The sequence below is a fragment of the Parasteatoda tepidariorum genome, chromosome 10, assembly GCF_982258835.1.
Source record: "Parasteatoda tepidariorum strain Cologne lab strain chromosome 10, Ptep-v5.0, whole genome shotgun sequence".
NCBI classification, from domain to species: Eukaryota; Metazoa; Arthropoda; class Arachnida; order Araneae; family Theridiidae; genus Parasteatoda; species Parasteatoda tepidariorum.
This window is the reverse complement of record NC_141764.1, coordinates 75,028,708-75,585,863: the sequence shown is the minus strand read 5'-3', so window position 1 is coordinate 75,585,863 and position 557,156 is coordinate 75,028,708. Positions and strand designations below refer to the sequence as shown.

The 557,156-nt window shown below is 29.6% G+C and overlaps 7 protein-coding genes across 18 annotated transcripts; 6 read left to right on the top strand and 1 right to left on the bottom strand.

Moving 5' to 3' along the window:
- Positions 1-115,504: 115,504 nt before the first annotated feature.
- LOC107437684 (protein madd-4) lies at positions 115,505-410,565 on the top strand. Of its 6 annotated transcripts, none has more exons than XR_015429639.1 (23): positions 115,505-116,512; positions 244,041-244,127; positions 263,125-263,280; positions 313,657-313,887; positions 315,779-315,923; positions 345,336-345,465; positions 347,890-348,091; positions 348,943-349,114; positions 353,569-353,665; positions 354,996-355,126; positions 366,476-366,640; positions 375,854-375,983; positions 377,370-377,580; positions 379,148-379,474; positions 380,994-381,195; positions 381,371-381,592; positions 382,543-382,714; positions 386,825-387,066; positions 389,202-389,500; positions 390,716-390,868; positions 393,273-393,455; positions 402,042-402,212; positions 409,594-410,565. XR_015429639.1 is itself a non-coding variant. In XM_087153040.1 (23 exons), the coding sequence occupies exons 1-23, from the start codon at positions 116,477-116,479 to the stop codon at positions 409,710-409,712; spliced, it is 3,960 nt and encodes a 1,319-aa protein (XP_087009166.1). In that variant the 5' UTR covers positions 115,505-116,476; the 3' UTR covers positions 409,713-410,565. The 6 variants fall into 6 exon arrangements, 4 of the variants coding, with proteins under 4 accessions (XP_087009166.1, XP_087009168.1, XP_087009167.1 ...); XR_015429640.1 differs by having other exon boundaries at positions 402,042-402,208; positions 409,594-410,044; XM_087153040.1 differs by having other exon boundaries at positions 402,061-402,208.
- Positions 301,478-307,010, top strand: LOC147803028 (uncharacterized). The gene is made up of 3 exons (XM_087153039.1): positions 301,478-301,865; positions 302,423-302,620; positions 303,337-307,010. Exons 1-3 carry the CDS (start codon positions 301,797-301,799, stop codon positions 306,769-306,771), a joined length of 3,702 nt encoding a protein of 1,233 aa, XP_087009165.1. The 5' UTR covers positions 301,478-301,796; the 3' UTR covers positions 306,772-307,010.
- A 14,520-nt stretch (positions 410,566-425,085) lies between the features above and the next one.
- On the bottom strand, positions 425,086-447,138 carry LOC107437226 (uncharacterized). Of its 2 annotated transcripts, none has more exons than XM_043043735.3 (6): positions 446,863-447,125; positions 446,599-446,758; positions 440,111-440,323; positions 434,423-434,567; positions 429,188-429,379; positions 425,086-427,977 (listed from the first exon to the last, which is right to left on the bottom strand). In XM_043043735.3, the coding sequence occupies exons 1-6, from the start codon at positions 447,057-447,059 to the stop codon at positions 427,802-427,804; spliced, it is 1,083 nt and encodes a 360-aa protein (XP_042899669.3). In that variant the 5' UTR covers positions 447,060-447,125; the 3' UTR covers positions 425,086-427,801. The 2 variants fall into 2 exon arrangements, with proteins under 2 accessions (XP_042899669.3, XP_042899673.3); XM_043043739.3 differs by having other exon boundaries at positions 427,661-427,977; positions 429,188-429,343; positions 446,863-447,138.
- A 3,894-nt stretch (positions 447,139-451,032) lies between these two features.
- On the top strand, positions 451,033-465,227 carry LOC107437599 (sorbitol dehydrogenase). 2 transcript variants are annotated; one of them, XR_015429637.1, is made up of 9 exons: positions 451,108-451,300; positions 453,952-453,985; positions 456,266-456,430; positions 458,054-458,213; positions 458,940-459,058; positions 461,442-461,507; positions 462,853-463,028; positions 464,407-464,750; positions 464,821-465,227. XR_015429637.1 is itself a non-coding variant. In XM_087153038.1 (8 exons), the coding sequence occupies exons 1-8, from the start codon at positions 451,247-451,249 to the stop codon at positions 464,683-464,685; spliced, it is 1,053 nt and encodes a 350-aa protein (XP_087009164.1). In that variant the 5' UTR covers positions 451,033-451,246; the 3' UTR covers positions 464,686-465,227. The 2 variants fall into 2 exon arrangements, 1 of the variants encoding a protein (XP_087009164.1); XM_087153038.1 differs by having other exon boundaries at positions 451,033-451,300; positions 464,407-465,227.
- Positions 465,228-474,525: 9,298 nt separating this feature from the next.
- On the top strand, positions 474,526-491,367 carry LOC107436390 (sorbitol dehydrogenase). Of its 3 annotated transcripts, XM_087153036.1 has the most exons (8): positions 477,451-477,741; positions 478,522-478,555; positions 482,404-482,568; positions 485,482-485,641; positions 488,186-488,304; positions 489,132-489,197; positions 489,831-490,006; positions 490,929-491,367. In XM_087153036.1, exons 1-8 carry the CDS (start codon positions 477,688-477,690, stop codon positions 491,205-491,207), a joined length of 1,053 nt encoding a protein of 350 aa, XP_087009162.1. In that variant the 5' UTR covers positions 477,451-477,687; the 3' UTR covers positions 491,208-491,367. The 3 variants fall into 3 exon arrangements, with proteins under 3 accessions (XP_042899685.2, XP_087009162.1, XP_087009163.1); XM_043043751.3 differs by lacking the exons at positions 477,451-477,741; positions 478,522-478,555 and adding an exon at positions 474,526-474,588; XM_087153037.1 differs by lacking the exon at positions 478,522-478,555 and having other exon boundaries at positions 477,459-477,741.
- Positions 491,368-502,169: 10,802 nt separating this feature from the next.
- LOC107437139 (sorbitol dehydrogenase) lies at positions 502,170-525,163 on the top strand. 3 transcript variants are annotated; one of them, XM_043043777.3, is made up of 9 exons: positions 502,170-502,320; positions 502,503-502,586; positions 505,814-505,847; positions 508,230-508,394; positions 509,317-509,476; positions 516,062-516,180; positions 518,086-518,151; positions 521,160-521,335; positions 524,825-525,163. In XM_043043777.3, exons 2-9 carry the CDS (start codon positions 502,533-502,535, stop codon positions 525,107-525,109), a joined length of 1,059 nt encoding a protein of 352 aa, XP_042899711.2. In that variant the 5' UTR covers positions 502,170-502,320; positions 502,503-502,532; the 3' UTR covers positions 525,110-525,163. The 3 variants fall into 3 exon arrangements, with proteins under 3 accessions (XP_042899711.2, XP_042899707.2, XP_071040227.2); XM_043043773.3 differs by having other exon boundaries at positions 502,262-502,391; XM_071184126.2 differs by having other exon boundaries at positions 502,284-502,406.
- A 9,711-nt stretch (positions 525,164-534,874) lies between these two features.
- LOC107454095 (sorbitol dehydrogenase) lies at positions 534,875-551,043 on the top strand. Its single transcript, XM_043043781.3, has 8 exons — positions 534,875-535,401; positions 536,031-536,064; positions 539,161-539,325; positions 544,643-544,802; positions 546,831-546,949; positions 547,573-547,638; positions 548,119-548,294; positions 550,629-551,043. The coding sequence occupies exons 1-8, from the start codon at positions 535,348-535,350 to the stop codon at positions 550,905-550,907; spliced, it is 1,053 nt and encodes a 350-aa protein (XP_042899715.2). The 5' UTR covers positions 534,875-535,347; the 3' UTR covers positions 550,908-551,043.
- Positions 551,044-557,156: the final 6,113 nt, after the last annotated feature.

Below are 557,156 nucleotides of genomic sequence, written 5' to 3'. Positions count from 1 at the left end.
TAAATCCGAGGAGAGTGTTTATTGAAGTGAAGTAAAGTTAAGCAGTTGAAAATGGAAACCGAATTGGCAACGTTTCAAAATCGAATAAAGCTTTATTTTTATTGAATGTGGAACAATTAATAATCGTTTGAAACGAAAACGATGGATTAAAATTTCAGATTTAAATAGCTGGACTTTTTTAAGTCTGCATGCAAATAGATTTCGATTTACTTAAGAATATATTTACTTATTAAAAAGGTAGTTACTGCATTATCCTATAATTTCGCACAGATCGAAAACTGATTGAATGCTATCTTGTTCACAAATAATAAAACGAAATAAAACGCTACGCTTTTCAAATAAACTAAAAAAGAGAAAATAATTTTACTTTTCAGGCATAAAATGAAAAGCGAAGGATATAGTACTTCCGAAAAAAAATGTGACAGACATTTTCGGTGGGGTTAAAAGTTTGTTATGAAAATATTGCCTCTTGCGATTTTCATTTAGTGTCTAACAAAAATAAAATTATTAAAAATTTTACTTTATTATTTTCTTTTTAGATTTGTGACAGTTAGAAAGTATATAGAAGGCGAAATTTTTGATTTCGGATAAAAATGGGTGATAAATTGTTTGACTTCTAAAAGAAATAATTTTCAACTTGTATTGATAGCACGTATAAGGCTCCAGCCCCAATTGAAATTTGAGCTCTCTAACTGGTCTGAAAAAGTGAAGTGTTTGATTGCTAATGGCTTCTTTTTGGCAATAAAGTTGTGATTTTAAATTTAGCAGTCAAGAAAAAAATTGGAACTTATACTGTCATGCAGTATAGAGCCTCAGTTAAAATTTAACAACTCCAGTTAGTCAGATGGAAGTTAAAATTAGTATTGGCAAATAATGTTTTTTGTTGGTAATATGGCATGATTTTATACTGATGATAAAATGGCACGGTAGTCACGAAATGATTAAAATCATTAGTATTAAGGACTTTATCATCTGGAATCTAGTTTGCATCATCTAGAATCATGGCAAAATTTAAATGCTTTAGCCAGTCGGAAATCAGACGAAATTTCAATGGCAAGGCTCAAATCTCATAGACACAAAAATTGTTATAAGAATGTTCTAAGAAAGGGAGAAATGAATCTGAAGAAAAAACTTCACAAATTCGAATGTCAAATTCATCAAGTAATTAAGTGAAAAATAATCTCTCCAAAATGTATCTTATTCGATTTAATTCTAAAACTAAGTAAAAACTTTAAAAGGTAAACCACAAACTTAATGACTCTATTAAAATGAAGTCATATAGTCCTTCATTGGTGGGTAAATCTAATATGAGTATTTTCTATGAAATGACTCCACCCTATTACGTCATGGAATAATGTTTATTTATCCCATCATTATATGTATGTTTATTCATTCAACCAGTTTTCAAAACTGCAGATTTTCTTGAAATTTGGAGAAGAGAATTTTTTGTATGATATATTTGGCTAACTTTTATGTGTTGGTCATTTTTTAAATCTGTCGTTTAGTTGCAAAACCGGTAATCTTCTAAATGTAATATTTTTTGCCACATTTAGCCGAAATGAGGTGGAAGCCAAAAATTTTTTGGCGTAAGAAGTATGAAGACAGTGCGTTTTTGAACACAATTTAAATAGGTGATAACACGTGATAAGAGGGTATTATCCAATTTTACTTTTGATTCGGCCAGTTTTGGCTCACTTTGGAGTTAAGAAAAGACCATTGTGGTATAGGATTTAAGTAATCATCCGCGACTGAAGATAGTTCCGTTTTTTTAGTTATCAAATTATATAAGTAAGCTTTAAAACAATATAAAAGCTTTTAAAATTTAAACTCGCTGGAGAGAAATTTAATTCGTGCTATTTTTTTTCACTATATATGTCAGATAATTATTAAAAAAGGGTTATAGTTTCTTAGTCTTACTGGAATCCTAGACTTGGCGACATATTTCGATAAATAAGGAGACATTCGCTCTTGAAAGAGAAACAACTACATAACGTCGCAAGAGCCTTGGATTTGATTGGAACGCTAAAAATGGAGCGCCTTATACTGACATGCAATAAACAATTCAAATGAGAGATAAAGAATTGTTTTTACTTTTGTACCTCTGTAGAAGAATGTGCAAGAAACAAGTATTTATTAAACTTTCATCAGTTTCTTTAAAGGCGAAGATATATATATTTCTTATGATTGTTAGATATCATTAGTATTAATGCTTATTTACAAAACAATAGTCTTTTTAACAAACAATAAGTTTTATTTTCCTCCTTTCACACGATTTAAGAAAGCGAGCAAAAAGGAGGCTGTTCAACGCTGTTTCAAAAGTTGGCGATGTTCATATACGTTTGCGCTGGGAGCTTGGCATCAATTTGGCGTGTACTTAGACGCAAACAAATTCCCTCTATAAGGGCAGTAGTTTTTTCTCATTTTGCAACGGAGTATAGCATTTTTTGCTGTAAACAAAATAATAGGTGAATAAGTGAAAGAATATTAAAAATAGGAGATTAAAAATAGGTGAAAAAGTTTAGTTAAATTAGATTTTATCAAACAAAAATTAAAATCCTTCAGAGAAGTATCTTGATGATCTTGATATCAAGTGCCTTATTTCTTTTAAACTATTAAAATGTTAATGCAATAATCTTGAAATCAAAAGTTTTTTTTTATAATAAACTATAAATATTAAAATATAACGATACTGAAATCAAGTGTCTTATCTGGTATAATGTATAAAAAAATTCATAGAATGATCTTGAAATAATTCGTCTTGCTTATTATAAACTGTAAGTATCATTATACAATGATCCTGAAATTAAGCGCCGTAACTGCTTTAATTTTTAAAGAAAACATTATTGAATGATCTTAAAAACAAGCGTCTTATTTATTATCAAACAAAAAAAAACATTGTGCAATGATCTTGACATCAAGTGTCTTATTTACTTTATACTATTAAAATAATCTTGAAATCAAACTCTTTATTTTTTAAAAACTATAAAATTAACTTGAAAAACGATCTTGAATGATGGTGTTTTCTATAAATATTCTCATACTAGATCTTTAAATACAGAAAATCTCAATTTGTCTTTGGTCCCTCATCCGTAAGTAACCAGAAAAGAGTAGATCTTCCATTGTTTGAAATAAGGATTTGAGGTAAGACACATCCTTATTGTTTTGATCCGTCTTTCTTTTATATTCTTCTTCAATAAACTTTTCTGGGGGAACTTGCCGCTGAGAAAGATTCAAGTCAAAAGTTTAATCTATACTTCCCTTGCCTCTCGGCAGTTTAGGTTGTGAAGATCAACGAAAAAGGGCACGGCTTTCCTTTAATGTGTGTACCGAAATTTCTCAATTCAATGCGAAAGTCCTGATTGACGGTATACTTCGGGCCGACTTTTTTTATTTTTATTCCGTAAAGAAATAGAATTTTTTTTCGTGAGGCTATTGACGAAAAGCGTTTTCCGGTTCCTCTAAAAAGCTTTTCGCCGTTTCCGAAGCTTTGTTATTAAAATAACATTCAGGGATGATCGTATATTGTTCTAGAAATAAAACGTTTCGTTTTAAAGTTTGTAACTTTTCGCGAATGTATAGAATTTTATTGTTAAATTACAGAAAAAAATTGTACAAAAAAAATTCTCTGAATTAATCGTTGAAAGACATTTTTTTAATGAATTCATTTTTTTAAATGGGTGAATTATTTAAGAATATTTTTTTTTTAAAAGTCCGTTATCTGAAGGTTTCATTGATTATTGTTGAGCTAATATGTTGCCTTTATAAAAATACTGAGTGCGTCTGTAGGTTCTAAACCTTCAGATTTAAAATAACCCAAATCTAATGGAAAATGCATTTTAGAGCTACTAATGTGTTTAATTAACATAGCTAGAGTGCACAGTAGATTGGTGTGCATTGAGATGTATAAGGAATTTTCGTTTCTCTAAGGGATTAATACTGATTTTCCGTAGTGCCAAGACAAAATTCAAAATTTCATACACACGTATTACTAACAACTTAATAGAAATGTAATCAAACAACCTAAACAATGTTATTTTGTTTTAAAATCGTTTAAAAAAGTATTGTCTTTAATGACATTAGAAGGTCAAAATGGGATTTAGGGTTCCGTCTAGAAATTTCTCCACCAGAACAATAAAGAACCATCCCTATTTATTGATAACACTAGTTCCCCTGTCTGACAGTATTTTAAGGTAGGTCGCACTAGAGCTGCACAATGGGCTATTGGCGACGGTCTGGGAGGCATCCCTGACGTTGCAAAGACATGCATGAAATATTTTTAGAAGATACATATAGGGTCATATGCAGAAGATAACAAAATAATAAGCAGCAACAAAATAATATTCATTTATAAAGAGGAAGACATCTATTTTTTTTAAAAATTATAAAATGTTTTGTAATTAATTAACAGTTGGACTGAGGGTTCCTATGGCATACACCTCCTCCCAGTCCTAACGCCAAGAATTTTAACTGAAAAGTGACTGAATTGTTCCCAACGGACATTTACAAGCATGGGAAGAGATTCATAGATGGCGATTTATCGAAAGATAAAACAGCCAAAAATAATACCAACCCCACATTACTAGTTCTAAATATTAAATAATTTAGATATAGCTTAATCACCAAAAAAAAAAAAACCCGTAAGAATTAATATAACCCTGTAACTGACACATTTTGTGGTAAGAGAATTAAAATAGCTTGAATGAAGAGTTGAAAATAGATTTCAATGTTCGATTTAGACACGACACTAAATTAATGAGTTATACCTTTGTATTAAATTGAAAAAGTTAGCCGTTACATTGATTGTTAAGAAGAGAATAAAATATTTATATTTGCTTTCTATAAAATGTAATAGAAATTAAATAATTTGTTTTAATTAAATTAAAATTTGATGAAGAATGATTAAGAAAACTAAATTTATGAAATTAAAGAAATTTTAAAAGCTTGGAAATATGTACTTTTTTTTTTCTTTCCTCCAAGCCCTGGGCATGTACCTAGGTTATGAAAAACCCTTAACCATATAGCCCAAGACTTGGCCACTAATCCAGCTCCACTCCAGCCTATATAACATGATATTTAAAAAAAAATTTTTTTTTGTACTGAAAGTGTGGAATTTAAAAAGAAATAAGACGAACAAAAATAAATACATGTGAAATAGGAAATAATTGAAAAGAAATGAATCAAATAAATTAATAAGAAAGAAAGAAAAAAAATAGCGTTAAAAAAAACTAATAGAGATGAAAGTATTACTAGATATAGAGAATTCTTAATAAACGAATATATATATGTCTTTTTAGTAGGGATGTGTATAGACTTGATTGGATTGACGTAGCTCTTATAGTTCGTGCAAGTAAGTTGGGCAGGAAGGTGAGGAGGCTCTGTGATTACAGTCCAGATTTAAATTGGACTCTTGGTTGGATGAGTGACAGTTTATGCAGAATTCTTCTTTTTCTGTGCAATTTTCGATATTATGGCCTTTGTATCCGCACTTCTCACAATAACAGTATGACTCAGTACATGTGTTTTGGTGATGACCTATTGTCTGGCACTTTCTGCACCTTAATAAAACCAGTCTTTTTTTAATTGTGCAACGTTGTAGACCAGCGTAGAAATAATTAAGATTCAAAAGCTTGATGGAGAGTTTTCTGTTGACTCTTATGATGATGTGTCTCTTAGAATTATCTCTTTTATGTGGGATTTCTTTGGTTAGTTTGATGATATCATAGGTAGGGTCGAAATCGCCATTGATTTTTATCAAGTCAATAATCTCAGTTTCTGTGAATGTGACAGGTGTGTTAAGAAGAATTAGAGAGAACAACTTTACGTCTTTGTCGTGATATTGGATACCTGTCTTTTGTAAGGTTGAGAGGACCGTTTCTTTATGTTGATTGTTATGAAACTTTAGTTCTAGCATCTTGCTGCTTCTATAGACTTTTTTCACGGGCAGTTTAGGTTCTTCCTGAATCAGCCTTTCCACAATATCAGTTGTGGAGCAGTCTTCATGTGATTTTACTATTATTGGTTTTGGTGGTATTATTACTCGTGGAACATTAGCATTGATAGAGGTGGCATTTTCTAATTTTTCGAGTCTTGCGTTGATGGTCTTTAGATTCTCTTCAATTTGATTTAGTGGGTTTGAGGAGTGAACATTTAATGAAAAGTCATCAAGTTTTATTCGTATGTAGTCAATTTTCTTGTCCAAAGATGTTTGGAAGTTTCTAGAGTTTATCAAGTCATGAGTTTCTTGTTCCGAAGTTATCTTCCTTATTTGTTGAATTGCGTTGATACAAGCAGATCGTGGTTCTTGCGGAAGGAATATTTTCTCATGATTGCTGTAGTTGATGTTTTTCTCTATTATTTTTAGAAGGCGTTCTATATCCGTTTTAGTCTGTGACATGGAGGTATTTTTGTTGGTAGAAGTTGGAGTATCACTGATGATGCAGTCGTTGGTTACCGGAGAAGTATGTTCATAGACAGAAGTGAGATCAACGATTACTGAAGGTGATGTATTAGTATCAGGACATTGTATGGTTTTATTATCTTTTCGATGAGAATTTTTTGATCTGGAAGGAGTTTCTGTGAGTGAGATATTATAGTCAACTCTTTGAAAGTTTTGTGTAACTCTGCGTTGGGATCTTGTTGATCTTGCAGGATATTGAAAATTATCTGTAACTTGTGAATTAGCCATGAAAGAAGGTAGTCAATATGTAAGCAGAAAGGGTAAATAGAGGGCTTTAAAAACGCTAGTTAATGTAAAAATAGAAATTAAAAGGAGTGGCGATGGTGAGTCAAAACCTGGCCCCTGAGAAAACCTAGAGTAGAAGTTAATTGAGAACCGATGCTCCATTGATAAGTATGTCACCGCCAGAGAAAAGAGGTGTGGGAGGATAAATGCGTATTAGATGTGCTGAAAACCTGATAGAATGTAGGAAACAATGAAGGCGGGGCTAGGCAGAGAGAGGAAACTTGATTGGTTGAAGCAGAATGATCATTCAGTAATGGATACACTGGCGATGGCATACAAGTACTAAAAGTTGCCTAATGAAAATTTAACTTGAAACATATATGATAATTTAAGACAGTTAACTATATATCAAATTTAGTGCTAAATAGATAAGATGAAACACTAGATAACAACTGGTACTACGCCGGGAAAAGTTATATCAATAAATGTACTAATAAAGAGAGGATAGGCCATTGCTATGTTAACAAACAATTTCTAAGTGCTTAAAAATGGTGAGAGTAAACAAACCGAAGTACTAATAAGTACTACTGTTGATGAGTTGACCCGGGTATTCCATTGGTTGTTAATATCCAAAATCTTCTGGTAGGCTGATGCAAAATATTGCTGGATGGCCTTAAGCTATATATGAGGATGTAAATCTAACTTGAGCTTTGTTATTTGAGAAAAAACATTGTAAAAATGCAAAGAAAAATCAAAATAAAGCAATCGGAGACGATATTGACAATAATATAATAATACATAATTATAAAAAAAAAAACACTTAGAGATAAATAAAATGGCCCTAATCTATGTAAAAAGAAATGAAAATGAACTAAGACAGCAAATGTATGATAGAATCAATATAATAAAGGTTTGTAAACAATGACTCTGGTATTATCTTAAAAACAGCATGGAATAGGAAAAGCTATTAAAATGAATAATGTCGATTATAAATTTAATTGATTAAAGAATTATGGATATGGCGTGATTTAAAGCACTTAACTGTGTTTGCGATCATAGAGATTGTTTACATTTTGTTATGGGGAATAGAACACCATTAACATGGGAAAGTGATGTCTCTTTGAAATTTAATATAAAGTCAAAAGATGGGTGAAAAATTAAACACAGGGTGGCGGACAATTGAAAACATTTGGGGGAACAACATATAAAAAATTTAGATAGAAATAAAAACGCTAAGATTAAAATTTGAGTGTCCAAAGTCAGAGTTTTCAAAATAATGATTTAACATAGCGATAGCCTATACCTAGGAGCGTCAAAAAATTTAAAGATACTGATAATTAGAGTACCAGACCACAGGAAAATAAAAAGTTAATATATTTGAAAAGAGAATGGCATGGAGGATTGAAATGAAATGCTTTAAATTTGAAAAAGAGTCGATAAGTTATTGAAAATTTAAGCCAAAGATAGCAATGATTATCACTTGCAGTGGATGACATGTTAAAATGGCGATCTGATACTCTAAGCCTAAATCAATGGAACATCGAAAATCTAAAACTTGAAAACGGAAAAAGGGGCCTCCCAGAGGCCGGAAAAGACTCACCAGGGATGCCTTGGGGTGTTACATGCTGTTTTTATTAAGAATTGGATAGAACAAATAGATATTTAACGCTTTTATTAGCGATTTTTTGGAGCTCCGAATGGAGATGTTGCTTGTGTGGGAACTAGATCAGCTCTTTACTGGAAATATGTACTGCCTGTAATGATATCACAATATTCAAGTTGCGTATTTGGTTAAAGTATCGCTTACAAGATGCTAGGGTTTGTAAGTTCGATCCTGGCCGTCGACTAAATAATCTGCGTGTGTACGCAACAAGGTGCACGTTAAATCTGTCGTGGTTTAAGATCCTCTCATTAGTTGTGCTGGGGAAGGAACTGACCAGGGTCGGAATTATGCGACATTCTTAAGAAGTTAGAGCCTTGAAACATAGGGTAAGGTGGTTATCCATATTTGGGTGCAGCTAAATGGTTATTTTATGCAGTAGAAATACGTGCATAAAAAGAGTTCGCAAAATAATACGATTGAAATAATTTTAATTTGTATAAGAAAGCAATTATCCATAGAGAGGAAAACAAATGAAGAAATATGTGCACCAATTCAATTGGTAAAAATTTACTATTACATTTTCACTATTACATTCCTGACAAGTTTTCAGAGTATTTTTTTTTTAAAAAAAAATAACCTTTTGAAGATTCTAGAAACCAAATTTGGGTTGTGACTTTGGTTGGGAACTCTTGCTCTGTTGTAATTGTTGTCGTCGATCATTAAGACAAAGAGGGTGCGATTGTTCTTGTTCTCAGTATCGCCATCCATGGCCAAGAATTTGACTTCTGCCCCACCCATACGTCACACCCGTTTATACATCCATTCATTCATCCACAGATCGTAATTTTGACCTGAACCAGAGAGCGATCGATCTCCAATTTAGTACCCCCAGAGGTATTGACTTGTTATGAGAACATGGGGAACTTTGTGACCCAATAAATTTAACGTGCATCAGTCATTATTTAATGTCTTCGGCAGGCTGGATTTGAACTCCGTGAGTCCAGCACCCTGCCAACCAGGCTATCCCGGTCTCAACTCTTGCTCTAAAATACGAAAGCAATTTAAGTACCCCTAAGGGCTAGATTGACAGATAGAGCTCCGATTCAGTGAGTGGTATTAGATATCGGGAAAAAAAATTCAGTTATGCAGTTGAATAATGTGTATTTTTATTTTGCAAGACCTCACAGCATAAGAAGTCGCAATTAGAAAAAAATGAAAATATCTTTTAAAACACTCATTATTAACGTGTTTGTATTAATCGGTGTGCAAAATATGTTTTTGAGTATTTCCTTTTTCTAATTGGGTACTTACACTTCAAGAACAAAATCGCGGATACCCACCTATGCAACCTACGACGTCAGCCCAACTGATAGTTTGTAAGCAAAATGGCGTATTAAAGTCGAGTTAAGTTTCTCCACATAAGTTAGAATGTTAATTAACGTAAAGTTAATCAAATACAGTGCCGTATTGTACATCGAGTTCATTGAAATATAATTCTTTCGGGACTACATCTTTTACTTAACTTAGATTTATTATTTGTTTACTTATTTCATTGTAACCATGATATATTTTTGTTTTGTGTACCTGGCAACTTCGAAGCATAATTAGTTTGTTAACGTTCTACTCGCCTTAGTACCCTGTCTTTGTGTTAAGTTGGAAATATATAGTGAAAGAATTGAAATCTTTGTGAAAGAATCTTTGTGAAAGGAAACAGAATGTGTTACATAAGAGAATTGATACTTTGCGGGCTTGGCTTACTCGAAATAGAATGAAAAGAACGTAACAAATACCAAATACAACGTTTCAGCAACCAATCAGATCCAGATTCCCACATTACAGGTATCCCATAGTCTTTTGTCTCGTGTCTCGTTTAATTTACGAGATAGAAGCATAGTATCGGTAAAAAAACCGGTAGAAGGCGCTGTCGAGACTATTATATGCTAGCGGGAGGTCATTTTATTGAGAATAGACACTCGTTTTAAAGCTGTTGTTTTATATTCATTGGAGGTTTTTACTGTACGTGGGTCATGCAACGTATATTTTTAAGTAAGCGCCGTTGCTAAAAAATATAAAGACGTTTTACGTGCTGAATGTCCCTTCCGACATGGCATATCTCGACGATATGCATTTATTTAGATGGATTTTTATAAAACTTATATTTTTCTTAAATTCAGTTAATTTTCCCTGTTGAGAGGGCAAATCGACTGTTTTCTCTAAAAGCTGTAAAAAATTTTTATATTATTAAATCTTAGCACATTTATACTAAGAAAAAAAACTTTGTTCCATTTTAGAAAAAAATGACAATGCATCCGACAGATTATAATAAATTATAACAGATTCATCCGCAGCATTTGAAATAATTTATTTTCTGCTATTCGGAATAATTTATTTTTACAAAATAAAGAATAATTTTCAATTATACAACCATCATATCTTTGTTATATTCGCATACAGTAATGCAAATAAAAGACCTTGACATAGAAATGTAAAATCAATCAAGAAATAGTTTGACACATTGGGTGGCATCGATAATTACAATTTTGTGTCTTACCAGAGCCTTTGTTTGGCTTGGCACTGCCTCAATTGGCGACAAGCCCCGATGCAAATGTTCAATATTATAATCTACTTACTAATTTGAATCAAAAAAGAAACAGCGTGCAATCTATTAATCAGTGTAGCTTTAGTCCTGAAGTTGGACTTACAGCAAATATAATTTTATTTTGGAAGTAAAAAAGAAAATTTAGTTTTACGATATAAGAGTATGAGAACTTGTAGAAAGCTTTCAATTGTACATAACAGTTAAGTCTTAAAATACTTGTAAATTATTGCCCGCAGTCATATGTATGTTTTCGAAAAATGCGTCAACTGAGAATAATAAAAATAGAGCGAACAGCTTGTAGACAGCTATTAATTACATAACTGTTAAGTTTTAAGATATTTGTAAATGATAGTTCGAAAACATTTGTATGCTTTCGAAAGATGCGTCAATTGAATATAGTTTGTAAAATGACGCATACGCTATAGTATGAGGACTTGTAGACAGCTTTTAATTGCTTGAAACTGTTAAGTTTTAAGGTATTTATAAATGACTATTCACAATCATATATACGTTTCGAAAGATGCGTCAACTGAATATAGTTTGTAAAAATAGAGCTCGAACGCTATAGTATGAGACTTTGTAGACAGCTTTTAATTGCTTGAAATAGTTAAGTTTTAAGGTATTTATAAATGACTATTCACAATCATATATACGTTTCGAAAGATGCGTCAACTGAATATAGTTTGTAAAAATAGAGCTCGAACGCTATAGTATGAGACTTTGTAGACAGCTTTTAATTGCTTGAAATTGTTAAGTTTTAAGGTATTTATAAATGACTATTCACAATCATATATACGTTTCGAAAGATGCGTCAACTGAATATAGTTTGTAAAAATAGAGCTCGAACGCTATAGTATGAGACTTTGTAGACAGCTTTTAATTGCTTGAAATTGTTAAGTTTTAAGGTATTTATAAATGACTATTCACAATCATATATACGTTTCGAAAGATGCGTCAACTGAATATAGTTTGTAAAAATAGAGCTCGAACGCTATAGTATGAGACTTTGTAGACAGCTTTTAATTGCTTGAAATTGTTAAGTTTCAAGGTATTTATAAATGACTATTCACAATCATATATACGTTTCGAAAGATGCGTCAACTGAATATAGTTTGTAAAAATAGAGCTCGAACGCTATAGTATGAGACTTTGTAGACAGCTTTTAATTGCTTGAAATTGTTAAGTTTTAAGGTATTTATAAATGACTATTCACAATCATATATACGTTTCGAAAGATGCGTCAACTGAATATAGTTTGTAAAAATAGAGCTCGAACGCTATAGTATGAGACTTTGTAGACAGCTTTTAATTGCTTGAAATTGTTAAGTTTTAAGGTATTTACAAATGACTATTCACAATCATATATACGTTTCGAAAGATGCGTCAACTGAATATAGTTTGTAAAAATAGAGCTCGAACGCTATAGTATGAGACTTTGTAGACAGCTTTTAATTGCTTGAAATTGTTAAGTTTTAAGGTATTTATAAATGACTATTCACAATCATATATACGTTTCGAAAGATGCGTCAACTGAATATAGTTTGTAAAAATAGAGCTCGAACGCTATAGTATGAGACTTTGTAGACAGCTTTTAATTGCTTGAAACTGTTAAGTTTTAAGGTATTTATAAATGACTATTCACAATCATATATACGTTTCGAAAGATGCGTCAACTGAATATAGTTTGTAAAAATAGAGCTCGAACGCTATAGTATGAGACTTTGTAGACAGCTTTTAATTGCTTGAAATTGTTAAGTTTTAAGGTATTTATAAATGACTATTCACAATCATATATACGTTTCGAAAGATGCGTCAACTGAATATAGTTTGTAAAAATAGAGCTCGAACGCTATAGTATGAGACTTTGTAGACAGCTTTTAATTGCTTGAAATTGTTAAGTTTGAAGGTATTTATAAATGACTATTCACAATCATATATACGTTTCGAAAGATGCGTCAACTGAATATAGTTTGTAAAAATAGAGCTCGAACGCTATAGTATGAGACTTTGTAGACAGCTTTTAATTGCTTGAAATTGTTAAGTTTTAAGGTATTTATAAATGACTATTCACAATCATATATACGTTTCGAAAGATGCGTCAACTGAATATAGTTTGTAAAAATAGAGCTCGAACGCTATAGTATGAGACTTTGTAGATAGCTTTTAATTGCTTGAAATTGTTAAGTTTTAAGGTATTTATAAATGACTATTCACAATCATATATACGTTTCGAAAGATGCGTCAACTGAATATAGTTTGTAAAAATAGAGCTCGAACGCTATAGTATGAGACTTTGTAGACAGCTTTTAATTGCTTGAAATTGTTAAGTTTTAAGGTATTTATAAATGACTATTCACAATCATATATACGTTTCGAAAGATGCGTCAACTGAATATAGTTTGTAAAAATAGAGCTCGAACGCTATAGTATGAGACTTTGTAGACAGCTTTTAATTGCTTGAAACTGTTAAGTTTTAAGGTATTTATAAATGACTATTCACAATCATATATACGTTTCGAAAGATGCGTCAACTGAATATAGTTTGTAAAAATAGAGCTCGAACGCTATAGTATGAGACTTTGTAGACAGCTTTTAATTGCTTGAAATTGTTAAGTTTTAAGGTATTTATAAATGACTATTCACAATCATATATACGTTTCGAAAGATGCGTCAACTGAATATAGTTTGTAAAAATAGAGCTCGAACGCTATAGTATGAGACTTTGTAGACAGCTTTTAATTGCTTGAAACTGTTAAGTTTTAAGGTATTTATAAATGACTATTCACAATCATATATACGTTTCGAAAGATGCGTCAACTGAATATAGTTTGTAAAAATAGAGCTCGAACGCTATAGTATGAGACTTTGTAGACAGCTTTTAATTGCTTGAAATTGTTAAGTTTTAAGGTATTTATAAATGACTATTCACAATCATATATACGTTTCGAAAGATGCGTCAACTGAATATAGTTTGTAAAAATAGAGCTCGAACGCTATAGTATGAGACTTTGTAGACAGCTTTTAATTGCTTGAAACTGTTAAGTTTTAAGGTATTTATAAATGACTATTCACAATCATATATACGTTTCGAAAGATGCGTCAACTGAATATAGTTTGTAAAAATAGAGCTCGAACGCTATAGTATGAGACTTTGTAGACAGCTTTTAATTGCTTGAAATTGTTAAGTTTTAAGGTATTTATAAATGACTATTCACAATCATATATACGTTTCGAAAGATGCGTCAACTGAATATAGTTTGTAAAAATAGAGCTCGAACGCTATAGTATGAGACTTTGTAGACAGCTTTTAATTGCTTGAAATTGTTAAGTTTTAAGGTATTTATAAATGACTATTCACAATCATATATACGTTTCGAAAGATGCGTCAACTGAATATAGTTTGTAAAAATAGAGCTCGAACGCTATAGTATGAGACTTTGTAGACAGCTTTTAATTGCTTGAAATTGTTAAGTTTTAAGGTATTTATAAATGACTATTCACAATCATATATACGTTTCGAAAGATGCGTCAACTGAATATAGTTTGTAAAAATAGAGCTCGAACGCTATAGTATGAGACTTTGTAGACAGCTTTTAATTGCTTGAAATTGTTAAGTTTTAAGGTATTTATAAATGACTATTCACAATCATATATACGTTTCGAAAGATGCGTCAACTGAATATAGTTTGTAAAAATAGAGCTCGAACGCTATAGTATGAGACTTTGTAGACAGCTTTTAATTGCTTGAAACTGTTAAGTTTTAAGGTATTTATAAATGACTATTCACAATCATATATACGTTTCGAAAGATGCGTCAACTGAATATAGTTTGTAAAAATAGAGCTCGAACGCTATAGTATGAGACTTTGTAGACAGCTTTTAATTGCTTGAAATTGTTAAGTTTTAAGGTATTTATAAATGACTATTCACAATCATATATACGTTTCGAAAGATGCGTCAACTGAATATAGTTTGTAAAAATAGAGCTCGAACGCTATAGTATGAGACTTTGTAGACAGCTTTTAATTGCTTGAAACTGTTAAGTTTTAAGGTATTTATAAATGACTATTCACAATCATATATACGTTTCGAAAGATGCGTCAACTGAATATAGTTTGTAAAAATAGAGCTCGAACGCTATAGTATGAGACTTTGTAGACAGCTTTTAATTGCTTGAAATTGTTAAGTTTTAAGGTATTTATAAATGACTATTCACAATCATATATACGTTTCGAAAGATGCGTCAACTGAATATAGTTTGTAAAAATAGAGCTCGAACGCTATAGTATGAGACTTTGTAGACAGCTTTTAATTGCTTGAAACTGTTAAGTTTTAAGGTATTTATAAATGACTATTCACAATCATATATACGTTTCGAAAGATGCGTCAACTGAATATAGTTTGTAAAAATAGAGCTCGAACGCTATAGTATGAGAACTTGTAGACAGCTTTTAATTACACAACTGCTAAGTTTTAAGATATTTATAAATGACTATTCACAATCATATATATGTTTCGAAAGATGCGTCAACTGCAAAAATGATGTTTGTAAAAATGACGCATACTCTATAGTATGAGAACTAGTAGACAGATTTTAATTACACAACTGTTAAGTTTAAAATATTTATAAATGACTATCCGCAATGTGTATGTTTTTGAAAGATGCGTCAATTGAATATAGTTAGTAAAAATGACACGTACGCTATAGTATGAGAACTTGTAGACAGTTTTTATCTACACAACTGTTAAGTTTGAAGATATTTGTAAATGATTATTCGCAATCCTATACATGTTTTCGAAAGATGCATCAACTGAATATAGTTTGTAAAAATGACGCATACGCTAGAGTATTAGAACTTGTAGACAGATTTTAATTACACAACTGTTAAGTTTTAAGATATTTATAAATAACTGAATATGAAAAGTTTCATTTTAACATCAATTATGGAATTTGAGATAATTGTAAATAATTTTTTGTTCACATTTATACTTTTGTTTCTCGCAAAATAAAATTTATGCGTCATTTGAATACTGCTCACCCAATTGATACACGAATTCAAAACAATTCAGTCAAATTAAATTGGGGAAACATTTATTTTATTCATTACTAGCTGAATACCCGTTCTTCGCATAGAGTGAATAAAAAAACTGAAGGATCAATAAAACAGTACTGAGACATAATTAAAACTCAATCTTACAACTGAAAGGCATGTACCGACACAATTAAAGAGCTTATTGAAAGAACCACGTAAGTGACATTTTTAGGGAAATTAATGAATCAGAGAAGATTATATAAAGTGGTTGCATCAATATGGGTACATTTAATGTAACAGAACTGTTGCCTTAACTTTAATCTTAACTAATACACATTAGGTTTTAGTATGCTTGCTTGATTTTATTTCAAATTAATCAGTGGTAAATAAAATAAAGCAAAGAATTATTAGTTCCTCATTCTAATAAATTGGTAATAAAATAGTTCGGATGCAATATTTTTTCTTTCTGAAAATGTTACATACCTGGTTCTTCCACTAAGTTTTCAAATTAGCATAGCTAAAATAGTTTCAATTTTTTTAATTTAATATTATTTGTTGCTCTTTTCGGTGGCTTTACGTTATTGAAGTAAGAAAAACTCGTTTTTGTAGTTCATCCCATTAGAATAGAGATAAAATGTACTTATTATAACTTGGCATGAAGCTATTGTTCGCGGCCAATCCATGATAGTCAATTTTACCACTATCAAGTAATTTTTCCTGTACGTATCTCTTCCGAGGGTTCGTAAAACACTTATTTTCCAAGTTATTGGTATTAAAACTGCTTTGTATGAGTGCAGTTTTAATAATTATCAAATATATCAATATAATATTTTATACCAATATTAGTATATTTAGTACTTATATCCTAACCCTTCAGGCCGGGATAGCCTGGTCGGTCGGGCGCTGAGCCCATGTCCGAGAGTTCGTGGGTTCGAGCCCCTCCGGCCGAAGACTCACTGTGTAGTAAAGTGACTGACGCACGTTAAATCTGTCGAGTCGCAAAAGTCCTCCATGTTCCCATGACAAATCAAAACCTCTCGGGGGTACTGGATTGGAGATCGATCGTTCTCTGTTTCAGGTCAAAATTACGATCTGTGAAGGAATGAATGGATGTATGATAAGTCCGCCCTATAAACGGGTGTGACGTATGGTGTGGCAGAAGTAGAATTCTTGGCCATAAATGGCGCCACTGGAAAACAAGAACAATCGCATCCTAACCCTTCGAAATTTGAGTTTAGTGCGAAGCTTATTTGTCAGTAGCAGCCAGCTAAAGTTGAAATTTGAAAAAAATAACAGAATTCTTATTAGAACTTGATAGGATTTTGGAGTGTGACCATTTCTCTATCTGATCTTTTATTTACTGTAAAATAGTGGTGAAGAAAAGTTCTTTTAATTTTAATTCATTAAGATATTAATATACTATCTTTGCTTCCACGGAATAAAATATTTTATTTAACAGTAGCAGCCAGCTAAAGTTGAAATTTGAAAAAAATAACAGAATTCTTATTAGAACTTGATAGGATTTTGGAGTGTGACCATTTCTCTATCTGATCTTTTATTTACTGTAAAATAGTGGTGAAGAAAAGTTCTTTTAATTTTAGTTCATTAAGATATTAATATACTATCTTTGCTTCCACGGAATAAAATATTTTATTTAACAGTAGCAGCCAGCTAAAGTTGAAATTTGAAAAAAATAACAGAATTCTTATTAGAACTTGATAGGATTTTGGAGTGTGACCATTTCTCTATCTGATCTTTGTAAAATAGTGGTGAAGAAAAGTTCTTTTAATTTTAATTCATTAAGATATTAATATACTATCTTTGCTTCCACGGGATAAAATATTTTATTTGACAGTAGCAGCCAGCTAAAGTTGAAATTTGAAAAAAATAACAGAATTCTTGTTAGAACTTGATAGGATTTTGGAGTGTGACCATTTCTCTATCTGATCTTTTATTTACTGTAAAATAGTGGTGAAGAAAAGTTCTTTTAATTTTAATTCATTAAGATATTAATATACTATCTTTGCTTCCACGGAATAAAATATTTTATTTAACAGTAGCAGCCAGCTAAAGTTGAAATTTGAAAAAAATAACAGAATTCTTATTAGAACTTGATAGGATTTTGGAGTGTGACCATTTCTCTATCTGATCTTTTATTTACTGTAAAATAGTGGTGAAGAAAAGTTCTTTTAATTTTAATTCATTAAGATATTAATATACTATCTTTGCTTCCACGGAATAAAATATTTTATTTAACAGTAGCAGCCAGCTAAAGTTGAAATTTGAAAAAAATAACAGAATTCTTATTAGAACTTGATAGGATTTTGGAGTGTGACCATTTCTCTATCTGATCTTTTATTTTCTGTAAAATAGTGGTGAAGAAAAGTTCTTTTAATTTTAATTCATTAAGATATTAATATACTATCTTTGCTTCCACGGGATAAAATATTTTATTTGACAGTAGCAGCCAGCTAAAGTTGAAATTTGAAAAAAATAACAGAATTCTTGTTAGAACTTGATAGGATTTTGGAGTGTGACCATTTCTCTATCTGATCTTTTATTTACTGTAAAATAGTGGTGAAAAAAAGTTCCTTTAATTTTAATTCATTAAGATATTAATATACTATCTTTGCTTCCACGGGATAAAATATTTTATTTGACAGTAGCAGTCAGCTAAAGTTGAAATTTGAAAAAAAATAACAGAATTCTTGTTAGAACTTGATAGGATTTTGGAGTGTGACCATTTCTCTATCTGATCTTTTATTTACTGTAAAATAGTGGTGAAAAAAAGTTCCTTTAATTTTAATTCATTAAGATATTAATATACTATCTTTGCTTCCACGGGATAAATATTTTATTTGACAGTAGCAGCCAGCTAAAGTTGAAATTTGAAAAAAATAACAGAATTCTTGTTAGAACTTGATAGGATTTTGGAGTGTGACCATTTCTCTATCTGATCTTTTATTTACTGTAAAATAGTGGTGAAAAAAAGTTCCTTTAATTTTAATTCATTAAGATATTAATATACTATCTTTGCTTCCACGGGATAAAATATTTTATTTGACAGTAGCAGCCAGCTAAAGTTGAAATTTGAAAAAAATAACAGAATTCTTATTAGAACTTGATAGGATTATGGAGTGTGATCATTTCTCTATCTGAACTTTTATTTACTGTAAAGTAGCGGTGAAAAGAAGCTCTTTTAATTTTAATTCATTAAGATATTAATATATGTACTATCTTTGCTTCCACGGGATAAAATATTTTCTGAAACTACGGAAAACACTTTGTAAAATTCCTATTAAAACTGCACCAAATACCATAATACCAGTAGTATAAATAACTGTCAGTAGTACATGTTAATTAAGCGTCATCTGTAAATGGCGATTTTCTACGGTTTTTCTAAACGAATTTCCCACTAAACTTTTCTCCATTAACTTTTTAGCACATAGTTTATTTCAGTTCCATCTGCCACATAGCTTATATATAAGTAATGTACAGTCGGCAAAAAAAAAAAGATATCACCCTGAATAACTTTCGTTCTAATGATCGGATTTTCACGAACTAAGTGTTAATCTTAATGGTTCCTGGGGGTGACCTCAAATATGCTAATTAATTAGTGCTAACTATTAATTAAGTTACGAAATCAGACACAAAAACGTACTTTCTCTGAATAAACATATATTTTTTCTTACATATTTGGATTTTTAACCTTCAAAATATAGGGGGTAGCCGCAATCTGGGAAATATGGTCCCCATAGTTTGGTCAGGAGAGCGATCCAAAGTTCGTACCCCTTAATGTTAATTTCACTTTTTACGTTTTTAGTCATATTTTAAAAACTAATAAAGCAATTCGAAGAAAATTTCGCCCAGTCATAAAACTCATTTACCCAAAGATAATTTCACGAAAAAAATAAGTTTTAATAATTGTTAATTATTTTTTATTATTTAATTAAATTAAGGATGAAAAATTTTTGAATTATAAGGTATGAATTTTTTTATACCATATTAATTTACATATTTTTCAATTGAAAAATCTAAAGTTTCAACTGTTTTTATTTATTAGAAGCTGAGAAAAATTAAAATTAATTATTTTCAAAAAAATAATTTGGCGACAATGAAGAAATGATTAAATGGAGCGATTAATATTAAAATGTGATAAACTTGCGAGGAACTTGACTTCGCGCGCTTAGCATAAAATTTCATTCATATTTTTTTCGCTAATAATCGTTTGCTTATCTTTTCATTTTTATTTTTTTAAGCTATAAAATACGATGTTTCTTCTTTAGTCGTCTAAAATTCTATTTGCAATTTAGTAAAGAAATTTGAATAAAACATTTTATTGAATAAAATACATTTTATTCAGAGAATGTGGATTTTTATAAAAGCATGCTTCTGATAGAATATGATTATACAACAGATTGTGCTTCTTTAATGTGATTTTTTTTAGTTTTTTTTTCTCAATAACTGATAAAATTTCAATAATATACATACGAATGAATAAATTTGGAATAAAATATTCATCAATTTCTTGAATATATATTTTATAAATATTAATAAAAATACGCAGTCAACATTTTTAAGCATCTCTCACAACATCGCAAATTTCTCAAAATCTTATAGGGTAATAAACTAACCAGTGAAGGAATACTTAAGCTTAGCTTGTCTTTAAAAAAAAATCATAAAAATTTCAAAATTTGTAATTTTAGCTAAATGACGAATTTGTTATTAAATGCATGTCGACATATTTGTTATTAAATGCAAATTATGTAAAAAAATTTTAGATAACTTACATAATATTGTTTTAAGCTTTTGGTGGTTTAAATAATAAGTAGTAAGATAACCAAGTGAAGGAACAGTTCTTAAATTGAATAAACACTAAATTTTCCAGTGAATGAACACTTAATTTTGAGAATGTTTGATGCTCGTTAGGAATCCTTAGGCCACACAGATATCTGTCGCCCTGTAGATGCCTGAATTGACTGATGTTAACACAGGCGGGCATTAGGAAAAAAAAAATCTTTTAAGTTTTCGTGCCCCAATTTCAGTATCTTAAGGGCCTTACGAGCTCTGTTTAAAAAGAGAGTATCATATCAGATATATATATATATACAGTGGTGGCCAAAAGTGTGGACACTTTTTGAAAGTTTCATGTTTTTCTACTTTGTGTGCTTGTAGAATATATTAATTTTCACTTAAATACAAACGTTTATATATCAAATTGAAGGTAATTTAATGTATAATTTAATAATAAATACAGTATTACAATATCTGTATTACAAAAAAAGTTATGCAATTAATAGTAAGATCTATCTTAGATTTGCATTTTTTTAATGTGATACTTACACAATCAATACTTAGTAGGATAACCCTTATTTTTTAAGACAGCTTCACAGCGTCTTTTCATCGAGTGAACGAGTGTTTGGAGTTCATCTTTCGTAATCACATGGTGCCAAGAATCAATTATAGCTTAACTTAGTTATCTTTTATTGGATGGACGTTTTTTTCGTACAAGAATTTTCAAACGTCGCCACAAATTTTCAATTGGATTGAGATCAGGGCTGTTTCCTGGCCATGGTAATATATCTATGCCTTTATTTTGAAAGCATGCTTTGCATACTTTTGCTGTGTGGCATGGAGCTGAATCCTGCTGAAAAATAAATGGTGTGTTGTTGGAGATGAGATCCCTAATGGAAGGTATCAATTTTGGTTTCAGGGCAGTTTCGATGTATTTTTTGGCATTCAGGATGCCATCAATCACTTGAATTCGGCCCACACCATCTGCAGATATACATGCCCAAATCATGACATTTGTTGGATTTTCAGTAGTTGCTTCAATGCAATCAGGATGAAGCGCTTCACCTACTCTACGTCTCACGTATTTTCTACCATCACTTCCAAAGAGCTCATATTTTACTCTCATCACTCCAGATTACTTGCTTCCATTGATTTTCTGAACATTTAATGTGTTCTTTTGCCGACTTAACTCGTTTTTCGCGTTGCTTTTGATTTAAATATGGTTTTTTCCTTGGAATTCTAGCTTGTAGTCCAAATCCTGATAACCTTCTTATTGTTTTTGAATTTACTGCAATACCAGCTGCATTCATTTCACATCTAATGACATCTGATGACATTTTTCTATCCTGAAGGCATAGCCATTTAATTTTTCTATCGGTAGTAGCACTTGTGCATTTTTTTCGGCCTGATTTGGCATCCTGAATGCCAAAAAATACATTGAAACTGTCCTGAAACCAAAATTGATACCTTCCATCAGGGATCTCTTCCCCAACAACAAACCATTTATTTTTCAGCAGGATTCAGCTCCATGCCAGACAGCTAAAGTATGCAAAGCATGCTATCAAAATAAAAGCATAGATATATTACCATGGCCAGGAAACAGCCATGATATCAATCCAATTGAAAATTTGTGGTGACGTTTGAAAATTCTTGTACGAATAAAACGTCCATCCAATAAAAGACAACTAAGTGAAGCTATAATTGATTCTTGGCACCATGTGATTACGAAAGATGAACTCCAAACACTCGTTCACTCGATGAAAAGACGCTGTAAAGCTGTCTTAAAAATTAAGGGTTATCCTACTAAGTATTGATTGTGTAAGTATCACTTTAAAAAAATGCAAATCTAAGATAGATCTTACTATTAATTGCATAACTTTTTTTGTAATACAGATATTGTAATACTGTATTTATTATTAAATTCTACATTAAATTACCTTCAATTTGATATATAAACGTTTGTATTTAAGTGAAAATTAATATATTCTACAAGCACACATGAAACTTTCAAAAAGTGTCCACACTTTTGGCCACCACTGTATATATATATATATATATATATATATATATATATATATATATATATATATATATATATATATATATATATATATATATATATATATATATATATATATATATATATATATATATATATATATATATATCTGATATATATATAACAAAAATAATCATAGTAGCAGTATTTGGTGGTAAATGTAGCTTATCGTAATTGAAGAATATGCTGTGCGACATTTTATGGTGAATTTGCGAACGTAAGTTTCAGAATGTATCGAAACATGTGGATGCTATTTGCTAATCATCTTTATCCAAAGAAAACCATGTAACGTAAATATCTAGCAAAATGAAGCAATTTTTTAAACAATGAATCATACAATATGCAACATATTATTTCAATATCTTATTCTTAAACATAACATATTTCAATGTTTTTAAAATGCCACTAAACATTCAGCAATTCATTGAGTTATAGAAAAAAGAAATCGTAAATTACAGAAAACCTTGTGAATGTGCATTAGAATTACTATACAATCTACATTTTATTTTTCATGCACTTTTTTTTTCTTCAAACTTTCATGCCTAGAAGACTCGATTAAAGCTGTAAAAATCATTATCCCTAAAATTTTGTATATAGCTATTATAAGTTATGTTAATTTATTTTAGTATGAAATCCTCGAATAAACATAGCAAAAATAGCATAATCTAAATAATATCAGATAAAAAGTTCATGTATTTAAATTCTGAAAACTTATAAATCGATTCAAATTTTCTTTTCAAAAGAGATTAAAATAATTTTTTATTTTATTTATTTATTTATTTTTTTTGCTTTTTGAACATAAATGAACTTAAAAATTGTCTATTGCCTAGAAACTTCGAGGTGTTTTCTATTAACTATTAATTAAACCTCTCAGAGCAATCACAAAACATTATTTAAATTTTTTTACAGTCAGAAATTGGTTGCCTAGCAACCTAGTAAAATTAAGCGTTTCTCTTTTGAATCAGTCAAGGGTTATCTTAAAATATTTATTTGCGCAGGCGACTTTTTTTGGCGGTTTTCTGGACTATCGCCAAATATATAAACCTTTATTGCAACCGAATTTACGACCCAATTGTTTTAAAATTTTGTCTACCCCCCCTAATTCAAGTGTCTAGATTCCAAATATGTAAAAAAAAATATATGTTTATTCAGAGAAAGTACGTTTTTGTGTCTGATTTCGTAACTTAATTAATAGTTAGCACTAATTAATTAGCATATTTGAGGTCACCCTCAGGAACCATTAAGATTGACACTTAGTTCGTGAAAATCGGATCATTAGAACGAAAGTTATTCAGGGTGATATCTTTTTTTTTTTGCGGACTGTACACATAACGGCATCGTTAAAAATGATTAAAAAGAAGTTTGCGAGATTACAAAACGTGAAAATAGAAGAGTAAATAGAGTTAGAGGAGATCTTTTTACAATAAAGATATAATACTTTTTTTTAATTTAACATTTTTTAAATAATTTTTCTTAAAATAAAAATTTATTTTTCATTAAATGTTAATAATTTTTTCTAAAATCCTCAACATAGATATAAAAAATAATATTTAAAATGCAACCTTATTAATTATAAACTTCCAATTATCCAGTATAGTATTATTACCTTGTGCACAAACAGTTCGGCAGTTCGAGACAATCCAAGGTAACTAGCAAACTTAACGCGTTTCTGAACTTTAGTAAGGACGCGCCTTAAAAAGATCTCCTCAAACTCTATTTTCATATTTTTTAATCTACCAAACTTGTTACGAAGTATTTTAAATAATTAGAATATAAGTACATTCGAATTCATACAATTACTCTGATAATTCAATAGATTACTTTTGTGTTTTATTCAGTATTTTCCCGTTTTTTATTTTCTATTTTTTCCTTTATTGTATTTAATTTTGTTCTTTCTACATTAAAAATTTTTGGTGTTCCTCACACTATTGTATTGATATATATTTTTTGTCTATATGAATACAATATTAGAAAGCGGATATATTCGTTTGAGCTGATGACGAGATTAGGTTATATATTTTTATTATTTTGTTTTCAGCTTATAAATTTTTTTAGTAATATTTTTTTTGTTTTAAAGAAAATTTTTATTTTTAATTAATTTTTTTCTCTTTTCATAAATCTATATAATATTTTTTCCCCATGTTTTCTCTACGCTTTTAAAACATTTTAACATTTAATTTTTAACATTTTTAACGTTCTCTACATTTTCCTTGCATTTTTTTCTATATTCAAAATTTTATACTTATTGAAGTTTATAGTTCTTAATGTTTTTACGTTAAATCATTTTTCTGGTTATGATACAAATGAAAAAAAAAAGTTTACAATTTCAATAAAAGTTTGTAGGTTCCAAATAAAATAAAATATTTCAACATTAAAAAGAAGCGCTACAAAAATGAACAACTGTTACAGATGCAGTTTGATATTATTTATCGATTTAATGTTATTGTAAAAAACGTCTTTATTTCTAATATCAATTTAGTTAAATTCTTTTTTTCCAGCCTTAAATGCTGTAAAAAATAAAATATCATTAATCATTTTCTGTTCGTCTATTAGGAAGAAAGTAAAAATCAAATCTAATAGTTTTATTATATCTTCAAAATTGTTAAATAAAATGGACATTAATCATTGTTCAGTTTTTAATAAAATTGGGCTTTCCAGATCTTTCATTTATATTTTGCTTCTTTGACGCAGGTAGAAAAAGTTATTTCTCTCTAAAAAGAAACAAACAACTTTAAATGTTACTTTTTAAAGTTTCAATTCGAAGCCCAATAAGTTTAAAAATGTATGAATTGTTGTGTCAATGAAAAAAAATATTTATTTCTATGAAAATGAAGCATTGAAACACACATATCTAATTTATATTTTAATAAAATTTTATCGTTAAAGGTATTACTTAATTGTACTTTAAAAAATTTATCTGAAATGTAATAAAAATGAGTTATAAATTGTTGAACAAACAAATATTTTTTCTTTGCACGCATTGAAAGAAAAAATAATGAATAAATTTTTTAAAAGTATTAATCTGAAATACTAGGTATTTTGAAATCACTGCTTTTATCTATCTATAAATATATAATAATATGTAAACTTTGTGCGTGTGTCTGTATATGAGACTATAGAAATACCGAAAGATTTAAAAATATGACATTCAACATTCAAAATTAATACGATTCTAAAAAAATTACGAATCCCGATTTTTGATTTTTTAATTATATTTTTAATTCAGAAACACTTAAAAAATGGAATTTTCTCATTAGTTTAACGAAAGCCATTGTTTTAAAGTAAACTATAAGCGATTCAGTTTTGTCAAATCTTTTAAATTAATATTAATGGTGTTTGCTAGCTTATAGCTCTAATAAAAAAAAGTTGCTCATTGCACGTTCTGAAATACGTAATTATTTTTATTCGTTATGTCTGGTTATCTAAATGATCAACGTAATCACTAGAGCATAGGCGGACTACGTGTCTAAATTAGTATTTCAATGCTTATTTGAAACCCAGTGTTCATTTTGTTTTGTAGTTATGCTTGTGAAAAATTTACTATATTACTAAATGATTTAAAATTAACGGTAATTGAAAAAAAAAGTTTTTACTGAAAATCAAAATTAATAGAGAAATGGTACTAATTCGTTGATGATAAACGTAAGAAACGCCAATATAGTTTCATATGCAATATATATATATATATATATATATATATATATATATATATATATATATATATATATAATTATATGCAATATATTATTAACGCCAATGGTCAATAATTTTGGTAATAGGTACTAGTTGAAGTAAAATGTTAAGCTACGTATTAAAAAGCAAATTTGATGGAGAAATGGTATTAGTTGGTTTAAGAGCACGTAAAATATGGGCAAACTATAACTGACGTGATTTTTTCTCAGTCAAGTTTAGTCAGAATATTTTTTTCCACTTACGCATTTCTTTATTTCTTCATAAAATATACAAGTAAAAGTTCCACAATTCAAAATGAACTAGGTTCGTTTTAATGTTGCTGCTGTTTCTAATGCTACTTGTTGTTTCTAATGCACATATCAGCAAGCCTGCTCGATGAAACCAAGCGAATTTAAAGCGGAGGGTTCGTTCCTTTTTCGTTCAGTGGTGTTCTTTTTTGTTCTTTTTTGGCCAAAATAATGACTTCAGCCGTTCACACATTGCAGCCCGTTTAAAGGAATCACCAATTCATACAACGATTCATTTATCCACAGATCGTAATTTTGACCTAAACCAGAGAATGATCAATCTCCAATTAAGTAACCCCAGAGGTATCGATTTGCTATGGGAACATGGAGGTCTTTGTGAGCCGACATATTTAGCGTGCACCAGTCACCATTTACTACACGAAGACTCTTCTGCTAGCGGGAATCGAACTCACGACCTCTTGGACATGGGTCTAACACCCTACCAACAGGCTATTCTGGCCTTGTTTTAATGTTAAATACGAATGAAATATATTTGTTGTTGTTATGAATTTTAAAGATGCTTTTTAATTATTAAATTTTATGTTAATTCTACAATCTAATCTATATAAATAAAGCAGATGTATGTGTGCTTGCACCTTATACAAATTCGCAATTCTTAACCGATTCGCATCAAATTCGGTATGCATACGTTCGTGGACACGATGGACCTAACTGTATACCTTAAACTCCCTGTGATCTCATGTTTGTGAGCAATATCCGAAAGAGACAGTTTTTGATAGGATTTGATAAATATTTTGTGATGAACCAGGGTGGGTCAGGGGATCAGAACTATCCTCCCAATGAGGTATACTAGGTTCGAATCCCAACATTGTGTGAGCGATATAAATCCCCCGTTCGCACCAACCACAGTGTAGATCAGAGTTTCCTAAAGTGTGGTACGCGTACCCCCAGGGGTACGGGAGTATTTTAGCGGGGGTACGCGGCGTTCTTATGCAAAATATCTCGCAGCAAATGAAAATTTCAAAAAATTTTATTTAAAAATAAAGCTAGCCATGAAAATTTACGATTACGTATTTTTCTATTGGCTATTTTTTTGCAGAGTTAACAGTTAATAATTAGTGGTGTCAACAGCTAGCTGTGATTTTTAATTTTCGTGTAACTTTTTTATAGCAAAAAATACATTCATTTTTTTATTAGTGGTACACAGCGTTACGAAAAATTTAGAAAGGGTACACAAAAGGGGGGTTTCGTGGTTTTCCGCTCCATGTACCGCAATTGCAGTTTAGTTCCCTCACAATTTCTCCCGATACTTGATTCAGAGTTCCCTTGTCCTTAGCATTGGGTTCAAAATTACAAGGCTACGGAGTTGAATATTGGTAGTCGAAAATTTGGTCGGCTGTTCAACGACGGTTATAAAAAAAGATTATAATGTGAGTCGCAACACTAATCAATCATAGTACAATCAGGTAATTAGGTTTGGTATTAAACAGGTTTGGTATCTTCCAAATAAATTTGAAAGATACCAAAATAACTCGGGCGCAGTGTTGGCGGAAACGGTCGACGGGATAATACGCAAGTACCTCAATCAAAATTAATTCTATCACACGTTTTAATGCATTATTTATCTTTGGTTGTTACAAGTAAAATTTAAGATAATTTCGTGAGGTAGGTTGATGACGTCAATAAATGCGTAAAAAATTATATAAAACAAAGTATTTCTTATATTGATAAAAGCGTGTCTCTATAAACTTAGATGGAAACTCAACAAGAACTAATAAAATAAAATTGAAGTTACCAATTAAGCCTTAGGAAAATTGTGGTAAATTCTGAATTTCAAAGGTTAAATGATATTGTCTGTGTAGTTAATCTTTCTTTTAGTGAGTGGAACCGTTAATTGAAAATATGGTAAATTTAATAGTAAGTAGCTACACCGGTATATACAATAAATAAATAAAGGAATATGCATTAGGTTTCATGAATGTGTATTAGTTGAAAATGGTAATATTAGTGTACTTATCCGTTTCGGAGGACGGTAAAAAACCTATTGTTACAGTATGCATTTATATTGATTCATTTATAATTGGTTCTCATATAATATAACAATATCTCATATAATAGGTTCATTAAGAGCTTATAATAGGTTCTCATAATCCCAGTGCCTACAACGGGAATACCAGCGGTATTTTATACCACACTTAGTTCACTAATAGTTTGGCGTTTTTTGGCAGCCTTCGAAATAAGTACCGATATGAGTCAATATCTTCTAGAAGAGAGAAGACCTCTGAACGGGTTACCATAAGCATGAAATTTGTTCCCTTAGTAGTCCAAAAGTGATGAATGACATTTTTCGTATTAATTCTCACTGCGCAGCTTAGTAGCTCGATAGTAGTGACATTTTTCTAATTTTGTTTTCACTGCGCAGTTTACGTTTGTTACGTCAGACTACTAAATTGATCCGTGCTGATGCCTTCTCTCTTCAAGGTGGTGTTGTATGGGACTACCAAAAATGATTATAGAAATCTAATATGATTGTAATTAAATATTATTATTATGAAATATTTTCAAGAATTACCTTCCATTAATTTGGGTAAAAAGGGTAAATTAAAATAAAAAATTTATTTTTTAAAAAAAAAGCTAAATTAATGGAGAGCAGGAATGGTACTTATTCAAATATAAGAACCGTATAAAATTGACGTATTGTTATAGATACTCAATTAAATTTGTTAATAGGTACAAATATACAAAAAAAAAAATTCGTATTAAGAAGCTAAACTAATTAAGAATAGAAATCGTAATGTCTATATGAAAACCATAAAAAATCACTATGTTATTATTGCTACCAATGATGCTTAATTAATTTTGGCAGTAGGTACTATTGCCATTATATTGATTTATGCTTTTAATAGGTACTAAATATACTAATATTGAAACATATAAGTATGGTGGAAATAGGTTTTTTACGACCTATTGAAAGAAATAAGCACCAAAAGAAATTGTAGAAATGGTGTTTTCTGAATATCGATTATGTTTGACCTCGAGTAATAGTATTATGCCAAATGATACTGCATACAGTCAAACTTTATTTTGACGGAATGAAGTTCTAAAAAATGTTTTTTTTAGACATTGATAAAGACAAAAAATAATAATAAATAAAAAAATGGATTTGTTTTAGCTTAATTATTTGTGTTAGCATGTCTGAGTTTAGTGTATGATTTCGCAGTATTCATTAATCCCAATTTATTGATTTATATTATTTTTCAATTCATTCGAAGAACTGGTATTCAGCCAGTTTTAAATAAAACTCAATTTACTCACTATTGATGTTGAATATAGTAAATAGATAATATTATCAAAAATAAAGTTGCAAAAGCAAAATTCTTGTTTTTATTGAATCTTTTGCTTAAAAACTTAGTTGTCTTAGCTTGAAAATTGAAATGCATCAAGTCACTTTCTAGGTTACAAATTATCTTAGAGCAATAGGTTAGAAATTGCGGCAAATTTGTAAAAGTACAGAAATATCTTTCATATAATTCACATTTTGTGTGCATACACAATATTAAAAATAATTATTCGCATCAAATTTTCTTTACTCAATAAAATTTTAATTTTTTAGTACCAAGTTATGAACATTTATCAATATAATACTTATTATATCCAAAAGTAAAGTATGAAAGAAATAATAATTAATGTGATTGATTACATAAAGAAAACGTTTTAACACGATGGGTTAATTTTACGTAATTAATGCAATAAACTAGTTAAAGAATAATTTTTAATTTGCTTACTTTTATGTAATTAATGTAATATATTATTTAAAGAAAACCTTTCAACATGAAAGGTAAATTTTATTTAATTAATGTAATTAATAATTTAAGGAAAGCATTTTAACTTGAAGGGTTAATTTTATATAATAAATTTAATTAATTATGAAAGAAAACTTTTTAATATGGAGGATTAATTTTATCGACTTAATTTCTTAAAAATAGCCTTAAATGAAGATCAAGGTTTAAGCATCAAGGATTAAGTTTTTTTCAACAATCACAGTAAAATTATGCTCTTTTACGAATTAATTAACATTTATCAGTAAAACTCTTGATAAATCCAAAAGTAAAGTTCAAATATGATTATAATTGTTTAAATAAAATTAAAGGTTAATTTTACTTATTTAATTACATTAAAATTGCCTAGGATAAAGAACTTTCGATTTTTAGTAGAACAAAAATAAATCAACTGCTTCTTATAGTTGAAATATACAAGATTTATTTATAAGCTCCATGGGCGATTTGTTTACATGTGCTTAGGTCTTTCTGAGTCATTCCAAAACTAGTCATCTATAGAATCTCTTAAAGGCCTTTCAATCATTTTCGCCTGCCTTAGAATTAAAAAAAAATGAAACTTCAAAAAGTTTTACATGCCATTTGCTTTGGACACTCTCCAGAAATTTGCTTCAGAATTTCGTTCGAAACTATTTTGCACTTTATGCAAAGTAGCAGTCGTCTAGACTGCTTTGATTTTTGATCAGTTTTAGACATTAAAACTTGTTTCTGTCATTTCGGAAGTTGCATATCTTTTGGTGACATTTCTTGTAATAGTCGCTTAAAAAATATTGTGTGTTTTTAAATGGTTTTTTGCAAGCATTTGCTTAAATGTGATTAATTGCCTGAACTTTGTCGTAATAATAGGTATTATTTAAAAAAAAAGAACTGAAAAATATTGAGAGTGCTTTATAAATACCACTTCTGTCTTATATTTTTAGAATTCAAAATATTTCGTGCATTGAAGCAAAAACAGCAAACGCTATTAAAAGTGTAAAGCTTACCAAGATATAGCAAAATACGTCAAAAGTAAAATTAACATTATTCAACTTAAACAATTGGAATCATATTTACCAGATGGTGGCTACCCCTTCCCCCTATATTAAAGTTTGAGCAGTGGTGGTGGCTCGGGGGATAGAGTGCTCTTCTCCCAATGAGGTGATTCGGGTACGAATTACAGCACAGCGATCGCTGGTTGATACGAATTCCGAACCTGGCTCGTACCGACCACAATACCGATGTAAAATATTTTCAGTTGTAAGCGGATCAGAGTCCTCTTGCCGTCAGGTTAACCGTGAAGATTTTTGAGGTTTCCCCCTCCATATTATGATAATGCGGGTTAGTTCCATCAAAAAGTCCTCCACGAAGACAAAGTTCTTCCAATATTTGATCTAGGAGTTCCCTTGTTTTCTGGATTAGGTTCAGTACCACAACGCAACGGAGTTGAACAACGGTTGTCGTAAACTCAAAATTGGGTAGACCGTTAACTTTAAATATATAAAAATATATTGAGGCTTATGAAACCAAAGACGTCGAAAAAAAATTTATGTTTATTCAGACAAAGAGCATTTTTTTGTAAATTATATATCGTCTGAGCTAATTAATTTGTATATTTGAGGTCATCCCTTTAAGTCATTATAAGTGAGTCGTAGTTGTAGTGAAAATACGATCAATAGAACAAAGGTTATTCAGAATGTGTGCTTTTTTAATTTGGGAATTTTACATTGGGGCTTTATCCTGTTAGTATTAAATGAAATGAATGAACTGAAAGATATTCAGTTCTATTAAAGACCTGGTTTCTTAGGACAGGTCGGCGTTACAAAACGTCAGCTTGAAGCTAGCGCTAACCCCTGATTGGTCAATTTGTGAGTTAGACAGCATACATCATCGAACGCTCAGATTGAGCGACGATTGACGTCCGAATCAACTGCAATTGGATCACAACGTAACGTTAACGACAGAAGCAATGCAGGACAACATCCAACAGGGCATTGAAATCAGCCAAGATATTGTCTTCTTCCTCTTCATTTAGCTCAGCTATAATGTGTTTTTTCCTTCGACAAAGTCATTATTTGTTCTCTAAAGCACTGGTCGACAATAACGAAATCAATACAAATTCAAAATAAATATTTGTGAACGTTATTAACGCTTGCGCAATGCGAGATAATGTCTGTGTTGGGCCGACTGCTCACGCTGAGCTAACAAAACAGTATTCTGTTGGTGTCAGCGGTACGTCAACTTTCCGTTGACGCCCAGATAAGGCGCTTGTCCTAAGAAACCAGGCCCTAAGTCTGCTCTTGTGCTGGATGATTTAGATGTTGAATTTACTACTATTTTACCAGCACTCTAGAGAGCGTTTTTGTGTGTCATTTGTTACTTTTGAATGAGTAAACATATATTTTGAACTTTGTCTAGGAATTTGCAATCGATTATCAATTTTTTCTTAAGTGTAACCTTTTTTACTTCCCAATCCCCACCTGTAGAATGATCTTTTGTCATACAGGCATCTGAAAGGCAGATTTCTGGGCCACTCTTTCAGGAGCACCATATTAGGTGGGACAACGTTGCCCCCACAGTAAGAACAGATAATACAGTGAAGGAAAGAACATCCATACCTTGCCCAGGATTCGAACCCAGAACCTTTCTGATGCAAGGCCAGTTCCCTGCCTCCTACACAGACCGCTCGACTGATTGTACCTCAATCTTGATGTATCTTTCACGCTCTTCAGTTGAATATTCTTGAAGTTTCTTAATTACATAAATATTTTATTACCTTAACAGTACTAAGCTATAATGATAAAATGAAGAGTTTGTGCATGTGTGTGTCTTATAAATCCAGAACCGTTTATACTAGCGTCCCGAAATTCGGACAGTGGGTGAAAAGGGCTATTTTAATACCCTATGATAAAATTCAATTAAATCGCTTGCGAGAGAAGTTTGAAGATCAAATTTTCTCATTGGTTTAAAACTCGCGTCATTGCTGTAAATTAAAATGCGAACGATTCTGTATTTTTCGAATATTTTAACGATTGCATCAGTGTTGTTAGCTTGATTACAGCTTATTAATCAAAAAAGGAATTTATCGCTCGTTCTTTATTTAATTACTTTTTATTCGTTATATTAGAAAAACCCGATGATCATTTTGAATGCATAGTAGCAAACTACGTCAGAAATTCAGCATTTCTAAAGTAATCTGAGACCAGGTGCTTATTTTATTTATAGTAATGCTTTTAAAAAATGTTTATATAAAGCAAAAAATTAAAAAACTTTAATATTTGAAGTAGAAAAAATACACTACTTTTTTTCATTTTCTTTATACGCAAATAAATTTACAAAAGCAACTGAAATATTAAAAAAATTCCGAATATTGATAGGATAAAAATATAATTAATACAGGTTCAAAAAACCTGAATTTTTGGAACCTCTGCAATCCTTTCAAAAAACCTTAGAGTTTCATGGAACACGTTTGGGAACCACTGCTATAGATGGTGAAGAATAAATAAATGACATTATGTTATTTGGTTAACTTGTAACAATTTTAAAAATGTGCTACATATTTATATTTGACGCATTTCACATTAAATATTACTTATTTCATGCAGGATAACTTTTAACAATTTTAAAATGTCCTACATATTTACATTTGAAGTATTCCACATTAAATATTGCTTAATTAATGTAGGTTATTTTTAACAATTTAAAAATGTCCTGCATATTTATATTTGACGTATCTCTCACTAAAAATTGCTTAATTGATTTTTGTGAACAATTAACAATTTGAAAAGTTCTACATATTTATATTTGACGTATTCATTATTAAATATTGCTTAATTGGTTCTAGTGAATTTCTATCAAATTAAAAATGTCCTACATATTTATATTTCTTGTATTCTACATTAAATATTGCTTAAATAATGTTGGTTAACTTGTATCAATTTAAAAATGTCCTACATATCTATATTTCTTGTATTCTACATTAAATATTGCTTAATTGATGTTGGTTAACTTTTAACAATTTAGAAATGTCCTACATATTTATATTTCTTGTATTCTACATTCAATATTTAAATATTGCTTAATTGATGTTGGTTAACTTTTAACAATTTAAAAATGTCCTGCATATTTATGTTTCTTGTATTCTACATTAAATATTGCTCAATTGATGTTGGTTAACTTTTAACAATTTAGAAATATCCTATATATTTATATTTGACGTATTCCACATTACTTAATTGATGTAGGTTATTTTTAACAATTTGAAAATATCCTACATATTTATATTTGACGTTCTCTTTATTGAATGTTGCTAGATTGATTTTGGATATCTAAAAATTACTTTTAGATATACTAAAAAAACCGATATATTTTCATTTGGCGCATTCGATATTAAAGATTGTTTAAGGTATCCGACTACCTTCGGGACAAAATTTTTGAAAAATAAATATTTTTCACAACATTATTGCAATTTATATTGTATATTAATTTAAATAAACATATTTAATAGAGAAAATTTTAATATACAGGAAATTTTTTGTTTAAAGAGTATTTTTTAGATAATTTTAATGAAAATAACTCATTAACGGAAAACACTCTACACAAAAAACTATTGTACATGCAGCTATCAAACTTTTTGAGCCGTTTCGTATAACCCTCTGAAGTGTTATGAACCTCAACTTAAATGATAGCATGAAATTAAAAAAATTTATGGAGTGTTAAGCATATTTTTCCATTTTTTTTCACATTTTCTTCACATTATCTACTGCAAAATATCTCATAAAACAAAAAATAATACAGTTATCTGAATTCTGGAGGTCTGTTACATAACCACTAATACAAGAAACAATCTCTGAAAGTTTGAAGACAAATTTATTATAATTAGTTGAGTTATCTTGTTTTCCGTAGACAAAAAACAGCAAAATTGTCATTTTGAGAAAAACACAATTAAAGTTTATAATTAAATTTTTTCTAAAAACTATGAATGTTTGTCAGTAGGAAGTTATTATATTTTATAGGGGGCACATTCCTTCACACATTTTCTTAGTTTTATTTAACGTAGCGGTATTTTAACGTATTATTTAGCGATATTTTAAAGTATTTAGTGAATAACATCAAAAGTCTACTACTTATAAAGCATTTCACACAGGAACAATTTTTTATTAAACAACCATCTTACTGTATTTTCACACTTTAATATATATGTCTAAATATAGTTTTTATTAATAATTAGAAGTAAAAAAATATTTTTTAAAATATTTATAATAGCTCAAATCTAGAATTTTCTTCTAAATGCAATTTGCTATCATAGCAAACAGGACAACATAATGAAGCTAATATCACCATTAGGATCTCAATATCAATTATTCGATTGCCACACAGATTGTTTTTATCCAAAGGGATCAGTTCTTTATTGACATCCATAGAAATTGATAATTTTGAAGAGCTTGAAGTAATAGATTCATCTGCTTTACACAATTTTGAATAAATGGTATAATCAACTTTACTCAAATTATCGCTTTTGGTGTCAAGTTGATTACCGTAATATTTACGTTTCTTAGATCAAGAAGTACGTCCTTTACCCATTTCAATAAATTCATCAAAATAAATAACAAATTTTTTTGAAAGAAATCAATAAATTTCTTCAAAACAAATCAAAATCAAGATATAGAAAGTACGCTTCAAATGTAAACAAACTATCAGAAAATATGCTAACTTTTCATGTTACCCACAAACAGTAACCACGAAACGTAAAATCTAATTAAAATATAATTCAGATTATTAGCCGTGAGTTTAAGAGCTTTTAAAAATTAAATATCTAAGAAAAATAAAGACACAAATAGAAATGGATCCGAAACTATTACCTACTAACGGCTTCATTTTTGTAATTTCCGGTAAGTTGGACAGCTGTCATCTTTTACTAAAATAGCTATAACTAAAGTTCTGCTTGACGTGCATTCAAAAACAAAACAGTTTTTAAAACTAGAAAAATTGGGCATTATTATAAAGCAATAAAATAAAAAAGTGATTTTTTGTGAAAATCCTCTTTTTTAAGGTAGTCGGATACCTTAATTGATTTTTGCTTATGTAATCTTTATTTAACAAACTTTTCATTACATGTCAGACACACCTATCAATAATCCAAAAACAATATTTCCATTTTTTTCTCGTCATCAACTGATTCAATCCTAGAAACAAACATGTCCGAATGTGAAAAAAAACAAGTTTTTTTCTTCTCTTTCCAATAAACCCAAGAAAACAATCTCCTCGAATGAAAGTAAGCAATTTTTTTCGTGGTGGAACCCTTTGTTTTCATTGTCTGATCTTCTTTTTAAAAAAACAAATGTCACATCACTGAACTTTAAATTAACGTCTCAGTAGTTAAGAGGAAATCTATTGTAGTCGCAATGGTCACTTATGTTTCTTTTCCCTCTCCAGTGGTTTTCTTTGTTTATGAAATTTCTCATAACGTTTGTTTGAATTGAGGAAAAAATAATGTGGATCCAAGAGATTTGGAAGATGAGGAACTTATCGGCTTATTTTTTTGTGCTTTCAAGAAAAAGAAAAATAAGTCGGTTTTATTATACAAAGAAAGATTAAGTTTGCTTCCATATTTAGAGTTCTTATTATAATTTATATTCCAGAGAAATGTCTGAAGGAGGCTGACTTTTCTTAAAATAATGATGAATGGTTTGTGTTATTATTATTTCATTTGAGGGACAGTTTGCTCAATGTTTTTCATTTAATTTTTATATTATAACTGTCGTTGAACATTAGCAAAAATGATATTATATATAATGTGAAACTTTAAAATATTAACAAAAATGATAAAGTATTTAAATTAATACTATTTAAAAAATACCTTGTTGAAGGAAATATTATTTGTATATAACTTGGCCAAGGAATACCTAAGGAGGCCTTTCCATTTCAATTCCAACCTTCAGTAAGGATAGGTTCGAAAAGGGACGAAATATATTGCACCTCCAAAACCCGTTCCACTGTCTCCCCTACATTTTTTGTGGTAGTGCGTGTGTTAAGTAACCCGAAACTAATCGACTGACCACTGTCACAGAAGGGGGATTGCAACCTGCGGGGGTCAACTAGCTTTCAAAAGATATCAGAAGAAACTCACTCTTCATCTTATATTATGCTTTTTCTCTTTCTAAGAAAAACTTAAAAAATATTTTTTTAACTCTAAAACGACTTTATTTATTTTCAAAATAGTTTTATCATTTTATTTAACATGCACTTTTTCTAATTATATCTTGAATTGTTTATTATTTTGATTTGATTATTTAGAAAACTAATAATAACCAGAGTATTTAAATTTATAAAATTTTACTATGTAGTCATATGAAAGTAATTCATATAAAGTAACTACATTAAAAATAAATTTATATTTTCTCTATAGATCAAATAAAGTTTGTTAATTTTTTTAAAATTGATTTGCTAATTTTTAAAACTTTTTATGTTAAAGTAAAATCTTGAGTTCAAGATTTTATTTTTTTATTACGTATTTAATTTTCTTCTTTCAATTACAATTCAAATACAAATATTTTTCACAATCTTTTTTTAATTTTAAATAATTTTTTTTAAAGATTGTTACACCGTTTTGAAACTAATTAAATTCTACCACTTTAAAAAACTATGTTAACACTTAATCCATTATTTAAGCAAATATGGCTGCTTACTATGTAAATTTGATTTAGACTTAAATATTTGAATTTCGCAATTTGAATGAACTAAATTAACCTTCACTAAAAACTCACTTCATTTTAATTATTACTTTTGCTAACTACAATTATTATTGTATAAATAACTCCGAACTGGAATTATGATTCGATCTTAAAAAATAAACACCGGGGTTATTTGTTATTTGTCACACACAAATTGAAACATCAAAATTGAAAATTATTCGATTTAATTATCACAAAATTTTAAATCATATTAAGACAGATCTAGTTTCCGATTATATTACTTAACTTATTCAAATAATTTAGCTCGGATACATTTAAAACTTCCCCCACAAACTCATATTCATCATTTTTACTTACATTATTTCTTCTCAGTTATAGTTACTTTAAAAACTTATCGCCAGAGATATTATTTAACAATAATACAAAAGAAATTCCTTATTGATCTAAAACAGTTATTTAGTATAAATTTATTAAACTGCATATTTTGAGAGCGCAGTTTTATATGAAGTTTATTTTAAAGGAATAAAGTAAAATATAACTTATTAAAAAGTGAATATATTTCATTTATCAGCTTTTGCTTGTTAAAAGGTATTTATATTTTATCAAATAATTTTTATCAAGTAATATCTTGTGATTACGTTATATAATAAAGGAACGACTTCATTTTTAATTTTAATTAAAATTATTATAACCCTAATAACAAAGAATAATGGTAAAAGTGGGTAATGAGCGCATTTTATTTGTAAATGTCGTAAATAGAAGGACAAATAAATAACTTACAAAAGTATAACTTATTTCTAAGAAATTCCTTAAAAACTATCTTTGATAAGCTTTATAATTTTCTAAACGTAGAAGTAATATTATAAGAAAATAGATGTAACTCTTTCATTTCAGTTTTGAGGATTCATAAAAAATACCATTATTTCTGTCGTAAAAATAAATTATAACATTTTCGACTAATAAGCTGAAGTGACAGTTTAAATTTATTTTTCGAAAAGATCATTTCGATGGATCATTAAAAACAACAAAATAAAACAATTCTATGTTATTTTACATTTTAGTACATAGATTTGTGAGACTGCTCACTGTAATTAATATAAAGATTTATCAAAATAATCGAAATTAATTTATAAAAAAGTACGATAAAGAAATTTTTGAAAGAAAAAGGCATTTATTGGTTTTGATTAAAACTTACAACATAACAACAGATTGAGACATGTTTACTTTACAAAATTTTATCAAATACAAAAATACAGAAAATTATGGTTATCTAGGAGATATATTCATATAGATGGCATGCTGGCTAACCCTGGGAGGCTTTCGCGTTTTTCCTCTTTATGTAATGCTAATGACGGTTAGTTTTCTTATATTTTAATTAACTATAATTACACTAATTAAAGTTTGCAGTATAGAAATTTCTACTAAAACTCTTCTCCATGAATGGCAAAAGAGGGTCAGGGAAGAGAAATTAAAATAACACATTGATTACATACTTTGTTCTAGCAAAAAATTATGAATAAAAATTACATTATACTCTTTTAATATAAATTCGAAAAATTTCTCGTTATTAAATACATAAGATGTAGCATAATCACTACTCTTAATATATATTTTTAGAATATTGCGAAAAAAAGTTTTAAAAAGTGTATTAATTAGGAACTACAGATCAGGGAATCAACTAAGGAATCAGGTCTGAAAACATCAAAACCAGTTTGACTGTCTGAAGTAACAAAGAGTAGCTTAACTCTAAGTATTACAGCTTATTTTTATTTTTTAATTTATCGTGATTAAATTTCGTGGTGTTTATAATAATCACATTTCTCATTCTTTCTATTTCATCTGGCAATCAAACTAGTTTCAATATTTTCAGTGTTGCGTTCCTAAGCATCGATTCATTATATTTTGATACCGTTTGTATTTTTCTCTCGTGAATATTAATTATGACCACTAATGTTCTTTTACTTCCTTTTTTTTTTTAAAGAATTTTACAATACATGCGTGTATTTTCATATTTTTCTTCATTTGCTGATTAAAATGAAAATTTCATAATACTTTAGTGTTCTTGTGTATTTACATTAAAGCCCTAAAAACAGGGTTAAGTGCTTGTTCATGTTTGGATGATGCGTGGTCTTGTGTACTAGCTATTTTTTTTTCCTTACCGTGAAAAAACACACTATCCCAGCTATTGGAGTAATTAAAACTATTTACGGAATGAAAAAATTGGAACCTTTTAAATTTTTTTAATGTAAATGTTTTTTTAAACCTACAAATGAGTGTACGATATATTTTTAAAGAAAAAAAAGAAGGAAAACTGCAGTTTTGTGATGCTTTATAGTATATTGGAAGATCTTTACGTCATTTATTCGATTTTAATTAATCTCACTTTATTCAGCAGCTAATTTTTTTAATTCTGAAACATCTCTAAAAAACAAGAAACAAAGTTTAAAAAAAGGGGAATAATGTATTTAAAAAATAAATTCCATTCTCAAAATGAATAAAAACAAGAAAATTATTACTACTAAATAAATAAAATGTATATAGAATGAACGAATTATCAGCAAATATAATTTTCATAATAAATTACAAGCTTATAACTAAAAAGAAAGCTATCGGTTTTTAAAGCGTTTCCCATATCAGTTCTTCAGAAGGACAGAGAGAGAAAAAGACTTTCAAAAGGGAGCAAGACCTCCCACCGAGAAGATTAGTGAACTTGGGGGTGGAAGTTGCCTTCCTCCCTTACTCAAAGGTAGAAAGTGACTTGTATTTCAAAGGCAATATTACAAAAAGTAATAAAGATTAAAAAAATTAACCTACATTTTCGTGGATAGGAAAGATTGAAAAAATTATTAGTATTTTTTTTTAATTGATCACTCCGATTCTTGAACAAGAAAAATCGATTCAAAGTATGACAAGCCCGCCATAGACTTTACATGTTAAAAGCAGAATTGAGGAGTCTGCTTGGTGCAACACTTTTCTCCCGGCAACCACGATTGTGGACCCGACTTTCTGATCATTTGAGCACGCCCCAGGGAGTCATCATAGTGTATTTGGTGAAATTTAGAACAACCTCTTTCGGAGCTCTGCCACTCTGATCCCATCGATTATTAAAAGGACATACAAATCACAAAATATTCTAAGGAGATTTTATATCAGCCCTAATATACGAAGAAAAAAATTGGGGTAAAATTATTGCACAGTATGGTAAAGATATTTCTGGTGAACAAAAACCGTAATTGAGATTAATAAAACAGAAATATACGGTATTTAAACCATTAATTTGATAGTTTTATCTTTCATATGGTAAACGTACGTGTTTTCAAAATTATAGTTCGCCTTACCACACACTTATTGAAATATACAAAACTGAAAGAGTAAATTTAACTGAAAAAATGATTTTTATGCCATGGTCTAAGGTACTGTGATAAAATTTCCAAATTTTACCACATTTGCTAAATTTTATCACATATTATAGAACCATATTTTGCAGTTAATTTTACTAAAATCCTTACAGAAGCACTTCGGTAAAAATTACCGTGCTTTTTGGTGCTCCCAAGAGCCAGAAACACGGTAAACTTTACCATATTCTGACAGTTTTGACCATACTCTTTTTCTCAGTTCAAAAATCACTTTATATGTAAACATATTGCCGGACTGAAAAATTTGTTTCAATTTTTAAGAAACGCAAAAAGCAATTTGATTACAGAGCGATTTCTCTGTTTTTTCTCGCATGGTGCACGAAAAAAATTTATATATGTGTTGAAAAAATGTTTTGAAAATTATGTTTCTATGCCTGAAATATTTTAGTAGCAAATGTGAATGCAATATTTACTTTCCACTTTTTTGTAACAATAACAGATGGAATTTTTTTATGCGTTCTGAGCATGAGATTTATGAAAAGATTTTAAATACTTTCGTATGTCACTGTTTTCAAATCGGCAATTCATTCCTATCTCTAAGATACAGGTGTTTTTTAATCGAACAATTTCATGTACATTTTTTGTTGAAATGCACAAATTTAAAAATGTTACACAAAACATGTGATCACATAAATGTTGCTGCAAACTTCTACGGTAGTTAAGATATATTTTAATTTTATAACCGTCGTTGAACAGTCTACCCAATTTTGGATTTACGACTACTAACGTTCAACTCCACACTCTTGTAATTTTGAACTCAATCCGTAAGGCAAGGGGAATTCTGGATCAAGTACTGGGAGAGATTTTGATTTCGTGGAATCCGTATTAGCTTTACATGGAGAAGAAAACCGCGGAAAACTCCCATGGTTAGCCTGAAGGCAAGGAAACTCTAACCCATGGTCCGTTTACCATTGAGGATACTTAACGTCAGCACTGTGGTTCGTGCGAGCCTGTGCGGAATTCGAATGAACCAGCCATGGCTGGGATTCTTACCTGGATCACCTCACTGGGAGGCGAGTCACCACTACTCAGCCACCACTACTCAGTTACGATATATCATCAGAATCAAAACTGCGTTGGAGCCCATGAACAGAAATGTCGTGCGTTACAGGAGCTTCCCCTTCATGACCTTTTCAGGCGCACATGAAGGAACAGTTCATAATAGGGCTGCGACTCTAGCAGCGTATGGTGACATTTCCGGGCGTAATTTCCTACACTATTTTAATCCTGATATGGTTCTAACTACTCTAGCAGATAATCCTAACTACTCTTGTATATAACGTTTTTAAACTAACGTATTTCGATAAAAAATAGACTAAAATTGTCATTAGGGTCATTCTCACTGAAAAGGTATATATAGACTAAAAAAATTTCTAAAATTAAAGTAATTAAAAAAGTGATAAAAATTACATAAATGCATTTATTTATTTTTGTTGTATGTCCTTATAATAATGGTCAAGTTTTCTATTTTATTTTTTTCAAGATTTAAAATATTTTAAATTCTGCCTTGTCCACGGAGGAGATGTAATAGTCAATGGAGGAGACATTTTATGTTATAAAATATAAAATGTCAATGAAGACTAATTTATTAATTATTGGGTACAACTGATATGAGATTAACATTAATAAGTAAATAATAAAATATTTCATTATTAGAGATAGAGCTACTTCCGATTAATCATGCTGCTATGAAAAGAAATATCCATTTTTACCCTAAGTGTAAAATTTTTTAAGTAACTCTTACTGAATATTAATAAATTAAAATGTAAAAACTATTGAAATAAAAATTCAGACTCCACATGAAAGTTGAGTGTTGAGGGTACTCTTTCATGAGCATTTTATGCAAGTTAAACATACTGTCATCCAAATGACGTTTTTGTTTTTTCTCTTTTCTTCTTGTTATTGTTTCTTTTTTCCCTGGGCACAAACGGCGTGCTCTATCAATTTCTAGAAATTTAAGTACATTTAATCACGATTTTTCGGTTAAATCTTTTTCTGATACAGATTTTAAAGTTTCTTGCTCTTTTTTTTTCTTCACTTTCTTCAAACAATATAGGGTTTTCTTTTAATTTCTGTCTAGCTTGTCTCATACTAAGTTTTTTCTGTTCCCTTCTCTTTTGCATTTGAACATTTGATTGCTTTCTTTTTTAAAATTTTGATTTTGCCATTTTTTTCCTAAAATTTAAAGAAAATTTTTTTTTAAACATCACAGAAATTATATAGAAAAATTGCCAATATTTACTTCTCCGATAAGAAAAAGTTAAGCTTAATTGATTTTCTTTAAAAATACAAACAAATTAACACATTTGTTGCATTTTAAAAAATATCAATTAAAAGAAAATAGTTTTTTAATTATTTAAATTATATTATAGTCATCTAACACATTGTCTCTTCCATTGACTGCGTCTTCTCCTCCGTGGACTTGTTACGTCCACGGAGGGGACGTCCACGGAGGAGACAGAAACTAGTTCTTGAATTTTACTGATTTTTAATTTTAAAGTTGCAAAAATGGGACAGTTCTTTTTATTAAATATACTATTTTTGCAATCTAAAATTCATCTATCAAAAATAAAATAATTTTCTCTTACCTTCTTTACGATGCCCACGGAGTATACGGTGAGAACTTTGCCAAACCCCAGTTGAACACAACAATCCAAAACTGGCGCCAAAGAGAACAAAAACAACTGATAGTTAACAATAGAAAATGGAATGGTTACCTTTCCCAGAAGCTGTCTTATAGGGATTTCGCATATGCTGCCCTTTATTGCATATTTACCGAACTATATTAATTGTCCATGGAGGGAGATTTCATTTTTGATGGACAAAGTTTACTAGTCATTTATTTTATAAAAATAAATTTTTTCAAAAAAATATTAAATAAAAAGTTACTATAAACATTTAACTAGATAAAACTACAAAAATCATTAAAATAACATTTAAATTGTTTAACAGCCATTAAAAATTATTTTGTGTCACAGACGTAGGGACGTCCACGGGAGGGGATTTTGAAGTTATGTTTATTAAAAATAAGAATGAAATATTAAATACATTTAGCAGAAATGCATATGATTTGTCAGTTAAAACTTTACGAAAAATGATGAAGAAAAATATTAAGAAATCTGCTGTATTTCCTAATATTTATTACTAAGGGACTTAAAAAATCACCTTTTTGTGAGAATGACCCATTAAAACATCTGCAGTTTTAAAAACAAAACTAATTTCAAATCCCCACACCCGAATCAGCCAAGATCAATTATTTGTATAAGTACCACAAAAAAAATTGCTATGCAATGTAATTATCAATAAATATTTATTTATCAAAGTGAATAACCTTCTATTGCGAAATATGAATCAAATATATCACGAGAAATATATTTTAATGCATCTCAATCCAGTGCCTGGCGTGGGTGGATATTTTCTTTATTTAATATTGATATGGCATATATAGGAGTTGTCAAAACTATCAACAGTGAGGAAAAGAACTTTTAACCTGATGTATTAAGAGGAAGCGAAGGAATAATTTTTCTTCTGTTATAGTGATGATAAACAACAGGGGTTCTTGATGAAAAGCAGTGATGCCTCTTCAAGATTCCGTTTTTCGGCTTGTCTTTGTTGCGTCAAGTACTAGACAAAACTAAAGATTCGAATTTGTAAAGACGGAACTTTAAAAGTAAATGAGTTTTTGAACATTGTTTTGAGTGAGGTTTTTTTTTCCTTTTAAGTTTCAGATTATACGTTATTTTTAAATGTTTAGAATAACACACCTTCAAAAAGTGTTATTACTTCCAAATGTGATATTATTTATTTATTTAGAAAGTGTCATTATTATTTCCTAAAATAAAATTATTAATTCATAAAAAAATAAAGTATATGATAATTAATGAAAAAGGTATATATTTTGATTTAAATGACAGCTTAAAAATTTTCTTAAGGGGAAACGGTAGGGCATATATCAATAATGCTAAAACCGACCTTTTTCTATGTACCTTTTCTAAGAAACTACTTATGAGATCGCTTTGAAGTTTTGGGGGATATTTGAAATTTTATCAATTGTAAGCTGTGATAATGTTTTAGCGTTAACAGGAATATTTTTTGGGTTATGAAATATTTTTGCTTAAAAATGTTGGAACTTTTTAAAAAATTAAAAGCTCTCAGCTCATAATTTAAAAAAAAAAAAATCTGCCGAAGATATTCATTACCAGTTAATACAGTGTAAACATGCATAATTAAATATTCCATGAAAAAAAATTGAGGCAATATCTTGTTTAGATGCTGGGAAAAGATACATCAAAAAAGGTCAGTTTTAGCATTATCGGTATATGCCCTACTGACACCTCTTAATAATATAGTTTCTGAATAATTCATATAACAATTTTTGTTACATCTCCGTGAAATTACAACCTCATCTTATTTAATAAAAAGCTACATCCGCTTCAAAAATATACAAATTGGAAATAACAGTCGACATGTTTCAAGCGTTAAAAAACAGGCACCCATTTTCAAGACTTCAACTGTTTCAAATTTTAATCACGTCATATCTTACCGCTTCAGTTTCTTCGGATTATTTATTTGATTACAAGCTCATTTTCCTTCCTCGGCATTTTTTAAAGACTATTCTTTCTATAAAGGAGACCTTGAATTGCTAAAGCAGAAAATGGGGACAATTCTAAATTTTAAATAAATATCTTGATTTCTTATTATAAATTGCCTTGATTTAGATAGTTATTCAAAGTTCCAAATTTTAAATAATTATCTAAAACTTAAATAATACATTTAATTTTTTGTAATTCATCGTTTCTTCAAAAGGACAAAAAATGATGAGTTAATCGAACATTTAATCGATTGATCTGCAATTTATGCTACACTATTGGTTCAATTAAAATTATTGGTTCAATTAAAATCATTGCAACACAATTTTAAAAAGCACAGGGTTGCATAATGTGAATTAAAAATTCTGTTTTATAATATGAAGCAAATTGGGACAATAGTATTTGCAAAAGTTACTGACCCAAAAAATAATTTAAGTTTAACAGTTTTAACTAGGGTTTCTTACCGACTGTCCACGATATTAGCCGTTAAAAGTATATTCCATTCATTTATTATTTAATTGTGTGTGAGCTATAAGCTAGAATTTGTCTCGTTTTATTTTAAAAAGAAAACGATATGGATTTCAGGTTGCTGTGACGATTAGATGGAGCAACTTGTGTAAATGAATTATGTTATGTATTCTTTTTTAACCAGATTTAAGCTTACATAAAATCAGAAGAAACAGTAAAATTGATCAGCTTTAAAGCTAAATACAAAACACAGAAAATAAAGAAGGAAATACTTCAAAAGTTAGACAAATTCTAGCTTACAACTCCCACACAATTAAATAATAAATAAATGGAATCAACTTTTAACACTAGCGGCCCACTGAGGATACCTTAGTGCCCCTATGTAGTTATAGGGGCACTAAGGTATCCTCTATTAGCCACTAGTGTTAAAAGTAAGGTAAGGTAAATATATATAATTTAATTTAAAACAATAACATGAAACAAGCCATGGAATTTCTATTTTTTTAGATAAAACTAGGAGTGCAAACTTTGTAGATTATACTTATCAAAAGATTGGAGAATTAGTATGTTTCGATGTTTATCAGCCTTGTTTTTCAAAACTCTTTCTGAAAGAAAATAAATAAAAAAAGAATCAGTTTAAATGTCTTACATTTGATGAAAAGTTGTATGTTTAAACTACGTATACCATTTAGCCGTAAAGAATTATCTGCACTTTAGAACTGGTAAATAACTTAATTTTGAAAGTTATTTAACTCCTTTAAAGACCACCGATTTGACGAAATTTCTTTTTCTAAATGAAAGTTATCATAAAGAATTCTTAATTTCTGCACATTCTGTGAGCCTAAATAATGCAACGTTGAAGTAACTTTTTAAATATAAAAAAAATCGAATCCAAATTCTTCTTAATTTCAAACACCTGTGGAATTTTCTTCATATTGGAGTTTCGCTCCATTTGCAGAATTATAGAGAGGACTATATAAAGATGGGCTTAATTTGATTTATCAGTCACGATTAACTTGCAAATTCATGCAGTTAAGAAAATAGTATATTATTCTTAAAAAAAGCGCTACTTTATACGATGTCAGAACTTTCGCAAAAGATTATTAAGAAAGAAATGAAAAAAAATTCTTAGAATAAATTACGTAAATAAATAATTCAGTCACAGGACATGAAATCGGAAAAAAAGAACATGTTTGATAGATCAACATTAGAAGGATGCTGAAAAAATTGTATATTTAACTATTTCATATTATATTAGAGCTTTATTTAAGCAAAAACAATGTATAACTTTACATTTAATTTAAAATGATATTCATCCTTTTTGTTATGAAGCATTTTTGCATAGTATTATTGCAGATATGTTTAGTATGATAGTATAATAATATTTCGTCTGTTTTAGACGATAACAAAAATATGTATAATAAATTGATTCGACTTAATTTATTCAAATTTATAACAAAATAATAAAAAACTTTTATAAATTATACGAACAGTATAAAAATTACCAAGCTTAGTAACTTCCAGAAAGTGATGTCGTGTTTGAAATTAAATTCAAATAGATAAGTTTACATGTTGTAGGGATCGGGATAAATTGAAATTCGACAGTGTTATATCGAGAGTTATGAGTGGTGAGGTAAAACCTTCTAAACCAATTCCTTAATTTTTTCTGTGTTGGTATATTCATGGTCAATATGATACTTAAATGATCAAAATTACCAGATTTTAACTTGAAAACCATCTTTGGTATTTACGAGCGTCTAATGCACTTAGATAAACCAAGCAAATTGGTTTTCAGGGTTGTCAGGGTTAGCACCCTAGTAAAACTCAATAAACACACAACGCTGAATATGTGAAGTGTGCTAAATAAAAAAAAAAGGATATCATCCTGAATAACTTTCGTTCCAGTAATCGGATTTTCACGCACTAAGTGTCAATCTTAATGGTTGGTGAGGGTGACTTCCAATATGCTAATTATTATTGCTAACTATTAATTAAGTTTCGAAATAAGACACAGAAACTCACTTTCGCAAAATAAAATTATCTCCTTTCTGATTTTTAATTCTCAAAATAGGGAGGTAGCCGCAATCTGGAAATTGTGGTCCTAGTAGTTTTGTCAGGGGAGTGGTTGAAAGTTTGGTCCCCTTAATGTTAATTTTTTCTACTAAACTAATTGAGCTCTATAAAAACTAATTGCGCAGTTTAAAAAGAATTGTACCCACTCTTATAACTTATTGACGCAAAGATAATTTCATTCAAAAAATAATTTTGAATAGCTATTTAATATTTTTTATTTTCTAAATTAATACTGGACGAAATAAAATTTGAATTATGAGCCATGAATTTTTTGTACTCTATTAATCTACGTATTTTCTATAGTGAAATCTAAAGTTTTTATTAAGTAGAAACTGAGAAAAATTAAAATTATTTATTTTTTGAAAAATATATAAATGCAGCCTAAATTTGGTAAACTTACAAGAAACTTGACTTATACAAAGATTTAATTCACGATTTTTCGTTGTTTTGATTCGATATCGTTTACATTTTTTAATTATAAAATATGATGTTTCTTTTTAAGTTGTCTGCTAATTTATACTCAATTATAATGCCAATATATTATAATTTACACTCAATTATATTTCTTTATTTATTCAAATTTAACAAAGAAATTTGAATAAATAATTATATTTAATGAATGACAAGTTTTATTAAAACCTATTTTTGATTGAATGTAGTTACGCATTTGCTTTTGTTATTCAAGTTTCACGTCAATTATCATTCATAATCAATTATCAATTGATTAAATTTCAGTTTTGTGCATAAGTATGCATTTATTAGGAAAAATATATTTATCAATTATTCAATATTTATATTAATAAATAAACAAATATAAACGAAGCTATTAGTTATGTAGAAAGTATCTTTAAATCGTCTTGAATCAAATTCACAATAATTATCTGAAATATTGATGTATTGAAAGACTATAACGATGCGAACGCCGAACATAAAGAGCTGTTGAATAAATAGCCAAAATTTTTAAGCATCTTAAAATATCTCAGTGCCTTATATATCGTCCTAACATCTTAATTTGAAAATTAAATGTTTAATTACATGGTCACGTGTGATTCACAGAACTATTGAACTAATTATTTTATTATATTTTCACATTTTTCAAATTCTTCTTCTTTATAGTACCACGAAGATTTTTTTCCGAATAATAATCCGATCGAGTAATTACCAAAGCTGAAAGTAAGTCAATTTCAATACTCCTTCGAATGTTTTACCACCAAAGAGTAGACAGATGTCCCAGTAACTATGTAACCCTTTTCATTTGTTCAGATAAAGATAAAGGCTTGATATGAATGTAAAAAAAAACTTGGCAGTGTCTTTTCTTATCAATTCAAACTTTACTATATGAGGCCCTTCAAGAAGATTATCATTGCTGTGCTTCGTAATACGTAAGATAAAAAGAAGATTGACAAAACCTTGCCAAATACTTCTTTGTACTTGAAAAGGGCTCTTAAAACTAGGTCGAAAGCGTTAAGTCGCCATCTGGCTACATTCTTCTCTCAAACCATTACTTCTCTCCACTATAACTGTTCACGCAATTCATTAGTTTTCGTAACTATACATAGTAACGAATGCCTGGAATATAAATCTCACACAACTCAACTTAAGAAATTCATCGAATTTAATAGTAGAAATATCCTACTTTTGAAGGATTCGAGACGGAAACACACTGAGAAAGAAAGTATGATAGAAATACTAGAATATTGCAAAATATACAATGTTTTTAGTTCTATGGGAACACCAAAAAGCTAAATAATTCTTGAAGCACTTTGGTAGCGATTTTGGTAAAACTAACAATAAAATATGGTTTTATAACGCGCAAAAAATGGTAAACAGGGTAAAATTGGGTAATTTTATCATGATACCTTAGAGCAGGGGTCGCCAAACTTTTTTGATCATCGACCCCTATATAATTTTTCGAAATCTCCATCGACCCCCCACAAAAGTAATTTTCTGTTAATTAAAATAAAACTCTATTAGATACTGTGTTTGTGCATTTATTTTATGATTTTGAACATTTATTGAAGTAATAGTACATTGTGTAACAATAGTTTTTTGAAAAATATATTAATATTGAAATTTAAATACCTTATTATTAAATAATAAGTAATTATGCATAAGTAGATATAATAAGTAAAGTAACTAAAGATTTACTGCTTCTTGATCAATGAGATGGGTGTGCCTGGTGTTTTTTTGCAAGGTTCGCTATATTGGGTTCAAAATTGGTCAATTTTAATTTTCGTCAAAATTGGTCAATTTTGTAATTTTCGTAAAAAAATACAAAGTGTGCTATAGTTTTGTCGCGGGCTGTACTAATCCATATTATTAATGCTTACTTTCTTTTTTGGGCATTGATAATTAAAATTGATATCTAAACCAAACGAATGGTTTTATCGAAACAATAATTATCCAAAAACTATAAAAGTTTTAATAATGACACTGCAAATATTCAACGCAGTTTGCAAAGATAGCTGAAACTGCGTATGATATTTGCATTTGTAACGTCAATGCTTGTCACACGTGACATTTGGACAAACGCACTTATGCATGACTTATAAACTGCGCTGTGTTCGTGCCACTGTGCGGTGGTACGTAAATACTTGTTTCACCCCAATAAATATAGGTTTATTAATTTATGTTTTATAAAGAAACTGATATTGAGTCAATTATAAAAAAAATTCACAAATTTTACATTCTTAATTTGGTATGTGTGATTTGCGTATTGAGAACTGTTTTTTCTTTCGACTCACAATCGACCCTTCCGATTCGGATTGACCTCCATTCACCCCCCTGTCTCAAATCGACCCCTGGGGGTCTATATAGACCACTTTGGCGACCTCTGCCTTAGAGCATGACATAAAAACCATTTATTCGGTAAAATTTACATTTCAGTAAAGTATTTTTTACTAAATTTGTGGTAATACGAACTATAACTTTGAAAACCAGAATTTCCATTGAACTATTACCATATAAACTTAAAAATTACCAAATTAATGGTTTAAATAACTTATATACGTAACGTAATAACGTATTAATATGCAGTACGGTATTTTTAGAAAAAATTTTCTATGCAATTTTTAAGCTGTTAAAGCACTTATGTATGCTCATAAGATACAATGCAAAAATCATATTTTAAAGTTCAGTACAGTATCGTAAATCATTTGCTATTTACAGAATTATAGTTCAATATATGCTCAATTCAGAATATAGAATCATGAATTATATGTTCGAAGTGGAATATATAATCGTAAAATATATGCTCATTACAGAGTAAAATCTAGAATACCTAGTCGCAAATTATATATTAAATGCGAAAGATACATAATAGTAAAAAATATGCTGAATACAGTACCGTAAAATTATGTTAATGCAAAATACAATGCAGAATATCGTAAATTATGTGCTCAGTACTGAACATAATAGAGAATACAGAATTGTAAAATCTATGCTCTATGTAGAATACGAAAATGTGAGAAATGCCGAAATTATGTATAATACCATGGCATTCTATACAATGACTGACACTTTTAGGAAGAATCATGATGAAAAAGAGGAATATATTATTAAATCTTTGCTTTCCTTTTTTTTAAAAACTAAATGTTATTATGAGTTAATGACCAAAGTAAATTAACAATTAATAAACTTTTTAATGAAATTCACATTTTACTTTAACCAGTAAGTTTGGTTATTGTTAACAATATCAGATTAGGAAAAACATCAGTGTAAGGAATAGTGGTCAATTGTCCTAACAGCTCGGCCTGGTTATTATCCAAATTAATGCAATTATTATTAATAATATATTTTGAGTACCTGTTGCACTAAAAGAAATACTTTTAACTATTATTGATAAATCATAATCATACATTGAGAAAACAATGATGGTCGAAACTACCAGAATATGGTAAAATTTACCATGTTTCTAGCTTTATGGGGACACCAAAAAGCTTGTTAATTTTTACCGAAGCTCTTTGGTAATGATTTTGGTAAAATTAACCGCAAAATACAGTGTTATAATATGCGATAAAATTTGGTAAATGTGGCGAAATTTGGTAGATTTATCATGATACCTTTAGAGCATGGCATATTAACCTTTTCTTCGGTAAAATTTGCTTTTCAATCTTGTTTTCTTTCAGTTTTTTTTCCAGTCTTTACTTAATGCTTGGTAACAAGAACTGTAAGTTTGAAAACCAGAATTTCCGGTAAACCGTTACCTTACGACAAAATAACCAATAACGACAAAAAACCAATTAAATGGCTTACAAATACCATACACTTTGGATTTATTGCCAGAATTATATTTTATTAGTAGTAATATTAGAAATATCATTGCACAACACTACGGTACTTTTGCCTGAATGTTTTTTTTCTCTCCATGTACTTATTAATGGGTTTAAAGTTAAGTGCTAATCAAACACACAAAGTGTAACTTTATCATATTTCATGTTTTGCCAGCATAAAATATAATTAGAATAAAATATAAATACGATCATTTCATACTAGCAAAGTAGGCACGCTATGCATCTCTTAAGGCATTTTTAACAATGTGATTTGGGATTGTATGCAGTGTGTAGGAAATGTGAAAAATGGTTAATCATTTCATACTTTGCTCAATGATTTGCAGCATGCATAAAATGCTCAATTTCCAATTTTACAGGTAAAGCGTATATAAGAAAAAAAATTAAAGTTAAATGTATCGGCCCTTTTAACTCAGGGAGCTTTTAATGTTCAAAATATAATCTTACTCTTAATTTTACATTTCTGTTATAAATATCCTATTGAAATTATTAGTTTTAAATTATATTTTTACTCTTATGTTTTCAAGAATCCCATTCGTAGCTTTCATAGTCCAAATTATGAAATAAAATTTTTAACACAATATTTTTTACAATTTTGAATTAAATTTTGCAAAAGCAAATGAATTAACATAAAACTAAAACCAATGTACTAAATTGAATAGACCTGAATAGAGAACATATTGAATAGCTAAATATATTTCTGAAAGTTAATTATGCCAGTAATTAGCAATATTAGCATAATAGCAGTAGCAAAATTTTGAAAAAATATTTTACTCTTATGTTTTCAAAAATCCCATTAGCAGCTTTCATAGTCCATAACATGGAATAGAATTTTTGACACAGTTGTTTCAATATAAACTACATTTGCAACTCTGGGAAGTTACATAAATAAATTGAATAAATAATTGACATTAAAACTAAAACCAATATACTAAATGGTTAAAACTGAATTTTAGAGCATATTGAATAGCTAAAATTATGCATAAAAATTAATTATGCTACTAGTAATTTGATTGTGTAGTTAGTAAGTATCATCAAATTGAAATGTTATACTTAGTGATAAGAACACTTTATCCTATTGGGATAATATCATTTCCATGTAGGTCAATTGATGTATTCTCAGCGGCCATGAGATTGTCCTGAAAGATGCTCCATAGCCATCGAACACTACTCCTTAATCACCCATCCTTCATTTAGGGTCAAGGGACTGCATAAATTAGGCATGCAGAAGATTAATCGAGATGACGTTAGATGTGAAATACTCTAGCCTATGTGATTTCTGGGTAGAAATCGAATCCTTGAATTGAATAAAGGTAGTAAGTGATTTCCTCATTTAGTCGAGACAGGGGTTAGGGGATGGACTGCCTTCTTCTCGAAGAGGTGGTCTTGATTCGAGTCCCTGCGACGTTTGGTTAAATCATCTGATGTTCCGCATTACTAATATTAAATATCCCAAGTGCTAAAGCGATCCTCTTGCAGGTGCGGTATTTGTTGGTTTTTTTTCTTGCTTTCTTTCCTCGTGTAATACAAAGTTAGATTATTTTCCCAAAGTCTGGATTAAGTCAAGATTTTCAATGTTTTAAGCTGGAGAGTTATGATAACATGCGGTAAGGTTGACACTGGTGAAAAAAAAAAGCCTTTTTGTACTAACAATTTGAATTAAAACACATATTTTTAGATTTAATTTCCTCCAAAAGACCAACAATCTTAAAGAGGAAAGACATAAATTCAAAGTTGATGAAATTGAATAGTATCTTATCAGTTATTTTCGATTCATTTGAACTACTAAGTGTGGAAATTCAACTGTATGGACACGTGAGAAGATAATGGCGTTGATACACAGATTAATTGGATAAAAACAATTGTTAATTTCTTACTTTTTATTTTATATTCCAAAGCTACTTACATGTTTTACATATTAACATTCTCATAATTTTATATATATATATATATATATATATATATATATATATATATATATATATATATATATATATATATATATATATATATATATATATATATATATATATATATATATATATATATATATATATATATATATATATATATATATATATATATATATATATATATATATATATATATGGATGTCATTTTAGGCATTACCTGTCTTTTACAATTTCTTTAATTACATAAATTAAATATTTAAATCAATTTTAATCCTACTCTAATGAAATTAAATTATTACAATACAATATATTGATACAATAAAGTTGATACAATTGAAAAAGCTAAAACAATTAGTAAATATCAGATAAATTAATTTCTGCAAACCTTATAATCATTTAATTGGAAATAAGCGTAGAAACTTTATATTAATTTTGTAATACACGATGAGAAATTCAATGATGAAGTTAAATAAGTTATAAAACAATTTAAACTAAAATGGTTTAGTTATGGGATTTATGGGGAAAGTAAGTTATCCAGGATTTAGATTTGAAATAGATAATTAGAAATTCAGCTCTAAAGTTAAAAGAGTTAGGAAAAGATTTAAACTAAAGCAATTGATTTATTTATCTGATTTATTAAGCATATCTGGTGAATTTCAAATCGAAAAAAATTAAATTTAAAATTAGTCATGAACGATATCGCTTCCTGTTTAATTTTATTCAAGTATCTCTAGAACTTTTTAATTTTGAACAATATTTATGAAAAAGAAATATTAATTGAATTAAATCAAACACCGAACAGAAAATTAATTAGGTAAATAATAGTTCGTAAACAGGTAATGAAATCGGCAATATCAGCAATACTGATATTAACACCCAAAATAAACTCGAAATGGCTGTGCATAATGAATATAATGAGTCTGATAATTTACGCAAGAATTCTAATAAACAACTAATACAAGGAACTAGAGCTAATTTTCAAAGTAATGAAATTAGTTCGAAATTAGAATGTGCTGATTTAAACAACAAAAAAAACAACAACTTAAACTGATGCTAATTTTTCAGATATTGAGGCGATGACATCTCTTTTTTAAAAGAGAAAAGCATGAAAATGTTGTTAATTGAGAAGAGTAATTAGAAAATCATGCAGAAATTATTTGGGGTAGCATCCTCATAATAAAGACACAGAAAGCAAAAATGGAGTTAAAGAAAATGAGGAATAGAGAAAAGTTTAATCAAAATTATTAATTACATCAAAGTTAAGAAAACAAAAATTAAAACTATGTTCCAGATTTTAAAAAAAATAAAAATAAAATTGACAGAGAATGCAAAGAAAAGATTTAGAGATGACTTTATAAGAAATAAATGCGATACAAAATGAAATTCAAATAGAAAATGAACTTAATAGTAAATATTAAAATCATAATGTAAAGATTTTTTCATAATAGCAAAAATGAAAACAATTTTTCATTGTTCCCTCGACCAATTCTGGTTGTGGGTTCCTAAATTGTGAAAGCCATAACGACGGAAATTTACAAAATTCAAGTGACTGAAGAAAATTCTCAACTAATGAATATATGAAGTTCGCTGTAGTCTCTTGCTTATTTGTATTATTTTAGTTCTGTAAAATGTTTAGTTGTTAACTCTTTAAAGATGTCTTGTTTTAAGAAGTTCATTTTGTGAAGTAATTTTCGATTTAATTTAAATATTTTATATTCCTTACTATGTTTCTATAATGAATAAAATGCATATTTATAGGCTTGAGATACACCATTAGTAGTTTTAAACTAATAGAAGAATAAGCATGGAAAAATGTTATGTTAATAATTAGAGCCCGGATTTTGATGACATAAAAAATCTCAATTAATGCCCTTAAAAAGTGCAAAAAATGCCCTTATGAACGGCAAAAAATGTCCTTAAAAGTGCAAAAAATGTCCTTAAAATGCGAATTTTGCGCTAAAAATGCGAAAATTGCGCTAAAAATGCCTTATGACATGACTTAAATAGAAGTAAAAATATTGAACTAAAACAATGTTTTACTCTTTAAAATTATTATGAGTCGTTTCAAAAAATATAAACAATGCAATACTTGTTCTACGTTCATTAAAGTTTGACAAATATGTTTTATATCCAAAAATAACAAAAAAAAAAAGGAAAATATATTGACTCCAAAACATTTTCATTTTGTACAGAAACTTAAATGAATATAACAACTTCCATCTCATAATATTACTAAATATCAGAATTACAGTGGATTAGAAATTTTTTTTTTAAATATTTTGAAATGTAAACGAGCGTCTCTTGTCTGAAAGCAAATTTTTATACCAGGAGAAATTTCTTTCAACGTCTACTGATGTTATTGGTGCGTACTTGAAAAGGACGGTCACACTTACTGACAATTCTTCTTCAATTTGAAAAGATGTTGCTTCACCTGTTAATATCCTAAAAATTTTCTTCATTGTTTGGAAGCCAGTGTAATAATAAAAAATTATGAAAAATAATAAAAATTAGAAACATTTAACGAAAAATTTAAAAAATGCTTTAAAATGCAAAATACGCCCCAAAATTTTAAAGAAAATGCCTCATAAATCTCAAAAAATGCTCTAAAGGACAAAAAATGTCCAAAAATGCAAAAAAAATGCAAAAAAATGCAAATGTCATCAAAATCCGGGCCTTATTAATAATGTTTATAATTGTAAATGTTTATAATTAATACATAAGTGATTTTCGATAAATTACAAACAGAAATTTTTTATCGTTTTATAGTAGAATTCATCATTTTGGGAAATGAAATAAACAGGATTAAATTAAAATATGACAGAAAGATTTTTTAAGAATAACAGAAGTGAAATCTAAGATAAAAAATTAGGTAAAAAAAATCATGTTCATATGCGAATAAACAGCATGAAAAAAATCAAAATACTGACAAAAATTTTCGTGATTTAATATATTTTATTGAAATCAAGCAACAAAAAACATAACTTTAAAACTATAAATAATCGAGAAATATTTTTCTTTCATATTAGAATCATACAGAAGTAAACAAAAATAAGAAAAAGACACTAAATTACTGAGCGTCAGCTAACTTTTCCTTACAGTATTGCTAGAGAGCACAGAGGTCTGTTTGTCCAGAAGAAACTTTAACAAAAGCGTCTTGATGAAGTCAGAGTGGATCCTTTTTAAGCCTAATCTTGGTGTATAAGTTGACCTCCTATCTTTGATTACGAGAAAGCAAGTTTCTGGTATGTCGGTTGTATAAGTCGATCTCCTATCTTTAATTACGAGATAGCAAGTTTCTGGTATGTCGGTTGTATAAGTCGACCTCCTATCTTTGATTACGAGATAGCAAGTTTCTGGTATGTCGGTTGTATAAGTCGACCGCTTTCGGTAAGTCGATTATCATTCCTATGGATGTCATGCTTCGAACGATACTAGATGCGTGACGAAATCTGGATTCAATTGTCAACATAAAATATTTTCAAAAAAAATATGGAATTCTGAATTCTTTCAAAGGAGGCGCAGACGATTTTTTGTGGGACTCAGCAGTTGAGGATGATGTAGAATCCTTTGCAGAGTGGTATTTGTAAAACAAAATTGCTTACGTTAATGAATCTGACACAGATGATGTTCTGGAATATGATGATTGGAGCTTTATGGTTCATTTTAAAAGTTTTCATTGTACTGTATTTTTTTAAATGCTCTTAAATAAATAATCTTAACTTTTCCTATCCTTATTATTTTTTTTTTTTTACTCTTAACGCAAAATAAAAAAAAAATCGTTTAATATATTAAGAAAACATGATGAGAGAAAATGCAAAATTAATTGCATGTGGCATATAACATATTAAAAAAAATTTTTGAAAAGGGGTGGGTAATTTGTATAGGCAAATCGATACAGAGTTCTTTATATGTATCTTATAATGCATCAATATTTCGTGATAAACGATTGTGTGGCTTTAATACCGGAACATAAGTCAGTTTATCGAAAAATTTTTGGGGTTTTAAAAGACAACGTATACACAGAAATATACGGTAGTTATTAATAAAAGATTATTACTGTTAGTTATTATGTAGAATTTTGCATTAACGAAATAGAAAGGAAAAACAATTATTGATGTTTCCTTCTCCCATCTACATCAACGAAAATAGAATTTTTCGACAGTCACACTTATCATTAGAGAGGTCGATGTTATAAACTCTTGAAGTTTGTTCTATCTACATATTTTACAATTTTAATTTATGCAATTTGCCTTTAAACAAGAATGCATTTTTTTTTAGCTGTAATGATGTTTTTAAGTCTAAAGAAACCTTTAAGAAAAATATGTTGTTTACGAAAATAAGACTATTTAGGAAAGTAAGGGAGGATGTAATAAATTTGGGAAAGTCTAGACTAAATTTCATCATTTTTTCCTTCGTTTTAACAAAACTTAAAAATAAAAGACATTAGAGATCTTTGATTCTTATCTTTTTTTTTTCTTTGTTTACATGACATTTTCAGTTTTTTTTTCCATGGACGTGTTTAGAAAATACTTAAACCGAACCATTATGTGAAATTTTAATTTCTGTTCAAAATAATTTAATGTAATGAGGACATTGATATTTTTATAACCGCTCTTGAACAGCCGATCTAATTTGGAGTTTATGATTACTAATGTTCAACTCCGCAGCCTTGTAATTTTGAACCCAATCCAGAATTCAAGGGAACTGCAGGAACAAGCATTGGGAGAAATTCGCATTCGTGTAGAATTTTCGATTAAACTAACCCGCCTTTGTGTTACATGTGCAGGAACTGCAAAAGCCACGCACGGTTAGCCTGATAGCAAGGGGACTCTAATCCATGATCCTTTTTCCAAAAAGCATGTTTTACGTCAGCACTGTGGTCAGTGCGGACCGGGTGCGGAATTCGTATTAACCAGCCATCCCTGGGATTCGGACCAGGGTTACCTCATTCCGAGGCGAGCGCTCTATCCCCTGAGCCACCATAGCTCTAACGTTAACATTTATGAGTTAACGACTATCAATGTTCAACTCCGTAGTCTTGTAATTTTGAACCCAGCCCAGAATACAAGGGAGCTCCTTGGTCAAGCATTAGGACAAACTGGCCTTCGTGGTGGACTTTTTGATGGAACTAACTCGCATTTGCTTTACATGCAAAAGAAAACAACGAAAACCTCCCTTCGTTCCTTCGTCACCTCATTGGGAAGCTAATGCTCTGTCCCGAAATTTATAGTTTATTAAACTTATGGTATAGTTGCTCCAAAGAAATAAAATAAAACACTCACATTCCTTTGTTTTACAGTTTAATACCCGGTAGGATGCCATTATTTTATTTAAAACTATTGTACGCTTGTAATTGTTTGCTTCAACAATGCTGAAGAAACACTCTTTGCTTTAACAATGCTAGGGAAACATTTTGTTTCAACAATGCTAGGAAAAAAATTTTTGCTTCAACAATGTGGGGAAAACATTTTTTGCTTTAACAATGCTGGGAAAATATTCTTTGCTTTAACAATGGTAGGGAAACATTCTTCGTCTTAACAATGCTGGGAAATTTTTTTTTACTTCAACAATGCAATTACAAAACTGCCCATAATCTAAAAACTTTTCCTTCAAGTTCAATGGTTCTTGAGATCATGGAGTTTGAAAGGAATTAAAGAGTTGCAAATGTTTCTTTTTTTAATAATTTTACAAAATTTTGCATAGGATGGTGCGAGTTTTACCTTTTTCGTATAAATCAATCACTGAAATTCCTTATAAATATATCGAAGGGTTTAAATCAAAGCTTTTTGAATGCCACATTATTAATATCATTAACATTTGTCAAGTTTTTTATTGAATATTGATTCATTTTTTTAATTGAAATATGCATTCTCTCTAAATGCTTATGAGAGGCACTAATTTTATTTAGTAATAATTATTCCGCAAGGATGTTTCAGTGGTCTTCTTCATTAGTTTTTGCTTTTAAACTGGACAATCATCAACGTCAAATTAATCAAACTCTCCAAAATATTTTTTTTGAGAAATTGAATGATTTTTTGTTTTCAAATAAGCAATTTGTGTCGTTTTAGTTGACAAATTGTCCTCAAATCATCACAAAGCAAATTCGGTTTGAGAAATTTAATGTCATTTTTTCTTCAAATAAGCAATTTGTGTATCGCTCAATTGTAATCAAAACCGACTTCAAATTAACATTGATCCTCTATAATATTTTCTTTTTGAGAAACTGAATGATTTTGTTTTCAAATAAGCAATTTGTATCGTCTCAATAATATCGTTTTCAAAAAAGCGATTTGTATCGTCTCAATATCGTATTCAAATAAGCAATTTGTATCGTCTCAATAATATCGTTTTCAAAAAATTGATTTGTAATCAATTTAATATCTTCTCAATAATATCGTTTTCAAAACCATTTGTATCGTCTCAATAATATCGTTTTTAAAAAAGCGATTTGTATCGTTTCAATAATATCGTTTTCAAATAAGCAATTTGTATCGTCTCAATAATATCGTTTTCAAAAAAGCGATTTGTATCGTCTCAATAATATCGTTTTCAAAGAAGCGATTTGTATCTTTTCATTGGCAGAAAAACTTATCGCAAGTAATCATAGATCATCCTCAATATTTTCGATTAAGAAACTGAAAGGCTCTTTATTTTCAACTGAGCATTTTGTGTCATTCTATTAGCAGAAATAAAGATCTAAAGTTATCACAGATCTTCAATAATATTTTCACTTTGAGAAAGTTTAAGAAACTCTTTAACTTTCTTTAAACTTAACTTTGAACATCTGGTCGTCATTAAATAAATAATCCCACGAAACAAAAGTGGTAAGATATTACTTGCTTACTAAAATTCCATTCGCTTCTAATATATACAAATTGGAAATGCATTTAACCCTCATTTGCTTTCCTGGGATACTGTGTTTTTTTTTTTTTTTAAATCAGTTTTTAATATGTTTTCCTTTACGGCCGGCTACTGTGATTTTGTTTTGTTTCTCACCATTATTTCTCAATTTTTCATTGGCAACGTTACGTCCTATATTTCAAATCACTTTTGTTTCTTCCTATTCACGCCTACAAGTCTTGAAAATGAGTGCCTATTTTTGAGCACTTGAAAAATGCTGACTAGTATTTCCAGTTTGTATATTTTTGAAGTGAACGAGGTTTTAAATCAAGTGATATCTGGACATCATGTCAACGATATTTAAAATCAAATGGTTAATCGTTAAAATCATTCGAAATTAAACCTCCTTTTTTCTTTTTTTATCTAAGACAGAAATAATAACAACATGCAACATCAGGCTGACATATTGAAATCTAACTGTAATATATAACATTATAAGCATAAAGTTTGACTGATATCAAATTGTTCATTAGTTTTTTTTTTTTTTGTTAGTTGCAAACAACTGTTTGCTATCAATTTTAATTTGACACTTGATTTCAGGGCTCACTTGTCTTCTGAGTAGAATTCAAAACTATTCAGATGCAAAAGGTCATTGCTGGAAATTTCATACTTAGATAGCTTGTTCAGCAATAGAGATAAATAAAAAAAACCTTTTGACTAGTAAAAAAATATTTCTGTAAATATAGTTTATTCCGGTTGAATATTGGCCAACCACATTTGATTTAATTAAATGTTGGCAATTCGTTTACTTTTATGAAATATTTATGAAAAATGATACGACTGAAAGATTATATGACTATGAAATGATATATGAATGAATAAAAAAATTATATGATTATGAAAATTGATATGTATTCTACCATATTATTTCGATCATAAATAAAAACTGGCATGCATTTCAATATATAGAGTTAAAAAAAATTACAAAATTTTTAAAATGTTTTAAAATTATAAATGATTTAAATTAATCATATTATGAAATATCAGTTTTTTGTGACGTTCTTTCCCTTCAAAACTTATTGAGCATAAAACTATCAATCAGAAAATGAAAATAATCTGACAAACAACATATTATATTTTTAAATAAAACATCTCTATATAAAAAGCATAAATCAAAATACGAGCCAATTTTAACTATTACTTAACTTCATATATCAGCCATGTTTGATGGTACTAACCATCAACCAGAATCTTGTAGTCTCTTGCGAGGGCAATGTCTCGCGAAATAATAGCTATTTTGGATATGGATAGGGAAAAATTTAGGGAAAAATTCTTCATCTTGGGAAGAAATAACTTCATAAGGGACATGATGCCACAGAACACAATAGAAATAGTATGTTATTAATGAATGCATGGGCTAGTGTGGCAGTACCTTTTGACTAATGGTAGGCTAGAGAAATGCCGTGTTTTGCTATTTTTATTGTGTTTCTTTGAATTTGAAAACTATTCAACTTTAAAAGCCTTTAATGCTTTTGATATTATTTTGTCTATAGGGACAGAGAAATATGGAGGATGTTTTTATTTTTTTCTTGCTATGCATATAGAAACAATAGCGTCATCTTTAAAATGTATGGCATTGTCTATATGATAAATGGAGTATGATTTTCTTTATGTTGTAGTTTTGAAATCATTGATTTTCTTTCCATTATATGGAGTTTATAATTTTTAATTAAAGGCTAATTTTTCTTCTCTTCAATTGCATGGCATAGATTACAATAAAAGTTTTGTCTGAAGTTTTTTTTTTTGTATGTTCTTTAAAAAAACAACCTCGTTTCTACTTAATTTCTTAAATGTTCTTAATTTCTTAAATGAACTCTAACTGTAATATATAACATTATAAGCATAAAGTTTGGCTGATATCAAATTGTTCATTAGTTTTTTTTGTTAGTTGTAAGCAAATTTTTGCAATCAATTTTAATTTAACACTTGATTTCAGGGCTCACTTGTCCTCTGAGTAGACTTCAAAACTACTCAGATGCAAAAGGTCATTGCTGGAAATTTCATACTTATATAGCTTGTTCAGCAGTAGAGATAAATAAATGAATCTATTGACTAATAAAAAAACATTTCTGTAAATATAGTTTATTCCGGTTGAATATTGACCAACCACATTTGATTTTATTGAATGTTGGCATTTCGTTTACTTTTATGAATTATTTATAAAAAATGATACGACTAAAAGATTATATGACTATGAAATGATATATTAATGAATACAAAAATTATATGATTATGAAAGTGTATTCTACCATATTATTTAGATCATAAATAAAAACTGCCATGCATTTCAATATATGAAGTTAAAAAAAATTACAAAATTTTAAAAATATTCTAAAATTATAAATTATTTAAATATTCTAAACTTAATTTCTATATTCTACACCTTCTTAAATATACTTAATTTCTTAAATGTTCAAAAATAATTTTAAAGGATTTTTTTAATCAAAATAAAGGCTTTAAATGATATTTTAGTTTAAAATTATTCATTGTATATAAAGTTAAAATATAAATGTTCTTTTAATCCTTACATTACATCTAAAGAGTATAGGGAATATTTTAAGAACACAAAATTTTTGAGATAGTTTAATAACGTATTATGGTTGGCCAGCATATTCTCTGAAGTCTCAAAATTTAACCATAATATCGAAACTTTGAATCATAATGCCGTGCAAATTTTTTTCAACCTTAATATAATTCAATTAAAATTATGTATAATTCAACTTGAATCACATTATTGTGTAATTAAGTTTAAAATGTGCATTGAGTAAACAAAATAAATCTACCACCCTGAATATGCGCAATGAACCCATATTTGATCTAAAGATATGATCTTCACGTTCTAGGACTAAATCCTAAGGGTGCGATGAAGCGACCTCAAATAAACTAATTAATTTGTGCTGATGACATTTTAAATTACAAAATTAGACACAGAAACGTTCTTTCTCTAAATATACATACCTTCGAATTTCTGATTCCTGAAATATAGGGGGTAGCCGTGATCTGGGAAATATTGTTCCAATAGTTGGGTCAGAAGAGCGGTTCAAAGTTTAGATCCCTTAATGTTAATTTTATTTTTTACATATTTGCCTATATCTCTAAAACTTTTTAAGCAAATCGAAATATTTTTACACACAATTATAAAATTCGTTTTTTTCATACATAATTCCATGCAAAATATAACTTTCATTTAATATTCATTATTTTTTATTATTTTATTTAATAGTGGTCAACTTAACACGACTTTCTGAAAATTCGATTTTTTAGGAACTATTCAACAAGTCTCGCTCTAATTTCGCATTTTTACATTCTTTGTAATGATGTAAGAAACCATAAACCTCACAATTGAAAAATTTTTCGACTGTTATCAAATATAATAATAAATATTTACTATAAGTTATTTTTAGATGGAATAAATTATCTTAAGAAAGACGAATTTTATAATTCTGCGCAAAATTTTTTCAATTTACTTAAAAAGTTCTCGAGACATGGCAAAATACATAAAAAATAAAATTGCTTAAAGGCATTGCATCGCTCTCCTTATCAAACTAAATGAGCCATATTATTACCCATATTGCGACTACCCCTATATTTCTGGAATCTGAAATCTGAATTTGTCGAATAAATGTATATTTATTCAGAGAAAGTACGTTATTGCTCTGATTTCGTAATTTAAAATATCGTCTGCCTTTATTAATTAGCATATTCGAGGTCACCTCCTCGAGCCATTAAGATTGAGAATTAGAACGAGAAGATCCGGTCCTTTTTTTGCGCACTGTACTAAAACACGGTTCAATTTAATATTATATTAAAGTGACAGAAAATTTGAGCGAGATTATGGTTCACCTTGGTCAAAAATTCTAAAATTGGGCTTTAAATTATTAAATAAGAAGTTTTTTAATGCAAAAAAAATTATTCAAGCAGTTTCTTGATTTTTCTATGCAATATAAATATAGCTTTAAATTCACTAAAATGTTTTAAATTATCTTTTAAAATTGCCTTTTATTTAACATGTTTTTCTATTTCTTCATTTCTCATTAATATTTCAGAAAACTTTGTTAATTAATTAAAAAATATTGCCCTTAAATTGTTAACTTCTCCTTACTTAATCAGTTTTATTTAATAAAGTTAAAAATACTTTTTTTTAAATATAGTTTTTAAATATCATTTTATAATTTTATTTGATATACTGTAATATAGATGCGAAAAAAACAAATACAAAACTTAAAAAATTTCATGAAATTAATGAAGTAATTTTTCGATTTTGATTTACAAAACTCAAAATTCAATTAAAATAAGAATCACATGAATAATTAGAACTAATTTTTGCATCATAAATTCTTATCTTAATGGGTTAAAAGTTTAACATTATGAAACTTAAAATCAACAATCGAAGTATTGGAAAATAAGAATGAACTAAAGGTTTTTTTTTATTTTTCAGTTTAATTTAATAATAGAATAATAGAATTTTAGCCAAATTTAAAGAATTTACTTATATTCAAATATTTGCATTTTCTTAGCTTTTCACGAATCTATCATTTACATCGTATGTTTTTTTTTATGAGTGAAATAAAAAAGTACATTTGTAGATGAGAAATTTAGTTTATATTTAAAAAATAAATAATTAACATGTATATACATTTAAAGTGAAAGATTTATTTATAATTAATCTCTTCTCTTAAAAATAACAATAGTTACGATAAATTTCATCTCACAAGTTTATTTGAGTTCCTGATATTAAACATTGCGAAAACTAAGACATGGATATCAACTTTTACGAAAATCAATGCTTAAAAATTTAAACAAATAAACAGAACGATGTTTATAACTAAATTGAAGACTTATTTACATCGAATATCTTCGTCCAAAAATAAACATTTTTCTTGATTTTTCAAAAGTAAACATCAATGATATTTTGGCATAATTCCAAATATCATTGATGTTTTACATAATGTTTATTTATTTTCCCCAACCTTAAATATATCTTAGCTTCATAAATTATCCAATATTTGAAGCTTTATTTAAAACTAATTATGATTTAACAATCAGAACTTAGTAAGAGCCAGACAAATGCACCACATTTTCGCAAATTTTTCGTTTCGAAAATAAATATTTTTCTTGATTTTTAAAAAGTAAGCATGGTATTTTGGCATAATGTATTAAAAATATTTTATTTATTCTGAAATCTTAAACTGAAATACATCTTATTCTCATAAACAATACCATATCTGAAACTTTAACTAAAATTAATTATGATTTATCAATCAGAACTTAGAGCCAGTTAAGTATGCAACATTTTTGCAAATTTTTTCCAATGGAAAATAAATATTTTTCTTAATTTTTAAGAAGTAAATTTGAATGATATTGTGACATAATGCAATAAAAATACATCATTTAGTCTTAAATTTAATACTTAAATTTTCTTTTAGGTACGTAATACTGGAGAATAAATATTTTGTTGTAATTGACCTTTCCTAATTCGGGGGTGAGAATTTAAAATATAATATTAGTTTTGCTCCTAAAGCTACAGGTTTTTTAAATGACATTTTTAATTTATTTTTGTTTTAATGAAAAATTTAAAAAAATATTATACACAAACGGGTTTCATGTAAATGTTGCTACAAACTTCCAGGAGAGTTAGGGCTCACCATCAGTATCAAAATTGTATAGAAAACCATGTTTGGAACTGTCATCGTATGCGGCCAGGGCCTCTTTCCAATTATGACCTGTTCAGAAGCACGTGAAGAAACAGTTCATAACAAGGAAGCACCCATAGCAGCGTATGATGACATTTCCGGGCAGCTAATTTACAATCCAGTGACCTTCACGGCTCTCTCTCTCTCTCTCTTTTTTGTGGAGATTTTCCCATTGGGTGTAGTCAGTCGCAATTATGATGCAATCTTTTTTTTCTTCTTAAAAATTTGTAACCCGAACTAAAAAGAAAAAGACAAGTATCATGGATGTGTCCTAACTCTCTTGGAAGTTTGTCGCAATATTTGCATGACCCCCTTTTATTTTCACAAAAAATAGATTGAAAATGTTATTTAAAAAAATCTGTAGCTTGGAGAAAATATATTTTGAAATCAGCGATACAAAAGCATAAAATATTTCTTAAAAAATCTCTTATAACAGGAAAAAAATGCTTACTAGTGTAATCTAATATCAAATTACAGAAAAAGTAGGCTATACCATATTGAAAAAATAAAGGCGACAACATCGCTTTTATAGTTCTAATGCACATAAATTCTATGGTTCTATCTAAACAAGACAACGCTATGGATACATAAATTTACTCAAGTCATTCGACAGTTGGCCATTTTCGGACTCATTTAACGGCTTCTAATGTCAAAAAATATATATTTAGAAATGGGACAACCTCTTAGAGGTAGAACTGTGCGTTTCTTCCAGCTTTAACAGATAGATGTGATACCTAGAAACAAGAAGCATAACGTGACTCATAACTATAAGAGAAGTCGAACATATGTTGCCTTCCGTGTGAAGAGAACATTCGTCCGGTGATATCGAAATAACAATAAAAGGAATAATTTAATCAAAATGGCTCCCCCTGCGCAAATAGAATGATGAGTTGAACAGAAAAATGAGAAAATGTTTTATGGTTTTCAAAGGGTTGAGACATTGTAACATTCCGACTTTTTTTTTTTTTAGGATTTTTAGATGATATGGTCTGCTTTGTTTGGATCGAGTTTTTCGAACATCGTGTTTTATTGCCATTTCTGTCTTTGAAATGTTGATGCTTTGGAAAAAGATTGAAAGTTTTTGCTAGCTGAAAAGTTTTTTAAACAATTACTTTGAATGAAGTTTACATAATTTTTCGGTAATTTTTACGTAATTTTTTTGAAGTATATGTGTTGGGAGTGATTGTTATCGACAATGTCAACTTTCATCTATGAAAAGGTGCCCCGACATAGAGTCGAGTTAACATGTCTTATATACTAGTGAATTGTAGTTGTAATTTTGTAGTGGTAGATACGCTACAATATGTAATTTTTTTTATTTGTGCAAAGTAGTCTTGGAATAGTCTAAGTAAATCCCAGATACACAATTTTGTGCGAATGGAAGTTTTCGAGCTCAAAACCACTCGTGGACAAAACCTAATTTAAGCAGAATTTTGAGAGCTGAGAATTTTGCATGATTTATCTGTCTCTAAGCCTTTGGTGAATAGGATCGTACATGACCAATGACCTAACCTTTATGGTAATTTTCTCACAGAAATATTTTGCATAGGCAGAACCTTGAGTAAGCAGGATTTTTCTAGAAGATAATCTCATAAAGTTAGAACTTGGGTCTAACAGACAGAATCTCTGGTTAATAAAAACGTGTGAACACAATACCCTTGCATGAAGGGAAGTTTGCCACCAGAATCTTGCGATTACAAAACTTTATAGGAGTAAAATCTCGCAAGATGAGAATTTTGAAAAGACAAAACTTGCCAGTAAAGAATTTCTGGTAAATAAAAACGTGTGAGCACAGTAGCCTCATGCGAGTGGAAGTTTGCAACCATAATCTTACGTAGACAGAACTTTATGGGAGAATAATATTGCCAGAATAGAATTTCGGAAGGACAAAACTTTACGAGAGAGATTCTCCCGTGAATGGAAACGTGCAAAATAACCTTGTGTGAGTGGAAGTTAGGAAAAGGAATATTGCCTTGACAGAGCTTTATATGAGCAGAATCTTGCAAGAAGGAAATTTCGAGAGGACAGAGCTTACCGAGAGGAAGTTTGCGACTAGAATATTGCCTTGGCAGAACTTTATATGAGCAAAATCTTGCGAGAAGGGAATTTCGAGCAGACAGAACTTACCGAGAGGAAGTTTGCGACTAGAATATTGCCTTGACAGAACTTTATATGAGCAAAGTCTTGCGATAAGAGAATTTCGAAAAAACAGAACTTACCGAGAGGAAGTTTGCGACGCGAATATTGCCTTGGCAGAACTTTATATGAGCAAAATCTTGCAAGAAAGGAATTTCGAGAGGACAGAACTTACGAGAGGAAGTTTGCGACTAGAATATTGCCTTGACAGAACTTTATATGAGCAGAATCTTGCGAGAAGGGAATTTTGGAAAAACAGAACTTGACGGGAGAGAATCTCCGGTGAATCGAAACATGAGGGCACAGTAACCTCGTGATAGTGGAAGTTTGCCACCAGAAAAATCTGGCGTCGAGAATACCTTGTGTGAGCCGAATCTTGCGAGAAGATCTTATATCAAATTGATTGTATAGCTGGTACAAAATTTCCAATGAATGCAGTCTTATGGGCGCAAAACCTCTCTTTAATGAAACTTTTCGAGTAGAAATGCGTTTTTGCAACATAGCTTGGGAAATTTGCTAGAGGAGAATCTTGATTGGGCCAAACTTGTTAGTACAAAGCCTAAGGCAAATATGAAGGTGATTTATAACCCCTCCGTTGATTTGTGGACCTAGAAAAATTTTACGATTTAAGAGCACCCATATATATATGGAAAATATAAATTTATATATGCTATAAAGATTTTCTTTTTAAATTGATGACTAATAACGGTGCAGAACCACTTCCATTGAAGTTTATCTCATTACTAAGCAGTTTTGGAATATCATATAATACTCTGCATTTGAACAGATGTAAAATAAATGAGTAAATGATTATTAAAATTTGTCTATTTTTTGTTGAAAATCATTCCAAGACAAGTATGGCGCTCTCATGTGTTAATTTTAGCATGCTGTTATTTGAATTTTAATTTGTATTATCTGTTAGACAAAATTATTATGTTTGAAAAGACATGCACATTTCACATTTTCTTCTCTTTTTATATATTTCACTGCATATAAAAAAATATATGCTTACAGAAAAATTCGAGAACATTTGCTTGAACAAACAGCTTGCAATTAGTATTATTATTTGTGGTTGATGAACTATATCTTTTAAAATAAAAAATATTGAAATTAATTTAAATAATATAGTTTTCATGTTTTTATGATAAAATGAGACGAACATAATGATGATTAATCAGTTTTTTACATAAATTTGAATTGAATGAAATTTGTAAAGGTAGAGAAAAAAAATCTTAAGCTTTTTAAGTTGTTCAAAATTTTATTCATAAAAATATTGTTTTAGTTAAAGTATTTAAAAAGTAAGAGAAATTTTCATTTAAAATTTAATAATGAAAGCGGAAGCTTTTCCTCCATTCTGAACTTCAATAGCTTTTCAAAGATTATTACTTTATGACAGTAGTTTTGAAAAGTTATTCTGGATCTAAAAAGAAAATATCTTCATTTTCCTACAAAAAAAAAAGGAAAAAGAAAAAAAAAAGATTTACAGAAGTTTTTTAGTTTCCAGAGTTAAATTTGAGCCTCTGTGAGCGACATTGATCTGTGATGGTGAAAAACTTTTCTGGGAAATAAATACGACTTAGCTCAATTCTGACAACATTGACATGAAAATGATATCGGTTACGATATTGTGAAAACTCTATAATCATCATCATCAGAGCGTGAGGACTCAGGATATAGAGCGTTCGCCTTCCAATGAGGTGATCCGGGTTCAAATTCCAGCGATAGCTGGTCGATACGAATTCCTCATTCTGCTTGTGCCAACCACAGTGCTGAAGTAAAATATCCTCAGAGGAAGACGAATCATAAGTTAGAATCCATGGGAGGTTTTTGTAGTTTTCCTTTCCATGTAAAGCAAATGGGGATTAGTTCTTTCAAAAAGAATTACACGCAGACAATCTTCACTCAATACTTGATCCAGGAGTTCCCTTGTCTTCTGGATTGGGTTCAAAATTACAAGGTAACATTGGTAGTCGTAAACCCAAAAAATTGGGTCTGCTGTACAACGACGATAATGAAATAAAAATAAAATCATCATCATCACTTAACCATGATCAAGCACATAGCTCTATTTATAAGGCTCTATCGTTTAACGGTCATAGAAAGATCACCACGTATTTTTGACGCTGATCAGACGACATGGACAGCGCCTTAGCTGGTACCCCTCTCTCCAAAATTCCATACTACAACCATTGTGAGAGTTTTCATCCACGACAGATTCAACGTGCACCTTACTGCTTATACACTCCGGTAGTTTTGTCGGCCACTCGGATCGAACTGACTACCCCCACCTCTCTAACCGACTGCCCACTTGAGCGTCACTCCTTGACCCCGCTCGCTACGAACCATGCTCACATATACGTAATCAAGCGATTTTCTCTTCACGGTTCATGGTACCATGCATGAGACGAGCCTTTCTTACTCCAGCAGCCCGTGATCAAACGGAAGTGATCTCAATTTGGTACTCTTGTATTACATCTTGTATTAATGCGTATACATACTATCGTAGTTGTGGCCCACCTCCCGTCGGTGCTGAATGGGTTAAAAAATACAAAAAAGATAAATTATTGAAGGATCTTTGATTTACTCCAGTTATTTATTAAATATGATTAATAATATCACAAGTAATTAATGAAACAAAAAAAGCAAGCCTCAAATAAGTAGAAAAAAAATTACGAATTTGGGAAATTATTAACAGAAAAAGAAAATAATAATAACTTTAATCTGACATGCGTTATCTTGTGTTGTGTTTATTTTTAGAAGATACTTTACTACCAAGATATGGCAACCGCAATTCAAACACTTATCTTTTGCTTCATAATGAAAACAATATAATTACTTTTCGGTTAATAAGTGACATTTTAAATTATCATCAATCATTTGCCTTTTAAAAGAAATGTCCAAACGACATTTTCGGTCAAATATTTCAGGAGTCAAGGTTTCATAAACTTAATTGAAGTGCTTTCGTAATTTTTATTAATCGATGTTTCTTATCTTTAAATGATAAAAGTCAATTAAACAAATTTAAAATAATTCAACTCGAGCAATTGTAACTTATCCATATATCAGCAATAACTAACATTTATCCTTATGATAAGTAACTTATCAATTTCTCATAGTCGTTTATAGGAGAAAAAAAAAGATTTTTTTGGATAATAAAGCTAAAATCAAAACGGGAGCTCTCATTTGTTTTAACCTAGATTACACATGATCCAGTGACATATTTATTACTTGAGATATAAAAGCAGATTTTAATTATTATAGATCAATATTACATCAGCTAATGGAATTGTCCTCTTCCAAAACATATTTCATTTTACTTCCCTGTGTTTGACGATATTATCAAGCAAAAAAAAAAAAAAAGAAATAAAAGATAGTGTAGGCTTAAAAAGTGAAAGAATATAACGCTAATGAAAGTGGATTTTTTTTTAATCTGGGAGTTTAGAATATGAGGTGAAAAAATGTAGTTCTTGTTTTTTTAATTATAAAACTATTCTTGCTGGCTGTCTCATTTGAATCCTTTATATTCAGCTGATTTATTTTTCTTTGAAGGCATTTATTTCTGAATGTTTGAGTGTACAGAAACTGCATTTAATTATTAAAAAAAAGTGAAACTATGCACTGAAATAATATACTATACGAAATCTCTGCATTGGAGTAATATAATGTAGGAAAACTCTGAATTTAAATTTTGAAGTAAGGAAGCTTTTCTATTAAAATGTTAAAACATAGGAAATTCTGCATTAAAATGCTGTTGTTTTTGCTGCTTCTGATACCAATTGCCAATACTAGCAAGCCTGCTTAGTAAAACGAAGCAAATCTAAGGAAGAGAGCGCACTTATTGTTCTTAGTGGCGCCATCTATGGCCAAAAACCTGACTTCAGCCACTGACGCCACAGCCCGTTTTACAAGGCGGGCCCATTCATACATCCACAGATCGTAATTTTGACCTGAATCAGAGAACGATCAATCTCCAATTCTGTATGCCCAGAAGTATTGACGATTTGTTATGGAAACATGGAGGACTTTGTGACCCAACAGATTTAAAGTGCGCCTTTCACCATTTACTACACAACAGAGATCGAAGTCACGACCTCTTGGACATGGGCCCACCGCCCTACCTTCCAGGCTATGCCGGCTCATTAAAAGGTTAAAACTTTGTATTGGAGTGTTGGTTTAAGCAGCGGTTCCCAATTTATTTTGGCTATAGAACCCTAAACCCTTCGATCGGTGGAAATCTGACCTAACAAGTCAAGTTCCTCATCAATTATGTACATACCTAAATAAGGACTTCTAACTATTTTGAAAATGAGAATAATAAAATTTTTTCATTATTTTTACCATGATAATCTTAATATTAGGTCTTGTATCTGACAGTTAAATTCACATCCCGAGTATGGCATTTAGTTTACTTCAATTCTTCTTTGCTGTAATGCATAAGAAGAAAATGAATAAAATAAGCTAAATTGTGGTTGGCGTTATATATTTGAGAGTTCAAATATATGACGAATTACAATCCCCAATTATATATATGAATTACCGCAATTATATATATATGACGAATATATAATTGCGGAGAGTTCAAATATATATTTGCGGAGTACAAATTAATAAAAGTACAGCTAATTAAAAAACTGATATAAAAATTGAGAATGGTTATCAGAAAAACTTGTTTCTTAATTGGTGAATTTAGTTATATTTTGGACTGAATTCAAAGGAAAATACTAATGAAAATTCTATTGAAATTTTTCATAAATGTATATCCTTTTCACAATTTATTTAATATGTTTTTTTTAATCTAGCATTTGACCTCGACAATTTCAAGAAAATAACCAAAAGGGTAAAGAAATAATGGACAATTGACGGAATATAAATATAATAACAGGTTCCTAAAATAATAATTGGTTAGGTAAAGTGCTATTCTTTTGAACTTCTGTAATTCTTTAAGGGAATCCCAAGGTTCTGCGGAACACATTTTGGGAATCACTGAGTTAATAAGGTATAGGAAATTCTGCATTAAAATTTTGAAGCATAGGCAATCTCTACATTGAAATTTTAAAGTATCAAAAAAAATATGTATTAGTTAAAGTGTCGTAATTTCCTCTAATAGATGTCTTTTTTAAAAAAGTCTTAACAATATTTTATAAAAATGCTTCTTGACATGTTTATTAACATTTTAACCTTGAAAACAAGACAACAGTGAACCCAATGAGGGAATAACGAGTTTTATATATCTTTCGGTTTATTTTAAATCTTCAATTCATTTCAGTTCACTTAGATTGAATTGACACTTCAAGTGAGCAATTCAAACTGATGGTTAAACTTCTTCATGAGACTTATTATTGCTTAAGCCACAGTTTTTTAACAGTATTTGTAATTTTTCAATTAAGTGGGATTTATAGAAATGAACCCAGACTGTTCGTAAAATGTGGAAAATGATACAGAATGTGTATAACAAACTGCCATAATCTGAAATTTTGTTAAATTCCAAATAAAATGTAATCTTACTGTTAAGAAATGAATACTCAAATTTTGTGAAACTTTCCTTGTTTTTGACGAAACAGTTCCCTGGTATATTCTCCGAGCGAACATTTCGTCAAAGTGACGAAATAACTATCGTCACTTCTCCGAGGAAAGGAATTTCGTCAAAAGTAAGGAAATGTTTCATCATTCTAGCTTCGATTGTCTAGTCTTCATTATAGTTTCGTCATTTTAGTTAGCCATCTCCCACAATGCACTGGAATGAGTTTCCGAGTTAGGGTAACATTTTCGTTATATATTTGAGAGTTCAAATATATGACGAATATATAATTGCGGAGAGTTCAAATATATTTTGCGGAACATAAATTAATAAAAGTACAACTAATTAAAAAATTAGTTTAATGCCATGTAACTAAACATGCTTTTTTTGCCATTAAAAATTGTTTTTCACTCGGTTTTGAAATTAAAAAAAAAAGTTGCTTCAAAGCTCTTGGAGTATTATTGTAAAACAATAATATTTCAGTTATTTTACAATCGTAATATGCGATTTTAGGGTAATTATTACTGTACAATACGGAATATCAGACTTTTGTTCAGTAACTTGCTTCGGTAAAAATGGATTTTATAGTAAAAAGTACCGGCACCCTGAGTATCGGTACTTTTTACCATAGACTTACCATATTATTTTGCGAAAAGTTTTGGATGAAATTACGGTATTTTTTACCGGAATTTTTTATAGTTTTGAAGATGATTGCATTAGTTTGTCTAAAGAAATTTGAAAGTTTCAATTTTCATTGCTTCACACGATTTTCCATAGTAACTAGCTAAAAAGAAGATTCTAGTGCCGAAATGGAAATTTTACAAGATAAATATGATATTGTATGGTGCAACCAAAATTAGGTAAAATCATATGATCATAAAGATTGCAAAGGAATATAAATTAATGCTATCAGCTGGAATGAAATGTTTTATACGAATGGTTCATTCCAAAAGGAAGCAAAGGGGTAAGGCTGTATAGAGCAAGAGTGTAAACAAATTATATAACTGAGTTCATTATAAAATGCATAGAATTAAAGAAAAACAACACGATTAAAGAACAAATAAAGGTATTATAGTCCTACCATAGTTTCAGATTCATAAACAAGAACCTTATCCAATGTCCCAACACCAAATAACAGCAGAGAAATAGCGAGACAAACGTGTGCAATGTGGTATAGCAAGCAGGGAAAGAAGATCAAGAAAATAAAAGAAGAGAGACAAGAAACAAGTGTGAGGTGTTTTGCGGAGAATACACAGGGTGCAAGATGCGGAGCTTAATATAAATTTTCCAACATAATGAAAGAATGGAGCACTAGAGAGATTAACTAAATTATTAGAAATTTTTATAAGTATGCAATGATTCCCAAAAATTATAGTTGGTAGAAGAATAGATGTTTTCTTACCAAAACCCTTCAAACCAGCATTTTATCCACCTTCTTTTATTATCCTGTTCAAGCTTGTTTGTCCTTCCCTATTACTCCAACAACATTGCACGTGTTTGTCTCATTATTTTTCTACTGTCATTATGTGTTTTAACACTGAGAAAAAAAGGCTCCTATACTATCAATGTCTAATTCAGAGGCTCTATGAGAAAAGTCCTTATTAATAGTTTATCCAGTTCTGTAACTTTATTTGTGTTCTGCTCTATGCTCTATTTGTGTTCTGCTCTTTATTTGTGTTCTGCTCTCTCTTTAGCACGTTGTTCTGCTCTATGTAGCACTAAGTACGCAGTATGATCCTTTATAACTATAAAACGAAAAAAAGACTGTGACCATATGTTTAAAACTATCATTTAGTTTTCTGAATACAAAAGATTAACCCAAAAAAATTCGGCTTTATATCACAAATAAGTGATTTATCTAAAAATGAAATATTAGTAATATTATTGTTGGATATTAGTATTAAAGCTTTCAAAAATACAGGCGTAAATCATCGTTCAAATAATTCCTAAACTTCTTCTTCAATAATTATTTAATTTGCATGCAATATTACAGAGAAATAATCAATATATTGTAATAATATCGATTTAAGTCCGTCACCAGATATCCTTGAAAGATTAATAACTGAAGTGACAATATTCTTCCGATATTTTGTTGCAATTATTTTCTCTAAGATTTTTTTCTCTTCCGCATATTGCATAGAGCAGTCCAATGCATACATCATGACATAGTAAATCCAATCTCTCTTAAAATAATTGAGGACAACTTAATGTTGGTAAAAATGTACTGAAATAGAGTTCTATAGTACTTACAATACAAATAGATATCTGGAACCGGAAGCTATATATCGAAACTAATTTCTCGTGACAATTATTCAGCTAAATGTGATAGCGACGACCCGTATTAGTCTTTTTGTTTGTGATAAGGAATTCTCTTTTGGCAAAATGTCAAAGGTAAGACATTTAAAAAAAAAAAAAAAAGAATGTTGCTCTTTTCTTTACCTGTTTTTTTCTTCTTCTACTTTTTTAGTGATTTCATAAATTTTGTTGAAGAATCCATAGTTTTCATTCGCTAAGCATTTGAGAAGATTTTGATAAAATAGTTTGACGAACTCATTTGCTGTTGCATTTTTCGTCATCAAAAAAGCAGCAGACTGGTCTAAAATGAAAAGTTACCCCGCGGAGAATTCCCCTGTAAGGGAGGAACATCAAATGTGGTGCAAAAAGAAATGCATGAAAAATATCGAGAAATATATATGATGCAATACTTAAAATAAAAAATAATCAAAGCAAAGTAAGGGATAAAATAATAAACGAAGCTTTACACATATAGCTGTCTTGATACTGTAAGCGACCGCCGCCATCAAAAATTACACTGTCGAGCATGTTCCTCGGATTAACTTTGTCTTTGATTCAAATTATGAGAGACAAAAATTATAAGACCATTTTTGTTTCAAATTTTTTTATTTGGAAGCTCTCCATAGATATAGCTATAAATCTTTGACGTACTTGACCAATAATAAACAATATCATTCAAAATTTAAGATCGTTTTAAACTACGTATATCACTCACATTACTTTTGTACGTTGCTATAATAAACTTTCTTTAATGTCTCAAAGCAGAATATTTTTCATATTCACTAGTGGATTTCATTTTTCCTCAATCGAATTCCATTTTCAAAAAAAAAAAAAATATGGAATTAAAAATAACCTATGAACGAAGATTAAAATAGACGGAAAATTAGTCTTCAGTTGAAATTTTTTTTCATCGGTGAAGGTTTATTTTAGTTACTTATTTAAATTTTTATTTTATTTTATTGAATTGAGATGCATTTCGAAATGCGAGTTTTTGTGCATGTGATTGTAAGAGGTTTAAAGACCTGTATTAAAGGCGCTGTTTAGCTTTTGTATTTATGTTTTTGCAATAATTACCAATCAGTCATTTTGGAATGCCCAAACAAGTTTTCACAACATATGGTTCAAGTTAATGACTTCATAAAGTTTCATTTATTTTCTTGCTCATATAATAATTGACTATTTATACTTCGCGTGAATTATGAAATTATAAAAAAAATTAAATATCACGTGTTAATCTTCAAATATAATAATTCTTCAGTTAATTGGATCAGCTTATTTGAGGATGAGGTGAATTTGGAGAGATGCTCTTAAGTTCCTACTTGTAAATGGCTTATGTGTAATAATCTAGAGATGTATGTGTCTGGAGTTAAATAATTTTTTATCTTTTATCTAAAATAAGTAATGCTATTTCGAAGTTAAAATTACGCTTTAATTATAACCTCTGTACATACGAGGGTTGCTATTTATATTTCTGGCCTAATAATGAAAAAACAAATATGTAGGATCGAAATTGGTTTTATTGTTTTTCAAAATATTTTCCATGATGATCAATACACTTTTGCATGCGCTTGAACCAATTTTCAAAGCACTTTTTCCAGTCCGATTGAGGTAACTCCAAAACATGCGTTTTGAATGCATCAACCGCTTCTTCGGGGGTCGAAAATCGTTGACCACGTAATTTATTTTTGATGTGTGGGAATAAGAAGAAGTCATTGGGTGCCAAATCAGGGCTGTACGGAGGATGACCCATCAGTTCGATCTTTCGCTCCGTCAGAAAAACCTTTGTTTGAGTCGATGTGTGAGAGCTCGCATTGTCATGATGAAGAATGATTCGCCTGTTCTTCTGCTTTTTTAGAATTTCTCCGATGACTTCTGGCAAACAAATGGTCGTGTACCGTTCAGAATTGACCGTCCTGCGTTGCTCTAACGCCACTGTTTCCACATGACCGTTAATGCCAAAGAAACAGACAATCATTTGTTTCGATGTGCTTCTTCCTCGAACAACTTTTGTTGGTTTTGCCTCGTCTTGGAAGACCCATACAGTTGATTGCTGTTTTGTTTCCGGCTCATATGCATAGATCCATGATTCGTCACCTGTGTAGATGTTATACACAGCCTTTGATGTACCTTGAACGCATTTTTCCAACATTTCCTTGCACCAATCGACACGAGCCTTTTTTTGAGCGTTTGTCAGACTATGCGGGATCCAACGCGAACAACTTTTTTTACGCTCAAATGTTCATGCAATATTTTATTGATGCTAGTCATACTGATGTCCAAAGACGCCTCTATCTCACGGTATGTCACATGACGATCTCGCTTTATCAGTTCACGCACAGCATCGATCTTTTCTGGCACAACAACGGATTTTGGACGACCTGCACGGGATTCGTCCTGGAACGAACATCGACCACGATTAAATTCATTATACCAATTTTTTACAGTGCTGTAGGATGGCGCTTTATCGCTGAATAAAGAATTAAGTTCATCGAAGCACTCTTGTCTTGACAATCCACGTCGAAAGTTATTAAAAATAATGGCACGAAAATGTTCACGATTTAATTCCATTTTTTGAAAGAGAAGAACTTTTCAATTTACTGTCAACAACACAAATGAAGCTATAATGGTAAATCGCCTGCTGAATTTATGTTTAAAAATATCAAACTTTCGATTAAAATCGTCTGCGGTTGCCTAGCAACACTTACTGTTGCCAAGGCCAGAAATATAAATAGCAACCCCCGTATAAATACATTTATCCAAAATACTAAGATACGAATTAGGCCACGATTCTCTATAACAAAATAACTCCGTGACAAAAAAAAATGATATCGGCTTCTTAAATTTTATTCCTTTTAAGAGTTTATAATTATATTTTTACATCAATACACTTTTTTTTACATCGAAGCTTGAAATTTGAGATAAATTCGAACAGTTTTTTTTTTCTTTCTGAGAAGCCATTATTTCGTTTATTCAATAATTCAAAAATTTAAGAACTGTTACTTGCTAAGGACTTAATGTTGTGCATGTTGAGTGTTTCTTCTTGTTTAAGATTTGTTTTTGATAAACGTAAGGATTTATTTAATCTAGTATCACAAACGCATGACGCGTAGAGTTGCTTTGGCTTTACTGAGGCTTATTTTTATTAAAAAAAATATTAATTATTAAGTAAGAAGTTACAAAAATCGCATCATGTGTTTTTAGATAGAAATAGCACAAAAACTCCTTTATTATATGAGTCAAATACTGCAACGAAAATAATCGATTTTAGGCTCATAAATTGCTTTTCTTAATTGATAAAGAGGGGTCGGGATAGGCTGGTAGGGGGGGGGGCAATGGACTCACTTTCGTGAGAACAGGTGTTCGAATCCAGCTGGCTGAAGATTCCTCGTGTAATAAATGGTGACTGGTGCATGTTAATTCTGTCTGATCACAAAGTCCTCCATGTTTCCATGGATTCATGCCACAGATTACTGAAAAACAAGAACAATCGCACACCTTGTCTAAAGGACCTACAACTACAACAACTATTGCTAAACAAATTAATTCAAATTTAAGTACATTATACTTAGATTAAGACAAAATTACTAAGGTATTAGAATTGATACATGTCAACCATTTCGCTTAGAGTTTCCAGCAAAATTTCCCTTTACAGGAAGATTTTTAAATTTTATACTGATTAATATTTTATTCTAATTGAATCAATCATTGACATTTTAAACTCGCGAGAGGAAGTGTTGTAGAAGTTAGGGCGATTAGTTTATGAGAAAGGAACACTGTATGATTTATTGTGATGTGATTAGAAAGCACAATGATAAATGCAGGCCAGCTAAAAGATGAGGTGAAACTGAAAAAAAAAAGAGACGGAACGAATGATTTGTGCAAAAAAGCAAACACGATCAGTATTGACAGATTGGATCTCTATTTTTTTGTAATTACTTTAGACATACTAATTATATTGACAGAGATGTTCAGTTCAACTGTAATGGTTCAGTTCAATTATCAATTCAATTAGTTCAATTACTACCTCTAATTCATTGACAGTTGAAAAGATTTTACTGCTAGATCAATTTTTGCAGCGTAATTAATCAAAAAAGCTTTCCTTGGGGTGGTTCAGGCCTGGACTTATGAAAAATATATCCATACCAAAACATTCGGTAAAATATTGTCAATGCAAAACATTCGGCAAAAACATTGTCATTGCCACGGCAAACACTACCATTTAAAGCCATTTTTGAGTCGAATGGCATGCACGAGAAGTACTATTGTCTTGTTGAGGACAACATAATATGGGGCAAAATATTATCAAATATCAATAAAATTATTATCAGCATGAATCAATCTATCAATTGTCGTTTGCAACATTCCTATAGGATCATTCCTTTTCACATCTCAATAGAAGCGTATTCTTATTGGTTGCTATCTGTAACTGACTGATCATTGATTGATTTCCAGGGAACTGGTAAGTGACGTCAACTTAAAATTTTTTCCAGTATTTGTAACTATCAGGAATATTAAGGAATTTCATTTCATCAGAAAATATAATTTATTTTCTCTCATCTTTCCCTGAAGTCACATTTCTCGGCCATTTAAGTTTTTTTTCACTCGATGTTCAATATCTTTGACGTTTTTTTTTTTTTTTTAAATCTTTTGCTATACAGTTGCTATGCATACTATACATTTGCTATACAATTTGATACAACAGTCTTCCAAATTATATCATAGGAAAGTGGAAATTTTTTAGTTGAAAGCCAAAAAAAAATTGGCGTTTGTCCTAGTCTGCCAATTTTTTTAAGCTGTTGGATCGTTTGATTTGTTGCAAACATATTTCCTTATTTTGGCGTTATGAATGGCAGTTTCAGAGTGCTACATCAACGTAGCCATTTCTTTTTCAGACCATCAATGGTATTTTTCTGCATTTATTTGCAGACAAATATACAAAATGGTTTAACACAGTTTTCCATATTGTTATTGGTGCAGTTTAATTGGCTCGAAAATCTCCTGATAGGATTCAGTTTTCCCACATTGATTTGGTTATTGTTTTGGTTGTCACCAGCGTAAAATTAATAAAAGTTACAAAAGTACTGCTTTAATATAAATATTTTTTGCATCCCGAATTTAAAGGTATTTACCTGTACTGCTATTAATAAGCTTTTAATTTTTTGTTTTCTAAAATTCTAAATTAAAGGACTAAAAATAAGTGTATAACGTAATTCTACGCTAATTTTTAAGATAAAAATGATTTAAATCAGTGTATGATCTTTTAAACCATTTCACAATTTTTTTTTGTGCAAATTTACACTTGTAGATTTTGTGCAAGTTAAATTAAGAAATTCGCTAAATGATTTAAAACTTAAAGATCACCTTCATGTACAATTTGTAATGCACGCAAAAACTGTGATATATCCGTCGGTTTCTTAAGTAAAAATAGGAAATTAGTTTGTGAATTCTCCAAATGTGTTATAACAGCATACTTTTAAATTTAAATGCTATTTTAAAGAGTTAACACTTAGAAGAATTATTTATATTCACTAGCAGATCTTAATAGAATCATAAAGGAAATACTTAGACGTGAGAAATGGGACACAAGAGCAAGCAAGCAGAATTTTTTCAGTATATATATTATAAGTGAATAATTTCAACATTCGTAGAAAAAACTGTTTTATGCCAATAAACAATAATTATTGTGAAGTATCGGGATTGGTAAGCAGCAACGTCAGGGGGCTTAGCCCTCTAGTAAATCATAAAATATTTGTAAAATTCTTTATCAAACATTTTGCAATAAATCGGCAAATGTTATTAAAATGTAAGTTAGTTTTAAAAATTAACGGTAACAATAAATTATAATAATTAGTACAGTAAGATTTTCTTCACCAATTTTAGAAGCGAACTCCAAAATTTTGTTAAATACTGATAAAATGAACTGATTCTCTAGTGGCCTATATTTTCGTAGCGTATCGGTATGAACTAAATTTTCGTTATAAACTAAATTTTACTTTAATCGTTCTTGAAGTTTATAAAGGTTATTTTGATGCATCAACTTCTAGTGTTAGAAATCGCAAAAATTTATCAAAATGCATTTTATCAAGGTGCTTAACTGCTTTAGTCATTTTTATAGAAATGCTTAAATAATTCACGATAACAATAAACTTCATTAAAGCTGAAGTGATAATAAAAAGGCATTTTCTTTTTTATTTTTGTTTTGTTTTATGAGAGCATTAGAAATAGTAGTAAACACTTTTATAATTATTTTAAATTCGGTGAATACCTTATTGTTATATCGATTTACTTACTTACAAAATTCAACTTAGAAATAAAATTTAAGAAAAGACTTAATAAACGCTAAAATAACATGACTTCAATCCAAGTTCGTTAAAAATGATTTTTTTTAATGTTTATGTTTACAGTAAACAGAATCACGATACTTTTGTTTATTAAATGACATTTTTATAAAAGTAATTTTCAATTGTCGTTGCATGCAAACTGCTTTAAATTTTAAAATTTTTTTTTGGTAAGAAATAATGTTGTTTTGTTTGTTTAAATGTTATTTTTGCAAGTTGGTGAGATCCTTTGTTTATAACAACAAAGGAAACTTTCAGTATCCTTTTACTCGAATAAAAGAAATAACCGCAGGGGATTAGATTTACGAATCTATTTAAAATTCATTTTAGATTTTTTTTCTATTAGAAAACTCAATTCTGTTATTATTAAAAATTTTACTTCATGGATTTACCAACGTTAAAATAATATGTATTAACGTTTATCTTTTAAATATTTTCTTCTAGAAAATTCTGATATAACGACAACACTTAATGTCCGATACTTACTAAACATAATCACTAACATTAAAATAATGATATATATTACTTAAATGTTTTAAATAATGACTTATAGAAAATTCTGAAATAATAACAACTCTTTTAATGCCTAATGTCCGATACGTACTAAACATAATCCTTAACCTTAAAATAATGATATTTATTACTTTAAAGTTTTAAATAATGACTTTTTGAAAATTCTGATATAATAACAACGCTTTTAATGTCTAATGCCCGATAATTACTAAACATAATTATTAACCTTAAAATAATGATATTTACTACTTTAATGTTTTAAATAATGACTTCTAGAAAATTCTGATATAATAACAACACTTTTAATGTCTAATGTCCGATATTTACTAAACATAATCACAAACGTTAAAATAATGATACTTATTACTTTAATGTATATTTACAAACGTGAAAATAAATTTGATTAAAATCAGTGTTTTAGATAATTTTTTGTGGAAAATACTGATATAATTGTAACGTTATTTATTTAAAACAAAAACAAAACGTATTACCCTTAATGTTTTAGATAATTTCTTGTAGAAAATTCTGATATTATTATAATTTTTACCTCATATATTTATTTATGTCAAAGTAAAATGAAATCTAGATTAAATAGTCTTTTAATATGTATTAGATATTTACCACCAAAACTTCTAATATCATTATAATTTTGACGTCATTTTTATAAAACCATAAAAATAAAATTTATTAACGTCAATGTTTTAGATAATTTCTTCCAGAAATTTCTGCTATTATTATAATTTTAACGGCAAATGTTTATTAACATTAAAATAAAGTAGCTCAACTTTAAGTTTATTAAAAGTTTAAAATAAATAATAAGCTAATGTACTCAAAACTACATTTATAATGTTTATGTTTACAGTAAACAAAACTATAAAAAATTCATTCACAAGAGTTATTTATACGGGATGTTTTGAGTAAACAACTTTAAATTTCTCTTCAAAAAAGAATTTCAGAAAAATGGTGTTTGTTTAAATGCTATATTTTTTTATTCGAATATGGAAGGAGAGGGGATGAGTGGTTTAACAACAAGTGAATCTTTCAGTATCGCTATTACTCGAATCGTAGGAATAAACACGGTGGATTAGATTTAAGAATCGATTTTAAAATATGTTTTAGATATTTTCTTCCAGAAAATTCTGATATTAGCTTACATAAATCATAAGAAGCAAAGAAGAAAACATACATCATTCCGCCTGTGCTGAGTTAGATTTTTCATCCGTGCATCTATTCGGTGGAAACGTGTATTTTTTTCCGAATTTTATTCGATTTGCGGTTTTTAGATGCACAATAAATTGGCGTTCTGAAATAGAATTTCAGTCTGTAATTCAAAAGAAAAGTTCTTTTTGTGTATTTTGAAAAGTAGGAAGTAGTGGGGAGAGTGTTTGTTTTGCTTATTTATTTCATAAATACTTTTTAAAGATAAATTTAACTGATGATGGATGTTATTGTTTCTAATAAATCAATAATTTAAATGGAGAAGTGGTTTTAAATTTTGCGCATCTGAAGGGTTTGTCGTTTTCTTTTAAGGGAATAATTTTTAAAACTTTTTGGTTTATAGAAAATCTTAAAATAGTTGTTTTAATGTTTCTACATACTTTTTTTTAGAAAAAAGTTTTAAAATATTGATTTTGAAATCTATTTTTACCAAACAATATGAATTACAATATTTATCAATAAGTATTTGAACACTCATACGTATCGATGAATTAGATGAATAGATGAATTTTAGAATACACTGGGTATTCTAGGTCCAAGCTAATTTCAACAGCGACACGTACTATTTTGGGTAATAAGCTAATAAGTTATAACATATCATAAGTTAAGAACTAAGGTTATGATAAGTTAAGGTGTTATGCTACTTTTAGAATGACTTATATACCGTATAAAATTCCGATAAAATGTATCGGCACACTCAGGGTGTCAAGACTGTAGACCTGACATAAAAACAGAGAATTGCAATGAGTTAAATAACCGAATAACGGGATGTAATAATCATCCAAAATCAATGCCATGTTGCGTGGTTTATTGTTAAATGGCGGATCGGAATCCGAATTAAGGAGTGCAATAATCGGCCTAAATTAATGCCATGTTGCGAGGTTTATTATTAAATGGTGAATCGGAATCCGAATTAAGGAGTGCAATAATCGTCCAAAATCAATGCCATGTTGCATGTTGCCAGGTTTATTGTTAAATAGTGGATCGAAATCCGAATTAAGGAGTGCATTAATCATCCAAAATCAATGCCATGTTGCGATGTTTATTGTTAAATGGCGGATTGGTATCCGAATTAAGGAGTGCAATAATCGTCCAAAATTAATGGCATGTTGTGAGGTTTATTTTTAAATGATGAACTACAGTTATGTTGCGAGGTTTATTGCTAATGGTAGACCACTGTTATGTTAGGAAATCATGGCATGTTATGGGATAATGGGTTTAACCTAACGGACTTGCCCGCCAAGACCCTAGATCTGAGCATTAGTGAGAACCAGTGGATTGAGTTAGATCACTGAATTAAGGGGTGCAAGAATCAACACAAATTAATGTCATGCTGTGAGGTTTCTTTTTAAATGGTGGACCTCTGTTATGTTTGCGACGTTCATTATTATATGATGGACCACTGTTAATTTTCGAGATCCATCACGAAATTGTAAAATAAAGATGAGTCGAGTAAATCGGCCAACCAAGACCCTCGATCTGAGTCTTATTAAGGGCCTATGGAATGAGTTAGATCATCGAATTAAGGGTTGCAATAATCGTCCAAAATCAATGTCATGTTGTGAAATTTATTGTTAAATGGTGGATCATGGTAGAGAATTACTATAAAGGAAAGATAATTCATAGAAAAGGAGAATTAATAGAAAGTATAGAGATTACTAGAAAGTATGAGGCGAAGAGAGTTAATATAATGTGTGAAAAATTACTATAAAGTATAAAGAATCATTATAAAGTAAGATGGAGTCTGAGGAATTACAATAAAAAATTATGAATTATTTTGAATAATAATGTTCTTATTTTTGTGTTTAATTTTTAAAACATTGAAAAAACCAATGTAGAAAACACGCAATCCAATTTTGATTTTGAAGTAATAATTTTCATTATTTAATCTTGTTAAATAAAATAAACATAGAGATATAAAAGCAAAGTTTACTTTACTGTGACGAAACAATTTTGGAGATAAAGCGTCAAGACAGTTCTAAACAAGTCAACCGATTCTTATCTTTGTTTTGTTACTTTTTTACATGGTAATTAAGTTTTGTGTTTTTTAATTTCGGTTTAATTTTGTTGACAATTTATGTTGAAACCATATAATTAAAAAGCCTGTTTGCCATTTCTAATTTAATCCATGATTACTGAAATTTAAGATTCATGCGTATATTTCCAAAAACGTTATTTTAGCATATTCTGTAAGCTAAGTGGATGGAAATATTTATTAAAATTAAAATGGATTTTTCATCATCATTAATATTCCAAGTTTGCAACCGGCTATAAAATATTGTTATGTCTAAAAAATTTTATTTTTCAAAAATGTCACTTGATTACCTAAACTAAGTAAGCATATGTTCATAAACCTATATATTCATATATTCATTAACCCTTTGACGCAGATCTTTCATTCAACATATTTTTCAAACTTTTTTCATTATTTTGTAATAATTTAAGTCAAAATAAGTGAAAAAATTATATTTAACATTTTAATAATTTATGGTTATTAAATACAGCATGAAACGTCCGTGTCTTCTTCTGCGTTAAATGCAAAATCTTCCTAACACGGCTTACTTTCGTACAATAATTCTTTCAATTTGCAATTAATTAGATCTGAGAAAAACAGTTATTCATCATTGAATTTTTTTTAATTTACAAAATCAATTATTGATACATTTTTGAATATAAATGAAAGATTTTTTTTCAAGCTCCTTTTTTTTGGATTTCATATTTCAGCACAAATATAAGTCCGATAATAGATTTTTTTAGTAACCATTAGACTGTTTTTTATAATACCAAAATATATTTTTGCTCGCAATTAGAGCGTCAGAAAGAAATTTATAAAAGGATACTGATATCCCATTTGCGTCAAGTTTAAGAAATAATCAATAAATTACTCTCTGAACATACACAATTAAATAACTTAATGAGCCCGAATTTACATTGTTTAACTGGTATATATTTAAATATTTACATTATTACAAATTGTTTAAATAAAGTATGACGAACTATAAGAGCACATAGAGTGCAATAAATTACTATAAAGTATATTGAATTAAACAATATATAGAGGATTATTATAAAGTATGTTGCATTATGGAAATTATGCAGAAGCTATTTTTACGGTTAAATTCACAAGCATTAAAAAAACTCAAGGAATAATAGTAGTTAGTCAGAAATTAAATTTGCACTCTTTTTTCTTGTAAAAATCTAACTTATGAAAATATTTAATTAAATTTAAGATATAGGGATCAAATAAAATACGTATATTTTCAAAAGTACTTATGAAGTACACTGTAAAAATTCCAGATCAAAATAAGGTAAAAAGTACTGGAGCCCTGTGTGTATTATTCGTAACATTAATTTTACCGTAAATTTTTTATGGCGAATTTTTACAGTAACATATATTTAGTTGCAGTGATTTAGCGATTTTACTGTAAAAATTAAGGTACATCCGATTTTTTGTTCCGTAGAATTTTATGTTAAAAAGTACGGATACCCTGATCGCCGGTACTTTTTACCGCAATTCGATATGATTTTTTTTACATTGTACTTTTAGCAAAAATTACTAACGTGAATCAATAAAAATGTCTAAACGTTTAAATAAGTTAACATAAGTAAGACTCCGTAAAATTATAAAAGTTGCTTTACTGCAACGAAACATAGTTATTTAAAGAACTACGCGAGGCATTGGTTCAGCTCCATGCATTCAATGCATCGGTCAAATGCTCATTCAAGCGATGCGAATCTTAGGTTATCTCCATTTTCATTTATCTTTTCGTTCATAAAGTCAGTACTTATTATGATGAAATATGGGGTTATATAATGTTTCTTTTGTATCAAAAACTGGAAAAAAGCAAGATTTTCATTTATAAAATGAGTTTTATTATTTTTGCGGTGCAAAGACACATTGGTAATGACTTGCTGTATTATACATTTAGATTACCTTAGAAAAAAAATCAATGATGGGGAATTAAATTTACGATAATAGTTTTGCCGTATCCAACTGGTTTCGACACATTTTTTCTTAAAAAAGTTCATCGAAAACTTTAATTTGAAGTTTGGGAAGCAGAGGTCCTAATATTATAAGTTTATAAGTTTTAAAATTTATTAAATATTTTTCAAAATAAGAAGAAATTTGAGCTTAAAAACTACAAATTTTTTATTGTACCCCAACAGTACTACAACAAATTATAATTCATAAATTTCAGAATAATCTTTCACAAGATCAATAATACGATTATCTATGAACTAAAAGTTTGAAAAAATTAAAAAACTGCAACAAGGAAATAGAATTTAATACATTATTTAAAATCGAATTTTTTTAAAGAGAAACTCTAAATATTCTTACTTAAAGCCTGATAAAAGTAAAAAATCAAAATTTGACCTTAGCTTTTACATCAAAACATCGCAACATTATACGAAATCTATATTCAAAATTTCGAAGAATTTTGTTATAAAATATTTTTGTCATATGTGTTAATGTAAAGAAATTTTCTCAAAATTAACGATTTTCATCTTATCGGATACTTTATAAATTTTTTTAGTAATAATAATATATATGATATTTTTTTTAAAAAAAGTGGAAATAAATTAATTGTTCAAAAATCATCAAAACTCTACATATTATTCATGCACAATGAGCTACAACCAGTGTATGTATAACAAAATGTAGAAGTGCAGTTTGATGCTGTGTTTACTAATAATTGCGTTTATTAATTAGTAGCGTTTAAATAGTTAGAGGCATAAATTTGGTTTCAAATTCAAACATTAGACTTTTCAATATTATTTATATCAAACGATATCGTGTTCTAAACTTTACCTTTTATTTTACTACATATGGGTTGATTATAGATCAATACGAGCTATTTCATATTGACCATTTGGAATCTTCGCAGAAAACGAAAAAAAAATCTTCAGTTTTCGAATCTAAAAATAATATTAAAGTATTAATAAAATGAAAACGCCTATCTGGCACTATACGTTAACTCTGTCTCCAAATTTCCCAAAATACAATCAAAATTTTTTAATTTTCCCGATTAGGCACAAAGTCATTTCGTACCTTGTTCTCAAGGAACTATAAATTGCTGATGGATAAATTCATGTTTTGAGAAAAGCCCATTTTATGCCTTAATAAAGTATGTATATGTTACTGTCTATGTGAATAGTCGGGTAATATTAATACCAACCTGTAAATATTAATAATAATCAAATAAGCCGGTTAAAGGGAATAATTTAAGCTAATTTATCACATTAACCGGTTATTATTAATAATAACCATTGAAGTTAGCTCAATGTCATTCTATTCCGCTTTTATTTATCATTTTGGCCAAAATAATCGATTATTATTAATATTGACCGGTTTAAGCGTTTAATCACATTGACCAATTTTCATTGGTTCAGGTTCATTTTTTCAAGTTTTAGATGTTTGGTAATTGTTTAAAAAAGTAATCCTTCAATTAAAGTAGTCTTTTTCAGTTAAACTACATCTAAATTTTAATTATACTTATCTTTTCATTAATGATTAATTATTGTTAAAGAATATAATATTTTTATAAAAGTTAAAAAAATAAAATAAAATAAAAATAAAATTTTTTACAACCAAATACTTCGCTCTGATTCTCAACATAAAGATACAACATTATCACTTTAACCGTAACATATATAATAATTTGTTGTAGAATGTTGAAAAACTTTGCGTCTTGTTCAAGCTTCTTTTTTTTCTAGTTTTAGATGTTTGGTAATTGTTTAAACAGAAAAAAGTCCTTCAATTAAAGTAGTCTTTTTCAATTAAACTACATCTAAATTTTAATTCTACTTATCCTTTCATTAATGAGTAATTATTGTTAAAGAACATAATATTTTTATAAAAGTAAAAAAAAAAAAATGAAAAATAAAACTTTTTACAACCAAATACTTCCCTCTGATTCTCAACATAAAGGGGATTCTGCAAAAATATACGTCAATATTTTTGCTATGACCTTCAACGAGTCTAGTCACAAAATATCCGAAAGTACCATCAAAACGTCGCAAAGTTGAGCAAGGACACTTAACTTCATGAGGTCTTCCTCTATTAGGTACATTGTCATTTGGTACCTTGTTATCAGGAGCTACAAATTGCTAATGGACAAAACGTAAGAGCGCCCACCCCGAACTTATCTATTATCATGCTTGGCGAAGAATTCTGATTCCCATACTTCCTTCTAACCATCTACTTTTATAGCATTTATGCTTTACTTAGAACCAAATGGCATAGCCAGATATTCTTTGTGCGTCATTGTCATACGTTATTACGGTATTCTCAAAATTGAATTTTTTTCTTTCCATCGGAAGAATGCCTACCTTAATGATTGCTGAAGGTTTTATATTTGAATATGTAAAATACTTTTTTTAAAAAAAAGTGAAATTTAATAATGGAAATTTCTAGTGCATTTTGATGTATTATGATGATGAACATGTATGATCTTTTGAGAACAGCATAAAATTGAAATATTCGTGGAAAAAATTTGGTTGTTCTATTTAAAGAGAGTTAGACTTATTGTAACATTTGTGTATTAAGTAATTATCGTGTATCAGAAAAATTGTCGTGTTTCTTTGAAAATAAATAAGTCCCGCAGTGGACTGATCGTTAAGACACGGTTCCCAGCAGATCACCGAAGTCAAGCATCACTGGTTACAGACAGTGTGCGGGTGGGTGACAACTTGGATCAGTCTGCGCAGGGACCGAGGGTGTACGGGGATGTACGAGGGTGTACTGTTCTACCGTAAAGTGCTCGACTTCCCGTGCTACGAAGCGGGGGTGCCATCCCCTCCTGCAGAGGATCAAAATTGTGATGGCATGTCTTCGGATCATCTTCAAGGATGTTTCCAAGACCGTCGCCAATAGCCCATTGTGCAGCTCTAGCGCGACGTAAGTGAACTATTACTAATTAATTGAAAATAAATAAGATTCTTCAAAAATAAAAATCAGATATCGAGATACAATTATTAAAATAAGGCAATTTGTATTGCAATAAAAAGTCAATAATAAATGTAACACCAACCAAATAATAATTTAGTTACCGTAACATTTGTGTATTTAGTGTTGCGATCATAGTATTATTATTATAAATGTACTACATATTGCTATATTATTATGCTATTTAATTTAGAATTAAATTGCATGGCAAATAGTCTTTGCTCGTCATTCTTGTGCGTATTATGGTATTCTGAAATTGTATATTTTTTTGCTTCAAGAGCATGCGGATGTTAATGATTGTTGAATGTTTCATGCTGGAAGATGTAAATTGATCTGGAGAAAATAATAATTGTGAAGCTTTAAAAATGGAAATGTTTACCAAAAAATTTATACGTTCTGACGCACGATGATGTTGTATAGTATACGAAAATCTGTGATCTCTAGAAAAGTACATAAAATTAAAGTATTCGTGGAAAAAAATTAGGTAGATTGGTAGAAAAATTGTTAGAAAAAAATTGGGTAGAAAAATTGGGTAAGAGGGTGTTAGACATGCGTACAAAAAAGTAAGATTTTTTTAAATAAAATTCTGATGGAGATGTTATTTATTATTACGGCATAATTAGTGCAACATTTGTTGTCTTATTATTTCATTAATGGTATGCTAACAACACTCATAAAGTGTACGGAATTGCTTTTCTACAGATTATTTAACTATGTGCAAATTAACTAGGGTGATCCGGTAAATATCCGGTTATTTAACTATGTGCAAATTAACTAGGGTGATCCGGTAAAGTCCCGAAAGATTTTTTATTTCTCAAATTATTTTGGTAATCTGCACATTACCTAATAGGCTCGTTAAGTGAACATAAGATCTTTGCTGGAACAATGACAAAGTTTCTGCACAGTTCGCAAAATAAAAAACTGAACCACCCTCAATAACTTTTGATCTGAAGGTCGGATCTTTACGATCGAAGACTGAATCTTAATGGTTCGAGAAGGTGACCTTAAATATGTTAATTAATTAGAGCAGACGACATTTTAAGTTACGAAATCAGACACACAAACGTACTTCCTCTAAATAAACATATCTTTGTTCTAGGAATTCAGATTTTTGTCCCCCCCCCCCAAAAAAAAATATAGGGAGTTGCCGCAATGAGAAATGTGGTCCTAATATTTCAGGAGAGCGATCCAAGGTTTGGAACCCATAATGTTAAGTTTATTTTGTGCGTATTTCCCCATATATCGAGAAAGTTTTAAGCAAATTGAAAAGTTTTTGTACACAGCTATAAAATTCATTTATCCAAAGATAATTCCTTGCAAAAAATAAATTTTAGTAAATATTTGTTATTTTATTTAATAATAGCGGAAAAAAGTTTGAATCGCAAGTTATAAATTTTTTTGCATCATTTTAAAGTATCTAATTGTACAGGGAAAAATTCGAAATGTGAGAAAAATTGGTTGAATAGTTCCTGAGAAATCCAGTCTTAAATGTATGACTTTTTTAAAATTCGATTTCTTAGGAACTATTAACCAATTTCGCTCCAATTTTGTCTTTTGCCATGCAAAATTTGATACTTTAAAATGATGTAAAAAATTGTATATATTACTGTTCAAAATTTTTTCGACTTTTATTAAATAAAATAATAAAAAATAATAAATTTTACATAAAAGTTATTTTTTGGATAGAATTATCTTTGGAAGAACGAATTTAATAATTGTGTGCAGGCATTTTTCAACTCGCTTAAAAAATTCTCGATATATAGCGAAATGCACAAAAAGTAAGATTAACATTATGGGTTCAAAACTTTGGACAGCTTTTCTGACCAAACTACTAGTACCATATTTCCCAGATTGCGTCTACCCACTATATATGGGTCATTCTCACGAAACATGACAATTCGGACCAAGAAATTTCTTCAAATTTAAAGTCTTCAAAATAATCTAAAATTTTTTTTTGTATACTTCTTTAGCTACACTTATTAATATCTTATAGACAGCAGTGTAGTTTATTGACATTTGCTCGAGAAAAAAAAATAAAATAAAAATTCACCAAATCTTGAATGCCAGGAAAATGACATAATACCTTAGAAGTTTAAAAAACAGTCATTTTAAGTTAATAGTAACTCAACTTAAGTCTTTATGTTAGATGGACCATAAATTGCTTAAATTAATTCTTTTTATCGACTGTAGAAAGAAACAAAAAAATTTTTGTTGCTGATATGTACAGAATAAAATTGTGTATAATAATCAATCATTAAATAAATAAATAACTTTGATTACATCCAAGCATATTACAATCATACATAAACTTGGTATTATTTTAATATTTACTTTCCCTCTTTCCAGTATTAGCAGTTAAAAAGAATTTCTGGTAACACTTCAATGTCCTGGCATTCATAAGCCAGGAAAATGACAGCCAGGAGTATGACAAATTCGCCATTTTATAGCATATAACTTTACTTTAATTTAATATTTTGGCCGAAGACGTTTATATTCTGCAGAAAACAACAGTATTTCTTAAAATAACTCAGATAAATCTATGTAGTTTTTGTTATTAATGATTTCAAGAAGCCAAGAAAATGACAGCATAAAAACCTACTCACTTCGAAAATTTTTTTGAAATAGATTTTGAGCCAGAAAATTGGTTCTTTATTCATGCAACAAGACATGTTCAGATAGGAGGGTATCTAATCAATCTATTAACATAAGATATTGATTCCTGGCGCTATATATTTTGGTTATAAATCACTAAATAAAAGTAGCCGGGAAAATGACAGATTTTCATGGGACAAACAAATTATTGACAGAAAAAATTATTTTATACGAAGTTTTAGGAAACAATACCCTCTGCGTATATTGTAGAAATGCTTACATAGGATAAGATAAAAAAAATAGATTTTGAAAAATGTATGCGAAGTTTTGAAGCTAGTTATTATTGGAAATATTGTTTGGGGCATGCCAGGAAAATGACATTTTGGTATTCAATTAAATTTTTTAAGTATACAAAACAGTCAATGCTAGTGCAAAGTCATTTTAAAATGCTAACAGCAATGCTATTTATTAATTTTTTATAAAAAAAAAGTTCTTTTAGTATTATAGTATTAGATCTTGGAGCAAGGGACAGTGAATTGTCATGTTTCGTGAGAATCACCCATATATGTATAATTTTTTTGGGGGGGGGGGATCTGAATCCGTTGAAAAAAAGGTATGTATATTCAAAGAAAGTATGTTTGCCCCTGATTTCGTTCCTTAAAATATTGTCTGCAATAAATAATTAGCGTATTTGATTAAGATTGAATCCTAGAACGTGAAGATCTGATAAATAGATCATAAGTTATTCAAGTTGTTCCGTGTTTTTATTTTTTTAATTTTATTTTTTTGCACTATATGTCATTGTAATATGATTTTTTTCTCTACATTTTAGCACCTTAAAATTTTTTCCTTTTGCTTGTAAGGTTGAAATAATTTTCAAAGCAAAAACAAATTGTTACATTTTCTGAAATTTTCATCTTAAATGCTTTTCTTCTTAAATGCTTTGAACTGATATATAGAAATTGAAAACTTTCAGAATATTAAAGAATTATTCTTAAAAACGAAAATGTATTTACGAAAATTTCAATTTTATCTAAGCAACAATTTAGATAGAAGTTTATTTTAAAAAGTCGCATTAAAAATCATGCATAGTTTATAAGACTTCTTATATTTTCTAGTAAAAAGGTTAAAATTTGTACAGAAACTCAAATCTTCTTTATTTGAATGCTATTTTGTTTTTCTGCTTGGCAATTTTCTAACTAGCTTAGCAGAACTATTTTCTTTTCCAAATCTGTTCTTAAATGGCAGTAAGAGTGAAAAAAAAACCTTTCCAAAAATGAAGTACTCTATAAAATAAAATGATTTACGCTTTCATAACTTCTTTGGTCATAATGTTGCCATTTATCAACGCTAATATATATGCAAGAGTGGCATATTGTCTCGGTGACACTACATATATTTCTAAATTGTTTTTTTATTCTTTTGATGCAAACGATATTCTTCCAAAACAAGGCAAAAATGACTCATTTTTCAATCATAATTCCTCGCGGGAGTGACTTTTAAAAATATATTCTCGCAAAATAATATCCCACGCCTGATATATGACCAAAACCAATGTCTAGACAAAATAGAACTTGACCAAAAAGCAGAATATTTCTCTTCAAAAGCATTGCACTTGTCAGAGAATCTTCGAACCACTCTCCACCCCCCTCTATCGTCTTTTACGAACTTCCAACCAAGTTCAGAGGGGGATTTCTAAGCACCCCTTTTCCCACACTCCCCCTATTGCTCAAAGACTTGTCTTAATCGTCTCGTTTGCTTCTCAATGTTTGGGCAGGAGCTCACGCATGCGCTTTAACCTCTTTCTTTGGCGCCACGATCGGACTAAAGGAGACAGAGTTTATTAAGTTTACCATTTTCTATTAGTTATTGTCTGCTTGGCTAGTTTTGATTCAAGGGAGAACTTTTTTTTCTCCAGACGGGATGTTTTTCCCGCAACACTCGTTATAAGTAAAGAACTCATATAGAGCATGTCAAACATCACTTCAGATTTAGTGAAATTTCGCGAATTTTTAAAATTTCTTGTGTTGTTTTCAAAAATAACAATCATCATCAAATTTTTCAGTTTTTGATATTTTGAAGAGAAAAAAAATAAGGCCACTTAATAAAATTTTGATTAAAAAGCAAAGCAGGACATAAATAACTTATTGCTTTCTTTCAAGAATCTAAAATATTAAGTTAGATATTGAAATGGGTTTTCTTTAAATTAATATTTTTATTCATTCGCCTGGCCATAATCCATACCACTTTGTCTTGGATCTGTGTTTGAATCTAAAACATCCATTATATATATATATATATATATATATATATATATATATATATATATATATATATATATATATATATATATATATATATATATATATATATATATATATATATATATATATATATATATATATATATATATATATATATATATATATATATATATATATGTATATATGTTAGGTTGTAAAAAAGTTCTGCAATGACCTTGCAGCATCCCTTGCTGAAAGATCTAGTTTTTAGCAATAACGAATCAGAACCCGAAGTTCAGTTTTATCCAAAGTCATTTAGGGTTTAAACTAAGAGGACCAAAAAAGAGCAAAAAATGAAAACTCATAAAAGTTGAAAATTTCTCAAGTGTTGCAGAACTTTTTTAACAACCAAATATATATATTGGTTATCTCGCTCCTTAACAGATGGGAGCACTTCACAACCTAAACTCGTTCAACGATTCCCATTGATGCGACAAACAAAATCCATGAGTTATAATCAGCGTCAAATTGTTTGATGTCTATTCTATAGACTTTTATCGTACCTTGCATGACCGAAAAAATCTGCTTCGTATGAAGATTTTCTGTGTGCTTTTCTGACAAAAAAATTATGTCAACGTGTTTTTTCTGTGGTATGCAAAAATTCCTCAGTAACTATATATTGTTTGTCTACGATAAGAACTCCCCCCCAACCAAATCTGAGGCCGTCTGCTGCTATGGAAACAAGAATAGCGCGTTTCAGGTAGGGTAGCTTCTCTTCCCTCTAGGGCTAATATAATAGACCGAATAAAAAGATTTCCTTTCTCGCGCCGATCAGAGCCAAAACCTGTCTGAAAGTGACCCCACACTCCTACTTGAAATAGTTATACCTCGTTACCATAGTCACCACCACGGATCCAGGCGAATGGCTAAGGGAGTTCTTATTTTAGAGAAACTATATTCTCTGTAATATTACAGGATTATTTTCAGTATATTGCTTTGGTTTTTGATAGCTCTTTAATGGAAGTAAAAGAGCTATTATATTTAACACTCTCTTCTAAAAAGACTGACAGCTCTTGACTAATTATTAAATGGAACTAAAAGTATTTTGTAATAGGATTAATCAGTTGTGTCACTCAGTGACCTTGCGCACGTGGAAATAGTCTGAATTTAGTTTTAACTATATTCAAGAGATGATTGTGACATTGGCAGAATTCTCCATGCATTGAATTTCAGCAATAATTTAAAATATGTCCGACAGTCATTAAATCACGCCAAACGCCGGATTATTATAATAAAATTATTTCTTACTCTGTCATAAGATAAAATAGAAAACTCATCCCAATGCACCGTCACGTGCTGTACTGCTTCCTCACGCACCTCTCGAACCATAACTTGAGTACCGTGTATATACTATAGCTCGAAAAAGGCAAGCTCCGTCACCAATAACTGGTGTGCCAGTATGCAGTACCATAGTATCGTTTATGTTTAAAATTTCTGCAGCCATTTGAAACGGGATCAAAAATATATTTAAATAACTATTTCGTAACCAAGTTTTTTATTTCTATAAAATGATAAAATTATTCTAAATAAATATTTAAAGCACGGAGAAAAGAAATTCCGGTGAAATCCCCTTACTATAAGGTAATGACAATTCTGGTATGACAATACCATAATTCTGGTTAATAAGACCAAAATATACAGTATTTAAATCATTCCTTTGACAATTATTAACGTTCATTATATGTTAACCGTTTACCAAAAATTCAGGTTTTTAAAATTATAGTTCCTATTACCACACTATTAGTAAAAAATGCAAAACTGAAAAGTAATACCTGCTCTAAACTATCATGGTAAAATTACTGAATTCTACCACATTTATCGAATTTTATCACCTATTATAAAACTATATTTTATTGTTAATTAAGAAAAATCATTACCAAATTGTTTCTGTAAAAATTACCAAGCTTTTTAAAATTACCATAAAACCGGAAACATGGTAAATTTTACCATATTCTGGTAATTTTGATAATTCCCCCCCCCTCTTGGCTTATAACTTATTAGACTCCGGTTGCTGAGTGGCAGGGTTTCGCGGTCTCATGCCACAGGGTCTGGGTTCGATCCTTGGGACGTGCAAGGTTGACTCTGTCTTTTATCTCTTTAGTGGGTCAATAAAATGAGTACCAAGCGTACTTGGATTAAACACTGGGGTTTCCATGTTTGGTTGACAACCCAACAGGAACATCTGCGCTTGCAACCCAGGGCCCAAGGTCAAGAAAACTGAGATGAGCACAGTAGGCCGTGGCCCTCTATGGGCTGTCGCACTACTGAGTATAGTTCAGTATAACTTTTTATTTAACAGTGTTTAAATTATTGCTTAAGGCAGCCGAACGAAATGAATCTAAGTAAATACTATGAACAAAGTAAGATAGTTTGGCTTGGAAAATGCAAATTACGGACAAAGAAACATCACCAAAATTTTTAGCTTCCTTTAAAAATATTACTGATGTATGATCAAAGAAAAATAACAGTTTCTTTCGTCAGTAAATTAATTGATTTTTTTTCTTCATATCACGTATATTAAATTTTAGCAGGTGATTTTTATTTTATAAATAATATCTTGTTAGGAAAACAATCAGTGTTGGAAGTGCCGAACAAGTGTATGCCGGAAAATGGCCTACTCATCCATATCGGGCTATTAACCTGATTAATTTGGATTGCGTTAATTATGCATGGCGATTATTAAAAATGCAAGTCCTTCCTTTAAAATAAAATAAAAAAACACATGAACTTGTTGCATCATGAAATTTTTCTGTAGCATAAATCTTTTTGTATGCTTGCTTCTTCACATTAAGGTCATACTTTTGTAAGATATACAGTTTCATGTATCACTTTTGTTTTTGTATTTAACGCTCCCTAGAGAACGAATGCTGTTATGTTTCCTCCTGCAATGATTAACGAGTAAAACGTAATTCGTGAAATGTGTATTTTGAAGCCGAGATTTTATAATAGTTTTCTATAGTTGTTAAATGTAATGTTGCTGTAGTTGTAGTTCATTTATGTCGCACTGTAGCTGCACAATGGGCTATTGGCGACGGCCTGGGAAACATCCCTGAGGATGATCCGAAGACATGCCATCACAATTTTGATCCTCTGCAGAGGGGATGGCACCCCCACTTCGGTAGTCCAACGACCTGCACGCGAAGTCGAGCACTTTACGGTAGCACAGTTTAACGAGGACCAATACCGCACATCCTTGGTTTCTACGCAGACTGATCCAAGTGGGTCACCCACCCGCACACTGACCGCAGCCAGTGATGCTTGACTTCGGTGATCTGCTGGGAACCGTGTCTTAACGTGTTAAATGTAATTAAAATTCAGCATGAAATCATAGTTATAATTATCATTTATACATAAACAAACCTTAAGTAATTAATACTTAATATTATAAGCACTTCATTTGTTACATTAATTATAAATTGGATAAAAGTCAGCATGTTTTCAGCACTCAAAAATAAGTACCCATTCTCAAAACTCTTGAGACGTGGGTGATGAAAATAAAATATAATTGAAAAAAATAAAATAAAGTTTACAACAAAAAAAAAGAAAAATTAAATAAAAGTGGAAATCAAAACTAGAAAAACCACTGTAGCCATGAAGCAAATTAGAGCAGGCTGTATTTCCAAGCGACATTAAGTACTAATGTGAAGCTCTTGCCGTTAACCAGGTAATTACAATTCAGTTGAATGAAAAAATATCCATGAGCATTATTTAAAAATTTGAGCACTCTAAACATGTCAACTTTTTCCATCTTTACACAATTTATAAAGCAAATGAGGTATTTACACATTTAAGTAAGTTTTTTGCTTTAATTTCTAGACATAATTTAACTTTTAAGTAATTAAATTTATAATTATACACTAGGACATTTCAATTAACCGAAACTATTCATATTAATGTTCAAAGAACATTTACAAAGTTTAACTTTATTATATTTCAAGAAACTTTATAAGTGTTTAATCATGAAAATTTTCGCACTTATAACTGAAGTTAGATCTTTCAATGGTTTGAGGATATCAGCAATAAAAAGTCATTTTGAACAACTTATGTTGGAAAATATAGCAATAAACTTGTAATTTATTTTGATAATTTTAGTTATTGCATGCAACAATTGCATCAAAATTCGTAAGCCTGGCTTAAATATTTATGAAGATACGGACATTTTTATAAAAAAAAATTTTTGTCTTTAATTTTTTTTGCTATTACTTTTAAAATAATCAGTAAAATTTTAAAAAATTTTGGAGCAAATTTTAATTAGTTATGAAACTATTTTTTTAAAAAAATTGCGCAAGATATGAACATTTAAAGTAGTTCTTTCGTACTGCGCATGAGCGGGAAACATTTAAAATATTTTTTTTATAATTTGTAATGAATCGTATTTACCGTATTACATTTAAAATTAATCGTATTACATTGAAAATATTTTTTTTATAATTTGTAATGAATCGTATTTACCAATTAATGGAAAAGTCCGATTTGAATATCTTGAAAATTTAAATAGTATCTAGAAATTTTCTGAGTAGTTTTCGAATTTTTTTTAAAAAAAGAAAGCTGATAAGTGGTTTTACACAAATTTAATTATGAATTATTAAAAAAAGATTTATTAGAAATGATACAGACATTATGGGGGATGATACTCCATAAAAGTATGAATCTCTCTTTATACTATTCCATTTTGCAACATGTAATGTATTATCATTTGTTGCTTAATTTTTTCTCGTGATGCAAAATGAAATTAATTAAATGAATTGCTTTTATAAGAATGTCTGCCTTTCCATAAATATTAAACTAAGTTCACCAAATTGTACACAACTATTGCATACAATAACCAAAGTAATCGATACAAGATACAAATTTTACAGTTAAATTTTCGGAAATAGGGTGTTTAAAATGGTGTAGGGTGTTAAATTTCGTAAGTAATTTGCTGACGGTCTCTCAAACCTCTGAGAGCTGTAAACTTTATTGATAAGTATGAGAAATCGCATGATCCAAACACCTCATAAGTTACATAGCAATCATCTAGATATTTTTGAGACATTTAAAAAAAATGTCAAATACTCAATGCGTCTCCTCGATTATTATAAGGGTAATATACTTTAAATTGTATAATAAAAATTAATAAATAATACATTTACTGGTTATTAACATTCAGTAAGCATGTTTTGTAAAAAAAAATGTTGAACAAGAAAATGTATTTTAATTTAAAAAAAAAACATCTTTAGCTTTTTAAAAATTTTAGTTCATACTTTGTCTTTTTACGAGAGAAAGGTCTAAATTAATCTCAACCAGCAAAATTAAACGGCTTAATTTAATTATACGTTGAAGTAGCCCTGAACTAAAAACTTGCAAATTGCTTTGTCTTCTAATTATATTCAGTCTGTTTTATTTTTAAAGTTACTCATTTTCGAAAATTAATATTTGTGCTTAAACCTTGGCGTAAAAATTACCGTAATTTTCCTTCCAACACTTTCTGAGTAATTTTAATTGAATATAAAATGCTCACATTCATACTTAAGTATTAGTACCTAACATATTAATTGCTTTTCAAAAATTAATTATTTGCTTTCGTAAGAGATTATGAGATATTAGGTTATTTGCTAATTACTGCTTAAATAAAAATATTTATGGTATAAAGCTGTTACGAGGATTTTAAACGTTCAAAATAGAGTTTGTTATGTCATAAATCGTAATTTTTCTTAAAAAAATATATAACTTTCACTAGGGAAATTCACCAATATTCCAAATTTTATGTTTCATAAATCTATTTTCATAAATTCATCATTAATTATGATGTGTAATTATGACCTTATGTAAAATTATGACAATCATTGTGCAAATTCTTTTATTTATTGTAATTAAATGCTGTAAAATATAAATTAATTAACTTATAAATTTTTCTCAAGCAGCGCTAAAAAGAGGTTAGTTGAAAGAAAATAATAACAAAACGTATGCTTTTTTTCCCGTTAATAAGTTGCACTAGTAATACAATCTTATCTCAATCACAGGTAAGAGAAGTTCACCAACCTTATTGCAAAAATTTGTCAATATTTGCTACGGACCTCAAGATAAAAATTAAATCTTTTATGAATGAAAACTTATCTATGTCATTTTACTTCGAATTCTAAAACAGTTTGATAAGATTATAATAGTTTGGTTCGTTTAGTGGATAAGCTGAAATATTCATTGACTAAATAAAATTAAGTTACCATTCAAACTATTAGTTTTATTTTTAACATTCCATGTCATGTTACACTTTATTTGCAATGATATGATGACTATTAAAGTATTGAAGAAATTGAATTCAGTGTCCAAAAATTACATCTTAAATTTGAAGCCAGAAGTACCAAACATAAATTAAATATATAATTTAACTGCTTGCTTAGATATCAGAAATAAAGAAACTTTTTGTGAAGTAAATTGATTTAAAAATATCTTATGTATTTTAAAAAGCTTTTTTTAGGTGACGAAATTTTAGTCTTCCAATCAAATGTTATGAATCAGGCTTTTTTTTTATTATTAGGGAACTCTTTTTCTTAACATTTAATTTAAACAAGTAAATCTTTCAATTTATTTTAATTTTTTTTTATCAATTGTGCTATAAACTGTGTATCAATTGTTTAATTTTGTTATCATTGTGTATCAACTCAATTTTGCTATCTTCTGAACAAATTTTTAATGCCGGATCAAAACAAATTTTTTTTTAAGGCAAATTATTTCTAACTGACTTTTCGGAAATACTCGAAATTCTATTTTATTTTTTATTTTTCGCCTTTTAGAATACATTTTTGAAATCGTAATAAATGCGAATCCGATGACACAATATTGGTGGAGTACGAAGGGTGAAATAATATATCCCTCCCCCTTTCATTATTCCTAAGTATTGTTTATTTTTCCATAATTGGTCAGCTGAATAGAAACTTAGAAAATCCCCATTGGCATTCTCGAACGTCTAAGGTATTTTTAGGAACTATTACGTTACTATTTTTTTTTAAACTCAAAAACCTTGTAATACCGGATATGTACCTCTTCTGGCATTCCGATGATTATTTTATCCTAAATTGCGAAAGCGAGTAAATAAGTTAAAATTAATAAATAATCTACACATGCATTTCTCATATGTGGCCCAATAAAATCGGGTAATTATCTACTAATTGGCAACATTATAGTTACTCGTATTATTAATTTTGTTAGGTTGTCTTAAGTAATAACTTAAGTAGTGCTGAATAGTAATACGTCAAGTATTTACGTAGAATATTTTGGTAATTTTATCGAAATAAAAACTACCCTACGAAGTAATTATTTCGATTGATTTTTTACCCTTTCTAAAATGGCTGTAGAAATTTTAAGCATAATTAAGCTTTATTGCCGCATACTTTCACGTCAATTGTTGGTTGACACATCGTGCCTTTTTTAGTAATAAATTATATATATTACCTTTCATATATTAACTTATATTATGGTTCGAGAGGGGCGTGAGAAAGTAGTACAGAAGGTAATGGAGCATCGGGATGAGTTTATTAAGACCCGGTTTTAGAAATAATAAAATCACTAGGCTCGTTTTTAGAATGATTTGAATGACTAGACCGGTTTTAGAATGAATAAAATGACTAGGATCGGTTTTAGAATGATTGAATGACTAGATCCGATTTTAGAATGAATAAAATGACTAGGCTCGGTTTTAGAATGACTAGGCCTGTTTTTAGAATGATTAGAATGACTAAGCCTGGTTTTAAAATGATAAAAATAACTGGGTTCGGTTTTAGAATGACTAGGTCTGGTTTTTGAATGATTAGAATGACTGCGACTGGTTAAAGAATTATTTCCTACACTGTTATAAATTTCGAAGTTTTGTTCTTCATTCACTATTCAATTTGAAGTGACAGTAATAGGGTGCTAAATTTATCTGAATAACTATTCTTGAACTTGAATCCACGACAAAATAAGTCATAATTTAGAGCAAAGACATTGTTCAATTTAACACTTTATTTAGATTGAAGTGAATTTGAAATGTGTTGGGGTTCAAAGTAACGATATTAAGGTTCAATCTTGAGCAGATGTTTTTTGAAAATATATAGTTAACTAATTTATCTACGTGCATAATGTATAGTTAACTAATTTATCTACGTGCATAATGTATAGATAACTATGTATAAATAACTTGAATCCATGACGTAAGAAGGCTTCAATTTTGAGCAGAGGCATTGTTCAATTTAACACTTAATTTAGATTGAAGTGAATTTGAAATGTGTTGGGGTTCAAGGCACCGATATTAAGGTTCAATCTCGAGCAGTTTTTTTTTGAAAATGTATAGTTAACTAATTTATCTACGTGCATAATGTATAGATAACTATGTATAAATAACTTGAATTCACGACATAAGATGGCCACAATTTTGAGCACAGACATTGTTCAATTTAACACTTTATTTAGATTGAAGTGAATTTGAAATGTGTTGGGGTTCAAAGTACCGATATTAAGGTTCAATCATGAGCAGATTTTTTTTGAATGTATGGATAACTTAATTTATCCAATTCATTTTCACTTTTTAATATTTATTTTAATATTAATAAAACAATTGTATCTAATTGATCTCATTGGTTTTGTTTAGAATAAAAATAAATAACCCTTAAACTTATTTTATTAAAGGTATTAAATTAATATTAAAGATATTAAAAGATATTGATCACGCCTTTTAAAAAAATTTTCTATTCAGGCCTTTTTTATGGAAATGTTATAAAAATTAAACATTTAATATTGCTTGTATATCTAATAATAAGAATAAAAGAATGAAACAGACATAAGAATATAAAAATATACAACATGAATTGTATATGTAAAAGAAGGAAAGCTAGTTTCTTTCCAACATACATTTATGTTGATAAGTACTGTTTATACTTTAATACTGGGTTAAACTTATATTTTATCCAATTATTTATGTTTTGTATTCACTGAGTAATAAAAACTGTATTGCTTCAATAAGACCATAAAACAACTTCTTTATAAACTCATGGTTTTTATGACCTACTGAAAACATTAAATGTTACGAAGATATTTAGCTTTTTGGCGCTTTTGAATTTTTTATGTAAATGAATCTAAAGGTTTATTTTTATCCTATAACAGAGAGGAACGATAAAATTTAGTTCTTGTTTACATCTATATACCCAGATTTTATATTTATGCAATTTTTTAATTTAATTTTTTATAGTTTAAGAACAGAAATTGTTAAAGCGGAGATGAATTTGAAACATTGTGTTTTAGTTTTCTACATTTAAAATCCGCTTAAATGTCGCGTCAGTTTATTTTTTTTTGGAGGAGATTTATTATCATCGGAAATAAAATGCACTTTAACTATTTCCGGAATTACTAGTTAATGCAGTAATCTATGTTTTATCCTTGATGTTAATAAAATGATCTAAACTATGCCTCGTAAACAGAGAAGTGTCATCTATTTTAATATAAATCCTTCTTGAGACAATTAGAATATGAAAAGTTAGAAAATTATTTTTAAATTCTGCATTAACCTATTTATATCAATTCGTCATGACAAGTGATTGTTTTAGTGATTGCTGTTACTTGATTCAAAATTTTACTCGCTTCAAAAATATAGAAATTGGAAATAAGAGTCGACCTGTTTCAAGCGCTCAAAAATAGGCATCCATTTTCAAGACTTGCTCGAAGTGAATGAGGAAAAACTAAAGTGATTTGAGAAGTGAAATTGGTAAAAAAAAAATGAAAAAATAAAGGTGAGAAACAAAATTAGAGAAATCACAGTAGCCGAGAGGGGTAAATCAGAGTAAAGTGCATTACCACATGCTATGGTGAGATGGTGAGGAACTAATGTTGTTAACAAAGAAATTAGCATTCATATGAATCAAAATATTATAGCTTCAGTTTCTTGGGATTATTTATTTAAGTGTTTTTTTTTCTCTTGAGAAAACTGACAATAATGTGCTAAATGCTAGTTACATTGTTTCTGAAATTAAAACAATTTTAAGTTTAAACACAACATTTAAATTATTAATTTTGACGTTTTTTGATAAAAAAAAAAATCAAACCAAAATTTCTTTTATTTATTGTTACACATCCAGGAATATTGCGAGATTTAATCCCGCTACCGCCATGCGGAAAGCGAGACTGCTTGGCCAGGGAACTCCCTGTAAGGCGAATGATTAAAAAAATAAGCATCACTATTCCAAATATTTATTTGTCTATTGTTACACATACATGAGCAGCCTCTTGTTTTTATTACAAAGCACGATTTATTCTAAACCCTTCTCAGTTCCGCAGTGGACTGATCGTTAAGACACGGTTCCCAGCTGATCACCGAAGTCAAGCATCACTGACTGCGGTCAGTGAGCGGGTGGATGACCACTTGGATAAGTCTGCGTAGGGACCGAGGGTGCGTGGTATAGATCCTCGTTAAACTGTTCTAACGCAAAGTGCTCGACTTCGCGATCAGGTCGTCGGGCCACCGAAGCGGGGCTGCCAGCCCCTCTGCAGAGGATCAAAATTGTGATGGCATGTCTTCGGATCATCCTCAGGGATGTTTCCCAGACCATCGCCAATAGCCCATTGCACTGCTCTAGTGCGACGTAAATAAACTACAACAACAACTACAATAGAAACCCTTCTCAAGTTGAAGAACAGTTTCTAAAAGCCAGAGAAAGAGAAAGATGCATCGATTGTAGCGTGGAGGTAGCGCGAGTTCAAATCCTATCGTTTCCCTAGATCAGTGTTTCCCAAACTTATGACTATTGTGTACTCTTTCTAAATTTTTTGTAACGTTGTGTACCACTAATAAAAAAAATGAATGTATTTTTTACTATAAAAAATTGCACAGAAGTTAAAAATCACAACTGGCTGTTGACACAACTAATTATTAACTTTTAACTCTGCAGAAAATAGCTAATACATAATCGTAAATTTTCATTGCTATCTTTGTTTTTTAATAAATTTTTTGAAATTTTCGTTTGTTGCAAGATATTGAGATATTTCGCATAAGAACGCGTACCCCAGCTGAACTATTCCCGTACCCCTGGGGGTACGCTTACCACACTTTGGGAAACACTGCCCCAGATGCTTTTGTTTAGATATGTCTGTGATGTTCTCCATCTTGGGCTTTCCGTATTCGGACTTGACAAGTGAGTCGAATTTTGTTAAGCATGTATGTTGCATGTGTATCTGTAAAAATAAATAAATAAATAATTATAAATAAGCAGATACTGCCAGGGTTACGGTGGGATTCGAACCCATTATCTCTACCCTTCTATTTAGGATGTTCAGACATCCCTGATACGTTACAATCAAGCAATTGATTTATTTTAGGCTAGTCCAGGCACTTCCATGTTTACATAAACACATTTTTAAAGTTTTAAAAATTGGTAGTTGTTGTTGTTGAAGTTCATTAATGTCGCACTACCAAATACAGAAAGCGCAAGATAGAGAACATCACTAACATATCTGAACAAAAACATCTAGGGAAACGATAGGATTTGAACTCGTGCTACCTCCACGCTACAATCGAAGCATCTTTATCTTTCTCTGGCTTTTGATAACTGTTATTCAACTTGAGAAGGGTTTCTATTGTAGTTGTTGTTGTCGTTTATTTACGTCGCACTGAAGCTGCGCAATGGGCTATTGGCGACGGTCTGGGAAACATCCCTGAGGATAATCCAAAGACATGCCATCACAATTTTGATCCTCTGCAAAGAGGATAGCACCCCTGCTTCGGTAGCCCGACGACCTGCACGCGAAGTCGAGCTCTTTACGGTAGAACAGTTTAATAAGGACCAATACCGCACACCCTACGCAGGCTGATCCAAGTGGTCACCCACCCGCACATTGACTTAAAGATTGGTGGATGTTAGCTTATTTGTTACATAGAAAGGAAAACGACAAACCAACGAAAAACAAAATTAACAAGTGTTTATTAAATGAAATAGAGGTTATTAAACTGAACATTTTCACGTCATCTCAAATTATACTGTTAAAATTATCGATTTTTTATATTAAAATTACCAAGATATACCACATTTACTACCAAACAACGTAGTAATAAAACCATTTTTTTAAGTTAATTTTACCAAACGTCATCACCAAAGAGTTCCGGTAAAAATTACAGTGATTTTTGGTGCCAGAAATAGACTACCAGAATATGGTAAAATTTACCGTATTTCTGCCCATAGAGTTGGAAATAAAGTTATTGCTGCTATATTCTGGTAGTTTTGAGCATACTTCTTTTTCTCAATGCCTAATCACTGCTTCTTGTACAAAAAATACGATTTTACCTATTAGAAGTTTTAATATTTAATTACAAATTAAATGTTGAATCTTCTAATATTTCAACTTTTTCCAGGTCTAACAGCTTTGATTAGGAATTTTTTTTATATATAATTACCTAATTTAAACTATTTTTTCAGTTATCCACATTTTAAGTTCAAAAATTTAATAATATTTTATAATTATGGATTATTAAAACTATTTTTGATTACTGTTTAAAAGTTTAAGATATAAGTGTTTGCACAAATGTTACTTTTAAACAGATATTTTTTTTCATTTGGTAAAACAATTATTTTATTTCTGAAAAAGGGTCACAATTTTAAAGGCATTTGGCAAAATATTGTTAAACATAATAACTAATTACTTAAGTTCAATACATGAATTGTAAACATATTTATTTTTTACCATTAAATTTACATTTACTAAAGAAAACTAACGTAATTCGTTTAAGTATTTTATTAGGTATTCTCTTTAGTTCTAGTTCTAGTTTAATCTCTTTAAACAACAACAAAGTGCGAACTAGATTGAAAATCTATTCTTTTTCGAGAATATTCTTTTTAAATAATAGTTCTTCTATTTTGCTAGGAACTGTAATCTGCTTGGGAATATAGCAGGATATTTATTTCTTTTTATGCTTTTTTGTATATATGTTTGAATATACAGTACAACAACATATTTGTGTTATTGAAATATACAAGAGCATATTTTTTAGAAAACATTGAAGTATTTATATTTAAATGCTCTACATTAAAGGGAATTTTAATAATAGTTGAATGCTTTACTATTTGCTTTGAAAAAGAAATAAAGCTTCTTGCGGTTCTATAAAAATAATCTAAAATTCATTTGATAAAATATATGTTTTTTAAATTCTTATGCGTACACCTATTCAATTTCAGTTTTGAGGCACTTATGTTTTGTTTCTATAAGCATTGTTAAAATAAGCAAATATTTAATTCGAATATTTTTTTAGGATTACTTTTACCTTGCCCTTTATATAAAGAAAATTGAGTATGAGCTGAAAAATATTTTTAAATAATTTAATAAACATATAAACATGAATTATAAGCACAAAATATTCAATTTCTTTGTTTTAATTTGTCTTCTTTGTTAATTTCTTTCTTAAAGTGTCTGGTATTGAATTTTCTTGTCTTTTTTTGAAGTTTAATATCATTAATTCATTATAATGATTTTTTTTAAAGCTGGTCGCCTTTTTTTACAAAATTTACTGTAATTCTACTAATTAATTAACAATTGTGGCCAAATGCTTAATTTAAGAGAAAAAATAATGAATTGGTGAGATATGAAATATGAAAATATATATTAAAGTCTAGCCTAAAAAGTGTCACATTGCAATTATATTTACATAGAATATAGCAATGCATAGAATGTAGTAATGCATCATATAGAACTGCATTGAGGTATTTGTATATATGTATATATAGGGGGAGGAAAAGTTTAATTATCTTAATTGAATTTCTTGAATTATGTTATAGCATATAATATTCTATATAACAATTCTATATAACAATATCGTTTTTATTTTAAGGAGACAGAATCTGCATATTTTATTATACTAAACATGTTCATCTTAAATTTTAGTTCTGATTTTTAATTATTTTTTTTTATTGTTTAACAACGCCGATAAATAAGAGCCCTACACGGGGAAGAAAGTTCTGGTAAAATTACCGTGCTGAATGGTAATGATATTTCCGGTAAAAAAAAACATGTTTCTCGTTAGTAAAACCAAAATATGCGTATTTAAACCATTAATTCGGTAATTTTTCCGTCTATATGGGCTGAAAAATTACCATATTGTAATATATGGTACTGTAACGATTAATATTGAAACGATTTAACGGAAATTATGGTTCTCGAAATTATAGTTCTTATTTCAACACATTTAGAAAAAAAATACATAACTGAAAATTAAATATAACCGAATGTATGGTTTTTGTGCCATACTCTAAGCAATCACGACATAAATTTCCAAATTTTACCACCTTTACAAACTTTGTCAAGTATTATAAAACCGTGTTTTACTGTCGATTTTACGTTATTTTATATTATTTCGATTTTATATTAGTCGATTTTATGTTATTTTATATATCAATACGTGCACTATAATCTGTGCCAGTTTCATTAAATTCTATTGGCAACTTTCTGAGTTATGGTCACTTTTAGGATTTTTTCAGAAAATATAATAACCAGTGTAAAAAACATATTTTTTCTTAAAACTATAATTTAGATTTGATCAATTTTAAAATTAGGTTTATTCGATAATTTTATTTATTAAAACTTTGATGAAATGGAAACTTCCTTGTAGAAAAGTTAATTTCAAATGTTTTTCTATAAGAAAAGGAGGTGATATTTAGAGATATTTAATGCAATTTGTTTAAAACAAATGTGATTTTTGTAAAGAGCTATTTATTATAAACTGAATTATAAATATTATCTTTTGTTTTATCCTCTTTATTAAAAGTAAACTTATTCATCGACAAAAGGTTTCAAAATAGAAGCATTAATAAATATCAGATTTTATAGCCAATTAAAGCTAATATTTATTATTTAGAATCATTATAATTAATCTTGTAATAGAGTAGCACCTCCCACTCTATACTTAAATTTTACGTTTCAATGAAATACTGATAAAGATTTGTGGTGTTATTCTTCTGAGAGGAAAAACAATCTGAAACGCTCATCTATCAATAACTTTCATTTTGTATTAGTTCATATTTTATAGGAAATCATAAATCGGAAGTCATTTTTTCACTTTTGGAGACAAATATACGACATGATGAATTATTAGTTTCCTCTCAAGCGTTGGAAGGCAGAGATTAAATAGAAGAGTAAAGCATTTATCATCTGTGATTGTTACACTTTAACATACATTGTTTCAATTTTCTGGTATTTAACTGTATAAAACGCTTCAATTTTGTTAATATTGTTATTATAAATGGTCATATGTATTTGCCTTATGATGCACCAAAATCCTGGGTATTTTTCTGCTTAAATTGGCATCGTTTAAGTCTTTGCATCGCATTGTTGCCTCTTTGAAAATACATTCAATATTGTTTAAGAGGACGCAGGAAGTTTCAAACAAAAAAAGAGCAATTTTTATTCGATCAATTTCAAAATTCGTTATAATATTGGTAGTATTAGTAGAAAACTGTGTACGAAGTTTTAGTAGAAAACATTAATTAGCTTCGAAGTTATAACTGAAAGTATGGGTTTTAATTGTTTGTAAGTAAAAAGTTCCTTGCGAACGAATATTTTTTTTTTAAATTAAATTTTTACCCAAACACGTTTTTTATAAGCATTTAAATAAACCTAAGTGGTTATGATAACAGTATAAAAATGCAACATAATTAGATATCAATTTTTTATTCTGTTATCAAAAATTTCTTTAAAAAGCGAGCTTCAATTATTTTTGCTCATTTATTAAAAAATTAAATTCAGATATTGAGTGAATAAAATGCATTTAGAATTAAACAAAACACATAGAAGAGTACCTAAATTTTTTTTTAATAACAATAAAAAAGAACTGGTGCGCAAGAAAGTTGTGAGAACGTTACAAAAATTCCATTACGAGAAAAAGCAACTTTGTCAACGAGAAGTAAGTATTGAGCATCTTTACAAATTACAAATCTTTACAAATCTTATAACTCGGTAAGAAAAACTTAGATTTAAACATAGCTTGTTGCTTATTACTTAGTAAATTGTAAATTTTTTTAATCTCTCTGAAACTAAATAATGGATTTTTGAAGGATTTTTCCCCTTAAAAAATATTGATTTTTAAGTGATTACAGTGTCCCCTCAAAAAATATTGATTTTTTATTAGAAAATTAGTTCTTTCCTATAATTATTTTTCCTACGAAATAACATTATTACTACATATTTTTAATTTTTTATATTGTTGAAACGAAAAAGATTGATTAAAAAAAGATCGGCAATACTAGATTTAGTAGGCATGAAACAAATACATTAAAATGACTTAAGATTAGCGACGAATGATTGAAGAAGAGGCATTATACGCATATGCGCATTGCAATGCACGAAAAAATGGATATTATTTAGCAAAAAGAATAAAGGTAGATTAAAAATATAGATATTTTGTAGCCGGCGAACAACCGATCCAATTCTGAGTTTACAACTATTAATTTTCAACTCCGTAGACTTGTAATTTTGAACTCAACCCAGAAAATAAGGAAACTCCTGGATAAAACATTGGGACAAACTAGCCTTCGCGGAGGACTTTTCAATAGAACTATACCACATTTTCTTTACGTAGAGAGGAAAACCACAAAAACCTCCAACGAAGAACCAGAGGGCAAAGGGGTTCAAACCCATGATCCATCTACCACTGATGCTATTTTACGACAGCACTGTGGTCGGTGTAAGGAGGGAGATGAATTCGTATCAACCAGCCACAGATGGGATTCGAATATGGGTTACCTCTTTAGGAGGTAAGCGCTATTATCCTATGAGCTGCCACGGCTCAAAAATATAGAATTAAAAAAAAATTTTTTTGAGAAATTTTTTAGATTGTAATATGATGGATAACAATAAAAACACGTTCAAAGAATTGAAGAGTTATTGTATTTCCCTATTTTTATTAGCAGAAAATAAGTATGCTTTTGCTTAATAATTTGGTATTATTATTATTGGTTGAGACATTTTTCATCAATTAATCTGACAGTAGAGCAGCAGGCTAGAACAGCTTTTATTTTTAATCTATTTTTCTACTTTATTAGTTCGTTTTTCTATTTTTGCTTACACTGCACCATCACCTTGCATCGAAATGAGTAATGCAAAGTGATGGTACAGTATCGATAATATATAATCAGTAATAATCAGCGTAATCAGAGCAGTAACAATAACAGGTAATGAGTATGATGCTGTCAGCTTGAATCGACTGCAATGCTAACTGAAAAGGATTTTCAAGAGTAAAAGGTTGAGTTAAACTTTCGATTTTTTTTATCTATATGACATATAATTAGACTAATCCGCTGCGGCACCTAGTTCAAGAGTTTCTTTGTCTCCTGAGTTAGGTTCAAAGTAATCTGATTGCGGAGTCGAACATTCAAAACTGCATATTAGCTGATAATAAAATAATAGAAAAATGCAATCAAAAGTTTTGAAAAAAATTTGCGTAGCATAATTTGCTTAAAACTTATTATTTAAGGTTTTCAATGAATTTTTAAAATAAAACAACAAAATTTTTTTTCAAGTATTTAAAACATGTTGTATCAAAGAATAATATTATTATTATGGAATAACTGTTTTAAGAAATATTTCGAAAATCAGTAAATACCTTCATAAGTTTTTAATTTACAATCATTAAAATACGCGCAATGCATTAAGAATTCTTTAAAAATAAAAACTTTACTTAGTTTTGGCATTAAAAACTTCTTCCGTCAAATATCGTAATTAATATCAAATTGATATGCTACATTAAAGTACTATTCTGAAATGCGTTTTATATTTTTATTCCAATTATTGTTTAAATAAGATGCGATTCGCAATATCTAAGAGACTCTAATTTTCGTTAGAAAGAATATACATTGTTAGAACATTTCAATTCATTTCAGAAACCAACGCTAATAAAAATAAAAATACAGACAAACAACTTCGGAAGTGCGAAAAAACGCTCAACCAATTCTTTCACAATCTTTGATTAAATGCGGTTATTTATCCAACAATAAATGCGTGTTCAAAGGAAAAGCAACCCTCGAAAACTTCAGAAAGATGGGCTTGGCACGCTTGGCGACAAGAACCAATTCCTAACCGGTAACCCTGAATCTTAGAACCTGTGCGCTAGAATCCAAAGCTCTCTAGGGTTTCCAAACCACGTGAATGAATGATATCACTATCTTCCAATTCTTACTTACTACCAGCGCAGGACGAACAAATAGAATCTTAGAGTCAAATTGTGCGGTTGTCAATGTATAGCTCCTGATGTGAAACGAATTTTATTCCAAATTATGAAGTGAGCACTAAATTCGAAAAATATTTTTTGTGACCTTATTTGAAAAGTTTGGAAGAAGTTTCGGAACTTTTTTGTGGAAAAGAAAGTTTTAGAATCTTTGATTTGCGCTCGCTTTTCGGAATTCGTTTGGAAATTTTAGTCAGAATTTCCGACTACATTGGACTTAGACAAGAAAATTTAAATGAATTGAATTGGAAAAGAAACTTTGTTAAAAGTTCTTGCCAAAAGGAATAAATCATATAAAACGATTTACTTATAAATCAGATTTTATCAACAGGTCGTAAAGACAAATGTTTAGTTCTAATTTTTATCTTTAAATTTATTCTTTTTAAAAAACAAAACAAAATTAGCTTGATATAAACTACTTCTTTATAGTTTATAAAAAAATTAATTTCCTATAAAAAATTGCATTGGAAAAGCTGAAGATATACGCTACTTTTCTCTTCGCACAAAAAATTTTAACTACAGAAACTAAAAAAAATTTTTCATATGAAAGAAAATGGTTCCCTCATTTTTAAATTTCAGCTACATTGGAAATTTCTACTGCTCCAAAGCAAATGAATTATTTGGTGGAAAATGATTACAAAAACTTTGATTTAAAACATCATTTAAATCACATTTAAATATCTGAAACGATTTCACGAACACTTCGGAATTTTTTCTGACAATTGAATTCCTGCAGACGATTTTTCAAACTGTGTTAAAATTTACTTTCACTTTGACTTGGTCAAATCTCGTTGAAAACGAAGAATTTTTCGAACGTGATATCAACTAAAGTGGTATAAGTGACATCTAAAATGACGATCACTCAACTTATCACCATTACTATATCGGTAAGTAAATGTTTCTAAACTTAAACTACTCTTACAAAAAAATATAGAACTTTTGTTGATGGCCACGTGAGGTGCGTTGCTATGGGCAACTTACTGAGGTGTATCGTTTTTATTTTCTTCCCTTCGCTCTTGGTAAAGAGAGATAAGATGCCTGTATAATTTAAGTGTTTCGCGTCAGTTTGAAATAATAATTGTTTTCTCGATGATTGTAATTCTGAGGAAGTTGCGCTACGTAAAATGTTTTTGGTGTAGAATTATTTCGAGTTTAATCGTTTGCTTTTTTGAAAAGTTTATTGGAATTTCTGTCACTATAAACTTGATAAAATATTGTCCTTCAAATACGATGAGAGAGATAAAAGAAAGAATAACTACTTTTCTTGAAAACAATTTCAATTTATTTGCTTGTTTCTGATTATGCATTTAAGTGAGGAAAACTTTAATTTTACCTAAGATTTTCTTCTAATTTTTTAATTTGATAATTTATTTTCATAAAATGAAAAAAGCAAAAAACATTTTCAGTTACGTTTGTATAAAATCACATGAAACTATGTATTAATATCAAATTGATTTATAAATATTTTATTTATATAAATACTACAAGTTTTATTTATATATTATTCATTTTCATTCTTTATAACATAGATTTGATAATAACACCTTCAGCGATACTCAATAATATTTTATCTGATAACGTATTAAAATTTCAATCGGCATTATAACTTGTAAGGTTAAGTAAACTTGTAAAATTATTATTATTTATTATTTTTTTTTGGAAAATGAAATAATGAATAATTACTTCGTTTTGAAAACAATAGATTGCTTTGAAGCCTCGAGTGGAATTGTAAAATTTAGTGATTTTCAAGAGTATAATTTATGTTAATTTTTATTGACAATGATTTTACATATAAATAAGATAAATTATATTTAAATTAGCGTTTCTAATTAGCATTTGCAACTATAATGCCTTCAGTGATATATAATTATCATTGAATTGATAACATTTAAATTCTAATTGTCATTATTAGTTCTGTTATAAAATGTATTTATTGAATATGAACTCCTAATTTCTGCATAATTATGCACAATTATTTTGTATTATGCATAATTATTATGTTTTGAAAATATTCGATCAATTTGGCGCTAAGTGAGTAGCGTAAAATTTAGTGATTTTTTTTAGTATAATTTATCATATCTAATTATAATGATCAAATTAATTTAAGTACGATTAATTATATTTAATTATATTTTAACGTTTTATAATAACCATTTAAAAATATGCATTGTAAGCGCTTACAGCGCCATTAAAACAATAATTGATCTAATTATATATTTGAATAATTAAATAATAATAATTGATCTGATAATATATTTGAATTCTAATCGTATTTATTTATTCTGTAATAAAGTGTATTTATTGAGTATGAAATTGTTAGGCTAATTGTTTATGCTTAATAATGTTTAGATTCCTTAGTTTATGCATAATTAATTAGTTTAAGTACAATAGTTTAGATATTACTTAATTAAGGCGAGAAAGTTAACGATTTTTTAAGAAGAAAATATTTTAATTCCATTTTCATATTGTAACTATTGCGATAAATGGTTAATAAAATGTAACTGAAAACCATAAGACTCTTATAAGAAGAAAAAAAAAGAGCGTAACAGATGTTTAAATATTTTCAATTCGGAGTTTATTTGATATCACGAACTTATATATAAAAAACGTTAAGAAACTAAAGCTAATACGCTTTTTTTAATTTATTTTAAATATGTGATTTGCGGCATATGAGGGATAAAATACCCCAAAACTTCTTTTTTAATATTAATACATGAATGAAATACAAATGAATTGGATTAATTTTAACTGTAACTAAATTTTGCCGGATTTTACTTTCTTCAGCGCAAATACACACCAAAAGATACACTTTCTGGGTAAAATACCTTTCTTTACAATAATGATATTTCTGGCAATAAAAATACAGTTTTGATATATAAAGCTAAACAGTTTATTTGGTAATTCTTCCATCCATATGGTAATGGTTTATCGGAAATACTGGTTTTTAAAATTATAATTCTTATAACCACACATTTAGTAAAAAATACAAAAAGCAAAATTAAGAGAATTAATGGTTTTTATGCCATACTCTAAAGCAGCGGTTCCTAATATTTTACTGCTACGGAACCCTAAATGATCGAGTATCTTTTGGGTATCATTTATTCCAAAATATATTTTATTTTAAAACCGTTCTTGAACATCCGACCCAATTTTTGGGTTTACGACTTCTGCAGTTCAATTCCGTAGCCTTGTATTTTTGAACCCAATCAAGTATTGCAAGAAATTTGCCTTTCTGGAGGACTTTTTGAAGGAACTAACCCGAATTTGCGTTACATGGAGAGGAGGACCACGAGAATCTCCCATGGTTAGTCTGGCGGTAAAGGGACTCTAACACACTAGGATACCACTGAGGATATTTCACTTCAGCACTGTGGCAAGCCGGGTGGGAATTCGTATTGATCTGCCATCGCCGTGATTCGAACCCTGTCACCTCCTTGGAAGGCGAACGCTCTATCACCTTAGCCATCGCGGATCAGGGGATAGCATATAAATGAAGGAGGAAACATATATATGAAATTTATTATCAGCCGTGAACATATTGACCAAAGAAAGACGATTAATTAATTTGATAATTAACGTTTAATTAATAGATATTTAACCTTTTGCTTATGGCGCTTAGAATGACGAAGGCATTCTGGTCCACTCATTGTACCAGCCGTAAGTAAAGGGTTAATGTAAATAATGTTTTTTTTTAAATTAATGTTTTATCATAAATTATTAAAATAATAGACTTTATGTCAAAATATTTAATTCGCTGGCCTGGACCGGTATCAAGTCCAGTACTGAATTTAAAACAACAGAAGCTAAATTATGGTTTTCGAAAGCGGAAAATAGTTATTACAGAAACATAATTCGATATTTTCAAATTCGTTCATTTTATTTTGAATTTAAAAGTTCGATGAGAAATACCATTGCAATTATTTTATAAATATTGCCATTTTTTAAAAAAAATTGGCATTTGACTTAAATAATTTCTTAAAAATAATCAAACTATCAAAGATATTATGGTTTATTTTTTAACAAAAATATAATTGCGAATTTTAAAAATCATTACTGATTTAAGAAATTAAACTCTCGAAAACCATTTGGGAACTACTATTCTATGATATTATTCTTTTTTTCTTAACTGGCATTTCACTTAAATAATTTTATAAAAACAACCAAACTATTCAAACAATTATGATTTATTTTTTGATACAAATATAATTACAAAATTCAAAAGTCATTACTGATTCAAGAAATTTAAACTCTCTGAACCATTGTGAACATTCCACGGAACCCCAAGGTTCCATGGAATACCATTTGCGAACCACTACTCTAAGGCATTATGATAAATTACCAAATTTTTATCATGTTATAAAGCCATATTTTAAAGTAAATTTTACCAAAATCCATACCAAAGCTTTTCGGTAGAATTACTGACCTCTATGGAGTTCCTTCTCCATAGAGCTACAAACACGACAAATTTTACCATTTTCTGTTAGTTTTTACCATATTTTTTCTCAGTGTAGTAAGTAAAAATATTTATCTTATATTATTGTTGTAATATTATTAAATATCAGCGGAATATTCCTTGAACAAATTAGTATTATTAGTTTAAACATAAAACAACTGCGTGTTTTTGACCTTGAAAACTATTTTATCTTTAAAGAAATACCTTAACATTTCAGACACACATTCGTAGCTGAAAACACGCGATTGCATGAAGAAAAAAAAATTACCCCCTGAACCAACACCCCCTCCTTAAAAGAAAAAAAAGTACTATTTATGCATAGCTCAGAAGAAAAAAAATAGATAAAAAAGATAATATCTAGAAGAGTCTAATAGACCATAGAGCGCCAGTTAATCTGCTGTATCTATCAGGTAAGGTAATCGTGACTTACCCATGAAGTAGAAAAGATGAAAGAAATGTTCGAAAACAACGCTTCATTTGGATTTAATGCTTTTAACTGCAATAATCGAAATACTGTAAATATTTGCATAAAATTGTTGTTAATAGACACAATTTTTGGTGTTTTCTGAATAATTTACTTTATGATTTAGAATTTCCTAATAATTTTACGAGCTTGTAAAGAAATGAGAAACGTATTACATTTAAATATAAGACTTGTTTATTTTAACGGAAAAAAAGAGAAAAACTTATAATGTTACATCATAGTTCTACATTTGGTTTTTGTCTGGCTCCAAAAAATTTTGAAAGTGGTTTCAAATATAATGTAAATAAATGGCTCGTAGTTGAGCTATAATATTAATAACTTCATTTATAATCAGGCGTGAAACTATTTCAGCAATCATAATTTAACTAACTTTCAAAAATGTGAAACACATTAAGTAAGATAAATAAGAAACTTGTTTATTTTAACAAAGAAAAAAATTACAGAAAGAAAAAAAAACTTATTATCTTTACATAAGCCTACATTTGCTTTCTGTCTGGCACTGGAAGTTTTGAAAGTGGTTTTTAATATAGTAAAAATAAATTTCATACAGTTGAACTATAATAACTATTAATAACTTCAACTATAATCAGGTGTGAAGTTTAAGGAACCTTAACAGAGTGTTCAATTGGAACTTGCTTACAAATTAAATAAATTGTAAAAAAAAGGTGACATATATTATCGTTGAAATTGCATAAAACTTGTATAATTTAAAAAAAAATATTCTTACAACTTAAGAAAATATTGCCTTATTTCTCTACTGCTTGGTGCCGACAATTTACAAACTGGTTTTGATTATTAATTTTTCTCCATTCAGATAAATTGATTAAAAGTTGAACTATAAAATCAACCTGATCATTTTTCCGTTCAATGCTGAAAATTTGGAAATTTTCCGGCGAAAAAAATTCTGGTAAAATTACTGCACTGCATGGTAATGATAATTCTGGTAAATAAAATCATGATTCTGCTTAATAAAACTAAATTACACGGTATTTCAACAAGTCAGTTGGTAATTTTTCCATACATATGTTAACAATTAATCAGAAATTCTGGTCTTTCAAATTGTAGTTCTTATTAAAACACATTTAGTTAAGAAATACAAAACTGGAACATACAATTAGCGAAGTACAAATCTTATCTAGTACAGAAAGCACTTGTGCTATAGAAATGCAAATTATCAATTAGGTTAATTTCATTTATTTAAATTATTTAAATTTGTAGTTCGTAAAGAGTTTTGTGAAATTTTGAAACTAGTAACGAAAATTAATTTGTTGCGACAAAGCGTCTAAATACATTTTTTTAACGGCAAAAGATTAATTAAAAACTGGGAGACAAATATATAAAGCCCATAATAGTCTGCTAGTAAGTTGTGCGCAATTATGCAAAATATAGAATCTAGTCTTGAATATGAATTTGTTGCTAAATTTTTTCCATTTCAATTTATTTTACAGCATTATTGTACAAATTAAAAATTGGAAGACAGTTTTAGAAAACCTGTAATGGCTTGATTGTCAAGAAAAGTTTTGAAAAGTATTGAATTCGGGATTGCTTAAAAATTTCCTGCCCAAAGAGCCTTTTAACTAATTTTATTTATTCAACAAAAAACAAAAGATCATTTAAAAATTAGAGGAAAACTCAAGAAAAATGCAATGTAAAAATATGCAAGTAATATCAAAATTAGTGTATTTAGTGCTATATAATGGTTTGTTACAAACAAGCAAATTAATACTTTTTTTTTTATTTGACAGTAATAATGTTTAATTATAAATGATAAGTCCGTGATAGTTTGTAAGTTGTTTAATATTTTAGAGGTCATTTAAGTATAAAATCAATAGAAAATATAAATATTTTCTTTATTATAGCATTATAAAATAACAGATTGATAACGTGCATTTTCTAATGTATATATTGAAATTGAATATCGATAATATGTAAAACTTGAATTCAAAATTTTAGCTTCTTTAAAAATTTAAAAAGACACTTTCACAGCTAGAATTTTATCAAGTTTTAATATTCACAGGTTTCAGTAAATAATACTAAACTTTTAAAAAAAAAAATTTGTTAAAATGTTTGTATCTAAAAACAGAATAATTAAAAGATCGAATAATTATTTTTACAATAAAAATTTGTGACGCAATTCTCATCTTTTGAAATGCATTTCAAATAACTTTCCCTTGAATAAATAGTCACAAGTAATTGAAGTGGTATCAATTAGGTGAATTACTTGATTAAAAATTTCATTCATTTCAAAAATATATAAATTGGAAATAAATGTCGACATGTTTCAAGAGCTTTAAAAACAGGTGGCAATTTTCAAGACTTGTCAGACTTGAATGAGAAGAAAAAATTGTTTAAGATTTAAAATGTAAAGTTTCTGCCAACGAAAAGTGGAAATATAAATATAAAACTAGAAAAACTAGAGAAATGATGAAAGAAAGAACAAGAAAAACCACAGTGTCCGAGAGGGGCAAATCAAGGTAAAATACATTTCCATGCGTTATGGAGAGGAGGTTAGGAATAATGTCAACTATTATTTTCATTTTGTATATATTTGAAGCGAATGGATTTGCATATTTGAGTCAAGTAATATTCTTCCCTTGTATTAAATTTTAAAACGGTTTAAAAATTTTACAAATGAAATTTAAAAAATGAAAAAAATACACAAATTATTTATAACAATCACAATTAAAAATAAAAATAAGCTTTATATCTTGTTAATTTTAAAATTTTCAACTCTAATCCACATTTGGTTTTCCTTTTATGCAAATTAAGAATACTTTAAATTAGATCAATATTAGTTAAGTAAGGTAATTAATGACGTTAATTCTAACTAACTTTATGATTGAAGTAAAATCAAAGCAAAGATGGTTGTTTTAAATTTTTTTGTTTATAGGAATGTTGATTGGGTTAGGTATTTTTCACGCAATCGACATTTAAACTCGATGTTTTACATCAAATGTTATTAAATGCGTGATATATTAGAAATTTTAAAAAACAATTTTTCGACCTTCCTTAGAATTTTAGAAGATTAATTAATTGCTTTGATCTTTATCTAATGTAGGTAAAGTTTTTCATTTTGTTTATTATTGCCTTAGTTAAACTAGTTTTATTATTATTACTATCCGAAACACTCAATTAGTTAATCAAGTCTAGTATATGTTCATATAAAAGCATGTTTTTGAAAATGTAAAATGTTTTTTTCTAATTTCTGTGGTTGAATAAAAGTTTAAAAAGTAGAAAAGAAAAACTATTATATTACACGCTATTTCGTAACGAAATAAATGATTCGTTACTACAAATATAAATGATTCAAAATATACGTATTCTATACAACAATTATTTTGCATACAAGAATTGAAATTGAAGCTATAGCGAGAAGTTTGCTCCAATTTAAATGAAATCTTACTTACCACTAAGTTTTATTAATGGCATCTAGAGTCTCGGTGGATCAGAGGAGGGAGTGCTTGCCTCCCAATGCGGTGGCTTAAGATAAAATTCCCACGGCGGCTGGTTGATTCGAATCTTAGCTCGCACCGACCAGAGTGCTGACCTCATATGTGCGGTGCTGAATTTGCATGGTATCCTAAGCATATCGCATTCATATACTTGTATCGCATTCACACGATGTGTCGCATAACATTGTTTTTAAAATATTGGGATTTTTAAAACAATGTGGACCAATTGTATTAAATTTGGAAATAACGATCGCACATAATTCTAAAATCGTAGCGTAATTAGTAAAATGCGCAATTCAAATTTCACGTGCCGCAATTATATCTTAAAAAATATCTGGGAATTTCAAAACCATCATCAATAACTGCCGAGAGAACGATTGAAATACCACATGAATTAAATTAACAAGTTGCAAAATGATTTAAACAAGAAAGAGTTTAAAAGGAAATTTGGTGAGCATAACCGTAAAACAATTACGGTTGTATAAGCTGTTATTCACTCTCTCAAACTGAATCACTATTTGTAATTTATTTCGAAATTTAAATCGTGATGAAACGGTGGAGCAATTCGCGATTGCATTAAATTGATTAGAGACATCGGCAAACATTTGGTGAACAATATAAGTTTGTTTTGGAATTCCTTTGAAGGAAAAAGGATTTTGTGCTGTAAACCTCAAAGTAAAACCAATAAAAGTTATTTTTAATCAACTCTTTCAATTAACTATTTACGTATCCCCGTTTTTAAATCTGTAAGATTAGGGTAATATTTTTAAATCAAATTAGAATGCGCACATATTTTGTTAGGTGTTAATAGTCTAGTTGCAACTTTTGCGGAAATATTTTTTAGACTATTTTTAAACTATTTATTTTGCAGTAACATTTTTTAGACGTAAAATGAACTGGCAAAATGTTAAAAATATCTTTTTTTTTTTTTGAAAAAGTTGAAAATTCCTTAAAATTTTAGATATTAGAAAAAAATAAACTATTAAAATTTAAAATAGTTAATAATTCCTAAATCAAGTGCGTTGTTCAAATAAAATTTTTGTCGAATGCAAATAAATTAACTGATTTTATTAAAAATTAATTTTTAATCAATTTAATTTTTAATTAAATTAATTGATTAATTTAATTAAAAATGTTTAAAAAATAAGTTAATGAAGCTCGTTATGAAACTGAAAAGAAACAAATAGATCAATACAATTTGTGTTAAACATATATATTAGCAAAATATGTTAAAAAATAATGGTTAACTTATGGTAAATATTTTCTTACTATAAAATCGGAAGTTACACTCTCAAAAATTCGTACAACGTTGAACACTAATATTTGCATCTTGAACCATAATGTCATGCAAAGATGCTGCAACCTTATTAAGATTGTAAATTGAATCATATTTTAGTTCAAGATTAACTTACATACTTTAGATTTAGAAGAACGACAACATGGTTCAACTTGACACCTTAGAAAAGTTGAATTAAAGTTGAATGATAATATGGAAACATGGTTCATGGTAAATCAATTTTGATATTATGGTGTAACTTTGTACTGTGTAAAAGCGGAATTAAATTAGATTGATAATAAGGTTCAATTCGGTAGCGCATAAAAATTTAATCAAAAGTAAACTATAATAGGATAACATGGTTCATCTTAGATTTACATAACATTTGAATCAAAAGTAATAATATGGTTCAACTTGCAATTTTGTAAAGTTTGGACAGAGTTTGAACGATAATATGATTCAACTTGGAACCGTATAAAAGTGGTATCAAATTTTAATGATAATACGGTTCAACTTGCGATTGTACAAAGTTTTGATAAAATTTGAAGATAATATGGTTCAATTTGGCACTGTATCAAGGTTGAATCAAATTAAAACCATAATATATTTCAACTTAGCTCAGTACAAAAGTTAAATCAAATTTGAACGATAACATGGTTTAATTTGGCTCGCATAAAGGCTAAAAATATTTTTTTAAAATAATAATATGATTAATCTTTAAATCGTATAAAGTTTGAACTAAATTTGAATGATAATATGGGTAAACTTTACACAGTATCAAATTTAAATAAAATTAAAGCTGTAATATGTTTTAACTTTGCACCGTACAAAGATTGAATCAAATTTGAACAATAATATGGTTCAACGTGGCATGGTATAAAGGTTTAAGGGAATTACAACGATATTTTGGTTCAACAAGTTCTAAATTCTTAACAGTTGAATGGATTGATTTCGTTAAATAAAAAAAATTATATTCTTACGAACTTAAAACACTATATTAATAAATTATCGAAATACTTAAGATAAATAATGGATACCCTTTATCAAAATAAATTTTAGTAGTTGTAAAACACCTAACTTTATTACATTACAAGTAAAAATAAATCACGATTAAGAAATCTTTCAAGCACAAAGATTTATTAGATGATTTCAACCAAGCAATGTTATCATTTTCCTGAAGTTTTAAATAGAACTACACCAAGTCTTCTTAATCCGGGTTATTAAATTCATTGAATATATCGCCAAGTACGTAAACATTTAATGCAGCTAAATATTAAAATCCTATGAATAGATATCCAGCTAAGATTTCTCATTAAATTTACAATTTTATATAAAACTCCAATAAGATTTAGTGAGGATACGGCTAGGAACATTTTATAGCTTAAAATATAGAGTTCTTTAACCTTCCCACCTATTTTAGTGTGTTTTTAAAGTGCTACAAATGCCATAAACGTAATACTCCTTCTCGAAATTTCTGCTACAGTTAATGTCATGTAATTAGGAAAGAGATTTCGATATGGGATGAAATTTTATCCATTCGAGCATTGCTTCATTTTATCTGAAATATAAATTAAAAACCGCATTATTTTTCTGTTTTTTCTTACCACGTCTTCCATTTAACATTTTTTTTTTCAAATAATGTATTTTTAATCACAACTTTTTACGCCATTTTACAAAAGATTAAACCAATTTACATTTTGAATATCTTTTAAATATTTACTTTTAAAGAATTTACTTTATGGAATTTATTTCATGTTAATTCGTTAATTATATCATTCTAGTACCCTAGTTAATTTTAGAGTACTACAAAATTCTGGTAAAAATACGGTAGTGCATGGTAATGGCATTTCTGGTTAAAGAAGAAACCTCGAATTCTGTCAAATAAAACCAAAATATACAGTATTTAAACTATTCTGTTGGGTAATTTTTTCGTTCATATTGTAAATTTACCGAAAATTCTTGCTTTCGAAATTTTAATTCATATTACCTCACATTTAGTAAAAAATACAAAACTTAGAAATAAGTTTAACCATGGTTTTTTATGCCTTGTTCCATAGTACCATAATAAAATTACCCATTTACTAAATTTTATCTCGTATTATAAAACAATATTTTATTGCAAATTTACCAAAATTACTACCAAAGCGCTTCGGTATAAATTATCGAGCTTTTTGTTGAAGAAACATGACAAATTTTACCACGTTCTTCAGTTTTCATCAAACTTTCTCAGTTGCATTCGTTTAATTTTCATAACTATTTATTAACTTCTTTATTTTTCTTAATGCCAGAAAACAAAAGTGCTTGATAAAAATATCAAAAGTGAAGGTAATCTTAATAAATTTGGTTTCGAGCACCAAATTTTGTAAGATGATTTATTGAGCTATAGGTTTTGAGCACCTTGTATTGTTTCTTTTGAATTTTAAAGCGTTAGAATATATAATGATAATTATTTTTCCGGCATAAAGAAATTCCACATGAAACGTTGAAGGAAATGCAACCAGAATTGATTTCTGTAACAATATTATATTATCACCGTGTCTTGTTAGGAAATCTTATTAGATAACCAGATTAGAATACAATTTAGATATCAGGATGATCAGAAATCAATTATTTATAATCACATAATTGTTGCCAATGATTACTTGTGATCATGATTGATTGTAATGATAGATTATGAGTACTAGTAAGTACAGATAATGATTACTTGCAGTTCTTGGTACTAAGAGTATAACTAATAAATGATGGCTTATATCCAATTTTAATAACAATTGAATGCAGTTAACTCTGAAATACAAAATTTTTACAATGGGAAAAAAATTATGGTAAAATTACCGCACTGTATGGTAAACAATTCTAAAAAACCATAATTCTGGTAATAGAAACCATATTGTACTGTATTTAAACCATTTAATTGAATTTTTCAACTCTTATGGTAATGGTTTAACTGAAATTGTTTTCAAAATTATAGTCTATATTATCACACATATTTAGAAAAATATAGAAAAATGAAATGTAAATTTAACCGAATAAATGGCTGATAAAATTACCAAATAATTATAGGTATTATGATAAAATTGCTGAATATTAGCACATTTGCTAAATTTTAACACACATGGCAAAACAATATTTTATTGTTAATTTAATTGCCAATGCTCCTTGGTATAAATTACCGTGCTTTTTGGTGTTCTTTTAGAGCCAGAAACACTGTAAATGTTACCATATCCTGGTAGCTTTAATCATACTTTGTTTCTCCTTAGTTTATAACTAATTATTAGTATTAAATAGCTTTAACTACTTACATACATACATGTGCAAGTGTAAAATAAAAAATGAAATAAAAATGTAAATGAAATGTGCATTTAGAATGTAAATAAAAGAGATGTTGGAAAAATTCTGCAAAATTCTGAAAATGTAACTACTCTTCAGAATTTTGATATGTATTTGAAAGTTTTAAGTGTCTTTGAATCAAGTCTTTATGTGGGTCTCAATGAGTATTTCGTAATTAAATGGTTAAAATTTTGGTGTGTTTTTATATTTAACCATTTTATTGTACTGTAGAAACTTATTTTTCGATATACCAAGTTTAAACTTAAACGTAAACACAGCTCAATTTGAGACCTTACTAAGCAACAATTTGAGAGCATATTTTGTATCATAGTATGGGGAAAATATACGATATTAAGGTTTATCGTTGAAATTTTCAAATTGTTGAAAAACTTTTCATAAATTTTTAACATATAAAGTAGGGGTCAAATGTAAATTAGACTTTTTTAACAGCAACAGAGGATTTTTATTCTTATTGTGATGGCAACAATAAAACTTTATCTAGAGTCTAAATAATTGTTTGAAAGTGTTTAGTTCTTTGAAAGTTTTTTTTTAGTAACTTGAATTATAAATGAACTTAACGTACCTAACGTAGTTGCACAGAGCATAATAATTCAATTTTTAACAAGAAAAATTTCAAACCTATGGAAATTATGCACAGATTTCAGTCACTGTTTGGTAATGATACCTTATCGAGGGCTCAAACATACAAATGGCAAAAGTTACTAAAACAAAGCTGTGAAGAAGTTGAAAACTTGTCTCATGCTCTTCGACCAAGAACGAGTCTTACGACAGAGAAAATTGACCAAGTTCGTTTTTCACTAGTAACTGACGCAGGAAAGTTCATGAAATTAGTGCTGTAATATAGATAAGCTATAGAAGTATGCAAAACATTATTCATGACAAATTGAAATATCGAAACATCTCAGCGAGGTGGGTGCCTAGAATTTACTTTGAACACAAATCAGAAGGATGCAAGAAAAGACCTTTGTCAAAATCCGCTAACTCATCAAAATTTACAAGCATTTCGAATAGGAAACAGTTGGACATCCTCCATATGTCTGGACTTTGCACCTTCGGACTAAAATTTATTTGGACTCCTTAAAAAAGCCTTGGGAGGGGGGAGAGATTTTCTTGCAATGAAGAGGTAGACTATTGTGTGTTCAATTGGTTCACTACTCGGCAGATTTTTTTCTATGCCATCGTGATTACAAACTTCCAAAACGTTAGTAAAAGTGTGAAGAAGTTCTTGGAAATTAAGTAGAAAAATAATATTTTTGTACTTTTGAAAGTAAAATTTTAATATTTAGTTATTAAAAAGTCTCATTTATATTTGTTTAGCCCTAGTAAATATGTAGTTGCAAATTGAATTTCCAAATATAATGCCCTTTTTTTCTGTTTTGTATCAACTTGTAAGGCATTTGTTTAAAAAAAAAAGTGCAAATTTTTGAAATATGAATAATAAAAAAAAAACAATTTTAAATCAAATAGAACTTTTGAATCGAAAATGCCACACATCTAACCTAGTTAACAAATTTAATTTAACTCTGTCATTTATATTCAATGTCAGAATTTGCAAGTGGCATTAACCAAAAATATTTAAAATAAAATCCCAAATCAGTCTTACAAATATTCGATTTTAATTTTTGCAACCATTTTTTAATAAACCATACTAAAGAATCGAATATCTGAATTGAATAAATATTCGTTAACGGAATACTATTTAAATAACCTTAGATTTATATTCAATGTTTGTATTTTAAAAGCTTATGTAGCAAAATATAAATTTAATCTAAAAACAGATGTATAAGTTTAGTGACTAATGCTTGAATTAAAAAAAATATTTTATTTACGATTTAAAGGACTACTTCTTTGGAAATATTTTATTTATTACTTCGTAGATTAAAAACATGAGCAAGAACTGTTTTGACATATATTTATTATTTTAATAAATTAGGAAATAATACTTTTAACTGGAAAACAAATCCAGTTAAGAGAGGTCAATGACTTTGTATCATAAATCTAATGCTTTTTATTTAGCATAGAGTTTCAAATATTTGAGTAGACATTTACGAAATTAAGTTAAATAAGGCAATGAGCTTAGAGCTCGCAAATGCTTAAAATTCGGTAAAAAAGTTTCTTTAATGCTGAAGAAGGAATATGGTGTAATGTGATGCAAACTGAAGTAGGAATATGATTCAAATTGAAAGTATCTTAGCAAAAACAATCTCAAAAGCAGCATTTAATTTATTCCTATTTCTTTTTATTTCTATGTATGCACTTATTTTTTTTTAATGTTTTAAGTTGAATAAGAATATATTTTAAGAATATAAGAATATGTTTTTTATATGATTTTTTCTCCAAAAGAATTTCTTAAAAATGCTTTAAAACAATTTTTTTTTTGTTTATTTCTTATTAAATAGAAGTTTTTCATTAATTATTTTAAAAAAATGAAGAAAAAAAGATTTAAAAAAAATGTTTTTTGATAATTGTTTTAAAGCATTAATTTTTAATTGTTTGTTTCTCACAAAAACACTTTTTTAAAAAAATTTTTTATATGATACCTTTAATTTTTTTTTAAATTTCTCACTAAATAGAATTTTTTCTTTAATGCTTAAAAACAATATCATTAATTTGTTTATTTCTCATTAAGTAGAATTTCTTCAAATTTTTTTTAAAAAGAATGCTTTTAATTTGCTTATTTTCTACTAAAATAATTTTTTTTTATTAATGTTTAAAAACAACACCTTTCATTTGTTTAATTTATTCGAGTAGAATTTTCTCAAAAAAAAAAAAAAATGTTTTAAAACAATACTTTTCATTTTTGTACTTACTAAAAAGATTATTTTCATTAATGCTTAAAATCAAAAACTTTCGTTTGTTTATTTCTCATTAACTACAATTTCTTCAAAAAATGAAAACAATACTTTTGAAAAAATACTTTTTTTAAAACAATACTTTTTAAAACAATAATTTTTTTAAACGATACTTTTTTAAAACAATACTTTTTAAGACAATTACTTTTCATTTGCTTATTTCCTACTAAAAAGATTTTATTCATTAATGCTTTAAAACAATACCATTCTTTTTTTTCTTTTTCATTTAGTAGATTTCGTTAAAAAAAATTTTTTTAGAGCAATGCTTTTCATTTGTCTATTTCGTACTAAAAAGATTTTTTGCATTAATGCTTAAAAACCAAAACTTTCGCTTGTTTATTTCTCATTAAGTAGAATTTTTCTTTAAAAATGTTTTAAAGTAACTATTTGCTTATTTCCCACTAAATAGAAATTTTCCAAAAATGTACTAAAACCACTCTTTTTTCCTGTTTCTTTCTAACTGCTTCAGATAAAAAAAAAAAAGGAATTCAAGAATTCAAAGCAAATATTATAATCTTTTTGTAACTTACATAATGTAATTTTATTTTATTTTTTATGTTATAAAGAATTGAAAGAATAAATATTTAGAATTGTTTTTAAATTTTTTATTTATTTTGCGACTTATTTATTTTGGATAAATTAAAAAAAAAAGTACTTAGTTAAAGAGGAAAACGTAAAATTATGCAAAATCTAGTTCATTTGATAGATGAAAGGGTCTTGAATATCTCTCTATTTCATCCGATGAATGAACAGATTTTTGATGATTTTTACAATGCGAACTTTGAAGAGTAGTACACCTTTATCCTTGTTTGGAACACTTCACATTTATAAGCGAATAAATAATATACTCGTAAATAACGAAAAAAACTCAATTTATAGTAAAAGAAATATGCCCTCTATGACGAATCTAAATCCACTCATCACATTTGCGAACTTTGAACGAACGGAAACAAATCACACGCATTCTGTAAGCTCAACTTCAAAGACTACCGCTCCAATCAAATCCACGTGCCATATTTAGAAAAATGTCAAAATATTGACCAAGAGGGTGGAATATTTCCGAACGAAAGAAAATATGCAGAGGGAAGAAAAACCGCTTCCATCCATTTCTTGAGAAAGATTTTCCAGGGCATTCTCAGTATCTTTTTGTTTTTTTGCTTTTAGTTTTTTTTTTCTTAGGCAAAGATCTATGTCGAATTTAACGGTTGTCAGCTACAGGTGCTCTTTTTACCTCCTTTATTTTTACAATAGACTAGAGACTGTCCATGTAACGGATAACAGCAACGATGTATTTATTTCTTTTCGAAGTTTGTGAAGATTTATTTACTAACAAGAATCTTTAAAAAAAATTTAAAGGTAATTGCTAAGAGTGAAACGATATCGTTAGTTTTTCAAATAAATTGTTGTAAATAAGGATAAGTTCAATTTTTTCAATGATGAAGTTCAGTAAATATTGCGCGAAAGATGTTGTTATTCAGTTTAAGAGATAGGGAATCATTTTTGAAAGGATAAAATTTGCATTAATATCCACTTTAGAATGGGAAGGGTATGTTAGAATTAAAAAGAGTAGGTAAAAAGACTTTTTGTGTTTTGCTCGGAGAAATTGTCTCGTTAGTTTAGAATTTTCGCAAAGAAAAAGAATTGGCAAATTTACCTTAAAGTATGGTAATGGCATTTCTGCTAAAAAAAAATTATATTTCTGATTATAAAATTCAAAATATATGGTATTTAAACCATTCTTTCGGTAATTTCTCTGTACATATGGTAATAGTTTACGGGAAATTCTGATAAAATATACAAATCTGAAAGACAAATTTATCCGAAGACATAATTTTTTTGCCATGCTCTAAGACCTCATAATCATTAAAAGACTATCCTTTGTGTGTAAAAATCATGATTGCGCAAAAATTATGGGGAAGTAAATCAGAATTAGGTAGGAAACTAAAAAAAAAAAAAAATCCATCAAAACACATAGACTAGTTTCAGTTACAAGTTATGCACCCTAAGAGCACATTAATAGGTGTCAGTAAATCAGCTATTCGTTAAAATTTTATCTCAAACTATCTATTATTCTCTCCCTATCTGAACACTGCGCAAAATATGCGAAAAAGTAAACCACGATGAGACAAGAAACTAAAAAAATTCATCAAAACACATATATCGGTTTGCAGTTATCCTAAAAATAATAACGCACTAAATGGTGTCAGTAAATCACAATGTAATTTTAAAAACAATTTCCCTATCTCAACACTAGGCAATGTATTCGGGAAAGTTAACCAGAATGAGACAACAAATTAAAAACAGTAATCAAAACACATATATTGGTTTACAGTTATCCAAAAAACAACAACGCACTAATAGGTGTCAGTAAATCACCTCGTCATTTTAAAAACAATTTCCCTATATCAACACTGCGCAAAATATACGAGAAAATATAACCAGAATGAGACAGCACACTAAAAATAAATCATCTAATTTGCTATCAATTGTATAAAGAAAAAACTTCAATGACATCTACTGGTTTTAGTTACAGTTAATACGTTCTAAAACTGTACCACACCGAGCGTGTAAAATGGAGGGTTGCAACAAAGGTTAAAACACTACACGATATTGCATCAAAGAGTATACCGACCAAAAAGTTAATGGTATTTGTGAAGGCGTCAGACAGGCCTTTTTAAAGATCGTCCGAGATGGAAAAAAACATTCGTTATGATTGGGAGGCACGGACGCGTTTGTATGGACCTCCGTGTCTATCCAACCATGAGATTCACCGTGACCATGGATTTATTTGACCAATTCCATTTAATAAAGTGCACTGTTTCGAATTGTTTGAGATTGTGTCGCCGGAGTTAAATTTTAATTGAATTTATCTCAAAAAGAGGGGAGATTTTTCATTGGAAATATTATGGCTTAGTTAATATTGGAGGTTTTAGTTAAATTTTATTCCGTAATTTGAAACTTCGCTATTATAAAATTTAACAAGACAGGAAGTGTGTTGGAATTGAATAGGGAACAGAGATAGGGACACTTTTCTCAGTGTTTTGCATTAATGCTTGTCAAAATAAGTGAAAAATATTTAGTTTAACAATCTAATAATTTATGGTACTGAATTACTGCATGAGATACCGGTGACTGTTTCTGCGTTAAAGGCAAAACAATTTTTCCAAACAATTCAACACTTCCAAACAATTTTTCAAATTTGCATTTATTTGCAGTTATTTAGATCTAAGAAAAAGTTATTCATCATTGAAATTTCTTTCATTTATAAAATCACTTATTGAGAAATTTTTGAATGTGAATGAAATTTATTTTTCAAACTACTTTCTTTTCTGATTTTTTAAATTTTATTTTAGTAAAAATATAATTCCGCTAATATAGCAGATTTTTTTTTAAAAATATTGCTGTTTTTTATAGTTAAAAAATACCAAAATATAGTTTTGTTCCTAATAAGAGAGTCGAAAAAATCTATAAAAGAGGGACACCATTGTCCCATCTGCGTCATAGGGTTAAGAAATCCTTTGCATAAAAATAACTTTGAGACAGCGATTATCACGTTTTATAGATAAAAATCAAAGTTTGAAAAAAAAACGACATTTTGTGGTTTACAAAAGCTTATTTCAACCATAAATAGCAGACTCTATTCACTTACATCTGCTATTGATTATGAATTAAATTTTCTCATCGCAAATGACACTGTTGGTAGGCATAGATCCGTTATTAGGTTTTTGAAAGGTTTTTGTGAAGAGGGGGTGATCATCCTTAAAGATGACCATGTCGTCTTAATGCAGATGTAAGTTTTCTGAGAGATTAATTGTGCTTTTAAAAGATCATCAGGACCATATACGTCAAAGCGAAAAAAATTGTTTAGAAATTGAATAAACAGTGTCTAAGGGGTTAAAATACTAATCTTTAAATTTTAAATTTTTCGCAATAAAAATACACACATTTTCACATATTGTGTTAAATTCTTTAAGACATTTATCGATTAATTGAATTACTAGATTAGTGTAAAATAATTATTCCTTTTAATTAGAATATGTGAAGGTACATGAAGAAAAAATTTCTGGTAAAATTACTGTATTGTATGGTAATGAGATCTCAAAAAAAAAATTTCTTTTAATAAAATCAAAATATACGATATTTAAACCATTCATTTGGTAACTTTTTTTGTTCATTTGGTATTTTTTCTATCCATATGGAAATGGTTCACAGAAAAATCTGGTTTTCAAATTAATAGTTCTATATAGTTACCACACATTTAGTAAAAAATATTAAACTAAAAAGTATATTTAATCGAGAAGATGCTTCTTATGCCATAGCTCTAAGTAATCACGCTTAAATTGCGAAATTTTTCCACAGTTGCTAAATTTTGTACCATAGTTCAAAACCATATTTCATTTTTAATTTTACCAAAATCATTTCCATAACGCCTCGGTAAAATTATCAAGTTTTTTGGTGTTGCCATAGAGCGCGAGGCACCGTCATTTTCACCATATTCTGGTAATTTTGATCCTTTGTTCAGTGTACACAGAAAGTTTATGATGAATAAATATTGATTTTTTAAGACCTAATTGTGTTATTTTTTACGTTACAAATAAGCTAACATACTTAGTTTTAAAGTTAGTTCCGATTAGTAGAGAAAAATATCTCATAAGATATTTTATGGAATATAATCTAAGCAAAATATCTTATAAAATAAAATAACTACTGGGCTAAAAATATAGCATTTTATTTATTCGTTAAATATATCTATCTAATATTTATTTATTGTTAGTTTTATTTTAAGAAAGAATTGCTATTTGCATCCTGCTGAATTCGTAGAATTGCTATTATTTTAAGGAAATAATGCATTATATTCTAAGACTTTTTCCTCTAGTGATGATTTAATTATTTTATACGGAAATTATTATTTTAGATGTTGAATTCAAGAGTATTTTATTTTTATAAGCCTAAAAGAAAGGGAAATACTTAAGCAAATAAGTAATTTAGAAATTGCTCTGGGAAATATTTATCTAAATAATCTTGATAATCTTGTACAATTTATTTTGTTTACTTAATCTAGTTAAACAAATGTAATTACTTAAACTCAAAGATTTAATATTTTCCAAATAGTATATGCTGTAAAATGGAATTTCGAATTTAAAGTTAGATGAATTTACAATTCAAACTTTTTATTTTTTATATTTTGGATGAAAATATTACTTCTAGAAAAAAATTGAGTATGAGGGTTTTTTTTATTAAAAAAACATGTAATGAAATACATTATGTAATAAAATAATTCATGTAAACGCGTAGTAAAATAATTCATGCGTAATTTTCAATTTTCTTTTTGCTTCTGAAGCATTTTTGAATTAAATAAATTTATAGTTCAAAATTGTGTGCAATGAGTCAAAAAAATATTCCCCTGAATAATTTTCGTTCTAATCATTGGATTTTTACATATTAAGTCAATCGATTATTGAGTCTTCAAAGTTGAATTGATTTTTGTGAAAGACAATTAAAATCGAGTTCATGATTATTTTTTGCGTTTTATAATTTAAAAAATACCGCGCCGTCGGTTGAATGGATTTCGTTTAGACATACCTCGACTTGACCTGTTTCCGAATCTTCATATTTAGAACTGAATGTTTGATTTATTATTTTTAAATTTTTTATTATATCTGATTGTTTTTTCATTATTTATATTTTCGTAAATTTACATAAGAAATCTTAAAAATTATTTATTCCATGAAATCATCTTTGTTCAAACGTGTTTATTATGTGTGTAAAAAATACTTTTGATATTTTTTTAAAAAATTGTTTCCGATTTTTTGTGAAAAAACCGAAAAGTTACATTTACATTAATCAGCATTAACTTTAGATTGCTCTTCTGACTTAACTATTCAGACTATATAATTTAGATTTTTCTGCATTTTCCAAATATTGGTGATTAAGAATTCAAATATATTGAGAAAAAACGTGTTTATTCAGAGAAAATATGTTTGTGTGCCTTTTTTCTTATCTTAATAGGTCCTAATTGATTGGCACACTAAAGGTCTACTACTTAATACATAAATCTTAAATGAATTTTTGATCAATAGAACAAAAAATGTTTGGGGAGATATATCCCCCCCCCTTTTCTTTGGTGTACTGAAATTATTTTTTTTTAAAAAAAAAAGTTCCAAAGACGGAATGTAAGGGCATGATTTTTTTCAAACAAAATGCACTTCTGTAATATTACTTGATTAAAAACTTCATTGATTATAGAAAAGTACAAAGATGGTACTAAAAGCCGGCATGTTTTGAGCTCTCAAAAACATGCACCAGTTCTCAAGACTTGACAGACGTGAATGAGGAAAATAAAAGTGATTTAAAAAATAAAACGTATAGTTGAGATGTCAATGAAAAATGAAAAATATTACTTTACATTTTCGTATGAAATAATTTTTTGTTTTCATCATTCACGTATGGCAAGTTTTGAGAATGGGCGCCAGGTTTCGAACGCTTGAAAAATGTCGACTTTTATTTCCACCTTCATATTTTTTTAAGACAATAAGGTTTTTAATTAAGTATATTTTGCATTTCAGTTTCTCTTGAGATTATTAATTTTATGCAGCAGTAATATTTAAAAAAAAAAATGTAAACCGGCTTCATTTTTCTAAATTCCAATCACAAATGTGAGATAAAAATGCATTCATATCTAAAACGTACAAACAAAAATTTCGCACCAACAGCAAATAACTATAAATTTCCTTTAACCGATCATATAAATTGCGTTCGTAATCATCACCAACTAAAATATATGGTATCCTTCCAAGAACGGATGTTCCACGATTTTCTTGTCATCAAGTTCGGCACCATTAAAGCTGTCAAGCAAGTCTGGAGGCACCTGTTCACCAGGGGGGCCAAGCCCTCCCTCTTCCCGAAAGATAAGCGCCAACTTTTGGTACACGGACATACTTGTAACCTTATCTTCCAAGAAAAAGGTGCTAAAGACGGAAATATGTTCGAATCATACGTTTTCTTCATGCTATAGAGAAGTTTGGGCTTGAGGAAAATATGAATGCTCATAGATATCTATGATCGATTTGGGGTCAAATATTGATTTAAAATTGCGTAGATTGCTTAAGATTAGGATGAAATTTGATGCCTCTTTCTTTGATGGTGGGCTTTCTTCACGGCTGATTAGCTATAATTGGAAATGTTTAATGGGGTGTGAATTAATTGATAACTTTCAAGAATAGAGTTTGAATATGATGTGAATAGAATTGTATTTGGGTTTATATAAAGCTTATTTAGTAGCAAGTTTTATTTGATTGGAGCTTATTTAGCTTGGTTCAATAAGAGCATTTATAACATTGTTATTTTATTAGAGCATATTTAGTTTTAATTTAATTAGAGCTCTATTTTGTTTCAATGAAAGCAATTGTTGATGGGGTGTGAGTTAATTGATAACTTCCAACAATTAGTTTATTTCATTATGACAAATTGCATTTCGGTTTGATTAGAGCAACAAATAGAAGTAAGTTTCATTCAATTGGATATTATTTAGTTTGGTTTAAGAAGAGCACATAAGATATTATTAATTATTTGATTAATGATAAATTAGATTACATGATTAATTAGTGCTGTATTTTGGTTCAAAGAAAACATATACCATGAAATGTTGATGGGGCGTGAATAAAATAATGACTTTCAGCCATAAGTTTATTTCATTATGATGAACTGTATTTCAGTTTATTTAGAGTAAACATGTAGTTGTTAGTTTGATTTAATTAAAGCTTATTAAGTTTCGTTCAATAGGAACATTTATGGCATAGTAATTTAATTAGGGCACTGTATTTTGTTTCAATAAAAGCATATGCCATAAAATGTTGATGGGAAATGAATTAAATAGGGACTTTTACCAATAAGGGTTATTTCATGGCGACCTGTTTAATTAGAGCATTTAATTTAGTTCGGATTAATAAGAGCATATTCAGTTGTTTGATTTAACTACACTTTCTCTGTATCTGAAATAACAGCATGTCATGATACTATTATTTCATTACAGCATATTTGTATTGATTTAATTGAAGTAACATTTTGGTTACATCAGAGCAGGTGCCATAAATTGGTAACATATTAGGTATAGTATAATATAACAGGCTATATGTAAAAACATTAAAAGTGCAACCACCATTGCTGCTATCTAAGATGTTTATAACTTTATGTTACATTTTGTTTTGGTGCGTAAACTTAATTCAGAAATTTGAAGCATACATAAAACGTACAGAATGTTCGGTGGAATAAAAAAGTTAACATTTGATGGGGATTTATTAAATGTTAAATTTGTAATAAAAATACTACTCGGGGCATTTCGCCTCCTACGAAATTTAATTAATGATTTGTTATTTCACGTTTTGAAAGGGAATTTTATCTCTAAATATAAATAGTGTTTTATATAATTATTTTTTTCCATTTAATTATTGAATTATTAAGTTCATTTAACTATTGAATTAATTATTGAATTCATTTAATTATTGAATTAATTATTGAATTATTGAATTCATTTAATTATCGAATTAATTATTGAATTTATTCATTTATTCATATAATTATTGAATTAATTATTGAATTTATTCATTTATTCATATAATTATTGAATTTATTCATTTATTCATATAATTATTGAATTTAATTATGTGATTATAATTTAATTGTATAATTATTAATAAAGGTATATAGTAACTATATATAGTAAAAGGTATGCAGGTATGTTGCAACGTTATCTAGTAAATGTTATAAATGGTTTGTTATAAATGGAGAAAATTCAATTTTTGACGTTGTTAAATAATTTAACGACAACGGCAAAAAAAAATAGTTTACCTAACCATATTTTCTTGTACCTTTTTAATAAAAATTCTTTTGCGCATTTGTTCCCGATATTTGAGATATTATTTTACCGACCTTCATTTACTTGGGTGAATGCTGATAAAACCAAGTACTTTCTGATTTACATCATTCTTAGTAAGTCGCTGACATTTTCAAGTGCGTATAATAAAAATTTAGAACTGTCTTCCAATTAAAAACTACTTCTCAATTGCAGATATATTGCGGAAATAAAAAAAAAAGTTATGCGTTCGAGTCACGAAAAGAATGTATGGTAACATTCGAAATGAACGTGCGTTCTTTCACGCTCTTATCTTCGCCAAGTGCGCCATGATGGATGAGACACGATGAAGACTAAACGTTTCCATTTGAAAGAAACATTTCATTCTTTTGGGATGGAGGACTGCTTTCAATTAAAGCTCTTTTTGGATAACTGATTTTGGCAAATTGGTGTAAAAGTAGTTTTGGAAAACTTGTTGTTTTCGTGGAAGGTCATGTAACGTAAACACGAAGATTTTGTAATGTTTACCAGGTGAAAAAAAAATTCTGGTAATATTACTGAACTGTATTGGCAGGGCAGTTCTGGTGAAAAATAAAACATAATTCCCGTTAATAAAACCAATATATGGGGTATTTAAAAGAATAATTGGATAATTTTTGCGTTCATATGGTCAGGGTTTACCTGAAATTCTGTTTTTTTAGAATTATGATTATTATATCAGAAAATAGAAAACTGAAAAGTAAATTTAATCGAATAAATGGATTTTAGGCCATGCTCTAAGTTATAAGAATAACCAAATTTTATCCTGTGTTATAAATTTATATTTTATTGTTAATTTTAAAAAATTCATCACCAAAGCGCTTTTGGTGCTTTCATAGAGCCAGTAACATACACGATAAATTTTACCACACTCTGGTAGTTTTGACCTCCATTTCTCTTAATGTAGTAACCGTGATTATACCTTCGATGGATGATTATATTTTCCTTAAACTCAATTTATATTATCCATTAAAATATAATAAATATAATCCATTAAACTCAATTCTTTAAATTCAATTAATGGAGTTTAATTGTTAATTTCTAATTGTTGCTTAAAAATCATAACAGTTTATTTTTTATGTTTTTACTATTGTAGTATACTTATTAATTTCTAGTAAATAATTTCTTAGTCTATAAGTCTGAACGATAGTTTCTAAATCCGTAAGTTTCTGAATCTAGAGATTCTATGAAAAACAAAACTAATTATTGTAAAACTAAAATTGAGCAATATTATTAATAGCATTAATTTGATATTACGCAATAGAAATATTTCAATACAACATCATGTAAAAATTAAATATATTTAATTTGACTTTCTTTAAACCAATTTTTAATTGCTAAAATGTTTTGTATACGATATTATGCTGTTTGAAATAAAAGATAATTTCTGACTGCAGATTCTAATTCAGTATAAAAATTCTTACAAGATATTTGTAAAAGTTATCATTATAAAAGGGCTAACTTTGTTACCCAGTTCATGCGTATTTGTCACGTAAACTTGCAGTTAAGATAAAAGGATTTAGGTTATGCTTTCGAGCACATAATTTTAATATTTTTGTGAGAATTTAGATACACTATCACCCCAAAAGAGAGGAAAGAAGAAATAGTTTTAAATTGGAAAAATTATTTGAATCTTTTTTTTTGTTTTTGTTTCACTAAACACACTGACAGAAAGAAAAAGTAATTTTAATAACTTATACTTGCTAAGTTTTGAACTAAGCCTGAAATTAAGTCATCTTGTACAAAATTAAACTCTTTGTTTTGACATAAATAAAAGGAAAATGTTAGTGAAATGTATCGAAAATGTACGCGCATTAAAAATGCGCAAACAAATATTTTTTATCTACTTATTCTGAAAAATTAAGCAGCTTCACATACAATGCATAGATTACTTAAATATTAATTAGGCTATAAAAAAAAGTTGTGATTATAAAAGAAAAACTAAACAAAATCTTTAAGGCCAAATTTTCGAAATAAACATTGTAAATTAAAGAGAAACCTTGCGTGCGAAAACATGAATAATTGAGTTCTTATCTTAATTATAAGCTTATTAAAGTGCATTTTATTACTTAAAAAACGTGAAAAAAACATAGTTTAATGTAAATTATAGTTTTAAAATACTTATAACTATATAAACAATATAAGTAATTATACTAATTATGTGAAACATCATTCATCATTCAGTAAAATGATACGCTAGATGAAAATACATTCTAAAATAAAAAGTATTTATTTGTGTATTAAAAAATAACAAGTTTAAAAAAATATTTAAGTAAATTAGTTACTGTACCTTCGAGATGATGACAGGGTCATAAAATGTGTAAATTAAATTCTTTCTAAGTTAATTATTCAAGCATATATTTTTTTTTACTTAAATTACAAGATGATTGATGCGGTGATGAGATATTTTTATTCGTTTTTTTTTTAAAAAATCTTACTTAATGAATAAATAAAAATATAAAATTGTTGCCTCTCCCATTTCACGGGCAATATAATATATCATTTCCATAACGTTAAAAGACCTTTTTTTCATTTCGAATAAAAATTCCTATTATTTAAATTTGATTCAATACAGTTCGTTTGAAATGTTTACAAATCTGACAGCATTTTTTAAACAAATACTTAAAGGCATGGCAGAATTATTTGTACTAAAAATTCAATGTGTCATAAATCTTTAACTCCTAAGTCGTTTACTACGTTTATTTATGATTTAAATATATATGTAAAAATATAAATGCTAGAATCTGAGATGGCCCCTGTCATCTTAACTATTTTTCCCTTCAGATTTAGTTTATAGAGCTGCCTGGTTTCTTTATTTTAAGTATGTAGTTTTTTAATAGTTGTACAGTGTTCAAAAAGTAATGATGATTAATTACATAAGATGGAACATTGCAATCGCAATATTGTTATTGATGTTTTTATTTATTTATTTATTAATTTTTTTATTGGATTGACTTTTATAAACAGCAGAACATTTTAAGATCATGGGTTGTAAGACCTGCATCAATTGAGTTCTCTTTTCGTCCAATGGGCTGTGTGGGTTTTCAAGATACTTTTTTAAGACGACACAAACTTGCTTCCTACGTCACAAAATTGTTTCCTACGTCATAAAATTGTTTCCTTTGTCAGTATTCATATTTATGCTAAAATCGTCAACAAGACAGTAATTATAAAAATGTAATTATGAAAATAACATAAAACTCATAAATTAATTTAAAATAAATGCACTAAAATGCACCGTGGTGAAAACAAAGAGAAAAAAAACTCATATTGAAAAACAATCAACTCCGAGAAATTCCAAAATGATCGTCTGCTTTTTGTTTTTTATCTGATCTTCCTCTTCTGCTTTTTTTCATTCATTCCTATATTAAACCTGATTTTTATGATTTGCGATTAAGGTGTTGAAGATAATCTATTTGAAAAGTGTGCGGACATTAAAGTTACAAGGCTCTACGGAGTTGATCATTAGTAGTCGTAAACCCAAAACATTGAGTCGGCTATTCAACGATGGTTATAAAATGAATTAAAAAATGAGTATTTGTGGCAGTTTACACTTATTCGAATTTTTAGAAACTTTTAGAAATTAAAAAATTTTTCAAAATTAAAAACTGCCTGTTGAATACATAACGTATTGTGTGAGTCACTAAGATTTATTTAAACAAAAATTATTAGAACTGCTCTATTTTTTCATTGAGCAATTTGCTTTTTTAAAAGTCTAGAAATAGGAAATTTCTGAATGGTGAAATTGCACTTAAGTTTCATCAAATTTGAATGATATTATGATTTGACTCGCTCCAAGCCTTTTATCAGTGAGCTTTTTTTTCTCTCTAAGGTGTTGTCTCACACTGTTTTACATCCTATTAAATCTGTTTATTTGGGAGTGCACTTTTTAACATTTATTTACTGGAAATAGTTTCGTACATTTTTGATCAAAGATTCTCCACAGTTATCCACATTTGACAAATTTCAAAACCATCCATTAAAGCAGTGTTTCCCAAAGTGTGGTACGCGTACCCCCAGGTTTACGGGAACAGTTTAGCGTTCTATGCGTTCTTATGCGAAATATCTTGCAACAAACGAAAATTTTATTTAAAAACAAAGGTAGCTATGAAAGTTTACGATTACGTATTTTTCCATTAGCTATTTTTTGCTATTTTTTTAATAGTTAAGGTTTGCAATAAATTCTACTTATTTTAATAATTCTTATAAAATATAATTTTTATCCTGTTACCACAGTAAAAACAATATCATCCTTATCACTGATGCAAATAAACTTATTAACACAACTTTGTACCGAAAAAGAAAAATAGACATAAATAAGAAATAGAAAAATAGAAAACATAGACATAAAAAATAGAAAAATAGACATAAAAAGAAAATGCATTCACTTTTTTTTATTAGTGGTACACAGCATTACGAAAAATTTAGAAAGGGTACACAAAACTCATAAGTTTGGGAAACACTGCATTAAAGTAACACAAAGCATGAACATATTACTCTAACTACCTTAAGAAATAAAAAAAAATCATTAAATTTCCACCAATAAAAAGATCAGTTTGAAATACATAATTCCATACCTAGCGAATGGTGCGTACCGTTCCGCTTGGGATATTTATACCGTTCAAGAATATTATTAATAGGCGTCGCTTAGCTACCCGTTCACAAAAGCACTTACCTGATTAAATCATTTCAACGTACTTATGAAATATACATTCCCCCCTCCCTTCACTTTGAGGGCAATTCGTTAAAAATATGTCATTGACAGATACGATGGGTGACTTTTTTCCTCGTTTTTAAAAGATACTCTAAAAAAAAGTATTGTTTGTTCGGATTTAGTTTCGTGTATGAAATCTGAAGATCAAGAATGGGGTATTAGAGTACAATAAATAACAGGATGATGACGTACACTGTCAGTGAAATAAGCTTTCGAAATTAATTTAAACGTTTTGTCTCATTTATATATTTTCGAAAAGATAATTTGGTTGGAGATTTGTTATCTTTTTTTCTCCCTTTTCTTTGGATTTATTACTGGGTTTATTGTTTTATTGCTAAGTTCAGTTTTATTCCAGAGATATAACCATTTCTATACTTAAATATATTCTCTATTTCCAAAACTATATTTATTTAATTTCATAACCGGCGTTGAATATTCGACACAATTCGAAGATTATGACTATTAATATTCAACTCCGTAGCCTTGTAATTTTGACCCAAACCCAAAGGACAAAGGAACTCCTGGATCAAACTTTGAAACAAACTAGTCTTCATGGAGGATTTTTTTATGGAACTAATTCTCATTTGCTCTACGTCAAGAGTAAAACTCGGAAAAACTCCCACAGTTAGCCAGACCGCAAGAGGATTTTAACCCATGATCTGTATATCACTGATAAAGTTTTACGTCCGCATAGTGCTTCGGTGCAAGCTGTGGGCAGAATTCGCATCAAACAGCCTTTGCTGGGATTCGAAACTGGGTCATTTCATTGGGTGCTCAAGCAAGTACTTTAGAAAGAATTTTTTATTTTGTAAAAATTTGTTTGAACACTATTTTTTTTAGGGTAAAGAGGGACCATTGGCCGTTATTCTATACATTGATTTTTTTTTAAGGTTAAGGGTGATTGCCCGGCAATATTCTTTATACCGATATTTTTTCTACCTTCGAAATTAGCAACTAAAACTGAATGTGAAATTCGTAACCAGACGAAAAAAATTATTATTCTGTCTGCTTTATTTTTGTATCGGAAAAAGGCGGATATACTTTCCTAATTCTCAAGAGCCTGAAAAAAAATGAGACAATCGATTCCGATCGGGAATTGAAGGTATATTCTGAAAAGGGTGCTGGCTTTTCAATAATGCATTGCTGTGTAACATACTACTTTTATTTAACGACTTATTAAAATCTCGTTTTCATTGGAATTAAGGCATTTTATTTTATTTTGTGATCGGTGATGAGCAGCAGACCCAATTTTGAGTTTACAACTATTAATATTGAACTCCGAAACTCAACCTAAAATATTAGAGAATTCCTGGATCGAGTATTGGGTAAAACTAGCCTTCGTGGAGGACTTTTTGATGGAGCTAACCCGCATTTGCGTTAAATACAGAGGAAAACCGCGAAAGCCTCCCACGATTAGCCCATCAGCCAGAGAATTCTAACACTTGGTACGTCTACCGCAGAGGATGTTTTGCGCCAGCACTGTGGTTCGGTTCGAGCTGGGAGCAGAATTCGTATCAACCAGACGCCGTTGGGTTTCGAACCTGACTCACCTCATTGGGTGCGAACGCTTTATTCCCTGAGCCATGTTGTTGCCAATGAGAAGAAACAAATTCTACATTTTTTAGCGGTTATCTTATAATATTATGTATTTGCATCAAACTAATCATTCGCCCATATTTTTTTTTTTTTAAATAAAAGATAGTACAACTTAATTTTAAGTTCTTTAAGAGTTTTGAAGAGATATATCCTGTAAGAGTTGAAATCATCCTGATTCAATAATTTCAACATGAAATATGACTATATACATCCTTTTCAGTGACCAAAATCATGTCACTGTCATGAATGTCATCACTGTCGTGAATGCTTCCCAATGGTCATCACTGTCCAAATTAAATCTGGATGTAATACTTCCGACTACCTAGTTCCCTTTGATTGCTGTCTAATCAGGTGGAGAAAGACACTACTCTAAAACGGAGGCAACGAGGGGTGGGTGTGAATACATGATACTACAACACCCACGCTAAACCGCAGCACATACGACACAAAATCCATCCTGGTTTGAATTCATAACACCATAAAAGCCCAGTGTTACATTAAGGACGTCACTCAGCTACATGTGTTGCCACTCCTGTTAGGTATCCCAGGAAGCTTTTTTTCTACAAAACGATATTGAGCCGTGGTGGCTCAGGGGATAGAGCATTCACCTACCAATGAGATGAACCGGGTTTGAATCTCAGCGATAGCTCATCGATACGAAATCCGCACCTGGATGGCGCCGACTACAATGCTATATTTTTAGTACATGTATTTTAAGTAAATTTCAACTTTGGAAAAAAAATGTTTTATGCCAAAAAACAACGATTATTTCGAAGCAATCATCAGAGTTGATGAGCGACAGCTAACAAGGGGCTTAGCTTCCTAGTGAAGCAAATTAATTTATTTCTCAAGAAAATATAGTTGGTCTTATTTCTTTACCAAGCTATGAAAAACGTCGTACAAGATATAACAAATTTCAAACAAGTCAGCTCACTTGTAAAAAGAACTCCCAACTGTGTCAAGAATATAAGAATAACTGAATAGAAGAAAAAAATAGAATTCGGTCCAGTATTCTTTTTTTCTCTTAATAGATGTGTACAACTTTCCGAACCTTAGTAAAGTCTCTCTACCAGTCTCCCTCGATCACAACCCATATTTCTCACGACTGAATCAATCCCCAATGTCAGGGTCTTTGGAACATGACCCCCTACCCTACCCCCACATCATCCGGGGTGGGCGTGTCACAGTCCTTGCCGTTAGGTCAGCGATTTTTCAATTTTAGGGAGGCGTCCGTGAATCCACATAAAGCGACAAGAAACCTTTTTTTTTGTCGCCAGTCCTCTCATTGCAAACGAAGTGGGTTGAAAATGATTTTGTTAAATTGCTGCTACTGCTTCTGTTCCATTAATGCATGAGCCTCCCTTTTGTTCCATACATGGAATATTTTTTTCTTTCTTTTACTTTTTGTTTCTATCAATTTTGTGAGGCATGAGGGGCCTCTTCTTCGCTGTATTTATGTCAGAAAAAAGTGGTTTTTCTTTAAAGATCTGCTGAACGAAATAGTTTAGCAATTTGTAGGGAATCAAATGATGATTCATGGTAAACGTTATTTCTTGGATTTTATACATGAGTCGTTAACATTGTCTTATCATTTACTTTTGTTGTTCGATCCGAATTGATATTTTTAATGTCTTTCTACTAGCACTCCAGGTGGAGCAAGCATCATGTTATCTACATTATGCTAACATTTGAGGTTAACAGTGCTGTTTACTTCATTTTTTTTTTCAGAAATTAACAATTTAAATATATTTCATTGAACCCTGAAATAAAAATGTTGCCAAAATCTTAACATAAAGGATCCTTGAATTGAATGGAATTGGTACATAAGTGTATGAATTCGACTTACTCAAATAATGTGAAATTGTTACTTAACATAATTTGTATGAAAAGGTAACCCACACCATTGTAGTTCAAATTTAACTAATTATGGCATATGAAAGTGACTTCAGCCATTGATGTACAAATGTGACTTACACCAGTGTCGAATGTGACTTAATCATTGATGTATAAGTTTGAGCCTCGCTATTGAATTCCGGGCTTAATTTATGCAATTGTTGTGTTGTTGTTGCTGTCGTGTCCATGCATACAGTGCTAGTGCAAAGATTAGAGTCCTCCAAAAGTCTTGATAACAATATTTGCGAGTTCTGGAACCCGATGGCCATGGAGAATTTCGGTGGAAGTTGCTCTAAGTTGAACGAGGGAACCGATAATGGCATGGCAGTCAAAAATATGAATTTATGCAATTGATGTACAAATGTGAACGCCTCGTCAAAAACGTTTTTAAAGAAAAATTTGGTTTCACTCTATGAAACATTTCAACAATTTCTAGATGATGATTCATGGTAAATGTAATTTTTTGTGTTTGACTGTGTTCATGTGTCGTGAACATTAACTAATCCTTAACTTTAACTTTTTAATTGAATTCAAATTTCTTTGTACGGAATTATAAAATTCGTTTATCCAAGGATAATTCCGTGCAAACAATAACTTAATGTAAATATTAATTATTTTTTACTATTTTATTCAATAATAGTCTAAAAAACTTTGGCGTACAATTTTTTTCATCATTTAAAAAAATGTAATTTTACATGGCGAAAATCGAAATTTGAACAACATCGGTCGAATAGTTCGTGAGAAATCGAATTTTAAATATTTGACTTCTCTAAAATTCAATTTCTTAGGAAATATTTAACCGATTTCGTTCAATTTTGTATTTTGGTGGGCTGAAGTACATTCTTTAAAATAATGTCAAACGTTTTATACCTTACAATTCAAAACTTTTTCTATTATATTATTAAATAAATAATAAAAAATAAGGAAGATATACTAAGATTTATTGTTTGTACAAATTATCTTTGGACAAACGAATTTTATAATTGTGTGTAAAAATTTTTCAATTCACTCAAGAAGTTCTCGAGAATGGCGAAATACACTAAAAGTAAAATTAACATTAGAAGAACTTAGAATCCAAGCTTAGGCTCGCTCTCCTGACCAATCTATTGGGATATTTCCCAGATTGCAACTGCCCCCTATATTTTGGGGATTAGAAATCCAAATTCGTCGAAAAAAAAGGTATGTATATCCGAAGAAAGTACATTTTTGTGTCCAATTAATTAACATATTTGAGGTTACCCCTTCGAACCATTAAGATTGCGTCTTAAAATCTTTAGTATTCAGATATTTAAAAAAGTATTTTAAATAAGAAACATAATTTTATTAATATAATTAAATTTCTGTTTTCATGAGAACGATTATATTAGAATTGTGAATTCTTTCTAATTGGTAACCATATTTTGTACTAATTTTCATTTTTATTATATATGTATTTTTTAAAAAAATTCGGTTTACGATAATTGTAAAAAACCAATCATTTATCTTTTAGTTACATTAAAGTATCACTTATTTTATATTTTAATTTTTTGCTTAATTACATTTTTGGTTTGTATAAAAGTTGAACTCAAATTAAGGAATAAATGAAAAAATTTAAGTATTTTTGTAATTAAATCATGCCGATAAAGAATGTAAATGCGGAAAGGTAATTTTTTTAGTTTCTGTTAAGAATATAAACCTTTTTTTTCTCCCCAATTCATTGACGCTAGAAAAATGCATCAAAATAATTCCAGTTTGTACTGTCAAAGAGAAAATTTCTTTTACTCTTTTTTTTTAGAAAAGGTAAAAAAAGACTTTATTAATGATTTTTGTATAAGTATAAAGCAAAATATTATAACAATTTTGTTTAAATTGTGCCTATTAACTATTTGACTGCAAATTATCGTTTTTTTAAAACATTAGCAAAATATTTTTGCTTTTGAAAATATTTAAAAATAAAAACAGAATTCAATATCTAGAGAAATCCCTTTTATTGATGATATTGCAAAACATTTTCGGCCTTGAAAATATTTAGAAAAAAACAATAAACGGAATTTAACTCGACAATTCACTTTTCATTAACGTTACTGCAAAACATTTTTGTCTTTGAAAATATTGAAAAAAGTAGGAAGTTAAATACAATTTACATTGTACAAATTACTTTTGATTGACGATACTGCAAAACATTTTTACTTTTGAAGTTGTTGTTGTTGTAGTTCCTTTACTTCGCACTAGAGCTGCACAATGGGCTATTGGCGACGGTTTAGGAAACATCCCTTAGGATGATCCGAAGACATGCCATCACAATTTTGATCCTCTGCAGATTGGATGGCACCCCCGCTTCGGTAGCCCGACGACCTACACGCGAAGTCAAGCACTTTACGGTAGAACAGTTTAACGAGGACCAATACCGCACACCCTCGGTCCCTACGCTTACTTTTGAAAATATTTATAAAAAAAAAAGTAGTGAACCGAATTTAACACCTGAGCAAATTATTTTTAGTGCCGATACAGCAAAGCATTTTTGCCTTTGAAAATATACATACAGAAAAACAAAACACTAAGCAGAATTTAATATCTAAACAAATCACTTTTTATTGACGATACCGCAAAAAATGTTTGCCTTTGAAAATATTTAAAAAAAAACAATAAGCAGAATTTAACATTTAGACAAATAACTTTTTATTGACAAAGCTGCATTATATTTTTGTTTTTAAAAATATGAAGAAAAAAAAAAACAAAAAAAACATTAAACAGAATTTAGTTTTTGCACAAATCACTTTTATTGGCGATACTGCCGAACATTTTTGTATTTTGAAATATTGAAAAAAGAAAATATTAAGCAGAATTAAATTTCTAGACAAATCACTTTTTAGTGTCAATACTGCATCTACCTGAAGAACCTTATCTGTTCCTGCGCCCTAAATAACAACACTCGTCGTCTTATCAATCTTATCAGTTCCTGAGCAAACATATCCCTAACTTATCATTCTCCATGTCCTTCTCATACTGTATATCAAGTTACATTTTCGATGTCATTTTCCCACCTTTACCGATACAGCACACATATTGTGGGTAATATGTCATCGTCATGTTTTAAAGCTGGTTTTATTGGACCGGATTTGTTTAGGACCATTATTTATTTGCATGTTCCGGGCGATGAAATATACTTATGCAACTTTGAGATTTAAGGCAGGAAACGGTAGAACTGATGAAAAGTTTAAGGCTTTTGTAGTCATTATCTATGAAAATGCTTACTGTTTAGTGCGAAATCAAATTCAAACCTAATCAGTTTTCCGTTGCTTGTGAAGATAAATTTGATTTTATAAACTCAAGTCTATAATATTCGATGCAATGAGCAAAATAAAAAAACGCACATAACTCCAGAATAACTATGGATAATATGATCATATTAATATTAAATAAATATACATATCAGATTATTAATTAATTATAAAATTATTATAATTAATTTTTCATGAAATTAATTTAATTATTAATTATGTAATTAATTATTATTAACATTAAATTAAATAGTTAAAACTTTAGATAAAAATGGGAAACAAGTTTTTTGATGCATTAGTACAAATACGTGATCTTGCATAATTCGGGTGGGGGAATGTCAAATCTGAAATTAGTTTTGCTTCTAAAGCTACAGGCTTTCTCAAAATGACTTTTTTTTTTAAATGTACAAGTTTAAAAACGTTATAGGTAGTAGGGGGTCGAGTAAAGGTTGCGATGAACTTTTAGGAAAATTAGAGCACATCAGCTGGATCAGAATTTCATAGATGACCATGCCCGGAAATGCTGTCATATGTCTCTAGGGGTGCCTCCCTATCATAAACTGTTTCTTCGAGTTCTAAAAAGTTCGTAATAGGGAAACACACCTAGTCGAGTATGATGATATTTCTGGGCTTTAATCCGTAGCTTTAAGAGCAAAATTATTTTCAGATATGAAATTCCCATTTACAAATTAGGCAAGATTAATTATTTGTATAGATGCAACAAAATTTTTGTTCGTAAAATCAATTTTCCGTTTATGAAGAAAATGAATTTGATTTTTAAAACTCGAGTTTATAATAACAAATAAAATAAGCAAAAAAGAAAAAAAAAACTATAATTTTTGAATAAATATTGATAAAATGATTGGATTCTTTGATTTATATTAAATTGAAATTAAATAATTAAAGCATTAGATAATACTTAAATTTTAGTGTTACTGATAATTAATTAAATAATTAAAGCATTAGATAATAATTAAATTTTAGTGTTACTGATAATTAATTAAATAATTAAAGCATTAGATAATACTTAAATTTTAGCGTTACTGATTACCGAAAATAGTGTTAGTTACTTTACACCAACTTGTGCTAAGGATCATTCTTGGCGTTTTACTACACTAGGAACTATCATTAGTTCTTGGTGGGGACAAAGCTGTTTCACTACACTAAAGATGAGACGGGCTCATCCCCAGCTCGGGCTTGACTCTGACTCATTTACTGAAAAAAGGTTTCAGGCTCGGACTCCTATTAGAATTTTCATAAACTTTTTTACAAATTTCATAAAGCTTTATTACATTAATCAACTTTTTAACTAAAGTTATAGAGCATAAAAAATTTAAAAGTTATAAAATATGAAAAATTACAGCGATCTGCTTTTTCTAATTGGTTCTTTCGCTGTGTGAGCCTAGCCGTTATTTTTCAAATAACTTTTATTTAGATTAAGATTTCGATTTTCTTCTTGAATTTTTGTTTTAGTCATATTGGAGTTACAGTCGGTACTGTACCAGGAGTTGAATGCTGTTCCCTGTCTGGTTAACGTGAGCAAATTGCAAATAGAGTTAGTGTGGCGAACTTGTCTAAAATATGCAATTTCCTTTTGTTAACGTATGTTTTTAAAGTTTAATTATCTTTATGCAATGGACAAGGGAAAATTGTTTAGATATTGTGAATAATTTAAAAATATTTGCTCATGCAATAATTTCCAAAAGCAAATTTGTGAATAACTTCTTAGTGCTTTGCTTTTGTTTTGTCTGTTCAAAACAAAGACAAAATGTCACATTAATTTATCACATTTAAAATTATTTTAAGAGCAATCTTCTATTTAAACGTTTTAATTTTTACGTAAGAATTAATTTATATGTATTTTATCCTCAAGAATCTTTTAAGCTTAAACAATATTAAAGAGAACTGACCGGTTCTATAAGTTTCATATTTTCAGAATTACTCTTCATAGATGAAAATATAGTGAAGGATTTTCACGCTTATTTTTCATAAAAAGTTACGAAGTTAAAAAAAAATTGGGATTGTTTTCTGAGAAATAATTTCTGTAAGTGATATATTTTGTGAATTACACAGCTCCAAATGTTTTGTGAATGACTAATTTTGAAAATTGTTTCCCAAAAACGATTGTATAAGTATCAGATTGCCCGGATTAATAATAAACTCTTTTTGAATTAAGAAAAAGTATATCTATAGCCTTTAACTGCAGCAAACTATTTAACAATTTTAGTTTGAAAGTAGTACAAAACTTAAGTATTAATCTTAGCATGTTTCTTTTATATAAATTAAAAACTAATGCAAAGATTTTCTTTACTTCAATAAGGACTAAAAATAGGGTTCTGACATTACACTAACTTTTCTAGCAAACAAAAACTTTCATATGCAAGAGTTTTACATTCATAAATCAATAAATTTTACAGTCTCTTAAATAAAACAAACTGTCACTTTTGACGATTCTGAAACCATTATGCTATATTCTGTTAATTTTGTCACGAAATCCTTTGATTTGTGACGAAATGCGAACTCTCAAATATATGACGAAAATGTTTCCTCAACTCGAAACTTCATGCGGGATATAGTTAACTAGAATGACGAAACTCGAATGATGACTAGATGATAGAAAATAAAGTGACGAAGTAAGCCGACTCCATGTATGATAGTAGTAGGTGCTCCTACTCCATGTAGAGTTGACTTCGTACCAGGTTGATCCATAGCCACCGAGAGTCAAGGCCTCTCAGTAGATTTGTGACGTCATCCTCTGAGGGGCTAGTGAAGCATAAGATAACGCGGTATTCAGATTTGTATTAAGAGAAAACTAAAGTAAATACTTCAAACTTTTGAGCCACGTAATATATTTTTGCTTTAGTTAATTTAATAGCACTTAGAAAAATGTAAGTGGTGAATTTTTAGCTTTTTAAGATATGTTTAAAGTTATAATTCTATAAAATGAACATGTAGGACTTCTTGATGCTTTTCAATAGAAATGAATGAATAGAAATGAAGAAATGAAATTTAATAAGAAATTTTATACTTTTAATTTTAAAATCTTGATTCCTCATAACTATTTTTAATATCAAAAGAATAAACCTTATTTAAGTGTATAATTTATTATTTTCTAATGTGTAATTATACATTAGATTTAATCATATTTGAAAATAAGAAATGATACATTTTAATCATGAAACGGATGCGAGACAAATAAAAATATGTTATATCATGGCAGAAAAGAGACAAATAAAGAAATAATAGTTTTATTGGCACATTTATAAAATTTTTTATTTTACATACACTCTTCCAGACTTATAAAATAAACATAAAAATGGGAATAAAATGAGAATAGTACATATAATCTGGAGCAAACTCAAAATTTATTTATCCATAAGATTGCAAAAATCTAAATTTAAATTTTATTTTATTAATTTATTTTTTTTTTTAAAAAAAAGAATGTTTTATGTTTAGTTTTAGTATAGATCATTATATGGTAGTTCAAAAAATTAAAAGGAAAATAATAACATAATAATTTAATAATATTTTTTGTTGTTGCCAGATTTGTACAAAAATATATTACAAGGAGGAAATATTGATTGGATAATTATAGGGAAAAATAACATATTCTCAGAAAATAGAGAAGATTCTTTAATATGGACGAACTACATTGAATATTAATTAAAAAGTTGTCTCCTTATTATTTTTCAAAATATACACACTCGCAAGTAATGGCAGATTTTTAGGTTGGTTAGCTTCGTGGAAAAAATTCAAATGTCCGGGTTATATATATATATATATATATATATATATATATATATATATATATATATATATATATATATATATATATGTGTGTGTGTAATTAATATTTACCAAAATTTATACTAACTTTATACGTAAATTTATCAAAACATAATATATTTGAAGAAGAAATTTTTTTTTAGCATTTTTATGCATATCTTTATTGAATATTAGTCTTACTTCAAAGCACCTAGTTTTCTTTTTTTCTGTTTTTTAGCAATTTTTGATTGTTTGTTTGTTTATTTCGTGTTTATCATTCTTTTCTCTGCAATAATTGTTTATGTTCAAAACCGATTCCAAAATAATCGGTTATGTGCAAAACCGAAGAAAAATATACATATATATATATATATCGAATGCACGCATGTAACATGCTTTGAAAGGTTTAATAATTTTCAAAACGCCCTATTTTATAAAGTAAATTAGGCTGATACTAAAAAAAAAGCTATTACCTTAACAGAACTAGGATTCAAATAACATGCAAACACCAAAAAAGCATGTACGTGAAAAAGTTTTCGTTTTTGCTTTAAAAATTACAGTCTTTTTGTCAAAAAATGCACATTAATTTATAAAAATTGTAGTCAAAGATAAATATTTTTCAGAGTGTTATTTGAAAATTTTATTCAAGCAATAAATTATTTTTCAACACTTTTGGCAATCTTTGGGTAATGTGACGCATTAAAATTAAATTACAATATTTAATAACAAATTATAAAATAGTAAAAAAAAAATATGTAAGGCGACAGCATAAGATAACACGAAAACAATTCATCTGTATTCGAAAGATTCATAACATATTTAGCATGAACATACAAAACTTAAAATGGCTAACAATGAATTAAATTCCTTTTTTATTAATATAATCTAATGTATCGGAGTTTTTTTGCCTTCAAGTATGAATATTTATGAAATTTTACTCATATGATCGTAAGCTATCGTTAAGAATAAATAAGCTTCAAATGCCAATCCACATTGTTATGAATTTTTCTTTATTTTAAAAGTATAACTAAAGCTTTTTTGCTATTTTTTTTAAATAATACAAATGTTAACTCTTAATGGCATCTTATATTTGTTTATATATACATTTAAATACGACGAATGATGTTTAAATTTGTTTTATTTCACGTCTAAGAGTTTTGCAAAAGTACGAATATATTGCTAGTTTCATATTCTAAATTTTACTAACAATAAACAATACCTTAAGCAATATAATTCTTAAATACAACTTATTTCATTATTTAGTTAAAAAGCTTATTATTAAGTCTGCAAAAAGGAATATTAAAACATGAATGCTAAATAACACTTACTCGACTATTAACGGTTATTTGATAACTGTCTCGTTTGATGGAATTAATCAATTTTTTTTTTAATTTCCTCACATTTTGGAAACCTAAATACGGATACTTTAGGCCCATTTTTGTAGTTCCCTTTACATCTTGGAACTACACACGTAAGGGGCATTGTTAAAAGCTGTAAAATAATGCAACATATATTTTTTTGAAATCGTTTAAAACGACACACCCGGCGAGCAAGCGATACTGCTATTTAATGAAGAACAAATATTTGAAATTAGCGGCTAATCGCATATCCCCACAGTATGTGACGTCACTAAAAGACCTTGATGATCTCAGCGGCCTTATTTCTCGGTGGCTATGGTTGATCCCGGGATCAAATTGTGCTTAGGGCATGGGAACAATTTATATTTTTGCTTTATTTGCCCTTCTTGTGTTGTTAAGGTGATACTGATCCACTTATATGGTACTCACGATAAGATAATACTTTGAAAAATTAGATACTTTAGGCACTGCTATTTTTACACTACTTATGGTAAAAAAATAGAATAACGAAATATTTTTTTAAAATTTTGACGAAATTGTTTCCTAGACAGAGTGACGATAGTTACTTCGTCACTTTGACGAAAAATTTGCTTGGAGCATATACCACAGGAAATGGTTTCATTAAAAACAGAAAAACAGTTTCCTTATATATAAGCCTTCATTTTTTACTGTGTATTCTCTTTAAGTTTAAAATAATTTCAATTAAAATATTCATTACTTGAATACGTTTTAAAATCAAAGCTGGATTTTGCCCTAAAAAAGAAATCTACAAATGTAATTAATTTTCTGTACATCAAGTATATAAAAAACAGAAAACTATTCTTATCATTATAATACCGCATAATTTTAACACAGCATAAACTTTTAATCATGAAAGAAGTTTTACTTGTTCAGTAAGAACCATATATACTTCGGAAAAGAACTTATCGATTCCCGCTAAGCAGTTCTTCCCGTTTTAAAAAATCCGTTCTAAATTGAAAAATTTTTCTACCGAAACGACCAATCACGATCCACCTTTCGAAGAACTGGAAAAGCCAATTCCACGGAGTCCTCCGAAGATTCGACTGAAAACGGACAGGACGGTTTAACCCTTACCAAACTGGAATCCCCCATCACAGAGCACTTAACCAATAAGTAAATTCCATTCAACAATCGAATTAAAGTATTCCACAAAGGTCCCAACGGGCAGACGAAGATCTTTAATTCCGTTACATAAGAGTAAGGCTTAAGAAGGCTCTTCTGACTGTGCTAACTAGCAATTACGTCAATAACGTCCACCAAACAGCGGGAGATCCCCCAGAAAACTTTTACAGCGTCTAAACCGTAAAAAGGAAATTATAAGAAGTAGTAGTAATTGGATTCGTTTGTTTGTTCTTGAGATGTGAACAAACCGAGTTGAGTTGTTCTGTTTCCTCACCGATGGAAAAGTTTCAACGAAGTTGCCAATCTTACCGCGGCTGAAATGTTCCGTTTCGTTCTCTCTGTTTTAAGACAGTCAAAACTTTGTCTTTAGGTTAATGTAATTAAGATTTTCGAAATTCAAGTGGCTAATAAGGCAAGAAGCTTATTTCAGGTAGTTTGGGATACTTATCCTATAATTATATCGTCTTTTAGAGAGATGTCTCAATTTTCTTATAATCGATACGGTGAAAATTCTATGTACAAGAAAAGATTTTTTTTTGTTTGTTTGTTTCAGTTTGAATATCACTAATGAAGAAAATATAGGATGTAGAAATGAGATGAGTTGTAATAACTGTTATGAAATAAGTTATTACGCCTGTTGATTCGCTTTCGCCAAATTATTTTTAAATTTAACATTGATTATGGGGAGTTGGCATTACTTTTGGCTATGTTATCTTTCGATAAATCACCAACCTTGGATTTCTTCTTATGCTCCTGTTTGTTGGAATAAATTCAATCACTTTTTAATTTGGCTTCTGCTTAGGTTGGTCAGGAGAAATTTGTCTCTCATGTCCTGTCCTCATTGATATTATTACGCAGACTTAGAGCTTAGAACTTAGAAAGTCTTATTATGGATAAAATATAATTTTGTATCTCGAGCTCTACAAATACTAAATAAACGTTTATCTCCCATGGTCTGTCCTCATTGATATTATTATGCAGACTTATAACTTATGACTTAGAAAGTCTTATTATGGATAAAATATAATTTTGTATCTCGAGCTCTACAAATACTAAATAAACGTCTATCTCCCATGGCCTGTCCTCATAAATATTATTATGCAGACTTATAACTTATGACTTAGAAAGTCTTATTATTGATAAAATATAATTTTGTATCTAGAGCTCTACAAATACTAAATAAAAGTTTTATTATAACTCTGATCCAGCTTTCATCTTCAACTGTCATTTTCATTATCCTGTTTTCATTAATATTTTCAATTAGTCTATTGCACCATACTTTTCCAACCGCACCTAATTTCGTCATTATAGCGGTGCATAGTCAACATATCGAAATCGGTATCATATTTTGGCTTGAGTAAAGTGTGTTTAATATCTCATAAATTGTTGTAACTGAAGTAAGAAATGTGAATGAAATGCAACTCTTTGAAAAATTCAAGTACTTGTGATTCGTGCTGTTATATTATTAAAGAAACAAATTTTTTTTAAAATTTAAATACAATCGAACAAAAGCATAGATAATAGTTGATACTAACAAATGGAAGTATTTATACTGCCAAATGGAAGTATCGATACCACTCAGTTGATTACTAGTTTCAGAACGATTTACTCTAAACTTGACATAAAAGGGAACTATGTTAGCATATTTACTGTCAGCTGAAATGCAACAACAGAGTTGAAATTTGTCGGGCTGACAGGGCCATTTTCAGTTTTAAACTTAACACGATTTTTTTTCTCAATTTCATGATTACGTTCACTTCTTTTGCTTTAAATGAGGATTATTTACCCATTGTTGTCGAAAAATGCATCTTTCTCGAGATCATAATTTTATTAGCTTGCGATTAAATTAGTGTCAAAAATAGCAGAAAAAAAGTGTAAATAAAATAAAAGAAATAAAAGGAATCGATCAGATGTTGCCAGATTTATATCAAATTTTTTTTAAAAATATATATTTCTCAAAACAGATAAATACCGTTTGCAATTTCAACTGCTTTCATACAGTATTAAGTCTTTGTTAGTGTATGTGTAGATTAATTCCCATTTATTCTTATTGTTACCCATTTATTCACACATTATATTTTTCTAAGTTTTTTTTCAAGTGCATTTAATTACTTTTCAAAGCTAAGTTATCTTTGATTTCGTTACCATAAATATATTAACAAAATATTCTAACATAAATTATTGTAATTATATATTTCATAGACAAAAGTAAATTTTTCTTGAAAAGTAAAGTTAAAATTTTAAGGAAAAAAAAAAGTTGTAATAGAAGCTACCCCGTGGGTTAGCGAGAGGATCCTCGTAGTAGGTTCAAAAATCCAACTTAATAAAAAAACCCATGTCGTTTTTATGGATTTTTGACCTTCAAAATATAGGGGTCAGTCGCACTCAGGAAAATATGGTTCCCATCGCTTAGGCAAAAGAGAGGTAGAAAGGTGGTGGTCTCTATAAATTTTACTATTTGCGTATTTTACCATATATCTAGAATTATGTAATTTAATTAAATAAATTTTTTCACCTAGTTATAAAATTCGTTAATCAAAAGATAATCCTATGAAAAAAAATTATAACTATTTACTATTTTAATAGTGGTTAAAAAGCTTTGATTCATAAGGTACTCTAATTTTGCGTAATTATTTGCTATGTACTTTTCAATGACGAAACCCAGTCAAATAGTTTCGTTTTCTTCATTATTTTTTTTAATTTTATTTTATACAGTATCGTAAAAAGAATTTATTTTAAAAATTCTGGTTTAAATACCTGAATTTTTATTTCCTTTGCGAAAGTGAATACCTAAAAAATTTTATGTTACTCTTTTATTTTTCCTTTTATCTTTTTATACTTACATTCCTACACTCCTGTCTAAGTAAAATAAAAAATTCTGAATTAATTTTAAAATTTCAGTGGAAAAATTTAGATTTCATATCTATCGTAGCAGTGCTCAACCTAGAAACTAATTATTTTTATTTCATCTTACATATACCTTACATACATAGGCTTTTAAAATTTAAGATACAAGTTTTTGATCCACCTTAATGTAATTTTTGACCCACTTGAATGCAATTTTTGACCTACCTTAGCAAATATTTGACTCACCTATGTATAACCAACAAACTAAACGCCTTTCTCTTCGAAATAAATCTTTAATATTCCTCACGGTAATCCATTGTCACAATTTTTTCCATGTTCATAACTTTTTAAACAATGAAAATTTTACACGGAAATTGAAAGTTTTTTTCTTTTTCTTTACCATGTTTTAATTACCAGAGTTTCTTTTCAATGTAGGATAGTTTTTTCATCTTCCTTCAAACAGTTGTGATTTTTTCTTTGTTGTATCGCCTAAATACTTTCTTAACTATATACTTTCTTATATCATTCTTTCTGTTTTGTTTTCCAAGTTTTCAGTATTATAATAATATCTCCAAGGTGAAAACACAAAAGAACAGGTTGAAAAAACCCATCTAACTTAGATTAAAAGAGCTTAAAGTACAAATAAACTAAGTCCACATTTTTTTCTCCTTTTTATAATGCTTGCAATATTCTAAAAAAAAGAGAATGAAAAAGTATCTACAAAAAATAATATAGGATTCTTCGTTTATAATTACTTATGGAACAGTTCGTTCTTAACCACAAAAAACTAATCATTATTAAATTATTTGTAGTTATTCAAGCAAGCCACGATCCATTCCTTTTTGTAAGGAAAAATACACGTGATTTTCTCTAACTTCTCAGCGGGTTTCCTAGTATTCATCGCATAAAATGTCGTAGAATCATTGAAAAATTAGCAACTTGCAAATGTCACGGCCTTTGCAATATACCTGATTAATGGACAAGTTTTCAGTGTTTTCTTATATGTCTGAAATTTTTTAGACTTATTATTTAGTATCTTCATATCTGCCTCATATTTTTTAGGCTTATTATTTAGCATTTTATTTAATTGTTCGATAACTTCTAGTCTAATAATTCAGTATTTTCCTGTGGATGATATTTTTTACATTAATATGCATTTACCGTATATTCCTCTTGACAAATTAGGAAATGAATGAAGAATTACTTAATCTGATTGAATTTACTTAGGCTTATGGAAATAAACTTTTAATAAGGATATTTACATTGAGCCTTTACTGGTTTGGGCTGATCGCAAACTGCATGAAATAAATCATCGAACAGAACAGTGAATGATATGTTTTCTAATGAACCTAAAGGTATGTGGGCATGCAACAATAAGCCAAAGAGCCTAATAAGACTAAGTGAAGGAAATTTTTTTCAACTAACCTAATTGACGGCGACTATTTGCAAAGTGCCTGCTGGGTATCTTATTAGCCTACGATATAAATACGGGTTTCAAGATCATTAGTATTGAATGAATTTTCTTTTGTTTCATCATTTTCATTTTTACATCAAACTTAGTTTATAACACCGTTTTTTAGAAAAAAACTCTAAACAAAATTACCATAATAACTTTTCTAATAAAAAAAACACAATTCTTTTAGTTACACTAAAATATACGGCATTTAAATATACGGTCTAAAGCTGATCTATTGTCCTTTATTTATTTACTTTCATTTTTAATTCTTTCGCTTTTGTGTTATTAATATTTCTGATTTCGTTTGATTTTAATAAGTTTAGTATATAAGCATTATTTTCATCCGTTTGAAATTATGCTCGGGATAGCCGTTTTCGGTTCTTCTGTTACTGTGTCTTATACATTCAATTCATTCCGATAACTTTCATTCCGATCAGATAGCGAATCATTCCGATAACGAATAACTTTTTAAAAGAAAACGGGTTAAAAAAACATTGTTATAAGCAATAGCAGAGCAAAACTTAACGTTATATTTTCAAGCAGAATAAAAGTTTTACAGGACTGCAAAAGCTGGTTAATTAATATGTTACTGGTAAGATGCTTTTTTCTCTTCGTAAAACTTAGAAATAGAAACTGATGAACTGTGTTAGTCAAGTCGAGATAAGAGCTTCTAAAATGCCACGCTGATAAAAAAAATGGATAAAAAAGCATTCAACAGTTTCATTTGTCACGTTTTAAGGTTTTTGATAAAGAAACTCACATAAAGCTTCTAAATTTTTTTTTATCGATTACCGTTATTTTACGATTATTGTAATAAATACAACAAAAATACTTTTTACACTTAATATTAAATTTGCTTCAAGTGTAAATTGAAGGAAAATTGTATAAAATAGGAAAATTCTAAATAGAAATATTTTTAAATATGGTTAACTGGTTGATATATTTAAAGAGAACTAGAATTTTTTTACTCTCAAACTATTAAAAAATGGTTATACTCAGTTGCATCTTTAATAAATGATACTATGCAATTTACTGCAATCATTCGAAATACGCAAAATTACTAGTTTCCTTTTACTTAAGTAGAAGTCTTAATTTTTGGAGCATTCTCATTTTTCACTATTCATAATTGCTTGCGCTATCAATCGCTTAAAAAGGTAAAATGTTTTTAAAAAAAAATTTCAAAAAATTGTTCCTGCTAACAAAAAAAAGACTATAATGATTTTTGCTGATAGAAATTTTTAAATTTTTCGATTCGTAGTAAAAGTTTGTAGCTGTAATAATTACATCCTAAAAATAGATGCATGAGAAAAAAACATTGCTCATACAAAACTCATACATTTAGGTTTTTATTTAAATGCATTTTCTGATAATTTAAATTTTTTGCTCTTTTTTGTTGTGATTTACATCAAATTTTTTGTCACTAATTTAAATAACATCTATTTTATGGTATTATTATAAAGATAGAAAAAAATTCTTTTTCAAGTGTGAATGCAAGATTTTTTGTTTAAGTTGTTTTTGCTGAATATAAAGTGTACGGTTTTCCAAAATATTGCTCTAATACAAATAAAGCTGCCATAACTTTTCGCTATTTTAATCGAACGCTTTGCTTTTAATCTATTTATAAAAAATAGTAAATAGAAGCGTAATAGTAAAAAAAATTCTAATTAACTTCAGATAAAATTTTTTTCCAGACAAAATGGTGGTATTGAAACTTTTTACCATGCTATTTCCCAACATTTTGAAATAGGAAAAATATTTAATCAAAACAACTTTAAAAAAATTTTTTTTTGTTACCTTGCATAAAAAATAATGTTATAAATATTAATTCGGTGTTTTTTTTTTAATCATGCTCGACAGTTAAAAAAACCCACTAAAAGTGTAACAATTTTCAAAGTTACTTTGGAATTAATTTTGTAATAGAACTGTAACACTGTTATTAATAAAAGAAACTAGGTAAATTTTAAATTGCTGACGAATCTGTTTAAACTTTACATTGATTCATTAAAAAACTAACATTAAAGTCAAAAATTTTAATGTTAAAATTTAATACATCCATTGTTTACCATGTTTTTACTTCATTTTTAGCAAAAAATTCTATCTATTTATTTATGAGAAAGTTTAGCAAAAGCCTAGTTGAGCTATTTAAGCTTCAAAATATCTCCATTTTATTGTTCCATCAATAAAATTTTTAATTCACACATACGTTCGTAGTTGTCAATATAAATATGTTCTGAAATAATTTTAATAATTTAAATGTTTAGCAAAAATAATTTAAAGTTTTCACTTTAAAACATCCGAATTTTAACAATAATTATCTGTTTTAATGGAAAAATATTTTTTTCCTTTTGATTAATTGTTTTTTCACTTTAAATATGTTAGTTGAAAAATGATGAAACATAAATCTTTTTAAACTACTTATTAAACATGGAATTATAGTATTTGTTTTTTTTAATAGAAGATACCCCTTTTTTGCTTTTAATCCTAATACTTTATTATTTGGGGAATCGTTCTTGATGATTATCATGTTTTAAGGCATAATGATATTTTTGAATAAATTAAGGAAGTTAAACTTCAAAAACTTACTTTTTTAGTATCTTCATCTATGAAATCATAATCACTGTAGTCGATTAATTTGTACTTTTTGAGGCACAAATGTTATTTAAAACAACTTTGATAACTCAAGTGTGCTTTTGGAAAAAGTAAATATTATTAATATAATTTGATTAAGTAATTAAAGTATTTGTGAATAAAATAGTAGTAATACATTTTAAATTATAAGTACTAGTGATATATTTTAAATTAAAATCTTAACAACACATTGAGAATCAGTAAAATATATTTGATATGTTTTCGATTTAAAGTTTAAAAAATTTCTATTTCTTTTTTGCAATATTCCCAATTTAAATCCCAATTTTCTAAATCGCTGAAGCATTGTTATAGAAAAACAGTTATTTCGTTATTAAGTTTTAAAACTATTTTTCTTATTCTATAAGAATTTAAATTTAATCTCCCATTATTCAACTTGCATTCGAAATAGATTTAGAGATATAATTTATAATATTAAATTATATCTCTAAATATATTTTTAATTATTTATTACACAGAACATTACATAGAACATTGTTTATAACGTAAAACAATTTAGGTTTAAGCATATGCTCTATCCTTCAAAAAATTATAAAAAACTATACAATTATTTAAAATAATACTATATTTCATGCATAAAATTATTTTTTATAATAGTTTTTTACATTCTTTCGAAGAATATTTAATTTTTTATTTAATTTCAGCCATTAATTTTAATTTGAAAATTTGAATTCAATTTGAAATATTGTTAGCATAATTGGATAATCTTTTTTTTTTTTCTAGTTGCTATTATAATCAGAATAAACTACGTCAGCTTGTGTAATTAAATTGTTATAAACTATTAAAACGAATAATGATTGAGCTCTACAATCACTCTGCTTCTAGTTTTTAATTATTTATGTATTTATTCATTAATTATTATCTATTTTTTTTAATTATAAAGTTGTATAAAATTGAGTTCAAAGAAATTATAAGGTAGAGTATTGTACTTGGTACCAATTTGGGCCATATTTGTTAGCGGAAAAAAATCCTTAATTTTTCCGAGGAAATGTTAGTTTAGCAAGTTATTCGTAAAATGGTAATAAAACCCTATAGCAATACTTTCATTAATTTTCTTAAAAAAATATATTTCTGTTGATGAAATTTGAAATCTACGTGGCGTTTTAAATGTATGTTTATCTTATATTCGAAGGAAAACACATTAATTATTTCGTTCATTGATTCGAATCGAACATTTCCAAGAATTTGTATAAATTTTTATACTCTTTATATTTATTAACAAAAGGCTTATAGTTACATTAGCTTTTCAATGATTATTTTTTTATGAATAAACAGTTCATTACTATAGTCCATTTTTTAAAAAAGTTTCTCTTTTAACATTGTTTAACCAAAGGCAATTTTAAACTTTGAAAAAAATATATCAATCACACAATAATTTTTATAAATGTTCGAGTAATTTATTCAAACCTATTTATTTTTTTGTCTCAAAAATTTGGTTCAACAAATTTACTGAAACCTTAATAAAAGGTTTCAGAGACTTTAAATTAAACCCTTTTTTTATTCTAGTTAAACTGTAGTGTCACGTAATCAAGTTAAACCTGGTTAAATTACGCGATAATAAAGTTCAACGTTACAGCTATTAGTTTATCGTAGCAAGTTTTTTGGGTATTTCTGCTCAAAATACTTCAAACATTCTTAACCATGTAGTTTATATAACATTAGGTTAGATTTTTGTAAAGTTCTAGTTTTAAAGTGGATTTTTATTTTTATATGTTTCAATGTTGAATCATAGCGTAGTTCAAGTTCGTTACAAACTTAATATGGTTTCAGTTGAAGCAAATTATGGTTAAAATTTGTTGCAGTTTTAATATGATTTTTAGCTGAACCTTCGCTCACCTTTGTGAAACTTTAATAATATAGTTATTCAAAAATTTATAATGTAGTTATAGTTAATAAAATAAATTCGTCATTTTATTTCATAAAATCATATTATTACTGCAATTTCAATTCGGTTCAATTTTGACCAATTATTTTCTACAAATTTTCCAAAAACTTAATATGCTTCAAATTTAAACCATGATATCGTTCATATTTGCTTAAAACTTAATATGGTTCAATGCTTAACCATAATATAATTCAAGCTGAAACCTTAATAAGGTTTAAAGAATAATCCATAATCTTAAAAAATATTACTTGATACTTTGGTTCAATTTAAGCGTAATGGATCAGTTTAACGTCTTGTTTAGTTAGTAGAGAATTTGGATCGTACTATTGGTCAATATTATGGCCTCATGTTATTACTGCAAAATAAAATTTATAGTTAGACCTTCTAGCCGAATAAAAATTTTCAAAAATTAGTACTGCGGAACAAAATATAGTGTTAAATTTTCTAGCGGAATTAAAATATTCATAGCCCAGGTATATTCGTTTAAAATACTCCAAAAACTTTCAACGGTGTAGTTCATGTAATAGTAAGCTGTATTTTTGTAGTTTCTTTAAATCCGTAGTTCTAAAATGGATTTTTAATTTCATGGTTCACTGTTGAATCATAACATCGCTCAACCTTATTGCTACCTTAATATGGTTTAAAGTTGAGCCAAACATACTTCAACTTTGTGTAACCTTAATATGGTTTAAAGTCAAACCATAATATTATTTAACTTTGCTTAAATTTTAATATGGTTCAATTTTGAACCATGATTCTGTACAAATATTCGAAAACTTAAAATGTTTCACAATTGAATCATGATATTATTTCAAATTGCTTAAACCTTAATTTAACCATAGTATCGTTCAAAGTAGCTGAAACCTCACTATAGTATAAAGTTTAACCATATTCTTAAAAATGATTTTATGATTTTTTTAGTGCAACGTAAGCGTAATAGACCAATTTAATATCTTGTTAAATTTGTAGCGAATTTAAATCGTATTATAGGTCAGTATTATGGTTTAACATTGAGCCGATTTTTACAATGTGTAGAAGCTAGAGCTAAATACATTAAATAATGAATTTTACCATTTTAGTTTAATATTTTATACTGCTACTATTTAAATTGAATGACATTTGCAAATCCCTTTCTCAAAGTACATTGGAAAAAATTAATAACTGTTAGAATAAATAAGAGTATCGAAAAGTTTTCCAAAGAATTCACGAGACTGTTATAAATAGGGAGGAGTGTTATATTGTGCACTTCATGTATTTTGAACTAGTGCGCCACCATGCTGGATAAATTCTGCACTTTATATAGGTGATACTTCTAGCAACACGGGTATTTTGTTTGACCTCTTAAGGTTGTTAAGACATGAGCTATTTTTTATAAAAAATGTTTTTGCTTTCTGCTTTATTATTTCAATTAGTTTGATCCTAAAATAAAGCCTTATAATGTTTATATTTGGAAAGGTAACTAAGGTAGATAAGCAACAAAATTCTATTCTCTACAAGAAAATTACCAAAATTTAAAATAACTTCTTTTGTTAGTTCTTAGAAATTAAAAAATGTAGAACAATAGTAAACTGTGGTTGTACCATATTGCTCCTTTTGTAAGTTGAATTGGTCTAATATAAGTGCAACAGGTGTTAACTAATGAACGCCACTTAGCTCTAACTAATCTATTTTTGGAGGCCTTTGTTACTTACAACATACAAAACTGTGTATTTCTTTAGTAAATCTATAAATTTTGAAAATATTTCAATAAATTATTATTTCCTATTATTTGTAGCGTTTATTTTTTTTCCGGCTAATTCGGGCCAGTTGAAAATTAGATTAAAATTAAATTCTGTTGCATGAAAATCCTATTTTAATCACCAAGTGAGTCTCAAGAAAGTAAAATAAGTATTATCCAATGTGTAACAGTAGCTGGCCCAAAGTACAACACCATTTTATATTTTGGACAAAATTTTTAAGCAGGAGAAGAAAAAAAATCTAACTAAATCAGTATTTATTCTCAAAGCATTATATTAATGTACAAAAGTCAATTTTTTCCATTAAATTCTTAAATTATTTCGATAACATTGGCGAAAAACATTTTTGTTGCACTTATACAAATACGTAATTTTACCTAATTCATGTGCTGCGATTTTAAATCTAAAATTTGTTTAGCTCTTACAACAGATTTATTGTAAGTTGAAATAGGTAAAAGTGTAAATAGGTAAAAGTGTTGTATTTTAGGTAAAAGTGTAAAAGTTTAAAAATGTTATATGAGAGTGGGTCGCATAAATGTTGCGACAAACTTCTAGAGGAGTTAGGGCACATAATCAGGATTAAAAATGCCTTAAAATTGCATTGGAACCGCTGCCCGGAAATGTCGTCATAGTTGGCAAAGGGTGCTTCCCTATTGTGACCTGTTCAGAAGCACATGAAGAAACAGTTCATAATAGCGGACGCTTCCCTATCGGCGTATGACAATATTTACAGGCATGGGCTTCGCTGAAATTTTAATCCTGATGATGTGCCCTAACTCCACTAGAAGTTTGTCGCTACATTAATGCGGCCCACTGTTATATAACGTTTTTAAACTTCTACATCTAGAAGTTTCCCTCCCCTACTAATTTTTCGACGCGCTTACGTGACTCCCTATTACATAAAACGTTTTAAAACTTGTACATATCGATAGAAATGGACCAAAAATGTTATTAAAACAACTGTAGGGAAAATTTGTAAAGCTATAGGGGGAAACCGATTGCAATTTTTAAATCAGCAATACGAAAGTATCTAATATTTTCTAAAAGAAAATCTCTTGCAAAAGAAAACAAAAAAATATTGTTCCGAAATGTAATTGAATTCTGCATAAAGAAATAAAAAGTAAAAACTAGTTCAAAGTGTCCCAACTATCCCATCCATTGAACTTCAAACCACTAAATTAAATGCTTCATTTTCAAGATATTAAGATTTTAGACTAAAAATATCAATAAAGTCAATAAATTCATCAGATTTTTTTCCTTTCATTTTAACCGAGCCCAACAACTATTAAATCAAACCCATTTCCAAAACCCATTGCGTACATTATTTCTCTAAGTATTGCCAGAAAAGGCTAGCGTTTTCGAACGTCTGAATCTGTCCTGGATATAAATCCAGGCATTCCAAAGCATTCAAGCAAATAATAAAAAAAGAATTTATTTAGTTTTTCCAAATCAAAGAGTTTTCATGACTATATTTGAAGTAAGGAAGAGAAAAATGCTGTCAGAAAGATTTAAAAAAAAAAAAAAGAAAACATTTAAAAAGGGAAGTAATAAAACAGGATGTTGTATGGATATCAGGATTCTATATGTCAAGACCCTTTACTGCTTTTCAAATTGACAGAGAGTGAATGGGTTAGCTGACTTTTCCCGGAGATTTTTCCGGGTATCGCTATTTATTGAAGTTTTCCTGAAACTAAATTTTTCTCTACCTACTTTCGATATCCAATAAAACGGCTAAAAACAACGTGAAGTGTTTAGACTTTTGATGCAAGTAAAAGGTATGCTTAAACTCGTGATTAGAGTTTGCAAAAAAAATAGACAGACGGAGGAGGAATTTTCTCTTTCAGTTTCAGATTCTTAGCTATTAGCAATTCTTAACGTTGGATTTTGTGTTAGTTATAGTTTTAAAGTATCGGTTTTTCTGAAATGAATATTAATTAATTGATGTGCTTGCAACTAGATAGATAGAATATTATTGAGTTGATTTAAATTTCTAAATTCCTTCGAACTACTGTATAATATAAAATTTTATTTATCGAAATGATATGATAAAAGTTTTAATACACAGTGGAATATTTTTGTGTGCATATTTTAAAGGATCTTGGATATTTTCACATTGTTGATCTTAAATCTGCAAGCTACAGTTTTTTAATTAACATCTTTTGTTGAAGTATACAAGTTTAAAAACTTTATATACAAGTAAGTTTATATACGAGTAAATATAGCGACAAAATTTCTGAAGAAGCTCAGGTACATCATCAGGATTAAAATTACGTAGGAACTCATGTCTGAAAATGTCGTCATACGCCAATAGGGGTCCTTTCCTATTATGAGTTGTTTCTTGGTGTGCTTCTGAACAGGTGCAATATTAATCCTGATGGTTCAAATTACCCTAGAAGTCCGTCGCAATAATTACGTGACCTCTTAATACACATAACGTTTCAAAACAAAAAGTATAAAAAAAAAATATCCCTTTAAAAAAATCTCTAGTCTAAGGATCAAAATTAATTTCAAATTCGAAATCCCAACAACCGATTTAGGCAAGATTAGGTATTTCTATAAATGCAAGAAAAAATTTGTTTTCCAGCCTAATTTATCAAAGTTTTAAAATTTATATGTTTGACCTATATATTATGAAGGAAGGGTGTGTGTAGAGCCGGATAGCCTGGTTGGTAGGACGATGGGCTCCTGTTCGGGAGAAAGTGAGTTCGAATCCCACCGGCCGAAGAATCCCTGTGTATTAAATGGCGACGGACGTTAAATCTGCCGGGGTCACAAAGACCTTTAGGTTCCTATAACAAATCAATACTTCTGGGGGTACTGAATTGGAGATTGATCATTCCCTGGTTCATCATTCCAAAATTACGATCTGTGGAAGAATGAATGGAGTATGATTAGGTCTTCTCTGTAAAACGGGCTGTGATGTGTGTTTAGCTGGAGTTGTATTCTTGGCCTTAGATGGCGCCTCTGCAAAAAAAAAATAAGAAACACACCCTCTGCCTTAAAAATTCGCTTGATTTTAAGCAGGCTTACTCGTATTGGCAAGTGACATAAATAACAACAATGTAACATGAAACTTAACCAATGGTTTCGTGTTACCATCTGTTAAGATACGTATTTGATTTTATTTCGATTTAATTGTAATTTTTTAAAGCTTTTTTTTTTTGTTTTCTGCTGAACTTGTTCCTGTCGTTACTTATGAAAAATAATATTGATTCATCCATATGAAAATGGATATTCTTTGCGCTAAGAATAACCTCAAAAACGTGAATAAAGCACAAATGAAACTACAGAAATGGACATTCTATAGTTTTGGTTCCATTAACGAGAACCTTCCTTCCTCAGTGTCTAAACAAAAACCTCCTCAGTGGCATCAAAAGAGAAATGGGGCAAAACTTGAAAAGTGCTTTATCCAGAAGCTAGAACAAGCTTACATACTAGAACAAGGTAGTGAAAGAAAGGATATAAGAAACAGATATAAAACAAGATGGAAATATTAAATTTGAATACATTTCCAAACATTGAAAAAGGTTAGGATGCTAGAAAGATCCTTAACTAATTAACTAAAATTTTTTAAAATGTGGAATGATTCCCGAAAATCAAGATCGGTGGATGATCTGATGCCCCGTGACTATAACATGTTCACTTATGTACCCATATTTGTGCTTCATTTAAGTTGTTTTACTTTATAGTTTTAATAAGACTGAAATAATTTAAATAAAAGCTATATAGCAATAACCCGTTTGTGAAGTGTTCAAAACAAATTAATTTTTTTAAGAAAATGTCTTTCACGTGAGGCATGATCTTAGTGTAAAATTTTTCTTCAAAACAAATTACGTTTTTTAAAACAATATATGCCCTTTAAACTTATTATGTTCATAAAACAAATTATGCTCTAGCAAAAGATACGTCCTTTAAATATACTATTGTTTACTTTTAAAAAAAAGTCCTTAAATCTGTATATGTTTCCAAAAACAAATTGGGTTTACATTTAAACGCGTTCTCAAAAGGAAATAAATAATCCAAGTTGCTTTATCTCATTTAAATATGCTACACTTTCATTGAAAATGATTAAATTGACATACCTTAGAGTAAATAATTCATAAAAATAATTTAATAATTCGTATTTTAAGTGATTCATATGTTAATCTTAATACATCAATCCAATATACCTTTGTTAGTACATCTTCAAAAGGCTGGAGCTATAATTTTTATTAAAACCAGCCATAAATATCAGCATAAAGTAAACATAAAAACATGTATCAAAAAATAAATAACAAAATGTTACAGTAATTTATAAATCAAAAATATTGATACAAAATTATTCTTATGAAATTTAAAAGTAAAACATCTTTGATACACTTAGCCAATTTATCATAAGATAATTGGGATTTTCTTCTCAGATGACAATACATAGGAAGGCATAAAAATTCGTTGCAACATTTAAAGACAACGTACTGCGTTTTTTTCCCCCCCTGACCATTTCACCAAAAATGGTGCTTTCATTTCTCCTAAAATGTTAATGTATAAACAACATTCAAGCTTTGTGACGCCAAAAGAGTTAGGCTCTGCATGCTTGATGGTATATCATGACGACCCAGGACGAAAACAATTACGTAATATTTTTCATCTATCTTAGTCCTAATATTTTAAGGCCATGGATTTCTTTTGTTGTTCGAACAACACCATTTGGCGACTGCCCAATGCAGAACTGGCTTCAGATTCGATTCTAAGTTGAGATAGATACTCTGTGTGTATGTGTGTTGGAGAGAACTATCCCTACTTCGTGCGACAAATGATTTTTTTATTTTATTTTCAGAAAATACTAGTTTTGAGTAATTGAAAATTTTCCTTGTTTTCGTACAAAGAAATATGTTTACCGATCATATTTCACTATGTTTTTGCGAATTCGCTCTTGTGTCTGCATGAATTGTATCTAGCAATAAAAATTTCGTTCATTTTAACACTAGCTTGAGCGCCTAAATTTCCTCTATAGCCCTGCGTCGGATGAGTCTGTGAAATTTAATATGTCTGTAAAGATGGAATCGTGCAAACAAAATTTCGGACCCCTTAATACTAGGTAGATAGTTTAAATCTCACACGGAGAAAAAATACGATCAAAGCTACCATGGTAATATTTACCATGTTTCTGGCTCTATGGGAACACTAAAAAACTCGGTAATTTTTACCGAAGCGCTTTGGTAACGATTTTTGTTAAATTAACAATAAAATATGGTTTAATATGTGATTAAATTTAGAAAATGTGGTAAAATTCGCTAATTTTATCATACTTTAGAGCAGTGTTCCCCAACTCCCGGTCCGTGGATCAAATGGTACCGGGCCGCCCATTTCATTGAAACTGAATTTATACCACAAATTAAAAATGTTTATTTAAAGAAAGGGGCCTCTAAAGGTAGTGACATTAATTTTTGTAATATATCAGTACTAGATAGATAGTACCCCCAGGTTGTCTCCGATTACCCACAGATGGAACCGACTCATTTCAAAGAAACAAGCTTAGGGTTCTCATTGATTTAACGTTCTAGTAAGTTAAAATGCTAAATCACTTTACATTTATTTTTTGGTGTAACTGTATTTTTTTTGAAGACATGTTTAAATACAATTAAATTAAAATTAATGTGACATAAATTAATATTAATATATGTAATTAAAGTATTATGTATTAAAATTAATATATGTAATTAAAAATGATCTAAAATATAAACAATCAACGTCCCCCCCCTGCGGGCCATGGTAAAATTATCAAACGTTGACAGGTCCGCGGTTATAAAAAGGTTGGGGAACACTGCTTTGAAGCATGGCATAAAATTCATTTACTCGGTTAAATATACTTCAGTTTTGTAAGTAAGAACTAAAATTTAAAAAAAAAAAACAGAATTTCTTGTAAATTAATGGTTTCAGAATTTCTTGTTAATCAGAATTTCTTGTAAATAACCTAAATTAATGGTTTTGAATCCGTATAAGTTAACCAAAATAACGATTTATTTTTTTTTAAAAAAACCAGAATTGTCATTATCAGACAGCTCTGTAATTTTGCCAGAATTTTTTTCTCTAAACATCTGGAGATCTGCGTCCGGTAAGATTTCAAAATTCTATCTGGCTGTTAAGACGTGATTCTGCAATCGAAATTCCGGCAACTTTAATACTAGCTAGTGCGCTTAAATCTCTTCTTAAGCTCTATGAGAGTGTTAAGAGCATAGAAGAAGAAGAAGTGGAAGTTTATCTTTGTAGGGTCTTTAAGTATGATCTGGAATTATTAATGTATTGTAGTTATCAGTATCAACCAGTTTAGTGACTTAAAAAGTAATTTTATTCTTTTATAAGCATTACATATTTCCCTTTTTTAATTTACGTCCTTTTATTTATTTGTCATACTTTGGGTCCTTATGCATAATTTCACTTAATTTAGTTTTTAAAGGGTTTATTAAAAACCATTGCGAAACATAGTTAATTTTTTTAAACGTTCTTCAATATTCATTTGTTGCTAAATTTTGTATCAATTTTCAAACGTTAATCTATTTATTTAAAATTATATTTTTATTGCTTTTTTTAAAGAATGATCATGAATAAAAAGCATACATAATTTTCTAACTAAATACGATATACATTTTCGTATTTTACTCTTAGACCTTTACTAAGATATTGAACTTAACGATCACTTCTCAAAAGTTTGTTGAAGTGCTTTATCATTTCTTTTGTTGTAGTCTTTTGTCATTTCTAAGTTCGATGTACCATAAATGCGTTATATTAAATTTGATTTAATAGTTTTTAAAAGGGCACAATAGCGCTATCTGTCAATATTAGTGTTTCTACAAAACAAATACTAGCTATCGTGTAAAGTTTCACAAGTTTTAATCTTGTAAAATAAAGCAATTAATTTGTAAACTTTCATTCAATCTTGCTTAAAGTAGATGTTAGCTCTAAAATAGTTTTTTTTGCTCCTAGTACTAGATAATTGTTTTGCACCATTACGTATAATGGTCTAATCTCGTTGTTTTCAAACATTTACGGCTCATTTATATCTTCATCGTCGAATTCAAACTGATAAAAAATCAATACGGCTGGCGTCTTTCTTATCAGTTATTTTTTGAAGTACAAACAGTAGCCAAGTATAACATTTTTTCTTATTCAACTTTTTTAAGATAAAATTTTCTTTTAACTTGAAATTTAACCTTTTCTTTCTGTCGCAAGAATATTTATTTATTATTTTAAGGAAATCGTAAATATTTTTTGATTTGCAACTGAAATATACACACTATTTAACGCAATCTTGAATAAAATCAATTAACTAAATGTTATGAACTAAGTATGCATTTCTATTATCTCAGAATGGTGATAAGGTAATGAGGAAACTTAAAACATTGTAACAAGTGACAGATGCTGTGATAAAATAAATGTTATCCAAACTTACTTAATGGTAAACGAAAAAAGAGCAATACTTAATTAGATGATAATAAGTATGGTACTTTTTTAATTTAAATTTTTTAAGATAAAATTTTCTTTAAACTAGAAATTTAACTTTTTTTCTTTTTGTCACAAGAATATTTATTTAATATTTTAAGGAAATTGAAAATCTTTTTGAAATTTGTAACTGAAATACTTAACGATTCGATACAATTTTGAATACACTTGATTAACTAAATGTTATAAACTTAATATAACTTTCTATTATCTGATAACGGCGATAAGGTTATGTGGAAAGTTGCAACAGTTAATACAGATGTCGTGATAAAATAAATGTTATCTGTTATAAATATCTGTTATAAATATCTGTTACAAAATACCAGACCTCAGACTTGCAATACCTTGTAATAGTAAACGGAAAAAAGAACACTTAATTATATGATAATATTTTTGTTTTATTTAACATTTTTAAATAAAATTTTCTTTTAACTTGAAATTAAATTTTTTATTTTTGTCACAAGAATATTTATTTAATATTTTAAGGAAATTATAAATACTTTTATGATTTGTATCTAAAATAGTTAAGCGATTTGATACAATCTTGAATACAATCGATTAATTAAATGTTATGAGCTAAATATAAATTGCTACAATCTCGGAATGGTGATAAGGTTATGAGGAAAATTGAGACAGGGTAACAAGTTAGAGCTGCGTTGATGAAATAAATGTTATCTGTTATAAATATCTGTTGCAAAATATCAGACCTCAGACTTGCATTACCTCGTAATGGTAAAATGTAAAGCAAGAACCGAAAAGAACAAAACGAAAAAAGCATTTGAAAAGAGAGCCAGAGAAAAAAGAGCAAGAGGAAAACCACCACTAAATTCTACGAATTTTATGGCCAATTCAGTCTCGATACTAATTAATTAAATATTCAGATATTATTTAAAGTTTAAAATATTAATTATTATCTCTTTGACGCAGAATTTTTATGAAACATATTTTTCATGTTTTCTTTCTTATTTTGTATTAATATAGGAAAAAATTAGTGAGAAATATTATATTTAGCATTTTAATAATTTACAGTAATGAAATCCAGATTTAGAACCTGTTTTTTTTCTGCGTTAAAACTCAGAAAACGAGCCTGGCTCACTTTCAAACAATAATTTTTCAAATATGTACTTATGTATGCATGTCAAATAGTTACTTAATTCCAAGAGAAACGATTATTCATCATTGAAATTTCTTCACTTTATAAAATCAATTTTTGATAAAGTTTTGAATATGAATGAAAAAGAATTTTTTTTTCAAATTACATTTTTTGGACATTATATTTTAGTACAAACATGATTCCGATAATCTCACAAATTTTTATTAAATATTAGACTGTTTTTAATAATTGAAAAATACCAAAATGCATTTTTTCTTGTAATTAAAGCGTCAGAAAAAAATATATAAAAGGACACTGGTTGCCCATCTGCGTCAAAGGTCAAACAAGGATTAATTTTATTTTTGGAAAGGAACATTTCACGCTTTATACATTTTAACTAAATTAGTAAGCTTCTTATTAATTAAACTTATGGTATTGTGATGATATATTAGAAACATTGAATATATTAATACTATTATGGGAGCTTTACAATTAAAAAAATATAAAATATTAAAATTTCCTTTCTCTCGAAGAAGAAATTTAAGGATTAAGAAAAGATTTCCAATTCGGAATTCTGTTTCAATTTTAGAATTCAATCCCTAATTTCAAATTGAAGAATTGAATCTTTCAATTCAAATCGAAGGTCATTTCTAATAATCTAAATAAATTTAAACAAAATATCGAATTACATCCGAATAAATGTTTGATTAGATTAAACTCAAACTCGATAACCCATTTTTTTGCGAGTGATATGATCTGTTATTTTCCATCCAATATTTTATAATTACCTGTTGCCATCTTTCCCCCCGTGTTTTCTCGAAATGGGTTGTCAGCGTTTCATATTGGTTTAAATGCATCGCGTGATGCTGCTAGGACGTAATTTTTTTTTATTAAATAGGTTGTTTTTATTAAATAACTGCTGAAATAAAGTATTAGGTGATAGCATAATTCATAAGATAAGTAAAGAGGTTTTAAACTTCTTGAACATTCATAAAGAACTGTCTGAACAAAATTAAAAGTAGAAAAAAAAGTTTTTGACGACATTTATTTGATTAGAATTTTGTCCTAGGATTTTGTCGCATACTTTTGAAAAATGACACGTTTTACTCATAACAGATACAAGTAATTTACCAATGAGCAGACTTAGATAAAAAGAAAAATTCTCTCCGAACACAAAATTTCAATCACAAAACTTTCTGCACGCATTGATTAAATCTTGCAGTTAGTTTCAATAACAATGTGCTTGCTTGAATGCCAATGTGAAATGTGTTTGAAAATCACGAATTTTTTAAAAAATGATTAATTTTTATAGATTTCCATATTAATTCAAACCACAAGGATGAGTTTTGTAAAAAACCAAAAAACACTAACAATATAAATGTTATGTGCAAAACTTTTTAAACAATTGAAAAAATTTCTGCAATTTTAGAAAGAAAAAAAAGTGTGTGTAGGAAGCATTTATTCACAGAATGTCATCACCGTTTGAATAAAAATATCAATACAAGTTTTTATTAATTTATGTGAATTGTATGAATATGAATCTCATCGGGTGATTCTTATATCACGTCAATACGATTTTCAACATTTAATTTTTAAATTGTTTGAATGCGAATGATGTGTGATTTTAAAATTTCGTGAATATGAATCTCGATGTGAAATTTTGAAATCATATGAATACAAAAAATTTTTTTGTCATTTGAACACGAGTCAATAGTGGCTTTTAAATCGCGTGAATACGAAGCGTGAGGTTTGATATAAAATCATGAAAATACGAAACATACGGTGCGCGATCTTAATTCACGTAAATAGGAATGTCGATGTGGGATTTTAAATCGCGTTTACATTGTACGCGTTTACATCGCGTACGAAAACACGTAAATATGTTTTTTTCTCGGGAATGTGGAAAAGACTAACTTTCCTTGAAGAGGCAGATTTTTTCTCTTTTTTAGTAATGATAAAAAATTTTCCGCGATGATGACAAAGTTTCTGCGAGCAGCGTTCGTGCGTTCGTATATATTATACAGGTCTGCTAATAATAAATATCGGTTATAAGAAGACGCAACAATCCTTGATTTTAATAAAATAATTGAATGATGTTTAAATCTTATTATTGGGATAGGAATGATCCTGAATCTTTAAGTAAAATCCCTTAAAGGGTAGAAGAAAAAAAAATAGCAGAAGAAAAGCAGAAAAATCTTTTTCTTTTTTTTTCAGAAATATTTCTACTTAAAATAATATTCCGTATGTTTTCTCTCTTGTTTGGATTTCATGTAGCTGATCTTATAATTACCTTGCTTTCGTATGTCTGTTTATGGCTTAGGCAAATGGGTGCGTTTGTAGGGGATTTATTTATGGACTATGCCAACCTACATCTATCAAAAGGTACCTCATGATAGAATCAAGTTAACATGTCTTATATACTAGTGAATTAGTATTTAATATTTATAGTGGTAGTTACGCCACATTACTCCCCTTCCAGAATTTTCTCTGTGATAGCATTCGATGAACTACTAGTTGATTCATGTTGTTTATTTATTAATATTAATTTTGACTCATATTTTTTTCTTCATTTTTCTGTTTATTAACCGGGGGACTTTATTTGCTTCAGCGGATTTTTTTTTCGAGTAATATATTTTTAAGCAAATCAACTGTTTAATGTGGACCATTCAATAATGTTGACAAGGTCATATCACGTCCGCAGGTCACCATTGAGGGGATTTAATTATCGACTATGTCAACCTTCATCTATCAAAAGATACCTCAAGATAGAATAAAGTTAACATGTCTTATATACTAGTGATTTAGTATTTAATATTTATAGTGGTAGTTACGCCGAACATTTGTTCTTGTTTTCCAGTGGCGCCATCTATGGCCAAAAATTCGACTTCTGCCGCACCATACTTCACACCCGTCTTACAGGGCGGACCCATTCATACATACATTCATCCACAGATCGTAATTTTGACCTGAATCAGAGAACGATCGATCTCCAATCCAGTACCCCTAGAGGTATTGATTTGTTATGGGAACATGGAGAACTTCGCGACTCAACAGATTTAACGGTCACGCCATTTACTACACGGGGATTCTTCAGCCGGTGGGGTACGAACCCTCGAACCCTCGGACATGGGCCCAGCGCCCTACCGACCAGGCTATCCCGGCCCTATAATTAACTTGATAAATGATTTTGAATTAAAATTTTTTTCCAACTTGTCACTACTTGTTTGCTTATTTGTATTTTTTCTTATTGAAATATAAAAGCTTTCTTGAATGGTGGGTCAATTCCAATGTTTTTTAGATACAGACACTTACAGTCTCATAAATGTATGTATTTTTTATTGTCTTATGAAAAATGTCAAATGTAGCCGGCTTATATGTATTTTTCTTATTGAGATATAAAAATTTTCTGGAATACTGGATCAATTTCTGTGTTTTCTGATGCAGTCACTTAAAATCTCGTGAATTTATATGTTTTTTATTGTCTAATGACAAATGTCAAATGTAGCTGGTTTATACGTATTTTACTTATTGAAATATGAAAGCTTTCTTGAATAGTTGATCAACTCCAATGTGTACATTCTTTCTAAAAATATACAGTGGAACAATACAGCAGCACTCTTTCAAATATCTCCGTTTTCAAAATAATATTTTTAGAAACAATTTCTACATTTAAACTTACTTTGCTTGTTTAGCTTTATCATTAAAATAGTTTTCAGTTATATTTTACAACAAATGCTTTCCATTATCGATTCCTAAACAATCACAAAACAGCATGACGATAATTATTTAAGGAAACCTTTAGTTCGTGTTGACGTATGCATATCTAAAACTGTACACAACATAAAATGCTGCAAATTAAAAATAGAAATTTACTACGAAGTTCAAATTCCCATGAATAGGGTAGAAAAATACCGTAATTAATACCGAACACGCACACGTACAAACCTTGTAAATATCAGACAGAGCTATCGATTTGTTATTTTATTTTTAAAAAGTTTTCAGAAAAAAGTGAGTGTCTGATCTGGATTATTTAGTATTAAATAAACTCAGTTTTGGCGAAGACAGATTAAATTTTTCTGCCAATGCTAATTTAAATTAATTGATTTTCGCATGAAACCTTTATGAACTTAAAAACATTTGACATCAAAAAATAGCAAACTTTTAGTTCGTTCTAGCTTTTGCAGATCAAAAAATTAATTTTACAGCTTTAGATCTGTACATAATAAATTTAAATAAAATATTAACTGCATTATGTTAACCTTTAGTTAGTGTTGTTGACTTTTGCATGTCTAAAATTATTTGTGCAGATTTAGATATGAACATTATTCAAATACGTAAAATATTAGCTTATTATGGGTACATAATCATAATATTGGCGATCGTAATGCAGCAAATCAAAAATAGAGATTTATTGCAAAGTGCAAATTCCGATCAATCAAGTCGAGTTAAAAAAAAAAAGTATATCAAAATTAATACAGAACACGCAACATAAACCCTTGTAAATATTGCTCTGAATGTTCGATTCTTTATTTATGACTATCGTATTTTACTTTTAAAAACCTCACAGAAAAGTGTATGCCTGTTTTAACTGTTGCATTAAACAAACCCAGATTTGGCGAACATAAATTTTAAAAAAATCTGCAAATGTTGATTTCCATCGTCTGATTATCCCAATCCCATCAAACTATTCTGTACTTAAACATCTAATGCCCCAAATTAGAAAAAAAATGTAGTTCGCTTTGACTTACAGATCTAAAACTAATTGTAGAGTTTAGTAACAGATCGTTTTCACATGATTCATTTAAATAAAACTTTAGCTGCATTATGTGGAATGCATCATAGTATTGGTGATCTTAATGCAACAAATTGAAAATAGATTTAAATTCCACGAACGAAACCGAGTGAAAAATATAAATAAATATATCGAAACTAATATACGAGTAGAGCACGCCACATAAAACCATGTAAATATCAGACTGAATGATTGATTCATTATTTATGACAATCGTATTTCTCTTTTAAAAAGCTCCCAGAAAAGTGTCTGCCTGTTCTAGAATATTCTTTTCTCATTAAATAAACCCAGTTTAGGTGATCATAAATAAAAAAAATTCCGCCATTGCTGATTTTTCTCGTATCTGTTCTGATTCACATCGAACTATTCTGGACTAAAGCATTTGATATCACAAATTAGAAAACTTTTAGATTCTATTAACATATGCACATCTGAAACTATTTGTAACGTAAAGTACGTTACAAAAAGTTCTAAAACTATTTTTAACGTATAGTATGTGACAGAAATTTATAAAATTATTAAATATATTCAGTTTAATATCTACACATCGTCGGTTTAAAACTAAACCGTAGTAACTAAAAAAAAAAAAAAAAAAAAAACGAAAAATGAGATATTTGGGTTATTTTGTGTGAGAGAAAAAACCCCTTTTAGAGAAACAACGTCTTATCTTCATGAGTTCTATGAAATTAATTTAGAGAACAGATAAATCGTTATCGCATTGGCGCGATTCGCCATCTTGAAAAGTTAGAAATCGCTCTCCTGAAAAACTAACTTTTTTGAGTTACCACGGTTTAGTTTCAAAGCGACGACATAATGCCGATAAATACAAAATTAGTTCGTATGTACTGCGCTTGATAAATTGCGATCGTAATGCAACAAATCAAAAATAAGAGATTTACTGCCAAGTTTAAATTCCCACGAACGAAACAGAGTGAAAAAAAAATCGAAACTAACACGGATCACGCAACATAAAACCTTGTAAATATCAGACTGAATGATCGATTCGTTATTTATGACAATCGTATTTTACTTTTAAAAAGCTCGCAGAAAAGTATATGTCTGTTCTGGAATATTCTTTACTAATGCATTAAATAAACCCAGTTTTGGCGATCATAAATAAAAAAAAATTCTGCCAATGCTGATTTTCATCGTGTCTGCTCTGACTCACATCAAACCATTCTGGACTCAAACATTTGATAGGCTATTGAGGCACATAAATCAGATGTCTTTATTGCCCCTTAAGTGAGCCGTAGTGAAGGGGAATTCTTCCAATGAAGGGCTGGGCTAGAGACATAGAAGAGTTCTTTAGATTAAATCTTCGCCAAATGTCCGCGGGATACTTTCCTTTGAAATCTGTGTGTTGAAGATTTCAGCAGTTTGAATTTATTTCTTTGATTTCTTTTTTTATAATGTCGATACAAAGTACACGTTGCTTCCTGTCTTTTCCAAAAGGATCGGATTTTTTGGCGAAACAAAAAGTTCTGTTCTAATATTTTTTTTTATTGATAAGAAAAGGAAGAGAGGATAATGTGGTGTGGGAGTTTTTTGATTTGAATAAATGGGCGGAAATCCTTATTATGTCAAGATTGCTCAAACGAGCTTCGTTGGGTTTTGTTCTTAAATTTTTTTTTCTAATATTTTAAGATTTGGTGGTAAAAGTGTATACAATCCTTTAATTATTGTTTTCCATCGAGTTAGTTTGTTCTTTTTAGATAATAATTGTTTATTTTTTATTTTATTATTATTATTTTTTAATATGATAGAATAAAACGTACCGTAAATGTGCAGTAACGCAATGCATTTATTAAAATTTATAATATATAGTGTAAACTGTTAACTTTAGACTCGGTTTTAATTAGGCTATATTTTAATAAGATTTTTTTTTAAAAAAATATACACAATCTTAGAATATTAAGGTATGAAAAAATGTTTTTATAATATATAAATAAGGTATGAATCAATTTAAAATCAAAATCACTTTATTAGAAATACACTCTGAGTTTCATACAGCGTACATGAAACTCTAATTGATGTTAAGGTTAGGTTATATAAAATTTTTTGACAATACCTACAAAAAAGATACTTTATGGCAAAACGATTTAATTATTTGAGTAATGCGTAAACAATATTAAGTTAATTAAAAAATAGACACTAAAAAGGAATAATATTGTCTTTAATAAAGTCGAGGTTAAAGTAACAAAAGTGTTTTTTTGTTGTTGATGTTTTGCGTTTTTCAAAACTCAAGTAACTTAGTCCCAATTTTCAGACAAATTCAAACCAAATATTTTATATTATGTGCAACAATTCTTTCGTTTTAAAACACTAATCAACGGAACATTCAAATGCTATTTTTAAAATCATAACTGTTATAATAGTAACTGCTTTTGTTAAAGGGAAACCCATTGTATTCTTTAACACGAAATGAGTGCACTTAAACAAGGAATGATTCTGTTTTGCGTTATGGACTGCTTTATCTCATCAGAAAATTTATTGTTGCTATAGGAAAATAGTCAGAGAATTGTTACCGCTAACGTTTAATAGTTTTACAATAGTAAGGGCGGGTGATGTTGAGTGTTTATATTTTAGATTGTTTTGATTCAATAATTTTAATTTAATCGTATCCAATTATACTTTCAAAATAAAATACAGTTCCACCAAAAAATGAACATAATGTGATTTAACATTTTAACTTGCTAGAGAACGATGAATCAATGACAACCCTGAACGAGACAAGACGATTCCATCTGGGGTTAATAGGAGACAATGACACCAGAAGTGCATTGTTGTTGTCCATTTATTCCTTTATTTTCTGCCACTGCAGAAAATTCGGCTTCTTATAAAGATAGGTTGCCAAAAAGGGCAATAGGGATTTAAGGGCTGTCGTGGCAATCTCAGGGAATTCTGCCATAACTTAAATCCAAAACTTTCCAGTTTGGCTTTAACACAATATGAGTACTAGCCGACAAAGTCTTCCCTAGCAGCCTGTCATAGAATTTCGTGGTAAATGCCTTTAACACTAGAAAGACTGAAATACCTATATTGCCCAAAAGCAGTCAAAATGACTGCATTATGAAAGAATATCTTATGTATAAAGAAATTTGTTTAAAATTAATTTGTATTATTTTTGATATTATTTTCAGTAATATAACAAGTTATTAATAAATATCAACAATAAAAATAATTATAAAAGTCACAAAATTCTAATAAGTTGTGTCATTATATACATCATTGCTTTTCTAATTGAAATTAAAAAGCAGTCTTGGGCAATCACTATTCAGTCACTATTTCGTTTCAGAAAATTCCTAATTTTCTATGCATTAAAAGTTATCAAATTTAGAAAACGTTGTTTAAAATATTTCGAACAACAAAAAGCTTAAATATTAGCAAAAAGCACATTTTTTTCGTTTTTTATTTTATCTCTTTTAGAAAACTTTGGTGTCTTATTAATTTTGCCACATTTTTGCCAATTTTTGTAGTTTTCTTTCTTCCTCTTCTATTTTTTTCTTTGCTTCGATTATTGTATAATTCTATTACTTTGGGTAGATTTCTTACTTTCTAATCTTGAGTTTAATTCGGTATAGTTGTATTCAGATGATATGTTAGTGAATACTTCACTCAATTAACTAATTAATCTTTGTTAATTTTTCCCCCGTGGATGTTGACCGGAAATGTTTGCATGCCAAATTAAGTTGAATTGTAACATGCCTTTTTAAATACTCACTAATACATTTCAAGAGATTATTTATCTTTTCACGAAATAGTTCGCAAAATTTTCTACACTTTATTTTCTTAACGGCGCGTTCTTATTTTTTACATAAACCACCAGAGCTTTATGAAAAAAAAAAAAAAACACACACGTTGTTATAAAAAAAACCCTACGTGTGGTACATCATAAAAATAACGACAATGACAATAGAAGATGGGTCAAGAAAAGAAAAAGCGATTGTAGAAAAAAAAAATGGATAATCATAACAACAAAGAAAAAGAACTAAAGAGATCATAGAATAAAATGTCACCACAAAAGATGCTCATCTGCGTTGTGTTCCTGGTAAGCCATCTTGAAGAGTAGGCGTTTAATCTTAGTGTTAGGTTGCGACAACACAGGAGATGAAGCTAAAAAAGGAGCCAGTTTGGCGGCCTTCGGGGGTGGGCAATCATTTGTCACGACCCCCCAAATTTCTTTCCAATCCATTTTTCTTTTGGGGTGGGGGTTTAGATTAGAAAACATGTGGGTGATATTGCTCTTATTTCAATTGTGAGCATTGTTAAGAAGCCAAAAATAATTATTCAGGAAAAGAAAAAAAATTAAGTACAATCTTTACTCCCAAAGTTATTGTTTAAGGTTTCAAGAAATGGATTACTATGCAGTTTTAATAACCGAAAATGAAGATATTACTCTTTCAAGCTCTTAATCAACTGTCCTGGGTTTAGGAGAAATGTTTCGGTGGGTTTGGGAGATTTTTTTTTTAATTAATCAAAAGAGAAAATTATTTTTCCCAGAAAACTACTTAAATGAATAAATTATTAGTTGAAAATTTTGGAATGCATTAAACACAAAATTGATTAAACTTGTTGCAATTTAATATGGTCACATATTGTTATTATACTTCTTAAATTTTATTTGATAATACTATGGTTTATCTATATAAGAACTGTTGTAGGTGTGCAATCAGTTCTTTTTTTTTCTTTCCTCTGAGGTAAGTTGCCCATTTTACGTCATGTAGGCTACGATTTCCCGATAAGAGGGTAAACTATGTAACAACTGTGCGAGCCGTGGTGGCTCAGGGGATGGAGCACTCGTCTTCCATTGAGGTGAACCGGGTTAGAATTAAAGCGACAGCTGTTCGATTCGAATTCGGTAACCGGCTCGCACAAATCACAGGCGAAAAATATTCTTAGTGGTAGACGGATCACGGGTTAGAGTCTCCTTGCCGTCAGTCTAACCATACGATGTTTTTGTGGTTTTTCTCTCCATGTTGCACAAATGTGAGTTAGTTAAATAAAAAAGTCTTCCATGAAGGCAAATTTCTCCACGACCCATCACGACGCACCGATTTTATTTTATTTTATAACCGTCGTTGAACAGCCGACCCAATTTCATGGGTTTACGACTACTTACGTTCAACTCCGTAGCCTTGTAATTTTGAATCCAATCCAGAAGACAAGGAAACTCCTGGATCAGTACACCCAGAGGTATTGATTTGTTGTGGGAACATGGAGGACTTTGTGACTCGACAGATTTAACGTGCATCAGTCACCATTTACTACACGGGGAGTCTTCGGCCGGCGAGGATCGAACCCACGACCTCTTGGATATGGGCCCAGCGCCCTACCGACCAGGCTATCCCGGCCCCCGACTCACCGATTGCAGTCATCATACCCGTGGAGGTATTTATTTTACTGTGGGACCAGATTTTTTAAAATTTAATTTCGATGTTACGCTTTTTTGCCGCCAAAGATTTGAGCTAGAATGTCACTTTTTGCAGGTAGTCTTTATGGTTTGTGAATTGTTTGCAACCTAAAAATGTATTTAGTTTAAGAAATAATCAAAAATTATCTGGTATTAAGGATTTTAATATTTGGTTCCAACTCTTCTATTCAACTCATCTGTAACTCGAAGGAAGCTATCACAAGCTAAGGATGAAATTAATCCAAAATTTAGACGAATTTAACCCACTGGCGGTTTAGCAAATGGGAAAAAATGGGAGAATGTTTCTACCCAATACACGATTTTTCTATCTAATAACATGGAAAAACCGGAAAACTGCTATGCGGAGAAGACTGCAGGTTAATATAATACTTTTTACGAGCAGAACTTTCAGTTGGTTAACGCGTCCAGACTTAACACTAGAAACTAAAGATATTTTTGGTTAGAAAACAGCAATTAGTGAAGATCTAAAAACATTAAGTGACACCCTGATGGCCAAAATCTTTGATGGTAAAGGCATATATATTAAAAAATGGTAAAGGCATCGAAATTAAAAAATTGGTCTCACTTTACAGTGAAAGCTTAAATAAAGTTGTGTGCTTATATATTTCATACGCGGCAACGTTCTTCACTTTCTTAACGACCTTCGCTCTTTTTTTAAAATACTTAATATATTCTTTTTCATGACAATTCAATAAAGGTAAAAGTAACTAAAAAGATTTATCCAATATGCATATGCAGGGTATTCAAAATTAGACTGAGTGTTTCAATAGATGAAGAAATATTTTTACAGCAAATTTATTAAGCAAAACGTACATTTTCTTCCCAAAGCTCCTACGTTTATTTCCGAAGGTTTTTCACAGACGGCGCTGCTGAAAGTAACTGTAATTCATTGAGAAACAACAGAAAATTACATCACTATTTGTCAAAATATCTCAATGAAAGATAATCACAATACGATAATTTAGATGAGTCTATCGTCAGCCACAATCCCATGTCGTGGTTGGAAAATGGAATTTTTATTCATCGAAACGTAACAGAAAGAACTCTAAATGGAATAAACAGCGCCATCTTTCGGAAAAATTCAAAACTGATCACAACCAGGAAATCAGTGTAAAAAACATTTTCCACTTTTCAAATGAATTTGTTTTCCCCTCCTCAAGTTTTTCTGATATAAAATTTTACAAACTTTCAGCCTCATTTAAAACTCCTTTGCTGATAAAAAAGAAAATAAAACAGCTACTAAAATAAAACCCAAATGCATTTAATATTGAAAATCATTATTGAAAATTCATTTTAATAAATATCATAAAAACTTAAAACTAAACTCACTTTTAATATTTTTGTTATTAAATGACACAAATTATGCTCAAGACGTCAGTAAATAAGGTTATGCTTATTGATAGATCCAGAATTCTCTATTCATTCATTAGCCGCACGCCACAAAGTTGCCCTATTCATCACCACTTGAGCGATGGTTCTTTGGGCGAAAGTGACCAAAGCGATCCCCATTGTGACCCAACTAAGACTCCTATCTTTATACAACAAGTCCGATTTCAACAAATCCTTTTGTGTCTATCATGTCACGCAATCGATTTGCTTCAATTAGCCGGATTCAAGGTGCGCCGGTATCTCTGCTCGACCGCCATGTTCCTGGGAGACAGTTAATATTGCTCCTGGCAGGAGGAGGGTGCCTTCGGGGAATCTTGAAGCAATTAATCTCGTCCGCTAAGCCAGGAGACAGATTCAACTCCTTCCCTTGATGGGGTTGATTGTAAATGCAAAGTTCCAAAGATCATTTTGGCGATGGTTATCATTCTATTCGAAGGAAAATTTTTGAACAGAATACGTTCGATTTTATGCAGATTAACTGGATTTTGATAGGTTTGATTGAAAAACATTTCGAGGAAATGGAAACAATAATTTGTTCGCATAATCTGTGATTGAAACTTAAAGATCGTATTATTTTGTAATTCTTAGTGAGTGTAGATATGTGTGGATGCGAGACTTTTCGATCAGATATGCAATAGCCTTGGAAAGAATGTAAAAAGGTAATAACTGAGTGGCAAAAAATTGATTTAATTTAATGGAAAAAGGCATTGTCCATGACATTTGTTTATCAAATGATATATGCTAAAGAGTGTAATAAAGTAATAACTAATGGGCAAAAAATCAATTTAATTGAAATAAAAAATCCAGTGGGATGATACATCTTGTAAAGTAAAGCTTCCTATATGTATCTATCAAACCATATCTCCCTGTTTATTAACTCCCAGTGTGGTTTGTCTTCCCCATTTTCTAGTAGTAGTCTTCTTCTCTACTAGCACTACAGCCGATTGCCCACCATGACTGTCCCAAGCAGCTTTATCCATTTTGATGTAACAGACGTAACTACTGTACATCTATTAACTCCCACATTGCTCGGATACTTTTCTACATTATTTATAACCATCTTGTATATGGTTTACCTCATATTCTTTTACCTTCTGTCTTGTGAAATGCTACAATTATTATTTTTTTACTGGGCTCTCATTGCTATTCATATTTAAAATAATGACCAAGTAATCTGATCTGTTGAATTTTAAAGAACTTTACTGCATTTACTTGTCATATTCACCATGTTATAGGAAAACGTGGCGGTGTTCTGCTATGTTCAGTTTAAATCGAGCCACGGTGGCTCAATTGATAGAGTGTTCATCTTCCAATGAGGTTAACCGGGTTTGAATCCCAGTGGTCGATACGAATTCCTCCTTAGTTATTATCTAGTAGATATCTTCGCACATCCTTTTAATCTACCCACCATCAATACTTGATTATTCTTTCATCGCACTATAATTTCTGCTGTGCATCCATTCAGGAGCGATCCATGTGAATTTCAATGTGGTAGTTTTCACTTCATATCCACATTGCTGTCATGTTTCAAACAGTTCTCTGTTCCTCACAGCCTTATCTTCGTACATCTTTGCCATCGACACTTGATTGTTTTTCTTCACACTAGAGACTGGTTTTTCTGATCTGCATCATTCACGAGCGATTCATGGGAAATATAATGCGGTTGTTTTCTCTGCATTTCCTCATTGCTGTCACGTTTATTCGATTTCGACCCGTTCTCTTCTCCGCACAGCCTGACTTATAATCATTGCTTCAATATTCAATAGGGTTTATATTGTTCTGCACAGTTTTAATGTTACTGCTTTCATACAATTTCAAAAAGGCTGTCACAATTTCAACCGGTTGTTTTTTTTTCGCACACCATTGTAACCGTCGTTATCCCACATTTTCAGTCGGGCTATCAATGTTATATTATTTTAACTTATTATTTTTGCTTCACAATGTTTATTATTTTCGCCGCACAGTCAAATCATCGTACTTAAAATTTCAGTTGCTATTTACAATTTCAATTATACAATATTTTTACTAATACACTATTTTTTACTATTTCTACTAATCGTTTTGTTCGCATATTCATCCATATAATTTTTGTTTGTATCTCATTATTATACCATTTTAACCAAATATTGATTGCTTGGGCCTTTATCATCGTCTCTTCAGTACAATTTCAATAGGGCTGTCACTATACTCTTATTACCGACGATTGATTATCATCTCCGCACGTCTTTTACATGCTTTCATACAGTTTCAACCAGGTTGCCATCATTAAATCGTTTTAATTACACATAGTTTCATCATCTGTAGTTTCTGTAGCTGTCATATAGCATCACCAAATAGGTGCCATATAGCTTCTATCAGTTAGTGGACTTCAAACAATTTAAAGCGATTTTTTTTCTCTGAAAATAATTTATTAAAATTACTAATATTATTCCTATAATATTTTTATTAGTATTATTATTATTATATTTCTATATCTACAAAGTACTTTTCTGGGTTTATGTTTCCAAAAAACTTAGACATATTTTTCTTCTGCCCATAGGACGTTCGTTCTGTAGAAACTAAGCACATTGCAAAAACTTTATTCTGACAATAAAAGAATTGAATGACGACGAATTAAACGCCAAGACATCAATCCATTAAATTTACTTTCAACAATCAATATGAAATTTCAATCAACACAAAATATTCATGAAATCGCCACACAAAAAGCCATACAAATTTAAACGGTAGGCCATTTAATTTACATGGCTATAAAGTTCATTTATCTGTACTCCGATTCTGACCTCAATCGCAGAGCATACCAATAAATCTGCATGCTCTCTGGGGAGTAAGAAAGAGATTCTAGAAAGTAGTAGAAGAAAAAAAAAAGTAAGGAAAAAAATTATCTTTTACAACACCCCACAAATATCAATGAACACAGCTACTACATGCATATACATATGTAATATATATTACTATACATATACCCAACGTGAGTGGATTTTAGCTGCCTTTTCTTTAAAAGAGTCTTGCAAACTGTTGTCTGAAAGCTAATATATATATATATATATATATATATATATATATATATATATATATATATATATATATATATATATATATATATATATATATATATATATATATATATATATATATATATACTTTAAATCTTTGTTTCCATAATGAAAACATAAAATACATAAAATATTTATTTCGTCGACTATGTGGCGCCCATTGCTTTAAGAAGATTTCTATTCAGTGCTGGAGAGGGGGTTTCGAGAACATTATTCATGAAATAAAACGCTGATTTCGCACGATATTGCACTGATAATAGGCAGTATTTTTCTCCTGTTTCCGGACTGAATAACATGAGCCAGGATATTTTTTTATCCAGAGATGAAAGAGTTGTAGTGTTGAATAAATGAGTGTTATGGTTTTTAAATGTTTTATTTTTTATACCTTTCGTTTAATCTTAGAGGATAGGTAAAGGTAATTAAGGAGATGTGTATGATGGAATCATTTTAGTTTTAAAGTAGTAATGCATATTTTTGAATGATTTTAGTTTAGGCTATTTAAAAAAAGGGGGATTTCCTTAAAATGCATGAGAAGTAGTTATTGTAAAGGATGTTTTCTTGAAGCAGCTCTTCTTACACAGATATAGCAAATTTGACGAAAATTAATTAATTGATTTTCCCCAGTTGATAATTAGATATTATTATGAATATCTGCAGAAAAAAAGCTAAAATACAAATTTATATTTAAGATATTTGAAACTGATCTTAGATTTTTGAATTCTTTTAAAAAAGCAATTATCTTTGGTTAAAATGATTTCATATGTTAATTAGATACAAAATTTAAAACTCACATTGAAGGGCCCAAACTTATGTTTGGTCTTCTTACTTAACAGTTGGGGCCATACAAAAGTGGCCCCATTCCCATAACTATGGTTTAAAATGTCTAAATTCATTGGAAAAATAGATTCTTTTCACTCAAGGACTTTTTATATCTGATTTAATTATTATAACCATAGTTTGCTTAATTTGTCAATAGAACCCTCTATATTTGATAAAAAAATTTTAAGCTCCACGGTATTTTTAAACATATCTCCGTTAGGCCACACCCGCAGTTTAGAAGCGCTTATATAGTGGGGAAGCAATGCTAAGCTCAGTACTTATAGATTAAAATAAATTTTTTGCAATAAATAAAAAGTATGCAAATTTTAAACAAAATGTTTAGTAATTTCTTAAAACAGTGTATCCTTTTTAGTTTTATATCATATTTTATACTGTCAATCACCGCTGATTGGCGTGGCCTAAACGAAAAGTTCAATGACGGTGTGGCACTCATCCTGTTAATACATGCATCTAAATGCTGAAAATCCAACCATTAAATCAAAAGTTATGAAAGATGTACCTTAAATTCATTTTTACTAGTTTTATACTCATATATAGAAAAAAATCCTCTTTCGTTTAATTCTAGAAAATTGTAACTCAGCGTATTATTTCTAAAATAATGTAAAAAATTTAATGCAAATAATTATAAAATTAATTATTGTATTTACAAAACAGCAATGAAATATGTTTAAAATATGGTGAGATTTAATTTGAGCCTAAAAGCTTTGTTAAACAAAACCCATAAAATTAAAAAGAAAAATAATAAAGAAACAGGAGAGTAATTTAATTTTTTTATTATTTTTTTTAGTTTATTAGCTTTTATTAAAAATTACAAAAACTCGCACTGTTTTTTAATATTATATTTCGCATTTTTACTTTAAAAATGTATCGAAAACATTTAATTCATGAACTAGAATATGTCAGCTTTTAATCAAAACCTAAAATTTTATTTAATTACATACTTCAGAATAATAGTTACACCATTATCACTCTTAACTAATTTCTGGTGTTTAATTCAGAGTCTACATATTGGTGAAATGGTAAGAAATTGCAGTGCCAGGACACTACAATAATTTTATTGTTTTTCCTAGTTTTAAGGAATATGCGATCAGAAAAATAAATACTAATCAAAGGAGAAAAAAATAAAAACATGCCTACGGAATCGACATATTGCTGAATTGGTAAGAAATTATAGAGACAAAACACTTCATTAATTTTATTGCCCTATTTTACTTGCCCTAGTTTTAAGGAATATGTGATCAGAAAAATCAATAAAAATCAAAGGGAAAAATTAATTAAAAAATTCGGAAATATTATTAATTTTTGTAAAGTTTTAGCAATAAAATTAATTGGAAATTAAGTGTCTTGTTTAAATCGTTCGGAATTAAAAGTAGCATAAGAAAATAAAAAATTAAATAATTGATATTATGCATCCTTAAAATATAAATTTATTAAAAGCCTTTTATTTATAAGTCTTCTGATTTGATGAAAGACATCAGATTTGTTTATGACTATGCATCGTCATTATAGTGAATTTCGTCGATTGGATATTTATGCAAATTTATTTAATGGAATTTATTTGTCTAAATACTTAGTGTATTATTAGCTCTTAAGAAATTGATAAAAATACACAATTGGGTACTTACGATTTGAGAAGAAGTAAAGTGATTATGCCTAACCTTGTGATTTAAATCAGATTTAATTGGATACCTGTATGCGAGGTCACGCGTGTGCGTCGAATCTGATTGGTTTCTGAATGCCACAATTGCCACAACAAATGCCACAATTTACCTCCGATGACGTCACTTGTAGGTATCCAATTAAAATGATTAGTAGATTGGATATGTAGTTATGCTTAGCTTTTTCAGTGGTATTTTTGAGTACATATGTAGCTGACGCGAAATCTGCATTCAAAACGCATTTGTGGATTTACGAATGAGATAAATGTGTTTTCGAGTAATAAAAGTTTAAGAAATATATTATATAAATTATTGATCTAACTAAAATTTAAGTACCTTGAAAAGTTGTTTACTTTTCTTTCTGAAAATATTAATACCTTCAGTTTTTTGTTCGACATCTCTATTACAATTTGTTCACTTTTCCATTTATTTTTTTGAAACTTGAATTGAGAAAACTCAATTTCTTTGGGTTTTTCCAATTCCAGAGGAATGAATGCTGTAAATTTTTAACATTTGTATGAATGTAAGAAAAAAGGATTTTTTTCGAGACATAAAAGTAATAGTTTTGGACAAAAATGCATGTTTCCTCGATAATAATTGTAGCCATTTATTTACAATGGATGTCGTGTTCCTTCACAAAATTTCCTGGTATTCATCATACTTTATCGTTTTTGAATTCATGTTTATTTTAATACTTAAGTTTGTTCTTTTACATTTGAAAATCGATGTAACTTGCTACATTTTATAAAAAGCATTTTTACAAAATATAGAGATCCACTCATGGCCGTGTCCCATTTCTATGTCTAAATCTTGAGTTTGAATGGACAGACGTGATAAAAAATTGAAACTTGTAGACGAGTTGATATTATTGGCAGAAAAAAAGAACACCAGAAACGATTTCGAACTGAAAAAGAATAATTTTTTTTTCGTTCATAGTGGAAATCGAAATCAAAATTACCATTTCTCCATGTTCAATTGATGTAGCGAAACGGTAAGCTTACCATTTTTTTCTCTGATACAAATGGTAGACACTGCTTTTATCGCTAGAAATACTATACAATTTGAATACTAGAACATAAAAAAAAGTAAAAAAAAAGGAACTTGGCGATAAAGAGACAAATGTGGTGTGGAAATCTCGCCACCCAGACATCTTGGCGCCTCTAAAATGATCACTGAAGAAATAGAGGACAACAAAAAGTTAGAATAGATAGGCGATTTTTTTTCCCACTCTACTTCTTCATGTCCAATCTTTTGTTTGTGGCGAATCTTCCTATTCTTTTCATTCTTTTTTTCACTCGGTTTATTGTAAATGAGAGCGTTAAATTGTCGATGAGTTAAGGTTTCTTACTGCTTCTCGATTTTAATACGAGGAGGGTTATTTTTTATTCTTATAAGGCTGTTGTTATTTTTTCTCATTATATCGTCAAGAAACTGTGGTGATATTCAAAATGAATTTATTTATCATGTCTGGAGATATAATAAATTCAAATTAGTTTGTAGACAATTTGTTTGTTATCTATTAATATTTCGGAAAAGTGTATTTCTTTGCTGGTGATTAAGTATTAAATTCGCGTTTAATCTTTTTTCCAAAATTGCGTTTTGACTTTCGTTCTACTTATTTGTTTTTAATACCATCTTTATTTCAGCCTTTGTTTAAGGACAAAAAACAATATGATAAATGTGTTTTTGAATAACGTTGGAATTAAGTTTGAAACAGTGCATTATACCATTTTGAATATTTAATCAGTTCATTTTAATATCCGAAAATGTTCGGAAAACTTGGAAAAAGTATTAATGCAACTAAGCTGAAGGCCGTCTTAAAACACAAATTATGTTTCTAGCATATAGTTGTTTTTAAATCATAAGTAATGCTATTAGACAACAGAGTGAGGTAAGAACGAAAAAAGCTCTATTTTTATTTTTTTGAATAAAAAAAATATTTACAGCTCTGTTTCATACAATAAATTTGATGTCATCCTAGGATATGGTGTCACCCTGGTATATGAAAGAATTTTCACCAGGACCTTTTAAATTCCTAACACAGCTCAACATAAAAAAACACAATTTTTATTTATTTATTATTTTTTTTAAGGGTTTGAACTTTTGACCTTCAAAATATTGGAAGATGGGGTTATATACCATAGTTCAAAATATTAGGGAATTATTATTTTTTTACTTCTTATAGCTGTGAATTGGAAAGTATGGTCCGAATAGTTTGATCAGGAGAGCGGTCGAAAATTCGGAACCCCTTATATTAATTTTACTCTTTGCGTAATTCACCATATCTGGAAAATATTTAAAGCGAACTGAAGTTGCAATTGAGGCTATATTTTAGAGATCGCGTCTACCCTCTATATTTTGGGGGTCACAAATCATACCTTAAAACACACCTACTTTCAGAGAAAGTATTTTGTGTCTGGCCTCGTAATTTAAACTATCTGCATTGCATATTTGAGGTCACCCTCTCGAACCATTAAAATTGAGTCCTAGGACTTTAAAATCTGATCATTAGATCAAAAGTTATTCAAAGTGTTTCGTTTTTTTCTCATGCACTGTGGATATAGTATAATACATATGAAGAACGATTTCGAACTCCCGATTATGAGTCCGCTAGTGATAAATCCTAAGGAGAATCTCAGATAAGCGTCCAATAGTAGTCAGCTTCATTCCATCTAGTACTGCTTTTCCATTTTGTATTACTGTTTTTTCCGATCAAAACGTTGGTTTTTTTCCGTTGAATAAATTGAAAAAACAACAGCAAAGAGAAAGAAAATGAACTTCTTGCATGCGATTTTTAGGGGTGAACTTCCAGCGGCTAGGTTATATTATATAAATGAAATAATATTATTAAATAATTAAATATATGTCGATTAAATATCATAAAATGTATAGTGTAATAGGCTTATTGCTTTATCACCTGTATAACACAAAAAATAACTCTAAATTTTTTTTTGTCCCAGTGGGATATTCGTATTCAGCACGTTAAAATCATTAAGGATTCGTTAGAATCCTATGAGAAGTAATTTCATTGTTGTCAAGCAAAACATTTATGACTAAACACTATTAATGCCAAAGCCTTTTGTTCAAATATTTTACAGTTATTTTATCTATGAAATTTTCAAGTATCGTCATTCCATATTTACTTTTTTATTTCCCTTACACGAATATTTAACTCTTTTCTTTTGCAAAATTCCGTAGAATTATCATTTTAATGAATTTCATTTAATTAATAATAATAAAATTCATTTAATTATTTATTGCCATTGTCGATAAATATTTTAAATTATTCAAAATACATCATTAGTATTTATTATTTACAAGATTGAAAAAAAAACAGCCCAAAAATTTTTGAAAAAGTCTGATTAATTTTATATTTTTATTTAAACAAATCCTGGGAAAAATAAAATTCATATATTTGAGTTACGTCTTTAATTAATAATCTTTAATTGCTGAATATTTTTGCTTGTTTTTTATGTCTTAAGGATTATAAATGTTTTAACACTCTTTCGAAATTAAATTAGTTTAATTAAATTAATACGACTTTGAATAGTGCTTTATAAGATATATATTTTTATTATTTAACGTTCTCCCTTTTAATGATTATTATTATTTAAAGTGTACTTTTATCACAAACAATACATATTATCCTAAAAAAGAAAAATCATATAATCATAACATCAAAAATAGAATTTTTTTAAAAAATTAATTTTATTTAAATTAAAATCTGAAATGTAAGTAAAACAATTGAAATAAACCTTGATAACAACGAGGAATTAAAATAATGATAGCGAGGAATATCCTTCTTTGTTTTGTATTATGTACTTTCTATTTAGTTTTGTCGAAAATTTTTCGAATTAGTTTTTCATCCCAGCTTAATGAATTTCATAAAATATAAATTTGTTGTAACTTTGAAAATAATTATATTCTCTCGTAGAATACGTTTTGATTTGAATTGAACACTTGCAATTATTACGTGTTTTTTGAAAGAAAATAATTCTAAAGTTGTTCGTGTTTGTACAGTTTCGAAAACATCACATCAATAAATGAAAAGCAAATGCTTTAGATTAAATAAATCCTTTTTCTTGATAATTTAAAGCATATTTTCAAATTCATATGTTTAAAAATTAAATATAACTTAATCTAAATAAACTGACAATTACTTCACGTTTATAAACTTATATTCTTTTATTTTTGTAAAAAAATACTTAATATCAATCGATGGATATCAACAATGGAGAAACAGTTATTGTGATTATTTCAAGTGGGAGAAAGATAATGCAATAATTATAAATGATATACAATTCCTAAATCTCGAAATAAGTTTCTTCCTATGTTTAAAGTTTCTTTAGAAATAAATAATTATTGTGATTCAAAACATATGAATTAAATACTTGAAATTAAATTTTGTCTTGTTTCAAAACGATCATTTATGGATATCGTTGTGATTTTTTGTGTAATATTTGATACTCGCCACCGTTATGATATTTATATCAATATCATTGATTCGTAGAATGGATATGGATATCACAACGAGAGATAAAAATGCGGTTGAGAGCATAAACAGTACGCAAAAGAAGGACTACCTTGAATAACTTTTGATTTAATGATCGGATCTTCACGTTTTAGGACTCAATATTAATAGTTTGAGGCGGTGACCTCAAATATGCTAATTAATCAGGGCAGACAATATTTTAAGTTACGAAATCAGACACAAAAACGTACTTTCTCTGAATTAGCATAACGTTTTTTCGACGAATTCGGATTTTTGACTTCTAAAATGTACGTAGTAATCGCAATCTAGGAAATATGGTCTCAATATCATGGTCAAGAGAGCCGCCCAAAGTTTGAACCAGTAATGTTAATTTTATTTTTCACGTATTTTTCCATGTCTCGAGAACGTTTTAAGTGGATTGAAAAATTTTAGCACACATTTATAAAATTCGTGTGTCGAAAGATAATTACTTCCAAGTAAAAAAAAAAAAAAAAAAACTTCCAGTTTTTAAATTATTATTTTCTTAATTTTATTTAATAGCAGTCGGAAAAAAATTTGCATTGTAAAATATACATATTTTTTAAATCCTTTTAAAAAAATGTAGTTTTACAAGGCAAAATACAAAATTTGAGCAAAATCAGCAGAATATTACCTGAGAAACGGAATTTTGAAAAAGTTGTATATTGCAGCTTTAAATATACACCTCATTAATTGGCAAATTTGAGGTCACCCTCTCAAACCGTTAAAGTTGAGTCCTAGAACGTGAAGTGCCGATCATTAGATCAAAAGTTACTCAAAGTGTTTCGTTTTTTTTCATGCACTTTGTTTTTTTTTGCATATGAAGAACCGCTAGTGATGAATCCTAAGGAGAATATCATATAAGCGGTCATTTTTTTTTCTTCTGAGTTGTACTCTTAGAGAGATGTATAGGAAAATGGCCCATAGCGTAAGGACATTAATTTGCTATTTAATGCTTATCAAAAGTGAAAATAAAATAGAATAAAAAGGATAATTTAAGAAGTATTCCTTAAGATTTTTTTGGAATTTTTTTTATTTAAAAGTGATTGCTGAAATCACTTTCCTATTCAAAAATATCTGCTTTCATACAAGTTTCCCATCATTCTTATCTTTCTATATATTTTTCTCATTCATGAATTCATAAAAAAAAAATTAACTATATATTTTTCCAACATTTCTCCATATTAATAACTATATCAATATTCTATTTAAGCGTATTTAATAGGAGTCATATATTTATTACTTAAAAAACAATATACATCAATGCAATTTTAATGACTTAATTCATTTATGATTTTATTTATCTTTCTATATGTTTTTATCTTTCTGTATCTGTCTATACTTATCTTTCTATATGTTTTCTATACTTATCTTTCTATACGTTTTTCTCATTCATGAATTTATAAAATATTTAACTATATATTTTTCCCAAATTTCTCGATATTAATAACTATATCAATATTCTATTTAAGCTAATTTAATCGGAGTCACATAACTTAAAAAACAATATACATCAATGTAATTTTAATGACTTAATTCATTCATGATTTTATTTCTTTAGAATAGTTTACAGAATACTAAATAACTTATCTATAATGTTACGTCAGAAGTTTTGTAGTTAATATTTAACAAGTTAGTAGAGTCTTATTTGACCCTGGGGTCATGGGGCCGAAATGTTCGGCCTTTTTTTATTTATTTATGAATAGTCCCAATTAAGTGTACTGTCGTGAGACGACGCACATATAGTTGATCTAATTCTTTTTTTGCTGATGATGATGTTTGTTGGTTTTACAGATGCGTGGTGTTTGATTTAAATTTCCTCTTTGCGGTTTCAAAACGGACACTGCAACCGCAGAAGTTGACTCCTTTGCAAGATATTGTTTCAATGCCAAACCAATGAATACAATCACTTCCGATTTTTTTTCTTCCGTCTTCCTTTAGGAAATAACATTGTCATTTGTGGGTTATATTATATTCTTTAAATAATGTTTACGAGTTTTTTTTGAAAGCGTAAATGCATTGAACATAAAATTGAAATTAATCAAAGAGATGATGTTATTATCCTTATGTAAAAAGAATACAAGGCTAACGCCTAGTTCTCTTTCAATGTCACAGTTTATTATTATATTTCTTTATTATGTGTTGAACTTATACATTGTTGTGTTGCATAACATTTTCATTGCGATGCGCATTATTTTATTGTATTATAGTGTGTAATAGTACTTTCAATAATTTTATCAATAATTTCATCATTTGTTCTTTAAGATGAAGAGATAAATTAACAAATCATTTATACATCGGTGCTAACTGTAACATATTTTAATGCATATATTTATATTTATTTAATATTTTGTTAAATATTATTTTTAATATTATATCTTAAAAATGTCTTTAGGTTTTATCGCAATCTTTTATTTGATTAAACATTGTTAATTATTATATTTTTAATGTTCTAACTTACATTTTTTATATTATTTATTATCTTAATCTATTGTGGTATTAAAGATCATATTTCAAGAGCATTGTAAACTATTACTTTTTCATGATGTAACTTAAAAATGTTTTCATTAAAACTTATTATCTTAATATTTTGTGATGGTTTGGTTTGATGATAAATAATATAATTAGATTCGAATTCAACTGATTTAACTTGCGCCAAATATACTTTTTTTAGCATCCTCAGTAATACTATTATGCATAATATAAATATACATAATAATTTAAATATTAGTGACATACTAGCCATCTTTTGCGACCAGCATGCTCACCTTTTAAAATTATCTTGTACAACATATAAACATTAATGGCAACCAAACCAAATGGACGGCACAACTAGATTTAAATATTCTAATTCTGCAACCACTCCTTCAATCCTAACCCCTTAATTAGTTTTAGACAACATATTAACGAATTTTTCCTTTACTAACTGTTTGTCGCATGGAAGTACTTAGATTTCAATTTTAATTGTTTTCAAGAGTGTCCGGGATATTTTTAAAGTTTTTTATTTATTGAATTTTAATGTTTAAAAATCTGTCCGTCAGCCATTAAATCTCACAAACCTTGTTAAGTATGAGTTCGGGAAATTTCAGCATGGTATGCAGCAGAAGTATTAAATTATTTTTTCACCTCATGAGCCAAACTTGAATATCGTATAAGAGACATATACATATATGCTATTGTATGAAAAAGACATGTTCTGTCACTATTCATTGGTATGACACTCTGCTGTGCTGTACTACTTCCTCACGCACTTCGCAAGACATAACTTTAATATCGTATAAGAGATTGATTTGATTTAAGTATTGTTTTATGAAGAAAAAAAATATTTTACAAAAAAATATGTTTTATAACGAATATAATGTTATGAAAATTAAGAGTAAATAAAATTATTTAATACTAAAAAAATATTATTATTTATTAAGTATGTTTTATAAAAAATTAGGTATTGTTTTATGAAAAAATAATTTTACTATATAGTAAATTGAATTTTTTTCTAAAAATAAAAGAAATGCATAAATAAATAAATAATAAGGTTTAATTATAAGATTAATTCTTTTTTTTTCAGAATTCAAACTATTAACCTAAATTAATAGAAGTATGAGCATATGTACAGCAAATTTTATGTACCTTAAATGAATAAAAGCAATTATACTTTTTAAGCAAATAGTGTTTTAAACGCAAATAAAATTTAATAAACAGATTAAAAATTTAATCAATAGGTATAAAAGGGTATAGATAAAAAATATAACTAAAAAGTAGAAAAGTCGGTTTAATCTGAACTTTAAATTTTGGTCGATTAAATCCAAATAAATGGAGCACAATTTAATCAAACATCTTTTCACTTTACGCTCCAATTAAGCCTAAGTTTATTCGAAAAAATATGAATAAAAAACTGCCAATTAAAAGAAATCTAAATTTCAATTAAATAAATGAAAAAATATTTTCCCTTAACAGTACAAATCTGATAACAAAATTTGCAGTCATTCTAAAATAATTATTCGAAAGTGAAATTTAAAGAAAAAGAACAAAACAAAAATTAATCGCCAAATGTCTGTTCAGAAATCCAGTGTAGCATGAAATATTGTTCGCTTTTCTGCTAAATAATTCATCGCCTGTAAAGGTCTCGCTCTCTTTTTAACTGGTAATTTATGATGCATAAATTTTAAGAGTTTGCCGCGGAAATTCTGCTCTGGTTTTTATGCTTCGATTTATAATTTACAGTATTTTATTGCTCCATAGGTACTTCAATTCAAGTGGGAGGTACTTTTTTATACTATAGTTCTAAATTTAAAACACTATCTTTGTGCAAGAGATACTTAAGAGTTTAACGCCCGATTTTATGTGAATCCCTACGAAAGCTTGTTAGAATATGCTTCCTTGCAGGAGAAATTTTGAATTAATTAATTTTAACCATTTTGTCTGCTCTACTTAAAATTTTATTCCACTGAATAGTTTGTACCTTGGCTTGTTGGGGAAAAAAATTTTAAATTTTTTAAAATTTACACGTTATATTTTATTTACAACAGACGGAGAAAAAAATTCTTTTAAAATTACCGTATCTATGATAATGACATTTCTGGGAAAGAAAACCCATAATTCTAGTATTAAAAACCAAAATATGTTGTATTTAAGCCATTCATTTTCTAATTTTTCCGTTCATACTATTAAGGCTTACTGGAAATTCTGGTTCTCAATATTATAGTTCTTATTATTAAAAATTTTGTGAAAAATACAAATTTTGAAAATTAAATTTGACTGAATAAATAGTTTTTATACTATGTTCTAATGAATCGTGACAAAATTATCAAATATTACCACATTCACCAAATTTTATCACAAATTATAAAACCATATTTTATTGCAAGTTCTATCAAATCCATTACTAAAATGCTTCGGTAAAAATTGCTTAGGATTTTGGTGTTAAGATAGAGACAGGAATATAGTTAAATGTTATCTAATTCTGGTAGTTTTGACCATTTTTTTCTCAGTGTAAATTTTTTAATTATTTTATTTTAATAAATTATTAAAATCAAATTAAATTATTTTATTTTAATAAATGATAACAAAAATTTTCTCATTTTTTAAGCATTAATTATTACAATTTTTAACTAGTAATGCGAGGAACTCTAATTATAGATTTTTATGTTTTTACTTAAAATAAATGAATGAAAAATAAACAAAAATAAATAATTCAATTGCATCGGATGGTTGCAAAAACCGACATCTCAAATACATGGAATTTTCAAACGAAGCTGATCATTCTTTGATAAAAATCCTTTGAACAATTTTTTGTTAAGAATGAATTTTTCCTTTTTTTTATTGCACTTTTGTATATTTTTTTGAAATTTTTTCCTTCAGAAATACTTTATTGAGCTTCATTATTATAGTTTGTACCATAGTGAATTATTATAGTAGTCACGATATAGTTGAACATAGTATGCTTAACTAATATAGTTTGTAAAGGATTTATAAAGATTTAAGTGGTTCTCCATATGTTCCAGATGCTTATCATTGAATATTTGTCATGGTATAGTTGAATATAGTGTACTTCACTTTTATAGTTTGTAAAGGATTTATTATGTAGATTTAAGCAGTTCTTCATATGTTCCAGATGCTTATCATTGAATATTTGTCATGGTATAGTTGAATATAGTGTACTTCACTTATATAGTTTGCAAAGGATTTATTATGTAGATTTAAGCTGTTCTCCATACGTTCCAGATGCTTATCATTGAATATTTGTCATGGTATAGTTGAATATAGTGTACTTCACTTTTATAGTTTGTAAAGAATTTATTATGTAGATTTAAGCAGTTCTTCATATGTTCCAGATGCTTATCATTGAACATTAGTCATGGTACAGTTGACTATAGTATACTTCACTTATATAGCTTGTAAAAGATTTATTACATAGATTTAAATGGTTCGCCAGATGTTTTGAATAAAGTAATTGCATTTTAAACAGCAATTTATTGAATATATTGATAATGCATAACGTAGGAATGGTACGAAGAAAAAAAATCATAAATTTGACCTAGTGTTCAGTAACATATTTCAACTAAGTGCACTTAAAAAAAAATCTTACATTTCATAACATTTCATCTCTTAAAGAAAAATTCCATTTCGAGCAAAACCTATTAAGAAATCTTTCTAAAACCATCTTCTTTCAAGGACATTTTTAGACATTAAATACCTAATATCAACGCTGAAACATATCAACAGACTTCAAAACATTTTACACAAAGGGACAAACGAATATAAAAACCATATTCCAATATCGACTTCAAATGATCGATAAATTGCATAAAATACAAGTATTCATTCCCTCGTAACCATTCTGAAGCGCATCGCAATAAAATTCTTTGGGAACGGGGAGGGCTCGAACCCCCCCCCCCAAACTGATTGCAGATATCGCCCCTCGTGTCACTCTTTGGTTGGGGACAGAAAACCCGTACTTATAAAAGAAGAGAGGAAGATCTAAGGAAATGATAAGAAGGATTATCCTTTCCGTGTTCCTCTACGAAAAGAAGAGCCCGGGCTATTTATCTGTTGTTACTGGAGTGTCAGATGCTTGTCTGGAAAGATGACTTTTGATGTTATGGGTGGCAACGTGTCGCGACCCCCCGCTTTGGGAAAATGTCCATTTTTTTGAGGATCCCAGTTTCTTTTTTTTTTTTGGTTTCACCTTTGAAGATTAGTCAGGACTTAAATTGAGTTTAGATGGGATTTTATAGTTGCTATTTTTTACCCTGGTTTGAAGTTTATCGTTTGAATTAGTACTGACTAGGTATGGCTATTTTTTTTTTTTGGAATAGTGGCTTAAAACTGAAAGTTTTATTATTTTTGATTTAATGATAGAAAAATACTGCGTTGCAGTATGAATAGTTTGTTGGGTGTGAAATATAGGGAGAAGTTACTTGATATGAGAGGATCTTTTTTTAAAATCCAAATAACATTGTCAATCCATATAACATAATGAATATTATGATTGTTATGATTGATGCGAATATTATGATATTACGAATCCATAATAACATAGTGAATATTATGATTTTAAACATGTGACAGATAAAGATGTGTAAATCATTAAGGGATCAGCCAAGTTTGAACATTTCAAAAGTTCCACGATTTCAAAAATTCAAAATATTAATAAACTTTATAAATCTACACTGTCAGAAGTCCCGGATAAAATTATGCTATAAAGTACTGACACTTTGAGTGAGTCATCCGTAAAATTCTTTTTCACCGCAAAATATTTTACCGTAAATTGCGGTAATGTCCAATTTCTTAAATACACATCTCGAGTGGTGTATAGTTCTTTAGCACGTTGAATGCCATGGGGGTTACCGGTTAACGGCACTGAATTTGTTAGTAGCACCACGGGGGTCACCGGTGACCGGCGAAGCCAAGTTTATTAGAAGTACATAATTCAAGTAAATTTTTAATGCTTTTAATTTTTTTATATTATTATCGTTACTAAAATGGTTTGAAGAAATTAATGCAATATAGAACACACAAAAGTAGTTTTATTTATATACACAGGGATGCCAACTTGCTCCGGACAGCGAATAAATATTTTCAAGTGGTAGTTTATTAATTGTGATTCTTGGCTTAATAAATTCAATTTAGTAGATTTTTATCCACCACTATTTCGAAACAATTTGTAGATTTATATAATTCACAATTTTTTTCAGGTATGTCATGCTAAACCTTTTAAAAAACTAGCAAAATCTGTCTAATATTTGCAAATTTAGTTTGTAGTCATTTACTTTTTGACCAGACGGGCAAGCCATGTAAAATTAGAGTGGCATTCAAGGTGTTAAAAGCGTTTTTCGAGGTGTGTTCATTTTTTTAAACACGTGTTATGAAGTGTGTCCATTTTTTAATTACGCATTTTGAACTTAGTCCATTTCCTTAAACACACATACACAAATTTTGAGCACGGACCAGAATAAATAACTTACTAACGACGTGTATTATATAGGAAATTTTAGATTTTTAGCAGGAGCGTTGTCTTCTTCAAAAGTTAAAGTATAGTAACGCATTTGGAAAGAAAGCCTTAAAATTGCCTCAATGGTATTGAGCAATTTGTGGCTAGTCCCCGATATGATTTTCTAGAAATTTAGAGATATTACATGTATGAAATAAATTGAAGATTTTACGAAAATTTATATTTTTACATTAAAAGCTTTCAAATTATAATTACACAAATTTTGAACACTGGATTATTTTTCATTTTACTAATTAAATATCGAATAATGTATCAGATTATATTATACTGATAGTAAAATTACTGAAACCATTCTTATGCAAAAATTGATGTTGTGTTGTTTGAATTTTTGATTTCAAATTATAGCTTCCTAAACAAAATATTTAAAGGCTATTCCTTTTTCAATAGTGAATGTAAAAATATTTACTAGCAGTTTCAGAAAATTAATTACTTTTAAGATGCTTTATACGATTCTATAAGAGTTGTTATTATGAATGTATCGAACACAACTATTAGCAATTTGAAAAATTGTGATGATGAGCTTGCTTTAAATTTTTAATAGATTCCAGTCAGTCTACTATTTTTAATAGTTATAGTTAGAGATTCTATATTTATTTAAATTCTCAAAACTCCTTATAATTTGGAACTTTCTAAACGAGCTGTAGGTTTGGTAAAGTAAAAGTAATAATCTTCCTTAAATTACCCATAATAAATAAGTAACGTTACCTTAATTGAAACATACAATTTCTTAAACGTTTATTTAAAGTTATTTTATACATTTTAAATATATACAAATACGAAAGCATTACTTTCGAAATGCTGTAAATTCACGAGCAAATTTAGCGAATGAAAAGTATTAAATTTTTTAAATATTTGTAAAGACAAACTTATATCTAAGTTTAGTATAAAAACATTATTTTGTTTGCAATGCGAAAGAAACAAAGGTTGCAATTAATAATATAATAATATATAATTAGACTAATTATAAGATCAATATCTGTATTACAAGTACATTTCAAAATCTTTTTTATTATTTTTTTTATTTTTAAAAATGATACTCCATTGTTGCAATTTATCTTTGTTCAACTCATCGAATAAACAGTTGCGTCATTTTCTACCAAGTTGATGTAGAACAAAGCCTTCCATTGAAACATACCCGGCTTGATTACAAAAAGTTAAATTCAAAGACACTTCCCTAACCAAATAAAGTACACAAAAGATCTCAAGTGGTTCGTTTTCGGGTTCGTAAAATCACGATCTTTTTCCTTTTTATAACAAACTGCATCTGATTGCGTACATTCCCCCAACGCCTGAGGGTTCTTATTGTTGGGGTCTAATTCTTATTTTTCACCCCAAATAATTCTCTCCACTCTAAACTACCCCCTTTCCTTTGATCCGTATTGTGTTATACAATTTTGAGGTTGAAATGCGATATTTGAAAGCGCCAGAGCGATCCTATAAACTCATTTAAAAAGATACAAATCTTGTTCGAATTTGGAATTTTTTATTACTATTCAAATATGCTTTTTTTTTCGGGGGATGTTTCAGGTACCTCTTGTGGAATATTTTTGAGGGGTGGTTGGTATTGTTCCCTTACTAAGTGAACCCTCAAGGGCAGTTCAAATCTAAAAATCGCAATGGTTGTTTTCTCACGGTGAGAAATACAATGAATTTTAATGTTGAATGGTTGGTATAGATAAAAGGTATGTTATGTATAGTCAATTGTGGTGTAATTGAATGGAAAGTTTTCATTGTGATGAAAGAAAACTTTTGATGAATATCTACTCGTAAAAATGAGTTTTTATTTTTTTTTCCATTCTTTCAAAATAAGTAAAAACAATGGTAATTAACTTTTGAATGTAAATTAGTGAAGTAATTTAATTTGGCAATGATTAGTTTTAAATCCTTGAAAGCTTTTACATGAAATAATTAAGGATAAATTTAAATAAAATGTTTTTCCTTGTGAGGGAAATTAAAACACTTGAAATAAAATATGGTTTTATTTACAAATGATGTTTTAACATCAAGATGTAATCACGCAGTTTCAAAATGTCTTTCTGGTACTTGGAAAGAGTTTTAATAGCCAACGTGAACATTTGGAAACATTTTCAGAAACTTAAAAACTTTAATGAAAGATATGATCACGTGATTTGAAAATATGCTTCATTTCTGAATCATAGTAAAGGTTTTAAAAGATAGATGGGATCACGACGTTTGAAAATATCTTTCTGAAAGTTAAAAGTTTTACTAACTAATGTGAGCTATTGGAAACATTTTCAGAAATCTAAAAACTTTAATGAAGGAATGATCACGCGATTTGAAAACATGCTTCGTTTCTGAAGCTTAATAAAGGTTTTAAGAGATAGATGAGATCACGACGTTTGATAATATCTTCACGGCACTTGAAAAAAATTTTAATAATAAATTTAATCACGATATCTGGAAATATTTTTTTTTAAACTTGAAAGTTTTAATATCGGGATGTGATCATGAGGAATGAAAATATTTTTTTTGCAATTTTTTTTTTAAAAAGTTTATATTGCAGAATGATCTTAAGCTTAATCCTAAGCTTAAATTCTTTTCTGAAGCTCAAAATATTTGATCATGTATCAATAACTTTTGAAAGCTTCAAAATTTTTTCTTAAAACAGATCTGATCGCGATCTTTAAAAACATATTAGTAAAACTTCAAAAATAGTAATGCATATTTTCTTAATATCTAAACATAACCTTAAGCAACAATTACTTAAAGATTATAACCACTTAAATCTCCGTTTCGATTGAAAGGTCTTATGAGAATACAAATATATGTAAACAATATCTAATAATTTGGATCGTATTTGCTTAAAAATACAACGCGAGTATTATGCACTTTAAAAATAAATCTTAAAACAATGTTATGAATGCTTTAATTGATATACTCTCCTAATTTTCTCTTAAACGGAAATCCAACAGAAGTTGTTTTTTAATCTGAATTTCCCGTTGTAGAAATTTATTTCAACTATGAAAACACTAGTGAAAACCCAAAATGTCATGCTGTAGAAATGGGAAAAAGAGAATGATTCTGTAATTGCTACAGTGAGAAAAAGAAAGCTTGTTTGAAATTTCCGGAAAATGGTAAGAATTACAGTGTTTCTGACTCTATGGTAACACCAAAAAGTTCAATAGCTTTTTCTGAAGCTTTCTGGTAATGAATTTATTAAAATTAACACTAAAATATAGTTTTATAAAATGTGATAAAATTTGGTAATTTTATCAAGAGTAGGGGAGAGTGGGGTCAATTGTAACATTTTTTACTTAACTATTTTTAACTAACAAAAACGCCAATATATTATTAGTATTACTTGACAGACGAGTAAAGTAGACTATTCTCTACTAGAAAAAAAATAAATACCTGATTTTAAATATTATTATATTAGTTATTAACAATTTTTGACAGTCGTGCAGTTGTTACAATTGTCCCCACTTACGGGGTCAATTGTAACAGTTCATAAATTCAACTAAAACATAGTTAATTATACATATTATCATAGTTGTGATATATTTTTTTATTGATCAAAATAGTAGTGATATTTTAGGAGTAAAAATAATAATGAGCAGAAACCTAAAGGGTTAAACTTTTAACTTTAAGGGGTTAAAAATTTTAATTTATGCTGTGAAAGGTGACAAATAAAATAATGCACATGCAACATAATATAAATGATATAGGAAACTATTGGTGGTTCTTAAAGAGTTAAGTAATGGTTTGTAAACATAAGATTATTTATTTTCAGCTGTTACAATCGTCCCTTTACTTATTGTTACAATTGTCCCCAAGACGCCATTTCAGCTTCATTTGTTAAAAACAATGCTAGTTAATTAGCAAAACAAATTTTTTTTATTGAAATGTTAATTAAAGGGTCCACTTACATATTCGGTTACTAATTTTTATTTGTTTAAACAAAATTACTTTGTTATAATATAATATTCTAATACCAAAAAAAGTACTTGCGTGGCGTGAAAATATCTTTTGTGATGTAACTCTTTCAAAAGTACATAAAAATGGTTGCCATCAGGGGTGTACATGTAGATTTATTAAATACACCTTGTGCGCCACCTAGAAACCAAATCTAGAACCCGACACTCGAAATTTTTGCTCTGTTACAATCGTACCCTGTTACAATTGACCCCACTCTCCCCTACTTTTGAGCACGGCAAAATAATGCGGTTAAATTTACTTTTCAGTTTTGTATACTTTTTACTAAATATAAATATAATAATAAAAACTGCAATTTTGAAAAACCAGAATTTCCGGTAAACCGTTGCCACATAAATTGAAAAAATTACCAAATGAATAATTTAAAAACCAAACTATAATTATGATTTTTTTTTATTACCAGAAATGCAATTACCATACGATACGGCAATTTTACCAAAGTCTTTTTCTACGTGTAAAGTTAAGTGCTAACTTTAAAAAAATAAGAACCAATTTGTTTCAAAGTTGCAAACTATAGTTTTCTAAAACACTATTAAATTTCAAACATATCTGTTCCCAAATGAATACATTTCTAAAGTTTCAATAACATTGGCATCAATTTCAAATCTCAGTATTGGCGCGATACTGTAGCAGAAGAGATTACAAGTTGTCTTATTTGTTTTACTGGATACTCTACCTAAGAATTCCGATTACTATCTGGAGAAATGACTCCAGTTTTCGAAATCGTACCTTCAATTCTAGCTCTTTATTATTATTTTGCTAACTTTTAAGTTGAAGTGTCGCGAAAAGTTAGGAAACATCGCGTTTGCAATGCAAATAGTCCTTGGCGATTTTCCTTCAGAATCACCTTCTTTACAAAATGAGGGACTAAAAGATTTTGTTATTTGCCCATGTGTTTACATTTCCTCGCCAATGTCAAATAATGTTAACACAAAAAAAAGTGCTTAAAAATATGAATATTAAAAACACATTTAAACTGCGTGTTTGGAATAATACTTATTAAAGTTATATTCTAAAATATCTGTTTTTCTTTAACAATCAAAAATTTACTTATGTTAGATTATCAGTAGGAGTTTTTTTCTGCCCAAATATTAATTCTAAAAATTTTGTTAATAAATTTACCAAGGTCGATAATTTTTACTGAAGCTCTTTGGTAATGACTATGTTAAAATCAACAATTAAATATGATCTTATAATACGCCTATAATAATAAATATAATCATTTTTAACACGTATAATAACAAATATAATCATAAATATAACACGTATAATAATAAATTTAATAGAAAATTATATATAATAATAAATCTTATAATAAATTTGGTAAAGGTGGTAGTTTTATCACGATACCTTAGAACACGACATAAAAGACATTTATTCGGTTAAATTTGTTTTTTAGTTTTGCAGTTTTTACTAAATATATGGTAATAAGAATTATTAATCTGAAAACTGGAATTTTCTGTTAACCGGTACTATATAAACGGAAAAGTTACCAAATGAATTGTTTAAATATCATATATTTTGGGTTTATTAACCAGAATTATTATTGTTATTATTATTTGACCAGAAATGCCATTACCATTCAGCACGTTAATTTTTCCAGAATGTTTTCCTTCGTGTTGAAGGACATAAAAGAAAAATGTCTTTCTTTCAAATTTGTTTTAAAAGCGTTAAGATTCTTTTTTTAAAAAAAGGTTTTCTTAAATTAACTTAAATGGAACACTTATTGCTAGAAATTTTCATTCATTGTATAAAGCGTTAAATTTCAAAAATTGTTCTTTAAAAATTTTATATTTCTATTTTCCGTACAAAGATTCTGCAACGTGAAGCAATAAAATTAATCTTTTAAAATTACTTACTAACTGATAAAACAATTTATTAAAAACCTAATACGTGTTTAAAAGTCTATTATATATAATTCTCTTACGTGGCTCCCAAATTTTGGCTGTATTTCTTTTCCGCCGGTGGCAACGTTTGCTTTGTTTTGAAAACACCAAAGCATTCTGCCTTTTAATGATGTGTTTTTGATCTAATATATATAATTCTCTTACGTGGCTCCCAAATTTTGGCTGAAGTACTTTGTACAACTAAATAAGATTTTTTTCACAACAGTTAAATATTTACTTTATTTTCTTCATTCATAGAGAAAACAGTCGGCAAAGAATTCTGTTAGGCTAAAAAACATTTCGCTAAAAAAATAACGAATTCTAAAATAAACAACTTAAAAAATAAAAATGCTGTTGCCAGCCATAGAATTTTTTGAAAGTTAACTTAGCAACATAAATCAAAATGACATAGAAGCGCAACTAGATCAAAATTATGATACCTGAGCGCTTGACGTAACAAATCCTTCAATTCTAAAAGTGTTGTATCGCCAAATGCCCAAATTAACAATTGTGTTCTTAAAGAAATTCTATAAAAGGTTTTAAATAAACAACCTACTTCTACAACTGCTTCTTGAAGAATTTGGCTCATTGATTAAAAATATTGTTTTAATTTTACAGTACTACAACTTCATGCTAAATTTGAGGATTTTAAGTTGTTTTGTGGTTGAATACTGACATTTAGAAATGTGTACATAAAAGAAATAATATTTAGAGGTAAAGAGTTGCCTCAGAAAAATTTGAATTGTTGACACTGAATTTAACAATGGAAACAATCATTTTTGTGAAAAATTGAATTGTATTGCTGACATCAAAACTAAAAATATTGTGTCTCAACTTAACAATACTACCTTAATTTATACTTTAGAATTGCCTCGGAGAAATTTGAATTGTTAGCAATGACTTAAACAAAAAGTTTTATTTTAACTGACAAATACTATATTATAATTTTAACTTTTTCTATGACTATACTCATTTTCTTATTCTTTTCTTTGTTTTTTGCAAATTTTATTTTTTTGTGACGAAATAAAAAAACTTATAGTTGTTCTGCTTCTGAACCCTGATGAAAACACAAAATGATGGGCTTCATCAACAATCAAAGATATATACATTTATTTTACAAATTCCATATTATTAAGGTTGCGCCCTTCAGAGAATTAAAAATACAAAATTATCTTCATCAAAGCCGATGCTTTACATCCGGCGTTCAGTGGCAGACTACTATTTCATATTGTTTTACAACACATGGCTTTAGCCCTCTGGTGGGAAAGACTTTAAAACAAAACTTACAACAGTTACTTTTCTCAACAACTGAAATTTAGAATAGTGTGATTAAGAAAAATATGTGAACTGTTTGCAATTTCAAATTAATAATGAAATGTACAGGTTTAGAATTTTCTGCAGTGAAAAGTTTTCGGAACTTCAGTATTCAAAAAAGTATACAAACACTAGACGTTAAGAACGTATCCAATGAGCGAGCAAAGCGAGCATTGGATTGCGAAGCAATCCGAAATGAACTGCGAAAGCAGTTCCGGGGGTTGGTGAGCGCCAGCGAGCAGGGGGCGAAGCCTCCTAGTATATATAGAATTTTAGAAAGTAATATGAGTTTTAACTTAACATTAACTAATTTGATCTATAAACACATTTACTCAAGTTCAAAGAAGTGTTATGATGCCAGTTACCTAATGTATTTCAAATATTTGATAATAAAAACTTAGCCTTGCTGTAGAGTTAGGCCAGTTGTTTCCATGTTTTTGTTTATTGTTTAATTTTTCTCAGAGTTCTAAATTTTTTTTAAATATTTAAAGATTAAGTATATCAATTATAATTTTTAATCAATTTCATTTGCAAATATATATTCCACTTTTTAGTCTTCCAGTTGTTTCCTAGCAATAGAATAAAGCTTAAATGTCTGTTGTTAAATGTAAAAATATCTTCTGCTAAATATATATATTTTTTAAAAAAATAGTTTGCTTAATAAAAATAAAAGAAATCGCTTGCTAAATGAAATTAAAAAGTATCGTCTGTTGACTGAATAAAATGCAAAATTGCTTTGAGAAAATCGTAAATAAGTCTTTCAGTAAAAAAGATTTAAAAAAAAACATCAATAATGCTTTTAAAAAATCGCAAAAAATGGAATTAAGAGCTTTAACTATCACGCTGTTTCCTTTCCCACAATTTATTTTGTGCGTTGACATGTCATGTCATCTCACCTGGAAAACGAAGAAAGCTTTAGCGGGCGTAGGCTCTTTAATTTTATTAAAATTTTTTTCACAATAATCTTAATTTGTGATGAGTTCTTTACGTGACAAAGAATAGTGGTTTCTATTGGAACAAATTTTTTCCGTAGGTTCGACTTCTTTATTTCCGGTGTTCTTAAGCTGAATGTGGATGTCACGTGTTTATATTCTTTACCGTTTAGTGTTTTAAAAGTTTAATGGTTGCAAATAACGTATGCATATTGGTCTTCAGTTATTCTAGAACTTAATCATTATTAAATTATATTAAATCCGTCCTATTAATATCTTCATAATTGTTCGCGTATTCTTTCAATCTTAAAAAACTATAAAAGTAACTTTTAATGTTTTAAAAATAAAATATTTATAAATAACGTGCATACACTATTTTAACAACTTGCTAGTAATCAATTAATTTATTAAATTAGATCCATTACTATCATGTCCGCGTATGGTTTTTGAAGGAAAATTGCAATACCTAAAATATCTTTACTCATATAAAAAAATTTGCTGATCCTTACAACTGTTTTCTTACATTTTTTTTAAGGGCGTGACTTTAGTTTTTGATGACATTGCTGCCTAAATAAGTAAATTTCTAAAATTTTTTTGTTTTGCCAATTTTTCTTTGTTTTAGTCTTGTAGGTCACAAAAAATAGCTGACATTTTTCTTATTCACAAGAGTCATACTTGTGATAGCGAATGTTCAAGAAAAGTGTTTTTTTCATATATTTTATTTTACGAGAATACCTGAAAAATTCAACCTGAAAATTTTCAACAACTTCCTCCTTTAAAAACGGATAACCCCGTTGAGAACTGAGTACTTGAAAATACTATATTAGATTTGTTTAAACTTTAAGAAAAAAAATATATATCTAAGAGTAAACATTTGCGAACTATTTCAAAACTATTATATAAGTTAGTGAAATATTTGTAAAAAGGTTTGAAAAATATTTTGAATATGTGAGTTTAAAAGTTAAAATTTATTAATGTTTTTAAAAAAATAGTGATTTGCTTCAACATTTTTTAAAAATAGTTTATTTGTTTTAACTATAATTTACAACTTAAAGCAAAATCCTCATTTTCCATGATAAAGGTTTTAGTTTAAATACTCTAACATTGTTTAAATAGTTCTGATTTAATATGTCTTTTAAAAAGTGTGTTATTTTAAATGTAGCTCTATTTTTTAAACACATTTAAGTTTTATTCAATAAAATATTTCCAACTAAATTACTGTTAAAATAGTTTAACTTAAATGCTTTTTAAATACAATTTTAAATGTTATTTGTAATTTAAATTACATCCATTGTTTTCAAGAAAAATGTTATTGTTGAAATATTTTTAGTGAATACCGTAAATGTATTTTTTATCTAATATGTTTTAAAATAAACTTTACCTTTGGATCATTACTCATGATTTAATTTTATTGTTTCTAATATTTGTTTCTATCCTAAGTTTAATTTTATCCTAAGTTTTAATTTTATTGCAGGAATTAAAATAAAAATATTTTCAACACATTTACTTTTAAAATGGCTTTAATTTAATGTATTTTAAAATAATTTTTTATTTTAAACTAAATCCAATTTTTAAAGCATGAAATGCTTTAAAAATTATTACGAGCATTATTCTTAAAATAATTTTAATTTAACTAATTCTTTATACAGTCAAACTAATTATTTATACATGCGCAATTTAATAAGAAAATTTGTCATGAAAGATTAAACTTGATTTTTAACCAACTTGAAAATATTATAATGAAAATGATTTAAATTTATATATATATATTTTTAAATTCAACATGTCAAACATATTAAATTAAACTGTTTTTTACTTCCTAAGTTTTCAAAATAGTTTTAATTCTTAATTTTGACTACATCCCAAGTTTTTAACAAAAAGAAAAAAAAAACAATAAAAATATTTTTAATTAAACTACTATTGGAACAGTATCAATTTAACATGTTTTTTTTTTAAAGTGTATTCATTTTAAATATTATAAATTTTTTAAACCAAATCAGTTTTTTTTTTCGTTGACAAATATTACTATTAAAATAGTTTCAACTCGACATTTCGAACTAATTCTTTATGCATGCACCATTCAGTGGGAAAAAAATGTCCATCAGGGAAGAGCAAAGCTTCACTTCAAACCGACATCATTAGATACACCGGGCAATTTTATCGGGCAGTAGGGCACTTAACATCAGCTGCTACAACTTTTAACTTTCAACTACCCTTCACTTCCTACAAATGCGACTACGTTTTGTATAACTTCTTAGTTTTAAACTTAAATATTTCCATATTTAAAATAGGCTTTTGGCTTAAAAACACGAACGGTGGTTCAGTTTATTTTATTTTTTTCTACGACTTTCTTTATGACCTTCGTGTTTTTTTGCTACTTAGATTGGTGTGTATATATTTCATTTTCCGTAACTTGAAAAGTTTAGAACTTGAAATAGAGGCAGTTATTATGCAGAAGAGAATCATATTTTTGAAATGTTTCTTGGGGCTTACGTTCGAATTCGCTTTTTGTAATATTTGTTTCCCTTTTGAAGTTAAAATTGATGTAGAGTTTTCAGTTTTTAAAGTATACTTTTTGAATGGGTGATTGAGAAATGCAAAAAAAAAACTGCTCATATTTTTTTGTGAAGCTATAATTTCGTAGCTGTTGAAACAAAAAATTATTATTTTAGAAGTAAGACATTTTTAAAATTGAGATTTTATGGAATTAAACGACGGTAAAATACTTTTTTTTTTAGTTTTAATTTTCTAATTCAAATATTGAAGCATGAGAAATTTCTGTCACGACTTTGTCTGTAAAAATATTATAAAGTATTTTTCAAAGTTTCCCCGTGACCATTCCTCAATCAACAAACTAATGCCATTTAGTGCAGAAAACTTGGAAATTTTTTTTAAATAAATCCATAATATCAGAGCTATTAATCAGAAAACTAATAATTTTATTTCGTTTCATTCGTCTCGTTTTTAAACGAAACCGTATATTGTCAAACAATACATGGATTAACAACTGTTAATTGTAAATGTATGAGTTGAATAATTACTGCAGTTTAATAATTAACATATCGTATCGACAGTTTACTTATTATTTAGCGTCATTTAATTGCTTGTATATAACTCTAACTATTGCATTGTGTCAATCTACGAAATGAATTTTGTGTTAATCTAAGCACACAATAATTAAACTACAGGTTTTTTTCAATTAGTACACATACTAACTTAGTCCTAGTGACACTTGATCAATTTGTGTCATTAGATCTACAATTTTATCAATTAATACACATACTAACTTAGGCCTGGTGATATTTAATGCACCGACTAGCTAATATCATTCAATTCAGAATAAGAACAAATTTTGACATTTGAACAAATTCTTATTATATCAAAACTATTATTAAAAAAAACTATTGATTTATTTCGTTGCTTTCTCCCTATTTCTTTACTTTTCAAGCAAAAGAAATTATTGTGAGTTTAATTGGATCAGTCAATCTGTGATTTGAATCTTATATCTTTGTATTCAATAACTACTGGTCTTTATCAATTAATACACATACTGACTTAGACCTAGAGACATTTAATGCCTCGACTAGCTAATATCATTCAATTCGGAATAAGAACAAATTTTGACATTTGCACAAATTCTTATTATATCAAAACTATTATTGAAAAAACTATTGATTTATTTCGTTGCTTTTCTCCCTATTTCTTTACTTATCATGCAAAAGAAATTATTCTGAGCTTAATTAGATCAGTCAATCTGTGATTTGAATCTTACGTCTATGTATTCAATAACTACTGGTTTTTATCAATTAATACACATACTGACTTAGACCTAGTGACATTTAATGCGTCGACTAATGTCATTCAGAACGGAATAATTGCAAATTTTGACGTTTGAACAAATTCTTATTATAACAGAACCTAGTGACTAATGATTAGTTCATTGTTTTTTTTCTCCATTTCTTTACCATCAAAAAGAAATTATTTTGCATTTAAGTTTTCAACAATTTTTTTTTATCCTGTTTATTTCCTGAATAAATCCAGTCATCCCGAAAGATATATATTCCTCATTATCCGCATATTTTTCAAAACTATTGTTTTCCAATTATTGGCGGTAAAACACGACTCCTGTCGACAAATGTAAAGCAATTCGCTTCACTGGATTGATTAATTGCAGATAGTTAAAAGGGCAATTACGCTGGTTCCATGTCAGAATAGCAGATGGAATTCATTTCCAATTCCACCCACTTAAACTGATAATTGTGAACATCATCGTACGATTCCAGATCAAGAAAATATCGCGATAGAAACTGATGAACGAATAATGAAGTTTCTTTTTTTCTTTCAAAAGAAAAATCTAGAAATTTTAAAAAGTCAAGACAAATCCCAATTTAGTTCGATTCTGTTTCCTCTTTCACTAGACTTTTCGTCGGGAAAAGTAGTTGATCAATGAAAATATAACGAGGCTCAACGATAAAAAAAATGGATATATCTTTTTTTCTATTATTAATTTTCGTTGAGCTTAAAATTAATGAGGGACACTACGTGTCATTATCGGGACATCTTGATAACACTCCTACAAGGCTTATTAAGCTGATTTGGACATGGAATTTTCTACGTTAAGATCTTAAAAATTTGTTCTTTTAACTGCATTTGTAACGTAGAGCTTGAAATCGATCGGGATGATAGATTTTGCTTCTTTTTCTCCGCTTTTTTTTTCATAGAGAAAAGAAATATGATGTATTTATTTTCGTTTTGAATCGCGTTTTGTTTTCGGGAAACGCTCCGGGATTGTTTATATTTCTTTTTCCTATTTTTTTTCAAGTGGGAATGCAAAGAAATATTTGATTTTATAAGCGAAGTTTGCTTGTTTGCAGGGTAGGCAAATACAATTCTTTCTACAAATCATGTTTTGGGTTAGCCAAGTGAATCGGGTTAATTTTTGGTATTTGCTTATTTCGCCAAACAATGTTTTAGGAAAAATGTAATACTTTTTAATGTTTGTATAGTTAAATGCGGAAATATTATATATAAAATTACCCAACATCACAAACTAAATAATAAAATCTGACACATTATAGAAATTAATGCTATCAAAAAAGTCACTCTTTATTTTTATTTTGAAATCTCAGGAATAATATTCAAAGAATTAAAGTGTAAAGTATTATTTAATTTCTCTTTTTCAAAAAATTTCTTTGAGGGCGTTAGATAAATTAAGGATGTAAGATGATGTTTAACATTTATTTTAAATTTAAAATTTTTTAAATATTGTGTAAAATTATTAATAGTTGTTGTTTAAGAATAAATTGGTCGAAAGTTTTTTTTTATTATTTATCATAGCTTTATGCTCCAGAAAAGAAGCTTTTTGTTGAAATTTTTAACTGTTTATCGAGAATTACATAAAAACACAATAAATCTGTTTTTTGATATTTTCTTTTCAACAGTTTTGAGACTAATAGCATATTAGTTTCATTCAAGTGATTCTTCCACTAATTCGCTGATTTCCGCGAATATCAACACCGTTGATTCTCGAACTTCTTCGAATCAATTCGGATAACATTTTCTCGGAGTTCTGCTAATCAAAAATATCAATTTCGTTATTTATGCAAAATTTCGTTATCGGGACATTTATTTAGCCCTTACCAGTTTTTCCCTCTACTTTTCCTCCTAAGTTCTCAATTATGTCCAATAACAGTTTTTTTTTTTTTTTTTTTTTTTTTGCAGATTTCTTAGAGAGAAAAAATTCCGTAACCACTCGGGATAAATTTAAGGAACTACTGAGGTTAACGCAAAAGTATAAAATTAATAGTCTAAAAGGAATTCCGTAAAAGATCGTTCGCTAGAAAAATTTGTGTTTTTTCTAATTTTTTTTTCTTAAACTTGTATTTTAATGAATAGCAATTTCGTAGCAAATTCCAATTTGTAACAGAAGAATTATTTAATTCAAGTGACTTGCTTCTACCCTTTTTATTTAGTTACAAACAGGTCGAATTTATGTATAATACGAATCGCGCATTTCAGTAATCACTTTTCAACGCCCTCGATACCATCGTAAGTCTATGTTTTCGACTGTCCCGTTTTCTTTTTTCGTTTCTCCAGTTAATGCAATTGATTTTCTCATAGCTTTTAAAATGCCGATATTATTACGATAAACAGAATTCAGTAATAACTTTTTGAACGCTATCTCGATTTGCGCTAAATAAATTCGACGTTTCACTTACTTTTCTTTTCTTTCTTTCTTTCTTTTTTTTTTTTTTTTTTAGCAGTCATTGCTTTTGATTTCCACATGCTTTCTTAATTTTAGAAAAATGTGTTGAGTTGTTACTGTTATTATTAATTTTCCTTATTATAGAAAACAAAATTTTTAAAGCAATAATAAACAGTTCATTTCCATTCTGTTAACATACCTAATGGTAAAGAGAATCTATTAGATATCTTTAAACGAAAATTATTGAGAACATTAAGAGAGTATTTTTGAGTTTTATTAATTGATATATTTTAAATGGGTCTAAATTTTCTTACCTTTTATCATTAAATTGAGTTCTAAGTTTTTTATAATATTTAAATTACCAGTAATGATATGTTTATGACGTTTATCAACAAATTCAAAATATTTATCTTCTTCATAGTGACATTCATAATCAATATATACATTTTCACTAAATTTTATAAAATGTAATTTTCTTAAAATAAAATATCATTATAATTAAAAATAGCTCTATTAAGAGATTCATTATATTTAAAGCTTTTAATTATGCTAAAATATTTTAGCAAATTTTTTAAATTTTAAAAAATATTATGAAATTTAATCTTACCGAAAATAGGGTAAAGTAAGTTAATCACGTAAGTTATGTAAGTTAATACAAATTATTTAAATTTTTCTCTTTATGTGTTGAAATTTTACTCATTTTAGTTTTTACAAGATAGAAACAAAAATTTTTAAGCGTAAATTAATGAAAGAAAAGTTATTAATAAGATCTTGAAGTTTATATAAAACATTATTCTTAAGGGAGTAAACAAAATCTTTCATCGGTTTAATATTATAATGTTTATTAAAACCTTTTTCAATATTAGAAATAAAATTTACATTTAATTTGTCACTATTCAGAGAGTTTTATTACTTCCTGATCCCCGTTTTCCTCGATTTGTACGCTTATCTTTAAGGTTAAAAAGGGAATGAGTTGAAGAGTTAATAAGATTAATCTGTGTATGTTGGAAAATATCGTTTAGCCCATTCGGCAAAATTGTTTTGTACAAAACCATGTATACATATATATATATATATATATATATATATATATATATATATATATATATATATATATATATATATATATATATATATATATATATATATATATATATATATATATATATATATATATATATATATATATATATATATATATATATATATATATATATATATATATATATATATATATATATATATATATATATATATATATATATAAATATGACGTAATTGGAACTTTTAAATACTTTGCTTGACAGCAGTACGTAATTTTTAATGAAATATCCTTAGGTGAAGTATTTGTAATTAATTTATTTCATTTTACTATGCTTTAAAAAATCTAAGAAAAATCTTAGAAAAATTTAAGAATTTATGTACCTCAAATTATGTACCTCAGAATACAGAACTAACAAAGCGATAAGAAACCTGATTTTATGAAGTAACCCGACCCTTTGACATTGCGACAATATTACGAAACTGTTAATGAAATAATCATTATCATAATATGAGTTTAAAAGCGTTTTATAATTACTACTTGATTACCGCTTTTTTCGAAATAACTTATAATTAATACGGTAAATTTATTTAATACTTAGCAAAATTCAAGAGCAGTTTCTAAACTGATTTAATAATGACCGCAGAAGCAGGAAAATAAAAAGAGATACCCATCTCCCCAAGAAATTAATCACCAACTTGGTAATACCGTTCCAAATACTTAGAAAACAAAAGGTTGGACTAATTTCTATGTACAATTAATTAAGAACCAATTAAGGCCACATTTCGTGCGTTATCAGTTGATCATAAAATTTTCACTGATAAATCATACCAGAAACAATGTCTTCATCGGGCTGCGGGGTAAACATCACAACCTCACGGAAACAAATTTTACCCAACACAGGGTCATCCCGCACCTTTTCTGCTGGAATAGAGATGATTCCCGCCCATGACGGCATCCCCAAAGGCGGGGCAAGGGCCCCTTAACCTCTTGACCCCTAATTGGGTGTTCAGGGTATCACCGTATCTTTTGCAATCGCTCTCTTTATCAAAGCAAAGTCGGTAATTACGATTATCGGGACAATATTTGGAGAACTTTGATCTAAAAGGGCGACGGCACGATTAATTTGTAAATGCTTGTACAGACGATATCGAATGTTTTGTTTCTAATGTAAGGGGAAAAGGGGATATTATTAAATTATGGGAGTCAGATCAAAATTTAGATCTTCATAACCTTTCACGTCTGTTCATGACTGGGGAATTAAAAATGATATCTAGAGAGGATTGGTCTCTTTGTGGTCGTGGGTCAGGTTTATTGGTGCAAGAAATGGGACGTGCAAAGATTGTAATTGTGCTTGCTAAGGGTGGGTGAATGTGTGCTATTGCGATGTTTATATTGAAACTACAGTAAAGCTCTTGAAAGAGACATTTATTTTACAAACCGTTCCTTAATAAAAAGGTTGTTATTGTATTATGCAATCCATATTGCATTGGCTGGTGTACTTATTTGATTTCATAGTCTCTTCACCTTTAGTGTTAATCTTTCTTCTGTATAAGTTAAATGTAGGGACTAACCGTTAATAACCAATTTACAAATCATAAATTGAGAGGTTGAATTCAGACAGCTGAATTGATGCATTGAATAAGCAATTATTAACAGCAGCAAACGAGAGCATGGTTTGATGTAGATAGATTGAGTTAGTACGAATTTCCGCATAGTTTTAATATGTTTACAGAGTGTTCCAAATTAGATGAATGATTTTTCATAACTTTATAACTCAAAAGTGGTTAAGATTTTTTAAAAAAAAGGTAATTCTTTAACAACTTTATGTGGCAGACCATATAATTTTTTCCCAGACTTTAAGTTTCAGTTGCAATATTTTTTGGCAGATGGCGGTGTGAATTCTTTCAAAGTTTCTTCTTGACGCCTGCGTTGTTTTCTTATCTAACATGAGTGTTTATGATAGTGGGTTCGAGCATTACACAATTGCTTCATTTTCGGAATGTTTTTTATTTACGACTAATGATGAAAATTTAGGAAAATTTATAACGTCCTTTTTACTCATTAAATATTTCGAAATTTTCAAATTTGTGATCTTTAAGTAGTTTTCTTCGATTTAAACACTGTTAATTTGTTAAAAGCTTTAGATTCAAAACGTGATATTCTGAGAGGAAAAAATCCTAGCCTGTCACATTTCACTCTAATTTTTTTTTCTTTTAACAATTCCTGTTCTTAATTTTCGAAAACTGTCAGCCTAATTTACTTTGTCTAGATGCCTATGACTTTTAATTAAAGTAACCACAATGATGTCCTTTCTAAGTTTAATGTGAAAACTTACTTGAGTTCAATGGTGGATGAATATTTAAAATAATCTATACTTTTATTCTCGTGCTCGATTTCGCGTGCAGGTCGTTGGGCTACCAAAGCGGGGGTGCCATCCCCTCTGCAGAGGATCAAAATTGTGATGGCATGTCGTCGGATCATCCTCAGGGATGTTTCCCAGACCGTCGCCAATAGCCCATTGTGCATCTCTAGTGCGACGTAAATGAACTACAACAACACCAATACTTTTATTCTCATTTATTTTTAAAATACCAAATTTTATTCTCTGTAATGCAACGTAATCAGTGTAATGAGATGCAAAGCAATACCATACAATACAGTTCAGTATAGTACAGTACTGTACAGTACAGTACAGTAAAATACAGTGAAGTATAGAACGGATAGGTTACACGCTAACATTGATATAAAACATTTAAGTCAATGTTGGTGTATAACCTATCCATTAAATAAATTATTTAAAATTATAAACGAATTTTTTCAATTCCAACTGAAATCGAAATTTATTCATTGAGAGCTACCATACAAATTAACCTTTTTCTGATAGATGCCTTACAGAAACATCCATCAAAAAGTAATACATATGTTACGGTTAAAGTACGTATCTGGTTATTATTAATAATTACCGACCGTTTATTAATAATAGCCAGTTTTTATTAATAATAACAGGTGGATATTACTATTTTTTAATTTGATTCAACTACTCGAACTTAGTTCATAAAATTACATAAAATAGTTTGTTATTTTAGCTTAAGGGAGTTTACTTTACATCTAAAATGAATAAATCAAGGTTAGCTTATTACCTATCAATTTAATATGTTATTTTGAATTATGAATTAACTTTTCCGATTTAAATCAAAATTTATTCACTTAACGCTACCACATAAATAAAAAATTTTCCAATAGAGATACATGCTTTTATACATATTCTACGGCTAAAGTCATAAATCTGTCTACCATTAGTATTAACCTGCCGTTATTGTTAACTATAGCCGGTTATTATTATTAACTATAGCCGGTTATTATTATTAACTATAGCCGGTCATTATTATTAATAATCAGCCAATATTAATATTAACCGATAATTAGACTAACGTGTATCATACATATTTTTTAACCGGATTAATTTATTTAGTTCATAAAATTGTTTAAAATAATTATTCCAAGCATGGGAGAGTTATTTTAGTTTAGTTATTTAAATTATATAAATTTATCGATTTTTCAAGTCATTTAAAATCATGAATTTGCTCTTTAATTTCAATTTAAATCAAAATCTATTCATTAAAAGTTATGATAATATAAATCTTATATTAACCAATAGGCACCATTCGCAAATATGTCTAGTTTCGATAGCGTTTTTTAAAATATTATTTTAAAAATTAAAAAAGATCTAGTTTATTGGTTTTATTATGAGTAAAAATTTTTAAAACCATCGAAAAATTGAAGTTCTTATTACTTTTATTTTTATATGGCCATATTTAGGTAAAAATAAGGCATGCATATACGATAAACACTGTGAAAAATTTCTATCGCCTGTAGCAAATAAAAATCCTTTGAGAATTTTATTTAAAATGCTATCAACTATTTTTTGAACTATTATCTTTAAAACAAGTGCATATATTACTAAGTTCGTTATCAATGTAATTAAAAAGGCAAATTTTTAAAAATTTCTGACACTCGTCTTTGCGAAAGAACATGCATAAAAAATTAAATTCTATTTCTTTCTCTTAGTCTGCAGTACAAAACATGTGTTCTACATAAGCACTCATAAGAAATTGTAGACAATTATTGAAAGTAAGCATAAAAAAACAGGAGATATCGTGTTTAAGATGTTAAAAAATGTGAAAAAATCTGATCTTGAGATAAACACATTTAAAGACTTAAAATCAATAGTCTACCCTCTGTCATCACCTTGAATGAAAACTGCTATAACTTTGTAAATAATTAGAGTACAAACAAAAGTAAAGTATTTTTCGAAAGCTAAAAGCACAGGGATTCTAACTTTAGAATAGACTCAATTTCAAAAATTTTGCCCAAAATAATATTTGTGCACTAGTCAGATACCTTAAATTAAAAATATTTATTTAGTATATTATCCCTCAATCTTTTCTAACTTTATTCGGTGTACACAGGGAGTAAAGTGCCGAAAATTAGAGACGACGATTTTCTTCATCTTTTTTCTTCTGCTCTTCATCATTTTTTCCTTCTTTTTCTAATATGTAGTCGGCAAGTGCTGTTCACCGCTCCTAATGTCTTCAATTAGTTGCTCGGAATTATTGGGCGTTAAATAACTCATGGTGTGGATGTGCCGTTACAAAGTAACGGATTCGTCATCGGGTAAGGGGTGTTCCTCTTAAAATGAAATTGCTTTTCTTCGAAACTTCTTTAAAAAGAACGAATTTTCTTTGATCTGTTTCAATGATTTTTTGTACGCTCAACCTTATGTTTATGATGACAACTTAGGCGTATTCCGCAATAATTGGGATTGGCTGGAACTTTTTTTTTTCCTTTGTATTACACTGACTGCGGTTTTGAGTGACTAAATGTTTTCTTTTTTAATTAAATGGATTAAAAGAAAGATGTACATTTAAAAAAAAACGAGCTATATTTTTCTTAACTTCATTAAAAAAATATCCATTTATATATTTAGACATTGATTCATAAATTGTATATTTCATTAAGGAAACTTTAAACAAGATACTAAGTACTAGGGTGTGCGAGCAGTTTTTTTTCCTTCCAAATTCAAAATTTCAAGAAAATTAACGTTGTTACTGTGGTTAAATATTCATCAAAACCTTTTAGCCATATCGAAAAATATTAAAGACTCCCTAACTGATCTTGAATTTTCATTTTTATATCTATAACGTAAGTTATATGTTTTTGTCTTTTAAAAAAAAGAATATAAAACAGATTTAATGTTCAAGTTTAAAAAAATGCAACGCTTTGATGTAAAGTACGAGTAAAAAACGTTATAATGAAAATTAACATTTCATCTCCCAGTTTCTACATGAATGAAAATATTAAAGGAACCAGGAATCTATATGAAAATCTTAAGCTAATCAGGAATCCTCATGAAAATCTTAAATTAACCAGGAATCCACATAAAAATATTAAACTAACAAGGAATACACATGAAAAAATAAAATTAACCAGGATCTCACATGAAAATATTAAACTGACCAGGAATTTATATAAAAATTTTAAACTAATCAGGAATCCACTTAAAAATCTTAAAACTTACTAAGAATCTGTAAGATAACCTTAAACTAAACTTTAATCTACATAAAAACCTTAAACTTACCCGGAATCTTAGTGAAAACTTGAATTTTAATTTTTTGTATCTAAAACGTAAAAAAAAGTTATAATGAAATTTAACATTCCATCTCTTAGAATCTACAGGTCTATCTTAAAGTTACCAAGTATCTAGATGAAAGTTTTAAACTATCCTGGAATCTACCAAAAAATCTTAAACTAACTAGGAATCTGAATGATAACCTTAAACTAACCTTTAATCAACATAAAAACCTAACCTAACTTAGAATCGACATAAAAACCTTAAATTAATTCTGAATCTAGATGAAAACTTGAAACAAACCTGGAACTAGCATAAATAGTTTATCTTATAGATGGATAATCAATGCGATTCACAAACAGTCTCAAAAAATAATACGTTTGATATTTAATGTCTACTTAAAGAAAGTTAAGGATTTTAAGTTTCTGAAGAACAAAATTTTTCACTTCTTTATATACTTTTACTGTTGCAGTTTTTTTTTAAATTTGACGACTAAGTTTTGTTTGATATTTAATTAAATAAAATAAAAAACAAATTTAAATGTTATGTTTGAAACAGAAAATTAACTTTAGGACAATTTCGAGACACCTAAATATCTTTCAATTTATCTTTAATTTTTTTTTCCTTAGAAAATATCTGACCACAGTATGTCAGCATTTTATATAGCTACAGTAGCTCATTAATCAACAACTTTTAAAATCAAACAAATTGGGGTTTCTTTGAGGAGAGAATTAAGTGTTTAATTTTTCAATTTAAAATCAGTGTGGAACAATAAACAATAATATAATTTAATGTATATAAACTTGTTTTATTCTTTTCAAATAATATGGCTAATATATATATATATATATATATATATATATATATATATATATATATATATATATATATATATATATATATATATATATATATATATATATATATATATATATATATATATATATATATATATATATATATATATATATATATATATATAGAAGAGGGGAAAAATGAATTATAATTTCTTTCTCAGTTCAGTTTATTATTGCAGCAAATTGAACAGCGGGACTGTAAAAAAATAAAATAATAATGATAAAAAATTACTCTAATTCGCTAAATTCGGCATCCCTTACTTTGCTAGTCAACGAAATTGAGTCATGATAGTCTTTTAAAATATATATTATAAGTTATCGAAAGGGAATATCAATTGAATTATTTATTTCACATTTTATTATTGCTGCAAATTTGTCATACTTCAGAACAGCTTATCATAACCAACTAGAAATTATAAAAAAAATAATAATACGAAAAATTACTCTAGATAGCTAAATTTGATTTCCTTTATTTTGCTAGTCAGCGAAATTGAGTCATAATAGTCTTTCAAAAAATATGCATTATGACTTATAGAAGGGGAACATCATTTGAATAATTTATTTAAAATTTTATTATTACTCCAAATTTATTGTACTTCGGAACAGTTTATCGTTACCAACTGGAAACTACGAAAAAAAAAAAGATAAAACAAAAAAAATATTCTAGATCGCTAAATTTGATTACCTTTATTCTGCTGGTCAGCGAAATTGAGTCATAATAATCTTTCTAAAAATATATATATTATGACTTATAGAAGGAGAACATCAATTGAATATTTTATTTAACATTTTATTATTACTGCAAATTTATTGTATTCCGGAACAGCTTATCATAACCAACTAGAAACTACAAAAAAATGATAATACAAAAAATTACTCGAGATCGCTAAATTTGATTTCTTTTATTTTGCTAGTCAGCGAAATTGAGTCATAACACAAAACCACGCACCTTAATTATGGGCTTACTTACATCAAATTTCTCGTGATTGTATATAAAAATCAATGCGACGTAAAGAATAACACCGCCCTACAGGAGCAAATGTCCAAAGCACCCGGTCCCCACCCACTAAGCTACTGTTATTTGTGACATGTTATCCTACCATACACAACAAGTCATAAACATCCCCCTTTTTACCATCAGCCCTGCACAAGATTGACTTCTACCATATAAATCTGTCCATTCGTGTAAAATCTCCCGACAGGAACTAAATATATCTGCTGCTTTCCCAGAGTTCTTCTGGATTGACGTGGAACCCCCGGGGGTGTTCCTCCTCAGAAATACAGGTATGCTACCGGTGCATTCCTGGATTGTGTTTGTTGTTCAGAGTTCAAGGGGTCTTCTTGAAGTGTTTGGATCTTCCCGGAGGGAGGGATGCTTTCGTCTTTGGTGAATAAATTGCCTTATTGTTGTAATCGAAAATTGGAATTTTGCGCTTTTATGGATTGAGCAATTGGATACTGTTGGGATGTACTACAGTTTTAGGAATTGGATAATATTGGTAAATAGATACACTATTGCCTTATAGTGGATTTTTTAATAAGAACTGATTATATATATGTAAGTGTTTTTTTAAATGTGCAAGAAAAATACTAGTAGATATATATTTGTTTTTATGCGAATTACTTAAACTTTTTTTCTAAATTTTTAAACGTTTTTAGTTTATCAATTTATTAGTTTAGAATTAAAGTTCTTTCCATCTTATTGTTTAACATTGAATTTTATATTATATGTTTAATTACAAAAAAGAATTTTGCGATTTTACGGATTGAGTAATTGGATATTGTTGGGATATACGACAGCTTCAGAAATTGGATAATCTTGTTAAATAACTAGATACACTTTTGTCTCACAGTCAATTTTTTAACAGGAATTCATGTTTATTTTACTGATTTGTTTAATTGCAAAAGAAAAATACTATTTATGTGCTTTTATGCGAACTACTTAAACTTTTCCCCCTTACTTTTTTAACGTTTTTATTAAATCAATTTATTAGTTTAATATTTAAATTATTTAATTCCTCAAATTCTATTATATTTTGTATTTAGTTACAAATTAGAATTTTGTTCGCTTGCGCAATGATTAAGTGGATATTGTTGAAACATATTATATATATAGGTATTGCTGATTATTCTTCATAAAATAGATATACTTTGTACTCCTGGAATAGTTTATTAATAAGGATTTAAAACATTGTGTTAATAAATTATTTCGTTTAAAAATTGAAAAAAGAAACTGATATAGTATATATTTATTTACTCATTTGTTAAATTTATTGTTATGTTGATATTATTAAAGTGTATTACAGATGCGGGTATTACTGATTATTCCTCGTAGATAGGTGTAATCATTATGCTTATTTATTCTTTCATTTAAAAATAGAAAATAAAAACTGATATTAGTAGATATTTATTTATTCATTATTTGTGATTTATTTGCTGTTATAAATAAATTTAAAATTGAGTTTCAAAAATTTATATTTATCTTCAAAACATAAATTTTTCCAGTCTATTGAATTGAGTAGTTAGATATTCTTAGGGTGTGTAAGGGAATGTAGGAATTGATTATTATTTTTAGTAAGACATACTTTAGCTCTTGGATTAATTTGTTGATAAGGATTTAAAACAAAACGTTAACTTTTTCTTACATTCAAAAATAAACGAATATAGTTATTAGTAAATAGAGAAAAAAATATGGTCAAAACCACTAGAATATCGCAAAGTTTACCGTGTTTCTGGCTCTATGGGAACACCAAAAAAGGCTTAGTAACTTTTTGAAGGCTTTGGTAATAATTTTGGTAAAATTGACAAGAAAATATGGTTTTATAATCTACGATAAAATTTGGTAATTTTTTTCTGATACCTTGGAGCATGACATGAAAATAATTCATTTAATTAAATTTACTTTTTATTTTTGTGTAATTTACTAAGTAGACGGTAATAAGAACTATAATTTTGAAAACCAGAATTTCCGTTAAACCGTTACCATAAGAACGGAAAAAGTAAAAAACGAATAGTTTAAATACTGTATTTTTTTCAACCAGATTTATGATTGTTTTTTGCTTTACATTACCAGATATGTCATTACGATGTATTACGGTAATTTTACCAGAAATTTTTCTTAGTGTAGAAAATTACTTATCTGCTCTTTACGTTGTGTGTGTGTGTGTAATTAAATGGCATTTGGTCATTTTTAAATGTTTTCCTTTGCAAATTCTATTATTTTATTTATTTATTTAATGCAGGAATAAAAACTTAGGATTCTGTCGAGCCAAAATAGTGATCAAATATGTTGTCCATATAATTATACCAAATTTTACCATAGAATCATACTATTCTTAAGTTTGTTTAGATATTAATATAGTTAAATTTGTACGAAACCACGATTCAATTTAACACCTTTGTGAAACTGGAGCGAATTTGAAACTTATTATTAATTCTGAGAGTATATATAGTTTATATATTATGTTCTTTAAATTCAGATGTTAATAGTTTTTATTTCTGAGAAAAATTGTATTATTATGTTTAATGATTTTTTATGAATAGCTCATTTAAGCATTCATTAATTTATATGAATATTAATTTTTTATAATTTAAAATATTTGAAATTAATTCAGTCATATACTACACTAGTGTCAGCAGCTTTTTTTGTTTTTGTTAATAAGTTTTTAATTATTTATTAAAGTTTTTATTAATATATTTAAAGTTTTTTATTTATTAGTTATTTACTAGTTTTTATTCTAATTTGATTTTTTATTTAAACATGAATACAGAACTGACAATTATTGTTTATTTATTTGTTTACAAACATTTCTGCTCATAAATGCTGGTATTTGCAAAGATAACATATTGCAAAGCATCAATATTTGGGTGTGATAATGATTAACCGCCAACAACTTTAACGAGAGAATTTTTTTCATCAACACATGAAATTCTTTATTGTGAATTCAGATTATTTAACTAAAATAGAAATAATTAGACCTGGTTAGGTTATACTTAAAGTTTAGTCAAAGTGTTTTTGTTAAATGTAAGAAAAAATACGAGTTTATTTGTACAATGTTGTGAATTAAGTGTTTCTTTTGTCGAAAAAAAAACAGTTTTGTTACAGTTTCTAAACTTTTCCAGACATTATAAAGTAAGCAAATAATAACTACTTTCTTGTGGCTTTTTTTCATTAAAAATAAAATTGTTGTAATGATAACAAGTTAGTGAGAAGTATTTTTTCTTTACTTTTAACCTTTTATACTTTAAACAAAGATGTTCGAGCTCTTGTTAATTAAAAAATAATAAAATTCAAGGCTAAGGAAAATTTTTTGTCCTCGTCTAGATAGTAGTTATTAAATTTCGCCTCTCATCGACCTTCTCCCCCACCCCTCAGTAAACTCAAGAAAGTTTATAACGGAGTGGGGTTGAACTTTTAATATCCTTAACATGCTTTATCTCACAACTTTTAAAGCAATTTCCAGTTTTTCTCTAAATGCTCCCGGAAATTACTATTTACTAATTAGATTACAATGCTAACACTTGCTAATTTTTCAGCAATCCTGATAAATAGCCGAAAATATTTTTGAAAATCTTATTTGAAAGTTTCAATAAAATTATTTAAACAATAAATGCATAATAATGAATAAATTAGTTTGATTCAAGATATTCAATAGAATGCCATAACTATTAAACAGATTAACTTAATCTCTAAAACATATCACTTATACCCATTCATTTAATAAATTCACTTTTGTATGGCACCATAACCTAACATTAAGGCTTGCGTGATATTTCTATAACCGTCTTTTAACTTAGGCTAAAATAAAAAAATTTTTTAATTGTAAATTTATAATAAAATATATTAGTTTGATCTTATATATTCGATGGGATGCCCTAAGTATTAAGTGTGCCATCCTTAATCATTAAAGCATGCCACTGAATTTGACTACTTAAATCCATTAATTTAATAAGTTTACTCAAGTAAGTCAGCATGGCGTAACATCAAAGCTTTTGTGATACATCAATAACAGTTTTTTTTAACTTAGGTTAGTCTATAAAAATTATTTTAATGGTTAATGTATAATAAAATACACCAGTTCCATCTAATATATTCAATGGGATTTCCATACCATAAAGTATATTATCCCTACATATCACTGAACTTGACTACTTATATTCATTAATTTAATAAGTTTCCTCTAGTAAGACAGCATGGCGTAACATCAAGGCTTTTGTGATACATCAATAACCGTTTTTAACTTAGCTTAGCCTATAAAAATTATTTTAATGGTTAATGCATAATAAAATACACCAGTTTCATCTAATATATTCAATGGAATTCCCATACCATAAAGTATATTATCCTTACATATCACTATCACTGAACTTGACTACTTATATCCATTAATTTAATAAGTTTCCTCTAGTAAGGCAGACATCAAAACTTGCGTGATATATCGATTAACTTAGGTTAGCCTAAAGAAATGTGGGATCCAAGTATCCTAAATTAAGGAGACAAACACCTTAACCCTAATAATATGACCTTTCTCCGGGACAAACGTAGCACCCACCGATTCATCAAGGAATTCGGATAAGCATTAACCCTATTCTAGTTAGGTCAATTAATCTAACCAATTTTTTCAGTTTTAGTTCTTTCTGTGGGATGCTTCTTTTCTTCTTCTGTATGAAAGAGTAAGTACCTTTTGTGGTGGCCATTAACTATTAAGGATGGTTTACCGCATGAGTAGCTGCCATTTATGAAAGAGGAGGACATTTGTTCAATCAGATCACTTGGGAACGATTGATTAATATTTCAGATGTAAGAGTTATTGGAGTTGAAAAAAATGAGAAAATGTTAAGTTGAGCTGAAGAAAGAGTTCTGAGTTCCCATTTATTCAGTTGGTTGTAGGTAGTTCGGTAACGTTTAATTTAAAACTATTAGTTACGGTGGGTTCATAAATAAATTTAATATTCGTTTGGTACATTAATTAAAAAAAAGCAGTTTTATTTATTCATTTTGTAGCATGACAAGCAACAGAAAAATCACCTTTATGTTTTGTTAAGAGACCTCTACTCTCGCCGTCTTGTATTTTAGGTTAAATTTTTTGTGTTTTCTTGATATTTCTGGGTGTTTAACAAACACGTGGTATGATCAGTATGAAAAATCACATGGTATGATCTGTATTCTTAGATTAATTTCCACATTGTTATGGTTGTCATCAGCATAAAATTAATAAAGATAATACAGGTATTGCTATTCTATAAATATTTTTGTATCCCTAATTTAAAGTTATTTTCCTGTACTGCTATTATTACGTTTTTGATTTTAATTGTTTTCTAAATTAACAGTTCAAATCTTTAGACAAGATTTTTTTTATTATAACGTTAACTTATAAACTGCTGTAGAAATTTTAAGCATGAACGGTGCTACGGTGCCGTCTTCTGCCCAACCAAGTTTTTGGTGACGGAGCCTGCCTTTGTCGAGGAATAATATATTATATATGATACTAATGTTATGGCTCGAGAGGTGCGTAAGGAAGTAGTACAGCACGTAACATTGGGATGAGTTATCGCGTGACAGATATGGAAATAATTTTAATACATCGGCTGCCTACTTTGTTAAAATGTCCCGAAATCACACTTACGGTGGTTTGTATGATTTAATGGCTGCCTTTAAAATATTGCTAAAATTCAATGCATAGAGAACTTTGATAATATTGCAAACATCTCTTGAAAATAGCTAAAATTGAAATCAAAGTACTTCCGCGAGGGTAACGGCCAGACCATGAAAAAATTTGGTTGATATTTTGTTTAAAACTGATTAAGGATTGAAGGAGTTGTTGAAGATTTAGATTATTTTTACGCAGTTGTGTTGTGCATTCGGTTTGGTTACCATTAAAGTTTATATGTTGTGCAAGATAATTTTGAAAGTCAATGAAGCTTATCGCTAAAGGTGGTTAATAATAATAATAATAAATAAATAATTGCAAGAAAATAAAGAAACATTTGAAGAAAACAATAATTTGTAATTAATTTTTAAATAAAAAAATTAGAAAAAACAAGGAGACAAATAAATAGGAATTATGTATATCAAGAATTGCGCCCTTTGATATCTTTTTTGGCATTATATAAATAATGTAAAAAATAATAAATGTTAAAAAATATTCTTTAAACAATATATACGTTCTAGTTTGTCTATTATTTTTTATGACAGCTTTGATATGGTAATAAACTGCATTGATAAAGCGCGTATGTTAGTAACTAACTTTATTTGTACAAAGTGTTATAAATATGAGGTAATAATATAAAAACAGTTGTATTAAATATATTTTCTTCTTCGTTATTAAATGCTCTACATAGTGCATTAGCACCCCACATTGGGAAATAAAATGAAAATTGAATTTAGAAGTTAACAAAAACATAAAAAAGCAAACCTTTAAATTGATATGAAGAACCATTTCCTCTAACAATCAACGGAATAAACTGTTTTTCCGAAGGAAAAAAAAATTTCTATGTTTAATAACAATAATCCTTTTCCCAATGTTTAGATATTGAAAGTTTCTGAAACGCAGATAGAGGGCGCTGAAGAACCACTAAGATAACTTCCAAAAGAACATTATTTCGTCTCTATCCGAAACATATCTTTATTTGTAATACACGGTTATAGGTAATAACAACGAAGAACTTTTCCTGAATGGTTAAAGATACAGTTTTAGGGTATCCCGACTGTATTGGATTTTTTAAAGTCAAATTTACGAGGGGTTTTTGAGTGTACCTTTTTTTTTCTAAATTATCTTATGTAAGGGTATTTGGTGGAAAGTAAGTACTATATTTTTCTAGCCCTATTGGTCTCCCGAGAGGTGTTACAGAAAAAAAAGGGGATATCAGATTTTTATATTATACGTATATTTATCATAAATGCCGTAAAAATTTAGGGTAAGAGTCGGTTTCTTCTGTACGGCCCTTAACTTTATGGCTGAAAAAGAAACTGCGTGTAGTGCAATTATGATTCATAGCGGAGTTTTATTCCATTGTTTAAATTATGTTTTTTAATGTTCTTTTATAGAAATGAATCATAAATTTAATAAAACAGTGTCGCCATTTGATTTTTTTTTAGAATAATTAAAATAAGTATGAGAATATGTTGAAAGTGATAGTTAGCTCATTTTTAACAAACTCGCTCGAATTTTATAATTTATTTAATAAAAAAAAAATACCATAAGCTGTAATGGAAATTTTTTTATTATACTTATACTAGACGAAAACATATATATTTTATATGTATTCTTAAAATACATATTATAGGAGTTTGTTTCTTTTGTACAGTTATTAACTTATAAATCGAAAAAGAAACTCCGTGTAGTGTAATTATGATTCATAGATGAGTTTTATTCCATTGTTTAAATTAAGATTTTTATTGTTATATTAGAAATTTAGAAATAAACCATAAATTTAAGAAAATAGTGACGTCGTTTGAGTTCTTAAAATAATTAAAATACGAATGAGAATATGTTAAAAATGATAGTTATATCATTTTTAACAAACGCGCTCGAATTTTATAATTTATTTAATAAAAAAAAATACCATAAGCTGTAATGGAAATTTTTTATTATGCTTATGCTAGACGAAAACATATACATTATATATGTATTCTTAAAATACATATTATAGGAGCCTGTTTTTTGGTACAGTTATTAACTTGTAATTGAAAAAGAAACTCCGTGTAGTGTAATTATGATTCATAACTGAGTTTTATTCCATTGTTTAAATTAAGATTTTTATTCTTCTTCTATAGAAATAGACCATAAATTTAAGAAAATAATGTCGTCGTTTCAGTTCTTAAAATAATTAATTACGAATATGTTAAAAATGATAATTAGCGCATTTTTAACAACAGAGTTATTATTAACGAATTTTATAATTTATTTAAAAAATGCCATAAGCTGTTACGGAAGATGCATGTATATATATTTGTAAAATACGTATTATAAGAGTCTTTTTTTTGGTACAGCTATTAACTTAAAACTGAAAAAAAAAACTGCGTGTATTGCTGCGTGCATTCATAACGGAGTTTTATTCCATTGTTTATATTAGGTTTCTAATGTTCTTCTACAGAAATTGGAATCATAAATTTAATAAAATAGTGACACCATTTGTTTTCTAAATAAAATACGAATGAGAATATGTTAAAAAATGATAATGAGCATATTTTTAATAAAAGATTTCGAATTTTATAATTTATTTTAAAAAATAGCATAAGCTGTTACGGAATAGTTTATTATACTTATACCAAATGAATACATATATATTATACATAGATTCGTAAAATATATATTACAGGAGTCTGTTTCTTCATTTCAGCTATTAACTAACAACTGGAAAAGAAACTATGTCTGTGCAATTATGATTCCTAGTGCAGTTTTACTCCATTGTTTAAATTAGAATTATTAACGTTCTTCTGTTGAAATGAACCATAGGTTAATTTAAATAGAGTTGAAATTAAAGTCCTTGGAATAATTTAAGTTAAGAGAAATACTGAGTAAAAAATAATAGTAAGAGCATTTCTATCAAAAGAGTTGAAATGTTTTACTTCGAGTTAAAAAAAAAAATTTAAGAAAATAAATAAAAAAAACATAAGCTATTGAGTGGATAACTTATTGACTTATTCTAAGACTATATTACATGAATGTTACGTTATACAAATCTTTGGCAAAATGCCGTTAGCGTTTAGGGAAAGTCTCTGTTTTTCGTTACGTTTTAACTTTATCAAATAAATCGGCAAAATTTACTTATTTATAAACTTGCTATGCTGAAACTCTATAAGCTTTGTAAGATATATAGTGTAGCCCTATGGAAATGTTTTTTCCGCTTCTTATTCTGGACTTAAAAAACTGGTTATGACTATATTCGATGAGGGTGGAAAAATGGAAAACAGTGTTTTTTTTGATCACCTCTGATTTTTAATGCTCTTGGAACATTTATCTCTCTTTAATAGGTTCAATAGTTAAGTAACTGATCATAAGACTTTGTTCCCACTAAATCACCGAAGTCAAAGTGTGCGGTATCGATCCTCATTAACCCCTTAACGATCGGTTAATTTTCAAGAAAACGATCATAAAAGTGCCTATTTTTTTCCTGACATCCAAACATCTTGCTGACATCTAGTTTAAAATAAACTAACTATCTACAATTACCTTAAAAATATTCTGGTACTGCCATCTGGTGTGTAAAATGAGAAATAAAATGTTTTTCGGGCAAAAGAAATGAATTAGTTTTATTACTATTGGCCCGTTGCTACTGAACACTCCAGCCCGGAAATATGATGGGAGCGAGAAATAGAGGGCGAAACCTCAACTTGTCATTTTCAAAGGAACGAGAAGGAAGGGGTTAAACTGTTCTACCGTAAAGTGCTCGACTTTACGCTCAGATATTCGGGCTACTAAAGCTAGGGAGTTTTTCCCTCCGCAGGGAATCAAAATTGTGACGACATGTCTTCGGATCATCCTCAGGGATGTTTCCGAGACCTTCGCTAATAGCCCACAATGCACCTCTGGTGCGAAGTAAATAAAATACTACTACTAGTTGAAGAATATACTAAAAAACAAAAATCATCCATCTAGTTTAAAATTAATTAATTAACTAATTTATTTTTTTAACTGTTGTTGAACATCCGACCCAATTTTTAGTTTTACCCCTACTAATGCTCAACTTTGTAGCCTTGTAATGTTGAACCCAATTAAGACAAGGAAACTCCCTCATCATGTATTGGGAGAAATTTGCCATTGTGCAGGACTTTTTGATGAAACTAACCCACAATTGCGTTATGTGGAAAGGAAAACCGCGAAAATCTCACAAGGTCAGCCAGACGGCAAGGAGACTCTTACCCATGATCAGTCTACCACTCAGGATAATTTACGTCAAACTGTTGTCTTTTCCAAGCTGGAAGCGGAATTCGTATCGATCAGCCACTGCTGGGATTCGAACCCCGGTTTACTTCATTTGAAGGCGAAAGGGCTGTCCGTCTATCAACGATAAATTCTCAAAATAGTGATGACATGTCTTTGGATCATTCTCAGGGATGTTTCCGAGACCGTTGCCAATAGCACACAATGCAGATCTAATGCGAAGTAAATAAAATACCATTACTACCAGTTGAAGAATATACTGTAACGTATTTCTCAACAAACATACGGACAGACATGGTTATGAACAAAAAAAAATTATTAAAACATAACAAAAATAAAAAACACACAAATTTTCATTCATGACTCTATAGAAGAGAGGAGAGAATCTCCTTCGACTTACTCGCTTAAAAATCACTGACTGACTGACTATTACGCATGCGCAGTTCGTTTTTGTTCAGTTGTGGTAAGGGAGATATCACAATACTGACAAACTGACAAAAATCATCCACCTAGTTAAAAATTATTAGGGTTATTAGGGTTGTCTGTCTATCAGCAATAAATCCTCTTATACCAAATTAACAAGAACACAACCTATGCTTCATACAAGGATTTCTGGGTTTCATGTTCGAAGGAGGATACTCTAGCCACCATTTTCGGCCCTAGTCCAGGAAGATCAGGGAGATTTACATTGTAGCTACCACAATGACACATTATCACATACTAATTTTTTATTCCAATGGTACAAAGGGTTGCAATATGGGAAATATTGTCTCAATAGCTTAGTCAGGAGGTCGATAATTTTATTTTCACTAATTGCTTATTTTTCTATATATATCCAAAATTTTGTTTGTATATCCAAATCTATATATATCCAAAATTTCTAAAAGAATGTTTGTCAGGATGATTTATTGCGGAGGCCACTATATAAAGCTTCTTAACTCTGCCTGAACTTGGGTGTATAAATACGGTGGTTAGCTAAGCTGAACAAAGGTTTTACGGGTCCCCGGGTAAAATTTATTGCGGGTCTCTTCCTTAAAGCACAAATAGTAATACCTTCAAAAAGTTGCAAAATTTTTAAAGATACTTTAGATAAATTTATTGTTTTCATATAGAAATTAAGAAATTCTTCGCGATTTTCTTTTGGAAAATCTGATTAATAAACATTATATTTTTGATAAGGAATTTTAGTCGATTGTCCATTCCCCCCCCCCCCTTGAGTACAAAATTGGTAGTTAGAGCATCCCAGAATGAACCCGGAGGTTCTAGGTTTGAATCCAGCCGGTAGTCAACGAAGATCTCTCTCACATATTTCTCCCTCCACATCACATTTGAGACTATGTATTTTGTTCAAAAATGAATACATACTGTTTCAAATTTGAATACATGGGGGTTTCAAATTCGATTTTTTGTTTTGTTTTGAAGCTATTTTGACACATTTTTGCTCAGTTTTGAGGCACCTTTTTTTACAGTGCACGGACGTATTTCATTTTCCAAAAGATGATGGTTCATCTTCATACAGTCATTTTGTTCTAGTTTTATTGTTAGCATAGAAAGCTCTAGATGAGAGATGAACAAAACATTCTTTTTTTGTTGTTGATTAATTTGGCCTATTTCCCATTGACCTCGGAAATGCCAGAATCGCTACTCTCTTATCGTTACCCAGTAGGCACCAATAGCTAAGCCACGGCGGTGGAGTAGCGTCGCCTACGTTATACAATTACAAACCCGCTTACAGGGCGGGTTATATTCACACAATCACACAGAAGAAAGGACATAGAGCACAGAGAGAAAGAAACATCCATACCCTGAGCGGGATTCGAACCCGCAACCATCGGTTCCGCAGTCAGGCACGTTAACCACTCGGCCACCTGGTCGGCAATGAACAAAACATAACCTAACAGTTATGAAAAGTCATTCCAAGCTTACCATAGAAAACGGATATTAAAATAGCTTGTCATTCGCTAAAATTGGTTGTTCCATTGAGCAACAAATCCTTCGAAAAAAAATAAAACAATTAAATGATTAATAGTTTAAAGATAAAAAGTAAAAATCCTCCACCTAGTTAATAATGATTAGGGTGTCTTTCCGTCTATAATATATCCTCTTATGCAAAATTAACAATAACACAACCCGCCATACACAATATTTGATAACCCTCTGTCTGATAACAACAACACGCAAACAACAGGTTAAGGTAGCCAAAACCAATTTTGGAAACCCTCTTCATCCTATTCTCTACCAACAAACTTCTCCCTCTTGGAATGCCAAGTGGCGAGAAAAGCAGGCATACGGCTATATTCCCCCACCTTCCCTAACGAACCCGTAATAACATAGTCCACCCCACCCCCACAACAACCTTTCCTGAGTGATGACTCCAGGACTGATAGTTAATTGCAGCAGTGTTGAAGGATGCCATTAATTAATTCAAAGGTAAAGCCTTCAGTAAGAGGGTCTCTATAACAATGCGCGTTGGTAAAGTGTGGTGTTAACTTGGGGGCTCAGTCGTCTGGAAAAGGGGGATCCCCTTAATGGTTTTAAGTGGGTGCTCACCATTCCAAAAGTGATTGTATACTTGGCGAGACAAAATTAGAAATGTTTTCGTTATGATGACGCGTGAAGAAATGTTGAAGTAAAACCTCATTAACGGAAAAGTTTGGGTGTCATGTTCTTTAATTATCACTGTCGAATGGATCCTTTAACTTGTGAAGAAGAAAGTTAAATGATATGTTTCCCCCGAAAGAGTTGCAGATCAAAGGAGTTCTAAGAATGAAGAAAGTTAAATGATATGTTTCCCCCGAAAGAGTTGCAGATCAAAGGAGTTCTAAGAATTTGGGGTTTACCATTAAGGTTGAATTTGATTGAAGATGCTTATTTACTTGTTTTTGACTCAAATGATTTAGTTCTGAATTAGTTATTAATGACATTTGATGAAAATTCTTTGTTGAATGATTGAGTAAATATTCTTTTGTTTTTTGGAAATTTCTTTACAAGTTAATAAGCAATATCAAAAGCACAGTAATAAACTAAAAATCAAGTTGATATGATCGTTCTGAAATATTCAAGTATGTAATGTTAAAGCAATACTCAAATTCAATTAACTATGTAATAAATTATGTAATAATAAAAGTATACAATATCAGCCTGTGTAGGGACCAAAGGAGAGTGGTACCGGCCCTCGTTAAACTGTTCTACCGTAAAGTGCTCGACTTCGCGCATAAGTCGTTGGGCTGCCAATGCAGGGGAGCCATCTTCTCCGCAAAGGATCAAAATTACAATAGCATACCTTCGAATCACCGTCGCCAAAAGCCAATTGAGCAGTTCTAGTGCGACGTAAATAAAGTACCTACCAACCTATCAAAAACACACAATATCAAAATTATACAATAAAGTATGTGATGTTAGAAATATCCACGTCAAAAATACCTAATATCAAGCAACGTAATGTTAAAAACATACATATAAATTTGTAATAAGAAATATACAATATTCGAAATATACAATATCAAACTTGTTTTACTAACAACATACAATCCAAAAATCAAAGCCAAGTTGTGTAATATTAAAAGTATACTGTATCAGAATCGTATATTATCAAACTATATTTCATCAACAATATATAATCAAAAAACAATGTCAAATTACATAATATTATAAATATACAGTATCAGAAGCATACATTATAGAACTATGTTTCATCAACAATATACAATTAAAAACAATGCCGAACTACGTAATATTGAAAATATACAACATCAGAAGCTACAGTATCAAACTACGTTTTATTAAAAGTACACAATCTAAAAAACGATATTAAATGGCATAATATTAAAAGTGTACAATATCAAAAATATATGGTGGACAATATTTTAGATTTTAAGTATTATCATCATCTCCAAGACACAGACTGTAAAATGTTTCTAAAACAATTGGTAATTTTTTAATAGTATCGACACAACTGTAGGATAAAATATATCAATTTTAATAATATTAGGTATAAAGAATGCCAAAACATTACTAATTTTCCGAGTTGCTACTTTTTCTGTAATTTGCCGACCGACCTGTGAAGGGGTTAGGGAACTGCCCTTGCATCAGAGAGGTTCTGGGTTCGAAATCCGGGCGAGGCATGGATGTTCTTTCCTTCTCTGTACTATCTGTCCTTACTGTGGGAGCAGCGTTGGCCCACCTAATATGGTGCCCCTAAAAGAGATGTCAACAAAATCGCCTTGTAAATGCCTGAATTGACGAAAACATTTTAACACAGATGGACATTGGAAAAAAAAGAAAAAAAATTTTTTTTCTGAAATTTTGAAATATTGCATTTTGATTATTTTTTTTCAATTATATTAAGTGTATTTTGTTTGATGAATTTTCAAATTAGAACTATTTTTTTGTAGGTGTTTTTGGTGTTTTCTCTTGTCTTGTCTGAGGTTGTTGCATTAAAAGATTCAGTTGCTAATGATCAGACTGTGGATAAAAACGAGGTAATTTTGTTCTTATTAATTTTTTATGTGATATCTCATAATAATGCTATAATATTAGACAGACACGCGCTTACTGCACCTTTTAACTCAGCTAAGAAACATTAAATATTTTAAATTTTATGTATATATATATATATATATATATACAGGGTGTCCCAAAAGGTCGTTTACAAACTTAACATGCTGGTCTGTCATATCATGATGAACAAGATTTACATAGGAACTTGTGTCCGAAAATTAAAACTGAGACCGCTAGAGGGCGATAAGTGCAGGTTTGGATGAGGAGAAAAAAAATGATATCGATAGCGGTGTTAATATGATTTTTATTATAAAAATCATTACATCACAGCAAATGCTCAAAATTCCTTCCATTCGCCACAATGCGCGTTTCACAGCGTCAGCGCATGGATTCACGAACCCGTTCAAATTGGCCAGGAGTGTCACGGACACGTGCTGCCGCTTCCGCGATCCTGGCGATAAGATCCATTTCCGATGTTACAGGTGTCTCGTACACTATGGACTTCATGTGTCCCCACAGGTAGAAGTCCAGGGGAGTCAGGTCGGGGGATCGCGGTGGCCATGGGACTGGTCCGCCACTACCGATCCAGCGATTAGGATAAAACCTATCGAGGTATTCTCGAACAGCGTAGCTAAAGTGGGCTGGCGCTCCATCATGCTGAAACCAGATGTTTCGGCGTGTAGCGGGTGGAACGTCACCCATCAGATCCGGCAAAACTCTTTCTAAAAAAATGCGATAGGTATTTCCGTCGAGGCGTTCAGGTAGAAGGCAAGGGCCAATCAACATGTCACCGATAATACCAGCCCAAACGTTTACTCTGAAACGTTGTTGATGTGCATGGGCACGTGTACATCTTGGGTTTTTATGCGCCCATACGTGCATGTTGTGCAGGTTCACGACACCATCCCGTGTAAAGCAGGATTCATCAGAAAACAAAATCCATGATGGAAAATCTGGCTGTGCGACCCGCTGTTGCAAATACCAGCTTGAGAATGCAATGCGTTTGGGATAATCGTCAGCGCACAATGCCTGTACTTTTTGGAAGTGGTAAGGGTGTTGCATGTCATCGTGCAGTATGCGCATTATGGTGGAACGAGCTACACACAAGACACGTTCGCCTTCTCGGAGACTTCTTTGCGGGTTGATGGCATACTCCTGTAGCACGGTTTCCTCTACGACAGGTGTGCGTGTAGCACGTTCTCCACCGATTTGGCTACGTGCTACGAAAGCACCTGATTCTCATAATCTGCGGTGCAATCGTCCAAACAAAACATGACTTGGCTGACGTCTGTTTGGGAAGCGCTCTAGGTACGTCAGTGCCGCGGCTCGTCCATTTCCATCAGCGGCGCCGTATACGTAATGCATGTCGGCCATTTCTTCGTTACTAAACTCATTCATCCTTCTCCTTTAACGTCCACGCCTGAAATGATTGTTTTTCCCACTCTCCCGTTTTTGTGCAATTATCGCCCTCTAGCGGTCGCAGTTTTAATTTTCGGACACATGTTCCTATGTAAATCTTGTTCATCATCATATGACAGACCAGCATGTTAAGTTTGTAAACGACCTTTTGGGACACCCTGTATATATATATATATATATATATATATATATATATATATATATATATATATATATATATATATATATATATATATATATATATATATATATATATATATATATATATATATATATATATATATATATATATATATATATATATATAAGATACAAGAGCATAGAACCCATGATAGAAGTTAAAAATACAAAGAAAGAAAAAACACAAGAAAAGAAGCAAAAGAAAAGATTTAAAAAAAAGATTTTAAATTAAAAAAAAGAAGAAAAAAATAGTAAAAACTTAAAAAAATTTTGTCGTTCTATTGCACTTCAGTATTAGTCAAGTTCTGACTACGTTTTAATTTTTCACTCACTTAAATATAAATTTGAGATTTCTTATAATTATAAATTATAACTTTATTTTTGACACAGATTCTAAAAGTGTACATTAAAGGCGGTGATTACAGAACACCCAGTATCAACCATTGAGCAGATGCAGATTGTTCCGTAATCATTGTTCTTAGTGTATATTTTCAGAATCTTTGTCAAAAATAAAGTATATATATATATATATATATATATATATATATATATATATATATATATATATATATATATATATATATATATATATATATGATTAGAAGTTGCATGCTTAATATTTAAGTCAGAAAGAAGCAAAAAGTGCTATCAAATTCTCTCGAATCACTAGTGTGAAAGGCGAGATGAAAACAGAAAAACCAGTTCAATTACCTATTGACACATAGACATGTTTTTATTTAACAAAGGAGACGAATTTTCGGGCAAAGTTGTTCTGACATTTTCTAACTACTCTCTACTTTTCAATTACATAACATGAGGAAAATCGAATTCTTCTTTTGCAAATCAGCTACCTGCTAAAATTTTTGAAAATCCACAGCAAACGTAAAGTATTATTGTTCTTTATTTGCTCTTCCATACAATAGCTTTTGGTATTCTCATCCCCGCCTTTCTCAGTAATAGTTTGTTAGATTTTAAAAGTACTATCGTTTTTCTTTTCCTAAATGCTAATTTGTAATCCCTGTGCATACTTTTTTTGACTTTATTTATTGAAAAGATTTTAAAAATATGTATTAAGGGCCGTGATTGTGCAACACCTTTTACCTATCTATATCACGTTATCAGTTTATAAAAATAATATTTTCACGTATTTCTTATGGTATTTGTATCAAGTTTTCTCTAAGAAATATTTATTTTCTACTAATCGGTTTGTGATCAGTTTTACTCCTGAAATTATATATCTGATGTGGATCAATAGGGAAGATTAAAATGAAGTCATTTATATTAGTTTCTCTTAACTATCTTATAATTAAACTATTTACTGAAGTAATGAACTGAGTAATGATCTCTTCAAAGCAATATGCAATAGTCGTTATAAAGTAAATCCTAATATGAAACATTCTAAACTAAAACTAATCTTTACTAGATAATTTAGGAGATAAGAACTGTTAGGAAAGTAAGATAACGTTTGGTCTGCAACAAGCCTTATAATTATAAGATTTTATTCCGTTTTCAGATGATTCAAGAATATTTATGGATATTATTTATCATGATCTTACGTCATTTATCCCTTTTGACATATTATGACGGCTTTCGTTAATATTTTATGGTTTTAATTAATATTAAAATATTATAACACGTTAAAATATTATATATTGATAAACATTAACTTAATAATAGTATACTCAAATAATGAAAGAAATTTTCTTTTATGTAAAATAAATTTATTATAAGAATTTTTATTCTAACAGTATAATATAATGATTATCAATAAAAAAAATTATTATGTTATGTAATTGTTTAGACATTTAAAAAAATTAATGTGGGTTTTCGTTGAGAGGTTATCTAATTAGTATTGAAACTTTATTTGTAATAAAAAAAATATTAAAAAAAACTTATTAATATAAATTCATAAATATAAATTTTTTAATGTAATTCAAAACTGTTTAGAAAATATATATTAACTTTATTAAATATATATTTTCATAGATTAACTTTGCCGGTTAATAATATAAATTAATTATAGATTAACTTTGCCGGTTATTAATATAAATTAATTATAGATTAACTTTGCCGGTTAATAATATAACTTAATTTATAGATTAACTTTGCCGGCATCTGATTCCCTGGAGTAAATACTGTTGAAGAAACGGAATAAAATTATTATTTAATTGCAATATTAAATATGCATTATAAAAAGGGAATAGAAACGATTTTGTAACTCTCACAGGTATAGTTATGATCACAGAATTACCAAAATATAAAGTGGCAACGCAATCACTTATATTGTTTAGTGGTTTATATGTTTAGGCTTCGTTGCCATTTTTCTCGTATACAACACAATTTATAACCATAATCTAGAAAATATGGCCCCAATAATTTGGCCAGAGAACTGTCGAAAGCTTTATTTCTTTAATGCTAATTTTACTATTTACGTATTTCGTGTGTTTAAGTGAATCAATTATAAAATTCGTTAATTCAAAAAAAATCCCACCTAAAAAATAATGATTAATAACTATTGTTTAGTTATTGAATTATTAAATAGTTGAATAATTCTGTATTGCGTTTAAGCTCGAGAAAAAAATTATGGTAAAATTAACGTACTGTAAAGACATTTCTAGTAATAAAATCAAAATCTTAGGTACTTAAATCATTCATACAATAAAGGTTTAAATTCATATAGCAACGGCTTAACGGAAATTCTGGTTTTCAAAATTATAGTTCTTATTACCGTCTATTTAGTAAATGACACAAAACTAAAAAGTAAATTTATCCGAATAAATATTTTAAGAAATGCTTCAAGGTATCATGATAAAATTACCAAGTTTTACCACATTCTCAATAGTTAGGACAGCTAAGTGGTCTACATGCTGGGTCCCTTATTTATTTTCTTTTTCTGTTTTCGCTCATTTCACCTTATCCCTGAAACTATTTAAGATAATTAAATATTTTGTCACACAACTATAAAAATCGCTTATTTAAGGATAATTCTACACAAAAAACCGATTGCAATAAATATTTGTTACTTTTTATTATTTTATTTATTAATGGTCTAAAAGTTTTGAGCAATAATGTATATAATTTGTATATCGTTTTTATTTTACAGTTTTAAATTTAAAAAAAATCGAAAAGTTGAACGAAAAAATCGAAATTAATATTAAGGGGCCCAAAGTTTCGACATCTCTCCAGCCTAAAATATTGAAATGGTATTTCCAAATTGCGAATTCTTCTTTTCTATTTTTGGGGTAAAAAAACTACATCAGTTATAAAATTTATTTTATTAGGAGAGTTGATTTTGTTCGATGTTCAAGTTTGAAACATCGTTCGCAAAATACTAATTAGTATATTAGTATATTATGTATAATTTGTAGATTAAATGTTAGTTTCTCGATTTAGTGTTAGTACTAGTAAATACAATCATAAGGTCAAAATTTTATATTTTTTACTTAGCACTGTAAGTAGTTTTAGGAAAGAAAGATAAAGGCACAGGGATTTGTGTGCTCATGATATTTTAACAAGTTTTTCTTCACTTCAATTTAAAGTTATTAAGTTTTGGTGCAAAATACATTACTCCAACACCATTTTTATTGTGAAGATCATCTTTCAATGAAAAAAAACACGTTGCCTTTCTTGCCAGCTTTAAGTAAAAATTCTGTTGTTAGTATAACTCTTATCAATTTCAATTAAATTTTTCAGTTACGTGGATTTATTTTTTAAATTTTTAGTTTTTTATTTTGTCTAAAAGAAAATAGTTGACAAGATTTTTTGCAACAAGTTTAATTTGCACATAAATTTAAAGAAAAACAAATTTAAGTATTGACTTTGAAATCTTTAATAATTTTTGTTTACTGATGCAAATAATCACAAATTTTTTTTATGAAAAATTGAGCAGAGAATTCTTAAATGCAATTGAAAAGACGAAATCCAATAGTTTTTCTCAAAATCAAAATTCAGTTTCTTTTTTTTTTTTTTTTGGATTGCATAAATTTAATATTGGATTTTTCTTTATCTAGAAAAAAAAACCAATATTTATTCCTTAATATCTGTTCCTTTATCAGTTCATGAAACGAAGATAAACTCGCATTCCATAGTTTTTCGTAATTCATTGCAAAACTACTAAATTTGTTCGAATCCGATAAAATTTTTTTGAGAATAATATTAAATGCAGTTATAAAAATTTATTTATAACCAGATTTAGGAGATCTATTAAATACATAAATCATTCAAAATTTTGCATCGCAGGAGGTTTTAAATTGCGAATTCGAATTGCATATTCTACATATTGAGTTCAATAACCACATTCATTCTATGATTTATTGCATAATCATCCTTAATATTACAGTCTGATTACTTGCTAATTTTATTTTGTGTTCTCGTAATTTATTTCATCATTTTTTGAGCAATGTTTATGTTCCCAAGTGTAACCAATTAATCTTACAAAGTAGAGCAACTTCATCAGAATAACCATACTTGTCTTATAGTATGCCAAATAACTAAAAAAACTTCAATTTTAAGGTGCTGCGTATTTACCGCTCTTATTTAGTTTAGAAATCGTTAAATACGTATTAGGGTTTGTACACATTAGAGATCTCAAGAAATACTATTTAAACAAATAAATACAAAATAAAAATGCTCTCTGAATTTACAGATCAATAAAGAGGTCAAACCCCTAACAGTCTTAAACCTTCAAAACCTGTTTGATTGATACAAAAAACTGAGAGAAGTTAAAAGGCGAATATTAAAAGAATCTTCGATTTTCATTTGGAAATCAAATTATTTTTAATCATTTTTTCTACCTTTCTTATACGAGACTTGAAGCCGTTTTGCTTTCGTCCTCACTTACATATTAATTCGTCACATTATAATTTATCAAAGATGTTTAAATTTCTACATCAGTAAGAATAAGTTTACACTAAAATTAAAATTTTCATATTAATTAGTAAAGTTTTTATTATAAATTTACGTCAATCATAAGGTGATTATTAAAGATATTAATTACGCGTTGCTAAGTTCTTGCATTAATCAGCATTTGTTTTAACATCATTTAAAATAATTTTTCAACTAATTAGTTAAGTTTGTTTTTAACGGGAAATGCTTTAAAATTCAACCACACCATATTTTCTAAGTTGTAAGCCTAATTTTAGATTTTTATGCTTCGAAGTGCCAATTATATAAGTATTATAAAATTATCAGAAGTTTTCAAGATTATTATATTACCAACTCTTAGAAATTATTTAGCATACGCTTTCATATAAATGAAAACAAATTTTCGTAATAATATGTTAAGTAGTACTTTTAAAGAAATATTAATAAAATAAATGTTAAAAAGATAATACAAATTGTCAGTAAATACAGTAGATAAAATTCGAAAATGAATTTACGTATTATTATTAACATTTTTGAAAAAAATGACGGAAAATTTCAAGGTTTAATATTAATATAACTAGTTACAATTATTAGTTAAATTTGTTGATATACCTTAAAATTCAACCATATAGCACAATTTTTATATCTTTTTATCATTAAGTTATCGTGTTTCATTGCTCAAACAGTTAATTATCAATCTGCTATATAATTATTAAAGATATTAGTTTGTAATGTTGCTTAAATTTTTCTAGAATTTTAGTTGCATAATAAATAAGGATAAAAAAAATGTTAAAATGAATAAAGGCTTTATTTTTGAAAAATTTTAAAATAAATCACTGTTTTTAAGATAAAATTTTAAACGTTAAACGTATTTATATTAAGAAAATTACATTTTTACGATGCTTTAAAGTTCATGAAATACCCTTAAAATTTCACCACAGCATAAATTTTTATGTTTCTTAAGAAAGTTTATGAAATACCTTTGAAAGTCCCGTTAGCATACATTTTTACGTTGCTTAAAAAGAGGTTATGATATACCTTTAAAATTCCATCATAGCATGAGTTTTTACGTTGCTTAAGAAAAATTTATGATATACCTTTCAAATCATTAACATTAACCTTAATACATTTAGCAGCACTTTTTTTTACATTCTTATCTTAACCTTTTTTAATTATCTTTTGTTAGATAATTATTAGGAATTATTTAGGCTATTTATTCTATTCTACATTGCTATAATAAAATTATTTCATTAATTAACTTTGATTTTCATGATAATTAATATAAATTTTTATAATAATTAATTAAAGAATGATAACTGAGAAGTGTTACGTCTGATAATGCAAATTTTCATTTACATAATTATTAAGGATAGAAATGCTAAAATGATGACATACATTATTTTTACCACTTTTCAAAAAAATCACTTTTTGAAATTAATTTTTGTAACTTTAATATAAATAAATTATTAATATTAAGAAAATTAACTTTTTGCACTACTCAGTCGGTAGAATATCTTAAAATGTGACAACAGCATTTTTTATTTTTTACGTTAAAATATCTTAACAAACTGTTTTTTTCATTGTTTTTAATATATCATAGAAGCAAATTTCTTTGCATTACATAACTATTAGGAATTATTTAGTCTATTAATTAGTACCATTACTTAAATTACTCAAACAATTAGCTTAGTTTTTCATGATAATTAAAATGAATTTTTACAATAGTTAATTGAGAAACTATAATCAAAAAATGTTACGTTAGATAATTTAAATTTTCATGTACATAATTAATAAGGACAGGATTGTTAAAATGATTGCAGGTATTATTTTTAGTAACTTTTGAAATAAGTCAGAGTTTTTACTTTTATCTCTACTGATAAAAAAAATTCCCCTTAAACTTAAAATACACTTCTCTTAGCTTTGTGTTCGCTGTCTCAGCAGAGACAATATTTTCACTGGCAATATAGGCAGGGGTAAAATAGGGTTGTAGGGGTAAATCAGGCCGACTAAGCAGTTTTATTTTATCGGTGAGAGTCTCGATCGGAATGGAATCAGGGATGTTGGACATATAAGGGTAACGCCTGGACGGTCTCAGTGCCAAGGAAAAGGACAGACGCCGGATTGTCCGGACAAATCACGTGACATCATCGGATCGAAGCCTCCCGGAATCCATTTCTTCATTGTTGCTCAAGCATCTAAAACTTTCAATGAAAATTGGAAGAGTAAATTGAGATTTTATTTCCGAGCGACGTAGGCTGTCTCGTTTCCTCCGTTTCTCAAATATTCGTTCGTTTAACGTTATAATTCAAAACTTTGTCTGTACAGTTAACAAGGAGAGCTTAATTTTTACATTACATTCGGGATTAATTTATTGTATCAGTTAAGATTGTTATGACAGTTATAGTATTACTTGATTGCTTATAGTCAGAGATTACAAGCACGTGTAAATAATTTATTTTTTCTTTCCATAATGCGCTAGTATTCAAAATTGGAACAAATTAAATTAAAATATAATTTTTAGACATTTAATTCTATCGCCGTCATTGAACAGCAGACCGCCATAAGTTGCAGGTACCTAATAAATTCTTCTCGCAAAAAATAATTATAATAATCAATAAATAAATAATTTTTAATAAATATTTAATAATTATATTTAATAATTATATTTAATAATTATTATCTGACTAATAATATTTAATCTATTATTTAATAATTATTTTCTGACGATGAAATAATATAATAATTATTTCATCGTCAGAAATATTTGTAAAATATCATTTTCAAAAAAACATACTTAACATTGTAGAATGAAACGAATTTATGTATGTACTTTGTGAAAAAAGTATAATCAAAACTACCTGATTATGGCTAAAATTTACCGTGTTTCTGGCTTTATGGGAACACGACGAAGCTCCGTATTTTTTAACGAAAGGTTTTGGAAACGATTTTGGTGAAATCATTATGGTTTTTATAATATGTTGTAAGATTTGGTAAATGTAGTAAAACTTGATAATTTTTTCATGATGCTTTGGCGAGATAGGTTGCGTGTATTATATCCTACATTTTAAACAAATCAATCGTCAAAGATTAAAAAAAAAGCAGGAAAGCGAAATTTATACTTTACTTGAATAACATTTCACCAACAAAATTAAAAAAAAGCATCCGGGATTATAATCACAGACGTAGAACATAAGAAAAAGTGTAAACCAAAGCGCAAAAGGAGAGAAAGAGCAAACTTTAGCAATGGTATAATATATACATTTCATTGACTTTGAATTCAGTTCAGTTCACTATCAGGGATCTGTTTAGAAAAATTTGGGTCCGTTAACGGACCCTTCACAAAATATTTTAACTTAAAAGCGAACTCTTCAAAAAATATTTTAACTTAAAAACGGACCCTTCACAAAATAATTTATATTTTAGTCGGATCCTTCACAAATTTGTTTATCTTCATTATTGTTTTGTTAATCGAATAAACCCTTCCCAGGAAGGGGGGGGGGAGGACAGATGTAAACGAACTAAGTTTTGTCTTCGGCAGACGCATCATCCTTTATTCGTCCGAAATAAATATTCTGTGTTCAGCACTATAGGCTAAATACCAAATATTTGTTTGTTGCACCTCTAATTTAGTAGCAGCAATTGCTGTTAATTTTTTTAATTTAATTTTTTTAATTATAATTCTACTGCGTAAAGCATAATCTTGTATGTCTTTACAATTTAGAAACTCCCTGAAAAAGTTTTTTGCAATAACAGGACCCTATTTTCAGAAATTCACAGTCCCGCAGTAGACTGATCGTTAAGACACGGTTCGCAGCAGATCACCGGAGTCAAGCATCACTGGCTGCGGTCAGTGTGCGGGTGGGTGACCACTTGGATCAGCCTGCGTAGGGACCAAGGGTATGCGGTATTGGTCCTCGTTAAACTGTTCTACCGTAAAGTGCTCGATTTCGCCCGCAGGTCGTTGGGCTACCGAAGCGGGGGAGCCATCCCCTCCGCAGAGGATCAAAATTGTGATGGAATGTCTTCGGATCATCCTCAGGGATGTTTCCCAGACCGTCGCCAATAGCCCATTGTGCAGCTCTAGTGCGACGTAAATGAACAACAACAACAACAGCACAAATTCTCAAAAGCAGGACCCTGGTTGAAAGATTGTGACTTAGCGTTTATTTTATATTCACAAATTAGTAATTTTTCATAATTTTAAAAAAATGGACCTTTAACAAAATTTCTGAACCGACCCCTGACTAAATTTCGGGGAAAAGATAACAGAGAATAGATAGAAGATGCATAGAAGCTTACAAGTTCGCCCGGTCACTAAATTTGGTCCCCGTACCTAGAACGTTGATTACACCACAATACCTTAGAGAATGGCATACAAACCATTTATTCAGTTAAATTTTTTCTGCTATGTATTTTTTTTATTAAATGTGTAATAATAAGAAGTATAATTTTGAAGACTAGAATTTTCGATAAACCTTGAAAGTATGAACGGGAAAATTACCAAATGTGTGGTTTAGGCACCATATATTTTAGTTTTTAATACCAGATTTTTTTTTCCAGGAATGTCATTGCCATACAGTACTATGATTTTACCTGATTTTTTTTCTCCTTGCAGATATTACAAATATCAGAATTGTTTTTTTTTTCATGAACGGGAGTGGCATGATTTGTTTAACAAGTGGGAGCTACTTAAATGTAAAAATAAATTATTAAAACAAAGTGTTATTAAGGGAAAAATATTAGTGTATCTTGACACCAAAAAATGGGGCAGCTACTTAAAACCAAAGTGTTGATGAGATACACCATAGATTAAGTTTGGTTCTTATTGCTTCACTACACCAGGTGAGAGTTCTTATACAGTACTTGGTGTAAAGAAGCCGCCACCATTTTTCATATTCAGTAGCACTGAAATGTATAATTACAGAAAGATTAGATAAACGTATGAGTCAGTAAAATTACTTTTAAGATATAAGATTCAAAAAGAAAAATTATCAGGATAGTCTTGTTGGCAGGGCGCTGGACTCACGTTTGCGAGAACGAGAGTTTTACTCCAGCCTGCCGAAGACTCTCCGTGTAGTAAATGGCGACTGATGCACGTTAAATCTGTCGGGTTACAAAATCCTCCACGTTCTCATAACAAATCAAACCTCTGGGGGTACTGAAGTGGAGATTGATCCTTCTCTGGTTCAGGTCAAAATTACGATCTGTGGATGAATGAATGGATGTATAAATGGACCCACTCTGTTAACGGGTATGACGTATGGGTGTGACAGAAGTCGAATTCTTGGCCATAGATGGCGTCACTGGAAAACAAGAACAATCGCATCTCCTCTGTCTTAATGACCGACGACAATAACAGCAACAATATAAAAACACAACGTCGATTTAGGATTTATACATGCACTAATTCCTAAAATAAAATGTGTTAGTTAATCAAACATGCGTGTATCACTGAAATGATATTAAAGCGAGTGTGAACTAGGCTTAGCAAAACCGTAACAGATGGAAATTATTAATTTTAAAATCATTTAATGCATTTTACTGAGATTTAAAAATTAAAATATACTCTAAAATTCTGTATTTTGCCTTGTCAAACTATATTCTTTAAGATGATAAGAAGTTTGTATAGCTTACAAATTAACATGTTTTCTACCATTATTAAATAAAATAATGAAAAATAATGCATATTTAATAAAAGTTATTTTTTGCACGGATTTATCTTTGGACAAACTAATTTTATAACTGTGTGCAAAAACTTTTCAATTTGCTTAAAAAGTGCTCAAGACATGGCTAAATACGTAAAAATAAAATGAACATGGGTGCAAACTTTAGAGCGCTCTCCTGACCAAACTATTCCTACCATATTTCCCAGATTGCGGCTACCCCCTATATAATGGAAGTCAGAAATCCGAATACATGAAAAAAGAAGTATGCTTATTCAGAGAAAATACGTTTTTGTGTCTGAGTTTGAAACTTAGAATATCGTCGGCACTTATTAATTAGCTTATTAGAGGTCACCCCCCCCCCCAAAGGCATTAAGATTGAGTCCTAGAACGTGAAGATCCGATCATTAGATCAAAAGTTATTATTAGATTCAGGGTGGTCTTTTTTGCGCACTGCACGTTAATATAAGATTTCATTTGAAAGATTAATGCTCTATTCGCCTTATTTAAATTTTAAAAAAAAGTTTCTTCTTTAGCCGGTTTTTCAGAGACTATTCTTTTTATTTTATTTCTAAAAGAGTTTTGGCTTGGCGCCGCTTTGTCGCCACACTTAGTAACTCAAGCACCCATTCTTATGTTAAAACATCGATAGCTTTTTCACCTTAAACGCAAATTCGTATGCGATGAAATTTACTTTTTAATTTATTCTTTATCACAATGCTTTTTTATGCCAAAAATTGAAACAGATTTATAAAGTTGCTTCTAAATTATTCGTGGGATTTTGGCATGCATTATTGAAAGAATGAGAATAGTAAAATATTTTTTCGAGGCAATAATATTTTCTCTGGGGAGTGTGGAAAATAAAATATAATAACTAATTTCTAAGGCATAAAACTTCTCAATCTAATTGTATGTCAAAACAATTTTGTAGCCGTTCAGTGCTCTGTAATAGAACTAGTGTTTCATGGTTAATTTAAAATTCAATTTGCTAGATATTAATAAGATTTAATAGGGTTTCTTTTTTTTACAAAAAATAGTGTAGATATAAGATTTTTTTGATTTTATAATTATAAATTATGTTAATAAATGAAAGTATTAAGTATTTTTGCACTGTAATATGCATAAAAGAGTTTATGATCTTAATGGTAATAGCTAGGATTGTGGTCTTAATGGTAATAGCTAGGGTGGTGCTCTAATATGGTAATGTGTGATCTTAAGCTGATAAATATGGACTTAAGCCGATAAATGACCGTTGTGACCCTTCTTTTCAATTGATTGTTTTATCTTATTTATATCTTTGTTAATGGATCACATATATTTTTTAGCAGCAAGTAATTTTTTGCCTTGCTTTCATAATATCGCAATTTTTTTACCATTGAGTTTAGAGCAGCTTAGCCACATCTGGATCCTGTAACCATTAAAACGTATGTTCAATCGAATTCCATCTTTTGTGCTAAAATGTGTACAAATAAAAAGCGTTGAAAGAAGTTTACAAAAAATGCGATTTCATCAATTAAATCTTTAATTTGAAAAATAGTTCATGCCAAATGTCTCAATAATTTGTTTGGAGCATTTAAAAAAAGTTAAACAAATTACACCATGATGCCAATGGTTTTAACGACCATCTACCACACACACACACACACACACACACACATATATATATATATATATATATATATATATATATATATATATATATATATATATATATATATATATATATATATATATATATATATATATATATATATATATACACAAAGACCCAAAAAAAGGAAGAAAATTTGTTGACGTGATTTGCGCCTGGCTAACCGAAGAGTATTTGATATTTTCTTAAACTACAATTATTACAATTCAAATTCATAAAAAAGCCTTATAGTACACATAATAGATAGGTCATATATATGACATAGGTAAATGCAGGGCTCGAAACAACTTAAAAATTTTACCCGTCCCCGAGGACAACAATGTACCCGTCCTCCTTAGAAACAAACCCGTAGCTCCTAAATAAATAAAAATGTAATTTCCTCTTTTTTATTACAAACATTTATATTAATTGCACAATGAATTAATAGTTACTAGGATTACATTATACAGTAATAAAAGAAATACTAGGTTACTGATAGTAACTTAGTATTTCTTTTATGAAATAATTTAAATGACAAAAGTCAAGTTATCTGGAATGTCAATTTATCTGAGTGTACTGCGTTTTTTAAATTACTCAAATATGACGTTTGCCAGTTCCACAATCAAGTCAATGATTTACAGAGGTTTCTGCGCAGAAATCTGATAGGGGTTTTCCATTTAGGTAGAAGTTCATAATTGCGTTTAACGCTTCTCGTTTAAGACCAGTATGTAATGCGTTTTTTTGTAAGTTCATTGCTGAAAAGCCCCTTTCAACCGCCGCAGTACTCCCAGACAGAGAAAACATTAATTCCACCATACGCAGTATGTTGCTGTATTTCTAGATTAGAGGGTCATTTTAGAAGCGAGGCGCTAGACTCTTGTAAGATAACAAAAATTGAAAATGCATCACGTACATTAACGGGAAAATGTCCGTCCGTGCGGACGTCAGATTCGAGAAATTCGTAGTCCGCGGGGAATCTTTGACCGTCTAGGACGGGCGGGCGGGTGGTTTTTCGAGCCCTGGGTAAATGTTAAACAAGATGAAACGAACTATTTCATCTTTGAAATGTTTCCTTTCAGTCGAAACGTCTAAAGTAGCTCTACAGTTTCACTAGAAGTAAACAGCAATTTAAAAGCAATATAGTCATCAAACGTTTCAACATTCCGTCTACGCTAGCAAATACATTCGTGGCATGCAAATATTACTTATTTCAGCATGGTCAAAGGTGTAAGAACTTTTTCCAGACATAGCGAAAAAGATTAATTTTATGTCAGAGCAACACCCCAACATCATGAACGGTTATTACTTCATTTTTTTGTTATATCGCCATAGAAGGTCTTCATCATAAAATCTTCTATAGTCGAATAAGTACTCAACTAAGGTCAGAACAAAATATTAGAATAAGTACTAAGGGAAGGTCGGAACAAACTCAGTGGGAGAGCAATTGCTCGACAAATGTTCGATGTCAAGGTGGTAAAATCTCACCATCGTTTGAGGAAAAGGGCCATAAAATTTCTGGCCGTAAATCCTTTGATATTGAAATGATAGGCTCTGTTTTTCTCGCTCTATATAATAACTGATGTACCGAGGAGAAATATTAATATGCCATTGAAATAAACGGACATGTCGCGTGCTGTTCGCGGCAGAAGGAAAAAACAGATTTCAGAAATAGTCAAGAGTAATGATCTCGTTAAAAATATAGGTACAATTCATGGGTTAGGTTTACTAGAAGTCAACAAGCTCTGCTATAAAAAACAATATATCCTATAATAATATAGTATAACTATTCTAGCATATGGCAAATTTAACGGTCACCATGTGACTAAACATAACAAATCGCGATTAAAAAAATCGTCTGTCTAGCACCTTTTTTTTTGTTGACAAAACTGCATTTCATTTAGATTTTATTATTATTTTTTAATAAATATGGAATTGTTATGAATAGTTTATATTTTTCTGATAATTATTTTATTTGTCCATGTTTCTGTTTTTTATTTTCATTTTAGAAAAAAAGGCTTATAATGTTTAGCATTATTTGAGAAATGCTTCTAAAGGAATGAGTTACATATACAGTTCAATCATGTTTGATCAATCATTCTTGAACAATTCTCCTGCATAAATTGAGACTAACAACAGTTCTGTTGCATAAACTATTGAGACTAACAACAGTTCTGTTGCATAAACTATTGAGACCAACAACAGTTCTCTTGCATAAACTATCGAGGCCATTTTTTCAGATTATATTCCCACATTTTTAATGTTCAAGAATCTAAATCATTTGTTAAAAGTATATTTATTCAGATACCAGATTACCTGAATTAAAACACCAAAAAAAAATTAAATTACCTGAATTAAAACAAAAAAAATTAAATTACATATTTAAATTTATCCACTCGTACTTGCATTTTAGGTCGTGGAAATCTGATCACTAGATCAAAAGTTATCATGGTTTTCCGTTTTTTATTTTGTGCACTAAACATTACTTTAATACCAGCCATTAGAAAATTTTATTTATTTATTTTCTACATTAATTAACTACTTTTTTAAAATCATAAATTTGGAAAAATGCACTGATTATCGAATGAAAAAAATACTTTAGAAATACCATTATCCATTATTACTTTTTTTGCTTACTCAATATTTTGTCTATAATATTCAAATTACAATTTAATCATATGCCCTTCTATAGTACATAAATAGCTTTTATTCTCAATCTAAATATCAATATACTTGTATTTCTCAAAAGTTTCTACTTTTTTTTAACTAATAAAAGACCTCTTCAAAAAATTATTCCATTCATTAAAACTAAATCAATTTATCGGTTATTTATTGAAGCCGAAACTCTTCAACATTAACAGTTTTAAGCCCACCGATGAACTTTCAATGTTCCCTGCGTTAGACGGCCCTACGCTCGATTGGCGAATTCAGGCGGGGGAGTCTTTTGTTTATTTAAGGGGTTCTCTTTATTTTGTCTCTCACTCCCTCTCTCAACCCCTTTATACAGATTCAATCAAGATAAATCGATAAATTTGGAACCACTTCCGATACTTAATATAAAGCGATCATTTGTTTAATCTTGTTTGGGAGTTGTCAATGACAGCTGACCCTTGTATTACCGCCTAAATGAAGCCAATGCGTGTTACTGATAAGTTAGTGTCAGGATTTTGGGCAATCTATTTTAAAATAAACAGTTTTCACGAGTCGCGGCACTTATTAGTATGCTGAAACAGAAGCTGTATTAGAGAGATTTTAAATTGGGTGCTGTATATAAATTTCGAAAATCCTGTGGGAATTAAAATAATGCGTATCTTTTAAAAAACAACAATTTTTAAATGCAAATGAACAACACTATGAACAAGCACAAATGTGATGGGTCACTGAAAAAGCATTAGCCTAAATACAGAGCATTAGTTTCATGCAATTCATATTACTCACTGTGCAAAAGAAATAATCAAATTTCACGAAACTTTGTACGTTTTTGACAAAACCGTTACCTGGTAAACGCTCCGAGTGAACATTTTGTCAAAGTGACGTAATAACTATCGTTACTTCTCCGAAGAAACGAATTTCGTCAAAAGTAAAGAAATATTTCATCATTTTAGTTCGATCGTTTAGTCTTCATTCTAGTTAGCCATCTCCCACAATGCTCAGCAATGAGGTTCCGGGATCGGGAAACTTTTTTGTCATGCATTTGAGAGTTTGCGTGTTGTCACAAGTCTGTTAATTGGTCTCTGCTCAAGCACAAAAAATTCGATACTGACATGAAATTCTTACATGCTGAAACTGTACAGCTGTATCAGAGAGATTTTAAATTTTGTGCTAAGTATAAATTTCAAAAATCTTGTGTGAATAAAAAAGGTCAGCATGCCATAAAAGAAACAATTTATAAATGTAAATATGGTAATAGCCTAAATATAAAACATTAGTTCAAGCTATTCACATTACTCAATGTAAAAAATTAATAATCAAATTGCATGAAACTTTCTGCATTTTTGACGTAACCGTTTCCTGATATGCTCCAAGTGAACAATTCGTCAAACTGACGAAATAACTATCGTTACTTTTTCGAGGAAACGAATTTTATCAAAAGTATCACCACTTTAGTTTCGATCATCATTTCAGTATCGATCATTATTCCTCATATTTCATCATTTTAGTTTCCTATTTCATCATTTTAGTTTCATATTTCGTCATTTTAGTTTCGTCATTCGACAAGGCTCTGAGACGATATTTCGAGTAAAGGAAACATTTTTGTAATACATTTGTGAGTTCACGTTTTGTCACAAATCACTTAATTTCGTGATGAAATGATTCTCAAAATTAGCGAATACAGCTGAATCGCTAAAAGTGAGAATTTTATTTCTGACAGTATAGTTGCTGACGTGAACTGGTCTCTGTTTTTAAGGCAGAGGGTACGTTTCCTATTTTTTCAGTGGCACCATCTGTGGCCAAGAGTATAATTTGAGCCACAGACAAGTCACAGTCCGTTTATAGGACGGATCCATTAATACATCCATTATTTACAGATCGCAGTTTTGACCTGAACCAGAGAACGATCAATCTCCAATTCAGTACCCCCAGAAGTATTGATTTGTTACGGGAACATGGAGGACTTAATGACCAGGCAGATTTAACATGCACCAATTTTCATAAAGTAAAATTTACAATTGAAAACAGAATAGAATATATATTGGGAAAAGATAGTGGAATTCAATTTAAAATAGAAAATGGCAGTAAAAAAGGTAGTAAAGTGAAGTGTCAAGGCTAAAAAATGCTGTCTAATACATTTTTAACTTTCTTTAAAAATAGAAAGCATAATCACTTTTTTTTCTTTTTAAATTTCAAATTTTAGAAAATTCGAATATTCATGTTTCAAGCAAACCAATTTTTAAGTTATTATTCTCTCACAGTGGACTGATCGCAAGACAGTTCACAGTAGAAGCGGTCAGTGAGGATGGGTGACCACTTTCATCGGATTGCGAAGGGCTCGAGGGGGCGCTGTATTGATCCTTGTTATACAGATCTACTGTAAAGTGCTTGACTTAGTACGCTGGTTCTAAGGATACTAAGCCCCCTATGCAGAGGATCAAAAATCAAAATTGTAATGACGTGTTTTAGGATAATCCTCAGACATGTTTCAGAAACAGGCGCCAATAGCCCATTGCGCATTTTAGCGTAAATTAAAGACAACTATTTCTGAAATTAATAATTCATTGTTTCCAGGTGGAAGAAGAAAGTGAGATAGGGTGGCAACCATGGAGTACATGGAGCACATGTTCGAGAAGTTGCAGTGGGGGTGTCACGTACCAGTTAAGAAAATGTCAAAACAAGGAGGGTTGCAAAGGAGAAGCAGCAAGATACAGAATTTGCAATATGCAGGTAAGTACTGAGAATTTTTATGCTAAGCATGACTGTAAAGCAAAGGTATAAAGAATTGATAATTATTATGACTATTAATTTTAAAAAATCACATTGAGAAATTTTTTTTTGGCATGCTCTATGCAGATTAATATAGTATTCTTTTAAGGAGAATTTATTCAATGACTTTTCTTGAAATTTGCTTTAAAACATTTTTTGATTAGAACATTTTGATTAAAGTCAAACATTCTATGAGCGCAGTTAGTCAAAACATCACTCACACCGTTGGTGGAGAACTGGGAGTCGTGAGTTCGATCCTAGTAGCAAACTAAACCGGCGAATATACACGCCATTGCTTGCACATTCAGTTTTTCGTGGCTGTATGTCCTTTCGTTTGTTTTGGTTTGGAAGTTTAGAGGCAAGTTTGAAGGTTAAAGATAACGATGGTTTAAATATGGTTTGGAAGTTTGAAGGTTAAAGATAACGTTGACAACACAAGTGCTGTCCACGTCATTTGACCGAATCGGAAAGAAATATCGTGGCATTCCTGCCATGGCTGTTAAAAGATAGAGTTCTGGAAAACGGGGACATGGTTTTTGACAATGGTTGAGTAATGTGAGTTGGTTATTGTTCTTTTTAACAGTTATACGTTTTCGATTGAGCGATCGCCTTCCAATGAGGTGGAATAGGTTCGTATCCCAGCGATGGCTGGTTGATTCGAATTCTGTACCCGGCTCATACCGACCACAGTGCTGGCTTAAGATATCCTCAGTGGTAGACGGATCAGGGGTTAGAGCCCCGTTACCGCCAGGCTAACCGTGGGAGGTTTTCGTGATTTTACTCCTTATGCAGGTTAGTTCCATCAAAAAGTCCTCCACGAAAGCAAATTTCTCACAATACTTGATCCAGGAGTCCCCTTGTCAGCTGGATCGGGTTCGAAAAGTTACAAGGCTACGGAGTTAGTAGTCGTAAACGCTAAATTTGGGTAGGCTGTACAACGACGGTTATAAAATAAAATATGCGCTTTTAAAAGAACTCTGTAAAAATTTTTGGGCATAGTTTGTGGTGTTAAGGTAAACTAACTTTTTTTATTAACTATTTATTATAAATTTTTACTTTGTTATAATTTTATTACCCATCGGCAAAACGGGTCTTGGTTTGGATTTGATGGCGTCCACGCACTTTTCAACTGTGTCCAAGAGTAATAGTAAACAGTGCGCATGCGTCGTCCTTGCATGCGTTGCTATGGCAACCGCTGCTGTTTTTCTTTTTATTTTCAATAATATTAATATTTCACTAATAATCACTTTTTATCTTTAATGTAGTTACATGATAATAATTTAAAGTATTTTAAGTATTCTTTTTATTATTAACGTATAATTACTAGCTTGACGGTGATTTCAATTCAAATATGAATACTGAAGAAGGAAAAGTATTTTGTGACGTCTTGAAACGCGTACATAGGCAGGATATGAAAATCAATCAAACGGCAAACATCAATTGATGCAGTTTTTGCAACCCATGATTTGAAATGTTGTGGCGTGTAACGGAGTCAATCCAAAAAGGAAAAGCATTTGACCATTGGGTAACCAGTGATAGTAATAAGGCGATCACAACTTTTTTGTTGATTTTTTTTTCAGTTTGTTTGCTAAAAACACACATTTTTATGCGCATTAGAATCATTTTATTGCTCCATTGTAAAAACATTTCATTTAATAAACCAGCACATTTTTAGCTATGTATTTGCAATAATTGTTTTAAACAACTGTTTCTTTGTCAATTTGATGTTATTTTTTACACAATAACTGCGCATCTGTATTTAAAATTAATTATAGTTTATCTCATCACGAAAAATGGTTGAAACTAACTACAAAAATATTTTACATTGTATCGATTATAGTTTTAATGTTTATTAATTTAAGAATATGCTCTATTGAGAAGTTAAAAACGAAGAACTATCTTGGAAGTTAAAAATTAGAGTAAAATGTTCTAATTATAGAAAAATACAAATTAGTTTTAAAATAACTAGCAAAATGCATTGCTCTTTGAGAAGTTGATATCATGATGGATATAATTTCAAAAGTTACGTCTTTTTCAACCTAAATTTAGCTTTTCGAACTGAATTTTCTCCTTCATCGCACTTCATTGAAAGTTTTAAGTGCAATAATAAATCCGTAAAAGTGGACGCCATCGGAATATTTCAATAGATTCTATTTAATTCTCGATTTTATTCTACGAACCCACATGTCTCTTTAAATATACCAAATCCATCTGAACGAGAACTACTTCAAGATGAAAGAACTACATACATGTGTTCTATGCAGCCCAAAACCCCTGAGAGCAAAATCCTAACCGACTTTGTCTTTTGACGTTATTCTAGAGATAGAAAAAAAAGAAAAGAATTTTGAATAGAAACCGACTTCAAAAATAGAATGTCCTCCTTTTCAATGAACATTAACCAATTACGCTTCAGCCAATCCCGTATCTCATTACCAGAAAGTCATAGTTCCCTCTCAACCAATTGAAACCTCGTTATTCAATTCAAATCAAAGCCCAATGACTGCTCTTCAAAAACCTCTTTTACCAGGTACGACAAAACAATCTAGAACATACACTCTTCGTTAACGAATGAAATTTCGGAAAGATCTCCTGCTACAACAACCCAACCCTTTTCCCCTCAGGGCAGATCAACATAGATTGTCACCAAATCTATATCTCCAAGTATATCCAGACAAGTATATAGATATACTTCTGCAGAATACTCTCTCATAACTTGTAGTCATTATATCCTCTAAGATGGACCCTAGCAATAGGGGTACTTGAAAAGTTCGGTTTGCAACTCCTACCCCTCTGTATGCGTGGGGGGGTTGGCCATTAACAAACATTCCTGGATTGTTACGACTCCGTGGGTGTTGAGTTTAAGAGGGTTCAGGTACAAATTAAATTTCATTTTATTTAAGATTCAATGGGATTTTAAACTTGTTATCGCGATATCTACTTGTGTTCATCGGTTATTAGTTTGATAGAATATCTGGAAATGTTTTAAATGGGATGGTTAAGGGTATGCTTTAGCTACATTAATTGTTCGATTTATTTTATGTCCCTGGTGAAAATTGTTTTTGTTGAGTTGTTGAATTATATTTAATTTTTAACGAGGAATCGAAAGCCAGTAGTATTTTAAATTCTATGTCAAGGTAAATGTGTTTAAGGGAGCTGCACTAGCTATCTTTAAAATTATTGTTTTTTTAGTGACTTCTTTTTGCAGATAATTTATAATATTATTTAATTCTTTCAGTTTTGCCACATTTAAATAAACCCCACTTAATGCTTATTTTTTATTTTTAGCAGCAGCCCTGCAAACTCAACGATTTTCTTATAACTTTTTGTTTATGCTTTTGATATTTTTTATACTTTTTCCATGTTAGAATGTTTTCAATACTTTTAATGCTCTAATGTTTCCAGCGAATGATACATATATAATTTGCTGTAGTGTGCAAACACTCCACGTAAGCACACTAGGAGAATAAACATTGAACATAAATTAACATCCAATAAAACATGCAACATAAAAGCATTAAAAGATTATAAGCATTTAAAACATTAGAGCATTGAAAACATTAAAAACATTAAAACATAGAAAAAGTATTAAAAATATCACACCATAGACATAAACAAATAGTTATTAGAAAGTCATTCAGTTTGCAGGGATTGTAATAGCTCACGAGCCCTCCAATATCTACTCCACTTTATGTAAGAAATGATATATCTAAATTTTAAATATGTTGGGAGTTTTTTTTTGTAAATTAAATTTTTATTGGTTTTTATTAGAATTTTATTTTCAATAATTATGTGCAAAATTTAATAAAATAGACTGGGTAGGATGAAACAAAATTTTGCTCCTATAATTTTTTGCATGTAAGTGTATAATTTAAACCAAAAAATTTTACTTTATACTGAAAAAAGAGTATTTTTCACTGATTTTAATTGTAGTAAAATGTAGATTTTAAGTTAATCTGGTAAAGAAAAACATAAAAATAATTAAACTTTATTAATTAGAAGGTTCAGAATAATGTCCAGATGTTTAAAAACAGCAATTTTAGTAATTTTTCCAATATTAACTTTAGCTGATTATATTCATAAATTTTTGTGTTATGCATGCTTGGCATATCTTTTAGTAAATTACGAAAAATTTAAACATGAAATTAAATTTTTGAAATAAGGTACTAGCCTATTTGGAGCTATATTTATTTTATTTATTATTTACTATATTTATTTTATATTTCAAGCTGCTCCAATTTAATGTGAAAAAAATTAGATGAGTTGAATTGCATATTATATTATAAATTATGTTCTGAAAAATAGTATTTTTTTTAAAAGTGCAACGACCTATTTTAAAGAGTGAATAATAACAAAACCCTTAGCATTACCAAAGGAAAGTGCTAGAGGATTTTTTTCCAGGGTGAGTTGAAAATATCAAATATGTGTTCCTGTGGTCTAAAGCCTTTACTTTTAAAAATTATCTAAAGCATCCTTCAAAAAAATGTTTAATAAAAGGATAAAAATAATAAATGAAAAAGAAATTAGTAAACAAAAAGATTGAAAGTTTATGCCAAAGTGCTTGTTTTCGTTTTACACCATTCGAGAGTGGTTAAATTTCAGTTAAGTACAGTTAATATTAATAAAAGCAAACAATATTTACTCTCGTAAAGAATAGACGTTCTCAATTAGGCAGCGTCTTCCCCAAAGAGAAAATTTCATAGTTTCAGGGGGTTCTGAGGGTAGTCTAAACATCTTTTTTTATTGAAAATCTCTCACAAGTTCTCTTAAAGCTAGGCAGCTTATGCAATTCAAAAAATATATCCAAACCGGTTTAAAAGCATATAAGTTAAAGAAAAGCGTTTAAGATTAAAAAAAAAAGACTTATATTAAAAATTCTCTAGTTGAAATTTTCTTTAATAAAAAGGAGATTTTTTTCACGTCTCTGCGTTGCCAGATATTTATGAATCAGATACATGCATATGTTTTATTTTATAACCGGCATTGAGCAGCTGATCCAAGTTAGATTTGTGAGTATAGAGCACCCCTAGGCAAAAGTTTTGATGGTTTTCCATTGATAGACTATAACATAATCTTTATGGTAACCGTTAATAATTCCATCATGAACCATTATATTTTTTGATGGTAAATAACATAAGTAAATATCACCTCAATATAAGAATTCTGACTGATAATAATGGTCCAACTGATAATAATGGACTGATAATAATGGTCTGATTTATAATGGTTCAACATAAGAGCAGCAACTTGTTTTAATAGTTTGTTCGTGTTGAACCATCGCGAATTTCTAGTATCTTAAAAATGAAATGTTGTACGGTCATGAACAACCCTCAACTTAAATTTAAGAATTCGGACTGATTTGTGATGATCCAACATAAAAAACAACCCAAATTGTTTTGATGGCATATTCCTCGGAACCAACAAGGAATTCCCATCAAACCGTCATGGAAATGAATAGTTGGAACCATCATGAATCTTCATGGATTATCATGGATTGTTGGTCCATGAGGGACAAACTTCTCTTGATGATTAACCAACATAGTATTAAAGTAGCATTTTCCGTCATGGAATGATGAAAGTTTGTTGGCATATCCAAAACCATAAAACCGTAATGGAGAATGTTGGATGATGGCGAGCATCAAATGATATTAGACCATCATGAATCGCACTGAAACCAACATAAACCATCAAAATGTTTTGATGGGATCTTCAAGAAGTTTGACTTGAGACAGCATGTTTCTAATTGTGAACTTTATACAGAATGCAAGGAAGCTTCTGGAACATGGACGCTTTCATTGGTTATTTTTTGAGAAAAGTAAATCCGCATTTGCGTTTTATGTATTTGAAAATCGTGAACCCTCTCTCGATTTACCAGATGGGAAAAGTAGACTCTGAGGATTTGAACTCATAGGCAGACAAGCGCTATATTTCTTCTGCCATCAAGACTCAATATATTAGTGTTGGGGTAAAACGAGGAAAATTTCATTATTTTTCTAATAACAGTTAACTAATGAGTTAACCGAGTGAGTTAATGAGTTTTCAACTATTTTGAGGTATCTACTCTCATCAAGCCCTACGTAGGCTTAAGCGTTAGAATTATCATTTTGAAATTACGTTTAAATAGCCAGCATCAGTCTATCCAATCAATTAACAGTATGGAATAATCCAACATATAACAGTATCTAATTTATGGTTAGAAACATTTCTTTATCTATACTGATTTAAAACCATTTACAACTAGTAAGTTTAAAAACCCGTAAATACAAAACTATACGGTTTCGTAACCATTTAAAACTATCACGGCAAATATTAAGTTTACATTGCAGCTTGGTCATGCTGTGCTTCTCGCAATGAGTTAAATTGTGGGTGAGCTGTGTTACACCAGGTGAACCATAGAATGTGATTTAATCAGCTTATTTAGATTACTTAGTGGAGCTATCTACCATGACAGATAGGAAATACAAGACTTTTTTGGGGTAAACAGCTCTGTGGGTTTACCATCTATGCGTAAATGAAAGTTTCGTTTTCAAATAGTCCAGACTCGAATACACCCAGGACACTAGGAACTGTGTTAAAAGAATGGAGGAAATATTATGGTGCCAACATTGGAATTCGAACCCTTGTTCTGCTGGTTATAAAATTGATTTATTAGTCCTCTTTCATAAGGTGTTCACCACACACTTATTACTATAAGATCATAAGGCATCCAATCATGGAAAAAAACTCATAATCCTTATCATATGGCTTATATACTAGCTTTTGAGAATGTGAGCTCGATGCTCATTAGATGTGGGCGAAGTTGGCGCTAATAAAATTCTGGTCGTTTAAACGCTTTCAAGTAGAAAAAAACCTGTCAAAACATGGGTTTTCCCAGAGTTAACAGCTTGAAAGCCTTTTTCTTTCAGTTATTTGACAGTTTGGGTTGAATATGGTAAAAGTAACAATTAAATAAATTGTTATTTAACCATTTCTTCCGAGAAATTTTTAACAGTGTTTGAAGTAATGACCATGCCAGAAATAAAAATTCAGCATACAGAATTTTAAAAACACCCGCAAACGTTTTTAAACGAAAAAAAAGAGGAAAGAAACCGAAAGCTCAAAAATGAGTCATAATGTTTCAAAATTTTTCAAGTTTTAAAATAATTAGTTACTCTCTTTAAATTTATTAAAATGGGGAACATTTCTTATTTTTTTCTAACCGGTAAATTTTTACTTTTTTTATTCAGATTTTAATTAGTTTTATAGAATGAATGTGGGTGCTTGTGAATAAAAAATTACTCTAACGAATTCCTTTTATAATTTTTTATTGTATTACATATAAGTTTAAATGTTGACTTAACTGTAAAATTAAAATTAACTTAATTGTAACACTGTTGTCGTCGTCGGCCATTAAGGCAGAAGGGGTGCGATGGTTCTTTTTTTCAAGTGGCTCCATCTATGGCCACGTATTCGACTTTCGCCACACCCATACGTCACACCACATTCATTCCTTCATCCACATATCGTAATTTTGACCTGAATCAGAGAGCGATAAATCTTCAATTCAATACCCACAGAGGTTTAATTCGTTATGGGAATATGGATGACTTTGTGATCCGACAGATTTAGCATGCATCAGTCACTGTTTACTACTCGGAGTCTTCGGAAGGCTGGATCCAAACTCCCGTTCTCACGAATGTAAGTCCAGCGCCCTACCAATCAGGCAATCCTGGCCCCAATTGTAACAATAAACATAATGTATTATAACTCAAACTACTGTATGTTGTTCTTACCATTCATTTCATTTAAATGCATTGTAATAAAATAAAATAAATTGTATTTTGTCACTGATAACAAATATTTAGCTTTGCAAAAATCTTCTCTTGTTTTTTCTATGTACGTGGTCATATAAACACAGGTTCCGCAAACATTTTCTGCCTCCATACTTCCTGATCCTTTTTTTAAAATTTCTGTGTCTGATTCTTGCTCTTTAATTAAGTTTATTTCTAAAGATATCTTAAAATAATTAGCAATTATCTCAAAACAGGTTTAAAAGTAAAATATTCTATGCCTTATCTCTTGATTATTAGTAATGTCAATTGTCATGCACTGTGTCAATTTTCAATTAAATCTATAATCATTGTTCCAGAATGTTCTAGAACAGTGTAAAACATTCAACTCTGAATCTTTTGCTTGTAATTAAAGTTAAACAAATATATTCTAACATTGTTTCAAAACCATGCAGAATGGCTTCCAAATCTCGAATCCCGTCTTTAAAAATGAACTCTTAAAATAATTAGTAAGTATCTTAAACTTATTATGAGTATAACAAGCTTTGAAAAACCTTGAAAGAGAAAGAATTCTACTCTTTACTTTTTGATTATTATTAATGTCAATTTTTATAATCTACGTCAATATTTAAATAAATCTCTTGACATTGTTTCGATAACCTTTAACAACATTCCAGAAATTTCATATGCGAAAAAAATAATGTCTTAAATTATTTACTTTCTTCTACTTATTATGAGTTTAAAAGACTTTAAAAATCTATTTATATACCTTTTAAATGTAAAAACAACAACTTTGAAAAACTATTTTTAATCAGCTTTCTCTTTTAAAAATATTCGGATAAAAAACATTTTTAACTCAAAATATAAAACATTTCTAAAATCTTAAATCCGAAATAAAAGGATTATTGATATTACTTTCTTATTATTTTACGAAACATGAAATAGGATTATTTCTCTAGTTCTCGCAACAATAAATATACTAATTTTCATTTTTTCAGAACTCTAAAGATTAAACATCCATTAAAAATTAAATAAATTAAAGAAGGGTTCACTGATACATAGTTAATGATTTATAATTAGCGCACTTTATTTTTTAATATGATTTGCTTCTTTGTAAATTTAATTATAATATTTAGTTTCAATGTTGTATGGAAAACATAGATGTGCTTTTCACAGTAAAAAAACAATAATATTTACTGTTTAATTGAAGTTAAAACTTTAATTTCGCGCATTTTTCAAGGTGAAGTAAATTTACAGGGAAAGTAAGAAAAATATTATTTGCTCTTAATTCAGAGTAGTTAAGCGGTTAAACGAATTAGTATTTTTAAAGAAAATAATCAGACTAATTACTTTATTCGCTGTACTTACATTTACTAGGAAAAAGAATGTAATTTTTTCAAATCCTAACTAAATTTTTATTGGCATACATTTTCAAGTAGAAAAACAAGTTCGAGAATAATTATAGATTTTATGAAGTCTAATATTACACTTTCATAACTTATTTTAAGAATTACATAAAATATTGAATAGTGTAAGAAATAGGTTTTATTTAAATCAAATTCTTGTTTAAGGGAAGAAAAAAATATTATAAAATATTGACGAATCATTAACGAGAAGGGCGAGATTTTAAATATCAAAATCAGCTTAGTTGACGGAAATAACTGATAAGCGGGGAAATGCAATTGCTAAAAACAGTTAAGTTTGATAACGTTATTAAGAAAGCTTCGATGTTTTTAATTTTGACCGTGAGACGGGGTGGGTAAGGGGATAGAGCCCCCAATGAGGTGACCAAGTTCGATTCCCAGCGGTGGCTGGTAGCTACAAATTCTGAACCCGGATTGCACTGACCATAGTGCTGACGTAAAATATCCTCAGTGTTAGATGGATCATGGGTTAGAATCCATTTGCCTTCTGTCTAACAGTGGGATGTTATCGTGGTTTTCCTCTTCACGTAACGCAAATGTGGGTCAGTTCTGTCAAAATGTCATCCGTCCCAGGCTGGTTTGTTCAAGGGCTTGATTCAGGAGTTCCTTGTCTTCTGGTTTGAGTTGATGAGTGCAAGCCTACGGAGTTGATAGACGCAAGCTCAAAATTAGGTCGGTTGCTCAATACTGATTTTTAAATAAAAATAAAATCTTGCCTGTTTGGTCAGTCGACGGGTGTTAATAGCGATTTTTTCTTCGTTTTTATAATAATTAGTTATATACTCTTCATTTTAACAGGTATTACTTAAATGCTTAACTTGAACGAAAACTAGATGCAATTTAACGTTTTATTAACGTTTCAACAAATTTATAAAAATTATAGCTCATCATTAGTATGGTTTAAGGTTGAGCTCTTTTTTTTCTGAAATAGCACTTTTTCTTGATCACATAAGCAAAATAAACGAGAAAACATTACAGCCAATGACATATTTACAAATTTTCAAAGTAATCCTTTCTGTTTTTAATTCAGAGCTGGAAACTTATCGCAAAATGTTTGTTAAGTTCCGCAACTCACCTAGGGATAATTTATCCCAAATTTTTTTGGAATGCCTAATTTTTACGAGGCTTATTACAAAACTTCTAATCTAAGGAGAACAAAACTGGAACATTTAATTCATTCGAGTCTGGTGAATAAAGTGACCATTCTTGTGGCGCAAATGAGTCCAGAAAATATGCTTTGCTCCACAATTGTAAGCCTTTAGTTTTCTGTACTGGATTAGAATCATATTTGAAGGTAAATTACCGTACTGTATGAAAAATTAACTTACTTTATGGTGTCTGGAAAATATGCCTTGCACCACAATTGTAAGCTTTTAGTTTTCTGTGCTGGATTAGAATCTTATTTGAAGGTAAATTACCGTACTGTATGAAAAATTAACGTACTTTATGGTGTCTGGAAAATATGCCTTGTACCACAATTGTAAGTTTTTACTTTTCTGCGCTGGATTAGAATCTTATTTGATGATAAACTATCGTAATACATGAAAAATTAACTTACTTTAAGGTGCCTGGAAAATATGCCTTGCACCACAATTGTAAGCTTTTAGTTTTCTGTGCTGGATTAGAATCTTATTTGAAGGTAAATTACCGTACTGTATGAAAAATTAACGTACTTTATGGTGTCTGGAAAATATGCCTTGTACCACAATTGTAAGTTTTTACTTTTCTGTGCTGGATTAGAATCTTATTTGATGGTAAACTATCGTAATACATGAAAAATTAACTTACTTTAAGGTGCCTGGAAAATATGCCTTGCACCACAATTGTAAGCTTTTAGTTTTCTGTGCTGGATTAGAATCTTATTTGAAGGTAAACTGTACTGAATGAAAAATTAACGTACTTTATGGCAACGAAATTTCTAATAAAAAAGCATAATTCGGGTAATTAAACCAAACTATATGGTATTTAAGTCATTCATATGGCAATAATTTACCGGAAACTTCACATTTTCATAACTACATATTTAGACATTTAACTATACAATTACACATTTAACGCTGTAAAAATACAAAGCTTAAAAGTAAATTTAACCGAATAAATGCCATGTTAAAGGTATCATGATAAAATATCAAATTTCACCACATTAACCACATTTGAACGTACATTATAAATCTATATTTTATTGTCAATTTTACCAAAATCATTACCAAAGCGGTTCGGTAAAAATTAAAGGGATTTTTGATCTTCCAACAGTGCCAGAAACGAGGTAATTATTACCAAGTTCTGGTAGTTTTCACCAAACTTTTTTTTCTCTGTGAGAATGAGTTCGTTTTGTTTTGAGATGGAAATATTTGGATTTAAAATTTCAGTTGGTTTTAAACTTTTAGTTGGTTTAAGTTATTTCTGATTCCTGCAAATTTAAAATGAAAAAAAAAAATATATATATATATAATAAAAAATAAAATATATATATAATAAAAAATAAAATAAAAATAAAGTTAAATAAAAACCATCGAATTGACTTAAAATAATATGACATACAACAATTACTAAACAAACAAATAAATTTTTATTAGATCAATTAATCATATAAAAGCATCGATATATTTCATTTTTATTGATTACGAACTAATTACTATATCAATAAACAAATTAATTTGCTTATTATTACGCATCCATATGTTTCACAAAAGCATCTAATTACTTTAATGATGTTGTTTCCCGAAATCTCGTAATTATTGTTCTTTATTGTAATAATAATCCTCCTTTTTACGAACGTATCTTTACAATTTCTTTCTGACTTTTTTCCTTGAACTTTTTAAACTCTTCAAACTTATTATTTAGTTTTGAATAAAACCTCACGAGTGCGTGCTGTTCTACATAAGAGCAGTCTGCAAATCCTAATTATCTTTAGAAACCTTTGAAATGAAAGGTTCGCGAATTAAGATAATCGGAGATTTTTTTTAAGCATTTGAGTAAATGAGCTTGAGCGATATGGTCGAAGAATTTTCTAAGCATTTGCGATATCTCAAAGAATTTATACACTGAATAATTAGTTTTTTTTTTTCCTTCAGAAATTTAAATCTTTCATTTTTATTAAATTTGTCATGTGCGCAAGGTTTGGAGTCTTCGGAGTTTTACTCATACTATTTCTTAATTAAGAAATTGAAAAGTTGTGATTCGAATATTTTAATTCGATTTAATTAATAATTATATTAACTATTAAGAGCGATTGCAATTTTTTTGCCGTTTAATCATAGTTCTTCGCGTCTATTGTGAAAATTAAAGTTCAGCAAATCATACCTGAGTTATATTAGTTTTGTAAATATTTATAAACTTATATAACACTTGCTTAAGGTATAGTTCAATTTTTGCAAGGTTTTGAATAAAAAAATGAGCTTAAATTAAGTTCTATTTTATTTATTTTAGTACTTTTTTGATATTTTAAAAGCACTTGATTTATCTCTCTCTCTCTCTCTCTCTCTCTCTCTCTCTCTCTATATATATATATATATATATATATATATATATATATATAAAAAAATAATTTTTATCTTAGGATAATTATTCTTTATTCAGAAATATTGCAGCATTAAATTATACCAATAGATGTGTCTTGAGGAAGACTATTGGTTTTTTCCCATTTATTATTTTCTGTTTTATATTATTTTATTACTTGTGTTTATATATATATATATATATATATATATATATATATATATATATATATATATATATATATATATATATATATATATATATATATATATATATATATATATATATATATATATATATATATATATATATATATATATATATATATATATATATATATATATATATGTGTGTGTGTGTTATTTTAAGATGAAATAAGAAATAAAATAAATAAGTTATTGTCTCAAAAGAGAACTATAGTACCAGCACAGCAGAAGAAGACCAACATCAACTAAGAATAACAAAATAAATAACAAACTGCATATCTTGTAAAAGTACCACTAGGTCCTCCGTCGACCACCCCAAACCATGGCTGCTGTAGATCCCTTGCCTGCAGATGGATCATCCGTCAGCCTTACCATCCGACTCATTATGCAGGGAAAGGTTTGCGTTAATTTTCCTGTATTGTAATTTAATTAGCCAAAAAAGGTATCCTAAGTGTTACTGGCTAATAACGATGAATTTTTATAGTATAGATTGTTCCTATACGGAAGATTGTTTGGGTTTATTTCTCTCTATTTTTGGAAATATGTTGGCAAATTGAAATAGTTTAATATAGAGGCTTATTAAAAAATAGTGCAAATTACTGATTCCCCCAATTTAAAATTCAAACTAGTCCAATCAAATAATCCAACAATCAAACTAGTCCCTCACAATTTATTTGGTGCATATATTTATTTTGCTAATAAGAGGTCCATGATAATTTAAGTCGTTATCGATTCAAAACATACAAAATTTAAACCAATTCAATTGAAAATATCTGGATAAAAAAATTGATTGCTCCGTATGACTTTAAATAAAAATCTATGTCTGCAAAACCGTATGCACATGCCGAATAGATAAACATCTTTAAAAATAAATTAAGAAGAACTAAATGTTTGATCTAAATCTAAATGCAAATACATGATACAAATCTGAGTTTTGGATCCCACCAAATTATGTTGTGTATCAATGTTTTGCGAATTAGGTCGAATTTTCAGAGTACAACGAAATAAATATTTATGTAAGGGAGAAATTGCTTATCATCTGTGCCTTGTGGGGGGTGAAAATCTGGAATATTGTGCCTTAAACGCCTGTCATATCCGACTGAATTTGATGGAATGCAAATCTTATCACTACATGTATTGATGTCCGGAAATAGAGGTATTTTGGGAAATTCACTGTCACTACTCTGACGGTATTGAAATTAATCCAATTACGATTTCTATCAAGGTTTTAACTCTTTAGCATAAACACGTTGCTTGAAATAGACTGAGTTACAAATTAATTTTAGGCTCGAACTCTTGTGATTTGTGATGGATTATTTTTTTAGTTGACAGGAAAATGAGTTGTGTAAGTGATTTGTAAAATGTTTAAATAAAAAAGAGTTATTGACCTCATTATAATTGTAATTTTAGTAAAATATATAGTATCTATACATTTGATTTGTTTAAAAGTTACTCATGCAGAGTATGCAATTAAGAGATCTTAGGGCAATACATAAATTCGGCAGTGAAAAGCTGCAGTTTTCAAATTGTTTAGGATTGCGTTTTGGGAGGGGAGAGGCATCACAATTTCCATGCAATTAATGCGATGTTCCTTTGTGTGTGTCCATCTAGTGTCCATTTTAAGATCTTATTCAGTGTATATTTTGAAATATTAGTACAGAGCAGCTTGATATATAAATGTAACACATAAAAAAGATGTAGCTTAGTACTATTTTGTCTCAAAATTTTAACATTATTAGATTACATGCATAAACCGTAGTTGAACAGTCGACCCAATTGTGGGTTTACGACTATCAATGTTTAGCTCCGTAGTCTAGTAATTTTAAACCCAGTTCAAAAGAAAGGGAACTCCTGGGTCAAGTATTGGGAAAAATTTACTTTTGTGAAAGATTTTGTGATTGAACCAACCCACATTTACGTTAAAGGAGGAGAAAAACCAGGAAATTCTCATATGGTTAGCCTGATGGCAAGGAAACTCTAACCCATGATCCGTCTACCACTGAGGATATTTTTCATCAGATTTTCAAGTCGATAGCTGTCGCTTGGATTCGAACTTGGGTTCACCTCATTGTGAGGTGAACGCTTTATCTCCTGAGCCAGCCCTCGACTGCATGTCATGTATAAATGATGATTACTCGCACTCAAGATTACAATAATTGAAATGTAAAACAAAAGAAGAAGAAAAATATTACACTAACTTATGCATAATGTATTTAAATGAGCGCCAATTTTAAAATGCATTAATATTTGGAAATTGTAATTCTACGAAATTCACTGTATTGACTGTAATACTGTATCACGAATTCTATCAAAATTGTAACTCTTTAACGAACACGTCTTAACTTGTTAAATGCTAACACGTTTCTTAATCATGTTGTTTACTATTGAATGATTTACAATTTAATTTAAATCTCAATGCTTCATAATTTGTAATTTATAATTTTTAAATGGAATTGGAAATGAATTATAAAAAGTTACTTATTAATTATTGAAAAAGAGTACTTTCCTTTTTCTTTAATAATATCTTTGATTTATTTTGAACTTACTACTGAACTTACTTTTTGAACTTTATTTTGAACAGATTCTAAGAAATGTAACTGGAAAGCTTTTTGAAATATAAAAAATATAAAAATAATCTACATTTTTTAAGAAATAGTTTTTTCCTTTTTGAAAAAACGCCTCGATTTTTGTGTACACAATAAAGTGCTTTTGTGTACTGTTGAGCTATTTTATGGGATTTTCGGGAACTTGTTTAATACCTATCTTGAAATAACACTAGGTAGTAATTTAATGAAAAAAATAACTGCTTCAAAAAAGTATAGTCTGTTACTACATTGCCCCGATACATTTTTTGATTACATGCATTCAAGAATGAAGAATTTTATGCAAACAAGATTACAATTGCATTTAAGATAAGGCGTGATTATAATTGCTTGTAATCGTAGATCATTGCTACTTGTAATCACTTCGAATAATTATTGCTGGTAAATATGCTTATAACTGTAAACAGTCATGTTTGGATAAAATAGGGCTGTAATATTGTGCTGTGACTTATTTTTAATTATAATAAAGAGAGAAGAGTTAGTGAATCTGTCTGTGCGTCTCTCCTATAACTGCTAGGATTCTGAAATTTGGATCTTGTGTGCGGAGGAAAGTTTAAGACCTTATTTTTAAAAATCGGTACAAAATTCTAATTTACCTGTTTGGGTAGAACGTGTGAAAAAAATGAATTTATTCTCATAGGATAAGCATTACGCACCACTGTAATTAAAACCGCTGACACCTTCTTTGAAACTACATAATAGCATTCGTGATATTTTCTAGCTTTTAGCTCTGTGTGAGCAAAAAAGTGCTTCCATAGGAGTTTACAGCCCATTCTTTAATAATTAATTAGTTCTTGCTTTTTTATGTCACGTAAGCACAAGTTAAATAAGCGTGATTAGCATGGGGCCGAAATATTATTTTGATAATCATTTGAAACTATGTGTATTTGTTTTTAATTGCGCCCTTAAGACGAGCTTCCTTAAGGCTAAATTACACGAAATCAACGATGATTGAAACAAAAAATGCTAAGTTATATTCTATAGTCATATTAAAGTTAATTATAAATGCTAAGTTATATTCTAAAGTCATTTCATCGGGAAAATTGATGAATGTAATAGAGCTTGTCAATCATGAGTCAATTTTTTTTTTTTGGGGGGGGAAGGAATGATACTAAATCTAATAAACCTTTTTTTTCTTTAATTGTTTAATATTATTTATTTATTTATTTATTCAGTTTTTCTGATGAGTTGAGCTTCTCAAAAGCATTTTGCTTAGTCTAATGAGGTAGTCACTTATAAGGGCAATAATTAATAATGAAAAGAAATTGGAATTTTAACTGTGTTTATAAAAGCCTTTTTTGAGATTGCGTCTCGTTAATTAATCATTATTTGCTTTGTTTGCATTGTTTGTTTGCAATTTTTTATTTTTACCTTGTATAAAGAACGGCCAGGCCAGGCATACCCACCATCTAATCCCGAAGGTAAATTACCGTAAAATTTATGGAAATTTCTACTTGAATCAATTTATCACAAACCACGGAACCCAAGGTACATACCAATCCAAGTTTCACAATAAATCTCCCCTATGCAATAACTGCAAAGTTACAGATGACCTGGAACATATACTGATTCACTGCCCTCTATTTGATAACATAAGAAAAGCAAATTTCCCGGTAAACCTGACCTATAGCTCCCTCAAACAACACTGGAGGATACCAGCTATGCAAAAGGCCATAGAACGAATAATCGAAAGCCACTTTAGCGCTGGCTTGCCACCAGACACGTCATAATAACGAAAATGTTAAAACTGTTTTTTTTTTTCTCAGAATATTGACATCACGCACTGAAATTCAAAGACTTATCCAAACACTATCAAATTTTTCGATTTGTTGTAAAGGTGGAAAGTTCCCTTTCTACCTACCCTGAGTTTTATAATTAAAATATAGGACACTTTGTGTATGGAATTAACATTTCAACTGTACTTACTTTCACATTTAAACTTGTTTTGATACGTGGACTGGGTCAGCTCTCCATCTGCTAAAATTAACGACTTTGTACACCGAGTTAACTTTTTATCTGTTCAAATATCTGCTTTTTACATTTCTTGCATTTTTACATTTTTCGATACTTTGTTGATGGAGTCATCTTTTCATCTGTTTTGCTATCTATATTTTGAATTCAAGTCACCCTTTCTATTCCTCATTGTAAATACTCATCTTCCCTTTGTTTTTCAAACTGGGAATTTTTTTTGTATTTTTAGTTGATCAATAAAATTGCTCCCCGGATGCCCCCGACAGGGGGCGGGACGGGGTTAAGCGTAGCTGTTAGCATACATTTATATGAAGAACGGGTATTAGGATCCTAGTAATATATTATACAGTACGACATGGAACCGTAACTTGAAGTGTAGTACAGTGCTCAAAATAAAATAACAAACAACCCTGATTAATTAACATATTCGAGGTTACCCCCTCGAACCATTAAGATTGAGTCCGAGAACGCGAAGATTCGATCATTAGATCAGAAGTTATTCAGGGTTGTCCGTTTATTTTTGCACACTGTAAAATCTTTAGCTAGTGGAAATCTTAAGTTTAACACCTTCATGTACTAAATATTAACAGGGAAAATTAATGCTATTCTTCAAAATAATAAAATTTCAATATCAAATAGGTATTTTAACAAAAAATTAAACACATTATGCAAATATTTAAAATATAAATGGGGAAAAATATTTTAAGGCTAAAATGAAAGAAGCTTGTACTTATTTTGTAATTAAAAAAAAAGTAATTTAATATTTATTTTTTTTAAAAATTGCTTGGTTTTCGTATTAAAAGAAATTTAAGACACGGTCTTAACCGCATTAAAATTTTATACTCAAGTAATTATCGGCCTGAAAATATTATAAATATGTTTATGCTAGAGATTGATCTGTGCCTAAACAAAAAGAATTTGTTTAGAATCTTGAAAATAAAATATATTTGTGTGGGAAAGTTTATTCATTTCATTTGCAACCTCTGAAATTATTAAAATTTATGCTATAATAGTTGATGCTTTAGTAGTTGAATTTACAAATTATACTGCATACTTCATTCTTTAAAATATGTTTTAATTTTTAAATAAAATAGATTTTAACAAAAGGAAAATAGTTTATCCTTAATTCTTTTCAAAGAATAATGTTTGCATAACTTTTTTTTAAATTTGTATTTTGTATTAAAGATGTTAGATTCACCTGTTGGGAATTGTAAATTTTTATCTGTTATTCAGGCTGGTATTAATAAATTAATCTTAAAAAGTGCATTATCACTAGAAGGGAATTTTGTAAAGAAAGTCTGGTCTTACTCTATAATAATGGATAAGAAAAACAGTGTTTCTTTTACTGGTAATTTAATCCTGTTTTCTGTAGTCTCAAATTATAAAAGAAATTAAGTTTATGTAATTGAATAATTCGTTTCGGTCTTAAAGAAATTATAAATTGTTAGAATATGCATAAAAATATTCTTGTGAAATATACAATTAATTGTATATTTTTAAACAAATTCCCAGACTTAGTCTAAGGGATTTAACAATAGTTTTCTTGTTTGAAAAGTTACTGAAAATTTAAGTTTTTATAAAAAAATTATTTGTTAATAATTTTAAACAACATACTTTTATAGCGTGTTAAAATAATTATGCAGTTAAAAGATTATACTATAATATAACTTAATAATAACTTAAGACTGACTATGTATTCATAGATTTGAGAGGGAAATTGAAAGCATGAATCACAATGCATAATGAGCGAAATTAAATGTAAACGCTTGAATTGAGTTTTGGTCTAATGATTGGATTTTCAGACACCAAGACGCAATTTCAAAGAAAGTGCTTAGCCTTAAAAATGTGCTTAAATATTTGTGGTACATTTAATGTTAAGTTTTTATGTTATAAAATCAGACACAAAAACTTTCCCTCTCTGAATAAAGTAATCTTTTTTTTCAATGAATTTGGTTTTCTAACTTTCAGAATATTGAGTTTAGTCTTAATCTACATTAAAAACAAATTTTTGTTCAAAACTAGCAGAATCGGTAAAATTTACCGTTTTCTGGTTCGATGAGAGCACCAAAAAATTGGTAATTTTCACCGAGGGTAACGATTTTTGTAAATTTAGCAATAAAATATTGTTCTATAATCTGTGTTAAAATTTGGTATCTTTATTCTTGATACCTTAGAGTATGGCATAAAAACTATTTATTCGGCTAAATTTACTTTCTAGTTTTATGTTTAATACTAAATGTGCGGCAATAAGAACTGTAAAATTAAAGGCCAAAATTATAGGTAAACCGTTACCATATGAACGGAAATATTACCAACCGAGTAATAAATACTGTATATTTTGATTTTATTACCAAAATAATATTGTTTTTAGCGGAAATGTCCTTTCCATAGAGTGCAGTAATTTTGCTTTAATTTTCTTCTCCCAGGTGAAAATATGATTCCAATGTGTGAGACAGGTGAGGGGACAAAAATTAATTAATAATAAATGTTATTAATTAATCAATGCTATTTTCACTTTTTGCTTATCCCACCATACCTCTGGAACTATTTAAGATAATAAAATATATTATCACACTTTTTTATTATTTTATTTACTAATGGTCAAACATTTTTGAATTAGATTGAACACAAATGTGTATACCAATTTTTATTTTACAGTTTTAAATGATCAATATCAGAATTTGAAAGAAATCGGTCAAATAGTTCTTGAGAAAGGAAAATTTAAAAATATTACTTTTTTGGAACTATTTAGAGTGTAAAAAATGTTATTAATATTAAATAGCGTAAACTTGCTTCCAAAAATGTTTCCTGTCAGACGTCTTTGAGCATAGAAAAAAGTGCCCAATATACATCTGTGTATATTTTACGGAAATTTAGACAGCTAACGCCATCTGTGAACCAAGATCTGAACAAGCAACTCTATGAATTAAACCATGGAGAAGGTTGCGCAGAAGGGAGAGGGTTGCGCAGTTAAATAGACGATAAAAATGCATTCCCACGGAAATCGCAGGTTACGTTAATGTTGCAACTTCTACGTTGCCCGCAGCAAGAGAGTTAAGTGTTACTGACACCAACAATAATATTAGTTGCTGATGAACACCATTTTCAAAAACATGGCGATTGCCAATTTAGACTTTTCAAGACTAGAACATGCTTAAATTTTGAACATTTATTATCAAAGTTTCGCTGTCGATCTTTTTTTTTATTTTTAACGCTAATTAAAATATCGAGAAAGCAAAGGCATAGAAAAAGAGAAATTTCTAATAGAGAAAGAATCCCTGATAAATCAGGTAATTGAATGAAAAAGATGAAATCAAAACTGAAGATGCCTCACTCGAGTGAGATGGTCGTATCCCTTAAAATATTCTGAACGTGATGGTGTTGTTCCCAGGGTATTAAAAATAATAACATTTATTCGGCACTTTTAGCTTACGAACCAGGTTCATATCCCAGCTATAACTGTCTGATTAGTATAGACTTCCGGCCCTCACCGACTATATTTCTAGTTCTAATTATTTCCAGTGACAGATGAATTAGAAATTAGTGTCTCATAAGTACCTGACTAATCATGGGAATTTTTTGTTATTTACCTTCTTATGTCATTAACTTCTCAGAAAATATCTGTCCTGAAGGTGGGTTTGTCTATGTACTTGACAAAGTACCCCTGTCTTTTGAGTCAGGCTAAAATTAAACGATTACGGTGTTGAAAAATAAGAATCGTACATTCTGCCAATGAATTAAATGTTTAACGTCGGAAATAAGACAGAAAATTCCACCATTTGCGAATAATATCATATTTTTACAACTGCTGTGAATTAGCAACTGTTACTCATGACTTTTTTAATGAGATTTTGTCGATAAAGGAAAGACGATTAGAGAAAAAGTTGTGAGTTGCTTCATGCTGTACTCATTAGGACTGGTTTTCAAAAGCTCCATCGAAATATAAAATTATACATTTTTGCAAATAATATGATATTTTCATAACTTCTGTGAGTTTGCAATTGTTACTCATGACTGTTTAGCTTATCTAAAGACTGCTCTGTCCATGCTTACTTCGAAATCGGCACAAAATGTCAATATGGAGAAAAGCCTCAATTTTGTGAAAATGAAAAGCAGTTGTGGTCTAATTTTTTTAATATTTAAAAACTTTCTCCAATGCTGCATTACTTGGGCACATAGGAATTTTCAACAAAAAAATAAAAAATAAATAATAATAAAAAAATTCGCACTGAGAATAAAGCAGCGATTTTGATAATTTTCCTTTGGTTGAAAAAATGTGGCCTAATTGGCAATTTTTAAAAATGTTAAATAATTTTTAAAATACTCAAATTATTTATCTGTTCTAAAGCCCAGATAATTCTTCACGGCAACATTATATCTATAGTTTAAAATCAACGCATTGCTTCAAGTGTAAGGCACTTAAACAATGACTTTTTTATTTTCCTTGGCGACAGAACTCCGAAAAACAGCGTTAAATAAATAATTAATGGGTACTTTATTAAATCCTATTATTTTTTATAACTTCACAACAACTATCTTTTTGATTAGATATTTGCTAGAACGAGTATTACAAACATTGCTGTAAGTTGCTTAACAAATCTGTAGAATAATGAGAGACCATTGACAAGATGTATTAGAAAAATAAATACGTCAAACATCGTTTGCTCTCCAAAAATCGAATTCCTCAATATTCCAGCAAACACACGATATATCTGACCATCAACTTTGCTTTCAACAATATGGGAAGAGTCCCCCTCCCCGTCTCAAGTGGAACGCTGATCCATAGAAGAGGTTGAAGAGTGGACCACCCGAAGAGTGTATTCTGCTTGAGAAGGCACAAGCACGAGTCGTGTTGACACTCCCAGAGACAAAGTTTGGCTCGACCTCCTCCCACTTGACGAAACTCCCCTGATCCCTAACTGGGTTTAGATCACGTTCTCACTTACTCTTCTCTACCTGGTAGGCCACGTTCAATTGACTATTTCTACTCCTGATTTTGGCATCACAGAATTCGGTTTCCGATATTCAACCTTCATTCTCGTTTGGGAAGTCTTTTTTTTTATTCTCTATTATTTGGAATGTTTTTTTGGGATTTGGCTTCAAACGAGACTCCTTGTTCGAATTTTCATGCTCTGCTTCTTCTTTGACTTCCAACATTGTTGAAAAACATTGTTGCTTGCCGGCTTCTTGTCGCTTACTTTCTTTCTTTTATTGCATAAGAATATTTCGAGAATTCGAATATTTCAATTATTAATATAGCCTGACTGGAGTTGAGGAGAAATTTTTTCTGATTATCATACAATATAGGAATATATTTGAATGAGAATTTATTTGTTATCGAATATGTTTACAGAAAAATTCGATTTTTCTTTTAAAAATATAAATAATTAATTTACTTTGAATTATTGGGATTGCTTCGTTGGTTAGAAACACATGATTTTTTTCTTCAGTTTCAAAACAAATATTTTTATTTTTTTGACCAATGGGTCAGATAGATAAATATTGAAGTAAATATTCCAATATCATCCTTAATGAAGTAAAGTAATAATCCCATGAAGTAATCCCATGAAGTAAATATTCCAATATCAATAAATATTCCAATATATTCCTTATTGATCAGCCGGTTTTAGCAATAAGTATTTTTTTAATTTTCTAAATAAATATTTTTGACTCCTGTATAGTTAGAACCAATTTTAAAGGAAAATTTAACGCAGAACTTTTAAAGTTTGGGTGTACAACGGACAAAAAAAAAAAAGAAAAAAAAAAGAAAAGGAAAAACCCTGTATGTCTTTTGATTTAATGATTGGATTTTCACGCTCTGAGACTTACACTTAAGGATCTGATAATAATTAATTAGCACAGACAATAAAATTACGAAGTCAGACACTAAAATAAATTAGATAAATAAACGCTGCACATACATGGTAACATGATATACCCAAATAAAGATATGCGGATAGTTTTAGGTGTGTGGATAATTTTTAGATTATTAACTTATTTTTCTTAAAGTTGCTCGGAACCTCATATTTTCATTTCCGAAAAACTTATATAAATATTATTTAAATATTATAAATAATAAAATTAGTGATTATGTATTTTTTAAAAATATTAATCGGAAAAAGAGTCATCATGCAATGTAGATACAATCACTAAAGATAAATCTTCATTTTGATAACGAAGTTCAACAGTTTTAAGCATTTTAGTTGTTTCAAAATATCGAATGTATCGAGTAAAAAATTCTGTTAACATTATCGTACTGTATGGTAATGACATTTCTGGTAAAAGGAAACCATAATTCGAGTAATAAAAACCAAAATATACGGTATTTAAACCATTCATTTGGTAATTTTTTCATTTATATGAAAGCGATTAAACGAAAATTCAGGTTTTCAAAGTAATAGTTCTTACTACCCCGCATTTCGTTGAAAAATATAAAATTTAAAAGTAAATTTAACAGAATAAATGGTTCTTATGCCATGCTTTAAGGTATTATGAAAAAAATTGCCAATTTTTGCCACATTTACCAAATTTTATCTCCTATCATAAAACCATTTTTTTCGTTATTTTTAAAAAACTCATTACCAAAGAATTTCAGTAAAAATTACGGAGATTTTTGGTATTCCCATAGAACCAGGAACACGGTAAATTTTACCATATTCTGGTAGTTTTGACAATTTTCTTTTCAGTGTGCTCTTATATTTCTGAATGTGATGCTATTTAATGACAGATGTATTAACATTTAATTTCTAAATATTACTTTTTTGATTGAAAAAGGCGTAAGCAATACAAATAAAACGTAACTTAAATTCAATAAAACGAAAAAAATATATATAAAATGTATACTTATTTTTAAATTTTTGAAGAATAAACTTTTTTATATTCTGCCACATAATGCTAATTTAATCCGTGATTCTTTTAGTGTGATTAAAACGTACTTAGTGCAAAAACTTTCCGCTATTTTTTAATTCATCATTCCTTCTTTATCTCAATATCAAGACAAACTACTTCTGCAGGTTTTTTTACGCTTTTCCTTAATGGGTTTTAAATGCTATCAGCGAAATTTATTCTGAAATATCTGTTGCATATCGAACTGATATTAACTGCTTTAGAAGTAATGACAATGACTTTAAAATATTAATGCGAAATATCGTCACAACAAAGAATTTTAAAACTAACATTTGATTTTTATTTGATTTATTTTGAGAAAAGTTCTATTGCTTGATACTGAAGGGTGTTTTTTTTTAAATTTATTTTATTGGTTACAAGCTTTCCTAAATTAAAATTAATCTCAAAAATTAATTAATCTTTCCTAAAATCCAGCTTTAATTTTTCATTTTCTTATAATTTTTACTGAGCGAGATTTATTGCAAGAAGATAAGTGAAAACAGTCAAGATAAATTACTCGATCATATAATGCTTGCTACCAAATAAGAAAAAAAGAAATGTATTATTCTTTAAATTCACTTTTCAATGTAGTTGTTTTTAGTTATGTTCAAGATAAAGCTACTAACTGAATCTTCGCTTTAATTCGATCCAGTTATTCAATATTCATTCTAGACAGCAATAGAAAATTGATGATCATTAAAATCCAATAACTTCTGGCATTTTCAGACCTCATAAGAATTTTGCACTAAAATTAACATTATGGTGAAAGTATATTAGTTATGTCGACGAAAAGTTTTTTTCTGAATTTGATATTATGGTTCTGACTGCAATAGAAAAATATAAACGATAAAATTACAAACTTTTGGCACTTGTTGACCTCATAAAAATTCTGCATTAAAATTAATATTTTGGTGATGGTGTATTAGTTATGTTGAAGAAAAGTTATTTTCTGAATTTGATATTATGGTTCTGACTGCAATAGAAAAATATAAACGATGAAATTACAAACTTTTGGCACTTGTTGACCTCATAAAAATTCTGCATTAAAATTAATATTTTGGTGATGGTATATTAGTTATGTTGAAGAAAAGTTATTTTCTGAATTTGATATTATGGTTCTGACTGCAATAGAAAAATATAAACGATAAAATTACAAACTTTTGGCACTTGTTGACCTCATAAAAATTCTGCATTAAAATTAATATTTTGGTGATGGTATATTAGTTATGTTGAAGAAAAGTTATTTTCTGAATTTGATATTATGGTTCTGACTGCTATAGAAAAATATAAACGATAAAATTACAAACTTTTGGCACTTGTTGACCTCATAAAAATTCTGCATTAAAATTAATATTTTGGTGATGGTATATTAGTTATGTTGAAGAAAAGTTATTTTCTGAATTTGATATTATGGTTCTGACTGCAATAGAAAAATATAAACGATAAAATTACAAACTTTTGGCACTTGTTGACCTCATAAAAATTCTGCATTAAAATTAATATTTTGGTGATGGTATATTAGTTATGTTGAAGAAAAGTTATTTTCTGAATTTGATATTATGGTTCTGACTGCAATTAAGAAATATGAACGATAAAATTGCAAACTTTTGGTATTTTCTGACCTCATAAAAATTCTGCACTAAAATAAACATTTTGGTGATGGTATATTAGTTATGTTGAAGAAAAGTTATTTTCTGAATTTGATATATTGGTTCAGCAATAAAAAAATATAAATGATAAAATTACAAACTTTTGGCACTTTTTGACCTCATAAAAATTCTGCACTAAAATTAACATTTTGGTGACGGTATATTAGTTATGTTGAAGAAAAGTTCTTTTCTGAATTTGATATATTGGTTCTGACTGCAATAAAAAATATAAATGATAAAATTGCAAACTTTTGACACTTTTTGACCTCATTAAAACCTTCTTTGTATTTCTATTCAGTATGTTAATATTTAATATTATTATTTATTATATTTTATTTTAATTTCTAATGATTAAGAGGGAGTTATTTTATTAACCATTACTGTAGTAGTATTCAGATATGCTATATTAATTCCAACAGCAACAGAAGAAATTATAAATAAAACGCCACAAACGTTAGAAGGTTTTTGACCACTAAAGAAAAGAACTCACATTAAATGAGAAGAAATGTCATAATGCATATTCTTGAATAAATTTCACATTTTAGTTTATGTTTTTAAGTTAAGATGAATATAACCATCATTCACTGAAACTAAATTTAGTAATTTAAAATAAATTTTGACAGCTATAGAAAAAAAAAGAAGATTTAAACAGCAAACTTTTGGTATTTTTTAGCCTTATTAAAAAAGAGCACTAAAATGTGATTTCTTTAATGAAATGGAATATCATATGCATGTTCTTCAAATTCCATGTTTTAGAGTATGTTTTTAAGTTATGTTTAAGATTTAGAAAAAAATAGGATTCACTGTAACTAGATCCAGTTATTTAGTATTAATAATTCAGACAGCAATAGAAAAAAGACTTGAAACACTAACTTTTTGCATTTTCTGTCCTCATTCAAAATCTACACTAACATGTGAATTCGTTAATGAGATGAAATATCATATGCATGTTCTTCAACAAATTTCATGTTTTAGAGCATGTTTTTAAGTTATGTTTAAGATAAAAAAAAAACACGATTCACTGTAACTAGATCCAGTTATTTGATACCAATTCAGACAGCAATAGAAAAAAGTATTGAAACACAAACTTTTCGTATTTTCTGGAATTATTTAAAAACAACACTAACATGTGAATTCTTTACTAAGAAGAAATATCATATACGTATTCTTAAAACGAAGATTTTAGTGTTGGTATTTCAGTTATGCTTATGATAATGTTACTTTATGAAATATCATTGTAACTCGATCTTATAGTGTAAAATTACAATAAAAAAGAGATAAACACTAAAATCACTAACCTTTGGAATTTTTTGACATCATTAACTGAACTCTGAATTTTTAATTGAGAAGAAATTAATTTCACGTGTGTGTTACTAAAATTCAACACTTTAATAAGCATTTCTTCTTATTAAATAATTAACATTTTAGTGCTGTTCTTTAATAAGGTGAGAAAATGCGTGAAGTTTGTGGATTATTTGATGAGGATTTTGAGTGATCTCTAGGAAAAACGATGTACCCAAAAACAAGAATTTTTTGCTCATTTTGTCCTCATAAAACAATTCTTATCAAAGAGCAATTTTTGTGTTTTTTTTTAATTTTTCTTTCCATTTCAAGCCGCCCTACTGTTATTTTCTTTAATTGCCATTAAACGGTATATTCTATGTACCTAAAATTAGTATTCTAATTTATATCTAATTCTTTGCTTTACCAACTAAATAACAAGCAAAATACGTTAAAAAAAGGTATATTTTATCTTTTCAAAACAAACATTAAATGAAATGAAACATAAAAACAAGCATAGCTTTTTTTTCTATGCTTAAAAAAGCACATCTTAAATACGTGATTGGATGTACAAAGTTTTCCAATACAAATATATAAATGTATTCAACTAAATTCTCTCGATTTCTTCCTTTTATGTACGTGATCCTCAAAATGCGAGAAAGTGAAGTTTTAATTGAATGGAAATCGGCGGGAAAATTCTCCGGACCGTAAAGTTGGTCAAATAAAACGCTTGGCTACATCCAGTGAGCTAGTGCTAGGCCTTTTTTTCTCTATGTATCTTTCAAAGGGTACCTTTTTTTAGTACCTTTTTTCCCCTTCTATTCTGCTTTTGACAATATACTGAAACCTTTTTTTTTTAAAGCTCTGAGCAATCTTTAAATTTCTCTAAAAAAGAAGCCAATTTATTTTAAAGGATAGAATATGCAGGGAGAATTTAAAGCGTGCTTTTGACTTGTTTTAAATGTTTCAATTAAAGCTGGTTACTGATTTTTTTAAATTTTATTTATCGAAACATGAAACTTTTATTTTTAAATCGCTTTGTGAACTCAATATATGATTTCATGACTGACCATATAATAGTTATTTAAGTTCAATCTGGAGTTCGATTGACTTTAATGAAGTGGCAATATTTCTTGAATTAGCAATTTAAATTTATTAAAAGATGCTTTGATTTATTAAAAGGTTGTTTATAAAATGTATTACATTATTAAAAATAGTTAAGTTTCTAAGGCAAAGTAACTGCTAAAAAGAATTATAAAAATGTAACTTGCATGTCTCTCATAACTACATGCTTGCAAATGCCGTTATCGTAGGTAAAGCACGGCATTTGTTGATGCAGAAGCCAATCAGGTTTGCCACACATACCTGCCGTCGCTTATTTGTATCCATTAAGAGAAGGCAATCCAATAATAAGCAAATAAGCGACGGCAATACGAAAATAAGCAAATCCAATTTAAATCACATGGTTAGGTATGATTATTTCACTTTTTCTCGAGTTGCAATGCAAGTATCCAATTCGCTGGTGGAGATTTTAGTAAAGAAATTGGCGTAAGCAAACGCCCGGAAACTGATCAAAAATAAATTTCAGTTAGATTGTCAATGCTAGCTTATTGTTGCTTATTCTATCAGTTGTTGCTTATCCTATTTTCGAACACTTGATTTTGTTTTCATCGAATCATAAAAGTAAATCAGAGTATGAACTGAACTTTTTTACGATCTTACGATGAGTTCCTGGTAAATGTTAAGGCAATATATTTTAGAATACTTCAGATATACCAACGTCAAAATTCTTAATGGTCAGATCAAAACATTTTGATGATTAATGCTGGTTTCAGTGCGATTCATGATGGTCCAACATCATTTGATGGTCACCATCATCCAACAACTTCCATTATGCGTTCATGGTTTTTGATATGCCAACTAACTTCCATCCCTCCATGATGAAAAATGCTACTTTAATGCCATGATGGTTGACCATCAAGAGAATTTTGATTCTCATGGATAAAAGTAGGGGAAAATTGAGCGTTCAACCCCACTTTTTTTACTATGGGATGAGCGTTCAACCCCACTTTGGGTCGATGTCCTCTTTTACTCTAGTTCTATGGGATGAGCGTTCAACCCCACTTCGGATCGATGACCTCTTGTCTATAGGATGAGAGCTATACCCCACTTCCTCAGTATGGATAAGAGTTCTACCCCACTGATAAGCTCTGAGTAGGGATGACGGTTCATCTCCTTCCTGACTTTATCGGTGAGTTAATTTTTATCGTTCAGAAAAAAAAAAATTTCTTGACTTAGAATTTTTTCTTAGTTTCATATAGTCTTCAGTAACTCCATCTAGTGAATGAAATAAACAATAATTTTGTAAAAATGGAAAATATTTTAAAATAGTGTATGTATCTCACTCATGCTGCTCTCTAGTGAGTAAAGTAGTTACTATTTTACATTTATTTTTTGTAAAAAAAGAAAATATTTGAGGATTCGAACCAGCAATCTCCCCATTACAAAATGCTTCCATAACACACTAGTTTGACTGTGACGCTAACCAGTGTGCTATGGATGCATGTACAGCTAAGAAAAATTTATATTTTTAAACGGATACTTTTAAATTTGACAACAGAGTTGATGAGGATAAGAAAAAGTGGAATGTGAATGAAATGTAACGATAAATTTTAGTAATTAATAATACTGTGATCATTTGTATTTTTCCAAGTGTGTGTGTGCGTGTGATAAATTGTTTTTATCTTACGATCGTAGTCTTTTCATTTTATTGGTGAATCATTAATGAGGAGATTTCGTTAGTAAGGTAAACATGTGTATTTAGTTGTTCAAATAGCGTGTCTATGGTTAATGAGTATGATAAAAATTGAGATTTTCTTGGTTCCTCGTTATCAGTGACGTGTAATGCATTAACATTTTTGTTAAGATTCTTGTGATTAAAAAAGTTTCTGAGAATAATGATAAATTTATGGTTACATCAACATAAAGTTAAAAGCGTTTAGTAAAGATATAACGTCACTCTTTAAAAGGATTTTCCGATAAGGATAACTTGTTGGTTCACATACGTGTTAAACTCTGATTGGACGAAGAATATTTGAAAAGCTTTGTAGTTTAGAAGTCGTCATTTATTTCCAAAAAGTTCTTTTTAGAATCGTTACTCTCTCCTTTTAGTCCACGATGAAACGTTCTTTCGCTACAATGGAGGGGAGTGTTAGTGCTTCTGCATCTTCACCAGTTACTGACGTGAAAACTCCTAGCGTATTACCGAATCACCTATACCATCTAGGTGGATTGAACTACGTGTCAGTCGTGTATTTTTCCGGCAATGTACTTATTCACTTGAGAGAATATCTACAAGGTGAAAATGGAAATCTGTTTCCTACTTATAAAGGTACTACACTCACTCCTTCTCTTTGGATAGCTTTCTTAAAGAAGTCAGAGGATTATGGAGAATCTGTGAAGGTTGGAGATTCCGTTGTTCTCAACGACAGTCTCTATATTTCAAAAGCAGATCTTGACATAGGAACGTATGTGACATTCCAAAGGTTTTTCAAGAAAAAGGACTTTTCCAGGAAATTTTGTGAATCCATGTGTACTCTATCGGAGCAAGAGTTTGTGAAACTTGCGACTGATAGTGATCTACAAAAAAAGATTACATCCTCTGCCATTTTCCATCTATACAAATACATGTTCCCAAACGTTGCGTTAAACGAGGTGAAAAAGCGACCACCCCCTCTAATTCCAACTCCTATGGAATTATCAGATGTTGACGATGTACTCACAACCTCACTGCTGGAGTTACTCAAATCATTCATCGAGACGAATGTAAACACCACATTCCAATGTTTCGGTTGTAGTGAAAATTATGCAAATCAACTCGGACATGAATGCTTAACCTTCAATTTCGAGCAAAAGCTTTTAAGCTGTGGTGATTTAGCCATTTTAAGCATTAACTTAAATGAATTGGTTCAAAACTTTGTGAACATAAACAGCCATATTTCCCACCATATTAATGAAAACTTTTTTTCGAAAATTGATGTAGACTTATTGCTCAGTAATGCTAAAGATTTGTATGTTGCATCCGACCCCAATCCTGTCGTATTATATTAATATCTTCTATATTTGTATATATATATTTCCATTTTATTATTTTTTATGTTTCCACTGAGATTATTTTATTGTAAAATTTGTTTCTACTTACATGTAATTTTTTTTAAACTCATTTTTGCTTACATGTGTATTTTTTTTTTTTCAAAAAATAAATGTGTTTTACATTTTCAAATTGCTCTCATTTTTGTTGTATACTTTTAGATGGTTACATTATATTTATTTTCTCTCCGTAAGAATGCAATTGGGCGATTTTTATAATGACCCCACTCTACCTGGGAGTTTCGGTGGGGTGGAAGCTTTGTTCCGCTCGATGAAAGGAAAAGTATCTCGTAAACAGATAAGAAAATGGTTATCGTCACAAAATGCATACACTCTTCACAAAAGCGTAAGAAATAATTTTAAGCGGAATAGGGTGATGGTCAGTGGGATAAATATACAGTTTCAAGCTGATATAGCTGATTTGAAGGCGATAACGAGTTTGAACGATGGTTATCGCTACATCTTAACGTGCATTGATGTTTTTTCCAAATATGCATGGACTTTCCCATTGAAACGAAAGAATAGTGAGAGTATCATATCTACGTTTAAAGAAATATTTAAAGAAAGGAGACCTTTAAAGTTGCAAACAGATCAGGGTAAAGAATTTCTTAATAAAAAATTCCAAGTTTATCTGAAAGAAGAAGGAGTGCACTTTTTCACGACATTTAATCAAACTAAAAGTTCTATTATTGAAAGGTTTAATCGTACTTTAAAAACGAAACTTTGGAAATATTTCACTGCAAAAAACACTTTCAGGTTTATCGGTGTGTTAAAAAATGTGACGGAAAGTTACAATAATACTTATCACCGCAGCATTAAAATGGAACCCGCTAAAGTTACAAAGGAAAATGAGAAGCAAGTTTTAGATAATTTATATGAAAATACTCCTTTACGCAAAAGAAAAAAATGTGCTTTTAAAATTGGGGAAAATGTCCGCATAGCAAAATCGAAAATGATTTTTGAGAAAGGATATGAAAATAACTGGTCCGAAGAAATATTCACTATCACCCATTGTATACCTAGAATACCGCCAGTGTATAAAATTAAAGATTTGATGGAGGGAGAAATTAAAGGCACATTTTATGCTCAGGAATTACAAAGAGTTGTTCTCCCTAAAACGTTTCCAGTAGAAAAAATTTTAAAAAAACGTTTTCATAGAAACAAGTTACAATATTTAGTTAAATTTAAAGGTTACCCTGATAAATTTAACACTTGGCTTCCTTCGAATGACTTATTCGCCCTATAAAAATCGAATGGCCTCTCACTGTTACATCATTTAACACAATGAGTTTCTATATTACACTACCGAGTGATGCTTCCATGAATGTTTTTCCCGACAATGTAATGTCCCATTTTCACACAAAGCTCCCAAGAAGATTAGAACTCTTTGGTGAATGGGAGGTTGGTTTAGTGGAAATAATTTATCCTAGAATGTGGAATAATATAATTGACGGTGAAAATTCATATGAATACGATTTAGGGAATGGGGTAAAAAAAATAAACTCTATTCCGAGTGGTTCTTATGAATCAGTGAATGAAATTATCGGTCAATTTGAAAAAAATATTAAGATACAACTAGGATATAATAAATTTACAAAGAAAGTTAAACTGCAATTGTCGAACGGAGCTACACTGCGTTTATCTAAGGGGTTGGCTGAAAGTTTAGGTTTTCCTCACAACGAAATATTGGGAGAAAATATTATACTTCCAGGTACGTTTTCTATGGAAAGTCCTTTCGTAGCAGATCCAAACGTTGATTTGCGTTTATTGTATGTGTATACTGATATTATACAACCTGAAATGGTGGGTGATGTAGTAGCACCCCTTTTACGAATTTTGACAGTGAAAGGAGAAGACGGAGAAATGGTGCATGCTCAATTTGATAGACCGCACTCTTTACCCCTGAGTAGAAAACACATTGAGTCAATCGAAATAGTTATAAGAACTCACTCTGGTCGATACGTGTCATTTGAACGAGGGAAGTTGATAGTGAAACTTCACTTTCGCTTGAAAACTTTATAAGCTCAAAATAAATTATTTTCTCTAGAAAAAAAAAATGTATCAAAACTATCACTGCTGTACGAAATCTTTCGAAGATTATTACTCGAATCAAGCAGGAAATGGATTATCTTATTATAAAGGTGTATCTCTTCAAAGAGGAAGTGGTTTAGGTGGAATTTTTAAAAGTATGTTTCGAATGGTTTTACCTTTATTCAAATCTGGCGCGAAAGCGGTGGGGAGACAGGCTCTCAGGTCGGGAGTGGATATTGCAAACGATTACATACAAGGAAAGGATTTAAAAGTTGCTTCGAAACAACGTATAAAGGAGGCAACTAAAATATTATCCAATAAAGCTGCAGATAAAGTAAAAACCATGGTTGGTGGAAATAAAAGGAAACGTAGAAACCGAAAATCTGTTAGTAGTAAAAAGTATCGCAAAGTGTGCACATCTGATATTTTTAGCTAACATGGCATTGATAAGAAATGATTCTATACCCTCTGTTAAATCCGAACTCGATTTATTCCTCATGCCACCCACACAAACTGCCATAGAAAAAGGACAGTGGTCGGAATACTATCCCATATCAAGCATCCGTGATGATCTCCCTATAGAATTTAATATATCTGGAACTTCGGAGGAATATTTCGACTTGAGTGCTACCCAACTCTACGTTAAAGTAAAGATTTTGAAAGATAATGCTCCTTTACCAGAAAATGAGAAAATTTCCACCTGTAATTTATTTTTTCATTCACTTTTTTCTCAAATCGATGTGATGTTGAATGATCGCACCATATCTTCGTCTAGTAATACTTACGCGTATAGATCTTACATTGAAACTTTATTAAATTACGGCTCTGATTATAAGAAAAGTTTTTTAACTTCCGAATGCTTTTACAAAGATACTGCTGGCCACCTCGAAGAAAATGATCCCTTCAAAGAGAATGAAGGATTGAAAAAGCGTTCTTCAATGATTGCAAAAGGGAAAGTGTTAGAAATGATCGGAAATTTACATTGCGATATTTTTTATCAAGACCGTTTAATGTTAAATATGGTAGACTTGAAACTAAAGTTCGTAAGAAATAAACCAGAATTTTGCCTCATATCACCTGTAAAAGGGAATTATCAAATAGTGTTTGAACATGCATCTTTATTCGTTCGTAAAGTTAAAGTGAGCCCTGGAGTCTTGATAGGACACGCAAAAGCCTTAGAAAAAACTTCAGCAAAATATCCTCTAGATAGAGTATTATGCAAAATGTATTCTATCCCTAAGGGATCATTCTCCTTTTCTCAGGATAATGTTTTCTTGGGTCCACTACCGAAACGATTGATTTTAACCTGTATAGATAATGATGCATTCAACGGTACTTATACTACGAATCCTTTTAATTTCAAACATAATGACGTAAACTTCGTTGGTGTGTATGTGGATGGTAATCCAGTGTGCTACAAACCTCTGACACCAAATTATGAAGATGAGCAATATATTCGCTCTTACAACAGTTTGTTGTTGGGAAGTGAGAAATTAGCGAGCAACAAAGGAATTTACATAAATCGTGATGAATTTTCTAAGGGATATACTATGTACGCCTTTGATTTAACTCCCGACTTGTGTGATGGGAGTTACCTCAATTTAATTCGCCAAGGAAATTTAAGAATTGAACTCAAATTCTCCAAAGCTCTACCTAAAACAATTTCGATGCTTATTTACGCAGAATTTCAAAACGTAATCGAGATTACAAAATCTAGAAGTGTTTTGTGCGATTTTTCGGTATGAATACATTACAAATCGAAGAAGTATTAAATAAAGATACATTCACTCAACAGATTTTCATCGGTGTTTTTGCGAGTGATAAAATTCCAAAACGAATAAGTAGATTTCCTTCTGCATTCATCGTGAATACAGATCCTTACAACAAACCAGGAAGTCATTGGTTAGCTTTTTATGTCGAGTCTCCTCATTCAGTCGAATTTTTTGATTCGTATGGACATTCATCAGACTTTTTTAACCACTACATTCGCAATTATTGTAAAAACTATGAATTTGTTACTTATAATGATGTACCTCTTCAAAGTGATTCGACCGCTGTCTGCGGACAATATTGTATTTTTTACTTGTATTTTCGTTGCAGAAACCATTCGATGAAATGTATCGTTAATTCCTTTCAAGTAAAATCTATACAAAATGATAAACAAGTGTATAACTTTGTGAAGAAAAAACTGTATCGTGAATATGTACCTTTTTTCATTTCATAATAAAGTGGATAAATAAATGTGGTGTGTTAATATTTCTTTCTCTCATTTATCATCATGGAGTCATTGAGATTAAAAGCTCCCTTTACAGCTCTCATTTGCGGGCCTACCTCTTGCGGAAAGACACACTTTTTAAGGAATTTTTTAAAATATCACACGCAATTAATCTTCCCAAAAATTGATACTATTGTTTGGTTTTACGGAATATATCAGTATTTATATGACGAAATACCTAATGTCACTTTTATAGAAGGTATACCTGAAAATTTCAGTAGTTACGCGGGTAAAAATACTCTCTTCATTTTAGATGATTTGATGTCTGAATGCGGAGATAACAAGCGCATTACTCAGTTGTATACTCGAGGATCGCATCACATGAATATATCGATTATCACAGTTAGTCAGAATATATTTCATAAAGGAAAAGAATTTAGAGAAATATCCTTAAACTCACATTATTTGTTTCTATTCAAGTCTAGGCGAGATGTGAGTCAGATATCTCATTTAGGAAGACAGTTATACCCCAGAAATTTAAAATTTTTTCTCGAAGTATTCGAAGATGCTACTAAAAAACCTTACTCCTATTTAATGGTGGACTTAAGGACCGAAACAGAAGAAAACCTGCGCTTGCGTACGGAAATATTACCGGGTGAAGAAACGTGTGTTTACCAATTGAAATAAAAAGAGTCAACTCAAACTGTACGTATCCATTTGATATCATGGGTGCTTCGAAAGAGGATATGCAAAGACTTAGACTAATATTGATCTGTCCTAAGAAATCGTTGAAATCCCTACTGAGAAAAATTCCCCAAACAACAATTAAATGCATTTCTGAGTGTTGTTTAAACACTTTAAAAGGGAATATACCAATCTCCTCACATCAAAAGAGAAAGTTAGCTCGTCATAAACATACCTTAAGAAAACTCTCTGACAAAAAGGTATCTTTGAAAAAGAAGCGTAACCTCATCGTTCAAAACGGAGGATTTCTACTGCCACTCCTTTTACCCGCAGCTCTCAGCGTTTTAACGACTCTGTTAAACAAATAAATAAATATGGAATATGCTAAAAAGATGATATTAGTACCCGAACATATCGTTTCACGCCACGTTCCATCTGACGAAAAACTCAGCGAATTGGATCGCGAAATGAAAAAAATATTACAATCACAGTTGGACGAAGATGAGAAAATAAAAATGTACAATCAAGTATTGTTAAAAAGAATAAAAATTGATTTATTAAATTCACCTGTACCAAATCAGGAGACTCCCTCTGAAGAATTACCTGAAATGAAACCTGAAATAAAGGAGGAGAATTATATTGAAAGTTTAATGCTGTCTGCCATTCCAAAACAGTACATGACGAACACAAAAAACATTCTAGATGTTTTTAAGAGAAACAACAGCATAGTGTCTTGGACACCTCGAGGGGAACTCGTACACAAAGGAAACGTAGTGAAAAATTCGAACATGGTAGATTTGATCAACAGTGTGGTGAGAAAAAGGAAAAGTGATACGTTTATTCCAGGACAAGAAGAATTTCGTGAAATTCTCAAAGACATTAATTTACCACAATCATTTATTAAAAATGAATCCTATGTTTCGCAAAAAGGATATTCTCTTGTACGCAAAGTGAAAAAATCTAAAATTAAATCATGTCAATGGTTACAAATGTAATTGATACGTGAACGTATTTACTACAAATAAATAAATTAATTAATAAATTTGCCGTTTTTACTTCTTTCTTCATTTCTTACTTTACGATTACGTTATCATTCAACGTCCGCGTGACGCGAAAAGCGGGGCGGGCGGGCGAGCGGGCGGGTGGTCGCGGCGCCTCCCCTCGCGTCCGTACGCGGTGGATTGGCGCGACGTTATTCTAATTATAAACCGTAATTATAATCATTTGACGCTTTATTATCGCGAATACGTCATAAGAAACATTCTATCACTATCACACACCCTCGTGTTCCTTACACAGATCCCATCATGCCTTTAGACAGTCGAGTCGTTTCTTTGATAATGATTATTCTGATAAACGTAATACTTTTCACCGCAAACATTTTAAACACACATAATGTCGTAGACTTATGCCGTCGAGATGGAATCGCAATTTCGGATAACGTCTCCTTCACTATTTGCAATGATACATTCGATTTAAAATACAATGGACAGAGAAAAATCAGTGTTGTTGCTGCTTTTCAGATAATGAACGAAAGCGATATCAACCCTGAAAATGAGACACTGAATCCATTACGATTGTCTGCGTAAAGAGTGGATAAGAAACTATCCTAAATGGTGAGATAGAGGATTTGACATTTTCTTTTTTCAGTTTAGAAGAAAGAATTTGACAATAAGTAGATAGGTATACCTATTTCAGATAAAAAAAAAAAACTTTGTTTAATGGGTAAAGTAAAAGAATCAGTTTTTATGGACGAAAAGTATTTTATCGATGAGTAAGGGAGAGTCTCTTTTCATCGACAAAGTGGTAGAAAATTTTATCATCGTCAAGAGAATGTTCTTTCATTGGTAACGATAAACTGATGTCTCTTAGTAATGCTTAATGAGGAATAGTGAGTTATCTACAAACATTGTCGCCTGTACATGTCTACCTACTGCACTTAGCAGCTACCCCTACTTTTATTTATTTGTTTATTTTCGTTGTTTGGAAACTAATGATAAGTTTCAATATAAAAGGGGGGTGCTTCAACGTAGGATAGAGCCAAATCTCGTCCACACGTCTTAGGGTGAACTTCACCTCCGTAAATTTACAGATATTTATTTTCTCCACCCCAAAATGGATACACCTTTGGATATGACCATGGATGATGAAGAAGCTGATCGAGTCATTAGAAATATCTCACAAGTAAGTAACATTTATTAATTCATTTTCTTTTATTTACTTTTAGTTATTTATTTTTCTTTCGTTCTCCTTTTTCTCTTTTGAATATTACTAGTAATAGAAATATAACATCTTCTCCTGTTGTTATTTAATTATTTATTTATGATAAAGAATGCTGATGTTATATGACATAAATTCTAAAATAAGATTTTTCACTCTTCAATCTATACTATTTTCTTGCAAATGTTTCAGTTCTATTTTAATACTGATCTGCATTTTTTTATTATCATTATTTCAGGAAATGATAAATTAATTCATTTTCTTTTTATTCACTTTTAGTTATTCATTTATTTATTTTTCTTTCGTTCTCATTTTTCTCTTTTGAATATTACTAGTAATAGAAATATAACATCTTCTCCTGTTGTTATTTAATTATTTATTTATGTTAAAGAATGGAGATGTTATATGACATACATAAATTCTAAATTAAGATTTTTCACTCTTCAATGTTTTCTTTTTTCTTACAAATGTTTCAGTTCTATTGTAATACTGATCCACATTTTTTATTATCATTATTTCAGGAAATGATAGATAGAATTAATCGGGAATATGCTTCATCTAAATCAGAATCTGTCGCAAATGTCAAAAAAAGACGAAAAAGACGAAGGGTGTCATCAAGTGATGAGGAGATGGACGATCCTGAAGCCGATAGAGCTGTCGCTGATGCCGTTCTCGATTCTCCCATGGAGTGTGAGGAAGAGAATATCCCCCAACCCAGCGTGAGTAAGTTTGTTTGTCTATACATCATATTATATTATGTTTCTCGAAATTACATTTATCGCAACAGAATTGTTTAATATTTAAAGACTTGTTTGTAGTTTTTTCGCTACGATTAAATCTAAAAGAGTAGCTTTTCTAAAAAATTAATTAAAATATAAATAAGACTTTTCAAAACAAAATAAAAATGAATGAAACATCAAGTTAACATCAACTTTTAACCTTACATTTTGAAATTTTATCTACTTTTGATTTTAGACTTCATCGACTTCTATTCAGACTTTTAGATATTTATGCTTAGGACTTTTAGCTCTCATTGATTTTAGTTTTGAGATTTTGTTTTCATCTCTTGTTTCCTTATTATTATAATCATTTAATTCTCGACATTTACACCGACGCTATTAGATTTCATTGCCTTTAAAGCATGTTTTTAATTGTCAAATGTTTTAGTTAATACACTTTTAACTGATCACCACCACTGTCATTTGGCAAAATTTTACTGTAGTTTTAAGAGAAATTTCAATGTGATAATTTAACTTTTATCTCCGTTTACCCCCTTGGGGTGGGTCGGAGTTCAACCTATCAAGTTAATATTAATTTAAACTCTTTTGCTTCCCTTTTCATCTTTTTTTTTAAAATGTTTTTTTCCTTTCAAGTCGTATGACTTTTATTTTATTTTTAAATTGCATGACAAATTTTTTGTTTCTGTTATTTATAGACGTCCAATGATGTGCAGATGGAAATGAGTGGAGTGGCTGATGGAAGGAGAGGACTAGAGTCGTTTCAAAGCCAGATGTTACACAGTAGTAAGAATAAAGACTTATTATTATTCTTAGAGGATGTTAAGCCACAATTGTTAAATGCCCTCCGATTAACAATCTCATCAGCTCCTATTAAATGGTACGTCTGTATTAAGGCACTTTTCTCTCGTAAAGGACAAGATGGGGAGAGAGAACTTGCGAGTTCCTTTTTTAGGAGTTGTAATCAAGTATCGCTAAGTTGTAACTCATTAAATGAGGAAGTGAAGTGTGCATACGTTAAGATTATCTCATCTTTTGACGAATTTGTCGATAGAGGTAGTGGGTGGTTACTAGAAGAAGTGAACTACTTAGAATTAAATTCCGCTCTTTATGTTCCATTTAACGGTTCCTCCTACATCCCCCTCCCACCGGAAATAGTCAAACGACGGGCTGTCTTGAATATTCGAAACATGAGCGATGAAAAATGTTTTTTATATTGCGTACTAGCTCATATTCACCCTTGTAACGATAATAAACATGCGAATCGCCCTTCAAATTATAAACCCTTTGAAAATGAATTAAACTTGACAGGTATATCATTTCCCATGCAACTTAATAAAGTTTCTAAATTTGAGAAACAAAATAATTTATCAATAAATGTATTTGGACATGAAAAAGGAGACATATTCCCTCTTCATCTTTCAACAAACAGAAGCGGAGTGCATCACATAAATCTTTTACTAATATCCGAGAGAGAAACCCGACACTTTTGTTTAATTCGAAATATGAGTAGACTTTTATCTTATTTAACCCATCACAACGGTGCATTATTTTATTGTGACTTTTGTCTCCATCGTTTTGCGACTAAACCTGCTTTAGATGATCACGTTGTTTATTGTAAAGAACATAAAATGCAGAAAACTAAGATGCCTAATGATCAAGAGAGAGTTTTAAAATTTAATTCCGTGCACTTGATGCACAAAATTCCATATGTGATATACGCTGATTTTGAGTGTATATTATCTAAAAATGAAACTTCATTAAGATCGCAAACTGAAGTAAATGCTCATCACATACCCTGCGGATATTCATACGTCATTATTGGGAATGAAGGTGAATGCATTAAACCTCCCGTCGTGTATTGCGGAGAAAATGCTGCGGAACATCTCGTTCATAGTTTATTGAGGGAAGAAAGGATGATTAAAGATTTACTTTCTGCCAATAAACCTATGCAATTAAGTAATGAGGACTATGAAATGTTTTTAAATCAAACTCATTGTTCTATTTGTGAAGAGCCCTTGAATGATGATAGAGTGAGAGATCACTGTCATATATCAGGTGCTTTTCGCGGTGCCTTACACTCAAAATGTAACTTGAATTATAAACTTATTCAAAAAATACCTGTCATATTCCACAATCTAAAAGGATATGACAGTCATCACATCATTAAAACTCTTAGTAAATTTAAAAACAAAAAAACGACGTGTATTGCAACAAACTCTGAAAAATTCATAACCTTTTCTATCAGTAATCTCCAATTTTTAGACTCTCTACAGTTTTTACCATCTTCCCTCGATAAGCTAGCGAACAACTTGGATGAATGCGATTTTCGTATCCTTTCTTCTCAAATAGAACCGGAATTACTCCCCCTTTTACGTCGTAAAGGTGTTTACCCCTATGATTACTTTGACTGTATGGAGAAATTCAATGAAACCGAGTTACCCCCTCGCGAGCTTTTTTACAATAGTTTAAATGATACACATATTACTGAAGCGGAATATAATCATGCGTGTACGGTATTTCAAACTTTTAATATGCAATCTTTAAGAGATTATCATAATTTATATGTTAAGACTGATACTCTCCTTTTGGCCGATGTGTTCGAAAAATTTAGATCTTTATGCTTAACGCATTTCAAAATTGACGCATGCCACACCTTCACCTTACCAGGTTATGCGTGGCAGGCGTGTCTAAAAATGACACGCGTCGAACTGGAACTTTTAACTGACCCCACCATGCATTTATTTGTCGAAAGGGGAATAAGGGGTGGTGTCTCCATGATTTCAAACCGGTATGCCCGAGCCAATAACATTTACATGGGTAATGAATTTGATTGTAATATTCCCTCATCCTATATCATTTATTTAGATATGAATAACCTCTATGGTGGAGCAATGCAAAGCTACTTGCCTACAAAACAATTCCGTTGGTCGCAAAATTTAGATCTATCCGTAGAATACATACAATCATTATCTGATGAGGCAGACGAAGGGATGATTCTCGAGGTAGACCTGGAATATCCTGCAGAATTACATGAGTTACACAATGACCTTCCAGTCGCTCCTGAACAAATGAAAGTACAATTCAATATGCTCTCTCCATACTCTCAAAGAGCTGCAGCCGCATTAAATGTTTCTAATAATTATAATGTATCGAAACTGATACCAAATTTAAATGATAAATGTAGATATATCCTTCATTACCGAAATTTGAAATTATATTTAAATTTAGGACTCAAAATGACTAAAATACATAAAATTCTCTTATTCAAACAAGAACCTTGGCTTCGTGCATACATTAATTTCAACACAAACATGCGGAAAAATGCAACTAATTCTTTTGACAAAGATTTTTGGAAGTTAATGAATAACGCGGTTTTCGGTAAGAGTATGGAGAACGTACGCAATCGCTTAAACGTGGACATTGTAACAGATAAGAAAAGGGCGTTAAAATTAATTGCATCCCCCTCTTTCCAATCGTTTAAAATTATTGATCCAGATTTAGTTATTGTAACACGAAATGTTACATCCTTAACTCTTAATCGTCCTCTGTATACTGGTTTCTCCGTTTTGGATATTAGTAAGACTTTCATGTATCAGTTTCATTATAATCATATTAAAACTAAATATGGTGATAAAGCGAAACTACTATTTACTGATACCGACTCTCTTTGTTATGAGATTCAGACTGAAAATGTCTACTTGGACATGTCCCATCACCTCGAGCTTTATGACACTTCTGATTACCCCGAAGATCATTTTTTATATTGCAGTAAAAATAAGAAAGTAGTAGGTAAAATGAAAGATGAGATGAATGGTGTTATCGTGAAAGAATTCGTCGGGTTGCGCTCAAAAATGTATTCTTTATTAACTGGGAAAGGTGAAAAGAAAACAGCGAAAGGAGTCGTGAAAAATGTTAGAGAAAAACGTTTAAAGCATGACATGTTTAAAAAATGTCTTTTCGAAAATTGCAGATTTCGGGAAAACATGAAAACTATTGTTTCAAAAAATCATGAATTACTTTCGATTACAACTAATAAACTAGCCCTTTGTCCTCTAGATGATAAGCGGTACATATTAGAAAACGGGTGTGACACTTTAGCACACGGTCACTTTAAAATCGGGGGTTCTTAATTGTTTATTTATTATTTTAAAATTTAGCGTAGCAAACTTCACTTCCCATTTAAATAAATTATTATTTATTTTATTTCCCCCCTATTTATTTGTACATAAAATGTATGTGAGAAAGACTTGTCTTTATTGTTACAACAGTTTTATTATTTATTGTCTTCAACCAGCTACAATCAGCTATAAAAGGATGTATGTAATTGTGTAAAGTATCTTTTTATTCAATAAAAATCTGTTTATCTTTCTTTTTTGACTTTATTATTTCCTTTCTATTTCATTACACGTATAGAAACAAGTAAAATGGCATGATCTTTTTATTTACAGCGGACAATGAAAAAATGTATAAAGAAATATGAAAATAACTATATAATAAAAATATAGATAGGAGTGAAAACGAGAAAAAATATCTAAGAACTAAGTGAATAAAGAAAAGGACAAAACTAAAATAATAATAATAAATTTAAAAGAAATGAAAAAATTATTAATAATAAAAAAATACTTACTAGGCAAAATTACTTGCAAGTGTAAAATAAAATGCAATAAATATTTTCATATATTTGATAGTTTAATTGCTTATAAATGAGTCTAATTTTGCTCATTAATACTCTAAGAAATAATAAATGGATTATAATTAAAATATGTAAAAAGAGAAATGAAACTTTTATACTTGAGAGATACTTCTTTATTTTAAAACAAAGTTGAGAAAAGTTACATTGTTCAATGGAGATGCACAAAATCTTATATTTCTTTAAAGTGGATGTGTTTTCATGGTACAACGGTTAAGCGTGCTGCTCAATCGCTGTGCCATGAAAACATTTTGTAATTGTTAGGTTGTTGGTTCGAAACGCATCTTAAAATATCTGTATTTATATATTACCTTAGAAAATTATTCAGTTTATATAAGAAAAAAAGAAAATAAGATGCTTGCTATTTCATACACTAGATGTCAGCATGAGTACTCCATTTTTCACATTTTAAAAGAGTATAGATTCTAAAACTTTAGTACTTATTTCACTCACCAGATGGAGTCACGAGTATTAAAAAAATATACTTAATTTAATTTTAAACAGAACAGTAGCACCAATAGAAATTAAGTGAGGTATAGCTCTCATCCTATAGTCAAGAGGACATCGATCCGAAGTGGGGTTGAACGCTCATCCCATAGAACTAGAGTAAAAGAGGACATCGACCCAAAGTGGGGTTGAACGCTCATCCCATAGTAAAAAAAAAGTGGGGTTGAACGCTCATCCCATAGTAAAAAAAGTGGGGTTGAACGCTCAATTTTCCCCTACTGATAAATAATCCATGTTGATCCGTGATGGTCCACGATGGTTTCAATAATACATTTTCCATGATGGTTTAATAGAAATTCTTGTTGATTCAACAGGAATAAACTATCAAAACAATTTTATTTTTATTATGGACCATCATAAATCAGTCCGAATTCCAACATTGGGATGATGGTTATTCATGATCGCTCCAACATTTGATTTCCAAGATCTACGATGGAAATTCATAATGGTTCATAATTGTACAGCAATGCATTTACATGATGGTTTAATTAGAATTATTGTTGGTTCAACAGTAATATACCATCAAAACAATTTTTTTTTTATGTTGAACCATCATAAATCAGTCCGAATTCCAACATTGGGGGGATGGCTATTTATGTTGATTACCATCAAAAATATAACAGATCATGATTGAATTGTTGATGGTTACCATCAATATTGTGTTGGTTCATCAATGGATAACTATCAAAAATTTTGATATAGGTAGATTTTTAAGGCTGTTTTTCGATGGCTCCTTCATAATATGAAATGATCATTTTTTATGAATAATATGCTATTTTAATAACTGTTGTGAGTTTGCAACTGTTACTTATGACTGCTAGGTCAAGTTTATCTATCTAAAGCTATCAAGTTTATCTATCTAAAGTTTTTTCTATCTAAAGCCAGCGTTGCCAACGCTTATTTTAAAAATGGCGCATACCGTCAATATGAAAAAAAGCCACAGTTTTGCGAAAATGAAAACGGTTTGTGATCTAATTTTTTAATATTTAAAAAGTTACTCCAATGTTGTATTACCTGGGCTCATAAAAATTTGCAAGAACTGTGAATCAGGCAGTGATTCTGATAATTTTCGGCATCCTCGTAGAATGTAGAAATCACCATACACTTTCCAAGTCAGGCCAAGTGTTCTATTAGATTTCCTTAGAATTGCTAAATAGAAAATTTTGAGAAGTGCCATCTATGGACAACATTAGAACAAAAAGTAAATTGTATAATTTGTACTATAAACCATTAATTACTAATATTTTTAAGATTATAATGCTCTAAAAGTATTTTAAAAATTTATTAATAACATCCATCGTTAGTAGGGTCGCTTAAAGACCGAAATTCTCAAGCATATGAGAAATAACATTCGAAATAATTTTCATTTTAGGCTATATGCCTTAATTATGTTATTAATCAAAGTCAAATTTTACTTTTTAAACTTTTGAAATAGAGTTAAAATTACTAGGTTTTATTATGCATTTATTCAAAATCTAATTGTTTTTGGCCATTTACAATTCTTCCAAAGGAAAATTTTTAAAATCGTTTCTAAATTTCTTTTTATTTCTTTTGAAAATTCGTTGTGGTTTAGAATTGTTTCTGCAAACTTCGAGTGTCTGATTTGTAATTGTACTAGCAAAAACCTTGTCACATAAGTTTAAGTTGAAATTATTGTATTTATTTAATGGGAATTTTAAATCGTTTCAATTATCAAAAATTTTAAAGGAAAATTTTCTTCCCCTTATTTATTCTGTTGTTCCTCAAATAATTCCAATTATTTAATTTTAAACTTTTACCACTTTCCCTCGAAAATCCAGCTTAATTGAAAGAAATTTTTTTTTAAAATTTATATATCTCTCTATAGTATACCTATATTTTTCACGGAATAAATATCTCCCAATAAATTCCTTATTTTATTCAATATTCTAGTAAGGCACACATTTAATCTTTAATTCAAATATTTCCCTTTCCTGGGGAAAATACTTTTCTTTTTTTTTTAAAAAAAAATTCGGTATTTTTGAATGATTGCTGAACTCCCTAAAGAAAAAGTTTTTCCCTAAGAAGGTCATGCTGTGTCCCACTTGGCATTTTTCCTATATTTGATCTACACAGATTTGAACTTAGTGTCATTTCGCTTTGACAAAGAGTTTTTTACATATTTTCTCCTTAACTAGCTAGTATATAAATTGTCATCACCAGAATAAGACAATTTATCAATCTTATTGCTATAAAGATTACGATTAAGAACAAAATTGTTTTATAATGGTAAATAAAAAGAATAAATTTTACATATTTTATTAAGTCTGTGACTTTCTCTGATGAATTATTCATTTTTTACAATAGTTTTATCTTTTGTTTACTAAATAATAGAATTTAATGATGTCCGAAAAACAGATTTATATTTAACGAAAATTTTAATGATTATTCTTATTATAATATTTTGGTAATGATAATGAGGTTTAAAATATACAATGTAGCATTAATGGATATTTTAATATCGTTAACGGTTATAACTATTTTGCTGGTTGAAGGGTTTTGTGAAGTTAATGCAACTGTTTCGTCAACAAAAGACTGTGAGGTTACGGTAGACCAAGAGTTTACTAAACTATCTGTTAATTATAACGAAGTCTTTGTGGCAATGCACTGTTAAAAAGTAAAAAGAATACGGAATACGTAAAAAAGAATATTATTTTTTAAATATTTAATTCATTATGTAGCGCATACTTAAAATATTGTAAATAAATGTTTTAGTAATACTTATTGATGATGATTTTATTGCGATGATTTTATCTTTTACTTCTAATGGTTTGATTTTGTAAATCACTGATTTTGTCTTGTATCGAAAAACATCAATATGATTAAGTTTTATCTGTCCTAATTAAAAATTAAAATTTGAACTGGTGTGCTCGATGAGCGAGTCGCTGTGGTATGTGATTCCTAGTCCTGCTTATAATTTAAATGAATCCTAATTGAAAGTTAAAATTTGAATGATTAATGTACTCGATGAACGAGTCGTTGAAGTATATGATTCCAAATCCTGATTAAGATTTAAATCAGCCCTAGTAGAAAGTTAAAAAATTTAAAACTGGTGTACTCGATGAACGAGTCGTTGAAGTATATGATTCCAAATCCTGATTAAGATTTAAATGAGCCCTAGCTGAAAGTTAAAAATTTTAAAACTGGTGTACTCGATGAATGAGTCGTTGAAGTATATGATTCCAAAACCTGATTAAGATTTAAATGAGTCCTAGTTGAAAGTTAAAAATATTGAAACGGGTGTACTCGAGGAACGAGTCGTTCAAGTGCATGAGTCTAAATTCTGATTAAGATTTAAATGAGTCCTAGTTGAAAGTTAAAAATTTTAAAACTGGTGTGCTCGATGAACGAGTCGTTGAAATATATGATTCCAAATCCTGATTAAGATTTAAATGAGCCCTAGCTGAAAGTTAAAAATTTTAAAACTGGTGCACTCGATGAGCGAATCGTTGAAGTGCATGAGTCCAAATTCTGATTTAGATTTAAATGAGTCCTAGTTAAAAGTTAAAAATTTTAAAACTGGTGTACTCGATGAACGAGTCGTAGTATATGATTCAAAGTCCTGCTTATTTAAATAAGTCTCAAAATTGGTGTGCTCTATAAGAAAATCGCAGTAGTATGGTTCCAAGTCCTGATTAAGATTTCAATAGTCCTCGTGGAAAGTTAAATTCTAAAAGAATGGTGGAAATGGTTAAAATCTAAAAGAATAGAATACTCGAAGAGAGTATCGTAGTAGCATATGATTACAAGTCATGCTATGATTTAAATAAGTCATACTGGTAAACTCTATAAGAATTGCAGTAGTATAGTTCCAAGTCCTGATTAAGATTTAAATAAGTCCTAGTTGAAAGACTGGTCGTCTGGGTGGTTAGGTCTTCATTAAATCTAGGTCATCTAGGTGCACTAGATGAACGAGTTGCAGTAGTATATAATTCTAAGTCCTGATTAAAATTTAAACAAATCCTGATTGAAAGTTAAAATTTAAAAGACTGTTGTTTATCTTTGCTTATAAAAGACCTTTGTTTTATCTTCATTTGAAAATCTAAAACACTGGTGTACTTGATGAATTCGTCGTAGTAGTATTATGATTTCAAGTTCTGATTAAAATTTTAATAATTTCTAGTTAAAAATTTAAATTTAAAAGATTTGTGAATCCCAGCAGAGAGTTGTTGCAGAATATAATTACAAGTAATTTATTTTGTATAATTTAGGTTGTGATTAATTGTTCTTATAAAATTATATGACAAATAAAGTTTCATTACATATTTAAAGTTTAAGAATGATATTTGAAATAAAAATTATATCGTAGTGCTTTGTTTCTGGACTGCATATATGTTTACGTTATATGTGTGATATGTGTTATATATAGGTTTTGTGAAGTGTGACACTTAATAAGATTGAGTAGAGGATGTCAGATATAAGGTGACATTATTTATGAATAACCCTTATGGAATTTTTTACAGCATTTGCAAATTATGACGATGTCTCTGCTACTATAAACTGTTAAAATAGAGATATATTTAGAAAATGTTAAAGAAAGAATGTTATTTTTTAAAATAAAAATTAAAGCATATAACATACAACGGATGTTTTTGATTATTTTGTTTTAATTTTTATTAGTAGCTCAATTTCCATTATGTAGTTTTTGAAAAGTGCAACACATTCATTGAAAATAGTTTACTTTTGCAATTCCTTAAAACACCAATGATTTTCGTCTCTTTTTTTAATATTTGAATGAGTCAAAAAATATATTTGAAGTTATTGATTACAGTAATTCAAATTACTGTAATCAATACAGTTATTCTGGTGCATGAGGAGTTTTAAGTCGTTTAAATTAAAAAAAAAAAAAAAAAAAAAAAAAAAAATACAGTTATTCAAATTTCATTGAATCGATTTTTTTTTTTCTTGCGCAGAAAATAATTCGTTATACTAGTTTTAAATCACACGCTAGGACCATGAAATACTTCCAGAATATCTAAGAGAAATCTTTCCATCATATTATATTTTCATCCTATTATAAATCTAACTTATCAAACATTTTAACTATGCACTTTAGTTAGCGTTAATAAACAGACAGTCAGAAAAAATATTAGCTTTGTTGTGATTAAAAATATCCTTTACTCCAGTTTGCTAAATCACAGATTAAGGCCATAAAATGCTTCAAGATCTTCAGACAATGGACACTCAAGTGTAGTTTATCTATCGTGTTATTATGATTTTATGCAAATATAAATCTAAATGCTCAAGTATCCTCATTGTGCATTTTTAGTTAGTTCTTCAAAACGTTACTGACCAGTAACTTTGAAAAATAGTAGCTTTGTTGTAGTTGAAGATATTCTACATACATACTCACTATGCATTTTTATTTAGTTCTGCAAAATGTTCATAAACAGCAACTCTGCCAAAATGCTAGTTTAGCTGTTTTGCACATTTAACACTGACATATAAAGATTTCTGCTCTTTTATGTTACGTTTTTTTGTATGCTACTATTAAGATTTTACATGCGGTTTCGTTTACTGTTACTGTTACAAATACAAGCAACATAATTCAGGAATTTTTATTCTAGGATGCTAGTGTTAGAATTGTAAATGTGATCAAATATGTTTGCTTTAATCTATAATTTCTGAAATGGAGTAAAAAATGCTCTGAAATGTTTGTTTAGAATTGGATAAGATCTCTTTCGGCTCATATGAACAAGAACTTTTACTTTATAAATTCATTTCATAAGTCATTCTTTTTATTAAACACTGTATGTAAATCAGTTTATTTGCTACAATATTTATTTATTTTGTTATTTAGCAATGTGATGACCTTCGAGATTTCCGGGCTTCTCAGTGTACATCCTACAACAAAGTACCGTACAGGGGTCGCCTGTATGAATGGCTTCCTTACCAGGATCCTGAAGATCCATGCAGTCTCACCTGTACCGCCAAAAGTCATAGTTTCGTCGCCAAATTGGCTGATAAAATTAAAGATGGCACCAGGTGCAGGGATGGATCGTTGCACATGTGTGTGGATGGCAAATGTTTGGTGAGTTGGAACACACTTTTCTCTTTAGCCCACCTGATTTTTTCCCAAATTCGATTTCTGACCAAGATTTTATTTGTCTCAAGAGTAATTGACCTTTGTTAGACATCAAATGGAAATGAACAATGCTTGTATAAATGAATGCATTGAACGGGTTTTAATTCACGAGATTTTCATTTAATTATTTACATTAATTGAGCAATATTTCAAAAAACTAAAATCTCCACTGAAAAAAAAAAGTCTAAATATAACGAAGATAAGCGAATTATATTATTAAAATAATATTGAAAAAAATTAAAATTTACTTTATTTTATAAAATGTTATTTTAAATTGACTTATTAAATTTTATTTTGAGAATTAATTAAGCATTTCAGAAGGTATACCTATTATAAGTTAATTAATTAATGATTCTTTCAAAAAGCCAAAATGTTTAAGAAACGAAGCTTTAACTTGTTTTTATAGATCCGAATGGAAAGTTTAACGCGAAAAAAAAAGAACGTTTATTTTTAAAGTTTTTATAAAATTTTATTTTAAGTGAGTTTCATATATCTCTGGGTTTCAGCTTATACAACGCCATAGATTTTTATAAGCTTATTTAATAAGCAATGTTAAATATATTACTTGATTTAAAAATTCATTCGCTTCAAAAACTTATAAATTGGAAATAACAGTCAACGTGATTCAAGCTCTCGAAAACAAACGCTCATTTTAAAGACTTGCCAGACGTGAATGAGAAGAAGCAAAAGTGATATCAAATATAAAATGTAAAGTTGCTAACGAAAAATGGAAAAAAGCTGAAAAACAAAACTGGGAAAATCACAATAGCCGAGAGAAAAAAAGATGAAAAAGAGAACAAGAAAACCCAGGTAACCAGGGTAAAGTGCATTTCCACGCGCTTTGGAGAAGTGGAGGAACTAATGTCGTTAACAGGAGAATCTGAATTCATATAAATAAAAAAATATACCAGGGCATCAAGATGAGCTGATGTAATGGGGTAGAAATTATTTTAGCATTATCGAAATTGAATTAATGTCCAAGATTCCAACAGCTATGCAACAATTGATGATTTTTCGTATTCTTGATAACGGACGTATCAATCGTGCTAAATTTTAAAACGCGTCGCGTAAGACGACGACAATCGAATTCTTCCATGGCTGCCACGTTCCCCAGATTTAACTCCTTCTGGTTTTCTTGAAGGGGTTGCATCAAAAATAATGTGTTCGTGCCCTATGCCATGTGATTTAACAGAATTACAACGAAGGATAACAACCGCATTCATTGCCTTTGATCAGGACAGAGTATCGTAGTATTGCAGAGAGTGTTAGGAATGAAAATTCAAAACTGAAGTTTACCACATCACCAAATGTTCATATATTAAACATTTGTGCTAAAAAATAATAAAATTTTTTACTGGGAGAAGTAAAATTTGTTGTTGGTAAAAATTGATGTTCTAGTATTGGTTTATTATAAGCCATCTAAACCCCGGAAGGAATTATGGCACACCCTATGTGTTAGGTAAAGTAACAAATTAGGTAAAACTAAGAGTAATGTAAAACATTAAGACATGTATAAAGTAATGTAATGGCAGTTTGTTACATAAAATATTTAGGAAAATATTAGGTTCCAAAATATATACTAATCAATGTAAAATTAGGCTATGTAATAAGTTAGGAAAATAATTAAGTAATATAAAATATAAGCCATTGTAATATTAGTCATGTGTACAATTTTAGTCATGTGGAAATATTAGCCACGTGGACAATTTTTCATAATGTCTATCATCAGTTAAAATATTGGCTAATTAAAAAGATATATTATAGAACTATATTTTAATATTGGACCTCAGGTAATCAATACTAATAGCTATATTTTTATTATTTTCTTTTTGAATAGCCTGTGGGATGTGATCTTACTCTAGGATCGGACAGAAAGGTAGATGAGTGTGGTGTATGCGGGGGTGACGGATCCACCTGTCGGCGCCCTGTTTATGTGTGGGGCAAAACACCTTTCTCGCCCTGTTCTGTGTCATGCGGTGGGGGTAAGTTCTTTACTTCTTTCTTCGATCAATTAACGAAAAGAAACTACAATTTAATGATACCTCATTATCGTTTAAGTCGTGCCCATAACATGCGGATCAACAAATGAACAAAAACTCACTTAACTTATTGTCCCAGTGTGGGTGTAAAAGTCTTAAATTTGATAAATGAAACGTAAGGAGTGAATTATGTTTTAGCTTGTCTTAGAGATAATGATCCGAAAATGAAGTGTGTGTCGTAGTTTAAATAAAAAGTAAATATAGACAAGAGAAAACTTTATCAGTCCAAGCGACTTGGGTGGTATTGTTTGTTTATAACTTTTAATGGTTTCTTTAAAGCATTTAATTTTGCGTTATTAGGGCACATTTGAATTGTCTTTAATGAACTTGGGTATAATATTGCATTTATTTACTTTAGAATTTAATTTTTAAGTTCGTTTCTTGTAGTAAATGTTAGAGGTGACTTAAAATTGTCTGACAAACTTTCCCCCTTTGATGCAGATGAAATACCGGTGTCCATTTTATATATTTTTTCTTACTCTAATTTGAAGTAAAATATATTTTGGTATTTTTTAATTATAAAAAACGGTCTGATAGTTACTAAAAAAGTTATTAGATTGCTCGAATTATATTGTAATTTTTTTCTACATCCAAAAATGTATCAATATTTGATTTTCTTTATAAATAAATTAAAAAAACTTTAGCGATGAATATCGTTTTCTCTTAGATCTAAGTAGGGTAAACCAACCAGTGAAGGAACATTTCATATATATTGATTAAAAATAAGAATTTGAACGCTTTTCTGTAGATTGATTGGTAACAATAGCTTACTACCAAACAATAGGAAGTCATCTAGCAATGTTTTGGATTCCCTGGTCAAATAGACTTCTTTGGAAAAATTTTTGAATTTGTTATTATCTCTGCAACACCTTGTTTCTTTGAAAAAATTATAAGGTGAGTTTCTGTATTTATATGTTTGAAGTGGAATTAATTGCATGTAATAGTTTTATTTTCTTCACTGTGAAAAAGAGAATTCAAAATATAGTTATTGAAGTTACGTTTTATTTTTTTTAAGCATCATAGCATAATAAAGTACTGAGATAAGGGAGTGTTTATTCACTGGATCACCAAACGATGAAAAACCAGTGAAGGAACAAGTGTTCCTTTACTGGGTTTTCTTCTAAGTTAATGAAAATAAAAGTTAAACTTTAATATTTTTCTATCTTTAGTGATGTTCCTCATCAAAAGTATGTTAAAAATACGAAAAACAACTCCTAAACAGAGAGGGAACAGGCATGTTCCTTTGCTAGGCATAGATTTCCCAGTGAATGAACAGTATGTGTTAATAAGCTGACACTTTAATTTTCAATTCATGATCACACAAAAAAGTTAACATTTTCCAAGTATTTATATGTAATAATTTCAAGAATAGGCTTGTTTTTAAATATTTGTATGGCTTATTAATACATAAAGAGCTTTAAAAAATAACAAAAATTAAGTGTTCCTTTACTGGGTGTTCATTCACTGGTAAGAGCTGTTCCTTCACTTGGTCTTCTTACTACTTGTTATTTGAACCTCCAAAACTTTAAAACAATATTATGTAAGTTCTCTACAATTTTTATGCAATAATTTGCAATTAGTAACAAATATGTTGACACTGTCATTTAACTAAAATTACGAATTTTGAAAATAATAAGATTTTTTAAAAGGGAAGCGAAGCTTAAGTGTTCCTTCACTGGTTAGTTTACCCTAACTGCAAATAAAAGCAAATTTGAAAAATTATTTGGAAGTGAGCCGTGCTTGGAAAATTTTACCTTTACTTTTAACGCAAAAAAAATTCACCAGTGTTTCATCATAACGATGAATTATAAAAATGCTAAATATGATATTTTACACTTATTTTGACCTAAATTAATACAAAATAAAGAAAAAAGTACGAAAAAGATGCTTAATTAAAGTCTGCATCAAAAAGTTAATTCGCAATGGCGTTTGAAAAGAAATGAAGCCTAGTCATGCCTAGTTACGTCGCACTAGGGCTGCACAATGAGCTACTGGCGACGGTCTGAAAAACATCCTTGAAGATGATCCGAAGACATACTTTCACAATTTTGTGAGGCACTTCCTCAGTTAAGACATAGTTCTGAAGGGGAAGGAGATTTTCTCCAGATCTCTGTAGCCACGGTACTGCTCAACGACTGACCACAGATTTTTGATTCCGCATATTTTACGAGGACATATAGCGCATGTACTCGGTGGTTCTTTGCAGGAATCGAGGATCGAACCCCGGCCCCTCTGGACCGGAACCCGATTCTCTAACCATTAAGCAACCACGAACCATACAGCAATAGCACGTAACGTTTTATTTATTCGTTGATTTTTATGCGTTACGCTATTTTTACTTTCAGTATTTTTCATTGTGTTTTTTTACAAATTTTTTTGTACTTATTATTTCAATGTTTTCGTAAAGTTCATAGTTGTTTCACAATTTTCTCTTATTTATTATTCATTTCAAAATTATTTATTTTTGTTCATTTGTTTGCAAATTTATTACCTTATTCGCTGCTTTTTTTACTATTTATCGTTCTGTTTTCTTACATGCGTTTCCAGATCACATTAAAATTTAAAATCCAAATTAAACGCAATTTTTAAACTACGTCTGCATTTTTATTTATTAATAACGTTATAATAATGAAAAAGATACATAATAATAATAACATATATTATCATATTTGCTCATAAATAATAAAATTATAATAATTGATAAGTTCATAAAGTCTTTAGCCATGGTGAGGCATAATTATTATCGGATAGCAGCAATAATAATAATAATAACATATATTATCATATTTGCTCATAAATAATAAAATTATAATAATTGATAAGTTCATGAAGTTTTTAGCCATGGTGCGGCATAATTATTATCGGATAGCAGCAATAATCTAATACCCTCTTTTAATTTTTGGCTAGTCATGAATATTTCGACATAAACATTTTGACTTAAAAAGAAGAAAACAAAACATAAAAAAACGATCGACATCAAAACGCTTCGTCTCTAAAAAACAATTATGTGACATTTTTTTGCATAATAGATTGTTAGTTTTGTAAAAGTTTAAACTTGACTTTAGCTTTTTCTTTCTTTTTGAAAAAATAAAAACATGGACTTTAAAAATTGTCTATACATTGTCATTTTGATAAATAAACTTGAAAATTTGCTTCAACTTTCATTTATAATAACATTTATGATTTAAAAAATGACTTATAACTAAAAGTTGTTTTTAGTTAACATTTTTATTCAAAATTATGTTTAAAATCATATATATATGAATAATTTTAAAATATCAGATTCATAATGTGAATCTGATTAATTTAATCGTTAGGAATGCAAGAAAAATAAAAATGTGTTTCGTCTATTCTATTTGTCGATATTTTTGAACTTTATTTTAATCATTGCATTTTGAATATTTGCTTATTGAAACTGAATTTAAAAATAAATTACTTTTTATGGTGATTTATACATTTTTAATCCCTATGAAATAAATTATTTACTTAAGGTCATGTTCTGCATTATGCATCATTTAGATATATTCTATTTAAAACTGTTTGTATGATACAAATTTGTTTCCTTTAGAAATATTCTACATTGCCAAAAATAATTTTTATCACTCATTAAAAAGGTTAACTATTCCAATCTATTTTAAATACTTAACTATATTTTACTTAACATTTAAACTATTCATCTAATAAAACTGAATTTGAAAATAAATTAGCTTTTCAAGCTATTTGTAATTTTTTTATATAATTTAAATTAACTATTTACCTAACTTCATGTTGTAAAATATTCCTCATTTAGATGTATTCATTTTTAAGCAGTTCACTTAATATTAATGCATTTTTAAATTAGTTGCTGCAAAAAAAATATATATATAAAAAAAAATCACTTTTATTATTCATTAAAAAGGTTGACAATTCTCATCTATTTAAAATGCTTAACTATATTTTTGCTCAATATTTGGAGTTTATAATTTATTGAAAATGATATGAGTTTGTAGAATTCATACTTAATTGCCAGTAATTCATCATATTACCTAATATCAACTTTGACAAGCACATCATGTTCTTCTTTTCTTCATGTTCCATAACTCTTAAGTATTATATTTATCTAGAATATTCCCAGAATACGAACCTATTATTTTTCATTCAACTTTAAATCTCCAGAGAAATTTTCATTCCCATTACTTTGGCGATTAAACCTTTCATTTACTTCCATTGTAACTTGGCGTTAAATTGAAAATGGCAACATACCATTCGAAGAGCGGTGAAAGCTCAAAAGAAGGATTCGATTATGTTTCTTTGTGCTGTATCAAGTTAATTATATGATTGGTAAGAGCGGATGCTTAATGACGATCCTGAAATTGATATTTAGTGGTTCAAATGTTTAATAATTGATTCGGGAAAATAATTTTGTTTACTTGCAGATTGCGTCGTTGATTGGTTGTTAAAATCTCACCGTAAATTTGTTTTCCCTGTTGGAATATGCTTGAACTAAGTGTTAAATAATGAATAAAGTTTCATTGCAGCATTAATTTGTGTAAACAATAGTATGTTGATTCATTTTAAATGCAAGTTTTTAATGCATTGATTTTTTTTTCTTCGAATGTTTGAGTAAAAAAAATTAAGAAAATGGGAAGTGCTTAAAACATGGTTTAGCAAAAGTTATCATTCCGGTATTCTGAAAATGATCGATGAATTGAAAAATTTATGAAAGAAAAATGGAGGGAAATTTAGGTATGTGTGGTTTTATGCTTAGGAAATGAGAATTTTTTTGAATCAAATTTTTAAGTTAGTTACTAAGCTCATCATCAGGGGGCATTCACAGACGTTAAATGCTTTTGTTCCAAGACAGCACCACGTTGTTGTGGCAAGAAGTCGTTATTTTTAAAATATTTCAGGTAGTTTATCCCAATTAGCAGTGCTAGAGACATATGGTGGCGCAGGGGATAGAGCGCTTGCTTCCGATGTGGAGATCCATTTTAAATCCCAACGATGGCTAATCGATACAAATCTTGAACCCGGTTTGCACCGACTGCTGTGCTGTCGTAAAATATCCACAGTAGTAGACGGTTCTTGGGTTAGAATTCCCTTACCGTTGGGCTTAACAAGCGAGAATTTCGTGGCTTTCGTCTCCATGTAACTCAAACGCTGGTTAGTTCCTTCAGAACGTCCGCTATGGAGGCTAGTCTGACCCAATGCTTGATCCAGGTGCTTCTTTGTCTTTTGAGTTATGTTCAAAATAACAAGGCTACAAAGTTGAACATTGTTAGTTATAAACTCAGAATTGGGTCAGCTAATTAACGCCGGTTATAAGAAAAAATAAAATAAAAATAAATAGCAGCGCCATCTGAAGTAAGAAAAGCAATGTACTATTATAGATTTAAAAACAAATAACGATTCAAATATGAAATTTGACTTTGATTGAAAAATTCTTCGTAATAATAGAGCCTAATACTGAAAAGTTGCCGTAATTTTGCCTGTATCACACAAAAGCGTGATTATTAAAAAGGTTCAAAAATGAAGCCTGAGTAATTGATTTCGGAGTTTTTCTCAAGTTGGGGTCCTGGTATGCCATGTAAGATTTATATTTTCCCCCATGGTTCTTTCAGTTTTGCTATATATTAATTGACCAAAAGCACTCTATTTAAAAATCAACCCGCTGCTGAGAGGAAACATATGACATATTGCATACTGACGGTGTAAGATGTAACTATTTTGTAACAGGTGTAAAAACAACATTTAGTAACAATTAACGGAATAGGATTTTTAGAACCGTAGTTGAATAGCTGACAGAATTTTGGGTTTACGACTACTAATGCTCAACTTCGTAGCTTAGTAATTTTGAACCCTGACGGCAAGGGGACTCTAACGCATGATCCGTCTACTACTGAGGATATTTTACGGCAGCACTGTGGTCGGTGCTAGCCGGGTGCGGATTTCGTATCGACCAGCTACCGCTGGGATTCGATCCCAGTTCACCTCAATGGAAGCCGAACTCTCTATCACCTGAGATCAAAAATTATGCTAAAAGAGAAACCCTTAACCCCTCCCCCACTTCGTTCCTTGGATGATTTTTCTTGAGCCAGCACATTACCGTAAAACGCTTTATTTCAGAGTTGATTTGGAAAAAATTTCTCCCTGCTGTTTTTAAATTTTAGTCAGTGTTAGGCAGCGGGAATACAGTCCTCTTCATTAAAATATACTACGTGCTATGTGTATTACGACCCATAATATGAATACATTTTTAGAATCATTGTTAAAAATGAAGTAAATAAATAAGTTTATATAAGTGATCGTAAATTAACATTTAATTTAGAAAAAAATTCTGGATTATGATTGAGGAAAGCGGGATAAAAGATCAGGTTTCAATTGTCAATGAAACAGGTTTCGATGTTTTTACCCTGACTTCTTCAATGGTGTTTTGAACAGATTTTAATGGCGCTTTTGTGCTTTCTAAAGGGTGAAAAAAAATTTTAGTAAGCTTACGGTATTTTATGGTAGCGGAATTATTGGTAAAAAACGACATAATTCTGAAAATATAATCAAGATGTACGGTATTCAAATCATTGATTTGCTAATTTTTCCGTGCATATGGTAACTTTTCCGTTCATATGTTCATTATCAGAAAACTATGATTTTCTATAATATTGTTTTAATTTCCACACATTTAGTAACAAATACAAAACTGAAAAATAAAATTAACAGATAAAATATTTCTTATCCGTGCTCTAAAATGTATCGTGATAAAACTACCAAATTTTTTCACGTTTGCAAAATTTTATCACATGATATAAAACCCTATTTTATTGTTAAGTTGACTTAAATTGTTGCTAAAGCGCTTCGGTAAAAACTACCAAGATTTATGGTTTTCCCACTGAGTCAAAAACACGATAAATTTTACCACATTCTAATGGTTTCAACCATACTTTTTTCTCGGTGCAGCTTGAATATTGATTTACGTTCATCATGTTTCGACTTCCTAACGGCAAAAACTACCGAGATTTATGATGTTCTCATGGAATTAGAAACTCAGTAAATTTTGCCATATCTGGTTCTTTTAACAATATTTTTTTCTCGGTGTAGCTTGAATATTGATTTGCTTTCCTCATGTTTTGACTTCTTAACGGTAAAAACTACCGAGATTTATGATGTACCCATGGAATTAGAAACAGAGTAAATTTTACAATATTCTGGTTCTTTTAACAATATTTTCTCGGTGTAGCTTGAATATTGATTTGCGTTCATCATGTTTCGACTTCTTAACGGTAAAAACTTCCGAGATTTATGGTGTTCCCATGGAATTAGAAACACAGTAAATTTTACCATGTTCTGGTTCTTTAAACAATATTTTTTTCTCGATGCAGCTAGAGCTAGAATATTGATTTGCGTTCATCAAGTTTCGACTTCTTAGCGGTAAAAACTACCGAGATTTATGATTTTCCCATTGAGTCAGAAACACGATAAATTTTACCATATTCTGGTAGTTTCAACCATACTTTTTTTCTCGGTGTAGCTTTAATATTGATTTGCTTTCATCATGTTTTGATTTCTTAACGGTAAAAGCTACCGAGATTTATGGTGTTCTCATGGAATTAGAAACACAGTAAATTTTACCATATTCTGGTTCTTTTAACAATATTTTTTCTCGGTGTAGCTTGAATATTGATTTGCGTTCATCATGTTTTGACTCCTTGTCGGTAAAACTAATGAAATATATGGCGTTCCCATAGAGTCAGAAACCCGGTAAATTTTACCATATTCTGGTAGTCTTAACCATATTTTTTTCCTCGGTGGAGCTAGGACATTGATTTGCATTCATCAAGTTGTGACTTCTTGATGATGATTCTAAAAATATATATTACGAGCAATGTTTATAAAAGACCCTGTAATCCCTCCTAAAAAAAAACTGCATGTAACACCTGATATTTCGCTTGCAAAACAAAACGACAAGTAACAAACAGAATTTCTATTAATTACTCAAGCTAATATGATACATACAAAATCGTCCCATTCTTTTGTTCGACCATCTTTCTAAATATAAGGCAGGCAATAAAGCACTGCAGAAGATAATGAATAAAAAAAAAAAATCGGTATCCCACTTGAGCTTTAGTACAATACAGGAATATAAAATGCAATTACACTGGAAGCGCTCTCCGCCATTTCTTAATTCAGGTTGGGGTGGGCGTGGTTAAACGTCACGATGAGTGTCTGTTTCGTCCATCCTTCTGGTATCATGGGTATGCGTGTGCCAGGAATATTCTGATGAACTTTTTCCATTTTTATAGCCTAATCTTGCTTTCGCCTTTTTAATTATATCTTTTTGGCTTTTCTTTCGGCTTTCCATAAACAAGACAGGAGGAATATCATTTATATTTTATTGTGTCTACATGATTTTTTTGCGCTCCACCTGATTTTTGCATCCCCCACGTTCCGAAAAAAAAACTGGATTAAAAAAAAACGTTCCATTCCATTGTTCTTTCCAAAAATATACATAGCTATGGACATAGAACTCATTTTTCTTTACTTTTGTGGATGTGTTAGGCTTAACTCATATTTCGGTCTCATCACTGTCGTTTTACAATTGGATTTGCATATTTTGCCGTTCGTCACACCCATATATTGCACAGTAAATCTTCCGGTTTCTGTTTAGCATCGAATAAATTTACCGGCTGATTTGCGAGGAAAGTAGATTTCGTCGCTATAAATTAACGTGAATACCCATGTGTTTTAGTCCATTTCTAAATATGTAGCCTATGTAAATATGGAGCGGGATTTTTATGCGTAAAGTTGAACGACTGTTTCATTTAGTCAATTGCATTATTTATTTTGTAAACAGTTTTGTTTGATTTTCTTAGAAAGATGTCATTGAACTTGTTCTGTTCTTTTTTTATATTTTTTTATCGTTTCCAATTATGGAGTTTTCCTTTTAAGATGATTAATTTTATGGGAATGGTAATTTTAACGTTAAACGTGGAAAACACGAAAATCTTTAAGGCAAAATTGTTATGGGATATTTAAAAAAATGAAAATAACGATTTTCAGCACTTACAGCATTTTCTGTTTGCACCTAATTCAAATATAATTAAATAGCATTAATATATTAATGCTATTAACATGAATTAAAATACAATTAATTAGTATTAATATATTAATACTATTAACATGAATTAAAATATAATTAATTAGTATTAATATATTAATGCTATTAACATTAATTTAATTATAATTAATATTTTTAATTAATATTAATTATTATTAATATTATTAATTATTATTATTAATTATTATTATTAATTATTATTATTAATTATTATTTTTAAATAATGTAACTACTAATGTTTATTAATTAGTATTATATATTAAGGCTAATTAAATGCATTTCAATTAGATGAAAAAAAAGCGGTGGAAGTACTGAAAATCTATATTTTAATTTTTCTTAAATCTGCGTAACAATTCCTAGTTATTTGTATTTAATAATTAATAATAACTAACTAATAATTAATATTAATTAGTAATATTTTGGCTAATTAATAATTTGTCTAAATAAAATATAATAAATATAGGGCAAAATTAATAATAGTTGCATTTTTAATAGTGGCAACTATTTCAAAGATTGAAAATTCTGCACTATGAAAAAACTATTGAAGTAAAATTGAATTATTGTATACAGCTTTTTCAATTTGTAAAATTTAACGTTGGAATTTTTGATCAAATAATGCAGCATGAAATTTATGTTTATAAACAGACATAAAAATTATTAACAGACAAAAAAATTATTAACGATAAAAAAATTTAATAATTATAATTATCATAATAATTTTTATCTAAATAACTAATTTTCATCATAATGATGAAATTAGTATATTAATTCGATTAATTTTAAGTATAATTGGGCAAAACTGTTTTTTAAAAAAGGTAATAGACATTTATGTAGGAAACTTTTCGTAACCAAATTCAGTCCCCCTAAAGTTTTAAACCATCATAAAATAACCTGACATTCCAGAGATGATTGCAACTTTCCCGTGTAATGAAGAACACGAGAAATTGAAAGCAAGTTGTTTTGGAGTATATGGTCTTGTCACAGAGAACTTAGCGTTCTCTACACTGCACAAAAAAAAAAAAAAAAAAAAAAAAAAAAATAGGGCTAAAAATTACCGGCACTCAGGAGGCTAGTAATTTTTTACCGTAAAATTTTACGCAACAAAAATTTGATATACCATAATATTTAAAGTCATGTATTTACTGAATTGCTGCACTTCAGTAAAAATTACGCTATAAAATTCTACTGTAAAAAGTACTGGCATCCCGAGTGCCCGAACTTTTTTTCATAATTTTTTTTACAGTTTACATACGCTGTTTTTTAATGGTTGAATTTTTAATGGTTGAACCACTTCAACTGTTCTTTATTTTATTGTACTTGTCAATAATGACATTTTTTCGAGGAAAAAAAAATCAAATTTTTCGGTATTTTCAGCATTTTCTATTTTTAAATATGCTTTCTTTGAAAATTTATATTTCATTCAAAAACATTTAAATAAAATTTTCTTATCATTTTTCTTCCGTGATCAGAAACAATCGTTTACTTTCTCACTGTAAGTAATTAACGAAAAATAGATTTACATCAAAGCCCTACTCAATTATATTTTATTAGCTGCAGAATTTGAAAGATATTGTATATCGTGCTCACCTTCGTCATGTTTTGGCCATTCTGAGACTACAAGACACTACTGTTACATTTTGTATACAAAAAAAGAAGTTTCCCTGGAACTATCATTTCTTGTTTCGGAATAGAAGTAGTTTATTATTATTTTTTTTTTTAATATAATGAGAGTAATGTCTTGCATACTGTAAAGAATTCCAAACCAAATTACGGTAAAAGTACCGGCACTTTAGGTACATTATCCGTAAAATCCTATTTACCGTAAAATACCATACCGTAATTTTTACAGAAATATTTATTTAATTAGAGTAATTCAATGATTTTAATTATTACTGTAAAAATTACAGTATATCAGATTTTTTGTTCCGTAACGTGCTTCTGTAAAAATGGATTTTACCGTAAAAAGTATCCGATTCCTGAATGCTGTATCTTTTACCGTAATTTGATCAATGTTTTTTTATAGCGTAGTTACAGAGTTTCTAAAAGTGAGCATGATATGCAATATCTCTCAAATTCGGTAACTAATAAAATATAATTAATTGATTTGGGTAATATCATTTCATTTCGAATTAGGCTAATCTTCTCATTTGAGCCGTGATGGTCCACGGGATAGAGCGCTTGCCCCCCAATAAGGTGGACCGGGTTTGATCCCAGCGATGGCTGGACAATTCAAATTCCGCACCTGTCTCGCACCGACCACAGTGCTGACGTAAAAATACCCACTGTGGTAGACGGATCATGGGTTAGAATTCCCTTGCCGTCAGGCTAACTGTAGAAAGTTTTTGTGGTTTTCCTCTTTATGTAACGCAAAAGCGAGTTAGTTTCATCAAAAAGTCCCCCTCAAAGACAAGTTTCTCCTAATACTTAACCCAGGAGTTCCCTCGTCTTCTGGATTGGGTTCAAAATTACAAGGCTACGGAGTTGAACTTCGTTAACCTGAAAAATTGGGTTGGCTGCTGAACGACGGCTAAAAAATAAAATAAAATCTTCTCATCGCATTTAAAAAATATTGAGATAAAATAAAAAAATATTTTCTGAGCCTCTTAACCGACTAAGTGCCTTGAATTATTCTTGTTAGTTTGGAAGATTTCTACTTTTCAATGTTACGCCAACATTTTTTAAGTCATTATTTTTTTTTACGTAGATAGATTACTAATTTTACAGCTAAGCTTTTGAGTGCTCTGTTGAGAGCATTGGATTAATTCTGACACAGTCGTTTCACAATTTCCGAGACAGTGATCGATTAAGTTTAACGGTTTATTACGATAATTTAGATATTTAACTCAATAAATTAGCATATTTTAAAGGAAAATTGAGTAAAATATTACTTAGCATAGTATAAAATCAAGGACGAATTTGTGTTTTATACAAAATCTTTTAATTTACGCATAATTCATCGGCTTTCATATTTTCTTAGAGAACTATTTGGTGGAATAGTATTTTTCTCTGTTCTATAAATATAACCTTGCAAACAAAATCTAATTCTTTGAGGTGCGTTCTTTTCATTTTCTGTGAGAATTTTAAGTAGAAATTATTACACTTCATAATTTACGCTTTATCTTAGTTATCACTTACAAAAAATTTAAAGTGTTTTTGAGGTTTATTTGAGGTTGTTTTAAGGTGTTTAGGTTGGTTGGAAGTTTATATGAAGTTGACTTCAAAACAACCTTACAAAATCAACCTCCGAAGGTGTTTAATCAAGGTGTATGGAGTTGTTTTGTTCATATTTGAGGTAGTTTTGAGGTACATCAAAATCTACTTTAGAGTAAATAGCTTATGAAGGCCGTGTTTTAGGTTATGTTTTTTTTCACACTTCAAGCAAATAAAAATGAGGTGTGAGGTTTGAGGTATGAATAATTTCTCTCCATCTCAACTAAAAGTATGGCTGAGCTATGTATGAGGTTGATTTTATAAGGTGTAAATGAGGTTGAAATTAAGATTCATTAATGAGGTTATTTTTGGTGAAAAACTTAACTTTATTTACTACCTCAGGTGTGTTTTTTACATCTGTCAACCTTAAAAACACTTTATTTTTTCGTAATGGATGAAAAAAACTTGTTTTATATGCCGATGGGTTTATATCTATGGTGATGCTAATATTTATGCTAATATTTATTGCATTGCTAATTGTATATTTATATACTGATTGTTTTATATGCTGAGTTAGCACATATCTTTCTCTATTGATATTTTAAAAATGCTTTTTTTTTGCTTCGTTTTTCATCCTTTTTCTTATTTATTTTTTATTTACAATTGTATTCGACACACTTACATCTGTATTTTCCTGTTTTACTTTGCGGAGCATGAGGAATTGAGTAATAAATATAATTAAAAAAATATACTCATTTTCAGTATTTTTAAGCGGCTTGATAATAATAACCTCAAATAAATACCTTTAGATGTTTCGATAGCATAAATGTCTAAATGTATAATAGATTCTTGAAATGATTATATATCCTAATTAGCAAATGTTTCTATCTTAATGGAATTTATGTTGCCATAGATATCGAAAACAATCTAGATTTTAATTTTTAATGCAGCAGTAGAATAAATAAACATTCTCATTGTTTTCTTTTTGAGATCTTTGACCTCAGAATGAAATATATTGTATACTATATTTATAGAGTCACGCGATAAATGTATTGATCTTCACTTATGCACAAATCTGAGCATGTTGAATTAAGTCTTAATATCATCATTAGTGGCTCTTTTATACATTAGTATTTGATTTTGCGAGGGAAGTAACCTCGTGCCTTCTTGGTGTACTAATATCTTTTTATTGAAGTATGTAGCATATAAGAAATCAAAAGTACCTCAATAATGATTGTTGCTTTGAGAAATTAATTAAAGAGAAACTGAAGCAGATGTGCGCAATTTGCATCTCTTTACTTCCTGAATAAGTTTTAAAATCAGTTATAAATTTTGTCAACAAACTGAAAGGCTACCTAAAAATTATAAATAAAAATAATAATAATAAAATTCCGACAGAAGTATTGTTATAAGACTTCGCCACATTGATGCTGCTAATAATTGTTGTTTCTCAAACAATCGCTCACTTTTATGGTAGCGCCACCTATTGACAAAATTTGTAACCACATTTGAACTTTGTTGAAAAGTATCTAAAAGTACGCTAATTTTCAATCCAGTGGTCTTTAACGACAAACTCTGTTTTTTGAAAATTTTTCCTCTTGTCTATGGTTTTTCGCAATTTTAATGCACGTTTTTGTTTTTTCTAAATTTGTTACTTGAACTAAAAAAATTTTTTTTTGAAAAATCAAGATTTTTTTCTTCAAAAAAATGCTAAAAAAGGAGAGAGGGTTTATTAAATACCACTGGATTGGAAAATCACGGCTTGGTCACCTTTTTAAATATAAAAAATCAAGTATTTCAAGATTTAAAATGGTACATTTAAAATTCAAAAGAATATGTAAGTATAAATTCATATTGTCCAAGTGAGAATGGATTTGATTTTTATTTCTTACATATTCGTATTTTCAGATAGTGTGCGTTTTAGGGGTATTTTTATTTCACGAAACTTAACAATTCAAAAGAGTAATATAACCTAGGTCAGTGGTTATCAATTGTTTTTAGTTACGGAACCTTTTAAGTTCGAGCTTCTTTTGGCTGAACAAAACTTTAAAAAATAGCTCATTAGCAGCTGTGAATGTGCTAGAAAAAAAAAACAATACAAAATAAATTAATTCGGAAGCATTTATTGTGAAGAATGAAACTTATTTTTTTAACAATTGACACTCTTTAAATTAGGTTTCTCACCAGGCAGTTGAATTCTTAGGCTGACAAAGATTTTTTGTTTAGTAGTTTTTGTCATCTATACAAGTCGAATCAAATAAAATAAGGTGAATTATTGGTTTCAGAGTCGGGTTAAAACTGCTAGAATGATCATCGGAGAAAAATAACTCTTTATTCTTGAATTTGATTGTTTCATTTTGAATTTTAAAATTCGACGAGACATACTTATGCATAAATGGAATAAAAAATAATAATGGATTTTTTTTAAATGTTTTTTTCATTGAATAATTTCGTAAAAACCGCGAAAACATTAAATAAATAATAGATTACTGATTGGCCTATTAATCCTTTGACGCAGATGGGACACCGGTGTCTCCTACGTGTATTTTTTTTCCTGATGCTCTAATTACAAGCAAAAAATATTGCAGTGAATTTCAATTATAAATAATAGTCTAATAGTCACTAAAATATATGTCAGATTATGGGAATTATATTTGTACTAAAATATTGAAGGCGGGGATAGCCTGGTTGGTAGGGCGTTGGGTCCATGTCCAAGAAGTCGTGAGTTCGATCCCAGCCAACAACAGACTCCCCGTGCAGTACATACCGACTGGTGCACGTTAAATCTGTCCGGTCGCAAAGTCCTCCATATTCCCATAACAAATCAAATCTCTGTGGTTACTAAATTTGAGATTGATCGTTCTCTGGTTTCTGGTCAAAACTACGATCTGTGGATGAATATAAACGGGCTGTAACATATGTGTGTGGCAGAGGTTGAATTCTTGGACATAGACGGCGCCACTGGAGAACAAGAAGAAGCGCACCCCTTTGTCTCAACGGCATACGACGACAACAACAACTAAAATACAAGTATCATCACAAAAAAAGTAGTTTGAAAATGTTTTTTTCTTTAAATTCATATTTAAAAACTTATCAATAATTGATTTTATAAATTGAAGAAATTTCGATGTTGATTTACCGTTTCTCTTAGATCTAAATAATAGCAAATAAATGCAAATTTGAAAAATTATTGTTTGGAAGTGAGCCGAGTTTGGAATATTTTACCTTTAACGCAAATAAATAAATAAATAAATGAAAAAAAAACGCCAAGAATTATTAAAATGCTAAATATAATTTTTCTGCACTTAGTTTGACCTAAATTAATACAAATTAGAAAAAAGGATGATGAATAGGTTTTACAAAAATTCTGCTTCAAAAGCTTAAGAGCTTCAAAAATAATTGCTAGTTAAACAAAAAGTTCTGACGCACGGAACCCCTGTGATCTTTCCAAAGAACCCTAGTGTTCCACGAAACATCTTATGGGAACCGCTAACCTATGCCTGCACATTCTCATAACATATTCATAAACTTAAAAAAAAGTGTAATACATTTTTTTCTATTCGCGTAACGAAAAAAAAACCACTTAAAAAGCAATAACTAAATATGTTTCGAACACATAACCATGTAAACAATTAAATATCTTTTAAAGAAAGAAAAAATAATAGAAAATTGTCTCGGTATTTAACGTTCATTTTCAACACGGTCATTTTTCTTATTTACTAGCTTTTATAATGGATGCATGAATACCAAAACATTAGCGTGCCTGCAGACACAACTTTAAAAGCTCACGTTAATGTTTACAGTTTTTATCGATAAAAAGCACTGCACGACATTAATCGATTGGTAAAAGATTCATTCACTTTCGCTAATCATTAACGTAGGTCAGTAACTTAGGGTTTTTTTTTCTGTTTAATTTTGGTAAAGTTGTTCATTCATATTAACAATACCGCCCCCTTGCATTAAACTTTACTTAAACAATGGACATGGTTCAGCTATAGAATAGAATGAAGTACTTTTGATTCTTCGTGACTATGTCAGTAGCTTGTAGTAGTCAAGAAAAAACATCAAAATATCATTATGTATATGATCTGGATCGTGATAAAATGTTTCCGTCAATAACAGGTATTTTGGAAAATATGGTGTGGTGCGTTTGCACAGTTGGTGTTAAAAAGTTAAAATTAGTATGTTTTAATCTTATATAAAATCGATATTCTCCATTCTAAAGATAGTTTTTTAAAGTTACTTGTTTCAAAGTTACATTCCCTATGCGCCGCGATATAGTTCGATTAGTATATTTTTTGTTCTCCTTATTGTCATATTTAGGTTTATTCTTTGTAATATATTGATTGTCCAATTTAGGATTTCTTTTTCGTACTGGTTGTCTGATTTAGGTTTTATTTTCCGCTTTGTTCCGTGACGATTGTCTGAGTTTTAATAATGTTTTTTTTTTTTTTTTTTTTTTTTTTTTTTTTAGATTTGGAAAATTCTTATTTATTGCAATTAATTTTTAAAAAAAAAATCATAAGCTATAGGAAATAGAATAAATAAATAATAATTGTTTCGGTCATGTTTTCAAAGAAAGAAATTTTTTTTTAAAAAACATAGATAAAAAAAATTTGTAACATATTTATTTTTATGTTCTTAATCTGAAGTGTCTCAAGATTCGTTATACTTAAACATTTTGTATTCGTATTTAATTCTATCGGTTTCAAGCACCATCTGTGACTCAAACGCGCAAACCGAAAACTCAATTAGTGTTACTTTTTTCTGAAGAATCCGTATCTGCAATGAAAAATAGTGGTTCATACTTAAAATTTTAAAATTGTCCTCACTTTATTCTGAGGGGATAGGGGTGTAATACCGAGTTTTGAAAAATTTGATAACTTTAAAAAAAATATTGAATGCCTTTTTACTTTTTCAGTCCGAAGTATATTTCTCGAGATCACCATTTACACACTTTTTCATACTCTGTATAATAAAAATAATATCTTCTTCGTAAGTAGTAAAAATATCTAACTTTCTTAGTTCTTATATCAATGGCGATTTAAATATTTTGTGAGATTTAGAAAGATGTTTTTCTAATAATTAAAATAAAAGAAAGAATATTTTTTCACCTCAGTTTTTTTTTTCAAAATGAGCAAGTAACTGTTTTTCCGTTACGACCCTTTTTTTCTTTCAAGAAAATCTGATATCTGTACTTACAGTGTCATCTTAACTAAGTAAGATGGTATCAATAATAATAATCGTATAATTAAGATCGTCTTATTAATAATCATATTAAGATCATCTAAATAATTAAGATGGCAACTTAAGTACAAATATCATATCTTAGAAACAACAACTCAACTTATTTAATGATAGTAATGATTATTTAACTCATAATCATTATCTTAATAATAACAACTTATTGATAACAATTTATAAATAGCATCATTATAACTCCATATAATTAAAAATAATATATTTGCGAGCATTGCGAGTTCTTATCTTACTTTTTAGTTCTTATTAAAGGCGCGTTTAAAATTTTGTGAGTTTAGTAAAGGTACTTTTCTAAGCCATTTCGCTAATGATTAAAATAAAGGAAAAATTTTCTTTTTTTATCGCGCTTCTATCTCAAAATGAGCGAGTAACTGTTTTTCCGTTACAACCTTTTTTTTCTTTCAAGAAAATCTGATATTGGTATTTACAGTGTCATCTTAAATAAGTAAGATGATATTAATAATAATCATCATATTATTATTAAGATCATCTTAATAATTAAGTACTATAAGTACATCTTAATAATTAAGCACTATAAGTACAAATATCATATCTTAGTAACAACTCAACTTATTCAATGATGATAATGATTATTTAACTCATAATCATTATCTTATTAATAACAACTTATAAATAACATCATTATAACTGCATACAATTAAAAATAATATCTTTGCGAGTAACAAAGTTCTTATCTTACTTTTCAGTTTTTATCAATGGCGCGTTTGAAATTGTGTGAGTTTTGTCAAGATACTTTTCTAAGCCATTTTGCTAATGATTAAAGTAAAGAAAAAATATTATTTTTTTTATCGCGCTTCTATCTCAAAATGAGCGAGTAACTGTTTTTCCGTTACGACCCTTTTTTTTTTCTTTCAAGAAAATCTCATATTTGTATTTACAGTGTCATCTTAAATAGGTAAGATGATCTTAATAATAATCATCGTATGATTAAGATCATCTTAATAATTAAGTACTATAAGTACATCTTAATAATTAAGCACTATAAGTACAAATATCATATCTTAGTAACAACTCAACTTATTTTTTTTTTGTCGTATGCCTGTTTAGGCAGAGGGGTGCGATTGTTCTTGTTTTTCAGTGGCGCCATCTATGGCGAAGAATTCGACTTCTGCCACACTATTCATTCAATCACAAGCCCGTTTATAGGGCGGGTCACATTCACACACACAAAGGATAAAGGACATAGAACACACAGAGAGAAAGAAACATTCATGCCTTGCCGGGGATTCGAACCCAGAACCTTTCTGATGCAAGGACAGTTCCCTGCCCCCTACACAACCGGTCGCCTTATGCAATGATGATAATGATTATTTAACTCATAATCATTATCTTATTAATAACAATTTATAAATAACATTATTATAACTCCATATAATTAAAAATAATATCTTTGCGAGTAACAAAGTTCTTATCTTACTTTTTAGTTCTTATTAATGGCGCGTTTAAAATTTTGTGAGTTTAGTAAAGATACTTTTCTAAGCCATTTTGCTAATGATTAAAATAAAGGAAAAATATTCTTTTTTTTATCGCGCTTCTATCTCAAAATGAGCGAGTAACTGTTTTTCCGTTACGACCCTTTTTTTTCTTACAAGAAAATCTGATATTTGTACTTTACTGTGTCATTCTTAGTGTCTTTAATATTTTTTCCAATAAAATATTTCAAAATGAGAAATGATTATTGAGCCGCGAAAGACTAAAATTGATTACGTCTAGCAAATTTGAGTCAATTTGTAAAGATTGCATTCACTTTATCATCTGAAATCCTTGACTAATACTTACAAATACTTGCACATCTATCTTGCGAAACAGGGGCAAACTAATTTCTTTTCTATTCAATTTGCAAGATAAATGTACAATTTAACGATTACTTTGTATTTTTTTTTAAAAGTATTTGTTCTCAGTAAATCATAAGATTATTTTCTTTTAAGAACTAGCTAATCCTGTTTAGTTCCGTTATGTGAAAGCGTCATTGTCTCAAATTCAGTGCTATTCTGTTATGGAAATGCATTTGGGATTTAATACTTGAGATTAATCCTTTTAAAGAAATGCGTATAGTTTAATTTTTCTGTTGAGTGTGTTGAATAGTTAAGTTGGGTTAGAAAAATAATATGATCGAATAAATAGTGTGTAATTGTGTAAAATAGCATTTGAGTTCTGAATTGGATATTGTGTATTTTGAATTTGATCTCTTTAATGTTTGTTGGAAATATAGACATAAAAATTAAATGCAATTTTTTAAATTAAATTTTATTTAATTATTTATTAAATTAATTTTAACATTCTTGTATAATAAATAGAGTAATTATATAGATGGAAAATAAAATAGATTATTCGATAAGAAATAATGAGATAAAATGCAGAATTAATGCGTCTGAAATATCTTTCGGCTGATTTTCGAAAGCTCTTTTGTCACATAAAAAACATTTTTTAGAGAATAATTTATTAATTTTATAACTGTTGAGAGTTTGTTACAGTTATTCATGAGTGTTATGAACTAAAAATGACTGATAACGGGCAGTGATATAACTTTTTTAATAATTGAAGTCCCAGAAGTTTCTATAAGCCATTACTAAGCACATAAAAATTAGCAGAAATAGAGAATCAATAATCGATTTTAATAACTTTTATTCAGGTGGAAAATTTCACCGAAATGTCGATTTTAAAAGAAAAAAGAGTTTTATTATGCTTTGAATATTTCAGCTATCTACATGTTCTAACTCCTAGATAATTTTTACGACTGGATGACATATAAATATATAATTGAAAATGCATAATTAATTATTAATTATAGTTTTACTTCGTGTGTAAAGCATTTAAACTAGGGCTTTTGTATTTCCTTTGTCAAAAATAATTCTAAAAACAGACTTAAAATGTACAACGTGCAAATACTAAGTAAATAAATGGACCACTTCGAATAACTTTTTATATAATGATCAGATCTTCACATTCTACGACTCAAACTTAATGGTTCAATATGCTAATGGTTCAAATATGCTAATTAATTAGTTCAGACAATATTTTCTGTTAAGAAATCAGTCACAGAATCATACTTTCTCTGAATAAGCATACCCTTGTTTCAGACGGACTTTGATTTCTGCTATTCCAAAATATGGGGGCTAGTCGCTATTTTTGCATATATATATATATATATATATATATATATATATATATATATATATATATATATATATATATATATATATATATATATATATATATATATATATATATATATGTAACCGTCGTTGATCAGCCGACCAAAATTTTTGGGTTGAACCTAATTTTGTACCTAACCCTGTAATTTTGAACCTAATGCAGAAGACAAGGGAACTCCTGGACCAAGCATTGAGCGAAAGTTACCTTCTTGGAAAACCACGAGAACCTCCCACTGTAAGCCTGACGGCAAGGAAACTCTAACCCATGATCCGTTTACCACTGAGGATATTTCACGTCAGCACTGTGGTCGGTGCAAGCGGGATGCAGAAATCGTATCGACCAGCCATCGCTGAGATTCGTACCTAGTTCACTTCATTAGAAGGCGAACGCTCTATCCCCTAGGCCATCGCTGCTGTTGCAGCAATCTTCGAAATATGGTCCCGATAGTTAAATCAGGAGAGGGGTTTAAAGTTTGGATCCCTTAATGATAATCTTACTTTTTGCGGACTTCGCCACATCTCCAGATCTTATTAAGCGAATTGAAAAGGTTTTGCACACAATTATAAAATTCGTTTATCCAAAGAAAACTCTATACAAAAAATAAATTCTAATAAATATTTATTATATTATTTAATAATAGTGAAAAGAATTTTAAATTTTAAGGTATAAAATTTTTTACATAATTTAAAAAACTAAAATTTGATATGGTAAAGTACAAAATTTGAGCTGAATCGGTCGAATAGTTACTAAGAAATCGAATTTTAAATGCATAACTAGAACGTGAAGATCGGATCATTAGACCAAAACTTATGCAGAGTGGTCCATTTTTTTGCGCATTACAGGAATTTTCTATTGAACGTTATTTTAACGCTATATAACGAGCAATAGTGAGTGGGAGAAGAGCATTCGAGTTACATAAATAATATGCCGACCAAGTGACCGAGCAGTCAGCTTGCCAGACTGAAGCCAGTGGTTGCGGGTTCAAATTCCGCTCAGGTCATGGATGTGTGCTGTTCTCTATTGTTTGATGTGTGAATGTGGTCCACCCTATAAACGGGCATCTGTGGTTGTGTGGCGTGGGTATTATTGCTCGCATCCGTCACTTAGTTTCACAGGTATCCACTGGGTAACGTTAAAGTCCCGCAGTAGACTGATCGTTAAGACGCGGCTCCCAGCAGATCACCGAAGTCAAGCATCACTGATTGCTGTCAGTGTGCTGGTGGGTGACCACTTGGATCAGTCTGCGTAAGGACCGAGGGTGTGCGGTATGGGTCCCCGTTAAACTGTTCTACCGTAAAGTGCTCGACTTCACGTGCAGGTCGTCGGGCTACCGAAGCGGTGGTGCCGTCCCCTCTGCAGAGGATCAAAATTGTGATGGCATGTCTTCGGATCATCCTCAAAAATTTTTCCCAGACCGTCGCCAATAGCCCATTATGCAGCTCTGGTGCGACGTAAATGAACTACAACAACGACAACGTTAAATGAGTAATACTTTTGGCATCTTCCGAGGTGAAAAACGAAAGTTCAGTGCCTGCCGTTAAAAAACCATATAAATAATATAAATATATTAATATAATTTGATAAAATGTAGGTTCATGTGCAGTTAGATGTACTGGAAGTTCAGCTAAAATAATTACTGCGTTTCCTAAATTAGAAAACAAAATCTTAAAATGTACCTAACAATTGTGATTTTTAAAAGGAAACGGAAATAAGTTCAAAAATTAAATTTTACGTTGATCAATTAAAAAAAATGCATGCAATCAACTAATCATTAATAAGCATACACCATTTATCCTCTTACAATTCTCCTTTCCTTTTAAATGACGGAAACCACTAAAAGCTCTTCTCCGAAAACAATAATGTTCTGCAAAACACTAGAAATGGCATATTCAAAGTCCAAAAATAATAACAGGAAAAAAAGAAAAGAAGAATAAAAGTAAGACGGAGTCCAGAAAATATCACTTTTATGAAGCTTAGCCCAATATTGGAGTGAAGAATCCAATTTAGGTGCTTGCTTCAAAATGGCGGGTCCTTTAACTTGACTTCATTCTGCAAGCATGATATTTTGCGTGACTAACTTAATATAAATATACAGGTGGAAGAATGGAGCCCTCCCTCATTCTCAAGAAAAATGAAGGGGGTGGTCAGAAGTTGGGCCTCTGCCCACCTGACCGGTATATAGAACAAATAAATAATGCAAGCTTACTCTACCGTACATTGTTCTTTTTTTATGTATCTGAGTGTGCTCTTTCTCGTGGGTAAAGACAAGAGACGTGGCTTTTTAGCAGAAAAAAATTCTTTTTTTAATCGATTTAAGGAAGAATTTTGTTTCCTAATGTCGAGTCAAGAAAATTGAATATACTAACAGAAACTTTAACAATAAAACGGTGGCATTTTTTTAAAAGGTATGTTACAAGTAATTACTTATTGTACATATTTTTTTTAAATATCATTTTATTTAATTTTTCGCAAATTTTAACTGAGGTACCAGTAAAAGCTTTTGTTGTAAAGTAATTCTAATCAGTTTCTTCATTTGGTCAATTTTATCCGGAATTAATTAATCTCAATCTTATCAGAATTAATTTAATAATTGAAGAGTTTAGAGGACAAAAATGCTCTAAGAAGTTACGCATGTTCTTAGGGTTTTTCTAAAGAGTTATATAAGATTAATGTTTAGGGGTCTTGAAGAGGTTACATGTGATTCATGATCTTGGAGTTTTCTGAGGGGTTATATAATATTCATGTCTTAAAGAGTGAAATAAGGTTCATGTTCTTAAGGAACTTTCTTAGGAGCTACATAAAATTCATGTTCTTACAGGGTTTTCTGAAAGGTTACAAAAGTTTCGTGTTCTTAGAGAATTTCTGAAGGTTACATAAAAGTCCCGCAGTGGACTGATCGATAAGACACGGTTCCCAGCAGATCACCGAAGTCAAGCATCACTGGCTGCGGTCAGTGTGCGGGTGGGTGACCACTTGGATCAGTCTGCGTAGGGACCGAGGGTGTGCGGTATTGGTCCTCGTTAAACTGTGCTACCGTAAAGTGCTCGACTTCTCGCGCAGGTCGTCGGCTACCGAAGCGGGGGTGCCATCCCCTCCGCAGAGGATCAAAATTATGATGGCATGTCTTCGGATCATCCTCCGGGATGTTTCCCAGACCGTCGCCAATAGCCCATTGTGCAGCTCTAGTGCGACGTAAATTAACAACAAACAAACAAAAGGTTACATAAAAATCGTGTTCTTAGGATTTTTATAAGGGGTTACATGAAACTCCTATTCTTAGGTGTTTTCTAAGGACTTACTTAAGGTTCATGTTCTTGGAAGTTTTGTAAAAGGTTGCATAAGTTTCAAAATCCTAGAAAATACATATCTTCTGTAATTTTAAAAAACAAAATAAAAGAATTCCTTTATCGAAACATATAAACGCATAAAAAACAGCAATTGAACTATATTTATAAAATTTTCCTCCAGAACTTTAAGAAATCTATTTATTGTCGATGTGTTTTCGAGGGCTGTTTAGAAAAAGTTGATCTCGCGATGATTAGAATAATTCGTGATAGTTTTTGAGGAAATAAAAAGAAACCCTTTTCTGTTGTTGTTGCTGTCGCAGGCTATAAGGTACTGGGGTTGCGTTTGTTCTTGTTTTCCAGTGGCGCCATCTATGGCCAAGGCTTAGAATTCCGTCCCAACCATGTGTCACACCCGTTTATAGTGCGAACCCCTTCATTCATCCACAGATCGCAATTTTGATCTGATCTAGAAAACGATCAACCTCCAATCCAGTACCCGAGAGGTATTATTTGCTATGGGAACATGGAGGACTTTTAGACCTGACAGATTTAACGTGCACCAGTCACGATTTATTAGTTTTACCAGTCACCATTACCCTAGTCCCTCACATTAGCAGCTTAGGACGTTTCCAATGGTATTAGTCAGATAAATAAGTGTTTGAATATGAAAAAAGATTTGTCAAACATCTCAAGTCTCTGTTTTCCATTATTCATAGTTAAAAAACATTAATATCATAAAAAGTCCTCATAAAAATATTCTAAATATAATGGAAATATTTTAATTCTACAAAATAATTTAATTAGAGCATTACGTAAATCGACCGCCCATTGCACGACATTAAATCTGAAAATGAAAGTATTAGCAGTCTCAAACTTGACAGGTATTTTATAAGAACTTCAAATATAACACGCCGTAATTTGTTAGCCATGGTGGCTTAGGGATAGAGCGCTAGCCTTCAAATGAGGTGGATTTGAATCCCAACGAATTCCGGACCCGTCTCGCACCTACCACAGTGCTGACGAAAAATATCCTCAGTAGTAGACGGATCATGAGCTAGAGTCCCCTTGCCGTTAGGCTAACCGTGGGAGTTTTTCTGGATTTTTCTCACCGTATAACGCAAATGCGGTTTAACGCCATCAAAAAATCCTCTACGAAGTCAAATTTTGCTCAATACTTCATCCAGGAGTTCCCTTGTATTTTGGATTGGGATCAAAATTACAAAGCTGCGAAGTTGAACATTAGTAGCAGTAAACCTAAAATTGTATCGGCTATTATACGACGGTTATGAAATAAAATAAAACGCAGTAGTCTTTTTGTCATTGTTTTTGATCCTATTGAGTTTAAAATTTTTTGAATAATTTAAAATATATGATATATAAAATACTATAATTCAGTTTGCATTCTTATCTGAATGCAAAGAATTTTAAACTTATTGCAAAGAAGCAATAAAGGATACCACAAATCTGCAAGAACAAAGTTCTATCCAATCCATTCATTAGTCCAATATCCAATCCATAAATTTTGTACAATCTATTGCATTACAATCAAATTCTGTTCGTTCTTTTCAAATTATCAAGTTTGTTTCCTATGGCATTTATAATATTTCGATTGTTCGATTACAGATCCATCTAATTGCTTCTAATAATTAAGTTCGTTTATAAAAACATTTACATTTAGTTTGTTCTTCCAAAATTCTATCTTATCTATTTTAATAGTTCGTTTTCAAAAATAGTTATAAGTTATAAGTTCGTTTCCAAAAATATTTGTGTTGAAATTCTTTATTACAGTTCTATCTAATCGCTTCTAATAATTAAGTTCGTTTATAAAAATATTTACATTAAAATTATTTTATTACAGCTCTTTTCACTTTTTTTTTACCTCATAAAATTTTCTGAATCTTTCATATTTAGAATTTTCTTTCACAGTCCTATCCAATCTCTTTAAATAATCAAGTTCATTTTTTAAATTATTTACAGTTTGTTCCTTCTATTATAGTTCTATCCTATCTCCTAAAACTATCAAATTCGCTTTCCAAAGTGTGTTTTCAAAAACATCTACATCGTTTTATTTTAGTTGTATCCACTCTCTTTATATTATAATATTTTCTAAATCATTTATTAGACGGTTATTTTACAGCCCTATCCAATCTCTTTAAATAATCAAGTTAGTTTTGAAATAATTTATTGTATTTTGATTGGTCTTTTATAGTTTTATGCAATCTCCTTAGGTTATCAAATTCGTTTTCCAAAACATTTATACACATTTATATTTAGAGAATATTCAAATCAAGCAAAGATAGCATTTAATTTACGTCTTGCCTTCGATGATAAATCTTTGCCTTGATCTCCATTTTCAAGCTCCAGCGTTGAAAAGAATTTCTCAGTTTAAATTTACATATAAGAAACTAATATATTTTCAAATACGTAACCTCTTAGTTGCCCCTCGTGGGGTCGGTGTTTTTCTCGAACGAATAAACTGATTCAGAAATAAATCAACTAAAAGAAAAACATGCGAACTAGAAAAAAAAAATGGCGATTCTTTCTTTGCTATAAATTTTGCTTTTTACTGGATTAATTCTTACCCATTCTTACGTTATTTTTGTTCGGACAAGACTAATGAAAAATGACTGTCTTTTATGCTGCCAACTTCTGTTATAGAAGAACATGCAAGGAACTTTTTTTTCGCCAACCCTTTGCCAGTCTGTGTGCATCTATCGTTTGGGTTTTTTTATTTTTTTTTATTCCAAGATAAGCAGTCTTTTATTAATACATTCTTACTTTCTTCCTTCCAATGCTTGTCAGAAACTTCAGTAAATCTTGAAGAGAGGAAGAAATAATAATGAAAAAAAAAGTTTCTATCTTAAAAAAAGACGTCTCTGTAAGGATAATATTTTATAGTGTTGAGGTAATTTTTCTTACAAGCTTTCGCCTGTTTAGAGTGGATTCATCACTGATGTTTCTAAACGTTTACTTTCATAGTTTTATTGAGATTAACATTTTGCTGTAGCAAATTTTGTAGTGGTTATGACCTTTTAAAATATTCTCAATTTGCGCTTAGAATCTAATTAACCACTGATTTTAAGCGTATTTGTCCTAGATGCGAAACTCAATAAAATTATTTTAATAAAAAGTTGTTTTTTTTTCTATATATGAAAGTAATTTTAAAAATGATGGCGAAGTATTTTGAGACAATTAAACAAGATATGTTTTATAATGTTAAACTGTTGCAATTAATTCAAATAGTTAAAATTTTGTAATAATATATTTTATGTATTTAAAGTTTTAATTTATCCTTATTTTTCTAGTGTGGGAGTAGTTTTCTTTACAAGTGTTTAGAGTGGATTCATCTCTGACGTTTCTAAGCGTTTACTTTCGTAGTTTTATTGAGATTAACATTTTGCTGTAGCAAGTTTTGTAGCGGTTATGACCATTTGAAATATCCTCAATTTGCGCTTAGAATCTAATTAACCACTGATTCCAAGTGTATTTGTCCTGGACGTGAAACTCAATAAAGTATTTTAATAAAAAGTGATTTTTTACGAACAAAAATAATTTTAACTGAATTAACTGTGAAACTGAATTAAATAATTTTATAAAAATTGTTTTTTTTTTCGCTTACAAAAATAATTTTTAAAATGATTGCAAAGTATTTTGAGTTTTTGGAAAATTATACAAGTCTTATAATGTTTTCAACTGATATTAATTCAAATAGTTAAAATTATGTAATAATACATTTTATGTATTTCATGATTTAATTTATCTATATTTTTCTTGTGGGGAAGTAGTTTTCCTTTTAAGTGTGCTTACAGTGGATTCATCATTGACGTTTCTAAACGTTTACTTTCGCAGTTTTATTTGGATTAGCATTTTGTTATAGCGAATTTTGTAGTGGTTATGGCAGTTTTGAATATCCTCAATAAGAGTTTAGAAACTAATTAACCACTAATTTTAAATGTGTTTGTCCTGGACGTGAAATTCAATAAAGTTTCTTAATAAAAAGTAATTTTTTACGCATAAAAATAATTTTAAAAATAATTGCAATGTATTATAAATTTTGGTAAAATTGGACAAAATATGTTTTATAATATTTTTAACTACTACAGTTATTTTCTAGTGGAAAAGTAGCTTCCCTTGCAAGCATTTACAGTGGATTCATTATTGACTTTTTATAAACGTTTACTTTCGTAGTTTTATTGAAATTTGCTATTTGCTGTAGTTAATTTTTTTTGGTTAAGGCTTTTTGTATTTAGAATTCAATCAAACAATGACTTTTAATGTATTAAGAATCAAGCAAGTGAAACTCAAAGTGTCTTAATAAAGAGTAATTTTTACACTTTACAAGGCAAGAAACACTTTTTAAAATAACTTTCAAATAATCGCCGAGTATTTTAAATTCGCAATTTCTAGAAAAATCGAATATTGTATATTTCAAAATAGTTTTAATTAATATTCATATAAACAATTAAATATATAAATTTCTAATGTAATATTACATTCTAAAAATTTAAGTTTTGATGTATCTACAATTTATTAGGGAAATAGTTTTCCTTACAAGTTTTTAGAGTGAATTCATCGCTGACATTACTAAACGTATTTATAGACCAATTCTAACAAATAATAATAACAATGTTATAAGGCCTAAGAAATCTAAACTAACAAATAATATTATGCCTGGGAAAATTCTGGTAAAATTATCATACTGTGGAGTAAAAGAAACTATAATTGTGGTTAATAAACCAAAATATACGGCATTTAAACCATTTATTTGGTAATTTTTTTGCTCTTATTGTAACGGCATACGGGAAATTCTTGTTTTCAAAATTATATTTCTCAGTACTACCCATTTAAGAAGAAATACAAAGGTGCAAAAGTAAATTTAACCGAATAAATGATTTTTATGTCATGCTCTAAGGTATCATGATAAAATCACCAATTCATATATTATAAAACTACATTCTATTGTTAATTTAACCGAAATCATTACGCAAGCAATTCGTTAAAAATTGCCGAGCTTTATAGTGTCCCCACAGGGCCAAAAACACGGTACATTTTACCATATACTGTCAGTTTAGACCAAACTTTTTTTTTTCTCAGTGTACAAATTCCAAGCAATCAAAACATTTGAATATAATTTAATCATTGAGCCAATAGATTTTAAAATTTTTATTTTAAAATAAATACGTGGTAAAAAATACCAGGTACTAAGTAATAAGAAACTCTAAAATCGTTTAAAGTTATCACTTAGAGTTTTATATTACATTTGATTTTTGTTCTTAGTTTGGCTATTAATATCGTATTAATGTCTACATTCAATTCAACGCAATTAAAGTCCTATGATTTAAGAGTTCATAACATTATACATTTTTGGTAAATATAATATTTTCATTTCAGGTTATCAAATGTCAAGACCTATTTGTCTGAACAAGGCTAACGAAAAAGAAGTGGATGAATTGTTATGCAACAGAAGTGAAAGGAAAGTACCAGAAATCAAAGAATGTAACCCGCATAAATGCCCGCCAGTGTATGTCATTTTATAAATTTGATTTACTTACTTAAAGAAATATATGTTGTGTATAGTTTTTCTATGGTAATAACTCCCTGCCACAAAGTCTGAGGCAGCCTGATGCTATGGAAACAAGAATAGCGCATTTCAGGGAGGGTTGCTTCTCTTCCCTCGAGGATTAACACGGTAGACCGAAGAAAAAGATTACTTTTTTCTCTCCGATCCGAGCCAAAACTTGTCCTAAACAATGACCCCACACCCCTACTTGAAATAGTTATACCTCGCTTCCATAGTCACCGCCACGGGTCCAGACAAATAGCAACGGTAGTTCTTACTTTAGACAAACTATACATTTTCCGCTTAGCGAAAAACACAAACGTTTTATGTATTTTAATTAATTTACTAATAAAATAATTTTGTGAAAACCCGAATATTAGTTGCTAGGTCATATCCCAATATGCGATCTATCTGTACAATAGAAATTTTTTTAATAGTTGAGTTAAGTTTGTTCTTTTAGTACCACTGTCTAGAATACATTTGCCCGGCATACACTTCACCGATGTTTCTTTAAGGTTAAGTGCCACTTCCCGGGATACATTTTCTAGACATACCCAACTATGATGTCTTTTTAAGTTGAAGTCCCATTGCATGATATACATATTTCTTGAAATACCCTACATTGATTTTTAAGATAATGGGCCCCTGCTCGGCGTACCTTACACCAGTGGTTCCCTAATCGTGTTCCTCGGAACTCTAGGATTCCGTGGAAGAGTAGAAGGGGTTCGTGAGTTAGTACTTTTTATAACTGGTGATGAGTTTTAAAACCTCTGGTTACATTGAGACTCAACCTATAATTTATTTAATCTTTCGGTTGCTTTTATTAAATAATTTCAAGTAAAATAACAATGAAATAGAAATGGTATTTTTAGAAGAAAATATAATATTTTTAATGGCAATATATTGAACAAATTATGAAAAGAACAAGCATTTATAAAATACTGCATTAGTAATTTCTATCACTCATTTTAAAACAAAAAATATAATTTTTTATTAAAGAATTACTTTTCCTAATAACCGTTTTCAACTCGAAGTAAACCATAATTCAGCTTATTTTACTTATTTATATTTATATATCAAAAGCAAATTCATAACTAGACTAGATATGGAACAAGGACTGCATATTTAATTGTCAGAGATAAGAGCTAATTTAAGAATATTAATGACAAAGCGATGAAAAATCTTAATTTCTCAAATTTAATATTTTGAAAATAGTTCTTTTTTTAATAGGTAATAAGGTTCACATTTACTTTAATTAACTTTATTTATAAAGTCTGAGTTCCGCTGAAAGAAGATTGATTATTTAGTATTTCATAGCTGAAACACTAACGTTTTTCATAGCCCTACACTAATGTTTTTTAAGGTTAAATTCCACTGCTGACATGCCCTGCACTGATGCTTTTTTAAAGTTAAGTGCCACTGTCCAGTTTACCCTGCCATAGTAGTGCCACCTACTGATTTGTAAAGTAACTACACAGAACGATCGCATATTAGGAAAATACCCGTTTTTGTTTAGTTCTTGGTATAAAAGTTGTTAAAATTCGTCACAAATTTGCGCAGTCGGTTACCATGGCATTAAAGTATGATTCATCCAGTAGATAGATTAATATTTAGTTACATATTTTTTATTTTTTAAGTATTTATTGATATATTTACAAAACCAGTTTTGAATTCCGATATTTTTAGTAATTTTTATTTTACTGTTTATTTACTTATAATTGTTATTTTAAATCAGAATGTTAATCATATTTGCTAATCAGAACTTACAAAGTATAGATAGTGGTACTACAAAACATAGATTAAGCAAATTGTATAAATTACAGTAAAGTTTAAAATAATGTAGTATAATTTTTAATTCGGTCAAAATTATTCTTTAAATAAATTCTACTAAAAGTTACTTCGAACAAAGATTAGATGTTAAAAGCATTATTGAAATTATGAAAAGATGCAATTGAACAACTTTCAAAACCACATTTTCATAACCGCTAACATTTAAAGAATTTACGTCTGCCAAATTTTACGGAACGAAGCAGTTATTATGCAGGGTTATTCATTATTCCCTCCGGGGTTTCCAAGCGTTATAGTAAAAAAACGAAGACGAATATGGCAAAAAAGAACATATGAAATTATTCCGAAAGTATTCAAGTTTCAATTTAAGCAGTTGCCGGTAGATGGCAGTAACATGTACCACTGAAGCCAGTTGTAGTAAAGAAAAATGACGTTTACAGGCGGAGGGAATTATGAATAACCCTGTATTCTGAGTGGCAAAATAAATAAATAAATACTTATGAAATTTGATGAAATTTTATTACTAATTTTAAAAACGTGAAGTGCAAGCGAATATTTTTTTAACACTTTTAAAGTTTTGTTTTAAATTTTTTGTAGGTGGGTCACAGATAGTTGGAGTCCGTGTTCTGCCTCGTGTGGAGGAGGCCGCCAATCTCGCCAAGTCCATTGCGCTCAAATGGGAACAGAGGGTTTGCGCAGTCCCGTTTCGGCTGATCAGTGCCTTCGCCAAAAGCCTTTAACGGAGCGACCCTGCAATTTAGTACCGTGCCCTCAATGGATAAATGGCCCTTGGTCAGGAGTAAGTAATCCTTTCTGGTAAAAGAAATCTTTGTGAACAGAATGCTGACCAAAGCAATTTTAAAACATCATGTGATTCACGACGACTACCGTAAATACAGATTTTTGAAATTCTTGCACAAATTAATTTAAAAAAGACACAAATCGGGGTCACCAATTGATATTTACGTTCCATCACGCTCTTAAAATATAGTTTTAGAATTCTCGTCAAAAGCAAAGTCTGAAAAGTATGCGCATTAATGGCCTCTAATTACTTTTTACGTTCTTTTCCGCCCTTAAAAAAATATAAAGTGAGTTACTCAAAATATTGGCACTACAAATAGTATGAGAACTGCCGTAAAAACGTATTTATTTCATAATTTGGATTGTAAATGCAGTCGAATATAGAGTGACGAACTTATCTTTAAAATTAACGAATTCATTGTAAGATTTAAGACTAATGGATATTTAGTAACCTTTAAAACTAACGAATACATTGTAAGCTTTGAGACTAATGGATACTTAGTAACCTTTAAATTTAAAGAATACACTGCAAGTCTTAAGACTAATGGATACTTAGTAACCTTTAAAACTAACGAATTCATTGTAAGCTTTAATGGATACTTAGTAAGCTTTAAATCTAACGACTACATTGTAAGCAGTAAGACTAATGGGTACTTAATAACCTTTAAAATTAACGAATACATTTTGCGCTTTAAGACTAACGAACACTTTAAGTTTAACAAATACATTATAACCTGCGAGACTAACGAATACGTTGTCAACTTTAAGACTAACGAATACGTTGTCACCTTTAAGACTAATGGATATATTGTTACCTTTAAGACTAACGAACATGATTTTCGATTTCAGTGTTCTGTGACATGTGGAAAGGGTCTGAAGATCCGGTCGGTGAAATGCGAGGACGCTAAAGGTCAGCACAGCGAAGATTGTGATATCGAACACATGCCTAAAACAAAACAGGAGTGTGATAGTGGGCTTGTATGTGGCAAATCTGAGGACCCTGGTACTTATCTATTCTCTGGTAAGAAAAAACAAAACCCGGTTACACGTTTTAATATAGTTATTGTAACTATATAAACACAACTGGTTTTGAACTGAAAAAAGGAGCAGCATAAACTGAGAAAATCTATAAGACCTGCATTAAAGAAAATCAGCCAGTATATTATTAAGACATACTAAAGATATATTCAGTAAAACATACTACATAAAATCAAGACATACTAAATTGAAGTGTTGCTATTGACAATTTAATATAGTTAATGGGGTTTGATTTTATATGACATATGGCACAGTAATCGAGTTATTTGTATGTTTTGATTAATTAAATATTTGCACAGAGATATGGGGTGGTAAAGAATACAAATGCAATTTCAATTTGCTGTTAAAAGAAAAAGAAAAAAAAAGAGCCACTGATTAGAATGACCTGATATTTAATCTAAATATTTAGGAAGAAATAATATTCTTTCTTCTTCTTTGCAATTGAAAAAAGTAGAGCCGTGGTTCGCCTTCCAATGAGGTGAAATCGGGTTCGAATCCTAGCTACGGCTGGTCGATACGAATCCCGCACCGATCACAGTGCTGACTTCAAAATATCCTTAGTGGTAAACAGATCATGGGTTAGAATCCCCTTGCCGTGAGACTAACTGTGGGAGGTTTTCGTGGTTTTCCTCTCCACGTAAAACAAATGCTGGTTTGTTTCATTAAGAAGTCCTCTACGAAGACAAAATCTCTACAAATACTTGATACAGAAGTTCCCTTGTCTTCTGGAATGGGTTCAAAATTTCAAGGCTACGGGGTTGAATATTCGTAGTCGTAAACCCAAAATTGAGTCGACTGTTCAACTATGGTTCAAAAATGAAATTGATAGTTCAGAAGTTGACTGGTAGATGACGCTACTCTCTCCATAAAACGCTCATTAAAAGTAGTGACATGTTGTGGAACTTATCTACCACGAGAAAGTGGTACCTCACCAGATAGGGAAATATTAGTTCTTGATTGTCCTTCTGCTTGAAAAAGCAAAGCCACAAACAGCAAAAATAAATAAATAAATCAAATATTTAGCTGTCCCTGGGCCATATATTACAGAAAAATCGAAATTAAAATAGGTTTTTAATTACCTCTTGGCCAAAAAACCATTGATAAACCAAAAAGTGATGAAACTCAGAAGAAGTTTAATGTAGACTAAAAGTTTTATCTATTAAATTTTAATCAGCTAGTGTAGAAGCAGCAACAAACGGAAAGGGCCAAGGATGCACAGTAACCACACATCTTGACCCTTTCTGATAATGATTAGCAATTGTTTTGGTCATCAAAATCTTCGTCCTTTATTTAGTTATAAATCCCCACTTCCATTACACTTTCTTAATGGTTTCAATCAGTTCAAATATAAACGTAAACAAATAAAAACAACCATGGTCCCTTCCAAATCCTCTTCTTCATATTCCATAAAAATTGGCAATTTTAATCTCTTCAAAATCGCCATTGTCCCTTTTAGATCCAAAGCAACAGCTTAAGTAGGCAAGATATCGTCGTAACTGTTTAAGCTATTTCATAACGTTCATAATAAGAAAAAACGCCTTAAACCAAATGTAAGATATCTTTGCGACTGCAAAATTTGCATTGACTAAAAACTACAAAAAATAATTCTTTTGTACAAAATGGACACTTTGAAACAAAAATTCAACAGTTGAAGAGTTTTGTGATTTTCCTCTTTATATAATGTGAAACAATGCACATAATTTCATTATTATAGTGGGGAAAATGAACCTTCATGCAAACATAACAATTATATTTGGAATTATTAGTTCTGGTGGTCGCAAAAAGCTGTTATTAATTGTGGTGATGCTTAATTAAGTATCACTTGTGGTGATACACTAGTGATACTACATTAAGGAAATAAGTACATTCGCATTTGAAACATTTAAACTTTACATTTTTCTGTTCTAAATTTATTTATTTAAAAAAAAACATCACGGTTTAATGGCAATTAAAAAAATTAAGTTCATTTATTTATTTTTTAAATAGTTCTTTTGGCAAACTATACTTTAATTTTAGTCGAATTAAATCGAATTTCGAATTCAAGTCAAATTAAATATTTCTTCGAACATGTTAATTGTGCTATTAAATATGTTATCAACATGTAAGCCTTTGAACTCTGAGTGTGTGAAAATCCGATTAACAAAATTATGGTGTTTTTGGCACAATTCAGTATTATGGCTTCAGGAATATGAATGTATCATTATGTGTGTAATGTAATATTTTAAAATTATGTAATTAAAAAAAAGTATAAGCAAAAAATTATAAGCAAAAATTTATAAGCAAAACTATTCATGATAACACATATTCAAGTTATAACTCCCCCAAAATTTAATTCGAGTTAATGTTTCCTTATTACGGTTTATTTATTTTAAGATCATGTAATTAAAATAGGTTTTTCAAACACTGTTTAAGTTATTTGCATTAAAAAATTCAATCAACAAAACTAAATACAAATTAAAACACTAAACCTAGTATCATTTTTAAACATTTAAGATATTTTGTCAGAATGATTGAAATCAACAATTTACAAAGTTTGACTGGTGTTTAAAAAATCACGTTAAAGAAAAGTTTAAAAAAGTTTTTATTTTTAAATCTCTGAAACTTATTCTACTTCATTCAAAGCAATCGATCATTGTCATATAAAAATGTCAACGCGCACAGACAGAGAAGAAGTCTGAAATCAATTGATTTTTAGTCGCTTTCAAAGCTAATAAAAGAGAAAAAAACCTAATAGAGTCGAATTCGACCTATTTAGAGTTTTTTTATGTAAATTTTGTTTGCTCTAATTACAAAATGAAGTTTTGTGCCATTAAAGTATGCATAATGGATAAATTTATTTGAATCCACTAATAGCTAAATTCAAAATGGATAATTTTCCATACCAGTGTATCGTTTTATACGAAGTGAAAAAAATTGTTCTAATGTTCACATTCGTAATCGTTTGAAGTATATAAATTATAATTGAATTTGAAATCCTTAAATCAGTTATTGATTTGAGTAAAAATATATATATAGAATAAAGTATACAAAAATAGGAAGTTATTCAGATAGGCTAATAGTTTGGTTTAAAATAGAAAATTTCTTTTTTCTTTTCAAATCAACTTATCCGTTGTTGCTAAATGGAAAAGTTTGTTCAAATAAATTAATTCTTTTAATTTTTCGGTATCATTTATGCATTACAGTAGAAATAAACAAACTGTTAAAGTCAGAGAGTAATTTGTTTTGTAATATGAATTCAAATTAGACAATTAGAATCAGAAAGCACGTTGATTCGAATTAAATTAGCTGACGGGAGTTGGTTTACTATTGTATTAATTAGTGATTAAAACTACGATTGATTCTAACCGATTTATTTAAATCAGTTATTTGAATAAAATCAACTTTGTTGGTAAAGATATACTTTCGGATTTTAATTCATCGGGCTGATTTTAGTGATCTGATGAAAATAAGCTTAATAATTAATTTTAAACAAGGTTATAGTTATTCAATATTGTTATTTTAATCAGTTGAGTCGTACCAGTTGGTTGTAATCTGTTGTTTTAAATGAAATTTGAGTCATGGTTTTATCAGTAATTCGAGTCAGTGATACGGTTAGATAATCATGATATAATGATTAAATAAAATAAGGAACTAATGGTCCGATTTCATCCTGATTCAACTCAATTAATAAAATATTTAATGATTTATGAATTAACAGTACTTTGAAAAATAATGTACAGTGCGTCAAAAAAAAAAAAACTATCCTGAATAGCTTTTGATCTAATAATCGGATCTTCACGATCTAGGACTCAATCTTCATGGTTTGAGGGGGTGACCTCAAATATGATAATTTGTGCAGACGATATTTTAAGTTACGAAATCAGACACAAAAACGTACTTTATCTGAATAAACAATCAGAATTTTTCGATGGAATCGAATTTCTGACCCTTAAAATGTAAGGGATAGTCGCAATCTGGAAAATATGATCTCCATAGTTTCATCAGGAGAGCAGTTCAAAGTTTAGACCCCTTAATGTTAACTTTTTTGCGTATTTCGCCATATCTCGAGATTTTTTTAAGAGAATTGAAAATTTTTTGCACACAATTATAAAATTCGTTTATCCAACGATAATTCCACGCAATAAAGAACTTTATTAAATATTTATTATTTTATTTAATAATAGTAAAAAAAAAAGTTTGATAAGTAAGATATAATTGATATCATTTTAAAGTATGCAATTTTACACGACAAAATACAAAATTTGAGCGAAATTGGTCGAATAGTTCCTGAGAAAAATTATAAATCTACGACTTATTTGTAAAACCTTAAAAAAAGACGTAAAATTTCAATCGCACACATTAAGTGATGAAATGTCAAATGACAGAGTTAAGCATGGTTTTTGATTTCCGTGTTTACTCAAATAAATTTTAATTTAAAATTTTTTTTCTTACTTACAGACATCTTTAAAGGATCACAAGAAGATTCTCCACCAAGACCACCTTATTGGTCCTCATCTTACTCCAAAAAAGCATCCGACGTTTCAACAGAACCAAGGTAGGCAGTTTTTATTTCGCACTAAGTTTGCAATTTTTGCGTTCATGATGTTAACTATTTAGGTTCAGTAAAATCTTAAAAAGTATTTTCTGTGTTATATCTTAATAATGTAAGAATACTCTGTCTCCAGTTTCCCATTGTTGGGAGTACAAATTAGTTCGGTCCGTTTTTTTTGTGGTCAAAAATGCATTTATTTTTAAACAAAATGGATGAACAGATTAATCAAAGTATTGTCCATCGTTGGCTACTGCTTTTTCCCACCTCTCAGGCGATTTTCGAACTCCATCTCGAGAAAATGTCTCGTCTTTTGAGGCAATCCAAGTTAGGGGCCAATTTTCGATTTCTGCAAAAGGAGTGAACCGGTAACCTGCCAAATCGTGCTGCATCTGTTGGAACGACCAATAATCAGAAGGAGCAATGTCTGGTAAATACGGCGGGTTCGATGAAATATCCCATTTAAGCTTTTCCAAAAACTTTTTACGACTTTTGCGACATGAGGCCGGCCGTTATCATGCAGAAGAATAACTTTGTCATGTCTTTGCTCATATTCCGTCCGTTTTTCCCGTAATGCACGGCTCAAACGAATCAATTGTAGCCTATGCCGATCGCCCGTAATGAAATCGCCACGTTGTAGCAGCTCATAGTATACAACACCATTCAACATTCTTCTTTCACCATTCACCATTCTTGACACGTCGAAACCATTCCCTACATGATTTATCAGTTGGAGCATTGTCACCATAAACTTCTACAAGCATTTGATGCGCTTCAGCTGCACTTTTCTTGCAATTAAAGCAGAAACATAAAACCTCCCACAAATGCTGCTTAGTTACCACAAAATTTGATATATTCAACGAAGTAAAAAAACAAGGCTTCTGTGTGAAACTCAAAGCGATATAAACTAAATATTATTGACAGATGTCTAACCTCTCTGAAACCACCGAAACCAGCTGTCACTATGAAGCATTTATAGCAGCCAGAGCCATCTTTTGAAAACGGACCGAACTAATTTGTACTCCCACTATAATAACGTTTAAGCACTCAGCAAAAGACAAAAAATTCACATTATTTTATTCCAATGTAATACAAATATTTTGCTTTCTTATTTAAGAAATTGTTAGAACTCACGTTTATTGTTCACGCCCTCGGTTAAAAATATAAAAAATTAACTTTTATCTGCAAGGGCAATGGAAATCGATGTTGAACAAAATTTTAATTTTCCAAGATTTTGAAATTTTTACATTTGTTATGATGTCAATGCAAAAGAAACAAACTGTTGATGGTAATATGGTTGTCAAATAATTTATGCATAATACTTTTGTTTTAATAGTTATGTTGTCGGCGAATGGGGTCCCTGCAGTGTATCCTGTGGTCAAGGTTTCCGAAAAAGAACAGTTGATTGCAAAATTTTCCTTGAATTTTCAAAAACAGTCGCCAAATTGCAGGATTATGAATGTCCGGGTAAGTTTGAAATATTTTTTTAAAATTATTTATTTAGATCTCGAGTTCAATCTTATCATAATGACAATAGGGCACGTTGAAGGTGTTGACAACCAGTCTTAATTCTTCTAAAAAAACTTCTTGATAATAACACTTTTGAACAAATCTCCTAGTACGCTTTAACATTTTGTTGATTCTGCATCTTCTCGCTCTATTTAAAGCCTGTGAACTCTGATATGCCACATATTTTTAGTATCTCTGAAATTTTTACGTCTATATTTAGGCTGATGACTTATCCAAACTTGCAGGATTAAAGAAACGAAAAAGCAATCGGTTACGACAGGTACCAATAACCTGTAAGTGCTGATTTGTGAAAACGAATTATTTTATAACCAGAATTATTATTTAATCAGCCGGCCTAATTCTGAGTTTATGACTATCAAGCCTTGTAATTTTGAACACCTCAGAAGACAAGGGAATTCGAGATCAAGCATTATGGAAAAATTAGCCTTCGTAAAAGACTTTTTGATGGAACAAACTCACATTTGTGTTTCATGGAGAGGCAAACCACGAAAAACTCCGACAGGTAGCCCGACAACAAGAGGATTCTTACCCATGATCCGCTTACCACTGAGGATATTTTACGTCAGCCCTGAATCCTAGCCACCGCTAAGATTCTGGGTCTTTTTATTGGGATGTATTTGCTCGATCCCCTGAGCAACCACGGCTTAAAAAAAATTATTAGAAACAGTGGGCTGTGGATGCTTGTTTTCCACTAAATGTTCTACCGGGAACGTTAATGTAGAGGGATAGCAGATTCAAGTTCAGCCACAAATCTGGGTATATTTTGTCTTTTTACGCCTTTCTGAATTTGTTTGTTTGCGCTTTTTTCTATCAACAATTTTGTAAGAATTTGCAATAAATTCTTACATAAATGAAACAAACTAAAGTCAACTATTTAATGAATAAAGAACAAAAAAGGGTCTTGTAATTCTGCATGTTGGAGGAGGATCCGTATCCCGTCGCAGTTAATAAAACTGATTATGTATGTGAATAAGTGAATGAAAAAAATGAGAGAAGTCTAGATGGGTGGGCCTTGTAATTGTCATACATTAATCTTTACCTAATACCCAGAAAATTAGGAAATAGTATATTCGTTTCCGGCCGCAACCCTAGAGTCTTTTTTAAAACTCGTACTATGTTGTTGTTTTTATTTACCTCAACTCAACACGGGCTTATAAATGAGTTTCAGTTCAAATGTACAGGCCTAAAGACTGATATTTCAAATGCTAAATACAACTCCACAAGTTTTTTCAAACCACAAACCATTTCTGATTTTTTAGTGCTAGCCTCAACCATAAGTCTCGTTAATGGAAATACTGATCTATAAGCTGAAGCGAAGAGCTCGTTGCACTATTGTACAGTTTAACAGTTTCGGACCATAAAGGAAATGATGTTCGTGTTCTCAAGTCGATGAGGATTTTTAAAGCTTACAAGCTAATAGCACAATTTTAGAAATATATCGAGCGATAAAATGGCGCAGATGTGCGGAATTTCGATTTTTGGTCGGGTTATACACTCCCCAGTTACAGAATATCTACACAATTAATTGATAGTAATCACATAAATATATTTTACAATGCTTCATTAGTCTCATACGTCAATCTTATGGATTACAATCTTAAATCAAGATCTGCTATAACTTTCGGCAGGTTCATAAATAACAACGACACGAATAACGCTTTAAAAAACAAGCTATTTGTCAAGTATTCTCTGATGTTATCAGAACCTTAGTTTCTGAACTATCCCGGTATAAGGATATCTACTTCAAATAAACAGCCGAACGGACTACGTAGTGATCGGGGAGCTTACCTCAGATCAGAAGGTCCTGGGTTCAAATCCCGGACGAGGCATAGATGTTCTTTTTCTTTCTGCACAACTTTACTGTTGGAGCAGCGTTGGCCCACCTATTATGGTGCCTCTGAAAGCGTGGCACACAGATCTGCCCATTTAGCACATGAATGACGAATGGCACACAGATCTGTCCATTTAGCACATGAATGACGAATGTCAATCGGGTGGGCATTGGAAACAAATTCAAATAAACATTAATAGTGTATGTGCTTGAAAGCACTGAAGTTCTGCACTAAATTCTGGGCTCGAACCTGTGACGTTAGTCTCACAAATACCCATGACGATATGTCAAAAATGAGCTGTTGTCAGCCTACAAAACAAGAAAATATGTAATAATCCTCTGTCGAATATAGCTAGTGACTACAAGTCGGAAAGGGTTTCATTGGACCGCCTCATTCTCTGTGGGGTAACTTTTGTTATCCTTCTTCAACTGGACATGGGGCCTCCCTGGCCGAGCGGTATCGCCGGTCCAAACGCTCTGTTAAGCGTGGAGGTAGCGGGTTCGAATCCCGCCGTAACCCTGGATGTATTCTTTGTGATGTCTTTCTCTGAATTGTTCTATCTGTATTTTCTACTTGACAATGACTTATAAGCCTATATTGAGCACACAAGTCAGCAAATGTATGTAATTTCAATAAAATAAAATAAATAAATCAACTTGACGAAGGCTTATAAGCCACCCTTAGCAATTAACACAAAAGCTTGAATACGTATGAGTAACAATAAATAAATAAAACTAAAATAAAAAGTTGAAGAATGGGAATAATATGAAGTATAGTGTCGTAAATAAAAGGGTGAGTATGTGTAAAATTGTTTTTAAATGTCTTTATTTTCCTTCACATTTCTAAAAGTTTGTTAAATGAATTCAAAAACAATCTGTAAAGTTCTGAATCTGTTTGAAATTAAGACTTAGTCAAACAATCAAAGCAAAATTAATTTTAAAAAATATATCAGGAATTATGAAAATATAAAAAATAAAATTCATCGTGCACAGTTTTTTTTCGTCAATGTACAGTAAAGTAAAAATAAATTTGCATTTCAGTTTCTGCAGTTTAGAGTATTAGATACTTTCTAGTATATATTTAATATATAAAGGTCTTTGAATCTTTCTCTACAAATTAGAGACATATTACGATTACATTACTATTTAATAACACTTTCGAAAAGTTTTGTTTTCAAATTATTATCAATGTATTGTACTCCTTCTATCAGTTTAAGTTTCACAATTGATGTATACTCTAGAAAGGTTTATGGAGCAGTATAATAATAAACCACATCAGAGTCTTTAGCAGAAAAAACATCACGATTTCTTTGGGGAAAATGTATATTTCTGAGCATTGTGCGCTTAAGTAGTTTCAAACTTATTGGTAACTATTTGAAAACAACACTAAGGAATAGTTTGAGTTGAAAAAAATATAAACCATTACTATCTTGCTCCACACTCTTCAAGTTTATAATAACGAAGGCTGTACAAAAATCAATTGCTTATTATATAATCAATATCTCAACTTGTTCTATGTTGTTTTTATACTTTATTTTAAATTACCAATATTTGTTTTTCTGAATGCTAACCATAGAGTTTGACCACATTATTTATAAATATTATAATAATATTTTGACTTCCACTGTAAACTACGCATTCATTTCATTAGAATAGCAAAATTAGTGTCAACCAATTACTTAAGTGTCTTCCTACTTTCACAGCTTAACTTCAAAAGGTTAAGGTATCAAACGGGGGCAATCTTTAATTAAAATGTCAAATACATGTTTTGTAATTAAATTTCTAAGCCTCTATTTCCTGTTAAGGTGTTTATTTGTACTATACATATTATTTAGGTAATCACACGACTATTTTGCTATTTATTTTATTCTTAATAAAATATATATTTAATGTTCAATTTAGAATAAAATGAAAATAAAAAATATAAATGTAGATATAATACACCGAAAAATTCTTTAATGAATTTCCACAATAGTACATAGTTTTTATAATTAAAAGCATAATGTTTTTTTTTATTTTGCATTAAAAAAAGTTAACTATCTTTTTTAAAATTTTAAATATTATTTACTACAGAATTGCAATTTTGTAAATCCAAGTTTTAATTTATTTCAAATAACTGAATTGACTTGAATTTGTTTATAATTAATCGCATTTTATAATGCTAAACATAGGCGCTTTTTATTTTTAATCAGAAATTTTTATTTGACCTAAACTTAAATTTGTTTTAATTTTAATTTATTTTTAAAAGAACTTTTGTGTTTTTTTTCTCCAAAATTTACTTAAAATTTGAATTTATGTTTTTAAAGGTCCCATTATATTAAACATTTAAATTCTAAAAAAAAACGTATCGATACTGATTAGATATGCATTTTGAAATTTCTTATGTTTGTAAATTTCAGATCAATGCAGCGAGCTGCTTTATTGAAGTTATTTTAATATTGAATTTCTTTATTTTATCTATAATTTGAAGAATATTTTTTTTTTGTGTACATAAAGTTATTTAATGCTTTTTTATAAATAAATATTGTATATATGTTTTCAAAAATATTTTATGGATAAAAGAAAAACTTTATTTAAATATTCACCCAATTCCGCACAATCCACAGATTTATTCTGCTGTTGTTGAGTTTCTTTAATTTTTATTGGCTAATCAAAAACAATAAATTAATGGGTGATAAAAAATAATTAATTTTTTAAAAGTTTATTTTTTGAACTTTCTATCAAAAGAAATTTTAGTTTGATCTTTCTTTCTGTACAGTAATTAAAAAAATAGAACTTTTGATATAGGAAGGAAAAACTATGCACATTAGTTATTACAATTAAATACTTCAGTGAGGAAAACTGTACCCGACGAAACATTATCGAGATTGATCAGAGCATTAATCAACAGAAACTAAACACCTTATACGGTTTCACCTGAAATATAAATTTTTTTTTATTATTTCAATCCCTTACTGATCGCCATTGATTTTTCCACACTTAAATTCTTGAATTTACAACGCTTAATATCCATATTATTAGAATTCATTCTTTACAAGGATTTTAAAAGTAAAAATTAAAGTCTAGTTTTACAGAACGCTTTTTATGGGATTTTTTCTCAAGACCTTTTCTTTTGAGAACAAAACCAATTTTAATCACTTTTCAAAATCGTTTCGTCAACTTAAATTACGTAGTGTCAAGGAATTTAAAAATTTTACATTTTTAAACTTAATCTTTTTTACCATCAATGATAAATCAAATAATTAATTGAAACATTATTGTTTATAAACTTCTTGTTTTTTGCTCAAAATTCGAAACGAATTTAGTAAATGAGTACAAAAGGTTTTCTGTTCGCAAATTTGATTCGAGAGATTCGACAGACATTCAGAATTTTTTCCAGAATGCAGTTTTTTTACCTCGAATTTCTTGAAAAATGATATATTTATTCAGTGATTCACATTTTCATAATACTGTTAGTAAGGATTATTAAAAAGCATATTTTTAAGGACTTTTTTTATTAAGGACTTATTAAAAAGCGTATTTTAAAGCGTGCCTTTTAGACCCTTAAGAGATTATATCTCGATGTAATAAAATCCATCATTAGACCAAAGGTTATTAGTGATCATTTTTACTGTATACAGCTTATGTACCGCGAACGATCATCAATACATGTTAATACATCCTAGATAGTAATGTAAGGTTGATTTTAATGTCAGCAACAACCTTTATTAAATAACCCAATAAGATTAATAAATGATGAGCAAATGAACCAAATTTCAAACAATGTTAAATTTAACAAGACTAGGTTACGCTCTATGAGATTCGCATTAAGCTTGCATAAAAAACCCTTGTATATCAAGATTGTATCTGCCCTTGCAAAAAAAAGGCTAAGAAAACCTTCTAAAATTGCGGATGAATCATCATTTGCAAAGATAAAGAACAGAAAGCGTTCTCACACCAAGGACAAATTCACCTTCTCAAGGTTTATTTTAGATTTATGAACATCACTGAAACAAGGTTTATTTGCGCAGGTTTTTTTATTCTTTATTTAATACTTTAAAAGTGAAGATTGGTCTAATCATTAAGTTTCCAACACAAACGCATGCTGCCTAGACAAATGAATGAAAAAAGGCAAGGTTAACAGTAAAAGCAAAAAAAAAAAACTAGTTTTTTTGCGGGCTTTCATTTGATCTTTATGGAAATAAGCTTGGTAGACTAATATTTTTTATGAAGTTAAATAAATAATTAATTAGTCAAAATTTCTATGCCAATCAAATGAAAATACAACGGTTTCCGAAATGTTGCCTGATATTTAGGCATCCCTTTTGATAAAATTTGATTTTATGATCCAATTTTTTCATTCTGATCACTTCTGAATTTTTCATTGATCATAGATATTATTAAAGATATACTAATTAATAAGGAATAATTAATTATCAATTAAAACAATTTATAATTAATTTTCTGTATCCTTTGTGAATGAGATTTCAGCACTAATGAAAGAATCTTTTATCTGGTATTATTTGTTCAGGAAACTAATATTATGAACAATTAATTTAAAAATTCTGTTTTAAACATATATTCTTGTCTAAGAGCAGATCTAAAAAACAGTTGAACTATTTCAACTGTTTGTTATTAATTTAAATTTTACTATCCAAAATCTTTTCAAACTTTTATACAGCAGTTTAATAAAAACACGAGAATGCGTATCAATGTTATGCCACATTTAATGATTCTCAAAAGAAAAACATATATTTATTTCTGTACCAAAGAGTAAAAAAATAATACACTTTATGCATGCATAACATTTTTATAAAAAGTAAATTCAATCTTTTGATACAGTTTCAAACAATTTGAATCTTAAATAAACATATATCGACGGATGTTCCATAAACGGTAAAACTTCAATTATGAAAATTATTCAAACTTCAAATCAAAAACAAAATTTTTCCCGAAGCTAGATATTCACTTCAGAAAAATACAAAAACCTAAAAAATGTATTCAGAAAATTCATTTATTGAAATCTTACGATAATATTTTAATCTTATTCAATGGAGAGAGATCAATTATTTAATATTTTGCTTTTATGTCCTCTCTGTCGTACTCTTCTGAAACAGAAACACAAAAGTTTGAAAGAAACTTAACATCTTCAACTTTGCCGACTTTTATAAAAGAGATTTGCTTTTGCGTATTCCAATAGAATCGTTTGCTTTTTAAGAAGCCGCTACTGAAAAACCTTTTCTTTCCACGACTTCTCGACCACTTTGTTCTTCAAGTGCTCGAAATATATTTTTGACATAACCTTTTCTGAAAACATACCTAAGTGCTTGGTGAAGCATTAATACATCATAACTTGATGGCTTAAATTAAAAGATGCGTACTTCTTACTGTGTCAGAAAGAAAATTCGGGCTTTTGAAAGAATTCTTGAAGTAGGTTGAAAGGATTTAGTTAAACATTTGTTCGCTTAAGTTAAAGTTGTAGTTCTTTTTTTTTAATGTTCGTTAAAGAATAAAAATTCTCTTGAAAGATATGATTCTAACATGTGATTTTATGCTTGTTTTATTTATTTATGATCAATATATTGATTTATTTATAGCTACTTGTTGTATGCAAATTATATTTAGTTTGTATTTTAAATTTTACCAAAATTAAGCAATCGTTTGATTTTTAGTCTATTTAACAATGTGTGGAGCATAAAAACCTAATTTTTTTTATTTAGAAGGAGCGAAATAGGCTTTATATTGATAAAAGCAGAAATTAAAAGAACTGTTCAGATTTATGTTCAAGTGTATTTTCAGAGAAATTACATTTTCTTTAAAAAAATTATTTCTGATAAAACGGGAATTTTTAATTCATTGCTTTGTTAATTCTGAAGAGAATACTTGAAGTATTCTGAAGTGTCAGATTTTTTTTCAAGTTATAAAATATTGCAAACTATATCAAATAAATGTATTGCATTATTTGATGTATATACGATATATTTTTAAACTTACTTTTGCGAAATCATTTGCGATGAATTTTTTACATTTTCTAATAAAATTGGATATTTTTACAGTTTAATATAAACTATCTATATTTTTTTTCTTTCTCTTCATGGTTTTGAACAACGTCGAATGCAAGAATATTTGTAAGATAACATAAAATGTTTTTAAATTAGCTGAATTTCATACCTATAGTTTTATGCTTCAATGTCTTTGACTGTTTTATGAATGTTTAAATAGATTCAGAGTTTATTAAGTTTTATTTATTACGCTATGCACAGACAGCAGCTAAAATAATTCAAGTTTTTTTTATTTAACTTAAATGAGATTTTGCATGAAATTCGTGTTAGTAATCTTAACTTCATAAAATATTTACATGTGATTATGTTGCATGAAGAAAAAATAACTTCACAGTGACAAGCTGTACTTTTTGTTGATACAGAGTTAACTTTTAACATTTTGCAGCATTAATGCATATAACTTAGTTGCACACTAAAATATTGAAATAAGGATAAGCTATGCTTTTAATATATTATAAGTTTATTTTATGATGAAAATTTTTTAAATTTCTGCAATTCTAGCAACTTTTTGCAACGAGTAATAACTTCAAGTATCAGAAGAGTGGCCAAACATTTTATTTGCATTCTTCAGTTTTATGTTCTTAACTATTATAAAATCCGTAATCGAGAATTAACTATTGATGTATTTCATTAATTATAATGTTAGAAGAAACTGGTGTGTTTGTGTAAATTACATTCGTTTCAACTTTTTTGAAAAAAATAAAGTAAAAGTTTGTTCTATACAAGTACATATTTCTAAACAGGTTTGCCAAATTTAAGTTTAAATCCTTCCTTGTTATTAAAATTCAAAATATAAGTGAATTTTTTATTCTGGTTTATCGCATTTTGTCTAAAACGAAAATCTCAATAACGGAACCTCAATAACTATACAAACGATTTCAGAAAGCAGGGATAGCCTGTTTGGTAGGGCGTTGGGCCCATGTCCAAGAGGTCGTGAGTGCGATCCCGCCAGCCGAAGATTTCGCGTGTAGTAAATGGTGTATGGGACATTTGTCGAATCAAAAAGTCTTCCAAGTTCCCATAACAAATCAAACATCTGGTAATACTGAATTGGAAATTGATCGTTTACTGGTTCAGGTCAAAATTACGATCTGTGGATGAATGAATGTATGAATGGGTCGAAACGGGCTGTAATGAGTGTGTGTGGCGGAAGACGTATTTTTGGCCATATATGGCGCCACTGAAGAACAAGATACGTACTCCTCTGCTATTAAATTCCTTTAGTTTCCCCAAACAAGCTTGCTGCTATGGCAAGTGGCATTACAAACAACAATAACGATTTCTGCCCATTTATATGAATTGTTTCTGATTGACTTAAATCAAATGCAATCGAATTTTTTTAAATCTCAATAGCAGAACTAACTCAAAATATGTTATCAAAATTAAAATGCTTAGTTGAGATATTTAAGAAAAACCATGTATTCAAATTTTTCAAAAGTGAAAAAAGTTTACAATATTTTTGAGTTCACTAGAATTATTTTTTTAAATCTTAATTTTCGGGGAAGCTAATAGTTAATATTCTGAACAGCTGTCATCAGTGTCATTTTTACAACTAAATGTAGTATATTAGAAAATTAAGCCACATGTAATTTTAACATAATATTTATTTAAACCCAGTATTCAAATAAATTAAATGCTGCTAACAAAAAGCTAAAAAAAAAAACCTTCAATTTCTTATTGCCAGATTCATAAAGAGTGAGAGTTATATTTGTTCCAAAATTATAATAATTTATCAAATTGGCTAATGATACTTCATATATGCTGCTGTTAGTATTTAGATTTATTTTTAACAAGCATTCAAAATCCGTGGCGTCACAGAAAGTTCGGAAATTGCAAGACCCAAATTTATCTCAATTGAAAAAAAAATATTTCATCAATGAAATATTTTTTTAACCTTACTATATTTTGTTTCAATTTTAATTTTGTTAAAAAAAATTGTATAGAAAGTTCGTTGACATTCAACTTAAATAAAAAAAAAATTTCGTAATCATTATATGAGCTACTAACAAATTTTATTTGTACAGTTTATTTATTTGGTTTCGAAGAAGATGCGTTATGTAATTTTTCATATTGTGGAAAATTCTGCTTAAGATATCCAGATATCTTAATCGTATCTTAGCCGTATATAACGATATCTTAAGCGTATTTATCTTAATTCAATTTAATTTACATACTCTAGTGTTATAATTTATATACTCTCTTTTAGCATATTTTCAAAGATATTTGAGCTTTCTTGATAGATAAAAGCATGAACTTTCTCAGTAGTCAAGATATATGAGCTTTCTTAATACATAGATTAAATGTATGAGGTTTTTGATAAATAAGATCTTGTAACTTATTGATAAGATGCAGAGTGTCTTAAATTAAACTGATGGTTTTCAAAAATTTATAACATGAAAACGGTTAAGGATAAAAAATAATTCTTGCAGCAAATTTAAATGACAAGATATAAATTTTTCTTCCTGCGATTTTTGGTTTCAGTTCAGTAATATTTCGCCAGATGTCGCTGCAAATAGTTGACCTGTAAGTCAAAGAAAAATAATTGAAAATCTCACCACAATTTCAAATGTAAATAAAGTAGCAATATTTCTGAAAGGCCATTCGCCAATAAAAATGCCAATCACGCATCGTATTTGGAGGGTAAGATAGAACAGTAAAAGTGACTTGAAGTGCCATCTGTTGGAACATTTTTGTACTGAAACTAGAAATGCTAAGAGAAAAAAAAGTCATGCCTCGTCATATAATTTTGCTGCAAAAATTCTTTTTAATATTTTTTTTTTACTGTTAGAACAAATTTTTGAAAACGGTCAGTCTAATTTAGAACACGCTATATCCGATTTTTTTTTTATACATAAATAAGATTGATGAACTTTCTTGCTTCGTCTGGGTCGCTTTGAACAAAAAAGGTTCTTTCCATCCATTTTTCACCGTTTGCAATGCAAATTCTTGTCAACTGATTTTAAATTAACCCAAATTTTAACAAACCATGGAAAGTTTAAGAGATAGTCATTTCGTTTCCATCTGGTGACCAGTGGAATTTGTGCTTACGGCGATGCTGATGAAGCATATTCTTCTTCATTGCAATCTGTATGCGAGTGCCCGAATTGAATTAAAGACTGATTTGAGGCGTTTTTCTATCTGTTGGCCTCCTGTTTTTTTTCCAGAACTGGTCAAAAGTATTGAAAGTCTTACTGTCTTGCGGAATTTTGTTTTTAATGTAAATTTTCTTGTTTTCGTTTTCTACTTACTTCTGTAAGCCTCATGCTATACTTTGTGGTGCAGGAGGAGTTTTCAATCGCTTAAATAAAAAAAAAATAAAAGAAAGATTGATGAATCTATTGATTGACTCTTACATGCATAACAACTTTATTTTTCCTATCGAAATTTCATATGTGGATTTAAATTCCCTTTCAGGCACAAAGCCACCTGGACTAGAAAGCTGCTATCCGAGACCTTGTTCTTTTGATTCAGTAAGACCAGAGGATCGAAAAAAACTTAAAGGCCACTATGTTGGAATAGAAGTAACATATTCTTGGCGATCGAATGGGTTCACACCATGTAGTGCTTCATGCCTAGGAGGTAAGTTTATGACAAGGTGTTCACAAACACCACCCTTACAGTACGTATTCAAAAAATTTCATGGAAAACTACTTATAATGCCCTTCCTAAATACACAACCCAAACAAATATTTTAATGTGAAGAAGGATACATCTACATGGTGTAATGGACACTGTGTTGGATGGAGTCACATCTTCCCGCATTTTTACGTACGTAAAAGGACCATTTACACTGCATGCGAAAAAATTGCGATTGGGAATTCGTAGGTGCGAATGAGAACCTGGTTGGTGGAATATATTTACCCTAGAAAAACTTGACTATCAGGTTCCCGTTTGCATCTCCGAATTCGCATTTTCGATTCTTTTCATAGGCACTCTGAATGGCCCCTGAGTTCTGTGCAAGTACTCACGCTCCGCTGAACTTACACACGTGAACGCGCTGAATCTCTCTAATATCAAATAATTTTGATATAATCATAATAACTTTAGATATATAAGTGTTGTGAGACAAACAAGTCAATCATAAAAATTGAGATAATATAAATTGAATACTAGTTTAAAACGTAAAATAAAAACGTAATATAAAAATATAAACGAAATATGGAAATTCAAATATAATAAGTAATGAATCACACAATATTAAAATTTTGTTACGAAAACTGGGAATTCGAATAGTTTCATTTAAATGAAATCTGGAATAGAAGAATTGTAGAAAAGCTATTTTTCTTTCTTTTTGGAAATTTAAATTTCAGAGTACATTAATAAAACTGTGACATTTTGATGTTTTTACTGATTATACGAAGTGAATTAAACGTATGTTACATAAAAATTAATAGCATATTTTAAATCTCTTACTTCCTTATGTTACATTAATGAACTAAAAATATTCTTCATTCTTAATAAACTATTTGACCAGTTCGTGAATCTATTTATTTTGTTATTAGTTTTAATTTATGGTAGGAATTTTTTTTTCTTATAAAAGTAAATCTTTTAGTTATTGTGGAGAAAAAAAATGTTTTACATATGGCTTGAGCTATCTTGTTAGATTTTTTCAAAAAAATTCTTTAGCGAAAAAAATGCTTCTTATAAATCTTTTTAAATTTTTTTTTATTTATATAAAATCGTTTGCTATTGCAATTAGGTAATTCTTTGAGTTTTTTTAAAGAGAATAAATTAGTGAAAGAAATACATTTACGATGTAATACATACAATTTCTAGGAAGTTTTCTTTTAAGAAATATTCTAAAAAACTTCACGGATTCACTACTAAAAAACAATTTTTTTCACCTTCCTTGGAATAAAAAATATTCTTTTTTCAGCTTTAATAAAAGCGATCCAAATTGCCCGTTGATTTTTTACTGTAAACTATCAAATCTATTTAAAATTCTTCAAGTTATCTCTTAAAAAACTTAAATCCTCTTGTTTCTAGTAAATAAAAGGGAATTAAGTCCCGACAAATGAAGAATAACAGTCACGAAAATTTACGAGGTTGAGATCTTAGCGTTTAATTAAATCGCCAAGGCAACAGCCAATCACTGAAGCTTTTTCCCTACTTTAAATTCCCTTTTTTCCCTTCGTTCAAGAGAGTGTATCACTTAAGACTCGCAGATAGAAGATGAGACAACATCATTTAAAACACCACAATGCGTGTCATGTCTCTGGTCTTACACGCATGGTCTACATTTTAAAGTAAAGCGATTCAAGTCAATTTCTCTTTATTTTAATCACTGTCTATTTAAATCATAATACCTTAATATTCGTGCACTGAATTAAAATTAGTGAAATCATAATGATTTAAATTCTATATGCTGCAGTTAAATATTGAATATAAATCATATACAGAGATGATAAACAATCGTACTCTGGGAATATTGCTTTCAATAATTCATGTATATATTTGGAAAGGTTTAATAAATAATACACTCAAGTTAAGAATTACTAGTTTTAGTTTAAGATAATAACTACCATTTCAGTTAAAAAACACTATACTATTGGCTTATTTGGGTTAAAAACATTTATTCATTAACTAGAAGTAAATGTTAATTAGTTACTTAATTAGAAAATGAAATGTACAATTAAAGAAAAGAAATTCTGAACACCATATGTATTTTTCGATTTAATCAGATTTTCATGCATTAGCTCAAATCCAAAAAGAATAATTCGAATTTGAAAATAGAAATTTCCCTAATTAGCATAATTCCTGATAGTTAAAAGAACATATAAAGAAAAATTACAGCTGAGTTAAAGTATAACTTTTTACCTTTTTCTTTTAAATTATCTGAAATTTTATAACTTTTGACAGCGAAATAAGTATATATTTAAATAAAACATTATACGTGTTTCTGTGTAAATTTTGCAGTATTGAATAATTTCACGACTTGTAATAGTTTCGAACACCGTAGTTTTATTTTAATAAAAATATCAGGAGATTATTAATGTACCATATTATATTTAGGCAACTTAAATATTGCTTAATCTTATAAATTCAAAATATATTTTGCTTCTTTAATTTACATGAACTGAGATACACACTATACATATATCTTGTACCATTCCAGTAAATACAAACAATGAATTAAGTAATTTCTCTAGAAACAAATGGTAACTTAAATGACTATATTTTTTTACGAAAAAAAAGTTTTTTTTTTTAAAAAAACTTATTAATTTATTTATTAATATTTGTTAATAAAACGTGCTTAAAAACTATTCATTAAATATACGATTTTTTTTAAGAAAAAGGTTTGAATATTTTTTCAAAAGCATTAGTTTTGAAACAATAATACATTGTTTGCTACATTCGTTATTTCAGGTAAAATTAAAAATTGTTTAGAGGACAAAATTGTATAGACAAATTGTAAAATAAATTGTATAGACAATAAAATATTTTTGTATCATCCTTTGCTCTTGGTCAATATTAAAAATAGTTTAGAAATAATACCTTTTTTGAATCATTCGTTCGTCTTGGCAAAATTAAAAATACTTAAGAAACAATATTAAATTATTTGAATCATTCGTTGTTCTTGGTAAAATAAAAAATTGTTCAGAGGAAATTTTTTTAAAAAAACTAAAATTGAACAAAAGACCATTTTTGAATCATTCTTTGTCCTTGATAAAATTTAAAATTGCTTAGAGACAATAATACATTTCATAAATCATCCTTGATTCATAAATAATTCTTGATAAAAATTAAAAATTGTTTAACAATAATACACTTTTTGAATCATCCGTTTTCTTTAAAAAAAATTTAAAATTTTCTGGAAACAATAATACATTTCTTGAATTATTTTTTTTAATCATCTATTTTTCCTGGTAAAAATAAAAATTATTTAGGAACAATAGAACATTTTTTGAATAATTCATTGTTCTTGATAAAATTAAAAATTATTTAGGAACAATAGAACATATTTTTAATCATTCTTTGTTACGGATAAAATAAAGTTAACTTTAGCATGTTACTGATATTTATATTGAAATAGTGAAACAAATGACCACTAACACCAGTTTTTAACAGAAATCTCTTTTAAAAGTACATTTATATTTTTTTCGGAATTTTACTTTATAAACCCACCAATTTTTAAATGTTAGTATCTTGGCACAATTCTACCCCATGCCAAGGGGAAACTGTCTCACTTTTTGGGGGGAAAAAAGTCAGAATTAGTTATAATTTTTATAATAGAATCAAACATTTGTTGATTTTTTTTCTTACCGAGAAAATATTTTTGTAAAATGTTAATAACAGGAGTGTATATTTAAGAAAACATTGAAAATAGATACAAACGTATCCCCCGTTTCATTAAAAGTTTAATAAATATGAAAATTTATATTTTTCAAAAATTATGCATGTTTTTGTAAACATTAATTACATAAAAATGACGCTAACTGGAAAAATATTAAATATCAAGATAGAAGAGATAGACAGATGAGAAAAATTTATAAATAAACTCACATTAATACAAATCTTTTCTTTTAAAGTAATATATAAACTGTAAACAGCTTCGTAAATTTTCGTAATCATGGTGAAAGACTTCTAGAGAATACAAATAAAGAATCTATAATAAATCTCCAAAAACTTTTATTTTACCTTAAGCAAAATGCAAGCATATAAAATGTAATATTTATTCTTTTTTTATAATGTGTTTACACCACTTTTACAAAATACTGTAGTTCAGTCTCTATTACTTTCGCATTTTGCAAAAAAAGTGTTGTTACACAGAGCTGCGAACTTCTTCAGTGCCATCATTTGGTTAATTTGAGTCGTAAATACGTGATCAGCGAATTAAATTTGAACTCCTTCTCAGAAAAACTACTTGACTAATAAAATATACATGGATCAACTTACCATTCAAAATTTCCCACCGGCATTCTAAAAGAAGCATTCTTACTTTTCTCACCAGTTATTTATAAAATAAATAAAATTTTTATTCCTGATAACTCAACTGGTTGCAAAATGAGCAATAAAAAGCAAACGATAATATAAAGACGATATTAATAAACATGAAGCAGACGATAATTGGGAATATTTCTTTAAAGCTGCTGTGGAATGCTTAAAGAAATTAAAGCTTCCTCCATACATATTTTGTAGTATAAGAATTATAATTCAAGTATGTAAAGCGTAGAATATCGCTCAATAACTATTTTGTAGACCAAATTTTTTACATGCTCTATTTTAATCAAAAATAATGTTTAAATGTGAGAAAAGAAGCAGAGTTTTTTGAGAAAACCATTCTATATATGGTGAAGTTTCTAAGGCGTTCGTTTTCCAGTTTTCAATTTTAAACATTTCTTTGGGAATAAAATAAAAATAAAACCCAAGAAGACATTTTTGTGTAAGGAATTGTTGAATAGTTAGTAATCTTGGCAAAAGGTGAAAGTAAACTTTACCATTTTTCTCATAACTTTACTAAAGCATAAAAATGGTTAAAAACATGTCGTTATAAAGCCATATCTTTTGACCAGATAAAACGTCATTTTCAATAACATTACTATAATTAAGCACAGGGTACTACATATGTTTAAAGAGACAAGAGGCTTTGCATTTTTTACATGAGTTCTACCTTCTTCCAAAACAGTAACATTTTTACTGTTGGCCAAATAATAATAAATAAACTATTTTATGCTATTTATATTTGATATTTTGAATGTATATGTTACCGCCATAGCGTAGTAATGAATTATTCTTTAGATTGTCTAGCCAATGTGCAGATTAAGCAGGGTTATCTTTTAAAGTGCCGAAAAATATATTCATTTCTCAAATTATCTAGGTAATTTGCAAACTACATAGATAATCTGCATATATTATCTTCCAGGCATTCGTTTAAGTGAAAATAAGATTTTTGTTGGAACAGCAGCAACGTCTCTGTACTCCTAATTTAACATAATGTTATTAAGTTTGTCTAAAAACTCAAGTTACTACAAACAAACAATCAACACATCAATTGAGAGAATCATAAATCACTTTAAAAACTATAATACAAAGAATCGAACGGTTTAAAATATTATTACAATTAAGAAAATTATCATAATGTCATTTATTTGCTTTTCAATATTTAAAGAATCAAGTCAATACAATCAAATAATAGACAAATTAGTTGTTGGAATGAGATTTACAGATGAAAGATTTACAGATTGAGACAGACAGATTTTGAGATTTACAGATTTAAAATGAAATTTGTTAGCAACGATACAGATACAGTTAATGTGCGCCTTACCTTGATGAATCGCGGAAGACTTTTGATTCCGCACTTTAACGATCACTCTAGCTAATTTGAAGGTTATCTAAGTAATGTGCATAGGAACGGCTTTCGAGCTTTTGCGGTAACATATACATTGACCAGAAACAATAAATATTCTTGTTCCGTTTTCATTTAGGATGATTTGAATTCATGTAACAGAGATCCATCAATTTTACGTCGAAAATACGCATGGTTTACCTTTGACTTTTACTAAGCAATCGTAAAGTTTACGTCAACGAATCATAGAAAAAAATGGTTATTCAAAAAATGAAAATAAAAATTGACGTAAATAAATTTGTTTATTTTGCGAATACATTATAACCCACTTTTTACAAGGCAAAAATTGTTGCATATTTACGTCAGAAGTACCTCAAAATAAATGCTGATACGCCGAAATATATAAAAAAATTGTTATCCAAAAAAAGCAAAACTCGCGTAAAAATATACGTAAGCAAACTTTTTTTATTTAGCGAATATATTATAAACCACTTTTTACTAAGTAAGAATGAGCATGTTATTTTTACATATTATTCACATCAAAATTTACGGAAGTTTGAATGTCGAATCATTCCGAAAATGATAACAAAAAACGGAAAATTTACGTAAATATATGCTCAAACAAATTTGTTTATTTTGCGAATATTTTAAAATCACTTTTTACTTGGTGAGAATGAGTACGTTATTTTTACATATTATTTACGTCAACAGTACGTCAGAATTTACGGAAGTTGAAACGTCAAATAATAGCAGAAAGTGGTTTTCCGAAAAACAAAACATTTAAATATATACGTAAACAAATTCGTTCTTCCTTTCGTATATTTTACCAAGCACTTTTTACAAAGTTGAAATTATTAAGTTTTTTTTTACGTATTATTTACGTCAGCAGTAAGTTAAAATTTACATAAGTTGAAACGTCAAATTCTAGTAAAAAGTGACATAAACATGTTTTTTTTTTTAATTGCATAGCAATTGCATCTTTATCAATAGACGTTTTAAACTGTATGTTAACGAAACTATTTGAAAAGAATATACCTAACTTCGTGGAAATATATTAATGAGTAAAAATTAATGAATAATTCATTCCTTTAATTTATATTAGGACGTAAGGAAATTTCGTTATACGATGTTTTGTTTATTTCTAACACGAAAACAACAGTAGACGATATTGTATTTTTAAATTGTATTACCTTAGACTACATAAACATGTGTTTTTAATTGTATAGCAATTGCATCATTATGTAGACGTTTTAAACTATATATCAACGAAACTATTTTAAAAAAGAAACTTCGAGGAAATAAACATACCGAAAGTTAATGAATAAAATATTCTTTAATAAACTTTTGATTTGTGTTGGAACATAATTAAACTTCAGTATACGATTTTTTTTTTGTATATTTCTTATACGAAAATAAGAGTACAAGATGTTTTTTTATGACATTTTTACATTACACTACATAAACAAGTGTTTTTAATTATATAACAATTGCATCATTACGAATAGACGTTTTAAATTACATATCAACGAAACTATTTTAAAAAAGAAACTTCGAGGAAATAAACATACCAAAAGTTAATGAATGAAATATTCTTTAATAAACCTTTAATTTGCTTCAGAACGTAATGAAACTTCAGTATATGATTTTTTTTGTATATTTCTAATACAAAAATAACAGTACAAGATGTTTTTTTATAACTGTTTTACATTACACTACATAAACCTTTTTTTAATAGTTATATTACAATTGCATCATCATGAATAGACGTTATAAGTTACATGTCAACGAAACAGTTAGAAAAAAATACGTAACTACAAGAAAATACACATACTAAAAATTGATGAATAAACATTGCTTTTATAAACCTTTTCATTTGATTTCGAACATAATGAAACTTCATTATACTATGACGTTTCATAACATTCCATGTCCAAGCGCGAAAATTATATTTAAGTTTCGAATCGAAATACATGATAGAAATTTTTTTAAAAATTAATTCGAAATAGGGTCATTATTCATTAACAAACCGAAATTTAGTACCTATTAACTGCATTTAAGACAAGTATTCTAAGTATAATTAATTTTCGTCAAGCGCTAATAAAAACTATACATTAAATTACACTGTTCTATCTTTCTTGAAACTGTTCCAAATTTTACCACTTAGTTATTCCGTTGCTCTTTATAAAATGAAGAGTGTTATCGGAGATAATAAAAAAAAAGGAGATAAGAACAGATTCTTACTTCATCTATTAAATGATTAGTTTGCTATAATCAATTAGTTGTAACTATTAACTGAAGCTATAATTATAAAAAAAAATCAAACTAAATGTATTTGGAGTAAAAGTGATGGATGAGTTTTTTCTTCTTCCCATAACCTTTTCTTTTTTAAAAGGACTGACACAGAAATTTTTTTTGTATTTGCAGTTTTTAAATTTTGTTCTAGAAATAATGGCGTTTTTTTTTCTTTTGAGTCCATTGTTTGTTATAACTTTGAAGAAATTTTTTGTCTAAATGTGAAGTTTTTTATTAGTGTTTAAAATTTTGGAGACTGTTGACCATATTATTGTTCCAAATTCGTTGCAACCTTAAATATTCTATTATTATCTCGCTGTTCTATCTGTACTTGTGTTGTTTGGGCGACATCGATTTATCTATGTAGTCAGGGGTCTGTTTAGAAGAAATTTGGGTCCGTTAACGGACCCTTCACAAAATATTTTAACTTAAAAACAGACCCTGCATACAATAATTTATCTTTTAATTGGACCCTTCACAAATTTGTTTATCTTCGTTATTGTTTTGTTAATCGAATAAACCCTTCCCAGGAAGGGTGGGGGAAGAAAGACTAAATACCAAATATTTGTATGTCGCATCTCTAATTTAGTAGCAGCAATTGCTGTTTATTTTTTAAAATTAATTTTTTTTTAATTATAAATTTACAGTGTTGAGCATAATCTTGTATGTCATTACAATTTAAAAACTCATTGAAAAAGTGTTTTTGCAATAACAGGACCCTATTTGCACAAATTCACAAAAGCGGACCCTGGTTGAAAGAATGTGACTTAACGTTTATTTTATATTCACAAATTGCGAGTAATTTTTTCACAATTTTACAAAAACGGACCTTTCACAAAATGTCTAGACAGACCCCTGTTAGTGCCCGCGATAACTGATTATTAGAAAAGTTTGATACATTATGAAGTTTTTTTATGGAGAAAAAAAAAACAGAACGAAATTTGTTTCCTCGAAGAAGTAATTTCGTCATTTTGACAAAAGTTTTGCTCTGAGCATATTCCATTGTAACGGTTTCGTCAAAAACGAAGGAATTTTCATGAAATTAGAGCATTTATTTCTTACAGTAAAATACTTTGTTGAATTTCAACATAAAGTACCTGTCTCCCTGCAAACTTTTTTGTTGTTTAAATGCATGCACGCATTAAAATACTACTTAGTATAAATATATGTTAATATGTAATGTAATATGTTTAAACAATTTTCTTGGTTCTCAGGTACTAGAGAATCAGTTATTCAGTGCATCCGAGACCATGATCAAGCTGTAGTGAAAGCGACCCAGTGTGACATTACAAAAAAACCAGACGCAATAACACAAACCTGTAACGACCATCCGTGCCCTCCCAAGTGAGTTTACTTTTATATTTATAATTAAATTTGAAAAAAAACCATACCTTTTCTCATTATCAAGGTATACAATTTTAATTTTTATCGATGTAGTTCGTATAAATCGAACATGATACGTAATTGCGTAATGTAAACAAAACGTAATACACATTTACCCGCTCAATACTTAACTGCAACCTGATTCCATATGAAATGTCAGCATTGAATAATAATAACTGCATTCTATTAACCATCAGAAATTTTTGAAATTGCTAGGACTTAATACACATCTCAACACGCTTATACTACTAAATTAAATTTTAAAGTATACTTACGGGGAAATTTTCAGGAATCTCTGATTTGCGAAAAGTTTGATCTTAAAACAATAATCAATTAATAATTATTCATTAAGTAGTCAACAATAAATAAATATTTATCAAATAGTCAATAATTAATCAACTATTAATTCATACGAAATAATCTATTTAAACATCAAAACGCGCAGAAGCATATTGGTTATGGTGGTACTTAGGGAATCATTTGCATCAGTGAATACGCTACTACTCTTTAGATATTTAATTAAAAATTATATCATGCAAAATTTTTACGTGCGCTCTTTCATTTTTAATTTTAATAAAATTTTGGGTTCACGGCTATTGAAATTAAACTCCGTTGCCTTGTAATTTCGAACCCCACTCAGAAGAAAAGGGGAACTCTTGGGTAATGCATTGCCTTCATGGAGAACTTGTCGATGGAATAAACCCCAGTTTGCGTTACATTTCGAGAAAATTACCCGTTGGTAAGCAGGGCTGGATTACCCATTAGGGCAGACTAGGCCATGGCCTAGGGCCCCCTTTAAAATGGATTTTTCGAAAATAAATTTAAAAAAATTAAGAAAAACAATGATTTTTCAAAATGTTATGATTATTTTTTAGTTCTTATTTAATAAAATTAAGTAAAATTTAATTTATTATTATTTATTTTAATTTTAAAAATGCTTTCTTAAAGGAAACGATAGATAAATACTTTTATATTTGAATAAATAAAAAATATACGAGAAAAAAAATTAATCTGAGGGCCCCAAAAATTTGAATGGCCTAGGGCCCCGCGTACGCTTAATCCGGCCCTGGTGGTACGCCCAACGGCAAAGTGATCCTAACCCAAGTTCTGTTCATCACTGAGAATATTTTACGTTAAAACTGTGATCGGTGCGAACTGGAAGTGGAATTCGAATCGACCAGCCAACGCCGGGAATCGAAAACGAGTCACCTCATTAGAAGGTGAGCGCTCTATATCATGTGGCTCATGCGCTTTCATATGAAACCATTATAAATCATCATTTAGCCTTTTCTTTTAGTCCAGTTTCGAAAAAGTTTTTTCTTGTGTTATAAACGTTCTGTTTTACAGGTGGAATGTATCTGAATTCAGTCCTTGCTCAAAAGCGTGTGGCGGTGGTGAAATGACCAGGAAAGTACAGTGCCTTCACGAAGTTCTAAGGGGAGCGGCCAACACTCTTGTTGTCGAAGACAGCAACTGCCCTCAGCCGCCGCCCTTAGAAAAGCAATTTTGCAATGTGTTCGAGTGTCCATCCCAATGGAAAACGGATCCTTGGTCTAAGGTAAAACTTGAAAATCGTTTAGTCTTGAATTTGAGGTTTTTTTTTCTGTATAATAACTAGACATTGTGTTAAGCTAACTAGATCTTTTTCATTATTATCTATATTCAGATCAGGGTTTCTTAAGCTCTTTGGAATAGAGACCCCACAATGTTTACGTAAATTTTGTGGAACCCCATGAGCATTGCGCAAATCAAACACCTGCGAAACTGTCCAGTTTCGCACTGTTGTCAGTGAACTGGTCAGTGCAATTTAGTTAAACTGTTAGTTTCTTCACTTGTACTGTAATTACTGTTTTATGGCTTTAATTTTAATTTTGACATAGAACAGCGTTTTCCAAAGTGTGGTACGCGTACCCCCAGGGGACAGTTTAGCGGGGGTACGTGCTCTTATACGAAATATCTTACAACAAACGAAAATTTTATAAAATTTTATTTACAAAGCTAGCCATAAAAATTTACGATTACGTATTTTTCTATTGGCCATGTTTTGAAAGGTTAATAGTTAGTAATTCGTGGTGTCAACAGCCAGTTGTGATTTTTAACTTTTGTGCAATTTTTTTATAGCAAAAAACACATTCATTTTTTTATTAATGGTACACAGCGCTACGAAAAATTTAGAAAGGGTACACAAAAGTAATAAGTTTGGGAAACACTGACATAGAACATTGTGAAATTTTAAATAAAAATTACAAATTTAAAAATATAATAATAATAAATAAGTTAAATTACTTGGGAATATTCGGATACATTCTGTAAAAGTATTTTGTGATTGTAAAAACTATAATGATAAATTAAATTAATATCAAAATTGTTAAAAATTTTGGGGACCCCTACAGCGGGTTCTGAGACCCCATTTGGGATCGTGATCCACAGTTTAAGAAACTCTTGAGATATTTATAATCAAACTGAACGATAGAGCTTAGAATTTAAGCCTTTTTTCATGCATTATGTATGTAATGAAATTTTTCTAACTTTTTTTTTTATAATTAATTTAGATATTCGGCAATTAAATCAAATCAAAAAGTTTTGAATTTGAGACTTCTTATACGTATGTATGTGGTACGTTAGTTTTATAGGACTTTTTTTATTATCAATTTAGATGCATGGTAACCAAACCGAATGAAAAAGCTCTGAATTTGAGCATCATTATCAACAGTTTTTTTTAATCGTTTAAAGGCTTTAAATTTTAGAAAAGAGTAACTATATGTTTTTAAAATTGACCACTGTTAAAAATCCAACCATTGGCCATGAGGCAAAATTTCCTAATTTTGTCTTATATTTTTAACGATAATAGGAAGGATTTTTTTGCGTAATTCCTACTTTTTATTTTCGTGATTTCTTGCCAGTCATGATTAATATGATATAACTAGTTAATAGTTTCTTGTCAGTCATAATATGTTTATTCAAAACAAAAATATATAGTATATCATTACAAAATAGTATATCGATTCGAGTGCAGTAAAACTTTTGAAAAATACATTTACTTGTTTCGAATATTTCAACTTGTGTGTAAAATTAAACGAATTTATCCCATTTCTTAAGATACGTTCTTTCTTCTTCTCATTCAGTGCTCCAGAAGTTGTGGAGGAGGTGTAAAAATACGTAAGATACGTTGCATGAAGGAAAAAGCCTTTGGACAAGTTGTAGAATTAGCTCCATCACAGTGCACCAAGCATCGTCCAAAAACCCAAAAAACTTGCAATACTAAACCATGTCCAGAGGGTGTAGACATTGTTCCATCTCACGGTAGCTACATTCAACAACATCCTCAGCGAAGAGTTTTTCTCAAAGTGGGTGGAAGAGCGGTTGTTTTTGCTGAAACGAACCTCAAAATCCGATGCCCCAGTAAAAATGGCAACAAGACGAACATTCAGTGGCTTAAGGATGATGCACAGGTGATTTAAAATTTATTGAGCTCGTTTATTAATTGTCTTGATATAACGAGATTTCGGGTATAAAGTGGAAATATTTAATTAATTAATTCAATGTAAAAATACTTACGCAAAGCCCTAATATTACGAACATAACTCGGATCTAATGAGATAGACCACATTTTCATTCACAACTCAAACTATTCTTTGATAAGCCGTGAGAGAATGCAAAATTTTCCAGGACCATTCATAGTTACTGATAATGTGTTTCGTGCTATGCATATGTCTAATAAATGATTTTCGAAAGTCAAAAGGAAAAAAAACTTTCGAATTTATGTAAATAAAAGGTTAAAAGAAGTATGCCGTTTTAAACATTTTCTAATAATACAGGGTGCGTAGCGTTTTTAAAAGGTGCTTAATTTTCCCTTCTTCAAAACGAGATTTTTCCTTTACCATGTTGATTTTCGCTATGAATTATGCAAAGAGAGACAGTTCGCATTGTTCTATTCAACATTTTCACATTTAATTGAACCCCAATCTATTTCGGCGTATAGTCAGACCGGAGCGTATGAAAACGCCATTCGATCGTTTTACATGATTTAAAATTTCATGATTTTTGGCAATTGTCAAAGACAATGTTAAAAGGTTTTTTTTTGACATGACGATTAAAGCAAGATAAAACCGTCAATTGTCAAAAAGTTTCCATCCCTGCCAAATTATGATATTTTTTAATATCATAATCATTTGATTATGATATCAAACTCGCCTCGCGAGTTTGAAAGCTTCATAACCTTTTGACGCAGATGGGAAACCGGTGTCCTTTTTATATATTTTTTAAAATTCTAATTACAAACCAAAAAATATTTTGGTATTTTTTAATTATAAAAAACAGTCTAATAGTTACTAAAAAATTCTATTTAGTTATCGGTATTATATTTGTACTAAAATATTAAATTCATAAGAAGTAGTTTTAAATTTTTTTTTATTTACATTCAAAAGTTTATCAATAATTAATTTTGTAAATAAAAGACATTTTAATGATGAATAACTATTTCTCTTAGATCCAAATAATTGTAAATTAGTGCAAATTTAAAATATTATTGTTTAGAAGTGAGTCACGTTTAGAAGATTTTACCTAATTTATAGCTTAATTAATCTTGACATAAATTAATACAAAATAAAGAAAAAAGTATGAAAAATATGCTTAATAAAATTTCTACGTCAAAGGGTTAAAACTAGACCCACGTGCATTTTATATGTGAGACACGTGAATAATGCCCACAATCATGATAGTTAAAACTACCGTCATCTAGTGACGCTCTAAGTAAATATTTATGTGAAACTTTAATGTATAAAACCAAATAGGTAACATTTCCCAAGCAACGTTAATAATTTTTATTGCACATATATGAAATAATTTATCAAGAATCAACTGCGCCTGATGTCTTTTATTAGATGCGGGCATAAAAAAAATCTTCATAGTAATACGAGTCGTATTTTATGCCTTAGGATTAAAAATTAAAATTGGTAATTTTGTTTTCAGATTAAATCAACCAAACGTTTAAAAGTGTCCATGAAAGGGGCTCTGAGAATCAGAAGGATCAACCTAAAGGACAGTGGAAAATACACGTGCTCATCTGGATCTTCTAAAGCAGATATATTCATCACAGTGAAGCCACTGCCACCTGGTGTCCCACGAATCGATGAAGACAGAACTGTTGAAAGCTTGCAACCGTCCACAGCAGGTGACGAACTTTACAAGAAAATATCTCATTTTAGTTTTAAATGTGAACGAAATAAATACTTAAAATTGTGAAATTATAAGATAATCACGTAAATGTGATTATGGTCCTAAAGGGGTCAAAATTGATGTCAAATTTACAACTATATGTGTTTTCTCATTTATCCGATGCCTTTCAGGTCCTAAAGATAGAACAATGGAAGAAAGATTCAGCCATGAAAAAAGACCTCCAATAAACAGCAATAAGAATTATCATACAATCGTATCGAATAAAAATAAAGTTATTCCATCCAACAAAGGAGAAATTGGCAACAGCGTTGAAGATACTTTCGAAGACACACGAAAACAGTTTCATTATAAACCAAATTCAAGAAACAATCAAGACAGTCATCAAGATTTCAGTAAGTTATAAGCAAAAGTAAAAACGTAATGTAATGAAACATAGTGGAATTAAAAACAAAAATATTAAAAATATATTTATAATTATTTATAGGAAAAAGGAAACTCAATTATTTGAGAAACTAATGTGTAAGTCTATGCATTGAAAAGTCAGAGTTTCTTCAAATCAAATATTTTTGCTAACCAAATTGAATTAAATACCATAAAATTTCGATGATCAAGTCCATAATAGGTTTTATCAAATTAATTTAAGATTTTGGATGCCTGATACACACAAACAATCTGGCATAGGTCACAACTGACTCCTACAAAATATATAAGTAGTGAGCAGCAATGTTCAGTCTTTCTAGTGTTAACTGTTATTTAAAAACATTAGTATTTTATTTTACAAAAATAAGAAAATAAATAAACTATGTAAAACATCTTTATTATAAGACAATAAACCACTACTTTTTCATAAAAAAGTGGCATTTTTTCAAAGGGAGGCTGTACTACAAGAATGGGGTAATTCTAAGAGTGCGGAGGTCAAGTTTGGTGTTATTATAGTTTTTTTTTAAAATATCAAACATTTCTAATTTAATTTTTGATTTTTTGCAGATATCTCTATTTTGAGCAATCTGTATCGAATTTTAATTTTGCAAATACAGAGCCATCTGTGAAACAAAAATCTGTCTGATACTTATTTTCTGGAAAATCCAAATCTGCAATAAAATAAAAGGGATTCCTACTTTATATTTTAAAGTTTTAGTACAACCACAAGAGGAAAGGTTTTGGGTCGAGTTCGATAGTATAAAATGCATCTGTTGAAAATAATTCACAAGTGTTTTAAAATTTTTGACTCCCATAAGTGTCAGAGATTTAGACTTTTTGGAAACTCCTGTATATTTTTGACAATTTTTTAAAAAAAAAAAACATTTATTACAATATTGTTAAGATAGAAAACATTTTTCAGATAATAAGGCAAAGTACTCATCTACGGAAAACTCTGGTATTGAGGTCAGTACTACTGGAAGAGTGCCTCTTTATATGCAAGTTCGAAGCACCAGCAAACCTCTAATAAATCCTGCACCCACAGTGAAAGTTATGGTTAAACCCTTGGATTCAGATGAGCTAAATCCCCACAGGTAAAGTAATAATAAACTGTTTATAAATTAGTTTAAATATTTATCCACAAAATCTTCCGCAGATCGTAAAGACACGGCTCCCAGTAGAACACCGAAGTCAAGTATCACTGGCAGCGGTCAGTAAGCGGTAGGGAGACCACTTTGATCAGCCTGCATAGGGACAGAGAGTGTGCGGAATCGGTCCTCGCACAACTATTCTACCGTAAAGAGCTCGTCTTCGCGCGCAAGTGGTCGGGCTACCAAAGTAGAGGATAAAAATTGCGATGGCATGTCTTCGGATCATCCTTAGGGATGTTTTCCAGACCATCGCCAAACGCACATTGCGCAGCTCTAGTGTGACGCAAATGAAGTACCTGCCTACCTTAAAAACTTTAAAAAAATGCCTAAAACAGATTATAAATTGAATATATATAACTTAAGAGCAACCGATCTTCCTAGCTAATGTGCGGCTTTTAGTATTTACCTGTAACCATAGTTGGCAAAATTCATGGTTTTCTTTAAAGAAAAATCGAGAAAATTAAATTTATTACATTAAAATCAGATTTTTTTTAAAATTTTACTTAAATTTTTTTTTATCTTTAATAGCCAAATCATCTGATTAAAACTTATAAACAGTATTATTTAAAAACAATAAAATATAGCTAAAATAGCTGATATTTCGAACTTAAATGTTTTAAATATTATATTTTTAATTATTAGAAACTTATCACCAATGTGAGGCAATTAGACAAATATTCAATGAAGAGTAAAATAAGTTAGATCAGAATTCATTAAAAGAAGAAAAAAATTACTGCAAGTTTCTCTGGGCAGAACAAGTACTTTATCAATATTAGTAAACACTAATGTGTTTACATGTTTAAGTGTTTGCATGTTTTACAAGCACTTAAAGTATTCAAATAATAACATAAAACTAAATGGGATAGTTGAAATACGTTAAGTCTCGGTAAATAGTTTCTTTTTTTCTTTTTACATGAAACTAATGGAAAATTATAACTTAACAGTTTAACATTACTCTTATCCGCTTTTAGTTTATTATCTGATTTATTTATTAGTCTATTTTAAAATAAAATAATTTACCATTTCATTGTTCCTTCAGAGAAAACCTTCATTATCAATGAAATCAGAGTTTAAAGAGAATCATACCCTAAAGAATATAATCATAAAAGTATTTTCGACTTAATGATTTATTAAAAAAGTAAATGGGTTTAAAACAGTGATTTAATTAAAAAAAATCACAGTTTATTTAAATCAATGATAATTAAAAAATAAATAAAGTAACTTAAATCGCAATTTTTTTCCCAGTAGAAAACCGAAGTCAAGCATCACTGTATGCGGTCAGTAAGCGGGTGGGTGACCACCTTGATCAGCCAGCGTAGGAGCCGAGGGAGCGCGGTATCGGTCCTCGTTGAACTGCTCAACCGTAAAGTTCTCAACTTCGCGCGCAGGTCGTCAGGCTACCAAAGCAGAGGAGCCCTCCCCTCTGCATAGGATCAAAATTGCGATGTCATGTCATCGGATCATCCTCAGGGATGTTTCCCAGACCGTCGCCAATAGCCCATAGTGCAGCTCTAGTACGACGTAAATAATATACCTACCTACCTTAATCATGATTTAAATCATGCCCTGCCTGTATCATTAAAGTTTTTATCCTGATTTAGAAAAAAAGGAGACGGTTTTCAGGAAATAATATGAGAAGTTTTTCTGAAAACCCCACACCTTTCTACATTTTAGTATGGAACCAATTTTCAAAAACTGTATTTTCCTTTGAATCTTGTAATCCTATATAAATACAGTTGGTACTGGTTAAAAGCAGAATATGAATCATGCTACTTAGTTCGTTTACATCATATTAAATTCACGTGACAGTTTGTTAATGCAGTTAACGTTTTAAACTAACCCTGAAACAGACTTAAAATTTAAGTAATAAATGCATTTTAAATTATACGATCTTAAGCTATCTCGATGATTATACTTTAATCTGAATTATATAAACAAAAGAAAACACTAATTCAACTAATTTTATGATAAAAAGTGTATTTTAGTTTTAACCCTTTGACGCAAATGGGACACTAGCGTCTTTTTTGTATATTTTTCTGGCAGACGTTCAAATTACAAGCGAAAATATATTTTGGTATTTTTCAATTATAAAAAACAGTGTAATAGTTACTAAAAAAATCTGCTAGATTTTCTACTGGGAATTATTTTTTACTAAAATATAAAATCCAAAAACAGTATTCTGAAAAAATTGTGAAAAAAAGTAGTTGAAATTTTGATGAAAAGTACTGGAAATTTGTAAACTTTAGAAATTCCAGTGATGAATAACTGTTTCCTTTCAGGTATAAATAACTGCAAATAAGTACAAATTTAAAAAATCATTGTTTGGAAGAGAGCCGCGATTGGGTGATTTTGCTTTTAATGCTGAAAAAGACACAAGTGTTTCATGCTGTGTTTCATAACCATAAAATTATTAAAATGCTAAATATAATATTTTCACATATTTTGACCTAAATTAATACAAAATATAATAAAGAGTATGAAAAATATGTTTGATAAAAATTCTGAGTCAGAGAGTTAAAATGTCAGTACCTCTAACCAGCTTATGTTTGGTTAAAAAAATTCAGATAAGATAATGTGTTTGGTATTAAGTTTTTTTACGTATTTATATATCGGTTTCTCCAAAATAATAAAAAAAAACACTTTCGAAATTATTATGACTTTACATATATATACTGCCCAAAACAATTAAAGGATATAGTAAGTCTTGTATAAAATTACGGTATAAGCAAATTTTTTGGAATAGCAGGCTGAAGATCAGGATAAGGAAGTACAAAGCCCTATTAAGATCTTTATTTAACGCCAACGGCTTGGAGACACCGAAATATAAATGCAACTTTTCTGCAACAGCACCTTCGCTCTGTTACTGGTACTACAGTTTCGATACTAACTGACCGAAACCACCTCCACTCTGTAGGTCTTTATGTTCGCCGACCAATGGTGCGGGTTAAGTTAACAGAACAGTAAGGCACCGTCAAGCAAGCAGGGAGTGGGCAACAAAGCATGGGAACTGGAAGAGAAATTAATAGCGCAATATTCCTTTCTCTGACGAGTCCAGTTTTTCTGTCCGTCCTCATAATAGGCGTATTTTCATTTGGAGAGAACGTGGCACTAGAAACAATCCTGCGTTCGTGCACGAAAATGTAAGATTTGGAGGTGGAGGAGTGATAGTCTATGCTGACAACTCCATTGATGGGCGCACCGATCTCCATTCGAAATGAAACTCTAACTGGTCGCCGATATTGAGATGAGATCCTGAAACCTATTTCTCCTTTATACCTACTAGTCCTTTACGCTGCAGGAATTGGGGATGACTTTATGTTAATGGACGATAATTGCAGGCCACATCGTGCCAATTTGGTGAATGATTTCCTTTTGGAGGAACGGATCATATCATGGATAGGCCAGCATGTTCTCCGGACATAAACCCAATCGAGCATGTTTTAGGCAGGCGAATTGCTGGACGCCTACCAACTCCACAAACTCTCCAAGAAGAGCCGCGATGGCTGACGGGATAGAGCGCTGACTTTCCAATGGAGCGAAACGGGTTCGAATCCTAGTCAATACGAATTCCGCATCCGGCTTGCATCGACCACAGTGCTGACGTGAAATATTCTCAGTGGTAGATTGATCATGGGTTAGAGTCCCCTTGCCGTCAGGCTAAACGTGGGAGGTTCTCGTGGTCTTCCTTTCCATGTAACGCAAATTCGGGTTAGTTCCATCTAAAAGTCCTCCACGAGAGCAAATTTCTCCCAATACTTTTTCCCTTTTGTACCCAAACACCCAATAAAACTCGTTTTTTTTTCAGCCAAACAAATCATTTTTATCTCATATAGCCTACTCCATCTGTGGATAATGTATCAATCATTCAAACGATTCTCCAGGTGCAAGATCAACCCACAACCTCAATATCCCTTAATTGTTATGAGCAGTACATATATATATATATATATATATATATATATATATATATATATATATATATATATATATATATATATATATATATATATATATATATATTGATGTTTTATTTATTTGTTTTTAAACTGTTAGGGGACAATATGATGTTGACAAAAGCAAACACTGGATAAAATCAATCAAATATGACACGACTTCAGAGGAAAAATCGCCAAATCAAGTATTCCCCCCAAGGTACGGAGACACGGGTAAGCAAACATACGATGGAGCTTTAATTGCCAAAAACAAAAAGAAAGAAATCTATGACAGCAAAGACTTGGTATCGGATCAAGAAGAATTGAACATCGGCACTCCTCACGATGGCAAAGGATTTCCAGGTATTACAAGTTTTATTCCAAAATATTTAGAATGTTTAACAAATGATAAAGAATACTTTTTTACATTGTAAGCGTGGTAATTCATAAATGAAGAAAATCTGCTTTTGTTTGATTGATTTAATACCAATTAAAAAAAGTTGCTCGTATAACTTCGATAATTTCATGAATCATTTTTGAATAAATATCAATTTTGAGTTTTATAAACAATTTAAATTAAATATCATGATTTTTTCCATAAAATTTAAGCTATATTACACTTAAAAAAAACCTTTGTTGGTTCTTATTTTTCTATTATTACAACGGTCAACCAATTGGTCAATTAAATGGTCATCTAATCATTCATTTGAAATTTGCAATAATATAACATTGATCTTAAATAATTATTTTTGCATCCTAGAATTTTTCCTATCTATAGTAAGCAAAATAAGTTAGTTAACTGAGTTAATTACAAATTTAATTAATTGACATTACAATCTTTAATTGAAATTTTAGACAGCTTTTCAAAAACATAACTTTCGAAAATCAGTAAAATCGAATTGTAAATTCTATTAAAACATACATAACTAGAATCCATAGAAAACGAAATATATTTAAAAAAATGCTTAAAACAAAAAATTCTTGATTCGAAAATGTTGGTAAAAAACAAGGCTAGAATAAATCACCTAAATATATAACAGAAAAAAAATGTAGACCAGAGTAATTTTTGATAAGATAAAGATTTTTATTTCCAATGAGCTGCACAATCGGTCTTGTCGATGAGCAGGCCTAGTGCGTTCTCCAGAGGTTGTATCCACTCTTTCAGGACCACCACAATGGATGAGATACCGTTGGTCATGTAAATTTGGGCGTATAGTTTCTATCACACTAGATGGCAGCACCGACTCTATTTGGATGATAAAGTGCACTCGGAATTTAATTTTGCCGGAAATGCCAAGAGCCAATAAGGCACTCCAGGGATCTTTTACATGCCGCATAATCATACGACATGGCCGCTGAGGATTTTCTGCATTGATAAGATAAAAATTAGAGTAAGATTTTGATAAGTAAAAAACTAGTAAAGAAATCTCCAAACACTAAGACTTTTTTAACCGCGATGTAGAATAACTACAGTTTTAAATAATCGAGGTATTCCTAAATGTAAATTTATTTACCACTAAATTCACAGCTCGTAGTTTTTGCTTGCTCTTTCATAAAATTAGATAACAATTCCCTAAGTTTTAATACAAGAAAAGAAAAAAGGTTTTTCAAAAATTAAAATCCATCTTAACCATTTCTTTAATCATTAAATTCTAACGTTTTTTTAGGCAAATGTAAATTCTTATGTCAGATTTTTTTGGCAACTAAGTTTTTTCTGTAGGCAAACGTAGGTCCCACAAATCTGATTCGTCATCTTGATGCTTCTTTTTTATATTTTGCTTCCTTATTTGCATGTTATTATTTAGAACAGGTCTTGATTTCATTGTATACAGTTGCTGCAGTATAGCTGTTTGAAACATTTGTGTCATAAAATTGTATATTCAACTAACCAACCCAATTAATAATAGTGAATTAAGTTTGCTTGCCCATATTCCATATGGAATGAATTCCATACAGAATATATAATATTCCATATCACTGAAAAAAAAAATTTTCTTCTCAGACATTTCCAAAATTTTCTGTTGAAATACTATTTAGAACATCTTTATTTTATTCTTTTAATAGAATTATATAGGTGCAGTTTATATGCTTCAAGAATTTAAGTCATTAAATTCCACATTCAAATAACCAATCCAATTAATAATAGTGAATTAAGTGTGCTTGCCCATATTCCATATGGAATGAATTCCATACAGATTATATAATATTCTATATATTCCGTATCAGTGTAAAAAATTTTCTACTCAGACACTTCCAAAATTTTCTGCTGAAATACTATTTAGAAAATCTTTATTTTGTTCTCTTAGTAGAATTATATTGGTGCAGAATATATGCTTCATGAATTTGAGTCATTAAATTCTACATTCAACTAACCAATCCAATTAATAATAGTGAATTAAGTTTGTTTTTATAATATTCTATATATCATCGTAAAATATTTTCTACTCCCAGATTGTTCCAAAATATATTTAGAAACTCTTTGATTTTTGTTCTTTTAGGTTACGCTGAATCTGGTGCATATAGTATTCATGGAAGTTCCCACATCAAGAATCTTCTAATGAATCTACCATCTCTCAGTACTACCAGCCACACTCAAAGCAATAACGATGATATTCCAAACTTGGACAGGGAATCCAGCGATATGGAACATGACGAAGGCTCTTTCTTAGCTCTTCCAACAAATATGGTGGCTAACAGCGTCGTTCTGGGGAAAGGGAAAGCTGAAAATCTCGAATTTGATTGGATAATCGGCGAATGGTCTCCTTGTTCACAGTCATGTGGTGGATCTGGTTATCAGGTAAGAAATGTAATAAATTTACAATTGAAGAGTAAAAAATTTGGAGACATGCTTTTAATGAAAGAAAATAATTTACCAGCTAATAACGGTCAAGAATTATTGCAAGTTTATTTGAACTTCGTAAGTATACTTCTTAAAAATTAATAATATACTTTATAATCATATAACTAATAAAGAATTAATTGCAGTTAAACTGCAAATATGACAAAAATAAAAACTATAAAGTTATAAAATGATCTTTGCCGCGATATATGCAGTATTTGACCCAGTAAGAAAAAGCGCCATGCCACTTACGAGGCAGACTTGGTACAAAAAAGGCTAAAAGAAGAGAGATTTTTTTTTTTACCATTTTAAAAAGTTCATGTCAAATTATCTATAAAACATTTTCAAATTCCCAACAAAACATATATACATTTTATAATATATAAACTTATTTTGCAGTTTACAGCTAAACTAACAACTGCGTTATAAAATAAAATTAAACAATGAAGGTTTATAAATTTTATACTACAATATACACCGAAGAGCCATTACATTATGATCACCCTCCATCTATAACAATGGGCTCGCCCAGGTTTTCATGGTTTCTCGCCCAGGAACAATGTTTTCATGGGGCACATTAGGATCCATAATCCTCATAGAACGATCCCTGACGTCTGTAAGCTACTTGAACATAGTTGCAGACCAGGTTCATCCATTCATGGCAACAGTTTTTCCTGCGGGGGATGGTATTTACCAACAGGATAATGCACCATGTCATAAGGGTCGAATCGCCGAGGAACATTCCAGTGATTTTCAAGTCATGACCTGGCCCCCAAATTCACCTGACCTTAATCCAATAGAGCATTTGTGGTCCTACTTGGAAAATCAAATTCGTGCTGCCACGCTACCCCATCGCAATGTGAGGGAATTGCAGGACCAGTTGGTGAGAGCTTGGTACCAGATACCCCAGACTACCTATCAGCACCTTGTGGAATCCATGCCACGGCGGGTGCTAGCAGTTTTGAGGGCTAAAGGTGGTCCTACACGTTATTAGCAGGGTGGTCATAATGTAATGGCTCTTCGGTGTATTGTAGACTTTATAAAAAATTAAACATAAATAAGCCGTAATTTATATCTTTATTGTAAAAAAATAGTAATATATTGAATGTGTTTTAATTAGATAATAGTATAAATTTTCTCTTTAGCGTAAAATGGTTTTCCGTTATTTCTTAGGTTCGATCCACTCAATGTTTAGTAAGACTTAACAATGTATCTAAACCAGTGGACAGCACTTTGTGTGAAGACGCTGGACTCTTAACCCCGTCAACCATTCAAAGTTGTGGGCATGAAGACTGTCCTCATTGGGAAACAGCACCATGGTCACAGGTAACAAATAATTAAGATCATCACCATTATTTCCATCCATTACATTTTAATACTCGTCTACACGATTACGGTATTTTACACATATAATGCGTATACTTTGTATAAAGTGGGCTGAATATAGAATTTTCGGAAAATCAATAATTAAAGAAAATTGAATAAAGAATTTTTTGAATGTCAATAATTAAAGTATGCTGAATAAAAAATTTCTAAAAATCAATAATTAAAGTACGTTGAATATAGAATTTTCGGAAAATCAAGAATTTTTTGAATGTCAATAATTAAAGTATGCTGAATAAAAAATTTCTAAAAATCCATAATTAAAGTACGTTGAATAAAGAATTTTCGGAAAATCAATAATTAAAGAAAATTGAATAAAGAATTTTTTGAATGTCAATAATTAAAGTATGCTGAATAAAAAATTTCTAAAAATCAATAATTAAAGTACGTTGAATAAAGAATTTTTAAAAATCAATAATTAAAGTATGTTGATTTTAATAAACATTTTCTTTAAATGATTGTTCTTCATTGTACCTGTTAATGGGCGTTTCTAAAAAAGAAAACTTAGAAAATATAATGAACTCGAACTGTTAAAAATTTGTGTAAATCTTCAATTATAATGGATTTTTATGATTTTCAATCAATGCAATTACTTACTTTTCTTAACTATTAAATTAGAATCCCCGCACTGTATGTAAAATAAAAATAAAAATTATTATAAGTAGAGAGCATAGGAAAGGAATAGTGACCCAAAATTAGTTTTTGCATTAAAAGAAACCATTGGTTGGAGGTTATTAGCGTTATAAAGGTGGTAAGTGAATAGCTTGCGTAATTTAGTTTCGAAGTTTCTTAACACTGTTTTTTGAAACTCGGTCGCCAAGGAAAATAAAAAAGATATAGTTAAATGCCTTGAAACAATGCGACGATTTTAAATAATATATATAATCTTGTCGTGAAGAATTGCCTGGGCTTCAGAACGGACAAATAGCTTACATATTTTAAAAGTTCTTAAACTTTTTTTTTTAAGAAATCGCCAATTTGGGGAAATTTTTCCACCTAGATGAAAATTATCAAAATCGCTGTCTTATTCTCAGTTTTTGCAAATTTTTATAAGCCCAGGTAATGCAGTATTGGAGTAAGTTCTTAAATATTAAAAATTTAGACCACAAACGCTTTTCATTTTCACAAAACTGTGGCTTTTCTCCACATTGACGCTTTGCGCCATTTTCAAAATAAGACAGTGCTGGCTTAAAATAGATAGGCTAAACTTGATTTAACAGTCACGAGTAACAATTGTAAAATCACATCAGTTATAAATATAGCATATTATTAACAAAAAAGTATCGTTGCTACGACGGAGCCTTCGAAGAACAGCATTAATGAATATAGCAGAGAGCAACTAACAACTTTTTCTCTAATCGTCTTTCTTTTCTCGGTAAAATTTAAATTTTGTCAATTGACTCCTTTTCAATGTCTACACCTAAATTGTCGAACTTGTGTAATTTACTTAACCCTTTCGTTACGAACGTCGCATTTAGCAGGCAATCAATTGATTCCCTGTGTGTGTACAAGCATCGTATTTAACCGACACTCGTATACACAAGGCAGAAGTTAGATGAACTTAAGGCCTGTTTACACGGTCCAGTTTCTTGAATCCGAGAAATTGGACGGATTTCTCTGTTCAAGAAATTGGATGATTTGTTGACACTATCCAAGTTCTTGAATGCCACTGATTCGTTGACAGAAAAACTTGCGCGTGCGCATTGTTCATATTCAACATTATAAAATAATACTTACATAAGTTTAAAATTACTAAATAAATTCAAATAAAATCATAATAACACAAATAAACCGCAACAGATCAATTTATTTGGACTAAAATATATGAAAAGAGACAACAAAATGACATAATTTGCTGCCTGATTGTTGACGTCACAAAACCTGAGATGCTGATTGGTTGAGGGAGAAAAAACTTGCATGGAAAGTAGAACATGCTCTACTATCGTCCAAGAAGTTGGACCAAGCTCAAAGCAAAACAAGTTTCCATCAATATCAATCAATCTCTGTCCAAGAAATTGGATCGTCTAAACAGGCCTTTAGTTCTGAAATTTACCATACTGATTTAAATTGCTAAAAACTTTTTGAATTATCCTACTTTTCATTTTTATTTACAATGCTTGCAAAATCTCCAAATATATTAGTATGTAACGCTTAAATAAGAAAATCCGAACATGAGCTTCAGGCAGGAAAAGTGCACGGTTGTCTGCGCGTTGCATCGTCACGTGACGTCAATTTAACTGAGCGAACTGTCGCAACGAAAGGGTTCGTCAAACTTTGAGTACAAAAGTGTATTAAACTAGTTGCTTTTCGAGTCAATTAAATATTTTATTCCTTTTATTAAATCCAGTGTTTAGATTCCCAGTGCTTTACTTGGCACACGTCCTATGAAAAGCGTGCCGTATATTGTCGTTCTGCGAACGGCACGGACCTTCCACTTTCCCAATGCGAGGAGAAAACTCGACCGAGGCGGAAAAGAGAATGCTACAACAGCAAATGCAGAAGTACATGGAAAGTCGGAGAATGGTCCGAGGTAATATTCCAAATTTTTTTTAAAAATATTCTTAAACATATAAAACATTGCAAAATTTTATCCTCTAGTTATGTGTTACACAATTATAGGTTAATTGTCTTATTATATTGTGCTTAATGGGATACCTGCGAGTGATGAGGCAAATTGTGACATTAGTTGATTCACAAATCAGGCGTGACGTCACTTACAAGTATTAAAAGAAATATGATTTAAATCACAAGGTTAGGCACCCAATTATAAATCTTATAGTTAACCAATTAATGCCCTAGTCGCAGTTTTTCAACGATATTTTGTGTATTAATATTAGAGGGGACCGGAAAGTAATGTCGTTTCGGTGCTTTTGATATTTGTTATCAAGATATTTTTAAATCAATAATGTATTCACCCATGTTAGCAACAACCTTTCAATGCCGGATGGAAAATGAATCAAATCGGATCGAAAAAAAAAAATGAATTGGTTTTTAAGACTAACGAATATTTAATACGCCGAAACGACATTACTTTCCGGTCCCCCTAATATTATGTGTCCTGAAATTAATAAAAAAAAACCAGAAAACCTTTTGTTTTATGTGAAAAAGATTGACAAGTTTTAGTACCAAATGCAAAGGAAAAAGAAACAAAAATCTAGAACTAAGAGGGTTTAATAAAAAAAAAATCAGGAAGAGGGGAATTTTAAGGATACAAATTGATTGGTTATTAAAAAAGTAAATAAGCAAAAGAGGATCATAAAATTAACAAAAGACCAAAAATTTATTTAAAAAAAAAAACGTGAAAATGGCAAATGCCACTAAGTTAAATGTGATCTAGTTATTTATCACTGTCTTAAAATTGCATTTTTCTGCTAACACATGCAACCCAACCAATTAGATGTCGCAAATTAATATACAAGTGAGAAAAAAATTACCAAAAAGGAATCAATCAAACAATGCAACTAAAATAATCAAAACCAGTTTATTTGTCAGAAGAAAGTGCAAGATGGCTATGAACAAGAAGTAAACACTTTTCCAGTCTCATCTAACAATTTGAGGTGCTTAGATGACTTTAAACCTAACCGAGCGCGAATTTTCACACAATTTTTTACTTTAATTGAGGCTGTCAGATAAACATTTTAACACACGAATTTTAACAGACTTAATTTTAACAGTCAAATCTTCTTAATGCCTGCCATTAAAAAGCTTTTTTATGTTAATATACTTCCCATGTTAATATGTTTCCTAATCATCATAATTAACATATATTTTTAGAATCTTTGTCAAGAAAAACTGGTTACACATTAAGAGTTAAAATTATAATTTAAGCAAGGGGAAAAAATAGAAATGTTATCTGAATCAGATGAATCATTATCGAGGGTCGAAGGATTAAAAGTTTGAAACATGTTTGGTTGAAAGATAAAAGTTGAAAGTGCTTCTCGTAAGCACCTTTATAACTTCCCTTTATTTCCATCAGCAATCAAACAGGTTTTGAAGTTTTTAAACCCATTTTTTGCAAAGAATGATTCATCAGATCTCTATGCCATTCTCCCTGGTTTAAATATATTAATTTATAAATTCTAATGTACATATTTATTTCAAGGCTTCTAAAATTATACATTAGTGTTGATGATTAGTTTAGTTTCTCAATTGTAGTTTTTTTTTCAAATATAAACTTAGGTTTGAACATAATGTTAATATTCTAAGCGGCTAAATTAGTTATCTTATTTATGTCATCATTTTATTCTTGCTACATGTCACTGTTTATTTGTGAGCAATTGCATGAACAACCCAATTAGAGTTTTGTGTTTATGATTTTCTTTAGTAGCTTTAGTGATTAACCTGTTTTAGATGTATGTATGTTCCTTATTTGCCACACATCGCTAGATGCTCTATAACATTGGCATGCTTAGTAGATAAGCATGGTGTTCAAAAAAATAAGCATCATTATAACTGTGAAACTAGAATAGATATGACTGAAAATGCTTTCTGTTTATATTTTGGTGAAAAAATTTTCTTCTTTAACTATGTTTACTTCTTTGCTATCATTAAGCTCAAAGATGTGCAAGTAGTAGTTGACTCACAAATCCCACCTCTCTAAACATTTTCCTCAAAATATTAAATTCTAAAAAATTATTCCTCAAAATATTAAATTCTAAAAAATTATTCCTCAAAATATTAAATTCTAAAAAATTATTCCTCAAAATATTAAATTTTAAAAAATTATTCCTCAAAATATTAAATTCTAAAAAATTATTCCTCAAAATATTAAATTCTAAAAAATTATTCCGCAAAATAGAAAATTCTAAAAATTTTTTTCGCAGAATATTAAATTCTAAAAAAATTATTCCGCAAAATATAATATGAATGTGCAAAAGCGTTAGCAAATTTAATATAAGTTAAATGAGCATTGTTCGTTAATTGTTGAAGAAACATTCTATCATGAACTATGTAAATTTTAATTTTATCAATTGTACTTTTATTTTTTTAAATAGAAATAAAATTGCTGTACAATAAAATTAAATATAATACTTTGTTTGAAATAAAAAAAATTATATTACAATAGTTGAAAAATAAATTTTAATAAATAATTTTGATCGTGAATTTTTTGGATCGTGAATTATAGATAAGGTGGCGATTGATTGATTAAATGTGTTCATCAGGTTATGCGATCAAATTTTAATTTTTCAAAAATACAGATTTAACCGCATTTTTAAACATTAAAACAGTGAAATTTTATTTGTAAGTCATAAATAATTACGGTACAGGCAGGCAGCTAGAATTTTAAAATTCAAATCCTGAATGCATATGTGTATAGTAATATCGGACTTCAGTTAATCTTTTAAACGTTCAAACGTAATTTTAACTGTTAGCGAGAGCCACATCAATTCCGAAAGCGTAACCCTGCTTTTCGCCAACATCATTTATCATATTGCAACGCTTTGGCTACATTCTAATTTTGATGGTTTATCCCTCATCAAGATGCAGCTCGCTTACAGAAAGTGTAAAAGCATTTCACACCGCTCTCACTTCATTAATGAAACTTCAAAATTTGAAATGAATCTTTCGTTATTTCTCGTTAAACGTTTACTTGTTAGCAATGTCGTAAAATGCAAATGAGTGCGCCATACTCTCTTTTCTCATAGAAGCTTTTATACGGCCAGAGTTTAAAAGTTTTATTTTCATTACTTCTCAGCATGTGTGATTACTTTACCAACCATTAACGCGTTTAAGAATATATCCTTTACAAAATACTTAGTTTATGAGTTAGTATAATTATAATGTACACACGAGGATCGTAAAAATTCAGATATAAAATTTCAGAACATGGAAGAAAAATTCTTAGAAGTTGATAAGTGATAAAAGAAAACCTAAATAAATTTCTGGAATATGGAATTACGATTTCAAGAACACTCAAAATATCGTTTGGTAATAAAGAAACCACGGCGCATAGAATGGTGGAAGAATTAATGCAAGGTTAAAAAAAATTGACTTAACAAGAATGTTTGGATAGTAAATAAAGAATTATTGAAACTTTAGACTTTAAATATTCCATGCGATATTTTTTTTTTCTTAAATCTTTGTAATTAAAGTTAAAAACATTATCGGACTATAAGATAAACAAGAGGTAAATATAAACTTAGATATGACATTTCAGAACATAGAAGAAAAATTCTTATAAGTTGATAAGTGATGAAAGAAAACCTAAATAAATTTCTGTAATATGAAATTACGATTTCAAGAACACTCTAAATATCGTTTGGTAATAACGAAACCACGCCACATAAAATAGAGGAAAAATCAATGCAAGGTTTCAATGAAATTGAATTACAAGAATATTGGGAATAGTAAATAATTAGTAAATTATAAATAATTATTAAATAACAGTAAATTATCGAAACTTTAGACTTCAAATATTTCGTGCGATATCCATTGCTAAATTACAAATTCATCGTTCAGTTGTTCGGAATATTCTTCTTTAAATCTCTGTATTATGTCCAAAGCATTATCGAACTGTAATATGCACACGGAATTAATATAAACTTTCATAACACCGATGAAAAATTCTAAAAACTTTATTAGTGATAAAAGAAAACCTAAATAAATTTCTGGAATATGGAATTACGGTTCTAAGAATACCCTAAATATCGTTTGGTAATAAAGAAACCAAGCTTCATAAAATGGTAGGGGTATCAATAAAATTGAATCGCAAGAATATTTAGGAGAGTAAATAAAGAATTACAAGAATTATAGATACTTTATACTTCAAATATTTCATGCGATATTTATTGCTAAAACACAAATTCATCGTTGAATTGTTCCGAATATTTTTTTTAATCTTTGTATGTAAGTCCAAAACATTATCGGACTATAATAATAAAAACTTAGAAAACTTAAAATAAATAAAAACTTAGATTTCGGAACATAGAAGAAAAATTCTTAAAATTTGATAAATGATGAAAGAAAATTCGAATAAATTCCTGAAATATGAAATTACGATTCAAAGAACAACACTATAAATATCGTTTGGTGATAAAGAAATCACATCTCATAAAATGTTTGTCGAATCAATGTAAGGTTTCAATGAAACTGAATTTATATACTTGGCTTTATGGGGATAGAAAATAAAGAATTGCAAGAATTAAAAACTTTAAAAGTGCATTCCTCGCGATATTTATAGTTAAAAAACAAAATAATAGTCCAGTTGCGTTTGATATTAGATTTTAAATCTTTCTATCGAAGTTAAAAAATATTATTGAAGAATAACGTACACACACGAGACTTCTAAAAATTGAAATAAAACCTCAGAATATCGAAGAAAAGTTCTTAAAACCTGATAAGAGTTAAAGGAGATCTAAATAAATAATAAATTTCTATAGTAGATAGAATATTCCTAGAACACTCTGAAAATCATTTGGGGGTAGAGCCATATTGCATTAAGTTTTTGCACTACAGGATGTCAGACTGTACTCCTAAAAATTTAGTCCAAGCTATAATTTTAGGTAAACCACAAATTGATCGTTCAGTTGCTTCCTACATTAGTTTTTAAAAATTTGTATCAAAATTTAAAACGATTTTCAAAGTATGTATGTACACACGGGATTCTAAAAAAATTGGATATAAAATTTCAGAGCATATAAGAAAATTCTGAAAACCTGATAAACGATTACAGAAGATTTAAATAATTTTGTGGAATGTGGAATGCCGTTTTCAAGAACATTTCAAACATCGTTTCAAGATAACGAAACCACATTGCTTCATGGAACGTCGGTTAAGTCAGATTTTAATTATTATGCTCAAAAATATTTTTTAATTTTGATACTAACATACGCACGAGGCACGAAAAAAAATATTCGATGCAAAATTTCAGAACAGAGACGAAAATTCTTATAACTTGATAAGCATTAAAAGAACATATAAATCCAGATATCGAATTACGAATGTAAACATCGTAAGAATAAAGAAACCACATCGTATAGAATGTTGGTTAAGTCAGCTTTTAAATCTTAGACTTCAAAAATGTTTATACTTTGATAACTTAAAACTTTGATAACTTGAGGCTTAAAAAAATTTCGATACAAAATTTCACAACGTCGATGATAATTCTTAAAATTTGAAAAGCAAAGTAAGATCTAAAAAAAAAAATTCCGGAATATGGAATTACAATTCTAAGAATCACACCAATTGTTTGGTGAAATGGAAAACAATCCGTGTAAAATATCGGAAGAAACAGTGAGAGGTTTCTATAAAACTGAATTTATATACATTCAAAAAGTCGTTTGGTATTAAAAGGAAAAACATACTCCATTTAGTTTTTGTACGTTATGTTAGTTGTTTGAATGCAGAAGAACTATACGAAATAGCAATGAAACCGATCTTATACACAATTATAAAAACACTTTGTGATAGCAAATAAAGTGCACGAATTATCAAAACTGTAGATCTTACGCAATAATTATAGCTGAAACACAAAATTTCATAATAACTTTTTAATTGTTGTATTAAACCTCATAACACTTTCAATGTATTCTTTTAACACATCGGTAACCTGGCACATTTCGCAGTAACACCTTCCTCGTAGGCGCACTAGGATAGAATACTTCGCTCTAATGGTCGTACGTTCTAATCTAGGGATCATTTCAAGTAATACTCTCCGTAGTAATGCGCATATTTCCGGCTCCCATTATTATTGTGGTAAAATCGGTCTTTCATACAAAGGAGCAACTGAATTTCAGTTTAAGTTTAAACTCAAAATTATAATACATTTAGATAATTAAATTCATCAAAAGTATGTTTATTATTTAAAATGACTTGGATGCATGTCATTAGTATTACTTGTGTGTAGTAGCATATTGCATGATTAAGTATAATTTATATTTTTAATACATAACTATTTAAAAAAAAATTTGTTGGACATAGCAAAAAAAATTTTTTATCTCCCCCCCTCTTTTGTTGCAGAACGTAAAATTGGAAAATAGATACTTTAAATTTATCATAAGGTTTACTCAAGGATTTGAATAAAATAGAAAACTAAATAATTCATGTATAAAATGGAATATTTCAGCAACAGGATATTCTAATAATATTCATATTTCTTCAAATCATGCACCAAATATTTGAAATGAACAGTTCGTTGTTACTTGAAGATCTTGACTATTTTTTTTTCACTAAATATTAAAGATGTAGGGAAGCGGTACAAATATATTTTAAAATTAGTTTCAACTTGCAAATTCTTGATATAGAATAATCTGTTTCTTAAAAATGTACTTAAATAAATCTCATTTCAAATTTAAAAAAAAATTAAACTCATTCAGGATTAAAATTATAACGGATAATTTTAAGGCGATTACTTTTAACAAAATCATTATTTGCAATTATTTCCATTTTGCACTAGCCGCTCATTTTTTCCCCTCATTAAATATAAATATTGAAGAATTATAAAACAATCGTTTAGGGGTGAAATGTTTAATTAAAAAGTTAATTACCTATTCAAAAGCAAATTTTAAACCAATTTTTCCATACGATTTTGAAGTATACTTCGTCTATTCTTTAACCCTCTGACGCAGATGGGGTACCAGTGTCCCTTTATATATTTTTTCTCTGGTGTTCTAATTACCAGCGAAAATATATTTTGGTATTTTTAAGTTATAAAAAGTAGCCTAATATTTACGAAAAAAATCTAGTAGATAATTTAAAAAAAAAAAAAAAAAAAAGTTTTTTTTTTAAAATTTTCTTTTATTCACAGTCAAAAAATTAATCAATAATTTATTTTGTAAATAAAAGAAATTTTAATGATGAATAACTGCTTCTCTTAGATCTAGATACCTACAAATTAATGCAAATTCGTAAAATTACAGTTTGGAAATATTTGGAAGATTTTACATTTAATACAGAAAAAGACACCTGTGTTTCATGCTGTATTTCATAAAACCATAAATTATTTAACTGCTTACTATAACATTTCCACTTATTTTGACCAAAATTAATACAAAATAATGAGCATAGTATGAAAAATACATTTAATAAAAAAATCTGCGTCAAAGGGTTTACAATTTATAACAACCGTCTTAAAATAATGTGCGAGAGTAACTGTAAAACAGTTTACTCGCTCAAAAATTATAAACGTCTCAACCTTAAAACTGAAATTAATGTTTAAAAATACTTAAATTCGAAAATACTTTTAAATTAATAGCTTATGTCAAACAAATATGCTTCGTAGATATATACGGTTGAAAATGTGCTGAATTAGTTGTTTATTTAAAGAAGAAAAAACAACTTAATATTAAATAAATATCGCATTCAATATTACTTTCTGATATAGCTGATAAAGATAAATTTAAAAAAATAAATATTTAAAAATCTTCAGTATTTAAGATTTTTTTTGTTTTAATTTTAAAACTTTTTGAATAGAGAACATTCAAACTGAATACAATTTGTTTTTCTAAAAGAATCTTAATTATACATTTATTAATACTTCTTATGCATATCACAATTAAGATATGCACTTATTAAAAAAATAATTTGATACGTTATCCCGAATTAAGATTATTTTAAGGAAATCTTGAAATAGATAAATGAAACAAGGAAATTGAAGTGTTTGTAAAAAGAAAAGAAAAAAGATTTTGTGAGTTTATTTAAGTATAAAAAAAATACAGCAATGGGTAGGTTTGATTTGCTTCATTAAAATGTTGATGTTCATAAGAAGTCGTACACAATTAGTTGTTAATTTCAGAATGCTTTCACAGCCATTGCAATTGAATTAGTTAAACACAAATGCTTTTTATATGCGTTGCACTTAGCATTATGATTTCACTAATTTAATCCCGGCCATCACGCTAGCTGCTTTGCTTCCTGCTGCCTTTCGTTCCATGCCTCTTTTTTTATTTACTTTTGTTCACTAGCATTCCACAGAGAATTATTTGGAAAGTTGCATTTAGTCTTTAGTTTTCCACAGCTCTGGTGCTGGCTTTCTTCCCTTAGTTTTGCACCCAAGAACAGAAGCTGTTATTAGCAACAGTTGCAAACAAAAGCAACAAAACAAAATCTGCGGAAACATTAAGCATCCAGCGTTGTGTCGGTCTATTGCAAATGTGTGTTTTCTTTATTCTAAAAAAAGCCTGCCATCTTCTGCCCAGTGCACAGTCACCTGCGGCCGCCATGGTTTTCAGAGCAGGATTCTTCAGTGTGCCTGGTACGGAAGTACGCGACCTGCCGGCAATGCCTGCCGTGACCAGCAACGACCCATCGTAATGCGGCCCTGCAGAGGGCCACCATGCCAGTCGAGTGAGTAAGTGATTGTATCTGTAGTTTTAGATTTTTTTCTTCTTAAATTTATTTTGAAATGAGATAATTATTTTCAATACTTTTTATCACAGAGGATGTTCATTTAATACGCGAGCAAATTTATAATTTAACTTATGTATGTTTGAAATTTGAGTGAGATTTTTTCCTCATAACAGCGTCAAACATAGGCATACAATATTGCTTAGATTACGATTTATTTTTGAAATGTAATTCGAATTTCCAAATTTTATTATTTCCACCATTAACGCGAGTTTTCCCCTCCCCCCTAAAAATAGTAGGAATTCACGGTTATACATTAGTGAGATTTCGCACTTTTACGTTACATTTGGTACGTTCCCATACGTAAGATTTAAAATAATTGCGCGTGCGTATTTTAAGTGTGAATGCGCCAGTTCTAATTAAATGCGCATGGGCCTGTGAAAAAATCAAACCTAGGTTAAAGAAAATAAGAGGTATGTGGATTTCATGAAACAAATTTCTTCCAACATAAACTGTATAATTAAAATGAATAAATAAACTCAAATTTTAAAATAACCGAATTTTTTTCCCCTTCTTACGGATTTAAAGGAATTGGAAATTTAAACTAAAACCAATTTAAAAAAATTCTTATTAAATCAACCAATTGTTGTAAAATCAAGCGACTCATTTTAACATTTTGCAATAAAGAATACTCCATCTTCATGATCTATTTGTAAGATTTCGATATTCTTAAAGCTAGGAAGGTAAATTTCTCCCAATACTTGATCCAGGAGTTCTCTTGTCTTCTGGATTGGGTTCAAAATTACAAGGCTACGGAGTTGAACATTAGTAGTTGTAAACCCAAAATCGGGTCGGCTGTTCAACGACGGTTCTAAAAAAAATTATATATTCACATGCTTCTTACGTCTCTGATAGTAATCATAGATATTTGGTAAGAAATAGGTGGATAGAATTTCAGTACAGCTGAGTTGCATTCAACTGCTTGCACACTTTACGTCATTGGACCCTTACATTCAGACCACTTCTCATCAAATTGAGAAATAAATGGATTTTCTTCAGGAGAGGCATTTTTCCTACGATCACTTTTTTATGCACCATCTCTTTGGTAAGGTGTTATATCATCATCTTATTGTTTCAAAGTAGCGTGATATGGCTTCATACGCAATACGTTAACTATATCAGTCCTCCTGTGCTTGTTTGACAAGCTAGCATCTGACACTACCTTCGTAACTTCAGATAGTTTGTTTCTAATAATTTTAAAGAGCTTAAAATACTTCAAGAATTTTCCTAACAGGTCTAAAAATCCTTACGAGATTACCTGGCATGTAGGAAACATAGCGATGCTTCAAACCGCACGTGTTTCCAAATCTTCTTTTTAAAGATCGATGATGCGCAGATGAGCTAGTTGTGGAGTTTTTTCTTTCTTACAAACAAGTTGAGTAGAACAACCAACTTCGAATTCTCGTCGCAATTGGAAACACGGCTTCACATCCATGAAAAAAATGGGGGAAGTCAGTCATCTCTCGTTTGAGAGTACAGTGGGTGATCGGTTAACGAACATAATCCATTCCAAGACTATGTTCGCTATCCGAATTGTTCGTTAACCGATCATCGATTCACCATAGACTTCTATGTGAAATCGATTAATTCGTTTATCTAAATTAATCGATATTAAAATTTAAAATTAAATTTTAAAAGTTAAATTTTAAAAAATTTTTGATTTTTTAGTAAGTTTTTTTTTAAAAATAATACATACATATAGTCTTGCATATTAATCAGTCCTTTTCATTTTTTGCTTATGGGGCATTGAGGAACATGTCCAATGTCGATTGCTTTTCTATCTTTTTCAAGATTTTCCGGAAGTAATTAATAGCATTGTCGTTGTAAAGATCCCCAACCCTACTGACATCAGCTTGGTTTGGGTGCCATTCTAAGACCATTGCTCTGACATCCTCGCACTTTTTCAAAAGATCTTTAATGGCAAATTTCGGCATTGGTCCTCTTTCGTCTTCCTCTTGTTCAGAAGGAGACACATTTCACTGTGTTTCTTGGTGTTCTTCAATTAAAAATTTCTTGGAGTTCTTCTGTCGTCAGTTCATCTTCATGTCCCATTATGAGCTCTTCTATGCCATCCTCGTTCACCTCCACTTCCAGATCTCTAGCAGCTGTCAAAATTTCATCCATAATTTCAGGGATGTCACCATGATCACCTCCGCCTCCTTGAACGAAGGATGGACACAGCTTCCGCCAAGCAGAAATCAACTGTCGCTGTGTGACTTCTGACCACGCCTTTTGAATGATACGAGTAGCTTCAAGAATGTCAAATTTTTCTTTCGAAAACTTTTTTAAAGTCATTGTTGAGGAGAATTGACTTGCTTCAAAACACCGACGAAACAGCGCGCGAGTGTACAATTTCTTGAAAGCCGCACTAACCTCCTGATCCATCGGCTGAAGAAGTCGTATTCGGAGGTAAAAACTGAACTGTCAGCCAGGGAAAGTCTGTCAACAAATTATCTTTAAGATCCTTTGGGTGTCATGGTGCATTGTCCAATAGCAGCAGTGCTTTCAATGGCAAGTCATTGGCATCAAGGTAGTCCTTGATGCTTGGGGTACAAACTTTAAATAGCCATTCTTTGAAAAGATACTGCGTGACCCATGCATTCTGATTCGATCTCCACATTACTGGCAATTTGCTCTTAATTATGGAATTTGTTTTTAACGCTCTGGGATTCTGAGAGTGGTAAACGAGAAGTGGTTTAAGCTTCATATCACCACTAGCGTTAGCTCCCAAAAGTAACGTCAATCGGTCTTTTATAGGTTTATGCCCAGGAGCACTTTTCTCATCTTTCGTGATGTAGGTACGGTTCGGCATGCGCTTCCAAAAGAAATTAGTTTCATCACAATTAAATATTTGTAGTGGACGATACCCTTCTGTTTCAATGAATTCTTGAAATTTTAAACAGTACTTCTCAGCTGCTTCTTTATCTGCACTAGCAGACTCACCACGCATTAATACATGTTTAATTCCAGATCTTCTTTTAAACTTTGTAAACCAGCCAAAGGTAGCCTTGAATTCCAACTCCTCGGATGACGAACCTGGAGTTTGTTCTTTCAATTTCTCAAAAATTTCTTGAGCTTTCTCTTGAATGACAGGCATACTAGTTACATTTTGTTTCATTTCCCTTTCATTTATCCAAACTAAAAGCAACCTCTCCATTTATCATGGATGGCACTTTTTTGCGTCGCAGATGCGATTTTCGTTACTCCTTCAGCTCCTCATAATAATTATTGAATGACCTTTAAATTCATTGTTAATTCAAGTTTCATTTAGTAATTATTAATACTAAGCATGCTTTAAACATTTTTCTTTTCAGTGATCTTATTTTGTATGCAAAATGATAACAAATGTTTAATATTAATTTTTCTTCAGGCCGAGAAGTGTTCGTTAGAATTCGTTTTGTTCATTATCCGAATATGTGTTCGTTGTCCGAACTCAAAAAATCTTTTTTGAAAGTGTTCGTTATCCGAACACAAAAAACTTTCGTGAAAGTGTTCGTTAACCGATCACCCACTGTAGTGTAAGCAAAAGTGACGAAGGGCAAGATTACACCTCATTCTTTCTGTTCAACATCCACATAGAGTTGTCAGGTAAAGTCTTGTTACATTTTTCTATGGGGTTTTGTGATGATTAACAATGCAGAGCTTCAAAAGTTCAGCCACCAATTTTGAAAAACACAATTCCCCGGTCTGATAGCAGGACCCTTGATGAACCATCTTTTAGCAAAATATTCTAAAGAGGAAACCTATCGCTACTGCGAGTGCCTCAACACAAGGAAGTGCTTTCGTTTTAACGAATCGTGTAATATAATCGGTACATACCACAAGCCACCTATTTCCCTGTGCTAACTTCAGAAAGAGTCCGAATTTTATTTTATAACCGTCGTTGAACAGCCGACCCAATTTTGGGTTTACGACTACTAATGTTCAACTCCGTAGCCTTGAAATTTTGAACCAATCCAGAAGACAAGGAAACTCCTGGATCAGTACTCCCAGAGTTATGATTTGTTATGGGAACATGGAAGATTTTGAGACTCGACAGATTTAACATGCATCAATCACTATTTACTACACGGGAAGTTTTCGGTTGGCGAGGATCGAACCCACAACCTCTTGGGCATGGGCCCAGTGTCCTACCAACCAGGCTATTCCGACCCTCCAATTCCATTTTGACAAAAAAGTTCTTCCGCTGGTGGTATGGGCGACATCAGTTGTCCAGGAGGCAATTGGGGAAAACTTTTTCGTCCTTGAACACTTCGATAAAGAAGAGTTTAATAGAATCTTCTTCTCAATCTATCTAGTGTTTTAATGAAATACAGGTGTCCTGTAATCGGTGTAGCATGGAAATGTTGAATTTCTTTTCGTAAATGTTAGAGGATAACCAGTAACGATCGTCGACCAGCAGAATCATAGCTTAGAGAGAACTCCGTTCAATAATCGAAACGAATCGGTATTCGCTTGGTCAATGTTGTCTTTCATTTGTGTTATCTCCTGGTCTCTATCTTGTTCAGCGATATTGGAAAGAGCTGCAATTTGGTTTTCGTCTTTAACTGCTGGTAATGGGTACCTGAATACTTGCGTCCTGATTTATATAAGGCTGTTATGTTATATTCTTGTAGGCACACTGCCAATTTGCAAGATGGGTCTTTTAGATCAGAAAACCAACAAAATGAGTGATGATTTGTGATGACAGTAAAGACACGTCCAAACAAATTAGGACGAACCTTACTAATAGCCCAAATTACGGCAAGACAGTCGCGCTCTGTAACTGAATAGTTCTTTTCACCTTGTGTTAGCATCTGAGATGCATATATGCGATAACTTTTTTTCTCACTATTTTGAAAGATAAAAATATCACTATATCATCGATTTTAGTAGATGTCGGTAACAAATTGTCTACAGTTCGCTCGTTGTAAACCCCAGCGGGCATAACCGTTTTTTTCTGTTAGCTACATCAACTTGCCAATAACCCGAGCCGAGATCCATTGAAGAAAAGTGGTTAGCTCCATTCAAACAGTCTAAGAAAGCGTCAACTCTGGTTAATAGATAGATCTCTTTCTTCATCGCCTTACTTAATCAGCAATAGTCAACACAAAAGCTCCAACTTGCATATTTTTCTCTTCTATACATAATATATACTTCGTGTTTATTCGTCTCTCTGGGGGCTTCTCTGTAGAGAAGGTATTTCTGGTATTTATACGATATTGGAAAAATTGTTTGCCAGGTGAAATTTTCATGAAACATGTTCGACAATTTAAAGCTTTCGTCAAACATTTTTTTGGGAAGTCAATTCTGGTGTCAACATGCAAGTCAAATGTTTATCCAAAAGAACTTGTTTAATGACTTTTGAAAAATTTTCTCTAGAGTCCAACTGACGAAGGTGATGTTTATCAGTTAATTCTTCAACACTTTCACTTCCGGCTTATCCCAACCCTCTGCGCCACGATTTCTACGAACTCTAAAATCAAAAGAAAAGAGGACGAGATATCTCGTATCTAGAGTACAGAGATATCTCGCGCACAGCAACACAAACACGAAAATCTTCTGATTCTTCAATTTATTCAGCTTCCAATACTTTTTTCCGAGATTCGTCTAGTAATAATTCCGCAACTAATACACTTTTATAAGAAATTCCATCCCCATATTACTACAATTTTCTAATACTATAAAGACGTATAAGTGTTCTATTTTGTCTGAAATTATTTGTACAGTACCACGTACGACTGGATTAATAAACTTTCAGTTCTCAGCATTTAGCAGCCCTTTTGATTTATTTGCTAGTATAGTTTAACGCAACACAGTTCGAAAAATTCATTAGAAATAATTTAAAAAGATGCACCAGAACCAACATGTACTGGTTTACTTTCCATGATAACTTCAATTTTTATTTTCTCTGATCTGCGTGATTAACGTAGTTGGAGGTTTTTTTTTCCTCAGCAGCCCTACCTCTGACGAAGTTTGCTTGATGGTGTCGTTTTCCACAAAATTTCTTAAAGGGAATCAACTTTGATGTCTATGACGTTTCATACGGCGAGGGTGACCTATGAGTTTAGGGAAACGTCCTCGTTTAAGGATGAGGGGACTTATTTCTAGAAGAGAGGCTTAAACGTCCATTATCGTTTTCCATATCTACTTCAGAATTTTTTTGGGAAATCGTCTGATATTTCATCGCTTTCTCTGCAATAATCTATACACGTGACCTGGATTTTCTGTCACAACAAACAGGTACTCCAAACATCATTCTTGCTAGGAGGTAATTGTGACGGACTGTGTAACTGCGGCAGAGTTAGGGAGGTGAGCAATAAAATTTTGTGGTTCAAGTTAGAATTTGCATCCATCATTGGTTTTCACGTCTTAATAACCTCGTTACGTAAAACATCTTCCAAGGAATCTGCGTGGTTCAGATGCCAAAGCTAGGGAAGGGAAAAATCTCTTTTTTTGCAAAGCGATTGCTGTTGATCTACATGCTGGCATCATTCAATAAAAACAAAGGAAATTGTTAGATCGTCTTAAGTAGCACCTGATAAACATTTTCTGAAACTCCTTTCATAAGATGAGCAACTTTATCATCTTCCATCGCAGTTGGATTTATTTTGTGACTAACAGCCAGAACAGCTTGGATGTAAGATAGACATGTTGTACCACAAAGCTGAGCTCGAGTTTTTAATTTTTCTCCAACGCGGTGAACAGGTTGCAAACTACAAAGAAACACAGGTTTGAGTCTTTTTTAATAATCTTCGATTTGTTACAAAATCTCATTATTTCAACACTACTACTTCACTGTATCATTAAGAAAGAAATCGGCAATAGATAAACACTTTTTGTCGTCTCAGCGATTATATTTTGCAATTCTGTCTCATTATTTCAACCATATTCTCTGACCTGAACTGTAAAAAACGGATGCTCAAATTTCAGGAAACTTTCTTTTTTGACAAAACCGTTTCCTGTTATATGCTCCAAGCGAAAATTTCATCAAAGTGACGAAATAGCTATTGTCTCCTCTTAGAAATACGTCGTATTTCGGCATTCTAATTTCGTCAAGTTAAGAATTACTTTCGTAGAATTGAAATGGTGCGATGAGGACATTTTCGTCATATATTTGAGAGTTTGAGTTTCGAATCTCAAATACAGCTCAAGGATTGCTGGGTCGTCAAAAGTAAGATTTTTATTTCCTAAAGATGGTTCTCCAAAAAATGCAGAATGATATGTAATGTGTTGTACATTAGATCTCTGGATTTGAAAGAGTTTTATCTTTATAATTAAACATCAAGAACGTTTATTGTATATCGTTCCATGTAAAAGCATATCTATTTGTTTTTCTTTTTCAGACAACTGCACTGACCGTTCCAGTTACTGCAGCTTAGCAAAAACCTTACACTTGTGCCGCCTCAGTCGCTACCACCTCCAATGTTGTGAATCGTGCAGAACTCGGGAAAGTAAAGGTTAGAATGAATCTTTCACTGCTGGTGTCGCGGCCTATTTGAACTTAAACATTTGCAAAAGACTGCTGAAGTTGATTCTAAATAATATATAACGTTGTGTGTGTGCGTGTGTGAATAAAAAAAAAAAAGACTACGGACATTTAAGTGAAATGAGAGAGAATATAGTTTTGAACATTTTCATTGAACAATTTTTTCATATGAAGAAAAGGAATCGTAGGGTTGCCACCGGTTTTCATTGAACTGAAGAAAATGAAATCGTTTTCACCAGAAATTTTTACTGCTTTTGTCTTGTATCTTAATGTCAATGTAATTAAAGCTGTAAAATAATTGTTCCCAATGCTTTTATTGTAGTAAATATTAAGTTGAGATTTACAGCTCTTAGCAATGTAAACAAATGTTTCACTTTTTTGATAATACAACAGCTATAAGCATTTTATTGGTATCTTTAAATCAACATAATCATGAAAGAAACATAATCAACAGATGCTGTCTATGGATGAAAGAAAATCTTTAGTTTGCTTCAAAATTTGGTAAGTATTCACAAATCTAAAATTTTAGAAAAAAAAATCAGCCTTATCCTCAGAACTTGGAAGAAACATTTCAACCAAGCAAAATTAATTTTGTTGCTAATCTATCCAATACAAAATATAATTCACATTTACTCATCAATTGTTCACATTGGTATTAAAAAGGTGGCAACCCTAATAAAACTTGTTAAGTTTTTGCTCCAATACAATCTTATGGTAAAACTCTACACTAATGTAAATGTTAATTTCCATAACTATCATTCCAAATGTTAAGAATCACTAAGTAACACTTCCTGATTTAGAAAAAAATAAAACAGGCTTGAAATTTAAATTATTTGGTTCTTACTTCACTGATTTCTTAGGATCTCAAATTTCAGAAAACATTAGTGTCTAAACATTGTAATTCCTCACTGAAAAATATTCAGACAACAAGAAAGTTGGAAATAAGCACTAAAAAAATAATGTTAGTTACTATTTTCCTCCCTGATTTCTAAATAAATAACAGTTCCATATTTTTATTTAAATATTACGTTAATAAATAAGTTATTAGCTATGATTACATTTGTGATACTAAAATTTTAAAAAAATGAATAAATCAGGGTATATTTGCATGAACATGCAAAGTTATATGTTTGTTAGTATCAATAGAAGTTACTACATTAGTCTTGCCTGCTCCTGAACTGTTAATCTGAAAATATTAGGTTGAGTCAAAAGTTTCTTTTATCAACTTTCTACTGTTCACTATCAGATTTAAGGATAATTTCTTAAACTAATATAGACCTATCCCTACTATCCCTTATCCTAAGTAAATAAATTCAAAGCTTATTTTCATTAAAAATTAGAGAGCCTAATATGTTTTTTTAGGTACTTCCTATAGATAGATATCTTTAAAAAAAAAATAAAAAATATTATGTAAATATACTTCTTGAATATTTTTTTTAAATCTTATAAATCCGTTATCAAGTTTGAAGATAATTCTTCAACTCATACAGACCTAAGTCTATAAGACTAAACTTCAGAATTTTTTTTTTCTACAATTAATAAAAAAGTTTTTTTTTATTATGAATTTAAATTATGCTTTATTTTCAATGCAGGTTGAAGGAAATTTTAAGATCATTTTTGTTGTTATCCAAAAAATTAATATACAATTTCATCCTCTTGAATGATACTGTATTTGATAATTTATTTCAAAAGGAGAAAATTGTGACATTTTTTAATGTTGTGGCACTTCATACAATAAGCATTTAGCCATTTAGATTGGATAGGTAATTTTGAGAATGAGGTGTCACAATTCAAATTTACTAAAAAACTTATTTCTATTAAAATATAGAATTGAAGTTTTTACTTTAACATCATTTTGTTGTTCTAGTGAGTTCCTTAGCGTACTTTAGTTTTAATTGTGGAAGAAACTTTTGACTCAACCTAACATCTATGAGGAAGAGATTTCTGGGATGCTAAATTTTTAAAAAAAGAGCCAAATGTTTTAGTTTCAAGTCCATTATATTTAGATGCCTCAACTCTTTTTCTGCTGTATAACTAATGAATGCCATTGAAGTATAAAATGTCTTGTTTAGTTTGGTTGCTAACAAAACAAATCTAATAAAATGGTATCAGATAGTTGCATTCCTTTTATGTGCCATATGATTTATCTTAACTCATAAAATTAAATCTAGACTATTTTTGAATAAATTGTCAGTTGGAAAAGTTTAAATCTATTTTGACAGTCTGTTTTTCATTGGCGCAGAGAAAAACTAATATTAATTCCTAACATACCATTGGAATATAAACTTTATCATAGCTATAATCATACCATTACATTTGAAATAAATTTCGTGAGTCATAATTACAAAATGGGCTCTATGCAAAAGACTTATTGGAATTATTAATTAAAATGTATATAATTATAATTAATTATTAATATATTAATGAAAGTAATTAATAAAAATATGTCGCTTTAAAGAAGTAAATACATTTTATGAAACATACTTTAGGTACAAATATTACATAAACTAAAATCGGTGGTTAGGTAAAAACACTTTAATCAATTCCATAAAAAACAACAAGGCATCAAAACAGATATTCTTCAAAAAATTAATTAAGAAATTTCTAATAGTTTTCCAGAGAAAAAAAAAGAATCTAAGCAAGCTCATTTACTTTATAAAGAAAAGCTCAAATTTATAATCAACTATACTGGCATATTTTTTGTTTGATGTAATTTAAATCACATTCAAAGGAAATATGGTCAATTTACCGAAAAAGCTTTAAAAGAATAGAGAGATCTCAAAATTTTTCTTTAATATCAATAATCTATAAGTAATCTAATGATAAATCCAAAAATGAATAATGGAGTTTCGGTTAGCTTACATGAAAAGATGTAATTTGAACTTTTGTACAAATTAGCTACTTTAAATATTGCGAAGAAAATTTTGAAATAAGGCTACAAAAACTTCTAAGATTATAGAAATTACAGATATTCAGTTCTGAAAATTCATAATCTAACCTAGTATTGAGAAGAAAATTTTGAAACAAGGCTACAAGAGCTTCTAAAGTTATTGAAATTTCAGCCGAATTACTGAAAATTTATACTCTAACCTAGCTATTTTACACCATATATACTAAGAAAACTATGCCATTTTTAAAAATAATTTAAGTTAATTTGCAAACAAAATTTCTCGACGAATTTTTCATAATTTAAGTAAAAGTGAATCAATAAATTATTTTTGCAAAAATAATTTTATTGATGCATTTTTATTTGATATCATTTACAAGAATAACTATGGGAATATAATTAATAACTAGAAAATATAGCTTTAACACATTATAAGAAGAAAAAAATTAAGATAGACTGATAGATTTTTTTTATTATCATAAAATAACAATAAAAAAAAATCAAAAATTAACAATGGATTTTCAGTTAATTGAAAAAAAAGTTGCACTTTGAAATTTAAAATGAGCTAAAACGATGTCTTAATATTTAACAATATCTTAATGTTCAACAATGCTAAGCACAGAATGCAGCTATCTACATAAGCCATTTCACATATAAGCACTGTAAAATAAAGCATATAAAAGTGTCTCAAACAATGTGAAAAATAAATTTTTCTAAGCTCTATTCATAAGAATACTGGTATTACATGTTCTCTAAGAAATATTTTTTTTATGATGAGCTTATAGTTAATAAACATACCTCACCACATATATATAAATATATATGGAAAAACATGATGTTTAGCATTCCAATTCCATTTCTTCCTAATGTGAACTTATTAATTATGTGTATATGAGTTACATAAACATTCCTTTACATTATGTGTCATGTGTTTTATTTACATTTATAGATTTTGTTTACACTTCAAACGAGAAAAAAAACAACTCAGTTTTACGAAGTGTTAGCGATCGGAAAACTTGTTGTCTTCCCTGGTAAAACTACGTAATTTACATTTAAAGTTTATTTCAGTTTTTTAAAATAACTACAACAACACTTTGAAAAAAATAAATAAATAAAAAATACTTAAAATATATAAATATAATACTTAAAATATAAATAAATCTTAAAATTCAGAGCTCATTCTAGGCAGAAAAAAGGACAGGGTGCAAACGTTTAAAAAAAAGGCATTATTATTCTTAAAGGGCAACAATTTCTTTCTATGAACTTTTCACGTTCTTTGAAAAAACATTGTCAATTAGTGAAAGAAATTTTTTTAACTTTACTAACAGTAGCAAAGCAATCATATTTACTAATTTTTATTAATAAAATAACATATATATCGATTTATTGAGCTAATTAACTTAGTAATTTATTTAAAATGCTTGCATATATTAATAAAATAATAAATGTATGTTTTTTAAGTGTCTGTAGTTATGATTAAATAACTAAATTGATTAATAATAATTATGATTTAATGATAGTGGAAGCAACTGCAAACTTTCTAAAACACGTGCAACAAGGGGGTGTGATGGCTATTTTTCCTTTCCTATATTTTCCCTTTTTCTATGTATTGACAGCAATGACAAACTAAATAAGAAGAGTTGAAAATTTAAGGAATCCATTGTAAAGTTTGGAGAAAAAATAAAGAAGGGACGAGGAAAGAAAGGGTTTAGAGTCTATTACATCAGGGGCAACAGGGTGGATTCTTTTGACTAAAAGGGCAACAGGGTGCTGCTCCCTGTTTACCCTGCCTAGAATGAGCTCTGCTTAAAAATAGCATCAAAATTACAAAATGTACTAATTTTTTGTTAATAATTCATCAAAACATTGAAATCTGCTGAAAACAATGCTGTGATTAAAGAAAATGTCCATTAACTAAAACATGTTCAAGACAAACTGGTTTATGCAGTTTAAGGAATTATTATTAGAGGAGTCATAAAATTAAAGGAGTCAGTGATTTATAAAGAGTAAAAATATAATAAATAATAGCAATAATTAAATCTTAAATAAACAATTATAAGAAACAGAAGCGGTAAGATATTACTTGATTAAAAACTTCACTGGCTTCAAAAATATGCAAATTAGAAATAACGGTAATTGCATTTTACCCTGATTTGCCACTGTGGTTTTTCTTGTTCTGTTTCTCAACCTGTTTCTCTTTCAACCACTGTGGTTTTTCTAGTTTTGTTTCACACCTTTTCTATTTTTCGTTAATAGCTTTACGTTTTATATTTTAAATTACTTTTGCTTCTTCTCACTCACACCTGGCAAGGTTTGAAAATGGGCGCCTGTTTTTGAGCACTTGAAACATGTTGACTGTTATTTCTAATTTGTATATTTTTAAAGAAGATGAAATTTTTAATTAAATCTGTTTCCTTCTAAACCTACTTTTATTAAGGAAAAAAAAGTGAGTTAAACTTCAGTCAAAAATATTATACATATAATATTTTTGACTAAGGTTTGGCTAACATACATATGTAATACATACTATTATAGATATAATTATATTAATAGATATTATACAGATTTGGCTGTACTTTTTTTCAATTTTAAGGAAAAATCAACATAGTTCTTCTTTTATTCTAAAGAACATTTAAATTACTATGTATTGATGCAAAAGCAAATTCATTGCAAAACTCTGATAGCTGAACTTCCTAAAAAAAGGTTGAGAATCCCTCCTCTAAACCTACTAATTAAAATTATGATCTTAGTTTAATAGGTCAATAGTCTAAATTCATGGTTGTGATTAATGACTGTTTTATTAGTGTTTGTAAACGATACATTTTACGAAACATTAAATTAAGAAGCAAAGATAAGTTAATTCGATAGATAGACAATAAAAATAATTGTTAAATACAGTAAATGTAAATGAAAAGAAAATTACAGTACCTGCAGCTAATAGCAGAATCCAGATAGAAAAACCGATCATAAACATTAGCATTCTGATATCAGAAGTGGTCAAATCAAGGATTAGATAACAATACCATCAATACAACCATGCAAAGGTTTTCATAATTTTTCTTTTCACTTAACACAAATGAATAGAATACCTCAGTAGGCTTTCTATGAAGATAAGTTTTGTTTTGACTCAAGAGTCTCCTAGTCTCTAAAACTGCATTTAAATGTACAAGCACATTAAATTAAACAAAGCCTTACATCCACTATGTGGGTTGGATTGGATTTCCTTCACTGGTAATAAAAAATTATTAATAAACTATAATTAAAAATCTTTTTAAAATGAATCAAAACTTTTACTACAAATTATTTTGTAAGTAGAAATGCAAACTTTAAGTTTAAAACTGAAGAATTTCATCTAATTACATTTTTCTGAGGCTATAATTTAAAAAAAAAAACTTTTTAACAGAAAAGAAATTATCTTCATTGAAAAGAAACCTGTTTAAATAAACTGTTAGTGAAATTTCTTGTTAACTAATAATCATTTTAGACACATAAACAGTTTTAAAAGTCCTGCATCTTATATTTGCTTTAAGGCTATTAATAATAATAATTATAGTCTACTGTTAGCATATGAATCAATTTTATTGCAATACATTAAGCAATTGCATCAAATGAATAAATTTGATTGCAATGCAATGGGCAAACTACGGCCTGCCGGAAGGTTTTATGCTGCCATCGGATAGAGTTCTAACTAGTAGATCTATGTCGAATGATGGAAATAGTTTTAATTGGTAAAACATTGAAAGCAGAAGTTCTTTATAGAATAGCTGTAGATTTGGACCAATGAGCATTTGTCTTTTTCTAGGAACAGACATATGAAATCTAATATAGGTGAAGTGTACTTCATATGTGGAAGACAAGCGGATTTCTAACAATATTAATTACATATGAAAAGATCGCACACAGATAATGTTATTGTAAATAATGGTGAAATTATTAAACAGCTAGTACTTGTTTGAGTTATTTGTAAAATTTTTTAACCACCAAAATGGCTACTAAAAATGCAAAGTTGATTCAGAGTGCCGTGCATTCAATGGTGAATGGACCTGGAAATATTTTACAGTTGTAAAAGATAAACCAGTATGTCTTATCTGCAATGAAGCTGTAGAAGTTTTTAAAGAATACAACATTAACCGACATTTTACAGGCAAGCACAAGAATGCCAACTACAAAGCAATGTCTAAATGTGAAAAAAGACAAAATGCAAAAAGGCTATTTAAAGAATTATCAGGCCAATAAAATTTTTTCAAGAAGATAAATAGTGTCCAAGAAGCCACTACCTATGCAAGTTACTTTATAGCATACAATATTTCTAAAAATAATAAATCTCTCAGAGATGGGGAGTTAGTTAACCAATGTATGCTCCAAGTTTGTGATGTTTTATGTCCAGACATGAAAAATAATTTTGATGCTATAAGCTTATCGCAAAAAACGGTGACTTCTAGAATCGAAGCCATTGATAAAAATTTGACATCACAATTAGATTCAAAAATTGCACAATTAAAATTTTGCTCAATAGCTATGGATGAAAGCACTGATATAAATGATACTGCTCAATTAGTGTTGAAGAGAATTTTGAAATTATTGAGAAACTGGCGTGCATGCGTTCTTTAAAGGGAACTACAATGGGATGTGATATTTTTCATGTGTTTCAAGAAAGGTTAACTTTGAAAGTGCCAATAGCAAAAATATGTAATATGGTGCACCAAATATGATATGAAAAAAATCTGGATTCCTTGGACTCTTTAATCAGAACTATCCCGGGAATAACGTTATTTTTCTTCATTGTGTTATATATCAGATTTTTTTTGTGGCCTTCTTCACAAGCAATTCCGATATTTTATTCAGTCCATGCAATCTGAATAATCTAAAGTACTGTATAACATAAAAGTAAGGTGGCTTAGTGCAGAATGCATTTTCGAGCAAGTTTGGCAGCTCAAAGATGACATTGTGTTGTTCTTCCATGAGAAACAGTGTTCAGTAGAGTGCTACATATTAGAAGATACAGAATAGCTTGCATTTCCTCAGATCTTCTTTGCCATATGAACAACTTGAAGGTTAAAATTCAAGTGAAAAATCAATTCATCAATGATATCTGGGAATATTTCAAAGCTCTTAAACTGAAGCTTAATTTGTTTGCTGGGCAGCTAGCTAATCAGGACCTGTCTCAACATCTCACAGTTAAATTCAATATCCCCAATAAATAAGGAAAAGCTAAAGAATTATGAAGAAACTCCATTTTGGACTGGAAAAAACTCCATTTTGAGTTTGAACGCAGCTTTCAAGATTTAAGTGCCGTCCAAACAGCATTAGATATTCTTACCATGCCTTTCAACGTAAATTATGAAGCAGTGAGATCAGATTTGCAGCTTGAATTAATTGAGTTGCAATGCTAGGTATATCAAGCAATTTCATACCACATTTTATCCAGTTTTTCATCAGAAATCTTCAAATTTTTTAATTTGTAATATCAAATATTAGATGACACATAATAGAATAAGAATGGAAACCTGGAAAAGTTTCGCTAAAACGTGGAATTTTGCAAAAAATTTGTAATAGATGGTTAGAGTTACGTAACTCGAATCTTAATATCTGATTACTGTTACAGACAATTCTAAGACTGGTAATTTCCAAAGGTATGATATAGGAATTTTCCATGTTCTTTGAACAAAATTGCAACTTTCCTAAACTATTAGCTGATTTTTAGAGTTAAAATAAAATTCCCTAACAATTCCAGTTCTTCCTGACCCATGGGAGCTCTGCCTACTCTCCCCCGACTAAATGTTAAACATTACAAACATGGTTTGTCCGGTTACATGGTGACAGGAGATTACTCCACCCATAAACAAGACAAAGCGTTGCGAATATTAGTCCATATTCTAAAAGTGTGTGGTCAATAGCATAATTATATTAGCTTATGCTTATTTACTAAAAAAGTCAAATATAGTGAAAAAAATAAACACATCTCATTTAGAAGCAGTTATTTGGAGGAAAAAAAATCAAAATTTATAATGGACAGAAAAAAAATCAAAATTATACATAAACAACACATCTAATTTTTAGAAACAAAATATTTTTACCAATTTTGAATTATGAGATTTAAAAGCATGAGAAGTAAATGGAAGTGATAAAAAATGTGATTAAAAGAGAAAATAATACAAACAGAAAAATATATTATAACAAAATTAACTAGATGAATAGACTAATAAAATATATACAAAAATTAAAAGTTACTAATCTGAAATTAAAAAAAAAAAAAAAAAAAACATATATGGAAGGACATAAATTCTGCAAACAAAATTTATACCTATAATTATATGCTTATCCAAATTTTATACAATTTTCAAGATAAATAAGAGAAGAAATAAGAGAAAAATAATAAAAAAGAATAAAAATTTTAAAAACTAAGTTTTTAAAGTGAACTAAAAAGGCGAAAATAATTTTATTTTTAAACACTTAAAAAGCCAGTATCACCATCTCTATGTCTTTTACAAGTGATGTTCCCTACATTTTTAGGAGTAAAAAAAAAAAAAGTAGAAATTAATTCCTCCTTTTTATCCCACTTGAAAAACCCAGTTTTAAAAATGCTAATTACCATTTAATTTTTTTCTAATTTAAAATAAAAATAAGCTTTTAAAATAAATAAGCTCAGAAAATTGTTAAATAACTTTATTTTTCCTTACTTAACAATAGTGTTATAAAATGCATAAATTGTTCATACGTAACCAGGAAACTGCATTACAATTCTCTATTTATTTGAAACAAATAGATAATATACTTGTTTATAAAAATACAGTATTTGTGAACATTTAGCACACTTGTGACATTATAAAGAGACTAGATATATAAAAGTATAAAACTAGCAAATCAGTCTTACAATTTCATTTTACAAAAAACTGATAGAAAAGTGCAATTTGAAAAGATAATTAGAAAATTCATAAAATATAGATTAATAATAATAAAACCTGAAAGAGCACTTACATTTTCCAATGCAAAAATTTACCCTTAAATGACTTCAAAAAAGAACAATTGAATTTTTTTTCAAATACATTTATATAAATTTAGAGAAGGAAATTATGGAATTTATTTATCAAAATTTAATATTTTAGTACTTCAATGTAACAATTAATAGGAAAATAAGTTTGCAAAGAAACATAGTTTATAAAACTATAATTTGAGGTTTTCTTTTTATTTATTACTAAAGAAATCATTCTGAAATAAATAAAAAGACATAATAAATATGTGAATAAGCTTATTTTTTAAATTTAGGATGAAGCTAATTTTGAAATATGTAATCTTAAAGTTACCAATAATTTGCTAAGTCAGTTCGGGTTATTTTTCTAAAGGAAAATTTTAATAATTAAATAAAAGTTAAAGTTACTAAAACATGAAAAGATAATTTTAATATAAAATGAAATTAATGTGAAGTTGAACAACTTATGAAGCAAATATGGTAATACTTATCAAGTTTTGAAACTTCGGCACTCATTAAAAGAACTGAAATATTGCACTGCACCTTAATCGTAATTGTGGCATATTATATATGAAGCATGTTTTTTTTTTCCTACAAACTATAATAAAAATACATGCTCAATATCTATAGTACAATTAAAAAAAATCAGACAAGTTAGAATGTAATTGTTGAAAATTCCTAAATGTGCACCGTAAAAATATTTTTAAAAACTAGAATACACAAATGACAATCCATATTTGAGGTAGCAAAATTAAAAAAAATTTTACAAACTAAATAGGAAAAAAATTAAATGGGGGAAATAAGACAGAAAAATAATAGAATGCCTTAAAAATACATAAATAAATATGGCAACATGCATGGTACTTCTTGTATTTAAAAATGTTTTATATTTTAAGACATTACAAATAAAATTTACATCAAAAATGAAATTGTACATTAAATATATATAAAAAAATTTAAATACAGCATACCTGGACCCTAGGGACTATTTTATCATTGAATAATAAGGAAAAACAATTTTATTACAGAAATGTAGCCTATTTTTCAGAGAGCTAAAATATATTAAAGCAGATGAGTACAGCATGGAAGACAGAAAATTAGATTTAAAAGGTAACATAACAATAAAATTAATTGTTCATAAAGTAATACAATGTGATCATTATTTTATGTTTATGATCACTCATTAAATGATCTGCTTTGGATATGTTTTGATAGCATTCCTACCAACTCTTTCCAAGAGGTAGATGAAAATGTCATAAAAACCATCAGAATAAGACAGCAAGGCACAAAGAGAAATGTAAAAGAACACACATATATATATAGTTAAAACTTGCATCTGTGCAAAATACCTAGCAGGTAAAAATATTACCGTAATTTCGCGCGTATAGTCCGCGGACTATCTGTGTTTAAAATGCGAATTTTTGAAGGTGCGGACTATCCACCAGTGCGGATAATACGGTGGTTGTTCACGGTTAAAATCGTTGAAATTTAAAAAACACGATGTCGCAGGGCTCGAAAAACAGCCCGTCCGCCCGTCCTCGTCGATCAAAAATTCCGAATCCGACGTCCGCGCGGACGGCCATTTTCCTGTTAATGTTCGTGATACATTTTCAATTTTCATTATCTTACAACAGTCCTACAAGTTACAAGGCAGCAAAATGACCCACAATACAGCAACATACTACGCATGTTGGAATTGATGATTTCTCAGTCTGGGAGTACTGCAGCGGTTGAAAGGGGCTTTTCAGCAATGAACTTACAAACAAACAAAACAACAAAAAAAAAAACACATTACGTACTGGTCTTAAACAAGAAGCGTTAAACGCAATTATGAACATCTATCTAAATGGAAAACCCCTTTCAGATTTCTGTGCAGAAACCTCTGTAAATCATTGGCTTGATTGTGGAACTGGCAAACGTCATATTCTATTCATTTAAAAAACGCAGTACCCTCGGATAAATTGACATTCCAGATAACTTGACCTTTGTCATTTAAATTATTTCATAAAAGAAAGAAATTATTTCATAACAGAAATACTAGGTTACTACTAGTAACCTAGTATTTCTTTTATTACTGTATAATGTAATCATAGTAACTACTAATTCATTGTGCTATTTATATAAATGTTTGTAATAAATAAGAGAAAATTATATTTTTATTTATTTAGAAGCTACGGGTTAGTTTCAAAGGAGGACGGGTGAACTGCCGATAATCAAATATAAACAGCGCGAGACCTTTCTTGGAATCAAAGAGAACTTAATCTCTCTTTCCCTTCTGCCATATGAACAGCTATTGAGTGTAGGAAATGGGCGTGGAGTAGAGAAGCATAAATCAGAAAGGAATGAATGAAGGAAATCAGGGTGGGGCCAGTGATAACGTCAACTGTAAAACAAGCACTCTCCCCCCCCCCGCTTTTTTCAGGAAATATGTCTCTTCCACTTGTCATGAATGCCTCTCTCCACTCCCCTTTATTCTTCAGCTGCTTGTTAAAAACATGTGAATGCTTGATGAATAAAGGGTGCTGATGAACTTGGAATAACCTTGAATAATCTTATGTTCCAGAAGAATTTCAAACTTTCAACTGAAGGTCAGTGAAGAGGGGAAAAAGCTAAGTGTGTGAGAATTTTAGACAGGGGATAAAAGAAAGACCGTCCTAGGCGGAGTTATTAAAAAAAAAAAAAACCTGATTGGAGAAGCAAAAATAGGGGGAGGAATCGCTAAAAATAGAAACTTGTTTTAAATGCTTGGGAGAGCGCTTTTTATCGTTTTTTTTCTTCATTGCTCATATTTCTGTCTGATTTCGACCATCGTCCTCAGCTTATTATTATTTTTTTCAAATCGTTGTATCTTCAATTCTGATGCGTTTTTGTCTTATTAATGCACAGTATTTTGTTTTTCATCTTCATTAACGTTGATCCAACATTATGTCTGTGAAACATCGCCGGAGTTTTACTGCTGAGTTTAAACTCAAGGTAGTTGTGAAAGCGGAAAAAGATGGAAACAGAGAAGCGGGCCGTTATTTTGAAGTGGACGAGAAAGCGGTGAGAAATTGGCGCAAACAAAAGGATGTGTTAAAAAGAATGGGAAGAAAGCTATCCAATCGGCACGGAAAAGTAAAATGGCCAGCTTTAGAGGAAAATTTACTAAGATGGGTTCTCGACCAAAGAAATGCCGGACGCTCCATTTCAACAGTTAAAATCCGTCTCCGAGCGAAGGCCATGGCAGATGAGATGCAGATAACGGATTTCAAGGGAGGAGTAAATTGGGTTTACCGCTTCATGCGTCGTAAAAACTTGAGAGTTCGCAGCAGAACGACAATGTGTCAGGCTGTTCCGCACGATGTAGATGAAAAAAAAGCTTCTTTCCTTCAGTTTACAAGGAAAGTTATTGCAGAAGGGAAGTATTCCCTGAAAAATATTATAAATATGGACGAAGTTCCATTAACATTTGATTGTCCACCGAATCGCACCGTCGATACTTGTGGAGTGAAAACAGTATCCATAACAACAACTGGTCAAGAAAAGACCCATTTCACAGTGATGCTCGCCTGCTGTGCTGACGGCACAAAGTTGAAGCCGCTCTTAATCTTTAAGAGAAAAACAATTCCGAAGGAAAATTATCCTCGAAGCGTCGTAATACGATGTAATGAAAAGGGTTGGTGCAACGAGGACATTATGCTCGATTGGTTTCAAGAAGTTTGGAAGAAGAGAGAAGGTGCCTTTTTCAATTCCAATGGAGTACTGATTATGGATTCAATGAGGGCACACATAAAGGACAGTGTAAAGGCGGAAGCTAAGAAAAAAAACATCGGTGCTGAACTTAGCGTTATTCCAGGAGGTTTAACAAAAATCCTGCAACCTCTGGATATTAGCGTAAACAAAAGTTTCAAGTCCCACGTACGTGCTTGCTGGGAGAACTGGATGTCGGAAGGTTTACATACTTTCACAAAAGGAGGAAAAATGAGACGCGCTTCATACACTGAAGTTGCCGAATGGGTCGATAAATCCTGGAAAAGTGTTAAAGTGTCAACCATCCGATCGGGATTTATAAAAGCCGGGATTGTTAGTGAAAGCGAGGAAATCTCTGACAGTGAAGATAGTGATGCTGAAAATGAACTTTCGGACACTCTTTCCGAAAATATATTAGAACTGTTTAATTCTGATACTGATGAATCGGACTTTGAAGGTTTTCGTTAATGTAGTAGAATGTGTGATTAATTAAAATATGATTAATTAGTAAGCACTGTTTTTTATTTATGTTTAGCGTTTTATTTCAGAAGATATATTAGTAAGTAAGTACTTTTTTTCTATTTATACTTAGTTCTTTGTTTCTAAAATAATTCGGACGTATAGTCCGCGGACTATCCGGTGGTGCGGACTATCCGACGATTTTTGAAATTTTTCTACTATAAAATCGGACCTGCGGACTATACTGTGGTGCGGACTATACGTGCGAAATTACGGTATGTATTAAAACTAGACTACTTACACTTCGGAATTCCGGTTGAATAAGTACCATTTTGAATTAAAAACATGGCATAAAAACACATCTTTATCAAAGCAAAAGAAACAAAAAAGAAAAGGAAAAGCTCAATTATTTGGAATGTATAAGAATTTGCGAATTTTGGGTTGTTGAGCATAGAAGTTTTGAGTTTTTCATATTTTGTTGAATAAAAACTACATTACAATAAAGCGAGTGATATAAACCAGAAATCTAATAAAAGTGCAGCATATAAAAAAAAAAAATAAGATAAATAAAAGACAAAATTCGCAAAAGAAAAGCAGAGAAATCTTTATTTTACTTATTTTACGTTCCTGTAATTTTAACAATTAAAACTGTTTTGTTGCTCGTGCGTTATCTGTACAAAAATTTCCTAGCACATTATTACAATGAATAACATGAGAGAAAATGGATTTTCTATCTGGAAATGTGAACAGATTGTACTCTGAATTGAGACAAATCTCTTGAGTTTATATAAATTTAGAGTCAAGATTCAGGTAATATGCTATAGCTCCCGAGCATTAAATGGGTTAAACTATATTCAGTTTAATCTTCCAATTATTTCGCATTTCTGTTACTGAGCTGTCTTTTTTAGAAAAACATTAGTTTTGAAATTGGCAGTGAGATTAAATAGAAGTAGCAGAGTTTATTTTTTACACATATTCTTTTGAAAGCAAACACTTTTATTATACCATTACAGGTATATTTTTTTTATTTCTAATATAGGATATTTAGTATTATACAATATATTATGATATTTATTTTTATTATATTTCTTATGAGATTAATTTTTGAAAGATAAAAAAGTTTTAGTTTAAAAAATTCTAGTTACTAGTTCTCTTATATTAATAGAAATTCAGTTGTGAGTATTGTGTATTACACATTGGATATTAGAGGCAGCATAGGAAATAACTATTGATAATAATATCAAACTTCTAGGAAGGCAATTTAAAAAAAAAACTCAATAGTAACTAATCTATAAAACAACAGAAAAAAAAACAAGATTTTTATCTACAATTGTATTTTTTGCACAATGTCTTAGCATTTATATAAAAAATATTAAAAATTTTGTAATGTGTACAAACTATTAAAAAAATAAAACTATTGTATGAGAGTGAACAGAAGCATTTAAAAATAATTCAGTATTTTATAGCAATTTAAATAAAATTCATAACAGCTGATCATATTAAAAAAGAAAAAAAATTAAACAGTAATTACAATTCAAGACAAATGCAGAATTATGGAAATTTTTTTAAAAAGCTAAGAACGCTCCAAAAGCTAGGAAATGCCCCGAAACATTTCTTAAATGGTAATGATATCACATATAATCTTTTCTTCATACATTTGCACAAGTAAATTCTATATTTTGCAATGAATTCTAAACTTTGAAATGATCTTTAATTTGATGATTTCAAAAGCTGTAACACAACTTTCATAAATGGTGTTCCTTAATTGAGTATTTAATTTTAGTATGAATATTTAATAAATATGTTTTTGTCAAACAGGTGTAACGAAATTTTATTTCACAGATTAATTGGGCTTTTGACCCGGATAGAGGTAAAGATCCATTTTTGAAACAAGTTCATTAAAATATTAAAAAAAATTAAGATAGAGTAATCAAATATTTAATAATTAAATAGCTTAATTTCTTAAACGGCTTAATTAAATTGCTTAATTTCTATATAAAGAAAAGAATAAAAAATTACTTTTAAAATCGAAATAGTCACCAAATACAGTAAAAATTTACAGTACATTTTAAAATATTTTCAGAAAATTTTAAAACGCTAACGTGATTTATAATTGGCTTTGTTAACTTTACCAAAACTTTTTCTTTAAATTGGGAATTAAAGATAGATTGCTAAATTTCGCAAAACAGCACATACAAAACGTAAAAATACATAACATAACAGTTGCTCATAAAATGCCTAAAATTAACAATTAAAAAGTAAACAGGTAATATTTTTTAATCTTCTAGTTTACGGTGGGACTTTCAATGTTTTTTTTTTCTGAACAAAGGCAAGCAAATACATTAAGATGGCAGGGGACTCCAAAAGAAAAGCTGAAAAATATCTACAAAGAAAACGTGACTTTCTTTTTTTAAGTTTACTTATATACAAGTTCAGAAATTTAGGTAATTTAAAAAAAACAAAAAAAAAACATAGTTTCTGCTTGCATATATAGATAATTTTATTTTCAGAAATATGTGGTAAATGTTGATTACCAAACAAAAGGAATAATTTGAGAATATTTCATGGAATGTTGAAAAACAAACTATAACTTCATTCAAAACATTTAATCTTAAGGTAGTCAGGGTTTTTTATGACTGCTCGAAATCCTAAACTGAATTTAATAACAACTTTGAAAAGTAAATTCTTAATTGAGCAATAAAAAAACAAATAAAATAATCTCTTTGGTACATACACTGTCAGTAAAAGCTTATAAATTTTTATAAATACTCAAGTTTTATGGGAAATATTATTTAGCAATAATATTTTTCTTATAAAGAATCTTAAGAGTTATAAAAAATAAAAAAACTCATATTTCAGATGAAAATCATATTTCAGGTCTTTGACATGCAATTTAAGCTTTTGGCTATAAAAAATATATATATCTTTTCATTTTTTTCGATAGTTAATACTTTTAATATTATCTTATTGTCTATAATAATTCCTATAGTGTTTATATCTCAAGTTTTTAGGTTTTATTTATTCCAGGAGTTTTAATTTATGTAAAACAGTAAAAATTTTTATTCTTATGCACTACTTTCCAGAGCTCAAGGCATTTCATAATTTTTGGTTGGCCATATATCGGACTTGTAAGTTAACACAGACGTTATTGAAACAAACACAGATGATATTCTAGAACCTTTAAATTTGTAGCCTTATGGTATAATTTAAAAGCTTTCATTGTGTTATATTTTTTGAGAGTTTGGAATAAATGATCTTAAATTTTCTCATTTGTAGTTTTTTTTCTTCCTGAAAGTAATTGAAAGTATTGTTCCTAAAATAAATCTTATATGTAAAGAAAATATGAGAAAAATGCGAAATTAATAGTAAATAACATGTTAAAAATAATTTTGGAAAAATGTAAATTGACAGAGAGTTATTAATATCTATCTCATTGCTTATAATACATTGATATGACTCGATCAACTAAAATTTCAAAATTATATTTCATTAATTAAAAGTGGCTTCAACAAACTTGTTGTAATTAAAATTAATTGTTATTAAATTTTTGTTCTTATTTCATTCATAAAAGAAGCCTTACCTTTTGCATAAATATGAATAATTGATAGAAAATTGAATTTTGGTAGTTAAATTTAGAAAAATGTATTCTTAAAATTTATCAAAATAATTCATCTTTCATAGAATATAAATTTTAAAATAAAATACTTTTTTAAATGATTATTAACATTTTTACAACAGAACCTTTCTATCATTAATAATAAAAGTTTTAAAACACTTAAACAATCATTTCATAAAATATAAATTACAACTCTCCTGAAAAGCTAAATAATTTATTTAAAATTGACAAATGCATATTATTTGTAATATATATATATATTATATCAAAAATAAATCTTGCTTATAAATAATTATAAATGCATTGTGTATATATTAAATATATAGGAAATATATATTAAAATATAATGTGTAAAATAATTGAATTGCAAGACCAGCTTACGGTAAATATTAGAACAAAATGATTTAAGGTCTTACAGCTGTTCTATAATATCTTTTGGTACGAGCACAAACAATGGCAGAGTGAAAGTCTTGAAGGTTATATGGTGAACTAGTCAACAATTCATATGGATACTTGTGGACTGTTTTCGACAAAAATTCCATTGCTTTTTGTAGATGGTCAACTTGATAACCTTCTATACCTAAAAGGTATAACATAAGTTATAAAAAGTATAACAAAATTTTGTGCTACATAGACCATACCACGTGTCATTAAACTTACCTACTAAACATGGCAATATATCTATTGAACAGATTATTCTTTATATCATCATTAACATTTCACATTAAGTCACCATTAATGCTTGAAAATAATTTTTGAATTTAAATATTCTAAAACACAAAAATATGTAATTAAGTCCTTATTATTCAGGAATAAAATTGAAATTTTTTAATGTAGGGGTGCACAACTTTTTTAAGTGAAGGGCCACTTGCACAGCACATAGATTAACGAAGGGCCGCATGCATATTTAGTCATGTTAGCAGCAAATATGATAATTTTTATCTAAACATTAATGTTCTAATCACCAAATATTTTTATCAGTAAACTTAATAACATATTTGCAGAAAATTAAATACTTTTAATTATTTGAATTTATTTGAAACTAAAAAAACTTATACCTTTTTTTAAAAACTTTTTTCACTTTTCACAATAATTAATTTATCAAATATTTATTTATATATATACATAAATATTGGGAGGAGAGATATAACTTCTTATCAAAAAGAAGCTTACTGAATGAAAGTGGGGAGAAAAAAGTATTTTATAGAGTCGTATAAATTTTAATTAAGTATTTTAATTAAATAAAATTTATAATGTTTAAACAAAAACCAAATTGAAAGAAATTTTTATTGCGTTCAGAAGCTCCTACGGGACACACATCAACAGTTGGCGGGCCGCATGTGGCCCGCAGGCCATAGGTTGCGCACCCCTATTTCAATGCATTGGAAACGAAATCCAACAAATTCCTCGATTAAGTTAAGTTTTAAAAATCAATTGTAAACTTAATGCTACATATTTAAATTAGCAGTTTATAGAATTGCGTTATACAGAACTTCTACTGTAACATAGTTTGAGTTATCAAATTTGAAATCAAACAAACAATTAAAACCATTATGCTTAAAAATTAATTATTATTTTTATATTTCTCTGAATATGGCATATTTTCCATGAATTATATTATAATTATGGCATATTTTCCATGAATATTTTCCATTTAAACATAACAACCGAAAAACTATGAAATTTCTAGAATACAAAATTTTTTTAAAATCGTAATTAGATTAAAAGTTATCAAAAACAATAAAAAAATGAAATAAGTATTAAATTCAGTAAATTTTGATATTACTTACCTTTAATTGTAACACATTTTTTTAGAATTACATTTATGTTAATTGAAGCATGTTCAACATGAGTGGTTCCAACAAAAAGATACACTCCTCTGTGGCATAATGCATGTAAGGCATAAGGAATAACATCCCATGTACTGCACACGTTAATAATAAGATCTGCAATTCCAGATAGCTCATGATTATTATTATGATCTGAAAATGAAAAAGAAGAAAAAAAGGGATCTTAAAAAATAGTTTAGACTTAAAAGATATAACAATATTGATTGAAATAAATTTTAAGCTACCAGGAAGTAAAAAAAAAAGAAAAAAAAAACATGTCACAAAAGTTTTAACACATTAGGATTTGAAATTTAGTTAAAATTTGAAAGACATTTAAAGCAATATCCAGCATAATTGACATCCACAATTACTGCAAGAACATTAAAATAAATAAGATTTTAAAACAAAGTTGCTTTCATATAAAAAATGACTAAATAGTATCACTAAAATTAATAATAGTAATATCATTAAAATTAAATGCTACATAAAAAGTAATCTCTAAAAATTAATCCATGTACAATTATTCTTTTTAGAATATTTAAACTTTTGTATTCATGGAAGATATTATTCCTCTTCTTAATGAATAGAGCCGAAAAAGTAAAAAAAAAAATTTATTTTAATTTATTTTGAAAGTCTTATTATTCTTAGGATTTTTTTCTTTTAACAATGTTAATTTACCAAAATCATAATGCACATAATATTGCGAGAAAATAAATTATTGTTATTTTGAAGTAGAAATTGAAGTAGTTACCAGTTTATAAATACCTGATAATAAAAGATTAGAGGAAGAAGTGAGTTCATGCTTTTTAGAAGTTTAGTTTGACCTATACTAACTTACCTTCACTATACTAATTATGCTTCACTAAACTACTGACCTATACTATACTAACTTATGCTTCAAAAATAGTGGACACTCACCCAGAAAGATGAAAAAATACTAGCCATTTTTGAAAGAAAAATACTCTTAAGCCTTTAAAAAGGAAAACCAAATGATGGAATTCGGCATGCAAGTAACAAATCCCAACTGTATAAAAGCTATAAAGAACCAGATGCTAAGAAATTCAAGTACCAAAATTAAATAAAGAAAGGAATTCATCTCATCAGAATGGAAGAAAACAGAAATGCCAGAAAGGTTTTCATGGTCAAACCATATCGTGTACGACAGTGTTTCCCAAACTTATGACTTTTGTGTACCCTTGCTAAATTTTTTGCAACGCTGTGTACCACTTATAAAAAATGAATGTATTTTTTTTAAAAATATGCTTTTTCTTTCTTTCTTTTTCGGTACAAAGTTTTGTTAATAAGTTTATTTTCATCAGTGAGAAGAATATTATTTTTGCCATGATAAATTTTTTTTTTCTTCACAAAAGTTAAAAATCACAACTGGTTGTCGTCACCACTAATTGTTGAGTGTTAACTCAGCAAAAAATAGCCAATAGAAAAATACGTACTCGTAAATTTTCATGGCTAGCTTTGCTTTAAAATAAAACTTTTTGAAATGTTCGTTTGTTGCAAGATATTTCGCATAAGAACGCTTACCCCTGTTAAACTGTTCCCGTACCCGTGGGGGTACGCGTACCACAATTTGGGAAACACTGGTGTACGAGGTAGAGAAAGACTGTGGTGCACCTACTCTAAAATGGTTCAATAGTTCACCACTTGATTCCTCAAAAACATAAAAATAAAGTGATCAGGGTAATACACTGCTGACTGCAAAGAAATCATGGTTCAGACTGGAGGCTAACATTACTGTATGTAAATCAAGGCTTATGGCATAGATTCCAACATGATTTTAAGGATTAACACCACACAATGCAAACATGACAAACAAAAAAATAGATAATAAATTAAATATAATGATGGATAATAATGATGATTATAACATTAGATACATAATGATGGTATTAGCAAAAAGACATAAGAACTGAAGTTCAAGTAACAACTCTATTTAACTTTCAGATGAATGTTGATGCCCACATACCTATGTACACTACTATTATTACATCTGTTTCCAAATTCTATGCAAATTCTCAACCATGACGTACAAAGATGGGTATGACATAGAAATTGATAACCTGGCTCTCTAGTAGCTAACCGCACATTGAATCAGGCAGATATAAATAAAACTCAAATTGTAAACAAAATGCAGGAGTTTTGACTAGTAACGTCTATTAATCACAGAAATTGGTGGCTATGATTAACGGAACACTACAAGACCAAAACTATGATACATTGAATGCTTTCAACACTATCACAAAATACTTAACATTAAGAACTGGAAAAAGAGATGTCTGATGATTAAGGAATTTTCGGAGGATAATTATGAAAATGACTCACAGTAATCCTGATTCAGATTTTTTTATGCATAGATTGTTAAAATATAGATCAACAAATATAAGTAGCCATTGTGATAAACAACTTTTAATAATCAGGCATAATTTATTTCTGCCAGTTATAAATTTTTAGAAAAGAAATTTTAGTGATCAGGCTTAGACATCATGAAGAGGCATACTTTTTTCCCCTATTTCCTCTATCTTTTATGAACAAAGTCATACTTTTGGGAAATACTAAATATTATAAATACTTCTAATATGTATATCTCACAAATTTCAAGATTTGATGCTGCCATTGAAACTAAATCTGCACTAGTATTAATAATTAATAAATATAATTAAATGAAGAAAAAAGTTTTTAAAATTAAGTATACCATTACAAATTTGAAACAGAAACATTGAATGAAAATGGCCAGGTCTTAGGGGCTGACCTCAAGAATGCTATTAAGTTAGTGCAAATGACAATTATGAAATTATTTTAATTAGTTAAGCTACAAAATCAGACACAAAGACACACTTTCTCTGAAAAAACATGCTTTTTTCCCAATGGATTATGATTCGTTACACCAAAATAATAGGAACAGCCATAATCTAGGAAATATGGTCCTATTAGTTAGGTCAAGAATGCAGTCGGAAAAAAAATGCTAATTTTCAAATTTCGCCATTTTTCAAAAACTTTTTAAGAGATTTTAAACATTTTTGCAGATAATTATAAAATTTGGGTATCTAAAGACAAATTTTTTCAAATTAGGTATTATCCAGGGATGAGAGTAGGCAGAAAGTAAAAAAGAGGAAATCCAAGAATAAATATATATATATATAAACAAAAATTTGACAAAAAAAGTGCGATTTTTAAACTTGTAAACCATGTGATTATAAATCCCTATATGAGGCTTTTAAATCACGTGAATATAATTTTTAGATCAAGATGCATAATTTTAAAATCGCGCGATATTACAACCGCAAAAACGAATCACGACATTGGATTTTAAGCTCGCGTAGCTACATAGGGTTTTAAAAGCTCGTAAATACAAATCGGGATATTGGTTTTTTAAATCTCGTAAATAAGAATCGCAATGTACATTATTTAAATGGCCTGAATAAGAATCTCAACATTCAACTTTTAAATCAGGTAAATATGAAAATCGATGTTTGATAATAACATCGCGATTTTAAAAATGCAAAAATACAAAACACGATATTAGATTTTTAAATCTCGTAAATACGAGTCATAATGTACGATATTTAAAAAGGGTAAATAAGAATTGCAATGCGCAACTTTTAAATCAGGTAAATACGAAAATCGATGATTGATATTAAAATCGTGTGAATAAAAATAGAGATATTTGCAGAGTTTGGACTTGGGATTTCTGAAAGGCTTGTTTGAATTGTTTTTTGTTTACACAATAAATAAAAATTTACAAGATTAATTGAATGAGCAAATAAATATTTTCACCGCAAATCCACCTCTATTTTTATTATTTTATTTTTTTTGCTTTCACTCCAGAATACAAGAAGCAGCGACGTCTAAATTACGAAAATATGAGCTATCCCGCCGACGGATAAAAAATACGGAAAATCTTATTTTCTGTGCGTGAAATCGGAGAAAATAGCTAATATAAGTAAACATGCCGAAGGGTTAGCAGCTAGGACGTAGTTTGAATTTTCTGTTTTTCTTTGAAAATCGTAAATAAATATAATTATTTGACTTCAACGACTGAATTAAAAAAAAAAAAAAAAAAAAAAATACGGGATATTTATAAATAAATAAAATAAAAAAATAATAAAAAAAATGAAACTTTTAGAGAATCTGAGTTTTTGATTAAAAGGCTGAAATTCGAGAGACAAAAGCGAAAAAAAATTCATCCCTGTATAAAGGTCAACCAGTTTTATCCGAAGGAAATGATTTTTAGAGAAACTTCAGAGGGAGGAATGAGGACTTAAATAATTTCACTCCGCGGAAAATTAAATTCCTCATTAAATATTTTAACTTGTGCAAAAAAAAATTTCAGGGGAAATTAGCGGGAAAAATGGAAAAATCTGAGAAAAAGCGGAAATCCGCGAATCCGCAGAAGAATCTCATCCCTGATTATCAAAAATATATTTTCAGAATATTTTTAAAAAAAAAGTTTCATAAACTATTTATTCAAAACTTTAGTTTAGGGCGCACAAAAGCTTTTATATGGTATGTGATATCAACCATCATAGCAATTGTGATAGAACCGAAATAACAAAACAAATAAATAGATATTTAAGTAATGCTAAATAAAAAAAATGGACCTTTTTTATTTATTGAGAACCGAGTGTGTGATCAGGAAGCTATATCATCCCAATAAGCTCTATCATTCAATTGCAGCTACATTTAAAGAAAAATTTGAATTGATAATAAAAGTAAACAATTTAATAGCAAAGAATTTTCTTTTTATTTGAGTAAGTTATTGCTGCAATTAACATTATTTACAAAACAAAACTATAAAATTGAAATGCTGACATTTGGTGACTTTCCCAAACTAGGAAGTGGAGAGGAATTGTATTGTAAAAAAAGAGGCATGCTCCAAATATAAAATGTTCCACAACATATATTATGGTTTTGTGCTCTTTCTGCTTTAATGGCAAGGGTGTAAAGTCAAATAAAATGCTGGTTATAATAAATTTTTTGTTGAAGTTTTCAACTTAACATATTAACACTGATTTTTTTAATCAATTTTTTTTATCATAGTTATGATTAAGTGCTTATTTTTATCAGGAATAATACCAATGATAACTGAAATATTATATTGTTGATCAATTTATTGACCAATTTAAAATAAATATACAAAATTTAAGAAATACATTTTTATGAACAATTAAATACTTTTTTTACCATAATCTCGCTCAACTAAAACTGGAATACCACCGAATCTTGGAACTAATCTTAGGCGTTCTCGGCTCACATCATGGCAAAAGACTTTAATAAAACCGGCTTCATGAAGCAGAGCACATCCATAAAGCCCCATTAAATTAGCACCCTAGAAATTTATTTAAAACATCAATCAACACATAAAAATATATATACATTTTTAGTAGAAAATGTAGTTATTTGATTATTTAATTAAATCAAGGATAGAAAAAAAACTCCAACAGCAATACAGAATGCTCTCTGATTTCTAACCATTGCTGCAGTTTCAGAGGATACAAACACATTTAGGAAATGCATAGTTATTTAAAAATATGTTTATATCAAATAAATGCTTATCAATAAAATGAAAATTAAATCATCCTGAGTTAATATCTTCCATAGAAGATATTCTATATATTTCTCAAATTATTATTAGCAGTCGTTGTTGCCCTTAAATAGTTTTACTCTCGGAAAAAAAATCGTGGATAATATAGATTGTGGCCACGAATTCAAATGAATAGTGTAAGTAATAATTCAAAAGTTGAAAGAAATATAAAATTTAAAAAAGAATAATACAATTCATAAAATGATTATAGATCTTGATGATATCTATCGAGATGATAGATCTAGCCCAAAAATAAAAAATAGTTTATATAGATGAACAAGAAAAATAATGAGCAGTATTTAGATAAGAAGATAACGAATGGCATTTAAATTTTTTTTTATCCATAGAATAAAACTAACAATAAAATTAAAAAAAATTTCATTATTTTATGTATATTAAAAATTATGCTGAAATAAATACTATGCAATCAATACAAATTTTGATCTGAGGTAACTTTTAAACTGCACAGTAATCTGCATCAAATAGCTTTGCAAATCTAAAATCAGTTAGGAAAATGAAACTTAACATATTATTTTTAAACTTGTCCTAAAAGAATGATTCAAATTTAATAACTCAATAGAATCTTTTCTTCTATCAATAAAAAAATTGTTTTAAAAATAGCAAAGCAAATTGAAAACAAACTCTAGTTAATAAGGTTATAAATCTACCACCGGAGTGCAAAACAGACGGTCAAAAAATAATGAAGAATACTTTTTTTGACTTGTTGTCAATGTTTCCAAATCGTGGTTTCGGTACTGGGTGTTTCGCGTTAAGTCAGTGTCAACAGTGAATAAGTGTATCAAATATGACAATATTGAGATCATTAATCACACCCACTCACATTGAATATGAAAATATTGCGAACATTATTGATAAAATTGCATATCAAAAAAATTATATCATGAATGCAATGCAGATAAAAGATCTAAACCAGGGTAACTTCCTTTCTTAAAAACAATATTGTTTCATCTGGGTAATGCTTTGCACATTTTTTAATAAGCAAATTTAAACTAAAACAATAAAAAAAACTAAACCATTAAACAAAATGAAATAAATAACCTAACAATTAACAGTAACAAACATACAAATTAAAACATGGATTTAAAAATATTTAATAATGCCTTTTAAGAACTTTACAAAGCTAAAATTATTTTACCTGATAAAATTCAAATATACCATTTTCGAAAAGGTCAATTCTAGGGATTATGTTAATTTAATTTCAAAGAAACAAAAGTACCAACAACATTCCATGTACTATCTAATTACTTTAAATATATATATATAAAAAAATTTAAATTACTAAAAAAAAATATTTCTAACTTTAAACGAAAATAATATTAACCTCAAAATTTTTTGAACTGAAATCATTTTTAAAATTAGGTATTACTAAAATTTTTAATACGTATTAGGCTTAAACACCGAACCAATTTTGCTGAATAAATTTTTTGCTTCAAAATAAAGGATAAAATTTTAATATAACACATAGGTAAAGAATAAATATATTATAAAATAAAAATTTGTAAGTTTTACTTTATTAATTTCAAAATGAAATCAGAATAAAATACAAATAAAATTTTAAAAAAATATATTTTAAATCTTAAACAGAAAAAATTATAAAATTAATAAATTTTTGAACAAGAACAAGAAAAGAAAATTCTTTATTGTTTTCAATATTTCCTGTTCGCATAATGAACATAATTAATTATTTATGTCATATATCAGGATGTGTAGTTTTTGATTCTCATGAATATGAATTGCAATTTATGATTTTTAAATCACATCCCAAAGTACAATGCTTTATTTTGTGCAAATACGTATTGTGATGTTTGATACTTAAATCATGCGAATATAAATCCCGTCATACGATTTTTCAGTCAACTTAATACAAATCCCAATGTGTGATTTTTCTAAATCGGATAAAGAGGGATAGCACTGTGTGCTTTTAAAATCGAACTAATATGGAATATGATGTGTAATTTTTTAAATTGCAAGAGTATGGTACCCGAGTAGTAACTTTTAAATCGCACAAATATTGATCACGATTTGAAATTTTTAAATCATGAAAATACAAATTACTTTAAATTAAACGAATAATAATATAACTGTGTGATTTTTTTAATCACTGATTTTCAAATTTTACAAATACGTATTACGACATGTGATTTTTAAATTACATGAATGTGGAATGTGATGAGGGATTTCTAAACTGCACAAATATGGATCATGCAGTCTGATTTTTAAATCGCATGAATACAGATTATGATGTAATTTTTAAAATTGCAAGAATATGGATCACAACATGCTATTTTTAAATTGTGCAACAGGATTAAGGACTCCAATATTAACAAACCATGATGAACTGGAAGTTTCCATAATTCTTTAGCATTTATCACTAAAAATCATGACTTTCTATGAAAAATTTCGATCATAGTTAAAATGCATGACTTTCGATGATTCTCAATGACATTCCAGGAGCATGGACACATTGTAAATACGATATTATTGAGAGTGTTGATAAATCTTATTTGGATAAGGAAAATATAGAAGTCAATGTAAAAATAATACAGGGTGTGTAGCCAAATCTATCAAGAAAAAATAAGAGCCTTTTAAGTGCTTTTTAAGCACTCAAAAATATTTTTAAGCACTATATACATTAACAAAATGCAAAATAATTTACAAAGACTTTACATGATCATGATAAAATAACTAGATTTTGACAAAGAACTCTTTTCATGATTATATTAGTCATTATAAAATGATCAAGAGATTTTTCGTTTTAATATCAGAGGGTGGAAAAATGAAGCCTGAAATCGAAAATATCTTGCAAAATGCAGCAGAGTTGCACACGAGAGTACAATAATCTCACCAAACCCAGCTCAGTAGACGCACATGCTGACTCGCAAGTATTCCATCAAACATGTAAAATGATTGGAGCTTTCATACGTTATAGACCGATTGTACGCTGAAATAGATAGTTGAATGAATTGTGAAAACGTTGAATAGAACAATGTGAAAAGCATGATTTTGCATAATACGCAGGGTTCGTGATTTTTTTTTGATTTTTTAAAAAAAAATCAAAAGAATCAGATTTTTTTGATTTAAATCGGATTTTTTTTATTTAAATCAGATTTTTTTGATTTTTATTCAAATACACTGTAAGAACTTTAATTTATGATTAAAAAAAATTATAAATGTTTAATCAAATTAACTTAATATTAAAACTATATTGCAACAATATTTTAGAAGCTCTAACTAAAATAATTTTTCATTATAATACATGGCTTTGAATGCATAGCAACTGTTTTGAAAGAAATGCATGATTAAAATTTAAAGACTAGATTAAATAGAGAATTTAAAGAATACTTCAGAGGTCTGTCTGGGTTTTTCTGAGAGGTACCTATTTTGCGAAAATTAAAAATTATATTAAAAAATCAACACAAATATAGTAAAAATATGGATTTATCGTTTCTTACGAGACAAAAAAATAAAATTTTAAGAAAAAGTATTATGTGTGATTATTCTATCATTTTTCCTAAAGTTGAATTTGTAAAGGTACCGTTAAACGGTTGTAAATTTGGCTTAGATAGGCCCCTGCACTTTAACTATTAAAACAAAGTTTCAGTTAGCAAACCATAACTTTAATTTAAAATTGTGATTTCCTTTTTTTCCTCTTGATTTTTAAAATGACAAAATAAATGTAGCAGACTGTGTTTATAAATGTAGTCATTCATCAAATAATAAATAAATATTTAATCTATATATTTTTATATTAAAATATTCATTTTTAATTCTATATCAAAATGGATAAGTTAAGCTTTAAAAAAAAGTTAGAAAATCTATCTACTCATTGGAATTTTTTTTCACAAAATTTCATTACAGAAAATCTGATAATGTCAAAGATACTGTAAACAAATTATGAGAAAAAAATACCAGTTAATAACCCTACTGCATCAAATAGACTTTGAAAGAGTTTGAAAGGGAAGAATGACACTATATTTGGAAAAATACATTTGAATTCATCAGCCCTCTTTTTTTTTTCCTTCTGTTTTTGGCATATTAGGGTAATTTCTTTTTAACATAACCTCAAGCTTCAGAAATACACATTTTCCACCAATAAAATATGATGTAGATTTTAATTCACGCTTTTTCATTCAAAAGGTAGAATTTTAATTAACATTATTTGTATTATTTTTTGAAAAATATTCATGTTTATTAATTACTTTCTACAGCTATGCAAGTCTATATTAAGACAGCATTAAATGTTTACTTTAATCTGTACTTTCAATCTCAAGAATCAAAATATTTTTAAAAATGTAATTTCAAATATGTTGGAATTTAACACACACCAAAAAAGTAATTTCATTAACTAAAATTAATTAATGCAGCAATTTATTTAAATTAAATTTTAATACTAAGAAAAGAAAATAATAAAAGTAACAAAAATTTAAAACACTGTTTTTTGACTTTTAAAATCAATATATATAGCTAAAAAAAATTTTTTGATTTAAATCAATGTTTTTTTTAAAAAAATCATTTGATTTAAATCATGATTTAAATCGTGATTTAAATCAAGCTGATTTAAATCAACAAACCCTGATAATACGTGGCGAAAATTGACACGGTAAAGAAAAAAAAATCTATCTTTGAAAAGGGAAAATCAAGCACTTTTTAAAAACATCCAATGAAAAAAGCACCTTTAAAGGCTTTTAAAAATTGGAAATCGAAAATAAGCACCTTTAAAAAACGCTACGTACCATGTAATAAAAATTATTTATGTTAGAAAAACATGTAGATTTATTGTTAAATATGAATATTTTTCTACTATTTATATATTATGGGATCTTCAAATTTGACACTTATTTGTTATAAGGATTGGATCTTCGTGTAGGCAACAACTTTGAAGGAACGTCGCCAACCTATGGTCCCTATAATCGATAAGTGCCCAATAAAATCTTAATACACATTGATAAACAGTTATTTAAACCTACTAGACCTTCAGAGGTGAAAATCTGGGGAGCTAAGTAAAAATATTTAAATCAAATACAAGATTTATTAAATGTAGTTTTTTTTAGCAAAAGAACACAAAGTGGCTATACTATTACAAACAACATTACACTAATACACATGCAATGTAATACAAAGGTAATCAATAAAGTCTGACACAAAGATAAAAAATATGTGAAAATGCCTCAGTTTCACATATTTACAATAAAAATACAGGCTTCAAGAAGGAACAAATTAAATAAGTAAAATATTACATTCTTAAAAAGAATAATAATATTACTAACTTGAATAATGGCAACAGATTGTTTAAGCTTAGTTGTAGATGAGGCAAAGCTTATTGCATGAACCATTGTTGATAAAGCACAATTAGCAGGACTAGCAATTATATCAGAGACATTTAAAGGGACTGGAACAACTTCTGTCCTTGCTCTGAGAACCATGTGAGTAGCAAAACAACCATTTAATCCAGTTCCATCATTTAAACTTAATGTTCCATACTAAAAAATATATGAAATATTATTTTACTAAAATATTATATTATTTTATAAAATATTATATTAATAAAACAGATGAAATTAATTTTATTTTAAAATGTTAAAGAGCAATAGAAAAAAATTATATGTCAATTTATAGATGGTAGAACAGAAAAAAATTTTGTTCCAAAATTATTATGTTCCATTCATTCTAGCGCATAAATCAACATTTCATACTCCTAAAATTGTACAAAAATCAAGGATCGACTTATACACCGGCAATAAATTCGGAGAATTGTTGATAAGGAAATATTGATGCATTATAAATAATGAGATAGATATTAATAATTCTATATCAATTTACCCCTTTCAAGAACTATTGTTAATTTGTTATATACTATTAATTTTGCCTTTTTTCTCATCATATTTTCTTCACATTTTAAGATTTATTTTAGGAACAATAATTTCAGAAAAAAAAATACCAGGATAGGTAAAGTTAAGACACTTTATTCAAGAGTATTTCAAAAAATAAAATCTAACATACTTTTAAAATATATGATAAAGCTACAAAATTTAATGATTCTAGAAATCTGTGCCGGATTCGATAATATTAGTAGTATTATCACTATACGGATCCCATTCTACACTGGATTCTACTTCATACTCAACTACTGAGTCCCACAAAAAATCATCATCACTCCCCAGGATTCAAAGAATTCGCAATTCCACACATTAAAGATTTTAGAATAATTTGGAACATGTCTAGCATCATTTGTGTGACACGTTATAACGGGAAATATTTTTAACTTATAAAACTTTGTATGCCAAATAATTTTGATATTTTTTAATTTTAGAAAAATTTGGTTTTTTAGCAGTTAACTTATGCACCTGACATACCAGAAATTTGCTATCTCGTAATCAAAAATAAGAGGTCGACTTATGCACAAGGATATACTGTATTATGACGCAGTATAGGCAATAAAAAATATAAACTGATCAGGGGTCTGTTTAGAAGAAATTTGGGTCCATTAACGGACCCTTCACAAAATATCTTTTCATTAAAACGGACCCTTCACAAAATATCTTATCATAAAAACGGACCCTTCACAAAATTATTTATCTTTTAATCGGACCTTTCACAAATTTGTTTATCTTTATTATTGGTTTGTTAATCGAATAAACCCTTCCCGGGGGGGGGGGGGGTTCAAGACAAGGAAGTTCAAGACAAAATAAGTTTCCCTAAGTCTAAATTCCAAATGTAGTATTCTAAGAAAATATTTCTACTTTTACAAACATAGTGTGCACATTCTTATTAATTTTAAATCATAATTTTTTTTCTTGTAAATAAATAACTGATCAATTTATATTTATTCATAAAATTAATAGAATATTATGCAAATAAAAATAAATTTCTGGCAATTTTTTAAATAAAATATTATAAATTTAAGAATTGTTTAAGTTTACTTAATGCGTAACACATTAAAAGTGATACATTACTAAGTATTGTTACTTAAAATTAGTCAATTGAAATTATCAGGGATGAGAGTAGTCAGAAAGTAAAAAAGAGGAAATCCAAGATATATATGCAAGATATATAGATATATATGTCTAAACAAAAATTTGACAGAAAAACTGCGATTTTTAAACTTGTAAACAACGTGATTATAAATCCCGATATGAGGCTTTTAAATCACGTAAATATGAAACTCTACATCGAATTTAAAAAATGCGAAAAAAAAAACAAATCATGATGCGTAATTTTTAGATCACGATACATACTTTTTAAATCGCGTGATATTACAGCCGCAAAAACGAATCACGATTGGATTTCAAGCTCGCGTGAATACGAATTGCTACATGGGGTTTTAAAAGCTCGTAAATAAAAACCGCGATGTTGACTTTTTAAATCTCGTAAATAAGAATCGCAATGTACAGTATTTAAATCGCCTGAATTAGAATCGCATCGTTGAACTGTTAAATCAGGCAAATACGAAAATCTATGTTTGATAATAAAATCACGATTTTAAGCATGCATAAATACAAAACACGATATTGGATTTTTAAATCTCGTAAATAAGAATCATAATGTACGGTATTTAAATAGCGTAAATTAGAATCGCAATGCGCAACTTTTAAATCCAGTAAATGCGAAAATCGATGATTGATATTAAAATTACGTGAATAAAAATCGAGATATTTGCAGAGTCTGTATTTGGGATTTCTAAAAGGCTTGTTTGTATTGTTTTTGTTTAGACAAAATAAATAAAAATTTACAAGATTAACTAAATGAGCAAATAAATATTTTCACCGCAAATCTACCTCTATTTTTTTCCTCTCTTTTTTTTGTTTGTTTTCACGCCAGAATACAAGAAGCAGCGACGTCTGAATTACGAAAACACGAGCTATCCCGCCGACGGATAAAAAATACGGAAAATCTTATTTTCTCTGCGTGAAATCGGAGAAAATAGCTAATATAAGTAAAAATGCGGAAGGGCTAGCAGCTAGGACGTAGTTTGAATTTTCTGTTTATCTTTGAAAATCGTAAACAAATATAACTATTTTACTTCAACGACTGAATTTTTTTAAAAAAGCGGGATATTTATATATATATATATATATGTAATACAAAAATTAAATACTTTTGTATTAATAAAAGCATTAAAACTTCATTCGTTTTCATAAAATATCTTTAGTAAAGGATAAGGGTAGAAGTTCTATTTTGGGACTTCAAGGCTAAAAACATGCCAATGAATAATAATTAGATTTATACTTCAAAAGAGAAGTTATTTTAAGATCTTTCACTTCCATATATGGAAAGATTAAACGATTTGCTATGAGTAATAAATAAATTGATGAGGCGTAAGAATACACAGGAAAAGGCAATATGACTAGCCTCTTTACAACTAAAAATCATCCTATAAAATGCAGGAGCAATGTTTTTGCGTGACTTTTTTGGTGTATAATGTTTACCAACTAAACTTTGTCAGATCTGACGGTAACTCTGTCTCTCCCTCTCCGTCTGGAGAGGGATGAAAATGCTATTTCACCATCGTTTAGCTAAATAAAAGATTATGCCGAAACTGGACTCGTTAATCATGATGCTCTGACTCTTAAATTACTAAAAAATAACGGTGTGGTTCCACCGTTATTTCATATATATATAAAAAAACGAAACTTTTAGAGAATCGGAGTTTTTGATAAAAAGGCTGAAATTCGAGAGACAAAAAAAATCTCATCCCTGTATAAAGGCCAACCAGTTTTATCCCAAGGAAATGATTTTTAGAGAAACTTCAGAGGGAAGAATAAGGACTTCAATAATTTTGCTCCGTGGAAAATTAAATTCCTCATAAAATATTTTAACTTGTGCAAAAAAAATAATTTCAGCGGAAATTAGCGGTAAAAATGGAAAAATCTGGAAAAAAAGCGGAAATCCGCAAATCCGCGGAAGAATCTCATCCCTGAATTATTAAAAATGTGAGTGATTTTGTTTCCATTATTCGTCCGAAATGAATATTCTCCGTTGAGCAGTATAGGCTAAATATCAAATATTTGTATGTTGCATCTCTAATTTAGTAGCAGCAACTGTTGAGCAGAATCTTGTATCCATTTACAATTTAAAAACTTCTTGAAGAGGTTTTTTTTTTTTTGCAATAATAGAACCCTATTTGCACAAATTCACAAAAGCAGGACCCTGGTTGAAAGAATGTGATTTAACGCTTATTTTATATTCACAAATTATGAATAGTTTTTTCACAACTTTACAAAAACAGGACCTTTCACAAAATGTCTGGACAGACCCCTGCTGATATGATATACTCAAAAATGAATGACTGCACAAAATAATTTGTGACATTTTTAGACAATCTAATAAAATAATAAGAGCTGCCATGGCTATGTGGTTAAAGCACTGAGCTATCATAAATGAAACACTAGGATTCAAAAACAAGCGCAACTACAGATAAAAGTGACCAAATGGGATGTAAAGGCAGTCTGTTCCTCCTATTGCGATTAGCATTCAGTCATTCACAAATTGTAGAATCTTAAGTGCAATAATCCTAATCCCCCACAAGCTGTAGTTGAGAATGTTTCACTTTACTAATATAATATAAAATCAATACTCCTTTTTTTTTAAAAAAAAATATATATATATATATAAGTATTTGCTTTTTAAAAAGATGACATTGTTTCTAAACTCATTCTAAATGTATTTATTAAAAAATAAAATTGCATAATAAAACTGTAATAAATCTGTTTTAAGCATGGTTAATTGAAAATAAACCAAATGATTCCATTTGCAAGCATGTTGAAAAGTTGAATCAGCAAAAATTTTGTTTTTAAAAAATTAAAACATAAAAGTTTTTTGGAATAAAAGTTCTTTAACATAATACTATAATAAATATTTTTAGACCACATAACTTTTTCAAAACAAAATTCATATTATATCACAAAAATACAAACAATAACATTAGTACTTTTAACACATTAGGAACCGCTTTGACAAATGACATATTTTAGAATTATTGCATTTAATAATGAACATGTAAACCAGAAAGAAAGATTTTGAACAAAAAAAAAGAAAAAATCATTAGTTTTCTTTTTATTTGCTCATTTCCCAGACTTCCTGCCAAAGCTCTCATATTAGGACACACGAACAAGGGCGTCGTTATAAACTACTTATAATAACTTTTTGGAATCAGTTTTTAACAGGTTGAAGATTACTTATTTCTAAAGATTAACCACAATTACAGTGATAATTATTTTTAAGAATTTTGTTCAAATAAGTGAATGGAAAAAAAAAGTCACATTTTTTCTCATTCAGTCTATTTTCATAATAAAATTTGAATACTAATTAAATATTTTTAAATCTCATGAAAATTAATGAAATATTTTTATGGCTTTTATTTATTGATACATTAATAGAATTTATTTTAATCTATGAAAGGGAAGAAAGAAAAAATTAAGAGTAGCTGTGCCCATAATGGAAGCTTCGGCACCTAATGGGTTAACTGTTTATAAAAAATTATAGACACATTATTTTGAGATGTCAATTTTTATGATTATAAGAAAATATTCGAAGATATTTTTTGATATGACAGCATGTGGTTAAAGCTTAACCAAGTGTTTTGAGATCTATGTACTATTTTTCAATTTATTATGTAGACTGTCTTAATTTTTATCAAATAAATCTGTCACATATCCAAAATTTGCTAACCTTGAAAATTACCTAAGAGTTTAAATTAACTTATGATCAAAATAGAATTGTATTTCAATTTACATTATTTGTCTACATTTCTATAGTTTAAAATTGCCACTTGTCCAAAACTTACAAACCATGACACAGTCTTTAATATAAAGTGCTCAACTGACTGTTTTAAGAGCTAGAATAATGTTTTCAATTTATATAATTTGCCAGCTTTCTTGCCATATTTTAAAAAATAGTTCAACAAAATTATAAAGCCAGTAACTTGATCAGTTTATGCAAACATAAAAAATCTTTATGACGTGGAACTCTACAATTTTTTATTACAAGTATATCAACAAACTATTACTAATGTTTTTCATTTCTAGTTTCTTGTGGACACATGCCTAGATGTTGCAAAGACTTGGCGTACTGCAGATCCCGATAATAAATAAATCTTCCCACAAGTATTCTTAGGTTTTTAAATGTAATTGAAATGAATTACTTCAGTTATTTAAATTTGCAGCTTACTTAACAATTTTGAACTGACAGTATTAAACGCTTCTACTTAATAAACAGCAATTAATAACTTCACTGTGATTGTAATATACTAGGTATGCAACAGCAATTGGCAACTTCACCATGATTGTAATACACTATGCAACAGTAACTAACAATTTCACCGTGATTGTAATATACCTACTATGCAACAGCAATTAACAACTTCACTGTGATTGTAATATACTATGCAACACCAATTAACTACTTCAAAGTGATTGCAATATACTATGCAACAGCAATTAACAACTTCATCGTGATTGTAATATACCATGAAACAGCAATTAACAACTTCACCGTGATTGTAATATACTAGGTATGCAACAGCAATTAACAACTTCACCGTGATTGCAATATACTTACTATGCAACAGCAATTAACAACTTCAAAGTGATTGTTATATACTATGCAATAGCAACTAACATAGTGGATATAGTATTATACAATGAAAATTCTCAAAGATATAAACATAGGATGCAATAACATACTAAGTTGCTCAATACCATGCACAGGAAATAACAATATAGCTGAAGTAACAAACTTAGTAAAATATTAAATATACCTTTGTTGCACATGAACAACATTCTTGCATTTCTGACTTGCACATTACACATGACTGACAGCTATTGTACATAGTAAATGCAACTCTATCACCAACTCGAACATCATCACGGTTTCTTTTCGAAAAAATTACCTCTCCAACACCTTCATGACCTAAAACACTAAAAATTTGTCTAATAAATTTATCTGAAAAGAAGCAGAAGGAATTAATATACAAAGTATATCGTAAATAAATTTATTAGAACATTTTGAACAATTTATTTACCAAGGTGCTTTAACTTCTCTTCTACCATCTATACTATGAATATCAGAAGAACATATTGTAGATATTAAAATTTTTACCAATATTTCACCTTCTTTAAGTTGGTCTTTCTTTGGTGAAATAAATGTTTCAACAACGTAGCTTGGTTGTTTATGAGAACCAAAAAATACAACACGGACACCTGTTGCGCCAGCCGCCATTGATGTTTGTTTATGGTTTTCAAAGATTCGCACGCAGTTAAAGTTAAAATCTGTTCCTACCAGAATTTCATTCGAATCCGAAACTAACTAGAAATGAAACGAAAAATTATTCAAGAATTTGAAAATTAGATTGAAAAATAACGTAATGTTAATAATATTGTTTAGGAAATAATAATCATCTAAGGATTAAGAATTTAGTTGAATGTTGATGATTTATTTTCCCTCGAAGAAAGCGCTCAACGTCAAACAAAGATTCTTTTTATTCGTTAATCAGCTGAAGTGTTTTGTTTTTTTGTTAATTTATTGAAATATGATAGAGCTAAAATAGTCAAAATAAACATCTTGTATCATTCGTTTTCCTCATTAGATATAAAATGGAAAAACAAGTTGCATGTTTGAACGATGAAGTTAAATTTATAATTATTTTCCTTGTTGAGAAAAAGAAGATAGTATTTAGTTAAAGCTAATGTAATCGAAAATTAAAACATCTATCAAATCTCATTATAATTTTATATGAGATTTTCCTTTAGTAGATGATTTTTAAGGTTCTTTCTTCATTTACTTTTTTTCCTTTCTTTATATATATATATATATATATATATATATATATATATATATATATATATATATATATATATATATATATATATATATATATATATATATATATATATATATATATATATATATATATATATATATATATATATATTTCTGCGGAAATTGGAACATGTTTTCAATAAAGAATATAAAATAAAAAAAAAGAAAGAATAAAAACAGAAAAGAAAAAGGTTAGAAAATGTTAAATGTTATTTTTAAATGTTGTCAAAATTACAAATTAGCTTCGTATTTAAAGTTGCAAATCTGAACCTGTTATATGGTTCATTACGCAATAAAGTAGAAATTATATGGTTCCCCATATTGTTTTAGAAAGAAAACTTTTTGTTAAAAATAAAATGTCATATTTTTGAAGATCAAATATTGTGTGTTATGAATTAGCAAATTATGTCAAGCAGATGTATTATATAGGTGTAGACGAGGGTATTTTGCTTCATTGGGACATTACCATGGCAGCAATTTTTTTCATATATGAAATATATATATATATATATATATATATATATATATATATATATATATATATATATATATATATATATATATATATATATATATATATATATATATATATATATATATATATATATATATATATATAGATAGATAGATAGATAGATAGATAGATAGATAGATAGATAGATAGATAGATAGATAGATAGATAGATAGATAGATGAGGAAAAATGGGACACGAAATTGTAATGATGGAAGGGAGAGTTTGAGGTAAAAAGTTTTAGAAACACTCATCTAAATTTTAAATAACCTTTTTCTGTTAGTTCATCTATTATTTCAAAGAAATCAGACGAAACGTAAAGACATTGATAAAATTTTAATTAATCAATCACTAATTTTTTATTTATATTTTATGTCTGTTTTACTGTCTTTTATAATTTATTTTCAAAAATTCTAGGCAAAAATTCGCAATACGAAATAATGCACAATTTTCTGCAAATGTTATATAGAATGGTTTTATGCAGCAGTAAGAAAATAAAGATGCTTGTAAAGTCAAATTCCTGAACAACTATTTTTACTCTGAAAACTACTTTTGCTTTTTCTTTTGTGAAAATACGTCATTTTTAACGTTTTGTTCCCTTTAAATTAATAACCCAAAAAAGTAACTGAATTAATAAATAACGAATAAAATATAAATAAATAACGAATGAAATATAAATCAATAACGAATGAAATATAAATCAATAACGAATGAAATATAAATAAAAATTGTTTCAGGCAATTTTTAGGAAATGGGGATCAACTAAAAAGTGATACTCTTAACACCTATTTTCACCACTGATAATTTAATTAATTTTGATCTTACGGAAATATGGATATTGTGATTTTTGTAGGAATTATACCAACTCTATTTGTTGCGTTTAATATTTCTGTTAACCCCTATGGTATTAGGTTCGTACTGTGATGAAGATGTGATCATCAATAACCATAACAGTTGAAAAAAGTACTAATTTTATTTGAGCATAAATTTTAAAAAATATGCCAAATTGGTCCTCCGCTTCATCTTCTAAGGAAGGCAAAAATAGCGAGATATTTATCTATTTTACCATAACACAGAAAATTTTTTTTCCTAATTTGAAGTAAAATGTTTGGAGATTGCATAAAATTAACCTTGAAAATCGGCATGTGCTAATGATGCCGAATGGTAATACATTAATTATCAGTGTTTGGGATTGGCGATCAATTAGTAATTTTAAAGAGAATTATCAAACAAAAATGTCAATCCTTTGGAACATAATTTTTGCTAAACATATTTTTCACACGTTCTCATTATTTGGTATTATTTATGTCAAAATAAATGAAAGATATTATATTTAGCATTTTTATAATTTATGGCTATGAAATACAGCATGAAACACTGGTGTCTTTTTCTGCGGTAAAGGTTAATTCTTCCAAACCTGAGTCACTTCCATACAATAACTTTTCACTTTCACCGAAGAGCCATTACATTATGACCACCCTGCTAATAACATGTAGGACCACCTTTAGCCCTCAAAACTGCTAGCACCCGCCATGGCATTGATTCCACAAGGTGCTGATAGGTAGTCTTAGGTATCTGGTACCAAGCGCTCACCAACTGGTCCTGCAATTCCCTCACATTGCGAGGGGGTAGCATGGCAGCACGAATTTGGTTTTCCAAGTAGGACCACAAATGCTCTATTGGATTCAGGTCAGGTGAATTTGGGGGCCAAGACATGACTTGAAAGTCACTGGAATGTTCCTCGAACCAATCCACGACGATTCGACCCTTATGACATGGTGCATTATACTGTTGGTAAACACCATCCCCCGCAGGAAAAACTGTTGCCATGAATGGGTGAACCTGGTCTGCAACTATGTTCAAGTAGCTTACAGACGTGAGGGATTGTTCGATGGAGGGTGGTCGTAATGTAATGGCTCTTCGGTGTATATAATAATAATAACTTTGCATTTAATAATAACTTTGAACTTATTTTGCCGTTATTAAGAGCTAAGAGAAACAGTTATTCTTTATTGATATCCCTTTAATTTACGAAATCAATTATTTTTAAATTTTGGAATATGAATGAAAATTTTTTTTTTCAAACTATTTATTTATTATTATTATTTTTCTTTTTTGATTTTATAATTTAGTGTAAATATAATTACGATAATCTAACAGATTTTTTTGCAACTATTAGACTGTTTTTTTGTAATTAAAAATATCAAAATGTATTTTTGCTTGTAAAGCCGACCGGCCTGTGTAGGGGTTAGGGAATTGCCCTTGCATCAGAAAGGATCTGGGTTCAAATCCTGGACAAGGCATGGATGTCCTTTCTCTTTCTGTACTATCTGTCCTTATTGTGGGAGCAACGTTGGCCCACCTAATATGGTGCCCCTGAAAGAGGGGCAGACAAATCTGCCCTTCAGATGCCTGTATGACGTAAGTCATTCTCCAGGTGGGCATTGGAAAAGAAAAAAATTTTTTTTTGCTTGTAATTATTGTAATATCGTACTTAGAGCATCAGAAAAAAAAAATATATAAATGGGACTATGTTCCAAAGGTTTAAAATATGACGGGGGAGAAAACTTCATTTGAATGATTAAAAAAATTGAAAATAATACGTAAAGAAAGTTGGCAAAATTAAAATTAAATACTGAAACGCTATACTAATTGATTAAAAATAGCATAACTTTTAAGTGAAAGTGAGTTAAAAGAATAAATATGTCGGAATATTATTTCAACACTTGTTCCCGTCGCTTGAAAAAAGAACCAGTTAAACTCTCACCCCTTATCAGAAGGAACAATGCCTGCTGTTTAGACACCCCCTCCAACAACTTTGACAAATTTCCAAATTTTACTCAATTTATTTTTTCTAATCAGTGTTCCTTAGTCTTCATTGTTACCTGGCTTATCGCGATATTTGATGATGATACTATTCTTTCCTATCTGATTACGGCCGATATCAACGGAATAAATTAAAGCTGATAATTCAATAAAAAAACGGCTAAATTACGTGATTAATAAATTTAGGAAAACGAACATTTTTTTAAAAAGAAAAAGCTGCTTACCTGCTCTAGAGAAAACAAATTTAAAATGGAAGGCGAAAATTTGTCTGTGGTGTTAAAAAAGATTGGAGACCTACGCTTGGTGAGTTAAATTTGTTACGTTTCGTGATATTGCTGAAATGTCAAATTTTGAAATAATATTTTGGCAAGTAATATTTCTCCTTAAGCAGTTCTTTTTATCTTAAAAAAATAATTACAAATAGAATTCTTACTTACAATGCATTTAGCGCCTGATTTATCACAAGACCTGAGAAGCCCGGACTTAGGGTCCCGTAAATATTTCAAATAATTTCATTTACACAAAATGTTTATCCTAAAAATTGTCTAATCTAGTTTTAAGTTGTCAAAATTTTACTAAATATAAGCTTAAATTTACTAATATATCGTAATTACTCGTGTTGTAAATAATTTACTTCATAAATAACAACAAGTAAATCTGGTTTAAAAATACGACAGGGGACCCCTGACAATTCTGTGGCTATGGATCACACATTTCTACATATATATACAGTGGTGGCCAAAAGTGTGGACACTTTTTGAAAGTTTCATGTTTTTCAACTTTGTGTGCTTGTAGAATATATTAATTTTCACTTAAATACAAACGTTTATATATCAAATTGAAGGTGATTTAATGTGAAATTTAATAACAAAAACAGAATTAAAATATCTGTATTACAAAAAAAGTTATGTCTATTTTAGTAGAACAAACAAGCATAAATCGTTTTGAATAAAGACGTGTTTTGTAATAAAAGCGTACTAGCCAATCACAAACACTGTTCTTAGCACCAATTAAATGTCTGTAACTATAGTTTAGGTTATTTGGATGGCAAAAGAGTTATTGTTGTGGAAATATTTTGCGGAATGATGCATACTAGTACAATTGAATAGAGTATTGCTGTTTTTTAATTTTAAAGGATTGTCATATTGAGAGAAAATGGCCTCTCTTATGCTGAAATTGCAAGACAAGTTAGTGGTTCAGTGACTCTCAACTCAACTCAAGAAAAAACTCAAGAAATGTTATGATTTGGGCATGCATGTCTGCAGATGGTGTAGCCCAAATTCAAGTGATTCTTGGCATCCTGAATGCCAAAAAATACATCGAAACTGTCCTGAAACCAAAATTGATACCTTCCATCCGGGATCTCTTCCCCAACAACGCACCATTTATTTTTCAGCAGGATTCAGATCCATACCATACAGCAAAAGTATGCAAAGCATAGTTTCAAAATAAAGGTATAGATATATTACCATGGCCAAGAAACAGTCCTGATCTCAATCTAATTGAAAATTTGTGGCAAGGTTTAAAAATTCTTTCACGAAAAAAACGTCCATCCAATAAAAGACAACTTATTGAAGCTATAATTGATTCTTGGCACCATGTGATTACGAAAGATGAACTTCAAACAGTCGTTCACTCAATGAAAAGAAGCTGGGAAGCTGTCTTAAAAAATAAGGGTTATCCTACTAAGTATTGATTGTGTAAGTATCACTTTAAAAAAATGCAAATCTAAGATAGATCTTACTATTAGTTGCATAACTTTTTTTGTAATACAGATATTGTAATACTGTATTCATTATTAAATTCTACATTAAATTACCTTCAATTTGATATATAAACTTTTGTATTTAAGTGAAAATTAATATATTCTACAAGCACACAAAGTTGAAAAACATGAAATTTTCAAAAAGTGTTCACACTTTTGGCCACCACTGTATATACAGATAGAATGGACTGCGGTTTTCTCTATCCAATGCAGCCCATTTATTAAATCAAATCTAAACCAAAGAATGTGTCCAGAGCGAAGAACATTGATATTTTTTAAATCGAACCCCTTGAGGGCGCTGGGCCCATATCCAAGATGTCGTGGGTTCGATCCTCGCCGGCCGAAGACTCCCCGTGTAGTAAATGGTGACTGATGCACGTTAAATCTGTCGAGTCTCAAAGTCCTCCATGTTCCCACAACAAATCAATACCTCTGGGGGTACTGATCCAGGAGTTTCCTTGTCTTCTGGATTGGTTCAAAATTACAAGGCTACGGAGTTGAACGTAAGTAGTCGTAAACCCATGAAATTGGGTCGGCTGTTCAACGACGCGGTTATAAAATAAAATAAAATCGACCCCCTCCTATAAAAGACCCAGAAAGAGATGGAAAGACTGCGTGGATAATGGGTCTGAAAGTGAAGAACCATCCTGAAAGTGAAGAACTGATGGAGATCAATTTCTGGGAGAAGAGCAGATTGCGCAAAGCTTTCAATGAAGGCCCACAGAGGGCTGTCGTACCAGTGCTGCATATGAAGATGAACAAAGCACTGAGTTAAAGTGCTATTATTTTACCACCGAAATCAATAAATTATTTTGCAATGATAAAATATATTTTTTCTCCACAAAAGTAATAATTTTACAAAACACTGACCCTGCTTTAAATTTAATTCTCCTCGAATTCGAGTTTTGAAATAATTTTTATTCGCAATTTAAATATCAGTATAATAAGATCTAAAAGCAAGGAAACTAAAACGAAAGGGTAAAAACGAAAAGCGAGGATAGAAAAACAAAAACAAAGAAACGAAAGTGAATACCAGCAGTGTATTTAAGCTTATGTCAAAAACTTTGATTATATAAAAACTATCAATAAACAAGAGCCCATGACTTTTATTCTTAAGCAAAACAAATCATCACAAGTTCATTAAAATAAACAACAGCATATGACTAACGATAAATGTTTTTATTTTTAGGAAAACAGAGAAATTCCCGTTCCACGACCTAATGGTAAGAAAATATTAAATTTAAATCATCAAGACTCCAAATATGTATTTAGATAATATTTTTTTAATAAATTTATGTTTTAAAAATGGTCAGAATCATTCTTTTGATGGAAGAGTATTAAGTTAGATTAGATTTGCCTCTACTTCAGAAACATTTTAAAGTATTTAATTCAATTAGATCCTAAAAGATAAGAGCAATACAGCTGAAAGCTAAATATATCAGAATCATTCTTTGATGAAAGAGTATAAAGTTAGATTACATTTTCCTCAGCTTCAGAAATATATTAATGAATTTAGTTCAATTAGATTTTAAAAGATAAGAGCAATACAGCTGAAAGCTAAATATATCAGAATCATTCTTTGATGAAAGAGTATAAAGTTAGATTACATTTTCCTCAGCTTCAGAAATATATTAATGAATTTAGTTCAATTAGATTTTAAAAGATAAGAGCAATACAGCTGAAAGCTAAATATATCAGAATCATTCTTTGATGGAGGAATATAAAGTTAGATTACATTTTCCTCAGCTTCAGAAATATATTAATGAATTTAGTTCAATTAGATTTTAAAAGATAAGAGCAATACAGCTGAAAGCTAAATATATCAGAATCATTCTTTGATGAAAGAGTATAAAGTTAGATTACATTTTCCTCAACTTCAGAAATATATTAATGAATTTAGTTCAATTAGATTTTAAAAGATAAGAGCAATACAGCTGAAAGCTAAATATATCAGAATCATTCTTTGATGAAAGAGTATAAAGTTAGATTACATTTTCCTCAGCTTCAGAAATATATTAATGAATTTAGTTCAATTAGATTTTAAAAGATAAGAGCAATACAGCTGAAAGCTAAATATATCAGAATCATTCTTTGATGGAGGAATATAAAGTTAGATTACATTTTCCTCAGCTTCAGAAATATATTAATGAATTTAGTTCAATTAGATTTTAAAAGATAAGAGCAATACAGCTGAAAGCTAAATATATCAGAATCATTCTTTTGATGGAGGAGTATAAAGTTGTATTACATTTTCCTCAGCTTCAGAAATATTTTAATGTATTTAGTTCAATTAGATCCTCAAAGATAAGAGCAATACATATATCAGAATTATTCTTTTGATGGAGGAGTATAAAGTTAGATTACATTTTCACCACCTTCAGAAATACTTTAATGTATTTAGTTCAATTAAATCCAATTATTTATATTTTAATATATGAGGTAATAGTGCTAATGAGCTAATTTTAATATATGAGAAAACTAAATATATCAGAATCATTCTTTGATGGAAGAGTATAAAGTTGTATTAAATTTTCCTCAGCTTCAGAAATATTTTAATATATTTAGTTCAATTAGATCCTTAGGGATAAGAGCAATGCAAGTGAGAGCTGAATATATCACTAGATTTTGAAAATTGTTGTCATAGTGTAACTTTAAAAAAATTAAACTCTAAGATTAATAAGTTTATGATAGTGAGCGGATATGATCATGAAATGAATTAAATCCCATTTCAAGAAAACTGGATGGGGAAAGTAAAATTACGTAACCACAGGCTACTGCGCCACTGAGTTTTGCTTCAATCTCATTTATTTAATTATTTCGTTAGTTCAGCTTAATAAATTCACCCTTATATTTGTCGTTTTAAATTGTATTCAGAAATTTTATTGTTGTAAGGCTTTTTTGTATTCAATTTTTAGGACTTACAACACTGGTAGCTACGTGGGATCATTTGCTTAAAAAAATGACCACAAATTAAATAAGGTTTGGTTGTTAACATCGCACACTTATGCGATATAGCACTGTAGTCAATCACCAAGATTCACTACTTATATAAGAAGTGCTCTGCGATTCATCATAATCATGATCCTAAGACTGGCACGTACTACACAAACACAATTCAGATCAGATGGAAGATGGTTGTAATTCACCGGTCTCCGCACCACGCTCTCCGACAACCTACCCGTGAACTATTATGACACTGAGATCACCATGGGCATTAGATTAGATTGAATTCTGAATTACCAAACTAGTAAAGCAGCAGGTGTGAAGTCAATTGCAAGAACAGCTTTAAATACTAAATTCTTAAGTAGAATTAAACTGTGGCATTGTATTGTACTGCAGATTGAGTGTAGCTAATTTATTGTATTGTAGTGCTTAACACTTTTTCATCAAACTTTTTTTTGAAGTAACATTAGAAAGGAAATTTCTCAAATTATCTTATATTTTTATTATTTACCGTTTGTGCTTATATCCAATAATTCATAAATGATTACATTAATTTTCAGAGGTGCTGCTTAAAGTTCACTATGTTGGTATCTGTGGCTCAGACATTCATTTGTGGAAAAAAGGAGGTTTTGGGGATTTTTTGGTGAAGGAAAACATAGTTTTGGGCCATGAAACAAGTGGAGTTGTAATTAAAACAGGCGATAAAGTCAAGCATTTAAAACCAGGTGAGCCTGATTTTATTCTCTTTTAATCTCTACTCTATAAAACTCAAACTCATTTTTCAATAACAAATTGATTGGAATTTTCTTTCGAATTTAGTACAGTCTTGAAATATTTTGCTGTAGGACATGAAATAACATGCGTTTTAACTTTAAGAACAATCACAGCATGGAAAAGATAAAACATAAAGTTACATAGAATCGAAATCAGTCGAGTAATTTTCCAGAAATCAAGTTTTAAAAAATGCAGATACTTAAAATTCAATTCCTCAGGAACTTTTCGACCAATTCCTTTTTAATTTTGAAATTTTTAATAGAAACAATTTTTTTTTTGTCGTATGCCTGTTTAGGCAGTGTGGGTGTGATTGTTCCTGTTTTTCAGTGGCGCCATCTATGGGCAGGAATTCGACTTTTGCCACGGCATTCACACAACCACAATTCACACACATTCACACACAAAGGAGAAAGGACATAGAACACACAGAGAGAGAAAGAAACATCCATACCATGTCCGGGATTCGAGCCCAGGACCTTTCTGAGGCAAGGACAGTTCCCTGCCCCCTACACAGGCCGGTCGGCAATAGAAACAATTACATACAATGTTTAAAATTATTTAAAAAATTGTATATCTCAAAACTCAAAATTTTTTCTATGAATGTTAAATAAAATAATCAAAAATAGTAAATGATTATTAAAATTTTTTTTTCTTGGAATTGTCTTCAAATAAACGAATTTTATAATTGTATGCAAAAATTTTTCAATTATCTTCAAAAGTTCCTGAGATATGGTGAAAGAGGTGTTCAAACTCTCTGTTGACCAAACTATTTTGACCATATTTTCTAGATTGCGTCTATCTCCTATATTTAGTGGTTGAGAAATCGGAGTCTGTTGAAAAAAAGGTAACATCATCTGCACAAACTAATTAGTATATTAGAGGTTGCTCCCTCAAACCGTTCAAGTACGTGACGATCTGATTAAGTCATAAATTATTTAGTATGCTTCTTTCTTTCCTTCTTCTTTTGTGCCCTGCACATAAAATGCATACGAAAGTAAACGTATAATTTCGTATTTAATAATTAATTTAAAAGATAAATAGAATCCAAAACGTCATATATTTGAATAATTAATTTTTGAAAGAAATTGATTTTGTACACGCAATCGTAAACGATGTTTACAGTCGAAATTTCGAAAAAAATGCTAGCTCAATAGAGAGATTAAAAATTTTTACCTCTCAATGATATTTTAAAAGGTCATGCCATTTTAGATTTACCTTATGCATTTTGGTAGAAATTAATTTAATTATTTATCTCCTTATCGCAGTTATTTTTTGGTTGCTAAATCTTGATGTATTGGTGTGCCAAATTTTGAGAAAATTGAAAAGTTTCATGATTTAGAATTTCCGGAAGTTTTAATCTAAACAGATGAATAAACATATGTAACTTCCAATCTGTATGTCAAATATGAATATGCAACATGAACTTACAATGCCAAAACTTTGTGTGCTTTCGATGAAAACACATTCGGGATATTTCCATTCGGTCTAAAGGTGATTTCTTCCAGTTTACCACGATTTCGTTTAACGTATTAAGCATTCTAACTTTCATTAACTTTCTTTAAATTGTATTTCAGGAGATAAAGTATGTGTAGAGCCCGGAGTTCCTTGCTCAAAATGTGAATTCTGTAAAAAAGGAAGGTATAATCTCTGTCCAACAACAAGATATGACGATCCAACAGCAGAATTCGGGTCGCTTTGCCGATATTACTGCCAAGATGCCGATTACTGCTTCAAGTAAATTTGTCCACGAAAACTTTTTTTGTCATTTACTATATAATGTATAAACTGGGTGCCTAATGATGCCCTTTCTAAGCATACTTTTTTAACTTTTGAATGTCTGCAGTTATAAGAGACATTTAAAATGGTTGCTAAGTGTGGTAAAGTGGTTCAACGCTACAGGTTAAGACGACTAATTGTGCCATCTGGTGAAAAACTGCGGGAATCGTGTTTCTATCTCGATAACGGTAAACGGTATATTGAACATATAAATTTGTAAATCATCGCTTATTTAATACGTATGAGATCTTGTGGAAACTTATGTTAAAAAAGTAATAACTAAATAAATAACAATTAAATAAATAAATAATAGAATTAAAAAAATACAGATGTAAATGAATATAACGTTTAACAAGTACGATGACAGTCTTCCACCAGCACGTGTGTCATTAAAGTAGCATCCCATGCAGCGTGAGATTATCAAAACCTACGCATTTGCTTCTTTTTTCGGTGATTTCAAAAGAAGAAAAAAACAGATAGTTATCACAAATACCTGATACTTAGGGAATTGAGCTTGCATTAAAGTCCAAAAGGTGTCTATAAATCTACGATTTTTAAAACTTAATAGCATCATATCTTATACAATTTTTTAAAAATAGAAACTTAAACTTAACGGTTTATCTATAGGTGGCCCTAAGAACCGTTCTACATCAAAATTTCAATTTTTTTTCTCTCGTCATACAGGTTGCCAGACAACGTGAGTTTAGAGGAAGGTGCTTTGATGGAACCCCTTTCAGTTGCTGTATATGCTTGCCGAAGAGCTGAAGTCGCTGCTGGAAAAACCATTCTTATATGCGGAGCAGGTAAGGACAAAACCGGATATAGAGAAGGGTTACTGAGGCTTTAGCCAAATTTTTTTGAGCCCCATATAGGTCCTAAAATATGTGTCTAAAGTTTGTGAAAGTAACATAGATTTCGCAATTTTCTAAAAAGTTGATAGACATTCTTAAACTTTCATTAGAATGATTAAAAACGTATTATATAATTTAAGTGTCAAATTTGGAAAATATAAAGCAAAGCTGGACTTGTTGTTTTCCTTCATCCTCACCCAATTGTACCCTTACTCGACTTCCTAAGTTTATCGATTTTTTCCCCTTTTTTTCAAGCTAGGAATGCTTGGTTTTTCTTACAAACTTTCCGTAACCATCTGGATAACACTTAAAATTTTCTGCTAATAATTTTCTGCTGATAATTTTCTGCTGATAATTTTGCACAATTATGACAAATTTAAAAAGAAGCAAAAAGCATTCTCGCAGCAAACTGCCATGGCCACGAAAATCATGGAGATTAACGCTCCACAATTTGTGACAAACGGCATGTTTGTAAAAATGTGTTCTTTACTCTTCCCAAACTAGCTGGTACCTAACGATCTTAAGTTGCATGGGCTTCAAATCGCCGCTGCAGATCAAGCCCAAGTTCTTCACAATGATAGTTCAGTGCCTTAAGTACTGACATATCGCGGTTCAGCAAATTGAATAAAAACGAAAAATTTGAATTCGTTTCTTTTGAATTTTAAAATTTATATGTTTAATAGTTCATACTACAAATTAACCTTGATAATTTCTTGCAGAATGTTTCTGCAGACATAATCACTGAATCGTATTATAATGTTTAATGCAAATTATTTAAAAAAGAAAAAAAAAGCTTTTATTTTTCGAATATCTGTAGGACAAGCTTAGCCGGAAAGAAATTTTAAAGCAAGTTGCATCATTTCTGAATATCGGTAAGGTTTGGTTAATTTTGATATAGATAGGGGTAGATATCCAATATACACATCAACGACAGACCCCATCATATCTTTATCCAATCCTGAGTAAGAAAATACGGCAACTCCAATGAATTTCAGGGTGTCTTGTAATCACCGTGAATAATGTGTACTTTTAGAACCATACACTTCACGGCTTGCGAACTAATGCTAAAGTCAGAAAAAAAAGTTTTTGAACAAATCGGGAGAACAATTATCGAAATGCAATTAAAGCAATAAAAGGTTCAAAATTATCCCAAAACTGGTTTATTTGTTCTGAACATATTAAACATCTTTGTCCGTTGTTGAGACAGCTTTGCTTTGTGCTTTACTCAACAAATAACATTTTTTCTTAATATTTAAATTTAAAATATTCTTTGTTCTAATTAACCACGAAAATAATTAAATGAAATTTAGATAAGTTTTTGTTTTGTCTTACGTTTAAATATTAATTCGTAATCTCTAATATAAATCCTAATAGTGTGAACATTAAGTTTTAATTTTTGCAAATTTTAAGGGTGTTTATTATGGAGTATTTCGCAAACGCTTAACAACTATATACAATAATTATACATAGCAAAAAAAGCAGTAATTCCATCAAACTATCATAATATTGAAATAATTATCATGCTTATAGTAATTATGACATTTCAGAAGTTTTCACATTTAGGCTATACACATTCAAATATCTATACTTGTATTAAATATTGTTCTTGTCCGTGAGCGGTTCCAATTCCCTTCTGGAACAAAATTGTCTTTTGCAAATCCGAAATTCAATACAAAGATACACTGGTGTTCAAACGTTTTGCATACTTTTACATTTACGTTTAGGGTTTTGTTAGGGTATGTTTAACTTTTGGTGACGTGTGCTATTTCATGTCACGTCATGGAGACCACATAACATGTTTTTAACATAACATGTTACGCGTTTAAACAGTTAATGCTACTTAAAATTTTTATATTGTTCCATAGTAAAATTTAAATTTTTTCGTTTAAACAATTGATGCTACCTAAAATTTATATATTGTTCCATGGTAAAGTTTAAACTTTTTCGTTTAAACAATTGATGCTACCTAAAATTTTTATATTGTTCCATTGCAAAGTTTAAACTTTTTCGTTTAAGCAATTAATGCTACATAAATTTTTATATTGTTCCATAGTAAAGTTTAAACTTCTTCGTTTAAACAATTAATGCTACATAAATTTTTTATATTGTTCCATTGTAAAGTTTAAACTGTTTTGTTTAAACAATTAATGCTGCCTTAAATTTTTATATTGTTTCATTGTGAAGTTTAAACTTTTTCTTTCAAATCAATGTCTCTCTCATTTTATTTTTTCTTAGGATGGTTTTCCTATTTTTGGCAAAATGATTTGGTAACTTACTTTTTATCGATTTTCAAATTTTTTTTCTTATGAATTTATGCTTGATTTGTATGCTTTAGGACCCATTGGATTAATGAATCTTTTGACTTGCAAAGCCATGGGAGCTTCTAAAATTTGTATGACAGGTGAGATATATTCATTTTAGACTAAATAAAAATGTATAAAGAAACCCCTCTAAATTTGAACAATAAGTGATTTGTAATTAAAATAATCCTTTACAAGCATATAATTTTTTTGTCTACTTTGTCTAATTTTGAAAATGTATGAATTGGAAATTTTCCTTTTATTATAAGCGCATTTTATTTCATTTTATTTTATAACCATCGTTGAACAGTCGACCCAATTAGTGGGTTTACGACAACTAATGTTCAACACCATAGCTTTGTAATTTTAAACCAAATCCAGAAGACAAGGGAACTTCTGATCAAGTATTGGAAGAAATTTGCCTTGGTATTGTTTTTTTTTGTTGATGGAACTAACTCACATTTGAGTAACATGGAGAGGAAAACCATGAAAACCTCTCACGGTTAGCCTGACGGAAGGGGGAATCAAACCCATAACTCGTGTAACATTGAAAATTATTGAATCAAAGTTTGTTTGGGGCATCGTATGCTCATTCTAATTAAGACTAAGCTGCAAATAATTTATTGTAAATTTTGGGAGAATTGAGTGTTATATTCGAAGGTTTCTATGTAATATTATGTTAAACCAGATTTATCAGACTTTTTTAGGCGAGCGGTTTTTTGAAAATACATCAAAATTTCACCATAGGTCAGAAAATTAGATATATTTTTTCATTTATATTTCTGTATACAATGTTTTCTTCTATTGAATATTCCAGAAGCACTTAACTGGAGATAATATACAAAGGGCCAAAATGCGGCTTAGTTTGTGTAGGTCAACTCTGAAAAAGTGTGACTTATCAGTTTAGTGATCAAGACTTTTCCTCGTGACGTCATTTTATTAAAGTACACATGACGTCATTTTGGTAATTAGTTAAAAAGAGTCATTATGACTTTTTTTAAACTAATTACCAAGGAAAATAGATGATATTTCTTTTATGACAAAAAATTCATCAATGAAACTTTAGTGTCGAACATTGAAAACACAGAGTGTGGATTTTTAAAAGAGTTTTACGTGATGATCATCTCTCATGCAAAATCTTGATTGAAATCTGATGAAACATTATCAAGATTATTCATAGCGTAGATGGGATTAAAACCATTAAAAATCCTTTTATCCCTGAACGAGAGTGATTAGCATTCGTTTTTGAATAAGACCAGTCTTTTAATTGTATTTTAACTAAATAAACTATTTCTGTTGATTTTAATTCCATTTTTGCCAGTTTCTCCAAAATATTAATTTGAAAGTTTTTATGATTTTATTTTTGTAGATATTCTAAATGTTTTAAGTATAGTGGTCTCGCAACACCATGAAATTGCTGAATATCTTTGTATCATAATTTTTCAGACATTAGTGATGAACGATTGGTCACTGCTAAAAAGCTTGGAGCTATTTGTGGAATGAATGTCAAGAATATTGATAGTGAGCAAACTATGGAATGTATTCACAAATGTTTGGGTGGTCCACCTGACATTACTATGGAATGCAGTGGAGCAGAATCCAGCATCAATTTTGGTCTTAAAGTATGCAATAAATGACACTGGGAAGCAATTTTTGTTTTATGTTGCATTTTTTAACAGATCTTGAGTATTTTCACTGCGTTGATTTCAAATCTGCTATCGGTTTCTCTCGCCAAGCTACAAAGTTTCTTTTTCCGTAGGGATTTTATATCTGATTTTTTTTTTTTTTTTTGCTTCTAAAGCTACAAATTGCTTAACTAACATTTTAGTCCATTTTTTATCTAAATGTTTAAGTTTGTTGCTGCTGTCATTAAAGCAGAGGGGGTGCGATTGTTCTTGTTATCCAGTGGCGCCATTTATGCCCAAGAAATCGACTTCAGTTACACCCATGCGTCACACTTGTTTATAGGAGGATTCATTCATACATACATTCATTCGTTCACGTATTGTAATTTTGACCTGCATTAGGGAGTGATCAATCTCCAATTAAGTACCCCCAGAGGTATTGCTTTGTTATGGGAACATGGAGGACTTTGTGACTCAATTGATCCAAAGTGCACTAGTAACCATTTGCTCCACGGGAAGTATTCGGCCGGCTGGATTCGAACTCCCGTTCTCACAAGCGTTAGTCCAGCGCTCTGCCAACCGGACTATCCCGGCCAAATGTTTAAGTTTAAAAACGATATATCAAACACGAAATCGCATGAGTGTTGCGACAAACTTTTAAGTGAGTTTAAGCATATTATCTCGACTACAATAGCATAAAAACCCCATACTCAGAAATGTTTTAGTATGCCGCTAGGGATGTTTCATTATTAGAGCGTGTTCAGAAGCATGCGAAGAAACTGCCCAAAATAAGAAAGCGCCCCTAGCGACTCATAAAAACATTTCCACGGACATGGGCTCTTATTCAAATTTTATCTTGATCATGTGCTTTAATTTCCCTAAAAGTTTATTTCAATATTTGCACTACCTCCTGTTATATATAACGTTTTTAAACTTGCACAATTAAAAAAAAATAGACTGAAAATGGCATTAAAAAACGCGCAGCTTGGAGGGAAAAACCGATAGCATATTTGAAATCTGCGATGCGAAAGTATCGAAGATCCGTTAAAAAATCTCACGCAACAGAAAGAAAAAATGTTCTCCTTTGTTAGTAATCCATAAATATGTAAGCTTTTATGTATTGTTAATTTATTTTTCAAGAAGAAAAGCGAAAATATATGTAAAACAAGAGGTATATTTTTCGGCAACTGTACAAAGAAACAACAAATAATAAAAGTAAAGAAATTTAAGAAAATTAAACTTAATTAGACGATTTAATAATAGTTTATCCTAAATAATTTTTCATGTCCCTCACACGTGGTTAAGTACTTAGCATTTAGGGAAAAATTTTGATAGCATTAAAACACTGACTCTAAGCTCTTTGATTTCTTTGCAGGTAACTAAACCAGGAGGAGTATTATTGATGGTTGGAGTAGGCCCTCCCAGAATCAGTTTGAACTTGGTCGACTCATCATTCCGTGAAGTCGACATTCGTGGAGTTTACCGTTACGTGAATTGTTTTCCTGTGGCTTTGGAGCTGGTCTCGAGCGGAGCTATAGATTTGAAAACTCTGATCACCCACCGGTACAAATTAGAAGACGCTCTAAAGGCTTTTGAGACATTTCTAACTGCAAAAGATGGTGCCATCAAAGTTCTCATTAAGTGCTCTAAGTGACAATGCGATACCGTTAATTATCCCAATGACGACTGTGCCATCAAAATTCTCATTAAGTGCTGAAAGTAATAATGCGATACCGTTAATTATCCCAATGACAACTGTGCCATCAAAATTATCATTGAGTGCTGAAAGTAATAATGCGATACCGTTAATTATCACGATGAAGACTGCGCCATCAAAATTCTCATTCAGTGCTGAAAGTAATAATGCGATACCGTTAATTACCACGATGAAGACTGTGCCATCAAAATTCTCATTGAGTGCTGAAAGTAATAATGCGATACCGTAAATTATCACAATGAAGACTGTGCCTTTACAATTTTCATTAAGTGCTCTAAGTAATTGAGAGAAACCTCTGATGATCACATTGAAGAAAAATATTTACATCGTATTGATAATACTGACTTTAGTTAAAATCTTCATTTGTCACTTCGGTCACTAATCCAATAGTCACATAAATCACTTCGGTCTTGCAATCTTTATTTTGTACCTTTGGCAATGTTTAGATATAAATAAATTTCTATATTTATTGCAATAAACACTGTATGCTATATTTGTTGGACAGTTTCAGACTCTAAGGAAATACTTTACATAGATTTAAACTTGATTTGATTGCTAATGTGTATTAAGTGGGTAAATACTTTATTTATGTCTAATTAGAGTTGCGCAATAGGCTATTGGCAACGGTTTGGTAAACATCCCTGAGAAAGATCCCGAGACATGTGCCATCACAATTTTGATCTTTTGCAGATCTTTTGTTCCTCCGCTTAGGTAACTTGACGACTTAAGTTTCCTATTTTTCGATTCTAAACTTGCCGGTAAATACATAAAACCACATAGAAAAAATTGCAAAAAGTAGAAACCAATAGTGATGTGTTGTGTTTTTAGAAAGAACTCATGAAATCTAATTCAACATTTTTTGACCAGTTGGAGTAGACATTAGTATTAGTACTCACAATTCAGCCCTATTTTAGGGATGGATATTAGTACTCATAAATCAGTCCTATTTTAGGGACGTTACAAAACGTTCATCATATATAATTTCAGAAGTTATTTTTCAGACTTAAATTATTTTTCTGCATTCGTTTTCTTTAAATTTTCTTAATAACAGCTTATTTCAAATAATCGTTTAATAATGTGGCCTTTTTATAAGTTCAGCAAAAAAGAAGCTTTTGGTAACGTCTTGAAAAAAAACTTTTAGTTTAAATTTTTTAATTAATTAATTTATTAATTAAAAGTGCTTTAGTTGATTTGATTGTAAGATTGCTTTTTCTTGGAATCTCAAATAACTCCAAGATTTTCTTTATTTTATCGAAATTTGCTTCAAATCCAAAAAATTTGAGAATTTTTAGATTTTTTTTTAATTGAATAAAACCAATAAGTTTTCAGAAGATACTTAGTAATTTTACGATTTATTTCTCGATGATTAATAATAAGATGCAAGTTATTTTAGAAAAAACTTTGGCTTGAGCAATGCGTTATAATAAGTATAGCATTGCTGTTATTAGCTTTTAAGTTATTTCAGACTCTCTAATACCTGAAAAATGTGATTGAATATTCAGACATTATAATGGAGCTATTGACTTAATAAATAAGTTGAATAGAAAATTATTTTTGGGACAAAATTGTTTATTTATTTTTAAAAAATTTCCGTTCCCGCAAAATTTCTTAAATATACGGTTAAGTACATGGATTCCTAATGTAGAGTGCTCGATATTTTGCGAAAAATCTTAGATATTTTAGAAAATGAGTATCATATTATAAAATTCGAAATCAATAAATAATATCCTCATTACCTGATAGACGTGTTCCAACTTGTGTGGAAAGTTTAATGCAGCCTGTAATCAATGATGCTCACTTTACCACAATCATCATGTCGTTGGTCTCGAAATTCTGAGTCATGAGGGTGTAGGAGATAGAGCGGCCTCCAAGGTGTCTCAGGTTCGAATCCCAGGGCTGGCTGGTTGATACGAATTCTGCTAGTGGCATGCATCGACAACAATGCTGACATAAAATATCCTCAGTGGTACATTCAGGTTCATAATCATGGATCATGCGTTATAAATCCTTTGTAGTCGGGCTAGACGAGTGAGTTCTCCGTGGTATATGTAAAGCCAAGGGAGATTAATTCCATCAAAAAGTCCTCCACGAAGGCTAGATTGTCTCATTGGTTGATTCAGGAGCTCCTTTGTCTTTTAGGTTGGGTTCAAAATTAGGAAGGCTACGAATTGGAAAATTGAATGTTTGAAACTCAGAATTCGGTCGGAGGTTACAATCCGGCTATAATATGTAAAAATAATATTCTCATTCATCTTTATCTTTGCAATTTCCTGTTTGCGAAAAATTGTACTTTTCGCTACTTTCTTTACATAGAATGAATATCGCTCGGAAATTAACTTGAAAATCAAATGTTTTTTATTCTCACTACGCTGTAAAAAATTTAAGTGTATTTATTAACACCAAAAATGGTAAAATTACTTTACTCCAAATAACTAAAGTGGAAAACCAGAGATTTTTTTTCTCGATTTAATCAAACATTATGGACAGTTCTGGTTTTCGTGAAACACAAAAAATGTTCTTTTACACTTCTTTCATTGTAAAGTAGTTTGCACCATTTTTGGTGCTCAGTAGCACTAAAGTTTATCCTATTACATTGCGGTATAATACACAGTTCAGTCTTCTTTACAATATCCACATTAGTTAAGGTTTTGGCTCTCGGCAAGAGAGAGAGAGAGAATCAGAGGAAAGAGGAGCTCCCCTCTTTGAAGTGCGCTATTTCTCATTATCATAGCAGCACAAGACTTAAACTTTCTGGCCAGGTGTTCTTTATAAAGACAACCTATAGCGGGGAAAAGTGATTGATAGTTTAAAATTTTGCCTATCATGATTAGGCATCAAAAAAATCTAAAGCATCATGTCAAATAATACTGAACGCAGGCAATTTTTGTTTTTACAATGGGTTGGTTGAACTACTAAAATCATGTTTTTCTTAACCAAATAACGTAAAATGGCAGTGAAGTGTAAGACAAAATAATAATTAATTAATAAAAAAACATGGAGTTATTTCAGCTTTATTAATTGTGTTGGTATATATGTTTTAGTTTTGTCCAAGATGGCGCAGTGTTTCAATTATTTAATTATTTATTGATTTTTTTTTCATTCTGTGCGAAAAACGAGTATTCAGCCAGTAATTTAATAATTTCTTCTTTAAATACATTTCAAATAGGATTTTTGGGTTTTATCTTTACCGTTGTAATAGTATGTCTTATTATAATTTGTTTTCTGGTACTGAGAGTTAAAAAGGACTAAAAAATTATGGACTCTTATCTGAAAAGTGTCGGTATGTCTTCGTAAAAAATAAAAATAAATTAATAAGGGAGTTAAGAAAATAAATGAATAAAACGAAATAAATGAATAAATAAATAAATAAATAAATAAAATAAAATAAAATAAATAAATAATTAATTAAAAAAACAAAATTTGCTATAAAAAACTGTAGTTTTCATCATCTTGATGTAAAGTGCATAAAAAAATAATAATGAAAAAAAAAATTGAAATACCGAAATAATTTTTGATCTAATGATCGGATCTTTAAATTATGGCTCAGCGCTACTGATTCGAGGGGTTGACCTCAAATATACCAATTAAATGCATCTGAATTATGCCATTAAACTAGTGAGGATGATATTTTAAGTTACGAAATCGGACACAAAAATGTACTTTCTAAGAATAAACATACCTATTTTCGAGAGATTCGGATTTCTGATCCTCAAAATATAGGGGGTAGCCACAATCTGGGTAATAGGGTCATAATAGTTACGTCAGAAGAGCTGTCAAAAGTTTGAAATCCTTAATGTTAATTTTACTTTTCAAATGTTATATATAGCTCCTAGAAACTTCTAAGAAAATTGGAAAATTTTAGCACACAATTGTTAAGTTTTTTTTATCCAAGTATTATTCCATACAAAAATTAACTTCTAGTAATTATTTATAATTTTTTATTGTCTTATTAATTAATTGTCGAGAAAGTTTTGAATTGTAAGGTATACAATATTTTGACATAATTTTAAAGAATTAATTTTGCCTGACAAAATTCGAAATTTGTGCGAAATGGATCGAATAGTTCCTGAGAAATCAAATTTTAAGTATCTGACTTTTTAAAAATTTGATTTCTCAGGATCTATTGGTAAATTCTGACTACTGGCATCAGAAGCAACTAACTCATTTTCCCTTTTACATTTGCTTTGAGGTTATTAATTATTTATTGACATTATGAATTATAGTGATTTCAAAACGACATGCATGCTTTAAACGCTTGACTGTCTATAGCAAAACAGAGTGAATGTTCACTTTTCTATTATGCTTCATTATTCTTTAGTATTGCTGTATAATTTGTTAGTTTTCGGAAGAAATTGTTTATATCTCTTGAGATAATTAATTAATTTGCTGGGTTTAGTTAGTGGAACATGGTTTAAGAATCAGTTTTTCGTTTTACAAACTCATAAATGAACTTTTTTTTTGTTCTCGATAAAAAATTATTGAATTATTCTCCCTTCACTTACTCATTATTTTGTATGAAAAAAAGGGATGACGAAATTGTTTAAAATTCTGATTCTATTTCAATGTCATAGTTGATTGATATGGTGTTAAAATGTTTGTGAATCTTTGCCCTAATCACTCGTTCTTACAATCACTCGTTCTTACAAAAGGACTCGTTCTTACAATGGAACTGGTTGACCGCGTAATTGAAAGCATCATACATCATGCTGAGGTTATGTGCTAGAGGTGATCATACACCTATACTGAGGGAACTTTTTTCTATTCCATACTGGCACATCTGATTTATTCATTTCATACATACTTTAATTTCTCTAACACTATAATTGTCTGGTAAATACTTTTTACGTTGCTTTATACATTATTATGTGTACGATTCACCATTCCTAAAAGAACAAACAAACCCCAGGCAGCAAAATGATATTATCTAGCATTAGAGAGACGCAATATAATACTGGCCTGCTAGAAAACGCCAGTCTTCTGTATCCTATCTTCTAATATTAGAGCTAATATTATATAGCGTTAAATAGTGTTCAATCTAAGATTACTGAACTTTTAAAATTATCATCTATTCCATTATTTTTGGTCCAGCGCCACTTTTTTGTGAATGGCTATACCATATTATTAATAAATAAACATTTATTTATGAAAGAAAACAATAAGTCAAATATTACTTAAAATATCATTTTTAGTAAATGCAATTTTATGCCAGAAAACGCAAGAAAATATTAGTGGCAGTTCGCGAACAATACAACTTGAAACTTTATCAACTGTTGAGTTGTAACTTCTCATGATTGTTTACATCGCCATATTGTTTGACCTAGAGGAATTTGCTTGACTTGCTACTCAAGCGACTTAAGGTATTTATAATAAAGTAATTTTTAGTAAACTTGGTAAATTTCAATGATAGTTGCATGAAACATTAAAGTATTATCGTAGGTAGTATTTTCCTGTAGTTCAGCTAGAAAAATCAGCTGTAAATCAGCTCGGAAATTAGTAGGGGAGAGTTGGATAAAACGGGATACCATTATTGTTTTTATTTACTACGGAATATCTGTTAAGGAAAACCATACATTATTTTTTTTTGTAGCTACAACATTTATTGAGGCACACAAAAAACTTATTTTAAACTAATTTTAATGGCTGTGAAATAGAAAAAAAAATTTATTTCCAAACTCTTACATATCCCGTTTTAGCATACCTGGGTTGGATAAAACGGGATAGGGCTCTTACAATGTTTAATTTTTTGCATATATACAAATATAAAATTATAAATAATGCAAATATATAAATAATATTGCTTATATAAAAAAAAGCTCAAGTCTTCATCAGAGAAATACATTACAATTAGTTCCAAAGAATGATGTGAAATCCTAGAGTCGAAAATAAAATGCTTAATAATGAACGTTAATAAACAAATTTTGCATTACTATATAAAGAGACTAAATTTTTCAAAAATATACATAGCTAATATAAATAAGTTGCTTAAAAAGCCTAGGCCTACATTAATATATGGCTATTTTAAAATGCAATGATCCAACAAATAAATAGGTGGATAAAACGGGACATAAAAAACTCTATCCCGTTTTATCCAACTCACAAGTGTCCCGTTTTGTCCGACTACGACACTTTTTTGAAACAAGCATGGCTGCTGCCTAAATGTGAAAAGAAAATTAGATAGACTGCACATAAAAATATTGGTAAATAAGTGGTTAATTAAATTTAATACTCACCGGAATTTTATTCCCATATATGTAGGCAGTACAATGTAAAAAACAACGCACGTAAATGTAGAAAATGGCAAAAAAATAGAGTAAAAAAGTTCTGAGATCTACAACTTTCTATCAAATAGTGATCTCGAGGCGGGACGCACCGAGAATGATATAATCACTGTCAAATAACACGTTTCTGTCGCTGTCCACTAGATAGCTGTAATAGTCTGGTCCCTAGGCGACGTATCCCGTTTTGTCCGACTATCCCGTTTTATCCAACTCTCTCCTACATAGCACTATGTGTTAAAGAGGATGATGTTGTGGAAACAATCAGTGCACTTAATATTCTTGACAGCTAAATCAAAACTTTTAAGAATTAATTTAATGAATATACATCTAATAAAGAAGGTAAATATAATGAATTGTGGTCATTATTGACTATGAGTAGCTCTTGTCAAACAAAATATGCATTCAATAAAATACATTGATAGCCAAGATCTAACTGTAAATAATAAGTACAGAATATACTTGTAAAACAACGTTTGCTTAGTTATTCGTCTGTGACAGAATTTTTCTGTAACAATGAAAAAGATTAAAAATGATTGCCTGTTAACAAATATGCCTTGTTAAAACAATTAATAATCTGTCACTTTTGGCTCAGTTAAAACCAATACATTGCAATATGTTTAAAGTTAAATACAAACAATAGTCTTACCGTATTAAAATGTCGTGTTTAAAGTATTGTAAAACAATGAATTAAACATTTTTATTTGAATTTCTTGAATATAGATTGATGTGCATGTTTTTGATGCATCATTATTTATAGTAATTCATATATGCTTAATATAACAATAAACAATAAAAAAAATATACAATAATATGATCTATTAAAAATGGTGTTTATGCTGAATGAAGAGCAAAGCTGGAAAAGGGCTACAGTTTTTATTATGGAAGTTTAAAAAAAAATCTAAAATTTCCTGTTGGTTTCATATAAGTTTGAAATTTAAAGCATTGAACTTGATATATTTTTTTATCAGAATATGCCTCAACGTTCATTCCTACTAAAAAGTAGACCTGAAAATTTAAAGTTTCAGTTAATGGCCTGGAATTTTAAAATATTTTAGCAGTCACTTTTCCTTAAAACCTAATAAGTTAGTGACCAATATCAATAGGTCTAAAAAAAATGCCATTTAAGACCTTTAAAAGCCAAATTTTGTAATTTTTTTTTTAAAAACTTTTATTAAATTATATTTTTATTATATTTTGAAAACAAATTTAGCAATCAAAATGCTAAATATGTGACAAAATTTTGTTAAGCATACTGACTTTTAAAGACCGATATGAAGAAATATATCTAAATTTTGGGGGGAGGAGGGGCAAAATATATGCAATGTATTGAAGAATTCTCCTTCTGCGTGTTTTTTTTCAACCCCAAATAAATGGATTATCAATTCCCAGAGCATATTTTACCTTAACGTACTCTTAAATTAAACGATTTTTAAAATAGGCAATGGGCCGGCCAGGTGACTGAGCGATTAGCGCGCCTGACTGCGAAGCCAATGGTCGCGGGTTCGAATCCCGCTCTGGGCATGGATGTTTCTCTCTCTCTTGTGTTCTCCTCTGTTGTGTGCGAAGTGAATGTGGCCCATCCTATGAACGGGTTTGTGGCAGTGCGGCGTGGGCAATGTTACTCGCCTCCATGACTTTGGTTCACAGGTGCCCACTGGGTAACGCGAAATGAGTAACACCTCTGGCATCTTCTATGGCGAAACGAATAATGTTCAGTGCCTGCCATTCGAAAAAAATAGGCAATGGAAGAAAGTAAGTAGTTGTTTATTTAACACTTTTCGATTCTTTTTTTTTGTTGACTTGCTACATAGCGAGTAGTTATTTTCAGGTCTAATAAAAGGGGTTAAAGAAAGGGTTTTGCAATTTGAATTTTTCTTTAAAAAAATATGTGATAGTTTGCCTGGGAGTATGTGAGCTGAGCTCTTTTAGTTAATATTTTCCTTAATTTCATTTTTTTCTCTTTTTTGGCTTCTTGCGTTGTGCTTACGAGATTTTTTGTTGCAGGTATCGAATACTGGGGTTTACCCATTGAATTTCATTCTAAAGGATATTAAAATTTTTTAAAAACATTTTCAAATTAAATAATTTAAGTTTTAAATAGATATTTAATGTTTAATAGTTTTAAATTGGTTGTTTTCATTGTTAAGTTTAATTTATTTTCTTTTATAATTTCAGCTATAGGCCTTCATCTTCAAGAAAATCTATGAAGAAACTTTGTTTTCATTTGCAGAATCTCAGAGCTGATTTGATTTTTAGAAAGGCTGCTGGGTGCTTGCAAACGGAAATTGTACGCTTTGATGGAGTTCTAGGTTAGTTGAGAGTTCCAAGTTTGATCCTTAAAGCAAATGAAGCAACCAGTGTAGATATTCAGCAAGGTCCAATTTAAATCTGCCATGGCGGAAAGTCCTCATGTTTATTTTGGTGTTGAAGTTTGAAGAAAGAGGGATGTCTGAAAAATTCACCCCTGTTGTGTGTGACACACCATTATTAACTGCTGCTAAATTTTTCATAAAAACTTTAATAAAAGGATTTAATGACTGCTTGGAAATTAATTTCAAGACTGTGTATAATTTCAAAGAAATGTAATTTCAAACTGTATCAAGTAGTTCTTAAGTCACGAAAAAAAATTATTTATTTAATAATAATTATGTATTTTTAACTTATCAACGTTAATTCAAAAAAATGAAGGTAATGTATTGCATTTACAATTGGATGAAATTTATTTTACAGTGTGATTTGTTTTTAAATAAAATTATTATGCTGTGAAATAGTCCTGTTTATTATGGATTTTTTTCTTCTTAATTACTGTAGTGTGTAATTTCTTTTACAACTTTGCATTAAATGTTCAACATTTAAAAGAAAATTGATCTGTCAAGCATAATATTTGCATTAATAAAATTTTATGAAATATAACGTTAGAAAATCTCTTTAGTAGATCATGCTTAAGTGTCATGAAAGCAGTTGAATACATTTAAAATTTGGTTATTTTTAATCTTTCGGCATGATATCGGAAACGACATTCTTTTAACGCTGATTTTAAAGTATAGCCCAAACTCGTGAGGATTTTTAATATCAGCATTGTGTTTATTATTTTTAATTTTGGAAATTTTCTCATGATTATTCATTTGAAATTTGAGACAAATAGTTTATGCTTTTTTATTTTTATCATGTTTAAAGCAATATAACTGTAAAATAATTACAATCGTAAAATAATTATAATCATAAAAAAGTACTTTCGACGTACAGCTGAATAACATTTACATTATGATAAAAATTTATAATCAATTTAGAAAAGAATATTGCTTAAGCTTTCATCTGAAGGGTTTTGTATATTCTTTGTGAAAACACGTGCAATTGCATCTTCTTTTTTTAGAAAGTCCCATTCAGGACGCTTACCTGTAATGTCACGTTTGTTTTTACTATGTTTGCAATGCGTAAACTCTTATCAGCGAAATACAAACAATGGAACTGATTGATTTTAAACAAAAATTTCGTGATGGCGAGGTAATCAGAAAATAACTGATGGTAGTCAAGCTTGGATCGATACAAAATACAGCTTATAGTAAAAAATTATGTTATTTTGTCTCATTCTTGTATGCAATTAAATGTTTGTGCAAATTTAACTCTGATAAAATATAATATTTGCTACTTTTTTTTGGTTTCGAGATTTAAATGTTATCTAAATTTTAAGTAAATAAAACTACATAGCATCTTTAACTAATTATTGAATCGTTAAATATTTTTGATGTGTCAATATAAAATTATTTTTAAATTACAAAAAATTATTGGCAAATTTTTTTAATTAAACTTCATATGGGCTTTTTTTTGTTTTACTCTTGCTGAAAACATTTCTGCAGGAGTCTTTGGATTTTCTGAGTAAAATTTTAGACTCTTGAAGGATAAAGTCACGTAAGTATTTTTCCATTTAATTTCAGAGAAAAACTGTATGCAAGTGAGTAATTTGAATATTTTTAAATTTTCTTTATTGCTTCAATTATTACAAAAAATAACAATTTAAAAATTCGAGATGTAATTTTATTTTAATATTTTTGGAAATGAATGACGTAGTTATACTTTTAAAGAAAAAAAAACAAGTTAAATTTCAACTCAATTCAAATGTAAATTTAACTTTGCAATTATGTAGTGTGGTTTTCTTAATTTACAATTTCAGAATATAAATAATTAATGATAATCATGAAATTACACATGGCTTAAGTTACATATTTTATTAAATATGTTTTACATTACAAACTGGCAAATTCATTTTGATAAAATAAGCTCATTTCTAAAAAAATTAAGAGTACATTTCAAAATTAGAGACTTGAAAATTATTAATGATATAAAATTTGTCAGAAAACCCAATGTATGAAGAAAGAAAAAAATATTAATAAAAGTTGTGGTATAGTATTATTTCTTACATAAATTTGAAATGTTAAAAAAAATCAGCTGAACATAAGATATACTTTGGAGTAAGAGGGAGGAAAATGGATGGTAGCTGAGTTCGCTAAAATAATTTTATTTAGTATTTCTGTATTGTTAATTAAACAATTCATGGAATGAATTAAAACTATTGTTCTGCGTTTTACTACCTCACAGCAATACAGAAAATTAAGTAAAATTATCTTTCCGAATTATTCTACTACCATCCAAATCTTCCTCTTGATTACTCCAAAAATAAAAAGCAACGCAAGATCAAAACTAATTCAAAATAATATTACGGCGAGCGCTAGATAATATTAGTTTGCATAGAATCTAATATTATATAAAGCAGAGCAAACAGCGACCTCTTGTATCTTTCTAATATTAGAAGTTGAGCAAGATAGCGTTAGATTTTACCTATTTTTTGATATTATCTAATATTAGGTGTTACTTGGGACCCTATCTGAAGTTTTGAGGTCCTCTTCTGACGTCATAGCATTGATGTGCTATTTTTTTCCTCCTTTTTGACGTTCCGGGTTTGTTTGTATATACTTGGAATACTCAGTTGCACTGAATTAAATTTCTGCATCTTGCATTTGCGAAAAAATGTGTTCTTCATAATTTGAAATATCAGATGAGGATATGAGAAAAGTAATTTGGGAAGTTATCCTATATTGATATGCCTGATAGTTGAGTAGCGGAAGACTGCGGTTTAGTTTACACCAGCAAAAATTCTTCTACCTGAATTTTTTTCTTTTTCTTTTTGTCGTATACCTGTTTAGGCAGTGGGGGTGCGATTGTTCCCTTTTTTCAGTGGCGCAATCTATGACCAGGAATTCGACTTCTGCCACGCCATTCACACAACCACAACCCGTTTAAAGGGCGGGTCACATTCACACACAAAGGAGAAAGGACATAGAACACACAGAGAGAGAAAGAAACATCCATGCCTTGCCCGGGATTCGAACCCAGGACCTTTCTGATGCAAGGACCGTTCCCTGTCCCCTACACAGGCCAGTCGGCGCCTGAATCTTCTACCGGAAGGTAAAACAACGTCTACAAAAACACAGTTGGAAAAAATGTGAATAATATGAGCCAATTTCATTAAATTCCGTGAGCAACTTTTTGAGTTGCAGTCATTTTTGTAGTTTTTCCTTAATTTATGATAATCTGTGTTCATGAGTGTGGGTTTAGAAAGAAAACAAAGTAAATTTTCTTTCTTTCTTTTTTAACTTGTTTTTATAATTATTAAAAATAGTGTTTTTTGAATATTTATACATCCTAAAATTTTAAAGCAATAAATGTATAAAAAAATACTTTCTGCTCACGGATTTTTTAGATTAAGTTCAGCTTTTGTATAATAATTTCATTAAAAAATGAAATTTTTTAATGAAATTATTGTGTGATTTTTATTGTGAAACTATTTTTTTGCGATAAAAAAGTCGTTTATCATAGCGATTTTTTTTAAAAAAAAGAAGGATTTTTAATGTGAAAGCATTCATAAAAATATTGTTTAGTGAACCTTTTCAAGCTTTTAATATTTAAATAAGAAATAAGAATTTTAATCAAGACATTATCAGTAGTTTTGAAAATTCGAAACAAAATTATTTTCCAGTTTTAAAAACTCAAGACAAATTTTATATTATTCTGACTTACTTTTATGAAGATTATAAAATGATTTTATTCATCTGGAATTCTTCACCAAAAGACACTTGGCACTCAGAAAAAAGAAAGATATGAAAGGAACCCTTAAAAAATATTTTTTACTTAGATAAAGAACTACGTACATCAAATAAAATCGTTTTCCTTTATTAACAAACGAACATTGAAGCTGCATGCATAACTTTTAACTAAAGTTGTCCGACATTTTTCATAAATTATTATTGTTCCATTCCGTTTATGATACATCCACATGACAAATTAAATTCACTGGGTTGGGAATAAACAAATTACGTCAGCAGATTTTGACGTCAACAGGTGAGGTAAGGAAAGACAGGTTGTTCAGTGTCTTCTAGATCATCTGCTTTCGTACCTGATTGGCTTATCTCCGAAAGCTTGGCTCCAAATTGAGAAATTTTAACATTTTCGACATAACCCTCTTAAGATTGTATTTTTACAAAGAGCTGTCTCCATTTAAAGTTCTAGTCAGCAGATGATATTCGGTCGATTCATAGTGCGTTACACTTTATTTGTAGTGACACTTTTAAAGTTTTCGGCATTCTGTAAGTGAGTATTATAAAAAATGATTCAGGATAATTTGTGTGCTGTTTTAAACAAAATTGACGATTTGCGTTTGGTAAGTATTTTTATATATTGCTCTTATACATTCGCTTAATTTTTAAATATTTTAAATAAGAACAAATATTTTATTTATTTACTAATATTATATTTTATTTATTTATTAATATTATATTTTATTTATTTATTAATATTATATTTTATTTATTTATTAATATTATATTTTATTTATTTATTAATATTATATTTTATTTATTTATTAATATTATATTTTATTTATTTATTAATAATATATAAGTTATTACACGCTCAATTTAAGTCTTTTCTCATTATACGATTTGCCTTACGTTTACGATTCAAACTTTTTAACCCTTTGCAGTTGTATTTTGTTGAAAATTCAATAAGAATGACTAAATTAACTTACGTTAATAGCAGAATGGTGAATCATCATTTATAAAATAAGACTGTTGTTGTATTTTATTTTAAATCTATTTGCACAAAGTTTTACACAAATTGTGAGAATTTAACTGTTAATAAACCTTTATAACAATCAAGTTAAAAGTCTAAGATGTACTTAACTGAATTCTTTAAATATTCTTAATGAAAGCATTATAGTAAATTCATGTTTATTTTTATGAAGAAAAAAAAACCGCATTGCAGGTTTTCAGCAAACTAACATTTTCCTTAAGATATTTTTTTACTATTTAAATTCGTTCTTTTCTTTTCCAAAAAATCTTAATTATAACTTTTTTTTATAAATGAGTTGAGTATAAATGAGTTTTGTTTATAAATGAGTTATTCTATTTTATACTTTACCACATTATTATTTGAATTTTAGGAAAATAGAAAAGTTCCTAAACCTCAACCAAATGGTATGTAATTTCCGAAATTTATTGTTCCGATATCACACAATTAAATACAATTAATAATTTAATTGAGCACCTTTTTAAGTAAAATATAACTTGCGAAAAGTAATAATCTTTGCCCTACCTTGCATAGTATTTCACAATTTTTTCATATACTAGTATTATAAGTAAAAAGTTCATAATCGACTGTATTTTACCAAATTCTTGAATTATATAAAATTATGTATTCCTACTATTGTATCAACTAAAATATTTATGAATTTAAGTAAATTCGTCGATAAATTCCAACACTAATTAACACTTATCTTTTTTAATTTGCAAAGATAAATAATAATAATAATAATAATAATAATAATAATAATAATAATAATAATAATAATAATAATAATAATAATAATAATAATAATAATAATAATAATAATAATAATAATAATAATAATAATAATAATAATAATAATAATAATAATAATAATAATAATAATAATAATAATAATAATAATAATAATAATAATAATAATAATAATAATAATAATAATAATAATAATAATAATAATAATAATAATAATAATAATAATAATAATAATAATAATAATAATAATAATAATAATAATAATAATAATAATAATAATAATAATAATAATAATAATAATAATAATAATAATAATAATAATAAAACTTTTGAATCTGTTTCGAAAAAAAAATCTATACATAATCATTCGAATACTTGATACGTGTAGTCATTTATAAACTGTCAAAGAAATTAAAATTTTATAAATGGTTCAATTAAACTGAAGATATTTCCAGAGATATTTCTGTCACAATTTTAGAACAGTTTTAAAAAAACAAAATACAGAAATTAAAGAACTGAAAAAATCTTTCATATTCGACTGCTGACTTCCATAATTGATTTTGCACTTTTCACTGAAAACTTTCACTGGAGGCAGACTTTAATTGAATAAAAAAAAATGCAACTTATAAAAATGGAATAGAAGTACAAAATTCTTCAATTGAATTGAAAATTTTTTCAATTATTGTTACTATTTCAGTTTATTTTATGCATTCTCCTAAAAAGGCAAAGCTAAAACAAATGGTGCAAATAGGATCTGCCTTCTCTTTTCGAATAAAAAGTCTGTAAAGAGAAGTTCCTGCACGGAGATAAAATTTCTGGTAAAAATGACGCTCTGTTAGGAGTAATGACATTTTTGTTAAAAAAGAAAACCATGTTCTGGTTAATAAAACCAAAATAAATCATTCATTTGGTAACTTTTCTGTTCATATTGTAATTGTTTACCTGAAATTCTGCTTTTTAGATAAGTGTTCTTACTTCCACACAATTAGTAAAAATTATGAAACTGAAAAGTAAATGGGTTTTATGCCATGTTCAAATGTATCATGATAAAATTACCAAATTTTACCACATTTATCAAATTTTATCAAATACTATAAAACCATATATTATTCATAATTTTATCAAAATAATAACCAAAATGCTTCTGTTAAAACTACAGAGCTTTTTGGGGTTCCTATGGAGTCAGACATACGGTAAATTTTACCATAATGTGGTAGTTTTGACAATACTTTTTTTCTCAGTGTGAGATTAAGAAAATTCGGGCTATGCACATTTATAGAAATATCTTCAATTAATAATGTTAAATTTCTATGAAATTTTAAAATATAATGTGCTAATTCTTTTTTTTTTCCTTTGAGTAAGTGCAAAAATTTGTGTATGTTGAGCTTTCAACTGCCTAAAATTATCAGGTGAAAGTAATAGTTGGAACCCGATCTGATTTATGAAAAAAATGCTTATTTGTACATAAGATTGTAGAGAAATGAATAGAAATATTGCATTAATCCAAATAATTATGGTATATTTTCTAAAAGGCATCATTTTTCACCAGTTGTCACTCAAAAGGCATTTCGAAACTTTAGGACACTAGAAAGTAAATTTTTTTGCATGCGCCATTTGTAATTCAGATTTTCCTACATTTAATTAACGACAGTATATTTTGAAAAAAAAAGAAAAAACTTTAGCTTCGAAATTTAAATCCCTCTTTAGGCTTTCTTTCAAGTAAACCACGTATTCTCTATTCAAAAACGAATTTAAAATTGTGTAAAATGTTGACAGACAATAATGGAAAATGATGAGCAGCATATTATTGATGAATGAATTTTTTCTTTTTTTGCTTAATAATCGATGCTCGATAGAACGATACATGTGAACCGAGACAAAACGGACATTAGAACGAGAGGTCATTTGATCCTGAGTGCACAAAAATACCGTAATTCTTAAATCACGCTTCAGAAAATTAATTTTAATAAAGCATTGTTTTACTTTAATCATAATTTGGATAATAGTAGAAAAAAATTAAACATTGCAACTTTATTTTCTATGTTAATGTATACTTAAAAGTAACATTTAAAATAATACTTTCTAATTATAAAATTCGCTTAATATAATAAGCTGGTTCTGGCTGCCATTTTTCGATAAATAACATACGTTAAGATAACTGCGAAAACCACTACTTTTAATTCGAAAATAGGCCCCAAAAGGGGATAAATATTTCACAAAAAGAATAAATACAATTATCAAGCAAGAAAAATATGATTTATTCATTTATGGTATGCCTTGCAAAGAATGTTACATAGGTTGAGAATGCATCCTTTTAACCAATAATTGAGTGGTTAGGGTACTCCATACATTCTTCAATTATCAATGCGAAATAATCAATTTAAGAGAGAGTCTAGGAAGTCATGCCATTCTTCTTTTATTAAAGGAGAATTCAAGGCGTTTTAAATTTATTTAGGGGTAACATCAAAAGAAATAAAGGTTTAAATAATTTCTTTAAGACTTTTTTCAGTGTCAAATGACTATGTAAAAATTTTCAGATCAAACTGTGGTAAAAAGTACCTGAAGCGCTGACAGCATCTCCCGTAAAAAGTTTTTAACACAAAAATCTATTTTTATCGTAAAATTTTATCCTGTATATTTCATAGTAATAATTATTAAACTACAGTGATTCAGTATTTTGTAATAAATATTGTTGTAAAAATTATGGTATCTACATCTTAGCCGGCCAGACAGTCCAATGTGGGCCAATGCCTTCCTCTGAAGATTTCTCCAGAATGACTTCTGATTTATCTTTGATCACCAATTCTTTTCACTAATTTGCAAGAAAATCAGACTCCATCGAATCAGCCCATCTCAACCGCAGCCTTCCCTGCTTTCTTGTTCCAGTGCGTAAAAAAGCAGTATCTTTTTTATTGTATTGTCATCACTCATTCGAATCACATGGGCTATCCAATTCATTCTCCTTATTTTTATGTATTTAATAATAATACGTTGTTTAAAAATCTTGTACAGTTCAAAGTTAAATCTCTTTCTTCAGTTATTGTTTTCATTTACACTAACAAGTATAACTCAGCAAAATCTTTTTCTCAAATATTGCGATGCAATTTTTTAAAATTATGGCATGTAAGATTTTATGGTAAAAAGGACTGGCACTTTGGGAGCGGGTACATTTTACCATTATTTGCTCTCGAATTTTTTATAGCGTAACTTTTGGTCGGTATATTGGAATGAAAGATTTAGGGCAGTCGTTCTAATGGAGATTTAAATAACATTGAGTCTATAAAACACAAAACGGCATTTAATGCGTCTGTCATTATAATGGAAGGGTTAATAAAATGAGGATTGTAATAAAAAGCATAAACATTATTTCATATTGATTCCACGTCAACTAAGAACTTTTGCAATCACCTGGTATGTAGAACAAAAAGTTTCAACTATGTATTCAAAAAGATATATTTATTTCTTTAATTATTAATAAAATTTAAATATTTATGTTCTTCTTTAGAGGTCTTACTTGAAATTCAAAGTGTTGGAATCTGTGGATCTGATATTCACTATTGGAAAAATGGTCGAATAGGCGATTTTATTGTTAAAGAACCTATGATCGTTGGTCATGAATCAAGTGGCAAAGTTGTAAAAATTGGTAAAAATGTGCATCACTTAAAAGAAGGTATGCTTTCTATTTAATTAAAAGTTTTCTTTCAACTTATACTTAAATTTTTAAAGAAGTATATTAGTTGCACTAAGTTTAAATTTATAAAATAAGGTTCCTTCTATTTAGTTAGATTAAGTTTTTAACTTAAATGTAAATTCCAGAAGTGCTCATTTTGACATTCTAAAATTACTTACATTATTTAATGTATCCAATAATAAATCTTTATAATAAAATATAAATAAAGTCTTTAGAATCAAAATTTTATTTAAAGTTATAAACTATTATAAATGTAATGCGTTTCAATGACTTGTAAAAAAATTTAACTATGTAAAAATTTTTTGAAGCTAGTAATATGGTTGCAATACTAAATTATTTTAGTGTTTTTACGAAATGATTACAAAATTTAGAATTTATTACTAATAATTTAACAGTCTAACACATTGTTTATCATCAGCAGTAATTAGGCCAATAATCAAGATCGAACTCGCTACCTCATCTCTCCAGCATTGTGTTAGCTATTATTTAGAATGGCTGGGAAATTATAACACAGTATTGTGAAAATTGAATAAAATTATCAAATTATTCTATAACTTTAATGATTGCTTCATTAGAATTTCTATAAATAGCTTCTACATGACTACTATTGTTGTTATTATTTTCAGTAGAATGTCTATTCTAGAGACAAATGGGATAAGACATTTTCACGTGTATCAATACTTTGAAATCTGGTTCTTCAAATGAAAGAGATTAAGATTGAATGAATACTCTCTTCATTTTTTTCAAATATCAAAAGCTTTTATCGATCCGCTCTTTATCTTTAACCAAAGTCGTTTTTTCAAAGCACTCATGATAAAGAATCACGTACTGATATCATGAAAGTACTGAGAGTTAAGACTATTTTAAGGTTTCTAAATTCGTCATTCTTAATCTCTGAATTCCTGATTAAAGGGAGGGAAAATTAAGTGAAATGAAATATCAGGAGCTTCATTGTAACATTTATAAACAACTCCTCTACCGCTATAATTTGATCCTAAAACAGAAAACTAAAGGACTTTTAAACTAAACGTTAAACTAAAATTGATTTCATGAAATTCGTAACCCGTAGCTCCGTTAAACGGAAATAAAAGTCGCGAAGATTTCCAATGATTAGTCCGACTACAAGTGAACTCAACCGCATGACTTTAAAACTTGCATTATCATCACCCAACCAAGGCCAAGCACATTACCCCATTTTTAAGGCTCTATATTTTATGGTCCATGCTAGGAACGCCACGTAATTTTGATCCTGGTGAGACGATGGGGATAGCGCTTGAATTGAAATCTTTCTCTCCAAACTTCACGATAATCAAAAAGTGAACTTAGGCTGCGTATACACACCAGTTGTTTGGTCCATCCCCAGGAGGATCGAACTCACTACCCCAAGCTAATATATGTATATATATATATATATATATATATATATATATATATATATATATATATATAAATAATATATACCTTACCATTTTTTGAAGTAATTAAAGAGTAGGTCAATAAAACATACGATACTATGATTGAAGACGGCCAAAAAATTCAGATTTTTATATTTTTTATTTATTTAAAAACTAATTCACATTCACTTATAAACTTTTAGGTATTAATACACAAGCTGGTTCACTGATTCGCTTATTCTTTTTTTTCGTTAATTTACTCGCTGTAAGCAAACCTAACAATTATAAGTAATCGTCCGTGATTAATAATAAGAAGAAAAAAATCAAAATAAAAAAATAATACTTTTAAAAACCACGTTTTTGTAGTGGAGAATAATAATTAAAAAATAAAAATTTGAAAAACGAAAAACGTGGGGCGCATGAAGTACATAACAGTAATATTAGTGTGTGTATGCGTACTCATTAGAATATGTATCTAATTGTAATTGTGTCTGAATGTGTATGTGGAATATGTTTGTGTATATGCATGTGTATGTGGATGTATATGTGTATGTGCATTTGGCTGTGCATGTGTAGGAGTAAAAAAAATGTGTATATGTACTGTTATGCATTTCATGCACCCCACGCTTTTCGTTTTTCAAATTTTTTATTTTTTAATTATTATTCTCCACTACAAAAACGTGGTTTTTAAAAATATTATTTTTTATTTTGATTTTTTTTGTATTCACTTCCAAAATCTCAATTTTTTTTCACTCACTGTACACAAAACTTTTCAACTGATATGTGACACTAATTTGAAATAATCGAATTAACTACAAAAGACAATCGCGAAAATATTGATTTTTCTTTAATTTTATTTTACTTCGTATGTCTTCTTTCTTTTCATGTTCATGCATTGTCATCCATTTCTGAACTATGTGCCAAATTTGAAGTCTGTAGCTAGACGGGAAGTTAGTTTAAAATCGATTACAAAATCCCACCCGAACAGACATACACGAAGGCAAGTTAATGTAAACGTGGTAAAAATAAATAAATTAATGATAATTTTTATATCTAGATTAACATGAGTGATTCTTTCGCTCGACTGTTATAAAATTTTTATGATTAGTAAATTAATAAGTAAATAAATAAAAAAAATATACCGGGAAATATTTTTTTAGCCCAAAATTGCTTGTTTTAGGTTAAATGACTTAAGCATTTCGTATCAAAAGTTATTTTTATTTTTTAAGTTCTTTCAGATGTGTAGGTACTCTTTTTCACTTTTACTTGTCACAGATCTTATAATTTCTCATTTTCTATTATATATTTTTTTTATTTTTATCTTTAGTATTTTTGCTTTTTGCCTTAGATTATTTTTATCAATACAAACATAAAACTTGAACTTTCCAAATAATAAATAAAGAAAAAACTGTCTTAATTCATTTTTATAAAAATTATTTAGTTTCTTCGTTTCGTCTTGAGACTTCTTGATAAGCTAGTGTGCTTTTTACATATTTAGGTGACAGGGTAGCTATTGAGCCAGGTGTACCTTGTGGAAAATGTGAGTTTTGTAAGAAAGGAAGTTACAACATTTGTCCTGATATAAAATTTTGTGCTACACCACCATACGATGGATCACTGTGCCGTTATTACTGTCACGATGCAGATTATTGTTTCAAGTAAGCTACTTTGTGAATAAATTTTCTATGACAAGTATTTTGTACTTTAATATAACGATATGAGCAAACTTCCTTTATTGAAGTCGTCATTCTTTTCAGATGAAAAAATGATTTAAATGTACAACGAAGAAAACAGAACAAAACGGTCGGACATTCTAAGCATCGAATTTCTATGAAAGGACTCACTTTTAATGATTCATGTACCGAATCTTAAATTAACTAATTAGTTAGGGCAAACGATATTTTGGGTTAAGAAATCAGCACCAAAAACAGGTGCTGTCACTGAATAAACATGTATTTCTTTAAAGAAACGGATACAGATTCTTGACCCCTCGAAAATGGGGGATAGCTGAAATCTGAAGAAAATCGTCTAATTGAAAAGAAATACCGAACTGTTAGCAGTTCGGTTAAGAAATCTATAAAAATTCCATTCCATTCCTTGTTTCATTCCAAACTGTTAATCCCAGTTTTTGCGTATTTTGTCCTATCATCACAACTGATGAAGTGAATAAATTTTTTTATATGATTATAAAACGTGCTTGTATTCACCATATTCCCGGTTCATGTTCTCCCCTGCAGGAGCAGTATTTGTAGAGGTTTTTTTAAATTTCCGGTAGAAGATTCAAGTAGAAAAATTTCTGCTGGTGTAAATTAAATTGCGTAAATTCGCATCTCAACGATCAAGTAATTGCATATCAATATAGAACAAATTCCCAAAGTACTTTTTTTTTATATCTTCATCTGATATTTTAAAATATGAAGAACACGTTTTTTCGCAAAAACACGACACAAATATTAAATTCAGAACAACCGAGTATTCCGAGTATATACAAACTAACCCGGAAAGTCAAAAAGAAAGAAAAAAATGGCACATCAATGCCATGACATTAGAAAAGGACCTTAAGACTTAAGACCGGTAGGTTTTGTTTGTAGTTCCGAGTACATACAAACTAACCCAGAACGTCAGAAAAAGAAATAGTCCCCTCAATGCCATGACGTTAGAAAAGGACCTTAAGACTTAAGACCGGTAGGTTTTGTTTGTAGTTCCGAGTACATACAAACTAACCCAGAACGTCAAAAAAAGAAATAGTCCCCTCAATGCCATGACGTTAGAAAAGGACCTTAAGACTTAAGACCGGTAGGTTTTGTTCGTAGTTCCGAGTACATACAAACTAACCCAGAACGTCAAAAAAAGAAATAGTCCCCTCAATGCCATGACGTTAGAAAAGGACTTTAAGACTTAAGACCGGTAGGTTTTGTTTGTAGTTCCGAGTACATACAAACTAACCCAGATCGTCAAAAAAAGAAATAGTCCCCTCAATGCCATGACGTTAGAAAAGGACCTTAAGACTTAAGACCGGTAGATTTTGTTTGTAGTTTTGGATAGTCTGCTGAATATGGGTAATATTTTGCATAAAATAACTATATTTATTTTAATGATGAGCAAACAAATTTTAAGGTTCGCAAATTTATTGTTCTTAAATCTACGTAGTATCTCATCTAGGGAGTATAAATTACAAAACCCAAAATTTGATCGATTAGTTCTTGAGGAATAAGAATTTAAAAATATAACTGATGATCAGAGATAGCTAAATACGCAAAAAGTGTAGTGAGCGATAAAACGTATTAACTTTTAACTGCTCCCTTACCTCTATTGGGGCCGTCTTTTGCAAGATTGTGGCTTCCCCATTTGCATTTTTAGCGTAAATATTCCAAATCCGTCAAAAAGAAGGGCATATCAATAGAGAAAAAAAGAGCATTTTTGTGTCTTATTTCGTAACTTCATATCGTCTGAACTAACAAATTAGCCTATTTCATTTTAGTTTCTTAGATTAACGTAAATATTGAGCAGTAATAGGAGAATATCCGATATATAGATCAAAGTTTATCATGGTATTTAATGAATGCATAGTTTGTGTATTTAGACTGGATTCTATCACTGAATTAGATTAGTGACCCTGAAATAAAAATAACATAATAAAAATATGCATTTATCATTGACTAAGAAATATGTATCTTTATTTAAAGAATATAAACATAAATACAGCTTTACTTTTTTGGGTATTTTATAATTTGGAAAAATATTGTTTTGTTTTTGAAACATTAGCGCATATGCGATGCGTGATTATATGCGATGAACTAAACGAAAATTACCCAGGAAGGAGAGTAACAAAAAAACATATTTTAAATTAGTTCAGTACAAAAATGCTGGAAAACGAAGTTAAATTTAGATAACTGCGACCAAACTAGTTGATATGTTGGACACTTTAAATTCTGCAAATTCTTAAAAAAATAAAAATTTATTGTAATAAAATGAAAATTTTGCATGTGTATATGTTTTTCATATTACTACAAAATTTTGAAATTGTTCTGAAACTGTGCAAAAGCTGTGAGGGATCATTTTAGGCCTTTAATTAGTTTTGCAGATACACAGTGGTTTTTGAAAACAAAAAGTTTACTAGAAGATTACAACTTGTTTGCTTTTTAAAAGTTTTGGCATAAAAAAAAAGAAAACATTTATTTTAACAATGCCTTAATCTTAAGGCTTCCTGACAATGTAAGCTATGATGAAGGTGCCATGATTGAACCACTTTCTGTTGCCTTATACGGTTGTAAAAGGTCTGGTGTTACTGCGGGCAAGTCTGTCCTCATATGCGGAACTGGTTTGTACAATTTTTTTCCGTTGCTGTTTTGAAAATTGTTTAACTCTTGCTTTATTTTTGAACAATTTGCTGTTGTTGATTTTGAAAATTGTTTAACTCGTGCTTTATTTTCGTACAATTTGCTGTTGCTGATTTTGAAAATTGTTTAACTCGTGCTTAATTTTGTACAATTTGCTGTTGATTTCGAAAATTGTTTAACTCTTGCTTCATTTTTGTATGGTTTGCTGTTGCTGTTTTGAAACTCACTTAACTCTTGCTTTAATGTTCTTATTTATGTGTCTTTATATTGCATTTTTATTTGAGTGTCATATTAAAAGTTATTACCGTTAATAAATTTTACAGTTTAGTTTTAGGCTTTTTTTTTTTTGAGAAGTAAATTTTTTTGCAATCCCGTAAGATGAGGAAAAGATTTCAATAGCTTATTTAATAATTTTCACCATCCTTTTTTTGCAAAAATTCATTGCCCAATTGTCTTAGATTAAAAAATCTCACTGTTTTAAGCTTTTTTTACTATATTTTACAGTGTGTATCCTAAATTATTGACCATATTTTATGATTTATTGAAAAATAGTTAAAATGTAAACTTCAAACCTCACAAGCAGATAATAGTAGCTAAATTTTCTAATTTCTAATTTGAAAATTCTAATTTGAGGGGGAATGAATACCAACTCACTATAGCGTACAACCGTGTACCCTAGAGCGCCCCGCCCTCATTCGAGGTATTATTCTCAATTTAAATTTTTTTTTTCAAGAAGTGATCTTCTTCTATACTTTATCTGAATTAAATTTTGTAATCTTTTTTATTTTAATATTTGTATTCTTTTTAGGACCGATAGGCTTACTAAATATTCTAGTATGTAAAGCCATGGGTGTTTCAAAAATATGTGTCACTGGTGAGTAAAATTTAGTATTTTTCTGCATCTTATATTACTAATATATTCTTTTAGTAAGCTACGGTATTTATTATTATCGCTATTCTTCATACACAGCAATATTAAGATAAATTAATAAATTATAATTTACGATTATAAAGAATTAATATAATTAATATTTATAATTAAAATGTAATATAAATGATTAAAATATAATATTAATGGTTTTAAATAATTAGTATAATTATTAATGAATAAATTAATTATTAATTATTAATTATAATAATAAATGAATAAATTAATTATTACAAATAATAATTCATTACAATTTATTAATTAATCATTATAAATAATTAATATAATAAACTGATTTAATTAATGAATATAATTAATGAATATAATTAATTAACATAATAAATTAGCATAATAAATTAACATAACTAAGATAATTAATAAATATAATTAATTAATATAATTAATTAATATAATTAATAATCATAGTTAAAAAAAATTTAATAATAAAAATAAATTAAACTTAAAAGACATGAAGACTACATATATTCTTTTTAATTCAAATAATATAAATGAAAGAAATTAACAATATTTTATCCCAACTATTATCAACTAATATTCGATATTTGTTTCCTTCGATAGATATATCTGAAAACCGACTTTCTTTTGCCCAAGCTCTTGGAGTAAAAAGTATTGTTTGCGTGAAGAACATGGAAATCGAAGCCGTTATGAAAGAAGTGATTGCCAGGTTTGGTGGGCAACCAGATATAACCCTTGAATGTAGCGGTGCAGAACCGAGTGTAAAACTTGGTTTGAAGGTGAGCTTTCTAAGACAATTAATTCAGAAATAGTGAAATTTTATTAAACTTTAATAAATTACATAGTTATGTTTAGTACTGATTTAAGGAGGAATGTGGTTTCTTCCTTTATATCAATTATAAACAATGCAAATAAAAAAGGAAAGAAACAACAAAATTAATTAAAACTAGCGGGCACCACCTCCCTGTTCACTGAAGCACTCTTACCCTTGAATACTGTTATGCTTGTGATTATCTGTCTCATTGCTTGATTATAATTATTTAATTGCGTTTGATTATGTGTGCTATACTTGAATGCCTTGAGGATTGCATATATGGTTTGCTATTCAAACCATGTTCGCTTTGTTCGTTACTACGCTGAGAAAGAATTACCGGTAAAAAAATAAACACCAAAACAAAAACTAAAATATACGATATTTAAACAATTAATTTGTTAATTTTCCTGTTCATATGGTAACTGTTTACCGTAAATTCTGGTTCTTAATATTTTAACCTTCTATAACCACACATTTAGTAAAAATACAAAATCGAAAAGTAAATGTAACCGAATAATTGGTTTTTATGCCATGGTCCGAGCTTTTTGGTTCTGCCATAGAACTAGAAACGGTAACTGTTACGATTTTCTGGTAGTTTAGACCATAAGTTTTGTCAGTGTTAGTTAAACCAATTTGAAATGTGTTTTGAGAAATTAAATCAATTATTAGATTACTGAAACTAATTTCACTCTGAAATTTTTTTTTTAAATCATAAACAGACTTATTGAAATAAAATTTTTTAAGTTGAAATAAATGACATGCACTAGAAAAACTTTCAAAAATAAAGCATTAATTAAGGTTTTAAAAAACAAATATACTATTTTAAAGTTCTATGACCGCACATTTAGTTTTTATTTATATTTTTAGTAAAATGTATTTTCTTATAGGTGACAAAGCCTGGTGGTGTACTAATGTTAATAGGACTTAAAGCCCTTGAAATTAAAATCCCCATCATTGAAGCAACTATTCGAGAAGTTGACATTCGTGGAATCTTTCGCTACGTCAATTGTTATCCCACTGCCTTGGAACTAGTTTCCAGTGGTGCTGTAAATTTGAAACCTCTAATCACGCACCATTTTACACTTGAAGAAAGCATCAAAGCATTTGAAACAGCACATACAGGTGCTGGAGGTGCCATAAAAGTCATGATTCATTGTGGAAAATAAATGAATTTACAATTTTGCTTAAAAAGAGTGTTAAATCATAAATGAGCTTAATCATATTAAAATCAGTTTCATAAGTATTATTTCTGCGGTGCAAACTGTAATGTATTTCTCTCGTTGTTAATTATTACTTAATAAAATACTTTTTGAATGATATTTTCAATTATTGTTCTTTATTTGCACATTTAAACATGCATGTATAAGTATTGAATTTCAAGCATTATTTAAAAATTTTTATTTGAAACTTGTGGACATTGATTAGTTACAGCTGTAAGCAGTTTAAGTTATTACAAATCACCATTTAATTAATTACAAAAATGCCACTTTAAATGTTGCGTTAAAGTGCTTATTGTCTGCGTAATTAAACTTATGCTTGATGTCACTAATATAAAAATGATTATTTTCATTCGGCGAAACAAAACTGTCAACAAAAACTTGTAACTCTACTGATGATCGATTGCAATTTCCAGTTTTTAGATTCAAAATGCTAAATGTAATTTTAAAAGAAATGAAGAGTTTTGAATCTTTGTTTGGTAATATTTTGCAATACATTTTGAGATACGAATTTTTAATAGGAACTATGTTGTTCCAGGATTATTTAAAAAAAATTTTTGTAGCATTTTTAAATTTATATTTCTTTAAATTTTGTTTAAATTTAATCAACATTTGACATTAAACTTAGTTGCATTTCATAATTTCTTTTAAAAATGTGAAAACACTTTTCTTTAGAAAAGGATATATCGACTATTTTAAATAATAGTTATTCATGAATAGTTATTAAATAAATAAATATTTAAGTTCACAGTATTCAAGGAAATGTACTAAAGATTTGAGAACGTTTAATCAGACTGTTAACATTGCTATTTGATGTTCAAATTTTTATAATTTTTTTTTGCAAAAGATAAAAATTTAATCGGTATTTGTAAGAATTAGAACAATTCAGTTCTACATGGATAAAAAAATTATGGTGCAATTACGGTAACGTAAAGACATTTTTAGTAAAAAAAAGTTAATTTCTCATTATCACTCATTCAGTCAAGATACGAAATGGAAAAGTAAATTTAAGTGTATAAATAGATTTTATGTCATGCTCTATAATATCATGATAAAATATTCAAATTTTACCACATTTACTAAGTTTGAACACATATTCCAAAACAATATTTGTTTTGTGAATTTCACCAAAAACATTACCAAAGCATTTCAATAAAAATTATCATGCATTTTCACTTTCCCTCAAGAAACATGACACATTTGACCATATTCTCGTTAAGACTATACTTTTTTTTTAATCAGTAAGGCGTATAACATATTTCGAAAGAATGAAGTTTTTAAAGTTAAATCCATTGTAAGAATACATTGATTTGCATCTGATTTTTTTTTTAAATTTTTAAACATTCTGATATTTAACTTCTGGTTGATTATCTGTGCTAACCTGTTTGATTAACAATAACAAATAAATAAAAAAAAATGTTCTTCCAGTTTGCAAGTTGAAATTAATTAATACAAAAAGTATACTTTAATTTTACTTATACAGGGTGGTCCCGAATTCATGGTACAAACTTCAATGGTAGGTACAGGACATTGTAACAATGATTTATTGTATAGGAATGTATAGTCGCAAGTGACGTGGTGAGGCGTAAACTGGAGAAATAACGGCCGAAAGTTAAAACAAAGATTTTATTGAAAGCGTTGTTGACAAGTGTCATGTTTACAGTAAGTGTTCAAAATTGTGTCCACCAGAATCGATACATGCTTGACAACGTCGGTGGAGCCATTGGCGTACACGTTCAAAGATGCCTGCTATTTCACGCACACCTGCAGCAGCTACAGATATGCGAGCGACGAGATCCTCATCTGAGTCAACTGGAGTCTCATAAACAAGATGCTTTAGATGTCCCCATAAAAAGTAATCGAGGCTCGATAAATCGGGGTGGCCAAGGGATTGGTTCACCACGCCCAATCCATCGAGCACCAAACTGCACACTACTGCCCTCTACCGGCAATGATACCAACCGATCACTCCATTTCTCTTTCCCCTGTTTACGCCTCACCGCGTCACTTGCGACTATACATTCCTATACAATAAATCATTTACAATGTCCTGTACCTACCGTTAAAGTTTGTACCATGAATTCGGGACCACCCTGTATTTGTAAAATCTTCTTTAATTTGCAAGTATTTTAATATCAAACGGATGACTTGTCATCAACCAATCTGAATAGCTAAGCGAAATTACAAATATATATATATATATATATATATATATATATATATATATATATATATATATATATATATATATATATATATATATATATATATATATATATATATATATATATATATATATATATATGTATGTATGTATGTATGTATGTATATGTATGTATATATATATGTATATACAGTCAGACCTCGATGTAATGTCATCCGTATCCGCCTATAAGGTCACCCCGCATATAAGGTCGCTTTTCCGAAGTTCCGGCTCACTGAATAGGAATTCTTTGCTACAGATTATCGGATATATGGTCAAGTCTTAAAAATCGTTATTGCTTATAAGGTCATTTTTATCTGAGGCGAGGGGAGCTCTTTTCTAACAAAAGCCTAATTAACTTCCTTACAAGGCAACGACGCCTCTCGAGTTCTAGGAAAATGTTGCAGCCCACGCATCTGGAGAGAGTTTTCACTTCCCAGTTCACGACGAATTTTCCTCGGCAATCGCTGCCAGCAAATGCTCGTCCCTGTCCACACTGTGGAATCTTTACCCGTGGATTAGGATGCTAACCAAAAGGCGTAGATGACTATCATCATTTGGGCGAAAACAATACGGCAAATGTATACCGGACAGTGGCACTTAACTAGACCTAGTATATATATCTGGCATTTACCAAAGGTCTAGTCATGCTAGGTCTAGTTAAGTGCCACTGCCCGGTATACATTTGCCCGATATATCCTACACTGATGTTTTTTAAAGGTCAAGTACCACTGCCCGGTATACCCTACACTGATATTTTTTTAAAATTCAAGTGCCATTGCCCGGTATGTATGTGCCCGATACTCCAAACGCTGATGTTTCTTCTACTCCATCGTCAGTAAGTATTAAAATATCGAATAAATGTAGTTATATCCACGAATAAATTAATATCAAATCGGATGTAATAAATATTTCGGATTTTCACCAAAGCGACTATGTGATTGTCAACAACCACAGATTTCGGTCGTTCACAGTAACATGCACATTATTTACATAATAACCTCATCAGTATGTTTTTTGTCATACTTTGTCTAGCATTTGTCATTCTATACAATGCCGGCGTTTCATACTCTTTGCCGGTAAGATATCGATATATATATATATATATATATATATATATATATATATATATATATATATATATATATATATATATATATATATATATATATATATATATATATATATATATATATATATATATATATATAGATAGATAGATAGATAGATAGAGAGAGAGAGAGAGAGCTTATCTACAGTTTCCTGATGTTGCTGAGATGTCCTAGGCTGTAAATAGCACGTGTGCAGCAGCGAAAAAGAAGTGGCTAGCAAGCTACTGCTCTACCTTCCCCTGGGAAATAGTTCTGAATTTATGCCAAAAAGAAAAGGCAATTTCTCCTAATAAACTGCTGAATTTATGTAATTGTTGATAACAATAATTTGCTAGATATTTGATAATTGAAAACTAGGAATTGTAATAGCTCACTTTTTCACGTTTGATCTCAAAACTGCTATTTTTCACTACATGTCGTTTTTCACAATTTACCCACGTTAATTATTTACTAAGCAGATTGTTATTACCTATAAGAATATTGAGCAGAATTAAATAAAACCCGATTTCAAGTTTACATGACAATGTGTTTCAAGGTTAGAAGCATTTTTATGCAGCTGTTTATGGTTCACTACTTCAAAAATTAGTGAATTTCGGAAATCTTAAATTTTTTAGAAATAAGTCAGTATAGTTTCTAATGCAGTTTTATTGCTGAATTGAATAAAATAAATTGCAAACAAAAACATTTATTGTTGAAAGTTATATGGAATTTTTTGGATTTCATCCTATGGGATGTGTTTTTATATTTAAACAAATGTTTGTAACAACTAACTTTTAGTTTTATTCTGCTCGGTAGTATAAGTTATATAGGAGATATTGTACTCAAATTTAAAATAAATGCTCCTTATCAGCTTGCAATTAGTTCTATTCGATTGAGTGTAAAAAAAGAATAAAAAATGGTACATAACTTTAAAATTATAATTTATTAAACGATTGTTGACTCTCGATTACATTAATTAAAAAATATCAAAATAATGCTACTTATCTGAAAAAGAAAATTAGGTTCATCCAGTTGACTTAAATCATAAAAAAGCAATTTCTATTTTTTTGATATTTTAAAACCTGCCACTATTGTAAATATGACTTTCTTACTAACTCATATTTTTTTCCTCTTAGGTTTCAATAATTACAAGTTTCAACAGGTAGACAGAAGCAGTATTTAAAATAATTTTGTTGGTTTGTAAAAAAAAAGAATTCTTAGTTTTAAATAAAAGTAATTTGAATTTCAGCAGACTAATTATTCAAATTTGTAGTTTTATAGCTTTAAAAATTCAAGCACCTTAGACAGCTATCTTCTAAAAATATGAGTTCCCATAAATAATTTTTCCGAGCTGTAAAATTTGGATAAGTGTTATTTCAAGATGATTTAATTCAATCTATTGAAATTACAGAAGAATTATGCATTTGAAAACTTTCTCTTAAGGCTTAACAAAAGAAGCAATTACTGCCGAAAGTTAGTAAAAACTTCAGGTTGATAAATGAAGATCTCTACTAGTGAAAAAATATAATGATATACATTATTCTTCATATCATATATATAATATATTTATATATATTATATTTTATACATAGTTAGATTAAAAGTTAAAAATTAATAAACTAGTAGGTGGACTGTATAATACTTCCCGTTTGGGAATTATTACCTTCGTAAGTACTAAAAAAACAGCTTTAGGCTGAGCTACATAAGCCTGAAGTGTAAAATGTCGCATCATAGGTTGATAAATTAATACTTTTAAAAATACAAAAATATGTACTTGAGGTTGCGATGTATTAACCTAAGGTAGGTCATGGAAAACATGACGTTAATAAAAAATAACCTTTCCAAGTGTCGAAAATTCACTTGAGGTTGATTCAAACCAACCAGAAGTGTAAAATGGCAACACCTTAGGTAGATAAATAAATACCTCAACAACTATATAAATCTACACTTGAGGTTGAAAAATAACAACCTAAAGTAGAACATAGAACACCTCATGTTCATAAAAATCAAGCTATCCAACTGTCGAAAAATACACTTGAGGTTGATTTATAACAACCTGAAGTGTAAAACGGCAAGCCATAGGTTGATAAACAAATTCCTCTACAAGCATAAAATTAGATACCTGAGGTTGAAAATAATTACCTGAAATTGAACAAAATAGACTTCACTTTAGTAAAAAATTACCTTTCCAACTATCAAAAAATACATCCGAGGTAGATTTATAATAACCTGAAGTGTTAAATGAAACACTTTAGGTTGTTGGATAAATACTTCCACAAGTGTAAAAAAATATACTTCAGGTTGATAAGTAATAAGTTAAGTCGAAAATGAAACACCTTAAAGTAGTAAATATCTACCTCTCCAAAGATGTAAAATTAAACATCTCAGGCTGAAACATATGTACCTCTGGAAGTATATTTAAGGTAAATTTGTGGTGGATTTTGAGGTATTCATTTGCACCCTTTTCAGCCCAACGACGTATGTAAATAACAATCTCCTTTATACCTCTAAAATATACCTCGTTTATGCCTCACTTACGTCTCGATTTTTTCATAAGGGAGCCGTAAAATAGAAGATGTCAGAAAAATCCTTTATTTAGATCCAAAAGCATCACGTGACGTACACAAAACAACATCATGCTGGTAGAGTGGGAGATGGAATCGACGCTTCAAGATTCAATACATCAGTAACAAAAGCTGTAGAAAACTTGATCTCAAACACGCACTGCTCAAGGATTTCATTAGTGGGTGGATGATGCGACGCTCAAAAATGCACATCCCATGAAAACCATTTCAGCGCATCAAGATTCAAAACAAGGCTATTCAGGAATCGTAAAAATTACATCCATCAAGAGCGCAATGGTGGGCATGAAAACGTGAAATCATTTCGATGAAATGGTCGCATCATTCTTCCAAGCATCCTTAAGAGTGAAGGGTAAAACTGTGAAAGGTATCCAAATAGCACGGGCCCGTGAGTTGTACTTCTAGCCCAGGGGCCACAATTAAAAACACCAGTAAAATGCGTGCCGCAACTTAATCAACATTTTATATAGGACTGTTTTATGTTTGAATGTTTTATGTTTATGTTGAAGAAACATTAAATATTACTGTCAGATTTTTATCAAGTTGTACAAAACAAAAGTATTGAATTATAAATCAAAATACGAAGTAGATTTTTACCTGAGGATAAAATTTTCTTGCACGGTTGGTATCTTAAATTTCACACAAACGAAGAAATTAGGCTTTTTTTAACGAAAGAAAAGTATTTTAAACCCATAAAGATTTTTTAAGAAAATTGTCCGCAAAAAAATAACAATTAATATATTTTAGTTCGCGGGCCACAAAAAAGGCTCCGCGGGCCGGACCTGACCCGCGGGCCGCCAGTTGGTAGCCACTGTTCTAGCCAATACAAAAAATCGAATGCATCGAGTTGAGTTCGGCAGTCCCTTAAATAGGGAAATGCTAAATATGAGTTGCAGTTAGAAAAAATTAGAAGTTACGGTTAAGATAGGAGTAAAAAGGTAAAATAAAAGTTAAAGTGCTTAAAAATTTAAGGTAGTTACGGTTGAGAAATAGGAAAAAGAGTGGAAGTAAGGGGATTCACACGGAAACTTCGAAGAAAGCCGGCCACCTGCGATTCAGGGAATTTTGAGGGTGAGCGACATTCCAAACTACTGCAATATGGGAAAGTGTAAAAAATACAAAATTGACTGCAGGGACTATATAAGATTACGATCTAAAAATTAGTGAGTGACACAATGTCACAATATATATCTATATCTATCTATCTATCTATCTATCTATCTATCTATATATATATATATATATATATATATATATATATATATATATATATATATATATATATATATATATATATATATATATATATATATATATATATATATATATATATATATATATATATATATATATATATATATATATATATATATATATATATATATATATATATATATATATATATATATATATATATATATATATATATATATATATATATATATATATATATATATATATATATATATATATATATATATATAAATATACCAGAGGGCTCCGTCCCCTGCTCACTACCGCTCACCAACCCCCGATAATTGCTACGCAATTACATTTTCGTTAGCTTCGTGAACAAACTTAAAGTCATTTTCCTGGAGATTAGCTGGCAATTTTTCTGCACCAACATCACATAGAGAGAATATGATAGGATTGTAAAATGTCAGAGGAACTTATTATCAACATTATAATCTTATATAAAGCAATTTCAATACAGACAATATTATAAACTTATATAAAGCAATTTCAATACAGACAATATTATAAACTTATATAAAGCGAGGAAGCAATATTATTTAACACATTGCTTTAGAGCATTAGCCGGAGATAAATCTCCGTATCCGAAGCACGCGTGGTAGAGTCTAACTCAAATCATTGCTGATCTTATAGAATGGCGGATGCTCTCTATATGGTGCTTTATCTCCCCCCCCCCCCGAGTAATTTAAATTTTAAACTAAAAACAATTAAAACCTTATGAAAAAAAACTTTACAAAAATTACAAACAAATTAAAACATGTAATAGTAATAGGTTGATTCTAAGTAATATTTCAAAAGCAAATACCATTGCAAGAAATTGCTCAATTAACTTCAATACTGTCAACTGACAAAATATTTTAGTTTCAATCAGACGTATTCGTAAGTACACCAAGGTATTCGTTTTCATTTAAACGTCTTGACTTTTCAACGTTTCTTCCCGCGCATTCCGCCGTCGCGTATTGATAGCACTTCGATTATTTTCCAATTAATTTTGTGCAGCTAAATCATGTTCAGCTCTATGCCGCTGTTGATATCGCCCAAGATATTCACGGCGATCCATTTTTCATAAAAGACATAAGTATTTTAAAGCAAACTCTGTTCAATATATTTTGATAATTTGGAATGTAAATAGCTTTTTGAGAGAGTGTTGATTCGTGCTTCGAATAACTCAACCCGATTTATCAAAGCTATTAAAATATATTGGAATTCTAAAATAAATAATTGCGTTCTATCAAAACAAACATTGAGTATTGAGTATGGTAAGGTGCGGCGAGCTCTCTGCTTATCGCTTATAAACATTTTATTATAAAACTTTAGAACAACTATCTTTTTACATTGCCACTCAAAATTATTAATAAACACTGGATAATATTACGTTAATGACACTTTTATCTAATGACGTCATGAACAATCATTTGCATGGAGCTTAGTTCATAATAATCATATATAATCGTTTGCATAAATAATCGTTCGGCCTTTTTATAGCTTTACGTAACAAGTGATATATATATATATATATATATATATATATATATATATATATATATATATATATATATATATATATATATATATATATATATATATATATATATATATATATATATATATATATATATATATATATATATATATATATATATATTTTCGGAGTGGCGATGTTATAACTTTGTTGTTGAGTTAATAAATCTTCATTTTTATAAACGTAATAGTAAAGTTTTCGTAATTATTTGATTCGAAGTCCTCCTGTTTGTGAAAATTGCAACACCATGAAGGAGTCGTCATAATTGAATGAAATTTACTACACAGTTGAGTGGTAGTGGTACAAATAAATGATAAAACTTTCAAGGCAAACAAACTATAACAAGAGATCGAAATCAGTATTTTGTGTAGCCACCACGCACCGCAATAAGCGCTGCTTCACGACGTGGCATGGAGTCAAGAATATTTTGAATGTCTGTCTGAGGAAGAGCATTCCTTATAGTTTGTATGCGAACCCAAAGTTCGTCTGTAGAAGCAACAGGACGAGGATCACGAGTGAGGCACCGACCAACGAAATGACATACATGTTCAATCGGTGGCGTATCTGGGGAATACTCAGGCCATGGAAGAAACTGTACCTGCCGCAGTGCAAGGAAGGATTGAACAGTCCTAGCAATATTAGGGCGGGCATTGTCTTGTTGAAATACAGCGCCTGGCAAGGCTTGAAGGAAGGGAACAGCTTGGGGGTGTAAAACTTCACTGATGTACCTGTTGTTGTTCAGATTACCCACAATTCGTAGCAATTGAGATCGTCCATGATATGCTATGGCACCCCAGACCATAACTCCGGGTGTTCGTCCACTGTGGCGTTCGATAATGCATTCCGGAAGGTGGCGTTCGCATTCATAGCGTCTGACACGAATGCGGCCATCATGTTACCACAAATTAAAGCGGGATTCGTCAGAAAACACGAGTCAGTCAGCACGCCAGTCCTTATGCTGATTGGTCCATTGTAGCCGCAGTCGGCTATAACTTAGCGTGATGGTGATCCTGAATAAAGGAGTCCTTGCGCGCAGTCTACGCTGCAGTTGACGTCTACGAATTAATGAAGCACACAATGAAGCTCCTGTGGCTATTGACCACTGTCTGCCAGTTGTCTAGAGGGAGCCGTACAGCTTGTCAGCGAAATGCGGCCCAGGTGTCTATCATCGCGAGCTGACGTGACATTTCGGGGTCCACTCCCGGATTTCCGAGTTGTCTGACACTCGTCCGTCCACTGCTTTCAAACACGCATCACTGTGCTGCTGTTACGTTGCACACGAGCACAGAAAATTTCAGCTCACTCGCATAAGTCCTTCATGGTGTTGCAATTTTCACAAACATGAGTTTATATATTATATCTATATATATGTATATATATATAAATATATATATATATATATATATATATATATATATATATATATATATATATATATATATATATATATATATATATATATATATATATATATATATATATATATATATATATATATATATATATATATATATATATATATATATATACATAAATATATATTACCTTGAATGATCAAAATCCAGAGAAAGACGACTTTCACCGGTGAATGTCCGAAATATTTGTTATATTCGATTTGAAAATAAGTTACTTGTTGATATGCTGATATTATCATATTTATTCGATATTTTAGTATCTGCTCAGGATTGATTAGGAGAAACATCAGTGTTCGGAGTACCGGTTAAATACATACTGGGTAGTGGCACTTATAAATATTGTTACCATACCTCTTTGATAGTTTCCTTACCTTTTTTATTCCTGAATGAAATTCATCCAGAGAGTAACAGAAACTAGAAAAAGTTACCGTTGATGACAAAATTTGCAGTCAAGACGTTCTGTGGATATTGATGAGTGCAAAAGCTGGAATTATGGTAAAGAGCTATACTAGAAACACATTTCTAAGCAAAAATCCATTAAAGTTCAGAAATTTACTTTTTTCTTTAAAACTCTTTTTTTTTAGAATTTATTTAAGAATCAAAAAAGTTATTTCCTTTTAATCTTCAAAATGTATTTTTTTTTCAAATATTAATTTTTTAAGCGCTTAAATGCCAAGTTTTCATATTCTTGTTTTAATTTCTTCATTAACTCAACAATGAAATTTTCCAAGATTTATTATCTTACCATAAAGTTTTACTATCTCGATGCATTTTTGTTTATGATCTCTAAGAACCTATTCCCTTAGAAAACTGATAAATTGTCTTTATCTTTAATTGTTTTGTTCATTCAGCTCTCCCATTTTTCTCTTTAGAGTTCAGTAAATAATAAAGAAAATTATACATTTTTACTGTGATAGTTGATGAAGGAGTGATTATCCTTCACGAAATCTAAAAAGTAACAGGAGAGGAGTTGAGAAGATAACTGTAAAAGTTGTGTATGTAATCGTTTACATTATGACATTTTGTTTGAACAGACGCGTTTTGTTTTAGTTCAGGTTTTTTAATGGTATCATTTAATAATGTAATGTCATTCATAAGTTGTATATTATATATGTATTTAATAGAGAATAGTTATTATATAATTAGCATTTCATAATTCTTCTATTCTGTATTACAGTTTGCTCTTTTTTCATGATTTATAATCGAAATGGATGGAGATAATATAAGTTTGGTTTTAAGAAAGAAAAATGAGCTGTGTCTTGTAAGTATTAGAAAAATTTTTTTTAGCAAATATCTATAAAATATGCATAACAGCAGTTGAATTATTTGATGGAGAAAATACGCGGCTTATCCATTATTTCCTAAATTTTTATCTTTCTAATTCAACTAGAGTTTCATGTGTTATTATAAAGATGCTTTGTATGTTATTATATGCTTTGTATTATAAAGATAATTGATGTTATTATATTTACTGTCAAGTGGGGCTACTTTGTGCAAATTCGAATTTGGCACTTTTCAAGTGCTGCTATTCAGTATTATGTTTTTTTCAAGTTAAAAATGTGTGGAATTTGAAGATAGAAGTCTCCTCTATTACTAAAAAAAATTTCTCGAATTTTAAAACAATCTCCGAGTGTGTTTTGTTTATCCAATGTCAACAACTTTCCGAGAACGTCGAACGTCGAAAAGTGTGCGTGGAAACTTTAGCTGTGAAATGAAAAATCGTTGATAAAACAATTGTCGTAAGTGCAAAATTTTTTATTTATATATTTATAAACAATTATATCATTTCAGCTATAAACAATTTTGAAAATTAATTACAAATAAACGGAGAATGAAAAAAAATGCACTGTGGGGCTACTTTGTGCAAAGTTTCATTCGTTTTTTTTCGACAGAAAAATGGTCAGACGTTATAAAAAAATACTTGGAACGAGAAACTACCGCGATCACACTTTAGAAAAGCTGCAACAATGCTTGCAAGCAGTTGCTGGTGGTATGTCGATTGCAGAAGCTTCTCGGAAGTATAAAATCCACAGAAATACTATCTCTATTAAAATTCACAAGAAACACGTGAAACGTGCTGGTAAACTATTATTTTTCTTCTACATAGATTTTTCTAATGAATTAATCAAACGATTTGACACATAAAAATATATTTTATAGGACATCAAGTGATTTTAACTGAAACTAAAGAGCAAATTCTGTCTTGTTCATTCAAGCATGTTATGCTCAAATTTATCAATATTATAAATGCTAATGAATATGTAATAATTATTATTTTAGAAATTTCATCGATTTCAATACTCAAAAATGTATATGCTTTCCTTTTGCTTAAACTTGAATGTTTTAAAATAAACATTCTTTTTAAGAAAAAAATTCTTTTTAAAAAATGTTTTTTCAACGCTGAAATATATTTTCAAACTAATATCTTTGCATGTCTTGATGTTTTTGTTATTAAAAATGTCAACAATTGACTTTTTTAACAATCTATTATATATAATTCTCTTACGTGGCTCCCAAATTTTGGCTGTATTTCTTTTCCGCCGGTGGCAACGTTTGCTTTGTTTTGAAAACACCAAAGCATTCTGCCTTTTAATGATGTGTTTCTGATCTAATATATATAATTCTCTTACGTGGCTCCCAAATTTTGGCGGAAGTACTTTGTACAACTAAATAAGATTCTCTTCACAACAGTTAAATATTTACTTTATTTTCTTCATTCATAGGGAAAACAGTCGGCAAAGAATTCTGTTAGGTTAAAAAACATTTCGCTAAAAAAATAACGAATTCTAAAAGAAATAAAAATAAACAACTTAAAAAAAAAATGCTGTTGCCAGCCATAGAATTTCTTGAAAGTTAACTTAGCAACATAAATCAAACTAGATCAAAATTATGATACCTGAGCGCTTGACGTAACAAATCCTTAAATTCTAAAAGTGTTGTATCGCCAAATGCCTAAATTAACAATTGTGTTCTTAAAGAAATTCTATAAAAAGTTTTAAATAAACAACCTACTACTACAACTGCTTCTTGACAAACTTGGCTCATTGATTAAAAATATTGTTTTAATTTTACAGTACTAACTTTACTTCTACTTTTTTTATTGCTATGACCCTCTTTCATTACATTTTACAGCTTCATGCTAAATTTGAGGACTTCAAGTTGTTTTGTGGTTGAATACTGACATTTAAAAATATGTGCATTAAAAAAATAATATTTAAAGGTTAAGAGTTGCCTCAGAAAAATTTGAATTGTTGACATTGAACTTAACAATGGAAGCAATCGTTTTTGTGAAAAATTGAATTGTATTGTTGACATCAAAACTAAAAATATTGTGTTTCAACTTAACAATACTACCTTAATTTAAACTTTAGAATTGCCTCGGATAAATTTGAATTGTTAGCAATGACTTAAACAAAAAGTTTTATTTTAACTGACAAATACTATATTATGATTTTAACTTTTTCTATGACTATACTCATTTTCTTACTCTTTTCTTTGTTTTTTATACATTTTATTTTTTGTGATAAAATAAAAAACTTATAGTTGTTCTGCTTCTGAACACTGATGAAAACACAAAATGATGGGCTTCATCAACAATCAAAAATATATACATTTATTTTACAAATTCCATATTATTAAGGTGGCGCCCTTCAGAGAATTAAAAATACAAAATTATCTTCATCAAAGCCAATGCTTTACATCCGGCGTTCAGTGGCAGACTACTATTTCATATTGTTTTACAGCACATGGCTTTAGCCCTCTGGTGGGAAAGACTTTAAAACAAAACTTACAACAGTTACTTTTCTCAACAACTGAAATTTAGAATAGTGTGATTAAGAAAAATATGTGAACTGTTTGCAATTTCAAATTAATATTGAAATGTACAGGTTTAGAATTTTCTACAGTGAAAAATTTTCCGAACTTCAGTATTCAAAAAAGTATACAAAAACTAGACGTTAAGAACGTATCCAATGAGCGAGCAAAGCGAGCATCGGATTGCGAAGCAATCCGAATGGACTGCGAAAGCAGTTCCGGGGGTTGGTGAGCGCGAGCGAGCAGGGGGCAAAGCCTCCTAGTTTTATATCAATATTTTACTAAAACCATGATTATTAAACTGAATTCCTATCGCTGCACAAAGTAGCCCCACTTGGGGGCTACTTTTTGCAAGGTATGTTTTGACTTATTATTTGTAAATATTACATACAAATAATGCCAATATTGATCAAATTCACTCGTCTGAGTCCAGTTATGAATATAATATCGATAAATTTTGCTAAAGTTTGAATCAACATAGTTTTTTTGCATGTCAAAGTTCAAAAACAGCGAAATCCTGCACAAAGTAGCCCCACATGACGGTACACTTTTCATTAACTTCGGTAAGCGTTTGCTACATATGTGAACTATTAAATTATTAGTTGTGTCGATACTCACTTAAATTTCTGATTTTTAGTATATATTTCTGATCTATTGTTTTATTTAATATTTCAGGAAAAAAGGAAAATTCCTGAACCTGGATCGCATGGTAAGGAAATAAAATTCGTGTACTTCATTCCTAATATTTTTACGTAGTATACATATTACGTACATTGCATATTATGTTATGCCTTCCAAAAACATGTATTAACTGCGAACATTCTGGAACATTGCCCATTTTGATTGCCCTTAAGCCGAGTTTGCGTACATTCACACTTTTATAAGTATATATTTTTCAGTTCTTTTTAAGAGCTGAATTCCCAATGCATTATGTTTCAGAATATAATTATTTTTCATCGTACTAACCATTAAACTATTTTTTTAGTACAATCGGTTACAATGGATATTCTGTGTGTTGATATCTTGCATAAGCATACCTTTAATCTTTAAATTTTCTGCTAAATAAAAAAAGTTTGATTGAATGTGGATAATACAATAATTAATCTCTATTAAGCAAATCACAAACGATATCATGCACTCTCAAAAACAGAAGAATTAATTTAAGGAGGTAAAAAGGAAAAAAAAATCACCAAGATTCCTACGAATTAACAATTCTATTATTTTTGAAAAAGCAAATTAATGCCAAACAATATGGATTTGGTTAATTTGACAAATTGTTTTGTTGCAAAAAAGTGGGATGTCTAAGGAATTTCACTTTTAAACCTTTTAGGCAGAATTTTCATTGAACATATTTTTTTCATCATTTGTTTTAATTTAGGGAAAAATGAGAGAAGAATATAGTATTTAGCTTTTTAATAATTTATGTTTAGGAAATACTGCATGAAACGCAGGCGTTTTTTACTGCGTTAAAGGTAAATCTTCAAAACGCAACTGATTTCCAAATAATAATTTTTCAAATGTGCCCATATTTTCAACCATTTTGATTTAAGAGAAACAGTTTATTATCATCGAAATTTTTTTTGTTAACAAAATTAGTTATTAAATAAGTTTTTTGAATATGAACGAATTTTTTTTCCCTTCAAATTACTTTTTTTTGGATTTTATATTTCAGTACAAATATAATTCCGATATTCTAACAATTTTTTAGTAAGTATTAGACTGTTTCTTATGATTAAAAAGTATAAAGCAATTAACGTCAAAAAATATAGATATACAGAAAGGACACCGGTGTCCCATCTGCGTCAAAAGGTTAAGCGAAAAAAAGAAGAAAACAAGAAGGATAAAAGATTAAAAAAGGAATTACTGAAGTTCTAGATTTTTCAATGCAATTTACACTAGTGTCCAAACGGGTACTAATGCTAAATTATAGATTCAGCATTAGTATCTGTGATAGAGTAATGATTATATTACCCCTTCATAGAATTTAACTTAATATAAAAATAGTCGCCTTATGTACTGAGAGTTAACTGTAGGACCCTGTCGTACTCCATAATCGAGGTAAGACGGGATAGTTTGACGTTTTTACGGAGAATATATATATTTTTTTATTTCTAATGGCAAAAGAAAATGACAAACTCTTACAAAAACAGTGAACAAAAAGGTGAGCAACAAGTAAGAGAAGAAAGTCACTATCTCATTAACAGACGTCGGGCACTCCCGTAGCGCTTCACCTCAGAGTCCCCACGCAGAGCCGAGCATCTCAGTAGATGGTTCCTGTCCATAAGTTCATTATTCGAGCATAACGGGTAATTTGGGCCAGCGAGAATGCCGATGTGGCAGAGGTGGCTCGCCAGGCAATCATGTCCCACCGCAAGTCTGAATTCTGCAACAGCTTTATTGCGGGGCGTATCGGCAATACCCTGTTCTAAGCTGTTCCTCCAACTTCTTGAAGAAATACGAGAAGTGAGGAACGCTTTCCAGTTTTGTCTCATAAAATATTTGATATAGAGTTTTGCCGAATGAAAGTATTTAAGAGTGCTTGGCTGCTGAATTATCTGAGTGCCTTTCTTAGTCAGCATATCGGCCTGTTCATTGCCGAAGATATCGCAATGTCCTGGGATCCATTGGAGTGTTATTTGTCTCCCTTCTATCCTCAAACTCTCCAGGAGAGCCTGGCAATCCTGGATAGTCCTAGAGATAGATATTTCACGAGATCTAATAACTTGAATGGCAATTTCGGAGTCAGATAGTATAACTACTCTATTGTAAGATCTGGGGGCAATCTTTTTCTACGGAGAATATCATTCATAAACTATTTGAAAAGCTATAGTTTTTCATCTAATCTATATTTGTCTAAGGAAAACTACGAAAATCTTTATCCAATATCTCAAGATATAGGTTAGTTAGTCTTGCCTTTAAATTCTTACTACTCCATAATACTTTACCTTATTTATTAACATTTTACAAGTCTTGCCTTTAAAAATTCTTACTTCTCCATAATACTTTACCTTATTTGTTAACATTTTAGAAGTCTTGCCTTCAAAAATTCTTACTACTCCATAATACTTTACCTAATTTATTAACATTTTAGAGGCTCTGATAGCCATGTCTTGCGTAGGAATTTGCGGATCCGACGTTCACTTTTGGAAGGATGGCCGTCTTGGAGACTTCATAGTAGAGAAACCCATGGTTTTAGGTCATGAGTCAAGTGGCACTGTTGTAAAGGTTGGAGAAAAAGTAAAACACTTGAAACCAGGTATCATTATTACATTTTAATGTAAATTTGTGCTCAGATTTCACCTCACTTTAGTAAAAATCCATATTTAATGTGTCTAGTGTATTATTAACAGAGTGGTTGAGTTTTTGTAGTTTAATAATGTATATTTTTAAATCATGTATATTTTTAAATCATGTATATTTTGCATTATTTACTTTCAAATTATTTAAAAATCCATATTTTATATGTCTAATGTATTATTTACCGAGTGGTGATTTTTTGCAGCTTAATAATATTCATAGAAAGACTTTTCTTCACTTATAATACTTGGAAAGTAATATCGGTTCGAATTACCTTGTATTTTGGATTATCGAGGTTCTAACGTACACTGAGAAAAAAAATATGGCGAGAATTATCAGTGGTAACATTTAATGTGCTTCTGGCTCTTTGGGTACACCAAAAAACTCGATTATCTTTACCTAAACGTAATGATTTTGGTAAAATTATCAATAAAATGTGGCTTTAGATTATGTTATAAAAATCGGTTAATGTGGTAAAATTATGCAATTGTATAATGATAACTTAGAGCATTGTATTAAAACCATTTATTCGGTAAAATTTATTTACTTCTCAGTTTTGTATATTTTACTAAATGTGTGGAATAAGAATTATAATTTTGAAAAGCAGAATTTTCGATGAAACATTACCTAATAAACGGAAAAAATTACAAATGAATTATTTAAATACCGTATATTTTGGTGTTATTACGAGAATGATAGTTTTTTTTTACCAGAAATGTCATTTCCATACTGTAAGACAATTAAACCAAAATTGTTTTCTCCTTGTTCATTTTATTGGGAACTATTTTTCAAATATGTGTTATTTTTAGATCAGAGTGTACGTATAATATTTTCAGCCATAATAATGTTTAGCCATAATGTTCTATTTTATTTATTCAAAGGGGATAGAGTATGTATTGAGCCTGGAATAGGATGTGGGAGATGTGATTTGTGCAGAAAAGGAAAGTATAACATTTGTCCCGAAGAGAGATTTTGTGCTACTCCGCCAACTGATGGTACACTGTGTCGCTACTTTTGTCATGATGCTGATTTTTGCTACAAGTAATTGTTTTCAAATTCATTTAAAAAGTGAGATGAAGGTAAATTTATATAATTGTTTTCAAATTCATTTGGAACGTGATTTTAAGGTAAATTTATGTAATTGTTTTCAAATTTATTTGAAAAGTGGTTTGAAGGTAAATTTAAGTACTTGTTTTAAACTTCATTTAAAAAGTGATTTGAAGGTAAATTTAAATAATTATTTACAAATTTATTTAGAAAATGATTTGAAGTTTAATTTCTGTAATTGTTTTCAAATTCCGTTAGAAATTATTTTGAAGGTAAATTTGTGTAATTACTTTCATTTTCGAGTGATTCAGATGAATCATATTTAAATTAAATCGTATTTAAGTTCAATGCAATTTTTAACTTATTGGGATCATCCTGCTTGCTCTGAGATGTAGATGAAGAAGAAGAAAAAGTTTAATGCGTGATTTGAAACATGCTTTTCTTCCACATATTTTGCTTTCTTCGTGTGAAATTAAAAATATTTTTTTACTCCTAAGTCTAGAAGAACCTCTGAATTGTTTTTTTCTTCTTTTTTTAGCAAGAATTTGATTAATTTATTTATTTTTGAATTTTCGTTTAAAAGATAAGCAGAATATTGCTTTTTTCCTTGTTTAATTGCAGCTTCTCTAGCATTGCTGTCTAAGACAGCGAAAACAATTTTTTTTTTTGCATTTTAAACTAACAATCTGACACGGAAAGTGTTTAGAATCCTCTCAACAGTTTTACCAAACTAGGAGAATTAACGAAAAATTAAACAGCATCCAGCGAATACCACTCTTAACTATCACGAATGCCTATGCTACAACGAGCACAAAGGCAATCCAGATACTGGCGGGTGTTATGCCAATTAGTCTGAAAATCGTGGAGGACATCTTTTGCAAAAGGGTGAGGTGGGGCTGGAAACTCGAGGACATAAATTATACTCTACCAATTGATTTTGATCATAACATTGATTTTGAGAAACCAGCCCTAGAGCATCCTTCAGATTGCATTGCTTTGCCCTGGGGATATAGCAGCCCTAAAGATCAGGGAGTGGAGATCTACACTGATGGCTCTCGGGTGGAGGCAGACTGTCCGAATAAATTCAGGACTTCACACACAATGATAGTCAAGAACAACGGTGTCACGATTTTCAAAGCCTCCACCAGAGTCACTGATAGCACCAACATATTTATTGCAGAGCTGTTGGCAATCAAGTCTGCCCTGATATGGCTACGTCAACATGATATTACACATGCAACGATTTTTTCAGACTCACTATCATCCCTCCAGGCCCTGGCTGACCCGGAACCCAGTTCCAAATTTATAGAATAGACCAAAAAAATTTGGAATAAGAACACTATTTTGAACTGGGTAAAAGCACATGTGGGGATCCAGAGCAATGAGGAGGCAGACAGGGCAGCAAAGGAAGCCATTGATTCTGACAGTGTAGATCTTCAGATTCTGAAAACCCCCAAACAAACCAAAACCGAAATCAAACAATATTTAATGGCAAGGTGGAAAACCAATTGGGAAAATTCTGAGAAAGTCAGGCATACATTTAAATTCATTAAGACCCCGTCAACTACAAGGTTGCAAACTAATTTCTATTTTAACCAATTTCTGACGGGACACGGAGTGTTCGGAGTACACCAAAGCAAATTTTTTAATAAATCAGATATTTGCTCAAACTGTAACCAAAGACAAACCATAGAGCATCTTTTATATAATTATGATCGGTACCGGACACTCCGAAGAAATTATTTTTTCCAAAAAACAGACCAACAAATTTTTGCAGACAAGGTCTGTAGAGAAATTATTAAGATTATCATTAAAACTACTCTTGAGGAACATATGGCATTAATAAACGAAATTGACAATAACTAAAATTTTAACCTGCTTAATTTAACCACCTTGCCAAAACTTTTTTTTTTCGGACCACATTGTCATTTTAGTGTTTTAACTTGACTTTGCATTTTACACATTCTTTAGGTTTCCTTACAAACTTCGGATTTTAATACATTTGGTATTTTACATTGCTATTGTATTTTATACACGGTTTTTAGATTGTTATACACTCCCTTTTAGCTCTTACCTTTTAGTATCTATTGGTATTTTATCCTCTGTACTTTTTTTGGTACTTTAATTGAATTTACTGTGCTTTACTTGTTGTTCTTCATTTTAACTACTTGTTACTACTTCACCCTCACTATTTTGGTTCCACCAGCATGATTCAAGCTGGCTTGATTGGCTGGATCCTTTCAATGCTGTATTGGCAAGTGTATACATCTGTGATTTTGTCTCAGTTTTAACCTATCAATTTTAGCACTATATTCATTTATGTTATTTTATCCTTTCACCTTTTGGTAGTTTTATGAGTTGTATTTACTGCTGTTTTTGGTGCAATTGTTGGATTTTTTGTCTTGTATTGATGGGTCCACCAGCTCTGGCTCACAGCTCACTCAGTTTTCACTGGTTGTCTCAGGGTTAATAATTTTTGTATCTTATATACGTATATATAAATTTTGTACTTTATTTATATAAGGGTTAATAGTTTTTGTATTTTATATATATATAATTTTTGTATTTTATTTTTATAAGGGTCTGTTGACCTATTTTAATGATCCATTGCATTTGGCGTATGGGCCTATTGGCCTAGGCCCCTGTATAATTTCAAATTATCAAACTGTAGAGGTAAATACAATGCAAATATAGGTGTCCCTCATCGAATTGCGACTGCTTTTATTTTATTTTATGCACTGAGAGAAAGAATTTCCTAGTTTTAAATAAAGGGATCTTATTATATTATAAAAAAATGAGAGTTATCGTGTATAAAATCAACATTCAAAGCTTCCAACCATCCAACTATCCATCAGTCACACTCTCAAAAACTCCTCGGCAATCAAACTCTCCAGCAATCACATTCTCAAAATCTCTCCAATAATCAAACTCTTCAGCAGGCACACTCTCAAAAACTCTTGAGCATTAAATCTCTCCAGCAGTCACATCCTCAAAATCTCTCCAATAATCAAACTCCTCAGCAGACACATTCTCAAACATTCTCTTACAATCAAACTCTTCAGCAGACGCACTCTCAAAAACTCTTCGGCAATCAAACTCTCCAGCAATCACATTCTCAAAATCTCTCCAATAATCAAACTCTTCAGCAGGCACACTCTCAAAAACTCTTTAGCAATCAATCTCTCCAGCAATCACATCCTCAAAAATCTCTCCAATAATCAAACTCCTCAGCAGACACATTCTCAAAAATTCTCTTACAATCAAACTCTCCAGCAGACACACTCTCAAAAACTCTCTAACAATCAAACTCTTTAGCAATCACACTCTCAAAAACTCTCTTACAATCAAACTCTCCTGCAGACAAACTCTCAAAAACTTTCCAACATTCAAACTCTCCCGCAGTCACGCTCAAAAACTGTCTAACAATCAAAATCTAAAGAAGAAATTAAAGAAAAATAAAAAATCTAAGAATCCACACTGTCAAAATCTCTTCAACAATCAAACTAGTAACCAAGTAAACAGAAGGATTACTTAGTACTACGTATGTAAAAACTTAAGCAGTGCTGCAGTGCAAATCTTCTTTCGCTATTATTTATTTTCACTTAAGTTTCCCAAGTTTCATTTTATAGCAACTTCTATAATTTTTCGAAAAACAAATCGAAAGATTTTTACTTGCAAATTCATTCTTTTTTTTATTATTTATTTTTTAAAAATTAATATAGAGAAGATCTTAGATGAGTGAATTATTTATTAATATGACTACTTGAAACCTCATATTAAACCACCATTTCTATAAACAGCTACAAATGAATAAAATATCATAATTGTAGCTTTAAATTTAAAATGTAAGGTTACCGGAGTTGATGGTTAATTTTTCAACTAATTAATCTAACAAAGTTTTTTTTATCTTTATTTCTATCAAGCATGTTTGTGAAGTTAGCCTTCAGTTTTTCAATGTTACTAGCGAATTATATTAAAGCTCTTTTTTATAAAAAACTTTATCCATGCTTTTTTATAAAAAAAGTTAAGATCATAGAGCAAGAATTATTTACGTGTTCCTTAAGTTTCGGCACCACGTTCTTCCTCACTAAAATATTCCAGAATATCTCACTAGCCTCACTACACCGTTGAAGCTGGTAGCTAGCACAATGTATGAAAGGGGGAATATAAGAAGAAAAATCTTAGTATATAATTAAACGAAGTAATTAATAAATGAACAGTGCAGCAGGAAAATCTAACTAAGTAATTAAACAAAAAAGAGAGATAAGAAAAAACAGATGTATGGGATACATTGCACTTATCGCTACATGGCCCCTATAGTACAGAGACTACAATACAGAATAGAGATCTTTATACCCACTGAGTTCTCACCATACCTATTGATCTCTGTTGTATAGAGATCAGTGGTACGAGAGCTCGACATTCTCCCTGGCCCGAGCCCCTGGAAAATGGTCATTCAAAGAACTACGAACGAAAACTTCGTATTTCCACAACCAGAAGAGTTTCAGCCACATGTCTTTTTGCAACAAGATGGTGCACCACCTCATTGGGGTATCATCGTTCGTAGTTATTTGAATGACCATTTTCCAGGAAGATGGATTGGGCGAGTAGGTCCAATTCCTTGACCACCCAGTTCACCCGATGTAACGCCGCTGGACTTTTTTCTTTGATATGATATATGGGCTATTTGGCTATGATATATATTGTAAAAGATCGTACGAATTAAATTTCTGTCTGGCGTTGTAAAGGACAATGCTTACAGGACGATCGTGTCGAACATTGATGGGATACAAAGCCAGAATTACAACCGCAATAGCCTCTGTAGATGCCGACATGCTTGCCGCTACCTGGCGTGAAATTGACTATCGACTTGATATTCTCCGTGCGACGAAGGGGGCACACGTGGATGTTCATTGACAAGGGTCATGAAACTTTTTGAGTCTATATAACCACTTATGTTATTAATTTTAATCTATCTTTATTATTTTATAAGTTATTAAACATCAAAATGGGTCCGGGACTTCATAAACACTCTGTATATCCTTCTAAGTTGCATTATATTTGGGATCTTTTAACGTTGTTAATTTTTATAGGTAATCAAACTATACTCTGTTGCAAGTTAAAAAAAAAACCCATTATCTCTATGGAGAGATCCTAATTTGCATCTAAGTAAGCGTCAAATGGAAGCCATGCTCCAAGCGCGAACGTGCATCAGCATCATAATTCTTGAAACGACGTTGCCTCCTTTTTGCTTGCTTTCTTATTAACAACAATAATCAACTAACAAGTAATAAAAATTAATAAAAATGATAACCAAAAATCGTAACAAATATACGTCTTTCTGTTCGCATTTAAAGAAACTGACGAAAGGATAATGAATATTGTTTCTCGTAGATGATTTTCTTCTACAGCGAAACAATAGTAAAAACTCTTCATCTTACATTTGATTTGTTAAGAGCACGTCAGTATGAGGCTCGCCATTTTCAGTGATCCAATCAAATCCAATGTTCTTGCAACTCCTTATAGCTGCTTCTTTATGGCGAATGAATGTTCTCCTTATTTATCGAAATATGTCGCCAAGTCTAGGATAATAATAAGACTCAGAAACTATAAACTTTTTTAATAATGCTGTGGTATATGTCGTAAAAGATAGTACGAATTAAATTTCTGTCTGACGCTTGACTTTTAAAAGCTTCTATAATATCTCAAAAGTATCTTTGTTTAATTTGATAATGGGATAAAACGGAACTATATACATAAAACCGCGGATGATTACTTAAATCCGAATAACACATTGGTCTTTTTTAACTTCTAACGGAGTATAGTGCTGCTATTTTTCGGGATTAGGCCTTTATAGTCCGAAAAAACCATGAAACAAAAAGTTTAAAATATTTTTTTTTTTTTAAAAGCTGAATTTTTTTTTACATGAGCTGTAGAATAATAGTTTAGTAAAAAGTTTAAAGAAAAGAAGCGCAATTTTGCTTAACTTTATTACCTGATTTTTTGATTGATTGTTGTTGTTGTTGTTGTTAATTTACGTCGCACTAGAGCTGCACAATGGGCTATTGGCGACGGTCTGGGAAACATCCCTGGAGGATGATCCGAAGACACGTCATCACAATTTTGATCCTCTGCAGATGGGATGGCACCCCCGCTTCGGTAGCCCGACGACCTGCACGCGAAGTCGAGCACTTTACGGTAGAACAGTTTAACGAGGACCAATACCGCACACCCTCGGTCCCTACGCAGGCTGATCCAAGTGGTCACCAACCCGCACACTGACCGTAGCCAGTGATGCTTGACTTCGGTAATCTGCTGGGAACCGTGCCTTAACGATCAGTCCACTGCGGGACTTTTTGATTGAGTAAACATGACATTGCTTTCTGATTATATAAAATTAAAAATTAATCGATTCGAAATATTTTAATTTCACTACACAAAATCTATATTGACAGTCCGCAATTTAATTTTAATATTTAACTGTATCTATAGACTTCTATAAATTCGTCAGAAGTAATTGCAAATAAATTAATTAATGCAAATTTAAATATTATTCAAATTCTTTAAAAACAACTGCAGATTGCCTGATCACGTGACATTAGAAGAAGGTGCTTTGACGGAGCCATTGTGTGTAGCAGTTTATTCTTGCCGCAGAGCAGGTGTTACTGCTGGTCAATATGTACTCATATGTGGAGCTGGTATGTAATATATATCTAACATACTAGTTAATAGTTACATACTTACATAGTTTATTAAAGAAAAAACTAAAAATGTTTCATAATATATAAATTACACAATAGAGACTTTTTTTTTTGTTAAATTTGTACGAGTACTAGATCTTGCACGATTTGGGTGTGAGGGTTTCAAATCGAAAAAGCCCCCTCCCCCCCAGTGTTATTAATTACCTTAAAGAAATCTCGTTTTCGCCTCGTATTTCTTTGGCTTATAAATTATTCATCCAATCAGACTTATCTTAGCAAAACAAAAGCAAACTTATCTTAGACACCGGTTGACCAAGTGTATCTTATCTTAGACCAAGTGACACTTATCTTAGACAAACTTATTAATAGACTTATCTTAGCAAATCACTGTAATTTTTATTAATTTTAAAATGAAATGGTCAAGTTTGCTCAAGTAATAGGACGTTGCTTTATTTTATAGGTCTGTTCTCAAGGTGTTTTTAAAACTGGAATTTGAAAACAGATTTTTGCTTTTGCAGAAATAGTAGCACAACGCAATTGCTGCCCAACGCGTTATCAGGACAACAGTGTTCTTAATACAACGATAATGCTCGATAGAAACCTATAATACCTCTCGGATTGGAAATTATTCATTTTTTCCTTATTTTGAAAAAAAAAACACGTTCAAATTTTAGTAGGTTATTGCCATTCAAGCATTGCGGCTTCTCAAGAGGACGCTATACCGTGCGAAAAACTTTTCATCGGAAATTCTCTTTCACCTCGATGAATAATTTAAAATTTATAGTATTGAAACAGTTTAGTTAAACCTAGAATAATCCATGAAATTTTACATATTGAAAAAAAATTAAAAAAATATTAAAATGAAAATAAATTATGAGAAAATAATTTGGGATTATGAAATGGAGAAGTTCTTGTCCAGTATTTCTTTTTTACATTTTTGTATTCAAATTTTTTTTTTCTGTGATTGAAACCCATGGGCCGAACTTTGAGATAAGACCTAGGCTTTCCCAATGATCATGAATGAACTTGATAAATTTTATCTCTTATTAATTTCAAGAGTTATTATTCACCGGTTTGCATCACTTAATAACCTTATTGTATCTTCAACTGCAACTCCTTTTCCAGAATGAGCTACCTCTTTAGCATCAAATTGCCAGATTGAAGGTTTTCAAACCAGTTTTCGCCCACTTTTCATCTTCATTACCTTCATACACATCTGATAATTTTTTTCTTGATTTAGCTGCATTTTTACTATTTAGATTGCAAAAAAAAATTAGCCGAAAATGCTGTTTTTCACTTTTCATATATAAAAGGCCCTCCTTATCCAAATTATATTTAAATATTCTTGCGTTTCAAATTGTGTTGCATATAAGTATAATTAATTTAACATGCAAAGGTAAGAGTCGATCAAAAATTTATATTACATGAATTGAATTCCATTTTTTAGAAAAGAAATTTTTATATTAGTGCTTATGTTAAAAGCCCATGAGAAAAAACCTGTGTCTTGTAAATCATAACTCACTCAGCTTTGAAAAATATTTCAATGGAAGGCCATGAATTGCTATGTGGGTATCAACACCATTGGCGGGAGGGTATCAAATGTCAAAATCATCTCCATATCAACGCCATCCTTGTTATGAATGAAGATACAAAAGGAAGGAAAGTTTCCCTTTAAAAATTATCTTCCCGATATAATTATTTCAGATTATGCACTAAAACGGGATACGAAGAATTGGAAAAAAGAATTGGTAGTGGTGTACGAAAAAAAGAACAGAAAAAATGTCTTATAAAAATTTTGTTTGAATTGAAACACAACAAATATAGGATTTTTAATTCCCGATTTACGATTCTAAGCCTAATTCTGTTTAAACTCTACAAATATTCCTTTTAATTTCCTTTCAGGTCCGATTGGATTGACTACTATTTTAACATGCAAAGCTATGGGCGTGTCTAAAATTTGTATTACAGGTTAGGTTTTTTTTTATTGTATGTTGATATTTATTATTTTATGAATGGATTTATGGTGTTATTTAAAATGACAATACTAACCCCACATTATTTCTCTTATTAAATAATACTACAAAATGGAGAATCAAAGTAATTAGTTCAGTCGATAAATACCTAATCAGAGGTTATTCAATACAACTTTCGTTTTTATGACACTCAAGATAATGTCTCTATTTTTTTTTGAATATTTATATCATTGTGAAACTAGCTGTACAATGGCATGCATTGTATTTTAAACATTGACTGTTTTTGAAAGAGTGGTACGCGCCATAATTGACTTTATCTTTCGGTTTGAAATTGTTACTCTGGCAGTGCTTTGAGCCCTCCGAGCACACATTGGAACAGATCTCAAGTACAGGGTGGGTGGTGCTATATCTTATAGTTGTTGTCAACTTATTCATGCGCTATATGGAATTTAAACCTGTCCCTGTTGATTGTATAAATAGTATCATGGCTTAGTCCTATTGCTCCATCAATATAGTCTGCTATTACAAGACCTTCCCTCTCCTTGAGTTTAATACTTTTCTCAAAATGTTAACATTGCCTATTCATTTCCAAATAGCATACACGATTATTTCATGAAGGTTGTAACATATCAAGCTATATTAAGAAACAGTTCTTTGTTTTATTAAAAAAACATTTATTTCACACTACAACAAATACAGTAACGATATTAAATTATCCGTAACGGGTTTATAATAATCTTTCAATAAAATACAGAAAATCCCGTAACGGGTTAGAATAAACTTACAAATTCCAAAAACCAGCAACTACTCCAAAATATCAACAACTCTCTGTTGTTCCATCAAAATTGTTATTCTAATTTTATCGCTTGCTTTTTCTTTTCTCTTTATGTGTTTATTTTATTTTATTCGTGCTTTTGCTAGCCCTTTATTTTTTAATATTTATACTTTTATTCATGTTTCTGCTAGCCTATTATTTTTTTAATATTTTTAGACTTTATAACTCTCTCCCTTGGAAGAAATTTTCCATGGAAAACAAAGGAAAAGCTATTTATGAATCTGTTTGAGTACTTCTTTAAACTTTAGGTTGAAACCAATGCAATATGCAATCAAACAATGCAATCAAAACATTTCACATTTATAATTAAATTTTCTAATTGTCAAATTAAATGTAAGATACTATTTTTACATTAGAAGTGATGTATAATAATTAACTTTGAAACTAAAAATCACTAAATTATTCTTCGACTTTTGCTGTATACATTAGTAGACAATTCACTTGTAACTCAATTTAGATATCAAACTAAAATATTCAAGATAAAATTAGAGTGTAAATAAATATTATAGTTTAACTTCACGTAAAATAAATACAATGAAATATAATTATTTACATACATTCAATGTCTAAAGACTGAAGCTAACCAGACTTTTTTTTCAAAGTGCTTCTTTTTTATCTTGGTATCACTAGTTTTAAATCCAAACAATATACTTAACACTTTTAAACCTCACATAATTAGATCCTAACTCAATCTTAATAATATTATATGCATAATTTAAAAAATAACATGATTTAAGAACACTAGCACTTTTCTCTACAATCAAATTCGCTTATCATTTCTGTTTCATTTTCAAGTTCACTGAAGAGCCAAAAAAATTGGTATACCTGCCTAATATCGTGTAGGGAAGCCCGTATCGAAAGCCCATATCGATGATGGTCCGTTGAATAGTTCGCACACTGACACTTGTTGATGGCCCAGCATTGAAATCTGCTGCAATTTGTGGAAGGGTTGCACGTCTGTCACGTTTAATGATTCTCGTCAATCGTCGTTGATCCAGTCTTGTTTGATCTTTTTCCGACAGCAGCGATGTCGTAGATTTGATGTTATACCGGATTTTCGATACTCACGATATACTCGTGAAACGGTCGTGCGTGAAAATCCAAATTTCACTGCTATCTCGGAGATGCTATGTCCCATCTCCCGTGAGCCGACTGTAACACCACGTTCAAACTCACTTAAATCTGTATAACCTGGCATTGTAGCAGCAGTAACCGATCTAAGAACTGTGCTAGACACTCGTTGTCTTGTATACGCCTTGCCGATCGCCGCGCTGTACTTTGATTGGCTCCATACCCCTTTATTTGCATACTCATGCCTAGACCAGGTTTTTTGGCTCTTCAGTGTATAATCATTTTAAACACTTTCTAAAATTAAACTTAACTTGTTCAATTTCAGAAACTTCAATATATGTTTCTTTTATATTTCCAGCTAAATTTAAAACTTTAATTCAAACTTCAATAGCAGCTAATTTCTTTACGAGTTAATTTTTTAAAAAAGTAAATCATCCATATGAATAAGGAAATAAGACTAATCTGAGCATAACATTACAACATAATATTTATAATTATGTAAATAGAACTTGTAGCCGTAATTTTTGTGTTGGTTTTTAGCGTTGCGATTTCGATGCACCGAAAGTTTTTAACTGAACTCGAAATAGCATAAATTGTGTAAAAATGTATTTCAATGAGGAAAAACTTGAGTAAATAAAGTATGTAACTAAAAAAAATCTACAGTCCACGTCGTTTATCTATTTCACAGTACATAATCTGATAATTCGTTCATATTTCAACCATTTTATGGATTTAGGCATAACAACGAAAAACATCCGATTCTGAACAAACGCTCGCGAAAGAAATTCTCGACCTCAGTATATGTCGTTTATCTATTTTACAGTACATTATCTAAGAACACGTTAACAACAAAAAAACCCTCCCGCAGTGGACAAACGCACGCGAAAGATTCTCGGCAGAATAAATACGCTTTTGCAACTTCCACGTCGAAGGGGTAAATGAAAATCAATTATGTTTGAAAAATATTTATTCATACTAGGATGTATCTATGGAGGTATTTGCCTACGGAATTTGTTAAGATAATAACTGCATGCTTTCTAAACAGATTTCCTTTTTTTAAAATGTTATTCTTAACTTATTAATTGTATTATTAATAGATATCAACGAGAATCGCCTAAAGGTCGCTAAAAGTCTGGGAGCCTCTTCCACGATTTGTGTGAAAGATTTAGAGATTAGTGATGTTGTTGAAGAAGTAGAAAGACAATTAGGATCCCTGCCTGATCGCACAATTGAGTGTAGTGGTGCACAATCTGGCGTCAGTCTTGGCCTCAAAGTAAGTACTAGAAAATGAATTGAGTAGCATCATTGATGTTAATTGAATCTAGATCAATAGCAGTGTTTTGTATAAGCATTGATCTGTATTGTATATTATATATGTATCTGTGTTGGTATTGCTAAAAGGAGCTACCTGAAGGAAAGAAGAGAATTCAGCTGAGTTTGCTAAGTCACCCCGAGGATAGGCTTAACTCTATCCTCGGGGTCAATTATATTCGGGGTAACTCTATACTCCAATGTTCTGCCAATGGGTGTGATTGCCCTCTTAATAAATTCTTCCAAAGTTCCCGAATCGTTTCAATAAAAAAAGAACGGAAAAAAATGGTGTTTCGGTAATTATTTATGATTTCGAATATTTACACTGTTAAGAGGACGCCATGCCACAGGGGAAACATAGCCTCCATCATCATTTTTTACCTCCATAACCAATTTAAAAGTGAAAGTGTAGAAAATGTGAGTTCAGACAAACCTAGAGCACGCCATGAAATTTCAAATACTGAAGAGAAATTTTTAAAATATCAAAATGAAAATAAATTATGAGAAGATAACTTTGGATTACGCAATGGAGGATGTTCTTTTCCAATAATTTGTTTGCATTTCGATATTATAAATTTTTTTCAGCATCAGAAACTTAATGGCTTATTCTAGGTTTGCCTCACTTTTTCTTTCTTTTGAATTTTAAATTGGTAATGGAGGTGAAAGAAAGTTTGGGGTGAAAAGTTTCTTTCGTTGTATGGCGTCCTCTTGAAGGAAGTTATGGTTCATTTTTAGTTATTATAAGAACTTAATTTTGGCTGCGGTGATTATTTTATGATGCCAAACAGTCTGCAAGTTCTGGTACTTTAAAAGTAGTTGAGTAGAAGAGTCGTTTTAAAAGTAGTTGAGTTTTCCATCTTTATTCTCCTTTTGTGAATAAATAGAATTTGGGTTTGATTTGGGGTCAGTACTGTTAGTTCAGGAGAGGCGGTTCCTCTCTGGTTAACTCTAGGAATCAAGTAAGAAAACGGGTGTTCGGAGGACGATAAGAGAACGGTAGCGGATTTTTATGACTCGATTGCGAGAGCTTCACATTTCTGGGGGTACGCGACCCGCAGCTGCATCTTTAGCTGCCTGGTCTGCTGCTTTATTACCGATTATACCTGTGTGTGCTGCCACGCAAATACATTAGGAGGCAGCACACACAGATATACACCGAAGAGTCATTACATTATGACCACCCTCCATCTATAACAATGGGCTCGCCTAGGTTTTCATGGTTTCTCGCCCAGGAACAATGTTTTGATGGGACACATTAGGACCCATAATCCTCATAGAACAATCCTTGACGTCCGTAAGCTACTTGAACATAGTTCATCCATACATGGCAACAGTTTTTCCTGCGGGGGATGGTGTTTAACAACAGGATAATGCACCATGTCATAAGGATCGAATCGTCGAGGAAACTTCCAGTGACTTTCAAGTCATGTCATGGCCCCCAAATTCACATGATCCTAATCCAATAGAGCATTAGTGGACCTACTCGGAAAACCAATTTCGTGCTGCCACGCTACCCCCTTGCAATGTGAGGGAATTGCAGGACCAGTTGGTGAGCGCTTGGTACCAGATACCTCAGACTACCTATCAGCACCTTGTGGATTCAATGCCACGGTGGGTGCTAGCAGTTTCGAGGGCTAAAGGTGGTCCTACATGTTATTAGCAGGGTGGTCATAATGCAAAGGCTCTTCGGTGTAATTAGTAATGAAACAGCAGACTAAGCAGTTAAAGACGTAGCAGCTGGTCACGGTACCCCCAGTCATGTAAAACTCTCACCATCGAGTCTTAATACTCAACGAGTACATGCAAAATACGTGTTCGTGAAATCCGTGGAATGGAAAGATTTACGGTAGGTCGCCAAGCAGAACCATAAATACAGAGATTTGGAGAGAATTTCCATTCCCTTCAGATCTATGTCTAAATTGGGAAAATGGCCTCACGATTGAGTTGTGCAGCTTTCTATCCGAGATATTCTGTTCGATGTCATTCCAAAGATCCTCTTTCCTTAATTAATTTTTAAACTTAGTAGCTAACCATCTTGGCTTGTCCGAATGTCATTAAAAACAAAAACAATTCTCTGCGCAAATAGGTCCATTGAATCAGCAATTCAATCTTTCAATCTTATAAAAGTCGTTGAACAGCAGACCCAATTTAGGTTTTGCGAATAGTAATTTAAGCTCGTGAGTCTTTCTTCTAAAAGGCAGAAACATTTCAGTCAAATTTTATTATCTCTTTATAATATTGCAGCATATACGTGTGTAAAATTCTCGTTTTTCGTAACTCGTTCTTTTTTAGGAGGTAAAAAGTAAATTATCAATAAATTAATATTACTAAAAACTACAAAATCCACAAAATTGAAAGGAATATACTAGCAAAATTTAAGATAATTCAAATATTTTTTATTATTTGCTGCGCTTTCCATTGACTTTAAGTTATTAGTTTAAGCAAACATGTATTTGGACATTCCTTCCATCAAGATAAAAAATAACAATAATAATTATAATTTGGCATACTTTCAAAACATTTGTCCCAATCAAGTAATTTTTCCATAAAAAACTTACCAAATAAAAAATAACAATACCTATAATATATTTGTAGTCCATTAAAACAGCACCCATTTTATTTTATTACCGTCGCTGACATGCCGACCTAATTTAGGGCTTACGACTACTAACTCCGCAGCCTTGTAATTTTGAACTCAATCCAGGAGACAAGGGAACTCGTAGATCAAGTATTGGGAGAAACTTGCCTTCATGGAAGACGTTTTGATAAAACTAACCCATATTTGCTTTACAAGATGAGGAAAAACACGAAAACCTCCCACGGTTAGCCTGGCTGCAAGGAGACTCTGACCCATGTTCTGTCTACCACTGAGGATATTTTACGTCAGCACTGTGGTATGAGAGAGCCGGGTGCAGAAATCGTATTGATCAGCCATCACTGGGATTCGAACCCAGTTCACCTCATTGGAAGGCGAACGCTCTATCCACTGAGCCACCACAGCTCTAACCCGGATATCTAGTAGTGTCCGGACCCTACTAGATATCTGATCGATCAAATGTATAACTCATATCTGCTGGAGCCGACTGGCTTGTGTAGGGGGCAGGGAGCTGTCCTTGTATCTTGGTTCGAATCCCGGACAAGGCATGGATGTTTCTTTCTCTCTGTGTGTGTTCTATGTCCTTTCTCCTTTGTGTGCGAATGTGTGTGAATGTGACCCGCCCTATAAACGGGTTGTGGTTGTGTGAATGGAGTGGCAGAAGTCGAATTCCTGGTCATAGATGGCGCCACTGAAAAACAGGAACAATCACACCCCCACTGCCTAAACAGGCATACGACAAAAAAATATCTGCTAGATTTAGTTTATGACTGACTATGAGTTAAGTAAAGCGGGGTTTATTTTGTCATTTTGAGAATTTCTTTTCTATTAATTTCAATTTATTTATATTTCAAGGCTACTGCACCAGGAGGTTTGCTGATGTTAGTAGGAATAGGATTATGTGATATAAAAATACCTATTATAGAAGCCACCGTTCGAGAAGTTGATGTGCGTGGAAGTTTACGCTATGCAAACTGTTATCCAGCAGCCTTAGAGCTAATTGCAAGTGGAGCGGTGGACATGAAGCCTTTGATTACCCATAAATTCTCATTAGAGGAAAGTGAAAAAGCCTTTGAGATTGCTCATTCTGGAACTGCTATTAAGGTCATGATCTATTGTGAAAAAGATTGTCAATATTAGCATTTTGTTTGATTTATTATTCGCTTCCCTCAATAAAATATGCTGAGTAGTTAACGTTGATTGTAGTTTTTATTTTGAAAAAAAAAGGGAAACAAGCCATATTTTTTAAACTTTTTCATAAACTTTTTATTATTTAATTAAAAAAAATGATTGTGTTCGAAGCCGAGAGTTAGATACTCAATTGACAATTGCATCTGGCAACAACTAAAATATTTTAACAATTGTTAATCAAATGAAAATCAAAGTGATTATTAAAAACTGTTAACTATCAAAAAACAAAGTAAGATACAACTGAGCTTAGTTCTATGCCTTGAGCCTGCCTATTTGAGGATGAACACCATACTTTGAAGACATGTAACTTTTATCTTTACCTTAAGAGGGCGCCATACCAAAGGAGAAACTTTTCATTGCAATTTTTTTCATCTCCATTATTAATGTAAAATTCAAAGTGTAGAAAAAGTGAATTCAGACAAACCTTGAGTAAGTCCTAAGGTTTTAAATACTGAAAAGAAATTTTCAAAATTTCAAATTGAAAACAAATCATGAGCAGATGATTTATAATCACGCAACGGGAAAGTTCTCTTTCAGTAATTTGTTTTCATTTTCATGCAATGAAGTATTTTTTTTCAACAATTGAATCTTCATGACGTACTATAGGCTTGTCTGAACTCAATTTCTCCATACTTTAAATTTTAAATTTTTTATGGCGGTAAAAGAGAATTTGTAGTGAAAAGCTTCTTCTGCGATATAGCGCGCTCTTAACGCGATATTTTTTAAAGCATATATTATGGTATGAAGCATATGTTAAGTTTCTGCCATAACTTCACATAATCATGCTGTAGGCATGCGACTTGAAGTTATGGCAGAAGAAACTAAATCAAACATAAAACACCAGTTTTAGAGGGACCTAATGACAAATGAATATTGTACTCAAATTGAAAACTTTTGCCTTGATTTTTTTTCTAAAGTATTTCCAACGGGAAATTTTTAAGAATGTTTCAAAAATACTGTGTTTTTTATTTCATTTTGAAATTCATTATAATGTACAAAGGCATCTTTCGCAAAAAATTTGGAATAGCTAATATTGCCTAAAATTATTTTTGAAAATCGACATGTACTAATGATGCCGAATGATGATGCGTTAACTGTCAGTGCTTAGGACAGGCGATTAATTATTAATTTTAAAGAAAATTATAAAACAAAAATGTCAACCCTTTGACACATAATTTTTACACGTTCTCATTTTTTGTATTATACACTCTATAACAAAAAAATCGACGCACCAAGAAGGAGATGTCCGATTGAAATGAAAATTGGTGGATAGGAAGGCAATGCACAGAATTGTAAATGATTGAAATTTCAGAACAATTGAATAATTTATTGCAGAGTTACAGTAAGAAGTTCAATAAGGTGTTGACCCGCCTCTAGCCTGGATGCAAGCTGCCACATGGCGTGGCATAGACCGATAAAGCTCCCGGATGGTCTCTTGCGGTATTTCCTGTCAAATTCGATCCAATTGTCGAACGAGGTCACCAACATTCCGTGCCAGATGCAATCGCCTTCCCATCATATCCTAGACATGCTCGATGGGAGAGATATCTGGTGATCTGGCAGGCCAAGGAAGAGTTTGACAAGCTTGAAGACAGTTCATAGCAACACGTGCCGTATGTGGTCTGGTATTGTCCTGCTGAAAAACCAGCCCTGGGCCCTGCAAAAGGAACGGTAGCAAAACAGGTCTTAGGATGTCGTCGACGTACCGCTGTGCAGTAAGTGTACTTCCAATGACGACCAAAGGGGTCCGGCTGTCAAAGGAAATATCACCCCAGACCATAATGCCTTGTTGAGGGCCGGTGTGGCGTGCAATGGTGACGGCAGGATCCCCCTTCCCTCTGACCAGTGCGTCTCCAAACACGTCTTCGATGATTGTCAGGACACAGTTGGAAGCGGGATTCGTCGCTAAAGACTATACGTCCCCAGTCGGCATCATTCCAGCCATATCTGTTCAAAACATTCATGCATATGAAATTTCAAAGCAATCGGATGATTGCTTCTTGGTGCGTCGATTTTTTTGTTATAGAGTGTATTTATGTCAAAATAGCGGAAAAATATTATATTTATCATTTATGTAATTTATGGCTATGAAAGACAGCCTGAAACACTGGTGTATTTTACTGCCTTAAAGGTAAATCTTCCAGACACGGCTCACTTCCAAACAATAACTTTTCAAATATGCACTTAATATTTGGAGTTATTTAGATCGAAAGAGAAACAGATATTAATTAGTGACAGATATTAAGAGAAACAGATATTAATTAGTGATCTTTCTTTGATTTGTAAAAGAAATTTTTTTCTTAAATTTAGAATGCGAATTAAGAAATTTTTTTCAGACTATTTTTTTTTTTTTTTTTTTTTCCTTTCGGATTTTTATATTTTAGTATAAATATAATTCCGATAATAAAACAGATTTTTTTCCGCAACTATTAAACTGTTTTTGTAATTAAAAGTACCAAAATATATTTTTGGTTGTAATTATTGTAATATTGTACAAGAGCGTTAGAAAAAATATATACAAAAGGGACTATGTGTCAAAGGTTTAAAATATGAGGGGTGATTAAATGAATTTTGAATGATTAAAAAAGTTGAAAATAATACGTAAAAAAAGTTAACAAAATTAAAATTAAATGTTGAAATGCAATACTAATTGATTAAAGGTGAAATAACTTGTGAAAGGGAATTAAAAAAATAAATATGTCGGAATATTATTTCAACACTCGTTCCCGTCTCTGAAAAAAAGAAACTGCTAATCTCTCATCCCTTATCAGTGGGGACAATGTTTGCTGTTTAGACACCCCCTCATACAACATGGACAAATTTCCAACTTTTACTCTATTTATTTTTTCTAATCAGTGTTTCTTAGTCTTCATTGTTATTTATCTCAATATTTGATGATGATACTCTTCTTTCTTATCTGATTCTCAAGGTGACGGGTGATAACCAAAGAATAAATTAAAGCTGATAATTCAATTAAAAAAAATTGTCTAAATTTTGTGATTAATAAATTTAGGAAAAGGAAGGTTTTTTTTTTTTTAAAGAAAGCTGTTTACATTCTCAGGAGAAAATTAATTTAAAATGGAAATCGGAAATTCGTCTGTGGTGTTAAAAAAGATTGGAGACCAACGTTTAGTGAGCAAATTTGTTCCGTTTCGTGATATTGTTGAAATGCCAAATTTCGAAGTAATATTTTGGAGGTAATTTTTCACCTTAAGCAGTTTTTTCATCGTAAAAAAATAATTATTAATAGAATTCTTACTTACAATGCATTTAGCGCCTGATTTATCATTAGGTCTGAGAAGCCCAGGCATAGGGCCCCTTATATATTTCAAAAAATTTCATTTTGTATATATCCTATAAATTGTCTAATCGACTTAGAAGTTGACAGAATGTTAATAAATATAAGCTTAAATTTACTAATATATCGAAATTTACTCTTGTTATAAATAATTTAAAGGCACTTCATGAATAGCAAAACGTAAATTTGGTTTAAAAATATGACAGGGAGCCCTTGACAGTTTTGTGCCTATGTTTCTCACATTTCTAGATCAAGCCCTGACTCAATTTTAGCAGTTATAAGAAATAAATAGCATTTTAATTTTTCAGAAATAAATTAGTTACTAATTAAGCTCTTAAGCATATTGAAATCACATAAGTAATATTCAATTTGAATAAAAATTAAAAAAAAAAACTAAATAAAGAACTAAAATAATAAAATTTTTTCCATTTTATCGATCAGGAAATAAAGAACGAGTGAGAATAACAATTTATATATATATATATATATATATATATATATATATACACCGAAGAGCCATTACATTATGACTACCCTCCATCTATAACAATGGCCTCGCCCAGGCTTTCATGGTTTCTCGCCCAGGACCAATGTTTTCATTTGACACATTAGAACTCATAATCCTCATAGAACAATCCCTGATGTCTGCAAGCTACTTGAACATAGTTGCAGACCAGGTTCACCCATTCATGGCAACAGTTTTTCCTGCGGGAGATGGTGTTTACCAACAAGATAATGCACCTTGTCATAAGGATCAAATCGTCGAGGAGGAACATTCCAGTGACTTTCAAGTCATGTCTTGGCACCCAAATTCACCTGACCTTAATCCAATAGAGCATTTGTGGTCCTACTTGGAAAACCAAATTCGTGCTGCCACGCAACCCCCTCGCAATGTGAGGAATTTGCAGGACAGGTTGGTGAGCGCTTGGTACCAGTTACCTCAGACTACCCATCACCTTATTGTGGAATGAATGCCACTGCTGGTGCTAGCAGTTTTGAGGGCTAAAGGTGGTCCTACATGTTATTAGCAGGGTGGTCATAATGTAATGGCTCTTCGATGTATATATATATATATATATATATATATATATATATATATATATATATACACTCAAGAGTCAAAACATTATGACCATCCCTACATTTTGCAATGAACTCTCCTGGATGACGTAGAAGGCACCTGATCAGGTGGAAATGGCATTTAACTGTTGCTGGAGAGTTTGAAGAATCATTCTTTCACTTACTTCTGTGTGTGATGGCATAGACTGCGGATCTAAGCGACTGTGATAGAGGGCAGATTGTAATGGCTCGAACGCTCGGAATAAGTATTTCCGAAACTGCACGACTCGTGGGTTGCTCGCGATTTACAGTTGTTAGTATTTATGCAAAGTGGATGAATGACGGTGAAACCAGCAGTGGACGACATGGTGTTGGACGTCCACATGCTATAAAAGAAAAAGGTCGTCGTAGATCGTTTCGCTTGGTAAAGCAAAACCGGAGCTAGACAGTGTGCCTTTGCTGACCAAGCGTCATCACCAACTACGCCTGCGCTGGGCCCGGGAACATCGCCACTGTGGATCAGTGGGAGAGAGTTGCCTGGTCAGATGAATCATGGTTTGTCATACATCTCGCCGAAGGCCGTGTCAGGATACCCCGTCTTCCAGGCGAACAGTTGCTCCCTCAATATACAGTAGGTCATACACAGGCCGGTGGTGGCGGTATTATGCTTTGGGGGACGTTCTCTTGGGCGTGTCTGGGATCAGTGGTTGTGGTTGAGTAGACCATGAAAGCAACAGGGTATCTGAACATCATCGTGGACCAATTGCACCCTTACATGGCATCTGTTTTTCCAGCTGGATATGGAATTTTCCAACAGGACAACGCCTTGTGTCATCACAAGGCTCAAATTGTGTTGGAGTGGTTCCAGGAACATGAAGCTGAATTCCAGTTAATGTCCTGGCCACCTAACTCACCGGATCTCTATCCAATAGAACACATTTCGGATGTCATGGAATGGCAGCTCAGAGTTCAAAGACCACTAAGTCGCAATATCTCGGATTTGCGTGACCGTTACTTAAACATCTGGTACAATCTGCGTCCGGTCATCCACCAAGGACTCTTGGCATCCATGCCAAGGCGGGTTGCAGCTGTGTTGCGGGCTAAAGGTAGGCCAACTCGTTATATATATATATATATATATATATATATATATATATATATAACGAATATATATATATATATATATATATATATATATATATATATATATATATATATATATATATATATATATATATATATATACATATACATACATATACATACATATACATATACATACATATACATATATATATATATATATATATATATATATATATATATATATATATATATATATATATATATATATATATATATATATATATATATATATATATATATATATATATATATATATATATATATATATATATATACATATATGTTCTGCGATCCTTAGAAAATATCAAATTTAAATCATCAAGACCTCTAAATATGTATTTCGATAATATTTTCGTATAAATTTATATTTTGAAATCTTTTAGAATCATTCTTTTGATGGGAGAGAATAAAGATAGATTACATTTTCCACCACTTCAGAAACATTTTAATGTATTTAGTTCAGTTAGATCTTGAAGGATAAGAGTAACATAGATGATAGCTAAGTATAACAATTAATTTTTGAAATTATTGTCATAATAAAACGTTTAAAAAACGGAAACTTCTAAGATTAAAAAATTAATGAGAGCGCGGATATATATACCTAAAAGGAGTAAAATCCTATTTCAAGAAAATTGGATGGGCACAGTAGGTTTTGGCACACCACCGGCTGCTGCATCGCTGAGTTTAACTTCAATCCCATTTCCTTTGTTTATTAGTTCTGCTTAACAACCCTTGTATTTGATTTATTTAATTGTATTTAGAAATTGTATTGTTAAAAAGTGACACGCCTCTTTTGTATTCGGTTTTTAGGACTTATAAAACTGGTACCTGCGTGGGATCATTCGACCAAAAGATTTTCACGAAATAAAAAAGGTTTGATTGTTAACGTCACACGCTTTTGCGATTTACAGCGCTATCGTGAATCGCCAAGCATCGCTAATTATATTACCGGTGGTGTGGAATTCATTATAATCATGATCCTAAGTTTTTGGAGATTGTTTGGTGAAGGAGAACATAGTTTTGGGCCATGAAACGAGTGGAGTTGTACTTAAAACAGGTGATAAAGTCAAGCATTTGAAACCAGGTGAGCCTGATTTTATTCTCTTTTTATCTCTACTCTAAAAAAACTCAAACTCACTTTTCAATGACAAATTGATTGGATTTTTTTTTCGAATTTAGCACAATTTTTAAAATATTTTGCTGTAGAACATAAAATAACATGCGTTCAACTATATAGTGTTCGCCTCCCAGTGAGGTGTTCGAGGTTTGAATCCCATCACCGGTTAGTTGATACGAACTCTGCTTGCAGCTCCAATTGACCACAATGCTGACATAAAACATTCTCAGTGGTAGACGGATTATGGGTCATAAAACTCTTACGGTAGGGCTTAAAGTTGAAGGTTTCCCGGGTCTTCCTCTCAATGTAAAACAAAGGGAGAAAAATTTCATCAAAAAGTCTTCCACAAAGGCTAGATTGTCCCATTGATTGATCAAAGAGTTCCCTCGTCTTTTAGGTTGGGTTCAAAATCAGATGGTGACGAATTTGAAAATTGAATGTTGTAAACTCAGAATTCGGTTGGCTGTTACAAGCCGGCTATAAAATGTAAAAATAATATCCTCATTTATCTTTTTTCTTTGTAATTTCATGTTTGTGAAAAGTTGTATTTTTAGCTGTTCTTTATATAGAATGAATATCATTTGGAAACTATCTTGAAATTTTTTTTTTATTCTCACTACACTTTAAAATATTTAAGGGTATTTTAACACCAAAAATGGTGAAAACTATTTTACTCCAAATAGCTGGAGTGAAACACTAGAGATTTTTTTCTCCATTTAGTCAAACATCATGGTCAGTTCCGGGTTTTGTGAAACACCAAAAACGATCTTTTACACTTCTTTTGATGTTAAGTAGGCTGCACCATCTTACCATTTTTGGTGCTTAGTGACGCTAAAGTTTATCCCATTACGTTACGGTATAATAGATATAAGAGTCAGTTAAGTCCTTTTTACAATAATCAAGCAACCGCATTACCATATTGGTGAAATTTCGGTTGTGAGTTATATACACCCTAGTAATTTTATTATTACTGCTTATTAGACTAAGACAACTTGTTCTTAAATGAGAAGGAACTACATTAATGAATGATGATTTTTCTAAAAAATAACCATATCAAGAAAATTTTTTTTAAAAATACCAACAAATTTTTAATCAAATATTGTTATTGTTTTACTTATTCCACATTTGTTTTAGAAGAAAACGCATTATTGTTAAGTAATCTTTGAAATCAGCACGCATTTCAGATTAGAACGCGGGCAAAAAGATTATAATCTATCAATCACCTATTCTTTTATTTCTTACTTAATTGTTTAGTTTATCAGATTTAGATCTCGTTGAACTTATTATTCTTTTGAAGACCATATTCTTTCTTTTATTTTGCTTTTATCAAAATTCTAAATTGATATTTTGTAATAGGTTAAATAAATACTGATAATTTATAGAAAAAAATTGCTTAGTTTGTCTAGACTACGATTGGAGGGATAAAAAAAATTTAAAAAATTTACATTTTAAATGAAACTTGACTTTTGTAGAAGGTTAGCAAATTAATTAAAAATATGCATGGATAAATTTCAATTACTTTAAGTTTGATTCTTAAGTAGTTTATATATAATAGTGTCTAACTCGCTTTAGAATCGTCATGGTTTCTACCACACTTTAACACCAGTTTTGATAACTCCGAAATCTTAGAAAGAGATTTTCCTGAATTCTAAAACTAGTTTTTCTCATGTTATGGGACCGTTCTCTTCACATATGAGTCCAGGTTTAACCTTCAAAACTACAGTAGGCGTTGCTTGATTTGAAGAGAACCTGGATCCAGTCAAACATCCGTAAAAGAGATGCATTTCGAGGAGGCAGTGTTTCTGTGTGGTGAGGTATATCTTTAGATGGACGTACAGACCGGCATGTTTTTGCACGGGGAATCATGAATGCTCACTTGTATAGAGATGATATTTTTTATATTTATATTCGTCCTTATACTGGTGCAATAGGTGATGATTTTGTGCTACAAGATGATACGCGACTGCCCACAGAGTCCGCTTAGTATATAATTATCTTTAGTGGCAAACAATTCAATGCATCGGGTGGCCAGTTCAATCACCAGACTTGAAACCTATCGAGCATGGTTGGGATGCTTTAAGAAGATGTGTGGTTGCTCTTAATCCTCTTTAGACACTTGACACGCTTGCAACTACTTTTCAAGAAAAACGGCTCGCATCTCCAATGGAACTGCTGGACCGCGTAATTGAGAGCATAACACATCGGTGCATGTGCTGAGGTTATGTGCAAGAGGTGATCATATTCCATACTGAAGGTACTTTTTCTATTACGAACTTATCTGATTTATTCATTTCATACATATGTTAATTTCTGTAACAGCATGATTGACTGGTTAATAATTTTTATGTTGTTTCATACTTTATTATGTGTACTATAATATATGCCAGTTTCAGTTTCATTAAATTCGCTGCGCAAATTTTTGAGTTATGCTGATTTTTGTGGTTTTTCCTAAATTTATGAGAACCAGTGTATTTTATGAGCGTAGGTTTAGATAAAAAACAAAGTCAATTTTCTTTCTTCCTTTCTTTTTTTCCCTTTAAAACAAGTAGTTTTTATAATTATTAAAAATAGTGTTTCTTGAATCTCTAGATATCTAAAAATCTTTGAGCAGTAAATGTATAAAAAAATACATTCTGATTACAGATTTTTTAGAATTAGTTTAGATTATTTATAATAACTTCATTAAGAAATAGCATTTATTAAAGTGATTTTTATTGCGAAACTATTTTTCGGCGATAAGAAAATCGTTTATTATGGCGATTTCTTAAATGAAAAGAAAGTTTCTTAATGTAAAAGCATTCATAAAAATAGTGTTTCCTGAACTTTTTTAAGATCTTAATATTTGAAAAAGTTAATGATAATTTTAATTAAGGCAACATTGGTTATTTTCAGAAATTGAATTAAAATTATTTTCTAGTTTTAATAACTCAAAGTAAATTTTACATTATTCTGACTTACTTTTATAAAGGGTATAAAATGATTTTATTCATCTGAAATTTTTCAACGAAGGACACTACGCACTTAAAAAAAAAAGAAAAAGAGAGATGAAAGAAACTCTTAAAAAATGTTTTTTACTTTGATGAAGAACTATCTACATTAAATAAAATCGTTTTCTTTTATTAGCAAACGTACATTGAAGTTGTAAGCAAACCTTTTAATTTGATTTAACCCATTTAATTTGATTTTAACCCGTTTGATATTTTTCATAAATTATCATCCCATTCCGTTTATGCTTTATTCATATGACAAATTAAATTCACTGGGCTAGGATTAAAATAAATACGTCAGAAAATTTTGGCAGGTGAGGTAGGGAAAGACAGGTTGTACAGAGTCATCTTTCGTGCCTGATTGGCTTATCTCTGAAGGCTTGTCTCTATCGGTTTTTTAGTTGGTCATAGAAATTGCTGGCATAGTTTCTACCTTCTGAAGATTGCATTTTTACAAAGAGCTGTCTGCATTTAAAGTACTTCTCAGCAGTTAATATTTACTCTATCTGTAGTCCGTTGCACTTTATTTGTAGTGATATTTTTATAGTATTCGGCTTTCTGTAAGTGAGCACTATAAAAAATGATTGAGGATAATTTGTGTGCTGTTTTAAACAAAATTGACGATTTGCGTCTGGTAAGAACTTTTATATATTGTTCTTATACATTTATTTAATTTTGAATATTTTGATTAAGAACAAATATAGCATTTATTAATTAATAATAATACATTATAAGTTAATGCACACTCAATTTATGTCTTTTGTCATTATACCATTTGTCTTATATTTACTATTCAAACTTTTTAAACCGTTGTAGTTGAATTTTGTTGAAAATTCAAAAGGAATTTTTTGCAGAGTTAACATACGTTAATAACATAATGGTGAATAACAGATAAAACTTTTTTTGCATTTTATTTTAAAACTGAATAAAACTTTTGAGTTTTACATATATTGTGAGGATTTAACTGTTAGCAAACTTTTATAATGTTCAAATTAAAAGTCTTTAAAATATACCTGACTGAGTTTTTCTTATATTTACAATGAATGCCTTATAATAAATTCATATTTGTATTTTATGAAAAAAATAACCATATTGTGAGTTTTGAGCAAACTAACTTTCTACTTAGGATATATTATTTATTATTCAAATTCTTTCTTTTCATTTTTAAAAAATCTTGTTTATAATTTTTTTTCACAAATGAGCTCTAGAACATATTGTTTTTTATACTTTACCTCCTTATTATTAATATTACTTAAATTTCAGGAAAATAGAAAAGTTCCTGAACCTCAACCAAATGGTATGTAATTTTTTAAATTTATTTTTTCGATATTGCACAGTTGAATACAATTAATAATTTAATTGAGCACCCTTTCATGTAAAATGTAACTTAAGAAAAATAATTATCGTTCTTGAATGAAAAAGCGACTTCCTATTAAAGGAATTTATTAAATATATATATTTTTTCCCCAATGGAATTGACCTTGCATAGTATTTTGCAATTTTTTCATATAATAGTATTATAAGTAAAAAGTTCAAAATTGTCTACATTTTTCCAAATTCTTGATTTATGTAAAGTAAGTATTCCTACAACTGTATCAACTAAACTATTTATGAGTTTAAGTAAATTAGTTGATAATTTCTAACTATGATTAACACTTATTTTTTTTAATTTACTAACATAAATAAATTAACAATAATAATGTTAAAAAAAACAACTTTTGAATCTCTTTAAAAAGGAAGACTATATTAACATTCAAATACTTGATATTTGGTGACATTCATAAACTGCAAAAGAAATTGAAACTTTTGAAATGGTTCTATCAAATTGAAAATATTTCCTGTGATATTTCTGCCGCAGTTTCAGAGGAGTTTAGAAAAATAAAACAAAAGTGAAAGAAAAAAAACTCAACAGTTGAACTTAAAAAATATTTCATAATTGGCTAGTGATTTCCTCAATAGATTTGTACTTTTCACTGAAATGAAAGTAGAAAATCCTCCGTTTTTTTAAAAAAAATTTAGGAATGTTATTGGAGACAGACTTTAATTGAATAAAGAAATGTATCTTATAAAAGTGCCATAAAAATTATGTGTTCTTCTAAAAAGGTAAAACTGAAACAGATGGTGCAGTTAAGATCTGTCTGCGTTTTTCGAATAAGAAGTCTATAAAATCGAGCTCTTACACGGAGAAAAACGTTCTTGTAAAATTGCCGCACTGCTATAGCAATGACTTTTTTCATTAAAAAAAACATAGTTTGGTTAATAAAACCAAAATAAATCATACATCATTTTCATGTTCATAACGGGTAACGGTTTACTGAAAATTCTGGTTTTCAGAATAGTGTTCTTATTTCCACATATTTAGCAAAAATTACAGAATTGAAAAGTAAAATGTATAAATGGGTTTTATGCCATGTTCAAAGGTATCATGATAACATTACTAAATTTTACCACATTTATCAACTTTTATCACAAACTGAAAAACCATATATTGTAGTGAATAATACCAAAATAATTACCAAAATACTTCAGTTAAAACTGCCGAGATTTTTAGTGTTCCTATAAGGCCAGGCATACGGTAAATTTTACCATATTGTGGTAATTTTGACAATATTTTCTTTTCTCAGAGCTGATTAAGAAAATTCGAGCTATGCACTTTGATAGAAAAACCTTAAAGTAATAATATTAAATTTTTATGAAATTTGAAAACGTAATATACTAATTAGCAAATTCTTTTTCTTCTTTGATTAAATGTAACTATTTGGGTATGTTGAGTTTTCAACAGCCTAAAATTATCAGGTAAATATAAAAATTTAAACCCTATGTGAGTTAGAATTTTTTTTTTTATTTGTGCATATGATTGTAGAGAAATGAGTAGAAATATTATATTAATCCAAATAATTATGGCATAATTTTAAGAAAGACATCTTTTTTTCCACCTCTTGTCACTCAAAACACATTGTGAAACCTTAGGACATAATAAAGTGAAATTTTTTGCATTCGCCATTTTTAATTCTGATCTTTCTATATTAAATTCACGGCAAATTATTTTGAAAGTTGATGGCGAAAAAAGAAATAAATCTCTTAGAAATTTAAAATCCTTCCATACGCTTTCTTTCAAGATAAACAACGTTCAAAAATGAATTTAATGTCATGTAAAATGTTGACAGGTAATTATGGAAAATAATAAACAGCATGATATTGATAATTTTTTTTTTTGCTTAACATTCGATGCTCGATAGAACGACCCTCGTGAAATCGGACATGATAAGGTGAGGACGTTTGATCTTGAGTGCTCAAAAATACGGTAATTCTTTACTCTCTTAACTCCCTCAAGAAAATTAAATCTTATAAAGCACTGTTCGACTTTAGTTTCAATTTGGATACTGATAGAAAAAATTGCAGTAATGCGACTTTATTTTTCTATGCTAATATATAGGTAAAAGGTAAAAGTAACGTTTAAAATAATACTTTATAAGTGTATCGAAAATAATAAGCTGTTTCTGGCTGCCATTTATGATAAATAACAACATAAGACCAAACATAAGACCAAACATATTAATTCGAAAATAGACTACACAAGAAATAAATATTTCACAAAACAAGTGAATCCAATTATTAGATAAGAAAAGTATGATTAACACATTTATTGTATCCTTTGCAAAGAATGTTACATATCTTGTGAATGCATCCTTTCAACCAATAATTCAGTTGTTAGGGTTCTCCATTCTTCAATTATAAATGCGAAATAACCAATGATTTGACCGTAAATTACGACCACTAAAGATAAGAAACTAGGAAGTCATGCCATTCTTCTTTTATTAAAGGAGAATTCAAGGTGTTTTACATTTATTTTGTGGGTAACATCAAAAGAAATAATGGTTTAAATAATTTCTTTAAAAAATTTTCGGTATCAAATGATTATGTAAAAAAAATTTCATTGCGGTAAAAAGTACTTGCACTTTCCGCAAATTTTTCGTTACCGTAAAGTCCATTTTTGCCCAGGAATTGAATCCAATATATATTACAGTAATGATTATTAAACTACAGTTCTGTAAAAATTATGGTACATATGAGTTATTGTTATATAAAATTTAACGGTAAAAACGAATTTTACGTTAAAAAGAACTGGCCCTCTGGGTGCCGGTACATTTTGCCATAATTTGATCTGGAATTTTTTTAGTGTAACTTTTGGTCAGTATATTGGAATAAAAGGTTTAGTGTGGTTTATCTATTAGAGATATAAATAACATTGAGTCCATGGAATACAAAGCGGCTCTCAATGCATCTATCACCATAATGGAAGGGTCAATGTAATGGTGATCGTACTAAAAAGAGTGGACATAATTTCATTTGGATTTCACATCAACCATACAAATATTTATTTTCTTTTTAGAGGTCTTACTTGAAATTCAAAGTGTTGGAATCTGTGGATCTGATGTTCACTATTGGAAAAATGGTCGAATCGGCGATTTTATTGTTAAAGAACCTATGATCGTTGGTCATGAATCAAGTGGCAAAGTTGTAAAAATTGGTAAAAATGTGCATCACTTAAAAGAAGGTATGCTTTCGATTTAATTTGCCAATTTGATTTAAAGTTTTCTTTCAACTGGCATTTAATTTTTAAAGAAATATATTTGTTGCACTTAAGTTAAATTTTTAAAATAAGGTTTATTCTAATTAGTTAGTTTTAATTTTTTTTGACTGAAAGATAAATTCAGTTGTTCTACAAGTGCTCCATTTGATGTTCTAAAATTAGTTATATCACTTTATGCATCCAATAATAAGTCTTTATAATAAAATATAAATAAAGTCTATATAATAAAAATCGTATTTAAAGTTATAAACTACTATAAATATAATGCGTTTCAATAGTTTGTAAAAAATGTGTTGATGTAAAAATAAAAATTTGAAGCTAATAATATAGTCTTATTCTAAACTGTTTGAGTGTTTTTAAGAAATAATACAAACTTATTGAGTATTAACTACTAATACTTTATAAGTCTAACACATTGTTTATCATCGACAATAATTAGGCTAAGTAATCAAGATCGAACCCACTGCCTCATCTCTCCAGCGCTAGTGATTATTTTGAATTACTGGAATCTTATTACACAATATTATGAAAAATGAAAAAATTATCAAATTATTCAATAATTTTCATGATTGGAATTTTTATGAATAGCTTCTACATGACTACTATTATTATTATTTTCAGTAACAGGTCTATTCTTGAGATACATGTGATAAGCCATTATCACGCGTATCATTACTTTGAAATCCGGTTCTTCAAATGAAAGAGATTAAGATTGAAGGAATACTCTCTTCATCATTTTTTTTAAAATTTAAATATCAAAAACTTGTATCGATCCGTTTTTTATCTTTAACCAAATTCGTGTTTTCAAAGCAATCATGATAAAGAATCACGCACTAATACCATGAAAGTACAGAAAGTTAAGACTATTTTAAGATTTCAAAATTCGCCATTCTTAATCTCTAAACTCTTGATTAAACGGAAGGAAAAAGTGTGTGAAATGTAATATTAAGTACTTCACTGCAATATTTATAAAACAACTCCTCTGCCGCTATTATTTTGATTCAAAAACAAAAAATCTAGAGAACCTTGAAACTAAACGTTAAACTAAATTTGATTTAATGAAATTCTTAGCGTAGTTCCATTAAACCAAAAAAAAAAAAAAAAAAAGAAAAAAAGAGCAGTGAAAACTTCTAATGGTTAGTCCGACTACAAAAGAATTCAAACGCATGACTTTACAACTTACATTATCATCACCCAACCTTTTCAAATTCAGTACTTTAGCTTGCTTTTTCGCTAAATTTTTTGAAATTTTGAAAAATATTTTTTGTTAAAAAATGTTTTTTGTTAAATTATTTTGTAAAATAGAAAACTAAAGGGCTTTTGATCTAAACGTTAAGGCAAACTTGATTTCATGAATTTCTTAGCCCGTAGTTCCTTTAAACTGAAAGAAAAGCCGCAAAAATTTCCAATGGGTTGTCCGACTACAAGTAAACTTAGCTGCACAACTTACACTATCATCACCCAGCCACGGCCAAGCACCTTACCCCATTTTTAGGATCGGTTTAAAATCCATGCTCGGAATGCCACGTAGTTTTGATCCTGATCAGACCATGGTAATAAAGCCTGATTTGGTATCTCTCTCAACAAACTTTACCAAAACCAACAAGATGACTTAGCAGCACATACACGCTGGTTGTTTTGTCTGCCTCCAGGATCGAACTTACTACCCCAAGTTCTTTTAACCAGCTGTTCTTTTAAATACCTGGAGTCTCTGCCACCCCTCAAGCACCCAGCTACTTCTCTCGCTGTACCCTGGAGCAAAGGAAAACCGGATAACAATAACATCGAAATCTACACAGACGGATCAAAAATTGATGATAATGGTAGCGAACCAATGCAGAGTAAAGTAGGATACGCAATCGTCGTGAAGCAAAATGGACTTACAATCGATCTAATCTCCAATAGATTAAACGATGAAGCAAGTATTTACCTGGCGGAGCTGGAGGCTATTAAACAAGCTGTTATTTACATCAAAAACAAAAATTACAAAGATGTGAAAATTTATACTGATTCGCTGTCCTCGTTACAAAGTCTAAATGACCCAAGAAATCGAAGTAAGATTATTGAAGAGATCAAAGTAAATATAACACCAAGTATTAAACTTTTCTGGGTCAAAGCACACATTGGAATTGAAGGTAACGAGGAGGCGGATCAGCAAGCCAAAAAGGCCACGAGCTTCAGCCGGGTGGGAATGATGCTCCCAGTGGAAAGAACATTCATTATTAGATACATCAAGCAAGCCACAATGAATAAATGGAAAATTGATTGGAGTGAATCAACAAAGGGCAGGCAGACATATAATTTCTTTAAAGATTCCACACTAACTCGCCTGCAGTCAAACTTCTATTTAAACCAATTCTTAACGGGCCACGGGGTTTTCGGAATATATCAGCAGAAATTCTTCAATAAACGAGCAAATTGTAAATTTTGTGGCAGAGTACACGACATTGACCACCTCATAAAATTTTGTCCCAAATTCCAGAGGATCCGTGGCAGAAAATGGGATCAATACACTCAACATCAACTTTATGCCGATATTGACTGCAGGGAGAAAATCATCGAAATTCTTAAATATACCCTCGATGATCTGCTTGCCCCTGCGAGCACACCTGACTAATTTTATCTGGTTTTATTTTTAAACTTTCGGCTTTTAGGTTTTCTGGTTTTAAATTTCTGCTCTTAGTATTTTGCTTCGGCACTTGCTGTTTCCATGACTTTATTCTCCCCTTAAACTGGCATCTTCATTATACATGGGACATTCGAAATGAAACCTTGCTCTTGGTCAAATTCAGCACCCTCTGTCTTGCCTGGTGTCATCTTTGAGTGTTATCATCTCAGTGAAACTTTGGTTTACCTTAGAACATTTTAATTTTAGAAGCACTTAGCCTTGAAAGGGAGACACTTGAACTTTTAGTCGACTATTTTATTTATTCTATTGGGCTTATTTTAGTCTTTTTTATTTTTAATGTGATTTTTCATATTTTACCATTTGATGTTTTACCTGACCTTACTTGTATATGTTTTTACCTGTATTTTTGACACTTTTATTGTCAGTTGATTTTATCCACTTTGATGTTTTAAGCACTTTTAATCTTTATTCTGTTTTATTTTTATTTTACTTTTTTGATTTTGGGATTTTTCCTATGTGTTTTAATCTTTATAATTTAGTACTTTTACTTTTCTGTAGTTTGGTAGTGTTTAGTCACGTGCAAACGGGTGAAACCCTTATCCGCAAACTCCTTCGGGGGTAGGTCGGTTACTATTGGTCTTAACCAGCTGTGTGAGCAGTGCCTTAATCGCCTGCGCAACCGACCGGAGCTTACCACTTACATTAAACGAGATATATATATATATATATATATATATATATATATATATATATATATATATATATATATATATATATATATATATATATATATATATATATATATATATATATACATATATATACACTGGTTATCATAAATTAAGGAAAATTCACAAAAATCGCGATAACTCAAGAAATTACACATGGAATTTTATGAAACTTACCCACAATATACAACACATAGTAAGGTATTAAACAACATAAAAAGAAATTATCAGACATTAATAGTAGTATAGAAATTAGCACATGTATAAAATAAACAAATTGGAAGTATCGGTTTGCAATAGAAAAAGTACCTTTAATATGGAATATGATTGCCTCTAGAAGCAATACAGCACAAACAGCGATGTGTGATGCTTTCAATTATGCGGTCTATCAGTTCAATAGGAAGTGAGAGCCATTGCTCTTGTAAAGCAGTTGCAAGCGTGGCAAGGGTCTGAGGGGGCGGATTGATGGCAGATACACGCCTCCCTAGAGCATCCCAAACGTGCTCGATAGGATTCAAGTCCGGGGATCGAGCTGGCCACTCCATGCGAGTAATTGTTTCCTGTTGAAGATAATCATCAACAATGCGAGCTCTGTGTGGTCTTGCATTATCGTCCTGTAACAGGAAGCAATCACCAATTGCCCCGGCATATGGGCGCACATAAGCATCAAGGATGTTGTCTCGATAAACCTGAGCATTCACGGTTCCCCTTGGAAAGACATGGAGGTATGTGCGCCCTCCTAAGGATATGCCTCCCCAAACACAGACACTGCCTCTTCCGTATGCATCTCTTTCACGGATGTTTGATGGATGATAACGGGTCCCAGGTTCTCTCCATATCAAATAACGTCTACTGTCACTTTCTAGACTAAACCTGGACTCATCCGTAAAGAGAACAGGCCTCCATTGATCTGACGTCCAGTGGACATGTTGTCGGGCCCACTGCAAACGGTCTCTCCTATGGCGTGATGTGAGCGGCACGCAAATGGCTGGTCGTCTCGCATACAGACCACCTTCGTGGAGCCTTCTGCGCACAGTTGACGTTGACACCAACCTTCCGGTGGCTGCAGCAAAAGAGGATCTAAGATGTGTCGGAGTAGCGGTTCTATTCCTGCGTGCACTTAATGTCAAATATCGGTCATCGGCACTGGTCGTAACAGTTGGCCGTCCTTGACTGAACCTCCTAGATGCCGAATCTGTGGTTTGAAATTGCCTCCAAAGTCTATGAACCACAGATGGACTCACATTTAGCCATCTGGCCACTTCTGATTGACTCTGCCCTGCCTCTAGTCTCCCGATGGCTCTCCATCGTAGTTCTTCAGGCAAATGATGCCTAGAGGTCATTATTACGAATTGGCTATCTCAGATTTTCAATGTCGCAATCACAGTAAAATTTGTGTGCTTTCTCTCAAACTTGGACTTTTATGCTCCAGGCAGATGACGTAAGCCGAGTGCAGCGCCACTAATTTGCATATTGCAATTTTACTCAGCTACTCTTAGTGGACAACATATGCAAATTTTGCACGGTTTGGCTTACTTTTGAAAGAGTTATCGCTATTTTTGTGATTTTTCCTTAATTTATGATAACCAGTGTATATATATATATATATATATATATATATATATATATATATATATATATATATATATATATATATATATATATATATATATATATATATACATATATATATATATATATATATATATATATATATATATATATATATATATATATATATATATATATATATATATATATATATATATATATATATATATATATATATATATATATATATATATATATATATATATATATATATATATATATATATATATATATATATATATATATATATATATATATATATATTATATGTATATATATTTTTTTTATTAATTTTCTTTTTTTACATATTTAGGTGACAGGGTAGCTATTGAGCCAGGTGTACCTTGTGGAAAATGTGAGTTTTGTAAGAAAGGAAGTTACAATATTTGTCCTGATATAAAATTTTGTGCTACACCACCATACGATGGATCACTGTGCCGTTATTACTGTCACGATGCAGATTATTGTTTTAAGTAAGCTACTTTGAGAATAAATTTTCTATGACAAGTATTTTGTACTTTAATATAACGATATGAGTAAACTTCCTTTAGTGAAGTCGTCATTCTTTTCAGAGGAAAAAATGATTTAAATGTACAACGAAGAATGGCAAACAAAAAGGACGGACATTCTAAACACCGAATTTCGATGAAAGAACCCAATTTTAATGATTCATGTACCTAATCATAAATAAACTAATTAATTGGGGCAGGCGATATTTCATGTTAAGAAATCAACAAAAAAAATTCGTACTTTCTTTGAATAAACATATTTGTTTTTAAGACGAATATAGATTCTTGACCTCTCTAAAATGGGGGTTGCTGAAATCTGATGAAAATGGTCTAATAGAAAAGAGAAATCTAACTGTTCGAAGGATCGGTTAAAATTCCATTCCGTACCAAACTGTTAATTTCGGCGTATTTTGCCATAATAACTGAGTATTCCGAGAGTATACAAACAAACCCGGAACGTCAAAAAAAGAAATAGTCACGTCAATGCTATGACGTCAGAAGAGGACCTTTAGTGTTTGTTTGTATATTTGGATAGATGGGGAATAAAGGTAATATTTTGCATAAAATAATTATTTATTATTTATTTTAATCAAGAAATACCAAATTTATTGTTCTTAAATCTACGTAGTATCTCACCTCATCTAAGTAGTATAAATTACAAAGCCCAAAATTTGAAAGCTATCGATCGATTAGTTCTTGAGGAATACAAATTTAAGAATACAACTTCTTTAGAGATGGCGTCCCGCAGTGGACTGATCGTTAAGACACGGTTCTCATCAGATCACCGAAGTCAAGCATCACTGGCTGCGGTCAGTGTGCGGGTGGATGACCCGCTTGGATCAGTCTGCGTAGGGACCGAGGGTGTGCGGTATTGATCCTCGTTAAACTGTGCTACCGTAAAGTGCTCGACTTCGCGCGCAGGTCGTTGGGCTACCGAAGCGAGGGTGCCATCCCCTCTGCAGAGGATCAAAATTGTGATGGCATGTCTTCGGATCATCCTCCGGGATGTTTCCCAGACCGTCGCCAATAGCCCATTGTGCAGCTCTAGTGCGACGTAAATCAACAACAATGTCTTTAGAGATGGCAAAAAGTGCATTAATAAAGTGTGAACGATAAGGCGTATTAACTTTTAACTGCACTCTTACCTCGATTAGGGACGTCTTTTTGCAAGATTGTGACATTTTTAGCATAAATATTCCAAATCCGTCGAAAAGAAAGGCATATTAATTATGAATATTTTTGTGTCTTATTTAGTAACTTCATATCCTCAAAACTAACGAATTAGCCTATTTCATTTTAGTTTCTTAGGTTAACGCAAATATTGAGCAGTAATAGGAGAATATCCGATATAAAGATCATAGTTATTCATGGTATTTAATGCATGCTTAGTTCTTGTTCTTAGATAGGATTCTATCACTGAATTATACTTTTGACCCTAAAATAAAAATAACATAATAAAAAAATATATTTATCATTGACAAATAAACATGTATCTCCATCTGCAGAATTTAAACATGAATGTAGCTTAACTTTTATGCGTATTTTATAATTTGCAAAAAATAATATTCTGTTTTTAAAGCATTTACGCATGTATGATGCAAGGTCATATGAAATGTACTAGACAAAAATTATCCAGAGACGAAATTAACAATGAAAAAATAAATAAAAGGAAAATTGAAATAAAACACACACACAATTTTAAATTAGTTTAGTGCAAAAATGTTAGGAAACCAAATTAAATTTAAATAACTGCGATCAAACTAGTTGGTAATACGGACACTTTGTACGGTTCATACTGTTGCAAAATTTTGAAATTGTCCTTAAATTGTACAAAAGCTGTGAGGCATCATTTTAGGCCTTTAATAAGTTTTGCAGATACTCAGCAGTTTTTGAAAATAAAAACTTTACTAAAAGATTACGACTTGCTTGCTTTTTAAAAGTTTAGACATAACAAAAGAACATTTATTTTATCAATGCTTTTATCGTAATTAGGCTTCCCGACAATGTAAGCTATGACGAAGGTGCCATGATTGAACCACTTTCTGTTGCTGTACATGGTTGTAAAAGGTCTGGTGTTACTGCTGGCAAGTCTGTCCTCATATGCGGAGCTGGTTTGTAGAATTTGCTGATGTTGTTTTGAAAATCGTTTAACTCTTGCTTTATTTAATGTTCATTTTTAAATGTTCATTTTAAATTAGAGTGTCGCATTAAAAGGTTTTACCGTTATTAAATTTTAAAGTTTAGTTTTTGGTTTTTTCTAAAATTATTTTTTTTACCATCCTGAAAGACGGGGGGGGGGGCAATTCAGTAGCTTATTCATTACCAAATAATTTTTCATATCATTTTAGCTAAAATTCACTGTTCTATTGTCTTAGATTCGAAAATCTCACTGTTTTTAGTTGGTTTTAGTATATTTTACAGTGTGTGTCACAAATTATTGACCATTTTTAATGATTTATTGTAAATATGGTTAAAATATAAAATTCACACCTCGGAAGCGGATAATAGTAGCTAAATTTTGTAATTTCTAATTTTCAAGTTTTAATTTGAGGGGTAACGAATATCTACTCACTATAGCGTACAGCCATGTCCCCTAGAGCCTACCACCCTAAATCGAGGTACTATTCTCAATTTTAATTTTTTTTAATTTTTTTTTCAAGAGTGAACTTTTTCTAAATTTTATCCGATTAAAATTTTATAATCTTTATTATTTTAATATTTGTATTCTTTTTAGGACCGATAGGCTTACTAAATATTTTAGCATGTAAAGCCATGGGTGTTTCAAAAATATGTGTCACAGGTGAGTAAAATGTAGTATTTTTCTGCCTCTTACATGTAAGTTAATAGTAAGTGACGCTATTTATTATTAGTGCTATTCTTCACACACCTCAATACTAAAATAAATTAATAAATTAATTATTACAAATAATAATTAATCATAATTTATTAATTATTCATTATAAATAATTAATATAGTTAAAATGTAATATAAATATAATTAATTAATATAATTAATATAATTAATTAATATACTTAAAATGTAATATAAATTTAATTAATTAATATAATTAATATAATTAATTAATATAATTAATTAATATGATTAATTAATTTAATTAATAATCATGGTTAAAATAATTTAATAATAATATTAAATTAAACTTAGAAAGCATGATGGCTACCTGTTTTCTTTTTATTCAACTAACAGACATTTAAGAAATTATTAATATTTTATCCCAAGCGTTATCAGCTAATATTCTATATTTGTTTCTTTCAAAAGATATATTTGAAAACCGTCTTTCTACTGCCCAAACCCTTGGTGCAAAAAATACTGTTTGTGTGAAGAACATGGAAATCGAAGCCGTTATGAAAGAAGTGATTGCCAGGCTTGGTAGGCAACCAGATATAACCCTTGAATGCAGTGGTGCAGAACCGAGTGTAAAACTTGGTATGAAGGTGAGTTTTGGAAAATAATAAATTCAGAAATATTGAAATTTTATCAAACTTTAATAAATTACATAGAAATGTTTAGTTTTGATTTAAGGAGGGATGCTGTTTCTTTCATTGTAGTAAATTTTAACAATGCATTTAAAGAAGGAAACAAACACCAAAATTAGTTAAAAATAATGAGCTCCGCCCACAGTTCGTTGAAGCTCTCAAACCCATATGGTGACTGTTTAAAATATGGCGACTATTTTAAAGTTCTATGACCACACCAGGGCTCGAAAAACCGCCCGTCCGCCCGTCCTCGGCGGTCAAAAATTCCCAGCGGACAACCAATTTCTAGAATCCGTCGTCCGCGCGGACGGCCATTTTCCCGTTAATGTTCGTGATACATTTTCAATTTTTGTTATCTTACAAGAGTCTAGAGCCTCACTTGTAAAATGACCCTTTAATCTTGAAATACAGCAACATACTGCGTATGGTGGAATTGATGTTTTCTCTGTCTGGGAGTACTGCAGCGTTTGAAAGGGGCTTTTCAGCAATGAACTTACAAAAAAACACATTACGTACTGGTCTTAAACAAGAAGCGTCAACCGCAATTATGAACATCTACCTAAAGGAAAAACCTTTAGATTTCTGCGCAGAAACCTCTGTAAATCATTGGCTCCATTGTGGAACTGGCAAACGTCGTATTTGATTCATTTAAAAAACGCAGTACCATCGGATAAATTGACATGATAATTGACAGATAACTTGACCTTTGCTATTTAAATTATTTCATTAAAGAAATAAATTATTTTAATAAAGAAATACTTTACTATTAGTAACCTAGTATTTCTTTTATTACCGTATAATGTTATCCTAGTATTTGTAATTCTAGTAACTACTAATTCATTGCGCAATTTATATAATTGTTAGTAATAAATAAGAGAAAATTATATTTTTATTTATTTAGAAGCGACGGGTTAGTTTCAAAGGAGGACGGGTACATTGTTGGACAAGCCGTCCTCTGGGACGGGTAAAATTTCTGAGTTTTTTCGAGCCCTGGACAACACATTTAGTAAAAATACAAAACTGTAAAGTAAATGTAACAGAATAGTTGGTTTTTATGTGCCATGTTCTAAATTATTATAATAAAATTATCAAATTGAGTAACAGTTACAAAATTTTCTCACATATAATACAACAATATTTTATTATCATTATTCATTACCAAAGTGCTTCGTTAAAAATTATCAAACTTTTCGGTGTTCCCATAGAATGTATCATACACTTTAGCATAAATGCTACATAAATATAGAACCAGAAACATGGTAAATTTTATCATTTTCTACTAGTTTTGACCATAAGTTTTGTCAGTGTTAGCTAAACAAATTTGAAATGTGTCTTAGGAAATTAAATCCATTAACAAATTGAATCAATAAATAAATTACTAAAACTAATTCCACTTTAAGAAATTTAAATTTTTATCATAAATAAGTTTTTTAAAGAATTTTTTTTTTAAATTGAAATAAATGACATGCTACAGAAAATCTTTAAAAAGCAAAGCAATAATTATGGTTTTACAATCCAATTACTCATTATTAATCTATTTAGTATTAACCCGCTTTACTATTAAAGATTCACAACTTTGTTCAAAATGTGATTATAGATTTCAGAACTTTAAGCTATCACTTTAAAGTTGCCAAATGATCTAACTATTAGGAAAATAAATTGAAATAAATGACATACATTAATTATGTTTTTGAAACACAAAACAGCACGACTAATATTCCTTTTTCAGTGAATAACAGCAAGAATAAATAAAATTATTATTATTGAACCTGCATGAGTATATATTTAAATGATTCCTTAAATTTTTATTAATTAACATATCAATATTAGTTACAAAGTTTATCAACAGATGACACCGTTGTCCGACAAATTGTTCTATGTTGCTTATCTCGACAATTCCAGATGAAATATTTAAACCCTGTAGTTTCAGATAATCTTTCAAATTTAATTGGACTCCTCCATGTTTTTTCTGCAACTGATGGTTATTTAGAAAATAAATTTTCAAAGTTTTTCATTTGGTAGCGCCCTCTGTTGACAATTTTCAAATTAATAAGAGGATTTAGCGAGAATAAATTTTCCAGTTACCTAATCAGCACTCAACAAACTTTCTATACTATATTTAATTTTAATTCGGTACTCAAATTGTCAATCACTTTCAAAATACCTGATTATTTCGCAAACCTATAAAGTTAAATGTTTAAAAATTGTCTTGTTGAATTCTTTCAATGATAGCCGATATATTTCAATGATAGCCGATTTTTGATATATTTTGTAAAATGTGTCTTCTTATAGGTGACAAAACCTGGTGGTGTACTAATGTTAATTGGACTTGGAGCCCCCGAAATTAAAATACCCATAATTGAAGCAACAGTTCGAGAAGTTGACATTCGTGGAATCTTTCGCTACGTCAATTGTTATCCCACTGCCTTGGAACTAGTTTCTAGCGGTGCTATAAATTTGAAACCTCTAATCACGCACCATTTTGCACTTGAAGAAAGCATCAAAGCATTTGAAACAGCACATACAGGTGCTGGAGGTGCCATAAAAGTCATGATTCATTGTGGAAAATAAAGTTTAAAAAGAGTGTTAACTCATAAATGAGCTTAATCAGATTAAAATCAGCTTCATAAGTATTATTTTTTTAGTGTAAGCCATAATGTATTTGTCTCGTTGTTAATTATTTCTTAATAAAATATTTTTTGATTGATATTTTCTTTTATTTTCACATTTATACATGCATATACAATCAGTGATGAATTTCACGCATTATTTATAAAATTTTATTTGAAACTTGCGGACATTGCTTGGTTACAGCTATAAACAATTTAAGTTGTTAAAATCCCCATTTAATTAATTACAAAAATGCCATTTTAAATGTTGTGTAAAAGTACGTATTGTCTGCGTAATTAAACTTATGTGGGCCAAGATATCCTGGTTGGTAGGACACTGGGCTCATGTCCAAGAGGTCGTGGATTCGATCCCTGTCTGCCGAAGACTTCCCGTGTAGTAAATGGGGACTGATGCACGAATGAGTGGTGCTACCCTCCATTTGGGGAATTTTGATCTATGTCGCATCATCACACTTTCCAAAGGCACTCCTTTCTCAATTAATTTTCAAAGCTAGTAGCTCGCGAGCTAAGCTTGTACAAATTTCATAAAAAACAGAAACAACAATTCTCTTCGAAAATAGGCGCATTGAATGATTCAATCCAGATATCTTATAACCTTCGTTGAACAGCCCACCCAATTTAGGGTTTACGACTACTGATGTTTAATTCTGTAGTCTTGTAATATTGAACTTAATCCAGAAGACAAGGAAACTCCTAGATCAAGTACTGGGTGGAATTTTCTTTTCTCCCAGTAATTTTTGATGAAGCTAACCCGCATTTGCTTGGCATTGAGGAAAAACACGATGATCTCCTACGGTTAGCCTGATGCTAAGGGGACTCTGACCAAAGTTCCGTCTACCACTGAAGACATTTTACGTAAGAGCTGTGGTCGGATCGAGCCGGGTGCAGATTTCGTATTGACCAGCCATCACTGCGATTCGAATACAGTCCACCTAATTAGAAGGCGAGCGCTCTATGCACCACGGCTCTAATCCAGATGTCTAGCAGTGTCCAGATACTATGCATTTTAGTTTTGAAATATCGGTTTCGTTTTTTGTTGCCACGCTGAAATTTCTGCAATCACCAATTTTCTGTTTACGGGAGTCCGCGTTTGTTTTCTGGAGTGTCCATAACAGGAGGTTTTACTGTATGTATATATATATATATATATATATATATATATATATATATATATATATATATATATATATATATATATATATATATATATATGTGTGTATGTAGGTAAATATTTCTTATAATAATTCTTTTGACGGAAGAATATAAAGTTGGATTACATTTTTCTCAGCTTCAGAAATATTTTAATGTATTTAGTTCAATTAGGCCGTCCAGGTGGCCGAGTGGTTAGCGCGCCTGACTGCGTAGCCGATGGTTCGAATCCTGCTCAGGGCATAGATGTTTCTTTCTCTCTGTGCTGTATGTCCTTTCTCCTTTGTGTGTGAATGTGACCCACCCTATAAACGGTTTTGTGGTTGTGTGACGTGGGCGACGCTGCTTCACCGCCGTGGCTTCGCCACAGGTGCCCACTGGGTAACGAGAAGAGAGTAGAAGTCCTGGCATTAAGAGGCCAATGGGACAATACATCCCAAGTGCCCGCCATTAAAAAAAAGTTCAATTCGATCGTCAAAGATAAGAACAATATAGATAAAAACTAAATATATCATTAAATTTTAAAAATTGTTGCCATTATGAAACTTAAAAAAAAATTTAACTCCAAGATTAATAAGTTAATGATAGTGAGCGGATATGAACCTGAAATGAATTAAATCCCATTTCCAGTAAACTGGGTGGAGAAAGTAGACTTTAGCTGACGTCCCACGAGAGACATGATTAAATTGCTTTGTGCATTAAAATTTCACGTCGAGGTGGATTTTAGCTGATTATATAAGACTTTGCGAAACGAAACCTTATAATTACTTAGATTTAAGATTATTTTCACCTTGAGACTATCTTTATTAAAGGATTCTAAAAACCCTAAATCTACCTCGATTTAAGGTTTTTATATAGAAAGTTGTTTTGCAAGATTTTGGATTAAGGTAATGTGAGTAGAAGAGAGAGAAATATCTCCTTTTAAGGTTAGAAGGTTTACACGTAAACCGCATAACAAACGTTTTTGGGTTACATTAAAAGGTATTTGCTGAGAGAAAATAAATCCTGTTTTGCTATCTGGGTATTGTATTGTAGCATTTAACACCTTTTCATCAAACTTTTTTCTGAAGTTACATTAGAGTGAAAATTTCTCAAATTATCCTATAATTTTATTATTTACCATTTGAGCTTATATTCAATGACTCACAAATGATTAAATTAATTTTCAGAGGTGCTGCTTAAAGTGCACTATGTTGGTATCTGTGGATCAGACATTCCTTTGTGGAAAAAAGGAGGTTTTGGAGATTTTTTGGTGAAGGGCCTTGAAACGAGTGGAGTTGTACTTAAAACAGGTGATAAAGTCAAGTATTTGAAACCAGGTGAGTCTGATTTTAGTCTCTTTTAATCTCTACTCCAAAATAACTCAAACTCACTTTTTAATGACAAATTGATTGGAATTTTCTTTCGAATTTAGCCCAATTTTAAAATATTTTGTTGCAGAACATGAAATAACATGCGTTTAACTATATAGTGTCCACCTCCCAGTGAGGTGTTCGAAGTTTGAATCCCAGCACTGGTTGGTTGATACGAACTCTGCTTGCAACTCCAATCGACTACTATGCTGACGTAAAACATTATCAGTGGTAGACGAATTATGGGTTATAAATCTCTTGCGGTAGGGCTTACAGTTCCGGAGTTTTCCTCTCAACGCAAAGGGGAGGCTTATTTCATCAAAAAGTCTTCCACAAAGTCTAAATGATCCCACTGATGGATCCAAGAGTTCCCTCGTCTTTTAGGTTTAGTTCAAAATTAGATGGTTACGAATTTGATCATTGAATGTCGTAAACTCCGAATTGGGTTGGTTGTTACAAGCCGGCTGTAAAATGTAAAAATAATATCCTAATTTATATATATTTTTTTTTGCAATTTCATGTTTGTGAAAAGCTGCTTTATTAGCTGCTCTTTATATAGAATGAATATCATTTGGAAACTATCTTGAAAAAAAAAAGTTTTTTTATTCTCACTACTTTGTAAGAGATTTAAGTGTATTTTAACAACAAAAATGGTGAAAACTACTTTACTCCAAATAGCTGGAGGGAAACACCAGAGATTTTTTTTCGATTTAATGAAACATCATGGTCAGTTCTGGTTTTTGTGAAACAATAAAAATTTACTTTTACACTTCTTTCGATGTTAAGTAGGCTGCACCATTCTACAATATCCACTTCAGTTCTTAAGACAATTTTTTTTTTACAAATCAAACAAGAATATATTAAAAAGGATTTGAATTAGGCTTAAACAGAAACGGTTGGAAATTAAAGACTGTAAATTTATTTTTATACAATTGTCCTGAGTTTAAAAATTAAAATCCAGCTAGCCTTCTTAAGCAATTAGAAACATACACACGTTTTGTTACGTACATTTGTTTGGTAAATAGACAGCAGAGTGTCAGAGAACAACAAATTCACGAAATTGTTCAAAAATTCAAATCTAATTATCCTTCTTAAACAATTAAAACCATACATATATTTTGCTACTGTTATTTGCTTTGTAGATGGATGTGGTATGAAGACAACAACAAATTCACGTAATTTAGTACTATATTTTAAACAATGCACTGATAATATCCTAAGTACGACAAAATTGGCGTGTTTGGAAGCGAATTAGTTTTATAATGATGAGAATGCGTGTGATTTGGGAGTTTTATATTATTGTTGTTTAGGCTTAACCACACGTTTTAAATTATGTATGAAGGCTTGATTTTGCGTTAACTTAAAATCAAGTGTTTTTTCAAAGTCTTGAACTAACGACATGTTTGAGCCATTCAGCATCAAATTTGAAGAGATATTATAAAACTGTTTTTATAGTGTATTCAAACAAAATACCTCAAATAGCATATAAAAAGTAATTTTATTTGTTTTCTTTGTATTTTTACACTTGCCTATTATTTATAAATAAAATGCTTGCGTGGGATAAGTGTAGTCTGTCTATGGAAAGAAAAGGGAAGCAGAGGAGAGAGAAGCTCCACTGTTTGAAATGCGCCATTTTCCAATACCATAGCAAGAGACGGCCTTAGACTTTCTGGCGAGGATTTCTTTCTATAGGCAAACTATAGCAAATAAAAGCGCTTGATTGTGATAAATTTTGCCTATCATGCTTTGTCATCAAACAAATCCAAAGCATCATGTTAATAATACTGAATGCAGTTAATCGTTTTTTTTAATGGGTTGAACTACTAAAATCATATTTTTCGTAACCGAATGAAGTCAAATGACCGGAAAGTGTGAAACATTATAACAAATAATTAAAAAAACATTAAATTATTGCAGCTTTATTAATTGTGTTGGTATATACTGCAGTGTAGTTGAAGAATCAACGCAAGTGACACAAAATTCCAAATATATATTTTTATATATTTGGCATCGTTGTATAATAAACGACATATATATTTTTTTATAATCATTGTTGCACAGCTGACCCAATTTTGGGTTTACGACTACTAATGCTCAACTCCGTAGCCTTGTATTTTTGAACCAATCCAGAAGACAAGGAAACCCTTGGATCAGTATCCTCAGAGGTATGATTTGTTATGGGAGCATGGACGACTTTGTGACTCGACAGATTTAGCGTACATCAGTCACCATTTACTACAGGGGGAGTCTTCGGCCGGTGGGGATTGAACATATGACCTCTTGGACAGGGGCCCAGTGCCCTACCAACCAGGCTATCCCGGCCCCTCAAAACTACATATTGCCAATAAATAAATAAATAAATAAATAAATTAATTAATAAATATAAAATTTTGCTTTATCTGTTTCTAGAAAATCTTTTTTAACGCTCATAGCATGAACAATGGAAGGGGAATAGTTGTCAAGCTACTTTTCTCGTAATCAATCGTGAAGCACTTGCGTTGTTTTTTGAATTGTAGGACACTATATGTTTCAGTTTTGTCCACGTTGTCGCAGTATTTTGATTATTTACTTTTTTTTCATCCGGTGTTAAAAATATTCAGCTAGTAATTCAAATAGGTGTTCGGTATTCAGCTAGTAAGTTAGTAATTTTATTTCAAGCACATATAAAATGGCATTTTTTAGTTTTATCTTTACTGTTGTAATAGTATGCTGTATTACAATTTGTTTTCAGCTACTAAGAGATAAAAAGGACTAAAAGATTATGGACTCTTACTTGAAAGTTGTCAGTATGTCTTCGCAAAAAATAAATTAAAAAAAAATTAAAATAATAAAGTTAAAAAAAATAAATAAGCAAAATAAAGTAAAACAAAAAGTAAATAAATAAAATAAGAAAAAACATATTAATTAAAAATATACAAAATTTGTGATAAAAATGTATTTTTTTTATTATTTTGATATAAAGCGCATAAAAAGAAATAATAATTAAATAAGGGAACCACTCTAAATAACTTAGATCCATTATTATTATTTCCATTACTTGATCCATTTCTTAATTTTGATTTTTTCGACGCATACGGATTTCTGAATTTCAAAATATAGGTGGTAGCTGCAATCTGAGAAATAAGGTCACAATAGTTTGATCAGGAGAGCGGTGGAAAGATTCCTTAATTAACATTAAGGAATCTTTACACCGCTCTCCTGATATACTTTTTGAATATTCTCCTGATATACCTTTTGAATTTTTATATTACTTTTTGAATATTTTGACATATCTCAAAAGAAATCCTTTAAAGAAAATTTAAAAATTTTTCCACACAATTATAATTTTTTTTTTATCCAAGCATAATTCCATACAAAAATCAACTTTCAGTAAATATTTATCATTTTTTATTGTTTTGTTAATTAATTGTTGAGAAAGCTTTGAATAGCAAGGTACGCGATTTCTGACATAATTTTAAAGAATTAATTTTGAATTTCAAAATGCAAAATTTGATTTACATTATGAATTCTAGCGATTTCAAAACGACATACATGCTTTAAACGCTTGACTGTCTATATCTGAACAGAATGAATGCTCACTTTTCTATTAACTTTTTTTTTCTGTATAATTTGTTAATTTTCGGAGGAAATTGTTTATGTTTCTTGTCATAATTAATTAATAAGTTGCGTTTTAATTAGTGGAACATGAT

Excerpts from the sequence above, each read along its gene's own strand:
- LOC107437599 (XM_087153038.1), top strand. The coding sequence starts at position 451,247 with ATGGAAGGCGAAAATTTGTCTGTGGTGTTAAAAAAGATTGGAGACCTA. Across the intron at positions 456,431-458,053 it reads AGTCAAGCATTTAAAACCAG|GAGATAAAGTATGTGTAGAG; the intron begins GTGAGCCTGATT and ends ATTGTATTTCAG. Across the intron at positions 458,214-458,939 it reads GATGCCGATTACTGCTTCAA|GTTGCCAGACAACGTGAGTT; the intron begins GTAAATTTGTCC and ends CTCGTCATACAG.
- LOC107436390 (XM_087153036.1), top strand. The coding sequence starts at position 477,688 with ATGATTCAGGATAATTTGTGTGCTGTTTTAAACAAAATTGACGATTTG. Across the intron at positions 482,569-485,481 it reads TGTGCATCACTTAAAAGAAG|GTGACAGGGTAGCTATTGAG; the intron begins GTATGCTTTCTA and ends TTACATATTTAG. Across the intron at positions 485,642-488,185 it reads GATGCAGATTATTGTTTCAA|GCTTCCTGACAATGTAAGCT; the intron begins GTAAGCTACTTT and ends CTTAATCTTAAG.
- LOC107437684 (XM_087153040.1), top strand. The coding sequence starts at position 116,477 with ATGACGATCACTCAACTTATCACCATTACTATATCG. Across the intron at positions 244,128-263,124 it reads AGACTGTGGATAAAAACGAG|GTGGAAGAAGAAAGTGAGAT; the intron begins GTAATTTTGTTC and ends CATTGTTTCCAG. Across the intron at positions 402,209-409,593 it reads AGGGCCACCATGCCAGTCGA|ACAACTGCACTGACCGTTCC; the intron begins GTGAGTAAGTGA and ends TTTCTTTTTCAG.
- LOC107454095 (XM_043043781.3), top strand. The coding sequence starts at position 535,348 with ATGATTGAGGATAATTTGTGTGCTGTTTTAAACAAAATTGACGATTTG. Across the intron at positions 539,326-544,642 it reads TGTGCATCACTTAAAAGAAG|GTGACAGGGTAGCTATTGAG; the intron begins GTATGCTTTCGA and ends TTACATATTTAG. Across the intron at positions 548,295-550,628 it reads GTGTAAAACTTGGTATGAAG|GTGACAAAACCTGGTGGTGT; the intron begins GTGAGTTTTGGA and ends GTCTTCTTATAG.
- LOC107437226 (XM_043043735.3), bottom strand. The coding sequence starts at position 447,059 with ATGGCGGCTGGCGCAACAGGTGTCCGTGTTGTATTTTTTGGTTCTCAT. Across the intron at positions 440,324-446,598 it reads GTTGTTCATGTGCAACAAAG|TATGGAACATTAAGTTTAAA; the intron begins GTATATTTAATA and ends TATATTTTTTAG. Across the intron at positions 427,978-429,187 it reads AAAATGTGTTACAATTAAAG|GTATAGAAGGTTATCAAGTT; the intron begins GTAAGTAATATC and ends TATACCTTTTAG.
- LOC107437139 (XM_043043777.3), top strand. The coding sequence starts at position 502,533 with ATGGATGGAGATAATATAAGTTTGGTTTTAAGAAAGAAAAATGAGCTG. Across the intron at positions 509,477-516,061 it reads GATGCTGATTTTTGCTACAA|ATTGCCTGATCACGTGACAT; the intron begins GTAATTGTTTTC and ends AAACAACTGCAG. Across the intron at positions 518,152-521,159 it reads GTCTAAAATTTGTATTACAG|ATATCAACGAGAATCGCCTA; the intron begins GTTAGGTTTTTT and ends TATTATTAATAG.
- LOC147803028 (XM_087153039.1), top strand. The coding sequence starts at position 301,797 with ATGGATACACCTTTGGATATGACCATGGATGATGAAGAAGCTGATCGA. Across the intron at positions 301,866-302,422 it reads TCATTAGAAATATCTCACAA|GAAATGATAGATAGAATTAA; the intron begins GTAAGTAACATT and ends TCATTATTTCAG. Across the intron at positions 302,621-303,336 it reads AGAATATCCCCCAACCCAGC|ACGTCCAATGATGTGCAGAT; the intron begins GTGAGTAAGTTT and ends TGTTATTTATAG.